The 576,716-nt window shown below is 42.7% G+C and overlaps 2 protein-coding genes and 2 non-coding genes across 27 annotated transcripts; 3 read left to right on the top strand and 1 right to left on the bottom strand.

The window, feature by feature from the left end:
* The first annotated feature begins 51,367 nt into the window (after positions 1 to 51,367).
* Trnak-cuu (transfer RNA lysine (anticodon CUU)) lies at positions 51,368 to 51,440 on the top strand. Its single transcript has one exon. It is a non-coding gene; the product is annotated as a tRNA-Lys (tRNA).
* Positions 51,441 to 83,040: 31,600 nt separating this feature from the next.
* Positions 83,041 to 83,144, top strand: LOC121827692 (U6 spliceosomal RNA). Its single transcript, XR_006070010.1, has one exon. It is a non-coding gene; the product is annotated as a U6 spliceosomal RNA (small nuclear RNA).
* Positions 83,145 to 94,231: 11,087 nt separating this feature from the next.
* Clvs1 (clavesin 1) lies at positions 94,232 to 332,786 on the top strand. Of its 2 annotated transcripts, XM_042270869.2 has the most exons (7): positions 94,232 to 94,353; positions 110,165 to 110,271; positions 150,060 to 150,684; positions 224,217 to 224,391; positions 301,170 to 301,280; positions 304,593 to 304,828; positions 330,443 to 332,786. In XM_042270869.2, the coding sequence occupies exons 3-7, from the start codon at positions 150,230 to 150,232 to the stop codon at positions 330,528 to 330,530; spliced, it is 1,065 nt and encodes a 354-aa protein (XP_042126803.1). In that variant the 5' UTR covers positions 94,232 to 94,353; positions 110,165 to 110,271; positions 150,060 to 150,229; the 3' UTR covers positions 330,531 to 332,786. The 2 variants fall into 2 exon arrangements, with proteins under 2 accessions (XP_042126803.1, XP_006993269.1); XM_006993207.4 differs by lacking the exons at positions 94,232 to 94,353; positions 110,165 to 110,271 and adding an exon at positions 137,266 to 137,463.
* Asph (aspartate beta-hydroxylase) lies at positions 332,389 to 562,396 on the bottom strand. 23 transcript variants are annotated; one of them, XM_042270857.2, is made up of 27 exons: positions 561,861 to 562,223; positions 517,810 to 517,959; positions 516,165 to 516,209; positions 514,781 to 514,849; positions 509,364 to 509,543; positions 502,412 to 502,453; positions 489,490 to 489,582; positions 486,668 to 486,742; positions 480,516 to 480,635; positions 478,042 to 478,074; positions 476,874 to 476,930; positions 475,278 to 475,325; positions 474,821 to 474,853; positions 469,618 to 469,656; positions 468,691 to 468,726; positions 461,130 to 461,174; positions 407,539 to 407,624; positions 403,146 to 403,232; positions 394,834 to 394,984; positions 392,909 to 393,045; positions 386,671 to 386,769; positions 383,973 to 384,062; positions 378,273 to 378,410; positions 356,984 to 357,119; positions 350,498 to 350,589; positions 349,999 to 350,132; positions 332,389 to 334,727 (listed from the first exon to the last, which is right to left on the bottom strand). In XM_042270857.2, exons 1-27 carry the CDS (start codon positions 561,988 to 561,990, stop codon positions 334,577 to 334,579), a joined length of 2,496 nt encoding a protein of 831 aa, XP_042126791.2. In that variant the 5' UTR covers positions 561,991 to 562,223; the 3' UTR covers positions 332,389 to 334,576. The 23 variants fall into 23 exon arrangements, with proteins under 23 accessions (XP_042126791.2, XP_042126795.1, XP_076420032.1 ...); XM_042270861.2 differs by lacking the exon at positions 561,861 to 562,223 and adding an exon at positions 522,218 to 522,362; XM_076563917.1 differs by lacking the exon at positions 516,165 to 516,209 and having other exon boundaries at positions 561,861 to 562,214.
* Between the last annotated feature and the right edge of the window lie 14,320 nt (positions 562,397 to 576,716).

Raw genomic sequence — 576,716 nt, 5'->3', positions numbered from 1 at the left:
TATAATTTAGTTAAAAGCAGTTGTATATGTACCTGTCTGATTTGATGAGAGACACAAGTGTAGGGAGCGTTCCCTCAAGAGCGTTTGGAGGCTGCCTGGCAAGTGTCCGTGGTGTGCAGGAGCAGCCCACTCACTCAAGGGGGGAAGGCGGAAATACTGCTAATGTTGTAGGCTTCATGGGGTTCACCATGGGCTTCATCCTTCCCTGACAAAGTGATGCCAGAAGTAGAGGACTAAGAAGTTATTCAGTTTAATTTTTATTTATTTATTTTACATCCTGACCACATTTTCTCCTTCCTCCTCTCCTCCCATTTCATCCCCTACCCCATCTGTCCCCACGCCTGCCCCAATCCACTGCTCTTTTGTTTCTGTTCAGAAAAGGGCAGGCCTCCCCTGGGTATCAACAAAGCCTAGCATATCCGGTTGTAGTAAGACTAAGCACCTCCCCTTGTATCAAGGCTGAGCAAGGGGATCCAGTGTGAAGAGTAGGTTATTAAATTTCTAGACATATAATATTATACTATTCTCATTGACCCAAGGTTCAAAGGAGTTTTAGAGGATCATTTGAGTCTGGCCTGCATTTACACATCAATGTCCTGGGTTCTAGTCTACACTGAGGTTACTCTTGGGATTGCCAAGTGGCACACCAGGGAATGCTCTATGTATGCAAGAGTCCTTCCTGGAATCCCAAATGGCTAGTCCTTACCATTATGTCCCTGTCTGATGGCACCCAACATTGTTCTCTAGGGACATCTTTCCAGCTGTGGCCCTATGTATGCAAAGATGTTCCATCGAAGATGTTTGACCTGAACATGTGTGTGCGTGCATTTCCGGGAAATGTCTCCAGAAGCAGCGGGGAAAGCTTGGAGATGGGGTTGGGGGCATGGTACGTTGTAACTCCAGGTGGAGTCACGGTAATCTCATCCAGGTGGCGTTGGTCATGCAGGTGGCCAGAAGTGCACATACATAAGCTTCTAGGACAAATGTGAAATTATGTAAATTCCTTGAGGTCAAGAGACCGTGTTAGGTGGGGAGACACCTTGTATTTGAGAGTATTTCTCTCTGGGCGGGTCAGAGTGTGGCCCATTGAAAGCAATATCAGATGAAGAATGACAGAGAAAGGGTTACATTCAACTTTTATTACTGACAGAGAAGAAACTGAGGGTCACAAGGTTGTTTGTTCACTGCAAAGAACTTTCTTTTCAGCAGATCTGAGAAGATTTTTGTGTCTAACCACTGTTCCTTGGGTAGCAAGAATTGAGGGAGTGATACTTGTTTAGATGTGTAGATTTTTTTTTTTTTTTTAAAGACAGGGTCTCACTATGTAGCCATTGCTGGCCTGGAACTCATTATGTAGACTAGGCTGGCTTTGAGCACACAAAGATCCTATTGCCTCTGCCTCATAAGTGCTGGGATTAAAGGTGTGCTCCATCTTACCTGATCCTGGCTCTTCAAAAGTTACTTCTTTTATTTTTTTGAGCTTCTAATATAGTTATATAATTTCCTTCTTCCCTCCAAACCCTCCCGTATACCCCTCATTGCTCTTTCAAATTCATGGCTGCTTTTTTGCTGCTTTTTTTAGTTAGTTGTTGTTGTGTGTGGGGGGAGCCCACAGAGATTTCCTAGTGAAATCTGAGCTTGCTTTACCCAAAAGGACTGCATAAGAGGATGATTGGACCATGGGCCTGAGTACCAGGTGTTTGGAAGGGTCTATACTTGGTTGTATCTAGCAAGGGGGAGGTCTTTTGCTTCACCCCTTGGCATTGTTATAAAAATCCCTTTTGAATTAAGTTCTGAGCTGGTGTATAAGGATCCAGGCCCTCCCGAGGCTATCCTGTGTTTCTGTCTTTTTCTCTCCCCTCTATATTTGTATTGAAATTTCTTATTCCTTACTCCTCAAGAGTATCCTGGGGGAAAAGTGTAGGGTTGAGGCCTTGTGGTTGTTCACCTATCTGAGTTAGCATGATTATTGCTGTTGTCCTTGTTGAGCTTATATTTGGGCAGTCACACTGGGAAGACTTTATGGGGGTAGCTTCTAGAATTACTAGGAGACACAATCTCAGAAAATTCCCTCATCCTCTGGCTCTTACAAACTTTGCATCTCCACTTCCAGAATATTCCCTGGTATGGGAGTGTTTTGTAGATGTATTCATTGGGACTAGGGTCCACAACTCTGCATTTAGATTGGTTATGGTGTTCTATAATGGTCTTCGTAAGTTGCAAAGAGAAGTATGAGGTCAAAAATTTGGAATGTAGTTAGGGATTATGCTGGTTTAGTGAGGTGGTGGTTGTAGATTCTCCTTCAAGATCCAATCTTCACTAGACCTGGGTATTTGATTAAGTTTCCAGTACCAGTCATGATTTCTCCTCGTTGAACAGGTCTTAAGTTCAACATCACCAAGGTACACATGCCTCTACTGCACCTTCAGGGTTATTGTGCCATGCTGGTTGTTGTTACGGTTCATAGGCATCATAACTGGGAAGGACTTGGTTGCTTCCCTCATTTGGAAGCTTGCATGGTGCCTTCTGGTACCATGAAAGCTAGTTCTCAGAGAGGAGGACTTTAGGTCAGATCCCCTGCTTCTGAAGCGCATGGTGTCTTCAGCGATAAAACTTACCTTGCACCTCTGGGACAACCAAAGGCAACAGCAATAGTTCATAATGATTTGGGGCTCTCTTAGACAACCCACCAACAACTCAAAAGAGGGCTTCTCAGCCCTGGTGTTGGGGTATTAGTGAGATAGTCTTTCCTGGTCCCAATATTTTCCCTTTAGAAAATGAGTGATTTAACCATAATGCACACTTTTATTTGGGGGAAAATCCTGCCAGTTCAGTCTCTGATGGAAGAATCAGAGCATGCCGTATGCTCACAGGCCAGGGTACCTCTAGTGCAGAATGTGAGTGGTAGTAGAAGGGAATTGAAAAGGGCGCAGTTGGCTGTTGTTAGAGATAACCAGGGAGAGGTGAGTTAAAGCATGTTGGCTGGTGGGTAAGCATCATCTCTGGCTGTCATTGCTGGCTGTTGAAACAGAGAAAGGACAATAATCTAGAGAAAAAAGTTACTTTAGTTGTAAAAACCAAATTACTTTAGCTTTGGGAATTGTCACAGTTCATTCAAAGTGGAGGGACTTTACAAAAATGATGTGGCCCTGGCTATCAGAACCAGATCAAGGGTTTAGCTGGTGAGAACAAAGGAAGGCAGGACATGAAGAGTTTCCTTTGCATGGTAGATGAAATTTTGTTCAGCTAGAAGAAATGCATGTGAGTAAGACCTGGAGGTTTCAAAACCACATGGGCTTCACTACTAGGGAAGGGGACCTCCCCCTAGTACCCCATGGGGCCCCTGGGGAAGTGAAGGGTCATGGGATTGTCACAGTGACTGGGTGAAGGTATTGCTAGCATGTCCTAGATACCGAGCAATCTGGACCCTTGTGAAGAAGCATTGCATTTCCCCCCAATATGCTAACAGCTGCTGTACAGAGAAAGGCCAGCCAGACTTGTCCCAGGAAATTCACCCTTAGGATATCGTTGTGATCCTTTAACTAATAGGTAGATTTATTGCAACCTTTTTTTTTTTTTTTATCAACAAGACCAAGACATAAAAGCCCTAATCTGGTCCAATCTTACCTGATATTCCTTTTTGGGGAGGGGTGGGCTTGGAAATTGGCCAGGAAGGAGATGCTGGGGGTGAGGGACACTGCCACCAGGAACTAGAGTAGGTCACCTGGAAACCAGAGAAGATATAGGAGTTGTTGACAACAAACAGGGCTCGGAGGGATTTTCAGGACATCCTGGCCAGGAGAAATATGATACTGAGGGTCACATAGGCTGAGGCTGAGGGAGGCCACCTGAAGGCCAAGCCTGGGGGACAGAATGGTCCTTCTGGGCTGTTAGTCACATGCCCCTAAGACACAACCCCAAAATTTCACAAAATTGGAAGAACTCTGTTTTATGCCCTTGCTTCAGCCATAGGTTTCAACTCTGGTAGCATTAACTCCTCTGTATTTTAGAGTTGAGGCTTTCTGTCTTTTTTCTTAGGGGAACATTCTGTCTCCTGGGATTAGTGAGTAACGAGCCTTGTGTGGCTGACTCAGAGCTGCCCTGAAGCTCCAAGCTGTTCAGCCAGCAAGAACCCCAGATGCCCTGAGAACAGGGTGTGGGCTAATTTAGCTGATGAGTGACAGGGGCTCTGGTGTCCCTGCTGGGACCCTATGCCCAAGTCCACAAGTAAATGATAGCGAGGAGCTGGCTTGGAATGCACACAGCATGTCATCGTGTAAGGTGACACAGGGTGTTGGGTTTCGTCTGTGACAGGACCCAGGCATCAGCCTGCTGCTCCAGTGTAACCAGGCACGGACGACATGAAGCCTTTTATGAGGAAGACCCCAGAGGGCGGGTCTTCCCTTCTCTGCAAACCTCCCCACCAGTGGTCTCTTCATGATGCAAAGCAGCAGGGTTCTGGAAGGGAGGGACACTCTCCTGGTGTCTGAGGCATGCAAGAACCCAAGTCCTTCCCTGATCCTGCTGGGGACACTTCTGTGAGTCCAAAACGTAAAGCATCAACAGATATCAGAGAAGCAATTACCAAGGGCAGGTTTTTGATGACCTTGGGACAGCCACCACACGTTGTCCTCAAGAGTCTCCTAGCCTACTGAGAAGACGATAGTAGAGAAAACCATTTCAATGGAGCTAAACACAAAGCTATAATACATAAATCATATAGCTGCAACACAGAAAGACACACACACACACACACACACACACACACACACACATGATGGAAATATCAATTCTGTCTGGAAAGGAGCTAGGACCTGGGACATATCCCATAATGTTTTGTTTCTGTGGAGGCAGCCAGTGAACCTAGGGCCTCATGAATGCCAGATAAGAGCTCTGCCACTGAGCTGTATCCACAGCCTCCCCCACAGGGTCTTGAAGAATGGGCATAGACTAGCCACATAGGCAATTGTTTGCCAAAGCCCAGGAAGAAGCCATGGTGTAGATAATGAAGGACATGGTGCAGTAAAGGCTTGTCCTGAAGTCGTGAGTGCCATGGCCCCTTCACATCCACAGCTCCACATGCCTGGACTCAACTATCAGGTCAAAAAATACTTTAAAACTTGCATGTATACTGAGTAATACTGTCTTTCTCCTCCTTAAACAGCACAGTACAATAACAATTTACAGTGCATTTATGCTGTATTAAACACTGAACATAGTTTAGAGGTGATTGAAAGTCTGCGGGAAGATGTGTGTAGGTCATTTGCAAACACTGCAGTTTTACATAGGAGGTTGGAGCACCTGCAGATTTGGTATTTGTGGATGTCCTGGTGCTAACCACCTGTGCATATAGAGAACAACCCTAGCCCCACATAACCAGTCATAGACTGCGAGGTGGGAGGGAGCTGTAGGCGTTGGACAGCCAGGCAGTGACCTGGTCCTGAGGGACTTTGGTGCCCTGCTAAGCAGCTGGACACACTACCTCAAGGCAGCAGGGTAAAGGACAGTCTCTACCAGACCCGCAGCACTGCTACAGAATGGGTTGGAAGGATCGGAAATACAGAGATTGCACTTCACAAGGCTGGTTTTAGGAATCACCTCAGAGGCCAGTCCTGTTGAAAAGCAGGATTGAAGTTCTGGCCATGGGTCTGTGATACCGTGAAGACATACAACCACAGGATCTCATGGCTAGTTGTGAAATATGTGAAGAAGAGAGAAATGGTTTGAAAAATTGGAACCCTGAACCAGCAGCCTTTGCATCACTTGGGAACTGGTCTGAAATGAGAAGTCTTGTCATGAGACACAGAAGTCTGTGGTTTTAGCCAGGTGTCTGTGCTGTGGCATGCTTGACAGCTTGAGAACCATGGCTCTGGGCTGCTGTTTCTGACTATTGCCAGATACAGTACTATTCAAAAGATTTTACTGGATGCACGTGGAATCCAGTAGATCTTGAGGGCAAGGTGGAGTTGAGATGTGACTTCTAACTGAAAACTGCAAACACTTGAACTGGGAGTTCCCAGTGCTCCCTTCGTTCTGCAATTGCAGCATGATTCTGTAATATGGTTAGGATACACACTCCCTCCCCCTTCTTCTAGAAACTATAATTGTCTATCAGGTCTCCCTCATCACTGTGGTGGCACTGTGGGACAGAACATGATGATGAAGCCTGTCCCACTTGTGTAGGTAGACGGCAGGCAAGGGTCTTCTGTGTAGGAGAGAAACGAAGCCATACCTCTCCCCATTCTGACGATGACCCCCAGAGGCTGGGAGCTCTTAGGGATCTGGATTACAGGTGAATCTCAGTATTAATGCAACATATTTGAGAGAGGGAAGAGTCCACCAGAACCCCTGAGTAAGGTGCAGATGCCCGTGAACTTCTCTGAGGAAGTGCAAGCTTCTTCATCCAGAGGTAGCCACACCCCTTCTGCCATCTTTGGTTTTCTTCCCACAGCAGAGGGAGCTTTCTAGAGAAAAAACATGAGTGTAGACATCAGAGGCTGCATTTGAATCATGGGAGTGTTCACAGCTGTGAGACCTCAGATACAGAGTGAGAATCATCTGAGCCTCTCTGGTCACACTTTGCTTGTATGGGCCTTACCTGTCTTTCTTGTTCATCATGAGGTCTTCGAAAGAATACATTCTAGGTTGACTTTGTCTTCTAATAGTTCATGTGTGGGAAACGTACTTCCTAAATTCATATTCTGACATTCTTTGGATGCTGGGGAAGAACCAGAGGAAGGAATGCTGTAATGGGTCTGTGGAGAGAAGACCCTTTGCATGCGATTTCACTCTTGCCTTGTGATGTTCTCTACCACACGATGAGGAAGCAAGACAACCCTTAGCAAATGCTGGCCCTTTGCCTGGACTTCCTAGCTTCCAGAACTTCAGAAGTAGTTTCTTGCTGTTTATCAATTACTCACTCTGTTCTATTCTATCATAGCAACAAAACTAGTCTGGAACAGACTGCAAGAAATTACTGCATAAAATACACTCAGTTAATTTCCCCTTTCCTAAGCTATCCACTAACTTCTGCAATCTCCTTTTCTCGTGTGCCCAGTGCATTGCTGTGGCTCTCCTGGGTCTTAACTATTGCCCTCCTGTCGGGCTGGATCTCTACTATGTCTCCAGCCTCTGCAACTGCTCTTCCCTCTCCACCAATCATAGTCTTCTTTGCCAAGGCTAAGCTCCATGCTACCTTGTCATCTAATTAGAATCTGATGCTCCAGGTGAACCTGAGAGGCCAGAGCCTTCCAAGTGTAATTGCTTTGCTCCTTTAAGCTCCCGAAGGAGCAGAGTGAGCTCCAAGACGATTCAACTGGCAAGTGGAAGGAGATGGCTGGGGAAAGCGGGTGTATCTGAGACTTCCTCTTATGAAGCATTTCCCCCATTTACTCCACTGATGAAGATACAGGGAGTCTCAAGTGTATGACTTATGATCTGTGCTAGTTACAGGAGATATGGTGGTGAATCAGATGGCCCTGAGACTCCAGAATTCAGTAAAGGAGGACAGATGGATACAGAAAGTCTATTAAGCAACTCTGCAAAGTTATATGAAGCGTAGGGTATTGTAGACATAAAGAATAGGGCATCTAAAGCCGGGCGGTGGTGGCGCACGCCTTTAATCCCAGCACTCGGGAGGCAGAGCCAGGCGGATCTCTGTGAGTTCGAGGACAGCCTGGACTACCAAGTGAGTCCCAAGAAAGGCGCAAAGCTACACAGAGAAACCCTGTCTCGAAAAACCAAAAAAAAAAAAAAAAAAAGAATAGGGCATCTAAATCAATAGGACAAATAGAGAAGATCTATTGGGAAAGTTTGAGTCCTCAAAGATGAATTAATATGTGAGATAAGAGAGGGCCAGTTAGATGCAAGGGCAGCATTACTATCTACAGAGAGTAAGACCCAGGCATATCTGGTAACTCAGAAAATTGTAATTCTGGCCTGCTGCTTTGAATGAGAATTGGTCTCCAGTTGATAACGCTGTTTAGGGAGGTTTAGGAGGTGTGGCCTTGCTGGAGGAAGTATGACACTGGGGGTGAATGTTCAGTATTTATAGTCTTGCCCCACTTGCAGTTCACGTCCTCTGGTTCATGTTTGTGGTTGTGGATGTGATCTATCCAGGATGCTGGCTCTTTGCTACCCTGTCTTTCCACCATGATGGACTCACATCCCCTGGCATTGTAAACCAAAACCAATCTTTTCTCTCATCAGATGTTTTGGTCATGGTGTTTTATCACAGCAACAGAGCTGAGTGTGGCTCATATCTTTCATCCCGGCACATGGAAGGCAGAGGCAGGCGGCTCTCCGTGAGATCGAGGCCAGCCTGGTCTATAAAGCAAGTGCTAGGCAAGCTAGGGCTACACAGTGAGACCTTGCCAAACAAAACAAAACATAAAACACGACGAGGGAAGTAAGTGAGAGCTGACTGGTTGCTTTTACAAGAGTGTTTTAAAGATTGAGGCTGACTCCTGATTTTCATTTTTAATTGTTTTCTTCTTGTTGAGACAGGTTCACAAGTAGCCCAGGCTGGCCTCCAAATTGCTATGAAACTGAGATGACCTTGAGTTTCTGGTCCTCTGGCCTCTACCACCCAAGTTCTGGGGTTGAGGCATGTGCCACCATGCCCTGTGGACATCTGCTTTTATTTTATTTAATTTTATTCAGTGGGTTAGGAATCTTTAAAAGTATCTGCTGGGTAACCAGATTCAGTCAAATGTATAAGGCTAACCTTTCTTTAGGGTCATGTTACGAACATAACATTAATTCCCTTGTTTAGTGCAGATCTCTGATGTAATGTGGAGGATGAGCCTGAGAAGGGCCAGACTGGAGGTGGGGACACCATTTAAGGTGGCTGTGACTGGATAGGGAATGCAAGGGGGGAGGAGCTGAGATTTTCCCAGCACCTAGCTCTAGTGCAGGCAGGTCCAAGACTTCCAGAGGATGCCTGGAACCATACACTTTCATATGCATACTTACATATACTTACTATAGTTCTACATATACATACCCACAACAAAGTCTGACTTATAAATTAGGCTTAGTAAAAGGTTAATTAAAAACAGCAATAATAAATAGAAATTATAATAGAAAGTTATAGAAAATTATAACCAACTTTAATAAAGTCACTTGCTTTTTTCAAAATGTTTTACTGTAAGTGTAGATCTTAACAATGTTACTAGATATTTTTCTTTTCTTATTAAGTCAAGAATGTGTGCCTTTTCACTTATAAAAAGCGCTCCACAGCTTGCATTTGGCGTGCCCAAATTTCTAGCATCATCACTCTTGCTCAGAGCGGATCTCCCTGAGCACAAACTCTATGATACTGCAACAGTAAATCTGGTAGTCTAGTGACTAGTGTGAAGGTAGCACATACAGTGTGGATACGCAGAACAAATGCATGATTCGTATTCCAGGTGGGATGGGACTCCATGCTGTGAAATTCCACTGCACCACGTAGAACAGCACGCAGTTCAAGACTTGCCACTTTCTTACGACTCGAATTTCCACTTAGTGTTTCCAGAATGTGGTTAAGGGCAGATAACTGAAACCCAGGTAAGTAAAGACTGCCAGAGAGCTGTGGGCTGCACCAGCTGCAGTGGAGGGATTGAGTCCTGGTTCAAGGATTTTATAGGGCTGGTGGCTTCTCCGTGGCTAGCCTCTCTACCCTGTGCGGCTTCGCCCTTCCTACTTGGTTTCATGTGTGCCTGTCAGGCATCTTTTTTTCTTTTGACATACATTGGTCCTTTAGGGAGGAAAGCCTTTGGCCACACGGCTTCTCCCCAGTGTTGGCTCTCAAACAACTTGAAGATTGATAGAAAAATCCATGCTGGTGAAAGAGCAGAGGTCAGGATGCCCCCAGAGGAGGTAGTGAACTTCATTTGTGAAACCTTTCACACAGCTACTCTGGATTCAGCTCCTGCCTGCTTCCAGGACGGTGTCTCATTTCCAGGCTATGCCGGTGCGCCATTCGCCAGCAGAGGGCAGCCTTGAGACATCAACCAAGGCGAATTTAGGCGCACGTCAGCCAGGAAGCAGAGCCTCAGGAAGGCTGCCTGTCGGAAGCTTTAACCTTTTAAGCAATTCTCGGGGGAGCCCTTCCTGTCATGTGTGGGCTGCCCTAAAATGAGCAGGTGATAGAAATGAAATATTAAACAATTCTGTTCTGCAAAATGAAAATGAGTTGTCATTTAGCATTTTTATCAGCCGATGACACATTCTTCCAGCTTCAGAAGGATTTTGTGAAAGCGCCAATAAATCCTAAGAACCACACGCGCGGGGGCGGGAGAGGAGGGGAGGCAGCAGCGGCAGGGGTCCAAGGGAAAGGCTGAGCCTCCAGGCCAAGGGCCTGGAATCTAGGACCTGTGAAGCGGGCCAGGGATGCAGTTGTCTTGGATAAGGATGGCGAGGAAGCAGGTTCATCTCCAGCAAGGCTGTGGCCAGGCAGAAAGCTAGTCAGCTCACAGCATATTGAAAAGAGTGGGGGTGAGGACGGCGGGAGAGCTTGCTGGTAGCAGAAGGCTCCTCCGCACTGCTTCTGTTTGTCAGAAGCATCAGGAGTGATGCTGAGCGGTGGGTCTTGTCCTTTGTCAAATCGATGGACCAGCATCATTTCCCCCGTGGCCCCTGCGCGGAAGCAGATTCTCCTGAAACAGCTGAAAGCTGAGACTGGCCCTGCTCCTTTCCTGCGTGGCCGGAGGGAGGGAACGAGCTTTTTGGTTTTCATTTTCTGTGTTTCCACAGAGTGGCTTTCGAGACAGCAGTGTTCACTCTGGGCCCAGGCTGTCAAAAGGGTGCTTTGGAGGAACCTGAAGAGGGCAGCCATCTGAGCTACAAGAGCTGGGTGTAGGCCTTCCCTGCGAAGCTCTGGCTGCCACAGAAACTTTTTTTTTTTTTTTTTTTAAATTCCAGTGCGATTTATTTCTCTACAGACAGTATTGATTTTTCTCTCTAGAAGATCGCTCCTGGGTCAGTGTAAATGAAAGCCCTCTTGGGCAATAATCATGAATACAACAAAATGCCTATAGCTGGGTGATTTGGATAGGAAGTCATGTGTTTCATCTGCCCTACGAGAAGTGATACATTTTGCTGGATTGGCACCTGTGAAGGAAATGCTTGTAACTTGTCTAGGTGCCCAACCGGTATTTAGGAAGAATTCACCTTAATTTTTTTTCTTTGAATCAGAATAGCTAAAAATATTTCTGTTTTAAAATGTGTCTGAAGTGGCTCACTGCAGCCTGGGGTTATCTGGTGAGCCAGGTGCCACCCTCGTCGTCACCGAGGAAACAGCCTGGGTTTGTAAAGTACAGCAGTGCTTCTTAACCATGGCTCACAGCTTTGAGCTCATTTGAATTCTTCCAGACGGGAATGATAATGTTTCAAATGGATACAAATGGATATGAAATAAAAGGCATATAAAACACCTGCAGCCTAATGGTCCCCCACAGTGCTAGCCTTACTCCATTCACCCCTCTTCCCTCCCCTCTTTCTTCCTCGGTCTCTCCTTTTCATGCAGTCAAGTAATTTCCCTGAGACACTGAGGTAGGAAATATTGACACCAGTGGAGCCTTGTATATTGATTTACTTAAGAAAGGTCAGGGCAATCAAGAAAGGCATCAAACATATTTCCGTTTTTTATATTTTATTTCTGTATTTATTTGTGGGGTGGATATTGACATGTACACACACATGCACTGTGCATGCATGCATGTGTATGCACACAGACACACACACACACTCAGGCACACACACACAGAGCAACTCACACCCTCTTTTTCTTCCTCCACACCCTCAGAAATAAACATGCAGTAATGGGTGTCATGTAAGCTGGGTACTACCCACTCTTGCAAAGCTCTTTGGGAAGCCCAGGTTGTAATGAACACTGACAATACTCACCTTTGTTTTTCTCTGTGTACATGGTATCAGGTTATAGGAGACTTGGCTCACTTCTCTCCACATCTGATTTGATAATTAAAAGCAAATCTGTTTGGTTCTTGCCTTCCCTCCACAGTGGATGGAAGTCTGCTGCTGCTGTAGCTGCATAGTTCAGCCATTGTCTGATTATTATTATTATTATTATTATTATTATTATTATTATTATTATTTATTTTTAGTTTTTTGGAGCTCACTTTCTGGAGTACTCCAGGATCTGAAGGCAACCATCTTATTTTAGTCTTTTCATTTCATTAGCCATAACTTTTTATATTTTGGGGCTTCTCATAGGACACATGTGTCCAGCTTCTCATGGGTACAGGTCTCCTCTGGATCATAGACTTGTGTGCTCTTTCATTTCAGTTTTCACAGTGGCCAGGACATAAGCTTGCCATGAGTAAACGGTGCTGTGAAGAATCATTTATGGACTGAAGGTCATCACAGGAAAGAAAGGATGGAAAAAGTGCCTGTCTCCTGCCTGGAAAATGAGAGGTAGTTAGGCCACTAAGTTACTGCGCCATCTCTCTTTCCTCCTGCCTACAGGCTATGTCTCGTCCTGGCCTTGCTGGAGGTATGGAACTAGACAGAAGCAGACATCTCTCTGGTCCCTCCTGCCTTCTCACTTTCAAATTATGAAAATAGAACTTGCATGAGAGGTGAAGTAGGGGCAGATATCTATTTTTAAGCCAGGAAGGCTTGATTCTCTCTGCATGTTTGGATCTATCAATACTTTCACAAATCAAGTGGATTTATTGTTTAGTGTAAACAGAGGCAGAGTTTTTCTGTCCTGACTGCCTGGTCCCAAATAATCACACGAAAGTTTATATTAATTTACAAAATGCTTGGCCAATAGCTCAGGCTTGTTACTAACTAGCTCTTACATTTTAAGTTAACCCATAATTCTATTTATGCTTTGCTATGTGGCGATACCTTTATTAGCATGGCATGTTCATCTCCTGCTCCCTCTACATCTGGCTGGCAGCTCCTGACTCTGCCCTTCTCCTTCCCCATCATCCTTGGTTTGGTCACCCTTCCTATACTTCCTGCTTGGCTGCTGGCCAGTTAGCATTTTATTAAACCAATTTGAGTGACAAATCTTTATAGTGTACAAGAGGATTATTCCACAGCATTTCCCCCTTTTTGTCTAATTAAAAAGGAATGCTTTAACTTTAACATAGTAAGATTATATACAACAATAACAGTTATCAAGTAAGTATTACAGTTATAATATCCAGTCTATTTGGTTTTGACAAATTTAGAGAAAATACTCTATCAGCTATCTTATCTTTGTAAGTCCAAGTTTTGTCTAATTTATCTTTTATCATAACCAAAGAAAACTATAACTATCTAGTCTTCAACTACATCAAAGACCCCAGAAGACTGAAATGTTACCTAATGACAGGAACCTCAAGCTGCCTGGACAGTTGCCCAAAGTTCCTCTGCAATGTTGGGGCATTCAATTCTGGCCTACAGGTCTAGAATAACTGATAGACTTTCCTGTGAAGCAGGGAATTTTGAAGGTCCTACCTTGGCAAAGTTTGGCAGTCACCTGTTTTGCATCCTGTTGCTCCAGTTTGGATAGTATCTGTCAGTAATTGAGGCAAGGGCAGTGTCTTTGCCCACATGGCTAGCTTTTGCCATAAAGAAAACAAACTCCATATGTTGTTTCCTTGATGCCCATCATCTTCTCTGAAGTAGATTCATGCTGCCAGGAGCAGATGTGTCTTACTGTTGAGAAAAGTCTGAGTTCTTAAAACATTTTAAATGCCATATTCTATAGGCCTTTGAAGTATTTGAAGATTGCCTATCTATCTGAAATATATCTCTGTATGACTTTGAAAACCTAATTAACATGACTATGAGTTTGACATTATAGATGACTATTAATCTGTATTTCTTAATTATATATTACATTTTTAAATGAGCTGCATAAACATAATACCCTAAACAAGAGTAGAAATATCCATATAGTGTAACAAAATTCACTTTAAATTTGTATCAATATAAAAAATATCAATGTAAAGTATTTAAGACTAGTAGTTGCTTTTTTGTTGTTTAAAAGTAGATTCAAAAATCTACTCTTTTATTCTATCATTGCTATATCACCTCTTTTTCTTTACAGAACAAGATCACTGAATCTAATCTCCTTTGTTCAGCTTTTTTTCCTGGCCATTACCAGTAACAACTTGTAACCAACCCCCCTTAAATGATAATAAATATCCATAACCCATTTTTTTGAGAATGTGGGCATAGTTTTCTAGACCACTTCCTGCCCATTGGAGTGAGGCTGGACCATCTCAGGCAGCACACTTTGAAGCTGTTCTGAATGCAGAACTCAGGAAACTTGGACAGAGGTGCTCTGAGACATTGGGTCATCTGGCCTATCTGTTCTTATTGGAGGTATTTTAGGGGGTCTTCCTTAATCAAACCTGATTTTTCTTAACCTGAAATGAATTCACAGCCTCTCATTTCCTGTGGAAAGAAAAGCAGAACCACTCCCCCAGAGTAACATATCTTTTGACTTAAATTTTGAAGTCTATAAGTTGGTTTAGTATAGCAGTTTTCATGATCCAAGGTCTTTTAGCAGCCAAAACTTTTAAAGACAATACAATAATATATGCAATCGAGACTCTCTGTGTATTTTCCAGCTTTATGTGGCTTATTATACTTTTTTTTTTTAATTACTCTATTTCTTTTCTAAGGACTTTCTTTACCCTTTTTCTTTTCTCTCCCAAGCCTACATATATATTTTAAACACACTGTGACCTGTTTAGAGGATTCTTTTTGTCTGAATCAGTCCTTATTGCACACCTGTAACCATTTCTGTCCACGTGAGCAAAAAACCTGCTGGGTAACTTAGATCATGGTGTGCTGGTGCTGGCTCCTCCCCCTCAGTTCCTTGAGAGTCTAGTCTCACAGTGAAAGCATGTTTACCACCAGCTCTGGGAGCCATGTTTACTGCCCCATCTCTAGGTCCATGCCGCCACTGAGTAGCATGCTTCTGACTGCTCACAAATATGTAAGTGTTTGGCAGCAAGACCTCTTAAAAGAGCCACCCATTTTTGCCACTAGCACAGAGCTAGGAAGCCATCTCTTAAAGGAGCTGTGAATCTGTTTACCACCAGCGAACAGTTCACTGGAGAAAAGGCAACTACCAAGAAATCATACTTGACTTCCCTCTTACGTGTCCAGAATCCTTTTTTAAGCTTTGTCAGGTTTTATGTGGAAATTTCGGCCACACATTGAAACACCATATGTAAATGGAGGTGGAGTTTTTCTGTTTTGACCACCTGGTCCCTAATAAACACTCAAAAGCTTGTATTAATTACAAAATGCTCAGTCAATAGCTCAAGCTTATTATTAACTAGTGCTTACATTTTAAGTTAATCCTTATTTCTATTTATGCTTTGCCACATGGTGGTAACTTTATTAGCATGGCACGTCCACCTCCTGCTCCCTCTGCATCTGGCTGGTGACTCCTGACTCTGGCCTTCTCCTCCCCATCATCCTAGTCTGGTCACCCCGCCTACACCTCCTGCCTGGCTACTGGCCAATCAGCATTTTATTAAACCAATTCGAGTGACAAATCTCTACAGTGTGCAAGAGGATTATTCCATAGCAGTTTAGGTCACAAACAGTTTTGAGTGGACACACTTGTTATTAAAATGAGAACATGAGAGAGTCTGTTCAAGTGTGCATAGTAACAGGACACTAAAACATTTTGCTGAAAGACTCAAATCAGTTACCTTCTTGTTGTGAATACCTAACTAGTCAAGATAACTTTTTCTTTCAGCTACTCAGTCACCCTCAGCCTGACTGGAAGGGGATCATGAGCTCCAGGTTCCAGCTTCTCAGTCACCCTCAGCCTGACTGCATGGGGATCATGAGCTCCAGGTTCCAGCTTCTCAGTCACCCTCAGCCTGACTGCATGGGGATCATGAGCTCCAGGTTCCAGCTGCCTGAAATCCTAAAGCAGAGATAAGGAAAAAACCTGACTGTACTCATCAGGACAAACTTGAAGCCACCATTTCAATATTTAATAGTATACATATAATACATATTTAAATTAAATAAAAAACATCCATTAGCATGCAGTTGGTTTTCTAAAATAATGGAAAACTGTGCTTCAAATTTGGTGAGTACCAAGTCTCATCAACTCTTCATATTTCAAAGTTCACAGCTTTCAACACCTTTGGAGAATACAGAGAAGGGTCCTTGACTTGCTAGTGTGTCAGTGGCCAGGCCAGGTCCCTAGGGCAATGTCCTGCTTGTCCCTTTACCCGTTACCACTCCCACCATATCTGAACAGCCCACTAAGTCCCCCTAACTCCTAGAAAAATGGTTAGTAGATGTGGTTAGTGTCCTGACACTTTCCGAGATGGGGCACCTCATTGAGTCTAGTGCAGCCCACTGAGGAGCCCCTTCTTTATTCCTTTTGATCCCCTGCTATCCCTTTCTAGTAGTTATCCACACTGCTGTGCTTTGGAGGAAATTGAGGCAGAAAACCCAATAATTCCTGAACTTCCTGCCAGGGTTGGTAGGAAAGGGCTTTTAATGTAAGTCCATCTGACCTCACTCAGGTTCCTGAGATCCACTGATATTATTGTGAATTTAAAATTCCTGTTGCCTTCTTTGTAATGTAAAGTTTCAGCATTGCTCTGGAGAAGGAAGGGCCATTTGGTTACATCTTCTGCAAAACTGTGTCCCGGGTCTTCGTGTCTCAAACAAAACAGTATGCTGAAGTGTGGAAGGGGAGTGGAAGCAGGGGACACACCCCACAGGGCAGGGCAGAGCAAGCCAAAGGAAATGAGGGGTTCTCTGAAGGTGGGGGCTGTGGTGGTATTGTGTCCCCAATATATTGTGCACCTTAATAAACTAATCTGGGGTCAGAGAATAGAACAGCTGCTAGATAGACATAGAGGCCAGAAAATGGTGGCAGACACGCCTTTCTTTAATCCTAGCATTCCGGAGGTAGAGATCCATTCGGATCTCTGTGAGTTCAAGGCCACACTGGAAACAGCCAGGCATGGTGACAAACACCTTTAATCTCAGGAAGTGATGGCAGGAAGCAGAAAGATATTTAAAGTGTGAGAACCAGGATAGAGTCTGTTAAGCTTTTAGGCTCTTGAGTAGCAGTTCAGCTGAGATCCACTTGGATAAGGACTCAGAGGCTTCCAGGCTAAGAAACAGGATCAGCTAAGGAATTGGTGAGGTGAGGAAGCTGTGGCCTGTTTTGTCTCTCTGATCTTTCAGCATTCACCCCAATGCCTGGCTCCAGGTTTGTTTTTATTAATAAGGCCTTCTAACAATTTGTGCTACAGGGGGCCTTTCTTGGGCTTGGAGGATTTTTTTCTGTTTCTTGGGAAGGAATTCACAAATCCTGTGGCAGCCTAGGATAGTCCAAAGGAAAGTCTTTCTCAGTTGCTGGCTCCCAAAGTTAACTTTCCTATGAATCACGATCACAGACTCTATCTTTCCATTTCAAAATGATAGTGTGAGGTAGGTATTGGGGAAAACTATAAAGGCCACTCCACGCAGTTAAAAGGAAGATTTATTTAGTGGATGACTTACAAATGAAGGAATAGATAGGTTGCGGGGGTCTGGGGAAGGTGTATAACAATCCAGCGGTGTTCTCTGGAGCTCTGCTCAGTCATCCTCCACCGTCCAGGGTCCAGGAACAGAGAGCGCTTGTCCATCCAGGTCTCGGGTCTCCAGACGCCTCCCTTGGCCCCGCCTCGTAGGCGTGACAGTTGCCAGAGTCTCAATGGGGGTTGGAACTTCCAGAACCAAGCTGGAATAGCTACCCACTACATGTAGGCTTCAAACCTCCAAGAAAGAGTTTCGAGTAACCCTAGTCATGGGAGAGAAAGTTGGTGGAAACGTGAGTTACCTATGCCCCCACCCCTTCTCCTCATACACATAGAAAAACACCTTGGGCACTCTTCCTGTTAGAGAAGACACACATTCCCAACCAGAACACCAGAGATTTGTGTGCAGCATTTAAGAGAACCCCACAGCAGGCTGGTGGCATAGACCTTTAATATCGGTTACTCAGCAGACAGAGGTAGGAGAGTTATAAGGCCAAGGAAGGCTTGCGTCTTACGTTTCTGTTGCTGTGATAAAGCACCATTACCAAAATCAGCTTTTGGAGGCAAGGGTTGATTTCCTCTCACAGTTTGCAGTCCATCATCCAGGGAAGTCATTCCGGGAACTCAAGGCAGGAATCTGGGAGCTGGAACCGGTGCAGAGGTCGTGGGGATGCTGCTTACTTCCTTGTTCTCAGCACCCTCTTGCAAGCTCCCAAAGAAGAGCCCATTAATTCTGAGCACTCAATTCCACCTCCCATCCCCCACAAGTTTGATAGTCATGGACTTTATCATAGCAACAGGAACCTAGTTAATACAGCCCACCCTGTGTCCTGCAAAGTCAAGGCCATTTGGGCAAATTAGTGTATCCTGTCTCAAAATAAAATTAAAAACAGAACTAGGAATGTAACTCAATGATAGAGTTCATGTGTAATATGTGGGAGATATACAAAATATTCAATATAATATACAAAATATTCAAAATGGGGCTGGAGAGATAGCTCAGCCGTTAAAGGCTAGGCTCACAACCAAAAAAAATACAAAATATTCAAAATGGCAAAAGAAAAAAGCAAAAAAAGAAGAAACTCTACACAGCATGGTGAAACATGTGCTATATTTATACTTGAGTGAGAAAAATTGTCCTTGAAGGGCCACAGCTTCAGTAGGTAGAAGGTGAGTTGTGGTCTGTGACTGTCTACAAAAGCACACATGCAATAAATGCTTTCACTGTGAGATATAGACTTCCCATATGTCCTGACACCCCATGGAACTCATTTCTAACCATCAGTATGACTGTGGGGTCATTATGGAGTCCAGGGATGGCATATCTTAGTTTTGGAACTAGATAGACTCAACTCACATGTAAGGTTACTCTTGGGGTGACGGGATTGATGGGGCCATGTTCACAGGAGTCCTTACCTAACACATATCGGAACTAGAACCTCCTTTTATTGGAGTGGACCCTCTATAAGATGGACCTTATCAGACATCATGAAAAGAGGAAACAGAAGGGGCATTATAAGTGCAAGCTGGAGTTCTCAGCCTAAGACTAGAAGGGAACTGTGTTTTCAGTGAAATTCTCTGAACTAGTGTGGGGAAAGCTTTAATTATGAGCAAGGACTGTAGACCACCATAGCACATCTGAAAATTTCACTCCGGTAGGACTTGGTTGCCGACAGGCTTTTTACGTGTTTGAAAAGTGGTTCTACGTCTCAGAAGTCAGAGAAGCACCATTGTTAGTTACTGTTATCACGAGTCTAGTGCAGGTCAAAAGGGGCAATGCCTGGCGGTCAGAAAGCTCCGAGAAGGAAACTGTCACCTGAGCCATGGTGAAGGGGCTGGTCATGGTATACAGAGGAGTATATCCAGTGTTAAAAAAAAAAAAGAAAAGAAATTCTGTTTTCAAAATGTTTTACAAAGAAGGAAGGCAGGAGGAGAGGGGAGAGGCAGATATACCTGGATCCTGATGGTGTTAGAGTCAGTACTTTCCGGAAACTCTCATTTCTGCTGGGTTTTGCTTATCTTTTGAGGCAGGATCTCATCATGTAGAGTTCGGGGTCCTTCATCAATGTTCCTAGTGCTGGTACTCCAGGCACCCTACTGGCTTGGTGGCAGCACTTTCCAGCTGGCCAAGTAAAAGAGAATGCTGTAGTTTGAGACTAGACTGAGAGGTGAACCAAAGCTCCTCTACAGTTTATTATAACCTTGGGGTTAAGCCGTATTCCAGGTTTTAATTTTCTCTTTCTCTGTAGGATTCAACATGCCTCAGTGCATGGGAGCCTTATCAACAGAAGCTTCATGGACGTGGCGCTCGCAGGTGGGGGAGAGGCAGGACAGGTTCCGGACCTGTGGTTGTCACACTGCCAATAACTCTTTCTGAGGAGCTTTGGGAAAGTCTTTTTACCCTTTTGTTTAGTTCACATTTTATGGATGAAAACACAAGCGTCTTCCGTGCAGACACATTTTGAGAGCTAATTAAATATTTTGCAAGTACCCCTGTGATCCACGATAAAAGGCACCCTTTATTAGAGCTCAAATACTCTGGAGCTGGGTGTGGAGGTGCACGCCTGGAATCATGGTGCTGAGAAGGCTAAGGCAGGAGGACTGCCATGAGCTTAAAGCCAACCCAGCCTGGGCCTCCAATGAGAAACAGACCCTTAGGGCTACGGTGTGAGACATCTCAAAACAAAATGCCATGTAACCCTGGCAGTCTCTTTCACACCTGGGATAATGGTCCCCATCTCAGCACTTGGCAACGGGTGTGTCTGTGTGTGGTGTGGGTGCCTATGGGCAAAGAGAAAGAGGCACTGGAGGAGGAGTGAGGGTGCAAGCCAGGGCACCCCGCTGGTGAGGGGGAGATACTTGGGAAAGGTGGCCGAGGGCCCGGCTTTCCACTTCTACTAGTCATGGAACCCCTGAGCTGCATTTGGACTGGAGAAACACCTCCGTTGCTCAGAAAATGGCAGAAAGGACTCGAGTCGTGGTGATAATCCTTCATGTGGCTGACCCGGCCTTCCAATGGCTTTTGGTGACTTAGCTGCCGCTCCACGTTTCTCTCTGTTGCATCCCCTCCCCGGGCCAGATGCTGCCTTGTGGCCCACGCTGTGTGAGCACGTGATAAGCGGGCAGTGGTTGTTTCTCACCGCAGATCCACGGCAGCAGGCCTCCTTGGTGCTGCCATTGTGAGGCTGTGTGTAGCGGTGGCCAGGGGTCTATGCTGGCACCGGCACGTGTTCTCCTGCCTAGGTGACACCTGCCCTCTGGGATGTCACTATTGCCCCTTCTTCTCCTGTGGTACCACCGGAAGTCCCTTCACCACAGAGGCCCGCACAGAAGTGGCTCGGCCTGTGCCAATCAGAGACACTCTGAGGGCGGTGTCCAGATTATACTGTTCCAAGTGACTCTACATTGTGTAAAACAGTGACCTTTCAGAATGTGCCTTGCCCCAAGAGACCACCTTTACAAGCAGCATTTGACTCCATTTTGAGGATGGAGAGCTTCATCTGGGTGGACATGTGAAGGGCACCATCCATTTGTCAACACACAGCACAGACTGACAAATGACTTACTCCTGGGAGTAGAAAGGGTCCCATGAATTTTGTGGGAGAACTGAGACTGTAGGGCACGTACGTATATTAAAATCGTGTCAGGAAAAGCAGCCTGAGAACTTGGCGGCCATATAGGCAGAGGAAGGGGACAGTTCCTTCATCTGGGCCCTAACAGTGTGATGGCAATAGCCTCGATGACCTGTTACCTGACCTCCCGGTGTGTGCATCAAGGGACAGCCAGCTAGGGAACTTCAGACTGTCCCCGAGGCTCACATCAGTTGGGCTCCTGCTATTGGAGTGACCCTCTTGAATTATCTGTCTGTCCTCGTGTTTGCTTGTCTGGACCTGCTGTCCACCTGCTTGTCTGCCTGTCAGTCAGCTGTCCATCCACACTCCCACTCATTAGCTTGCACCCAGTCCTGTACGTTGCTTTACTCCACTCCTGTAGGTCAGCTTAACTCTGTAGTCTGACTAGAAGGCTTCTCCAGCGGGTTGGCTTTGTCATCTTACCCCCTCAGACCTCCTTGAAGCTCCGTTAACTCCACCTCTTTAACCCTTTATAACCCACCCTGCCCTGCCATATATGTGTGTGTGTGTATGAATATATATGTATATGTATATATACATGTATATAATGTGGTGTATAATGTGTGATCTGAGAATTAACATTAGTAATTAAGACTGAAATAAATAAACCCGTGTTTGCCTCAGCCAGGATGGTCAAGGAAAGTGTCTAGCAAACCGCTGCCAGTGAAGGTGCCTTACCTCGGGAAGTTTTTATTGTTAATAAATTCTGACATTGTAGAAAGACAGATGCGTTTGTCTAAGTTTATGTCAAGCTGACATGTAGACTGTGAGGGTGACAGCTTCTCTTTGTATGGAGGTCACTCTGCTGGGAGGATACGAATCTGGAGCTTCTAGAAGCTTTCTTTTCTGACCATCAGCAGTAAGCTGCCTGCAGCAGGAGAAGGAGGCCAGTCCACAAAGGAAGTCAGAAACAAGAAATAGAGGCAGAGCCCATGGCTGATGTGAGGAGTGCCCTGCGTTAGTCTAGACATAACCTCAGCTGTGAGACTCTCTGCCTTCCCAGATGGTGTTGGAGCCATTAGAGAACTGTCCCTGGAGAGAGGAACCCTGATGGTGAATGCATTGGTTGCTGGTGGCGGCAGGGACGAGCTCCTGGGAGCTTACATAGATGACAGGAGGCTGGCGACGAAGCAAAGGGAAGCGAGAAGCAGCTTCTCAAGGAACACTTGGTAGCTCAGGCAGATTAGAAAACAGCTGCTTTGACGGGGTGGTGGAAGGCTGACCAGAAGATGTTGAGTAACTAGAGTAACTGGTCTTCAGGTCTGAAATGTCCCCCAAATGCCCATGTGCTAAGGGCATGGCCACCAGCTGTTGATGCTTTTGGGATGTAAGGAACATTTAAGAGGTGGTGTCCCCTCAGAGGAAGTTAGGTCTTTGGTGTGTGCCCTTGCAGGGGCTAATGGGACTCCAGTGCCTTCCTCTTGATTTTGGCTGTCACAGGACAGCATCCATCACCACCACATCCTTCACCTGGATGTGCTGTGTAGCCCACGCCCAGAACAACAGAGCCAAGCAGCCACGCACTGACACCTCCAAAACCGTGAGCCTAAAAACTTTGCTCTTTTTAAACTGCTTATTTGCTTAGTTGACTAGCACAAAGGAAAAGTGAGAATGATGAAACCAGCATATATAGACTAGTCCCCATCTGAGCCTGAGCTAATTGCTACATTATCTTTGTAAAACTGCTTGCAAACTTCAGAAGTTGATATTCATCCCTATTTTAGTGATTAAAAACACTGAGACTTAATGGATGTATGTTGCACATCCACGATCCCATGGCTAGAAAGAAACAGAGGCATGTTTCTTCAGACATTTGTTTGTTTGAGATGGGTTCTCAGGTACCCAGGCTGGCCTTGGATTTACTGTATAGCTGAGGAGGATTATGAACTCCTGGTCTGTTCTTCTCCACCTCTTCAGTGCCAGGATTAGATGCATGTAGCACCACACCTAGAAGAGATGTGAGATGGGAGAAAAGGGGTGACCCTAAGGCCTGGGTGACTCCCACAGAGGAAAAGGGAGGGGATGGATACCCTGGGTTTGAGGCCCTCTGGTGGCTGGCCTAGGGCCTCCTGAAAGTCTATTTGTTTATTGAAATCACTAGCTTCCGGCTCCTGTGTTTTTTCCCTCACTACGGTGAGCCAGGTGAGCACAAGGTCCTTTGCTGGCTAGTTTTCAGAGCTGAGATCATTAGCTTCCTAGTTCAAAGGATGAGGGAACTGGTTGGAGTGTTGGAATTAGAAGGATCCCTACACTCCAGAGGACTAGGGACAGGGGGATCGTGGCTGCAGGTAGGGGCTGTTTCATTACATTCCCCTGTGTATGCTTTTCTGTTTCTTCTTTTTCTACAGACCAGTGTGGGACAGGATTGTTAACATCCCTTAGTTGCTTCAGCTGAGACAACAAAGTGTCATGGACCACATGACTTGAACTGAAAACATTTATTTCTCAAAGTTTTGGAGGCAAGTCCTTTAAGCTATGAACAGGTTGTGTAAGCTGTGAGAGCCTGTGTCCTGGCTGTGGACTGCAGCCTTCTGAGAGAGGAGGGGAGGAGGGAGGGAAGAGAGTGTGAAGGAGGGAGGGAGAGAGGAAGGGAGGGAGGGAGGAGGGAAGAGGGTGTGAAGGAGGGAGGGAGGGAGGGAGGGAGGGAGGGAGGGAGGGAAGAGGATGTGAAGGAGGGAGGGAAGGAAGGGAGGGAGGAGGGAGGGAAGGAGGGAGGGAAGGATCTCTTTTTCCTTCTAAGGGTGCTAATTCCATTCTGAAGGCTTCAAACTTAAAGCCTCATCTAAATTTAATCCCTCCTGTGCTTCCATAACAAAACACCACAGAACAGGTAATAATAAACAATAGAAATTCGTCTCACAATTCTGGAGGACCCAGAGATCTCAGGGTGTATGCGGAGGGTAGTTCTGTTTTTACCTCAGTCCTCAAGTGGTGGGAATGTGATGACTCCACCCTTTCATGAGGAGCTATTCCAAGTTACACAAGCCAATTGTCCCCAAAAGGGGGACACTGGGATTACATTTCCAAGGGAATTTTGAGGCACAAACAATCTGCAGCTGCTGTGGGATGGTCTGTATGTCAAATTGCTCTGATTGGTCAATAAATAAAACACTGATTGGCCAGTGGCTAGGCAGGAAGTATAGGCGGGACTAACAGAGAGGAGAAAAGAACAAACAGGAAGGCAGAAGGAATCACTGCCAGCCGCCACCATGACAAACAGCATGTGAAGATGCTGGTAAGCCACAAGCCACGTGGCAAGGTATAGATTTATAGAAATGGATTAATTTAAGCTATAAGAACAGTTAGTAAGAAGCTTGCCACAGCCATACAGTTTGTAAGCAATATAAGTCTCTGTGTTTACTTGGTTGGGTCTGAGCGGCTGTGGGACTGGCGGGTGACAGAGATTTGTCCTGATTGTGGGCAAGGCAGGAAAACTCTAGCTACATGCAGCAGCCCCCATGGGCTCCACCTTCACACATATCACACTGCGGGCAGGCCTTCTCTGATTAACTTTAGGGGGATCGAGTTAGTCTATACAGGTGACTGGAAACACAGGAAATCAACACAAACCATCCATGTTGCAGCCCTCTTCACAGTGTGAGCAATTTCAAATGAGCACTGAAAAATTCAACATTTGGACTATTCCAGATAAGCCCCTGAAATAGACAGGTTTGCATTTCAGAATTGCCAGGTTGGATGTTCAAATGTGAATTTCTGATCCCAAATCAAGGAGCCACAATTAAAACGTAAAATCTCAATGTTTGCAGAAAAGCGGTCCCAGTGCTGTGTCAATGGCTGTCTTCAGAGGCCTCCCGACAATGTTTGAAAGCCAGATGAAGAAAATGGCTCTCCCAGATGGTGGCTGCATGTGAGGTATTTCTCCAGGGTCAGAGGTGTGAGGAAAATCAGGAGTGCTGTTTGGTTGAGTTTGGGCAGCTGGTGAGGTAGACGGAAAAATAAAATCTGTACTTAACAGGAAGAAAAGCAAACAGAAGAACAGGTTTGCCACAATGGAGAAACTGGGAGCCTGGGCCAAGATGCTGCAGCTGCTCAGAGCTCCCAGCAGCCCTTGTGAAGGTGCCCCGTGGCCTTGGGGCTTTGGAAAAAGCCTGGGGTTGCCTGGAAACTGAGCACTGCCTGCCGCATTCATCATCCATCTGTCCCTGTAATTCGATGGTTTCATAGCTCGTCTGTGATTCGGGTTACTCTGAAGGAGAGTGGGAGGAGGGATGCTGCACTTCAAGGGACAGTGCGTTCCGGCCACCCGGCAGGGTCGTGAGACTGGTCCTGCCTAACTGCACCAAAACCCGGGAGAAGGGGGCCCACAGAGGAGGCAGAGCTAGAGCTTTCTAGGCATTTCAGAAGTCTGTCTTTCTTCCTTTCTTTTCTCCTGGGAGCAGAAAACAAATCTATAAATCAGATGCAACTTTCTTCTTCCCAAAAAGAAAAGAAAGCCAAAAAGGCAAAGGGAGCCAGGGAGCGCAGGGGCCCAGCTTTGCTTCTGCATTTTCTGCTCTTCCCCACAGAAGACTGGGATTTCCTTCCTTTGGTGGTCGACTCTGCTGGTGATATTAACATGAAACCACAGATGAGTTTTGTTTTTTTTATATTTTTGTTTCCCAAAGGAACTTGCTTTTTTTTTTTTTTTTCAGAGAGACGGAAATTGATTTTGTCTGCTCCGCGTGAAGATAAAATGGAAGAGGCACCACAAAATCAAATTCAATGGAGGTAACACATTTTCAAAAACATCCCAATTTAAACACCAGGAATGATGACCCGACATCAGTCCTGCCTTTAACGTGTGGCTCTGCGGCTTTTGGAGATGCTCTCTCACTTTTGCAGGAGGGGTAAAGAGGAGGGGACACCTTTAACTTGTGGTTTGATCTGGGTAAAGGATGCGGAGGAAGGAAGACCTAAGGTCAGTCCAGAGTTTGCACTGGAGTCCAGACTGCAGGATCCCAGCAAACCTGCTAGTCTGGCAGTCCCTCGATTCGCTCCACGGCTGTGAACAAGCTCTCCCTGTGTTTGCTGGGGGCTGTCCTTCATCTCCCTCCAGGGTCCTCTTTTCTGGATGGCTGTGAGAACTCAGGAACTCTTTCTTTAAGAACCGTGACAACCATAGCACTGTGAAGTCCTGGCACAGTGTCAGTGCCCAACAAATCTTAGATGTCTTTGTTCACCATCTCCTTGGAAAGCCAGTTGTGGAAGAAGAAAGAATGCAGGAACCAGAGAAAGGGTGGGCCATCCAGTCCAGCTCATGAGAATTATTCTTCAAGCCATTAAACGTGCCTCCTCCCCGCCCTTCCTTCTCGGTGGGTGTATGAGTGTGTTTGTATGTATGTGCATTTGCTTTCACACAACATTGCTCAAGTACCTTGAAGGCTTGAGAACCTCAGGCTAGGCAGGATCACTCAGAAGCTGTCAGAAATGTAAATAGGTTTTGTACAAACCCTACTTGAAGTAGTACTTCAGACTAGGTAGGTATTATGGAGTTCCACTTCCGAAAATCCTCCAGATCTTCTGGGAAGATGGACATTGCACCAACGCCTCGTCTTGGTCCTTTGCAAGTGGCTGCAGGAACTAGCTAGCCTTCCATCGCAGGACTCTCTGTACTGTGGTGAATGCCCCACAATAAAACTGACCAACTCACAGACAGTCCTCCTGTCTCCCAGTCCCCCAAACTATCACTCAGTCCTGCCACATCTGAAGGTGACACTGGGAGGATCCTCCTCCCTCAGTGACACCTCTGAGGCTCTAGGACAGGCCTCTCAGTGCCCACCATGGCTCATGTGACTGTCCTGAAACATGAACTTAATGGGGATCGGGTTCCCATCTTAGAATGAGGCTTTCAATCCATGTGCTGGGGGCATCCTAACCCCCAGCCCCCACTGGACTCCAGAGAAACACCTCATGCCGCAAGCCATGTGGCCTGGGTTGGTGTGACCCACTCAGCCACTGGATGGGGGCATCCTAATCCCCAGCCCCTGATCAGATTCCAGAGAAATCCCCCACTCAGGGCCATGCAGCCTAACACACCAACCAGGAGTCTTTTGTTCCCAGAGACCGGGCAGTATGGTGATCTCTTTGTGATGAGGAAACATGGTCCAGCACCTCATCAGGGCTACCCGAGTGTGACAAGGAGACCTATTTGCATGTCTGGGGCTGTCCACTCCAGGCTAGAGAGTGGGTTAGAGGGGGAGAACATGGGCCTACCTGGTACCTTGCAGTACTGGCCAGATGGATACTATTGGCATGAGCAGAGGTTATGGTATAGTGGTATGGGGGGGGGGGAGGGGGAGAGAGAGAGAGAAGGAGAGAATGGTTCAGGTCCTTTGGACAGAGGCATATCTGAAGAAATGAGAGAGGAAGGGAACGGGCTGAGATGGTGAGGGGGTTGAACACTTGACTAGCAACACACGGAAAAGCTTGTCCTGCTCTTTGTCCGGGGAGCACAGCAGAGACCACCCTGTTGATGAGAGCACAGGTGAGCCACCCCTGAGAATGTGACTGTGGGAGACCTAGCCCCACCCCTCACCTCCCACATGCTGGCATGGGCTGGGGAGGGATGCCCTCGCTCCGCCCCTGCCCATCAATGTCTAAAGGCAGGTGGGAGAGTTGCCCCTGCCCCCCACAATCTGTAACACTAGAGAGAGCAGGCCCTGCACTTGCCAAGGCAGCACAATAGAGCCTTTGAGTGGAGGTGTGGGGGAGCAGCCCCGAAGTTGAGAGCATGGAAGAGATGGTCCCATTGCTCACCTGTCTCGTGGCAGCATGACCTGTGGCAGCTGGGAGAGCTGGCCCTCTGGTCATAAGAGTAGGAGAACTATCCCTGACCCCTGCCGGCTGCAACACCCGGCAGAGAAGGCTCTGTACCTCGCCAGGGAAAGCACAATAGAGCCAACCCTGTTAGCGCAAGTGTAGGTGAGCCAGCCCTGAAATTGTGAGCATGAGAGAGCTGTCCCCATTGCCATCTGTCTTGTGGTGGCATGGGCAGGGGAGAGTTGCCTCCCCCTCCATCAACATCTGGGGCAAACGGGAGAGTTGGCCCTGTGATCATAAGAGTTGGAGGTGCAGGTGTGGATGAGCCAGTCCCGAAGTTGTAAGCATGGGAGAGCTGTCCTCATTTCACATCTGGTGGACCAACCCAAAGCTGCCCAGGCCCAGACCAAGGATATGACCTGGCTCGCCCCATCATCCACTCCATCTATGATCTGCGGGAGCACATGAAGGAACCTGACCTGCAGACCCAAAGAGGCAGGATCTCCACAACCCAGGCAACAACATGATATCCTGGTGGTTTTCCCTATTTTCCTGATCTCTCTAAGGCTTTCACCCCTCTATTTGGCTCCATGTTTTTTATTTAATAAGACCGTTTAGAAATTCATCTACACTCTCTGATGACACTGAAGTATGCACTATGGTGGTATTTTATTTGTACTGAAATGTGATTTTCATTGTATGTTAATAAATAAAGTTGCCCAGGGGTCAGAGCTATTAGAGCCATAGCAAGAGCGTGGTGGTGGCGGTGGTGACGGCAGCACCGCCACCTTTAATCCCAGCACTTGGTAGAAAAGCTAGGTAGATCTCTGTGTGTTTAGGGATACAGCCAGCATTGGAGACATACGCCTTTAAGACCTGGAGGGCGGTACTTACAGGCAGTGATGAGGCAGTCATGTGTTTGGGTTTACAACCAATGAGAAGGCAGAACAGAAAGACTATTTAAAGACAGACACACAGGAAGTAGCTCTCTTTCGGGGAAGCTAGAAGCACTGCAGGAGGTAAGATTTTAGCTCTGAGCTCTGACCTCTTGGCTTTTTCTTTTATATTGGTTCTTTTAATAAGACGGTTGGTTACATCTACAATGCACCAATCTATGAGCATAGTGGAACATCATTAGGCATCATTACATTGACTTTTTTTTTTTTTTGTCACCACAGAGGTTTCATCCAGTAATGGATGGAAAGAGATGTAGACCCACAGCCAAACATTAGGCCAGCCTTGGGGAATCCTGCTGAGGAGAGGGGAGAAGGACTGTAGGAGCCAGAGGGGTCAAGGACATCACAAGAAAACCCACAGAATCAGGTAACCGGGGCTCATAGGGGCTCACAGAGACTGAACTGACAATCAGGGAGCCTGCATGGGACTGACCTAGGCCCTCTGCATATAGGTGACAATAAGCTACAATATATGTGTAGCTTGATCTTCTTGCATGACTCAGTGGGAGCGGAGACTGTCTCTAACTCTTTTGCTGGCTTTTGAGAAGCAGTCCTCACACTGGGTTGCCTGGCCCAGCCTTAATACAAGGGGAAGTGTTAGTCCTACTGCAACCTGTTGTGCCATGCTTTGTTGACATTCCCGGAGGCCTGGCCCTTTCTCAACAGAAGCAGAGGAGGAGTGAATTAGCGGGGGCAGGCTGAGAGGAGGTGGGGGGAGGGAACAGAAGGAGAGGTGGGAAGGGGAAGCTGCAGTTGGGATGAAAAATAAAGTAGTAAGATGGTAAAGCCACTGGTCTCAGCATAGGGTCATCTTGTTATAAGACACATCTTTCCTGTACAGGACATAGGTCCCACAAATCACTAGAGAACAAATATGGATAAATTAAGCTGTCAAAATAAAAAAGTGAATTAAAAACAGTATAAAATTGATACAGGAAACGTAAAGATTGGAAAAATAACCCACAACTCGCATTGTGACAAATGTTTGGCACTTGGTGTACAAACAATTACAGTGTAACAATAAAGCAGAACAACAACAACAACAACGGGCAGATGACCCAAAGGCTTCTGGGAAGGGAGTGCGCAGCAGGCACATGGCAGGCCACACAGTGTCCTCCAGGAAAGCCACGAGGATAGAACCCATGTGTGCTCTAGCTCTAGGAGGCTACACCAGAGAACGCTGGGCACCGGGCATTCTTGCTACGGGGCCAGCGAGCTTAGCACTTTCCTTTTCCCCAATCCTTTTCCTCCTCCCCATCCTCCTCCTTCTCAACTTCTTGTTTGCTGGCTTGTATGCTTTTATGAGAAAGGATTCCTTTATGTAGCTCAGGCTAGCCTCAAACTCACAAATCCATTCTCCTTCTGAATGCTAGGATTGCAAGCACCAGCAGACCCACTTGGCATGTTTAGCACATTGGTAAAAGTTTAACATAACATGTGTCTAACCTGTGATCTAAATGTTTATCTGAAAGGAAGGGAAATAGAGTGTCTGTAGCAGCTTTTTACAGAGTCCCCAACCCAAAACGTGTGTGCCCACCAGCGGAATGAATAAAGAACTGTACAGAATGAAATGTTACTCACCAACGAAAAGGGACAAACTATTCATCTCAAAGGCAGCTGAAGCCTGGCCTGGTGGTCCTGATCTGTAATCCGATACTTGGGATGCTGAAGCAGAAGGATCACAAGTTCAAAGTCAGCCTGGATGACGTAAGGATTTCTGGTCCCAAAATGAAAAGTGAAGAGGGGTGAGGCTGTAGGTCAGAGCTGAAGTTCTTGTCTGGAGTGTGGCAACCCTGGAGACCTGGGTTTAGTCCTCAGTACAACCAAGCAGTCGACCAACCACCTAAAGAAACACAACAAAAACAAACACACAAACAAAAACAAAAAAGAAAGAAGCAAAAATTGTGCCATGTGAAGGAAACCAAATTTCTCATTCTTCTTTATACTGGTTATTCCACCAATGTAACATTCTACCTGAGAAGAGATTGCTCTGTGATGGAAAGCAGGTCAGGGGTGGGGTCAGGAGGAGCAAGCAGAAGGGGCAGGGACTCCAGGATGATGGGAGTGCTGCACGCTCTCATACACGCTTGTTAAGACCCAGAAGACTTGAGATGCAAGCCTTCTACTGTGAGTAAGTTCAGCCTCAGTGAAAGGACAATAAAAAGCCTGGCAGAAGGAAGCCAAATGGCCACTGTTAGTAAAGAGTGCGTTTGAAGTGCTTCTGCAGAAGGCTATGTACACAGAAGGAGTGTAGACAGATGGCCTGGCTAAAGGGCAGCGAGGAGTCGGATGGGTTTTTGTCAGGGATAAGCAAAGATACAGCATGGCCCTGTGAAATAGATTTGGAAGAAAGAGTGATGATGCTGTCTTGATCTGTGTCAGGTTGCTATAATAAAACACAGGAGGCTGTGTGACTATAAAAAGGCTTGTGTGACATGATTCGGGTGCCCGGAGGTTCTAAACGGCAAGCACCGGCGTGCTGGCTCATCCGTGTCCTCTGGATACACCACACCAAGTTAGGAAAGTGGATGGGCACGGAGTGAAGCAGAGGCAGTCGGGGGCGGGGGGGGGGGTGGCACTTGAAACAGCCCCTCATGGGGACCAACCCATTCCTGTAACAGCTACGTGAGTCCATTCGCAGGAGACTGTGTCTTCTGATGGGCTCCCTTCTAAAGGTTCCACCAAGCCAACACTGCCACACTGAGGACCAAGCTTCCAACACGGGAGCCCTTTGAAAAGGTAAGCCGATGTAGGGGACAGATAGGTACACTCTGTATCCCACAGTGTAAGAGCATGTTTGTACATGCTGTAAAGCAGGCACCCCCACAGTACACACTGGTAGTGGTTTGTTTGTGATGAATTAGCCTTTGTGTGGGAGTGTGTGGGGCTGGTGTGTGTGGTGTGTGGCTGCGTGTGCCAGTGTGTGCACAAGTGGAGGCCGCAGGTTCATGTTGGCTGTCCTCCTCTATTGAGCTCCACTTTAGTATTATTTCTGACACAGGGTCTCTCATTGACTCAGAACTCTTCGATGGCCAGACTAGCTAGTCACTGAGCCCCTGGCATCCTCCTGTCTCTGCTTCCTAGAACTGGAATTGCAGACTTGTTCTGCCACACTTGCTTAGCCTTTTCACATGGGTTCCGGGGATCCGAACTCAGGTCCTCTTCTTGTACAGCAAGCACTTTCCCCACAGGGCCATCTCCTCAGCCCCCGAGTTAGCCTCTGATCTACAATAATCCAAACGGGGACCCAGGAGGAATGCAGAGTGCAATGGCCTTGGTCTATGGGAAAGTCCTCTACACAGAGAGGAGGGAGAAGGCGGGGAAGGACACCATGGCTGACATGTGACCAGGGGGCTGAGCCTGAACCTTGCATTGGTTGACATCCTTTGCTTCCTCTTCTCATGCAGTCTGCTGGCTGAAGATGACAGGGCTCAACACAGAAAACACAGTCTGCCTCCAAAGGGAAGGAGTTCACTAGAGAGCCAAGTGAGAAGGATCATGGCCTGGGGACACAGATTCAGATGGTCCCAGTCCTGTGTTCTGGACGGTGACAGACTCATGAGATCTTTACAGTTACAGAACAGGAAAAAAATGTAAATCAAGGCTGTTTTCAAACACACTGGTGGAAGCATCAGGTAGGGGCTGCAGTGAGGCCGGGAAACCTCTGTTAAGGGCTCTAGATATTACCTGATGACGCTTAGCCTTCGGGTTGGTGGAAGCTAAGGGTCTCTGTTCGTTCCAAAAGGATTTGCTGACAGGCTCAGTGTTAGTTCACACAAGAGGGTGAGCAAACACGGCATTAAGGGGACACAGAGAGCCATGGTAACTCTGCCTCCCAACTGGTACCTTTCCCACTCCATCTCTATCCAGTGGCCCTTGTGGAAGCATTTTTGTGTGAAACTTCAGTTCACAGTGGTAAGACATAGCTTAAGGATATTTACCCATTGCCTTCTCAGACTGAGGGCTGTCTGAAGAAATCACAGCTTGAACATTCAGCTCCTTTGTCTGCTCATTGGCTTCTGTGACAGGTGGCACGGACAGAACTCTGCTTCCAAAGCTGCATCAAAACCATGTCAGATGATGAGAACAATGCAGAGGCATTCAATAGTGTGTGTCTATGTGCTGATAATAAAAACCATTGCTTTGTGTTCCTAGGTTATGCTTACAATTGAAAGGTTGAACAGAACTATTTACCTGGGAGAGTGATTGCTACCTTAATCTACCTTACCTGCCTTTAACTTCTCTTACTTTAGCTAGTTCTGGGCCTGGTATGGTTAATTCCAAGCTGCAAGGACGTAACAAGGGAGGTATTGCTGGCAAACATGGCTGACATAGACTGCTACAGAGAAGCCGCCGCAAGGATGGGGGGGGGGGTGACTCCTCCCTGATGAGCAGATTTGGACAATGGCTTGTTGTCTCCATTAGCCAAATTGCATTTGAACCAGAGAAAAGCACTTTTATTTCCTCAGCCTCCAGAACCATTGAGTCCTTCCCACCGGGTCACTTCCTGTCCAGGCACCATGGCCATTTGTCATGAATGAAATAGCTTGCTGAGAATATGAAATGGCGGCAGTCCAGGCACAGGCCTAAATCAATTAGAGAAAAATCAGGCCCTCATGCTTTTGATTTATTGCCAGGAGGACAGACAATGGCTGATGTGATGTGCCTCTGGGACTTTGTCTATGCCCAACAGAAAGTGAGCTATGTCCACAGCAAAACCCAGAGGACACCAGAACGCAGACACATGAAACCTTTGTCCTCATTCAGCGTGAGTTCTGGGTCATCGGGGAACCCTTGTTCTTCTGTGCCTTCTCAGAGATTTTGTGGGAACATTGCTTGTCCTTGCTCTCCGCAGACCCCAGGACTGCCTGGCCTTCCTGAAGATGAACTTTTGATGTGTGAGTGGGACAAGGGCAGCACATTTCCATTTCTTCTCCAGTCATCTGGGCTGCTTCATAGAAAGAGCCGAGGACAGACAGCCTCAGACTGAGCCTGAAGGATCCTGTTTGAGTGACTTCTCGGCTCAGCTGGATTTCAGCCTTCACTTTTATGTTGATGACAGGTATTGATGAGAGTATCTCCAGAATTGCTATCAATAGTAATCAGCCATTTAACTGGCATGACAGCATCCAGTTTGTGGGAAGAGAACGCATTTGTTCTCTTTTAGCTTTATTTTCCCATTGTGATTCCTTACTCTGCAAAGGAATCCACATTTAGTCAACCAACAAAATAACCAGCACCATGAAACAAAAACAACTCGATTAGGACCTCCTGGCTGCCTGCCAAGGAGAATAGCCCCGGGGAGCTTTGCAGGCCTGATCCCAGGAGCATTAGCAACGGGGCAAAGAGGGAGAAGGCTGTATTCCTGCTCCCAGCCTCTCTGAGAATCACTCTGCTTTCCCGAGGACTGTGCTTCTGAATCATCTCCCGACGCTCCGCCACCCTCTCTTCCCCTCAGGTGAATCAGACATGCACAAGAGACAGAAGCAAATGTCCTTCTTAGTGGGCATTTGATTAGGAGACAGAGTATAGTATAATGTCCATACTAACCGAGGTGGCAACTGCTGTCAAAATGTCAACGCTGCCTTACAGACACAGAAAAAAAAGGCCCCACATTTCATATCAAAATCCAAAAGACCCAGAATTTCCAACTCAAAATATGAAAACAACAACAACAAAAAACAAACAAACAAAACAAAACAAACAAACAAACAAAAAAACCCAAGCCAGACAGCAACTCAAAGGCTGCAGCTATCTCAGTCTCTGCCTTCAATCTACATCAAGATACTACAGTAACCCAAACAGTGAGGTGCCGGACAAAAACGTACGTGTAGATCAATGGACAAAATACAAGGCACAGAAATAAACCTGTATGTTGCTGGTCATGGTGCAAAGCACACACAACGGTACAGGAAGAGGAAGACTGAAAAGTCAGCGATGGCTGGAAGGTGATATCCTTGTGAAGAAGGAAACTGGACCTATGTCTTCCACCCGTTAGCACCAACTCCAGTGGTGGAAGAGCTAAGCGAAGAGCAGCCATTAAAAAGAGCTGAGAGGAAAGTATGGGGAAACTATTCTTGATACTGGTCTGAGCAGTGTTTTGACTAAGAAAACCACTCCTTTCACAGGTAAGCAAGAGAGAAACAAATGAGAGAGTTTCATACTGAAATGTTTCTGTACATCAAAGGAGAGAGTGTACATAATGAAGAGATGCCCTGCTGGGGGATACTTGTAAGCCATCTATCTGACAGGAGGTCATTTACACAATGTGTGAAGAACTCAACTCAATAGTAAGAAAAAAACTTGATTAAAAGAGCACCAAGGACCTCAATCGACATTCTTCCAAAGGGACATTTTAAAAACACTGCCAGTGGGTCCAGTATTACTAATTATCAGGGAGTACACATCTCCAGACAAAGAGACACCTCACCTAGATGGCTGTCATCAAAATCGAAACAAGTCTTGGTGAGGATGTGGAGAGGAGCCCTGTGCATCATTGGAAAACAGGAAGCAGTTTCCTCAAGAACTTAGAAGTGGAACTACCATATAATCAAACAATCAGAGACTAGGAAATCAGCATCTTGAAGAAACAGCTAGTCCTTCATTTTCTTGGCAGCATTATTTACAAAGAGCAAGATGTGGAATCAATGTAAGTGTTCACCAAGAAATGAATCAGTCAAGATGTGCAACATTACAAAATGGAAACTCATTCTGCCTTAAAAGAAGGCTTTTCTGTCATTTTTGTTTGCTAAACTTTTAAGATATACGTTTTTATCATTTTAATGTTGTGTGTGTGTGTGTGTGTGTGTGTGTGTGTGTGTATGTGTGTGTGTAGGGGTATATGCATGTGCAGGTGCCAGTGAAGGCCAGAAGTGTTGGTTCCTCTGGAGCTGGAGTTATAGGTGGTTGTAAGCCATTCAGTGTAGGTGATAAGAATCAAACTTGGATTTTTTTTTTTTTGCAGGAGAAGTGTGTGCTCTTAACTGCTGAGGCCTCTCTCCAGCTCCCAATTCTGTCAGCTAATAACATAGATGAACTTCAAGAAATTTGTGTCAAGTGAAGTAAGACAGGTACCAAAAGACAAACACTGCATGATCTTTCTTAGTCACGTGTAGAAGCTAAGAGAACCATAAGCCATAGAATGAGAGAGTAGGGTGGTACTGCCAGGTGCTGGGGATAGAGGAGTGGTGGGTGCTGGGTGCTGGGTGCTGGGTGCTGGGTGCTGGGGATATGCCAGCTAAAGAGTGTGGACTTTCAATTATTGAAGATGAAGTCTGGAACGCAATGTCCAGTATGGTGATGATAAGTAATTGTACTGAATTGTGTGACTGAAGTTCACTAAGAGGCCAGCCTAGATGCACTGACTGCACATTTACGTGCTTAGGTGATAGGATGGATATGTGATTCACTTGATGGTGGCCAGCACTTCACATTGTATACACACACCAGAACATCAGTTTGTGCAACTGAAAAAGAGCAAGTTTAATTTGTCCGTTCCTCATCAACAAACCTAACAAGGCCTGAAAGAGAACAGAATTTTTATAGTCAAAATATTTTTTGATTGAAATAGAAGAGAAAGGAAATGAAGGAAACAAGGAAGGAGAGGAGGGAGGAAGGAGAGGAGGGGAGGAGGGAGGGGAGGAAGGAGAGGAGGAGAGGAAGGAGAGGAGAGAGGGAGGGAGGAAAGAAAGAGGGAAAGAAAAAGGGAAGGGAATGGATGGAGAAAAACATTGATGAAATCTTCCAATAACAGCAAGTACTTACTGAGATTCCTTCATGAGGACTTCTAAGTGTTTATTAACGCTGTCCCTCATGTTTCTTAATAATGCCTGGGCTACTGCAATCGTCATTGTTTTGATAGCTTTATTGAAGTATAATTAACATACAACAAACTGCACCCATAAAGAGTGCATTTGTAAATTTTGACATGTGTATACACCTGTGAAATATCCCTGCAATCAAGATAATGAGCGCGCCATTGTTCCCGCAGTAGCTATTATTATTCACATCAACTTTACAGGTGAAACAGTTGCTTTCGTTTGTTTGCTGTTAGACAGATGCTTCAGAAGGGAGGATGGGCAGGGCCTGAAGCGGCTCTTCACATTAGCCAGTGCCTGTGGGTTGATCTGTTCTTCTGTCTGCCTGTCTGTCTGGTTGTCTCCTCTACCCTCCCTCCTTCAGGCTTCACATTCATGTAACTGGCCACCCCCTGTATGTTAAAGGGCATATATTTATCTTACTCAGAACTGCTCTCCTAAGCCCACATGGAGAGCCAACATCGACAGCTACAAAGAGTATGTTGGACAATGTAGTCTCACAAGCTCTTTATATGGTGCCGGACAGAAACAATGCGACCTACAAACTTGGCCTTGTATGCATGGTGAGCCAGGTTAGAACCTTAGTCCTCAGATCTATTGTGTGACCCCAGGCAAACCAAGCCTCCTCTCTAAGCCATGGCATCTTTGCTGACCAAAGGATGTGAACCTCATGGTACAATCTGCTTAGCATGACATTTGACAACAGCCAGTGCTCGGAAAGTAGCTATGACAATTAAATGCATCCTAGCAACTTTGCAAAATGGTGTATCTCCACAAATGATTTTTTCTCCTTCAAGAGAAGAACTGTTTCTTTTCTGTATGGTGGTGCACATTTGTGCACATGGGTATGTGTGGTGGTATTGTGTTCCCCAAAATATTGTGCACCCTAATAAATTTCTCTGGGGTCAGAGAACAGAACAGCCACTAGATACAGAGGCTAGAAAATGGTGGCACTCACACCTTTAATCCTAGCATTCCAGGGGCAGAGATCTTCCTGGATCTCTGTGTGTTCAAGAATACAGCCAAACATGGTGACTCATGCCTTTAATCCCAGAAAGTGAGCCTTTAATCCCAGGGAGTGATGGCAGAAAGCAGAAAGATATATAAGGCGTGAGGACCAGAAACTAGAAGCTTTTAGCTGGTTAAGCTTTTAGGCTTTGAACAGCACAGTTCAGCTGAGATCCATTCTGGATGAGAACTCAGAGGTTTTCAGTCTGAGGAAACAGAATCAGCTGAGGAACTGGTGAGGTGAGATAGCTGTGGCTTGTTCTGCTTCTCTGATCTTCCAGCATTCACCACAATAATTGGCCTTAGGTTTGATTTTATTAATAAGACTTTTTAAGATTCATGCTACAGGTATACATCTGTGTAGGTACACATTTTGAAGCTGGATATCAATATCAAGGGTTTGCCTCGATTACCATCTCCTATTTTGAGATGGCCTCTCAAAGTGGAGCTGGAGCTCACTGACTCTGGCCAGATGCAGGGACCTCTCTGTCTCCACTTCCTCGGGGCTGAGATTGCATGCATGCTCAACATTTATGTGGGTACCAGCGATCCAAACTGACGTCCCTGTGCCTACACCTTACTTCCCGAGCCATTCAAGCTGTTAATTACAGAGCTGGGTACATACAAGAGCACATTCCAGTTTTCTACTCAGTGTAATGTTGTTGATCAATGAAACTGCAATGCTGCTGGAAAGGAGTAGAGAAAGTTGGAAATAACTTGCTTAAGTTATATCTTTGTTAGTTTTAATTTTTGAACAAAAATGTTACTCTTCAGACAGTTGTTTGGACAAAGAAAGGAGAGAAAATGGGCAGCACACCACTCAGAGTGACGTTTATGGCCTCCTATTAAACCCATTTCACTCATTTCCAGGGTCATGGCTACATTTCAGCAGAACACAGTCATCATTGAACAGATCCACAGGAAATTAAAAAAAATCATTTTCTGGGTTCTGTGTTCAATACAAAAATCACATTATGAGTTATTATTGAGATAAATAGTGAATCTGAATGTTGAAGAGACCAGCAGGTCAATACTGGAGAGCAATTAATCAGCATAAAGCATGCATTGGAGGAGAGCTAACTTAAATGGATTCCCTCCTTTTCCCCCTCCCCCCACCTCTTCCTTCCTTTATTTTTTCTTCCATGAAAGTGAGAAATAATCACAGCCAGGGTTACTCATCCCTTTGGGATATAATGGAAATGCCATCTTGGAAATCTTGGTTCTGGAGGCATGTTCCAGGCAGTGAGTGGAATGCAAATAGCCAGACTTTGGAGACCTGGTCAGGTTCCATCTGTTCAATAAAAGGGCAGGTTTTGTAACATGCCTCAAATGCCAGCTGCTCTGGAAGTGTCCCAGGTACTCCCCAGAGACAGGTAGGTGCGATTTTTTTCTGTTTTCAAAGAAGCGTGCTGGGGAGTAGGCGCTGTACTAGACCCTGAGTGCACAACAGGGTAAAAGCCCCATTCTGTGTTCTTCCAGAGCTATAGCACACTAACTAGCACAACTTCACATACCCACGTTACAGATAAATAATAGAGTGTAGCTGATGGTAAGCACCACCACGTGAGTGCCGTGAGGAAGGAGCACTGTTGTAAAGGAGCACTTATTTGAGTTGCAGTCAGGTTGCTGTGGCATGGAGGTTGATCAAAACCTCTCACAAGAAGTTGGTTTTGAGCTGGGCCTAGGGTGGGGTTGCAGCTGCCAATCATGTGGGGGAGGCTGATAGGGAACACATGGAGAATGAAAAACCTTTATACACAAGTTCTTGCTGACCACATCTGCTCTGTCATCTGGTCCTCTCAATCCACACCCATTCCAGGAAGGAATGCTAGCTTGCACACTTGTTCTGACACATCAGTGGATTTGTAGACTTTATGTATGTTTTAATTTATAAAAATATAAAAAGATTTAGAAAAGTACCCTTTATGTTCTAAAAGACTAGAACTTTTGCTGGACCTCATAGCTGGAGTTAATAATACACCCTGGGGTCTCTTAAGACTCAAAACTGTTCTCCTCCGGTGTACTCAGCCCATTTGATTAACTTGCCTTTAAGAGGACAATGTAACAACCAACCTCACTTGCCTTGGATTTTCCATGTAATCAACTTTTACAATTTAAGCTAATGCACACCTGCTATCTTAAGTTATGTGCTCTTGCACCCCCGGCCTAGATAATGCATTCATGTTCTCATCATTTGCTGAAAGCAGCAAAAACAGAGGTTAAAGCAATCTTATAAAAAGAACCTCCCATAATTGCTGAACACACCGTTTGGATATTGGCTAGTAAACAATGTTTGTTATTTGGGTCAGTTTGGGTCAGTGAGTTAATCTCTTGTACAACTCTGTTGAAGAGTTCTGTAAGGTATCCCATTCCTTCCCCATGTGATGCTTTCTGTGCAGTCCAATAAAGACAGAGAAAATCCCTTTGCTAGACACAGATACACAGCTAGCCAGTCACACAGACATACAGGGACAGACACAGATACACAGCCAGCCAGCCAGCCAGCCACACAGACATACAGGGACAGACACAGGTACACAGCCAGCCAGCCACACAGACATACAGGGGCAGACACAGATACACAGCCAGCCAGCCACACAGACATACAGGGACAGACACAGGTACACAGCCAGCCAGCCAGACAGACATACAGGGACACACACAGATACACAGCCAGCCAGCCACACAGACATACAGGGACAGACACAGGTACACAGCTAGCCAGCCACACAGACATACAGGGACAGACACAGGCACACAGCCAGCCAGCCACACAGACATACAGGGACAGACACAGGTACACAGCTAGCCAGCCACACAGACATACAGGGACAGACACAGATACACAGCTAGCCAGCCAGCCACACAGACATTCAGGGACAGACACAGGTACACAGCCAGCCAGCCACACAGCCATACAGGGACAGACACAGGTACACAGCTAGCCAGCCACACAGACATACAGGGACAGACACAGGCACACAGCTAGCCAGCCACACAGACATACAGGGGCAGACACAGGTACACAGCCAGCCAGCCACACAGACATACAGGGACAGACACAGGCACACAGCTAGCCAGCCACACAGACATACAGGGACAGACACAGGTACACAGCCAGCCAGCCAGCCACACAGACATACAGGGCAGACACAGGCACAGGGACAAATTCGCAAGACAGCCTCCACGTAGACACAGACTCACACATACAACAGACAGAAGATGGAAGACAGGGAGAGTGAAGGAAAGAATTCAAATCTGGACTCGTGCTTGGTTAAAGGACTTCAAGAAGTACTTTAATTTCTTTCCTTACTGTGACACTGATGCATTATTTGTGACTCAGAGTTAACCACTAACACATTAATCCATACATAGGTGTGTATAATTCAAGTTGTATAACTGTACTTACAACTTTTCACAAGTGTTCTTTTAAAAAGCTATGTGTGTGTGTGTGTGTGTGTGTGCTCTTGCACACACACACACACACACACACACACACACACACACACACACACACACCCTGAAGCACATGTGGAAGTCAGAGGACAACTTTATGGTGTCGGTTCACTGCTTCCACCTTTATGTAAGTTCTTGACACCAAAATCAGGTTGCCAGTCTTGCACAGTAAGCACCTCTGGCTGAGTCATCTTATGGGCACCCCAAGGGTTCTTTGTGTTTGCAGGCCTTGCTAATTTTTTGGTTCTAGACAGAAGTAATGATTCACAGGTACAAATGGCACTATTTTACAAATATATACACCTGCACACAGTGTTGAGATAAATAGATGTAAATTTGCTTCGAGGATTGCTGATTGTCCGGTAGCTTTTTTTTTTTTTTTTTTTTTTTTTTTTTCCGAGACAGGGTTTCTCTGTGTAGCTTTGCGCCTTTCCTGGAACTCACTTGGTAGCCCAGGCTGGCCTCGAACTCACAGAGATCCACCTGGCTCTGCCTCCCAAGTGCTGGGATTAAAGGCGTGCGCCACCACCGCCCAGCTGTCTGGTAGCTTTTTAACAATGAGTATTTGTTAATGAATTGATAAGGAGGTATAGCTACTAGTATAGTATAAAATTGTCTATTTTGAAAAGACATTATGATTTCTACTTAAAAACAGTATGGGATTACAAGCAAAGGATTTACATCCATATCCGAGACTGGACAAGCACACAAACAATGCTTTGTAAGATACAGACTGTAGATTTAGTTATGGCATTCCCTCACACACTGAAGCTCTTAACCCCACGGCACTGTATTTGGAGATAGGTTTTAATGGGTGACTGAGGAGAAATGAGGTTGTTAAGAGGATGGAGTCCTGGTCTAATAGAACTGGCAGTATTATAATAATAAGAAAATCTCCTTCTATATGATCATTCACTGAGGAAAGGTCATGTGAAGAGAGTGAGAAGGCATTCATATTTAATCTGGTGGCAGGAGATGGGGGCTCATCAGAATCTAACCACACTGAAACTATGGACTTCCAGCATTTAGAACTGTCAGAAAAGAAATCAGGGTTAAGCCATTTGGTCTACAGTATTTTGTTATGACTCAAATAGATGAAGACATTGGGCATGAAACTACATGTGATGATTCCTGAAAAATGGGAAGCAAGCAGAGGGAGCCCCATGATTGCCACATGTGATGGCTGGTCACATCCAAACTAGAGTTATCTTAAAGGAGGGAAACTTGGTTGAAACTACCTTTATAAGACCTGGCTGTAAGACATTTTCCCAATTAGTTATCCATGAGGGAAGGCCAATCCCATTGTGGTTGGTTCTATCCCTGGGCAGGTGGTCCTGGATTCTATTCTTCTAAGAAAGGAGGCTGAGCAAGCCATGGGAAGCAAACCAGTAAGCAGCACTCTTTTATGGCCTGTGCATCAGCTCCTGCCTCCTGGATCCTGCCCTGTTTGAGTTCCTGTCCTGACTTCCTTCAATGATGGACAGTGCTGTGGAAGCATAAGCCAAATAAACTCTTTCCTCTGCAACTTGCTTTTGGTGATGATGTTTGTCACAGCAACAGAAACCCTGACTAAAGCACCACACCACAGGTTACGGCCTGAGTGTTTCCTAGCCATTAAGGGATCAGAAGCTATGTCAAGTGAAACTAAGGGGTTGGAGTTCAGAGGCCAGACAACCAGACAGTGGAGGATGATAGAGGGAGGAGACTCTGGATATATGCAGTGTCCACCACACTATCCAGCCTAGCACTAGCGTGTGTGCGAGCAAACCACCTGAGTCTACGGCTAGACCTGAGAAGTCTGAAGGCAACAAACAGTATTTGATACACACAACTAAAGACACCGTCTATTCTGCCATTCAAACTAGAAAACCTCAAGATCACAGGGCATTGAAAAGGTTCTCACTTCTGCATGAGAGTAATTAGCTTGGAAAAATTAAGCTTCAGTTCCATGTGACAAAACAAAATGCAAAATCTCAGACAACCAAACAGCCTCCATGTGACTCAATTTTATCCTAGAACAAATCTCAAAGACATTTGGAAGAAACCAAGAGTATCTAACACTCAGAATAGTAATAGCTGTATTATCTAGAATCCAGTAAAACTTTCCCAGGCATTCAAAAAGCAAGAAGATAAAACCTAATGAGATTAAATCTACTGAAAATGGCACAGATGTTGGATTAATAGACAAAGATGTTAAACTATTATAATTACTCCACATGTCCAAAAGCTAAGTAAAGGCATGAACAGATATTTTTAAAGACCTAAATTTGACATCTAGGGACAAAGTTGTAATATGGGATATGAAAGATCCATAGTATAATCAATGGAGAGGGCTCTCCAGCCCAGTGATTGTTCTTGTGGGATTCAAAATGACTTCCTGGCCACTGCAAGATACCCTATCATAGACTTTGGAATTGTTTGAGAATAACTGAAGCCAGGAATGTTAATTTCTCAATGTGTAAGGCTCCATTTGTGTTTACAAGTATAAAATTAGACCTGGCTTTATGAACCTACAATTTGAAAGACTGAACACTATGGGGACCAGAAGGGGACAGTTCATATGATGACATGAACTGAGATGTCATCTTCTCATCAGCTTCGCTCCCCATCACCTGGTTGCTCCAGGGGAGAGTTTGAGGATTAAAAAGTCATTCTATTTTCCTAAAGAAAAATAATTTCTAACAATAAGGATTCTGGAGTAAAACTCATGAACTTGAGAGAAATAGGTGAGAGGATAGAGAAAAGGTAGGAATGATATAAATATGACACACATGTAAGGAATTCTTTAAAAAATAAAGCCTTCAAATTATAAATGAGAACAACCTAACTTTTTCTATCAGTATGAGATGTTCCTTCCATCTCTATGGCAGAGAAGTAGAATCAGCACACTCACTTCCTACTCTTAAATATTCTAGATTGATATTGGCTTGTAAATCCTGTTGCATCATTGATGATTTATAGTGTTTTTGTTTAGTAAATCACAGGTAGATATTGTGGATTATATTACATTTTCCCCAAAAGGCATGTTGAAGTCTTATTCTCCAGTGCCTATGTTATATGTGCTAAGTATTTCTGCCTCCCCCAAGTTTATATTTTGAAATCTAATCACCAATATGATGGTTATGAGCAAGTAGGGCTATTGTAGGACGTACAGATTCCATCTGAAGGTCGAAGGCCTCATGCAAGGAATTAGTGCTGTAACAAAAGAAGCTCTCTGAAGGTTTGAGGGAATAACGTATGTGGGGGAATAAAGACCAGACCCCACAAACCACTGCTTCTGTGGGACTCCGAAGCCGAGGAGTCACTCTCAAAAGGCCCAGAAAAACGTTCTGTTTATTCTGTGTGATATGTAACAGGGTAAAGGAGGGCTGAATGTGGAGTGGCCATAGATGCTTTGGCCTCTAGGCAGAACCTCTACAGGAGACCCAGCTGCCAGGAGAGAGAGCCGCAGAGGGAGAGCCGGCGAAAGACCACCCCCTATTAATGTGTTTGTGCATATCTTTTTATTTGTGTGTGCACAAGTGTGATGATATTTTCTGTCTTTCTTTGAGATGTATTTGGCACAGATTAGAAATCATGTCTAGATTTCTGATTTGTTTTCATTTTTATTTAATACACAACAGTCATTTTTAAATGGCATTTGAGACTATAGTGTTAACAGCTTTGAGGTATCTTTTATTATGAATATAGCCTAATATTTTACATTATCCTTTATGTTTAAATAACAGTTAGCTTGTCACTGTATCACATTCTCACATTATACTCAAAATTCCTCTAGACAAATTTTTATATAATTTATGATTTTTTAAAATAAACCACTGGAAGGTCTACAAATTTGCACAAAGCACATGCAAATATTTCAGGCTTTTGTATTTGTTGTCCAATTAATCTCCAACTAGGTTGTATTGGATCAAAATGAAGGTATAGGTAGGCAAAGGTAGTGTGTTGAGTTTGAAAAAAAAAAAAAAAAAGGAGGTTTTCATCAGAAGAAGCCCTGGGTTTCAAGCTTACTTGTTTATTCGAAGTGTAATCTATAGCATCATTTCAGAGTTCAATTTCTCTATTTTCAAACTGGAACAAATAATATAAACTCGCTTCTAAAATGACTGTAATGATTCAGTGAGTGAAGACGGAAGTCCTTGTAAGGTTTAAAGGCTATCCAAATGTTAGCTGTTTATATTACTGCCATGTTTCCAAATTGTGTTTCCTCCCTAGGTGCCACTTGAAATATGACAGCCATAACGTGGTCCTGTGCCCGGCCATAGAGATAAGGACAGAGCAAAGAAAGTCATTCCTCAGGCCTAACAGGAATTGGGGGAGGAGGCGCCAAGCCATCGCCTGGAAATCTCACTAATGAAAGTTTATGTCTCTCTGACATCTCACACTGGCACTGTGGGCCTGTGGGGAAAAGGGTCATGAGAAGCCCAGAGCCAGGCTAACTTATTACCATAAGTGTGCTCAGAATTAGAGGAGCGAGACTAGGAAGAGCAAATGGGATAAAGTCACTGTGCAGCTGGCATTTACCTTCTGCGAGATTAAAGTGCTCAGCTGAATGGACCGATGTCATCTCTCTGTAGATGTGCACCGACACATAATGAGATGAAAATATAATCAAATGAAAACTCTTCGGCAGAGGGCAGGGTTTCCCTTTCTTCCCTTTCTTCATTTCCCAGGAACTGTGAATAGGGAGGAGGGAAGACCAGTGAAGACACGCTTCTAAAGCCAGCCTGATGGGTGGGCGAGCAAGAGAGGGGAAAGCAGAGAAATCGCCACCGAGGACCCAGACTCAGTTGAGCACCAGCCCTGATGTGTGTGTGGGCGGGGAAGGGGGGAGGGGGGGAGGGGAGTAAGAAGTATGAAGAGATGTGTATGAGGTGGGGAGTAGGAAGTGTAAAGAGGGAAACCAGACACTAGGAACTAACCAACAGAATAAAGAGGGACCGGAAGTAAGAAATGGCGGGGAAGGGGGAGGGTTAAATTTGAGGAGTGTTAAACAGATGCCTTAAAACAGTCTTGAGAGTCTGACAGCTGAGGTTTTTTTTTTTTTTTTTAATGTAAAACTTAAAATGTGTATTATCTAGTTTGATGATTTCAGGGAGGCTGAAGGCAAGAGGAAGGACTTTGGCTAGAAAGGGATCTGAGGAGAACTCAAAGACGTTCAGGTTGTCCCCGTGATCTAACATGTTGAATGTCAGTGTCTGAGGCTGTGGGAGATCCTGGTGGAACACATTACACAGTCAGACTTGCTCCTTACATAATCAGTGATGTACAATGGGAGCCTGATGTGGGGTCTTGGGGCTCAGCACAAGCCACCAGGGCGCTGAGCGATTGTGAGCAGTGAGGTACCTCACCCCGGGATTCAGGTGACAGAGCCCCAATGCTCCAGTCATTTAATGAGAATTTTGACTGAAGTGACATTTCAACTAGGCCATAAAGGACAGACATAAACTATACAAACAGACAAAAAGAAGCAAGGTGCCTATTCATAAGCAGGAGAGGCAGTTCTAGATGTGTTATAGCTCTGTGACCAGAGTTTTAAGGCAAAATCCAGGGCTCCAGTGCCCTCAACTACCAGATCTGACCATCTGTCCTCAACACACCAATTAACAAAAGGTCTGCCCTCAGCGAGGTTCATTCCTTTATTGTCAGCACCTTGTATGTATGCCTCAACCCAAATCATTTTCTAATTCAATGTTTGCTGTCCCCCAATGTATGCTTACCCCCAAAGTGGCTTAAAGTGAATAATTTTCTTTAATAGTATCCATATTTTCTGTGCCAAATACTGTGAGACAGATGTAATATAATTTTATTTTCCATAATGTTTACAACACATGAAGCCCAGGTAAATTTAATAGTCTGTAAAAGGCCAGGATTTTGAACCCCACTGCTGATATCACCTTAAGGCTTTGCTCAGTCCAATTCATTTCTAGTATTGCGGTCTAGGTTGTCTACACTAACTGTTTCACTGAAAACCCTTAAAACCTATATATAGTTGGTACAGATTATCCTTATATGTGATATATTCATATAATCTATGTTTAAAATGCATCTTCACATATATATGTATATATATAAGCTGGCGAAGCCCCAAACCAATAATGTAACACAGCTTGTAGAAAAACAGTTTGTGCATCATGGAGCCACTTTTTTCTTAAGATAATTTGTTGAGACTTGTAGATGTAACCAACCGTCTTATTAAATAAGAAACACAGAAACAATGTAAAAGAGAAAGCCGAGAAGTCAGAGCTCAGAGCTAAAATCTCACCCTTCCTCCTGCTGTCCCAGCTTCGCGAAGAGAGACCTACTTCCTGTCGGTTCGTTTTTTTATAGTATGTTGTTCTGCCTTCTCATTGGTTGTAAACCCAAACACATGACTGCCTCGTCACTGTCTGAATGTACAGCCCCCTAGGTCTTAAAGGCATATGTCTCCAATGCTGACTGTATCCCTGAACACACAGAGATCTTATGGGATTAAAGGCGTGTGCCACCACTGCCACATTCTTGCTATGGCTCTAATAGCTCTGACCCTGAACACACAGATATCTATGGGATTAAAGGCGTGTGCCACCACCGCCACACTCTTGCTATGGCTCTAATAGCTCTGACCCCCAGACAACTTTATTTATTAACATACAATCAAAATAATATTTCAGTACAATTAGATTACCACCACATTTCCCCTTTTCTATTTTAATAAAAAGAAAAAGAAAGCAAAAGGTTATAACTAACAAAAGAAAAACTATATACAAAAGTACAATAACTATATACAATATATACAAGTAATAAATACCTAAACAGGTATTTGACAAATCAGAGAAAATAATTCCATTATCTATCCTATTTTGGTAATTCCAAGATGTATCTAATGTACTTTCTATCCTAATTAATTTTCAACTATAACTAACTAATCTTCAACCATAACTAACTAATCTTCAACTCCCTCAGAGACCCAAGAAGGGAATAATTAGCTAACAAAAATAAAAACAGGAAGTGCATGCAAGCAACTTCCAAAAAATTTTGTGAGTTGACAGAAACAGCCAGCTGCCTGGGCAGCCACCTGAGGTTTCTCCGCAGTGTTGGGGCATCATCTTCAGCCTATAGGCTTAGTGTATCTGACAGACTCATTTGTGAAGTAGGATGTACACAAGGTCAACAGTTCAACCTCACATTGGGTGAGAGCAGTCCACGTACCGAAACACCTGAATTCCACTAGGGTCCTGTCATGATTCAGGATTTTAAATTCTGGAAATTGTTGACAGTTTTTAAATTCAGCTGTCCATTCTTCTTGGCTGTGTATATATGGCTTCATCTCAGCATCCCCTTCTTCTCCACATCCCTCTATTAAATGCCAGTCTACTTTTGAGAGGCATGAGCTTTCAGCTGCTGTTCCATTGTACAACAGAATCCATCGGCCCTCTGCCTGTTAAGCTGCCTTCGAAGAAAAGGGCACTGTACCTTTTCCGGATGCGAAGGCCACTTCAGGGATGGTGCCATATTGTCCTGGCCTCAGAAGATGCCTTTTGATAAAGCCATAACCACACTTGTTTTGGCAAGAATCAGTAGTCCCTTGTTTCGTGATCTGTCTGTCCATTTTGTCCTGTTGATTCGAGGATACTTTGTTGTCCAGTGGCTAACTTTTGCCAGAATGAAAGTTGACTCCATATGCAGTTTCTTCAATGCCCATATTTTCTCTAAAGTAGATTGGTACTGCCAGGAGCCGACATGTCTCAAAAAAGAAAAATTTTCTAAGTTATTAAAACATTTTAAATGCCATATTCTGTAGATCTCTGAAGGGTTTGAAGATGACCTGTCTAAAACATCTCTGCTCAATTTTTAAAACATATCTAATATGACTAAAAGTTCTATGATAATGTCTAACTACTAGCTTTCATTTCTTTATATCCTAATAGTTGATAATAATAACATTCAAGGATCAGAAATTTGCATTACATTGTTAAATGGATGGAATAAATACAATTAGAAATATACATATAGCATTTTCTAACAATATCAGTTTCAAATTTGTATACAATATAAAACAATTCAATCCAATGTAAAGTATTTAAAACTAGTAATTGTCTTTTTCTTTTCTTTCTTTCTTTTTCTTTTTTTTTTTTAAACAAGAACCTTAAATCTAATCTCCTTTGCTTAGCCTTTTTCCTAACCCTTGACAATAACTTGTAACCAACCCCCCTAAACACTGAAAATTATCCCAGACCCAAAACCCATTAAAAAGACCAAAAAACCACCCGCCCCACACCACCTCTTTGGGAATGTGGGCGTCGTATTCTTAAAATTGCTTCCTGCTAGGTATGGGCGAAGTTTTCTTTATCCTGAAAGAAAAATTTTAGGTTAATTGTCAAATTCTAAGAGAGGTAACTATATCCTTCATTATTATCCAGTCTATGTATAAAGCCAAAGTTCAGGGTTTATCTCAAGTCCTTATTCAAGTAGTCTTTGAGACTGGATCATCTCAGCTAGTCATCTCAAAATTGCTCTGAGCACCTTGTAGTTCAAAGCTGATCTATGGATGATGTTTGTCAGCTTAATGATATTATTATTGTCCACGTGGAATTGTTGTTGTTGTGGGGCCCCATCTTCTTTCTGGAGACTTCAGTTGATGTTAGGCCTGGCCATGATTTCCTGCAGAAAACTGATAAGAGACTCGAACACAAAAACATATATATGCAGCTAGCCTTTTTTCTAGAATTAGTTAGTACTCTATGTGACCATTCATATCTTAACAAAGTTTAAAATGTATATATATATTAATCTTGTAAATTTTGATATAAAATTTATACTTTGAGAAAAGTTTAAAGAATCAGAATAGAATCAAAGAGTTGAGATTAGTAATAGAATAGTCCCTTAATTAATTTTGCTTTTGTCCTGTACCATAGCAGAAGATGGCTCTTATTCTGGCATGATACAGGGAGTTTGCATTTTCCTTTTAACAACATGCTTGAGTTTAAAGAAGGAGAGAGCCATTCTCCAACTCCAAAGTCAGCTTTAAATTTTAATTGAACTGGGACTATTAGAAAACCAATAGTGTTAAATCTTTAGAGAAAAGCAGAAACAAACATTTAGGAAGACATAAAAAATTTTTTAGATAATATATACCCATACACCGTTTCACTCTGTTTCTTGGGATAGATGATTTGTCCCTTTTCTTCAGTTGTCTCATTTGTCCAGTGTTCTTCAGATTCCTTAACCTTCATTCTCCTAAAAGACAAAAACAAAAACCTTTCCCCAAGACTAATTTTGGGGATGTTTCCTTTTGACAAGTTATTATCTGATTAAATGAAAAGGCATGTGTTATTGATACAAGTTAGTTTAAATTGGATGTTCATGCTGGTTGATGAACTATCACCTCCTCAATTAAGAGGTCTCTCTTGTTCAAATCGAACCTTTATCAATTTTGATGGTACCCACAGCTTATCTTCTCCTGTAGAAACAAAAGCAAAACCTCGTCCCCAATGTAATACATACCCTGGTTTCCATTCTGAGGTCAGCACATCCTTAAAGTATATAGGCTGATTTAATTCTGTGGTTTTTTCTATTATCCAATGTCTCTCTGCAGCTGTTGTTCCTTTCTCATTGGCATTCAGAAAATTCAAAGTTAGAAGAGCATTATGCAGTCTATTTCTGGGGGTTTTTGTTACCCATTTCTGTTTGTTTAGCATATCCTTTAGAGTTCTGTTTGATCTTTCTATAACTGCTTGACCTGTAGGATTATGTGGTATGCCTGTAATATGCTTTATATTGTAATAAGCAAAAAACTGTTTCATTTTAACAGAGACATATGATGGAGCATTGTCAGTTTTGATTTGTGCAGGTATACCCATGATGGCCATAACTTCTAGCAAATGAGTGATTACAGAATCAGCTTTTTCAGAACTCAAAGCAGTTGCCTATTGAAATCCTGAATAAGTATCGATAGTGTGGTGTACATATTTCAATTTTCCAAATTCTGCAAAGTGAAACACGTCCATCTGCCAGATTTCATTTCTCTGAGTACCCTTTGGGTTACATCCTGCTGATAATGGCGTTTGATTGTAGAAGGAACAAGTAGGACATTTCTTTACTATTTCTTTGGCTTGTTGCCAGGTTATGGAAAAATCCTTTTTTAAACCTTTACTATTAACGTGATGTTTTTTATGAAATTCTGAGGCCTCCAGCACATTTCCTATCAATAATTTATCAATCTCATCATTGCCTTGTGCTAGAGGGCCCGGCTAGCTCAGTCGGTAGAGCATGAGACTCTTAATCTCAGGGTCGTGGGTTCGAGCCCCACGTTGGGCGCCAGAAGTAGATGTAACCAACCGTCTTATTAAATAAGAAACACAGAAACAATGTAAAAGAGAAAGCCGAGAAGTCAGAGCTCAGAGCTAAAATCTCACCCTTCCTCCTGCTGTCCCAGCTTCGCGAAGAGAGACCTACTTCCTGTCGGTTCGTTTTTTTATAGTATGTTGTTCTGCCTTCTCATTGGTTGTAAACCCAAACACATGACTGCCTCATCACTGTCTGAATGTACAGCCCCCTAGGTCTTAAAGGCATATGTCTCCAATGCTGACTGTATCCCTGAACACACAGAGATCTTATGGGATTAAAGGCGTGTGCCACCACCGCCACACTCTTGCTATGGCTCTAATAGCTCTGACCCCCAGACAACTTTATTTATTAACATACAATCAAAATAATATTTCAGTACAATTAGATTACCACCACAGAGACTGATGAATTTAACTTTTTGTTTTGATGGTTTTATAAGATATGGAAATGAAAAATGTAAAACCAAGCTTTACCACGTGGTAGAAATAACAGAATATTCTTCCAACATAAGCTGAGGCTAGAAATGTCTAGACTCTCACTATAACAGTCAGAAGTTGACCAACCCTGCCAAGGCATTGAAGCCCCAGTTTGCCTCACCAGACTCTTGTGTAGAACTGCATATCTTTTTGATTAACGCAATCCTGATAGCGTTACTTCCCAGGTCCTGGGATGAGCAATGCCACATGTTCTTTGGAAACGTCTTCATTGGAGACTACAATTCCTACATTATCTTGGACTGTTCAAGGCACAATGAGTAGAAACAACAAAGAACATAATTGAAAAGCAGCTACTTAAATGACCAGAAACAGATCATAAAACAGTTGTTATTATTGTACTTTGTATTAGGGCAAGATATAGGATATATATGTAATTAAGCAATCCTGGTCAAGAAGGGTCTTACCCATCACTGTCTAGTTCTGGTTCTGCATGGTGGTCCAAAGAGTTCCTTATTACTGTCATCATTTCTGGGGATTAACCTGGTTCTGACATGCTTATTAAACAAACATTAAGTAAACTATAGAAGGTCAAGGGATCTACAGAATTTAAATAACTTAATAAAAGAAACCAACACATCAGATAAATAGAATTGCTAGAAATAAAAATGAAAATTTTCAACATTAAAGCTTAGTGGGATATTAAATAGTAGTTAGGTAATGAAAAAAAATCAATGGATTGAAGGATAAATCACACAAAGTTTCCATGCATGCAATGCAGAGAAATAAAAGGAGGGAATACATACATGAAGAAGATACATGAAATAGGAGAAAAGAATTCTCACTGGGAATGCATTAAATCTTCTTTGTGTGCACATAGAGCTCCCTTTTAAATAGTGAACACAGGTACAATAATATTTGAAAACAATACTTAAGAATTTTAAAATGAGTGAAAGATCACAAACACATTTGCAGGATACTAGGTGATCTCAAGTAAGATGAACAAAAAGAAAAACATATTTAGCTATATGACAGCAAGCTGTAGAACTAGTAACAAGGGAAAAAACTCTCTAACCCAGTGGTTCTCAACCTTCCTAATGCTGCAACCCTTTAGTAAGGTTCTCCATGTTGTGCTGACCCCCAACCATAAAATTATTTTCATTGCTACTTTATAACTGTAATTTTGCTACTGTTAAGAATTGTTGTTGGGGAATATTATTTTAAGGTGTGTTACTTTTGTTTAACTCTTGTGAAGCTGTGTTACTGTGCCTGTCTAAAACACTTGATGGTCTAATAAAGAGCTGATCCATCAATAGCAAGGAAAGAGAGAAAAACAAATGGGGCTGGCAGGCAGAGAGGATAAGTAGAAGGAGAAATCAGGGGGAATAGAAAAAGAGAGCCAGAGGAGGAAGAGAACTCTATGGGCCAGCCACCTAGCCACACAGAAAGCCACAGAGTAAGAGTAAGATTTATAGAAGTAAGAGAATGGGAAAAGCCCAGAGGTAAAAAGTAGATGGGATAATTTAAGTTAAGGAAAGCTGCCAAGAAACAAGCCAAGCTAAGGCTGGGTGTTTATAAGTAATAATAAGCCTTCGTGTATGATTTATTTGGGAGTTGGGTGGTGGGTTCCCCAAAAGACTAAAGACTAAAGGAAAAAAACAGCAAAAACAAACAACAAAAAATTGTAGTGTAAATGTGTTTTCTGATGGTCTTGGGTGACCCCTATGAAAGTGTTATTTAACTCCCAAAGGGGGTGCAATCCACAGATTGAGAACCACTGGGCAGTCTCAAAACAGTAATAGTGGACTCGCCATCAAGAAAAGCCAGAGAAATAGAAATACAACAAAAAACTTCCAAATGGGATTTTTCCACAAAGGAGGGACTCAGGCATCTCTTGTGCTCACTGCCAAGCTATTTGCTACTTACAGATTCAGGGAGAGGGAAATCATGTACTCACTGATGACCCCATTAGGCTCCAGCAGATAGTTCCAATTGTCACATAGATGGACCTGGATAAACCAAATCTGTCACAAACAACAAACGTAGGTGAATCTTGGAAAGGGAGCGCTAAAGTGGGATTGTCAAGGAATTGTTGACAGGTACAGGAGTGGGACAAATGAGGGCGGAGGGGAGAGTAATCAGATACTCTACATACACATGTGCATGAAATGTCAATAACAAAATTAATCAATAGAGAGATGAAGTGACACTATATATTGACATTTGGGAACCCTGCAAAATAAATGCCACTGGATACTGAGGCTCATTAGAGTATAAATATGTATGAATATTTGCATAAGCCTGTGTATAAGATTAGATATTATAAAAATCAATAAAAAAGAATGAATATAAATAATTTTCAAAGAGGTTCTTGGCAGAGAGTCTCACCAAAAAGCATCAGAATTCTTTACTTTAAATAGAATAAAGTGGGCTTGGTTAGAAGCAAAGGAAAACATTACATGTTAAACCTTTGGGTAAATTTATGAACAGTGTAGTCAACAACAGAACTGATATCTTGAGAACTTAAAAAGAAGACACAAGATAACACATAAAAAAGTGGAAGTGAGCAGAAAGCAGTGCATGAAACAAATACATATTGAGTTAAGTATTATATTGGAGGGGAGTAAAGGTATTGATTAATATAAAAATTTGGAAAAGTATGTATGCATATTTGTGATACAAAGATGAATAGTGAAAAAAAAATAGAGAAGATGTTCATTTCAAAGTGAGGAAGAGGGAACTCGATAAGAATAGGTACTCGGCCAGGTAGTGGTGGCGCATGTCTTTAATCCCAACACTCAGAAGCAGGTGGATCTCTGTGAGTTCAAGGCCAGCCTGGTCTACAGAGTAAGTTCTAGGCAGGCTCCAAAGCTACACAGAGAAACCCTGTCTCAAAAAAAAAAACAAAAACAAACAAAAATAACAGGTTGTATGATGAATTGCTAAACAGTCTTATTAATAAAAAACCTGGAGCCAGACATTAGGGTAAAAAATGAGAGATCAGAGGAATAAGACAAGCCACAGCCAACCTCACTTCATCAACTCCTCAACTTCCAAAGAGACCTACTTCCTGTATCCCCACACCTATATGCCTTTCTGTTCTGCCATCTCACTTCCTCTCTCCACCCAGCTACATCGCTTCCTTTCTGTCTGTACAGACATCCAGACCTCTATGGTTGGTGCTGGAATTAAAGGTCTGTGCCACCACACCTGGTTCTGTTCCCCAGATTGGCCTTGACTCACAGGGATCCAGATGGATCTCTACCTCCCGAATGCTAGGAATAAAGGTATGTGCTACCTTTGTCTGACTTTTATGTTTAATATAGTGACTGGCTTTTTCCTCTGATCCTCAGATAAGCTTTATTAGGGTGCACTATATATTGGGGGACACAATATATCACTGCAACAGGTTCTCATTCCAGAGAAAGAATGGGGGAAGAAAAAAAAACAGATGCAGCCAATGGAGAGCAAAGAATGTAATGGTGGGGTCACCCCAATGGGCCAAGAATTCTGCTGATACAATGACTTGTACATCTGTAACCCAACACTCTACAAGCAGAGGCAAAAGGATTGCTTCAAGTTTCAAGCCAGCCTGGACTGAAGAATGAGATGTTAGGTGGGGAAAAGTTAAATTCACCAGTTAAAATACAAAGTTTCTTGTTGAATAAAAACCGGAATCTCATTTTTGTAGTTTTTTTAAAGATTTTTTTTTTTGAAAATTAAGAATAAAGGGAGGTTGAACACCAAAGAGGAGAGAATATTTGCCAAGCAAACATTAGACAAAAGAAGCCAGTGGTTGTTTTTATTTTCTTTTGGGTAATATCTGAACCACTAATGTCCAACAGATTAGACACTAATAAAGGGGACAATATTAAAGGCAAGTTGGGATGTTTCATAATGTAAAATCTGAATCAACTAAAAATATAACAACTTAAATCTTTGTGTAAACCTACATGTATGCCCCCCCTTCATGAGAGTAGATTGTGCAATTTTAATGAACTCCCTGTCCCATAGGCTAAGGTATTTGAATATTGGTCCCCAGCTGGTGGTGACATTTGGGGGGTGAGTTTGGACCCATTGGGATGCTTAGACTTGCAGGAGGAAGTATGTCATTGGATTGGAGGTGGGCTTTGAGATGTTACAGCCTCATGGAGCTTCCAATTCTCTCTGTTTTTTGCATGTGGATGAAGATGTGATCTTCCAGATCCTTGCTCCCGGGGCCTGTTGCCATCCTTCCTCCACCACTCTCTCTAGAACTGTAAGCCACAATAAACTCTTTGCTATGTTTACTCAAAAGGAAAACCATTTTTTCCTCAGTTAGATTTTACTTAAAATTGAGAATAATCTTAATTCATAAATGACAGCTGTGTAATAAAAGAGTAATTGGTTTTATAAATGTAGTCAAGAGTTCTTGAAGTTTTAGACATGTTAGACAAGATACATGGAATATATTTAGTTCAAAATTGGCTAATAGAACTGAGGGCACAAGGATTTGAAAACAGAAGAGTGGAGCTGTTCACTGGGAAGAAGGAAGGGGTGAAGTGCAGACGGTGGGAGTCAGGCCCTAGGAACGACTGCCGCGCAGACAGAAGCAAGCCAATCATTTACAAGTTGATAATTAAAACATTTATAAACAGTGTCTTCTGAGACTGTCTCTTTAGGTTGTGTGTGACTTCAGAACAATTAAACAACAATTTCTGGGTTTTAGTTTCTTTTCCACTAGGTGATCAGACTGGACAAGATTCCTCATATTCAAAATACAGTTTTAATATTAGAAAGGGAATATTCCAGAATAATAAGAGAATAGACTTAAGAGTCATAAATTTGGGGGCTGGAGAGATGGCTCAGAGGTTAAGAGCACTGACTGCTCTTCCAGAGGTCCTGAGTTCAATTCCCAGCAACCACATGGTGGCTCACAACCATCTATAACAAGATCCGGTGCCCTCTTCTGGCCTGCAGTCATATATGCTGTATAAATAAATAAATCTTTTTAAAAAAAGAGTCATAAATTCATTCATCTATTCAACAAATATTTATTGAATAACTACTATGGGGCAGGAGTGTATCCCACCATAGGAATACAGACAAGGTTCTCACCATACACTTTCTCTTCCATCAAAGAGATAGGCACTGAACAGATACAAGCTATGTAAGAAGTAGGGTGTTGTCGTACAGATTAAAAAAAACATTTGGAAGTTTCTTGCTTTTGAGACAGGTACTCACTGTTCATCCTTGGTTATCCTGGAACTCAGAATATAGGTCAGGCTGACCTCAAACTCACAGAGATCTTCCTGTTTTCTGCCACCAGTGGGGTTATTGGTGTGAGACACCACACCCAGACTTCAAAGTTAATAGTATAGTTCTTGGTTCATAACAAACTTGTATTAAATGCTGACTTAGACTCTTGTTATTAATGACAAAATCCAATATAAATTTATTCAAGTCTATATACCTATGAATTGCTTTGGAGTGGCATTCTTGGCAGGAAATTAACACAGGGAACAAGGCTGTCTCAGTTGAGTTTTTATTGCTGTGAAGAGACACCATGATGATGGCAACTCTTATAAATGAAAACTTTTAATTGAGGCACTCACTTACAATTTCAGAAGTTCAGTCCATTATCATCATGGTAGGGAGCATGGCAGCATGCAGGCAGATGTGATTCTGGAGCCGAGAGTCCTACATCTTGACTTAGAGGCAACAGGAAGTCAACTGACTGTCACATTGAGAGAAACTTGAACAAAAGAGACCTCAAAGCCCACCCCCACAATGACGTACTTCCTCTAACAAGGCCACACAAGGTCATTCCCTTTAGGGGCCATTTTTTTTTTCAAACCACCACAAGAGCCTTATCTGAAAAAGCTGGGTAAGTTAGCTCTCCCCGAGAACAGTCTGCAATGGATAGAGGACTCCTCATTTCCCTCAAGTATGATCTTTATGAGTTAGGCGTATGGTAGGCTCCTTGTTTACTCAATTATGAATTCCTCTTTAAACATGTTTCTGTCCAACCTGTGAAGATGAGCATGTGATTGTCATCTTAGCTGAACTCAGGGAACTATCTAGGGCTTCCTCCTTATTTACTGTCCCCTGAGGAGGTTGTGTGAAGGTATAAACATGAAATGACACATAAATTCGATACCTAGTATATCACATTTCTCAATTTCCTTTTCCCACAGCTTGCCTGGAGGAGTCCAGTGTGGTTTTCTTGTGCCATTCACTTCTCTCTATCCCCATCTGCAATGGTCTTCCAACTCCTCACGTGGTGGATGATGCGTTGGCTTCAGCAGCCTTCTTGCTACACCTCATTTATCTCCAGCTCATATTTTCACTCCCCTCTGGTGAGTCATGCTGGTGGCGCCAGAGCCCAGGGCTGTGGCAGCCTGTCTGCAAGAACTCCACCCCCCCAGAGCTGAGCGGTGACAGCAATGCCTGCCTTTCATTCTAAATGCATGGTGGACTATGGTGGCTCACATGGAGATGCCGGCACAGTCTGGCACATTTGTGCAGAAGGAGGCTGGAAGGGAAGCAGAAATTTTCTTCAAGGGCTATTTTAAGGGTGTGTGTGTACGATTCTGAGCAGAGACATCACTGAGCATTCATGCTGAGGTTCTAAATGAATTGTGTTTTATTTCCTCCTTTCATTTTGTTGCATAAATAATATACTCCTTGTAGAAAAACCAGGAAATTCAGTAAAAAGAAAAAACTAGCATAACATTGAAAAATTCTACTATCCAGAAATTACCACTGCATACAATATTGACTGTAGATCCTATTAGAATTTTGCTTATTCAAGTATGTCTAAACATATCAATGTTGTACTGTTTTATAACATTTTAAAAATGCCTTCCAAAACCTTTCCCAAAATTGTAACCCAAATGTATTTAATAAACCTGAAAGGCCCATAGTGTTGTGTATGTGTTGCCTAAAGGTATACAGTCCATTAAGCCAAAGTACAGTTGCACTGTGCTCTTGTGTTTCTTGGGAAGTATTAAGGGCTTCTCACTCATACCCCAGCTGCACTCCAGGCATTTGCTTCCTCTGTTTTGTTCTGCTGTTTACATTGTCTATGCACAGCTGCTGATGACTACCCAGGATCCTTCATTTCCACCCCCCTCCACCTTCATGTGGAGCTACTTTCTGGGAGACTAATCCCTCCCCTCACGTTCCACTCTTGTAATCTCTCTCTTCCCTATCATTAATTTACCTTCTGCAGAGTCCACATTATCCAAGATGAGGGGCCTTGGTGGGAAAGTTCAGAAGCCAAAAACAACTGAGCAGACAAGGGGGGACAGGACCATTAGCAGGTGGGAGCATGGGTTGTGGAGGAGGCATGGGTTATGGTTGATACTCTACTGGGCTGAAAAGAGCATATTTTTGAGTTTGTGCTTTACACACTATACTTAGATAATTTAACCTGATAATTCAAACCTAATTGGCCTTTATGTCTTGTGCCACCTACGCCTCTTTCTCTTCCAAGAATCCTTTCAGAAGACCCAGTTCAAATCCTTGAACTTGGCCGTTGATGACTGTCCCACTCAGAAGAACATGGACTATTTTTCCTACTTTCTTAGCTTCTGAACACCACCGCATGTTGTTTTTATTTTACGATTGTATGCTATCATATACGTTGCTCATATTCTATTCTAAGTAAAATTGCCAGCACAAGCTAGGCAACAGAGCAGGGTTTATTGTCAATGGTAATTGATTCCTTTAAAACAGCTCTATAGAAAGCCACATACATCGAACAACTGTTACATGCTGGGTGCTTCCACATAAGGTACCTTATTTGAACTTTAAAGTCTTCCTGCCAGTCAGGGAATAGTGACCCATTTTTCAAATAAGACACACGAGGCCAAGAAGAGTTAGACTTGTTTCTCAGGAGCCCATGACTAGTGGGACTAGAATCAGAACTCCAGCTGCCCGGTCTAAGTTGGTGCTTTGGGCTTCCCCACTTCCCATCTGGCGTTAAGCGTACTCAGGTCACAGGGAGAAGAGCATTGCAGGGGAAATTATCTTGGATAATGAGTTTGTGGAAGGTCCCAGAGAAGAGAAAATTATGACCATCTTGGTGGTTATCACTCGCCAGACTGATGGCACCTCTGTTCTTGAGGAAGGGCCTCTCTTATAAAGCAAATTTATACACAGGTTTACACAGGTTTTTTTTTCCACTGAGCACACATTTGGTATTTTTTCATGTAGGAAACTGCAGGTCCTATGATTACATTATGCTAGGGAAATATCTCGCTAGGATTTCAAGTCTACATGTGCAGATTGTTTACACCATTAAGAACATCATACACAGAGAGCTTTTCACTACGCCCATACAATTTGACTCTTTTTGGAACAAACTGTTAAATGTAGGAAGCATAGAAGGAGACCCCCTAACACTGATGGCACCGAGCATATCGTCACCTTATTAAAATGAAAAGATTCAGTTCCATCTAAGAAAATGAGTACGAGGTGCTGCATAGTACCTCCACAGCTGCTCTCCTAGACACCACTCCCTCTGCGGAGGGAAATCCAGTCTCATTAAGCTTTCATGAGGTCAAGCAGTCCTGTTAACTGATTTCCCATGGTGCTCAGTATTCTCTTTACTTTTTTTTTTTTCCAAGAGCTTCTTGTTGCTAAAAATGCCAGACACCCAAGGCAGCAGAAACTAAATAGGAACCACCTACAGGTGTCAGATTCAGAAACTACAGCGAGAACATGCCCCGTGTTTCTGACTCTGTTTTCCAAGACAAATCAGTAAATTTTCAAAGAAACTCATTGCTCATAGAAGGAAGTTTTGGGTGGGTAGAATTGTACAGCTGCTGGAAACAAATGGACAATCTGCTAGTTTCCAGAATTTATACACCACAAGCAAATTGAACAAGGTGCGCCTTCCTAAACTGGGTCATTAACTCTGTGTGGGATTTTGCAAACTATGCAACAGTAAAGGTTTCCAATGGCACGATGTTTAAATATTACTTCAATAGCAAACACATGATGAATCCTGGGCATCTCCAGCAGTGCTCAGCTGTGTTGCATTAAGACCTTCACTGCCACCTTGTTTTTGAACATGCAGTGTGTGCACATTGCTTGTTCATTCTGCCACACCATTGCCGGGGACCCCTCTCCTTGGACCTGAGGCTATTGTGAGCCATGAATTGTGGCATTTTGACTGCATGTGCAAAGTGTTTGCTCTCATAAAAATGCCATAGTTTAACTTTGGAAAACAATGACATTGAATGTTTTCCTATCATTCCTCAGTGTGGTAGACAGCAAAGCAATATGTATTTGACAGTATTGCATTTGAACATCGTCCAAAATTGCTGTTTGAATTGCTAATAAGTTTAATAAAAATTAAAGGTAATTTGAGTTGGGATTAGGACAGAATGTATAACAATTTCTAAACATAGTTCTGCCATCTTGTGCTGAAAGTAGTTGTTCTCATCATTGATAGTTATAAAATCAAAATAGTTTAATAAGTCAAAATGCCAGCATTTTATAATTTCCATTTTATAATGGAAATTTTATATTTCCATTCTATAAAGAAAATTTTATTGTCATCTACTATTTGCCAGATACTGGACTGCGGCTGTAGAGCACTATTTACCATAGCTGTAGAACACTATTTACCACAGCTGTGGAGCACTGTTGACACAGCTGTAGAGCACTGTTGAACTTATTCACCAGATTCTGGATCTGACTGCAGCTTTAGAGCACTGATAACTACCCTTGCTCAGCAATTTTCTCAGATGCCTTGTTAACGCCTGTCTTATATAGGGTTTCTCTTGCTGTGAAAAGACACTATAACCACAGCAACTCTTATAAAGGAAACCATGCAGTTGGGGCTGGATTACAGTTCAGAGGTTTAGTTCATAATCATCACAGTGGGAAGCAAGGTGATACATCTTGATTCACAGGCAACAGGGAAGTGGTCTGAGATACTAGGTATGACTTGAGCATATATGGGACCTAAAGCCTACCTCCACAGTGACACGCTTCATCTAACAAGGCCATAACTACTCCAACAGAGCCATACCTCCTAGTAGTCCCATTACCTATGATTATGAGGGCCAATTACATTCAAACTACCACATTCCATTCACTGGCCCCCATTAGCTTGTAATAATACCATAAAGCAAAATGTGTTTAGTCCAACCTCAAAAATCCCCATAGTCTATCCCAGTCTTAATAATATTTAAAAATCCAAAGTTCAAAGTCTCTTCTGAAATTCATGCAATCTCTTAATTGTAATACCCTATAAAATAAAAAAATCACATACTTCGAACATATAATGGCACAGGATATAAATTACCATTCCAAAACATAGGAAAGGAAGCATAGTGGGGAAATACTGGCCCAAAGCAAGACCAAAGCAAACTCCAAACTCTGCATCTCCATGTCTGATGTCAAAGTACCCTTCAGATTTCAACGCCTTTCAGCTTTGTTGACTGCAACATGCTTTTCCCTCTTGAGAAAAGCTGGTTCCACTCCCTTTAGCAGCTTTCCTCAGAAGGTATCCCACACTCTGGCATCTCTAACATCTTAGAGTCTCCAAGGCAACCCAGTCTTCAACTTCACAGCTTCATGCAATGGCCTTTTTAGGCCTCCATTCAGGGACACCCCGACATATGCCTGGCCTCAGCAGCTTTCCTTAGTCATTAAGGCAAATCCCATAGCCCCCTTCTTTTATCCTTAACTCCAGAAACATGTGGCCAAAACTGCCAACTTCTGCTGCATACTAGGGCTGGAACATGGCCTCCTTATTCAACTACATCTTCACTAGCTTTCTGTCCTTCACTGCCTAAGCTTGTCTGTCTTGAAACTGGAGCTGTATACCAGGCTGGCCTTGAACTCAGAAATCCACCAGCCTCTGCCTTCCAAGTGCTGGGATTAAAGGCGTGCACCCCAACAGAGAGCTCTAAGCTTTTCTTTAATTCCTTTTCAGAAGTTGTAAACTTGGCTGGGTAGGATCTTGCCCTGAGGTCACCACTCCCTTTCCTCCATTTCTTAATCTGTTTATCTCCTTGAACACAAGATTTATTCCCATCCCACTTCCTGGTGCTCCTTTTCTCCTCAAGTATTTTTTCTTGCTCAGCTTGCTCCTTTTCATTACATATCTTCATTAGAGTTAACACTAATAACCACACAACAGAGCCTATACTGGACTATTTTGAGATTTCCTCTGCCAAGGGATTTAATCCCAAACTCTTCATTATAGCCTCAGGCAAACTTTTCATAGAAGGGAAAGGAGCAGCCATGTTTTTCACCAAAATATCACAAGAACAATTTCTAGGCAACATAATAAAATTCTTCCCCTCTGAGACCTCTTAGCTGCCCTCTAGTAGTTCAAATCATTATCAGCACCACTGTCTTCCATACTCCCACTAGTATGGTCCATTAAGCAGTGCTTAAAACATTCTATTGCTTTTCTAACCCAAAGTATCAAATTCCAAATTTCTCCAAGCAAAAAAATAGTCCAGCCCATCATAGCAATACCCAAGTCCCTGGTATCAACTTCTATCTTAGTTAGGGTTTCCTTTGCTGTGAAGAGACACCATGACCATGGCAACTCTTATAGAGAAAACATTCAATTGCACTGTCTTGGCTTCCAGTTCAGAGGTTTAGTCCATTATGGTCATGGTGGGAAGCAAGGCAGCATGCAGTCAGACATGGTACTGGGGAGTAGCTGAGAGTTTTCACATCTTCATTCATAGGAACAGGAAGTGGTTTGAGATACCGGGCATGGCTTGAGCATATATGAGACCTCAGAGCCCACCTCCACAGTGACACACTTCCTCCAACAAGACCACAGAAACTCCAACACAGCCACACCTCCCAGTAGTGCCACTCCCTATGAGATTATGGGGCTCAAATACACTCAAACTGCTACAACGCCTTAAATGCCACCATAGGAAACAAAAGCAGCTTAGGAAGTGATGTCCTTGCTCAGCTCACTGAGGCAGTAAGTGTCTACTCAGCCCTGGGAATGAACAATGGAATTTGCAGTAGGTTCTGAGCAAGAGACTGTATGTCTGTGTTTGTCAGTGTGTGTGTGTGTGTGTGTTAGAAGAGAGAGAGAGAGAGAGAGAGAGAGAGAGAGAGAGAGAGAGAGAGAGAGAGAGAGAGAGAGGCAGGGAGCCTTTTCTGCTTGGAGTGCTTGCAAATCTCCATTTCTTATTCATTAACATATCACTCAGCTTTCGGGATATAAATAACTGTCACATTCACAGTGAACCTTACCCTAGCTTCCCAAGCTAGATTTGGCTTTTTACAATAGTCTTCCTTGGGGCCTTGGAATGCTGCCCGAGCCTGTTGCTAAGTGTCTTGGCTATTGAATACGTTGTTCCCTATGATAGAGCCAGGATGCACTGTGCTTCATTTGTGGGGTTCTCTGTTGCCGCACCATGCCTGGTCTATATCTGTCAGTGGAGAGTGCTTTGATGAATGAATAAGAGATTGTGAGGCATCTTTGTCCTGAGGGAGCCTGCTGTCTAATAGCAGATACAAATGACTTGACATCACGAATACTGCCATTAACAAATTGCAGTGTGAGCAAAGAAAAGGAAAATAGATTTTTTTTTACTGCAGAAGGAGAGAATCTGAAGACTTCATAGTGGGAGGTGTCTCTGAATTGGGCTGTGTGTGTGAGTTAACATGAAGAATGGAAGTGGGGTGTATGGTGGGATGTGCTGGATAGGGAAGGGACACTTCAAACAGTAGTGAGGCATCCACAGTGTGTGCATGGAATTATCAACTGGATCAATCCAGTCACAGTATAAGGACAGAAATTTGTAGGCTTAGTGTGGTTCCTTGACTTGGGCATCCTATATTTATTGTGCTGACTGTGTACTTGTATTGGGGTATCTTTAGTGGTGAGGCACATCTTAGTGTTGGAAAAATATTGATTACGATAAATGATAATTACCTTCTGAAATCAATGGTCTTGACCTTCTTGGCCGGGAACCCACGCAGAAGGAGCTATCGTCTCTGAGTATGCGGGCTCTTCCCAGCTTAATTTTGCATAGATCTAAGTTCTGTTCGAGCAGAGCAATGGCTGCCAGCATGGACATGGCAGCTTTCTCATTTAATTTTCAAACATGAAAATTTTGCCAGGAAAGAATTCCTTTTTAAGGAGAGTGACATGTGCCCATAGTTCTAGCATCCTAATTCATGGCTCTTTCCATCTCGCCTTTCCTTGGCTCTACCTTCTTTGTGGACGAAGTCTTGTGGTTTTCTGTGGCTGAATTATATGCTGTTAATTGACCTGCTCAGTCAGCTTGGCCAGTGAACACCTTTGTTGACGACATCAGCTACAGGAGGCAAGGACATCTCCTTCTCTGGGTGGCTGTGACACCTCAGGCCTAGCTGAGCAACAGAGAGTTCAAGGCCCTCTCCTATCTTTGTCCCATCCCAAGGGCAGCTGACACCCCAGTAGGTGGAGCCTGCTCTGCTTTCCCTAAGCTGACAGAGCGTTGAGAACTGGCATACTTGGGTGGGACACTGTGGTGATTTGAATGAAAATGGTCCCCAATGGGCACTATTAGGAGGTGTGGCCTGTTGGAGGAAGTGTGTCACTTGGAGTGAGCTTTGAAGTTTCAATTGCTCAATCTAGGCCCAGTGTCTCTTTCTCTTTCTGCTGCCTGTGGATCTGGATGTAGATCTTTCAGCAACCCTCCAACGCTATATCTGTCTGCATGCGGCCATGCTCCCTGCCATAATGATAATGGACTAAACTTCTAAACTGTAAGCCAGCTCCAATAAAATGCTTTCCTTTATAATAGTTGCTGTGTCTCTTCACAGAAACAGGACATTAACTAATACAGAAGTACATCACAATTTTCAGGAGATGTGGTTAAAAAATACAGACTGCAAGGTTTCTAGTGTGCAGGGACCAAGTCAGCCAGCTGGGATCCTAAAATCCTTTCAGTGATACTGGTGCATACTTAGATCTGAAAGTCATCAACAAACCTGTCCTAGAGCCTGGTTTGACCATTGGCCAGGTATGTGACCCCAAGTCATTCTCATATCAATCTCATTCTAGTTTCCCATGTAGATATTGGGTTTAACCAAGGAATTAACCATGGTAATGAAGTAGCTGATTTGTAAGTTGACATACTTTTCAGTCACATGGAGCATGTGCAGCAAATGTTTCCTGTAAGGTTTTCTACCAAGGGTCTTGGCTTTCCTTCTGTGCATTCCCAGGAAAAACGGGTGCAGAAGGAGAAAGTGTTCAGCCTAGTGGCTTCCCAGAAAGCCTGTCTGCCTTTGAAGTAGAAGTTTTCAGCCACTGGGGGTCCTTGGGACGATTCTGGAATGATGGTTTAAGCAACTTGCAGGCAGTGGAGGCGAAGGCTCCTCGGATGCTGCAGGTAGGTGAGGGCAGAGAAGGCTGTGCTGGACAGCCACAGTGAGGGCAGAGAAGGCTGTGCTGGACAGCCACAGTGAGGGCAGAGAAGGCTGTGCTGGACAGCCACAGTGAGGGCAGAGAAGGCTGTGCTGGAGGCCACAGTGAGGGCAGAGAAGGCTGTGCTGGACGGCCACAGTGAGGGCAGAGAAGGCTGTGCTGGACGGCCACAGTGAGGGCCTCTGCCTGAACCTCCGATTCACCCTTCATCTTCTTCAGGGAAGGGAGTCTCAGTCTTAACAATGAAACTAAAAATGCAAAGTCAGAGAGTAGAAATACCTGAAATATTTTATTGCCCATTGATAGATGAGGTAATTTCTCTTTGTGCTCCATCTCCCGTACATTTGCTGAGAAGGAATATTTATTGGTTTCATGAAATGATAGATTTCTTCCAGGCATACACACTGACTTAGTTTTAAACATATGGCAGAATTCCTTAAAGACTCTATTTTTCACATACTTGGGAAACAAGCTATCTAGATCATTAATTTTGAAGAAACAGCTCTGACAAAATAGGAGATAAATCAGAATGGTGCTACATTCTTACTCTTCTGGCAGGGGGCTGTGATAGCTAGAGATCAGCTTCAGGGAATTGCAAAGTTGAGGAGGATCTCACATTTTAGTTACTAGGACATTTTGTGGTGCTTTAATATGAACATTAACTAGCTGTGAATGCTGTCGGAATGAACATGTCATTCGGGGAGGAGGGACACTTAGAAATCACTGTGAGTGTCCGAGGAAATCTGAAACCAGGCGTGGTGGCTTCGAAGCTCAGGAGGAGGCCTGCTCTCTTGGCCTTTCTTCTGTCTTCATATTACAGAGTTTCAGGGACCGTTTCTATTCCCCTCCAGGCTGACTTGAATTAGTCATCCTCCTGCCTCAGCCCTGAGTGCCACCACAGGATGATAGAGTTGGATTTTAAGCTTCCCCTCCCCATGTCTTGCTCTGTGTGTCTGTGTGATCACGTTGTATTGATGTGTTTTTGTCTGGCTGTGTCACTTTGCATGATGCCCCATGTTGTCACAAATAGCAGGAGTGCCTTCATTTTATCATAAGACTTAAATGCATATACATTTAATATTAAAAGACATCTCTTACTCCACAGTCATAAAACCATCATTCAATATCTAACATGCTCTTCTGAGACTTAGCAGTTATTTTCCTTCTTAGGGGTTTAAATACAACACCAGCACCTTTTTGCATATGGTATGTGATAGGAGTGTAATACCTTCCACTCATTTTTTTCTCTGAGTGGAAAGTCAACGTTCTTGGTACTGTGTATCAAGTCACCCTTTCCCTGCACAGCTACCGTCCCCTTATGACATCACAACATTCATGTGCATAGTCTCACATTGACTTGAGGGGTTTTTAATGCTGTTCCTTTGGTCTATCCCTAAGTCCCTAATACCAGGTTATCATCTGATAGGGAAGTCCCCTTTCCTTGGTCATTTTAGTGTGCACTCATCTATATGAACTGTGGGTTCAGTTTTTGTGGCTGGTGATGTTTAATTTTATTGTATTGGAGTCAAAGAAAGGGTTTGACTCCAGCACCAATCTAAAGATCATATAGACCCTGATGGTAATTTTACTGAGAAGTGAAATGCCTTGGGCCATGGCTTTCCAGAACCTTCTTAGGCCAGTCTAACACTCGGTAAAGCAGGCCTAAGAGTGGCAAATGCTCATGTTTGGAAATCTTTCTTGTTTTACAGGACATCTTGCTGGTTGGCTTTTGTTAACTGAGAAAATGTCTCCATAACATTGGCCTGTAGGCATTCTTATGAGGTATTGTATTGATTAATGATTGATGTGGAGAGCTTAGTTCACTGTGTGTGGTGCCACCCCTGGGCTGCTGGTACTGGGGGCTATAATAGGTTGAGCAAGTCATGGGGAACATGTCTGTAATCAGCGTTCCTCACTGCTTCTGCTTGAGTTCCTTCCCTAATTTCCTTCAGTGATGGATTGTGACCTGAGACTTTTAAGAAGAAAAAAACCCTTTTCTCCCAGGTTGCTTTTGGTCCTGGTGTTTTATTATAGCAGTAGAAACCAAACTAAGACACCATCTGACTTTGGCTTCATTCACTCCTTAGTCCTGGTATCCTCTATGTTACCATGTGGCTTCTGCTTGTGGATAGTCTGTGTTTCACTTGTTTACTGGGGACACATGTGCTTCTGAGTCATTTGTTTTCAGACACAGGGACCTCCAGCAATGTACTCCTTTAACTCACCGGCTCTGCCCTGCCAGAGAATGTGGTTCTTTTTAGAATCAAGATGTCAGTCTTGATTTCCTCTCTTCTACATGTTTCTAAAATTCACACCTACACTTTGTAGTGCAGAGTTACCCTATGTATCCCTGGCTAGCCAAGAGCTCACATCTTGATCCACAAGTAGGAGGCAGACAGTGAGAAGCACACTGGGACTGACACACCTCCTTCAACAAGGCCATACCTCCTGATCCTCCCCAAACAGTTCCACCAGAGGAGATGAAGTATTCAAATGAGCCTAGTGGGGACATTCTCATTCAAACCACCACAGTTTATAGACAAAAGGAACAAAAATAAGATTAAGCAGCTAAATTTGCATTTTTAGATCAACAGTGGTCTCATATTCTAGTTTAAGTATAAAATACAGAATACTGAAATGTGCTAAAAGAATTTTCATCTTCTTGAATTGGATCTGGCAATTGTGTGCCTGCTGGGCACAGCTGGGAACCTGTGAGAATCAATGTGAACATCTCCCTGGTTAAATGTGATGCACACAAAACTCCTGAGGCCCAGTTCTTCATGTGTTGCCTCCTGAGCTGAGAGTGATATCACTTGTGGCTTGGTAGCTAGCGTTCTCAGTGCTCATTATCTCACGCCATTTGAAATTCTAGTCTAGACTCTCGTATTTTTATTTATTTATTTTCTGAGACAAGTCTTCTGTACCTTGCCCAGGTTGCTCTTGAGCTCATGACCATCCTGTCTCAGACACCGGAGTGCTGCAGGGATTATAGGCATGTACCACCCTTGCTGTATGGAGCTGATCTTTAAGCATGTCATTTTCAGAGCAATCCCTGTCTTTGCTTTTAGCCTACTAATCTGGTGGCCCTTCAGTTATTTTCATCTGCTCTTCCATGGCTCCACTTAGAAGTTTCTCTTGGCAGCCCGAGTTGCAGGCCAGCAGGCAAGACTCCAGCAGGCAGGCCTGACCACCAGCTCCCCCACCAGACTCTGTAACCTACAATCCCCAATCCACCCCCAAACCTCCATCCTCCAAGATCTCAGCTGCTCCCCAAGGCACAGACTCTGCCAGCTCTGACTGGACTAAGAGAGCCTTCATCCAGTAACTGATGGAAGCAGATGCAGAGATTCACAACCAAGCACCAGGCCAAGCTCCTGGAGTCCAGTCAAAGAGAGGGATTATATGAGCAAGGGGGATCAAGATCACGATGGGGAAATCTACAGAGACAACTAAACCAATCTCAAAGAAACTCACGAACTTTAGACTGACAGCTGGAGAACCTGCATGGGACTGGACTAGACCCTCTGCATATGGGCGACAGTTGTGTAGCTGGGTCAGTTTGAAGGGACCCTTGCTGTGGGATGGTCTGTATGTCAAATTGCTCTGATTGGTCAATAAATAAAACACTGATTGGCCAGTGGCCAGGCAGGAAGTAGGTGGGACAAGGAGAGAGGAGAATTCTGGGAAGCGGAAGGCTGACGCGGAGAGACACTGCAGCCACCGCCATAACCAGCAGCATGTGAAGATACCGGTAAGCCACCAGCCACGTGGCAAGGTATAGATTTATGGAAATGGATTAATTTAAGCTATAAGAACAGTTAGCAAGAAGCCTGCCACGGCCATACAGTTTGTATGCAATATAAGTCTCTGTGTTTACTTGGTTGGGTCTGAGCGGCTGTGGGATTGGCGGGTGACAAAGATTTGTCCTGACTGTGGGCAAGGCAGGAAAACTCTAGCTACAGACCCTGGCAGTGTGAACAGGATCTATCCCTGGTGCATGAGCCAGCTTTCTGGATCCTATTACTTATGGTCGGACACCTTGCTCACCCCCGATAAAGTGGGGAGGGACTTGGTGCTGCCTCAACTGAATGTACCAGACTTAGCTGCCCCCCCCTCCCAGGAGAACTTATCCTGTTGGAGGAGGGAATGAGGGGTAGGGGGAGGCAAGTGGGGGGAGCGGGAAGAGGGATAAGAGAGGGATCTGTGGTTGGTATGTAAAATGAATTAAAAAAAAGAAATAAAAAAGAAGTTTCTCTTTCTATTAATAGCTTGATATCCTTGGCAAGTTGGAGAGACTGCAGATCTAGTCACTGAACAGTGGGCACTTTGGCTCAGGACCAAGGTGGTAATTCTTCTCTACTTTTGTACATATTCGTTTCATATAGAACTGTGCCCATGTGCCCATTATGGTCCATATATTGTTTCTTTTGTTTTTAAGTGCAGCTAGGCTATTTAAAGTCTCTCTCTCTCTCTCTCTCTCTCTCTCTCTCTCTCTCTCTCTCTCCTCTCCTCTCCTCTCCATCACTCTCTCCTCTCTCCATCTCTCTCTCTCCATCATCCTCTGTCTCTCTGTCTCTCCTCTCTCTCCATCTCTCTCTACTCTCTCTCCATCTCTCTCTGTGTGATCATTGATGTATTTAAAACAAAAAAGAAATTTGCAGTGTCAATGCCATCTTTATGAAATATCTTTTTGGATATTTTGACACAATAAGAACTACATCATTGATCTTCGATTCCGGATTTCTGGCAGAGAACTCTTAGAATTCTTGTAACTTCCAAAGTAATAGGCATGACAGAGGCATCTTTTGTTATGTTTGGTCCTAGTCCCATGTTTCTTGGGATGAATAAATGTTTTGTATGCTAATGAGGTTACTGATGGCTGAGAGCCCAGAAATAGCTTCAGGATAGGGTCTTGTCCCAGGAAGACCTAGGCATTACTAGAGAACTGGGCCTTCCTGATTCATTTATGGAGAAAGGCTGGAGGCTGGAGGTTGGAGGTTGAATTAGCCACTGGAAGTCAATTATGAAATCAATCTGGCAATACAAATAGGAATTCAGAGAGTTTCCAGATTGGTGAATGCATACCTGAGCTATGAGGTCAGTGCATTCATATTGTAATGGGAAGCTCCCATGCTTAGCACCCCTAAGAATTTACAGTACACTACTTAATTTTTAGCCATCATAATAAACTCACATGCTAAGTGCTGAGTTCTGTGAGCTGCTGCAGTGAACTATTGCCCTGGGAGCTTAGTGGACAGAGGTGTAACTGACCAGGGGTCCAGGGTTTATGACCAGAAGCTGCAGTGGAGGCTGTTCCATGGTTCTGAGCCTCTAACTTGCAGTATTGGCATTAACTCCAGGTAGAAAGGGATAGAATTGAATTAACTTACATGACACCTGCAGTTGATGTCTGCAGACAACTGGGGAATTACATGGTTTGGGAACCCTGGGTATTTGGTGCCCGAAGTGTTAGGAGCAGAGAAACAATTCATTTTAGCTACATTCTTTTTAACAAAAATAAAAAATTACAAAATACAGTTCCCCTCTGTGTGTCTAACAAATGATCCTACTGTGTGTCTGGGATTTTGTAGTCTCTAGAAGAAGCCTAAGGGAGGAACACATAAAGTCAAACAGATATCTGAGGAAGGCAGGATTGACGGAGAATTATAACTGATGAAATTCAGATCTAATTTATTCAACATTACCCTCCCCGCCAAAGAAAACGTGCAACACTGATGGAATTGCCACTGCTGAATGCAGAATGTGAGTTTCTTCCAGTGATGTAGAGGAGTGTGTCCCCAAGACACAGCTACTTGTTTTCAAGTCAAGCTTTCCTGGCACACAGGCTGCACATGGAGCTCATATACTTGGTGAAGTATTCCCCAAAGGTGTACATTGTTATGGGCTAAATTGTGTCTCTCCAAAATTCCTGTGTTGAAGTCCTACCCCAGATATCTCATACTGCAATTGCATTGTAGAAAAATTCTTTCAACGAATATTTAAAATGAAATGCTGTCATCAGGCTAGGTCCTTCTCCAATATGACGTGTGCCCTTATAGGAAGAAATTAGGACAGAGTCACAGAGCCAGGGTAGACCATGTGAACACACGAGGAGAGGGTTGCTACGCATAAGTCAGGAGGAGAAAACTCAGAAAAGACAAACTGCCAACACCTTCATCTTTAGTCCTGTGAGAAAATGAATTCTTTGGTTTACTGCCTCCGCCACCTGACTTGTTATTATGACAGTCTGTGTTGGTTGATGTTCACTGCCAAGTTGCCTGGATTTAGAACCACCTAGGAGACACTCCTATGGGTGTGTGTGTGTGTGTGTATGTGTGTGTGTGTGTGTGTGTGTGCTTCTCCGGAGACCATCCCATGGGCTGGGGTCCAGAACTGAATGAAAAAGGGAAAAAGGGAAAAGCCAGCAGAATGCCTCCCTCAACTTGCTGACCCACCAAGATGTGAGCATGCAGCCATATATATCCGCCAAGATGTGAGCACTCAGCCTTATATATGCACCAAGATGTGAGCACTCAGCCTTATATATGCACCAAGATGTGAGCACTCAGCCTTATATATGCACCAAGATGTGAGCACTCAGCCTTATATATGCACTAGCTGTTCTCACCACCAGGCCTTCTCCTGCCAAGAAGGCCTGAACCTTCAAACTGTGAACTCAAATAAACGTCTCTCTCAGGTGCTTCTGGCCAAGTACTTAGCCATAGTGATCAGAATGTCCACCTCACTCCCCTCACATGGGCTTCTAAACTCCAGGGCTTACTTTCTTATTCGAGTTTGACTTTCCCATAGCACTGTCCTTATGTGGAAAGAATACAATGACCAGGTTTCCTAAGAACCATGGTACACTTGCCTGACCCACTTCCTGTTGTGAATTAGTTAGCTGGCATTCTGGTGAATGCACCTATCTTTATTATATTTAGGATAGTCTCACCTTGAAATCCTTCTCATATTCGAGAGTGGTGGTAAAATTGAGTTTCTGGACCTAAAGGGACTTTTTTTTTGTTTTCACTTGAAATATTTTTACAGTTACCCTAACTGTATAACATGAAGTGTTCAGTTAAGAAGTGTCTCTTCCTAAGAAATATGTACAACAGCTACTTCTATTCCATTTCCAGCCCCTTGCAGTTATGTGGACAAAGACAGGCTAGAGGGATGGGAGAGGCTGAGGGTGTTACCTATTCCAAGAACATTAAGAGTATCTTAAAGTTCAGTAGACGGTTTTTTTTTTTTTTTTGTGATATATATTTTTTATTTTACAATACCATTCAGTTCTACATATCAGCCATGGGTTCCCCTATTCTCCCCCCTGCCACGCCCTCCCCTTACCCCCAGCCCACCCTCCATTCCCATCTCCTCCAGGACAAGTCCTCCCCCGAGGACTGTGATCGACTTGGTAGACTCAGTCCAGGGAGGTCCAGTCCCTTCCTCCCAGACTGAGCCAAGTGTCCCTGCATAAGTTCCTGGTTTCAAACAGCCAACTCATGGAATGAGCACAGGACTTGGTCCCACTGCCTAAATGCCTCCCAAACTGATCAAGCCAATCAACTGTCTCACCTATTCACAACCCATAGAACCATAGAGGCTATATATATATAGCATGGAGGTCCGTAGGACGACTGTGGCATATAATAAATTTCAGTTTTACTCAATTATTGAAAAAAAAATAGCCAAATGAATGGAAACACATGAACTATGAACCAAAGACTGAGGGGCTCCCAGCTGGATCAGGCCCTCTGAATAGGTCAGTAGACGTTTTTAAAGGATGTGTTAAAATTCCAGCATGCACTTTACATTGACAATATAAAAACAGTAGCATCAGATTGGTTTGGCAAGCCCATGTGTCAGATGGTCAGTGGGAATGAACACTGCCAGCAGAAACGGTGAGTAAATGTGCTAGGGTTACACTGTGCACCTGAACTGGACAGCTCGAGAACCAACTATCTTTACTGTGATGGCGTCATGACAAAGTTGTTTTTCAATGATCAAAGGTGATGTTTAGTCATGGCCATTTTAGTTTCTTTATTCGAGACTATGGAGAAAAATCATTTACACTTAAATTTTCATTTTTCTACAACTAGGATCCTCCTGGCTAGAAAAAGTTTGAAACATCGTATTTCCTCCTTTATGTTCTGTGGTGCTTAACTCATTATTATAGCACTGAAATTGAAATTGCATGCATCTTCTGTCCTCCTCATGCATTTAAAAATTTACTGGTTTGAAGTCTCTGCAGAGCAAGGTGGCGATCCAAAGGGCTGTTGTCCTTCAGCTGTTTGTACTTGTAAATGCCTTCGCAGTGACAGCTTTGGCTAGGCTGACCCTGGAAGGAAGCTCAGTCCCATGGCAGTCTCACAGGTCGAGGAATGCAAATGCTGTTTGTACCCAGGAAGCTGACCTTGGGGAAAATCTCAATGTCCTGCTGTCCTTGTGATATCAGGTAGCAGGATCTTAATGGATGGAATAAGACCAAGCCATATATTGTGAATAAGACATGCAAGCGTCCTTTCTACAACCTCAGTTTGAGCTGTCTCAAACCAAAGCGAGCTAGCACTGTTCAGAGGTGAATAGAGTATACATATTAACAAAAGAAGCACCAGGCTTTTATTGATTTTTTTCTTCTAGGGTAGACTATGGTTTGGTAATTTTCTATTGTTCGTAGATATGGTTTCTAGAGATGTTTTCCCTCTGCTTAAACATTCTGAGCTCCTGGTGTGCGGGCTAAGGTAAGTTTCTATTGCTGTGATAAACACCATTGCCAAAAGGAACTTGAGGAGGAAAAGGTTTATTTGGCTTACATGTCCTGGGCCACAGTCCACTGAGGGAAGTTGAGGCAGGAACTCAAAGCAGCAATCTGGAAGTAGGGACTGAAGCAGAAGCCTAGGGGACTCCAGGTATTCTTAGCCTGCTTTCCTACATAACACAGGACTACCTGCTCAAAGATGGCATCACCCACACTAGGCTAGACACTCCCAAATCAATCATCATCAAGAAAATGCCCCACAGATTTGGCAGGACAACCTTTTCAATGCATTTTATTAATTGAAGTTTTCTCTTACCAAAATGATTCTGGCTTGTGCCAAGTTCCCAAAAACCAGCCATCAGTGACTTAACCCAGGAACTGAGTGTTCTCCTGGTGCTGGTATCATCATCTTCCATAAATGCTCTGGCTTCCTGGTTTGATTTTGGCTTTATGGACAGGCTGCTCTAGGTGCTTGAGCTGCTGAAGAAGCACAGGCAGTGTAGAAACAAATGTGTATCTTAAGGTACTGAGCTGTAAAGGCAGGCGCCTTGGGTCTCTACATGCCCAGGCACAAACGAGCACAGCTTCATATTACCCTGTCCCCAGCCCCGCAGCCACTTACTCAAAGAAAGGTGTATGTGGTTTGGAAGGAAATAGGTCAAGTGAATCCTGTTTTATAGTTGGTACAGACCATTTCCCAAATGATCAACTGAGGTAGAACAGAGTAGTATCGGCCTCACAGGTCCAGGCAACAAAGGGTTAAACAGATGTACTTTAGTACATCTATGGGCTGTGGTAAAGAGTTAGTGTTTTTCACAAAATGACTTCACATTTTTGTAAGGTACCTTAGCCAATTGCTCTGGTAACATTTATATCCAGGGTTCTGAGGCTTGGAAAGCCAATAATGGGTTTCTCAGCCTTGTGACTTCAAATATGAGCTGTATATATGATATAAGTAGGCAAAGCTCAAAGGAGTAATTACTTTTTTCTGCTCAGTAATAATCCCTCTTGTTCTCCCTTGTCGCTTGTTCGGCCATCTTGGCCCACACTTGCCTTGGCTCATGTAAACCCTATGTGAGGGACCCCCTGTCTTTCTGCAGCAGCGCTTTAAGACAATGGTGAGAAACGCCCTGACCTCCAAGATCACTGTGTTTTATTGTAGATCCCACAATTACTTACGAGGGAAAGCATCCTCTCAGCAGGCTTGACAAGCAAGCATTTCACCTGCAAGGAGATGGCTTCAGTCATCTTCAGAACAAAGAAAACTTCTGACAGAATTCTAAGGTGGCATCTGGTGCTGCCATTTGGTGACTAGAGCAAATCTTCCATATCTGTGTCTTCTTTATAATATAGTTTATTTCATTTTTAACTAAAGTATAGGTCCATCATTTCTTCCTCTTCTCCTCCATCCCTATACAAACCCCACCTCACACTCTCTCTCAAATTCATTGTAACAGGCTTTCTTTTGGGCCACCAACCAGCTCCCAAATCATGACGTGGAGACATTGGTTTTGAATGCTCAGTTTTAGCTTAGTTCTTGTTTTATTCTGTTTTTCTTTATCTACATTTTGCCTCACGGCTTTTTTTAAACCTTTCTTTCTGTATATCTTACTTTGCTGCTATCTCCAAGTCTGGCTGGTGGCTGCCTGGCTTCTGGCCACAGCATATCCCTTTCTTTCTCCCTCATTTCTCTCTCTCCTTATTTGTTCTCTCTACCCACCAGCCCTGCCTATCCACCTCCTGCCTAGCTATTGGCTGTTCAGCTTTTTATTAGACCAATCAGGTGCATTAGACAGGCAAGGTGAAACAAATGCAACACATCTTTACATAATTAAACAAATACAGTATAAACAAATGTAACACATGTTTACATCATTAACAAAGGCAGCAGAAATAAATGTAACAAATTTTATACAGTTAAAGTAATATTCTGCAGCATAAACAAATGTAACATGTCTTTACATAGTTAAAATAATATTCTACAACAAATCGTGGCATCATTTTCTTTTTATTGTTGTCAAACACACACACACACACACACACACACACACACACACACTCACACACACACACAAACACAGCATGCTAGAGTCCCAAAGTAGATGGTCCTTACTATCTCACCTAAGTCATTTCCTCCATTGTTCACTGCACTCCCTGGGTCCTTCCTAAGCCTGAGAATGTAGAAGCTCAGTAATGGACAGCCAGTCCTTACTGCTGAGAATGCAGGAGCTCAGTGATGGACAGCCAATCCTTATTTGTGGGAAACAGTTATAAAGAGCAGATCAGGCCAATGTGATAGGGTGTGAGGGGAACACACACCATAGCCGAGTAATCTAGTTTGTCCTCTCTTACGGGACACAAGAATATATCATAGAGACTCAGCTGTGTATTAAAGCTATACCTTGACCTGCCAAGGGTCTGTCAAGAGGCAAACCATTTATTATGAAGATTTGTTCATATTATCCAGCCTTTAGTATTTCAGCTGTCTTCTGCTATGAAACTCTTGCATGTCCAAATGTTTCCAGACCATTTGGCTACAGGTCAGCTCCCCGACCTGCTGAACTTCTAGGTAACTAACTCCCCCCCCCCCCCCCCCCCCCGCGCGTGCGCGCATACACACACACACACACACACACACACACACACACACACACTGAGTTAGGAGAGCTGGCTGGAGACACACAGCTTTGTTTCTTGTGCAAATGAAGCTCAGACCGTCTCCCTGACCCAAGGCCCAGCAGCTCTCCAGAGCAACTGACTGAGAACAAAGGAGGTTTTTACACATCAAGGTGAGATGTAGAATAAGATTTCTGAGGAGGCAAAGAACCACGTGCCCAGGGGAAGAAAGGACAGGCATTTTCTGTAGAAAAGGACAGACCAGTATGGCGAGAGAAGAGAGGATGACAGAGGTTCCATAGAGGGTAAGCAGATCTCAGGTAGAATTTTCTGAGAGCCAGAAGTAGAGAACAGCAGAGATGGAGAAAGAGGATACAGAGGATGAAGATGAGGCTGGAAGCATAGGAGTTTAGTTGTTAGCAGGACTATGAGCTAGGGAACTGGACAGAACTGCAGTTATGGAGACAGGATTTCATCCCAGATAAATAAAATAGACGGATAAAGAGCTTGGTATGTCTAGAGTTGTTCCTGCCCTGAATGCCTGGTGGAGCTATAGCTGAATTGTTAGAATTTTGTCTTAGAGGAATAAAGTTAACAGACATAAGAACATAGTGCACGTAGATTTTTTTCCCTCAGATCCCACACTGGACGTAGCTAAACCCCCAGAGCCCCAGCCCTCTCCCAGCTTACACTGAGGTTAACAATTTATTTAGAGTCATTCTGGATTTAAAAATCATCTTACTGAGGAGCATCTGTAACTGGCTTGTTGTACACAGGCTTCTGTCACAGATTAATTTAGCACAGGTTCCCTAATATTTATTGAGACTTCACTGTCATATGGCGAAAACCGGGTGCCAAGGGAACAAGACTGAGAGGAAAGATGGAAGAGGCCCAAAGCCTTACTGACCAAAGCCATCTTCTGGAAGCCACAGCTTGCTCTGGGAGGTCTGTTTGATGCCCCTCTGTTCTGCCTGGACCCCAATCTCCAGTATGCCTGCAGGGAGTTGGGTAGCAGACTGAATCTTATAGTTTCCTTCGAGAGAGGAAGATGAGTCCTAAGAAGCAAGGCTCTGGTTCACAGGCATTCCAACTCCAGTGTGTGCTGATGGGGATAATGGGGTCCTTTTTCAGGATGAAATAGAAAACTCACATTGATTTTGTACCTTCAAAGTTGAGTTACAGGTCTTGGTTTAGGAATGATACTTTACCTAGGGTAGTGAAAAACAAGTAGACAAACCATGGTGTGAACCCACAGCTTCTGTCTTTGCTATGATCTGCCTTTTGATCCCTGCTCAGTAGTAGGCAGTTCAGCTCCAGTCTCAGTTCTGGCTTGGATCTCTGGTTACTGACTGTGCAATGTTTGGACAAGTATCTCATTGGAATTCTATTTCTTCATTGCATGGTGAATGCACACACACACACACACACACACACACAGAGAGAGAGAGAGAGAGAGAGAGAGAGAGAGAGAGAGAGAGAGAGAGAGAGAGAGAGAGAGCGCCCCAATTAAGGTCAAAATACACAGATTTAGGATCTTTTAGTTTTTCTCAATTATCTATATGTAAAATGTCTGCTCCTCCCAAATGCTCTCTTCTAAAACACAACATTTGAAAATTAGTAACATTTACCTAGCATGTGCATGCGTGCCTGCGTGCGTGCGTGCGTGCGTGCGTGCGTGCGTGCCTGCTTGCATGCGTGAGTGTGTGTGTGTGTGTGTGTGTGTGTGTGTGTGTGTGTGTGTGTACGTACCACTGTGCGTATTTGGGGAATCAGTTTTCTCCTCCTACCACGTGGGTCCTGACAAACTGTAAGCACCCTACCTTGTCAGCCATGGCTGAGTCTTGGGTTGGTAGGTTTGTGCCAATTTGACACAAGCTGAAGTCATCGGAGAGGAGGGAACCTCACTTGAGAAAATGTCTGCATGGGATCAGGTTGATGGCAGGCATGTAGGGCATTTTCTTAATTAGTGATCACTGGGGGAGGGCCCAGCCCATTGTGGGTGGTGCCATCCCTGGGCTGATGGTCCTGAGTTCTATAAGAAAGCAGACTGAGCAAGCCTTGAAGAGCAAGTCAGTAAGCAGCACCCCTCCATGGCCTCTGCATCAGCTTCTGCCTCTGGGTTTGAGTTCCTGTCCTGACTTCCTTTGATGATGAACAGCAATGTAGAAGTTTAAGTCAAATAAACCCTCTCCTCCCTAACTTGTGTTTGGTCATGATGCTTCATCACAGCAACAGAAACCCTGACTAAGATAGTCATCAGCTATAAAAAACCGTGGTGGGATGACTGAGTCCAAGTTGCTCACAATTGTTGCATGTGAGAGATGAATACATAAATAGAAAACGTCACTGGAATGTGCCCTTACATAGGAACAACTCAGCTGTCGCTGCAGGGAGTTTTCTGTTTGTCCTTCTGTAAAGTCATGCAGTCTTACACATACTCTCTCTCTCTTCTTTTTTTTTAATTTTTATTTATTATTTATACAGTATTCTGCCTTGCATGTGTCCCTGCAAGCCAGAAGAGGGCACCAGATCTCATTACAGGTGGTTGTGAGCCACCATGTGGTTGCTGGGAATTGAACTCGGGTCCTCTGGAAGAGCAGCCAGTGCTCTTAACCGCTGAGCCATCTCTCCAGCCCTTCTTCTTCTTCTTCTTTTTTTTAATCAGGGGATAAAATTGTTGTCAAAGAACTGACTGCTGTATGTAGAAAGTGATGTGAAAGGGGAGCAGATCCAGAGCTGCACAGAGGGCAATTTGTTGGAGTTTTGTTGACAGAAGTGTGATCAAAAGTGGCCTCAAGATGAGCTGACCCCCTGAGATTTGGGTCAGAAGACAGGGGCTCATATAGGGGTCAGGACAAAAGCTGAGTGTTCTTTATTCATCATTTATCTCAAGCTAATAAGGATGTCAGGCATGTTCTCAAGGCTGATGGCCCTGGGTCTGGTGCAGAGCTCCATTTAGCACTCTGATGCTTTGCTCATCTGTAGCACACTGGGGGACAAGGAGGAGAAAACAGGCTGGGGACAGTGGGGGTGGGTGGGATTATGACTGGGATAGCTTCAGGTCTTGGGAGACACAGAAATGCACAGCATATTTGTATTTTATCAAAGAAATTTTGTAGTTTTGAATATGGAAATAAAAACAATGAGCATAAATACTCATTGCCTTTTATGCATGGTTATAGTTTTAAAGACTTATTTTGTTTTTAGTTGTGTATATATGTATGTGTGTGTGCCCAAGGAAGCCAGAAGCACTGGGGTTCCCTGGGGCTATAGTAACAGGTGGTTATCAGCTGCCTAATGTGAGCATTCAGAGCTAAATTTGGGTTCTATAGAAGAGGAGTGACCACTATTCACCAATGAGCCATAACTCTAGGCCCTCCTAACAGCTATTACTAACTGTGATTTACCTCTATTTATACTTATCAAATCCTAGGAAATGGGCTCTTTAAAACTACCCTTTTTATTCTCTGTCTCTGTCTCTGAGACAGAGTCTCTCTGTGTAGGCCAAGCTGGCTACAAACTTCTGCCTCAGTCTCCCAAGTTCTGGGGTTACAAGTGTGACTTACCATGCCCACCAATAATCTTACATTCTTGCCAAGTGAGGTCAGTCTTCCAGTGCTCTGAATGGATTCAGATTGGAAAAAAAGATTCTCCTCAGAATTCTAAAGTCTTGGTGAGCCAGTTTTTATTCCAAGGATTGTTCTAAATTCCTGTCAGTCATCTTTCCAGTCTTAGAGGAACTGAACAAGACCACAAGACTTGAACTAGAAACAAAATATCTTTGATTTTTGCTCTGCAGAATGCAGAGCTTGAACAGTAGGAGGGAAAATGCATCCTGACAAGCATCATGTATTCCAGGCTTTGCACAGCCTCCATGAGCTGAGCCATTTAGCTGGACATCGTCCATATTGTAGCACAAAAATAATTAGTTAGACCTAAAGGGAACTGGGCCTTCAGTGGAGCCCACAGGCACCTCCCATGCTGCTGTTAATTCTCAGTTTCCATTCGCTTCTGTGACAGAGGGTCCTCCTGGGTAGAAATTGCTCAGTGTAGCATGGAGAAAAAGCAATGGCCACTACTTCTAATTATACTGTGGGATATGCTGGTTTCTCTTCAGATTATATAAATCTTCAGTCTTTTACAGTTCGACCACGGAGCTCAGTGGAGCCATCAAGTCTTATAGTATCCTCACAAAGTCTTCTTTGCCTATTTCTGAAGGCATTTCAAGCAGGCTTACAAAAAGAAAATAAAAACCCAAAGTCTGAGTTTCAATTAGAGATACAAAGGCGATAGCCACTAACTTCAACTGTGGGGAATATAATTACCAGGTTCATTTCAGCTTCAAAGCATTCAAATGGAGCAGAGATGTTCATTCGGGTAACATTAATATGCGTCAGAAATGAAAAACCAGATGTTGGTCATAGTCATATAATTGCTTTTTAAAAAACTCATTGAGTCTTTTCAAGATAGGGGAATCAATTAGTGAATAGTAAGTTACTTTCAAAAAGAAAATCTGCCCACCATTTATTGTGCAAAGGTATTATTAGAAAATGTATTTTTGAGCAGTGAATACATTCTTAGCTTAAAAATAAGACATTTGACTAGAAAAAAATTAAAACCACTCATCAGGTACAGTGATGTGTGACCACAGCCAGCTACTAGAGGGGCTAAAGCAATATGGCTGCTTGATGCCGGGAGTTCGAGACCAGCTTGAATAACATAGTGAGACTTTTCAGACATTTGAGTCACATACAGCGTTCCAACTTGAAACTTGCCATTAAAACTAGAAGATATTTTTTACATAAAAATGTTTTAATTTTGCATACAGCTAAGTTTGAACCTTTGATGTTTTAAGTAAGTAGCATTGAAAGACCCCCGAAGGCAGTCTTCCCTCTGGAGAGACCCTCGCCCAGAGATCACACCGAGACCACAAGTCAGATGCAAACAGCAAGAGGCTTTATTCAGGAACACGGGTACCCGGGGCAACACAGTCCCTCAAGAGGCTCAAGAGACTGGCGCGCCCACGGGCTGGAGTGGAGGGTTTTTATAGGGTCGGGCAGCAGGAGCACCAGGAGCATGGTTTACAGGGTTCTGATTGGACGATTCAAATGAGGCCGGGTTCAAACTCAGGGCAGCTCGTGGTTTTTCCCCCGAGCTTGACACGCCTGCTGTCTGGCTCCAAGTTGTTTTTCTGACCTTTAGTACCCTTTTCTGGGGCCAGGTGGCCGGCCGTAGACACCCCGCGCTTTTCAGACCTTACTCGAAATGGCGTTAGGCTAAGCTAGTATGCTGGGGTCTTTCAGCATAAAATGAAAAAGTAAGCTCAGAGTCTCCTTCATAATGCCTTAAAAAAGAAAATCAAAATCAGCTGCTCTCTCCAGTGGCACATATACTAAAATAGAAACAATACAGGGAAGATCAGCATGACCCCTGCACAAGGATGACAGGAAATCTATGAAGCATTACATATTTAAAAAATAAACAAGCAAATGAAAATAAAAATCTAAATCTAAAGATGCCACAGGTGAAGCAATGAGAATTTCCTTTCGAAGTGAGCTGAATGAATGAGAGCTGCTTCCCGGGGAACTGAACCCAGGGTTTCAGACACGGGACACCTGTCCCATTCCATTCCTGTGCTCTGCCTTCTGCAGCCTCAGTGTTAACCTGGGATTTTAAGAGGCACCCTGGTATTTGCCTCTCAAGGGCTGTTTCTAAATGGCGATGGTTCTGATGACAGTTGGGGGGAACACTGTGTAGTCTGCAGGCAGGCGACATCTGTGTGTCTTTACTGTGTAAACATGTCCTGACATCCATGAGCATCAAAGTACATGCATCATGAGACCCAGAGTCTGTCAGGCAAGCAGTGCCACACTGAGTTAATTCTGAAGAATGAAGTTCACTTGGACAGGATAGGTGGCCTTGTAAGGATTCAGTGAGAAAGGCTGGTCCTTTCTCCTGTGAAGGGCTGTACAGTCCTGATCCACACAAGGTGTAAGATCTGATTATGGGAAGGTGCAAAGTCACATTTCCCGAAAGCCTTTGAATCACTGCACCGAAACCACACTGTCTCAGTTTCACGGGAGCTCGATGCCGCTTGCCTCCTTATAAGGGCCTTGTCCCATTTTCTTCTGTTTAAACAACCCTTCTGTAGCTTTAGTTTTTCTGCCTTGCCCACAGTCAGGACAAATCTTTGTCACCCGCCAGTCCCACAGCCGCTCAGACCCAACCAAGTAAACACAGAGACTTATATTGCTTACAAACTGTATGGCTGTGGCAAGCTTCTTGCTAACTGTTCTTATAGCTTAAATTAACCCATTTCTATAAATCTATACCTTGCCACGTGGCTGGTGGCTTACTAGCATCTTCCCATGCTGCTGGTCATGGCGGCGGCTGCAGTGTCTCTCCGCGTCAGCCTTCCACTTCGCAGAATTCTCCTCTCTCCTTGTCCCACCTACTTCCTGCCTGGCCACTGGCCAACCAGTGTTTTATTTATTGACCAATCAGAGCAATTTGACATACAGACTGTCCCACAGCACCCTACTTCAGAAATGAAGACTTGAAGGGACAAGAATCATTTCCTGTTATGATTTATGCAAAAAGTATTATTTGTTTTTCCATAAATGTGACATTTGCTCTCATGTTTATCGTTTTACTCTTCTAATCATATCCAAATAGAGTCAGTGAGGGAAGGCAGAACTTGCTGATGGCAGATGGCAGTTTTGGAGCCTTGACCCTTGGAGGCATTCTGGATTACAGCCAGTGGTACTCACATGGCACACCTTCCTAGCCCAAAGACAGACATGTAGGTGCCAGTGAGGTGAAGACGGGGCTTTCGTGAGCACAGAGTTTCAGCACTAAAACTGAGATTCTGCGGGGAGCAAAGGCTGCCGGCCAGCATTGAATAAAGCAATGGGAAGGGCCAGAAGGAAGATGGTCGTAGTGAAAGATGGCATCTTCAGGATGCAACACAAACCAGAGGGCACAAGGAAGCTAATACCCTTACTCGAGCACAGGAGGCTGGCGACATCCGTGTTAAGTTTCCAAAAAGTACCTTTCAAAAGTCCTGAAGGGTTTTTCGTACATCTTTATTTTTATTTAATTTGTCTAGTACCTATTTTAATGACTTAAACTTTTATTTTATTTAATTTTAAACTTATCACTGACAAACAAAATTGTAATGTATTTATAGCATGTGGCATCATATTTTCATGAATATACCCTGGAATGTACATACTGAGCTTTGCAATGTATCTGTTACCTCACATATGGTTTTGTTGTTGAGACCTTCTCAAATTGCTCCTTAATCAATGTGCAAGACTACGATGTAAATTGTAGTCACCATGCTGTGCAATGTATTATACAGTTTATTTCTGGTGTCTGATGGAACTTTGGTGTCTTTTGATTGACATCTCTTCAGTCGCCCTACTCTCCATTTCATTCTGTTTCTGTGAGCCCAGTTTATGGTGATATTTTATTTGTACTGAAATGTGTTTTTGTAGCGGTAACACCCGCATTACCGATACCCGTTCACCATGTCCGAGCGAAGGGCTGCGGATTAAAAATAGAGACAAGAGACAGCGAGTCATTCGCCACGACTGGATGTCGAATGCCGTTTATTGAAAGAGGGAAGAATCCTTAAATACAGGCTTACAGTACAAATGGAGGAACCCCCGGAGGGCAGAAGTTCGCTACCAATGGTCTACATTCCAGACCCAATGTTCTACATTCTTGCATCTAAGTTGTTAACGCCCAAAATGCAAGATACACAAACAAGGAACTTCCCTTAAGCATTCAGAAGGGTGGATACCGGCAGGGAATCTGAATAGGGAGGACATCTGATCAAGGTCAGCAAGCAAGGCCGCAGCCACTCACAGTCGGGGGCCAGGGCCCATAGCGCCCACATGTTTTTATTTGTATGTTAATAAATAAAGTTGCCTGGGGGTCAGAGCTAATAGCAAGCTGTAGCAGAAGCTGGTGGGTGGTGCTGCACGCCTTTAATCCCAGAACTTGGGAGGCAGAGCTAAGCGGATCTCTGTGTGTTCAAGAATACAGCCAGCATGGAGACACACGCCTTTATCTCAATACCAACCATAGAAGACCTGGAGGTCTGTACAGACAGACAGTGATGATGAGGTCATGTGGTTGGGTTTACAACCAAGGAGAAGGCAGAATAGAAAGTCAATAAAAAGCACAAACACACAGGAAGCAGGTCTCTTGCAGAGAGGTAGGACAGCAGCGGCAGTGAAGGGTAAGGTTTTTAATCTCAGCTCTTAGATGTGGCTCTGACCTCTTGGCTTTTAACTCTGTATTTGGCTCTGTGTTTCTTATTTAACAAGACGGTTACATCTACACGAGTTATTTTTAAACACTGTGAATATAGGTGAGACCATGTGGTATTTCCTTTCCATGCCTGGACTGCTTCGTTTGGTGACTTCTGTATCTATCTATTGACATTTGACTGACAATTTCCTGTCTGCGAGGACGAATGATAATCCATTGTAGAGACAGACCACACTGCCTGTCTCTTCCCATCCGGGAATGGAAACCTGATTTGATTCCATGTCTTGGCTGTTGTGAATAATCATGAGTCGGATGCTCAGCATATCGCAGAGCAGGACTGCTGCGCCGTTTGATAGTTTTAGATATCTGACCCTGGAAGAACTGTCTATTCCCATTTTAGAGAACTATCCTAGTGCTTTCCACAATGGCCACACATTTCCCCATTGTCCTCGACAGTTTCATTTGTTTGTTTGGCAGTGGAGATTGAAGCCAGGGTCTCACACGTGTTAGGCAAGTGATCTACTTCAGAGTGAAATTTCCAGCCCTTCCCCTTTGTGTTTATCCATTGTCTTTTTTGATAATGGTTATCCTAATAGGTGCGAAGTGATGGCTCATTGTAATTTTAATTTGTACTTCCCTGGTGATTATCAGTGTGGTTCATTTTTTCATATACCTTCTGGCCATGTGTATGTCTTCTTTTGAGAAATGTCTGTTCAGGTCTAAATTCCCTGAATTTCAATGAACGAGGTAAAGTTAGCAGCTAAGTGATTTGTCTCATCCACTCACTCATTAATTCATTAAAAATATTGAGTTCCTGCTCTATGCCAAACACTGTCAGGAGAAATCTATCCAGGGATAAGGCAGTGTCTCTCTTTTTATGAGCTTTATATTTAAAATGACAACACTGGCTCTTATTGAGCGCTTGCCTCATGCAAAGACATTTCCCTTGTCTTCTCATTTGCTCCCCACAACTCTGTCTAGTCCCCCATTTGTCCTACTTTCTACATAGAGAATTAGAATTCTAGAAACAGAAGTTCCTTGTCCAAAGCACAACAACAGATACAAAACCCCTGAGTGAGAATCCCCAGTGAATCCCTCCGCCATGATGGGAGAGGGACAGTTCCAGTCCCTGAAGCGAAGCCCTGGACCCAGGTTAAGAAACACCTGCCTGTGCTGCACATGTCTCACTGCCTTCATGTAGGTCCTCCTGTCAGATGGGAAGACACTGCATCGTCCAAAGGGCGTTCGTATGTCCTGGTTAGTTTCTATTGTCCACTTGACATGCTACAGAACCATCTGGGAAGAGCGAGCCTCACCTGATGAATTGTCCAGATCAGAATGGCCTGGGGTTGTCTTGGTTGACGACTGAGATGGAAGGGCCGATCCCACTGGGCGTGGTGCCCTTCCAAGGCAGCCTGAGCCAGAGCGTCTGCTATGGTTCTGGCTGTACTCCAGCCACGCAGTACAGCAAGCAGGCCTGCCTTCAGCCTCTTGCTGGGCTCCGACCTTGACTTCTCTCAGTCACGACCTATGGCCTGAAAGTGAAAACACATAAAACCTTTCCTCTTCCAAGTTGCTTTTGCTCGCAGTGTTTTATCACAGTGTCAAAAAAGTAAACCATAGATCACTTTCTCGAGGACCTGAGAATCTCTCTGTTGATAAGGATCTTTGAGGACTCAGGCTTGAAAGGCCAAGAGAAGATGAGTGAAGAGAGGAAAAGCAACAACAACAAAACCCCAAATAAACCAACAAAACAAAGCAGAGAGGAGCAATGGTGGACAAGAACTTCGAGATAAGATTTGCTACCCCCCCATCCTGTTGCCCATTTCCGCTATTTTGTTTATTGGATGGTCAGCAAGAATTTAAATCCCAGCTCTACAACACTTGGCTGTGTGGTCTCGGGTCTGTGACCAACCTCTCTGAACGTCAATAATCTAATTTATAAAATACTAACAATAGAACATCTTATAATGCCATTAAGAGGATCATTTAAAAAACAGAGATAAGCACTATGAAAGGTCTCTGGCACACAGAAATATTTAAGACTAACGCATATTGATTTTACTTCTAAGGCAATACTACATTATTTAAATGAGCACAGTATACTCTATCATCTCCCGAGTTAATCCTGTACTTTCTCCTTTGCCTGTCTCGCTGATAAAGCTTTGTACCTGAGTTGGGCAGGATCAGGTCTTTGACTTGGTCTGTGTCCTAGTTGGTTGCAGTTGCTTAAGCTGAAGTACTGGAGGAGAACAGAAATGGATTTCTGACAGTTCTGGAGGCCAGGAGTCCTCAATGAAGACGCCAGCAGACGTGGTTGATGGGGAAGGACTGTTTTCTGGTTTACAGATGACTGTTGTGTCCTCGTGTGGTGCAAAGGACAAGGGTGTGAAATCTCTTTATAAAGTTAGCGATCCAGTTGGTGAGGACCCCACCCTCAGAATATACTCACCCCCAAAGCCCTACCTCCTCCTGTATCACATCAAGGGGTTAAAACACAATTTGTGAACAGCTGGAGAAGTCCAAGGGATTTCTTAGTGAGAGAGAGCCTGCTTCCCCAATGTCAGTCTGTGTGTGCTCTGCCCTGGACAGTTGGAGAAAACACTCAAGGGCAGATGACGGCAACAACCATGCCGTTGTCTCCTCTGGACAAGCGGTGCCACTTGGGTAAAGTCGGGATTTGATTAGATTTTATCTTGACATTTTTCAGGGAAACCAGTCATCTCTTTAATGATTCATTTAGTGTCTGGAATTTTCTTCACATTTAGTCTTGGTTTCCTAGCATCATTGGAGTTCAAAATATATAGAGATCATATAGCATACAAATAATTCAGTAGAGGGTAAACTGCTGTGGTTTTTTCTCTATTGTGTGTGAAGATCAGCCCTGCTAATGTCTTTCAAAAACTGTTACTAACCAAATGAAAAGTGTCTTGCTATCTGGAGCTCTGCATACAAGCAGGTTTGAACTTCTATGATGAAATCACACAGGAGGGACATGTATACACTTTTCTCTCTCCAATAATTGAAAAATAATAGGAAATATTACTTTGTCTGCTAGACAAGCTAAGCGAGAGCCTGGCAATTCATATTCCAGCCGGCTAAATGAGAATGTGAAGAGAATGATTGTGGTAGCTTTAACGCGACTGTCCTCTAGTATCATGTATGTGAATACTCGGTCTCTAGTTGGTGGTACTGTTAGTGGAGGCCTAGGAGACATGGCCTTGCTGGAGGAAGTTCATTGTTGGGGGTGAGCTTGGAGAGCTTAAGGCCTCACCTGCTCTCAGTTTTTCCTCTCAGCTTGCTGCTTGTGCCTGAGATGTGAGCTCTCGGCTCCCTGTTCTTGCCACCATGCCTGTGGCCATGCCATGATTTCTACCCTGATGGATCTTATCTCTCTGGAACCATAGCCCACATAAACTCTTTCTTCTATAAGTTGCCTTGGTCATGGTGTTTTTATCACAGCAACAGATCATTCAGTAATACAGTGACAGCATCTGAACTTATTTGATTGTAAGGGATGCAGGCTACCTATAAAGACTTACATGTATGTATTTCGTGGGATAGGAACAAGGAATTTTTCTCTCCATCATTGCTGTTAGTCATTTCCCATCAACTGTCTCTTTTCCAATCCTTAGTGAAGTCTCAGGCAGTACCCTTAGATTTTTATAATGCTCTGTTACTGGAAAGTCTGGGTCAGTCTCCTCTAATTTACATACTTCATGGCAGCCTCTTTACTTTCTTCCAGTCGTCTTCGAGTCCTGCTTCTTCTCTGCCCCCCTCTGCTGTGCACTCTTCAGCCTCCTGTTGCTAAGGTCCCCTCTCCTGGAACATGACCTATTGGCGGGACACAGGGGGTGCTCAGTCCAAGGAAGCATGTGTCCCCTCCCCATGTCCTCCTTTCTCTGCCTGCTGCCTGCCTGCCATCTTGCTGTCTAAGGCCAATGTCCACTCACAGAAAATGAACTCTGCCCCTTCTCACAGCTTTGGGTTAGTTTTATCGTGGACTCTCTTTTGTACATGGTCCGCTCTCTCTGTGCCGCCCTCCCCAAAGAGCGGGAGGTGATGATTAGACCTTGCCTGGGGAGGAAGTGGTTTGCTGGCTTTCTCTCCCCACATTACTTCAGAATGGGTAAGGGGGCGGGGAAGTGACTTTGGAATGGGTAGCTGAATTGGACAATCACTTCCTAGTAAGTCACGGACAGGGTAATTACCTTGGAAACTGAGGGGAGGGTAACAAAACCTTTTGTCTTCACTTTTGGACCCAGCCTCCCATCTGAGGCAAAGGGGCAGCCTTCTCGGTATTCCATGTTGCTGCTGCCATGGAGCATCCTCAGTCCAGAATCTCCCTGCAGACCACGCCTTAGGGCACACTGGGCCAGGAGCAGGAGACTGCTTGGGTTAGGGTGTGGAGAACACGGGCCTGTGGCCTCTGTCCTTGGCTGTTGAAGACTGTGTGCCAGTTGGTTTGAGGACAGCGCCTGACTGGCTCAGCACTCACTGCGCTTCATCCCACTGTTCCTGCTGGAGTGGGTCACCTTGGCAGAGGAGTCTGGTGTCGTCTGTGCATAAGGCACTTTGCATAATCACGCCAAAGGAAAAGGTGAACTGTGCCTGCCAGGCCCATCTGTACAGGCAGTGCTTGTACACGGCTGTTCTCGGAGTCTAGGCAGGCTCGGGCCCAAAACGCATTCGAGCCGGGCTCTCCTTTGGCTGTGGCGGCAGCTTTTCTGCCAGCCCACGTGCAAGGGGAAGAGGCCGGACAGGTTAGAAATAAGCCTTTCCCATCAGTGGCAAGTCACACAACTACCCACTGCCCCGTCCCTGTGGGGGACACACTGGTTCCTATCCAGAACACTGCAGCGTTCAACATTTGAGGGTTGCATCTATTTATTTATTTATCTATCTATTATTTATTTATTTATCTATCTGTCTATTTATGTATGTATGTATTTATTTATTTAAATGTGGAGTGCTTTTTTGGTTGTGAGCCTAGTCTTTAATGGCTGTGGAGTGCTTTTTATGTGCAAAATTTTGTGCTAGGTGTGGAGACACATGTCCCTATTTTCAAGTGATGATGACTAGAAGCATACAGTCAGTTACCATAATAATTCAGGGAAATCCAATCAAAATGGGCATATAATAAGTCACCCTGTGACTTTTTATGCTCTAGCCCATGTGATTATAACAACTCTTGTATGAGATCATAGAATTAGAATGTCCCCATCTTTCAGATGGCAGCTGAGGCTTAGGGATGTCCTTAATTGCCCATGACCTACCTCACAGGAAAGCTAGGGGTCAGCCGGGGGCCTCTGATGTTAACAGTGCTCTTAACCCTCATGAGATTAGCTCTTACCAGACCAGAGGACATGGGTCCAGCAGGTAAATGGGGCATGTTCAGAGCTCACCAACCATAAAATGGCTAATTTTGGTTCTTTTTATAGTGGGCTCTTTACAAATGAGTGAGCTAAAGGGTGTCTTGGTTATCTTCTACCCTAGGAGCAGGTGGGTGTCTTCACTGGGCATCCAGTTCCAGGCCACTGCAGAACGACTGCTGTCGCCCTAACCAAACTAAGACCAGTATGCTTCACAGGAGGCTTACTACACCACAGAGGTGCATTCAGAGGTCATTTAAAACCTCAGCCAAGCAGTGCTGAGACAATGTGTGTATGGATGTCTCAGTGACTTGGCTGTCCTGTAAGTGATTACCATAGAGGCTGTGGAATAAACGTTTCAGAAGTCACAACCCAGGATGTGAGCTATACACAAAGCTGTTCAGGTGCTGGGGATCCATTGGTGCCCCCAAAGCTGAGATGATGCCATGGTGGTGCTTAGGTCTGAAGCTCAGAGACCTTCCTTGGTCAGTCCACCAGCTGTATGGTTCTGAAATGCCTTAGTGAAAAAACGGTCTCAGAAGGCAGGAATTTCACATTACAGGAGGCGCTCATAATCTAGATACCGTTATCTAGCATGGTGTGGTTATTAGCAACTACAAATACCTGAGGAAATGGAACTTAGTGGAACACATATTGTTTTTTTTTTTAATTATACAAATTCAGTCTAAGACACCATTTTAATTCTTGAGGATTTGAATGTGTTTCTATAGAACAATGATACATTTTGAGGATTGTGCTTTCTAGAAAGTACAGATTAAGGAAGGAGGGGAGAGTTCCCTGGTTGTACACAACACTTTCCCATACCTTCCTCAGCTTATATTAAAAGAAAATGAGTCTTCACTTGTAAGGACATCAAAACTCACAGATTTCCTGTGATTACAAATAAAGGTCAGTATATGAATGTCTTCTTCTCTGGCACATCCCAGGTCTGACAGTTAAAACTGCATGTACAAACACCTCCTGTTGGTGGGAACATAGACTGTAAGGGCCAGGGCTTCCTGAGACTTCACCTCTGTGGTAACTGTCCCCATCTCTAAGCTGAAAGCCTGCTGACAAAGGCCATGGTGTGTCATTTGGCTCCTGGTCAGATGGATGGTCCTGGCCCCATCGAGCAAGCAGGTTTCAGACCCACGAAATCAGAGGCTGGGGTCCAACTGAGACTTGCTATTACCCTCAGGATTCTTTGTGATGCTCCTGGCCTGCTTTCCATAGTTGGTGAGGAAGCAAAGCCCGCTGGTAATGAGTTGGCTGTGCCATGGCGCCCTTCCATCCATCTTGGCTATGTTCATCTGCTGTTGAAATGAGGCAGAGTGCTGCCAGGGTGAGGAGGAGACAGAGCTGGCCAAGGGCAGGGGAGAAGTCTGGAGCACTTCTCAAGCTCAACAGCGGTGAAGGAGAGTCCCAAAGAGCATGCTACCAACATTGACACAGTGGCTCGGAAGGTGACAGCTGGCGATCAGTAATGGATGTGTGCCACTCACACCCCACAGGGGCCACAGCCAAACCCACCTGCTCCAAGTTTGTCATCAGTGCCAGCAGCCCCGAGAAGGCTTTCTTCCAAAATGTGGCCTGCAGAGAGCATGCCTTCCTACTCCACAGGTCTGTTCCCCCAGGCGTCCCTCGGGGACTGAGAAACCTGACCCTCAAACCGCCTGGCACTAGGAGAGAAGCTGTCTGAATGCAGCAGTGACACTTCTGAGCCACCACCTCGGCCCTTTGTGAAATCCCATCTCTCCTTCCAGCCTCCACACCTGCTCTGTTCTTAACAGTTCCCTTGGGCCAGCCTCAAGCTGGGCTGCATTTAGGGAAACAAGAAGGGGGACAGGTGTCTCAATAGAAATGACAGTAGGGTTCTTTGTTCGTTGACATCATTTTAAAAAGGAAGAATGGAGGCCAAGAGTAGTGAGGTTACATCCCGAAGTCATCCACCTACTGCAGGGAATTAATGCAAACTGGGCCTGTTCTTAGTGTGAGGTCAGCGGGGCAAGCACCAGCATCCCACCAGCCACACCTCCACAATACTCATGGGTGAGGGAACAGAAAGCAATTTTTCAGTGAACACAGTGTGCTATGTTAATATAGCTTATGAACAATTTGGCCAGATAACCCAGGGACACTTTAATTTCACCCCCAATCCATCATTCTTCATGTGCCCACTTGGAAGAGAAGACCCACAGGAAAGTAATCAGGAAGACAGGCAACGATATTTTCAGGTAGCTGGGACTTTGTCTCAAACCTATGAGAAATCTATTAAGCTGAATTCAAGGCACAGTATGACTAGTATTTGAACAGATATTGCTCCAACTACCTAGTTCTAAACACCCAGCTAGCCACTGGCCACAGCAATAAAGTAAGCTTCAAGAAGGTCATTGATAGTTTTGCAAGGGTTGAAATAGAAAAGGAGGTGATGGTCTGTGGAGAAGACAGTTCGGCATTCTGAAAATCTCGAAGCTGCCCTTTCTCCTCCACCAAAACTGGTAGAGGCTTCACGTAATTTCTTGAGTCTTAAATTATTAACTCAAGTCTGCGGGTACTGAAGTCTAGACAAATCAGGCAAATGCTCCTCTACTCTGACAAAGGTTTAGAACCCTGTGCATTCAGAACTCTAGTGGCTGCTGGTTTGGTGGGATCCTGCATGGGCCAGAGGTCAACAAAAATCTGTTGTTCTATTTAAGAAACTACAGTATTGAAAGGCTGAGGCAAATGAGGGCATTCATCCCTTTCCAGAGTCACCTCAACTCAGACACTCAGACTTCCTGCCATTTCTGGTCACCACAGTCTCTGTCCATCCAAGAGCTGTGCTGAAGAGGAGGAGAGTCACAATAGAGTTCTGTGACACTGGGAGTCTACCAGTCATGTAACAGGCTGAGCTAGCCAAACACTGTTTTAGCCAGAGAGCCTGACCTGGTCTGAGAGATGCAGTTCTGTGTGTTCCTCCATGTCTACTCCTCACAGGTATGGGTTACCTGGACATGTATAAAGAAATGAAACAGTGAAGAGACCATTTGAGGTATGCTGTAAATATTTTCAGAAAGAAAGCACATGTATAATTTGAACAGTCCAAAAGAGAGTCCTCAAGCATTTCCTCTCCTCCCTTTGTTCCCTCCCTCCATCCTTTCTCCTCTCCATTGCCTTCCCTTCTCTGTTCTCTCTCCTTCCTTTCTTTAGTTCCTTCCTTCTCTTCTGTCATAAAAGGGTGTTGTGGGGAGCAGAGAGAGTCCTGGGTCATCACATCCTGAGTGAATGTGTTGTTCACTTGGGCACAGCCATATTGAGGACCAAAAGCCTCAGACTCATGGGAAAATGGCAAAGCCCTCTTTCCCCAGCAGTGAGGTACATAAGGATGGCAAACCCTTTCTCTGGTCCATGTGTGGATGCTGAGAATCTATACAGAAAATGTTCACCATAGCTATCTCCCCTGACTCCCTGCCAGGTATTTACAGCCTGAAGACTCGTCCCCTGCAGAGACTGCTCCTAGGGAGATTAGATATACCTGCCTCCTTGTTCAGCCATATGCAATATGCCTGCCTTTCTGTTCAACTGTATATAACAAATGTGCTGAGCTCCAAGGTACCAGGTTTCTCCATCAGAGACATCAGATCCCAGCTTTTATGGGTGTTTCTTTGGGGTGTCTTTTCATTCTCTCATCATCCTAGTTAGTTCTGTCCCTGTGGCTATGCTGGCTGTGGTTCTATCAGAAAGGAGCTTTCTGGAGTTTAGGAGAAGGCTGCTGTTGGTGTTCAGGACCAGATCTGAGCAGAGAGGAGCCCTTGGACTTGGTATCCTGTTTCACTTGGCAAGCGTACCTCCCTTTTTTCCTTGAGTAGGAGGGCTTTCACTGCTTGTCAATGCAAGTGACAGGTAGAGAGGTCGATACACATAAGCTCTCAATTCTGCTTCTAGCCAATTCAGTCTATCAATTGGTATAATACTGCCCACAATTATATCATATTGTGTGCAGTTTTTCTCGCTATGACATGTTCTTCAAGAGCATGCTTTAAGAATATCCCATCAAGCAAAGATAACATGATTTGTTTAATCAGTCTGCTATTGAGCCATTTGGATAGTTTCTAATTTTTCATGCCAATGCCCATTTTTGTGTGCACAGTCCATAACTAGCACTGTTTCTGTGTGGTGAACTCCCACGTGCTGAGGGGGAACCTGGTTCAGAGCTACATGTGTTCTAGTGGTGTTCATACATTCCACAGATTTCTCTTTAGAAGAAGAAAATCAATCCACAGCCCTCCACCACCAGCAGACTGCATGTCCATCTACAGAATCCTCAGACATTTATCTTTCTCATTTTGATAGCGGGGGAAAAGTATCTAATTTTTGTTTCAATTTGCTGTCTTTTCCATTTATTTTTGAGATTATAATATTTTTAGATCATTTCTACCTTCCTTTCCTCCCTAAAATCACTTCCATACACCTCTCCTTGATCTATGCCAAATTCATGGCTTCTTTTTTTCATGAATTTTTATTGCATTCATGTATGTGTGTGTGTGTGTTCGTGTGTGTGGTGTATGAACATACATGTTCCTAAATGTAATCAGGTTGACCATTTGATGTTGGATAACTAGTTGGTATGCTCTTCCCTGGGGAAGATCATTTCTTCTGTACTCAACATTCCGTATTGGCCTATAATTAATTCTTTGTGTGTAGGGTTGAGGCCCCGTGTGCTTTCCCTGTCCATGAGTCATTTTAACTTTTTAAGAACTCTTTATATATTGTAAATTAAATTTTATATTTGCTTCATTTTAGAGTCTAATTTATCTGCTCTTTAACTTTTTATGTGATCATTTTACAAAAATTCATGGTTTGCTAACCTATGGAGAAACACAATTGAAAATTTACACAACTTTACGTATCATCTCTGTAAAAATATTGATATCTTTGCCGGCATCTCATATATACACAACCAGTCTTTTAAAATGATGCTGTTTTTTTTCCCAACACAAAAGCTAATTTTTGAAAGTCCTTCCACTGTGCCAACTTTTATGCTAAGCTTTGACACAATATTTCATGTGACATCAATAGTGTAGGATAGCTGTACTTATTTTTCTTTGAGAAATTCCTGATACTGAGAGCGGTAGAGAATGTGTTGAGGACACAATTCATTCATGTTGAGTATTAATGCTGCTCATCCCCAGTGAGCCTGAGTCTAGTTCATTTCAGAGCTGTTGTTCTTGTCTCTTGTAAAGTGATACTTTGAATGAGAATGGCCCTAGTAGGCTCATATATTTGAACACTTGGTTCCCAGTTGGTAGAACTGTTTGGAAAGGATTAAGAGGTATGGCCTTGTTGGAGGAGGTGTGTCACTGGGAGTGGTCTTTGAACTCTCTCTCCCCCTGACCCTCTGCCTCATGTTTGTGGATGAGATGAGAGCTCTTAGCTATGTCTCCAACATCATGCCTGCCTGCCTCTTGTCATGTTTCCCATCATGATGGTCATGGACTCCAACCTTTTAGAATCAGGAGCACCTTATAAGCTCTTGTATAAGCTACCTTGGTCATGATATCTCTTCACAGCAATAGAAAAGTAACTAAGATAATGGGTCATATTCTTTTGGAGAAGAAAAATAAATTTGTCTGGATTTTGTGAATGTTATATGGGGTCTTGTCTTGCTGCTCAGAGGTTCTATCATGCTGCTCATAAGTGTTGATTTATTTTAAAAAGAAATTAATATAACTTGATTTGGAAAATTCTCTCATGCTGGCTGTGGGTGGTTCAGGTCTGTTAAGCTAACTCACATCATTGAGGGCTGGTGAGGGGCACAGGCAGAACTGATAAGCCCAGTGGCTTCTGCTTCTATGGATCCTGTCTTTACGGGGTTCTCTCCTTCCTTTCTTACAGTCCTGGTTGCTCCAGGATCCTTTGTGTCTGGTTTCTCCCTGCAGAGACAGGCAGACTTTCCTACTACTGCATTAGTTAGCTGTGTGCTCTGGCCACCTTGACAGTAGCTGTCCTTAGAATAAAGCAATTGAAGAAAATACGAAACTTCCCCATGCTAATAATATCCTGTGAGTCTTTGTTCCCTCTCAGGTCTGCTGGATCTTCGTCATCTCCAAATTTGGTTAGTTGTTTTCTAGGTATTCGGAATTGGGAGTTATCTGAGAGAGATACAACTGGTTAAGTTCTTCTGGTCTGTATCAGGAGGTTTTAGTTCCAAGTCCAGTGTCTTGAACTGTGATGTTCTCAAGATTTAGTTTCACTTGGTCATGGTTTTGAGTTGGATCTTTTGAAAAAAAAATCTAAATTTGGGCATTTTATCTAAGTGTATCAATTTGTTTGCATAAATTTGATATAATATATTGTGATGAGATCTGTAGTGATGCTTCATTTCATATTTTGATATTATTTGAACTTTCTCTCCTTTAGTCAGTCTTACTAAGTGATTATCAACCATTTTAATCTTCCAGTGAACCAGTTGTAGGATGTTGCTCTTCAGTGTGTGGTTGTTTTTCTTGTTTCTGTCTTACATTTATCCTTTTTTTCCTTCTTTCTCTTTACTTTCTTTCCTCTTTCTCTTTTCTTTCTTTCCTTCTTTCTTTCTTTCTTTCTTTCTTTCTTTCTTTCTTTCTTTCTTCCTTCCTTCCTTCCTTCCTTCCTTCCTTCCTTCCTTCCTTCCTTCCTTCTTTCTTTCTTTCTTTCTTTCTTTCTTTCTTTCTTTCTTTCTTTCTTTCTTTCTTTCTTTCTTTCTTTTTTTCCTCTCTCTCTCTCTCTCTCTCTCTCTCTCTCTCTCTCTCTCTCTCTCTTTCTATTAAAAATAGACTCTTCTCTCATATGATATATCCAGACCACAGTTTCCCTTTTACAACTCCTCCAAGATCTACACACACCCCCACTTCCCCTCTTTCCGAGATCCACTTCCCCTCTGTTTCCCCTTCCAAGAGACGTTAGCCAAACAGGACAAAACAAGATAGAATAAAACAAGACAAAAGCCCTCATATCAAGACTGGACAAGGCAACCCAGTGAGGAGAAAGAGTCCCAAGATCATGGAAAAGAGTCAGAGACACACCTGCTCCCACTGTTACGAGTCCCACAAAACCACTAAGCCAACAGCCATAACATATTCACAGAGGAACTAGTGTAGATCCATGCTGTAACATGAAATCTAATAGGTCTTTTAATAAGAACCTGGAGCCGGGTATTGGGGTGAATACTGAAGGATCAGAGAGACAAAGGAACAAGCCACTGCCATGTCTCACTTCACCAAATCCACAAATCCTCTGTCTGAAAGCCTTTGAGTCCTCAGCCAAAAAAAAAAAAAAGAAAGCTCTCTAGCCCAAAGGCCTCTAGCTGAAAGGGCTCCAGCCGAAAGGGCTTCGGCCAACAAGGGCTTCGTTCCTGTCTCCTCTTGCCTTATAGAGCTTTCTCCGCCCAGCCATACCACTTTCTTCTTAGTGCTGGGATTAATGGCGTGTGTGCTTCCCAAATGCTAGTAGCAGAGGCATGAGATCTCAAGTGCTAGGATTAAAGGCATGTGATTCCCAAGTACTGGGGTTAAAGGTGTGTGCCACCACTGCCTGGCTCTGTTTCTCTTCTAGATTGATCAATCTCCTGTAATCCAGGGTGGCTTTGAACTCACAGAGATCCAGACAGATCTCTGCCTCCCCAAGTGCACCGCTGCCTGGCATCTATGTTTAATCTAATTGCTCATTCTGTTCTCTGATCTTCAGGAAAATTTTATGAGGGTACACAGTCTATCACCACACCATGCAGGCACCACGCTTGCTGCTTCAGTCTCTGTGAGACTTGTGAGTCCTGCTTAGTTGATTTAATAGGCCATGTTCTGGTGTCCTCCACCCGCTCTGACTCCTGCAGTCTTTCCTTCCCCTCTTCCACTGGGTTCCCTGAACTCAGAGGGGAAGGACTGGATGGAAACCTCCAATTTAGATTCTCTGCATAATGTCTGGCTGTGGTCTCTGCACCTGCTTCCATCTACTGCCAGAGGAAGCCTCTCTGATGATGACTGGACAAGGTACTGATCTGTGAGTACAGCAGATATAGAAGAATATCAGTAGATCTCTCTCTCTCTCTCTCTCTCTCTCTCTCTCTCTCTCTCTCTCTCCCCCCCCCCGTTCTTTCTTGCCAGTCATATTTGGTTCTACCTTAGGTCTCTGGGCTATCTGTTCTCTGGTTTTGTGACATCCAGACAGTGTAGGGCATGGACTCTCTCTTGTGGCATGGTCCTCAAGTTAAACCAAACATTGGCCACCATTGCTCCAGAACATCTTGCAGGTAGGACAGATTGCAGTTTGAGGGTTTTGTGACTGTGTTTCTCTCCAGGTTTCTGTTTCTGCCAAAGAGATTAGAACATGGGGGTGAAGGGTCCATGCAGGCACTAGCTCAACCTCTCTGTGTTCATTGAGCTGTGTGGATGTTGTCCTCTGCAATGGGGCCTGGCTATCATTTTTTAGAGAGTAAGTCGTCTGTCCTAGCATCAGCCTGGCATGTTTGGGGCTCTCTACAGGACCCCCTTGGCCAACAACTCAGTTGAATACAACCCAGTCCCACCACTGGAAGCTTTGCATCTGTGGTCTCTTAGAGTCTGCAATACATCTATCCAGGGTCTTCTGGCTTTTAGCATCTACATTGAGAAGTCAGGTATAATTCTAATAGGTCTGCCTTTATATGTTACTTGGTCTTTTTCCTTTGCAGCTTCTAATATTCTTTTTTTATTCTGTATGTTTAGTGTTTTGATTATTATGTGGCACAGGGTCTTTCTTTTCTGCTTCTGTCTATTTGGTGTTCTGTATGCTTCGTGTACCTTTATAAGAATCTCCTTTAAGTTAGGGAAATTATCTTCTATAATTTTAAAAAAATATTTTCCAGGTCTTTGGACTGGGATTCTTCTCCTTCTTCTATTCCTATTATTCTTCGGTTTGATCTTTTCATAGTGGTCCAGATTTCTGGATATTTTGTGTCAGGTATACTTTAGATTTAACATTTTCTTTGACTGATATAGCCATTTCTTCTATTGTATCTTCAATGTCTGAGATTCTCTCTTCCTTTTCTTATATTCTGTTGGTGATGCTTGCCTCTGTAGTTCCTGTTTGCAATCCTAAATTTTTCATTTTCCAAACTCTCTCATTTTGTCTTTTTGTTTTTATTTTTATTTTCAGGTCTTGAGTAGTTCTAATTTTTACCTTCAACTATGTTTGTTTTTTGTTGGCTTCCAATTGTTTGTTTGTGTTTTCCTGGACTTCTACAAGGCATTTAGTTATTTCCTCTTTTAGAACCTCTATAATCTTCATTCAGACTGTTTAAGGTCTTTTTCTTGTGCTTTAGCTATGTTGGAATATTCATGGCCTGATGTGGTAGTATAGCTGGGCCCTAGTGGAGACATACTGCCCTGGCTGTTGTTGATTGTATTCTTATGCTGGTTTCTTGAGTGGATGTTTTGTTTGTGGTGATATTGTGTTCCCCAAAATATTGTGCACCCTAATAAACTTATCTAGGGTCAGAGACAGAACAGCCACTAGATACAAAGGCTAGAAAATGGTGGCACTCCCACCTTTAATTCTAGCATTCCAGAGGTAGAAATCCCTCTGGATCTCTGTGAGTTCAAGGCCACATTGGAAACGGCCAGGCATGGTGACACACGCCTTTAATCCCAGAAAGTGAGCCTTTAATCCCAGGGAGTGGTGGTAGAAAGCAGAAAGGTATATATGGTATGAGGACCAGAAACTAGAAGCATTTGGCCTGATTAAGCATTTGGCTGGTTAAGCTTTTAGGTTTTGAGCAGCACAGTTCAGCTGAGAGCCATTGGGATGAGGACACAGAAGTTTTCAGTCTGAGGAAACAAGACCAGCTCAGAATTTGGCCAGGTGAGGTTAGCTGTGGCTTGTTCTGTCTCTCCGATCTTCCAGTGTTCATCCCAATAACTGGCCTCAGGTTTGATTTTTTTTTTTTTTTTTTTTTGGTTTTTTGAGACAGGGTTTCTCTGTGTAGCTTTGCGCCTTTCCTGGAACTAGCTTTGGAGACCAGGCTGGCCTCGAACTCACAGAGATCCGCCTGCCTCTGCCTCCCGAGTGCTGGGATTAAAGGCATGCAGGTTTGATTTTATTAATAAGACTCTCTAAGATTCATGATACATTTATTCTTTGGTTTTTGTTTCCTTTCTGGATTTTCAGAGTGTGTGTTGGCTGTGTACTGCCTGTTTACTGGCCTACTCTGCCGTTTGCAGAGAATGCTTGCTGTTGTTGGAGGCTGGGAAAATGGGAGGCCAGGAGATGGTCTGTTGCAGCACTATGGGCGATCCTGAGAATTGGGTCTGGGGGAACAGAGAGAGTGGAGAAGGTCCCTAGGCAGCCTACCTGATCATCTGGCAGGAATGGTCTGTGTTTGAGCAGAGAGGGTGTCTGCCAGAGTTGGAGGCTGGGACACAGTGATGAGGCAGGGAGCAAAGGCTGGGTAGGTAAAGGTCTGAGGGATCCACAAGAGGCATAGAGGCTGGGAAATGGGGCCCGACAGCTAGTGTTCTGTTGCGGCACCAGGAGCACTAGGGGTGGGTGACCCTGACCCTGAGAATTGGATCTGGGGGGTTAATAGAGAGGGTGCTTGTGTCTTTTTTCTTTGTTAACCCCTTCTGTTACTTTCCCTGGGTTTAGTTTGTAGTTATGCCTCTAGCTTCTAGAAATGAATACTTGACTCATCCATTTTAAAAACCTTCCTAATGTGGTTTGTACTTGCTATTTGTAATCCTCATATATATAAGCTGATCAAAAGGTGTTTGTGCCTTTGAAATCAATACTTGTCATTTTTGCCTTCATTTGTGGATATGTACAACATAGTAAAAGATTACATTCCTTAGTTGGAACATTCCTGTAGTGGGTAGTTGTTCTAGCAATGACCTTGAAGCACCACCCCTAGTGAGGCAACAGGTAACTGCTACAACTGCCTATGACCTTGAAGAACAAGTAAGGATAAAATGATCAAGATATATTGTATGAAAAAAAATTAAAATAAAAAAGAGAAAGAAAAAAGTCCCAGTTCTAAAAATATAACCCCAAACATCAGAAGAATGGAGAGCAATCCCACTGAATCCCGCCCTCACCTCAGCGCCTGTGGCCTGACTGTCACTGTCCTAAGAATGGCCGGAAGAAGTAACAAAGACAGAAAGCAAGACACCAAAGCGAAGATGAAGAGTGAGCCACAAGGAAGACTCGGGAGGTTGGCTGCCTAGTGTGCCATTCTAAAGCAAAGCCCAATTCAAAAGGCCTCCTGCAAAGGAGGAGAGAGGGTACCCGAAGGGGAGAGGAGAACCCGGGTGCAGGGGAGGATGGGCAGACCAGGCACAGACCGCAGAAGGGGCTGTGGGTGCCCGCGCAATGAATTTTGATATCTAAACTTCTGGTGACAACACAGTTTGAAATATAATTTTCATGAAGTTGTATAAAAGACGTAATTTTGCCTTACTTTCCCCCTCCTTTTTAGTTACTTTTTGACAATTTCACACATGCATGCATTGAATTTTGGGCACTTCACAAGATGCCCCCTTCTGCTCTGAGCTTTAATGTCCCCCATTTTTTGACACACCAAGTTTAATTGTTGCTTGTGTGAGTATAAGTTGGAAGCTATTTATCAGAATATGGTCTACTTATCAGTGACTACGTCACTGGAGAAAATGACTTGCCCTCCCCAGCAACCATTAGCAGCATCTCCTGGATGACACACAAAGATTTCACTTATAAATACACTGCACAAACTCTGCACAAGAGTAGACCTGTCATCACTTCATCATACATGGAGGAGGTGCTCATGAGTCTCCACCTTTCACTGCGGAACCATGAGGGGGAGGGAATCCTATGTTATCAGCACACAGAATACTTCACAGTTTGTAGGGAGGGACACATGTCAATAGCAGACTATCTCCATGGCCAGACTGATGTGGAAAACAAATTTCCCTGCCAGTTATGAGAGACTTCTTGTCTCCCAGGAGGAGGGATTCCTGGACATTGGTGCATATAGCTACCTTTCTACAAATGCTTTATGGTGTGGGAAAAATTAAAATTTATTTTTATAATTTTTTCTTACTCCACCATCAGTATGGATTTAATTTACCCTTAAAACCAAAGACCTGTTGATTACTGAGCCCTTAAAGTTGGTCTTTCAGGATGCCAGATGATTGGGATTGGGCCCTGACATCATCGATTTCTTTTCTAAGATCAAAATACATTATGTATATGTAGGAAAATATTTTGATGAAATCCAATGCTATATGAACACCATCCATGCTAACAAAACCCACAAAAAGATCATGGGTCTTCATAGTCATAATCCTGCTATTTTGATTTCAGATCCCAAAAGTAAAAAAAGCTTGTAAAAGCTATTAAGCAACATGGTCCATATAAAATGCCAATCTCTATTCTAAACTGTCCCTGCTTAGAGAATCAAAAGAAGATTTCATTAGATTTTACAGTGGCTTTCAGATTTTTATGGTCCATACAAGAGAGAGTTTGAATGTTGTATACTATTAATGATTGCCTTTCTAGGGCCTACTGAAGTGTCTTGATGTGAGAATATCTTTAATAAGGCTGGATGCAGTTTGGCTTAGGAAAAATAACCCCAAATCGGCCTTACTCTAAAAAGTGGTATACTTTTCAAATCTATATGCCATCATTGGTTTAACAATATCTTACCCAGCTTTCTTTCACATACATTATATATTATTGCTTTGGGAAAAGATTAGCTAATGTATTTTCATTTTTTAAACATATAGCAAAATTGATCACTAAATCCATTTTTGAGTATGAAGCTTGGTGACAGTTGTTACATTCCCACTGTTGTGCATCTGCTGCTGTCATCACTGGAGAACCTTCCACCATCCCAGACGGACCCTGGGACACATGGACTCTCTCTAGCTCCTAACAAGGTCCATTCTACTTTCCTCTTTGAGGGTCTCACCATGTAGCTCTGGCTGACCGGAACTCATTTCGTAGACCAGGCTGGCCTTGAACTCACAGAGATCCCCCTGCCTCTGCCTCCTGAGTGCTGGGATCCATTCTGTTTTCTGTCTCTATGAATTTGCCTACTAGGCATTTTACATACATGAAGGCATGCCATGTATTTAAACACTATTTAAAAGCTAGCTTACATGGTGGAAGACCCAAACCATATGAACCATCACAGGTAGCTCGATTCTGACCAGTGCTATGAAGTGTGGTTCTTATGTGTTCTGCTGATTAGATTTGAGAGGTGGTTTTAGCGAAGGAGGCAATTTTAAAAAATTTCAAATCAAATAAATCACCACAGCTTCTCATGCCACACAGAGCTTCTAAGTGGATTAAAGAAAGCAAGCTTCACCACCAGGCCTACTTACACACTGCTGTTATTGATTTCCTAATTAGAAATGTAAGTTTCTAAGTCCTCAGGGTTTGACATTGTATGGCTATGGGGTGGTGGTCCTGATGCAGAGGAGGTAACTTCCTTGCTGTTCAGCATATTTTTTCTTCCCTGAACCATCACCAAAATGCTTTTGATTGATCATAACACAGGCATTCCAAACCGACTAAAACTGATTACAGCTGCACTATTTGATTTAAACTAAACCCATGTCACGGGGAAAACTCCAACAAATGCATTAGCAGCGTCACTTTCATTTACTGTCACTGTGCTAATTGAGTGGATAGATGTTTCCTTTGCAGCAAACAAATATTGATAAAACATCTCTTGCAGTTCTGCCACCCATTAAATTGATGGTAGGCAGACTTCAAGGCCTATAAATGTGATATTTATTCCACAAATCCCTCAGTTAAGATCTTGACTTCTAAGATTTTATGAGCTTTAAATATGTCTTAACTTCAGGCCATAAATACTTAAATTACATGTGGCTTGTATATTCTTGAAAGGGTGGTAAAATCATTTAGAAGCTTTTGAGTAATCCAGCTTCCGAAATGGAAAGTTTCCTGCCTGATGGCAAAGGTAGGGGTGGTTTGCCTACACTACTTTAGTGCACAGGCTGCAAAACCATCAAGATTTCTACCCATGTCCCAAGATCATTGGGAACTGAGTGTTTTCCATCAAGTTAAAGGGATGAGAACTGATTGACTTAAAGAGAGAAAGAGGAGGAGGAAGAAAAGGAAGAGAAAAAAAATCCTGAGACCAGTAAGGCAAATGGATCATCTAGGCTCCAATGTTAAGGTCGAAAAATCAACATGTCTGCTTAGACCTGCAGCTGAGAAGGCAAACACAGCAATCCACCACACACTGCTCACTTCCCAGTTACTGGATGCATTTCATTACGTGGTCCATTTCTTCATCAGCAGAGCCTGGCTGTGCATTGCTCTTTATTACATAGCTGTTTGTGGTTGTCAGCATTAACGGTGACAATGATCGTGGCAACAAGTCGCCATGAAAGTCAGGAAAAGAAGACCTGTCAATACAGAAGGGAGAGCAGAGGAAGGGCATGGGCGGAGTGGGAACAAACTTCAGCAAGAAGAGGGCTCACCCCTTCCCAACCCTTTCTTCTCCAGCCGTATTTCAGCTCAGGCCTTTTATTTTTTTTAAGTTGGGAATGCAGCTCACCTTAATTTCAAAAGCCTTAATTCACAGTGAACTTAATATGGAATATGAAGTTAGATTTTCAAATTTTTTTTGATAAGCCAAGTGCATAAAAATGCTTAGGGAGTCAAAATAATAGCTTTCAACAGGCTACTTCCTATTTCCAAAGCACTGAGTGCATTCCATTTTAAGATTACAGGGGATCCCATTTGTAGACATGATAAAGCTCACTCTGAACCTTGCAAAGAGAAGAAACTGTGTCAGTTCATACAACTGAGCAAGAGTGTGTGAACCAGACCACTTTGAGTCAAGTTTGAGCTGGAATGCAATAAAGGCAGTACAGGAAGGAAGGGACCAGGAGACCAGGCATTCCAGTGCCAGGGGAGTCAGCCCTCACCTTGTGACCCAGACGTACACCTCAGCCCCTGTGCAGGCAGTTGTTATTTATTTCTTTCATTGTCCAGGATGGTTGGACATCTGAACTGCTTATTGTCTTTGGTAAGCAAATTCAAAAGCACCTATGAGTTTCTGTGTAGAAAAGGAGATGTGGGTGAATTTCTGTAATATTAAGACAATTTGATGAGTGAATTGACTACATGACTAGTGTTCTTGGTCCTGAAAGAACTTACTCAACAAAAGAGGATGTGTTGTGTGTGGGGAAGGTAAGGTCTAAGTGTAATTTCATTTTATATATTCCAAGTTATATATAGAACGTTATGAAAAGGGGAGGGAGAAGCCTTTTCTCAAACTCAGTGGTCCCTTAGGCATAAAATGTTTAAAATATCCCATGTCTGCAAAATGGCATGTAAAGATTTATAAGGAAGGCCTAGCAAGAATGTCACAGCTGAACAGTCACAGTCTTCTAGTCACAGTATATGGTATAAACCACTCATAAAGCGGTTCAATACACTGTGTCTGCTGAAAAACCACAGTATATCATTAGCAAATGGCTTTAGACTGTGCATTTTAGAAATGAAACACAATTCAAACATGTTGGCACATGCCTATAACCCCAATACTTGGGAGGCTGAGACAGGAGGATGTCTGTGAGTTCAGGGATAGACTGAACTATATCATAAGACTGAGACCAGTATGAACTGTATAGTGAGACCCTGTTCCAAAAAGAAAGGGGGAGGGAGTGAGGGAAGGAGGGAGGGAGGAAGAGAAGGGGGGCTAGAAAGTAGAGAGTTATCTTTGGATAGCTAGGGAACGAGGCTGCCCATCTGGAAAGACAGGTGGCGAGTGTGGCGCCCCTTTCTATCATTCTTGACAGGGCACTGCTGTACAGCAACAGCAGCCTCATGGTGCACTCCCTGTAAGTTACCTCAGCATACCAATAGACGTTCAGAAAACACAGCCTTCCAGGCAACTCCTAAGCGTCATGAGAGTTCTGTACAGGTGGGAATATCATCTGGCAGTGATGTAATTAAGTTCAAGGCAGCTACCATATGTAGCCTTGTGGCATTTGGTTTAAAGGGTACAATTAAAAAAAAAACAAGGTCTAGATTTTTGTCATTTATTTTCAGTACTGGGATAGGACCCAGAGACGCATGCCTGTGCCATGTGCTCTCCCCCTGAGCCAGTCATTTTCTCTGTAATGGTTCCACCCGAGACCTGTTGCAGAGTGGTGCTCATGTGCCCTGCACAGACAGAGGTCCCAAGACTCAGCACCATGACATCATCATGGCATTCAGTCAAGCCTGGCCTCACCTTGAGAATGGATGCATTTGGCTCTGGATTACCAAATGCTGGGATTAAGTCTGTGTGTGTTCAGGGTAAACAGCTGGTGCTGAGCGGGATCGTGCCTGTGCATCAGGCTGCCTGGCTACAGCTGTTGGCATAGTACTGTGTGCAAGGTGTGCCCCGCCCCAGCTCATCTGGCTGGGGGATAGTGTTTGCTGTGCCAGCCTGGATCTCCTCCTTGTCCATTTCCGTGACCCAGCTGTTGCAGAAACAGCCCTCCTCTTTCACACAGATGGTCCCTTTGCCTGGAATGTGTGAGCCTTCATTCAGACTTCTCCCATTTGCTTTCCATTTCAATGTCACCTCTTTCTCTGTCCTTCCCATTGAAAGTACAGTCCCTTCTTGGTGTCCTTCATTGCATTTACATGCTATGTTTTATTGATGTAAATATCATTCTTCTTATTCCAATCCTTTTATAAACAAAAGTATTGATGGCCAAAGACTTAATGGAGGTGCTGGAGTCTGCTCAACTTCATTAATAATGATAACTTCATACGCACCTACCTGTTAAATGGTGGAATAAATACAGTCCATAGAAAGAACCAGGGCCTTTTGCCCTCTCTCCTTTTCTGCATCTTTAGCAGAGCTGGCCATGGTGTCCCCTTCTTCTCATACATGCACAGAGCAAGGGCAAGCATTTTCACTCCCTCCTTGTTAAATGGTGGAATAAATACAGTCCATAGAAAGAACCAGGGCCTTTTGCCCTCTCTCCTTTTCTGCATCTTTAGCAGAGCTGGCCATGGTGTCCCCTTCTTCCCATACATGCACAGAGCAAGGGCAAGCATTTTCACTCCCTCCTCTCTGTCCTTCCAAGGATTCGTCATTTCATTCTCTTACTGCTAGTAAAGCTCTTGCCTAAAGATGCTGCACTGCGACTGCAGATTTCAGGGCTCCGTCCTTTCACAGGAGGATGCAAGAGGATGTGCCCTTCCTGCCCCAGGCAAACATACTGACCCAGGGCCCAAGTCCTGTGCTTGATTACTGAATTACTTATCTGTTGTGGAGTATTACTTTAACTAAGCAAAGATGCGTTACGTTTGTTTATGCTGTATTTGTTCAACTATGTAAAGATGTGTTGCTTTGTCTGCTTAAGGCACATGATTGGTCTAATAAAAAGCTGAATGGCCAATAGCTAGGCAATAGAGGGATAGGCAGGGCTGGTGGGCAGAGAGAATAAGTAAGAGGAGGGGTCTATGCTGGTGAGAAGAGAGGAGAGAATGAGGGAGAAAGAGAGGGGGACACCTGGGCCAGCCAGTCAGGAGCTGCCAGGCAGCCAGACATGGAGTAGGAGATACAGAATGAAAGAAAGGTAAAAAGCCATGAGGCAAAATGTAGATGAAGAGAAACAGGCTAAATTAAAGTATAAGAGCTGGTGGACACGCATAAGATAAGGCCGAGCATTCATAATACTAGGTCTCTGTCATGATTTGGGAGCTGGTCGGTGGACCAAAACAAAGCCTGCTACATTTCTTCTTCTTCTAGTCTCCGTTATTCCAACTTGATAAGAGTCAACTCCATAGAGGAAGCTCCTCTTCCATGAAGTGCCGGGGGAGGGTTGACAGGAGTGTGGGGAAATTACTGCGCAGTGAGATGAAACACAAAAATTTGCAAACATCAACAAAAGCAATTCCTCCTCCTCCCCCTCTTCTTCCTTTTCTTCCCACTTCTCTTCCTTTTCTCTACCTCTTCTGACTCCTTCAAAGAGGGTCTTAGGACATTACCTAGGTTAGCATTACCTTAGGACATTACCTAATAGCAATCACCTGCTTCAGCTGGCTGAGCTTATCATCTGCACTACCATACTCAGTGAGGAACTTTTTAATACATACTCCCAGGCTTTCCTAATTTCTAGGGTCTGGGATCCAAGCAGAGTAAGTGTTTAGCCTGCACTGAATGTCCCTCTCAACCTTCAGCATCAAAACAACAGAAGGTCCCACCCCTTCTTAAAGTTGAATTCACTGGACCTATATAGTTAAAAATCCACCTGGATATTACAAAATCCAGTCTATTATCTTTACTTGTCATGAGGCACCAGGGACCTGTGACTACAGCTTTGAGATCTGAGTCAGTTTCCATATCACGTGTGTTTGACACAGTTTCATGGTGATGGCTGAATGATCCTGTCTAAAGGCTAGACCTTATCCAGCCTCACTTACATACCTCACTTACATACCTTGCTATGTCTTACAAATCCTGACTAAGACTGTCCCGTTGTGAAAGAGTCCCAGTGTGAAAGAGTGTTGGCTAAGTGTCAGTCCCTCAGAACCCAAATAGGCCAGCTGTCCTTAAGTGAGGAATTGCAGAAAGATGACGTAGTCTTCCCACAATGTCCACAGAGACTGGTTCCACAACCCCCACGGATATTCCTCAAATCTTTAAGTTGCTGATGTAATGTGGTATTGTGTTTAATACAGTTAGCATATCTTTCCCAATACTTTAAGTCATCTCTAGAGCACATCTATAGAATAAATGTGTGTGCTGTATACATTACTGTTAGGCATAATTTCTTAGGGAATGGTGACATGAAAAATAAATGGCAGATGCAATCTTTTTCAATGTTTTTGATTTGTAGTTGGTTGACTCCTCAGATGTTGAGATGGAGGGCTGCTGTGATCAAGTGGCTGCCTCTGTTCCACATCTCCAAACTCCATGCATCCAGAGAGAAGCAAAGGCCGGCAGGTATAAACTGTAGTTTGGGTGTTTGTGCCGCTATTAAATGTACATTCTGAAGCCCTGACCCCAAATGTGGCGATAGCATTAGCTGCGGTGCAGACTTTGGGAGGTGACAGATAGAAGCCTGGAGCCCTTTCATATGGGATCAGCTCTCTAGCAGAACAAACCTCTACAAACTTCACTGGCCTCTTCCCCTACATGGAGCTGGGCCACCTGTGAACCTTCACCAAACATCAAATCTGTTTCACTTGACCTTGAATGTCTCAGCCTCTAGGACTGGTGAGGAACATATTTCTCTTGTTGGTGAGCCACTGGGTTGATGGTATTCCCTTATCTTATCCTGAGCTGAGTAAGGTAATGGAGGACTACACAGTTTACATTCTTCAGGCAAACAACTCTCCATTCTTCTATAGTTTAGCATCAATGATCATTGCCCTGTGTTTTGAAAGTGAACTGTAGGATGCTTCTTTGTAGTCTGAAGGAGCAGTGTCTATGCCTCAAACATGTAGCTTCCTGGTTGTACCTGGTAAGAACCTCTCTTCCAATTGGGAATTGGCACCATTTTAATGAAAGCACATGCAATAAATGTTGATGGCAGTGCCAGGAGAGATGGAGATTGTGTTCCCACCCTGCTGACCAAAGCCCAATGTTGTACACAATCTCATGTCACAGAACTTCCTGCCTCCTAAATGGCAGGCTAAGCATGCACTGGAAGAGTGGCAGGTCTTTACTCCAGCCTGTTCCCTGTCATTGGCATGCCACTTCCTGATTGTGACCTCAAGAAGCTTTGGTTGTACAGCCACAAAAGGCTCGTGTTGCTTTAGAAGCCAGCAAGCCTCATCTGTTCCTGCTCTAAGGCCCAGAGGACAGAGGGGGTAAGACCTGGTGGGGCACGCTGTGATTTAAGGTGGATTTGCTGACAAGTTACTTACATCAACAGCATGGCATTGTCTCAAGGCAGGAAGATGAATGCATTCTTTAGTGATTGAATCCACTGGAGTTTGAAAGGGGATACATGCGTGTACACACACACACACACACACACACACACACACACACACACACACACACACGGGGGGGGGGGGGGGGGAGGATCTCCTTGGGGCTTGGGGCACTTGATGGGTGAAAATGACCCAGAGAAGGTTCCTAGTTAAATAGTCAACTACACAAGATGAGCAGCTGATAGTTACCTAGTTTGCCTGAGATTTCTCCTACAGCTCTCCTGAGCATACAGCGTGAGACTAGGGTTCTGCCTGCTACTTGCTTTTAAACACATGCTCAATTACTTATCACAACTCAGATATACAGTTGTGGTTTTAAAAACTGTTGATTAGTTTTGCCTGACTCCTGAGCTTGGTTTTACATTTGCATAGGAAAGTGAGTGTGTTTCACGCATTGAGAACTTGTGTTTTTGCAGAGTGGTTCCCAGAACAAGTGCGAGAAAGTTGCCCAGTTCCTGTCTGACTCCTCCTATGGGCTCTTAAATATAATCCATGTTGTCTTGGCATTAAATATCATCAGCCCAGAGGCCAATGGGCAAGCAAAAGAGATGAAGTGAAGCGCTTGCATTTCCACCCTTGTCCTTCAGTAAAGTGAGTGGGAGTGTCAAGCATGGCTCGGGAGCACACTGGGCTGCTGAGTGGGTACAGTGCCGCAGACAGGGCAAGGAACATCGTCTCCCAAGATGCAGCTGGCGTCTCAGCCCTTCTCATCACACCCAGTCTTAAGCTGGGCATTTAGTGATGCTGAGCATAACCTCTCATCAGTAAAAGGTTTCTGTCAGTGTCTTGCTTACTTCATGTGTGGCTATAAAGGTCAAACAAATGAAAGCACCCAGTAAGGTGTAGTGTGGCCCCTTATCTTTCAAAGAGTCTAGGGCTCCAAAATAGGCAGATACCTCAAGTGGAGACGGTGGTAATTATCGGAAGAGTTGAGAGTAAGGTTTTCTATATATTCTGCAATGAGAAAATGTGCTGGAACAGCTGCTACCGCACTCCTGTGTTTTAGGGATTTCTCTCCAACAGTATGAAAACGATCTGTTGTGGTTAGAGTTTAACTGTGCCAAAGGGCCACATGTTGGAGGTTTGGTCACCGATTTGTCACACTATTGGAAGATGGTAGAACTCTTAGGAAGTGGGGCCTAGAAGAAGGAATGTAGTTCACTTGGGGAGTTGACCTTGAAAGCGGTGTTTGGATGCCAGCCCCTTCCTCTCTCCTTTTCCTTCTTGTCTACCACTAGACAAACAGACTTCATTTAATATGCTTCCATGATGCTCTGCCTTACCACAGACCCAGAGCCACATGCAAATGACCTAAAACTCAAAAAAAGTTAGTTTGTTTTAGACATCTTGATGTGGTTTGAAAGAAAATGCCCCCAATGGGAACAATACTATTAGGAGCTGTGGCTTTGTTGAGTAGGTATAGCCTTGTAGGAGAATGTGTGTCAGTATGAGGGTGGGCTTTGGGCTCTCCTATGCTCAAGTCATGCCAGTGTCACAGTTCACTTCCTGTTGCTTGCAGATCAAGATGTATTAACTCTCAGTTCCCTCTCCAGAACCATCTTACATGCTGCCATGTCCCACCATGATGATAATGGACTGAACCTCTGAAACTGTAAGCCATAACTAAATGTATTGCTTTATAAAAGTTGCCATAGTCATGGTGTCTCTTCACAGCAATGGAAACCCCAACTAAGACAGAAGCTGGTACCAGGGAATGGGGTATTGCTGTGATAGACCTGACCATACATTTGTTTGAGGAATATGGACCTAGGACTGTGGATTAGAAAAGCAGTTGAACTCTTTAAGTGCTGCTGAATGAGCCATCTTAGTGGAAGCATGGAAGACAGTGGTACTGGGTGTGACTGGATGACTTGTGGAGGCCTTGCTCAGGCCTTTTCAGAGAAGAATATTAATATGTGACCTAGAGATCTTTCATGTGATATTTTGATGAAGAATGTGGTTGCTTTTTTCCCTTTTCCAAAGAATCTGCCTGAGGTTAAAGTGAAGAGTTTTGGATGAATTCCATTGTCAGAGGAAATCTCAAAATATCCTAGTATAGACTCTGTTGTGTAATTACTACTGTTCATGTTTATAAAGATTTATAATGAAAAGGGGCAAGCTGAGCAAGGAGAAATACAAAATGTATAATCTGAGGAGCAAAAGACCACCAGGAAGTGGAATGGAACTAAGGTCCTGTGTTCAAGGAGACAGAAGGATTAAGAAATGGAGTAAAGGGAGTGGTGACCTTAAGACTATATCCTACCCAGTTAAGTTTCCAACTTGTGAAAAAAAAAAATTAAAGAAAACTTAGAGTCAGGTGTGGTGGTGCATGCCTTTAATTCCAGAACTTGGAAGGCAGAGGCTGGTTGATTTCTGAGTTTGAGGCCAGCCTGGTTTACGGAGCAAGTTCCAGGACAGCCAAACTTAGGCAGTGAAGGAAACCATGGAAAGAAAGCTGGTGAAGAGGTAATTAAATGAGAGGCCTTGTTCCAGCCCCATCAAGCAGCAGAACTTGGCAGATTTGGCCATGAAATTGGAGTTAAGGCTATAATAAAAGGGCTATGGAATTTGCCTCTGCTACTAAGAAAAGCTACTGAGGCCAGGCATGTGTCAGGGGTGCCCCTGAATGAAGGTCTAGAGAGGTCATTGTATGAAGCTATGAAGATGAAGCCTGGATTGCCTTGGAGACCCCAAGACATTGGAGATACCAGAGCTGTGGGATACCTGCTGAAGAAAGCTGCTCACAGGGAGTGGAACCAGAGAAAGAAGTATGTTGCAGTCAACAAAGTTGAAATCTGAAGAGCATTTTGACATCAGACATGAAGATACAGAGTTTAGAGTTTGCCTAGCTGTTTTTCAGTCTTGCTTGGGTCCAGTATTTCCTCACTATGCTCCCTTCCCTACATTTTGGAATGGTAATATAGATTCTCTGACATTAGATATTGGAAATATGTAATCTTCTTTTTGATTTTGACTTTACAGGGGATTACAGTTAGGAGATTGCATGAATCTCAGAAGAGACTTTGAACTTTAGACTTTTAAATAAGTTTGAGACTGCTATAGACTATGGAGATTTTTGAAGTTAGACTGTTGGTTTTTTTTGTTTGTTTGTTTTGTGTTTTTTTTTTTTTTGCATTGTTATATGGCTACTAACCTTTGAGGACCAGAGACTGGAATGTGGTGGTTTGAAAGAAAATGCCCCCGAAAGGGAGTGGCACTACTAGGAGGTATGGCTCTGTTGGAGTGTGTATGGCCTTATAGAAGGAAGTGTGTCTCTGTGGGGGGTGGATTTTGAGGTCTCCTTTGCTCAAGCAACACCCAGTAAGACAGTTTTCTTCCTGCTGCCTTCAGATCAAGATGTAGAACTCTCAGCTCCTTCTCCAACACCATGTCTGTCTGCATGCTTCCATGTCCTACCATGATGGTAATGGACTAAATCTCTGAAACCGTAAGCCATCTAATTTAAATGTTTTCCTTTATAAGATTTTTCCTGGTCATGGTATCTCTCCACAGCAATAGAAACCCTAACTAAGACACATCTTATCACAGAAATGGAAAACCAACTCACACAGGAGTGCTCAGAACATACAACCTCATACTGCTGTCAGGAAATGTAGGACTGGAGGTTGAAGGCAGGCAGTATTTCTGCTGAGCTGTAGAGTGCCCAAGGTATATTCCTCATCTCTTCCTTCCTAGGTGATCTCATTTGGTCTCATTTAATGTTATCTACATACCAAAGATGCTCTAAATTAGTTTCAAGTTAAGACTTTCCCTGAGCTCCAGAATATGTCAAATTGAACTGTCAGCACCATCATTTGGATGTTTTCTGGGCATTAGAAAATTAATACAGCCATCCTGAGCTGTCACACTCAAATGTACCTTCTCCCACCCTGTCTTCAGAAATAGTGTTACCATTCACCCCATGTTTTAGGTCCACATTTTAAGAACCATCTATGGTGGATTTGGCACTTGGGTAGTTATTTATTCTTTCTGTTTCAGAGAGAGAGAGAGAGAGAGAGAGAGAGAGAGAGAGAGAGAGAGAGAGAGAGAGAGAGAGAGAGAGAGAGAGAGAGAGAAGAGGGAGAGAGAACAATATATATGTGTCCATCAGCATGGGATTTTGTGAAGATTACATGTGATCTCTGCAAAACAGTGCCTGGCACATTGAAGATCCTCAAAAGGGTTCCGTGATGGCACATGTATTTCCTTGTGTCTCAGCTGTATTTTGATGACATTATTGTTAGTTTTTATTGGTACTTTTCTTGTAGTTGTGATTAAAGACACAGCAATAAGCAACTCAAAACAGAACTGGAGCAGAGGTGTATGCTGCTGGGATTCCTTGCATCTCAGAAGAGCAGGATGCAGAAGACAGGAAGTGGGTTCGGAATATAAAACATTAAAACCCTCCTCTACTTATCCACTTCTTCCAGACAGATTCTACTTCCTACAGGTCCCACAATTGCCCCAAACAGCTTACCAGCAGGGGACCAAGTACTCAGACAGGAGCCTGTGCAGGGTGGGTATCATATCCAAAGGTCACACTGAATTTGATTAATTCTTATTGTTGCTAATACCATGGCCCCAGTTCAGATGTTTTTAGTCTCTAGTCAGTCATGGGCACTTTCTAATTCATTTCTTGTCGTATCTTTCCCGGACTATAGAACAGCCGGAATCCAGTTCCTCACAATGCTTATGCCTTCCTTTCCACCCTCCTTCCTGCTCTCTGTGTTATTCAGCATGGTCTCCCCTGCCATGCTGCTACTCAGTTATTTCTCAGCTCAGATGTGGTCTCCTCCAAGAGATTTCTGGTGTCTTATGTCTACTAGTCATGTCCCATCTCTGTATTCATATCAACTTGTTTTATTCTTAGCACATAATAGAGTTTGAAGCAGCTATATTATGAACAGGTCCTGGGATTCCAGTTCCTCTCTCTCCATGGAATTTCAGAGTCTGTTTTGTGGCTGTGGCCCGACAATCTTGGACTTCACCTGTAGTGTAATCCTTTAAAATGGAGAAAGTTACGATTTCCCATCTTCTGTGCTCTGGGAAACAGGCTAGCAAAGAACATCCCTTCCTAAGGGACTTAGAGAAGACCCACATCCCACTCTTCGTTTGCCTCACAGGTAATTAGATGAACTGCCCACTGATCATCCATCCCTTGTCAGGCAGAGCACACAGTCAGTTAACTAAGCTTGTGGCATCCTTTCTTTGGCTCAGGCCACTAAACTTGGTTCAGCTGAAGACAGCCCATGTGTGAATTTGCTCTCACTCGGGTAAAATATCTGAACTGCTATGGGATTAGCCATGTTCTCATTTTGTTTCTTCACACTGGGCTCTTTCAAGCCTTTTTGCTGCTCCCTATCTAGGAAAAGCACCCCCCCCACATATTTCTTTTGGTGTATATGAATTTTATGGTCACAGTGTTCTCTATTACAACAGCACATCTACTCCAGTGCAATCATCCCTTTACCTTCTTTCAATAATCCAATAAAGAAGCAAATAATTCAATAAAGAAGCAAAACATTTCTTTAATAAATATGAATTTGATTTAATTAGATAGTTTTGGTGCATTGTGTACCGTTTTGTTCCTGTGATAAAACAGGATGACAACTTACAGAAGAGTTTATTTGAGCTTATGGTTCCAGCGTCCATCTTGTGGGAGTGCGGCAGCAAGCAGGATGGCAGGCATGGTGTCAGCAGAAAGCTGAGAGCTCACACCTTGAACGGCAATCACCAATCAGAGGGAACAAACCGGAAGTAGGAGAGGTTTTCAATCTCAAAGACAGTCCCCAGTGACATGCTTCCTCCAGCAAGGCTGTGGAACCTAAACTTTCCTAAGCGCCAACTGGAGAACAGTGTTCAAATGGCCCAGACTCTGGGGACTATTTCTCATTCAAACCACTACACGTGGAGTCTAAACAACATATGCCACATGATGGTTTCCTAATGGATATTCGCTAGGTAGGAAAAGTAGATTGATAGGTGAGATTCTAGCCAAATACTGTAGCTTGTGCCTTGTATCTGGTGAATCCAAGTACTGATTGCTTGACTTTCCACCACTGTGGCTTTCACAAAAAGACAGTTTCACTTTGAGCTGATTCGAGGGAGCAAAGGCAGAAAACAGTGGGAAATAGTCATTCTGCTCAGAATAGGTTGCTTAGGAGAGAATAGAGTAAATCCATTAGTGCATTTCATTTACATTCACCGACAGGGCAAAGAAACATGTTCTGACCATCTGAGCTTTATTTCCTATGTTACCTTCATAGCATAGCAATCCTTCATAGCATACTCAGTGAAAGGGGTGAAAAGGGCATGAGAGGGACACCTTCATATCTAGAAGATGCCGAGCACCCATGCAATCAAAGGGTTTTAGTAAAAGAAATGGAAAATCCATTATGTAAGCAGGATTTATCATTAAAAATGTTTATATAAATTTGTATTATATTCCTGTCTGTATTTAAGTTAAAACCAAGAGAAACAAGAAAACATAACAACCATAACACCCCTTAATCTCTGAACACATCTCTATAATCTACTATATTTAGGTTTTTTTTTTTTTTTTGTTTTGTTTTGTTTTGTTTTGGTTTAGATAACATAAGGATCCCTGTGGATCACGGAGCATAAAAGTGACTATGATTTTAAAAGATATATTGATATGTCTCTCATGTAGCTCAACTTGTTATGTATCAGAAGATGACTTTGACCTTCAGTTCCTCCTGCCTCCAGCCTGAGTGCTGGGATTATAGATGTGCACCGCCACACCCTGACGATGTGATGCTCTGTGTGTGCTGGGCAAGCCACTCTACCAACTGGGCCACATCCCCAGCCCTAGATAAGGATGATTTTATAGGAAAAAGTATCGTTAACCTTGAAAGACAAACAACTCATTTTTCATATACTGTTTAAACAACAGATTAACAATAAAACCAAACAACTTTCCATCCAAGTTTAGTTTTTTTCTCTTCTTATGACTAAGCATCCCTGCCAACTGTAAATAAATTAAATGATAATCATGAATGAGGTACATAGCTAATTTAGGTTTATTACCTTCTTATATGTATAACAAATATGAGCTTTCACAGTTAGTTTCATTATGTTTCAAGACCCATAAAATGTGCTCCAATTTATTGTAACTATATTGTCATTTTAAGTTAATTTACATAGGAAAATTCTGCTCACTGCTATTAAGGAATCCGTCTCAGGGCTGAGCATGAAAAGGCCATTAATTAGCTCTTTATTGATGGATTGGTCAGGGGAAGAGACTGCCATTCACAGGCCTGGGTGATTACTTAAGGTGATGTGAAAGTCTTGATGGCAGCTGCCTGAGGTCTGGATGGCCATTTTAAATATGCAAATATTAGATATGGTTAATTATTCTGGCTATAGTTCTTAGAAATAGCATTCAGAAATGCTTTAAATGTTTTGACGGATGGCAGGGCCTCCCCACTCATTTTCTGACCAATGACATTGTGCCCAGCCCTACGTAAGCACCTAAGGGGTGAATAAAGATGGTGGAAGTTGCCTCTTCTCAACTCTCCTTTAGGAAACCTGCTCTATTTTGTCATTGTCTGCTTAGATTAGATTAAATGTCCTTTGGCTCTATTTTTCCTACATTGTTACTACATGTGCTCACTTATTCCAGCTGAAATTAGCTCTATTTCCCCAAGCCTAAATCTCCTTGATAGTTATTGATAATGCCATTTCTCTACGAGATGAATCACTTAACCAATGACATACTTAATTCTTGAGACTCTCTTGTCTTTTTTTTTTCTCTACTCTCCTATTGCAACCGAACTCTGATTAGTGAACTCATTCCTTTACATACTTGGATGTCTTTATACGTTTAACAAATTCGAGATGTTTCATCAAAGCAGAGAAATTGCTACTTTTCTTTTTCATTATGTTGCAATTGATTTTCAAGCCCCAAGAATTTATCTCCATTTTGGGGATGCATCATAACAAAGAATGTACTTAATCACTCATTAATTTTAAGTTTGGGTGAATAAAAACACATATCTTTTGCCCAGATGAAGTTTCTTGAAATATAGTGCCATTTTTTAAAATTGATTAACTTCAACAGTCTCTTACACCTTCATAATTAATATCACTCTTTCCATTTCTCCAAGTATAAATAGGCCTGTCAGACAACGTCAGCCTGCAATCATTGAGCAATGCATAAAGAGTGCCACGGAAGAAGTGATATATGGTTTGGTTCTGGGTGATGCAGTGAATTAATGAAGTTTTCAAAGGTGCCTAGTATGCAATCAGAGGATAGCTCAGATCCCAAGAGAGTTAAGTCAAAGAAATAAGAACTCTAAAATGATTAGAACTGGAGTTCTAATCTCATCTAACCCAGAGATCACAAGTAGAAGGCAAGCCTCCAGGCTTGGTCTGGTTTACAGGCAGCTTGCTCTCCAGTTTTGAATTTGGACTTCTTTAGGAAAAGCAATTGATCTCCACTTTACTATGCTCCACCATGACCACATGCACATAATTACCTCGTTTGCCTAGAGCCTACAGGCATTTTGAATCTAAGACTTTGTTAACAGTTTGGGGAACAAGGAGATGCTAACTTCAGGGTAACTGATTGGCAATAGGAGTCTCAGCTTGCATGCTGACGGCTCTTTGACCTCAGAGCTGACGTCTGCATATGCTAGAAGGCATTTCACATAGCTTGGTTTTGCATCCTGAGGCCTTTCCACCTTGTGTGCGGTTAAACTCATCGGGTAGTTTAAAATCAGAATGAACTAGAAACCTGGGCCATTAATATATCATTGATACCACAAAAGCACTTTTGAAGAACAGCCAAGAAAAAATGTATCCAGTCTCCTCATTCCGAGGTAGACTCAGATGACCAAACTGAGGAGGAAGCTGTTTCTTGAGTCTTGTGTCCAATCTCTATGGGCTGGTGTATTGCTCATTTGGGCAATGATGGTCAAGTCAACAGTTACCAATTAAATTTGGCCTTTCTCCCTATAATAGTAAAATCACAGCTCCCAAATAGATCTCTGTAAGGCATTTGCTTTCAAAGTGGCACCAGTTGCTCAAAAGAACATTGCACCAAATTTAAAGAAGTAAGACCCTTGTAGCATTAGGGAAATTATTTTTCTCAGCCACTGTGTTCCCCATTTGATTCCCTCATGTCAGTGTAACCTGCATTTTAACAGATTGCTTGGGGGATGGGGAGAGTGTTCACTGGGTCGGGCTGCCTCACAAGCCTGCGCCTGAGCACCGTCCCCAACAGCCATGCACAATGTCTCACAGTTGTAGTGTGCTCTGATAATCCCAGCGCTGGGGACGTAGAGACAAGAAGATCGCTGGGTCTCACTGGCCAGACAAGCCAGCTTAATTGTGAATCCCAGGCTAATGAGAGAACCAGCCTCAGCAGAGCAGGTGATATTCCTGAGGACGACACTCGAGGATACTCTTGAGCCTCTGTGCACGCAGGCATGCAGGCAGGCACACACACTCATCTCCCCTAGACATGTTCAGCATCCCCGCCCCAGCACATGCACAGGAACACACACACACACACACACACACACACACACACACACACACACACACACACACTCATGCAAAAACTAAAACGATCATTTTCTTTGGCATAAGAAGCAGCAGCATTTCTTAACCTATGCTGCCGTTAATGTGGTCGATCAAAAGCCATTCCTCTATCTTGCAAGACTAAAAGGGAACAAAGAAAAGTTTGCATTGGGAACTACCAGATTCCTTGAACTTTCTGATTCAGAGGTAAGCACCATTAAGGAAACGATGCTTCTGTGGTTTCAGATTTAGAACACACCATTAACAATCAGCAGGGAAGGTGACCATGGGATGAAGGACAAAGTGCAGACTGCTAATTAGAAACGCTCTCCCATTATTCTTGACCTTAACAGGTGGCATCAATATGCTTCACATTAGCTTACACTCCATTTTCAGTCTCTCCTCTTCCCTTATTTCTTAGCCACTGTACAATCGATGAACTTAGGATTTGTCTCTTTTCATTATCCTGTTTTCTCTTTTACAAGGTGGTCCTAAAGAGTCCCAGTAGGAGATGCCTATGAGTCAGAAAGATTGCCCAAGGAAAGCTTGTATTTATGCACTGTAAGGTTGTATTTCTGGCAGTATTCTCTTGTTTGTTTTGACATTTTCATTAAGCTAGACTCCTAGCTTTTAAACCTCCTCTGTACACTATGGCTTTTTTTCACACCTGTAGTAAGCACTTTCAGATTGCCTTATAATTATTTTCTCACTTATTCAGTTCCTTCATTTGACTCTCTGTGCCTCAAGGACAAAGGATTACATCTTAATCAGTTTTATGTTTTTAGTACCTAACACAGTATGTGTTAGATTATTGAAAGAAAGAAATGAATTAATAAAACCTCACAAAGTAAGTACCTGCGAAGAGCCCTATATTTAATATATCCAAGTGTTAGTTAACATATTAAAACAGAGGAGAGACATAATGACAGATTTGTGAGATTTATGCAGAGGCTGATACCACCAAAGGAAGGGACGCTGACTCCAGTCCAATGTAGCTAGCAGATGGGAGAGTATAGAGAACAGAATTGTGCTCTCTGTCAAGCCCTTTCCTCATTCTCCTGCCTTGCTCCTTATTCTCTCACCACCCCATTGGTTCTGGGGTGAACAATTTGGTTTACCTTTCAGTTCTGTCCTTTTCTGTCTCATTATAATACCACCATTAGAAATGAACATCCCCTTTATTATTATAATAATATGCTTTATTATTTGTTGTATGATAGGAAACATACGTTGCTGGCTCAAAATTCTCTCTTTCTCCTCTATCTCTCCACTTGCCCCATGAGTTAATTCCAAGCACAGCTTTAAAGTTGGATACTTGGGCAAGGGAAGACTTTTCCTGACTGCATTGTTCCTCCAAGATATTAGTGTCCCAAGGGATGTGTCCAAATAGAATCAGAGTCACCTTCCCATGATTTGAGGCCCCAGCATGTAAGAATTTCCTATGTAAATGGCTTCCAAATCTGTGCTTAGAGCTCACGTGGAGTTCTTTCAAAGATTTGATCCCAGAGAATCTTTGTGCTGTTGGTTGGAGATGCAGGTGGATGTGCTTTCCAGTGTGTATTGCCCACATGCTAGTCTATGTGGCCATTCAAAGTTACCATGGGCAGCAACCTTGGTGGGAGCGGCAAATAACTGTGTTGATTTTGAAGGTTGATTTTTAGTTTTAGTTTTGTGTATTGTGTGTGACTGTATGTACACATTCATGCCTGTGGAGGCCAGAAGTAGTGGACTCCCTTAAACTGGAGTTAGAGGCTGTTGGAAGCTGCTCATCATGGGTGCTGAAAGCTGAACAGTATGTGCTCTTAACTGCTGAGCTGTCTCTCCAGCCCAAACATGCATATTTAGAAGGAAGCAGTAGACATGGTTCTCCCCAAGGACAAGTGACATCCTTAGTCATTGGTTTTGATTAGTTTTACAGTACCTGGCATGAATTTTCTGTGTGGAGCAAGCTTCAAATCCATTAAACATGGTTATTTGCCTCATCAGCAGCAATCCAATGGTTACACCACTTGTCACATATTAGAACACCTCTTTTCATACCTAACTTTTTATATCTACAAAATAAAACAGGAGAGATAGTGTGTTAAATACAGGAAATTCTTCATCATTGAACACTTCCTTAGACAGTAATAATGTAGATTGTAATATTCACTTCTGTCTTGGTTAGTTATTTTTGTCAACTTGACACACACTAAAGTCATCCATGAAGAAGAAACCTTAATGGAGGAATTGCCCCCCATCAGATTGCCCTGTGGGGATGTCTGAAGGTATCTTCTTGATTGATTGATTGATGGATGGATTGATTGATTGATGTGGGAAGGTCCAGCCCACTGTGGGTGGTATGAATCCTGGGCAGTTGGTTCTGGGTTGTACAAGGAAGCAGGCTGAACAAGCCAGTAATCAGTATTTCTTCATCACCTCTGTTGTAGTTCCTGTCTCCTGGTTCCTGCTTGAGTTCCTGCCCTAACTTTCCTGAATAGTGGGCTGTGATCTATAGGATGTAATAAATCTTTCCTTCTCAAATTTCCTTTCTGTCTGTGCTTTAACACAGCAATGGGAAGCAAACTAAGATACACACACACACACACACACACACACACACACACACACACAAACAGAAACTTCTACAGGAGTAGATCACCCTGTAACAGAGCAAGAATACCTCTAGTAGATAATCCCAGTACCAGGGGTGGTTTATTTATTTTGGAATTGTTGGTCAATGAGACCCTATTAACCCCCAAACAGTACAAGGTATTGCAAGTGCTCCTGGTCCCCCTCCAGAATTTGATGGTAAGACCCTGTTGCTGAAGATATTACACACTTCACTCATAGACTGTGGAGAATTCAGGCTGGTACAGACTCCAAGGTATCATCCTTACTGGCTACTTTTCATAGCACTTGAAGGTGCTATTTTGCATTAATGGAAAAATAATCCATTTTACTCATCTGTAAACACTGTGAGCTACAATAATGACTGACTTGCCAAGTCAATAGAGGCATGAACATCATAACAGTGACCAACATACTTTCATGGATTTAAGGCCCACTCCACAGGATGAGACCCATACTTAGTATCATATTTGGTACCAAGAACTATAGTTAGACAAGTGATAGACCCTAAGGAAGAACTACTACTATTATTTTTCTAAAAGGACATAGTATTAAAACAATTCCCAATAATTTATCCTTATTCCCATGGATCCATGCATCTTTCAACCTTCATCAGAGAAGCATTTGTTACATGATGATTAGCCCAGAGACCCACAACATGTAGAGAAAAAGAGACTAAGGAATTCTCAACCCTGAATGGAACATTTATATTACACAATACAAATACAATACACACACACATATACATACATATACATATGTCTTCTTCAAAGACAAAAGAACCTTGAAATTGCCTTCCTCCAGCTTACCACAGAGTCCCAGTGGAAAGGAGTCTTTCTTGGAAGAATCTCTCATCTTGGAATTACTAAGGATGTTTTGCTCTAGAACATAAACCCATCTCTTACCCTGTTTCATACTCCAGGGTCCTTCCAGGTCTTCCAAGCCAGGTTGGGGCTGAGCACTAGGACGCTAACAAACGTAGTTTGGAACAGAGACCAATATTCTCACTGACCAGAGCTGCAGCCTCTGTGGAGGACTAGGTCCCATAGACCACGTATGGTGACAGAAGCATTGGCTGTAGTGAGCTGTAGCTGGAGCGCTTCTCTCCAGGTCCCACCAAGCCCCCACAGTCCCACAACCCACGTATAAAATAATCACTCAGATGCTTATATTACTTATAAACTGTATGGCCATGGCAGGCTTCTTGTTATCTATTTCTTTTATCTTAAATTAACCCATTTCTATTAATCTATAAGTTGCCACGTGGCTCGTGGCTTACTGGTACCTTACATCTCACTTGTCATGGTGGCGTCTCTCTACCTCAGCCTTCCTATTCCCAGAATTCTCTTCTCTGCTTGTCCCGCCTATACTTCCTGCCTGGCTACTAGCCAATCAGCATTTTATTTATACAGAGCGATATCCACAGCAGTGAGCCAAGCAAACTGCAGCTCTAGATTCAGGTATTGGGGCCACGCCCCTGTCTAGCTTCTGGGGTGTGGCTGCAAAACTTGTTATTCTTGAAGAAACCTGACCATGTTTCCCAGTCCTTTGCCCCCTTACAGCCCAATGCCGCTTCTCCTCTTCACTCCTGCAGGGAACTCCTGCTTCAGAGTGGTCTACACTCCTGCTTCACCAACACAACCCCACTCTGACACAGGGAACTCCTGCTTCACCAACACAACCCCACTCTGACACAGGGAACTCCTGCTTCACCAACACAACCCCACTCTGACACGGGGAACTCCTGCTTCACTAACACAATCCCACTCTGACACAGGGAACTCCTGCTTCACCAACACAACCCCACTCTGACACAGGGAACTCCTGCTTCACCAACACAACCCCACTCTGACATGGGGAACTCCTGCTTCACCAACACAACCCCACTCTGACACAGGGAACTCCTGCTTCACCAACACAACCCCACTCTAACATGAGGAACTCCTGGTTCACCAACACAACCCCACTCTGACACGGGGAACTCCTGCTTCACCAACACAACCCCACTCTGACACAGGGAACTCCTGCTTCACCAACACAACCCCACTCTGACACAGGGAACTCCTGCTTCACCAACACAACCCCACTCTGACATGGGGAACTCCTGCTTCACCAACACAATCCTACTCTGACATGGGGAACTCCTGCTTCACCAACACAACCCCACTTTGACACGGGGAGCTCCTACTTCAGAGTTGGCTGCTACATGACACCCCAGCTTCACCCTCCATGTGGCAGTAGTTCAAGACCATTCTGTCTAGAAGGCCCTTTGTTTCCCCTTTGTAAGTCTTCATGCAGAGACCCATCTCTCTACTTTCTGCTTATCCTTTTTCTGTTTCCTATGATAGTGTCCCTCTGTTTCTAATGACCTTCTAAAGTAATGACTTGCAAATCACCAATTTAGAAACAAAACTCTTCTAGATGCTGAAAAGATCTGCAGAAAAAATTCTACAAGATCTGAATAATAATATTCAAATTTTGCAGAAGGCTGAAATTTCAGTGGCTAGAATCAGTTAAAGCTAATTTGTTCCTTAATTTCCCAAGCTGTAACTCTAAATTCCTGCTATGTTATTCACTGAGCACTCTGGGAGGCTGGAAATTGTAAACTTTACCTAGATTATAAAAACATGAATCTGAAAAATTGGCCCAATAAGATGTGCATGTAAGTTTGATGTCCTGTGAGTTAGTTATTTATGAATATATGCGTAGAATATACATACCTACATATATCATACCAACTTTTAAACCTGTGAGATATTTTGCCCCGGTCAGGGATTTCAACAAAAGGTATGGTAAGATTAATGTGAAATTCAGAAATGATCCTAGTAATTTAAACTTAATTTTTTAGTGTTAAATTTCAACTTAATTCCTGGGGCTGAGAACATAGCTCAATGAATAAGAGCTCCTGCTATACAAGCATGAGGATCTGAGTTCAAATCCGCAGCATCCATGTAAAAACATGGAGCCAGAAATGGTGGTGTGCATGCTCATAACCTCAGTGCTGTGTGGGGTAGAGGCAGGAGGATCTTTGGGATTTGCTGGATACTGGTCTAGCTCCAAGTTCAGGGAGACAACCTGTCTCAAGGGGTTGGGAGTGGTAGAGCAGAACCTCGGACATCCTCCTCTGGCCTCTGGGTATGGGCAATCCCCCAGTCTGTGTGCGCGCGCGCACACACACACACACACACACACACACACACACACACACACACACGAAAAAGAAAAACTGAGGCTTCATGTGGCATGACAATGCTTTTTATGGAGATATAAGTTTATTTTTTAAAAGCCACGAAATATGTTGGGAGATGGGAGAGTGGAAGGAGGGAGGAGAGAATAGATAAGATCAAGACATACTGTATTCGTGTGTAGAATTTTCTCAAGAAAACTACTTGAACAAAAGACAAGGGTGTAAATTGTAAATATTTTACTTCATATAAGATAAAAATCAGCACAAACATTTTCTGTTTGTATTATCAGTCACATTATTCAAGGCATAAGATGAAGAGTTTAGGCTTGTTGCTTACAAGCCTAAAACACACAATTTCTTAGTTTGTCTTCTATATCAGACAGACCTTTCCTTTGGGATTGATTTTATCATTCATTTTGCATGAGAATATTGGCTTATATTGAAATTGAAAGTGAACACGTTAAGAACATTAAATATCTACATTAACATATGTCAACAAAGTAGTTTTTAAGAAACCCCTTAATTTCAAATGTAACAGTTCAAAAAGAGGATAAAGAATTCTTAGAGTAGTCTCTGTTGTGTACCTTAACACAGTCAGTTACTTCTTATTCTGCACACATGCACGTTCATGGCCTTTCCCTCTAAAGGACATTACAATTCACTTGAGAAATGCGCGCACTCTTCGGAGCTGGAGTCGGTAAGAAAGGTCCCCAAATGGCTGCTGGTTGTATTTTTTTTTTTTTAAATGTAGATTCCTCCTCTTGAGCAGAATCAACAGCAAACAATTAAAAAAAATGTTCAGAAACTCCTAGGGAAATCTGGGCCTGATAGTACAAGTTGGAAATCCCAGCTACTTGAAAGGTCAAGTCAGGAAGATGCTAAGTTCAAAGTCTGTGAAAATCCAGTCTCAAAATTTCAAAGTTAATGAAAGCAGGGGGTGGGATCCAAGAATATAGCTTAGTGATGGAATGCCTAGCTAGCATCACTAGGTCCCAGATTCAAGCCTCAGTGTAAGAAGAGTAGGAGGATAGGAGCAGGGCTCAGGATGATGCATTCTTTCATTAGTACTGAAATGATGAGATGGGTGAACTGAGTAAGAGGGAGGAGCGTGAATTGAGGACTTGCTGTTTATAACCTAGAAGGGAAGGGGCTTTGTGGACTTAGCTATATCTCCTCCCAATTTGAATGTTAATAACTGTTCCCCAACGTGAGAGTGAGAAGAAAGGTCCTGATGAGGCCTTTAGACAATGAGCTTACAGGAGCAAGGGTCGGGGTGTACAGAGGACAGTGGTAGAGCTCTTGCCTGCCTAGAACAACTGCAGAGGGCCTTGCTTCAGTCACTGACAAATAAAAATGATCATAGAAACTGACGCTAGGACTTGGGATCTTTTACTTCTCAAGGAGTTCTGATTGCTTAGTTTTTCTAGGAGTCATATAGCCCTGATAGTGATGGATAGCAGGATTTAGTGGGTAGCCACCATGATTTCAAGTTCTTGTGTCCCAGGACATAGAATTGGACAGAGGCATGAGGACAGTAGCAGGAGTGATAATAGTTTATCAGAAAATGACACACTTTCAAAGAAATAAGCAGACTGGAGTGAAGAGAAATGTTTTCAAAGCTCAACTACAATGCTGTATGAAGGATGGGTGCTTTTATGTCACATGGCATTGGATTTTTTAGTCATCTGCTTAGACAGGCTTTCCTGAGCACACTGTATCTGTTACACAGTTCTAATAAAGCTCCATGCATCTTGTATCTTACTTTCATCTTAAAGCTCTACCATCTTGGGGCCAGGTGGTAGTAGCTTTTGGGAGATAGTGGCTAGTGAATCTCTGTGTTGAGGCTCGTCTTGTCTATAGAGTGAGTTCCAGGACAGCCAGGGCTATATAGAGAAATCCTGTCTTGAAAAATCAGAGAGAGAGAGAGAGAGAGAGAGAGAGAGAGAGAGAGAGAGAGAGAGAGAGAGAGAGGAAAGCGCTCTGTCATCTTTATGGAAGGTTTAGCATTTCAGCGTTTTAGTATTATAGTGCACCACAGGATAGCTTCAGACACTGGAGTTCTTCTGTGGAGTAGGGGGGGGGTCTACCCTTACCATGTAAAAAGGACTTTTCTCACATGCTCCTTTGCAGCCTCTGTGTAAGGCTTTCCAGATCTCACTTTCTGCCCCACTCTACTGTCTCATTAAAGGGGAATCATGGTTCAAGAATACTGGTCTTGGGAACAGACAGATATGGATTATGACCCCAGCTACCCAAATTACTGAGGTATGTTACTTAAACATGGTATTTAAACTCCATGACTCAGTTTCCCTAGCAAAATGGAAACAATAAAAGTACCTGCCTCATGGAACTATAATGAGTGTCCAGTGAGACACTGTTGTAAACTGCTTTATTGTCTGTATGTAGGAATTACTGAGAAATTTGAATTATGTTACCACTGTGTACTAGGTATCTTTTAAAAAAGTTTCCACTAAATGAGCTGAATGAAAGTCGGGTCTGTTTCCTGTTATCTGAAAGGCACTGAAACATATCCGGATGTAATAAGTCTTCTCTAAAATGTACTTTTATCAGGAGTAGTTTGGTGGGAATATAGATTGGAATAGTTGCTTCTTTTACTCCAACAATGTGAGATCTGTATGAAAAAAAAAATATAGAATTCCCCAAAGCAATCTCATTAGGTGGTAAGAAAGCACCTAGTCAAATCCTAGCAAAGGGGATGGTGCCCATTGTGGCTCATGGTTCATTTTCTCCTCCCAAAGGTAGGTATTCATTAAGAGGGTTTATTTCCTCTCAGGAAGACCTGCCTTACAGAAGCAGGTCCTATAGAGAAATTAGAGCCTGTAGAACAAGGTAGTTCCAGAAAAATCAGCCAAATGGAGCTGAAGTATTTCCACATCAGTGATAGAAATACATTTTAAATTAGCATGATGGGCTGCTTCACCAGGCTAGGATAATTGAAGGGAAAACTATAGAAAATAAACCCCTGGGAAAGCAAACAAATCCCACAATAATTTTCCTAGGTCTCAGAATTTCAGCAGCTCTGCTCCTTCCTGTTCTCCTCATCCACTGCGATGCTCTGAAAAATGGCTGACAGCAGGTCTATCTGCTCCATCTTGTTCTCCTCATCCACTGCGATGCTCTGCAAAATGGCTGACAACAGGCCTAGAGCCTCTGAGGACTTGGTCGGGAATAGGAATTTTAGAGGACAGGGGAAGAAGACAGTCTTCAAGTATTGGCTTGCCATCATAATTCATCTGCGATCTCACAGCTCAAAAGGATTTGAGTGAATGCTATCTCCAGTCTTCATGCTCTCTCCTCAGTCATACTGTCAACGATTATGGAGCCAGTCTGGTTTTAAGTCACAGAAGTGATAATTTTGGTGACAGTGCTTGGGCTTTCTACTTGGATGCATTTTGAACATTCAGTACAGACTGAATTGCTTTATTCTTTCTTTCTGTTAAGAATTTCCAACCCTCTGCTGTTTTATGCCACCCCACGATCCTCTGGGCAAATAGCAGTATATGATGATTCACTATTAATCTGTGCTTTTAGCTTCTGCTAAATGGGTCTGTACTTCCTTTTGAACCTCCCTTGTATATCGAATAGCCCCACCTTGCCCATCTCTGTATGGTCATGAGGAATGTAAATCATTACATAGTTTGGGTCAAGGTGGTACAAGAAGTGAGTGTGAGTTTTTGAGTATCCATCTCCCCTGCCATGATGGCTTTCACAATGATGGAACTTTTCTGAGTTTGACTCTATGGAGTATAGACTTTCTTCCCTATGTTCTATCTACGTGCCAATAAGCACTAAACTTCTAACCTGAAATAAAACTCTGTTGGGTTAAACTCCAGTTATCTTTGGTGTTATTTATTGTTGTAATACAGATATAATTTTTTGAAAATTATTTCTGAAGAATTGTCACGTAGTGTTGATAGTTGCTAGCAATCTGTGGTTAGGAAGTGGCAATGGGAATCAGAAAGAGGAACAGTCATTATGCAATGGTAAAACACTTGGTAAAAGCTGTCACTCTGGCACTGAAGTGATGGCTTAGCAGTTGAGACTACCTCCTGTGCACAGACATTGTCTGTAACTCCAGTTCCAAGGGATCTGACTCCCCCTTCTGGCCTCTGGAGGCACCAGGCACATACATGGTACACATACATATATCCAGGCAAACACTCATACACATTTAAAAAGAAGAAAGCAAGGTGGTGGTGGTGCATACCTTTAATCCTAATACTCAGGAGGCAGAGGTAGGCAGATCTCTGTGAGTTTAAGAACAGCCTAGTCTACAGAGCTAGTTCTAGGACAGCCAGGACTACACAGAGAAACCCTGTCTCAAAACAAAAACAAAAAACAAACAAACAAATAAATAAAATTTAAAAAGATCTTTGAAAAATCTTCCACCTACACAGTATCTCAGGAGTAAGATTGTGTGTCTACAGGATTTGCACAACATTCTAGCATGTATGTCATATTATTTGCTGCAGTTTTCAAGGTAATAAACAAATGGGCTTGTTTTGTAAAAAGAAATAAAAAAGACTACTGACTTCTAGAATCCAAGGTCTTGACATGTTGGAAAAACTGATTAATTCTTGCTTTTGAAAGAAAAGAGGTAAATTAAGAAAGCATTTGAAAGCTAGCCAACTACTCAGGCTAATGAAGTCATGGATCTTAGAGGAGAACTTACAAGCACCACTTTTTAAACCAGCCTAATCCCTAATTATAGTCTAGCATTTGTCCTTACACCCCAGACAAGGGTGGCCTTCACATCAAGGACTGTTCACCAGATAGAGACCATTATTGGAAAATCACAGCCAATAAAAAAGCAGAGTTGTGAAGTCTAGCCATAGAGGATAGGTCTACAAAATAACTTGCACACCTAAGGTGTGGGGGACATTGTGGAATTGAGGATGGAAAGATTGTAAGAGCCAGAGGATCAGGGAGTTTCCTATGAGATTGTGTCTCCTAGTTGTAACAGAAGCTACACCTGTGAAATCTCACCAACACAACTGACTGCCTAAACATGAGCTGAATGAAGACAACGACAATAGACGTGCTAGAGTGAATGGGAAAAACCACTGGGGCCTCAGTTCCACACAAAGAGCTACAGGCAACTAAGGAAGGCTGAGAGTGGGGGAAACAGTCTTCCCCAGGGAAGAGCACAGCACTGGCTATCCAGCATCAAAGGTCAGCCCTGAAACATACACACAGTTAACATTCTACAGACTGAGCAGGTTATATTTAGAATATGTGTTTATACATCTACACATATCCATGGAACAGCAATTATTGAAAAAAGAAGCCATGAATTTGGAAGAGAGACAGGAGAGGTGTATGAGAGGGTTTGGAGGAAGGAAATGGGAGGTAGAAATGACGTAATTGTATTATAATATCAAATATAAAATAAAAATTCTTTAAAAAGATGAAAATATTTGAGAAAACACCCTTGCAACCACGACCACCCCCCTTTTTTCCAAGAATTATATTTAAGGTATATCTTTCCTGACAACTTAAAACCTTGTGGTAAGCTAGAATGTCTCAAAAACACCAGGTAAAGGATTTAGACTTATGAACCCTGAGAGAGCTTTGGGGTGAAAAGTCTAATAAATATAGCAGGTCCAAGATCTGTATCCCAAAGACCTTGGCATGGTTATTAGAACATAGATTTACTAAATCAAACCCAAGATGAGCCTCAAGGTCTTCAGAAAGCCTTACTTTAAAGGAAACTATGAGCTTGGAGTAGAAAAGACTGTGGCACATATCTACTGTGGGAAGAGTGACCTGGCATCCAGTGTCCCCCTACTTCCAAGGACATCGAGTTGTATTTGTTTCAAAGTATGGTAAATTACACTTCATCATATTTGTAACCACTAGCTTGTAACTATCTTATGTAGGAAGTTGGCAAGATGTGAATTTAATTTCATCTTCAACTTTTTAATATCATTCCAAAGGAAGCTAGCTTACTTTGATAAGCACATAGTCCTCTTGCCTGGAATAGATTAGAATGTGTCAATCCAGGAACATTCAAGCTATCTTCAGAAGTCTGAGTGAAACTTTGAATCAAAGGAATGTGAGGTACATCACTGTCATCCACATCCAAGCTGGTAGAAACATGTGGACCAGTCTGTGAAGTCAGTTCTCCAAATGTCCTCAAGAAACATTGAACTATTGTGGTCATGGTTCAGGAACCCTCTGCTAGTGGTTAAGACAGAAAGACTACTCAATTTAAGGACCTAGTTTCAGTCTTCTTATTTTTTAATTTTTTAAAACATTTAATGCTGTGGTTTTTAAAGTGTTAATTATTTACTTGTGTGTGTGCATGCTTGTATGAATATATGTGCATTATATGCTTGCTGGTGCCTACAGAAGCCAGAAGGGAGTGTTGAACCTCTTGGAACGTGAGTTACAAGGAGGTGATGAGCTGCCTGATGTGGATGATGAGAACCAAACCCATGTCCTGTGCAAGAACAGCCAGTGCTCTTAACCTCTGACCCATCTCTCCAGCCATAACCACATGACTGTTGACTTACAGTTCTGCCCAAAGAGCTTAGTCTTTGCTCTGATCTCAGGTTTATCGAGGTTGAAATTAAACTTGGAAACTGGGATTCAGCTGAGTGCATTTTCCATAATTACCATTCTATGTGTCTGAGTAGTAATAGAGGCAAAAAGACTTTCCCAGACTGTAGTGCCATGCATCGCAGAGAACAAGTCAATAGCATGGGAAACTTCTCCAAGGAAGCAAATCTCATAGCCCTCAGGACAGAAAGTCTTCCCTCAACCTGCCCAGTGAGATTTCAGAACTGAGAACCCACTGACCAGGTTTCTCCCATCTTTCCCTTCTTAGGTTGAAGTTTTTGTGATTACCTGCTCTGTCATTGTCTGCTACTGCATAGTGGTGTGTTAGGAGAGGGGTTTGAAGATAATTTTTGTTTTTAGATTCGATATCTTTAGAACAGGAAGCTCCCCATTTGGGCATGACAGGCATAAGATAGTCACATAAAATCTGGGGATCTGGGATTGGGAATGGGTGTAGTGGTAGAAGGAGTCTTTAGAAATGGGGTCAGTATGCTCTGTGTGGTAAGAAAAGCTAAGATGTTTTTAAGACATTAATCCCATTTAAGAATGGACTGGTGTGTTAAGTGACTGATCATGAAATACCTTGATGATTGCCGACACTTCCCAACCTCCTTATATACAGCCAGGACCAATAGACTTATTTTGGCAACAAGCCATGCTCAGAAATGATTTGTGCTAAAGCGTAAGAGTCAGCACATGTTCTGCAGGCATTGTTGTTCCCTGATGAAATAATCCCTTGAATGGTGCCTATGTGATTATGCAACACAGGCCAACTTCTCCCCTCATCCCTAACCTGTAGTGAGACTAAGAAAGAAGCCATTGTTATGGGAAGCCACAGCAACTGCAGAGACAGTTTTTACTTTCCGGATCCCCTAGTTATCCTGACTAATACAAACTCTGGAACTTCAAAACTGGCCTATACATTACATAATAGAAATATCACTAGCAATTTTTTATGAGAATATATTGAGATACATGTTACAGAACTATGAATGGAATGAGATATGATCTAGCTAACTAGAGTATTCTCATTGTCACAATTTGACCTTAGTCCTCATAAGTTCTTTCAGCCCTTAGACATTCTAGCTAGGCAGGCATCCAGAAACATGTTGTTTTGCCATTGTAATATTATCTTAATATCTCTTTCATAAATACCAGAAATCCTCTGGGCATTTATTCATTCTTGCACTCCCAACTTCAATGCATCCCCCAGGTAGATAAATTCTCACATGTTGATGACCAACCCATGCTTAGATCATAGTACACTCAGCATTAACAAGGCTCTTGAAGGCAGGAGGAATATAAGCAAGTCACAGGGAGGGGCATGCCAGGCACAAGAAAGGCAGCATGAACAACGCACATGAACAGGCTATACTTTCATTCTTGTCACTAGCCACTGATGTACATGACACAGGTAGTGGCAGTGTGAGGAGTAAGATGGGGGCTGAGCAGAATGTAAAATATCAGCACAGTGTCAATCAGAGCTGTCTTAGTCAGTGTTCTATTTCTGTGAAGAGACACCACGACCGTGGAAACCTTATAAAAAGAAAGCATTTAATTAGGGCTTGCTTACAGTTTCCGAGGTTTAGTCCATTATCTTCACGGTGAGGAGCACAGTAGCATGCAGGCAGACATGGCAGCTGATTGTTCTGCACCTAGATCTGCAAGCAGCACGAAGAAGAACCTCTGGGCCTGGCTTAAGCTTCTGAAACTTCAAAGCCCACCCTCAGTGACATATTTCCTCCAACAAGGCCACACCTCCTCCAACAAGGCCACACCTCCTCCAACAAGGCCACACCTCCTAACACCTCCCAAGTGGTTCCACTCCCTGATGACAAAGCAGTCAAACATATGGGCCCACGAGGGGCATTCTTATTCAAATCATCACAGAGGCAAAACAAGAAAAATCTGTCAGAGAAAATAGACCCTGGTTTTGCCGTTATTTTGTGAACAAAATTAAAAATTGTGAACAAAGCCAGCCTGGGTCCCAGGAAAGATAAGACAAGCCCAACACAGGAAATCCACATATAAGAATTTGAAATTGAATTATGTGAGAATTTAAAATGAAATAGACTTTATTACATTTAATAACATAATCTATTCAATTCCAGTGGTTCTCATCTTGCAGGTTGGAACTGCTTTGGAGGCTGCATATCAGATATGTACATTATGATTCAGTATGAAATTTGCCCCCAAACTGATGCAACTGGAAATCACCATGTTAACTAAAATAAGTAAGATGCAGACAATACAAATATTACATTTTTCTCATATGTAGAATCTATAAAAGGAAAAAAAAGGATGGCATGAGAAACGGGGGCTACTACAGTACAGGAAGTGGACCAAGACTGGAGAAATGATTGAGGTATGTGTGTGCCTGAATGAAAAGAGCACAAGCGGAAAGTGAGGGAACCGCTTTCCTTAGACAAGTTCACATTTAGTGTCTTCATGTGTGTCTATGATGAGCCGAGCTGTGCCTTTGAAAACATTGCTTAAGCCATGGAAGCTCAGCATCTCCTGCAGACAATTTTCATATGATGAGCCTGTTCAGATCAATTTCTATATAAAATTCATAGCTTCATAAAATGCCTTAAATACATCTATATATGTTGTGGGTTATGTCATCCATCCATTTGCTCTTCCACTCAGGACACATTCATTGAGCAACTGTGAAGTTCCAGGCAGCCTTCCATGGCTTACAAGCAACAGTGAACAAAGGAGAGATGTTCTCTGCCATGTGAGTTATACATAACACATATGGAGAGAGAGAGAGAGAGAGAGAGAGAGAGAGAGAGAGAGAGAGAGAGAGAGAGAGAGAGAGCAAATACCATGTGAGAGCTGAAAAATTATTATAGTCTTGGTGAACAATATAATATGAATATTGGAAAAAGACTCACAAGTGTTTCAGTCTTTAAACAAATGTGGTAAATTTAGGCAAATGCATGGAAGAAAACAGTCACCTTAGCAAAAAGCACATTTGCTTATTAGGTCTTCATACCACCCCATGATCTTGCCAACCTGAGAGGCAGAGGCTGGATGCTACATTTATGTCTTGTCTCCATTTCTATTTTGCAAGCATTTCTCGTTGTCTTTACTCTTCAGAAATGTAGCTTTCATGTGGAAAATCTTGCATTCTGTATAAAATTATGTTTATTGTTTAATAGTTTCTGTGATCATAAATAAAATTTATATGCATAAATATTTACACAAAATGGTGAGTAGAATTACAAGATTGGATGTTATATGCATGTTATATGCATTTTAGGGCTCTTGAAATACATCCCAAAGTGGGACTGTAGGAAGGTTACACTTTCTCAGTAGTATCTTAGCAGTATATGGAATTCTATGTGATTTAAATTTTTCATCCCAAACCACACATCATTGCTCTTTTACTTTCCTTTCTTCTTTTGGTATTCCTCTGAAACTATATTAAATTACACATTCCTTTTTGGTGGTGAAGTTGATTTTTAAAATTATTGTTGGTTCTTCAGCATTTTTCTTTTTATTATGAAATATTTATGCATGATCACATATTTGCTGTGATTTTTTTCCAAGTGATAATCTATATGAACAATTTTTGACATTCTGGCACTAAGAAATATTTTATGCATTCACACTTGTTGACATCTTTCTTGTGATTTCTCTTATTATTCTGCTTAGAAAATGTTCCATATCTTGACATCATTAAAATATATATCTTTTAGTTATTTGGTACAAGGTTTTAATTTTCTTTGGTGGATTTAACTTATGTGTATTTATTTTGGTAAGATTGGGTCTCAATTTGAACATTTTCCAACAGTCTATTTTCTGAACGTCGTTTGCTAATAAAATAATTTTTTCCCCATAGGTATATGATGCTCTATTATCTGTTAGGTTTACATACACAAGACCTGGTCTCTTTTGGAACTTGAAATAAGCTATCTAAAAGATTCTGCTTTAAATGTGGGTAGTTATAGTTTCCTATACTTTTTGTCCCAGGTGTAAACAAATTAAAACAATTCTTAGTACTTGTATTGCCTGAATGGGTGAGAACAACCTGCGGAGGCATTTAGGACCCAGGGGAAAGCCAGGCTTGGTATAGAAGGACAGAGTCTCTGGCGCACACGCCTCCTACCCAAATCACAGCCCCGTGCAGCCCGGTCTCTCATTCACAGCTTTCTAGAGAAATCTGAGCTCCAACTGCCAGGATAGGGGATCTCACCCACCCAGTTCAGCCGCGCGCGCGGACACCTGCAGAAACACATTCTCAAAGCAAGCCTGGGCGGCGGTGTGAAGGTATTTGTTCTTTTTCTTCCTTCTGTGTTCTCAGCGCCTCCCCGCCTGTCCCCGCTCTAGTGATGCCATGGCTGCGGCGTTTCAGCACTTCGGCGCGTGGACAGCTCCCATCTGCAATCCCACTGCACTCCATCCTTCCGCACCCCACTCTCCACCGCCTCCGCGGTCCATTCTCCTGCCACGCTGCCCAGCCTGCGCTCCCCAACCATCAGCACCCTATCCCCACCATCGCCGTCATCATCTCCACCATCACCGGCGCGGTAACTACAGTCCACACAACTGTGTCTTGTCACTTAGACAAAGCCTGAGGTCTGCAAGGTAGAAAGGAAAGAGCTCAAGTTCACAGGCATAGAAGGGAAAGTTCAGGTGGAGAGACCCCGGAAAACAAAGAGAGACGCCTGCTTGAGAGAAAGGGAAAGTGGAGGCAGCAGGAAGAGACCCCAGAAAGGGGACAGATGGGGACTTGCCAGACACCAGCAGTTAGGCAGCTGCCTTTCAGCAGATTAGAGACTGTTTAGTTCAGGAAATTAACATGGCCTGAGGCATAGTGTGATTCCAGGAAGAAATGTTAGCTCAGCCCCGATATTCTGGTTTTCCAATGGAGAGTCACCAGGAAGCAGGGTGGGGGTGATGGGTGACTCACAGCACCCACATGGCTGCTTTTCTCCCTAAGCATTTACTGTAGAAACTCTGGAATTAAGTTTTTTGTTTTTTTTTAATGTTAACCCCAAAGGTTAACTCTATGGCCAAATGAAAATTAAAATGATGATAGTGAGAATGTATCAAATAAGCTTTTCACCAGGAAATTCTATTTGCTAAAATGTCTCTTCTTCTATACTTATTTCAATTTCCCAATCTTAAACCTCTTCTGGAAAGAGAACAGATATATCCCTTGCCCAAATGGCCAAAGTGGTAATGATATTCTGAGCAGATGGCCTGGCTTTGTTCATTACTAGTCAAGGACTGGCTCAGATTTGGGAGGCGAGATTTCCGTGTGCTTTCTCAGTAATCAGGCAATAACACCATTTTCCTAGAATAGTAAAGGGTAATAGAGTGCAGAAATTGAAAAGGCATTTTATGTAACTGTGATTTGCCTGGATCTGCTTTACAGTGCTTTCGTCTTCTATCAAAGCCGATGGGGAGTGGGGACATCTTTCAAACAGCTCATGAATTTGGACCTGATGGTCCAGTCCTAGGTCATGGCACCTATTTGATTTAACCAGGATCATTTGCTTTATCAGAGCTAACCAGCAACAGCAACCAAGTGCTTGCCCCCGTCATTAATAAGTGTGTTGAAAGGGACTCTGACTTGACCATACTGAACTGCAAAGTATTGTCGTTTCTTTCGTTGCTGTTGTTGTTTTTGCGAGTTGTTTTTCATCACATCGGCATCTTAGTTGAAATGTGTTGTATTGAAGTAGAAATGTTGTCAGGTCACCCACCGGTCACAAGAATGGTTAAACCAGGGGACACAAAGCCCCACTTGGCACTATCCTTGTGCATAATCCACCTCTTGGAAAAGGGACAGTGAAGCAAGTTCTGTTCTTGCTTATCTTTAGAGGCACCACCCAAAGTGGAGAGATTCATAAACAGTCTTCTGGAAGAAGCTTTGTGCAAAAATCCATGCTCAATAATCTTCATGAATGAGGAATAGTAGCGTCATGCCGAGTTTGCTTACTGTTTCTAATTTTATGAACTTAAAAGCACAGTTCTATTTACCTCTAAATTTCAATCATTTTAAAGCTCAAACCAAGAAAATCAGTGAAAACATTTGGCAAAATGTATTGCATTTAGTCACCTACCACTGTCCTTAGACTGATGTTATGCACAACAAACAAGAGCTCTCAAGTCTTTGTGAAAGACTTCTTAAGACTCCCTTATCTATGTGCAAAGAATGGTCCAGACCAGGAGGCTGAAAAAAAATGTGTACATGTTGTCAATTTGAGCAGCTTCACCAGAAACACAGGCCCGGAATACAAAGCTTCCAGGGCTGCCGGCTTCCTGTGCTCGCTCTAGTTCCCCAAGGCTGGTGGGATGGCAAAGTGGTGCCGCTTCAGGAGATTTACAGGCACCTGTCTCCGAAGCCATGCTTCTTCTCCCTATCGGAAACACTATGCCCAGCTTATTAATTTTTATAGAGTGTTACTGTTGTGGCTTCCACACTTTTTTTTTTTAGTTAGGGTTGTTTATCTTTCATATTGCTAATAACAAAACTTTCTGATTTAAAAATGGATTTAAAGGTAAACAGAAACATTTGTTTTTCAGCACGGTGTCCTTTTTGTAGACAGGCTTGTAGAAGGGGGAGGGTACGACATTTAAGAAAATGAGCTAGAAGGCTCATTTCCTAAAAGATGAAGTCTTAAACTGTTAGGGCTGGTGTGTCTGCTTTGTGCTTGACAAGAGAGACATCCTATTATCTCTGGGAAATCTGCCCCCAACTTCACAAACTCCCTTATTGCAGAGCCATTCTTCATAAGTGGACTCTGGCTGGCTTTGATCTTCTCTGCTGTTGTGACTTGGACAGAAGAGGTGACAAGCAGCGTGGAGGATAAAAAGCATGGAGCTGATATATATGTATTAACCCAGAAAAGCCCACAGGGTCATCAAGAGAGCTGGCCCTCCCTTCCTGATGCATCCTCTCCCAAACAGGCATTGTTTTCATCATTATCAGTCATATCCAAATTTCACTAGAATGAGGCTTCACAAGAAGGCCCACAGTGTGAAGGACCACAAGTCTGCAACCCTCCACAGACCCAAGTTCTGTATCACTGTAGAGAATCCATTTTTTTGCAGCTTAAAGGAAGTTTGCACTTTGTCTGCCTAAACCAACTGGCCAGACACTGTCTTCACCCATGAAGAACCCTTATGTGTTCAGATGTGAGTTCATTATCTCCCACTTCCTCTCAGTTTTCTCCATCAGGTTACCCTGGGCTGTTTTCTTTCTATGGACTTGCTCTATGCCAAGAAATATTATGGAAAGTGCTTTTAGAGGTAGGCTAATTTCCTGGGAGTTTTTGTTCAACTTGATTTCTGAGCAAGGAAGAATTTCCCTACATGTGTTGGGATGCTAGACACAGCTGAATCTTCAATTCTTAGATGTCTGGCTATTCTTTACCTATTTCTGTTCCTTAAAATAGAATCACCTGGATTCAGATTCTATTATAGCTCAGATGTATTACGTAAACTTCCAGACCTTTATGTGTGTCACATGTATAGGTCACTTGGTGCTCTGTATTTTATAGTTTTAGAAGAGGCAGGGACAAAGTTGTGGGTCAAGGGATGATTGAAGGGCTCACATCACAGGCTACATAAGCAAACTTCTCAAAAGGGAGTCACCTGACATTTTCCCTACATGTTCTTTTCCTTTCATTCTCTTTCTTTCCTCCTCTTCTTCTTCCATCTCTCCCTCTCTCCTTCTCTCTTTCTTCCCTCTTTCCCTTCCCATCCCTCTTCCTTCTCTCCCTTTTGCCTTCCTTCTCTCTCTTCATTCTTTTCTTCCCCTTTCCTTCTTTTTAGATGTTATATAGTATGCAAGCACATGTGGGTGTAATTCATAGGGTGATACAGTAAGCTGCCATGGGTGCAATTGCCCATGGGAATGGACACTCCAGTGATGTGCTCATCCCCCTATTAACAATGTGGTGCTGCTGAAAACACACAGATATTTCAAGATTTGCTTCGGCGCAGGTCATTCACCTCAGCACTTTGGGGTCATTGCTTCTCAAGTCTGATTTTATTGCTCAGTCAGTGGGTTAGAAGTGCATCTCAGTAGTCTGTTCCCAATAACCTGTGAAGTTACAAGGCTGCTATTGATTAATGGGTGAAATTCTTGATTGATATATAATAGTTATGCATATTATGGGACCTGGTGTAGTCTTTCAATGAATGTATATCATCACAATGGTCGGGTTAATTATCAGTTCTTTGTGTTGAGAACCTTCCTACTCTTCTTCTGGCTTTAAGATATGTAGTCATTTGTAAGCTATAGTTGGTCTACTGTGCTCTGGAACACTGAAGCTTGTTGCCCCGATCTAAGAATATTTTGATACTTGTCCCACTTCTCCGTGTCATCCATTCCTCCTCCCCTTTCCAGCCTCAGTTACTATTGTCTTCTATCTAATCAATGTTTTTGTTCTTTATATGTGAGGGAGAGCATGGTATTTGTTTTTCTGTCTGGCTCATTTCAGTTAACATGATGAATGGACCTCCACTGAAGAAGGAGGACAGAGGTTACCCTCTGACTTAAATTTCATACCTTCAGGTATAGTTAGTAATAAAGTTTAACTGAAACAAAACCCAACCCATTCCAACTTCAGAGACAGTGAGAGCTCAAAGAACACAAGTTCAGGTGAAGGTTGCAGGGCAGGGGGGTCTTCTCTCTTCCCACCTTACCCCAAAGCAACCTTATCCATTCCACTTTTGCCTGGGAGTTTTCTTCATTCTGATCCTTGCTGTAGCCAATTTTTATCCCAACCCATATCCACAAGAAGAATCCCAGTTACATTGATGTACTGGGAAAACAAAGTGAGAAGGGGAATTTAAGGACTATTTGGGGAGGCCCATCTTTCTTATACCTCCCGATTATTTTCTCAAATAATAGAGTCTATTTTGGAGAAAATATCTTCTTCATTTGAAGATAAAATAGTCAAGCATTTCCCTTTCCTGTCTTCTCTCAATGATATGCCTACCAAATGCAACTGATCTGCTTTGGACCTAGGAGTGCTAACTGCTTGTGAGTTCTTAGGGCAATAGAGGGACATCCTATGAAGACATTTCAGTCTCTATAACCTTCTCCCCATGCACTTTCTCTCCACAAGATACACTGATTAGAAAGAGTTATTCTAATGAAAAACTTCCATCCTAATATAGCAGAGAGGCAGAAGGTACTCTACTGTTTTTCAGCTTGTCTAGCCCCTTTTTACATCGCCACACAGCAAGATAAAAACATAAAAGATGACAGAATGTTGTTCTAGAACTCAGGACTCAATCTTTGCCAAATATCCTCAATGTACCTGAGGCCTGGTCCATCTTCATTTCAGTCTGGCATCTATTTTGGGTAAGAAGTTCTCATTGTCTCCACATTGATGGAACTCATTTCAATTTACTTTTAACCTTTTTCCAGAGTGGGAGCAAATGGAAGCACATGACAGGGTGTTTGGTTGCTATTTTAAAAGGATCCAAGGGAGTCTGCACAATGAATATTTATGGGCAGGAGTAAGCCCTGGGTTAGGGCTGAGCTAAAGGTGATGGAATGCTGAAGGTGAGCCAGGCCTCAATTCTGACCATGCTACACTTCCTGATGATTAAAGGTCTGCCCTTTGTCCTTCCAGACATGTCTGTCCACCCCGGTACAGACAGTTCCCATCTGTAAATTGGCTATTGTTCGATGAAAGTCAGTGCATGCAGCAGCCGTTGTTACTCACAGGGCTTCGGTCCTCTTGTCTTTATGGAGGAAGAAGTCCTGCAAGGCACAGCAACCCTCTGAAACCCAACAAGTGCAAAGACTCTCCCACAGAATGACACATTCTGAATGTGTCATTAACAACCTCGAGACTGAAGTGTGGGCTCCCCGAGCAGTAAGGGAACATGTTAGCATTCAGGAAACAGCTCAGACAGAGTGGCCCAGAGGAAGAAACACTAGTCAGTGTGATTGTAAACGTTGGTCTAGACCTTCCAGTAACATCTAATTTCATGTCATTTGGTACAAAAATTCCTTTTGAACTGAGTGTGGTAAAATATGCCTACAATAACAACACTCAAGAGGCTGAGGCAGGAGAATTATGAACCAGAGGCCAGTCTGAAATATGTAGAAAGACATCCTTTAAAAAAAACCAACAAAACAATAATAAATAATTAAAAGATAAAACAAACAAATTAAAATTCTCTTTATCATTCCTAGGTGAATATATATATAGTTTATATGTGTAGAATAAAGTTTGAGAGAACATATATTTAAAATTTGTAAAAATTTTTATTTGTGCTAGTGGATGATGTACTTAATTAGACTTTTATAAGTAGGTTTTATCATGAAGATTCATATTTCATCCTTTTGTAAAAGAAAAGTGCTCACAAAATAAACATGAGTTTTCATCTTATATTAATGTTGATAAGAAATTCACACAAAAGTCACACTAACCTGAAGTTTTATTTATGAGTGATTTATGTTCATATATTTCAAGTAATATTAAGTCCTTGTAGGGTTTAGTTCTTGTAATTGTTGAGACAGGATCTAATTTTATATCCCACACTGGCCTCAAATTCACAATCCTCCTGCCTTATCCTCCTGAATCTTGTGATTACAAGGTTAGCCACTATGCCTAGTGAGGTTTTGTAGACATTATTTTTTCTGATCATGACAACAATATTCCCTCTCTTCTCCAAATTTGGTGCCTGATATGAATGCATGAGTTAGGATGCTGCTAATAAGAGTGTGTTGTTAAAGATGGCACCTCTTCAGAGACAAGGAATAGCCATGGACAAAGCGTGGAGAGGAAATCTGGGGTGTGAAGGCTTGTCCTTTTTTTTTTTTTACCATTTTTAGTCTAAGCTTTCAATCTCCCTTTTCACCTAATAACTAATAACTTAACTTTAAAGGTCGGCTAGAAATTAGGTGATATAATTAAAGCCCTTGGTACATAACAGGCACTCACAGATATTTGTTTCTTTCCCAATGCCACTACTAGCTCAGTATTGGACTTTAAGCCAGCTCTGCAGTAGTCTGCATCTCAATATCTTTTATTTATCTGGAGACAACATAATTAGGATATTAGCAAGAATATTACAGCTAATGGAAGAGCTCTTTTCATTCCATAAGCACCTTCACTTGTCTTATTCCACATGATTATATCTTAGCATTTCCCAGGAAATTATCTTTCTTCTACACATTGAAGGACCATTGTAACAAAGCACAAGATAATTGGATGTAAAACACTTTGAAATGTCATATATTTTTAGAGAGGACATTGCTACAATTGGTCTGAATCCTCCCTGCTCCCTCCCCCCAGGTAGAAATGTGGTTTTTTGAAGATGATAATGAAATAGATGAGAGTAATAGGTGATAAAAGAGGTGACATAGGTTACACTTGAAAAACTCTGCTTCCTTAAAGGACTTTTTGTTACTCTTCACAAAGATAAAAAAAGATACACATTTATAAGTACACTTCCTTAAGATTGAATGTGTGGAGGTAAATATATACTGTAGATTTACTTTTTGTCTTAACTTGAGTTAAATGAGTATTTGGAATCTGTAGATGTCAAGAATTTAAACAACAAGCAGGAGAGACTCAAATTTCTAGTTTATTTAAAAAATTTATTTAAATTATTTAAAAAATGGATTTTAAGTGCAGGCCTTCTCCAACTTGGCCTCCCAAGAGATGCTCCTGTTTTAGAATACAAAGCCATGAGTGATTCTCCAGCACTGAGAAGAGCTGCTTTCTGCACCTGCCTAAAGCTCCCTCTCTGGTTGGTGAGCAGACTTTACTGCTGATGCCATGACTGGCACTCTGTGAGGCATGGCAAAGGAAAATATTAAAAAGAAGAGCAAAATATGTGACAGCTGGCAAAGCCACTGCATCTTAAGCAGCCCAGCCATCCCCCAGTGACAAAAAGAGGAGGGAGCTAGTGGGCACCTATTTGTAAGGTGCAGCACTAAGCTGTCTAAGAAAGCCTGGCAACCCAGAGGCAGATTCTGTCTCATAGAAGGGTTAGTATGGAAGAGCAGGAAGGGGAGGAGAGTGAGAGTCTGGAGCTGTGAAAGGAATGTCATATGGATGTTAAGTAGCAAATACTTGGACTACTGCTACACAGCAGAGGCAAACCAGCAAGTGAATGACGACCATCATCCAGAGAGATTATTTGGACTATCATTCAATGTCTGCCTCTTGGCAAGGCATTTAATTTCTTTGCATCTCAGTTTTTACTTATTTGATATAGTTGTTCTAAAAAGTATTGTAGTATGTGAAAAGATTATTCAAGTGTCTGGGACATAATAAACACAGTGATAATAATTAATGAATCATAGCTATTATCATTATTATAAATACCATCAGGAAAAGAAACCACTTTTATGAGTACAACATCAAGTCCAATGTAACCTATTTATAATTCAGAAAAGTCAAGTGAGAACTAAAGAGCTGTGGTTGATTGAAAATGCTGCATTGTGATAAACATTCTCCATACAGCTTTTCTTTTACCTTAACTAGCATTGATCAGTGTTATTTAAATAGCAGGCTGTTCAGGCTTCTGGTATGAGGGATTTACCTTTAATTATATATATATATATATATATATATATATATATATATATATATATATATATATATATATGTGTGTGTGTGTGTGTGTGTGTGTGTGTGTGTGTGTGTGTGTGTATACATATATATAATATATATAATCATCTTAAGCATGCAATCCAGTGACCCTGGCTGGACTATTCTCAGCAGAAGCTTCTATTGCATGCTGAGCACAGAATAAAGATGTAGATTAGAGCAAATTTATTTCAGATATTATAGTTTGGAGGCATAGCTATGTATGGAGGCAGGGCATGAAAAATGCAACTTCAATTCTTCCCTTGAACCCATAGTAATTTATCTGGGAAACATTGTTGAGTTCCCTGAACTGTGAGGTAAGTAACTTGCTCCAAAGCAGCTTTAAATCTTCTTCAGGGAGCAAGCTGTTGCTATGCTTTGTGCTCTTAGCATTGTGCTCCTTGGCTTGGAACTGTGAGCATTACCCATAATGCTTCAGTGAGACCAGGATCTGAAATATAATGTGCCTAGGGGAAATTCTCTGGGGGTGGGGGAATTCTTTGTAGATAAGGGAGAGAATTAAAAGTTAGTTGCAAGGCTTTATTTAAGGAAAGTTGCCCTCTCCAGACAGGGGGAAGCAATGACGTGTAAAAAGTGTTTTGACTGCTGTTTTTATTGATGCTTTGTATAACTGGTAGCATCTGCTGCATTATGTGCCCCATCCTAGGCACTGAGAAAACGTCAGTCGTCACAATGAACATCTTTGCCCACAGAGCTGGCCCTCTTTATGCTGCATATACTGAGGAATCCCGAATAAATAATAGACACCCCCTTTTATAGGAGATTCTGAATAAAAGGGGGAAGTGAGGATGATAATAAAGCATGGTGTAGTTAAGTGTGTATGGATCATTTGATTTCTGATTTCTGAGCTTGGGGAGGGTTTCCTGGGGAAAGGGACTTTCAGATTGAGTTCTGGAGAATGATGAAGAGTTGGAAGCTAACAATGAATGTTAATCACAGTGTGATGTGAGAATATTTCGGTTGTAACACTTAGAATAATGGAAATACAGAGAATTCATAGGTTGGCAGCAAAGACTGTGGTAGAAAGCCTGCTTCCCATCTAATCACTGGAGTGGTGATGGTCTTAATTATGCAATCATGGAGCTGGAAAGATGGGCAGAACAAGAGTTGACCCTTAGGCTTCCAGTATGCATGGGAAGTGATGTCACTCACTGAGGGACGGAGCTGGAGGATCCAGTTCAGGATGGGGAGCTATTAGTTCAGTTTTGAACATGTGTTTACAGTATTGAAGGACATCTGCAGAGAGCTGCTCAGTGGACAACTGAATGAGGAGACTGGAGAGCAGAAGGAAGCTAGGGACTGAAGCTATCTGCATGCAGGTGGACAGATCATGGGGCAGGATCCTGAAAATTCTGGCATTGGCTTTCACAGAGGGAGAAGAATGAGCAAAGAAGGGGCAGGGATGGCCAGGGCATATGGACAGAGAATGGAAGGAGGGAAGGAGAAGTGCTCTAAGGATGGAACAGTCAATGTCAAATACGGGTAGATGTCACCTACACTAGAAACTGAAAACTATCTTTTGGATGCAGTAGCATTGAATGCCATTCAATATTAGACGACCATCTGCATGGATTGCTCTGTACTCTTCCAGTTTATGTTTGTTCCATCATCATCATCATCATCATCATCATCATCATCATCATCATCATCATTGTCTGTCTTTGCTAGGGTTGCTATTGCTATGATGAAACACCATGGCCAAAAGCAACTTGGGGAAGAAAGGGTTTATTTGACTCACCTATCCTGACTCAAGGTTCACTGAGGGAAACCAAGGCAGAAACTCAAAGAAAGCAGGAACCTGGAGGCAGGAGCTGATGCAGAGGCCATTAAAGAGTGCTGTTCGCTGACTTGCTCCTCATAGTTTGCTCAGCCTGCTTTCTTATAACACTCAGGACCACCAGCCCAGGGGTGGCACTCCCACAATGGGCTTGGCCCTTCTGTATCAATTACTAGTTAAGAAAATTCTGTACAGGCTTGCTTATAGCTTGATCTTATGGAAGGAATTTCTCAATTGAGGTTCCCCTCTCAGATGACTCTAGATAGTGTCAAGTTGACATAAAGTAGCCAACACAGTGTCATTCGTGTCTACATTTTGATAACAATTGTACCTCCATCTTTGGATGGTTGGTGAGAACGTGTTCCACAGTGTCTAAGGATGTGGTGAGTGTAGGGGTAAATTAGAGAAAGGAAGCACACAGTGAGGCAGCTTTGTGAAGGCTTGTGGTCAGCTATAGGAGAAGGAATTTTAATACTGGGTGAATATTAAACTAGCTAGAGTTTCAAGTTTCCATCAATCCTAGAATAGTTCATAGCATTATTTTTAGTGGATCTTTAAAATTAGTGAAAAATAAAACTCTGTTTCTTATCCACACATTATAGATCTAGATGTTATTTTACAGATCAAATGTATTTAAACATGTTATTTTTATATTATTACATTAAAAATGAATATCAGTTAACTGGAAGTGTTCTTCATCTCCCCCACCATGAAGCAGACAGGTGTAGATGTATAATCAATCAGGCCACTTATTTTGTCTTTTGAATGATCTTGTGTGATGAGACATTATCAATAATGATTAGATGGGAAGTGAATATTCTCTCTTACTATAAATACTGTTTACCTAAGAAACAATGCATGCATGTGTATATATATATATATATACATATTGTACTATATATAGTATATGTACACACACACACACACACACACACACACACACATATATATATATATATATATATATCCATGATTCCTTATTGATTCTTTTGGAATTTCATATCATGCAACCCAATTCCTCTCACCTCTCAGTCCCTCCATATCCACCTCTCACTCCTGCAATGTCCCTCCCAAAAGAAACCCCCTCCCTACCAAATTAATTAAAAACAAACCAAACAAAAATCCGCCTCAATCCTCCATCTTTATCTCCTCTCCAACACCTCTTCATCTCTTCTAGTGGCACTGGGAGCTGCAGTGTGTCACACAGTCCACCCTTTTGTCCCATCAGCCCCAGTGCAAATGTTCATTGCAATGAGTCACTGGTCTGGTACAAGGCTTCTGGCCTCTGGCACACCATCATCACTGGATCCTCACCAAAACTCCTCTTGGATATTCTGTGCCCCGAGTCACGGGGATCCTGTAGCTACTGTTCTGCAGGACCAGTCCCTTCACGTGCTCCAGCAGGTCACAGATGTGGCAGATGTTAGGGTGGGCCAACCCGAGGCTCAGAATGTAGGTCTGGGTGGTAGCTGAGCTGGTCAGGCCAGCTCATTGGGGCCGCCCCCTCAGGTAAGCAGAGCCAGCTGTCCTAGGTCCATACAAAGCATGATTTTAAGTACATACATACCTGTCTTTCTGTTTTGAGAATTTGAAGGATAACTCAGACAGATACCTGTGGGAGGTTAAGCATGAATACACAAAACAAAAAGTAGATGCAAATAATACAGCAGATTTTCTTTCCTCTTTTTGTTGCCATTTATATGGAGAAATAAGACAATAATCCTATGTAAAACAGTATCTCAGGACAAATGATAAGTTACAGAAAATGGACAGATTTCAGAGCCCAGATGGATGAGGTACAGAGCATTGCATGCCTGTGGTTTCTTTGCAGGAGTGGAAGAAGTCAGAATAACAAATCCCAATGAGCCTGTAAACCCTTCTCATTGCTCAGGATGTCCTTGTTGAAGGTCAGTCTTCCAGCCCTGAACCTGTCTGCCACAACCCACCCCATTGTGACAATACTTTTACCATTAATTAGGCACCTTGAGGTCAGGTTAGGCTGACCTTTAGTAGTCTCTTAGTATTGTTAAGCTGTGGATGGCTGCCTTTAAAAGATGTGAGGGGCAGATATCTGTCTGAGATACTTCTGTTTAAGAAGTGAGGCTAACAGGAAACAATGAATTGTACAGCAGCCATAATGTCTGTCAACAGTCCCATAAAGCATACTTTAGCAACAACTACCACAACAAAATCTTTCATTAATAAAACGGTACTCTATTGCTAATTTGACCACAGGGCATTATCTTAAGGAGTCACTCACTGTAACTAAAACTTTTGTGAATGTATTTCAAATATTTGCATATTAAATATTTAAGTTGTTGATAATAAGCCAAATGTCCTACCTAAAGGATTATATGCAGCTTAGTTACAGGATATGGACTTGTCAGACTCATATTTTAATGTACTATTTTCTATCTAGGCTCCAATTCATTTGTCCATATTTTCTCTGCATCATCTCTCTCTTGTTTCTCTTGTGTGCATTTGTTTTTCAGTAAGCAATGGCCTCGATTTTCCTTCTCTTTTGGATGGCCACCACCACATAGGGCCTGAATGTCCGGTTGTTTTCCGAGGACAGAAAGAAGACTCTGTATTTGTCTGTTTTGGGGGCAGCCTTGTAGGAGAACCATCGAATGGGCCAAGGATTCAGCGCGCTTTCATGTGAATGGGACCAGTTTCTGTTCTTCCCAAACCTCAGAGCTTAAGCACTTGGGAAGAAGATTTGGCCAAGATGACACACTTGCAGGCTGGGCTCAGTCCAGACACGATAGAGAAAGCCCGCCTAGAACTGAATGAAAACCCGGACGTTTTACATCAGGACATTCAACAGGTCAGAGACATGATCATCACCAGGCCAGACATTGGGTTTTTACGTACAGATGATGCCTTCATCCTGCGTTTTCTCCGAGCCAGGAAGTTTCACCAAGCCGATGCCTTCAGACTCCTGGCCCAGTACTTTCAGTACCGCCAGCTAAACCTGGACATGTTCAAAAACTTCAAGGCAGATGATCCCGGCATTAAGAGGGCTTTGATTGATGGGTTCCCTGGAGTGCTGGAAAACCGTGACCACTACGGCAGGAAGATTCTCCTGCTGTTTGCTGCCAACTGGGATCAGAGTAGGTAAATGTAGATAGTGTCTTTACTTGGCTTTGTTTTGACATAGCATCATCACTGCATGCTGGGGTGTATGGCTCTGCAGGTCAAAGGAGGCTTTAAGACCCAGGTGTAATGCCACCCAAAGGCAAGTCCACAAGGGAATCACAGCCTCTGAGTTGTACTGGACCCTAGAAGTGAGTGTTCCATTCACCAAACTAAGGCATTTATTTTAATAAACACAAAGCTGATATATTCTAGAAGATCCATATATTCTTTTTAGTGTATCAACAGTACAAAAAAATGGATTCACTGGATTGGTTGCCACACATAAAATAATTTTGTGGGTGCTCTCTGTGACTTTAATATCCTTCTCTTCTGGGTGCCAGATTTTCCACTAAATGGACTTCCTTTCTAACTGTCCTTTTTAGAGCCACAACTCTACATGCCACAGGCTGAGTATACCATCCTCCCCTGTATACATACTCATCCCTCTACCCAGTTCCTCATGCCAAAATGTGGACTCATCTTTGGCTTTTATCCTAACATTGTATTTCTCCCTAAATTCCACCTACACCCCAATTTTTTCTTTCAAAATCATTCCCAGTATCTTCATTTCGCTGTGTTTATTGCTATTGCCTAAGTCCAGGTTCACATTATTCTATGAAAACAATTATAGAAATGTAAGGTCTCTGCTCAGTAGTTGCTCCTTCTTGGTGCCTACCACATGTTCTACCAGGTATTTGTATGATCTCATTTAACCCATCCAAGACCTGGGAATGATAAATGCTATTGCCATTTCCCATACTTCACATTTGATGGCATACAAATGGGAAAAGTTAAGGACCTGGATTTCATGTCACACAGCTAGTGAAACCAAAGTGGAAGTTAAGTCCTGGCCATGTGACTTGAGTTTATGAGACCAGGGAGGATGATGACTTTCACATGTTTATGTCTTAGCCAGGTAGCACAATAAACAATGTCGAATGGGGAAAAAGTGAAGGAACTGATCTCTCAAGAGTCAGCTGTGGGTGGACCTTTCACAACAACATCATGGATGAATATTTTATGTTCATGGGAAGACACAGGCTTAACTGAAAAATACATCAAAAACCTTTCCAGTGCTATTTAGAGGATTTTCTAGTCCACCTTTCCCAGGCCTTATGCCACTACTTTTTCTAAGAATAACAGTAGTGCAGGAGGTCTTCACAATCATTGACAATTTCCTGGTTGATAAATCGAGGCAATACCACCTGACTCTGGTACACAAATGTTTCCACAAAATCAGTCTAGACTTTAGTCAGTTTTGCAGCTGCAACAGCAATAGTGATGTGGAATGGATATCATGTTTGTCAAGTTCATGTTGCATTTAATAGTGAGCCTTGATTTGCATTGTCCACTGGTGAGAAAGAGCTGGATTTTTACATTCATTCATTGGCATCATTCAGTCAACAAACACATAGAGGTGTGACTTTGAGGCACTTAAAACAATGGTGAGAACATGTGGTCTTCATCAGTGAAGACCCAGGTACAGTTCATGGTCCATAAATGGTGCAGCATATAAACAGCTAGCCCCTGTTCACTACTGGATAATTCCTCCTGAGGCACATGAGCCATAGACACAGCATCTAAACTGAAAGGAGCAGTCCTACTCCCAGGAATGGCACATTCACATTCTGGATTTGGAAACCGGAAGGTTTTGATGATTTTGGAGAATAATCATGCTGACATCGTTGTGCTAAACTGTCAGTTTTCTGGGGCTTCTATCTACTAGGACAGACTGTGCACTGAGCACCACTGAGCTGTGATGTTCACATAAAGAAATGAACCACAGTAAAATACTTTATTCCACTTAAGATTTGGCCTGTATATATCCCCAAATACATTGTGAAGAAATAAGAGGTAACAAATCTCTGAGGAAATAATGAAAATGTTTATGATTATTATAACCTTGGACAAGTTACTTCCTTCTCTGTTCCTTGGTTTCCTCATGTGTAAAATAAGCTTCTAGCTCTAATGACTCAGGAATGAGATACCCATTCAGCCTCATACGATGGATGAGAAGGGATTCTCAAAATCACTTTATAGGCTCCACATTCGCTTAACTTTTAAAAAATAACCTCTCTTCTCCCCTTTCCCATAGTCCCATGCCCTAATTATCTTTTAACTATACAATTTTATCCAAACCATTTTGCTTTTTACAAAATGATATTGGTGAGTCTATTCACTTGGCATTAAATTAGATACAAACAAACCAATTTGAATGTGGATATGACCATATCATTTAGTAGTTATGTGACCCTAGACAAGCAGCCCCTTGGAGACTGGTTGCTCTTCTGGAAGGCAGGGAAAGAGAAATGTCTTTATGTGGAGTGGGACAGAGCAATGCCATGCTGAAGTTCATTGTTTGGCACACAATAGACACTGGCTTCTGGTATTATCACTAATATTTTTAAAATCTGACTTCAAAAGTAATGGAAGACAGATGGCAAATAGGTTAGAACTGGATTCAGGAGGGCAACATTTCAAAACCAGAGTGGGATTATGCATGCTACTCACCCACTCACTTGTCTAAAGCACCTGCTTGCTTTCCCCAGATACTTGTCACACAGATGAGGTCCAAAAGGCCAGGGAAATTTCACAGCTTTGCAAAGTGATTGCTTCTCTCTGGGGGCTTAGATGATCAGGTAGTGATTTGAATGTCTCATGTGAAAGGTTTACTGAGATTAAGGTGATTATTAATATTTATTTAAATGATGTAAATATCATCCACCTTGACCTGATACATGTATAAAAGTGACTGGCTCAGAGCAGGTCATGACAGCCATTGAACTACCAGAATTCAAACTGGTCTTGCTCAGAGGCAGAGGCTCCACCAGCAGAAGTCTGTCGGACTTCTATGCTTTCCGGCTGCCAGGCTGGGCTGAATGAGTTCCATACATGAGTACCATGCACTCATTCATAAGGTGAACGTAGCCGGCCCTTCTAGAGCTAGCAGCACTGTTATTTCAGTGTACTAGCTGGATGTGCAGTGGGGACACAAGGAGTTACTTAAGTACTTAATGGATCTTACTCAATGGTTCAATGATCTTTCTCACCTAATCTCATACCAGCATTGGCAAGAATTCACACTTTGAACTTGTAACATCTCTAAAGAAAATTTATTTCTCGCTTTTTTTTTTCTGAGCTGCAAATTTGGATCTATGCCTTTGCTATCAGGACCCTGGTGCTGCAGAAAGAAAGACAAGCAGGGAGGCACACGTGTATTTATCCCTGGGTTTTACTTGGTCAGAAACAAAAGTTAAACTTGGGTCCCATTGATTTACTTTTTAGAGTATCAATTTCTCAAGTGGAAACTAGGTAAGACATCAGGCCTCCTAGACTGCTAAGAGCTGTTAGGGAGACAGAACATCACTAACTTGATGATGGCAAAGAAAGAAGTCTGGAAGGAGATGGTGCTATCTTCTTCAGAGAGCAACTTGACTCACCCATGGGAAAGCTGAGGCTCATGGCTTTCATTCCAAGTTAATTCCAAAGACATCTGGAGTCAATTGCTCGGTCTTGGCATTGTGAGAAGTTTCAAATACCATTGGAGCTTCTGCAAGGCCGTGTGTGTGTGTGTGTGTGTGTGTGTGTGTGTGTGTGAGAGAGAGAGAGAGAGAGAGAGAGAGAGAGAGAGAGAGAGAGAGAGAGAGAGAGAGAGAGAGAGGAGGAGAGGAGAGGAGAGGAGAGGAGAGGAGAGGAGAGGAGAGGAGAGGAGAGGAGAGGAGAGGAGAGTTGTTAATGTGCAGGATCATGTGGATTGCTGAAATGATTAGTATTCCCTTTCTCAGGCATTGTATAAGTAAAAAGAACTGTGTATTTCCAAAGCCATCAAAAGAGCTTGATAAAGACTTTGTAGAAACATCTCCTGCCCAGGTTGTAGCAGTCAGCTTTCGTGTAACAAGACGTCTGAGGTAATCCATTTATAAAGAAAGGTTTGGGTTCAGAATTTCTGAGGATTCAGTCTATACCTGGCCTGATGGCAAAGAGGAAAGCTGCTTACTTCATGGCAATTGGGAAGCAGAAAGAGAGCAAACAGGGATTTGGGGACAAAATATGCCTTTCAATGTCGTACACCCACTGGCTCTCTTCCTCCACTAGGCCCTGCTTCTCTGTGCTGCCACTACCCACTAGCCTATTAAGTGTGTATCTATAAATGAGTCCATCAGTTCACAAACTTTCCTCATCTGTTTCCCAGGAGCCTCATATCTTAATACTGATGCATTATGGACCAAGCCTTCAGTGCATGAACTTTAGGGGGATATTTGAAATCTAAACCATAACAAATATCAATAATTATGCCCTTTCAGGTATTTCTTATATCAAGTCTTTCCTTTCCATATCATTACTTGATACTTGTGTGGGACCAGTTTGAGAATTTTCCATGGATGTTGAAATCCACAGATGCTCAAGTCTCTTTCATAAAATGGCATACTCTTTTCATGCAGCATACATACACATCCTCCTAAACACTTTAAGTCATCTCCACATTGCTTACAATAATACACTATAGGTTATCTTATTAATTAATGCACTACACTATAAAATAATTGCTAGAAGTTGGTATGTGTTCAGTACTGATACAATTTCCCCCTGCAAATATTTTCTATCTCTGGTTAATTGGGTCTGCAGATGCAGAACCCACAGGCACAGAAGGACAATGCCACAGTATTTCTGAAAATTTATATAGCCTCATAAAGATCTGTGATACATGCACAGGCATTCCAATACAGAAGGGAGTCTTCCCCAGACTGAAAGTGAAGACTATGTCCTCCTAGAAAGTTCTATACTTAATTTCATTCCTTTCCAAACTTAGGGTTTCAACTCATTGACAACAAAAATCTCAATCACTGCTGTTTTGCTGAGTGACAAAGTAGCCTGGGACCCAAATTCAAAGTTTTCATCACACTGCTTAACTCTCTGTCAGATGAGGGACACAAGGTGACTCACGGAGGACAATGAAGACATTCTCGGAGCATCGCCATGGAGTACAGTCAGGGACGACTGTGCAGTATAGGATGGTGCACAGGGACTTGAAATGACTCAGATGGCAAGAGTGAATGACCTGTTCAGTCCCCATTTGTGAGTGGGAAGAAAGAAAAAATTGGGAAGCTCACAAGTTCAGTCTGAGTAAATAGGATATTTGATAAAGTAAATATTGATATTTGATTGTGTGTGTGTGTGTGTGTGTGTGTGTGTGTGTGTGTGTGTGTGCGTGTTTTCAGCATTGGGGTCTTACTGAATTACTCTCCAGGCTCTCTCACAAAGCCTGGAGCTTATTCATTCAATTAGGTTGGTTTTCCAATGAGCTCCAAGGATCTGCCTGTCTCCTACTCTCCAGTGCTGGGATTATGAATTTGTGTTACTATGCCTGGCTTTTATCTGAGTTTTAGGTATCTGAACCCAGGTTCTTATGCTCACACAGCATGCACTTAACTGACTGAACATCTACCTACCCCTTTAGTCTTGGTATTCTTCAGTGTTATAAATAAGAACACACTCCTCTTGCATTCTATAACAAGCAGTATAACTGAGTCTGGCCTTCTGTGCCTCCAGAAGGTTCCAATGTATTGTCCCTGCCCTAGCTCACATTCCAGAATGATATCTCCAGCAGTACCCCAGTCATCCCCTCCAGGCATGGCATGATAGGAAGATGAATGTTACAAGAATATGACCTTTCGTTCAGGCGTCTCAAGGTGAGGACAGCTTATTTCCACGTACTTTAGGAAGCCACTTGGATCTGTCTGTGTTTAGAGATGGTTGCCTTCCATCTCTTTAGTATAGTTTCTTTAAAGGTGTTCAATTGTCCCTTGTCCCCTGACACACTGCAGGAATTTATCTGGTGGATTTTCTAGTAGATTTTCTATTTTACAGTAGCTCCCTCAAACCTCACTGGTCATTGCTGACCTTCAATGACTCTCCAGAGCTGATGCACCCAAAGCACCAAGTTCAGAGGGTGCAAGGTGGCTGAAGTGGTCATAGGGGATGAGTTTTAAGTCAGTTCTTTCTTCTGATTGAAATCCTGAGAGCATGTGTTGAATGTACCTCTTAAAACTGTAAATAAGCTAGCTGATTTAAGCTCTCCTTTAGCTATTGCAGGAACATCCAAGAGCCTTTACATGTGTCATGGGTTCTGTGCCTCATTCAGTTTGATTTTCCAGGGTGATAAAAAGTTGTGGCATGAAAAGGGTCCAAATCTTCACTTATCCATGCTGAATACCTGTGAAGAAAGAAAAAAAAGGAGGTGGGGCCAAGAAAGCTGTTAGACATCTCACTGGGGCCAGGTGAACCCTGTTCTCCAAATCCCAAAGGCTGTTCAAAGGGACATCTGTAGCAGGAATCTTAAAAGTTCTTATTAAAAAAATCAAACCTGAGGCGAGTTATTGGGGTCCATGCTGGTAGATCAGAGAGACAGACCAAGCCACAGCTATCTCACCTCACCGGATCCTCAGCTGGTCTTGTCTCCTCAGACTGGAGGCTTCTGAGTCCTCATCCCAATGGCTCTCAGCTGAACTGCTGCTTCAAAGCCTGAATGCTTAACCAGCTAAATGCTTAACCAGCCAAAATCTTAACCAGCCAAATGCCCCTAGTTTCTGGTCCTCACGCCTTATATATCTTTCTACTTTCTACCACCACACCCTGGGATTAAAGGCTGGCTTTCTGGGATTAAAGGCGTGTCACCATGCTTGGCTATTTCCAATGTGGCCTTGAACTCACAGAAATCCAAAGGGATTTCTATCTCTGGAATGCCAGGATTAAAGGTGTGTGCTATCACCGCCTACCTAGTGGCTTTTCTGTTCTCTGACCCCAGATAAGTTTATTAAGGTACACAATATTTTGGGGAAAACAATACCACCACAGACATTCAGCAAAATGTTTAGCCCCCTGTTCTTTATACAATAATACCACTGGAATCCCTATGGCAGTGATCAGTTTTCCAACTGTTGGGAGTTTGAAGATAAGCTGGAGAGTGAGTGCAATCAAAACACAAAACTAAGCAACTCTGCATGATATTAAGTACTTATATGCTAAGAAGAAATGCTCTTAGGTAGGTACTAGTAAACACCATATTTAGCAGATAGTGAATTAAGGCTCAAAGAAGTTAGATCATCTATCTGAGGTCACACAGCTGCAAAGTGCTAAATAGGCAAGAATCTCAGTTGTAACTTCTATGGTACAATATCACACCACACAGCGCATCACTGGAACCTATATGCCCTCTTGGGGCTAAGTCAGACATTCAGGAATTCATGAGGAAGCACTGACAGTCATTTTTGGTCTCAAATGACATAGAAGACCCCATAGTCCACATGGCAAATCCTTCATATTCTATTCTAATCCCATAGGACCCTGTAAGACCACAGGTTTAAAATCCTTATGCAATATGCTAGTTTGATATTCTGTTGCTGTGATATACACCATGACCAAAAGCAACCTGGGAGGAACTGATTTCTTTACCCTCATGGTTATAGTTCATCACTGAAGAAAGCAAAGGCAGGGACTCCGGGCAGGAGCCTGAAGGCAGTAACCAAAGCGGAAAGTGCAGTGGAACATTGCTCACTGCCTTGCTCTCCCTGGCTTGCACAGCTATGTTTCTTATACAGCCCAGCCACACAGCCCTAGGGATGACTTCACCCATGGTGAACTGGGCCTTCTACACCAATTAGCAATTAGCAAAAATGCTTCCCAATCTGATCTGGACAATTCTTCAGTTGATAGTCCCTCTACTCAGGTATGTCAAGTTGACCACCAAATCTAGTCATCATATCCAATCTCTGCCAATATTACTTAACAAAGCCAACCATGACGACAACAACAACAAGAAAACTTTTACTTTCAAACTCCATTGTCCAGCAAAGGAAATTTGATATTGCTTGAAATTTGTTACAAAGAATGACCCCAATCTGAGCCAACACTAGGGGCCACGTTTACTTACCCATTCCTTTTTTAAGCATTAAGTAAGTACTTCTGTGTAGATTCTCAGCTGGCATCTCTGTGGCTTGCCAGTCTGTAGTCTCAGAAAGCCATGCACTTTGTGTTCAGTGTCCTTATTTTGGAACAACAGCATGTGCTCAGTAGAGCCATCAGGATGAGGCTACAGGATAAGGTATCAGGATAGGCCATCAGGTACAGGATGCGCCATCAGGATAAGGTACAGTAGGAAGGTTTCCCATATAGTGAGGCCTCTGGATTTTCTTTCACAGTTAAGAAAGTTTTCTTACTTTGACATAATTCAGAGCCTCAAGTGCCCAAAACAAAATTTTCCATTCAAATGAAAATTTTATAAAGGACAATAAAATCTGTTATGCAGTTCTAAAACGCTACTGATTAATGAAGGGATAGAACTAGAAGGGCTCATAACATGCCTTTACTACAGCTTCTTTAATGTAACTTGTAATGTGAGAGGACCAAACCATTCCTCATCTCTTTCAAATGCCTTCCTACACAAGTACTTGTTATCACACACAACCCATCACTTTCACTGTAACTAGAGGTCAAATGCTTTGCTGAATTTTGCTGACTGTCAACATCTCCTTGCCTTGTAGAAGCCGTATCTCAGGTAAGATAATGGATGGCAGAGCCATATGTCTGAATTTGGAGATAACACAGTAGTGCATGTCTGCCTAAGCACATGGCTAATTCCCAGAAACACATATGTGTCACATGGCAATCACTATTTCAGAGGTCAGTGGATTTGAACTTAAGGACTTGTAAGGATTCAGTGAACAAAGTTTGATTGACAGAGTGTCTGTCCCTGTCACTGCTCTTCCCAAATTGTCATCTTGTAAATAAAACACTCTTGGGTGTGGGCAGGAATTCAGGGCCATAATAATAATGTCTTCCTTCTCAAGGCAGGTTCTGGTTAAGGCAACCTGGGGTGAAGTTGGTGTCCATTCCTCCATTTGGAATGGTGCTGCAATCTGAACAATACTATCAACCCTGTCTTAGTTTGCTTTCAAGTGATGTGCTAAAACACCAAGACTAAAAGCAACTTGGGTAGGGGAGGGTTTATTTGTCTTGCACTTCCTAATCATAGTCCCTCATTAAAAGAGGCATGGGAAAGAACCTGGAAGAAGGAATGGAACCGAATCCCCAGAGAAACAGCTTGCTGGTTGCTCTCTATCGCTTGCTCAGCCTGTTTTATCATACACCCCAGGACTACCTGCCCAGGGATGACACTGTTCATAATGGGCTGGGAACCCCCACATGTATCATTAATCAAGAGAATGTTCCACAGGTTTGCCTACAGACCAACTGATTCGGGGCATTTTTCTCAATTTCTCAGGTGATCCTAACTTGTATCAAACTGAGAAAAATCTAAGCAGCTCAAGAATATTTTTTGTTTGTATGTACATAACTGTGTATACTATGGTGTGTGTGTGTGTGTGTGTGTGTGTGTGTGTGTGTGTGTGTGTGTGTGTGTGTGTGTGTGTAGATCAGAGAACAACTTGTGGGATCAGTTTTCTCCTTCCATTGTGTGGGGTCCAGGGATCAGGCTTGCAGCAAAAGCCTTTGCCACTGAATAATCTTGCTGATTCCAGTGTTAGCACTTTAAAAGGCCAGTGTCACTAAAAGAGACATGCAGCAAGTGCATTGTTCACCACAGTGTTCTGCACTCTTGCAGATTTTCCAGTAGGTGCAGCAGGCACTTGAATGCATGCATTGTGCACTATTCCTGGGTTGAAGCTCTTCAAATGTTCAAGAAACCTGGACGGCATTTTCTGACCACTTTATGAGAAGGACAGTGCAGAGCGGAAGAAACCCCGTGGCACATGCCCAGACTTGCCAGAGCACTGAGCCTCATCATTACCTAGCCAGCAGCCCTCTTGCCCTTTAAATATGGTTCCCAGATAACCACTCCTAACTGTGATATATAGAGCCTTAAGCAGCTGCTGGAGATGATTAAGTGGCCATGCTTAGCTGAGGCTGTAAATCAAGCCCAGAAGCATTTATTGTGAGTGTACTATAAAGCAGCAGAAGTTATTGCTGCTATACTGCAAAATGTAACTTTAGACAAGAAAATAAAGAGAGGCTAAATTGTGCTGTGAAGGCTTTAACGTTATGTGTTCTTCTCCCTTGGTCCATTCTCTTGCAGCTTCTTATCACTTTCTTTGCCTCTATTTCTTCCTGATCACTAGTGTTCCATGCTGACTGCATTAAGCCATAATTGAAAATGTGGTTCTCCCTCAGATAACAAGCAGTGTCATTCTGGGTCAAAGGCATTGACATCAGTAATGGTCCTGGGCATGGCAGCCCCTGTGCCTTGTTGTAGTCAATCCTCATGACACCATCTGCAGGAGCTTCTGTCATCTCCATCATAGGTGTTATTTTTTCTTTTATTGGAAATCGATTTTTTTCTACATAATATATCCTGATTATAGTTTCCCTCCCTCCACTCCTCTCAGTCTCTCCCCACCCCCTCCATCATGTCTCCCAAACCGTGTCAAGTATGAGTTCTGTCTCATGGAGTGGGCCTTAAGTTAAATTAGAAATTGGTTAGCTAACCAATCCAGCTAACTATCTAGTGGAATTGCCTTGAGTTTCTCTCCATTTAAATCGACATTGGTTGTGGGCTTGCTGTAAACTGCATTTATTACCTCTCTTGTGTCCCTCATCATCCCAGGACTTTTATCATGTAAAGGATGTTAGATTTTATCAGCGTCCTTTTCTACATCTAGTGAGATGATTATGTGGGTTTTTTTTCTTTCAGTTTGTTTATATGGTGAATTATAGTTATCACTTTACATATGTTGAACCATCCCTGAATCTCTGAGATGATGCTTACTTGATTATGGTGGATGATTCTTTTGATATGTTCTTGGATTCAGTTTTCAAGTATTTTATTGATAATTTTTGCATCTATATCATAAAGGAAATCCCTTTGTTTGTTGGTTCTTTATATAGTTTAGGTATCAGGGTAACTGTGGTGTGATAAAACAACTGGGCAATATTCCTTTTGTTTCTATTTTATGGAATATCTTGAGGAGTATTAGCATTAACTCTTCTTTGAAAGTCTGATAGAATTCTCCATTAAAACCATCTCGCCCAGGGATTTTATTGATTAGGAGATTTTTAGTGACTGCTTCTATTTCACTAGAGGTTATAGGTCTGTTTAAGTGCTTATTTGAGGTGGTATATCTCAAAAAATTATCCATTTCTTTTAGATTTTCCAGTTTGGCACAGTACAGGTTTTTAAAGGATGTCTTATGAATCTCTCAGTGTCTGCTGTTATGCCCCTTTCATTTCTAATTTTGTTTATTTGGATAGTCTCTCAACCACTTAGTAGATTTAGATAAGGGTTTGTCAATGTTATTGATTGTCTCCAAGAATCAACTTGTTGCATTGATTCTTTGTATTATTTTTGTTTGTTTTTATTGATTTCAACCCAGCATTTGATAATTTCTTGCCATCTACTTCATTTGGGTGTGATTTCTCCTTTTTGTTCTAGAGCATTCAGGTGTGCTGTGAAGTTGACAGTATACGATTTCTCCATTTTTTTTTTCAATATAGGCACTTAGTGCTATGAACTTGCCTCTTAGAGCCACGTTCATTGTGTCCCATGAGTTTGGGTATGTTGTGTATTTGTTTTAATTTAGTTCTTGAAGGCCTTTTCTTTCTTTCTTTCTTTCTTTCTTTCTTTCTTTCTTTCTTTCTTTCTTTCTTTCTTTCTTTCTTTCTTTCTTTCTTTTTTTGTAGTTTTTGTTGTTGTTGAAATCTAACTTTAAACCATGGTGGTCTGATAGAACACAGGAGGTTATTCCAATTGTTTTGTATCTGTTGAGATTTGCTTTGTGGCCAAGTATGTGGTCAATTTTAGAGAAGGTTCCATGGGGTGCTGAGAAGAAGGTATATTCTTTTTTTGTTAGGATGGAATGTTCTGTGGATATCTATTAGGTCCATTTGGGTCATGACATCAGTTAAGTCCTTTGTTTTTCTGTTAAGTTTAAATTTGGGAGATCTGTCCGGTGGTGAAAGTGGGTTGTTGAAGTCTCCCACTATTTTTTTATTCTTTTTTTAAAATTTATTTTATTTTACAATACTATTCAGTTCTACATAACAGCCACAGATTCCCTTGTTCTCTCCCTTCCTGCCCCCCTCCCCTTCCCCCCAGCCCACCCCCCATTCCCACCTCCTCCAGATCAAGGTCTCCCCTGAGGACTGGTTTAAGTCCAAGTGGATCAAGGACCTCAACAGAAGTCTCCCACTATTAATGTGTGGGGTTTTATATGTGGTTTAAGCTTTAGTAATGTTTCTTTTACATATGTGGGTACCCTTGTATTTGGGGCATAAACGTTCAGAATTGAAACTTTATCTTGGTGGATCTTAATTTCTGTCTTAACCCTCTTTTCATTCAGTAGAGAGTTGTTCAGTTTCCATGAGTTTAGAATCTTTCTGGTGTTGTTGATATCCAGCTTTAATCCATGGTGGCCAGATAGGATGTAGGGGGTTATTTCAATTTTCTTATATCTGATGAGACTTGTTTCTTTGTGTCCTCCTACTATGTGGTCACTTTGGGGAAAGTTCCATGAGATGCTGAGATGAAGATATATTCTTTTGTGTTTGGGGTGAAATGTTCTGTAGTTATCTGTTAGGTCCACTTGGTTTATAATGTCAGTTAGCTCTGGCATTTCTCTGTGTAGTTTTTGTCTACTGGCCAGAGTTGGGTGAAATCTCCCACTATCAGTGTGTGAGGGTCAATATGTTACTTAAGCTGTAGTAGTGTTTCTTTTACAAACTTGCAGCATAGATGTTGATTGAGAATTGTGGTGCCCTCCTGGTGGATCTTTTCTTTGATGAATATGTAGTGTCTTTCCCTATTTCTTCTGATTAGTTTTGGTTTGAAATCTATTTTGCCAGATATTAATATGGCTACACCAACTTGCTTCTTTGGTCCATTTGCTTGGAATCTTTTTCCTTCTTTTTCCCTGAGGTGATGTCTATCCTTGATGTTAAAGTGTGTTTTTTGCATGCAACAGAAGGATGGATCCTGTTTTTGCATCTAATCTGTTAGTCTGTGTCTTTTTATTGGGGAACTGAGACTACTGGTTGTGAGAGATATCAATGAGCAGTGTTTGTTGATTCCTGTTATTTTGCTGTGGTGTGTGTTCTCTCTTTTGATTTGCTGGTCTGGGATTATTTATTCTTTATGTTTCCTTGGGTGTGGTTAACCTCTTTAGACTGGCGTTTTCCTTCTAGCATCTTCTGTAGGGCTACTTTTATAGATAGATGTTGCTCAAATTTGATTTTTATCATGGAATATCTTATTTTCTTCATCTACTGTAACTGAAGGTTTTCCTGGGTATAGTATTCTGGGCTGGCATCTGTGGTCTTGGAGTTTTTAGAACATCTGTTCAGGCCCTTCTGGCTTTTAAGTTTCCACTAAGAAGTCAGGTGTTATCCTAATAGGTCTGCTTTTACGTGTTACTTGTTTTTTTTCCCTCGAAGCTTTTAATATCCTTTTTTCTGTATATTCAGAGTTTTGATTATAATTTGCAGAGAGGGCTTTCTTTTCCAGTCTGTTTGATGTTCTGCATGCTTCTTGTACCTAAATAGGAATCTCCTTCCTTAGGTTAGGAAATTTTTCTTCTATGATTTTGTTGAAAATATTTTCTGTGCCTTTGACCTGTGTTTCTTCTCTTTCTTTTATTTCTATTATTCTTAGATTTGGTCTTCTAATACTGTCCCAGATTTCCTGGATATTTTGTGCTAGGTGGTTTTTTTTTGTTTGTTTGTTTAACATTTTCTTTGACTCATGTATCCATTTCTTCTATCATATGATCAGTGCCTGAAATTCTCTCTTCCATGCTGGTGAGGCTCACCTCTGAGGTTTCTGTTTCAGTTGCTAAATTTTTTTGTTTCCAGAGTTCCCTGAATTTGGATTTTCTTTATTGATTCTATTTCCACTTTCAGATCTTAAACAGTTTTATCATTTCCTCCCACTGTTTGTGTTTTCATAGATTTCTTTAAGGAGTTTATTAATTTTCCTTAAGGACCTCTATGATACTCACAAGGACTGTCCTGAGGTCTTTGTCTTGTGTCTCGGCTGTCATGCAGTCCTCAGGGCCTGCTGTGCAGGGTTGCTGGACTCTCGTGGAGATACATTGTCCTCGCTGTTATTGACTGAATTTTTACCCTGGCATATAGACATCTGGGTTTGGGAAGATTGTAACTCTAGGTGCTGATATCTGGTCTTGTCTTTGTTTGGTGGGTGTTTTGTCCCTTGGTATCTGTTTCCTCTCTTGCTTTCAGGAGAGTGTGGTAGCTGTGTGTTGCCTGGTAGGAAATTCTTCTGGAATTCTGCTGGGTGGGACCACTGGGTGTTGGGGCAGGGGAATGTGTTTCTAGGTATTGGGAGCTGAGACAGGATTGGGGTTGGGGTTGAGGGGCTGAGGGGTCCACAGGAGGGAGGAAAGCAGGAGTTTCCACCAGATTCTGCTTAGTCCCATGAGAATGGGGACAGTGAGGAGAGGCCATAGTGGGTGGTCTGCTACACAGCTGAGAATGAGACTCGGGATTGGATTTGGAGGAGAGGAAGAGGTGAAAATCTGCAATAAACCTACCTGCTTCCTGGCCAGAGTGGCCTGTGGGTTCTCAGGGAATGCATGTTGGGGTTAGGGGCTGAGGGCTGGGATAAGGAAGGAAGGTTAGAGGGGAAGATCTGTGTGATCCACTGGAGATGAGAGGGGAGCAGGAGGTCTGCTATACTGCTGAGGGTGGGTTTTGGGGACTGGATTTGGAGGAGAGGAGAGAGATGTGAAGGTCCAGAACAAACCACAATTCTGGTTAGAGCTTTGGTCTTGGGGATCTCCCTTTCCTGCTCCCCTTCTTTTGATCTCCTAAATTTGAGACCTGCTATCAGAGAATGGGCCACCTAATCTCTGACTGCTCAAAAACGTGTTGTAAGCTCTGCCCAGGAATCGATTCCACTCCCTAATACAATTGGCTCAGCCTCTCTGCCATTCATTTTGCCTTACTGGCCTCACTTTGCTGATCTAAAGGGGATGTTTCAGCTGAGATCAGAGTCTCGCTCCCTCCCCCTCCCCTCCCCTCCCCTCCCCTCAGCTCTTCCCACCTCTGGGGGTGCAGTTTCTTCTCTTTAGCCTTCATTCCCATGAGAAGGGTGTGGGCATTATAGGAGCAGAGAAGAAACATCTCACCCTGCTGGGTACCTGGAGGCCAAACAGATCCTTCCCTAGGGGTTATCCAGCTTGAAGGAAAGGCAAAAGAAAGCAGGTGAAGGAGGAGAATCTATAGGAGGCCCTCTGGAGACCAAACTGCCCCTACACAATGGTCCTCGGGAACAGAGCTTGCCAATATGGGAATACCTATATTGGTTCCGTGGACATAGAGGACCAAGGCTCACCTGGAGAGCAGTGAGGCTCAGGAGCTAGGCTGAGGCCAGGACCGGGAAATCTGGTTTTACATCAAGGACACATCAACTCCCTTTCGAGTGCCACATCTGCAGTCAAAAGCTTTATTCTTAGCATGTGCCACAACCATCTTCCTGTGCACCCTCTCAAGGAAGCTCGTGGAGGCAGGCCTCTGTGTGGCTCCTCCCTGGTATCCATGGCTACAGAGCAGGCCAGAAGCATCCTATTGGCTGCCTGACCTTATGGGAGAGTAATCTGAAGTAATGGAAAGTCTGGATGAGCCAGCACGTTCTAGGCTCTTCCCAGTAACATCATTACTAACATAAATGAGTTAGGTGCAATTGGATTTGAGAATAAAGGAGAACGAGTGTAGGATGATCATGCAGATCCCTAGGCTACTGACCCTCTGCAAAACCCAGTGAACATGGCGAGTATTGTAGGAACCACAACAGGACAAGGGCAGGCCCAAGGAGTGGGTGGAGCTTAGGCTGGAGAGGCTTGTGGGCTGTGTGACTGGAGCTTAGTTGTCTCACCGAATATTAAGGCTGTAGCAGAGCATGACTCCATTGTTTGCTCTCGGCTCCTAATCTGCATCCATACTCGCTGTCACTGAGTACCATACACCCTTAAGCAAAGGCTTCATGAAGTAGATGCTGCCTTTGTTAGCGATGCTAACTTCTGTCCAGGACCCGGGGCAAAGGGACGCCAGTCCCTCGCCTTGTTCTCAGTGAATAGCTTCCTATTTCTACTCAGCATCCCCTCACTCTGACGGGTATGTGTAAATTCTGGCAATAACACACTCCCTCGCGTGTTTTGGAGGGGTTAATCCATCATGTAACTTCATCGAATGCATGCAGATGGGCTAACCGCATCTCCCACGGTGGAGTGCTGCAGCTGGTATTTGATCTGTGAAGCCTTCCCAGGCAATGCCTTGGCTGCCATATATCTTTGGAAAGGAGAAGTGTATTCTGGATAAATTGATTTTCCACGTAACCGAGGGATGCCTTTTGAGGCCCAATTTAAAATTTTATTTTATTCAACTCTGTTTAAAGTAAACAGACCTTGTTACGCACACTTCAGTGCTTCACGGAAAGCGCCGACTGTGAGGAATGTGAGTCACTGTGGCACAGGCTGTACATAACCCCACGCAATGATGGCTCCTGGGGTCTGCGGGCCTTTCCCATGCTATATTGCCCAAACTACCATGACTTATAGTACCTTTAATAGTTTCTCCCTTTCCTTTTAGCAGTAGCCTGTTCAATAGTTCAATTTCAAATTCTTGCGTCTTCACAGTCCTTGCAGTCTGTGTTCTAGATCTGCTGTGTCCTCTGATCCACGGCTAGCCTACTATTTCTATTATTGCTATTATTTGCAATTTGCACTTATTCAAATTTCCCAAGGTTTTCTACCTTTCTTTGTTCACTGTTAAATCTTATACCCATAATGCTCTCTCTGGGCTCACCTTCTCTCTTGCTGAAGACAGGGTTGAGGCAAACACAACATGTTAGAAAATACAGTTTCTCTTAAATAACATTAGCTGGGTATATAGTTCCATATCAAGATGATTTTTCCTTAACATTTGAAGATACTGCTTGGTTGCATGTCGATATGTCTTTTAAAAGAGTATGCACAGCCTGATTGCTGCTGTGTCAAGGTGCGCTGCTCACTTTTTACTGCTGCTTTGTGCTTCCTATATTTTATCTCATTTTTTATCCAGCCTTTAAAAGCATCTACTGAGCATCTTTTGCTGCATGCTGGGTGTTCTCTAGACACCAGGGCACAGGACTTGCTGGGGGCCTGCTCAATGAGGGCTCATTGCTGATTTTAAGGACCCTAAGAATGAGTACACTCACATCCAGATTTCAATCTAAGCACCCATAAATCCCTTTAATTCTCAACTATTCTGTTATTTCTTCAACTGTTGGGTTGTGCTTATTATTTTTATCATCTTCATATGAAATTCCCATTTATGTATTATAAGAAGTGCTCATTATCTTTCTGTGACATTTAGCTTTTATTTTACATTTGCTACATTTCTATCCTTTTTTTTTTTTTAGTAGATTTCTGGAATGGCTTTTCAGTTCTGTGTTCTAGTTTCTTAATACTTTTAAAGCCACATCTGGTCAGTTTTAATTCAAGTTATATAGTTTTTTATTCTTATAATTTTTATTTAATGTTTTCAAATCTGCCTTCCCTCCTCCCCTTTCTCTTCTTCTTTTTGGCATAGTAGCATTCTGTAGCCTTGGCTGGCTTGGCACCTAGTATGTCCTCTAGGCTAACCTTGAATTCATAGCAATCCCCCTGACTCAGCCTCCCACGTGTTAGATTCAGTGTATCCCATTCTTATTTCTGTAAATGCTTAAACATTTTCTTTGCGGATCCCATGAGCTGGAGTTTCCAACAGTTTATTCAGGAGTGACACTGAGTGAATGGCTTTTACTGTCTCCTCATGCGGGCAAGACCTGGCTGGGTTGGCCTCATTTGCTAGCTGCCTCCCAGCACTCTTACTGCTACGGTCCCAGAACAGCCTGATTTTGTCATGGACTGCTTTCTGGGTGACCTGGTTGTTTGCTTCTAGAAGCTAACACGTTCTTTCCTTTCCTCCTCCTCTTCTCGCCAGGCACTGGAAATTGCTCCCTGTTTCTGTGATCATGGCTTTTTATTTTCTTGAGACATAATCCACACTAAATTTTCTAAGTTGAGCATTTCTCTGTGTCAGGGACTAGCTCCCATATTGAAACCACTGATTGCTTTCTTGTTTCTTGTTATAATATTGTAGACTTTTCTAAATGAATGCAATTCTTCTTTCCAGAGTGACCTCCTTCACCAGCTTCTTAAAGTTCTGCAGATGAGACATTCTGAGTTTTTAAGAGAGAAACTTTCAAATATTGTTTCCACCCCCCCACACACACACACACAATAGACTTGCATTAGAGGTTCATTCAGGTTGTCTCTGATATCTTATTCTCAGGGAGGTCCCAGACCATCTAGTTTAGTACTACAGTGTCTCCTCTGCCTTTAGACTTCCTGATTCTGTTCTGTCCTTTTCTAAAACACTACATTTTTCATTATCTTGCTTAATCTACTTTTTATAGTTGTCCTTCTTTTACCTCAATTTCAATGCCACCAAAATAAAAACTTCTAGAAGGAGAATAAGGATCTTCAGATTCAGTTCTCTGATGGATCCCAAGTACCCAAACAGCCATTGGCAATACTATCAGGTGCTCATTAAGTGATTCACTAGATGAATGTTTGAGTTCTCCAGCATGTGGCGTATTCTACTCATATTTTCACAAGCAAAGATGCTCTTCATTATCTTCAGGTATGGAGGAGGAGGAGTGAGGTACAGCCTGGTGTGGCTTTCTGCTAGCATCAAGTCCTGATCACCTAAGAAAGAGAAGCTGTACATTGACTGTGAATTGGAGCCATCATCCCAAGGATGCTCATCCTGGGGTAAAGCATGGAAGAGCGACTGCTGCCTGGAGTCATCTCTCTTTTGGAAGTCTGTTCTTCTAGGGCAAAGCTTGCATAAGCCTTAGAGACTCCCGGAGCCTTCCATTGGTGCCAATAATCTTCCATCCCACCCTAAGATGGTTTTTCTTATTTAAAAAAACGAAAATGAAGGCAACTGGAAACAATGGAACTACAAGGGGTAGTGTAGCTGTTGTTTTCTTCTGGGAACAGAAGAATAGACTATTGATTACAAGGAAATATCCTTCTCATCTTCCTGAGCCAACTCCTCGTATTCTGAATAATCAATAAGTGAATTTATGACTGGCAAAGCTTTCAATATAGTTTGTCCCTACAGGTTCCCATGTGGTAGTAGTGTACCACCTTTTAAAAGGTGGAGCCTTAGTCAAAGAAAACTAAGATCATGGGTTCTACGGAATGCAGGTCTTGCAGAGTGACTTCATCTTTTCTTAAGAGCAAATTGTGATAGAGAGGCCACCCCATGGGCTTGGTTTCCTCTGCATCAGCTGTTTCCCTTTCTGCCTCACTAACGAAGGAAGGTCATTGAGGGAGGCAGCGCCATTCTGCTCAGACCGTCCTGTCTACAGAACTGAGTCAAAAAAACCTCTTCAAAGCATGCAGACTCAGGTCTTTTGTAAATGCAACAACATCAAAGGAATAAAGCAGTAACTCATACTCTTAAGAACACTTAAGATTTCCATTCATGATTCCTCCAACTTAATCACTCTTCAAGACTTAATCTAAAAACTATCTTTACTTCAGGCATTCTTCGGTTTTTCCAAACAAAATTGAGTATCACTTCGGTCCACCCCATTTTAGTTCTCAATCTGTTATAAGACATAGCAAAAGCATCCTTGAATGCATTCTTAAGTGTATGTTTCATTTTTTTTTATAAGAAAAAACATCTTATGGTGGGATGGAAAATTACTGACACCAATGGAAGGCTCCGGGAGTCCTTAAGGCTTATGCAAGCTTTGCCCTAGAAGAACAGACTTTCAAAAGAGAGATGACTCCAGGCAGCAGTCGCTCTTCCATGCTTTACCCCAGGATGAGCATCCTTGGGATGATGGCTCCAATTCACAGTCAATGTGTAAGCTGTAGCTTCTCTTTCTTAGGTGATCAGAACTTGAAGCTACCAGAAAGCCACACCAATACAGACCAAGTACTCAAAGAACAAGCCATCTCATCTATTCACTGCTGAAAAAAAAAACCCAACAAAAACTGTGTCAAAAATGTATCGTTTCCTGTAATTCTGTAATCCTACTGGGAGGCTCTTCCCTGGCTTTATGTAAGCCTGTTCCGACAGATGTACTTAGTTGGAAGCAAGGGGTGTATCATTTGGTCAGTGGGTTCAGCTGGAACAGGTGAATAGTTGGACATTTTTTTCACCCCAGGTTTCTTCAGTGGCTGGGTTTCCTGGGGAATTTTCTAAGAGGCCAAAACAACGTAACTATTTATCTCAAGATCTGTGTGCTGAAATGCCATGCTCCCTATTCATAGTTTTCCATTATTGTCTAGTGTGAGTAATGCAGTGGGCACTTGTGATCAAGACAGGGATGAGCAGGTAGCACATGGCAATCTCTAGTCCCCAGCAGTCCGAAACCCAACTATGATTACATCATGATCTCCACTTTAAAGGCAGAGGGTGCTGTTTAATATGAACTTGTTTCCAATCATTTAAGGTGGTTTTTTAGGTTATTCTCTTTGGCCATTGCTCTATCCATGGCTCTTGGTTCTCCCTTTCTCTGAAAGATGGGGGTGGGAGAGATGGCTCAGCAGTTAAGAGGTCTCGATATTCTTGCAGAGGACTCAGCACCCACATGGTGGCTCTCAACCATTTGTAACTACAGTTCCTCAGTATCCAGTGCTGCCTTCTAATCTCTGTGGGCACCAGGGTTGCACATGGTGCACATACATAAATGGAGACAAATGCTAATACAAACAAAATAAAAATAAAATCCAACGTGAGTATATTGGTCCATTATATCTCAATGAAACAAAAAATAAGTAATGTGTAGGCAATTGAATAGTGTTCTCAGTCTCCTTCCCTCAAATGCTGGAGACACAGGGGGCTCCCTTCACTTTGAACTGTTGTCTATTTTCTTCCAGTGGTATTTTATGCAGCTTTCTTACAAACAAAGAAAACAGTGACTTTCCTGTGCATCTTCTCAGGGTTTGTACTGTGCTTCATCAATTCACAAACTGTGTTTGGGAAACAGGCATTATTACCCTTAGATAAGGAACTGCTGTGTAGCATACCTTGACTTTGTCTAGCAGGTACCATGTAAGTATTCCTGAGGTTTTAATGAAAGCCCCAGGGCCACCGCCTTGGTTTTATCTTCATGTTGAGGTCATATTGTACATTGATCATTTATTTGCTTGCAGGACAGATTAAGAATATGAAACAGTTTAGTTTTCCAACTCAACAAATTCTGGGCCCATTTATCTTTCTTTAAGTTATGCTCACAAGCTGAAATCTTCCTTCTTTAGTTCATCTCTCCTTGACATGATTTATCATACACAGCCAAGTGCCAATTGACACTGTCAACTTTCTGCCAGATCCATGAACTCATTAGGTAATGTTTTTGATGCTCTACAGCAGCTCAGAAAATAGTCTTGTAAATGTTCCATCATTCCATAAATGGATTGCCTTTCCCAAGCCTTCAATAGCAGCCTCCCTCCTGCACTTCCAGCCTAAACAGAAGCCTTTTCACTGTCTTTTCGCTGTTGCCTGTCCCCCAGAACCAAACATAAGGCCATATGCTTCAAGGCATGGTTATCCTATGACAGGTCCCCACTTCCTGGTCCCAGTGTGGTTTTGGCATCATAAACTGAATCAGAACTGAGTGGCTTATAGTAGCAGTGAGGGAAGATTTCCTGTGATTCTGTGGCTCAGTTGGGTGATTCTTGGCTGGATTTGTGTGGCTTTCCTCACACGGCTGTTTTCAGGATAGTGCTAGTGGTGAGTTGAGTGCAGTTGGAGCTGTGTCTCAATGATTTTATTGTCTGTTTGGTAAAGTCACACCTTGTTGAAAGGATGATAATCGGCGCTGGTGGCAGCATTGGTGGTGGCACTGGTGGTGGCACTGATTACCATGTGGAAAGGTCAGGGTCACAACAGAACCCAGTATCAGTATTCAGAGCTCTATTAGGAGGAAAAAGTGGTGGAGAGGGGACCAGGCCTGGTGAGAGAGAAAGATGGTGGGGTGGGAGAAGAGGGAAGCAGATCAGAGCAGGAAGCAGAGAGCAGAGAGAGAGGGAGCATGGGGGTCTGCATCTGGCTTTTAAGGCACAGATTGTGTGACCATGCCTCGAGTACGTAGTCACTAGCACCCCTGATGACGTAAGATGCAAGACCCCAAGCCGTGCATGTGCAGGAGTGAGGGCAGGATCCTAACACTTGTGGCCCAAGGCTGGCTTCAAAGTTGCAATTTTCCTACCTCAGGCTTCTAAATGCTGGGATTATGGATACATGTCACCACATCAGGCTTTTCTGTGTAGTATAGGTTTGGTTTCTTTGCAGACTGTTGGCCACACTGTTCTAAGAAATAAGGGACAAAAGCTACTAGATCTTGAGGTCTGAACTGTCCCTTCTAGTATACCCTATTTATCAATAGAAGCCACAAAGCCAGGTTGGCTGAAGGGAGCGGAAGGAGACCATGACTCTGTGCAGCACAATCACATTAGAGGTGAATGTGGCCTGAGATAGGAAAGCTTTGCAGGCATTAGACAATGTATCACAGAAGCCAACTGAAACTAATTTTATTCCTTATGTCACGAAGATCATCTGGCATAAATATGCGCTATAATAGGTACTTGTGGAAGGGAAGGAGGAAGAATTAAGGTCAAATCTGATGCTCTATTTACAGCAGGCCCAGCTCCCAATGCTCTAAAGGCGTTTTCTTCTGGTGATTTAGGGGATTTCTTTCCACATAATAAATGCAACCAGAGAACTGCTGATTTTATCTTTTAATACTCAAAAACTCTAGAAACACGGCTCAGTTCAGCTACTAGATTTTCCATTTAACAGTGCTCATGAATACGATATTTGCATGATTGCCAAGATGGGATAAAGTAGATCTCTAAGGCCAGAGGGAAGGAAGATTCACACACGTGTGAATACGTCTGCTTTTATGTGAGTGTGAATAAAACCCTTGAGAAATATAGGGAGAATTCAACATGAACTCTGTGCTAGACAGTTTTATATCAACCTGACACATGCTCAAGTCATCTGAGCAGAGGGAACCTCAGTTGAGAAAATGCCTCCATATGATCAGCTTGTAGATAAGCCTGTAGGGCATTTTCTTAATTAATGATCAATGGGAGAGGGCCCAGGCCATTGTGGGTGGTGCCATCCCTGGACTGGTGGTCCTGGCTTTTATAAGAAAGTAGATTGAGCAAGCCATAGCAACTCAATAAGCAGCACCCCTCCATGGCTTCTGCATCAGCTCCTGCCTCCAGGCTCCTGCCCTGTTTGAGTTCCTATTCTGGCTTCCTTCAACGATAAACAGTGATATGGAAGTATAAGTCAAATAAACCCTTTATCTCAACTTGCTTTTTGGTCATGATGTTTTATTATAGCAAAAACAAACAAACAGACAAACAAACATACAACCCTAACTAAGACAAACCCTTCAAAGAATAAGGCCATTTATTCTCTTTGGCAAAAAAAACCAGCATATATTATGTACATTATAATAATATATATTATATATGTATATTATGTACAGCATAATAAGTTTTATCCTGAGGTATGCTACATGACTTGGTATCCAGGGGTGAACACAAATGTGTAGATATTGGTGCAGTTTTTTTTCTGTCATAGCTATGTCTTTATGTTTCATATCCATAAGCTCCTTTAACATTTCTATTCATCAACAAGCAGATTAGCAAATGGACAATTTCTTTAGAGTCAATGGTTCCCTCACCCATCAACATTTAGAGCCAACTAAGTTAGGAGTGTGTATTTCTTCTCTCACCGACAGACTCTAGTGTCCTTTCCTTGTTAGAGTCCTTTACATGGAGTCAATATTATCCAGCACATGCCTGGCACGGTGACACCGAGGAGGGAACATGACAGAGTCCCACTTGAGAATGCATGTAGTCGAGTTGAAAAAAGCCTGTTTCCATTAATGATGTAATTCTAGTAGTAACAGTATCACTGTGCCTTACTTGACTGTTCTTTGTCACGAGTTTCCTGTCACATTCCTTTCCTCCCAAAACACTGGTAGTCAGACAATTACTTTGTCCAATTATCCAGTAGAGAAATAGGCTTTAGAAATCTTGTAACTTGCCAGAGACTAGAATCCAGTGACAGTGGTTAGACTGTTCTAATCTTGCAGCCAAGCCAACCTGACATCCCTGTCTGCCTTGTTCTTGCCAGTCAGAATCTTTTCACCGTCATCACCACCATCGCAAACAGTTTTTAATTCCTTCATCATTCTCCTTCACTTCCACAGAGCCTGCTGCAGACTGCTACCTAACTTCCTGATAGTCTGGAAGCCCCGACACACACACACACACACACACACACACACACACACACACACGGTGTCCTCATCTAACCTGCCCTGGATGGACTTCTGTGTTTCTTGTCTGTGTTTTCATGTTTTCCCCCACTTCTGGTGGTGGCGTGACAGTGGGAGACAGATCTCCTGAAAGCAAGGGTTGTCTTTTGCTACTTCCTCCTGCTTTCTGTTTACACTGGACATTTGTGATCATTGCCATGTCGTGACTCGGGCATATCGTGAGGAATAAACTACGACAATGAAGTCAATGGATGACAACCCAAAAAGCTTTCCCAGTTTGAACCTCCGCATTACTCTAGCGCCTTTTTATATTCCCTTTTTTTCCTAGAGAACGTTTCTTTCTGCTTTTGCCATTTCTATAGTCTCTGATTTCCTCTCCTCTCCTCTCTCTCTCTCTCCCTCTCTGGATCGTCATTATGCACCTGCCCTGCTGTGCTGCTGTGACCCATCACCCCATCTCCATCCTTCATGAAATCCCTGTTGCCTTTCCTAGGTGTCTTTCCCAGTGTTTTCTTTCTTGGTTTGTTGAGAGTACACAAGCTGAGAAACGTATTGTGTTCTCCCACTAAGCTCCGTAGAAATCAGCAGATTGGCAGTTGATGCCTCAGCATTTTGAAGGCATTACTTCATTGTTAGGCTTCTAATATAGCTGTTAAGTCCGGTGATCCTTTAATCCTTGGCCTTTCATGTGGCTTCTGCTCCTTTTCTTCTTCAGTTCTCCTGGGAGCAGTGCCTGCTGAGCTGTAATTTCATCCGGTTGTGCTTGCTGTGGGTCTTCTTTCACATTCTCAGCTGAGACCTCTGTGGGCCCATTCATTTTGAAAAACCATAATCTTCAGACAGGGTTTTTTCTTACTTCACACTATTAAATTCCCTCCAACATTTTCTCTGGGGTTTACTTTTAAACTATTGTTATTTGAGTGTTTAATTTCTTAGAATTATTTCAAAACTTAAGATTTTTTTTCTTTTTTAAATCTCTTTATACTCATTTCTGGAGTCTTCTCCAACATGATGATGGGTCTTCCCCCTTTTGGGTGGGGCACAAAATACTATTTTTTTCTATTCTTCGTGGTGGTGGTTGCACATTTGTCTTGTTTCCTCTTTTCTCCACAGATGCAGTATATTTTATTGTCTTTCTGGGGATGCCAATTCTAATTCTCAGTCCTGAGTTTTCTATAGACTATTTTGTTCTCCTCTTGTTTGAAAGAAGAGAACAAATTGTTCCTGAGTATTAGTTGATGATTACTCCTTAAGTGTGGGAAGGCCATGCTTAGATGATCTGCAGATTTAAGAGTTATGCTACTGGTAGGATTCGTTATCTCACGGCTTCAGAGGTATCAGGTTGCTTCATTGCTGTTGGCTGTAGAGGCAGACCATCATGGTAGCTAGATCTTTTATCTTGAGCAGATGGATCTCCCTGGAGAGACTCTTCTATCTCCTGACTAGGGAAAAGGATGACTGCCAGGTCTCTGTGAGCTGAATGGAAAAAGAACAGTAAACCTGTATGACTGAATGGTTCTTCAGCTTAGGATGTCGATTTTCACCTTGTCTATTTGGGGCCTTGGCCTTGACCTCGGCTAGGATTGTCTGAAGTCCCTCCCTGTCCCTGCACCTCAGGCACTAAAGTGCCCTCCTGCTTGGGTGGCTGTCTGGATGTGCCTGCTCCTTTAGACGCTTCCCTGGAGTCCTTATCAGCCACCTGCCCTGTTTTCAGGGGCTCTATCTGCTGAGCATCTCCAGGAGTTTGTGGTGGTGGTTGACCTCTTTCCTCCCAGTTTGCTCTCCCTGGTCTCTTAGGACAGCCACCTCTTGCCCATCTAGCCCACTTCCAAAATCTGCCACCAGCTCTTCACAGGCACTCTCTGCCCCATAGTTTTGATCATTAAAGATTCCTTTGCCCTATGTTAATGGCGACTTAGCTGAAGATGAGATAAACTCACAAGCTCAATCTGCCATCTGATCATATCTCATATCACAGCCCAGGCAAACCTCCTGCCTCATCTTCCCAAGAGCCAAGATGACAGGCCATGAGCTACCAAGTCCACTATGTCAGCACAATCAGCCATCTTTAACAGACAGCTTTATTATATGGTTTTGTTTATATATTTTCTTAATATGACTCAATGATCTATTATTAACTGTGTGAGTTAACCTTGAAAATATCTGTATGAATTGTCTTTTTCAGATTTTAGATATATTTATTTATTTTATGTGTATGAGTGTTTGGCCTAAATATATGTATGTGTACCACACCCATGTCTGTGCCCACACAGGTCAAAAGAGGGCACTGGATCCCTTGCAACTGGAGTTACAGATGGTCTTGAACCACAATGTGGATGCTGTGAATCAAACCCAGGCCTCCTATGAGATCAACACGTGCTCTTAACCTCTGAGCTATCTCTTCAACCCCTGTATGATTTGCCCTTTAAGGCATCAAAGGTTTTAATTCATTTATTTTTTTTTTGTATCATCTTACTCATTATATTTTGACTACACTGCCAAGGAAGTGAAACTGTTTAAAAATAGTCTTTGGATTGGAATAATTAGCATAAATAAGTGTATGAAGGAACTTGGGGGTTTAATGAATTTTTACAAAACTCATGACAAATAAGTACTCTCTACAACATGAAGTAATTGTAATCAGAGAACCCTGAAATAATCAAATCTCAATCATCTAAGGCTCTCTAGGATGTGGTGACCCCAAGAATAACAGTAACTCTGAGAAAGAGAAAGAAAGCTTAGAACGACTTTCCAAAAGAACAAAAATGAGCAGAATGGGTAGCAAAGAAGAGGGGCTAATGCCAGAGCGGAATACCGAGACCCCAAGATCTGCAAGGTGTCCGGGGACAGCCAAGTGGGGTGACAGAGAAGCGAGTGTGCGGAGGAGGAGGGGGCAGAGCACAGTGACAGTCCATCAGCGAGTCTGCTCTTGTGCCCTGCGTAGAGGCAGGAGCTGTGTGCTGACTTTGTCTGAAACAGAGGCCACGTTCAAGGGCCTGAGGGAAAGACAGAATCTAAACCAAATTTCTTTAACAGGCATTTGTTCTGATTGATCTCGGGGGGGGGGGGGGGGGGGTTGGGGGAGGAGCAGTTCATCTAACTATTAATGAGGCACAGGACAAGCCTTGGCAGGGGCTGTGCCCAGCCCTGTCCTTGCTAAGTAAGGGGTTGTCTGTGGGAGCTTTATCATGAGTCCTCTAGGGAGGTCAGCTGGTCCTCAGTACACAAACAGGTGGGTTTCTGAACTGCTTCTGTTCTCTAGGATCGTGAGAAACATGTCCTTTGAGCACCATTAGCGTGAGTAAGCAAGATGGCTGTGCCGGAACAGATGAGAGCTGGGGTGGGAGAAAGATGAAGCAAGTATCTCAATATAAGGTCGCTAGTGAAGAGACAAATGAGTATGCAGGTTACCATGGTGATAGAGAGGAGAGACAAGCAGCCTAGGCTGAGCTAGGTCTTAATGGATGACCAGGATCTGCTCAGGTGGAGAATAGACCATAAGCCCCAAACCAAAGAATACCAGTGGAGATCGTGAAGGCAAATATACTTTGTAAAGCTGTGCAGCCAAGCTTCCCACAGAGTGGGTGAGGGAGAAAATAGGCTTCTCTGACTGACAGAAGACTCCCTTCTAGGGCTGTTTCATCCATTTCCTTCACACTACAAGTCTCTTTATAAACATCTACTAAAAACAAACAAACAGACAAACAAACAAAACAAACAAAAAAACCAGGTAGTACATGGGAGTTTATTTTGAGCTCATTTTCCAACACAAGATCATTGCTGTCTCCCTGCATCAAACTTATTGTCTCAAAAGTATCAACTCTGGCTTTACCAAAGCAAGTATCGAAACAACACATCATCTTGCTTTATTTTTTTGAGCAACAGATTGTTGTAAAAACAGATTTCTTCTTTGCTCCTTGGAAATAGTAAACAATATCCAAGTATCCAGCATCCAGGTCTTCCCCTTTGCTTGCTGTTGAGAGGCTGGCTGTAAGGAAACCTATTTATGCAAACGAGGGGCATCTTATATAGCAGATTGGGGCCCTTTGGCATCTCCACAGAATGGGGAACAAGGGAAGGGTCTAGATGGAAAGTTATCCACGAGAATGAAAAATACCTATGGTGATAAGATTCGGTGAAGAAATCAAGGTGAGTCGTATCCACTGCCACACTCTACCTGCCCCCGGATCAGGAGCCTGCCCCCTGGATCAGGAGCCTGCCCCCCGGATCAGGAGCCTGCCCCCGGATCAGGAGCCTGCCTCCCAGATCAGGAGCCTGCCTCCCAGATCAGGAGCCTGCCCCCGGATCAGGAGCCTGTCCCCCAGATCAGGAGCCTGCTCCCAGATCAGGAGCCTACCCCAGCTGGTGCTGTGGTACCACTCAGGTCTTCCTCAGGGACAGTCTCACATTTGCCACCCCGGCAAGAGCCACGTTTCCCCCATTTAAGGCCTATTCACCAACCCCTGCTTGCTATTTGACCCCTTTGGGTTTATTGTCATTTTTATTTATTCAATGTATCTTTTATATCATGCATCTTGATCCCATTCATTTTCCCATCCCTTGCTCTGCCCCTGCAACACCTCCCCCCAATAAAACAAAATTCAAGAGAAAAAAGGAGAAAAAGTTAAAAATCTCGTCATGGAAGCTGTAGCGTGACACAGTGACTATGCAGTAGACCCTTTTGTCTATACATCTTTACTTACAAGTGTTCATTACAAAGAGTCATTGGTCTGGTTCGAGGTCTCTGGTTTCTACTACACCATCAACTGGGCCTTCCAAAGACTCTTCCTGGATACCCTGCTGTTGTCCTGTGTCATGGAGGTCCTACAGCTTTGGGTCTATGGGCCGGGCCCCTTCGCGTGCTCCAGTAGATCATAGATGGGGTGGATGTTAGAATGGTCCAACTCATAGCCCTGGCTCTGGGTGTGCACAGCTGTAGGGTTGGTCAGCCCCCCAGTTCTTCTCGTCCAGGGTGAGCTCCAGCATTGCCTCCAGCTAATTCACCCTGGCACCAATGAGCGAGGGGCGGGGCCAGTTCTCCTGTTTTCACTCCCTCAGGGTTGGCTCTCCCCCATCTACCCATCAGAACCAGCTCTACTGTGTTGCCCAGGCGAGGTGCAGGACCACTCTCCCGAGTGCTGCAGCTGGTGAAGGACAGGGACAGCCCTCCTGCTCTTATTACCCCAGGGCCAGCCCCTCCACCTGTCTTAGGCATTGATGGGCAGGGTGGGGGGCACCTCTCCTCTACCCATGCCACCACATGCCAGATGAGTAATGGGGACAGCTCACCCTTGCTTCCTACCCAGGGCTGGCTCACCCACACCTCCAACGACAGGGCCAGCTTTGCTGTGCTGCCTAGACTAGGAGCAGGACCCACTTTTCTGAGTGCTGCAGCTGGTAAGTGGGAGAGTCATCGCGCTCATCTGTTGAGGGCCACAAGGGGAGGGAGCAAGAGGGGCTTCTCCCATCCACACGGCTGCATGTTAAATGTGCTGTAAGGATTGTAACAAGAGGGGAAAATGTCCTTCCTGAAGCTAGCCTCCAGAAGTAAAGCTATATTCCTTCTTGGCAGCATTTCAGCGACCTCCCGTTTGGTACCATGCCTCTTTCTGTACCACGGACACTTCTGTCTGGTAGAAGGCTTGCTCAGTGAAGTGAACAGAGGCTTCCCTGGTTCTATCTGTATGTCAAGGGAGGGCGCGCGTGTGTGCGTGCGTGTGTGTGTGTGTGTGTGTGTGTGTGTGTGTGTGTGTGTGTACGGTGAGAAAAGCCAGAACAGGAGACTTAGGGGAGCTAACAATTAACCATCCTAGTAATAACACCTCAACAGTGAGGAGAGGAAAGAAACCAAACTCTCTAAACCTCAACAGGAGAGCCCAGGAGAAGCCCATTAATGTGAAATTCCCGAGCACTGATTGAAGTAGGTATGACAAAATGCAGACAACTGAGGAAAGATAGAAGGAGGAATGTTATCTACCAGTAATATATAGAACAGAGAAGAGAGGACAAACCGACAGTTCCATCTGGATCTGAAAACAATGAAGGTAGGATGCAGCAACAAGAGCAGACTGGAAACACTGATGCTCAGTGTCAGCCGGATCAGAAAGTCTGGTCCAGGGCAGAGGTTGTGGGGCCTGTACCACTTCTTTCTCAGATGGTGACATCAGTAACTCAGCGTCAGTCTGTCCACGCTTGACATCCGAGAAAGGTGACTGATAGACCATACCCCACAGCTCTGTGTGGAACACAGGGCCACAGAGGCCAGGATATTTAGCTTAGCTCCTCCAACCCTCTTCCAGCCGAAAGCAGCGAATAAGACTGGCCGCTTAAGCCAAATGTGAGTGAGTTATGGAATGTCTTCCCTTTAGGTGGGGAACCTGTCTTTGCCCTTCCGGCCACAAGGTTTTCTGAGTTCCTCCTGCTCTTAGCCCTACAGTGATCTGACAAATGAGTCCTCATTCCTGATTCCTGATGCAGTCTCTCTTAGAGCCCTGGGCAGTCCTTCTGTCTTGCTTCAGATGAACTGTCCTGATCCAGACTTCCCATCGTTCCAACTACCAAGGCTTCTTCCATCTCTTAGAGATTCCCAGTGCTGTGTTTCACTGTTCAGATCTACCCCAATCTGATCCAACCAACTGCAACTTTGTAATCTGTGGTCTGTTTATATACAATGCTTTATTCCAGAAAAAAAAATTGAGGTAGGATACTATTGTCTTTTTTTTTTTTAATGAGAGGACTGAAGGCTAGACTCGTTAAATAACTAACTCACCAATGGATAAGAGAAAGAAGCGGGATGTAGGACCACACCTAGAACTTACCTGTAGTATCATCCTCTTTTTTTTTTTTTTGGTTTTTTTCGAGACAGGGTTTCTCTGTGTAGCTTTGCGCCTTTCCTGGAGCTCACTTGGTAGACCAGGCTGGCCTCGAACTCACAAAAATCCGCCTGCCTCCGCCTCCCGAGTGCTGGGATTAAAGGCGTGTACCACCAACGCCCGGCAGTATCATCCTCTTGATGAACCTGCCTGGAGGTTGTTCCTTGTCCTCTTCCCTTTACAGAAGATGCCACCGAGGCTTGAAGTGTTAGAAATTCTTAAGATCAGCCAGCTAGATAATGTGGTAGGTTCCTAGCTCCAAACATTCTGATTTCCAAGTGATGTCTTCGTTCTTTCCCTCACAACAGCAGAGTTGTACAGAAGGAGCTCAGTGTCTCCGCCCCTGCCTCGGGTGTAGAATGTGCTCACGTGTCTCTCTGACTGAGTCGGGGCATGGGGAACACTCCTGGGGACCTCAGCCAGGAGTTCCTGCTGCCTGCACCCTGAGGAGATGTTGGTTGCTGAGCTTTCCAGCGCATCCATGCCCAGCTCCAGACAGAGCCAGGCAGGGTCTAATTTAATCGGCACATGCCTCCTGGTGTTGCAGGGTGGTGGGCCCAGTGGTGAGAGGAACTGGTTGTGTGTGAGCGTGGCTGCATCTATTCTGAGGGGTTGAGATGCCCTGGGGAAAGAAGAGCAGTGTGCCTGCTGTCCTTCACTGGGTCAGGCACAGTCAGCACAAGGTGTTGTCGTGGGTCTTCCCTGTCTGTCCCTTAACCTATGTAAGTAGGAGTGAGGGGACTGTGGTGACCCAGGGAAAATCCATGTCCTATCTCAGGCCCAGCTGTGCTCCAGCCCTTGGCATGGTTGTCAAAGCCGCACAGAGAGAGCTTAAAAGTGCTTGAAACTTTGCTTAAGATGCAAGAGATTTTTTTAAAAATAATCACACAACTAAGCACCAGGCAGAATCTTAGCACCCCTTTATGAGTTATTCAAAGGTAAAGCCCTGAGCCCAGCCAGTGACCTATGTCCTATACCCTTGAAGGTCACCACATGTCCCTCAGGGGGTGACAAATGAGCCAATTACTAACCTATCCTCTGAGGTGACCTATTGAGAGTAACTCTCTGATTTGAAGTGATTGGACAGGTCTTAGCAGTAAGGAGGTTTTCAGAATATCCAACCCTAAGACAAGATTGAAAATATTAAAATGTTAGAGGGGAGATTACCAATCTGCACTAGAGTTCCTGAAAGGAACCTACTAGCATAAATACATGTATCAAAAGAGACTTACTAGACTAGTTTAGAGGATGTATCTGGGTAGTCCAAGGATGGTGTCTCACCCTGGAGAGGCCCAGAGTCCAACAGCTACTTAGTCAAGGAGGTGGATGGCTCAGCAGTTCCAGTCCGATGCTGATGGCGTGGCAGGTCCCTCAGGAGCGTCTGGTCTTCAGTCTACAATGGGAGCCCAAAGAAGTGGGTTCCATTGTCAGCTAAGGAGTGCACAGCAACAGACTCTGTGGACTCGCCAGTGAGTGTGAGGACATGGAGGCAGAAAGCTGCTTCCCTCCCCCATGTCCTCCATCTGGGCTGCCAGCAGAAGGTGCGCCTATGTTTAGGGTGTCTTCCTGCTTCAGCTGATGTGATTAAGGAAATCTCCCACCGGGGAACCCAGAAGCTTGGGTTTTGGTTGATTACAGATTCACTCAAGCTGACAACCAAGATTAGCCATCACATTCTCTAGAATTTTGGCCTGCCTACCTTCTTTCCTTCCTTCCTCTCTGCTTATTTTAATCGGTGAACTAAAATTGCATGTATTTATGGCAAACAACATGATTTTTAAAAATATGCATACATTATGGAATAGTTAAATCATCTAATTAGCATATCCATTTTCTCACATACATAGTTTTCAGAGGTGTAAACACTTTAATCTCAGTTGTTTTTAAAATTACAATTTTTAACTACAGTTAAGTTATAGTTACTAACTGTAGTTATCACCGTATACAACAGACCTCTTACCTAACTGAATTTTATAACTTTAACCGACATCTGCCCAACTGGCCTCAGCTCCTGGTAACCCGTTCCACTCTGCTTCCATGTCACACAGACGAGTAAGATAGCCACACAGTGTTTGTTCTATGTCTAGCACATTTCAGCTCATATCGTATCCTACCAGTTCAAAAATCTATGTCATCAAAATTGACAGGATTTCTTTGTTTTAAAAGTCAGAATTATAGTCCATTCTGCACATATACTGTGCTTTATCCAGTCACCCATTGGTGGAAACTTGGTTTGATTCCATATTTTAGCTGTTCGCACAGAACTACGGTAAACATGGGGTGCAGTGTGGCTTCAGCACGCTGGCTCCTTTGTTTTCATTCTGTACTCAGGAGTGGGCTGACTAGTCATATGACATTTCCATTTTTAATGCATTTGAGGATTTCCACACCATGGTGGCTGCCTTATCATTGGCCACATTTTTAATTTGGATGAGTTTCAATATTGTGCTCTTTGGAAACAAACAGGAATTTTGTTTCTGAATAATTTCTGTTTTTAATTTACTAAATAACTTTAATCTCTGCTGTGGGATGTTTTTGAGTTGGCACTTTGGGAAATGCAAAGACAATTTGATATCGTAGGCCGGATCTGCTTTGTTTTGAGTCTTAGGTATCCATGCTGCCTGCTCAGTGAAAGTGTTGCTGGCAAGATGCAGACATGAGGACAATAGCCGTAAAAGTATTGTTGATAAAAACATAATTTCAAAATGTATCAAAAAATAAATAATGCCTAGTAGGGAAACAATAGAAAACATCTTCTTTTCAGCTTCAAATCACCTTGTCTTTCGCCATTTCCAGGCATCCCAGCAAATACATTTTGTTCCACATGTTGCTAAGCCCGTCTTTCTGTTCAGAGAGAACCAGGCCTGCAAATTGCTGTGGGCCTGAAATTGGATGGCAGCATGAAGCCATTAAAGATAATAGACCTGTGTTAAAATGCACAAATGAATGAAGTGGCCCTCTGGCTTGCCCGAGCGAGCTCTTTGTCATCCTATTTCCACACATACAACGTGTCCACAGCTGGCTGTCCACTCTCTTTGGGGACCTTTGTGAACATGCATGTTCAAACCGTTGCACTGGCTGCCAGACCAGGAACTCACGTCTATGTGCATTTCCTCACACATCTATCAGGAGGCCCCTAATCAATTTGGGACCTGCCATCTGGTATGGCTCTTCTGGTGGCCCTCCCTGCCTAGGCTGCACACCCTGCAGACGGCAATTCAGTCTGATTTGTTCTGAACAGTCGCTCGGGTGGACAGTTCCCTTGGGGATGAGAACTTTGTTTCAGACAAAAGAAAGTATACCCAAGAGACAAGCTGCCAGTGTTTTCTCCCCTTTAAATTAAGACTGGAGGGGAAAGCCAGTGCTGTACCAGCAGATGCGACAGACCGTGCTACCTGAATTGGATTGATGGCTTTTAAAAGGATTCTGCAAGACCCAGAGAGTGTGAATGTCTCTGAGTGAACACAGCTGCTCTCTCTTTTCTTTGAATGGATGATGAATTCACTGCCACTGGAGACGGGGGTCATTCAGTGCTCAGCGGGTTAAAAAGTCACCAAGATTTGTTAATTGGTTCTCTCATAGAAAGCACCAGATTTTCGAAGCTTCAATGAGCCACCTGTGAGCATCTAGATTTTTAAAGAATATTTTCAAGGCCGATGCTTGGTGGCATGGTGGTGTACCCAAGATCTCTTTCCTAGAGCTAAAGGAGGTAGTCAAGGTGCTCTTGCCTCACCTCTTCAGGAGTTTCCTATGTGCCCCTACTTTTCAAAACCCTCTTTTATCTTCCCTAGATCCTACCTAGCTTCATTCTGTCTCTTGCTGAAGGGAACAAATGTCTCTCCAGCCAGAGCAGCTTAGGATTCTTCTATTTGCACCATTGGCTTGATAGGGAAAGAGATTTTTGTTTGTTTGTTTGTTTTTTCATTTTTCTTTATTAAGAAAATTTCTACTCACTCTACACCCATAGATCCCACCTCCTCCCTCCTCCCACCCTCAGCCCTCTCTCCCAAGCCACCCCACATCCTTGCATCCCCCAAATCGAGGTCTCCCATGGGGAGTCAGCAGAGCCCAGCACACTGAGCCTAGGCAGGTCCAAGCCCCTCCACACTGCACCAAGGCTGCGCAAGGCTTCACACCACAGGCACTGGATTCCTGTCATAACAAAAAGAAAGTTTTTCTAAGTTATTAAAAGATTTTAAATGCCATATTCTGTAGATCTCTGAAGGGTTTGAAGATGACCTGTCTATCTAAAATATATCTGCTCAATCTTGAAAACATACCTAATATGACTACAAGTTCTATTGTAATGTCTAACTACTGAGTTTCATTTCTTTTTATCCTAATAGTTGGTAATAATAACATTCAAGGATCAGAAAATTGCATCATTTGTTAAATGAACAGTATAAGTACAATTAGAAATATACATATAGCATTTTCTAACAATATCAATTTCAATATATATAATTTGTATATAATATAAAACAATTCAATCCAATGTAAAGTATTTAAAACTAGTAATTGTCTTTAAAAAAAAAAAACAAGAATCTTAAATCTAATCTCCTTTGCTTAGCCCTTTTCCTTACCCTTGACAACAACTTGTAACCGACCCCCCTAAACAATGAAAATTATCCCAGACCCAAAACCCATTAAAAGACCAAAAAACCACCAGCCCCACACCTCTTTGGGAATGTGGGCATTATATTCTTAAAATTGCTTCATGCTGGGTATGGGTGAAGGTATCTTTATCCTGAAAAGAAAAATTTTAGGTTAATTGTCAAATTCTAGGAAAGGCAACTATATCCTTTGTTATCCAGTCTGTGTATAATGCCAAAGTTCAGGGTTTATCTCAAGTTCTTATTCAAGTAGGTAGTCTTTGAGACTGGATCATCTCAGCTAGCCCTCTCAAAGCCTGCCCATGCACCAGGGATGGATTCCAATCCCGCTGCTTGGGTGCCCCCACAAACAGTTCGAGCCAAATAACCATCTTCCATATCCAGAGGGCGTAGTCCAGTCCTATGGGGGCTCCACAGCCACTAGTCTACAGTTCATGGGCTTCCACTAGTGTGGCCAATCATCTCTGCACGTCTTCCCATCATGATCTCGATGTCCCTGCAGAATCCCTCCTCTCTCTCATCAATTGGATTCCCAGAGCTCAGACTGGTGCCTGGATGTGGATCTCTGCATCTGCCTCCATCAGTCACTGGACAAAGGCTCTATGATGACAGTTAGGTTATTCGCTAGACCTGTCACCAGAGTAGACTACTCCAGACACCCTCTGGACCACTGCCAGCAGTCCAAGGTGGAGTCATCCTTGTAGATCCCTGAGAGCTTTCTATTCCCATGATGTCCTCATCTATCATGGAATCTCCCTCCCTCCCCTCCCACTCTGTCCCTATTCCAGCTCGACCCTCCCATTTCCCTATGTTCTCATCCCCCACTTCTCGCCCTCTGCCACCACCCCTCCACACCCAGTTCACTCATGTAGATCTCATCCACTTCTCCTTTGCTGGGTCATCCATGTGTCCCTCCTAGGGTCTTTCCTTGTTAGCTAGCCTCTCTAGAGCTGTGGGTTGCAGTCTGGCCATCCCTTCTCTCACATCTAGTATCCACTTATGGTGAGTACATACTATGTTTGTCCTTCTGAGTCTGGGTTACCTCACTCAGGATGATGTTTTCTAGTTCCATCCATTTGCTTGCAAATTTCATGATATTATTGTTTTTTTACTGCTGAGTACTACTCCATTGTGTATATGTGCCACATTTTCTTTATCCACTCTTCAGTTGATGGGCATCTAGGTTGTTTCCAGGTTCTTGCTATTATGAATAATGCTGATATGAACATAGTTGAGCATGTGTCCTTGTGGTAAAATTGAGCATTCCTTAGGTATATGCCTAAGAGTGGTATAGCTGGGTCTTGAGGAAGAATTATTCCCAATTTTCTGAGACTCCACCATACTGATTTCCAGAGTGGCTGTACAAGTTTGCATTTCCACCAACAGTGGAGGAGTGTTCCCCTTGCTCCACATCCTCTCCAACATAAGCTGTCTTCAGTGTTTTTGATCTTAGCCATTCTGACAAGTGTAAGATGGTATCTCAGAGTTGTTTTCATTTGCATTTCCCTGATGACTATGGATATTGAGCAATTCCTACAGAGGAAAGAGTTTTTAAAAAGAGGAGTGAGCACTATTTTCTTACTGAAGGAGAAAGATAACTGAAGGAAGAGAGGGCTCAAGTGAAGGGGAGGGCTCAATTCCTCCAGTGTTCAGCCAATGACCTTGAATCTAGGCACCTGCACCTGGGTTTCCTCTACATTTAATTCCCTAAGGGGAAGGACCTATCTGACCTAGCCCATCTCAATAACAACTAGATGTTCCCACCACAGTGTGAGTGTTTTCTTCTATTCTTTCTGGTTGGTGAACTTTTCTCTGTTCCATGGCCTCAGCATCTGACACAGTGCTGAGCATACAGAACCCAGGCACCTCCTGATGGAAAGCTGAGTGGTAGCTATCACTCCTTTCAAAGGTCACTATTAATAAGCCACCATGAGGCAATGGTTTGTGATGGTTGCTTTATGTATCCATGGAACCGTCTAGATAGTTCTGGCACCCCTCCAGCAGCAAATAGTGAAGTGACACTTTCTGCAGAACTTAGCAGTGTGATGAGCATATTTTTTTCTAGCCAGGCTTTGTGGTGATAGTGTGTCCCCCAATATATTGTGCACCCTAATAAACTTATCTGAGGTTAGAAAACAGAACAGCCACTAGATAGACATAAAGGCCAGAAAATGATGGCACACACACCTTTAATCCTAGCATTCAGGAGGCAGAGATCCATCTGGATCTCTGTGAGTTCAAAGCCACTCTGGAAACAGCCAGGCATGGTGACACATGCCTTTAATCCCAGGAAGTGATGGCAGGAAGCTGAAAGGTATATAATGAGCGAGGACCAGGAACTAGACTTTTAAGGTTTTAGCTTTTGGCAGCAGTTCAGCTGAGATCCATTTGGATGAGGACTCAAAGGCTTTCAGTTTGAGGCAACAGGATCAGCTGAGAAATTGGCGAGTTAAGATTGGATGTGGCTTGTTCTGTTTCTCTGATTTTTCAGCGTTCACCCCAATACCTGACTCCTGGTTTGTTTTTATTAATAAGACTTTTTAGAAATTCATCTACAAGGCTTCATTATTACATGTTTTAATTGAACTTTGAAAAGATGGAACAATATCCAAAAGAGCCATACTGGGTGCCCAAATGATCAAAGGACACAATAAATGACAGAAGAGTAAAGAGGGAGGGAAAATGGAGATGCAATTTTGTAAAAGTCTTATTTTTTTCAAATGTCCATTTGGGTTCAGATATTGCCATCAGAGTGGTCTTGGGCTCTCTACACAGGGGTAGGTGTTCTGCTCAATTAAACAAGACTTTAGGTGAATTTCACTAGTGTATCATGGATCCCTTAAAACGCATAAAGGTGGAGCTGGGAGATGGCTTAGTTGGTCAAGTGACAGCCAGGAGGACCTAAGTTTATATCCCCAACACCCACATAAAAATGTCAGATGTAGTGGCACACATTTATAAGCCCAGTATTGGGGAGGCAGAAACGGGGATTCATGAACCTGCTGGCTCCTGAACATTCCACAAGTGTAATGCAATGTCCTGTCCCTAAAAGAGATCGAGAGCAGCTGAAGAAGACACCTACGATAGAGCTCTGGCTTCCGTTTACACCCACAACACCTGTCCATGTGTACCTTTATTCCCCATGCACACATGTGTGCACACTTTTGCCTGGTTGCCATTCTGATTTATAACCGTTTATTATACATATATGAGGATGTTTATTGATTTGTGGTTCAGCTTGGTATTAAGGAACAAAGTTTGCTATATTTCTAGGTGCCTAGCTATAAGAAGGACCTTCTGTTAGAGCAGATCCAGAGTGTAGAGATTACTGAATGTTGGCAGGTCAGTTCTATAACAACAAAAGGAGATGTCACCATAGTAGGTACAGCCGTTTCACCTCTTGCTGACTTCCCTGGGTATTTTCAGGGCAATGTATCCAAAAGCCATGTACTGGATACTGAGAGAATCTGAATGAGGAGAGACGTCCACAAACAAGGAAGTGAAAACTCAAAATGTGTGTGCCTCCACAAAGATCTGGGCAAACTGCAGACAGTTGGGGTGGGCCTGGGGCCTGGGGCTAATTACAGAATTAAGACTGAATAAAGCCTTTCATCCCCTTTCTAATTGCTCTGTATCTTCCAAACAAAATTCTCAGAAAGCATTTCACTTCTTAGAGATGAAAGAGTTCATTTTGTGAGGAAATGTCAACATTCTACTAGAAAGAAAATGCTATATAAAATAAGATTAAGCATGTCTGTTATTATCATCCTCAGTTTACTTCAAATCTTAACAGTGGGGCTGAGGAGTTAAAAATTATGCAGTGCCTGTTTTGAAGAACTGTAATAACCATGATACATTGCACATGTTGTTAATACAATGTGGCCATCCTCAAAGGACCATCACACACCATAATAGATTGCTAATACTGCTTGCACTCTATGCTAGGCCCTGCTCTCCGTTCCTTAAATATATTACCGTCTCCACAGATTCCTAGAGACTTGGCACTGTCATCTTAATGTACAAATGGAAAACCTGAGGCACAGAGAAATTTAAGACAATGAAACAACCTGACTATGTAAGAGCTGGTCAACTCAGATACAACCTGAAGACACCATGGGCTGCCTCCCAGGCTGTCACACACCTTGAAGACTGTCCAAAAAGACACCAGAGTAGCAATCCTTCCTCAACCCAGCAGAATCAGGCAGGCAGTTGTGCTCAGCACAGTATCAGAGACAGCACCAGACAAAGAGCAATCCGGTTCCCTTGGATACCTTTTCCCATTTCCGTGACATACTAGCACTTGAAGTGTAGACTGGAATTCACACAGCTGGTTTATCCCAGATGTGCCGGAGAGAAAGAGAGCCTGGATGTAGTGCTTACTGTGTAAATGAATCAATGAGTGTCCACATAGAAGCCGAGATACTTTTCCCTGCTAAGGGACCAGGTTTGCTCTGGCTTAGTTCCAAAACTTGCTTTCTCTCTTTTGGGCACGAGACTTGCTTCTTTGGCCATTCTTTCCTCACTTTAAACTCCTTTTTAGAAAAAAACACACTACTCAGTGACTAAAGTGGAGGAAACAGAGTTCTGTTTCAAAAAGCAGGAAAGTATGTGGGCTAAAGTGGAAAACTGTGTGTGTGTCCTGCTGCAGGGCTAAAAGGAAATGTGCATTGCATTGGCTGGAGTTGGCCTGTCTGGGCTGGGCCTCCCTCCTAGGGCCTCCTTCATGGTAATAGGAGTGATTTTCTAAACTGTCCTCATGATGAAAGTGATTCCTGTGTTCTTCTGAGGAGCGATGATATCGGAGTGCACACCCACAGCAGCCGGAGGGAAGCGAGTTGAGCATCACTGCTCACGACCCTCACTCTGTGCACAGCTCACGACCCTCACCCTGAGCGCTGCTCACTGACTCCCTTTTGCTGTAGTCCCATGATAATTACATTTTCCCATTACTGATAATAGGTCTTGGGGTACAGTCAGCCACGTACAAAACCACATTTGCATTTTTGTTCACAAAACAAGTTAGTCTGGTCTTCTGATATTTGCAATATTGAGAGCTTTTCATGAAGGAAGCTTCCAGAGGCAGGGGCACTGAGAAAGACACAGACACAGATGGTACACTCTTCTCCAAAGCAAGCGTATGCCCAGGCACAGAAAGGATGCTTAAAGGAGTCCTAGAGAGTCTGCTATCCATCCACGAGTTGATGCTCACTAGGATGCTCATGATGAAGTCTTCTTAGGATGTGCATGTATGTGCCCTGTGTGTGTGGGGGGGCACCTGGGAGTTTGTGTGACGTCATGTGTGGCTACCACTCAGATGTTAGAGGAAAAGAAGGTATTTTTAAATGCTCGTCCTTGATTAAGACAGAAAAGGGCAAGAGAACAAAAGGCATGATGGAGAAGACAGAGAGAGAGAGAGAGAGAGAGAGAGAGAGAGAGAGAGAGAGAGAGAGAGAGAGAGAAGAGAGAGAGAGGAGGAAAGGCCAGCTTCTTAGGAGGGGAGGAAGTAGGTGTGAGGGGAGATGGTGGAGGAATTGGATCTTGTGGCTGGCTCTCTCCTGGGGCTAGACAGGACAGGGTTTAGCTTGAGTTACATGGCATGTATTTAAACAAATCAGACCAAATCAGCAGGGAAGTGACTGTAGGCTTCACCCAGATCTATACTCAATTGCTGTTTTAGAGACAATGAAGAGACAGTGCGTTTAACTTTCTTCAGACTTACTTTAAAATGAGGCTTATTGGTTGGTCTAATGGCCTAAAAGGTATCTTGTTGTTCATCAGATCTTAACAAAAAATATTGAGAAATGAGTAACCATCCAATTTCCTTGCATAAAACACTCCCTGAAGACATCTTCACATCTGGTATAAAATGTCAGTCAGCATTTCTTAGCTCAGGCTGCCCGAGACCCCTAAAATGATTATACCAGCATTTCTGTGGGAGAGGCAAGGGAATTGGTATTTAGAAAATCTTTCCATATCTGAAAGCAGGGCTAAGAACTACTTCCCTAAGTGGATTCCCCAAAGAAAAGGAAATGAGGAAATGAAACAATCAAGGAGTATATAACAACAATGGGAATCCCTTGAGTATGTTTAAACTGTGTATGGATAGACGTATTATAGTCAGGGCAATATGATAAAAATCCCTACCAAACCCTAATGATAATCTTTTGTATATCTCTAATTAGTTAAAAAGCAGCGCATAATTAATTTCCATTTGGCATCGCCTCTCCCTAGGAAAACTACCAATATGGTGCTGTCTGGAAGTTTCTATGTGAATTGATTTTCCCTTTCCCCAGATAATGTCTTCATTCATTTGGCAGGCACTGAGTACCTCCCATGTGTAAGGCACAGTGCCAGAACCCAGACAGATGATTGTCCTGTACTCATGGGGTTTCCCTGCTAACAGCAAAGGCAGTCACACAAACAACACTCCATCTGTCCATGCTCTGGCCATCATGAGGTGAAAATGCAATAGACTTGGCCACTTGCTGTATATGAGTTAGAGGAAGAGGTAGTCAAGAATGTTCCTTAGATTTCTACATGGGAGCCTGTGTTTGAGGTGGTCCCATCACCTCCAGTGGAGGAGGACCAAATCTAGGTGTCTAGGCAGTAACATGTTTCCAGGCACACACCAAGAAGCTTCTTCTAGATTACTTTTTAATCTCTCTCTCTCTCCCTCTCTCTCTCTCCTCTCTCCCCCCCCTCTCTCTCTTTCTCCCCTCTCTCCCTCGTGTGTGTGTGTGTGTGTGTGTGTGTGTGTGTGTGTGTGTGTGTGTGTCCCACCCTCCCCCATCATGTGTTCTGGCTTTGTTTTCTTTGTTTTCTATTAGATTCCCCAGTCTGAGTGCCGAGAACATTTTCAATTTCCCAATTGGAATCAGTAAGAAACAATTTGATTTGATTTGCAATTTTAGTGTAATTGATCCCAAGCTCTCCTGGTTTGAAAATGCCAGAGAGAAAAATTATGTAAATAAGCCTACATGTCTTAAAATTACCCACAGGAATGATCACTGTTGGGGAGGGATCATCTCCGGATTTTAGGGTACTCCCCAAGCACAACACAAGGTGCTATCTGCTGGTCACCTTTAAGTCCCAATCAACTCCTAGACCCCATCATTGATTGCTTTCCCATGCAATGAATTTTTCAGGAAGGTTTGATTTCGTCTCCTTCATAGACTAACAGGTGCGTGGAACAGAAAACGAAGCAGAAGCCTTAAGAGGTTGCTCCTAGCTGCTGGCTGTCCTCCTGAGGGGTTGTCCCACGCGACTACTGCTCACCTCCCCGGCCAGAGTGCTCCTTAGCATCTATCATCTGGCAATTTTGCTTCAGTTCCTCTATTTCCCTAGTGAGCTCTTCCTCTTGAAAGTCTGTACTCGGCATTATCTGATGCTGCACTGGAATGTAGTGTTCTCTACTATAAAGTACTGTGATAGTGCATCACAAAGGGAACCACTTCAATAAACCATTAGAAGGCCATTGCCTCCTGAATGGTCATTTTTATTACTCCAAAGATAAGCTTGTACTGTTATCTACCATCTTGTTAAGTGCACATACACATTGAAATAATTTTCAGACTCCAGGCAGCTTAAAAAAATATTCCCTTTTCCTGACTTCTAACAAACTGGTTTTGCTTGTGTGAGCTGAAATCAAGGACATAGCGCAAGTGCACAGTTCTCCTGCGGAGGACACAGAACCAAATGGAGACTTTAATTCACTGGTGACTCCCAGTCAACCTCACTGTGATGCTCCATTGAGTCAAGCACTGGTTATTTCCTGTGAAGTTTTCACACCTCTCTCAGGCTGTGGATTTGAAGAGGAACTCATCTAATAGGCAGTGTGGGCTGAGGGAAGTTTCTAAAAAATGTTAGAGAGATCAGAGGTGTTAGAAGAATATGGTTTTTTTGTCCATCCCAGGAATATGTGACTAATATGGATATGAGGGCATTATCCATATAGAACACACTCCTGTACTCATAAATGGTTTGTAATTGAGCTCTGCTGGCCTCACAGGAAGGTTCCAGGCTGCTGTTTGCTCTCAGGCCCCTTAAGCATGAGAGAGAAAACATCAGAATAAGCAGACTTACCCAGTAAAGGAGCAGCCAGATCCAGCAGTCTTGACCAGGAAGCCTTTTTGAACTTGTGGGATTTAGTTTTCTTTTTAATTCTGCACAAAATACTGTTATAGCCTGAAAGCATTAATGAGGAGGTCCCAATTTGCCTCCATACATGGCCAGTACAGTACAGCAGCCTGTGAAAAATTCCTCCCACACAAGAGAAGACAAGCCAGGACCAGTGGGAACCATAGCCACACCAGGTAACATAGCAAAGGTTTTGGAAGAATACTTCTGTTGGGGCCAGGAGTCAAAATGTCAGCATGCTTAAGGTGAATATGGAGCAACAGCTCGGTGTGGTGGCTCACTCCTGTGATTCCATCATTCAGGAGGTTGAGGCAGGAGGATTCTCATGATTTCCACACCAGTCTTGGCTACAGAGAGACATCTTGTCTCACAAAATCCCCAAACAAAACAACACTGAAGCTTAGACAGGAAATGGAGGTTGCCTGATAGAAGAAATGACATAATTGAGATGTAGCGTCTGACAACGTATCAGCCGGGATGTTGAAGCATAAGAAACAGTACTATGCACAGTCATGGTTTTCGAGAGCAAGAGGGAAAGAACCGCCAGCTGTGGCCTTCCCAGCTGCTGCAAGTGCTCTACAAACATGAGAGGAATCGCAGATATTCTCAGCCAACACACTGAAACTTTGCTACTGGTGGATCTATTCTTAAAACCTGGCTGAAGAAATTTCATCCAGCAGAAAGCAAGTAATGAAAGAGAGCATGGTGAGGTCTCAGTATGATGGGACAAAGATGAGCAGAAACAGGACACAGACAAAGACTGGGTTTTATTTCGTGAATTTTAGAAATCGTACTTCATGACTGATTCAAATTTTGGTACTATCTGATGGTCCAAATAACAATAGTAATATAAATGCAAGAGGATGGCTTCTTGGGGGACGGGGGGATCACATTCACTCCCTCTTTTTTTTTTTTTTTTTTTTTTGGTTTTTCCAGACAGGGTTTCTCTGCATAGCTTTGCGCCTTTCCTGGAGCTCACTTGGTAGCCCAGGCTGGCCTCGAACTCACAGAGATCCACCTGGCTCTGCCTCCCAAATGCTGGGATTAAAGGCGTGCGCCACCACCGCTGGGCAAAATTTCCTTGGTTCTATTTTTTTGTTTTTTATTTTATGTTTGTTGGTGTTTGCCTGGATATATGTCTGTGTGAAGGTGCCAGATCCCCTGGAACTAGAGTCACAGATAGCTGGGAGCTGCCATGTGGTTGCTGGAAGTTGGACCCAGGTCCTCTGGAGAAGCAGCCAGTGCTCTTTTTTTTTTTTCCGGTTTTTTTTTTTATCGAGACAGGGTTTCTCTGTGTAGCTTTGTGCCTTTCCTGGAACTCACTTGGTAGCCCAGGCTGGCCTCGAACTCACAGAGATCCGCCTGGCTCTGCCTTCCGAGTGCTGGGGTTAAAGGAGTGAGGCACCACCACCCGGCTCCTTGCAGCTTTTAATATCCTTTCTTTATTCTGTATGTTTAGTGTTTTGATTATTATGTGCCAAGGGGACTTTATTTGCTAGTCCAGTCTATTTGGTGTTCTGTATACCTTCACAGGCATCTCCTTCTTTAGGTTAGGACAATTTTCTTCCATAATTTTGTTGAAAATGTTTTATGGGTCTTTGAGCTGGGTTTCTTCTCCATCCTCTATACCTAATATTCTTAAGATTTTTTTTTAAAATAGTGTCCCAGATTTCCTGGGTGTTTTGTATTGGGAGATTTTTATATTTAACATTTTCTTTGACCAATGTGTCCATCCATGTTTTCTATCATATCTTCAGTGCCTGATATTATTCCTTCCATCTCTTACATTTTGTTGGTGAAGCTTGCCTCTGTAGCTCATGTTTGAATTCCCAAGTTTTTCATTTCTGGCATTCCCTCAGCTTGAGTTTTCTTCATTGATTTCATTTATGTCCTGAGGTCTTAAACAGTTTTATTTGTTTCCTTGCACTGTTTGTTTGTGTTTCCCTGGATTCTTTAGGGGATTTTTTTTTCATTTCCTCTTTAACGGCCTCTATCGTCTTCATACAAACTGTTTTAAGGTCTTTAAGGTTTTGTTTCTGTTGGGTGAGTATTTTGTTCCTTGATTTCTGCTTCCTCCCTGGACTTCAGGAGAGTGTGGTGGCTGTGTGATGCCTGGTAAGAAATCTTCTATGGACCTGTTTTCCTGGCCTACTCAGCTGTTCCCAATGGATGCATGCCGATGTTGGAGGCTGGGATAATGCAATGAGTTGGGGGAAGGAAAATTGGAAGAGAAGATATCTGCAATCCTTTAGGGATGGCGTCAGAGAGGAAAGGGAGACCACATCAGGTTTCCTGCTACAGTGTTGTAGATGAGACTGGGAATGGAGGAATAAAAGAAATAGGGGGCAGTTAGAAGGGGAAGATCTGTGGGATCCACAGGGATGGGGGCAGGGAAGGCTGCCACTGGTATTCTACTGCACAGCTGGTGGTGAGACTAGGAGGTTAGATCTAGGGGAAAGGAGAGAAGGAAAGATCTACAGTTAGCCTACCTGGTTTCCTATCAGGAGTGCCTGTGGGTCAGCAGGGGGTGTTTACTAGAGTTGGGAGCTGGGACAGAGGGACAAGTGAGTTGAGGGAAATTAGGAGGAGATAGTCTGAAGGACCCACAAGAGATGTGGGCCAACACGGGGTCTTAAACTGAACTTTCCTTCCTTCACTGGAAATGGTAGGAATAGTATTATCATCATTATGTTGTAATGGTATAATATATACAGCCATAAATACGCAAGTCATGAAGAAGGACAGTGAGTTCATGGCAGACGAATCCAGACACAGTTCTAACCAGTGTCTCAGGAGCACAAGGTAAAACAGAAAAGGGGAAACTAGAAGCAATAGCCAGAGAAATTAAACAGGAAACTACCAATGAAACAGCAAGCAAGCACAAATAGCCACCGATTCGGTCAACGTCAGTAGTCCAATGCACCCATTAAAGACAGATTATCAGCGAATTTTTTAAATGCCCTAATATTTTGGTTATGAGAAATTCTCTTGAAGTTCAGTTATAACAGGTAAATTTAAAGTAAAAAGATGAAAACATACATCATATGAAGATGAATAAAGATTTTTTTAAAAAGGGCTAGATTAGATAAATTAGACCAGAGAAAAGAAAATTACTGCAGACAAAAGAGAAGTTTCATAATTACAGAAGGATTAATCTATTAGGAAGACATCAATAGCCTAAGTGTGCGCAAACTGAATAAGAGTTTCAGGGTATACAAAGCAAAAAATTATAAGTTTAGAGAAGTGGATAAATCTACAGTTATACTCGGGACTTCGATGTCTCTTCCTAGGAAATGCTGCAGGGGCATATGGGAAATCTGAATCACACCATTAACCAAGATCTCTCTGACAAATATAACAGAACATTCTTCAAAACAAAAGCATGATGCACACTTTAAAAATGTATTTTAGCTGGGCAGTGGTGGCGCACACCTTTAATCCCAGCACTCGGGAGGCAGAGGCAGGTGGATCTCTGTAAGTTCGAGGCCAGCCTGGTATCCAAAGAGAGTTCCAGGAAAGGTGCGAAGCTACACAGAGAAACCCTGTCTCGAAAAATCAAAAAATAAAAATAAAAATGTATTTTATATTTAATTAAAATATAATTTACATCATTTCTCTCCCAATCCCTCGAACCACTTCCATGTTCCCTGTTTCCCCCTAAAATTAATTTCTCCTTTTCTTTAGTTATTTTTGTTACATACACATATACACACAGAGACACACACACAGAGATAGAGGGAAAGAGACAGACAGAGAGAGAGAGCTTGTTGCCAAGCATGAGGACCTGAGTTAGAGTCCCCAGCACTCAAGCAAACCAAAGAGCCAGATGTAGCCCCACCTCAGCACCTGTAACCCCAGGACTGAGGGGTCAAAGACAGGAGGATTGCTGGGGCTTATGTTCATTAGATTAGCTCTAGGTTCTGTAGCCGGAGGTTTCTCTGGATGAATCTCTCCTACCTGTGATCCTACAGCTGCTTATAAAGTAGTCACTCAGAGGCTTAATATTAATTATAAACTGTATGGCCGATGGCTCAGGCTTATTGCTAGCTAGCTCTTACAACTTAACTCAGCTCATTTCTATTAATCTATGCATTGCCACCTGGCTTCGTGACATTACCTGTTCTCTCATATCTTGCTTCTCCTGGTGGCAGCCCTCGGTGTCTGCCTCATTCCACCCTCCTTCATCTCTGTCTTCAGTTTGAATGTACTGTCCAACCTCATTCGGCCCCACCATTGGCCAAACAGTTTTGTTTATCAGCTAGGGAGAGCAAACCATATTCGCAGCGTACAGTAAGACATCCCATAGCAAGGTTCAGTGAAAGAGTGTGTCTCAGGGGAATAAAGCAGAGGGTGATGCTTGACTTCCTCTTCTGACCTCCTTGTATGTATGAGAGCACACACACACATGTGTTAACACACACACACACACACACACACACACACACTTCTGAGAGACAAACAATAGAAATAATGTGAAAAATGAGGAAGAATATGAAGATAAAATTTTAAGTTCCCTCAAGAAACTAAAGGAGAGAATGGAACAAAATAAACCCAAGAAAACAGAAGAAATACAGTGATAAAAAAAAAACCTTTTGAAATTAAAAGAAATAGAGAAAAACCAATTCAAAAAAACAACTTTAAAAGTTAATAAAATTGGGGCTGAAGAGATGGCTCAGCAGTTAAGAGCACTAGCTATTCCTCCAGAGGACTGGGATTTGGGTTCCAATTTCCACATGGTGGTTCACCATTAATAATTCTAGTTCCAGAGGATCCGGCGTCCTCTCCTGACCTCTGAGGGCAGCAGCTATACAACTGATGCACAGACATACATGCAGGCAAAACACTCAAACACATAAAATAAAAATAAATTAATTGAAAAATAATAAAATTGGTAAACAACCTCTAGCAAGACTGGCATAAAGTAAAAAGAAAATATAGGTCACCAAAATCAAGAATAAGATCTTATAGCTATGGGAAAATGTAAAGGAATACTACCAAGAAACAAGAAACTTAATCGTTGTAAGATCATTATTCTAGAAAGAATAAACCAATCTCTCAAACAACAAAATGCCAAATCCACCACAAGTGAAAGATATGATCTATAAAGCCCTGGATTGTCCTGAAACTGATGTATGTACATTGTGAGTGTGTGAGTGTGTGAGTGTGTGAGTGTGTGTGAGTGTGTGTGTGTGTGTGTGTGTGTGTGTGTGTGTGTGTGTGTATGTGTAGAGGTTCGCATCTTCATTCACTCAACACATTATTATTATTTAAGATAGCCTCTTTCACTGAAACTGGAAATTTCCAAGTCATCTATACTGGCTGGCCAGAAAGCCACAGAGATCTTCCTATCTCTGTTTGCAGTGATCCACCATGTAAAAATAAATTTCCACATCTACATGGTTTCATGGAGACATTAAAAGGATTACAGGACATTAATCTCATCAAGAAAAACTCATTTGATGAGATGAGACCTGGTCAGTACCATGAGCCACTGTAGAATGTGAATCAAGATGGCATTGAGATAATACTGAACATATATCAGGGGGTCTAGAATAAAAGATAGTGGGCTGAGGATGCAGCGCAGAGTGCTCTAAGCTCAACTCTGAAGACCCAGCTCCAACCAGAAGGAAGGACAGAACCAGTGACGAACTGGTGAAGGTGTACCAGAACCAGGTTACAGGGGGCTGTAAATGCTATCTCATTTCTAGTAAACAACTCTCAGTTTCTTAGTAAATAAACTTGCAATTACTGTAAGACACAAAATTTTTACTTTTGGACATTTACTTCAGATAAATTAAAACTTATAGCCGGGCGATGGTGGCGCACACCTTTAATCCCAGCACTCGGGAGGCAGAGCCAGGCAGATCTCTGTGAGTTCGAGGCCAGCCTGGGCTACCAAGTGAGCTCCAGGAAAGGCACAAAGCTACACAGAGAAACCCTGTCTCGAAAAACCAAAAAAAAAAAAAAAAACAAAAAAAAAAAAACAAAACAAAACAAAACAAAAAAACCAACCAAAAAAAAAAAAAACTTATATTCACTGTATACAGTCAGTTTTGTTTTAAGAGTCTCAAACTAAATCAGTTTAGACCAATCCATGAGTTTAATGATCAATCTCCTTATGCATCAGCACCACTGAGCACAAGTCACCACTAAAAGGAACAAGCTATTACATATGCACCAACATGGACGCAGGTTAGTTAACTGTGCTGAGTGTGAGGAAAAGCCAAGCATGCATGGTTTAATGACATTTATTTATAAAATATTGCAAGAATGATAGCATTTTAGAAAGGACAGATTAGTGATTGACAGACTTTGTGGGATGGAGGGAAGAGATTAGAAAAGGACAAAGTATAGAATCTGTGAAGGTTTGTGAATCCATCCAGTATGATCACCAGGGTGGTGAATGAGGTCCAGTTATGTCAGATAAGGGTATACTAAACAAAATATATACACATTCAATTGTCAACAAGTGCATGTAAACCTGTAATTATGTCAATTAAAAATATTTTCCCTGAGAGATGACCTCCCCACCCTGTCATTACCTGAGGCAGGTGGGAGAGCTGGCCCTGAGGTCATAAGAGCTGGAGAGCTAGCCCTGTCCCACACCAGCAGCAACACTCAGGAGAGCAGGCCCTGCACCTTGCCTTGGCAGCACAATAGAGCCAACCCTATTGACAGAGGTGTGGTTGAGCTAGCCCTGAAGTTTTGAGCATGGAAGAGCTGTCCACACTAATCATCTGTCATGTGCCAGAATGAGTGGGAGAGAGATGCTCCCCCATCCCTTGCCCCTTACCACCCACAACAGACTAGTGAGCTGACTCTCCCCCTTACCAGCAGCAAGACTCAGGAAATCAGGCTCTGCTCCTTGCCTGGGCAACACAGTAGAGCTGACCCTGATGGTAGAGGTGAGGGTGAGCTGGCCCTGAGGGTGTGAGAGTGGGATAGCTGGCCACACCCCCTCATCTACCATGTGATGGTGAGGGCAAAAGAACAATACCCCTGACCATTGACCCTGCCACTTACAGAGTATATGTGTGGCTTTTGTTCAACTTTCCTTCAGCTGTACCCACACAACTATGTATAAGCACATTCAAGATACATTAAGAAACTACAAAACACTGACAATTTTTGAATCAAATGCTAACTGTATTGTTGTGCTATCCTTTCAACTTTTCTATTTGCCTGGACATTTTATTAATAAAAAAGTTGGCAGGAACAAACCCTGCTGCCTCACTGGGGATTATATGATCTTTTCCGTCCCTTCCCATCATGGTATTCAGACACTGAAGTTCAAATCTTGGCTCTGATATTTATCAGCTGTGTCCTCTGGGTCTTAGCTTTTTCTCATGTATAAAGATGAAAGCTTTGGAGGAGCTCTAAAATTCTGTGTATCTTAAGGTCACCAGAGAAATTGATTTGAAATCTCTGGGTAACCCATTCACATTATGAACGGCCCTTGTGACAGTACATTTTTGCTTCCAATCTGTAGCTCTCAAACAGTAATTTAAGAGCTCCCGTCTTCTCAGCCCAAAAGGGGAAGAAGGGAGAAGGGCAAGCAAGTGTTCTTCAAATGCTTGGAAATCATTCTTCCCTCCCTGTTGCCTGCTTCTTTCCCAAGTCTGTTGTCCTCAGCCGATCACACCAACGTGCGGCATCACAACGCCATGTGCCAGCCTCACATATTTCCACGGGCCACAGTCAGCCATATTTTACTTTCCTCTGTATCTTTTCCAAAATGTGTGTCCGTTCTAAGCCTAGTCAATCCTAGTTAATTTACTTTGATTGCTCTGAACTGCCCATTGTAAGTTCTCCAGTCAGAAGTCCATATTTGTTTATGATTCCAGGAATGCTAATTTATTCTTTTCCAAAGCATGATTATGCAGACTTACATAAAAACAACTGTCTTTACCCAGATAACAATAATACCAAATTCATGAATACTAAAGCTGCTGTGTGTGAAACGGTGGCACGGAATTTGTCCACGGCCCATGTGCATCCTCTCTGGTCTTTAAATCATCTCTTAATTGATTGCATTACCTAGTGCAGTGTAAATGCCATGCAAGTAGGTGTTGTCTTGCATGGTTTAGGAAACCATGACAAGGAAAGGATGGTGCACACTCGGTGCGTGTGTTTCTTACTCTTTTGTGAACATTTTCACTCTGTAATTGGCTGAGTGAAACACAGGAAATCTGTAGATAACCCTGGATTCCGTTTGCTAAGTTTATTTCATGCAACCTTGAAATTTTGTATTATTGCAATTAAAAATGCAAGCCCTTTTAACTTATGTTCTTCCTTAGAGGCATACCATATTTATAGGTTGATATTTCCCCAAATTATGTTTTTGGTACAAAAAACCAATTCCTAAGTTTTTTATTTTCTGACCATTGCTTACTGTGAAAGATGAAATCATCATCATTTGAAGGCCTAAGTTACACACGACAGTGTCTTCTTATAAAGTGAGTTTACCACCTATGATAAAGTTCAGACACTGTAAATGTGGCACCTGTTAAAGAACTAAAAGGAAAAAAGAATTTGTTTCCATGACACCAACAAAAAGGGGTCTGTCTGCTTAATGATACTACTAAAAGACTGCAAAGATGGATGGATGAAAAAACTGTGGATGAAGGCAAGCATCCCTCCCTTGAGCCAGGAGGAAGGTCTGTAGATTACTAGCTACAATTATCCTGTGGTAAATCAGTTCTTTCATCCCAGCTCAGTGTTCTGCCTAGACCAGCAATAACAAACTGATGACCTGTGGCCCTGTGTGCCATGTTTAGTCATATGTGCCAACTGGCCCTTTAAGACATTAGACTTGTCAGTGGCCGAGTCCTGTTCCTGGAACTAAATGTCCTCTGGTCTTCTAGTTTGCTGAATACTACCTTTGGGCCTGCACCAAACTTCGGGGAGGGCATGCATCTCAGCCTCTGAGACACCTGGACATGCTGCAGAGCCATCATGGACAGGCCTCGTGGAGCGGCAAGGGGACAGTCACTGTTCATTGAGATCTAGAGGGGATAATGGGAACCCAGGTCCTTCTCTAGAACAGGAATCTTTCTCACTTGCTACTGCTGTCAGAGTGGGGCATGCTGTGGGCAGAAGAAGAGAAGATGCTTATTATTTGGAACCAAAGGGTAAATCGCAGTTATCTTGTGACTTAGGTGATTTTGGAAGTCCTCATTCTTAGCTCCCACTGGAAAAAGCACCTCAGAGTCAGAGACAGACACGTGTAAGAAACCTGGTTAAACAAACATTTGCTTGCATGCATTTAAAACAGAAATTCAAATCTGTCTATCACACGATGCACAATTCTCATTCCTGTACATTTTTCTTCTAGTGAGATGGAAGAACAGTGCATCTGAGAGATAGAGGTTAGCAGGCAACCAAGAGAGACAAACTTATAATGTCAATGTGGTCTAGCTGGACCCTGCTTACTCCTGGACTTCAGAGATAAATATTGCTGGGAGCATGTGGTTGCAAACTGCTTAGGGATGTAGGACACATTTGGATAGTGATGACGGGAGGCGGATACTCACATTCTGCCCATGAGATTGCTGGTGCACAGAGGTACAGTGTAATTCCTCATGGGCATCCTCTCTGCACTTGTGTGCTCGTATGTTAACTCTGATGGGTGCTTGTGAGTGTGAATGAAATGGGGAATGTGGAACATGGAGTACATGGTACCTGGTACATACCAGCTAATCACCATACAGCATCCTTGATTCTTTCTTCTAAAGCCAGCTAAATGGAATTTACTCAGGATAAAGGTATATCTTGTGTCTGCATAATCACCACCATTTCTGGTCTAATCTGGTGCCTTACACACTGAAAGAAAATGCCCTATGTATGATGTTTCAAAATTAGCCCAGAGGACAGCAAAGAAATCTCTTCTTTTTGGTAGTTTTGAATTAGGTGGAAGTAAGAATCATATGTATAGTCTCTCCAAGGTATCTAGTGTAGAACACGAAAGCTCTTCCAATGATTCTTAGAAAATCTATGACTTTTTTCTTAAATACTAAATAGCAAATGCTATTGTTGGATTTTTTTTAAGAACCTTATTCTGGATTCTAATGATGTTAGACAAATGAGTTAGCAAAGAATCCAGAGATTAGTAGATGTAAGTATGTCTGTTCAAAGAGTGAGGAATAGCAAAGGAAAGGTTTGGCTTGTGTGATAGTGCCCTAGCCCTTTATTTCACCCATATAATCCCAAGCTACCATAGTCAATCAAATTACTCAAAGTAGGTTGTCAGAGCCTCACAGAGACTTAACCCTTTCCTTTCCCGGAGATTGATTTATCTGGTGACCTTGAATCTAGACAAGGCTCATTGGCCCAAACAGATGCAGCAAGTCTTCCCTGGTGTCAGTCCCTGGAGAAATCTCTTCAGAGATAAGCATGGCAGACAGAATAAATAGTCCAGTCTACTGTTCACAGCCTATGTGGGATGCCTTGATGTTATCCACTAGAAAGAGAACTTCTCTGCCTCCAGGCCAAGTTTCCCATTTAGAGATATTTATTTGTATGGTTCTTGCCAGGAACTTGTTTGTTTGATATTCATATATTGTACTCTAAAAGAAAAATTACTCACCAGACGCTTGGTAAGTGTGGGGAAAAATACTGTGGAAGACTACTGCAGTAGGGCTGATTATAATTGGAGAGAAAGATTGAATTTGACCTTGACAGCAGCAAGGACAAGTGGGGGTTTGTACTCAGCAGTATGCTGAGGGAGTAGATGAAAAAGTACTACAGGGAACTTGGTTAGGGGTCCAAAGATGGAGCCAAGGAGAAGAGGAATCTGATTAGCTGTCAGCAGTGGAAGATTCTCAGTAAATGGCTTTTCAGAATTCTTCATAAAAATGGGAAAGCTTCCTCAAGAAAGTGAAAATTGCTCAGGACTTATAACGTGATGAGTCTGTTCCACAAAAAGAAGAATATTCTAAATGGGTTGGAAGAATGAGAAGAAACGGTCTGGATTCCACACAATGTTCAGCCTCCCCTTTCAGTTGCTAGTTCTTCCCTGAATTTTTCTCTAAGTTTCAGGCATACTGGACAAGAGAGCCACAATCCTTTTTCCAATTGTGCAATGAATTCTTCTCACAATTTCATTGAGCTTATCTGGAAATGGACTTCATCGTGTTGTCTAAGATAACAGTTTGCTAACATATGGGATTTTTTTCTGGATTTATTGCACTTTGAAGGTTATTATTCATTACTGGCCTAAACCAAAGAATCACTGGTAGTATTCTCCAGTGTTGTGAAAATCATCGATGCCCCTTCTCTCCGTGCTCACAGTAGCTGATGTACTCTAAATGGGGAAGGGTGAGTCTAGAGTTAGTTATCACAAATTTCCAACTGTCTCATCCTATTTTAATTGTAAATCTGTTCTGTAAGAACCAGTCTTACTCATGATCCTCAGTCCCTCAGTACTTTCCCTGGCACTTGAAATTCCTATGGTCAGCAGTTCCTTACAGTATTTACATGTTGTCTCAGGATGCAGAGAATTATAGAGGGGTCAGTGAAATCAATGACTCCTGGATGCAGAGGAGGAAACAGAAAGGTCTAGCCTTCTCTCCTGGGAACGTTCTGTGAACAGAATTAGGAAAATCATCCCTGTGGTTTGATTAACAGAAATGAAACAGTTTCATCAATTTTAGCATTCAAGGAATAAAGCAGGAAAGAAAATTTGAGATCGAATTTTCCAGAGGCAGAGGAACAAATTTTTTCCTCTCTGGATACTAAACTAATTATTTTCTAAGGTAGGTCCTATTTTTGAGTGTTTTCCAGTTATCTTTCTCTGTGATTTTGTTAAATATAGGCACCCAATTCCTTCTATGTTGAAAGGTGCATTTTCTCTTTTTGTGAGAATTTAAGATGTATTTATATGAATAGGCAATGCACTTCCCAAATTCTGTTTTGCTATTTAGAGTGTGGAATATTTGGGAACTACTTTGATGATAAGATAAATGTTGCTGATGTTTTACAATGTCTCCTGCAGTGTAATGGCAGCAATAAATAATAACTGCTGGCTCTAATTGCTTAGAGAATTGCCAAGTGATCATCTGTGGTGTAATTAAATGAAAGAAACCAATGTTGTCTTTAACCACTCCTATAAAATAATTCCCCAGAGAGGCATCAACACTTCCATGGGGAAAGTTACCTGGTGAGACAAAATAAACCAATCCCAAACCTAAAATAAAAATCACTGACCGCCATCTCCTTTATTTTTATTGTTTGTTTCCTGTTGTTGATTGTAGCCAGAAGTTTCTCAGTCCCGCCGTGCCCTGTGATCTCATAACTGCTTATAAAGTAATCACTCAGAGGATTATATTAATTATAAATTGTATGGCCTTATGGCTTCAGCTTCTTCTAGCTAGCTCTTTCATCTTAAATTAAACCCATTCCTATTAATCTATATGTTGTCATGTGGCTGTGGCGTTACCAGTCTGCTGGCATCTTGTTGCTCCTTTGGCAACTGCTCCAGTCTCTCTGGACCCCGCCCTTCTTCTCTCTGTATCTCTGCTTGGATCTCCTGCCTGACTGTAAGCTTCCTTGCCATAGGTCAAAACAGCCTTATTTATTATCTAATGGGAGCCACATATATTTGCAGCATACAGAAAGACATTCCACAGCACTTCTCCTCTTCTGTCTAATCAAAAAGGAAAGTTTTAACTTTAACATAGTAAAATTATATATAACAAAACAGTTATCAAGCAAGAATTACAGTTACAATATCTAGTCTATTTGTATTTGGCAAAATTAAAGAAAATATTCTATCATCTATTCTATTTCTGTGAGCCTAAAGTTTTATATCTAATTTATCTTTTATTGTGACTAAGGAAAATTATATCTAGTCTTCAACTGCATCAAAGACCCCCAGAAGGATATAAAATTATCTGAGTAAACAGGAAGCAACTTCCATAATTCTAGAAAAGACAGAGACATCTGGCTGTCTGGACAGTCATCCAAAGTTCCTCTGTAACACTGGATCATCTATCTTTAGCCCATAGGTCTAGAATCTCTGGCATAGCTTTCAGTGATGCAGGAAATTTTAAGGACTGTTCCACCCATTCTGGAAAAGTTCATCAGTAGCTTCTCCCTATGTCCTGTAGAATGTCTGACAGCTTCTCCTGTGAAGCGGGAACCTGAAGGACCATCTCACCTTGCAAAGTTCAGTGGTCACCTTCCTATGGGTCCTGCATGTCCAGTTTATATAGCATCCTGTCAAGCAGTCAAGGCAAAGACACTTTTTTCCCCAGTGGCTAACTTCTGCCACAAAGAAAGCAAACTCCATAATGAGTTTCTTCAATGCCCATCATCCTCTTTGAAGTAATTGGTACTGCCAGGAGCAGACATGTCTTACTGTCCAGAAAAGTCTAAGTTCTTAAAACATTTTAAATGCCATATTTCATAGGTCTTTGAAGTATTTGAAGACTACCTATCTATCTGAAATATATCTCTGTATATCTAGAAAACCTTATTAACATGACCATAAGTTTGACTATTATAGATGACTATTAATTTGCATTTTAATTATATATTACATTTTTAAATGAGCTTCATAGCACAATACCCTAAACAAGAGTAGAAATATATTAAATAGTATAACAAAATTAACTTTAAATTTGTATCAATAAACTAAAATCCATAACAATGTAAAACATTTCAAACAAGTTGTTGCTCTTTGAAAGTAGATTTAGTAATCTACCTTTTCATCCTATCATATCTATATCCCCTTTTCTTCTTTAGAAAGAGATTGCATTTATAATCAACCAGCTTTAAATAAAAATAAACACTCATAAACAATATTTGGAAATTTGGACATAGCATCCCATACTACTTCCTGCTGATTGGGGGTGCTGGCGATCTTATGGGGATCCTGATAAAATTAAGAATTATGGTCAAGTCCTGACTGGAGTATTCTGTGAGGCTACATTGTCTCAGCCAGTTGCTTTGAAGCTGTTTTGGATGTTGGATCATCTGAGCCATGGTATTATCACAGACCTTTCAGGGATCTTAGTTGATCAGGCCATATTAGCTTGGAAACAATCCACAGGTTCTCATCTTCTGTGGAAACAAAAGAAGAACCTCTTTTCCAAAGCAATGTATTCTTAGACACAAATTTTGAAGTCAAGATATTGGTTTAACCTAGTAGCCCCTACAATCAAATGTCTTTCTACAGTTAAAAATCCCAAAGACAACATAATCTCTGTGTAATTTCCACTTTACGTGTCTTATTATATTTTTATATATTATTTTACTTTTTTAAGAGTTTATTTTATTTTTATGACTATATCCTTTTTCTTCTCTCTCTCAAGCCTATATACCTTTTTACACACATTGTAAACCATTTAGAGGTTTATTCCATCTGAATCTGTCTTCTTGTGTATCTATAATCCTTTCCTGGCCAGGAGAGACTTTAAACTGCTAAGCTGCACAGCATCTTTGGCTGTTGACTCCGTCCCATTCCAACATGGCACAGATTCCATAAGTCACATTTACCTCCCAAATTCTGGGAAGCAATATTAAGTAGTATGCCTGTGTGTATGTGTGTGTGTGTGTGTGTGTGTGTGTGTGTGTGTGTGTGTGTGTGTGTTGTTTTGTTTTGTTGTTGTTTTGTTTTTTTGAGACAGGGTTTCTTTGTGTAGCTTTGATGCCTTTCCTGGAACTCACTCTGTAGCCCAGGCTGGCTTCAAACTCACAGAGATCTGTCTGCCTCTGCCTCCCGAGTGCTGGAATTAAAGACAGGTGCCATCACTGCCTGGTGTACGCCTGTGTTTTTAAGCCCCTGCCTATGCTCCTAAGCCTGCAGGCAGCAGCTGGGAGAAGCCTCATTTTATTGAAGCCCAGCTCATCAGAAACCATGGGAGTCTGGCACGTTGTGCTGAAGCCTGCCACAGCCAGGGGACAAGTCTCTGTACCACAGGCCACCATGAACTAGGAAAGTGCGCTTAGCTACATTTATAATCTCTTTCAGGTTTTAGGTGGAAACTGGGCACCAATTGAATGAATTGTTTTGCCCTATGTCCATTATTTTATGTTAGAATTTTAATCTCTCTCTCTCTCTCTCTCTCTCTCTCTCTCTCTCTCTCTCTCTCTCTCTCTCTCACTTCCACAGTTAGGTAAAAGGAAATGATGAAATTATGTTCTAACTGGGGAACAGAAAGTAGGGTCACAAGAACTCTCAACTCACTGGCTTACAAGACAATTACAGAGATCCCATATGGTAGAAGAGGAGTAGAAGAAGAAACCTGCATTTTTCAAGATGCCTACTGACATCCTCCACATATGAAGCCCTCTCACACACAACAAAATAAACTGACAAACAAATAAGTGTAAATTTAAATATTAAATTGCCATTCTTATTCTTCATAACATGCTTGGCTCAGCTGGGTGTAGTGGGTACCTACAGTTCCTTTTAGTGATAAAGCTAAGATTTTCATATCTCAACCTTAATGTAAAAGGGCAGATCATTTATGTCTGTGTCTGCTAACTAACTCTAAGAGTCACAGCACTCTGGGTTCTACCCATTTACCATTTCTCCAATTAAAAATAGCTTTAATTTTTTAAGTGATGGAGTTTACAGTAGACTTTTTTTTCCCTCCAGGCTATGAAAGCACTTACACTCTGGTTTCAGGGGATAATCAAGCTATGGGTGACAGGTGTTATTTGTGAAATATTAAGCAGTAGAGATGATCTAGACAAAGGATTCTTCCCATTAGACTTTCTTTCTGGTGCCTTACCCATGAAAACAGTGTATTCAGAGATCAGCATCTCCCTGGGTGTGAGAACTGTAAGGGTCACACCAGCCTTGAATCCTTCAACTTTTAAGATCCAATTGAGGTGTCCTGAAGAAGATGCAGTCATTGAAGAGTGACAACAGGTAGAAATCAGCAGCTTACAAACAAATTGTACTCCCATAAATGAAGATTGTGACGCTAGCCTCATGATATAAATAATGCACTGTGGCTTCTCCTTGCTGTCTCTCATGAATTTAATTGATTGCTGCTGATTCCATGGCTTGTGATTAAGAAGATCAGATTTCATCTATCTCTGTATCTATTCATTTATTTATTTTGGGGTTTTTTGAGACAGGGTTTCTTTGTGTAGCTCCAGCTATTCTGGAACTACTTCTGTAGACCAGGCTGGCCTCAAACTCACAGAAATCCATCTGTCTCTGTCTCCTGAGTGCTGAGATTAAAGAAGGGTGCCACCACTGCCCATCAGTAAAATTAATTTTATTTATGTATATGTGTGTACACCACATGTGTACAAGTGCCTGCCAACGCCACCCAGAGGTCTTTGGATCTCTTGGAACTGAAGTTACAGGAAGTTGTAAGCCATCTGCTAAGGGTGCTGGGAAATGAACTGGGTCCTCAGGAAGAGCTATAAGTGCTTCTAACTCCTGAGCCATTTCTCCAGCCCCAAGGCTAAATTGATGGGTGATGTCATTCTGTATGCTGTGAATGTGTTGCTCTGATTGGTTGATAAATAAAACGCTGATTGGCCAGTAGTCAGGCAGGAAGTATAGGCAGGGTAAGGATATGAGGAGAATTCTGGGAAGAGGAAGGGCTGAGTGAGGAATCGCCAGCCAGACACAGAGGAAGCAAGATGTGAAGGCAGAATTGAGAGGAGGTACCAAGCCACATGGCTAAACATAGATAAGAATTATGAGTTAGTTTAAAAATAAGAGCTAGTCAGAAATGAGCTTGAGCTAATGGCCATACAGTTCATAAATAATGTAAGCCTCTATATGTTTACTTGGGCCTGAGCGGCTGCAGGACAAGTGAGTAAGAGAGATTTTTCCTAACCGTGGGCCATGCAGGACACAGGAAAACTATCAGCTACACTAGATTTTTTGTTTTGTTTTGTTTTGTTGGTGTTTGTTGTTGTTGTTGTTGTTGTTGTTGTTTGAGACAGGGTTTCTCTGTGTAGCTTTGCGCCTTTCCTGGAACTCACTTTGTAGACCAGGCTGGCCTCTAACTCGCAGAGATCCACCTGCCTCTGCCTCCTGAGTGCTGGGATTAAAGGCGTGTGCTACCACTGCCCAGCTTAGATTTTTTTTAAAAAAGAGAAACGATAAGCTAATTTTGTAAACTTTAATCAGATGATGGAGTTTCTAAGTTCAGTCTCTCTTATCCTTATGGTGGGGATTACTCACAGTTTGGAGGGCTCAGATTTTTAGTTATAGACAGCTAATTTTAGAACCTGTGTTCCCCTTGGGTTTTTAGATCTTGTGATTCTTCCAGAATATATTGATCACTTTATTAAGCACAACATTTTGGAGTTTTGTTGTCAGTAGGCATTGTTCTGAACTAATTAAAATTATGAGCTATGGTGTGTCTTCCATGACAGTCTGCACACTATTTTCAGAGTTGGTTACTTTGAAAAGCTGTTTTCTGGCTGCAAGTGACTGTAGAGTATCACCGAGAGGGAAGAGGTTCCAAGTGGAGGGTCATTCAAAGCACTGTGGCACCATCATAGAAAGTTCTTAACATGAAAATGATTTTATGGTTCTGAGTCAGATAAACTCAGGAAAAGGAATATCCATTTCAAGGATGACTGGTACATTGTCATAAACACAGTTCAAAACCTGTAAAGGCACACTGAATTCTACCAGTGCCCACATGAGAGAAATGGTAATGTTTGTGACCCTGACCTGGTGGATATGATATTAGCTGTATATCTAATGCTATTCAAAGTTTTGTGGGATATCAGTACATAAGTATATCAACCTAAATGTGGTGTGGGGGGAGGGTGAAGGGTGAGCAAGCTCTCCACTGTGAAATTACTCAGTCATTGTACAGAAAGGCTGGGGAACTTGGAGAATGGCCATGTGCTTTTGGATAATGAATGTAGGAAAGCCTTAGTTTGAGAAGCTCTAGTTGGAGACAGAGATGCCAGAACAGAAGAACTAAAAACAGTGCTTACTTAACTATATTAAGTGCTCATTTGCATTCTTGACATTCTTCCTAATCCTTACTTTTCTGATACTCCTCAGTCAAGGGAGTTACCAAAATAGATAAGCATGAAATTAATTTTCCATCCTTGTTCAGTAATGGATAGAATGCTCACTTCCATTGAAGTTTATTCTTATTTTTTTTATTCTCCTTGCTCAATAAAGATTGCTGAGTGAGGTAACCCCCATCCTCAGTTTCATTTTAAGTATCATTAGGGGATCTTTGGGGACTAGTTCTTTCTCATCAAACAAAATGCTTTTCATACCAGCCTTTCTGTCTGTAAATGTATACCAAGCATTCATTATTAACTGTTCTATAGTATTGTTTCCTCACTGACTTCATTCACCCACACACAAACCTTATGCACATGCAAGTATGGCCTTTACACTAATCAAAATCAAATCCGAGCCAAGGGAGTTGGCACATGCATGTAGTCTTGGCTGCTTGAGAGACCGAGATGAGAGGTTCACCTGACTGCAAGGGTTTGGGAACAGCCAACTAAGAACAACAACAACAGACAAAACAAAACCTCATAAAAAAATAGAAAGCAGCAAATGCAAATGCAAGCCTGAAAGACTTGGTGTCTTCTGCTTGCACCCATGGCGCTCATGGTGTCTCATAGCATTCATCCATTCATCTGACGCTGGGTGGGAAAAGCACTAGAAGACACACAGTGGGCATCGGTCATAAGCATGGAAGGCACGGAATTATGAGAACGCACCTGCCAGTAAGTTCAGAGTGGGCTTGGTCTGCTTTCAGTATCTGGAAATATGTGGGGATGTTGCTTGTCTTGCCTTTCCTCCTTCCATCACTAGCAATCATTTCTTGAGCTTCTACTATGTGGGAGAGATGATGATTGCCTAAGATTAAGAGGGAAATATACAAGGCTCCCAACTCAACTAGAGCTCACAGAATAGCCTAGAGAGGCAGATATACTTATAGTGCAAGAAGGACAATAAATAGTCTCGCCTGAAGACACATGCCTGCTTATAACGGCTTTCATTCATCTAACATTAATGCTTCAGTGTGGGCCATGTTAACACTAACAGTAACATAGTGTGCTGCAGCCATTCTGACTCACTTCCTACCTCCTGGAGATCCACCATGTTTCTCTCTGTATAGGGAGTCCTGGGGACTGTCCCTCCGGTTTCTTACATCTTCCATTTCCTTTTATTCTTATCCCTTGTATGGCAGCCACCTACCTCTAACTAGGCTTGCTTCTAGACCCTGCTCCTACTCAAGTCCCAACTGAACATCTGGATCTCTCCAGGTCCAGCTGCTGTCATCGCCTTTCTCATCATGTACTCATGAGCTGTCCCTACAGGCAGAATGAAGGTGGATCACAGCAATTTTCTGACTCATTTTTATAATTGTTTCACTGGCCCCATACTACAGGACCATGCCCTTCTTCCAAACATGGAGTGATGTTTTCAAATTATACTTGTTTACATGTCCCTTTCTGTTCTTTGCCTTTCAATTTTGGCATCTAAATGTTGTTTTAACTTCGGCACAGTGGCTGTGCCTTTTCTTAGCCAGCAACTGTAGCTCCTCAGTTACTGGCCTGCTAGCAGCTGCCTGGAGAGAATTGTGTTCTTGCAGGCACTGGCCCTACTGTGGCCACTAAAGGTACTTATAGCTAAATCTCTGTTCTACTAGCTATAATTAAGATTCAAGATGGAAAGGCTGGGGTGAAAACTTGTGAGCTCAGAGGCTGAGTAGCAGCTAGCTAATCCACTCTCCTTGCTGGCATCCAGGCATGACCCATGCTTCTGCTTTGCCAAACCAAAGAAGAATTTGCACCACTCCAAACCCCATCCTACTACTCTCTGTCTCTCTGTCTCTCTCTGTCTCTCTGTCTCTGTCTGTCTCTCCTCCCTCTTCTCTCTCATGCCCTCTGAGGCTCTATGATTACTTTCTGCCAACTAGTTGCTAATGCGGCCTCCTGTCCCAAGGTTAATTTTATTTAATTAACACAAATGAAAACTTGGGGTTCACAGTGTGATCTAATATCTTGCAATATCTAAACCTTCCTGTTCTTCATGGAACAATTAAAGATTTTCTGAACACTCCCAGACTGAAGTGAGCTCTTCTTTTTATAGACCCAAGCAGATTGCAAACCCCTAGTACTTTCTGTCTGATTCTGTACTTCTTCATGCAAAAGTAAAAGCCATCATGAGCATCAGCATCTTCTATGTATGATTCTGAGCCAGTCACTTCATGATGGCTTCATGTGTTTTGTCTCACTTTATCAGTATTAGGTAGTTGGGTGCCATGATCTTTCCTCAGAGACGAAGCTAAGTCAGAGAGAGACTTACCAAGACTAAGAGGAGTACCCAGGACTTGCATCTAATCTTCCGAACTCCAAAGATACTTTTATGACCTTGTCACCCTCCATGCCCATTTATTGAACATCTCCTATTGGTTTCCATGTATTAGACAAAACAGAAAAACACTCCTTTAATCCCTTACATCATCCACAAAATAGATCTTCACTACATCTTTGAACAGAGACTTTTCTGATCCCTTATACAGTTTCAGGTTTTCCAAACTTATCTTATGGAGGTCTTTTGCTTGTATATTATGATTTCCTATTTTGTGTTTGTATGGGTTTTTTTGTTTGTTTGTTGTGCGTGTGTATGCATGTTTCTTCTTTTTAAAAAAACATTCTGGTTTGTTTGTAGTTTTTGTTTGCCTGTTTGTTTCCTAAAGAGAGAGAGAGAAAGAAAGGGCATGGAGTTGGGTGAGTGGGAAGGTGGGGAGGATTTGGGAGCAGCTCAGGGAAAGAAAATGATGATCAGAATGTATTATATGAAAAAGGGTTTTTATATAAAAAAAGAAAGGAAGGAAGGAAGGAAGGAAGGAAGGAAGGAAGGAAGGAAGGGAGAAGGAAGGAAGGAAGGAAGGAAGGAAGGAAGGAAGGGAGAGAAGACACTGACTAACCATGAATTGGACTATTGAATCAGAGGACCCATGTACTCCCTAATCATGCACTGGACTGATGGCTGAAGTAAGTGGGCAAACACACTTAGTGACTTAATATGCACTTCCTTCTCTGAAATTCTAGGAAGGTTTGGAAGACTGGGACCAAATGTGATGAAATATTGTTTTTGTTTTGTTTTGTTTTATTCAACTTATTCTTTGTTTAAATCAAAAGAGAATTAACCATAAGTGAAATTATTGTGCACTTAAGTGTATACACACACACACACACACACACACACACACACACACACACACACACACACACTATTTGTATTCTTGTTCTGTAAACAAAATCAAAGAGACCAACAGTGACTTTTCTTGTCATGCCTAGAAAACATTATCTAGATAGAGGCAGTCTAGTCCTCTGGATCTTGCCTTCCTCTAACATTCTTTGAGTTTTAGGTGTAGATGTATTCGTTGAAGGTAGACACCCCATGGTCACTCACTATTTGCACTGACATATTTTTATTATTTTGAAAGTTCACACACTATATATATTTTAATCATATTCATTCTCAGAACCTCCCTTTAACTTTTCCCAGATTCACCACTATCTCTCCACCTTCCAATTTCATGTCTTTTTAAAATTCAATGACCTGTCAACTCCAATTAGTGTTGTTCATATTTTTCTTGGTGTGGGGCAAGCCGCACACTTCAAGAAAACTGACTCTCCCCAAGAAACCATCAAATACCCATAGCTCCTTAGAGCTGGAAGTTCATGAACCCTTCTTCCCGCTCTATCCTAGAATGTTGACTGGCTTGGTCTTGTATGGGTTTTGTACAGGCAACCTCAGGTGCTATGAGCTGATGAGTGAAGTGGTCCTGTCATATCCAGAAGACACTGCTTTGCTTTGGTCCTCCATGATCTCTGGATTTTATAATCTTTCCACCTCCTTTTCCTCTGTGGTCCTTGAGCCTTGGGGAGGGGTGTGATGTAAATGTTACATTTCTGACTAAGTACCCCATGGTCACATATTCCTTGCACTTTGACCAGTTATGCGTTTCCGTGTTAACCTCCATCCACTGCACAAAGAAGCTTTCTTGATGAGATCTGAGAGCTGCACTGGCTTAGGACTGGTCCACCCTTCAGTTCACAGCAACCCTCATTATCTGCATTTCCCCACCACCACCCGTCATGGCTCTCTGTAGTAGCCTGTGTCTGCTACAAAAAGAAGCTTCTTTAATGAGAACTGAGAGCTACAGAGTCACCACAGTCATGAATTCACAGTGGCTTTGGTTGCCTGCATAAGACCTGCCCAAAATCAGGCCAGCCAGCATTTTTTAATGGAATGGGATGGGTTACATCTGTGAGTATAAGTGTAAGTGTTTAGAATACATTTAGAAATGTTATTGGTGTAGGAAAATGGTAGCAGTAGCTTCTCCTCTAAGGTCTATGATCCCTCCAGCCATAGATAATTGTCTGGGTTTTACAATACCTGCCATAAATTCTCTCACATCTAATGGGCCTTAAGTCCAGTTAGACACCTGTTGTGTAATGATAGTACCACTACTGTATGATTAGGGATATCTTGCCAAGCTGGTCATTGCTGTAGTTCACAGGCTTTAAAGATGGGTGGGATTATCAGTTGCTTTCCTGTCTTGGCAGCTTGCACAGAACCTTCCAGGACCACAGGAGCTAGTCTTCATGGAGGGGCTTCTAGGTCAGTTACAGTTTGAGTCCTCCGAATTCTGTGTCCAGAGTATTCAGTATCTTCAGCAATACCCTCTGGGAGGCAAGCGAGGACAACAATAACGCCTATATGTTGTTGTGGGAGTCTCTTGGACACTTCCCCAACTTCGACCAACCACTTAAAAAGAGGTTCCTCATGCCAGGCGCTAGGAGTTTTGTTAGATACGTATTTTCACATAAGCTTATAAAATGTGTCCCTATGGACTTTTCAAATATCCTTTATGTTATTTATCATAGCTTCCTTTCATCTGGACTGCACTCCCTCCTCCCCAGTGACAGTCCCCTCCCATTTCCTGTCCCTCTTCATAATTTCGGTATTGCCTCTTGTATCTGCACTATTTCAAAACCAGGGCCTTGTTACCAGATTAGATTGTGTTCTGTCTTCAGAAAACAGTGGTTGGGTTGTGGCAAAGGACTGCACTCATGCTTCACACAGACAACTTCAGCATTGACTCTAATTGTTTTCCTAAACCACACACACGCTAAGTCAGACTTCTGTAATCTGAACTGAACCCCAGATTAAGAAAGTAGATAGAACACTAGCCTGCCTCTTTTCTCCAATTCCACATTCTGGAGCTTGGCATTGTGTTCTATAAGATGCTGCATAGTATTCAAGACATGATTCCACCCGAGACTGTGGCTGCGAAGGCCAGGTTTCTCATACTGCAATTACTCATGTCAACAATCCGGTGAATTATTCTGGTGTTACAAGGAATCTTATCCTTATGCTAACACAAATTCAAAAGTTTTCTATACTTACCAAAATAATATGAAACTAAAAGAGATGAAACTTATTTGTGAAGTTTTCTTTGTTTCCATGGTGTGCCCCTCCTCACTGCCTCCTTACTTCTTCCCTTCCTTTCTGTATCCGTTTGAGAGATCATCCTATCAGATTGTGGGGCAGAAGCTAGGATTCTGCCTTCTGTTCTCGTCTCTTGTTCAGGAAAGTTTGAGTTTCTAACTAAAATTTAAGAGAGTAAATTTAAGATTAAACTTTTGTTCATATTAACCCTGCTACAGGGAAGCCAAATTGTTTTGTGAGCAACCTTCTCGACACTGATGTTTTTAGAACTCAAACATTTTTACTTTTCACTGTCACACTGAAGAATAAGGATGAATAGGTCTGGGAAGACAATAACACATGGATCAATGATGTTGTCAAATCACATAGGAATTGTTAGGACCTCCTTAAGAGAGTGTGTCACCCAAGATCCAGACCATATCCCAAAGACTCTTGGACCTAAGAGAGGAAGAAACAGGTTCACTTGAGTTTTGCATACTTCCCATTGTTCCCACGCTGAAACATGGTGACCAGGAAGGGTATCCCCACACCTCATCAGTACAGATGCTTTCCCATTCAAAAATATCTACTGCACATTTCTCTTTGCCAAATGCTTTCACAAAAAAAGAAGCTTCCCCGTGGAGAAGCAAGAAGCTGCCTTTTGCTGAGCATCATTCTTGAGGGTATTTGCATGTGTGAGAAGTGATAGAGGCAATCCCTAGAGTCCAGTCCATTTGCCATCATATCAAACAGGGCTCTTGTTAGCCTGGAGGCCAAATCAGAGGAGCTCCATTGAGTATGTCCTCTCTTTGTTTTCGGAGTCATCACTGTCAGTTAAGACACTGGTTATTCTGAAGGGAGTCTTAGATGGAATGACAAAATATGGAAGAGTGCATAAATAAATGTTTCTAGAACTGTGACTAAGACAGAGGTACCTGGATAAAAACCATGTTTGACATTACTCAGAGGTTTATTGTGACCTTTAAAATTTGTAAGAAAAACATTCATAGACATTTAGTCACATTATTCAGTAAATATTAAAATTTACAAGAGAGCTTTAATTCCAAATATTAATGACTTCTTGCTACAACAGAAAAATTACTGCAGGAATATGCACTGTTGTTGTGGAACTGGCTGAGAAGTTCTCTTCCATTCTTCCTGAGAACAAGGATTATTACAATCCCATTATGCCTCTATATGGTCATCTGCTCAGATATGACCTCTTTTTCTTATTTGGGTCAAGCCTTGGGAGTGAAGTCTTAGAATCTCCTACAATGTCAAGACAAATGAGTCAGTTCTTAAAAGCTCAACTTCGTCTAACTGGTAACCGCTATTTTACACTATTTCGTTTCTCAATTGTAGTAGATTTTAAAGTCTTAAATGGTGATGTTAAGCAACAATAAAACCATAAACACAACAGGAGAACCTTAAAATGAGCTGTATTCATTGTCTCTAGGTGGTCTCAGTATGATGATGAAGTACCATTAAAAACCCACTGCCAGCCGGGCGGTGGTGGCGCACGCCTTTAATCCCAGCACTCGGGAGGCAGAGGCAGGCGGATCTCTGTGAGTTCGAGGCCAGCCTGGGCTACCAAGTGAGCTCCAGGAAAGGCGCAAAACTACGCAGAGAAACCCTGTCTCAAAAAACCAAAAAAAAAAAAAAAAAAAAAAACCCACTGCTGAGTCCTAGTTAATTGAAATTCTTATGGGGAAATTTCAAAGGTTTCCCCTTTTAGGATAATTCCTCACATTTCACTGGCAATTTACAGTTCACATGGTGCTTTCATATGAGGTTAAAAATTTCACACTAAACTCTGACAATTCAAAGGCTATGCAAATTATGAAAAGAATGAATGAAATGTAAATACCAATTTTCATCTGTTATTTCATTCTGAAACACATGCTAAAATAGTCTGATCTAATTGTGATTGCAGGCAAAAAAGAATCTTTTTCCTCTGGGTTATTAGAGTTAAACAATCCATGTCTACATTAGTTCATCTGGTGAAGATATTCTGAAAATGGCTTTTTGCCTTTGGTTGAATTGTTAATGGCCATTTTGGTTTGCCTAGGAACCTTATTAGAGCATGAAGACTCATGGTGACATGCCACAAGCTCTGGCGGGCCTGTTTCATTCAAAAGAACTGTATTTGTAACAATTTTAGCCTTAAAAGTCATGCTGAGGGTGCCGCAGAGTCACTTTTTGTGCTGCATGCAGCTGGTGTGTCTGGATTAATGTCTTAGTCTGCAGTGTTTGTCACAATCACGGAACCAGATTCAGTTATTCACTGTGTTCTGCACATCATTGAGATCGCCTCAGTTTTGACCACTGGATCTTCTGTCTCACGATCCCGCTCAGGAGATCATGTTACATTTAGATGTCATGTTTCCTTTGAGTCCTTTTGACTGTGACAATTGCTCAGAATTTCTTTGTGTTTTGACATACTTGACAACTGTGAGAAATACTGGTCATCCGCTTCGGGAAATGCCCATCAGGTGAAAGGTGTTTAGTGTTTTCCTCATTATTGCTCTGACAGTATGATGTGGGGGAGGACAGTTCTAGAAATAAAGTGCCACTTTTAACATCCTAGCAAGAAAAAGCACTTTGTAATTTCTTTCTGGTGATACCGCCCTTGGTCCCCTGGCTCCAGCTGTGTCCCCAGATTTCTCTGCCATGCAGTGACTCTTCTCTGCTCTTCTGGCAGGAATCGCCATGTCCAGCCAGTACTGATGGAGTGGGCAGTTATGCTCCAAATCCTCCAGAGTGGATTATCGACATACATTATTTAGTTTGATGGCTACTTTAAATTCCAAACAGCTAGGAGTGTTTCACAAGTGAAGCATATTACAAAAAGGAAAGAGGAAGGGGAAATTTAAATGAGGAAGCCAAGTACTCAGGAAATCGAGGGTGTATTTCCAGCTAAGGTAAGTGGCAAGGCCACACTCCAGTGACAATGAAGCCTCATCATACTGTTCCATCTGCCATCTCCCCGCCCATCAGGTCATCTATAAAAGTGAAGCATGAGCCGGGCAGTGGTGGTGCACAGCTTTAATCCCAGCACTCAGGAGGCAGAGGCAGGTAGATCTCTGTGAGTTTGAGGCCAGCCTGGTCTACAAAGCGAGTTCCAGGAAAGGCGCAAAACCTGTCTCGAAAAAAAAAAAAAAAAAAAAAAAGTGAAGCATGCGAATGTTAGGAAGGGAAACTAGTCCACAATCGTTTTACTTGACTCCTGGAATCATCTCACGTGTGGACCATTGTCCTTCCTGCCGATGCCTGCTCTAAATTCTGGTCTTTGTTAGAAGTGGACACAAGTGAATATGCTATGGGAAAAGATTCATCTCTTACTTAAGAAGTAAAATAATATAGAGAATAGTTAATTTAATAAATATATTCATTATTTTTTCATTACCAATTTCTATCTTCAACCATCAACTAAAGTGCTCTCTGACAACTCCCTCGGGAAGTACTCTGTTGCTGGAAATGTGGTTCACACCCATATTCCCAGCACTTGGGAGACAGAGATAGTCAGATTGGGAATTTGAGGCCATTCTGGGATTCATAGTGGGACCCAGTCACAGAAAATCAATCAAGTAAACAACTAAACAACAAGATCTACTTGGGAACATGTTGGTTATTTCTCCTTCCCCATTCTCCTTAACTTTGCTGTTGCCTTGGCTTTTAAATCTGTCCTCTTGTGTTGGACAGTTATTGACACATAGCAAACCATACCAACACCCAGTAGTTTAAAAAGCAATTGTTTATTTCTGCTTTTCTATCTGTGGGGAGTTTATCTAGGCAAGGTTGAGACCGGCCTCTCTGCTTCCTATGGGAGACCTGCCAGCCAGCCAGCTGGGTTTTCTTGTCTTGTGTGTGTCGCATTCTCAGTCCATCACTCTAGCTGTGGTATGATTTGACCAGGACATTAGTAAAAGGGAAAGAGAACATGATGGCATGTCAGCTCCTTGAAGAACAAGGCTAAAAATGGCAACATTTTTTGTCTGTCTACATGCAATGAATCAAGGCAAATCACACAGACAAGGAACTATGTCCTTAAGGAGTAGGTTGGACATGAGAATTTGGGGTCAGTGACATAGAAATAGTTTTTCCTTCATGAGAACATTCTCTTCTTTTTATTAAACCATCCTGTCTTGATATTTTCATCTTTTATTGTTTTTTTTATTCTCCTCCCTTTATTTCCAATATTGTATACAGGGTTCATGTAAGACTCAGATTCTCAGCCCTGGTTCTATTTCTAGATTTGCTCTTGTTAAGAAAGTTTATCCAAGTTCAGATTCCCTGGTACTCCAATGGTCATTTCCTGCCATTGGATATTTTTATATTACCATTTGAAATCACCTAAACACATAGTTTTGGTTCCATGTTCCTCTTAAATCAATATTTCTTCACAAGACAAAGGTGTGTTTTTGACTTGAGTAAGTTGTCTGGTGACAAAGTAAACTGAAATCCAAGCCACAGCAAAACCAACTCCATGAAAACTGACCCTAAGTCTCTAAAACCACAGCATCTCTAAAATAGGCTGTTTTTTTTTTTTAAGAAAACACTAATGATAAGAAGAGCATCCAGAGCAACTCTTTCCATCTAGAGGTCACACAGGTCCATGAGCATCATGTTTGCACAGTTGAAAGTGTATGATGTGGGCAGCTCTGAACGCTTACCCACCCCCATATATCAGGTCTAATCTAAGTGGGTATATTGAGGAAGGAATATTTTAGCTCAGTGTCAGAGAAACAGAACTTTCATGAAGGGCAGAAACAGAGTGGGCTGTTTATTTTTATTCAGGTCTCTCTTTAGTCCTGAAATACCTCATTCTTTATTATTTGAATTATCTACCCAAAGCCTGTTCACATAAGGTTTATCCCAAGCCATGATCTCTTCATACCCTCTTACCAGACTGAGCAAATAGTATCAACCTCTCTCAACTCATGTAGCTCATTTCCACACACACACACACACACACACACACACACACACACACACACAACTATTATCTTTGAAAGTAGAGACAGGGCACTCTAACATATCTTCAAACGTGAAACAAAACCCTGAGCTTGTAATAGGGGTGGATTCAATTATAGGTGCTCAAACTCCATTCTGCAGGCATTCTGGTTAGGGTTCAGAACCAGATTGATCATCTTAGGAATCCAATTCTTTGACACAGACTTCACATAACCAAGCTTCTGGTTTTTATCAAGGTCTAAAGGAAGTCGTAGAATTTACAAACACTTGACATCCAGGCTTAGATCTTCTTGCTCATCAGACACTGATTATAAAAATCTTGTAACACATTAAATTTTCAGTTCACCTCATTTGCAAGTACCTATGCCATCATTTTATCATGTCTGAAAACTATTTAAATGAAAGTCAGCTGTTATTTGGACCTGTGATGTGAAGGCTTATGTACAGCCCTGGAGAACTATCACCCTAGTTTGTATTCATCTGCCTGTTGTCATAGTTATGGATGTACTCAAAGTGATGTCCCTTCTGAATCACAACCTGTAGACCTTAAATGAAAATAAACTCTTCTTCCAGCTTTATTTATTACTATTTTTGCTACCCATGAATCAAAACTAAAAACATAGCAAGAATAGCATGGGTGTTTATTTTATACACTCTACAAGGTTATAGCATAGAAAAGAAACAAAAGATGTTTAATTCAAATAAGCACCTGTGATTGAGATTTCACTCCATTTGTTCATCAATGATTCATTGAATGCCTAGGTACTGAAGATAGTGCCAGGTTTGTATCCCAGCCCCTGTCCCATGGGTATCAAAGCGTAGGGGCGGGGCTGTTTCTGCAAGGTGTGAGTGGTGATGCAGTGGAAGCAGAGTACAGAGAGCCATGGGATTCAGAAGAATGACATTTCATTAAGTCCAAGATGCCATTGTGACCAAATCAAAGGGAAGCACCCATCCTGGCCACTTTGAAGCATTATTCCAGGATATTCAGCAAATTATTTTTATTCATTCTGCATATAGAACCTCTGTGAGTCTGCATGCAGGATTCATGGGGACGTGGGGTGAGGACAGCAGTCACCACACACACTGTGCAGTCTGTGAACTCTCTAGACTTACACACACTCTCCTTTCTGTTCTGACCACAGGAACTCCTTCACAGACATCCTTCGTGCCATTCTGCTGTCCCTGGAAGTCCTTATCGAAGATCCTGAGCTGCAGATAAATGGTTTCATTTTAATTATAGACTGGAGTAATTTTTCCTTCAAACAAGCCTCCAAATTGACACCTTCGATCCTTAAACTGGCCATTGAAGGGTTGCAGGTATGTTCAACAAGATACAATGCTAGATGTGTCTGACTGTACTTTTGCCTGGTTATTGCAACCAAAGTGTTACCTATCCTTTCTAGTAGATAAAAGAAACAGAAATACAATTCATCTGTGAGTGCTCCGTATTTTCAAATGTTCGTTTTTTCCTAATTAGCCTTTATTTTCATTAATAACATTAAATTACTGTTACTCCCGGCACAAATTACCTGCCGGAACGACAATAACTAGAGCCTAGAGATGTTTGGCTAAATCCGCGGAGTTCACAAAACAACACCTAAGAAGCCACTACTTTATGAACATGTCCTACAGAGATGGTGTGGGGGCGGCCCTGGCTCTCCAGAAGCCTTCTTGAGTCCTAGAGATGCACCCTGTGGATCTTGACTTCCCAGAGTGCTCTGTGCTGCAGTGTTGGTGGTAAAGTAGATTGCTTCCCTGTGAACAAAGGAAGTCTATGGAGCTCAGCAGGCGGTTTACATGACCTGTTGTCAGGATGGGTCCTTTGAGGGAGAGATTTTTGTGTTTAGAGCACTTTCCAGGGTCCTTCAGCAGTCCCCACATCTCCAGAAGCAGTGAGCCTTTTAAGGGTTAGTAGTTCTGTGGGAAATAGCTAACTCAGAAATATTGCTTAGCATCCTTAGGTGACACATGATCATATACAGAGTTAAAGGCATAATTTCAAGACATTCAAAAATCGGCATGGATAAAACTCACATCTCTTCTTAGTTTGATGGGAAGATTTACTCAAAGGAACGACTAGTTCTTTATTGTATAGTTACAAAGCAAAATGCAGACTGTGTATACTTTTCAGTCCAATTCCTCCTGCTCCTCAGGACTCAAGGGTTCCACCACTCTCAATCTCTGAGCACCACAAGGAAGTGGTGGTTCCTTCTTAAGCTGTGACTGGTTCTTATTTGGCCTCCAGTAAATGTGTCCTCACAGGCCTCTGAGGAACATATGCCTATTGAATGGATTTTCTGTCATTAAAATGCTTTCCTGTTTCCCAGAGGGTTAGAACTGACATTTCAGAAGAGGAGCAGCCCATGCACATGGTCCCAAGAATGCTAAATTGTCCTTGGGCATTGTGGGCACAGCTTAGTTACCTTTGCATGGACAGCCTGCACACAGCTTTCCTCCTCGGCTTAAAGAACAGACTTCGCATTCCGGACCATCAGTTGCCTTGCCTGTAACAGCTTCCCTACCTCCCCTTCTCAGCCCCTGAATAGAGCTTCTCTCTCTAACCTTTTGCTAAAGGAGATTTTAAGCTTCAAGATTCAGCTCATGCTCATAATTAGGCTGGCCATTATTTCTAGGAATTTCTGCACAAGCTTCTATCTTTTCTTTTAAGCAGATGATTTTATTAAATATGTGACTCACTGTGATTTAACTTATATTCCTTTATATAATGTTTTTTTTTTTTACCAGAAAAAAATTAATGCCCTTTAGTTAGCCCCAAGTTCTAATTTTTCAATCTGAAAAATGTGTGGATTGCACAGCAGGCCCCTTGCTAACCTTGCTAGACTGGTGCAGATCTTCCTGAGTCAATGCATATGAGTGAAGCCATATGTAAAGCTGAGCTATTGTCCCAGGAAACACCCAATGACCCTTGGTAGCTCAGGATGGGTCCCGTTTAGGCCTTTGCTTTCCATGTGCCAGGGTCCAAGATGGATCCCACAGTGTTCTGCAGCTTCAATTAAGGGGTAGCCTCTCTTGGGATGAGGAGAGATTTGTGAAATTGGGGTCAGAAGGCATAAGGTATGTGCTCCCTTGGTCTCCAGAGCAGTGGGCTTACTTTTCCAGGGCAAAACAAGCCATTCTGATTATGAGAAGGCATCAGACCATTCTGGATTAAAACTGTCTAAATTGAGGTGCAGCTCTGGCTACTCAGGCCTCAGGATCCTGAGAACGCAATAGAGCCTGCATGGGGCAGGAAGATCATGGCTCCAAGGAAGCTAAGTTAAGGTAACACTCCTCCCTCTAGGACAGTAGTTCTCAACCTTCTGTGACCCATTAATACAGTTATCATGTTGTGGTAACCCCAACGATGAAGTTGTTTTTGTTGCTACTTCATAACTGTAATTTTGCTGCTGTTATGAATCACAATGTAAAATATCTGTGTTTTCCAATGGTCTTAGGTGACCTCTGTAAAAGGGTCATTTGACCCCCAAAGGGGTTGTGACCCACAGGTTGAGACCCATTGATTTAGGATATGGGTTGTCCAATACCATGCTTTTAAAGGTCATGCTGTCTTGGACATGAAGAAGTTACTGAGGTGCCTCCAGGCAATTCTGCTTTTGTCCTAAAGTAGGTAGCCATTCTGTCTAGGAACTTGTCACTTTTCATACCAGGATATCTTCTCTCTGACACTGGAATTATTTAGAGTCTGTTACCACTATCTCTCCTAGGGACCTTTCCTAATTATGGGGGTTATCCTCATCTTCAGCTGGCCATGAACCTTTCTGATACCTAAAAAGGCTGTAACTAGAACCAAACAGAATTTGCTCATTTTTGGTCAGCATTGCTACACTGCAATAGTTCTACATAGGTCTGCAATTGTTATCTATAACAATGGCACAAGAGAAGTTACACAATAGTACTAGCTGACAATAGAGGATACAAGAAAAGCTATACAAGGGCATCATCAGTAACAGAAGAGAAGACACATCCTGCCTTTTTTCCATGTACCTGGAGAGAGACTTAAAGAGGCCCAGGTATCTGCTGGACCCTCACTCAGGAGCTTGCAGGGGAAAGACAGCCTGTGTTCCAACATACAAAACTTGCACTGTCTGTCTTCTTGACTAGTCAGTTTGAGAAATGGCCTTCTCAGGGGAATAGTCAGACAACTGTGGTGTTTTACCATCTGGTTTGAGATTTCAGCTGTTTACAGGATGAATCTAGGATGTCCTGATGCTCAGTCCCTGGACAATTTAGGGTCCAGGGGTGTAATGTCGCTCTGGAGTGACTAGCTCTTCCAGCTTTGACCTTGAAACACTACCCCTAGTATGGCAGCAAATAACTGCCACACCTGCCTATGACCTGCCCCTGGGGTGTGGCCAAGAGGAGACCCCTTAAGACCTGAGATGCATATGTGTTCACCATCTTAGTTCCTCATGGTCCTGCAGGCTGGATTTGCAGACCAGGTCAGAGTTCCCCAGAGAACTATGCTGAACTGTACCTCATCTCTCCAGGATCCTGTAATCAACCCCTTATTGGTTATAAGTTACCCCTAAAATAAACCTTCTTTAATTAACCGATAAACTACGTGGAACTGCCTCATTAATTATAGCAATACCACTTCTACATATCTAGGTAATGAATGAAGTAATTCCAATAGGAAGAAGAGAGTGGGCTAGCTCAGACAGTTCATTCTTGAGGCAATAATAACTTAAGGTTATGGTCAGTCCTGAATCTCATATTCCAACCTGGTTAAAGAGGCCTGAGTTTTTGATCTGTTTAATTCTCTATAAAGAGTCGTTTAGAAAGATTGCTGATTTTTCCAAGTTCAGCTCTCCTGGGGTGAAGGGCTATGAAGTGGGGTCTATCATGAAGGGAAGTCAGGAGACAATGCTTTCAGGTGAGCACATAAAAGGGAAGCTGCAGAAGGTCTTACAGAAGGATTCAGTTATTTCCAACTGAAGGTCTCAGATGTTCTGAACCTGGTATGACCCTTCGGAGCCCTCCCCAAAGTCAAGGCTATGGCGTTGATGTTCCCCTATCGTCCACTCAGTGTGAGCTGGCTGCCCTAAAAAGGGCTGTGAACCTGGTACCTCCATTCTGAGGCCAAGAGGCAGCTGCCATCTGAAGCCATTCTCCAGGTATCCCTTGCAGTGTCTGGTCATGTGCAGAACATCTGAAGCAATAAGCAAAAGACATTTGGAATATCACACAGTGGAACACATGGAGCTTTGCTTATTTACGATCTTTTTCTTGGTTACCCCAAATCCCAATTAATTCAAAGTGGAAGTGGTACTCCACAGTTTTGAGATAATGGGGCTGGGATAGGAGTAATGCCAGTCTTTTATTGGGAGAGGTCTTTTAGTTGTATCTATATTTCAGAAGGTAACTATTTTGTCTCTGAATATAATTCAAAACCCAGCATGTGTGAAAGACTTTTAGTCATATATTTTATAGATGAATTAATTATGGAAATAATGTAGAACATTGTGGTTTAAATCTTTTCATTATTTATCTATTTATTTATTTATTTGTGTGTGGGGAGTGCATTTACCATAAAAAGAGGACAACTTGTGGGAATTGCTTCCCTTCTACTGTGTCAGTTCTAGGGCTCAAACTGAGGTCATCAGGCTTGGCAGTAAGCATTTTAACCCCAAGACATCTTGACACCACCCAAAACTGTTTAAAGGATCATCATATTCTCCCATCCGAAGTTACCCTTTATCACCCAGTCACAGGGTGCAAGTAGACCTCTGCAGCACGCTCTTCTTTTCAGAGAAACTTTCAGGGGAACACATTGTTGAGACTACCAAGTTGTTCCAGTTTACTTAACAATCTGTGACTAAAATTTCTCAAAAAATTTTAGTTAAAATACAATTTTTGAGAACTCATTTCTTTTTTCCCTCGTCTTTTTTTTTTCAAAAAATTATATATATTTTTGATCACAGTTTCTCCTCCCTCAAATCCTCACAGATCCTTTCCACCCCGTACCCACTCAACTCCATGTCCTTTCTTTCTCTCTCTGTTTGCCCTGATCTTTAAATGTGGACAATATTGGCTAGGACTCTTTAATAATCATTGCATCTATTCATTAAAAATTCTTCACATTTTAATCAAATTCAACGCAATTTGCACATGGCCATTTTCACACAACACAGTATCACTCTTAGTGACCTTGGGAATTCTGGCAAGAGAAGCCACACTTCAAAGTCCTGCTCCTGAGATCTGTAATGTTTTCAAAGTTAAGTTTTAGAGTTCTTTCTTGTCAACACAGATCTTACAGTCAATGCTTGGTCTTTCTCTGTGTCCAGCCAGCTCATGTGCTCAGAAAGCTCACTGTGGTTCACTGATGGAGAGCTATAGCCACTTGTCGTGGAGGGAGTATTTACAAAATGTCTTGTCTTGGATTCAAATGTTTGTGTGGGTTTAGAGAATCCCATTCTTCACTCAGTTGAGGAAATCTAAGAAATGTCTGGCTTTTTGCTCTATTCTAGTTTTTCTTTTATTTTTTCATTCCTTTACACATTCATATCATTATTTCCTAGGCAACCTAGAATGTTTATCAAGTCATTAACTCTTTGTTCAAAATGTATTAAAATGTGTCATGTGACTCATATTTTGTATTAAAGATGTTTCCATAGCCTTCAGTCAACTATGAATCAACCTCCTTCAGACAGGTTTGAACCAGACTAATTGAAAAGATAGTCTATTTCTTCTACAGTTGTTTCCCCTTCAACGTGTGTGTGTATGTGTGTGTGCACATGTGTGCATATGTGTGGAGGTTAGAGGACAATTTCAGGTATGGATTCTGATGATATCCATCCTTTTCTTTGAGACATAGTCTATCACTGGCCTAGGACCCACTCATCTAGAACTCTCTGGAGAGTAAATCTAAGGAATCTGCCTGTCTCTGACTATCCAATGATGGGGTTTTAAGTAGGAACTACCATGCTTGCCTTCTTTATACATGGATTCTAGGATTCTATTGAACTCAGGTTCTTGTGCTTGAAGGCAATTACTTTATCAACATGAGGTATTGTCCCAGCTCTTTCCCTTTTCATCTTAATAACTTGTCAAGTCTTAACCCAGGTGGTTGAAGATTTGAAACAACATCCAGAACCTTGGCCAACTCAAATCATCCATCTCCTTACAGCCTATTTTGTTAAACCCATTCAATCCTGCCTTATTATCTATGTACCCCTTTCCATTTTTCATCCTCCTTTCCAAAATATATGTGTTTACTTACTCTGGGGAATCTAGAGTGCCATATTCAAGTGAAAGAGTAAGTTGCCTGAAAATCTGTCCCGTCATGGGCAACATGACAGTTCCTTAGTATAAATGAGCAGACCATGCTATGCTTGGAAATTTAGAAAGGCATTCTGTACATTACAATCAGCAGTAGGCTGTCTCCAGTCCATATCCTAGGTATGCAGACATTCTGACTCATTTATTCTTCAAACGTGGGTCAGATACTCTAATCACAGGATTTAAAGGAGATGACAAAGCTAATCTGGCTTCAGGGAATATTTTTTCCCAGGGCTTTCCTTTTCAAGGTCTAGTCCACATGAAGATGCATGGGCCCTACTCTCAGTCTTCTGATCCAGAACCATGTCAACAGTCCTCCGTGTGGTTTGTAAGACACCCAGGCTTGAGAACTGCTGCTTTGACACATGGTATATAACATAATACTTACCTGCTGGCCAAGTTATCCCACATCACTGTACCCTCTACCAGACTTCCTCATTTCTTAGTTCTGGTACACAGATGGAGAGTTGACCCTTCATAAACATTTCTAGGTGCTGATGTTGCTGGTATGACCACACTTTGGTGTGAGTAAGAGCATAGTCCACTATCTGGGCTTTCATATTGTCTCTGCACTTGACCTCAGACAAGTCCTTCTCTCTCTGAGTTCCAGTTCTCCATCTGCACAGGGTAGTATCATAACAATATCTATCTCACAGCTGTGTAGCAGAAATTAAATGAAAAGTATCTGTGTATAGCCAGTGCTTCATGAATATCCAAGTGATATTGAAATGATGAAGAGACTCGCCCTTGTCTGTAGATGCATTGGCTTCCATGCACTTGTATAAATGAAATCTGCATTGCTTGACTCTGTAAGCCTGGATTTTTGAGCACAGGACCTAGTCAGCCTTACCATTATTCATAAACAAGGAAGTTCCTTATCTCTCTGTGTTACCATGACTCAGGCCCAAATGGTGTCACCTGGCTGCTCAGAGGTGCCTTTGTTTCTATTCTTGTAGTGTGTTCTTGTCAGTTATCACCCAGTAGTGGAAGAGGGAGTCCAGTCACAAAGGCTTGGCATTGGATGATGGGTGGGATTGAAATTCACCTTCTCCCTGTAAGACTCTTGCAGTAGCAGTAACTACAACATCTTTGACTACATATACTAAAGCATCTTAAGAACAAATTGAAGAAAAAATATTTGCATTTTGGACAAAGAAGCTTATGAATTTGTGTCTTCTAAAGTTTTCATGTATACTCAAAGAACATGTTTACTCTGAGCAAACAGTGTTTTGCCTTCTCATACCACAAAGCTGAAATTCTGAATTTGTAGTAGTACAATCTGTTATTATGGAAATACTAGAGGAATAAAACATCTCTTTGAAAGCTGTACCTTGTTAAGTGTCAATTAAACTCAGGAAGATAATCAGAGCTAATGATACCCTGGTGATCCTGATGCAGACAGTATGGCCCATTTAAAATAATTCCAGTTAAATAGGTCTATCTCTGGTATATTTTTGACAAATGGTCTTTTGGACTCTTGTCTTTTCTAAACGAAGGCAGTCTTTCAATTCAATTCAACCCATGGAGAAACAATCTCTGAGCCTTTACTTCTAGCTAGTCACAATGGTAGACAGAGACACAGCCTCTGACACTGGGGAGGCCGTGCTTCAGAGCAAAGACAGACCTAGAAACAAATTGTAAAAGACAACATTCAGAAAGGAAGAACACTGAGCAATTAGAATCCCAGATGAAGAAAACAATACAGCCCCTAGGAGTCAGGAATGGTTTCCTGGGCAACAACACCATCTCATCTTATTCTTAGCAGATGTGTGTAGAATAGAAAAGGAAAGACAGAAGGGAAGGAATTTTAGGCAATGGGAAGACTATCATCAAAGACACAGAGGCCAAGTGCAGCTCAGTAGAAGAGAAAATTAGAATTCATTTCAAACCCTACAGCTCACAAGTATCAGAAAGGACTTCAGTGCATTTATGGTAATCTGAAAAACTCAATAACCTTAAACTATATTACTGAAGCAAGATGGCAGCTTTGTATTTCCTGTGGTGATCATTTAGACCTTGTGAGTAAGAAAGGTGTTTTAGTTACTTTCTTCAGTATCATCAAACTATCTGACAGAAGCAAATGAATGGCAGAAAGATTTCTGTCAGCCCATTGTTTCCAAATGAGTCCTCTGTGACAGGGATGGTGTGGCTAGGGAGTTGGCCCATCTGTAGATTTGGAAGCAGGCAATGGCTGCTTCTACCATCTTGGCAGATCAGAAAGCACTAGGTGGGAATGGAAGCCGTTCTGTGCTGTGCTGAAACCTTCAAAGGCCTGTGCCAAGCAGTGTGTGTTTTCTAGACTGACCCCATGCTCCAAAGGGGTCACAACCCCCCAAAACAATGACAGCAGCTGGGGACCAAGTACTCATAAGCAGGTTGGGGGTAGGGTGTTTGTATTTCACATTAAAACCATAGTAGAAGTTACAATACTGAATAAACCTATTAAAACTCAACGTCAATAATACAAATAAGGAATACAAATTAGGAAAAATGTAAGTGATTCGGTAAGCAAAATAAGGTGATTTGATTATGAAAGCATGGAAGGGCAAGATTTAGATGGGAAGTTAAGGTGAAGGGTAAAACTATCTACTGAGATGATACTGAGAGAAATGGGCAGGTGCTTCGAGAATAGTTTGATTGCATTCTCCAAAGGTTCATGTGTTGAGAGTTTGGTCCTGTGTGTGTGATATAAAAGTTACGATATATCCTTGAAGAAGTAGACTCTAGTGGGATCAAATAGGTCATTGGGATACTGTCCTGTGTAGCTCCTGTGGGACCTCACGGGGTTACCACAGAGGGCTTTGTCATAAAGACACAAGACTAGCATTCCTTACCCCTCTGACTTCACACTTTACTATAGAATATCATCCTTGTCCCCATCCCTGTCATGATGCTTCTGAATGACACAGCCAATGGTCCCTTAACTTGATGGGACCATCTGATCATGGGCTTTCTGCCTCCAAAATTAAACCCAATAAGCCTCTCTTCTTCATAAAGTATCATTTTATTATAGTAACAGGAAATTAACTAAAGCCATTAGACCTGCAAACTTAAGGTCCTAGGAGACAGTCTAATTCTTTACATTAAATTGGAGATGAAAGAGGGGTTTGGGCTAAATATATAGATTTGGGTATTTTTTTTAATTTTAAAGGCATTTTAAATGATATATATATATATATATCATTTGTATTATATGTCATATATATATATATATATATATATATATATATATGACTTTTGTCTGCATCTATATCTGTTCACCATGTGCATGCCTGCTGCCTACTGAGGCCAAAAGAAGGCATCAGATCCCCTGGAACTGGAGTTACATCAGATGGTTAGGAGCAGCCATTTGGGTGCTAGGAATCAAAACTGAATCCTCTGGAAGAGCCATCAATGCTCTTAACCTCTGAGCCACCTCTTCAGTCCATATTTTTAATTAAGAATCACTTTATTGTAGTGAACACACAAATAAAAACGTCACACAGCTAAATTAATGAATTCCTCAAACAAACACTTGTCCTGTTCAAACTCAGTACATCTCAGTGAGTCCCCGTCCAATTAGCATGGCCATTCTGAAGCCATGGAGCTGTACATAGGGCTCTACACTCCTGCTATCCATTACATCTTTATGTACTCATCCACCACAAGAAAAGAAAAACCATGGCAGAGTTAAGACTAGGAAAACAGCTTTATATCCTTATGTGTCCACTGCCTATACCAGTCATTCCTCATTCCTTAATATTACCCGGTGGTCTCCTTTCTAAACGTTATTCTACCTACACATACATTTGTTGACATATATAAACGTATATACATTGTAGGCTAGGGGACATATATTTCTTTCTAAGAGTGTGTGACATCACCTACTCTACTATACATTCTAAGTTCATCCATTTTCCTGCAAATTTTGTGATTTTAGAGATTTCACAGTATCTGAAATTCTAGGAAAGATAAAATTCAGGCAAAACTAAGGAATAGGAAGCAGTAAATGAGAGAATAATTCTATTCTGTGGTATGGTGGGGTGTCGGCTAGAGGCCCTGGGTGGAGAGGGGAGTTGAGAAAGGAAGATGAATTTGTCAGTAAACATATCTCCCCAAGCCACATGCTCAGGGATATGGAAGAAACCCAGCAGAGGAAGCAGAAAGATGGTAGCAGATAAAACATTCGATACCACTTTTATGTCAGGCAAGATGGTCACTAGAGGAAAACATTAGGGTCCTTCACACAGCTGCAAACGTCCAGTCGGGATAGTGTTGGCCTCTGTGAATTGTTTGGTTACAGAATAATATTTTTCAAAGAGTCAAAAAAGAGATTTATGCCTTTTGTGATTATGAAATGAAGTGTGGAGTGGCTGTCCAGGGATTTTGCTCTGAATGTATCGTTTTAATACACCTACAGGAAGATGCCTAGTTCTGTTTGCGTCCCGGGGGACCCAGCCTCAAGTCCGAGCAGCACTTGGCATTCCTAAAGTGCTTTTCCCTGCATAACCTGCATTCCCCTGAGATTAAAGCACGGGTAGGGTAGAAAAATACGATCCCTTGCAAGCATTAGGCAGAGTTCCCTGTTTCCAAGAGCTGAAAAACCAACTGGAGCCAAAGCCAAGCAGAGTGAAAGTGAAAGAGAAGTCACATGGCGGAACAATTCTGCGCTATGCTGTCTTCCCGGCTCAGCCAGACCTGGACCTAGAAGGGGTCTTTCCTTGCCAGTCTGTCAGTCCCACTGTCTCTGGACCAGCTTCTTTTCGGAAGCATTTCTCCATGAGACGTCCTGGCTGTCTGACAGTGCCCTTGGCATCTACACCGTTTGCAAGAGTGAGGGGTGAAGGGGGTGCTGCCCAAGATGCTACATCTGAAGCATTTCAATATAAAAACATGGAAAGATGGTTGGCATGATAAATCCAGCATCCATTCTGAGTGAGAGTTTGGTTTTCTTGGAGGCCGACTAAAAATTTCATACTTTTCCATGTGTCTTAAAATGGGAGAAAGTGTCCTTTGTGGGAATAAACATGTGAATTCATGAAAATGAAGGCACCTGTTTCTAAGAAACCACTAAACATTGCTAACTCCCTTTTAGTTAGTACAAAGGAAAAACATCAAAATGCAAATTCTTTTTTATATTAGAATATGGTATATTGTGTTCCCCAATAAAATTTATCTGGGGATCAGAGGACAGAGACAGCCACTAGATTAGACATAGAGGCCAGACAGTGATGGCACATCCCCTTAATCTTGTCACTTGGGAGACAGAGATCTATTTGGATCTCTATGAGCTCAATGCCACACGGGGAACAGAGCCAGGCATGGTGACACACACCTTTAATCCCAACACTTGAGATCTCATGCCTTTCGTTGGGAAGCACACACACTTTTAATCCCAGGAAGTAAGATGGCAGGGCAGAAAAAGGCATTTAAGATGTGAAGAAACAGGAAATCACTGTCTTAAGACTGAGGATTTCCCAGAGATAAGAGCTTGTAGCTGATTTGTTCTGCTTCTGTGATCTTTCAGCTTTCACCCCAATATTTGGCTCCAGGTTCTTTATTATAAGACCTTTTAAGATTTGTGTTACATTATAAGGATCTGGCTTTATACAAGGAAATACTAAAGTATAAGTTACAGTCACAAAATATACAATTTAGGTGAATTTTTAGAAACTGAAAACATCTAAGTAATTAATGGAAAAGCAAGAAAAATCAGATCTTGTGACCCAGAGGTACTGTGTGTTAAAAACTGACACCAAAGGTAGCCACTTTCCTGTCTTCAAAACCAGATTGGTTTTGTTCCCACCCCCACTCCCCCACCTCCCCACCCCCCACCCCCTCACCCCCCCACCCCCCCATCCCCGCCGCCGCCGCCGCCGCCCCAAAATGCCAATGAGACTCATTCCTACTTGCTCCTATCTCAGCCAATCAAGCTCAACAATCCTGGGGGCCTGTCTTGAGATTATCATTTGCATAAATGATCTAATACTCTTTGTATCTCCATGCAGAATTTGATAACTATTCTTGGAATTCTGGAGAATTCTCTGTCTGGAGACAGAGAAATGTGGTGACACCTTCCTTAAGGAATTTCAGAGTAATTGCATCCCATAGAATACCGAATCTGCAGCATCACATTACTGCTACAGAATCACTGCAATCAGCTATACACTGGAACTAAGAGATGCTCTGTTTGAACTGATTTACTCTTATTTTACAAATAATTCTCACTGATGAATGTATCTGAAATTTTCCTGTGCCCATGGTCAGGACAAATCTCTCTCACCTGCCAATTTCATAGCCGCTCAAACCCAAATAAACACACACAGGCTAATACTAGTTTTAAACTATGGCCATGGCAGGCTTCTTGTTATCTAGTTCTTATATCTTAAATTAGCTATTTCTATAAAGCTATACTTTGCCATGTGGATTGTGACTTCCTGGTACTTTTACATCTTGCTTTTCCTGGCTGCGGCTGGCAGCATCTCCCTGCTCTCTTTTCTTCTTTCCTCTCTCTCCAGTTAGAATGCCCCACCTAACCTTCTGCCTCACCACTGGCCAAACAGTTTTATTTATCAACCAATCAGAGCAAAAAATATTCACAGCATACAGAACCATATCCCCATCAGATGAATTCATGGCTTCACTTAGTATATCTACAATGTAGGCAATATTAAGAAATAACAGCTACCTGGGTGTTGCTCAGTGGAAGAACATGTGCTAAGAATGAGCAAGGCCATGGGTTCCATCCCTGCTTTCCTAACCCAGCTAGCAGCCAAATAAGAAGCACAAATCATGTAAATGATTACTTCTGAATCTGAAAACTGCAGAATTCAGGCTGTTTTATCTAGATGCTACTATTCAACCAGGCCCTGAGACAATCAGTGTATGGTAGCATCAGATCCAATGTACACAGCTATGATCCTAAACAATCTGGAAGAGTCTCTCACTCTTGGTAGTCCAGCACTACCAAAGACATGGACACATGCAGACTATCAGAGGGATTTTTATCTCCAATAGTTACTATGTAATATAAAATGTTTATACCTCACCTTAGTTCCTTGTATATCTTAAGAGTTATAGAAACTGTTAACTATCCTGTGTTTTAAGAGACTCAGAATAGCTAATAGTGAAAACAGTTCCCACACTACCAGGAAAGCTCTTTGAAGGCTCTTAGAAATGAGAGAACAAGTGGATGCTCTAAAATATGTGGTGTGCAATAATAATAATCCAAAATTGGAATAATAATATGCAATGCCATGTAAATTCAAATTCCCCTCAAAACCATTCATTACATATTCTGTTACCATGCACAAGGCTCTGGGGTTATTTTCAACAGAGGAAAGGAAGAGAAGGAAGAAGGAATGGGAGAGGGAGGAGAGGAGAGGAGGGGAATCACCAGTAAGGTCTACACTCTACATCCTTGATATTTAATGATGCATCCTACACACAACATCTTGTTTTCAATACTGTGGTTACTAGTGAGATGGTACAAATTTCCATATGTTTATTAGATGTTTTTGTTCTTCTCTGCATATTGCTTGATAATAGGCATCAGCCATTCAGGGTGGGGGTTAAAATCTTGTTTTACTACTAGCATGTAAGAAATCTTTTTACTTAATGAAATGAACCATTTGCCTCATGTCACAAAGGTGTTTGTACAATTTACACTCAAATTGAATTGTGTTGCTCTTCTTTCAAATGGTTACAAAAGGTTTTTATGAAAAGTCTGTTAATTACTTTGCTTAAACTTACAGATTTTTTCATGTATTTCAAATGTTAAATAAAATCCACTAGCATTTTCTAGACTGGGATTTCTTTCTGATTCATCATTTTATTGTATCTGGGATTTGTATTTAGAAGATGTTAGGAAGGGATTTACCTTAATTGTGTTTTCACATGCCCCGATGCGGGTTATTAGATAATGCATCCTGAAGTGCACTTTAAAAGGCAGATAAATCAATGCCAAGGGACTATTAAGGCAGCGAGGCCAGAGCTAGAGCCCTGTCTGCTTTCTCTGAGAAATCTGACCTTATATTTGATAAGAACAAGTCATGTGAATTAACAAAAAGTTCCCTTCAAATCAGAAACTATTTTACCCCTGAAACGAGTAGAAGAGGTGGTTTCTCAGCAGGTCAAACTACCAGGGCAGGATGAAAATTAGCTTAGTGTTTCTTTGGGACCACCTGTAAGAAAAGAAAAAAAGAAGACATTGGCTAGTTAGATGCAAGGCGGTTATTGTAAGGTCCATAAACTAAAAAGTTGGCAAAATAGTCAGCACTGCTACAGAATTCTAGAATGTATAGTTACAAAGGTAATTTGTTCTGCCTCAATAATAGACTGGGTTTTAGAAACGTAAAGACATTTTCTGGAAAGTATTAAGAATGTGAAAAAAGCAAGAAGCTAAGCTAATGCCAGCTCAGCTAAAATGTCATTAGTTAAGAGGAATAATTCCTAATGCCCTAATCCATAGACTCATTAGGCTTTGGAAGAAATTATAAATTTCCTTTTCTACCAACTGAATGAGTCTTTGATGAAGATATCGCTGGAAAAGCAATAGTATAGGACAGCATTAAAGTGGATTTTAAGTCATTGCAAGGGAGAGGTCAATTCTGAAAAAGTCTACACAAGATGCAACTTAAGCTGTGAGATATCTTTACATGAACACATGAGCCCATCCTCAGATGCTGTCCCAGGTGAGCACATGAGCCCCTTCTCAGATGCTGTCCCAGGTGAACAAGTCTTCACTGAAAGCCTTGCCACAAAGCTCTGTTCTTGACTCCTCATTTAGTTTCTAACGTGTGTTTCTTAATTTGTAAGTAACTCCCTCAGAAAGTTAGCTGTTCATAGCGATTATTTTAACCCCAAGAATAATAAATATGTAGCGTGCACAGCAACTCCAGGCATAAAGTTAATGTTCTATCTCTGAGACTGTCCTTCTCTACTCATGCAACCCTGTTCATCAGGGTTGCCCAACACCACTCCCTTTTCTATCCCTGTTACTAATTTCTTCTCAGATGATGTACATTTCCCACGTTTGCATTCCTTCTGGTACCTTGATCTGTAGTGTTGCAAACTCCTCTACTCTTTCATCTTCCAGCATTTCACCCATTCCTAGGATGAGCATTGTTGCACACCAGTAGGTCAAGTATCAGCACCTTTGATTTCCTCTAGATGTCTGAACCTTTTGTGAACTTGTCTGCTCTTACTGTGTTTTAGATCTAAGGGGATATTGAGGGTGTTATACATCAATGTGACCCAAAGAGCCATACTTTAGTATCTACAAAAGAGTTTTAAAGATGAAAATGATTGTTAATTTTCGTCAAAATAGGGTACAGAGGAGATGGCTTGGTGCCAAAGAATGACTGGTCCTCAAGCATGAGGGCCTGTGTCTGGATTTCAGCACCCAAGTAAAAAGCTATGCAATGTCATGCAAGTATCTGTAACCCTAATGCTGTTAGGGGCATTTGCACACAGAACAGGATAGTCAATGTCCTCCTCTGTCCTCTGTGAGCACACACTCATACATGCACACACTTGGACAAGGACACACACACACACCGTTCATCTCACAGAGTTTGTGCTTCCGTGGAGTTGGGTGGGGTCTAAGAATCTGCATTTCTGTACAAAAGCACATGTAATGCTGATGCTTCTGGTACCAGCAGCATCAGCAATCTCTTGGAGAATCATTTCTTTATAGGATCTTCTTATAAAAATAAGGAATCAGGAACCAGGCAGATTTGCTCAGTGCTCCAAAGCCAGCAATGATTCATGCAGATAGCTCACTATAAGCTTTAGGACAGGTGTTCAGGGTCCAAAGTCATGACTGTACAACTGGATATGAAGACCATTGTCTCCTTAAACAACAACAACAACAACAAAAAAAAAACTAGTTTTGAATTAGAATATCTATTTCTTGCAGTTTTCAAATGTTTTGCTGTTCACATATTTATACCAAATAGGAAAGCTTATTAAATTCATAAATCTTTTCTTTTCCTGTGTACATAATTGGTCTCCAATCTTAAGTGACTTTATTTAATGTTTCACAAACTTTCATCCTTTTCGGTCCCTGGAGCTGCTGCTTTTTTTGGGACCTCATTAGTTGTTCCCAGGGGACAGAAGAGTTTCCTTGCTGTTCTTGTGCTTTGGTCTAGGTAGGCTTTGACACTCATACACTTCATGCTTGTCATCCTCAAAGAAATTACTTCTTTAATATGTACCACTTACTTTTATTTTAATTTAAATAAGTATTTATTTAGGACTGAAGATGTAACTTAATCAAAACATGCTTGTTTTGGATGTACAATGTCCTGAGTTTGAATGCCAGTACATGAATAGGGCATGGTAATACATACCTGTCATTCTAGTACTTGGGAGATGGAGGTAGAAGGACAGAAGTTCATGGCTGTCCTTGGACACATAGCCAGTTCAAGGGCAGCTTGAGCTACCCAAATTCCCATTAGCACCTATTCCTCAGTCATTATTTTCTCACCCTCCTAAGCTGGAAGCCACCAGAAATCTGCTTCCTCTATGCATAGACTTACTGATTCTGGACATGATCTATGAAAGAAATCATATAATGAATAGTCCTTTGTGCTTGACTGCTCTCGATTAACATGTCTGCAGGGATCATTCACATGGGAGCATGTGTCATTATTTTATTCTTTCATATTACTGAACAACATTCCATTGTATGTCCACACTACCTTTTAATCTGTTTCTCAGTTGCCATGCATTTGGGTCATTTCCACTTTGAGCAATTATGAGGAATACTGTTATGACCCTATAATGCTTTTTTTTTTTCATTTTTATTTAGTTTGTGTTTCTGTGTGCAAGCTCATGCATACCACAGCTCACAACTCATGCAAAGAGGTCAAACAACAATGTATGAGAGCCTATCCGCTCCTTCCATGATATGGGTCCCAGAATTTGAACTCAATGTCAGATTTGGCAGCAGTGGCCTTTATTGGCTGTGCCATCTTGCGGGCATCTAATAATTTTGGAAGGGCAGATGTTTGGGATATATGTCTAGGAATGAATTAATGTATCACATGGTAACTCTGCATTTAATGTTTTGAAAAGCTACCGAATTGTTTTCCAAAGTTGCTGAATTCTCCTTGCAAGGTATTAGGATCCAAGTTTCTCCATGTCTTCATAAACCTCAACCATTCACCTACTTGAGGTTTTTGTTATTGGATTTTATATTAAAGCCATGGTTGTCATGAAGCAGTATTTGTGGTGACTTTGCATTTCTCTGATAGATGATGGGAAAACCATTTCATGTGCTTGTCTTTCATGTGTCTTCTGAAATATCTATTAGATGCTTTGCCAACTTTTAACTGAATTGTCGTCTTTTAACTACTGGATTATATGAGATATGGGTGTGTTCCAGATAGGATTTCCTTGTCATATGAAACATTTTCCCCATTCTGAAGTTGTTTTCACTTTACCAACAGGAATCTATAAATCACAAAGGTCTCCATTCTCATGGAGCGACCTATCAACTGTGTTGTCTTACTGTTTGTACTTTTGGCTTCATATTCAAGAAACTGTTACTAACTAAAGCCAAGTGGCCTGCTCCTGTGTTTTTTCGAAGAGATTTACATTGAGACATGGGTTACATCTTGAGGCTTTTTGGTGTGCATGGCATGAAGCAGGATCAACATCTTTTCCCATTAAGATTGCCCTAGCATTACTGTTAAACACTGTTTCTTCTTCTTGAATGGTTTTGATCCCCTTATAGAAATTAATCAAGCATAGAGCATTAGTTTCTGTGCCTGATTTTATTCTGTTGGTTGACATGTTTCTATGCTGTGATACTATCTTGACTAGAGAGAACAGTTTTGTGATGATTTGTAACGACAGAGGAAACATGAGTTGCCCGGCTTCATTCTCTTTGTCAAGACTGCTTGGCCTATTCAAAATATTCTACACTTTCATATGATTCTTAGAACACATTTGTCAAATCTGTCAAAACAAATCAACCAAGCAAACAGTGCAAACAACCATGAGCTTGGTTTGAAAGATGATTTGAAATTTGAAAGATGGATTTGAATCTTTAGACCAAGATCAGTCTGGGGTACACTGTCACCATGATAACAAGTATTCCAAGAATGGGATGCTTTTCTATTTCCTTGGATCTTGAATTTATTTAAATAATTTTTTTCTACAAATTTTGTACTTTTCTAGCTAAATTTTTATTTCTGTGTATTTTGCCCTTCTTGACATTTTAAATGAACTTAATTTCCTATTTTTAGATCTTTCATACTAATGTGTTAAAATACAACTGATATTGGCATAATAACATTATATTCTATAATCTTACCTTTACAAAAAGGATTCCTTGGAGTTTTCTGTATATTGAAAACAAAAATAGTTTTTCATTTTATTTTCTTTTTCAATGCTGAATAGAGGTGATGAGAACAGATATCTTTGCTTTGCTTCTGATTTTAGGTGAATAGCATTCAGTCTTTCACCATTACATGTGAGATAAGTTGTGGATGCCTTATTAATTATTATTAAATATGCACACTATCAAATTAATGAAGCTTCCATTTCTCTGAGTATGTTTAGACAATCACTACCATGTTATCTAAAACAATCATTCAGTGTGTCCTTATTTTCATCTCAGATGAAATTTATGCTTCATAGCCTGTTGGGAGATCCTCTTGTACCTGTCCCCAGTCCACCTTTCAGCCTTGTCTGTTGTCCCTATCCCTACCACCACCTCTTCCAGTCTTGCCTTAAACAGGCCACAGAGGACACTGCACACAGCATCTCATAGTCCATGCTGTCTGTCTCTTTGTGGCTCCTCCTTGCTTTAACCTGAATAAACACCTGTTCCCCCAACAAACAGATCTATTGCTACTAACTTCAAAACTGTGTGGATGGACTCGAGCTGCCTTAGCCACTCTTTTCTATACTCATAGCAAGCTGTGTATATTTCTACATTAGAATTAAATGTGATTTTCTGTTTTGTCCATTTAAATTTCTGCCTATCCATACAGTTCTTGAAGTCAGAGGTTATATTATACATCTTTCATATACAGGACCTAGATTACACCGCATTGTGTTGATGGTCAGATGTATGCATGAATAATGAGATTTTTTTCCACTTCTTACTTATATTGAGCCTTCATAACTTAGTAAAAAGATTCACATACATCTATAAAAAGCAAGAGACCCTAAAGGCAAATGCAAATGCAATTATTGTTCAAAGGCCTTTGGAATATAAAAAGAAAAATAACTAGCAAATAAAAAGACATGCCAATCAAAAACAAAAAAAAGTATTAAAATCTAGAGTTGCCAAGAATTTTTCTCTACTGCTAGAAATAGTGCTCCCTATGACATTCCACCTAGGGATCCCATTCCCCATCTCTCCCACTCCTTATCCAATATCTCCAACAAATTATTCTATATTCTATTCAACTGAAGAATTATGGCAGTACTTACATTAATCAGCCACATTTACATACAAAGGAATCAGTGGCTGGGATTGCCATTAAGCCAAGTTTCACCAAGTACCTGGCACTCAGACAAGAGTCAGCGAAACACAAAATCCACTAATAACTATTAGAATGAGGAGTACATATATGAGCTATAATCTTTTTACTGTCTTGAGAAATTCCTTAGACAGTGAGGGAGGCCCATTTGTCAACAATTATTGATTGTGTACTAGTAATATTCATGTACGTGGCTCTGTGGTGAGTGTAGAATGCTGGACAGTTCAGATCTGTGCATTCTAGGGATCTGTGTTTGAGAGAAGATCACTACTCCTTAACACACTGCTTATTATTCACTCTGCAAGTATTTATTGAAAACAAGCACAGATATAGCCAAGGAATGCTTGGGATACAGCAGTGAATCAAAATAAACAGACCTCTGCCCAGACAGAGCATATAATCATAGTGAGAAGGGCAGACTGTAAACAATAACCATTATGTCTGTGTATGAACACACACTTATAAACAAGATGTTAAACATGATGAGTACCATGGAAAATAAAAGAGCCAGTTAGGAAGATTGAGACTAGAAAATATATCACTATGGTGAGAAAAAGGACTCTGAGTGTTGTCCCTCACCATGATAAATATTTAATTTGGCCTATATGTTTTAAATGATTTTAAAATATTACACAATGTACACATGTCTACTTAAGTCAAATGGACTCCATTAACACATATAATTTTATTTTTTATGTAATAGTAACTTTTTAAAAGGAGTTTTGAAAGTTTTTAAATGTAATTAAATTTAAAGATGAAACAGGCCATGATTTATGGATGGATTTGGGGGCACAGACTTGAAGGAGGTGAAGTCATTGGCTGCACAGCTACTAGGTAAGATGTTCCCCGCATAGCAAGGGTGAAGACAATGCCCGGAGTTGCCGGGGCCCTGCAGAGTCCACAGCACAGAAGAGATGCCCCAGTGCTGGTCAGGTGCTTGCATGCAGTGGTAGAAGATTAGTCAAACCAGGCAGAGTGCCTTGTCAGATTGGAAGGATTTTAGACTTCATAAAACAGACAGCAATTGGAAGGTTTTGTGTAAAGGAGTGATTTGATCTAATTCATGTTTTAAGCACATTGGGGACAATTCCTAATTACTGGTGTATTATTATTATTATTATTATTATTATTATTATTATTATTATTATTATTTACTTCATAATAGTACAAAAGCAAAATGCAGCATTTTCTGTCTAGAGAATGGTCTAAAATAGGCATGCAGGTGGTTTTAAATGAGTGAATCTGTTATGCACATGGCAAGGAAAAGGGAAAGAACAAATAGCCAGTAACTGATAGATAACATAATGGAGCTTCCCAAAGCCAACAGAAATGATTGGGAAAGGCCTGCTCCATCGTGCTAGGATCCCCAGTTGAGAGATTCCCCAGCCAAACAGTGCTGTCTCGGCCTGAGTGGACTTCCAGCTTTTTGTTCCCACTTTAAGCATCTTTATACAATGGGGCAAACAATGCCCACCTCAGTCAGACATGGTTTGCCTTAGCTGTTTTCTAGGGTACAATGTTCTTCTCCTTTCCTCTTGTACAGAGCCCCCTGGGGGCCAGCCTGACCCAGACCAGGAGTCCTGCAGGATATTTGAAATAAACACTGAATATGATACAATGAACCCAGTCAGCTTTCAGTAGGCACAAAGAGCACATGACAATTTACTAATATAATTTATATTACAACTGAACAGAAAGTGTGATTCAGAATACTGGGTTCTTTGTTCGGGCTAATGAGAGGCGGCCTCAGCCTCTGTTTTAATGCTGGCCAGCAGAGTAAGTGAGCCACAGCCACAGTCAACCCCAAGATCGGGGGACACTGACCCCTCACAGCAAGCTGCGCTGCTGAGCTGTGATGTTCGGCGTCTCAGGGATGTAAAATGGGTTTTGGACATAAGACACTTTCATCCTATAATGAATTTCTCAGGATACAACCTGTCATAATCTTGGGAGTGTTTGTACTCTTTGTTTTTCTGAACAATAGACGTAAAGTTCAAGGACAAATGTTGAAGAAACCAGTTGAGAAACTAGTATATAATTTAAATTGGAGATTTTTTTTTTTTGTGGCTAAAATTGGGATATAAGCAATGGAAATGCTAGAAGGTTTCAGATTCTATTAATATATTTAAATTATTTAATTTAAGGTAGCAAATACACTTAAATTTAAAGTTAGCAGAATTGGGTGTGTCGTGTAGGACAGAGAATGAGGTTAATGCCTTCAGCATTTTGGAAAGTGGGGTTAATGCCTTCAGCATTTTGGAAAGGCCCTCTCTGTAAGAACATGGGGAAAGATGGGGAGGAATTCAGGTGAAAACGCCTGAAATAAGGTTAGAGAGAGAGCTCAGCTTTGCGTATTGTTCAGGAACTCTCCCTAGAAAAGCAACTGGATCCATAAGTACTACGGCCGAAGTTAGCATAGAGGGCCCTAGAAAGGACACTATGTACTGACGTGGGCTTCCTGGGGAAATGAGAAAGTCTGTCCTCAGAAATGAACAGAGTGCTAGAGTGCTCAGGAAGGGCTGGAGAAGTGAAGTGGGCACCCGGCAATAAAGAGATAACAGGAAGAACATTCCAGACCCTTTGATAGGAGCAACAGGAGCGGTGGTGGGGGTGGGGTGGGGTGGGGTGGGGGTGGAGTTGGTGGGAATTAGCAGAGAGCCTGCTGAGAGGGGAAATTTTATGGAAATGCTGAGGACATATGGGCAGGTAAATTAGGGACAAAGTTACTTGTGGGGCTTTAAAGGCCAAACTTCCTCAAGAGCATCACCCAGGGTCCACTGTCAGCCCAGAGCTTGCTCCCAAGCCCTCTACAGCCACTGCCTACATTTTTGTCTTGGAACTATCCCATAATATTCTAAGAGTTTATTTGCTTTTTTCCTCAGGCTCCAAGATTCAAAGTTGTTTGAGAACAAAGACTTCATATTTTTCTTTATTTTAAAACCATAACCATGATTTATTCAAGGAAGCTGAATAAGAGCTTGCTCAAACAATAACTTGTATTTACATTTTATCATGCTCTCTCTGATTCTATCTTACTTCAATGCCTACATAAATACTTTTAGTTAAAAATAAAAATCTGTCTGTGAGTAGTAATAAACTCTTAACAAGAGGCCGCCTTGAAAGAGTTAACACAAGAGAAAAGTTGCAAAAAAGCAGTTTTCCTAAGAGTAATTGCCAACAACAGAGAACACCACGGTCCCCAGGGATGTGCCAACATGGAAACTTGACAGTGGCAAAACAGGGGGTTGTCATGAATCCACAAAGGACAGGTAAGTGGCTGGTGAGGGTTTCTGTAGACCAGTTATGACAGGCTTCTGTCACAGATGAAGCACTGGAGATAATCTAGGAAGAAAAATGTATTTGGCTCATGGCTTCAGAGGCCTATAGTCGCTCCTGTTTGGGCATGTGCCAACTTAGTGCACCACACAGAAGAAACGTCACACCTCACTGGGGGTGGGGAACAAGGGATAAATTCAGGAAGAGGCAACATCCCGTCCAAGGGCATTGGTTACCATAGTAACCAACTTCTGTCTATCAGGTCCTACCTCCTGAAGGTTCTACCACCTTCAAATACTGCCACAGGGTGGGGACTAGCCTTCAGCACATAGAGCTATGAGGGTCACTCTAGCACTAATTGTACTTTTATAAGGATGAACGCTTTGAATCACTTCTGCAGTTGCATGACAAGACTGTGGTCATTAGCACTCATCCCTTCAGAGACCTGAAGCAGAGTGCTCAGCACAGCATGCCCCAAGAGCCTCTTCAATAGCCTTCATGCTGATAGAGCAGGAAAGTCAACATCAGTCTCAGCCTCTAGCCCTGGCAGAAAGAGAGACAGACTTGACATGCTTAAAGAGCCTTAAGCTTCTACCCACTGAGGGTTAGCTACAAGAAGCAAATCAAGGGCTCTGCTGAACACAGGCAAAGGGGGAGCAGCAGATGCTTGAGTCCCTAGTGCCACACTCCTGGGTATGTCTGAATGTTCCAAAGTGTTCTCTGTGGGCAGTTAATACACATATTCATTTATCTAAAATAAGACCAGATTAGTCATTGTAGCTTGCTCTGCTTCCTACTCTGATTTCCCTGACTCACAGGCTCATGTATGTGTTAGCCAATTTACAAACACTATTACTTGTTTTCCTCAAAAGAATGGGTCATTTCCTTCATTTTGAATAAAATTCTTGCCAAAAGGCCATGTCTGAATTATCATAGTTGGCCTTTTGGTGATTCTTTTACATAAAGGATGCCCCACATAAAGAGTAGCTAGTTCATGGAGCCCGTACTCAGAGAGTAATCACGACAACACACACTGGTCTGCTAGAGGAGCACTGATAGAGGAGCACTGATAGAGGAGCACTGATAGAGGAGCACTGATAGAGGAGCACTGATAGAGGAGCACTGATAGAGGAGCACTGATAGAGGAGCACTACATCCTCACACAGAACATTAACGGCATGTATTCTAGGGTCAGGATTAAATAATTCCACCAACTTTTCCTTGTTTCATCAAGGATTCTTCCGGTGAAACAAACACATTTAACTCCTGGGGTATGGAAGTGTGGGTGCAATAATTTCTAGTGTACTTTGTACCATTCTCTATTCATGTTGTCGTTGATGCAAACTGTAATGCAGAAAAGAAGGTACTAATATTATTACTAAGATAATTTTGGCCATTTTGTTCCTCTGAAAACATCTCAAGGACCTCTGAGGGATGCTGGGCCACAGTTGAACACCTGCTGCTGTAAACACATCCTTCTGTGTGCCTTGAAATGTGTGGACCTAATCTATAACAACTTTAGGTGCCTGATAATATTAACCAATTGCCATGTAGACATGGTCCGATAAGATCTGCAGAGCTGGTGCTCCTGCCTGATCTGCTTCAGGGAAGAGAAAGAATCCAGATTGGAATTCACTCACAGTTCTGTCTTGTTGGAGGTAGAGATAGTAATTTCTTTTCAATTTTCAATTTTCTTTGCTTCTCCCAACTCAGATACCTCTACTCGTTGATAGATTTTTGAGGTAAACTACAAACCAACTTCTAATACCTGTCCCAACAGATTTGTGAATTTAGAGAAGAAGGGTAGGCAAGAATATGTGCTCCAAGAAAACCTTTCTGATCCTCTGATTTACTCTACAGACACCACATTCAGCTGGGCTGCAATTCCATTTATTTAAAATGTGATTTTATTCATACTTTCATCATGATAAAATTCTACCACAAATATATTTAGTGTGTAATCATAGGAATGGAAGGAAATGGAAGACAGTGCCTAGTTAATTCACGTGATTAAAGGAAGATTGACATAAAAATCCTTCAAGCAGAAGTTATCATAACAAAATACTCTCAGAAAGATGAGATTCTGTAGTCTTAGGGATTTCATATTATAGTGAGTGGCATGATTAGTGATAAATTTAATAAAAATAAGATTTATGTTGGTCCCAAATCGAAGGTGCCTAGTCCCCAAGGGATGGCTATGGGGTGTAGAGAGCATACAACAGAAAAGTGACAAGACAGACATTCTCACAAGCTCAAGGCGCTCAGCGAACGTCTCAGAGGCCATGTGCTTAGTCCTCACCACATGAAAGACACTCAGCATCCTTTCTAGAACATGTAGGCATTCAAGAGGGGTGTCCATTCCCCTCCAAAACCTGGTGATCTAAACATACAAGAGGTGTCATTCCCTTCAAAGCCTGGTGACACCTGTAACTTCCCCTTCTCAGGAGAGAACGCCTTCAAAGAGCAAATTGTACTTTCTAGAAAGGACTGTCATTCTCCTGAAAACACATATGCTGGTACTTTTAACTATAGTTAATAATACTCAATATTTAGAATTAGTGTTTTAAGTGTGCTGTGCTATAGTTAAGATTTGTTAAGCCAACACAAACCTAGATGTTTGTATAATTAAAACATTTATTTTCAGGCTTATAAAAATGACATTTGAAATTGGAATAAAATCTCTTGGGGCTCATTTCCTTATATCAGCTTATCTTGTCCAACTTCAATATGACAGTTTTTGTTTTATCTTATGATATTTTATTTTGTTATGTTGTGCTGTTATCTCTTAGAAGCCTGTTCTTTTCTAATGAGAGACAGAAAGGGAGTGGATCCAGATGTGAGGGAATGTGGGGAGGAACTGGGAGGAACAGAAAGAGAAATAGAGCAAACTGTATTTGAATTATACTATACCATAAAAGAATCTATGTTTAATAAAAAGAGGAAAATTACTACTCTTGGGGGAAATAGTCTACCCCAGGGAAGATCACACAATTGGTTACTCAATACGAAATGATCAGCCTGGCACCATACATAAATTATACAGACTGAGCAGGGTGTGTGTGTGCATGTGTGTGTGTGTGTGTGTGTGTGTGTGTGTGTGTGTGTGTGTGTGTAAAACAATAATTAATGAAAAATATGCCATAAATTTGAAAGAGAGCAAGGAATTGCATATGGAGTAGGCTTAGAGGGAGGAAGGGAAAGCATAAAATTATGTAATTATGTTATATTCCTAGAAACAAAAGAAATAAAAAATGTAATAAAAATAAAATGTAAGAAAGAAAATAAATTAAAGTACCTAAAGAGAAATTTAATTGTCAATGACAAAAGTGTTGCATGATTATCTTAGTTAGGGTTTCTCTTGCTGTGAAGAGACACTACAATCACAGCAACTCTTATAAAGAAAAACATTTAATTGGTGGCTGGCTTAGAGGTTCAGAGGTTTAGTCCTTTGTCATCATGGCGCAGAGCATGGTGACACCCAGGTGGACATGGTGATGGAGAAGGAGCCAAGAGTTCTACATCTGGATCTGCAGACAGCAAGAAGAGGATGACACTGGGCTTGGCTTGAGCATCTGAAACCTCAAAGTCCCCCCCAGTGACACACTTCCTCCAGCAAGGCCACCCCTCCTCACAGTGCCACTATGACCAAGCATTTAAATGCATGCGCCTATGGGGGCCGTTCCTACTCAAACCACAACAACAATCTACTTTTAAATCAGTTATTGAAGAAAAATAAATTCTGTTTGTGCAGCTTCTGCAGATGATCAAGGAAGGAATTGTAGGTTGAATAAATAAGTCTTCTCTTCTTAATTTAAAATGAGGGAGTTTTTAATTTAAAAAAGTCTTTCAATATACATTGAAGCTTTGGATAAATAATAAAATCACAGGAGAAAACTGTATTTTTATTCAGATTTTAAAGAGCTTCAAAGTGCTGTAAATGGGGGGCTGGAAAGATGGATCTGTGGTTAAGAGCATTTGTCTTGCATGGGATCCAGTTCAGTTTCTGGCACCCACATTTCACAACTACCCGTGACTACAGTTTCGGAAGAATTGGCACCCTCTTCTGGCCTCCACAGGTACTGCATGCACATGGTACACATACTTACATGCAGGCAAAACCACGGATGCACAGAAAATGAAATAAATAAGTCTAAAAATAATTTTTAAATTGCTGTATGGTAAAAAAGAGTGATCATCAAACACAGAAGAGTGAAGCTGCCTTTTCCTTGCCCATGTGAGAGTGTAAAAAACAACAACAGGTATGTCTAATATAAGCACTGTTTAAATGAATTTATTTACAGAAAATATATTTGTTAAATATTTTTCATTTGCTAGATGTTTTGTTTAAAATAAAACCACACCATTTGACTCAGAACCTGATCTTCCACTGATTCATGCTAAAAGTATTACTGAGGTCTTCCTGTGGATCGGACACTATTTCACAGCAAGCACATTCAGGATAGCAAAGCATACAAGGTCCCTGCTGAGAGCAGGGTGGTGAGGAGAAGAGGAATAACACTGATGAAGAAATGAGTGAATGAAGACAACCAGTCAGACAGTGGCTGGTTCTATCAAGAAGACAACCAAGAGCAACTTTCAAAGGACCAGGGCATAGGCAGCTACAGGTGCCAAGATCTTTCAAGAGAATTGTTGAAGAAGATCCAACTTCAAAGGCAAGAGGAAGGCTGGAGAGGTGGCTGTGGGGTTAAGAGCACTGACTGCTCTTCCAGAGGACCGTAGCTCAATTCCCAGCATCCATGTGGTGGCCAACAACCATCTGTAAATCCAGTTCTAGGGTACCTGATGCCTTTTAGGGCACTGTACATATTTGGCACACAGACATCCAGACACACAAAACACTCATATGCATGAAAATTAAATATAAATAAATCTCAAAACAGAAAAAAAGAGGTAAACTGGACAGTTGAGGCATACGCCTTTAATCCAAGCATTTGGGAGGCAGAGATAGGCAGGGCTACACAGAGAAACCCTGTCTCAAAAAACCAAAAGAAGAGGCAAGTGGAGCTCCTCCTTTCTCCAATCCCATACCTCACCCGCTCCACCTCTTCAGGTTAGCTTCCCCTGAAGTTAGCACTCGACCTACTTTCTCCCAACTAGAAACTGACAGCCAGGTGGAGGCTGGCTTCAGGTGGCCTACAGCCACTTACTTACAGACTTACTGTTATTTCATCTACGTTACAATTTCAGAATGTTTACATTTTCTGAAAGCATTGACAGGTTATCAATCATTGTTTTTGATTGAGGGAGCTTGTAAAAGCAGTGACAGCAAGGGAACCCTGAGATCCCTCATCCAGGGAGACACATTGCTTTAGTCCCTCTCATTGTAACTGGCAGCTGCTGCTGTATTTGGGTCTTGTTAGGAGGTTGATGACAGTGACCTACAGAGTAGAACACTGGGTGCATTAAGAACAGCTGGTGTCTTGGAGACAGGTGTCCAGCATCAATAGAGAAGAACAGACTCCGTGTTGTTGACAGAATGTCCCAAACCTTCAGGGTACTCATCAGCATGGTCATCTCTTCCCTGCTCTAAGTGAAAAGAAGAAAGGCATCAGGTTTAAAAGACCTAGCGGGAACAGACCCAAACCAGGAAGATGAGGTAGTTTGTCCTGAACACTTCTGCATGTTTTGATTTCCTTAAAGAGGACTGCTACCCAGTAAATGACTAAATCAGGCATACTTCAATGATACACATGAAAATGTAAATAGATAATGCATTCACGCTGCATGTAAATGAAAACAACATAAACAGATGTTCATCAAAGAATTTCTTCTCCAACCCCCATTCCTACTAGGATAGATTTCTGTTAGGTTTGGATTTTGGAGGGGTGTCTTTTTGTTTTTGTTTTAGTACATTGCACAACAGAAATACATATTCTTTTCATATTTACTTATTTTATGTATTTAAGTGTTCTGCCTTCATGTGCGTAGGTGCACCATGTATGTGCCTGGTGTCCATGGAGGTCAGTGGAGGAAGCAGATCCCTGGGAGCTAGAACTGAAGTCATAAATGGCTGTGAGTCACCACCTGAATACAAAACCTAGGTTAGGAGCAAAATGTGCTCTTAACCACCGAGCCATTGTTCCAATCCCAGAAGTACATATTCTTATACAAGTATATATGCTTGTATATTGAAGGCATAGTGCTATGTAGTTCTACCAGTGACAATCTTAGCACATCTTTTCGGTTGTCAGAATATAGAACACCCTTGTATTCTTTGACACATGCGTGGTACCCAGTATGTGGACGCAGCATTGCCTGTTAAATATAATCCTCTACAGATAGATATGCTCTAATTCTAAGATTTTGGTATGCAAACCAGTGCAGTTGTGAGTAAGGTTATGTATAGCTTCCCTTGGGACATTTTATATTTGCATTGGGACAATTATATCTGCAAGAGAAGGCTTCCAAAATGATATTTTTGTATAAACTAAAATTATTTATTTGTAGTCGGTGTAACTACATGGGGGTGTGCTACAATGTCCCCCACTGACAATCATGCCTTGGAACACCTACACTCCAATGAACACTTCCTCCCACTTTCAGGGTTTTAACAATCTCCTAGACCAGAAAGTCTCAATGAGATTTTATTTTGCAGTTTTCTAATCATGACTGATATGAAGCATCTTTTTATATATTTGAGTGGAATTTGTGTTTTTTCTATTCCAATCCTAGTCCTTCTTTATTTTTTATTTTGGTTTCTTCTTATAGTTATTTGTATTAGGGAGATTAGCTTTCTATGATATAAATCACATATATCTCTCATGCCTTGCATTAAGCATCTTTTGACATTTTACCCATAGGACATTTCCTTCTTTCTCTTGATTTTGTTTTGTAGGGTGACTCATTATTGTGGTGCTTATCAATTTTATATGGCCTCTGGATTTTCTTTTAAAATTTGATAGCCTTAATTTAATTTATTTTCCTTGAGACCAGATACTATTATATATTCCAGACTGGTCTCAAACTTGTGATCACTTGTCTCAGACTCCTGAGTGTTGTAGTTACATACATGTCCCAGCATAGCTGACCTAAATAGAAACCTTCCACCCATGTGCAGTTTATCCTGCTGTACCAAGGGGGGTGTCTTTGTATGTGTGCTTGTGTCCTGGAAGGCAGACTGCCACTCCAACCCAATTCTTGGAGGGCTGTATTTTGTCTCTTCTGATTGCACTTCCATCTACATTCCATAGCACATATGCTTGAGTCTATTTCTGCAGAGATACCACGCTGTTTTAATAATTGAGACTTGAAAATGAGTTTTGCATCCAATCACTTGAGTTACTTTGAATAATACTGAATAACAGTATAAGTTTATGTGCTGTGAACAGAAATAGATCAGATTTCTCAAAGCCAAATTCATAGATTCTGAGGTCAGAGTCACACAGCATCCATGAAAGCAACCTCCCCCTTCCATTTATATTCCCTGCAAACAGCCCTCTCCACCTCACAAGCCTCATTAAAACTGCTGCTTATGGGGATGCTAAGCTGCTTCCTCCCCACCCCACTGTGCTTTCCAGGGTGTCACAGACATTCCAGACATGGGGACCAGTTTATCTGCATCCCAGGCTACTGAAAGCAAATCTTAAACATTTTTCTGGGGAACAGATAATCATTAATTTTTATAGCATCATTATAGAAATATACATGCCCAATAATGTATGCAGGCCAATTAAAAAATGAATAAGGAGAAAAGGAGCATTTTTGAGGCTTGTTGCTTGGCTTTCATAAAAGCACTGAATGCGTTCTGTTTCCTAAGTAGGTTTAGCTCATGCTCATCCCACCTTCAGGCTGGAAGGACAAGCAGACACCCCCCCCCCCCCGCCAGAATAGAGAGAATAGAGGGGATCAACTTGCTCACCAGAAGGCTCAGAAAACATCTCAGAAGAGAAGATAGGGAGAATCTAAGAGCTGGAGGATGAGTAGAACCTGTGACTTGCTGCTTTCTGGATGTGACATGGTCACCACACTCATGAATGCACAGCAGCTGCACATGATCAAGGCAGTTAAAACTTCAGCAGAGATGAGAGAGGCGCTCTCCAGGCTACATCCCTTACTGAGGAGCTACTGGCTATGGACAGCCTCTGGGCGATGGGAAATAATCCTTTCTGAGGATATGGTAGGTTTCTCGTCCTCAAGTGCATGGCCCCACCCCCATGTGTATATGGATAGCACTAAGACGTGAAGTGGGGAGAAGACATGTTGGGCGGGATATGGGGGAGTTGGTGGAAGCAAGTGAATTTTGATATAATTGTATTTCATTGCAAATCAAATTGTTAAAATTAAAGAAAAATGGTTTTAAAAATAAAGAAATGAGAAGAGGAGAGAGGGAAGGGGGAGGGGGAAGGGAAGAGAGGGCCAAAGAACTTGAAGGGGGAACTGTTGACCCAGAACTAACAGAGTTATTCTTTTTTTTTTTTTTTTTTTTTTTTTTGGTTTTTTTTTTCGAGACAGGGTTTCTCTGTGTAGCTTTGCGCCTTTCCTGGGACTCACTTGGTAGTCCAGGCTGGCCTCGAACTCACAGAGATCCACCTGGCTCTGCCTCCCGAGTGCTGGGATTAAAGGCGTGCGCCACCACCGCCCGGCCAGAGTTATTCTTAAGGACATCTAACATTGACGTTTTTGTTGGTGGTTCTAAAGAAAGATAAGCCTACTACATAGGTGGTCACAGGTCACAGAAGTGGGGACTCCAACCAATTTCCATTATTAGAAGCCTAGCTTCTCCATTCTCAGCCCTTCCATAATGGAGCCTCCCTCTCCTCACTGTGCCCAGAGTTTGAAACTGACCAGTGTTTGGGACAGAAGATACAAACACAAGGCCCACTGTCATCCTCTTGGACCAAGGTGTCAGAACATATCCTTATTGCTGGCACCAAGAATCACATTTATCTCCAATTGTGACACCCCAAATATGTGGAGATGTGTCAGGTGTGCTGGAAAAACAGGCTCAAGCATCAGGGAAGATGAACCCCAAGACAGGCGACAAGGATGGGCTGCAGAGGGGTCCAATGTGGAACAGAGGGTTCTTGCCCTTTCGCGAGGTTCAGGGATCTCTTGTCTCCCCTGTCAAGGCCCGGGCTCCAAGTTCTCTCTCTGCTCTGCTGTCTGGCAGGACCAGCAGGCTCTGCTGTCCTCACCTTCAGCCCTGAGGAAACCATTCCAACACCAGAGCTCTCCCCTCACCTGTGTGTACACATGCATTCTGACACGCGTCCACCTCATACTGATGTCTCACACTGTCATGTATTCTCTCTCTCTCTCTCTCTCTCTCTCTCTCTCTCTCTCTCTCTCACACACACACACACACACACACACACACACACACACACACACACACACAGTTGGAGTCCCACTCCCACACCCATACCCCTTTGGTTCATGTACCTCACACATTCACACTCTCCTCCTCATGTGTGAGGTATCAGCCCCACTCTGCCCTGGCACTCCCTACACACTCACTTCCATGGTCATGCTCACCTGAGCTCTTGCTCACAGTCTCATCCTGCACACCATCTCGCTTACACCCCATTCCTGTTCACATCCTCATTGTCTTTCATTCTCATCCACTCACCCATCCATCCCTCATGTTCATTTTCTTCCAAGTTTTTCCTTTTTCCTCCAGAACAAAGGAAGCCTGCACTAATCTTACTTCATTGACCAAGAAGCACACAGCTTTGGAGTCTATGTGCTCAGAGTTAAAGGACTGTAACTGAAGTCCAATCTGCAGGGAATTCTTAACAGTACACAGACAGAAAAAGATGAAGAGCAATGGAGTGCTCTAGACTCATTTGGAATCTACTAGAAACTTTTATCTATTTTCTCTTAACATTTTTTTTGTATTTTTTTAAATCAGGGCTAAGACTTTTAATATTCTTATTAATGTGTATATGTGCATGTGCATGTATGTATGCACATTATACATGTTTATGGAGTATACTTGCCTTGGCAAGTGTGTGGAGGTCAGAGGTCAACTTTGAAGAGTCACTTTTTCCACTTTCACATGGGTTCTGGGGGATGAGCTCAGGTCCACCAGGCTTACAAGGCAGACACTCTACCCACTGAGTCATCCCAGGGGCTGGGATTTTTTTAATGACACAAAGTGAGGACAGAATGAAGCATTTTAAATAAAGATGCTCCTGTAACCCACCAGGACTCTGTTTCCCAAGAGCTTGAGGAATGTCTCTTTACTGTCTGGCATTGCAATTGGAATCTGCCTGCAGAGAGACCAAGAACACCAGTTACTCCTTTGTCTTTGTTATTGCTGGCCTGAAATTAACTGAGAAGCTCCGAGGAAAGGAATGGAGAGGAAGAGGAGAGAAACCCCATGAAGACACTGAGAATTCATCGGGTCAATGGCCATCAGCTGTCCTCTACAGCTACAAGTTCCTGCAGGCCCAGATAGAGATGGATGGGATATCAACATGCCTCTCATCCTCATTCTTCATGTCTCTGCTCCAAGTCTGCCATCTAACAACAAGCCCCATATCCCTATTAGACCATCTATTAGCATATTTTATAAGTTCATGAGGTATAACTCTTAATCTTTACCCACTGTAAGCTCAGAGAGAGACAGGAGGTTGGTCTCATCTCGTGGTTGAGATGTGGGGTGGTGGACAGCGGCATTCCCAGGCCAAGGGAAGAGAGAGTTGAAATGTGCTCTGTGTGAAGGCTCAAGGCTTCCAGTGTGATTCCCCTGTGCTAGCTCCAGCCTCTTTTGCATGCTGACACCTTCCTCCTAAATGCTTCCATCTGCATGTCCCTGCTCCAATACTCTTTATCATTTCTCAAATTTTGCTGGTTAGCAATTCCTTGGTGACAAAGCAAAGGTGGGAGCCTCTGTGTGGCACCCAGGTGTCACCAGCCTGGCTCTGTGCACACAGACACTTCTTATGGAGCTCCTAGCACTGAGGGATGTGAACAGCCTCCTTATCTCTTTATTTTACAGTAATAAATTGTAGCTGGAACCTTACCTAGTAACACATAGTAAATCTATAAGAAGAAAAATGGCCCCTGTGTGGTTTTTCATTTGTCTTTTTTAATGGCATGGGGCTCAGCTGTCTGAAGACATAGAACTTTGTTCAAAATACCAAAATAACCCAGCGCTCCATAGTCTCTCATGTTCATCAAAATGTCGATGGGCTCACAGAGTCACAGGAATGGCAGCAAATCAGCAGAATCCCAGGGACCCCAGAGACCATCAGTAGCTCCATGTGTGCTGTGTCTGCTCCATGCTGTTCATTCCAGACTGTAAAATATGTCTGAAGAGTGCCCCCGTCCTCAGGAAGATGAATCAGGTGCACTGTAATGACAAAGATACCACACAGCGAGGGGTCCCAAGTGCTGTGCAAGATGAGCCATTGTGTATAGAAGGAAATCTATGTTCTATCTTCATTGTTTTCACCCTGCTTTCAATTTATATATGAATATACACTATCAAAAAGGTTTGAAGGCTTCTAAGCTAAACTCTGATGACTACTCAACAAAGCCTGATGAATCACCGGCAGGAGTCTCCCAAGTTCAGGGGCAGGCAGCATGTTCTGTGTGGAGACTGAGTGAGACATCCAGGCAACACTTGCTTAGGATGGAGAGGACCCCCACCACCATGTAAATGTGGGAACATGCACTTGAATAACTTGTAAAGGAGAAAATAAGAAACGACCACCTTCTCATTTTTGCTAAGATGCACAGTTATTTTCTGAATCTACATATAGAATTTGAGGGTAACACATTTATTTATGGTAATGACATTGTATATTATCAGCTTTTCTTCTGTGTGACATTACCAGCTTCCTAAAAAGTTCTACTTGAACAAGATAGATGGATGGGTGGATAGAACAATAGAAGAGTGGATGGATGGATGGATGGATGGATGGATGGATGGATGGATGGATGGATAGATGGATGAATTTTTCAGCCTCAGAACAAACACCAAAAACAAAAATGAAGGAAATAATAAATTTATCCCCAAATCACCAGTCACTTGTATTTAAGACCTTTATTCCTCTCCATTTTTGCTGTTTTGCAAAATAATTATTTATGTGGGATAGTTTACTTGCATGCTATATCTCCATTACAAAAGTGGACCTACCACATGAGGAGAGTGGACACAATTTCTGTCTAAGAATGCAAGAACAGAAAGGAAGCGATTCAAATAATCCTTGAATCCAGCCTTCCATTGCTTCCATCTGTAATTGTTTTGTGTTTCTTCCATAGTCTACTGGGATCTACCAGATTATAATTATGTACATCAGGCTTTCAGATGAAATCCAGTCTTAGGAGGTAGAAAGTTCCATTTGCCAAAATTCAGTGGCTTTGGGGGAGTGGAATGGCTGTTTGGCAAGCAGAATGGGGTTGTTGTAAGACTACCCGGCACAGTGAACGCTATACCTCACAGTGTGGCAGAGAAGGGGCTCCTGAGCAATGATGACGCAGATGGGTAGGGGAATGGTGGGAGAGTGTGAGTGAGGGAATGATGGGAGAGTGTGAGCGAGGGAATGATGGGGGAGTGTGAGCGAGGGAATGATGGGAGAGCACACCAGACATGCAGGGTGTGAGCGAGGGAATGGTGGGGGAGTGTGAGCGAGGGGATGATGGGAGAGCACACCAAACATGCAGGGTGTGAGCGAGGGAATGGTGGGGGAGTGTGAGCGAGGGGATGATGGGAGAGCACACCAGACATGCAGGGTGTGAGCGAGGGAATGATGGGAGAGTGTGAGCGAGAGAATGATGGGAGAGTGTGAGCGAGGGAATGATGGGAGAGTGTGAGCGAGGGAATGATGGGAGAGCACACCTGGCGTACAGAGAGTGTGAGTGATGAGAGGAAAATGGAAAGTCAGGCAGCGCAAGTGTGAAGAAGCCATTAGCCTGTGGAGAGAAAAGACTCGTGGGGCAGTTGCTGAGGGCGTGGATTGAGACGGAGAAGGATGACACACCTAAGAAAGCCTGAGACAACGTGGCTGGCACTGGAGACAGTACTCCATGTCCGGAACCCCACTGTGCACCTGTGTGCACTGTTCTGAGGAACGCCCTAAACATCTGAACTATTTGGACTACATTGTTCTGCAGACTTTCTTGTCTTCATGTGTAATTCCAAGCAGAAATTGAAGCACGAAGTGCTAGGCTTGATTTTAACATTCATCGTTGAACTTCATGGTTTTCTGGTGGGCTTATCCTGAGTGCCTGTGGGATGTAACCACTGAAGGCTCCCCTCTCTTCTAAGACTCCTTTACGGGAGAGGTGAAGAAACTTCAGCCCATAAATTAATTTTTACTGGGATAAACCACAAAAGTCTACATTCCAAAGAAAATTTAGGTAGAAAAACATCCTAAGTCATTATCCAATTAAGTACTCAGGATTGCCAGTTCATGGCTAGAATTAGTCATCCTTAATCCAGTTCCTTATGCCAGAACCAAATACCTATGAGCCATTCTGTGAGAAAGAGTCAGGAACTGAATTCAGAAGGAGGAGGCTCAGAAACATTTAGGATCATAGTATATAGTCCCTCTTCTTCACAGCTGATGTCACACCCAAAGCCTAACAATAAAGGCCTCAGTCAAAAATGTCCAAGTCCTCAGTGCTGGAGAGTTGTATTTTACTTTGGCAAATTGTCTGAAATCCTAACAAGTTGTCCCGTGCCTTTTCTATGGAAAACAAGTATGTATTGTAGGCAAGAATTCCACCATTTTCCCAATATTCAAAAGGCAGATGCAGAGACCCACAACCAAACATCGGGCTGTGCTTGGGGAGCCCTGCTGAGGAGAGGGGGCAGGGATTGCAGGAGTCAGGGGTGGGTGTCAGGGCCATCACACGAAAACCCTAGCCTGGTTCATGGGAACTCCCAGAGTCTGAACCAACAACCATGGAGCCTGCATGGGCCCGACCTAGGCCCTCTGCATGTATGTGACAGTTGTGTAGCTTGGTATATTTGTGGCAATGGGAGCAGGGGTGCTTTGGCTGCTCTTGGGAACCCATTCCTTATGCTGGATTGCCTTGCCCAGCCAGAATACATGGGGAGGTGCTTGGTCCCAAACTGGATCAAGAACAGAGAGGGAGAACAAGGAATAGGAGACCATGGAAAATGAAGACCTCATGAGAAAAGGAAGAAACAAAGTGCTAGAGAGGCCCACAGAAATCCACAAAGATACCCCCACAAAAGACTGCTGGCAATGGTCGAGAGACAGCCGGAACTGACCTACTCTGGTGATGGGATGGCCAAACACCCTAATAGTCATGCCAGAAACCCCATCCAAGGACTGGAGAATCTGGATGCAGAGATCCACGGCTAGGCCCCGGGTAGAGCTCTGGGAGTCCAATTGGCGAGAAAGAGGAGGGTTTATATGAGCGAGAATTGTTGAAACCAAGGTTGGATAAAGCACAGGGACAAAGAGCCAAATGAATGGAAACACATGAACTATGAACCAAAGGCTGAGGGGCCCCCAGCTGGATCAGGCCCTCTGATTAGGTGAGACAGTCGATTGGCTTGATCTGTTTGGGTGGCATCCAGGCAGTGGGACTGGGTCCTGTGCTCATTGCATGAGTTGGCTGTTTGAAACCTGGGACTTATGCAGGGTCGTTTGGCTCAGCCTGGGAGGAGGGGACTGGACCTGCCTGGACTGAGTCTACCAGGTTGATCTCAGTCCTTGGGGGAGGCTTTGCCCTGGAGGAGGTGGGAATGGGGGGTGGGCTGGGGGAAGGGGAGGGGGGCAGGAAGGGGGAGAACAAGGGAATCCGTGGCTGATATGTAGAACTGAATTGCATTGTAAAATAAAATTATATTAAATTTTAAAAAATTTAATAAATTTTAAATTTTAACACATACTATCCAAAACGGAGGCTGGCTCTGCCTGCTCCTGGGCCCAGCACAAGAACAGACTCATGTTTACCCCAGACTTGATGTCTTTGGCTGTAAGAATGAAGAATAGCTGTTCTCAACCACATAACATTGTATTTGTTTTTAATGTGAAAGTTTATGCACTAACCCTCCTGTGTCCCGCCTCGTGTGCTGTAGGCACACTCTGTACCAATTTCCTTCCCTTTTAAGAGTCAAATGAAATGAGACCCAGGAAAGACCCTCAAAGTAATCACCACTCTTCCAGGCGGATAAAGCCGTGGGGGAGTTTGGAACTTGGTTCATCTCCTTAGCATCAGGAAGTGGAGAAAGGAAGGAGTAGAGGAGTGAGTTGATGGGAGACAGATAAATTTAATGACTGTGCTGCATGGAGTACAGAACTGTCCCAAATGCCTGGGTGAGACTGAGTATAAATGGTGGAAAGAGTATTCGTGGTACCCGGGGGCTGAGGAAGAAAGACTGCGGTGTGCACAGTTGTGCACAGAATCATGTGGGCTGTCTTACTGTAAACATGGGATGAGAAAAGAGAGATGTCAGGTAAACCAAAGCGCAACTCAGTACACTTCAAAATGAAGCCAAGAGGGGCCGGAGATGGCTCAGCAGGGAAAGGTGCTGCGGGGGCCCAGAACCTGGATTTGGTCCAGGGACCCCCTCCCCCAACACACACAGTAAATAAATAAATGTAGTACCAGGAACAAACGAAGGACAAAGAGACCACAAGCCGTCTGTTTATTGCTGTTTATTGTGTTATGGTGGAAATAAGAAGAAAGTGCGGCAAAATAGAGAATTGTTTTTCTCTAAGGGATTTGAACACGCACTGACAGCAGGGGACCTGCATTCACCAGCCAAGGGAACCCCAGAGCAGAGCTGGAAGTCAGGCTTCACTTTACCCTCGTACATTAGCCGAATTCAGCTTCATCCTCTGCACCCTTCTATGGAGAATGCTTCCTCTGGAAACATCTGACCCCTAGAGCTAAACACCTTGCTCCTTGATTTTCTTTAGGTCTCCATGCTGTCTCGATATTTTCTGGCATATCATCTTGATTCTAGATCTTCTGCACTACATAGTTTGAATTTGACTGCACATCTGCCAGTCTGTTGATGACACAGTTAATGTCCAAAGGGCCCAAGGTGAACTTCTAAATTAGAGTTTCCAAGACCCATTTTCTGATCCCTTGATATTTGCCTAGTACATACACTGACTTGATGAGGCAGGCAGCGAGGAACTTACCTGTAATTTCTAAAGTCAGGAACCTTAAAAAATAGGTTATTATTTTCTAATATTTCTCATTTTTACATTTTTATTGTTCATGCACGCATGCTCACAGGCACATGTGTGTGTGTGTGTGTGTGTGTGTGTGTGTGTGTGTGTGTAGGTAGGTACACATGAGTTGAAGGAAAGAACTGATACAAGTTGTCTTCTGACCTCTGCATGTGCACACACAAAACAGAAAGAGAAAAAGGAAGAAAGATTATCTTTGAAGTATATCGTGTACTTCGTCCATATTCACCCCACATCCTTTCCCCTCCCCCTCTATTACCTTCCTTTTCACAGATAATCTTGTTTCTACCTCCATGTCTTGATCTAAATGATTTATGTATTTATATAAGATCTAAGCTCTACAAATAAGTGACAATATGTGACATTTTTCCTTCTGAGTTTGGACTATGTTGTTTAATATGATGATCTCCCTTCTCTACTAACAATATAATTTCATAAAATTCTAGTCTGCACCACATTTTCTTTTTTTTTTCTTTCTTTTTTTTGGTTTTTTTCGAGACAGGGTTTCTCTGCGTAGCTTTGCGCCTTTCCTGGAGCTCACTTGGTAGTCCAGGCTGGCCTCGAACTCACAGAGATCCGCCTGCCTCTGCCTCCCAAGTGCTGGGATTAAAGGCGTGCGCCACCACGCCCAGCCACATTTTCTTTATTCATGTTTCTGTTGATGGAAACCTATGCTGACTCCACAATTAGTTATTATGAATTATAAGGCAATAAGCATAGATGTGCAGGTATCTTTGTGGTATGTTGGCTTAGAATCTTCCTGATGCTTATCCAGAAGTGGCACAGCTGGATCATATGATACTTCTAGTTTTAATTTGTTGAAGACCTTCTACACTGATTTCCATACTCACCAACAGTAGAATTCTGTTTTCTGTGAATCCTTGACAACATTTGTCCTTATTTGTTTTTTGTGACAATATTAGTTCTGACTAGGTGGGATAAATCTCAATGTAATTTTAATTTATACCTATATCCACACCCTAAAGTATTTCCCCTAACAGTCTCAGGTCTTATGATAAAGATTATTGATCTAGTTTTAACTGATTTTCATGCTGGGTGAGAGCTAAGGCTTGGGTTTCATTCTTCTACATGTGGATATAGTCTTCCCAACACCACTTGTTGAAAAGGTTGTATTTTCCTCAATATGTGTTTTATTTCCTTTGTCAAAAACCAGGTGGCTGTAGTTGAGGGCTTTTATTTCTGGGCCTCAATTCCCAACTTCTTAAACTATGGGTTGTGACCCCCTACAGAATGGAGTGTAGAAATTGTAAACATTTGGCAATAATAAAATATTTCTGAATGATCAGTGACCAGAAGTTAACTCAAAATCAAACATACAGTGAATGGAGGTCTTTGCAGAGCACACCTGTGACAATGTGAGACTCCACCGCAGCCTCGGCTCTGAGCTCACATGAGCACTTTGCACAGTGGCAGCTGAGACCCTGCACAGCATCAGGAACACTGCCAAAAACAGCTTGGCTGGAGATTACTGTTTGTGGAGAATTACAGCGCTTTACTGTGCACATGAAGTGTTCTGCACTTACAGAATCATAGCCCCTTAATTACAGAAAATGCTTCAAATATTTTACTACTAGCATTTTTCAGCATGTAAATAACCCAATTTTATATCTTTGGATTGTATTGTATTACAGTGTTTGATTTTTTAAATTAATTTTGGTTTGGAATTAGGATAAAATTTCCAACCATTTCTTAAATGGCCCTGAATATGCTTCTGCCATTTTGTTCCATGTATTTAGGTGAAGTAGTACTCTTGGCATCGATGCTAAAATAAAATTATCAGTCAATAGGGTGAAGAGCTCCTATTTCCTGCAATGTAAGTATTCAGCCAAGTTTTAATTGTTGTGTAAATATAGACCGGCATCTCCCTCTCACTACTATGAGATCTTCTTTCGGCTCTTAACAAACATTTGTATCAATTGTTTTAAAATAATGTTTGATTTACTGTCAGTAAATGTTTCATTTGTGTGCCTGTTCTATATGCCTGTGTACCCAAGGCCACAGAGTAACTCGGATGAAAACGGGACATGAATGGAAAAGTTTAAGAAGCCCTGCTGTGTTTCTTCTATGGTCTGTGTTTCTATTTTTGTTCAGTATCATGCTGGTTTTCTTACAACAGATCAGCACTATAACTTCAAATCTTGTATTGTGATACCTCTGGCAATGCTCTTTTTGTTCAGGAATGTTAGACTATTTGAGTCTTTTGTGCTTCTATGTGACTTTGAGAGTGCTTTTCCTACTTTGGGAAAAATTTTCATTGGAGTTTTAATGAGGATTTCCCTGAATCTGTAGATCACTTTTATTAACAGCCATCTTTATTATATTATTTATTGTGCCAATCCATGGGTGCAGGAGGCCCGTCCATCTTCAGCTGTCTTCTTCAGTTTCTTTATTTTAGTGTTTCAACATTTCCACTACATAGGTCTTTTATTTCCCTAGTCAGGTTTGTTTGTTTGTTTGTTTGTGTGTTTGAAGCAAATATGCATAGGATTCCCTTTCCTGATCTCTTTCTCAGCATGTTCTTTATTGACATATCATAAAGTATCTGATTTTTTTCTCTTGTGTTTGTGTTTATGGTGTGCACACATGTGTATGTGTGTTCAATTGTATATGGGTACTTGTGCATGTACAGATGTGCATGAATATGTGTTTTTTGTTTCTCTTTTGGGAACCCACCATCTAGCTCCCAAATAAATCACACATGGAGGCTTATTCTTAATTATGAATGTCTGGTCTTTGCTTGGCTTGTTTCTTGCCAGCTTTCCTTAACTTAAATTATCCCCTCTACCTTTTGCCTCTGGGCTTTTTCCATTCTCTTACTTTTGCAAATCTTATTCTTCCTCTATGGCTTGCTGTGTGCCTGGGCAGCTGGTCCCTGGAATCTTTCTCTGTCTCTGGCTACTTCTTCCCTGATTTCTCCTTCTATTTGTCCTCTCTGCCTGCCAGCCCCACCTCTCTCTCCTACCTCACTATTGGCCATTCAGCTCTTTATTAGACCATCAAGTGTTTTTGACAGGCACAATAACACAGCTTCACAGAGTTAAGCAAATGCAACATAAATAAAAGTAGCATACCTTAAAATAATATTCCCCAACACTTATGTGTGCACATGTCTGTGGAGATCAGAAGTTGACAGTAGTTTTCCCCATTCACCCTCTCCCTTATTCTTTGAGGCAGGGTCTCTCTGTTGAAACCAAAGCTCACTGGTACAGTTATTCTGCTAGCCATCTTGCTCCAGGGATATCTCTGTACTTTCTGCGTGATGGAGCTACAGACAAGTCACTACCCTTCTTCCATGTGGATTCTAGAGGTCAGAACTCTAGTCACCATGCTTGCACGGCAGAGGTTTTGACCCTTAAACTCTCTTACCAGCCTTCTTGATCTGTTTCATGAAGGATTTTGATCCCATTTTTCTTGGCTGAAAGTATTGTTTGGCTCTAAAGTTTTGTAGTAGAATGTTTAGAATCTGTTATGAATATAATCATATCATCTGCAAACAAGGATATTTTTATTTCTTCCTTGCCTGTTTGTATCTCTCTTATTCTTCCTCTTCTCTTGTTGCTCTAGATAAGAGTCTGAGCATTACACTGAATAAGAATGGAGACAATATCTTTATCTCATTCTTGATATTAAGGAAATGCCTTCAGTTTCCCCATTTCCGTTGGCTATATGTTTACTGTATATAATCTTCATTATATTGAAATGTATTCCTTTTCTTACTAGCTTTTCAGGGTTTTTATTTATAGTAACATTGGACTTCAAAGGTCTTTTCTGTGTCTGTTGAGATGATCATGTGATTTCTGTTTTTGAGTCTACTAATGTGTTATATTACATTCATTGATTTGCATATGTTGAATATCATTGCATCCATGGAATAAAGCCAACTTGACCATGATAAATGTTTTTTAATGTGATCTTGAACTCAATTTGCAAGTATTTTTAAAAGATTTATTTATATTTATTTTACATACATTGTTGTTTTGCCTACATGACTGTATGTGAACCACACATGCACAAGGCTGGTTTCCAAAGAGACCAGCTGAGAGCATAGGATCCCCTGGAACTGGGGTTACAGGTGGTTGTGAGCCACCATGTCCATGCTGGAAACAAAACCCATATCCACTGGAAGAATAGCAATTGCTCTTAATAGCTGAGCCATCTCTCCAGTCCCAAGTTTGCAGGTATTCTATTGTGAATTTTAACATTTATTTTTATTTGGGAGATTAGCCTATTATTTTCTTTGTTGTTATGACCTTGTCTGGTTCTGGTATTAGGGTAGGACTGACTGTGAAAAAAATGATTTGGTAACATTCCTTTCTACTTTATGGGATAGTTTGGGGAGCATTCTTGAACACCTGCTAATTCAGCAGAGGATCTGTCAAAGCCTGGGCTGGTTTTAGACAGAAGACTTTTATTATTGCCTCAGTCTCATGCTTGTTATAGGTATGTCTAACTTATTCATATCCTCCTGGTTTACTTTTAGTATATGTCTAGAAAATTTTCCATTTTTGTTAGAATTTCAAATATTTTGGAAAATAGGTTTTCAGAGTTCACTAAAATGATCCTCTTGAGCTTCAGAGATATTTGTTGCTGCTCTAATTTTATTAATATAGGTGTTCTGTTTTATTTGGCTGGTTTGGCTACAGCTTGTCAAAATCATCCATCTTTTCAAATAATCAAATCTGTTTATACTGATTCTTTACATTTTTAAAGATATATTATGTTAATTTCTGTCTTGATCTTTTTATTTCTTTCCATATACTTATTTTATATTTTGCCTTTTCTTGATTTTTCTAAGATTTTAAGGTTCATCATTAAGTTATTTACTTGACATAACTCTGTTTTTTTCTTAAATATAAGCATTTCTAGTTTTAATTTTCTCTTTTAGCACTCCTTTCCAAGTATCCCACAGGTTTTGGTATGCTGGTTTTAATTTTCATTTGATTTTATGAGATTTTTAAATTTTCCTTCTGGCTTCTTTCATGACCTCTTGATCATTTAGTAGTGCATTGCTCAGTCTCCATGAATTTGTACAATTTCTATAGTTCCTTTTGCTATTGATTTCCAATCTGATTTCATTGTGATCAGACAGAGTACAAGAAGTTGTTTCAATTTTTAAGAATTACATTGTGTCCTATAACATGATCCACTTTACTGAAAGGGCCACAGGATTCTGCTGAAAAGAGTGTGCATTCTTCTTTAATATTTAAGTAGAATGTTATGACTATGTCTGCTAAATCTACAGCTTAGGGATGTCTTTGTTGACTTTTTGTCAGACGACCTGTCCATAGGCTTGAGTGGGTAACTAAATAATGCAGTACTGTTGTGTTGAGGTCAGTGTCTGTACCTTGCATTCTACAATGTTTGTTTTATGAATCTAGGACATCCGTGATGGGTGAGTATATGCAAGAATGGTTATCTTCTCTTAATAGATTGTTTCCTTAACTAAAATGAAGTTACCTTACTTACCTATTCTAATCTTGGTTTGAACTCTACTTTGTCTGATATTTGTACAGCTACCACACCTGCTAAGTTTCCAGTTGTATTTACTTGCAATGCCCTTTTCTATCATTTCTTCATAGGGCTATTTGTCTCTGTCAGTGATCTATCTTTCTTATAGATAATATTAGATGAGTTCTTGTGTAATCTAGTCTCATAGTCTGTGACTTTTGATTGGAGAATTGAAATTATTAAGATTCTGATTTATTATTGAAAACTATATATTCATTACTTTTACTTCATTGTTTTTTAAGGTCTGGTATTTCCTTAATCCTTGTTCACTCATCTATTATAATGAAGTTTATTTTTTTCTGTGACCTCACAGATATGTTCATCTTTCTCTTTTGGGTTTAGGAGTCCTTCAAATATTTTTTGTAGAACTTGCTTAGAGATCATGAATTATTTTTGTTTTAGTTTGTTTAGCATAGGAAGTTTATCTTTCTCTTTTAATTATAAAGGATAGCTTTTCTGGATACAATAATCTGCATTGGCATTTATTGTATTTCAGAACTTAAACACATAATTCCATGTACTCCCAGCTTTTAAAATTTCTGTTAAGAAATTTATTGTTCTGAAATGTATGCTTTTAAGTGTAAGTTGGGACTCTTTCAGCTTTCAGTAGTCTTTTGATGTTGTTATTCTATAGAATATACTCAGTGTTTTTATTATAATGTGACATGGGGATGTTCTTTCCTCTACTTTATCTTTAGTGTCAAACTACTTATTGTATCTGGGTAACCATCTTTTCCTCTAGATTTGAGAAGCTTTCTGCTGTGAATTTATTGAATTTTTCTATGCCTTTAAATTGTAGCTCTCATTCTATACTCGTAATTAATAAATTTAATCTTTTAATCTTTTTACTAGACCTCACATGTTTCATTTGTACTTTATTGTTGTGTTTTTATTATGGTCTTAATTTTCTGATTCATCTATCTTGTCTTCAAGCTCTGGTGTCCTATCTTCCACTTACTCCAGTCTATTAGTAGAAATTTCCATCAAATTTTTTGTGATTTATTGGGCTTTCACTTACAAAATTTTCCCAGTATTTGTATTATTTCATTGAATTTCTCCTTAATATCCTATATTTAATTTGTTATTTATCCAGATATTTATTTATATACTTTTTAAATTCATTCAGGAGTTTTCGATCTTCTAATTTTATTGAACATGTTTATATTATGTTCTTGTCTGGAATTTTATCTAATTCATTTCTATTAGACTCTATTTTGGTGGAACTGGTATGTTTTGAAGGAAGCATATGGCCTTGATTTTTTCATACTTGCAGTGTTTCTATATGAGAGTTGTATATGAGATTGAGTTGTTGCTGGCTATTTCTACCTGTATCCTTCCACTGAAGTATTTACAATGCTCAGGCGAGATTAAGTTGCAGTAGGTTTGAGCTGTTGTTCCTTTCCACTGGTCTAATGGCAACTACATCTAATGGGTAGGTCTGCTATAAAATGCAGTGACAACTAGTTGAAACAAAGCTCCCCTTTGGTTGTAATAACTTTGGGGAAATAAAAATACAAAGATAGTATGGTATGTTCTAAAGTATTAGTTGCTGATCGTAGGAATGGGAAGAAAATAAGCTGAGACTAGGAATTTGTATTCAAACAAATACAGAGGAAAAATACAGGAAGAAAAAGGAAATAGATAGAAGGGGAGGAATAATACAGACAAGGGGAAGGTAATAGAGCAGCTTCAGCTAAAGGCAGAGTGAGATGACAAAGAGGTAGAGAAATGCAATCACATGATCTGCAAACAGTCCCAGCACTTGGGAAGCAGAAGCAGGAAGACACCAAGTGCTGCCCTCTTCCTTTTGGAAGAGTCTGTCCCAAAAAGAGTTAGCAAGAAGAGTGCAGGACAAAACAGTCTATAAATCTAGTGTTCGATATTAAATTGGGTCTCTTTCTATACAGTCCCTACCTGAGCTCAGGTGGGGAGTGTTCGATGTGGTCACTTGCCTAGTAGGTGCAGAGCCTTTCTCTACACCATCTTAATTTTCCTCCTCTGAGCATTTGGATTGGTGTGTTCCAGTAAGTGTAAAATCTTCTTGGGATTATGTTTCCTGTACTGGCATGCTGTTCACCTTACAATCAGAAGGTATGGTCTGTGGTCAGACAATGGGCATTATAATAGAAAAGGCTGATGCCAAGCTTTTCACTGGAGTGCCTGAGAACTCAGCACCCTTATTCAGTTGACAGTGCTCGTCTTCTAGAGAACTAGGGAGACTCACCCTATGGCTTCAATCAGATCCCACAGCATGGAGCACTGCACTGGTCCAACCCAAAGCTTTTTCTATCTAGCTAAAGGGATTCTTTAGGCCAGGATTTAGAAAATAATTGCCTGACCCTTCCCTGGGCTTCTGGAGAGGGTCACATAGGGAGCGATCTTTGCTCCTGGAGTTATCTAGTCACCAACTCAGCATAGGTCTACTAAAAAAATGGCTTCTTGCTGCTTCTCCAATGCTAAAGAGATAATTCCAGCATTTATAAGGTATGTGAACACCAGGATCTCTGTGTAATTGGATGACAAATCTGTTCAATGATGTACTTCGTGACAGCTGTGATTTTTATTGTCTAGGGTTTTTGTTTTATTTCATTTTTCTTTATTCTCCACCTCTTTCTACTCTCGTGTCATGTATGGCCTCTGCTCCTGCTGCTTCTCCTGCCCCACCTGTCCTCCTCCTCTCCACTCCATCTATCTCTCCCTATTTCATCTCTATCTCCTCTAAAAATTATCTGGTACTGAAGCAAGGTTCATTTTTTTCTGAGGCTCTCTTTGTGGTTCCAAACCTCTACAGCTGCACTCACTCTACAATGGAAGCAGAATGCTCTCCAAGTGGGATGAGCTCCCCCAGAATGGGCTCATTCTGTCCTGTTTTCTAGAGTTTCTTTACCTTCTTTCTTTGTTACTGAAACTAGTTTTTTTTTTCAATTCCTGGTTTATTACCTCAAAGATTCTAGTTGTCTATTAGTGATTGTTGTCCATCATCTCTGTCTCTAAATCAAGTGTGATTTTGTAAACAAATTGTTGTGTTTTGCTAAATTGCTCTATTACCAATAAAACTTCGAGAGTCATATATTATAGAACTTTATAGCTCAAAGAAGCAGAGGAGGAGCAACCAGATGACCTTCCCTTCTTACCAGAGACCCAGCCAGCACCTCTTCTCTTCACATGTCCCAGATGGAAAAGAGCACATGAATTCCAGGTCCCTCCCTTCTCCTTCCTGTCTGTCTTCTCTGTCCATATTCCTGGCTTCTCTATGCTAATTCAGTCAGCTGTCACGGGCTCTGCCCCCTGATTCAAAGGAGAGGCACAGTGTGATTAAATACCCCACAGCAACAAATAATTGCTATTATTTTAAATATGTTTTTATTATTCATTAATTTTTCTATTCAATACTCAAAAATGTATGCAACTTAGTACCCAGGTCAATGCATCTGCAGCCCACAAGAAGATTTTCTTATCTGAGAAATAGAAATTAAAACCAACATCTCACATAGTGCTGGTTTTGTTCATTTGTTTAAACTATTGCTGTTTTGAGACACGTTCTTTGAAGTACTGAAAATAACTAGATTCTAGACTGATGCCTAGGTTTCCCTCCCTTAGTATATCCCAGCCAGATGTCACTGTGCGCCAAGAGCTGTAAATACTCAGCACCCCTCTGTTTAACTGACAGCAAATGTGATGTGGAAGAGTGGCCTGGCTGGAGCGGTGGGGAGCGGTACAAAGCACAACCATGAAATAAAGGCATAAATAAAGTGGTACCACACAAGTGCTCAGCCGCTCCTCAGAGTCTGTGATAACACTGGTAGATGTTCCAAAAGCAGTTTGATTTAAGCCTGAAATGAATACAGGGTGTTTCCTAACCTAGCCATGATACCCTGGCACTTTAAAAGATCCTGGCCTTTCTCAGCTCATGTCAAGGGAGCAGAAACCATTTCCATATACACAGCAGGGGGCCCAACTCCAGTGGCTCAGATTCCAACAGAACAGGAGGCCTAATGAGTCCCAGTTCCAACCAGTCAGCATGTTTTCTTTCTCCCTCTGGAGGCAAGCAACAGGACAGGCTGTTCCTCTCTTCTTCTTGTAGTCAGATGAGGAGACAGCCTTCTGCCACTGTCTGGGGTGATGATAGCCCTCTGACAGGGGAGTGGGGGGACTTGGATAAACTTGGTAGAGGGCCATACCATGCTCCACTGTGTTGGCAGCATGCATATTAAAACTCTAGATCAATCTCAGAAAAGCCCCAGCTTTGCCAAAGATATCCAAATATTGAAAGATGTCTTTCCTTACTTTGAAGTTTTTATTTTGAGAAAGACAGAATTGCTGAAGATCTAAATCAGAGCCTCAAGAATACAAAGTGCATGCTCACCCACTAAACTCCACCTGTAGCCCACACTGAAGTATCCAAGGCACATTCTCCACCACTAAAATCTACTTGTAGTCCACAGGAATATTTTCTTAGCTGAGGAATACCATGCGCATATGAGTCTGCCTCCCTTCTGGCTAGATGATTCTTTTTCCCAATGTGGTTTTTTTGTTTTCTCTTGATGAGCCTTGTCAGTCAGCTTTAAAGACCTTCCAAAATTTAGCAGTTTATGGTCAGTATTCTAATTAAAAGTAAAGCAGAGATCAAAGGGAAAGAAGCAAAAACCTTCAAACTCTTAAGGGTCATCCAACAGTGTGAACTGGTTTCAGGGAGGACGCACGTATGTGGAAGTGGGAAAACATACTTGCCAGCATGACACGAATCAGTGGGCATGTACCAAGTCACTACTGTGTGCCAACATTGAATAGGATGCTGATCTTTCAGAGTTCAAAATTCACATGATCTACCATCAGAGGGACTGGGGTCCAGAGAAGAAGCATGGACTTAATAAACATGCAAGTGAAAATTATATTAACCATGATGAAGAAAAGAATGTGAATCAGTACAGTTTGATACATTTTTTGAAAAATCAGCTTAACTGTTTTTATCCAGTTAGTCTGAGTTGTTTGGTCTAGTTGCTTCAACTATTTTTTTTCCTAAGGCCCAATGCTTAGCTTTCTACCTAACACATAATCTACAGAGGTTCTAATGAGGAAGATTTGCCTTAAATGGAGACAGGGTCACATAAAATATAGAAGAAAACAAGAAATGGATAAAAATAAAACCCTGAAACAATCATATAAGAAATCCAACAATTGTGTAAAAAAGGGAGAGACTGAATATTACCCTGTGGCCCTGACTGGACTCAAGTTTTCAGAACTGAACAATGTCTTTAAAAAGCCCATATTCAGTTGTCCACAGCAGAAAGACAGTACAGTGATGCGGTGGCCTCCTCTCATATGTTCACTAAAGCAAAAAGAAGGCATTTGAGCAAAGGAGAGTGAGGCAGGTTAAAATGGTTGCCAGCCCCTCATCCCCAGTTTACTCATGAAGATCTCATCTATTTCCCCTTCCCAGGGTGTCCATGCATCCCTCTTTGGGTCTTCCTTGTTAGCTAGCTTCTCTGGAACTGTGGGTTGTAGTCTGCTTATCCTTTGCTTTATATCTAGTATCCACTTATGAATAAGTACATACCATGCTTGTCCTTCTCAGTCTGGGTTACCTCACTCAGGATGATATTTTCTAGTTAGGGGATAGGAAATGAGAGCATAAGGGAACAGGATGGTCGGGCTGGAACAGGGATGAAGTGGGAAAGTAATGAAAGAGATACCACGATAAGGGAGACATCATGGGGATAGAGAGAAACCCAGTGCTAGGGAAGTTGTCAGGAATCCCCAAGGATGACCCCAGCTTGGACTACTAGCAATAGTGGAGAGGGAACCTGAACTGGCTTACCCCAGTGACCAGATCAGTGAATAGCCTAACTGTCATCACAGAGCTTTTCTCCAGTGACTGATAGAAGCAGATGCAGAGATTCACAGCCAAACACCAGAGAGAGCTCCAGAAGTCCAGTCGAAGAGAGAGAAGAGGTATTCTATGAGCAAGTGCATCAAGATCATGATGGAGAAACCTGCAGAGATGACCAAACCAAATAGTGGGAACTCATGAAAGCTGGATCAATGGCTGTGGAGCCTACATGGGACTGGACTAGGCCCTCTGCATGAAAAGACAGTTGTGTAGGTTGATCTGCTTGGGGCCCCCCTGGCAGTAGGATCAGAATCTATTCCTGGGTCATGAGCAGGCTTTTTGGAGCCCACTACCTATGATGGGACACCTCGCGCAGCCTTGAGGCAGGGGCAGGGCTTGGACTTGCCTCTACTGGATGTCTCTCCATGGGAGGCCTTGCCTTCTTGTGGGGGGAAGTGGAAGTGAGTAGGGAGGGGGGGCTAGAGTGGCAGGAGGAGGGAAGAGAGGGATTTTTGATTAGTGTGTAAAATGAATGGAAAAACTTTCTTTAAAAAAAAAAATGGTTGCCAGACTCTTTCTCTTCTTAGACCTTTCCATGGCACATCGCCCCCTGGTGGTAAGTGCTCATTTTGGAGCACTGAGTGACTAGAAGCAAGCCCACAACACAGGCTTTGGCCGCTCCTGCTGGCCTTCAGCAACACAGACTGTTGTTCTGGGAAAACTACGCCGCCATGAGGTTTATAAGGTTTTGCCTTGGCTGGTCTCCGTCTTCCCTGCCCCCATCCTACAGTGGAACCCGCCTGCTTCCCTACTGGCCCACCCTCTGGTTACCCTGGCTGTGGCATCAGAAAACAGGCACAAGTGGTGACTCAGAAACTCACAGGAGGGTCTCTGTGACTTAACTTCAGCAGTAATGGACTAAGTACCTTCTTAAAGCCAGGCCATAGAGAACATTAGCTAATCACAGAGCATTTTAAAGTAATGACACTCATTAGCTTACTCCAAACAAGCTGTGACTTTTATCTTTTCTAGGGCAGGACAAGCATAGAAATGCTCTAAAGGGACTTCTCCATTCAGAGGGCATCCACTTTCTTTTTTGAACCTAATTATAAAATGTTGTCCAGGCAGTGTTATGTAATCGTGCTTAAAATTGTTTATTCATTGAGGGAATGACTGCTAATGGAGAATGTGTCCTGAATCAGATTACTGACATGTTGAAAAATAAGTGAATAATTTGGGGCTGGGCATATACTTGGTGACAAAGCACTTGCCTGGCACCTGCAAGCCTTTGGAATTCATCCCCAGCAACACACACACACACACACACACACACACACACACACACACATACACATACACACACACACACTACACACACTACACCACAAACACACTATACACCACACATCAGCACATACCACATATACCATGTATGTACCTCACACACACGCACACACACACCATACACTACACACACCACACCACACACACACCACATATACCTTACACACACACACACACACACACACACACACACACGAACACATACATACATTACACACTACATACACCACAACACAGACACACTACACACCACATACACCACACACCTCATACACCACATACACACACACACCACATATACCACACACACACACACACTTGTTCAAGTGCACATGCATGCACATGCACACACAAAACAAAAATCTAATGTCTCTCAGATAAGTACAAACTGAACTGAGATAAACATGTAAAAATATCAAGGCATTAATTTCCAAATACTAGGATAATGATTTTGCATGTGTGTAGCAAAAGCATCTTATTTATCCAGAGGTATGAAATAAAATCATTGATCAGTGCTTTATAATATTATGTGAGTTTCTAGAACAGATCATTTGGTCTTATTTCTGCACTTTCTCCCTTCTCTTCCCCCCATCTCTCCCTCCCTCCCCCTCCCACACACACTGTAGAGAGCTGCCCACAACACTGTATCACACATAGACAATCTTGTTGAGCTATCAATTATAACTGGGAGGCATGCTGGGGGTTCTTTCCAGCTCCCACTCTCCCCACCAAAGTTGTCAGTGATGACCTTTCATCTGCTTTCCCAGACTGTTGGACATCCCCGTTGTCACCTGTGGCTCTCAGTGAATGCACTGATTTCACAAACGTCTTCCACTCATCCATGGGGCTAAGTCACAGCATGCTGAGCCCATGAGGAAGCCCAGACCTTCCCTTGACGAATGACTACTCTTTGGCATAGAGCATTAGAACAAAAGCTGACTCCTGTGTTTTCTGTTCTGTATCCCTATCAACAAAGAAAGACAGACTAACACATGTCAACACAGATTGGACTAATTTCTGTGAATAAGTTATAACTGCCATAGAAGTTATTTGCTGCCACATGACAGGAGTCACTTTATTAACTAAATAATAGTGTGGACAGAGTTGCTTTTAACTATTTACAAAACTATGCATGATCTCTTAAATCCACTAGTACATAAATGTCACAATCACAACATGTTTTACTTTTTTCTTGTGACTTTACCCAACAAATGATCATCTCTCAAGGGAAGCTATAGTCACACAATCTGTACTATAGCCCTGAAGACAGCAGGTCTTATGGGAAAAAAAGAGGCTAAGAGCTTCATGCACATTATCAGTTATTCTGACAAAATTTGGGTGTTCTTTAATTGGGACTAGTCACACAAAGGAAATGAACATAGACCATTAAGATAATATCTTTTATGAAATGCAAATGTAATTATCTATTTCTCCTTGCTGTGACTTTTCTATCCACATGTATATTAAAAAGAGAGTTTGAAAAGTGACTGCTTTTATGTAGGCAAAGACTCGAGCAGGTTTTAATCCACCTACCTTATCTGGCTCAATACCACAAACCATCCAATTGTGCTGGGATAACAGGACATCAATTCCATTAGTTTTGTGCAAGGGCCAGACCTCAGTTCCCCACTGTACACTACACCTGTCTTCAACTGGGATTTCCTCTCAAGAAAGAAGTATTGGTTATAAGTGATGTTAAAGTTGTAAAATGACTGGAGAGAGGAGCATGTCAGATCAACATCTCAAGCCTGATTCTCACAGTTCCTCCTCATTTAGGAAGTGTTCTAAACTCTGGGTTGGGGCATGCCATGCCTCCTTCTTCACCCACCTTCATGTTCATTGCCCCCTTCCCATGGTAGAGTCATAGACACTGTTGATCATCCTTTATCGCCCATCCTAGAGGGAAGGGTGGGTTAGGGTTTCTTTGTTTTTCATTGTTTTGTTTTTTGTTTGTTCTTAGAGGAAGAGAAAGTGTACTTCAACCCAATGTATGTTAGATACTGTCATTTTGATATGTAATAAATAGTCACAAATGTTAAAAACAGTTTGTATTTTTACATTTTTTATTTCTAAGATTATAATAATGTAATTCCAACATTTGTCTCTTCCTTTCCACCCTCCAAACCCTCCAGACCCTCACATATGCTCCTCCCTCTCCTTCAAATTCATGGCCTCTCTTTCACTAATTGTTACTGCATGCATGTATGTTTATGTATAGACATATATATTTCTAAATTTAACCTCTTCAGTCTATACAGTGTTACTTGTATGTATGTTTTCAGGGCTGAACATTTGGTACTAGATAATCAATTGGTGTGTTCTTCCCTGGGGAAGATCACCTATCCTGCTTCCCAGTTTCCTATAGTTCTTTGTGTAGGGCTCAGGTCTTATAGGCTTTTTCCCATCTACGTTGGCATGTCCAGTTGGTGGTGTCTTTGTTCAGGCCACAGATGGGTACTCACATGGGTGAGACTTTAAGGGTGTAGCTTCTGACCATTCCTAGGAGACACAATCTCACAGCAAAGTTCCCAGTCCTCCGCCTCTTGCATTCCTTCTGCCTGCTCTTCCACGGCATTTCCTGTGCCTTGGGTGTAGGGGTGTTGTGTAGATGTGTTCATTGTACTGGATTCCACAAGTCTGCATTTAGATTGGCTGTGCTCTTCCCTAGTGTCTCCATCTCTTGTAAAGGGAAGTTTCTTTGGTAAGGGGTGAAGGCTACACTCACATAAGGAAAAATGTTTATATTGTTAACCCAAGTTTTCAAGATTCCATGGCTATTGGATCCTTACAACACATGTCCATTTAGACATTGCACATTTACTTCAAAAGCTCTGTAACCACTTGTGTCAGCTTACTCCTTTCCTGGACCGTGCAGGCTTGTGGGCATCAGCTGCCTGCCAGCCACGGCTGCAAAAGTGTGCACTGAAGGCTGTGCAGGGAACTGACAGAGCTCTGCGCCAATAGTGTAAGAATTCACTCTGCCAGGAAAGGACTCCATCTTTTTGTGCTACAAACATCAAGATTCATGATTGAGATGAACCCATTTCTGTGATCCCTGTATAAACTCTGCCTTGATTTTCCACCTGAGAGATGAAAGGTCTTAGTGTGATAAAAAAAAAATGGATCTGAGTAACCTGCTAATATTTTCAAGTGGCCTTAGAGAAGTTCAGCCTTTCCTGTGCTCCATTCTTCAACTAGTGATGGCATTGGTTCTCAAGAAATACAGAAAAAGTACAAGGCTGGAAAGATAGCCCAGCAGTTAAGAGAGGGTACTGCTCTAGTAAAGGACCTGAGTTCAGTTCCCAGCACCCATGTTGGACAGCTCACAACTCCAGGAGGACCTAATGCCTCTAACCTCTAAGGGTACCTGCATTCTCTTGCACAAATCCACATATAGACACACCCATACACATAATTTAAAATAAAAGGAATATTTTAAAAAGAAGAAATGTAGAAAATATAAAAATACTAATCAATTTTCTCAATAATTGCATGTTGGGTGAAACACCAAATGAAGCAATAGCCTGCCTCCAGTTCTCTAATAGGAAAAACTCTCCAGCCTCAGGTCACAGGGCCCATGCTCATTTGCATGCTAGTCTTCTGTTTAAATGGCTTTCACAATTCAAAAGAATAAAATTTATCTCAAGCCCAAGGTCATTATTTGCATTGGATTATAATATAAATCCCCTGGCTTTCAACAATAGAGCTAATTTATTGCACTATGCACAATGAACTCCACTTTGGATTCATGGGTTATAAGATATCTTGTTAAGACTGTCAACAGTGATTTTTTTTTTTAGGTAACTTCACTGATATGTGATCCATATGTAATGAAATACATTTTTTCAAGTGCACAGTTCTGTGGACTTTAGTATATTCACAGAATTGTGCAACCATTGACACCATCTAGTTTCCCAATATTTTTATGACCCCAGTGAAAACTCTTTTCCCATTAACATTCACTCCACAGCACCCCTCTCTAGCCCAAAATAGCTACATTGCAACTGGGGAAAAGAAACTTAAATGCAAAGCTTGAAAATTTTGTAATTAGAGTAGACAGTGGACAATTAGAGTTTGGTTCTTTATTGTCCCCAAACCATGTGCTCCTTCATCTGCTCTATAAATATCTACTGGGTAACGTTTGAAGGGCTAAGCAAAGGAGAACAGACATCTGCCTGTGAGGTGTGCTCGGAGTGCATAGGGTGCATCTCATTCCTGTGCTTGGTTGCTGTAAAATCAGACACAACACCATTTTGCATGAAGGTCATTATAAGTTACCAAAATGTCATCATCTACTATGTCTGACCCTGAAGAACTGTGAACAAACTTTCATAGGATGTGCAATTAGGCCTGTGGCTTTCCAGGTTTACTCAGATAGAATTTGGCTCCCACAGCAGGGACCACAGAGTATATAGATGAGTGTTTGCCCCACTCTGTCTCACATTCTATCTCTGTTCTGTTATTGAAACCAACCTGGGTATGCCATTGGCTATCTTTCCTCGTTCTTACACCCGTATGCCTCTGTCGAGTGGTCCACAGCATCACCATAACATACTCCTAACATTTCTTCTACTGTTTGCTTCTGTCATATGAATTCTTTGATGTAGGAAAGGTTGACCTAGTAGATAATTCTGACAGTCCATGATTACTTCCACATGATGATTTTTTTTTACTTCACTGTATATGGACTTATATTGTTTGATTGTAATGTCAATGACTACAACACATTTATATTGTCTTCCCAAAATATAGTGAAGGTTCCTTCAGAATAGAGACCTCATGGATCTGGGGATGTCGCTCAGTATCTCTGTTGAAAAGTTCTTGCCTAGCATACCTAAGGCCCTACACTTGATCCCCAGGACTGAAGAAAGAAAGTAAGAGGCTACAAAGCCACTGTCAGATGGTTTTTCTCTGTCCAGGCCAGCATATCTCAGCCTGTCTCATTATAGTATGTTCCTAGGCCATAAAAGCATAATGGTTGATGGAACTAGTACAGCTGACAGGTAGAAAGTTAGGCTATGGACCATCTTTTCCACTGACCCTACATGTTCCATTCATTTTTTAATTAAATTATAATTACATCAGTTTTCCTCTTCCACTTTCCTTCCTCCAAATCTTCCCATATCTCCCTTTCTCTCGCTCAAATTCCTAGTTCTTTTTCAACTGTTGTGCATGTGGATGTGCGTGCGTGCGTGCGTGCGTGCGTGCGTGCGTGCGTGTGTGTGTGTGTGACATAGATATATAAATACAACCTGTAGAGTTTGTTTAGTCTTATATGTATATGACTTCTGGGCTGATTGCTTGGTATGAAACAACCATTTGCGGGCTCCTCTTTGGGGAAGACTATTTCTCCTTCTTTCAGCACACCCTAGTTGCCTATAGTTGTTTGTATAAGGCTGGGGCCCCATAACCCTTCCCCCTTCCATGTTAGCATGCCCATGGTGTTTTCATTGCTAAGATCTTGTTTAGGTAGTTACAATATTGAAAGTATCAAGGGTGAACCCTCCCTTTCATTTCTAGGAGACACAATGTCACATCATATTTTGCAGTCCTCTGGCTCTTACAATCTTTCCACCCAGTCTTTCAATATGTTCCCTAAGCTTTAGGTGCAGGACTTGTGTTTTAGATGTACCCACTGAGACTGGGTACCCCAGAAATCAGTAATTCTCTGTGCTCTGACTAGCTGTGGTTTTCTGTGATGGACTCTGTCTATTTCAAAGGGAAGCTTCTTTGGTGAAGGTTGGGAGTTACGCTTTTTATGGATATGAGGATAAGTATTTAGAATGCAGTTAGGAATTATGCTGGTTTATTGAAGTGGAGAAAGCAGATTCTCCTCCAAGAACCATGACCTCACTAACCCCGAGGCACCTGGCTAGTTCCAGTATCAGTCATAATTCCCCCATGTTGAGTGGGTCTGAAGTCCAATTAGGTCATTGTTGGTTACTGCCAATATATGAGTGCCACTATTACATTTTTACCTGTTTTGTAATAATGGAGAATTGAGTTCCTGCAGCAGAGGTTGCCATGTCTCCGCATTTGTTCTGTAGCCCTAGCACTCTCGATTGCTGGGTTCCCCTCTTATTTGAACTTACTTTGTGCCTGGCTCTGTGTTTAAACATCTCACTCCTCTCGTGTTCTTATCTCATGTCTTCATTTCTACCACAACACTGAGTATACACAATAACAGACATTTTCCATCTCCCTATGTAGTCTGTGAGCTTCCATAGGCTACGTGCCATTTTCATGGGCAGGATAGAGCCTTGTACACAACCTGGCCCTTCATCAACAATCATACCATGAATCAACAAATAAAAACACACTTCTAGCAACTTTCTGACTAACTGTAAAGACAACATTTTTGAAGCAATGAAACAAGAAGCTAGTATCATTTAGGTGCTAATTATGTGAATCAGACAATCTGTAAACCTTAGGAAACCATACAGCATGGAATTGTCAAAAGATAATTTTAAGTACAAGTCAACCACCACCATTCAATTACATGTAGATAGTTTGGATTTATTTTGCATCTCTTTTGGAAGTTAAAAGAGATGCCACTCACATTGCCCAGAGATACTTTATGTTGTGCCCTTTTGGTCCCCAATCCTCGCATCTCCCCTAACACTCTGCAGCATGTCACTCTTCCCCCCACATCTCTTTTCCACATCTGGCTGTACCTACTTTCTGGTGTCTCCCAGGCTGCTCTTTCTGTCAGTGCAGACACACACCCACTTGCTTGTGTCTTCTCTTGCCATTTCACTTATTTCCCCAAGTCTGCACTGTAACAAAAAAAGCCTGATGTCAGCCCAGGAGCCAGGGACTCCTTCCCACCGGGAAGTAGGTAGGAAAAGGGAAGGGCTGCATGGAGGATCTGTGGACAGCACTGTGATCTTAAAACAAGAGCAATAGGAACAGGAAATGAGAAAACCCTGCTTGGAGTGGGTTAGGATTCTCCCTGCCTGTCAGGCCATGCTCCAAAGCTGTACACACATGGCAAGGAGCAGACAGAAGCGCTGGATGACCACTGAAGTCTGGGATAAAGTAGGGACGGATGGGGTGTCACTCCTTAGCACAAAACAAAGCACAGGGCTCATGCAAGAGGTGCTCAACTCTCAGCCCTGCTGGGACATGGAGCTTTATCCCCTTTCTGTAGGAATTTCATTTCCTGATCAAGTATCATCTATGTCCAGCATTCACAGAAGTCCTACCTAAGAGGACTCACCTTTGTCCTCCATATGTTCATATGGACAGCTGTGTTCATCTGGCTCCTGACACCAATTCGGTCCTAATAAGGCTTTATGCCCATTTCCCAGAAAGTCTAAGGATTCACCGTTTTTCATTACATAGCTTGAGCTTCCTACCTGAACGCCAAAGTGCAGTAATTATGGCAATACAGCATCTCTGTCTCAGTCAGGGTCCCACTAGGAGAAGAGAAACCACTAATACTTTAACAGAAGTTATTTTGTTAATACAAGGAACCTTCTAGACTGACCCAGTGATTGGAAACCCGAGAAGCCAATAAGGCAAGCTAGAAGTTAGCAAGAAGGGGAAGCAGCGAACTGGAGTCAGAGGTAACAGGTTACTGGGGTCCTGGGACTAAACTTCATAGGCCTGTCTGAGGGAGCTGGTACCCCAGAGGATGACATGCCACTAACAGACCCCCCCCCATGTGGAACCGTGGGAGGAAGTCTGCTTTTTCTCCTGCCTCTATCACCTCAGACTTTCCAGTACTAGCATCTGTGGGCCATGGACTACTCTGAGTTGTGTGGGTAAGAGGAGAAGGATGAGACACTGCCCTCCAACCCAGAGGAGGAAAGGGACAGTAAAAGAACAGGGCTGACCCACATAGGCTGTGGTACACATGGTCTGTGAGTATTGCTAATGGTACAGCCAAGAAGGCATCATGGTACAGAGCTGGCCATGTGGTCGTGTTGAGATACATTTCCAACAGACGTTAAGGCTTAGGAGAGGCAAATGCCTGACGAAGTCCAGTCCGCAGATGCCAAGTTACACTACTGAACGGTCACTGTAGCCTGCGGATCTGCAGGGAAGAAGGTGGGTGCAGACTGCTGGAGTGACTTGCTGAAAGCCCCCTTGTAAAGGACCAGCAGAGATTTCATGCCATATTCTTAAAGGTCTCCATAAACACACCCCAGCACTAGAGCAACAAGGTTAATTGAAATGGTGAGGCAAGGGGAGCTGGCAGCTGCCCTCCATCTACCTTCACGGCAGGCCTCCTTCTCAGAGGAGCACCACGGGCAGACGCACCATAGTCCTCCCCCACCACCTGAGCAGACGCACCTGATGTAGGTTGTCACTGCTCCAAACCCACTCCCAGGAAGCAGCAGCAGAAAAGCAACAGTGATGTGTTGTTTTAAGGAGAAAAGGAATGAATCTTTCTAAGATGTAGGAATGAGCCACTCTCTATTAGTGAGAGGATTTGCCTTTCTCAGAAATGAATATTTGTCACGATGCCTCAGGTGATGCCCCATAATTCACAGCTGAGTCTCCTTGCCGGGACAGCCAAATTCAAAACAACTTAATTTTATGAATTTGAACCCTAGATTGGGGATGTCCATTAAAAACTAAGAGAAAGAGAATTTTTTTAAAGTATTGACAATATCAGCTGCGTCCTGAGACATGCGTTTTGCATGTTTACATAACAGGACAAAAAACTATTCAGTCACAACAATGGGTAAAATGTTACCATCAAATGAAGTGTTTTTGTTTTTTAAAGATGATAATGGTACAGCATACAGCGTAAGGCCTCAGGACTGCAGGAAACCCTTGTGAGTCTTTTCCTGTAAGTTTCTCACTTCCTAAGCAAGTTCTTCATGGAGGGCATGTGGCTAGTTCAGCAGACATGAGTTATGTGAGAAAGAAAAGACCCACCTCTTCCCTTCCAGATACTCCCTAATGACGTCACTCAGCAGAAGTGTGTGTGTGTGAGTGTGTGTGTGTATAATAATTTCATAAAACGTTTTTCAAAAGATAATAGCAAGTTCTGAAAGAACTAATTAGCAATAGAATCCCTTAGTAATATAACTTTCAACAAATCCAATGTTTACTGCTAGTATAAAATATAAAACACTTATGAGGATTTGTGTAACTAATAAAGACCAAGAAAGCCACAATGCCCAGGGTATAAGAGTGGTAGTACGATTTCTTTAATGGACAAATACCTAATTTTATTAGTGATAATCTTCTCTCCCTCAGTCCTTGGGTTTCCTAAGATTCGCATAGCTGAGTTGAAATCACACACAGTGGAATTCAGGATGTAATGATCTTACAAGCGAGCTGTTATTTTCTCTCTAGTCATTTTTAACATATTTTATTCTATTTGCTGTGTCAATAAATGTTGTTCTTTCTATGAAAAAAATTACTCAAGTGTTACAGTGTTGACATGTACCACGAAGCTAATTGTGCTTTTTAAGTTGTGCCCCTGAAAGAACACTCAGACCTGTGCAGTACACAAATTAATGTGTCAAGTTGTCATAAATTCTACATTCCCATCAAAATTCTTCTATAGACCTCTTTAGACATATGAGTATATCCATTCTTTAGTCATGTTTAAATCAAGTTTTATATTTCCCGAAACCATTAAAGTAGTTGTATAACAGTAAGGGTTTCCTCTGGACAATGAGGTTGTCACAAATTAGTTTAGGCCCCTATTCAAAACTGCAGACAGGGGAGTTGGAGGAAGTAAGTGATGTAAGGGATTTTTAAATGTAGGTTGAAACATAGCTGTTTATTTATGAGATGCTGTGTGATTCAATACATTTACTTGACATATTGAATGATTAAATGAGGATGATTAACATTTGTTCCAGCTATGACAACTTTCTTGAGAAGAAGGAATAAAACTCCTCCCAAGTCATTTTCTAGCATCTGCGTTCAAATCTATATACATATAATAAATATATACACATATATAATAAATATAAACATATATATGTGTGGTTTAACACCCAGAAAAACAGCAAAGTCATTTGGAGGCTGCAAAAAGGAAATATACTCTCTACATGGGAACTGAATAGCTATAGTATGCTGAGCCATTTGGTAATGCATTCCTCACTATACAAGAGTCATAGTAGACTCTTGTCTCCATGGGGGACTTGTCACAGGATCAAATGAATCCTCCTTTTCCCTTCCGTGGGGACCCAGTTCCCAGTTCCCAGCACATGTAGGTTCTGCTGCTGCTGGCATCCTGCTCTTAGAATGATACCAAACCCGTGTGTGTGTGTGTGTGTGTGTGTGTGTGTGTGTGTGTGTGTGTGTGTGTGTGACATTACAGAGCTCTATTTTAACATCAGGCAAATGTGGATGACATTGAAATTCTAAAGGACAATGCAGGTTGAAGAGTTGGAGAAGAGAATAGACTGTCAGAAAGTTTAGTTCCTCCGGTGTAAGCCCCTTCTAACAAGCAAACAGTGAGCTTCTCTTTTGAATTCTGCACACTTCAAGCAAGCTGGATGGGATGTGAATAATGGAGATTCTCAAATGAATACAATTTGAGCCCACTTTTAAAATGACAGAAAATAACTTCCCGTAATCAGGTGCCCTGAGTTGCCCATATAGTGCTTTGCCCTCAAAACACTGGTGAGACAAGGAATTTAGTCCTGGGATTATCTCCTCCACCTCTACTAACTTCCTGGGTGGCCTCACCTAGATGTAGCTTTAAATGTCATCTATAGACTAATGATATCTACGTTGTATGGCTATCCCAAATGCCACCCTGAGTCTAGGTGGTTAGTTTTCAAGCTCATCAAGGCAGGATACCTAAGGCTGCCTTGGGTTGTACCAACAGTTTGACTTGTTACACTCAGGAACTCTTTTGCCTCTGTCTTCTACCATGAGGATCCTCTCCTTCAATGAGACAGATGTTATTTCCTTTCTGTACCTCTAGCCTCTTTCCTGGTTTCAGTGCCTTTCACCTCCAACCACAGGGACCAGGAAGAAGGTGTTCTCAAATGTTCTGGAAGTTGAAGACCTTGATTCCACCCACATTCTGCTCCCCAAACTTCAGTCAAATGGATTTACCTAGAGGCCACTGGGCAGGGACAGATTAACTAGGCTTCCGAGGAGAGTATACTTGTAAAAGCCCCCACCCCAGACCCCTCATAGAGGGATGGCTTTCCTTAAATCCGTCTTGGTAGAATCTTCTCTGTACCTTACAAATGAGTTTATTAATATTTTTGGCCATGGAGAGTTAAGGTATATTCAATGATTAGACTGTGAAATGTACTCAAATATAAGAAAATTCTGGGTGTTTCATATCTCTTGCAGAATAAGGCAATATTGCAATGACTGCTTCTACACCATGCAAAGTACAACACTCCCCAAGAAGACAGGACCCAAACAGAGCACAGAGGCTCATCTTTTATGTTCCCTGTGAAACATAAAGAATATTTAACCTATTAAAGTTTTTTTCAGACTGGGGAGAGGCTTGGTGGTCAAGGGAACTTATTGCTCTTCCAGAGGATCCAGATTTGACTCCCAGACCCTACATGGTAGCTCACAACCACCTGTAATTCCATTTCCAGGGGATCTGATTAGCTCTTCTCACCTACTGGGACAGTAGGCATGCACATGATGACATGCAGGCATGCAGACAAAACACTCATACACAAAGAAAGGCAAATACGTCTTTAAAAGAATACATTTTCTTTCTTTTCTCCTAACTTTCTCTTTAAGTGATGATGTCTAAGCCATGGTACTCTTGTCAAAAGCAGGGGAAGCCCCGCAGCAAAGGAATAGGGTGCTGTGTTGTGCACTTGGAATACACCTAAAGCTGTAGGCATAAGCATCTTCAAAACCCCATGTGACCATCAGAAAAGGTCTACATTTTACAGATACATGGAATTTTAGCAAGTCATGGTAGAGTCTGTGGTGTAGTAGGGTTCATCTGACTACAAGGTCTGACAAGGCTGAGTTCAGTCCCACCCAGCCTTTTGGGTGCTGTATGGGTTTGGACAACTGTTTTGTTGTTGTTTGAGGTAAAGGCTTGCTACGTAGCCCAGGCTGTCTGTGAAATCTTTAATCTCCTGCATCAGCCCAGAGCACTAAGATTACAGGCATAGGCAATAATGGCCAGGACAGGGGCACATTTTAAATACTCACTGTAGGGTAGTGTCTCCTTACCTGGAAAGGCCAGACAACATAGCAATGGAATCTTCATAATGTTGCCCTGACTGTTAGATGAAATAGTATGTAAAAATTTGTTAGTATGGTTCTTATTGCACAAGATCCAAATAATTTGTGTGTGTGTGTTTGTGTGTTTGTGTGTGTGTGTATTATGTGTATATGTGTGCAGGTATGTATTTGTGTGATTGGGTGTGTGTGTGTATGTGTGTGAGTGTGTATGTGTATGCATGCTGGTATGTATATGTGTGTGTATGTATATATGTGAGTGTGTATGTGTGTGAGTGTGAGTTGTGCAGGTATGTATGTGAGTGGGTGTGTGTGTATATGTGCGCAGGCACACCTAGCCTTCTGTGCACAGGTAGAGACCAGAGGCTGCTGTCAGGTGTGTTCCTCTATCACTCTTCACCTTATTTTTCAGATAGGATCCCTTCCTGACCATGGACTTCACTGTTTTGTCTAGACTGTTCAGAGGGCCTCAGAAATCCACCTCTCTCTACCTTTCTTCTTGCAGCTGGGAATACAGATGTGAACACTGACCAGCTTTCACATGGGTACTGGGGATCCTAACAGAGGTATTCATTCTTGTGCAGCCAGTGAACCATCTTCCACTCCATGAATAATTCACTGTTAACTATTACCAATAATACTGTTTTCTCTTAAATTATATCTATTGTGACTTTGAAGGGTTGTTATACTTTTTATTGCAAAATTAGTTACAGACAAAAAGGATGAGTGACTAATTATAAGTTCACCATTTGCCAAAGTCTCACCCTGAATGTCCTCTGTGGTCCTTCTGCTCTGCTTCCTTCTCACAGACACCAGGACTGTGGAAGCTTACACACTCACTGGCAGGGAGAATCATAAAAAGCAAGCCATCTCTGCTGCATCGATTTCCTCTGTGAATCAGCCATTCGAGGGATCTGAATCTCTCCATGAATTGGCTTTTAAATAAGAAGCAGCAATCATCTATTTACCACTTACGGGTCCTTGGGGAAGCTTGAATGAAGATGAAGTATTGTATAATAACTGTAATATATTTGCTATGTAATAGTCAGATATAACCCCTCCTTAAGGTCAGTGTGGTTAGAAAAGTTGGATGTGCTTTTTTATAGCAAATTAAGTTTCCAGTGCTTAGGTTCAGTTCTGCTGACACTGAATGACCAGGTGGTGGATTTATATTCTACCCCTTCTATCTCCAAGTCCTAGTTGAGGTCACCTCCCTGGTCATCTTGCCTGGCCAGCAATGAGATTGGCAGAGCTAGCAAAGTGGATAGCTCTCCTATTTGGAGCTTTAGTAAGAAGTAAAAGAAGCAATTGATGTAGACATCCTGTTTGGGCTGAGCACGCTTTCTCTTATCCTCAGACTTTTGATCAGTAGGCATCTCTACATTGACTGATGCCCACTGCAAAAGAAGCATCTCTGACCAAGGTTGAGGGCAGCCAAAGTCTATGGTCACAAACATAAATATTTAGAGAGCAACTTGACAGCATAGGCATCTACAAGCTAACAGTAGCAGCTTCTACCCTAAAGTCTCCTCAGCCATGGGCTTTTGACCAACCAGGGTTACAGTACCAGGCATACAGTTTGTTCCTGTGGCTGAGGCCTCAACTCCTATCAGAAAGTGTTTCATTTTCCCATAACAGTTGTACCATTATTGCACCAGCAGGCACATCTGGCCCAGCAGGCCAGTAAGATAACATTGATCTTCCTGCACTAAAGGATGTCCCTCGGGCACAAGGCAGGTATCACTGACTTCAAGACAGTCTCAGAAGTTATGGTCAGTTTTCTACTGCCTTGTTGAAGATTCAACAGATATGCATCAACACTTGATTTTTCAACTATTTTTTCTTCCCTCTTTTCTCCCTCATTTTATTCCTTTTTTCCCCTTTCCCTTAGTTTTTTCCTTTAATATAATCTATCAGTTTGCTTTTGGGGGAAAAGACAGACTAAGTAAAATGTAGGAATTCTTATTGGCTTATTAAGTCCTAAAGACTGCCAAATATAGTCACATGTATTTATTCTTCACAAAAACTTTGGTTGGCCCTTTTGTTGTTGTTGTTTTGATGTTTTATTTGTGTTTTGATGATTATAGTGCTTAAATGTATTTTATGAGCATAGAGGAAAATGTAACTGACTACTCAGAATCTTACTTTAAATTCTTTTTCTTTTCCCCCTCACTCAATTTATTTTTGGATTTTGCAATTTAAATATGAAATAATCAATCCATCTCTCCAATACCTCCCACATCCATTCTCCATCTCATGACTTTTCTCCTTAATTATGTGTGTTTGTGTGTGCTCTCGTACACACGCATATGCATGTATGCATGCATGCACACATATAAATACAACCTGTTGGGTCTGTTCAATGTTGTTTGTATGTATATGATTTCAAGGCTGACCACTTGTTATTCGGTAACCAATTAGGGGGACCTCCCCAAGAAAGATTAATTCTCCTTTTCTCAACATAGTTACTTGCCTGTATGTCTTTGGATAGGTGTAGAGTCCCATGTGACTTCTTCCTTCTCTGTTAGCATGTCCATTGATGTTGTCATTGTTCAGGTATAATTTTGGCAGTCCTGTGGTTGAGGTATCATGGAAACAGCTTCCCTGTCATTCCAGAAGACAGATGGGACAGCTAATTCCTGGTCCTTTGACTCTCCCAATCTTTCTGCCCCTCTTTGGTAAAGTTGTCTGAACCTCACCCCATCAGAATGGCTAAGACCAACAAACAATGGCAAATGCTGGAGAGGATGTGGATCTCTCCTTCGTGGGATTGCAAACTTGTGCAGCCACTCTGAAAATCAGTGTGGGAAGTCCTCAAAAGTTTACAAACAAGTCTACTATCTGGCACAGCTCTACCACTCCTCAGCATGTGCCCAAAGGACCCGACATCCTACTCCAAAGACACTTGCTCGGCCAGGTTCATTGTTGTTCTAGTCACAAGAGCTAGAAAATGGAAACAACCTAAAGGTCCTTCAGCTGATGAACAGATAATGAAAATGTGGTGAGAAAAATGAAACCATGAATATTTAAGATAACTCGACAAAACTAGAAAAGATATTGGATGAAGTAACTCGGACCCAGAAAGACAACACCACATGTTCCCTCTCATCTGCTGTTTCTAGTACCAAATCTTTGGGTTGCAGTCCATAACCTGGAGTAATAACAGAAACCAAGAAAGTAAAAAGTGATGATAATGGAGAGTGGGAGGGGAGGAACAGGAATGCTAGAGAGAGAAATATCAAGATACCCGTGATAGAAAGGAGAAAATTAGAAAATAGTGGGAATTTAATTAGGAGGAGGAAGGAGGTTAATACAAAGGAGAGATAAATAACACTAAAGATATTTGAAAAAGCTATGTGAAATCATTTACATAAAATTATATATAATACAAAGAAGTGCGTGTACACATATTTTGTTCAATGAAGTTGTACCAGTTGAGGAGATATTGTCCCCTCAGGAACTGTAGACTCTCTGGAAGAAACCGCTGAGTCAGGCAGGAGAAACCTCCATTTAAGATGTTGGTCAGAGGAATCCAAGAGACTTCAAACAATAGAAATCATTGCTGTTGTCCTTGGCTGTCGCCCAGAAGTCAAAGGTAAGTCTTTATGATTGAGGATACCAAGCGTTTTAGACCCAGGACTTTGAAGTTTGAGCTGGGTCAGGTCTGAAATACTCCTCCCCAAGGACTAACTTTCGTAGTACCCTGAAGGTGTTATCAAAACTGCCAAGGGAGAGAAGCAATCAGTAGCCAACTCATCCATGACACCCATGAACCACAACAAGGATCAGCATGGCAAAATATTCCTAAATGCACCACAGTGACACTTAACATCTTAGCAATAGCTAAGAGCTGTCTAATTGGACTTAAGTCCTACTCAACAGAAAGGAAGTCCTAGTACTGGAAACCTAGTCACCTCTCTGGGGATAGCGAGACCATGGATTTTATGGGAGAACCTGCTGCTGCCACTTAACTAAACTAGTGTAATTCCTTTCCTAACTGCGTTCTAAGTAGTTATCCTAACATCCACGGATGAGTGACGTTCTCACCTTTCTACCAAAGGTAATTTACAGAATCAATACAATCCCAATAAAAATTACCACATTTTTCACGGAAATAGAAAAAGAATAAACATCTTTAAATCCACGTGGAACCAGAAAAGTTGCCAGATTTCCTGAGTTAAGAGCAAACGACAACAAAAAAAAGCTGGAGGGATTGCTCGGCTGGAACTCCAGATCACTCCAGCACTATCTGAGAAGCCCCGTCTCTCTCTCCAAACCTTTCTGTCTCAGAGAAGCTCCAACAAAGAAAAGGCGCTAAAAAGTCCAGTTCCACATTCTTGGCGACTGTGGCAGCCCCTCCCCTGAAGTTGCCAGCAGCCTAAGACCCTGCCTAAAGCAGTCAGCGTTTGACCATTCTTGGGTACAAACCCAGCTTGTAGAGGACACATTATTACCCCTCACCTACAGGGTACATAATCTCGCTGCTTTAGTTTGGCATGTGATTTCTCCAGCCCAACCTCTGGGGCTGGAGGGCTCATCTGGAAGTTGTTTTGCTCAAATTAACCTGTTCTTTTGCTTTTTCATTTTGGCTTGATCTGGCTTACTGCATCGGCATAGAAACCTATTATACCATTACAATTACCACTTCAGATTTTAAAATACATTAATAAAGCCAGAGTAATAAAGCCAGTGTGGTCCTGACACAAAAACGCATTGAACAAAAATGTTGACCCAAACATGAGCACATGTAACTACAGACATCTGATATTTGAGAGAGATGTCAAAAACATACATTGGAGAAAAGATAGCATCTCCAATAAATTTTCTTGGGAAAACTGGATTTCCATTTGTTGAAGAATGAAATTAAACTCATTAATACCAACACACACACACACACACACACACACACACACACACACACACACAAAACACACAACTCCAAACAGCTCAAAGATCTCAATTCCAAACCTGAAACACTGAAACTGCCTGAAGAAAACATAGGCAGTAGCCTACAAGATACAGGTGTAAGAAAGGACTTTCTCAACAAAACTCTATTTGCCCAGGAATAAAGACCAGCAGTTGACTACTGGGACCTCACAAAACTACAAAGCTTCCATTCAGCTAAGGCAATGATCAAGCCAGAAGGAAGCCCATTGTGTGGAAGAGGATCTTTAATAGGTGCACGTCTAACAGAATTCCTACCAAGAATATACAAAGAACTCAACAAAGAGTTGAGAAAACAAATGAGCCATTCAAATAAATGGACTGTGGGTCTCATAGATGATGCCTAGTGATGGAAACCCAGCTAACAGAAAAATCAGAATTGGCCAAGAAATATCTCAAAAATGTTCATGATTTTCTAACAATTAGAGAGATGCAAATCAAAACAACTTTGAGGTTTCATCTTACCCCAATCAGAAAGTTTTGATTTGGGGATTCCAATTTTCCCACTATAGCTCAGGCTGACTTTGAACCTGTAATAATCCTCCTGCCTCAACCTCCCAAATGCTAGGATTCTAGGTGACTGCCACCACACCCTGACTTGCTGTCTCATTTATAGAAGGTTTTTTAATATTTGGCTCCAGCAGGACATGAACGTTCTCTTGATCGCCATGCATAGTTACTGACCATTTAGTCTCTTCACTGAGGCAGCACAGCATCTGAGCCCAGGTCTTTCCTTCACAGAAAGCACTGCCATTTCTGTCTCTCCCCGGACAGTGAACTGAAGGTGTGTATTTGGTACACCCTGCACCTTCTACTTTTTCCTTTGTAAGGAAACTTAGCATCTCCTCCTGAACTGTAGCTCAGAATGCAATTTGAAAAGGAAGGTGCAGGAACGTTAAGTTGCAGCCTAAGCAAGATTGGCTGGCCTAGCCTGTTTGGCAGAGGCCAATTTTGCTCGTTGGGAGAACAATTACCTAAGATATTTTTTCTTAGGATCTAGAGCAGTGCTTCTCAACCTCCCTAACACTGGGACCCTTGCATATAGTTCCTCATGTTGTGGTGACCCCCAACCATACAATTGTTTCATTTCTACTTCATAACTGTAATTTTCTACTGTTGTGAATTGTAATGTACATATCTGATATACAGGATATCTGATATGCAACCCCTGTGAAAGGGTCATTCAACCCCCAAAAAGGCTGTGACCCACAGGTTAAGAACCACTAATCTAGAAGAAACTACCCCAACACACACTGATCTCGACATTCAGAAATGGCCTTGTCCCTTTGGACCTAAGACAACATTGAGTTGGTATAGCCTCTTGGAGGTGGGCACTGCCCTCCAGGAGAACCTGAGACAAGCCACACTCTGTGGTCAGATGCACTATTGCCAGACTTCCTCCTAGTGAGCAGCTTCTGTCTTCTCTCTCACACTCATTCCTGATATCTACATTGTACAAATGAAAATCTGCTCACACACTCGGCTTTTCCACGAGTTCTTCATTTCTTTGCAAATGCACACATATGTATTTCAGCACTAATGATTGCTATGTGGCATGATAGAAATCCATCATCATGCAGTAGAGCATTTCTATAGGCTCCCTGCACCAGTGAAGCCAATTTATTTAGCTAAAGATGATTTTCTCCTCCTGCGTTGCAGTGAGGAATGGATGTCATTGGTAGGGCATGCATGAGCAGAATAGATGAAGCCTAAATGCAAGCAGTGTCCTTACCATGTCTGTAGAACTGAAGTTCATGCAACTACATGAATGCAGATGCCTTTGCCAGGCGCTGGAAGACACCCAGGCCTCCCATGAACTAAGAGGAAAGAGATGGAGGTGAGGACAGCTTCTGTGGCGTGCCCCCTCTCTTCTTTGCAGTTATATTTTAGCAGCATCTTAAATGATGTGGTGAGTTGTCAGTTTTGTGAACTTTAGTAGTTCTGTTTTAGTTTTCCTATGAAAGCATGAGGAAGAGGTGAAGGCATTTGAGAGCTAGAGAGGGCAGCTCCCCAGGCTTCTCAAGGCTATGTGATTTTCAGGTTCAGATGAGTTTTGAATCCAGTTGTAAAGTACATGAGCTTGCAGGCATTACAAGTCTTACAAACAGTTCCAGTAAGTGCTACATTATCCAGCAGGAAAGGGAGCCCACGTCACTGAGAAAAAGGCAGATGAGTGGCACTTGCACGGTGGCCGTGTGGGAGCAAAGTGTGGACAGCGTGACCATTACAGATGATGTGCACACTGAGAGATGGCCAGGGTCACTGAACTCTGTGTATGACACCAGAGAAAACAGAAGATCCTGAAGTCAATGCTTTACTTGGGATCACTTGTTTATTGTTAATATTCCATGTAGGCAGAAACAACCATCTTTCTTTTGTGGTTAAAAGTACAGGACATCCTACCAACACAAGAACTGCTCAAGTTACCCTTTCCAGGCCACTTCTAGCCCCTTAACCCTCTACCCACTACTTAATTTTTGTATTTCAAGAATACCACACAAATGGAACCTCACAGTGTGTAACTTCTGAGAATTTTTTTTTTTTTTTGAGACAAAGTTTCACTTTGTAACTCTGGCTGACCTGGAACTCACTACATAGACTAAGCTGCTCTTAAACTGACAGAGACACAGATCTACTTTTGTGGTGATATCGTGTTCAATATAACTGGCAATTACATATAACACCATATAACTGTCAGGGAGTTTGTTTTATTAATAAGGCCCTCTAACAATTTGTTACATCTGGCGCCCAACGTTCATGGTACAAATTAAAAGCTACTTGCCCGTGGCCTTGCAGGCCACAGCTCAGGCCTGAGCTACACTCAGCTGGATGTGGTGGCGCACGCCAGTAGGATTTGCTGAAGGAGGCAGAGGCAGGAAGCTCCCGAATTTGAGGCCGGCCTAGGAGGCTTGCTAAGGAGAAGCTTCAGTGGGGTCTGAGCCACGACAGTGGTGTGATCATGGAGGCAGAGGCTGCTGCTTGGAGTTGCTGGCTGCTTCTCTGGAGCACTAATGCAAAGGAACAACAGCGCAGCCCTCCTGAGCCTGAGAAAGACGTTCCTAGACGTGTGAGATGGAGTGACTCATCTGACTGCGAGACAAGCGCTTCCATTCTCCTCATTTGCTGTCCCACTCATGAGTGAGACAACCCCTCCCTAGTCAGGAAAATGCCATATGTCAAAGTATCAGATAAAAGAACTGGAAGATGTTAATCCAATTACATCGACTGCTTTTGAAATTGTACCAGATTTGTAGGCCTGGAGTCAACCTTACTTAGTCATAATGTATATAATTCCTCTCATAAATTACTAGATTTCATTTAGCAATATACTGTGAGGAATTTTTCATCTGCACTCATTTTTTTTAAAGATTTATTTACTTATTTTGTATAGTGTTCTGCCTGCATGTGTGCCTGCATGCCAGAAGAGGGCACCAGATCTCATTACAGATGGTTGTGAGCCACCATGTGGTTGCTGGGAATTGAACTCAGGACCCCTGGAAGAGCAGCCAGTGCTCTTAACTGCTGAGCCATCTCTCCAGACCCTCATCTGCACTCATAAAGAATAGTGGTCTGTAATTTGATTTGTATTATTCTAGTCTTGTTTTGACATATGTTTCATAAGAGAATTGAGACATATTCTTTTATTCTCTGGAAGAGATTTATGGAATTGGATTTTTCTAATGAAACCATGAATGCCTGAAGAGTGATTTTTATGACAATTTTAATTTTCATAGTAATTAGAGACTATTGGAATTGCCTGTCTCCTGATGAGTTGTGGTAGTTTGAAATAAAGTGATTCTTGTCCTCTAGGTTGTCAAGTCCTCTTGTAGCTGTAGCTTTGTCCTCTGACTGTACTTTTGAAGTTGACAAAGGGACAGGCAGTTGTGTTGCTGACATTGGTATTTATGATATCTCTTTTTGTCAGTCCTGATAAAAGGCTGGGAAATTTCACGTCCCTTCTCAAAGAAGCAACCCTCGGCTCCATTGATGTTCTTGACCATTTCTTCCTGTCGACGCCATTGATTTCTGCTCTTATTTCCATCATCTCCTCTCTCCTTCTGGCTGGGGCTTCATCTTCTTCTCCAGATCCAAATGGGCTTCGCTGTACTGACTTGAAGCTTTTCTTCCTTTGTTGAACACACGTTCAGCGTTGCACATTTCCTTTTGGCATGAGGTTAGCTGTGCCTCGTACATTTGGATATGCTCTACTTTCATTTTTGTTCAGCTACATGTATTTTAATTTTTTTTCTTGAGACACTCTTTGATCCATCCATGAGTTATTTAGAATTGTGTGGTTTTGTTTCCAATTTTTTTGATATTTTTCTGTTTCCTAGTTTGAGTTCTTTTCTAGTTTTGAAGGTAGATTTGTGACTGCATTGATTTAGCTTTAGTTGAGTATTTTGTGGCCTGCATTGCTCTGTCTTGATGTGTGCCCCATGGACATAAAGAAAGTGCATTCTCCTGTTGGGTGGATAGGTTATAAATATATAAATATAAATTCCCAGTGGGGAAGGTAAAGAATCTATCATCACTGATGCAAGTTTGAGGGAAGACCTTTCTCTCCAGATGGTCTCCACTGACATCATAGGTATGGATGAAGGGGTAGCTGCTCACCACTGGGATAGAGGTTCTGGATCTCCCCTGGGTCTTTCCCAGCATGCCCCATGCAGGGACGCTGCTTATTTAGTTTGACCTTCACTAGAGTAACAGTTTAGGCTGCCTTTGCTAGTATAGTAAGGGACACAGGCAACCCTTAGGTTACAGAAGGCAGACAAAAACTCTGGCAACTAGCCCAGCATTTAAGACAAGTACAGTTTAGACAATGTAGCCCTGTGTTTGATCCAGTGTTTGGCATAATGGGCACTCATAAGTGAGTGCTAAAATGAAGAGGAGGCAAGGCATGAACTAACCGGATCAAGGCCAACCAATTTGAGATCTGTTCTAGCCCATAGGCATGAACCTCCATGAAGTCCCTTAGGATTGTGAGAGGCCCCCTGAATGATGAAAGCTTCCCCTTAACCTGCAGTCAGCTACATGGTCAGTCAGCCAAAGGTGCTGCACCGGCAGATGTTAACTCTGAGGGGAAGCTTGATTTGTCTGTCTCTTCTCTCATCGTCACTGTGCTGTGACAGCATTCCCACCAGGGTATCATGGGAGGAAAAACTCTGGTCACTAATAGTTTCAGAGAAAACAGTTGATTGCAATGAGCAAGGCTTAGTGGCTTGAGCAGTGTGCTCTGTGATGGCCAAAGATTGGCAGATCAGGAAGCATAGACCACAGCGGAACTAGGGCTGGCACATGGCCTTCAAAGGCCCACCCCTAGCATTCGACTTACAGCTCCACAACCTCCCGATACATCCCTACAACCTGGGAGACCAAGGACTTAGTTCATGAGACCATGGAGGACATTCCAGGTACAAACTAAAACAATGGGTTTCCTAATTTCAGTATTTCCCTCTATACACACACACACACACACACACACACACACACACACACACACACACACTCACTCACAAATTAATACACAGCCAGGCTTTATCCAAAACATTTTCACATAGCTGTTATCAAGGAGGAAGGCCTCTCATTTGAAGTTCATGGGAGGGATCTGAAGAAAAATAACCCTATTTCTACTTGAACCCAAGCCCAAAACTCCAAAGCTCAGGCTCATGTGTTTTGTTTGCACTTTTCACTGGCTGACTTGAACGAGGGCAGTGAAAGCCTGGCAGACTGATGGACCTGAGCCAAACCAGAAGTTACAGCTGTGGGAGGAACGCCTCACTCAACCTCCTCGGTATAACCAGAGGACAGTTTTTGATGGTGTTGATGGCTAAGGTTTCACAGACTAAAACTAAATGTCTCTAGGTATTTTTAAAGGTTAATAATGTCATTGTGATTTTTTCCTACTGTCTCTTGTTTCTCAGCATTTTCTTCCACTTTATTAACCTAAAAATAGAAGATACAAAAGACTATACCAGTAGAAATATACTTGTTCTTATTAGTTCCAGTAAAAAAAAAAATTAAAATAAAGACAGTAAAACCTGGGTTTTATGAACAAATGTTTCAATCCTGTTCTTTTTCTATAGCCTCTCAGAACTCACACTCATCATGTAAGTTATGTTTCTGAATAAGAGATCAAATGGACCAAAAAAAGTGAAACTGGGATGTAGCCCTTATTACAGGGGAAGAGTTTTGCAGGACAGCCTCTTGCTTTATGGACTGAGAAAACATTGTTCAGTCTTGAACTGAACATAAAAAGACAACGTTGGATTCGGCGTGTAGCTTGCTGGTACAGTGCTTGCCAACATGAGCAAGGCCCTGTGTTCAGTGCTTGGCACAAACAAAAACTCCAACTCCCCCCTTACACATGCAAAACCCCACCTCATTTGAAACTCTGACTTTTCTGCAAGCAGATGTGGTAGCAAGATCACACTGTTCATAAACTTCCTTGGGAGGCGAACATCCAGTCTCCCCAGACAGACCAAAGAAACAGTTCTACCCAGTCTAGCTTGATGAGTGAGGGTGAGGAACTACTTACAGAGCAAGGGCGACTGTGGGCTGCTCCTCCTCCAAAGGGAACTACCCTCACTGAGAGTTACTGGGCTCTGGAAGGTAGTCAGGCCTCCTTGTAATGCGCTGTCTCCCAAGCCCCCCTAACTCTCCTTGACAGAAGGATAATGGGCCAGAATTTGTGTGAACTCTGCTTTGGTAATCACAGTTGGTAGAGAGGGCAACAGCCATGTCCTGTTTGGAGAGCATTACATACTTAAGTCAGTATAAATGATCACTCAATCCCCATACTTGGTGGTGGTTCCATTGCTTTTTAAAAATCAAAACAAATAAAATAAAATGAATAAATAAACAAACTGAAATTCTCCAGTTTAGCCTTCAAGCTATTTAATTATTTGCTATTTTGTAAAACATCTAGCTAGAAGTAAAAGTTATTTTTAAGATTTTCAAATGTCAGCCCTTAAGCTCAGTTCCATATACTTTCACTAAAACTAGGTCTCCCTATGGCAGGTGCCTAGGGATCTTATAGATGCAGAGAGTTCTGGAAAAAGTTAATAGCCCTCTTTGCTTGTAATTATACTAAAAAAGAGCCAGGCACAGCATTTCATACACCCACGGAGAGTGCTCCCTGCCTGAGCCGCTAGCAGCCCTGCCTCTTCTTGTCTTGCTAACACGTTCATTCGTTCCAGGCTGTTTGTCGCGATGAACCTGATTGACAGCACGTGTAGTGACACAAATACCATTTAGGTGTTGCCTCTCTTTCAATTTCATTAGCAGGGGCAGACCCAGTCTGCGGAAACCACGCATGAGGACTTCCGGCCAAGGTCCCTCCTCCTGTGGATCTCAAACCCTCAGAGTAGTTTGCCAGCGTGCAAAGCACAGGCTGTTATTCTGGCCTGGATTCCAAACTAAGAGCCATTTTGAAAATCCTCTTAAAGCCTGATATTTACAAACTGTGCTGATCTGCGGAAGAGGGGGTTCTTATTCAGTTAGCGTGGTCAACCAGCCCTCAACCACAATTATCTTTTCTCTAGGATCTGCTGTGTGCTTGCAGGGTGGAGTGGACAGAGAGTACAGAAAGCCACCCACAGCACACGTTGTCAGAGAACCTCAGTTCGTAAGATCCTTTAGGGTCCTTCTGCAGTCTTGTCCTGTGCAACCGCTCGACTAACCCAACGAGTCCATGTTCGGGGCTGTTGTCAAGGTGACAATATCACGGAGAGAAGAGGGATGGAGGGCAGACTGAGATTTGTACTCAGGCCTTCAGGAGCTGAAGTGTGCTTACCCAATGCCTTGAAAAGTTCTGACTCCCTGTGATCTGGGTCTCACATAGCTCTCTACCACCTCGATGAATCAGTCATTGCCTTTTGGGAAGACTAGCACGGAACCTACGTACAATTTGTAGGCTGTGGATTGAGAGGAGGAGGAGGAAGAATGCAGGAGGCCAGGCGAGGAGCTGAGTGTCTGCCTCCTTTCTTTACCAGGAAGTGGGGGCTTCTGCTGGAGGAGCAGGCTGTCCCCTGCATTGCTGTCACCCCGCCTGGAGTGTCAGTAACTGATGTTCTCGCGGTCTTTGTATTTCCTTCCCAGGATAGCTTTCCTGCCCGCTTTGGAGGAGTCCATTTCGTCAACCAGCCCTGGTACATCCATGCCCTGTACACACTCATCAAGCCATTCCTTAAAGACAAGACAAGAAAGCGGGTAAGGAGAAAAAGGTGTCTTTTAACTTGTGAATGGCGGAGAGGGGGTGCCCGTGTGTCGGGGACAATTATAGTGCTGTTCTGTGTGTGCTTCCCCCCAACAGGACAATTATAGTGCTGTTCTGTGTGTGCTTCCCCCCAACAGGACAATTATAGTGCTGTTCTGTGTGTGCATCCCCCCAACAGCTTTTGCCATGGTTTTGCAATTTTTGAATATTTGCACCTTAGCAGGAGTTTGCAAATGATGTGTATTTAATCAATAATTCAGTAAGATGGGTTATTTTCAGAGTGCCAGACAAACCGAAAGAAACTTTGAAGGCATGTAAGTATGAGATGCCAATTTTACTGCAAATGATTGTGGGAGCAGGACATGCAGCCACTTCCTACTTCCATTTGATTCTTTTGTTTTTGTGGGGATATGTTTGTTTGTTTGTGGGGGATCTAATTGTGTAGCCCAGGCTAGCCTCAGATTATTTTTTTAAAGATTTATTTTCATTTTACATAAACGAGTGCTTTGTCTGCTGTATGTATACATACACATGCGTGCAGTGAACATGGAGGCCGAGAGAAGGCATCAGATACCATGGGACTGGAGTTAGACAACTGTGAGCTGCCCTGTGGACCCTCTGCAGCAGCAACAGATGCTCTTCACTGCTGAGCCATCTCTCCAGACCTTAGCCTCCAGTTCTTAACCCTCTTGCCTCCATGTCTGGAGTTCTGGGGTGGCAGGCATTCACCTGGTTGCTACTTCTTGCTTATGGGCTACACCAGTAGCTAACATTTTGTCCTGTATCATCACTATGAAAAGTGGTTCTTTATATTTTTTCTCTCTTAGCCCTTGAATGGTAACATCCAGACCCATCATATGTAAGGTTGAAAGCGTTGTTCATTGGATGTAATAATCTTTAAAAGAAGGCCTGAAATAATAATGACATCAGTCAACATTTGAGAAGCCAGGCTCTTTCATCAGAGCAGGGCCTGTATGGCATTCTATTCAGCTGAGTAGCAAGCATCCATTAGCTACCCTGAATCTCACTGTCCTCATTTTTTACTTGGGAAACTAACTCCTACACCATAGACTTTTGGAGCAATTTAGTGAGACAGCATATGAAAACAGAGAATAATGCCATTCACATACCAGACACTTGGTGATTTTATTCCTTTTTACCCTTTATCTTTTCCCCCATAGTTTTACTAAAACATACTTGACAAGTAAACATTGTGTGTGTTTAAGGAACACAATGCAGCAATTTAATATATGAATACACTGTAGCATGATCACTACAATTATGATAAGATATCCATTACCTTGCATAGTTATGTGACTGATGAAGTAGTATGAGCATACACATGCACACACACACGCCCCCCCACACACACACACATCATACACACACATTGGGGTTCCAAATTCCTAAGCCTTGGATGCTTCTTGATCTTTAGAGAACATTGTAGGGGACTATGAGAGAAGGACAAGTTCTGTTTCCAAACAAGGACAGAATTTAGAACCAGTATCACCAGTATCAAGAAGCAAGGACCTTCTGAGACATTCTTCAGTCTGCTCAGGCCAGTATCAAGTATTGCTTGCATCATGACATCGGGCCTCCCAAAGCCTGCATCTTCTACCTAACATGGGGACTGTGGGAGTTCCTCCCACCGTGGACACTGTCTGCTGAACCAGAGCAGGGGGTTCTGCAGATCTTGACCCTGGACAAGGAGGTCCAACCTCCTACCTCTGTGTTCCTCTTTGCTGCACTGCACGATCAGTAGGGATGCCAGAATAGCCATCTTCAGCTATTCAGCACGCCCCATCCTTTAAGAACTAAGTGGGTGGGGTGTGTGGATACAAATGCTGAATGTAAACACCAGGCTCAGGACTTTGTGTGATTCTGATACTCCAGCATCTACTATGAAGTTTCATAAATGCCAGAATATTTTAGTTTATTCATAACAAATCTTTTTTAATAACTTTCAGTCATATCCAACAGCAATGTCAGAAATGCACATTGCCTTCCCAGGCGCTATAGCACCCAGAAGAGCTCCACACTTACCTCCTTTTCCCTTTCGTCTTTACATGATGCTGTTAAACAGGACAGGATAGAGTGAAGAGAATGAGTTTGTTGCTGAGGTCCAAATGTGGGTATTTTAAAACTCACATTTGGATGCCACCATTGTTAGCTGTGCCAGGTATGGCCAAGCATGTAATTGATGGTGTTCTGCTTGAGTATTGCTTACTTACTCCAGGTGGTTAATTGTGTGTAACTTATGCACTGGATGTAATTATTTCATGCTGCAATGTGTGTAGGAACCAATGTCATTACAGATGTATTTTAAATGAACTTTCAAGGTCAATTTCTAAATTGTAGTCAGTGAGAGTTATCTACTTATTGCATGCCATTTGTGGATTTATCTAAAAATAACTGAAATGTGAAGCTTTACCCCCTCGTCTCATTTTGGCCAATTTCGATCATTAAACACTGTGTGCTCAGAAGACACAAACTTGTTGGGGTATCAGTACTCAATACAGGCAAGAAGGGAAAACTGCCCCAAAGAACTTCTTACAACACATTCTCAGGTCATGGTTCTACACTGAACAGGAACTGATTCAGCTTCTATCTAGTGTGTAGCATCTATCTACATACACACCATCTTTGGAACTACAGGCTATGTTAGCAGAGTAAAATATCATCATCTCTTTCCCTAAGACCTAATGGAACACAATTGAACAGAGCCAGACACCATCAGATACAGAATAGATCATCGGGAGAAGGGCATGGAGAATCAGCATGAATAGGGCCTGGGACTGATTTGGGAAGAAAGGCAGAACGGACCCCTACAGGGAGAGGCTGTACATAGTGGGGCCTGGAAGATGGTGGAACTGAGGGGGGGGTCCTGGGGGCCAGAGTTCTCAGGTAGGAGCATAGCATTCAAAGCATGGGAGCAATGGTAGCTTTGGAGCAATGGACATCACTTCCCTGTTCTCAGCAGGAATGACTAGGATGTGACTGTGTGTGCAAATTTGAGTGGTGGCCAAATAATGTCCACTCTATTCTTAAACTTCATTTTTTATTGTACAAGATTATTTTAGCTATCCTGGGTTTAAGCTTCATTTTTTAAAACAACTACCAATTCAGCCTATTTTTTAGGCAATAAAATAGCCTTTTATTATGACTAAGCCATGGGTACAAAATAATTGCCTCTTTGAATGCCATGGTCACCAGAGACATGTACAATTTGTCTTTGCTAAATTGTGCATTAAACTAAACACTTACCGTATTTTTAAATTTCTATGTTGATATTTTTTCCTTTCTAGATTTTCCTACATGGAAACAACTTAAACAGCCTTCACCAGCTGATACACCCTGAGTTTCTGCCCTCTGAATTTGGAGGAACCCTCCCTCCTTATGACATGGGGACTTGGGCCCGGACATTACTTGGTCCTGACTACAGTGATGAAAATGACTATACCCACACCTCCTATAATGCCATGCACGTGAAACACACCTGCTCCAACCTGGAGAGAGAGTGCTCACCCAAGCCCATGAAACGGTAAGGCTGGCTAGAGGGCATGAGAAGGTCCATGTAGACCTACTGTGGCTTAAGAAATTGAAAACTTTGTGGACACAGAATTGAATAAAATTCTTTTCATCAGAGTTTACAGCAAATGGGTCTCGGCTGGCCCAGAAGTGGTTGTCCCCTTTACCCAATTTGAGGGAAGAACTTTACGTCCTGATTGCAATCTGCCTCTTAAACTGTGAGAGTCTGTTAAGATACAGATAGAACGGTAGAGCTCTGGGATACACTGAGGGCAATACCGCCCAGCAGAGAACATGCCTATCACTCATTTCTTTGAAGCCAAAGGAGCAGTGTTGGGCTGTAGCACCATTATTATGCATTAGGGTCATCAACACAAATAAGATGATGGTGTATCTAGAAAACATACCAGGAAAAGCTTTTGTGCATGCTCATAAAATGGCTGGCACTTGAGCTACCCACAGAGGGTAGGTCAGAATCTCTGGAGTAAAAGGGAACTGGTGTGCCAAGCCTGAGAGATGGACAGTGGAACAAAGCCTTACAAAGATGGACAGTACCATGATACTCAGGCTTGCGAGTGTAAAGAGGGTCGTGGGCATGGAGTAAACCCCCAGAGAGAGCTGGACTCAGCTGGTAGAGTGTACCGTGTGGATGCTCATGATGGAGAAGGTTGCTTTCCGGCTTTCTCTTTTTTCTGTCTTTCTTTTTTTTTTCTCTCTCTCTCTCCTTCTCTCATTCTTTCCTTGACCCCTTGTACGTGTGTGTGTGTGTGTGTGTGTGTGTGTGTGTGTGTGTGTGTATTTCTGAGATGTAATCTGGGCTTTGTTCATGCTAGTTCACACAGTCTAACACCAACCTACATCCCCAGCCTGAAGGTGGCTTTTTAAATTTGTTATGCAAATGATCCTACACACTCTCAACTCTTAGCTTTTCAGGCTGAAATCCTCTTTAGGCACCATCTCGATCCCTGACTCCAATCTCTCTCCATGTGTGACCACTGTCACCAGACAGGGTCGGTCCTTCCACTTGTTTCTTCATTGACTGTACACACTTGCGCTCACATCTCGGTGTTTTCTGACATCTAATAGTAAGGATTCATTGGCTGCAGTTGCACTAATAAGTAAGTCAGTCTAGATTCCCTGAACATCCATAAAGTCTTTCCTCACAGTCTGAAACAGAAAGCGCAAAGATCGAGGTGTCAGGAGAGTTGGTATCGTCGAAGCTTCTCTTCCTGGCATGCAGATGGTTGTCTTTGCCCCTTGTCTCCGAAGATCTTTCTTCTGTGTGTGTTTGTGTCCTGATTTCTTCTTATGGGAACAGCAGAAATAGTGGTTTAGAGCTGACTCTATTGACCACATTTTACCTTAATGACCCCTTTTTAAACTCCATCTCCAAATACAACCATAAGCAGAGGGCTGGAGTGAGCACTCAGCCTGTAAGTTTAGAAGGGTAGGAGAACATCCAGTGTTTACAAGGTTATGCTGCACCTGTCTGTGTCCACAGAACAGCTTCTATATATCTGATGTTGCCTAGGATCCTAGGACACTGATAGCCACTGTAGCCTTTGCTTTATTGGTGAGCATTTATTCCAGTTGTTGTTTAGGTTTTTCTCTATTTCAATTATTTTCTCAATATTTGTTCCTAGCTTGTTGGTCCATTTTCCCTAGGAAGGTTTGTCTGGGCAGCCTCAGATCCCTTCCATTCTGGACCAGAGGGCCTGTCCTTTTACGTTTCAGCCCATACTGCAGAGGAGTGTACTGAGGGACAGTTTTACCAGTAGTGATTAAGAATCAACTTTCCCCAAATGCAGACACCTCACTGATGGAGGTACAAAACTGTGTATTTCATGGCATCTCTTCACCTCTTAGAATCTGGAGGATGCAGAAAAAAATAAAGACAGGACTTGGGGAAGCTTTGAGAGAAACTTTTCTGTCTTCCCATCTGTTAGAGGGATCTTTCTCTCAAGCCCAGATTCCCAGGAAGCCCCATTTTTCGCTGTCCAGATTCAGACAGGCAGTGATGGAGCAGTGTGCTCACGCTGCATGCTAGGTTAGAGCTGCAGTCGGATGACTTTGGAGTAGTATGGTGAGCTCCACTAGGTATGCACAGGTCCGATTCTCTGCCATGGTTCTCTGTACGCTTATAGTCCATTTGGAGGGAAGTGGTCTTTGGTGGCCCATCTTTGGGAATCCATCACTTTTTATAATGAGGCTTCTGAGCAATGTGGCCACTGGGTTTCAAGTGGCTCACTGGAACAGTGTTTCTCAGTAGAAGAGTGTAAAGGACAATTGCAGACGACTGACACTCTCTTCAAAGGGTGGTCACAACAGGTACTGTTTCCTTTTCCCTTCAATAATTGTGATTCTGCCTTTAATCAGAAAAGGTAAAAATTATTATTTTGATGGGACTTTCTTTAAACAGATTATTTCAAGATTGTTCTCTTTAATCCAGTGAATACCAGATAAGAGTTTGAGGCATTCTTTGCTCCAATATTAAGTTCTCTGGAAGTTCTTGTATTTAACTTCTCATATATGGTGTGTATGGTGATTTGAACATGTATGGCCCCTATAGACTCTTATGTATAAATCCTTGGCCTATGGGCCATAACGAGTAGCACTATCAGGAGGTATGGCCTTGGTGGAATAGGTGTGACCTTGTTGGAGGAAGTGTGTCACTGTGGGGGTGGGCTTTGAGGTCTTAGGTATGCTCAAGCCACACACAGTGACACAGTTGCTTCTGCTACCTGCAGATCAAGATACAGAACTCTCAGCTCCTTTTCCATTGCCATGTCTGTCTACATGCTGCCATGACGATAATGGACTAAACCTCTGAAACTGTAAGCCAGCCCCAATTGAATGCTTTCCTTTATAAGAGTTGTTGTTGCTCTTCACAGCAATAAAAACTCTAAGACAGAAGTTGGTACCAGGGACTGGGGTATATGCTTGACCATGCTTTTGTTTGGAGGAATGTGAACCTTGGGAGTTTGGGGTTAGAAAATCAGTTGAATACTTTAAGTGGGGCTTAGTAGTAGGAGCCTGGAAGACAGTGGTGCTAAGGGTGATTTGAACTGCAGGGGCCTGGCTCAAGAGGTTTCAAAGGAAAATCACTTTTGGTATGTGGTCTAGAGATCATTTTTGCAATATTTTGGTGAAGTATGGGGCTGCTTTTGCCCTTGTCCAAAAAGTCTGCCTGATGCTAAAGTGAAGAGTTTTAGATTAATTGCATTGGCAAAGGAAATCTCAACACAGCCTGATATGGACTCTTCTGTGTAGTTACTGGTGTTGACTCTTCGAAGATTTATAATGAAGAAGCAAGCTGAGCAAGGAAAAATATAAAATGTATGGATTGAAGAGAAAATGAGGGCCAGAAAGTGGAATAGAGTTGATTCCCGTGTTCAAGGAAATAGATTAAGAAATGGAAAAAAAAAAAAAAGGAATGATGATCTCAGCACAAGATCCTACCCAGCTAGGCTTCCAACTTGTGAAAAGTAGTTAAAGAACAGCTTAGGTCTAGGCATGGTAGGACACACCTCTAATCCTAGTACTCGGAAAACAGCTGATGGAGTTTGAAGCCAGCCTGGTCTACAGATCAAACTCCAGGAGAGCCAAGCTTAGGCAGTTAAGGAAACCACTGAAAAGAGAAGGCTTGTGAATATGTAATTGAACAAAGGGGCCATGTTCCAGTCTCAGGAGGCAGCAGAACTTGGCAGCTTCAGCCGTGTAGCTCTGGCTTTGGAGTCAAGCATAGAAGTAAGGGGTTATGGGATCTCCCTCTGAGACTAGAGAAAGCCACCGAGGGCAGGTCAGTGGCGGGGGTGTCTCAGCACGGAAGCCTAGAAAGGCCATTGTATTAAGCTGTGAAGATGAAGCCTGGATTGCCTTAGAGACCCTGAGGTGTTGGAGATGCCAGAACTGTGGGATGGATACCTGTGGAGGAGAGCTGCCTAACGGGAGTGGAACCAGCCCAAAAGAAGGAAGTATGTTGCAGTCAACAAAGCTAAAAGGAGTTGGAGATCCAAAGAACGCTTTGACATCAGACATGGCGATGCAGAGTTTGGAGTTTGGCTGCCTTTCAGTCTTGCTTTGGTCCAGTATTTCTTTACTATGCTCCCTTTTCTCCTTTTTGGAATGGTAATGTATATCCTATACTGTTATATGTTGGAAATATGTGATCTGCCTTTTGATTTTCATTTTATAGGGTATTACACTTAAGAGATTGCATGAATCTCAGAAGAGACTTTGAACTTTGGACTTTTAAACATTGTTGAGACTGTGATAGACTGTGGGGACTTTTGAAGTTAGACAAAATGGATTTTGCACTATGTTATGGCGACAAGCCTATGGGGCCCAAGGAGTAGAATGTGGTGGTTTGAATAGGCATGGCCCCTATAGACTCATGTGTGTGAATGCTTGGCCCACAGGCAGTGGCACTATGAGGAGGTGTGGCCTTGAAGTAGGTGTGGCCTTGTTGGAGGAAGTGTGACACTATAGAGGCAGGCTTTGAGGTCTTCTATGCTTAAGCCACACCCAGTGACACAGTTGCTCCTGGTGCCTGTGGTTCCCGATGTAGCACTCTCAGCTCCTTCTCCAGCACTATGTCTGCCTGCACACTGCCATGTCCATGATGAAAGTGGACTGAACTTCTGAAACTGTAAGCTAGTTGCAATTAAATGTTATTCTTTATAAGAGTTGCTGTCGTCATGGTGTCTCTTCACAGCAATAGAAACCCTAACTATGACTCTCTCTCTCTCTCTCTCTCTCTCTCTCTCTCTCTCTCTCTCTCTGTGTGTGTGTGTGTGTGTGTGTGTGTGTGTGTGTGTGTGTGTGTTGCACATTTGCTGCAGAGCATGTGTGGAAGTCAGAGGACTATCTAAAATGCTGGTTCTTGCCTTCTACATTATTTAAGAAGGAAGTTTCTCTTTCCCTTGAGTTTTCACTACTGAGTGTGCCAGACTGTCTGATCCATAGGCTTTGTCCATCTCTGCCTCCCAGCACATGTATGAGCTTTGAGATTACAGACATGTGCTACCACGCTAGGCTTTACATGGGTCCTAGGCATTAAAACTTGGGTCATTATGTTTACTCAACAAGCACTTTACCTCTCAAGCCCATCATTCCTGGGGTATTTTAATTATTATTATTATTATTATTATTATTATCACCATCATCATCATCATTATTATTTTCTGAGGAGCCCTCTTCCTCTTTTTCAGTCTGTTAGCTGTTTTTAAAAGTTTAAGTGTGAAACAGCCCATTTCCTCCTCCCTAACTCATTGCTTCAATGTGTCTGAAGAGTATGGCCCAATTTGGGCAGCTTTTTATCAGCAATGATTGTTTTTGCTGCAAATGAGACAAAGCCTCAAGTGAACTGCCTTATACAAGAAGGGAAGGTCATTACTGCACGTAATGAGATGTGTCAGATGAAGGAGGCTGCGGGAATGCAACAGCAGTAGTGCAGCGGGGACCACAGACCCCAGGTTCTTTCCCCAAGTCTGACACAACTGTGGGATTCTCAGGCTTCCTGGCCATGACTTCTGTGGGAAAATAATGCCCAGACAAAGGGGGCTTTGTTAGCTGGAAAGGGGGGAGGGAGGGCCTGGGCCTGGAAACCAACCGTCCTGGTGGAAGCTTCATTAGAAATGCAAGTCTGAAATTTCTTTCCCATGAAGTAAATGCATGACTTTTAAATCCATATGCAGATTTTATGACATCTCTTCTAATCATTAGGTAATATTTATTAATTAATTTCTGATTCTAGCCTTTCTTGCTGGCAAAGTGATTATACTGTCTATAGACATGATAAAAATCTAACATACAGAGACACTGTTTTGAAGTGACTATTGGTGAGTGATTAGCCATTTCCTGTGAGTTTTATATACATACATACTGCATACATGCACGCATATATACATACCTATATAATACACACACACATATATATCCATGTACACACACACATATATATATACATATATATGCATTGATTAGAAAATTATTCATAAATTTCATTAAGGTTTTATCGTAGACTCATTTGGGCTTGGGAATTTGAGCTGTTCCCTGAAGCTGGAGCCATCTGACTACAGGCTGTTGATGCAGAGGAGGGGGTTTAGAGGTGAGCTTGGCTTGCAGGCAATACTGAGAAGGGGAACTCAGGGCTGGCAGCTTACAGCATGATGGAGATCACAAATGGCTCTTGGATTTCATTGCTTTGTTTATTTCTTCTAATTTCCCTCAACCCCGAGGCAGCTGTTGACACCGCAGCTGATGATCTCAAGGAAATAAAAAGCATCTTTCTTTCTTGGTTTTCCTAGGCACAAATGAAAGGCCAGGCTTTGTGTTTCCCTCTGGACCTGTCACCATGCCCAGAGAAATGACGGTTCTGATTTGCAGCGTTATGCCATGAGGTTTCCCAGCAAAGGGCAGGGGCAGCCCTGAACTACACAGGATTGTTATGGAAGGGGTTGGGGGCTAAATGAGCATAGACCAGATGAAAACTGTATCCCCACCTCAGCAATGGCAGGTAGTTCCAGCCAGGGCTGGCAGAAGAGAAAGCATATATTTTAACCCATCCCCTTGCTGAGCTTGAGCAAGCTACTTTTTCACTGTATAGGACTGCAGTCTCAAAAAAAAAGAGATGTATATGTCTCAGAGAGAGAGAGAGAGAGAAAACTACTTACTCTTCTCTGAAATTTATGACATTTCAGATGCAGAGGATGTCCTTAGAGGTCACCTGGAAGATGGATTTGCACCACTAAAGATCTTTCCTGTTACCCTCCACATGCTTAAGGGTGCACATGGCCTAAATGATATTGACTACTGAGGGTGTCACATTGATTGAGTAATCAAAAGTCTGTATTTCTGTAAAAATAGTCATTGCTATTGCATAAAACTTTTCTAAGTTCTTAAATTTCAACAAAACAGATTCACTTGACACTTTTTAGTTCTTACATATATGAAATGCCCATAATTTTATGTAAGATGAAGAAAAATGCAGAAGTATTTTATCCACCTTTTTGCCCTCTTCTGCTCACAAGCTTTGAGCCTCCTGACTTCAGGGCTGAGGACTTCTCCTGACATCCGTAATTTCCTTTACAAGTATGTTAGTTTCTTTTGCCTGGCACATGGCCTACACAAATTTAATATGTTCAGTGTAAAAAGTACAATTGCATACAAATTCCATTTTATATTGATATTAAAGTTACACCATTTTTCCTTTTTCACAGACAAGATCATGAGAAGTCATGCAAGGGGTCCAGGAGGATCGCATGTCAATAGACCTGCTTTGTTCCAAGCTTCTTTCCATGTAGAATGGCTTCATGTCTTACCATATACTTGCCTCCTCATGGTTCTGTAAGAGTTGCTGAAGTGATTGGCGTGGAGTGGAGCCTATGGAAACCCAACCTGGATCAACCTTGATTGGCTATTAAGCTCCACATTCCCTCCTGGGCTGCTCAGAAGCATCCACGTTCCACTTTGGGCTCAGTCTGGGAGCCCTGCTGTACAAGGAAAGGGATTGGTTTTGGCTTTGTTTTTTTTTTTTTAAAAAAAAAAAAAAAAAAGATGAATCAGGAGCATTTGCCTGTAATTGCAGCACTTGGGCATCTGAAGCAGGAGGACTGTAAGTTCTAGTCCAGTCTGGGATGCGTAGAAAGACCTTGTGTCAAAATAAAAGGACTAACTGTTACTCCAGCCTTGTTCAGCTCAAGTTCTCCATTTGTATCTTGGCAATGAAAAGAGAGACTTGAAGCTTAATGATTGTGTAGCCACTGACCCTTCTCAGGAGCTCAGAAGTAACGACAGCGGGGAAGTGTTCTTTGCTCAGCAGATGACTGAATAAGGCAGATCCCTCTACCTAAGATACAGTTGCTATGGCTACTTACATTAAATAGAGTCCATCTGAGAGGAGCTAATGCAGACAGAAGAGGAGCATTGAGATGAGGTGCTTCCTATAGGAGCCAAATACCAGGCAAAGAGTCATGCCTGCCCACCCTATCCATAGCGTCAGCATGCATTCCAATAGCATGTCGTGGGTCTGAGGTCACAGGTGTGTATCATGGAGTGGAAAGACTAGTGTCAGCCTGACACCATAATACACACACACACACACACACACACACACACACACACACACACACACACACACGACACTGCTGCCTCACTCATGAGGTAGGTAATGAACACTGTGCTGATGTTCTAAGTTGATCTGACATGTAGTGACTTCCTTTGGTATATGTTTAGGTTGAAATATTTTTATGTCTTCGTTTTACATTTGTTTTTATTTAGAAAGTGGTATGATTTTTTTTTTTACATAAAGTCAAAACTCAATTTTAGTCGTTTCTAGGCATCCTAGAGTAAGTTTTTGGTGCAGCATGTTTATAGATAAAGTTTAATGTTGAGCACTTACTAGGGATCTTGTAATGGTCTGACCCATTAAACACAAAGGCTCTCCAGCATGGTGCTCTAATGAGACATTAGGGCTTTAAGAGGTGACGTGAGAGGGAATAGCAGGTCAAGAGCAGGAGGTCTTGGGTCATTGGAGAAATGTGTATGTACCTGTTTCTGTTTCTCTTTCAAGCCACAAAATGAAGTTTTCTTTTGCCCTGTACTCCCTCCATGATGTGATGTGCTGGGTAACCATAGGCCTCAAGCAATGGAGCTAATCAATTATGAAATGGAATCTCTGAAATCATAAGTCAAAATGTGTATTTTCTCTTTACTTTTTGATTATCTCTAATATTCATATAGGTATAGAAAGCCTACTAACACAGGTGCAGAAAGCAATTCACAGATGAGGAAGACTAAACTACTCTGGCTGTGACTTCAGTCACAAGGAAAGAATAGCCATTACTTTAGAGAAATGTTTTGTTCCAGCTTCATATGGAGGGGCGTGTTTTGTGGTCTTGATCAGCCATGCTGTAAAAAGTCTACTTTTATTTCTTTTATCCAAACATCTTTGTCCTTATGTTCCTAGAACATCTTGCTAGATTGTACACCAAAGTGAGGAGATGGCCTAAAGATACTTGTCAGCCACTTGATTTGGGGAGTGACTGAGCAAAAGATTGCTTTGACTGAGTTCAATTTTCTGAGCAAGAAGGAAACTTCCAGTCATGTATTCCACTTTGGTTCTTGCCTGGGTAGTTAAAACCAATTTGACTGGTTTTCATCTATCAATAGGGCTGGCCATTACTTTCGTGAGATTTGAGAATGTAGCCCATGTGCTGTGTGTGTGTGTGTGTGTGTGTGTGTGTGTGTGTGTATGTGTGTGTGTGTGTGTGTATATCTCTCTGTGTCTGTCTCTCTCTGTGTCTGTCTCTCTCTCTGTTTCTCTCTGTCTCTGTCTCTCTGTCTCTGTCTCTCTCTTTGTCTCTCTCTCTTTCTCTCTCTCTCTCTCTCTCTCTCTCTCTCTCTCTCTCGTGTGTGTGTGTGTGTGTGTGTGTGTGTGTGTGTGTCTGTATATCTCTCTGTGTCTGTCTCTCTCTCTGTTTCTCTCTGTCTCTGTCTCTGTCTCTGTCTCTCTCTCTCTCTCTCTCTCTCTCGTGTGTGTGTGTGTGTGTGTGTGTGTGTGTGTGTGTGTGTGTGTGTTGTATGACACTATTCCTGGAGATACACTATTCCTGGAGAGTCATTGCTGCTCAGGTAGATAGTGCTTAGGAAGTCATAAAGTCCTGTATGTGTGTAGGCTAATAAATACTGTACTGGACTACACACGCTAACAGGAATTTGTTAGTGTTTTTTAATGAATGAAGAAGATCAGCTGTCTAGCCTCCTCCTTAGTTGGGCATTTGACAGAGAAAGACACACAGCTTTTAGTTTTCTTTTCTGAGGCATGAATGAAGGGAGCCATCTCTTCCAATCATATCATATATGGCCATGGATCAGTGGAGTGAAAGAAAATCTCTATGATGAATCTGTTGGCAAGAAAATGAATGGGCCTGGTTAAAACCTGTGTACAGAGGCATGCTTTCTCTACTTTTAAAGAATGGCACGAGGAATTATGAGATAAAGATTTCTAAGCTTCTGGCAAAGCAAAGAAGTAGAGTTGAACTGGAGGAAAATGAGCAGATGTGGAGAGTGGTCTGGACAGAAGCACAGAAATCTGTGATGACTCACAGTGTGTGCTCTGCGATTTCTGTTTGCTAAAGCACCATGCTTGGATGCAACCTCTTAGAAAAGGTGCCACAGCCCAGACAAGAAAGGCAAGGCATATTCATTTCATGTGACATATTGATAAACAAATGCTTGGCTGATTCCAATTAACCTGACACTGTTGTCCTTAACAGCCAGCCAGCAACCAACTGCTTATAGTCTCTGATAATTGTAGGAACAAAGCAAAATATTTGACATAGTGTATGAGAGAAATCTGTAAGTCATGTCATGTTTAAGAGCAGCATGCAGCTAGCAGTACGTTTAGCTTCAAACTGATGTTGGAGTAGGTGTCTTATTAGCTTTGTATATGCATATAGTGTGTGTGTGTTTCTCTCTGTGTGTGCATGCCTGCATGTATGTGTGCGCATGTGGAGGCCAAAGGTCAACCTCAACCCCAGATGTTTTCAGGTTTCATCTACCTTGCTTCTGTGAGACAGGTTCTCTCCCTGGGACCTGGAGCTCCTTGGTTCAGGTAGACTAGCTGGCAGGAAGATTCAGAGATCTGCCTCTCTTCCTCCCTAGTGCTGGGATTACAATCACACCACTTTTTAAATGAGCCTTGGGTATTGCTATGTCAAATGACAGCAGGATGACAATGTCAGCTGTGGAACACTGTAGAAAACTCTGTGAGGAATACTGATATTCTCCCTTCTCAGCACCATGCACAAGGATTTTCACAGAAGCAGGGAAGGATCAGGCCTCCAGGAAATGGTCTGAGTTCCTGGTCAGAAATCAAGTTTCTGCTGGCCATTTCTCTCTTCTTTGAATATATTTTACACATAAAGCCAATCTTTATTTCTTTATACCTATTGTTTCTTGCACTCAGAGTGTGGCCAGGCACCGTGAGTATAGAAGAACAGGCAACATAAGCCAAAAAAAGGAGGGGGGGAGAAAAAACAATTAGTGACAGCATCCTGCCTCCCTCCTTCCCTGTCGGCAAAGGAGCCTTATCCTCATAGGACCCTTAGATTTTGCTCACCACACCATCCCAGCCTGAGCATGCCCTCTGGCCTGGGTGGCGAGTCTGTCTCTATCTGTCTTTATCAGTAGTGTTGCCTTCTCTTTCCCCTCTCATTGAAACCATTACCTATGCACTCCAGTCCCGTTTTCCAGTCTCCTCTATAACAGCCCCTGCCTTTATGGAAGACACCCCCCCCCCCCCCCCCCCCGCGCTTAAGTGCCATCATATATTATAGGAGAAAAGGTCATTAAAAGACTAGGATATGGAACCTGATTCCATGAACTCAAGTTAGTAGTTGTATGCCTGAGTGGCTAGCAATCTATGAGTTAGTTTTCCTCTGTCTGAAGTGAACAGCAATCCATCTACTTTATTACTGTGCTGTGTAGATTAAATGAAGGGCAAATATTAATACTAGATGCTGAGGACTGAGCTGTAAGCAGGTTTGAGATGCTCCTGCATGTCTGCAAGTCTGTGGTCCATGTAGAAGACAGATGTTGCTGTATAAGGAGCCATCCACTAGGGTCCCCACAATGCTGTGGATGTACCTAGAAGTTGCATACTGGGGCTCCCAACTCAGTCTCAGCAGAGAAAGGTGTCTGAAGAGGTTCCCTGTGAAGTATCCCATAAAAGTAGGTTCTCCTCTGGCCTCCACATTCCTGTATGTAAGCTTTCATGCACACACATGCACACACATGCACACAGAACAAAGAGAGGGAAACAAACCCATTTCATTTCTCTTTCTTCCACTTACCACCTTTGTTCAGGGCTCCACTGCCCTAGGAAAAAGTCTGGCATGCTAATCAGTATGCCCTATTGGTCTTGTGTGCAGGTCCCTGAATACATACACAGACATTCTTCTCCTTGTCTACGGATCTGCAACCTCTACACTTAAAGAAGGAAAATTAGCAGTTTACAGAATCTAAGAAGTTTCAATTGCATAGTAAATTCTGTTTGTGAGGATGTTTAATACGATGAAATGTGCATCATCACTGATAAGAAGCAGCTATGGAACTGGCTTGGGCTTTCTTTTCTTTTCTCTTTTTTTGTTTGTTTTTTAAATTTTTTATTTTATAATTTAATTTTTTTTTGGGGGGGGGCGTTTCGAGACAGGGTTTCTCTGTGTAGCTTTGCGCCTTTCCTGGAACTCACTCGGTAGTCCAGGCTGGCCTCGAACTCACAGAGATCCGCCTGGCTCTGCCTCCCGAGTGCTGGGATTAAAGGCGTGCGCCACCACCGCCGGGCTATAATTTAATTTTATATATCAGCCACAGATACCCTTGTCCTCCCCCCTCCCCCCTCCCCGGCCTTCCCCCCAGCCCACCCGCCATTCCCATGTCCTCCAGGGCAAAGACTCCCCTGGGGATTCAGTTCAACCTGGTAGATTCAGTCCAGGCAAGTCCAGTCTCCTTCTCCCAGGCTGAGCGAAGTGTCCCTGTGTAAGCCCCGGGTTCCAAACAGCCAGCTCATTCACTAAGGACAGTTCCTGGTCCCACTGCCTGGGTGCTTCCCAAACAGTTCAAGCTAATCAACTGTCTCACTTATCCAGAGGGCCTGATCCAGTTGGGGGCTCCTCAGCTATTGGTTCATAGTTCATGTGTTTCCATTCATTTGGCTCTTTGTCCCTGTGCTTTATCCAACCTTGGTCTCAACAATTCTTGCTCATACAAACCCTCCTCTTTCTCGCCAATTGGACTCCTGGATCTCCACCTTGGGCCTGGCAGTGGATCTTTGCATCCACTTCCCTCAGTCATTGGATAAGGTTTCTAGCATGATAGTTAGGGTGTTTGGCCATCCTATCACCAGAGTAGATCAGTTCAGGCTTTCTCTTGACCGTTACCAGTAGTCTATTGTGGGGGTATCTTTGTGGATTTCTGGGGACCTCTCTAGCACTTTGCTTCTTCCTATTCCCATGGGGTCTTCATTTATCATGGTCTCTTATTCCTTGTTCTCCCTCTCTGTTCTTGATCCAGCTGGGATCTCTCGCTCCCCTAAGCTCTCTTTCCCTCAAACCTTGCCCTTCATTACCCCCACTCATGTCCAGGTTGTTCATGTAGATCTCATCCATTTCTCTGTCATTGGGCGATCCTTGTGTCTTTCTTAGGGTCCTGTTTTCTAGGTAGCCTCCCTAAAGTTTTAAGTAGCAGTCTAGTCATCCTTTGTTTTACATCTAGTATCCTCCTATGAGTGAGTACATACCATGTTTGTCTTTCTGAGTCTGTGTTACCTCACTCAGAATAATTTTTTTCTAGATCCATCCATTCGCCTGCAAACCTCATGATGTCATTGTTTTTCTCTGCTGAGTAGTACTCCATTGTGTATATGTACCACATTTTATTTATCCATTCTTGAGTTGAAGGGCATCTAGGTTGTTTCCAGGTTCTGGCTATTATACAAAATGCTGATATGAACATAGCTTAGCAAGTGCCCTTGTGGTATGATTGAGCATTCCTTGAATATATGCCCAAGAGTGGTATAGCTGGCTCTTGGGGGAGATTGATTCCCAATTTTCTAAGAAAGCACCATATTGATTTCCAAAGTGGCTGTACAAGCTTCCATTCCCACCAGCAGTGGAGAAGAGTTCCCCTTGCTCCACATCCTCTCCAGCATAAGCTGTTCTCAGTGTTTTTGATCTTAGGCATTCTGACAGGTGTAAGGTGGTATCTCAGAGTTGTTTTGATTTGCATTTCTCTGATGATTAGGGATGTTGAATAATTCCTTACATGTCTTTCAGTCATTTGAGCTTCCTCTGTCGAGAATTCTCTGTTTAGTTCTATAGCCCATTTCTTAATTGGACTGTTGGGCATTTTGATGTCTAATTTCTTGAGTTCCTTATATATTCTGGATATCAGTACTGTGTCAGATGTGGGGTTGGTAAAGACCTTTTCCCATTCTGTAGGCTGTCACTTTGTCTTGTTGACTGTGTCCTTTGCTTTACAAAAGCTTCTCAGTTTCAAGAGGTCCCATTGGTTGATTGTTTCTCTCAGAGTCTGTGCTACTGGTGTTATATTTAGGAAGTGATCTCCAATGCCAATGCGTTCAAGACTACTCCCTACTTTCTCTTCTATCAGGTTCAGAGTAACTAGATTTATGTTGAGGTCTTTGATCCACTTGGACTTAAGTTTTGTGCACGGTGACAGATATGGATTTATTTGCAGCCTTCTACACCTTGACATCCAGTTATGCCAGCACCATTTGTTGAAGATGCTTTCTTTTTTCCATTGTACAGTTTTGGCTTCTTTGTCAAAAATTATATGTTCATAGGTATGCAGATTAATGTCAGGGTCTTCAGTTCAATTCCATTAGTCCACATGTTGGTTTTTATGCCAGTACCAAGCTGTTTTTATTACTGTAGCTCTGTAGTAGAGCTTGAAGTCAGGGATTGTGATGCCTCTAGAGGTTGTTTTATTGTACAGGATTCTTCTGGCTATCCTGTGTTTTTTTGTTTTTCCATATGAAGTTGAGTATTATTCTTTCCAGGTCTGTGAAGAATTGTGTTGGTATTTTGATGGGGATTGCACTGAATCTGTAGATTGCGTGTGGTAAGATTGCCATTTTTATATATGTTAATCCTGCCTATCCATGAGCATGGGAGATCTTTTCATTTTCTGACATCTTCAATTTCTTTTTTCAGGGACTTAAAGTTCTTGTCATATAGGTCCTTCACTTGCTTTGTTAGAGTTACCCAAAGGTATTTTATATCATTTGTGGCTATTGTAAAGGGTGGTGTATCTCTGATTTCCTTCTCAGCCTGTTTGTCAATTGTATATACGAAGGCTGCTGATTTTTTTAAGTTGATCTTGTATTCTGTTATGTTGCTGAAGGTGTTTATAAGCTGTATCAGTTCCTTGGTTGAATTTTTGGGGTCACTCAAGTATACTATCATGTCATCTGCAAATAGGGAAAGCTTGACTTTTTCCTTTCCAATTTGTATCCCCTTAATCTCCTTATGTTGTCATATTGCTCTGGCTAGAACTTCAAGTAGTATATTGAATAAGTATGGGGAGAGTGGACAGCCTTGCCTTGTTCCTGATTTTAGTAGAATCGCTTTGAGTTTCTCTCCATTTAATTTGATGTTGGCTGTTGGCTTGCTGTAAATTGCCTTTATTATGTTTAGGTATGTTTCCTGTATTCCTGATTTATCATGAAGGGTGTTGGATTTTGTCAAATGCCTTTTATGCCTCTAGGGAGATGATCATGTGGTTTTTTTTCTTTGAATTTGTTTATATGGTGTATTACATTGATGGACTTTCATATTTTGAACCACTCTTGCATCCCTGGGATGAAGCCTACTTGATCATGGTGGACAATTGTTTTGATGTGTTCTTGGAGTCTGTTTGCCAGTATTATATTGAGTATTTTTGCATCAATGTTCATGAGGAAGATTGGTCTGTAGTTCTCTTTCTTTGTTGCATCCTTGTTTGGTTTAGGAATCAGGGTAATAGTAGCCTCATAGAAGGAGTTTGGTAATGTTCCTGTGTGGAACAATTTAAAGAGTATTGGTATTAACTCTTCTTTGAAGATCTGGCAGAATTCTGTGCTGAAACCATCTGGTCCTTGGCTTTTTTTGGTTGGGAGACTTTAAATGACTGATTCTATTTCCTTAGGGGTTATTAGACTACTTAAATAGTTTATCTGGTCTTGATTTAACTTAGGTATGTGGTAACTATCCAGAAAATTATTCATTTCTTTTAGATTTTCCAGTTTTGTGGAGTAGAGGCTTTTGAAGTATGACCTGATGATTTTCTGGATTTCCTCAATGTCTGTTGTTATGTCCCCCTTTTCATTTCTGATTTTGTTAATTTGGATGCTCTCTCTCTGTCTTTTGGTTAGTCTGGATAAGGGCTTGTCTATCTTGTTGATTTTCTCAAAGAACCAACTCTTCGTTTCATTATTTTTTGTATTGTTCTCTTTGTTTCTATTTTATTGATTTCAGCTCTCACTTTGATAATTTCCTGGCATCTATTCTTCCTGGGAGACTTTGCTTCTTCTTGTGCTAGAGCTTTCAGATATGCTGTTAAGTCACTAGTGTGAGATTTCTCCAACTTCTTTATGTGGGCATTTAGTGCTATGAATTTCCCTCTTAGCACTGCTTTCATAGTATCCCATAAGTTTGGGTATGTGGTGTCTTCATTTTCATTGATATCTAGGAAGTTTTTAATTTCTTTATTTCTTCCTTAACCCATTGATGAGGCAGTTGAGCATTATTCAGTTTCCATGAGATTGTAGGTTTTTCTGTAGTTTTTGTTGTTGTTGAAATCTAACTTTAAACCATGCTGGTTTGATAGAACACAGGAGGTTATTCCAATTGTTTTGTATCTGTTGAGATTTGCTTTGTGGTCTTGTATGTGGTCGATTTTAGAGAAGTTTCCATGGGGTGCTGAGAAGAAGGTATATTCTTTTTTGTTAGGATGGAATGTTCTGTAGATATAGATTAAGTCCATTTGAGTCAAAACATCACTTAAGTCCTTTATTTCTCTGTTAAGTTTCGATTTGGGAGATCTGTCCAGTGGTGAAAGTGGGGTGTTGAAGTCTCCCACGATTAATGTGTGGGGTTTTATGTGTGGTTTAAGCTTTAGTAATGTTTCTTTTACATATGTGGGTGCCCTTGTGTTTGGGGTATAAATGTTCAGAATTGAAACTTCATCTTGGTGGATCTTTCCTGTGATGAGTATGTAATGCCCTTCTTGTTCTCTTTTGGTTGATTTTAGTTTGAAGTCTATTTTGCTGGATATTAGGATGGCTGCACCCACTTGCTTCTTAAGACCATTTGATTGGAAAGTGTTTTCCCAGCCTTTTATTCTTAGGTATTGTCTGTCTTTGAATTTGAGATGTATTTCTTGTATACAACAGAAGGATGGGTCCTACCTTTGTATCCATTCTGTTAGCCTGTGTCTTTTTATAGGTGAATTAAGTCCATTGATATTAAGGGATATTAATGACCAGTGATTGTTTACTCCTGTTATTTTTTTGGTGGTGGTGGTGTGTGTACTTCTCTTCTTTGGGGTTTACTGCTGTGGTGTTATCTATTGCCTGTTTTCAAGGGTATATCTGACTTCCTTAGGTTGGAATTTTCCTTCTAGTGCTTTCTGTAGGGCTGGGTTTGTGGATAAGTATTGTTTAAATCTGGCTTTGTCTTGAAATGTCTTGTTCACTTCGTCTATGATGATTGAAAGTTTTACTGGGTATATTAGTCTAGGCTGGCATCCATGGTCTCTTAATGTCTGCATTACATCTGTCCAGGTCCTTCTGGCTTTCAAAGTCTCCATTGAGAAATTAGGTGTTATTCTGATGGGTTTGCCTTTATAAGTCACTTAGCCTTTTTCCTTTGCTGCTCTTAATATTCTTTCTTTATTCTGTATGTTTAGTTGTTTAATTATTATGTAGCAAGGGGACTTTTTGGGGGGTCTATTCTGTTTGGTGTTCTATAGGCTTCTTGTATCTTGATCGGCATTTCCTTCTTTAAGTTGGGAAAGTTTTCTTCTATGATCTTGTTGAATATATTTTCTGTGCCTTTGAGTTGGTGTTCTTCTCCTTCCTCTATCCCTATTATTCATAGGTTTGGTCTTTTCATGGTGTCCCAAATTTCTTGGATATTTTGGGTCATGACTTTGTTGGAGTTAGTGTTTTCTTTGACTTATGAATCTATTTCTTCTACCGTATCTTCAATGCCACAGATTCTCTCTTCCATCTCTTGCATTCTGTTGGTTATACTCACATCTGAAGTTCCTGTTTGTTTACTCAGATTTTTTATTTCCAGCATTCCCTCTGTTTGTGTCTTCTTCATTTTTTCTATTTCCCTTTTCATGTCTTGGAATGTTTCCCTCATCTGTTTCATTGCTTTTTCATGATTTTCTTTCAGGAATTTATTGTTTTCTTCTGTTTTATTTGTTCTTTCCTCTAGTTTTTTATAGTGTTCTTCCCATTTTTTGTTTGTCTGTTCCTCAATTTCATTTTTGATTTCTTCTTTATAAGCCTCTACCCTCTTCATGATGTTATTCATAAGGTTGCTTTCTTCTGCTTCTTCCATTTTGTGACATTCAGGTCTAGCTGTTGGAGGAGGGCTAGGTTCTGGTGATGCTGTATTGCTCTTCATTTTGTTGTATGTACTACTGCCTTGATGTCTGCCCATCTCCTTGCGGATTCGTTCTTGGTCTTATCAGTGCTCTTGGTCCAGACAGAGCTGAAAGATTCAGGAAGCCTCTCTCTGGTCCAGATGGAAGCTCTGGTCTGGATGGGAGCTGGGGGCTGGTCTCTGAGTTTCAGGCAGTGGCTGGGGTCTCCGGTGGATGGATGTGGGGGCAGGGTGTGGAGATTGCAGGGTCTGTTGTGGGGGGAACCTGGGGTCAAGTTGGGCAGGTCTTCCCCGGAATGGCTGGTGCCCAGGGATGGGACCTAGGGGCAGGCCTTTCTGGGTATGACCCCAGGCACTCACCTCTGGTCCAGATGGAGACTCCAGGCAGGATGGGAGCTGGGGGCTGGTCTCTAAGTCTCAGGAAGTGGCTGGGGTCTGGGGCAGATGGGTGTGGGAGCAGGGCATAGAGATTGCAGGGTCTGCCAGGGGTCTTGGAGAAGGGGAACTTTCCTGGTGGGGGTGGGAGTGGGGTCCTGCCCTATGGCCAGAACCTGGGGCCAAGTTGGGCAGGTCTTTCCCGGAATGACTGGTGCCCAAGGATGGGACCTAGGGGCAGGCCTCTCTGGGTATGACCCCAGGCACTCACCTCTTGTCCAGATGGGAGCTCGGGGCGGGATCAGCTTGTGTTTTCTAAGCATTGGGCATTTGCTACCACTTCCCCTTCTGCTTTTCTTGTGAACTGTTTTTTTTTTTCCCAGCAGAACAATATCCCCTGTTCCATCTTCTCTTTCTTGTTATTTATTCACTTGTTCATATATTTATAAGCAGAGTCTCTGTCAGTGTGTAGCTGAGGCTGGGCTAGAATTTGCTATATTGTCCAGACTTGCTCCAAACTCAGTCTCCAGTGTCAGCCTGATACATGTGGGAATTCTAAGTATGCACCACTGCACCAGTCTATAAGTTTATAGAAATCTCAGGGAGCAAAATATCCCATCTTGTTTTCTCCATTCCAGACAAAATGCCATCTCTTTACCATTGGATGGACATTATCTGTCCATCCATCCATTCATCCTTCACCCCTTTGTCCATTAATTCTTCAAGTTTATTCACTGGGTCTTTGCTTACCATCTGCTGCTGTCTTGGCTGTCAGTTCCCACTGTGCCAGCCCCAAGTTGACTCCATCATGCAGACAGTTGCCCACTCTGCAAGCTCCATTCTGAGTAGGATAGATACGGACATTCAGAAGAAGCCTGATATCCAGACCGACCTAATAATGACAAAGAAGTTACATTAGTGGACTCTCATTTGGTTAAAGGAACAGACCTGTGAAAGGTCGCTGTTACCAAGAGCACTAGCCATTCTTTCCCATGAGTCACCAACACTGACTGCGTCAGCTCTTGGCAGGCTCTATCTACCTCTTCAGAACATCACATCCCAGGCCCACTGTGGTGACTTCTCAGGGTTCACACCACTGATTTTGGAGGGAAGGGAAGGACTGTGGATGTCAGGCTGACTCACTGCTCTCCGTGCTGCTCTAATTCTGAGGAAACATGACTTTGCTCAAAGTAGGCAGTGTGAATACATGCAGTCACTTTCTGGGATGTTACTTCAAGTTCTGATTTAATAGTTGGTAAGCACTTCCAGAAACAGCTATGCATTTGAAATGCACTAATCTCGTGTTCCTTATGACCACCTCCAACACCTGAGCTCACTTCAGTGCATGTTTGCAAAGCACCACAAACCTCAATACTGACAAACCTACTACACCAAACGCTGAGTGACTGCAGAGACGCCACTGTTTCAGCCACAGGCTAGGTCCTTAAAACTCCTGTAGCTCTCACATCAGTGTCTGTTGGCCTCATAAAGAGAATGGGCACAACAAACACTAGACTTGTCCTCAAGCACTCTCACATATGAGGTATAGCAGAGTGATTCTCTTAAAAGGAATTGTTTTGTCAATGTTTAGTCAATCAAACATTTTTATAGTGTGAGCAATCTGCTCTGTGTGTGTTTTTTTAGGTTTGGTCTTGTCTTTCATCCTCTTCAAGTGAGTCAACACAGGCTCTCTCTGTTATCGGGTAAGCTGAGCCCCAGGCACTCATTCTCAGAAAGTGCATACTCAGGGATGGACATGTCACGATATGATAACAGCTTATGATTTAGTTCACATTTCAAAGAGCCCTGAGAAAATCTATTTTCATCTGTATTGAAATTAGACGTATTAAAATCACTTAACTTCATTTGCAGAAAGAACACTGAGGCAGGAGAATTCCTATGACTGGGATGGTTTCATAATGGACAATCAAACCCTTTGTAGACAAATTGGATAGAAAGTCCACATCAGGCTGTTAGTTTCAGTGTAGCCTCCCTGGTCCCTTTCTCCTGTCCACTCCTCCCTATTCCCTGTCTCTGTTACTGATTTTTCTGACAGCTGAGCTCAGTTCTTAGTTAAATCTACTCTGCTCTTTCCCTGTTCTCACTGGTTTCCACTCTTGACTAGCTGCATTCATTCCCAGCAGGTGCCTGAGGTATTTGGATGAATGCTGCAGAAGTAGAAGAGTCTTGTGGTGTAATTAAATACCTTTTATTAATTAAAATGAAGATGTGACTCCACAGCCTGTGGGTTTTATGATACTTTTGTTCTCAAAGAAGATCTTCTACTCTTCTGATTTCATTAACTGTGACCAAAATAAAGTTTTTACAAATAATGGGTAATTATATTAATTGTTGGAATCTCTAACAGGCATGGGAGACATGTTTCTATAGAATTTGAGTGTTGGCACTCAATGCCTTTAATCCCATGTCTTGGAATGCACAGGCAGGAGGACTGTGAGTTCAAGTCCAGCTTGAGTTAATAGTGAGACCTTGTCTCAAAATACAAATAAGAATAATAAAAATTTAAATTACTAATGTCCAATATGATACCAGAATAGAGCTAACATTAACTATATGTATACCCTTAATTCATATGTGTACCTCAATGCCCCAAATCCCCAATATCCTACCACCTCTGTAATATAGGCATGATCATTATCTCCAATTTACAAAGGAGAAGGCAGAGTTTACCCAAGGACATAAATATGGTGGTAGCACCATTATTCTAATCCAACAGTGAGCCCCTTGGGGGAACTTCTGTGACACTTGTAGTTATTGGAGAAACTATTCTCTCTCTCTCTCTCTCTCTCTCTCTCTCTCTCTCTCTCTCTCTCTCTCTCTCTCTGTGATGTGCACATTTTATATGGGTGTGTGTGTACATAGGGTGCATACACATGTGTGCACATTTTTGTGTAGGTCAGAGGACAGCCTCAGATCTGGTCCCTCATGTGTTTTTCCTTTTGATTTTTTTACGAAGGTTTCTCCCACTGGCCTGGAGTAGACTGAGCAGGCTGGACCGGAAACTCCCGAGGATCTACCTGTCTCCCCTTCCCCAGCACTGGGATCACAATCTTTGTTTGGCTTTTTTAATGTGGGTTCTGGGGGGTTATGTCAGGTTTGTGCCACAAGTATTACTGACTGAGCCATCTCCTCAGACCTAAGCGATTTTAAACTTGTTCTTTGAGAATGACAAACATGGATATAATGTGCTTGGAGCAAACCCACCCACTGCCAGTAGAAATGTCTCTTCCTAGAGAGAAGTCCTAGATGCTAGTCCCAGATGGTTCTGAGTTTTTCCACAACACCAAACCTGCTGTTGACTTGTAAGGCTAAGATGACCTTGGTGAGACTCTTCCTGGTGAAATGCAGAGGCTGGTCTGCAGAAAACCAATGGTTAGCTCCTGATTCCAGAGAGGGTCTAACAGAACCTTCTCTATGCTCCTTTTGGCCCTTGCATTGTGATTCATGGTGTACACTTCGTGTAAAGGATATGGCAGTCAGGCCCTTGTAGGGATCCTCTATAGCTCAGAAGGGCAATGGAGGTCCATTAATAAGAACACAATGTTATTGTCAGCTGTTAACATAGCTAAATAAGGTTTTGGATATAAACCTCCTCCTGAGTCCTAAATTATAGTTCCAGTTGTTGATCTATGAAAAAATGAACTGGCTCATGGCCAGTGTTTTCTATTCCATCTTCTTCCTGGAAGCCCATCATTGGAATCTGCCAAATATTAATCCTTATCCATAGTCCTTCATCCCACAAAATAGGAAAAGTTCCAAACATGGAGGAAGAAATAGAGAAAAGAAAGACAAACAGATGTAAAGGAGGGAGAAAGAAAAACAGACAGAACAAGAAAGCATCTCATGGCCGTGAAGACCAGGAGAAGCCTTTTAGGATTTAACTGCTCCACCACTGAAATTACCCATTATCCCCTGTCTGACTTTATGGTTAGGTTGTATTCCACGCTGGAAAGACCAATACAAATGTTTATTTTAGCACTAGAACTCAGCTTCTCTTACGTAGATGGAGCCCCTGAATGGACTTGTATACTGTGCTGCACTGAACACAGTATCTGAGCACTATGCCCAGATGGAGACATTGTCTTCAGAGAGCAGCTGATTGGGCTTTTGGAGAGAATTTTAATTTAGCTGAGGGCAAGATTCAAAAATGACCCTCCAAAAATGGGGGTTTTCCCAGGAATCTCATGCTAACAGAAGGAAAGGGCACTAGCCAGAGGGGGGACTTGTCTCCTGGAAAGACATTCCAAACAGTTCTAACAACTTGTCAGACAGGATGAGAATGAATCCAGATAACCATGGGTCCATTGTATTTGAGACCACACCTTGACCCGGACTCTTCATATCCTCTGCCCTCTATTTAACCTTTGATCTCACTTCAGGACCCAAAAGATGGACTTGAAGGGTTTGCTGGATACTTATGTCTTCCCTATGAGCTCCATTGACTAAATCTCATTTTAACCCTTTCCTTTAAAAAAATAGTTTGCTATTTTTTGCCAGTGAATTTCAAATTTTCATGAGATAGTGAGTCACTTACATAAATTCTTAATATTAAATGTCTACCGTGTGACTAGCTAAAAAGAATTCCATCATGTTGAAAGTTAAGAAGCCATGGCACTCTACTCAATAAGGGAACATACAAACCTGGGGCAAAATGTTCTTTGCTTCCTCATTCTTAATGTCTTAGAATAGGCTTACTGTCACTTACCAGTCAGCTAAGGCACAGTCTATTAGTAAGACATTCCAGGTCATTGCTACCAATGTACCTACTGAAAGAAATAATACAAGTCCCAATTATATCCCATGTAGAGGGGAGAGTGAATTCAGACTGACCATCAAAATAAGGACAAATGATACTAGTGTGTGAGAAACAGACTTATCCTTCTACCTCTCCTTCTTTCCATGTTCTCTTCTCAAGAACATCTCTCTGGCTGGGCAATGAGGCGTCTGCACCGGTCTGCATTCTTGTTTGGATCTGTGGCTGGGTGACTTAACAGTGAAGGTTTCTTCACATTTGCTCAGAGTGATTGGTATATAGCAAACTTCACAAATATCACTTAACATCAGTCAATGGGAATGATGGTTTGAAAACTCATTCAGATCTACTCCATTTTCTCTTATCATAGTGTGAGAAGAGAAAGTTTGAAAACAAATCGAATAGTCATTAAAATCATAGATAATAACTTGGCTTGACAAAACATTTTAAGATCTAAAAGGATGGAGACAGGTTGGAAACATGAAGCAAATTTTAAAAGATGAAAATTATTACTCCATCTCAAGGTTCTTGAATAGAACCTTCAAGCTGGGAAGGGGATGGATGAACAGCATCATTTATGCTGTACACAGATGCCAGAATGGAGAATGTGGTCCTTGACCACCCCAGCAGAACAAAGACAAATGTAATCATTTCACTCTATTCTACAGCCACACCGTGAATATGGCGGGTAATTACCTGGCTGATGAAGACAAGCATGGGTGGAAAATTCTAGAAATCTTGGCACAAGTAGATCCAGTTAACCTCAGTGAGGAGTGTACTTAGGGAGGGAAAGCTTGAACTAAAACAAGGCTTCGAAGCAGACTCCTGGTGGGATTATGCATGCCCAGCCTTCCACAGCCAAAGGCTGTACCCACACAGTGGGCTCAAGCACTGAGTGGGTACAGACTTTGTTTCCGGCCATAATTCCCTAAACAGTGTTGTGAAATGAAATGAAAGTTTCAATGGTAATTGCCATCAGACTCCTTTAGTTTTGCAAAATCCTTAGTGCAAAGCAATTAGGCAGTGGGCTAAATTGCTGGAGGAAGGTGATGTGTGTGGGTAGTCCCACTGCTATGATGCTCTGGGTCTCATTCATATTTACTGTATTTAATTTTTAGATAAGACCTCAAAATTATAGCTCAAGCTAGCCTTGAACCTACAATCCTCTAGCCTTGGCCTCTCAAATTCTGGTTGTACCAGTTTGAACCCCCAAGCCTGTTTGTCTTGATGTCTTCTGGAGTTTCTGATTGTTTTGTACTTACGTAAATCAGCATTCCTTTCTCTCGCCCCAACATTCACACTGGGCTCTTAAATAGGCATAAAAATGCATAGGAAACGTCAAAACCCCAAAGTTCTACTACTGCCTGCGGATCATCGGGCCATCCCAGCAGCAGGTGGATCCATTTCACTTCCAAATGCTGCACACATCTAGTTACCGCGTTTGAGTTGATTGCTGTTTACAATAGAAACTAGCTGTTTGCGTATTGCATGGCAATTGTAGTGATTTACTTTTTACTTTTATTTTGAAATAGGATCTCATTTAGGCTGGTCTGGAAATTATGAAAACTCTTTATACTGCCCAGGCTGGCCTTGAAATTATGATTCTCCTGCCTCTATCTCCCCCAAAGCTGGTATTACATGAATATAACACCCATATTCAGCCTTGATTTACTTCTTAGGCTTGTGCTTTCTGTGCCACAAACATACTATAGAAGGGGCTAAGAGCCCTGGGCAGCCAGTGCTTTTCCCAGGGGAGTGGAAGGAAGGTCATCTGACTTTGCACGAGGCAGCTCTGCAGCCCCAGCACTTCAGGGGCAGAGCTGTTAACGAGCAGCCCCTGCTCTCCACTCCGTTGTGTGGCTTTGCTTAAGTTTCTTGTCTACTGGCCCCTTTGTTTGCTTTCTGCACTTGAAAATGGAGACAGTAGCACCATTTCTCAGGGGTGTGAGAGTGGTAAGCTCACACACACAAAGAACCCCTAGACACCCACCAAGTGCACACAAAACACTTAATAGTGATTTTTATGTCTTTGGGATCACCTTTATTTTTATTTGATAGATGGACACAAGCACAAAATGTTACACTCATAGCTATGGTATATTACAGCAAAAAGATATGGGTAGAATCTCAGAAGGGCCAGGAAATCTTCAGGAAAATCAAAAATAAAGTGGTGTGTGGAAAACAGAAACCAAAAAAGAAATAAAAAGGAGCAGTTCTCTGTGTTTTGATCTTCAAGGTGAATAACAACCATTACCAGCATGAACTGTCTGTGATTGTCTGTGTTTCCTGCCTCTCTTGTTAGATCTCAGTCTGTGGTAGAAGCTGGCACCCTGAAACATGAAGAGAAGGGAGAAAATGAGAACACGCAGCCACTGCTGGCTCTGGATTGAGCCACATCATGTGATGCTCCCATGCACAAGCCTCCAGTGGAGCCGCCACCCAGGAAGCACCTGTGCGACCGACCTACAGAGACATGTGCTCTGCTTGACATGAGGTCCTCCACTCCATCCCCAGCCACAACTGTCAGCAACCATTGGTCTGAGCAGCTCACATTGGACAAAGATCTGAGAGATGCTTTTAAAACTTAATTTAACTAATTAATTTATGTTTTAGGGAGGGCTTGGAGGGGATGAAGCAAGGCATTGATGTAAAAAGGATTCTTCCTCCCCACATATATATGGTAGCAAATGTACTTAAAAAAAAGGAAAGACTAAATTTGCTGCATATACATTAGGACAAGAATTGCTCTAAGGATTTACACAGGAACCCTCTCCAGGTTTTGCAAATTAAGATGAAGTGCATTTCCAAATAAATACAGCAGAATTAAACCATGCAGACACAGCATCAAGTTTAAGGGAGTGCAGAACCCCAAGACAATAGTAGCTACAATAATTTTCAGTTTTATTGACTTATTTTCTGACCCATCACCAGCATCTAAGTGTTCAGCCTGAGAGCGTGACCTCACAGGTCTGGCTGTTTGCAAAGTTTTTAATTTAAATATCCTGCAAGAATGATTTGGACATCACATTGTTTATCAGGCCACCAGCTGACTTCATGAACTGGTTTTAAAGAAGTCACAGCCAGTTGACAGATGACTGCTTCATCTTAGCAAAGTGATTTCCTGCAGGCATCAGGGGGAGTGTCTATAGAGAGGAGACAACTCGTTGAAAACAAAACAAAACAAAACAAAACACTGATGAACCCATTCAAGTTAGTTCTTGGGTTTCTACAGTAAAGAAAAGTGCTAGCAAGTCACTTTGTCCCCCCCACCCCCATGAACTGTGGAGAAAGGCCCTGAGCAGGCACAGTCCTCACACAGAAAGACCCTTAAGGATGGCTCAGCATGTAAGTACCAAGCTGAGAGAAGACCAAGAATGCAAGATGAAATGCCAAAGACCAATCTACTTCTTTATTCATGCTCCTTAGAAACGGACCCCTAGTCCCCACTCACAGGAAGTCAGACAGAAAACAGACTCAAAGGTTAGGATATTTTATCTGTGTCATGTTTCCCAAGACCAGTTGAGTAGATGTAGATATCTTATTCCCCGCCTATCTGTACAACATAGGCACTTACTAATATGACCAGAGTGCTTAATGTCAAATGAAAATTTTAATTGATAATGCTTAGTAAGATATTTTACATTTTAAGCATTTGGTAGGTTGATTTGTTAGTTGAACAACCTAAAGGAAACAGGAAACCAATTCAACTTTCAACCAGCCATAGTACCTAAACAATATTGCTAATTGTGGGCACCTCTCTTCTGTCTCCCTTCTCTTCTTGCCTCTTCTCAGAATTTCTGTGTCTCTTGCTGTTTCTCCCTTTTCTCTTCTTATCCCTTCTCCTTTGTTTTTTTTTCTGTCTCCCTCCCTCCCTTCCTTTCTCCTCCCCCCTCCTTCCCATGCTGGAGATCAAACTGAGGGCCTTGTCATTCTAGGCAAGTGTTCTACTCCCGCACCTGAGACATTCTAGAGACACACACTCTTTCTCAGTTCATCTACTAGTTTATTATTTTTTTCTACTAGCAGATAATAGTAACAGAACCTATTTTTATGTTCCAACCTTGAAGAAGTAAAATTAGAACAGAATTGAAAGTACTTCTCAAACAACTGCACCATAGAATATAAAAACACCAATTCATTTTGTATAGACCTTTTGAATTATAAAATAACAACCCTGAAAAATGTCTACCAAGGCATTGGTGAAAACTCTTTCCTTATGATACAAGTAAGAGAAAGGAAAAATTAAAGTCAATTAGAAAATCTTTTATTGCTTGGGTTTATAAAACAAATGTAGGATCCAAGTACTCAAAATGCTGTTGGAGTCAACAACTGCCAACTCTTGTAACAATAATGGTTCTTCTGGCTTTTCACATGGCAATATTTAGAATCCTACTGTAATGACCATATTTTAAAAACCTTGTTGTATTTCCTATCAATTGCTAATTTCCTCTCATTTCCACCATTTTATTACATGAATGTAAGGTGATGGTTTAACAAGGAGAACATATGGTTTGCATTTTGTTATGTGTATGTAATATGTAAGAGAACTAAATCCAATAGGCGACCGAGTGTTACTCCATGAACACTGGATTGTATTGCCTTTTGCCAGTAAGTTCTGCCATTTAATAAATACTGAAGAACACAAATATCTTTTTGTTCTCTAAGAGTTTGTTTTCTTTTCTGGAATTTGGTAATGATTTGGTATTTTGCTCCCATGCCTTTGCCATCTGTTTTAGAGGAATTTTTGAACACTGGCAAAAGAAGGAAAAAGTACCTATTTTAAGAATGGACACATATTTTGTAAACTTTCTACTAAAAGCTAATATCCTTAAGCTAAAAGAAAAAGGATCAATTTCAAGGTCAAAGAATTTCTCTTTAAATGAGGTCCAGAAAGCTGCTCCTTTTGACATTAGATGAAAAAAGTGCATCTATGTCTTATCTGCCTGTACAGCTGGAATCTGTGTCATTTCTGCAGCATTGTTGATCAACTGGCTTGGAGATCAGTGCATGAATGTCATTACATTCCAGAGCCTGAATTAGCTTTATTCAAAACAGAAAATCAAATGCAGTGATGCTTTACTAATGAACTGACCGTCTTTGCAATGAGGAGCAAGATGACTTTCTATTGCTCTTCCTATGCCACGGGTAGTACACATGGAAACACTATTTACTGCTCTTCCTATGCCATGGGTAGTACTCAAGTCAAACACACATGGGAACACTATGTACTGCTCTTCCTATGCATTGGGGTAGTACTCAGATCAAACACACATGGGAACACTATTTACTGCTCTTCCTATGCCATGGGTAGTACTCAGATCAAACATACATGGGAAATGCTATTTTAAAATAACGATTCGCTGGCAGATGTTTTTTGAGTGCAGAAGATGGAAAAGGTCTGCAAATTCAGAATCAAACAAGCTGGAGCACCTACACCCAGGGAAGAATGCAAGCATTCCTCGGGACTTCCTATGCTATTCTTCCTCCATTGATAAAACTGTGAGGAGCCTCTCAGAAACCAAGCAGCCATCTTCTTGGCACTCAAGCGGATCGACAGCAGGCAGACACCGCAGGTTCCAGGCCCTGTGCACAGAAGGTAAAGAGCCTGCCCAGGCTACCTGGCCACCTGACCCTGAGTGGGAACTTTCACCTCCATGTTACTTCTTCTCTCTGAGCCCCCTATCTGTGGTATATTCTTATTACAACATGAAATGTTTCCATGGCTCTGCTCGGTGTAAAAAAAAGTATTGTTCCTAGAAATAAGAACATGATACCATTTCTATTATTAGCACAGAGAAAGGGGAAGACACTGAGTCTAAATGAAGTTCCCAGGTGGACCCAAGGGCAAGGGTTGGCACAGTTTATACATCCTGGAGGAACTTCCCATTTATGTTAGGAAAATAAAGTTGCCTTCTTCACAAGTGGTTTTTTTTTTCCCTAAAAGGAATATGTCTTAATTTAGCAGGAAAATTACTATTTAACAGTCAGAAGTAAAGCATTTATACTTATCAACAAAAACATGGTGACAGAATAGTGTAGCTACCTAGAAAAATATAACTGCATAGAAAAATGACAAACTAACGTGATTCATTCACAGTTTCTACATATAGTATATCCTCAGTGTACATTGATGTAGACATGGTTCTGTGTAGAAAAATATCTCTGGCTAGCAATGTAGATACAGCCAAGCATTCCCCTTCAGTCCAGGCAGAAGTTCTGTGCTGTCAGGAATAATGTGAAGCCAGGGGCCTCCTAAATGAATTTCAGTATGGCAAATACTCCTTCCAGGGATTTCCCATCCAGAAGGAACCCTAGAGGTCTTTAGCTGCAAGGCAAAGGGATGAAGAGTCTTGGCACTTGAAATTTCTACGTCCACACTCCAGAAGAAGTGGAAAGGCAGCCTCAAGCTGAGCACCCAAGGCCATGTCAATTTCTTCTAAATGGCAGGAAGGCTGCGTCTCTGCTGAGGGGTCAGCTCGGGGTGCCACACATCCACGATGAAGATCAGCCGGAACGATGAGGCATCCTGCCACACCTCATGCTCAAAAGAGTCATCAAAGATGAGCACCTTGCCTTCTTCCCATGCCCTGGAAAAGAAAATCATGCATTGGTCAGAATGGCCTTGGCAGTGTTACATGCCTGAGGACCAGTTTCTGTCCACAGGCAGGAGGACCCTTCTGACTATAACACCAAGCCTGTAAAGTCTTCCATTAATGATTAAGAATTTCAAGCTTCTTATTAGGGACACCAATCTTCCCACTCTGCACTAAAGATATGCAAAGGACATGGGCTAATGATGAGGACATACTGGCTTTATTTCATACCCTCCATTTAGTCTGGATGCTATCTTAAAGCATATTCGTTTAGCTGAGCAAGTATCTAGATCAGTGGTTCGCAACCTTCCTAACCCTGTGACCTTAAATACAGTTCCTGATGTTGTGGTGACCCAACCGTGACATAATTTTCTTTACTACTTCATAACTGTAATTTTGTTACTGTAATGAATTGTAATGCAAACATCTGATATGCAGGATATCTGATATGCACCTCCTGTGAAAAGGTCATTTGATCCAATGGGGCCTCAACCCATAGGTTGAGAACCACTGATTTAGATGCATGCCCTGGTAGCTCACACATGGAACAACTTCCAGGTCAACAACTTCACAGTTGTCCCATCCATCCTTTCAGAGGCTGGTTTAGACTTATGGATGGTGAAGGCTGAAGTTTCCATTCCGAGGACCCACATAAAAGCTGGACACAGCACAATCCTCTGTAATTCTAGTACTCCTATGGGGAGATGGGAGGCTGGGAGACAGGAGCATCTCCAGAAGTTTGATGATGGCTGACATGGTGTACGCAGTGGTGACAAAAAAAGAGAGTCCTGTCTCAAACGAGACAGAAGGTGAGGACCAACACTCAAGGTTGTTTGAGTTCCACACACATGTGGAACACACACACAGTGTATACACATGTGCCTGCATTTACCCTCACACAAATGTGTGTACACACACATGCAGGAACCCACTTCCCCATCCACACACCGTCAACACAAAAATTAAAAGGCGCATGTATGTTTTAGCATCACTAGAACTAACTTCTGCCCTCAGGCTGAATGGTAAGCGTTACATGCTTCGACTGGGCTTAGTTATGCTCAACCACCAAGTGACATTTGTGCTCACCTTTTGGCCCTTGTAACTTTGCTGCTGTGAGTACTGTCTCTCTGTCTCTTTTTGGACACTTTCCATCCTTTCCTTCTGTCTGTCCGGTATCTTTGTCCCTTACACCCACTGACACTGTTCAATTTCTCTGGTAACACTAGATCAAGAAAATGACTATCTCTCTGTTTAAGATATTTTAAGAGTGGGGAGTTGGTTGATTTTCTATCTCTTTTTTCTTTTTGTTTTTTTTTTCCCTTAGTTTTCTTTTCAGATTTAGTTTCACAAGGTTATGAATGCCTGTTCTGTCATTTGCTGCCCAGTCTAAGTTTCTGACCTTTGTAACCCTTTCAGTGAACACCGTATTCCCTATATTTGGAAGAACTATATAAAACAACTAAGCAACACATTTGAGAGGCACACAGTAGAAGGAATGTGCAGGTAGGTGGGTGGTAGACGGAGAAGGCAGTTTGAACTTTCTTTTTTTTTTCCCTGAGACAGGGTTTCTCTGTGTAGTTTTGCGCCTTTCCTGGGACTCACTTGGTAGCCCAGGCTGGCCTCGAACTCACAGAGATCCGCCTGGCTCTGCCTCCCGAGTGCTGGTATTAAAGGCGTGTGCCACCACCACCCAGCGGCAGTTTGAACTTTCTATTGCAAATATTAGTTGCTTTTTGTCAGTTAATTAACTTAGAAATTTTATTGTTAGATTCCTCCAATATATCATTTATTCTTCTCTGAGGTGACTCTGCCTGCCCTAAGTTCCACCTCACCTTTGGAAACTACTGGAAACATTTCTCATTGTCACAAAAGGTGTGGGGCATACTACTGCCCTCTAGTGGCTGGAGGCCGGGATGTTGCTGAAGAGCAATGCACAAGACCATCTTGGCCAGGTGTCCACAGTGCCAAGGCCCATAAAATGTCGCCACTCCTGTTCTCAAGGCATGTGTCCTGATGATAATATCATAAACAGACAGCACTGTTTCTGCTATGCTGTGACCCTTTGCTAAGGTTCAATAGAAAATTTTAAATGTTTAAGCAGAATTTTAATATCTGAGAAAATTTCATTTAAAAGGTGACAGCATTTAGCACATTAGTATCACTTAATATGTATATTCACATTAATATCTCTATATAAATCCAGGAGCATTGACTCAGCTCACAACTTTCCGTGGATTAGAGAGGTACTGCACAGCCATTGCCTGCATGGTTCTCTCTTGATGTCTTGTTTAGACTAACATTCTATTTAGATTTTGGTTCTCATTCAGCTCTCTTTTGGGGTACTGCTAGAGGCCCTGTAGAGTGCTTTGCGACACTGATTTAGAATATTCCATGCATAACCCACTTGCATAGTAGATGAAGCTAAGAATATAAACAAGATTAATTTCCAATCTGCCTGTTTTTCTAAGCTAGAATACTACTTAGGAAACACCTAATTTGGTTTTCTGGTCACTGCATGTAAGACTTATTTCTTTCAAAAATGGATCTTCGATAAATGGACTGAGCTGCAGAACTGTGTCAGGTTTCCTCCTAGAAGACAAAGATTTCTGAGCTATGACTGCCATCTCCCCAACTCAACACAGACGTATCTTTTTTTTTTTTTTTTTTTTTTTGGTTTTTTTTTTGGTTTTTCGAGACAGGGTTTCTCTGCGTAGCTTTGCGCCTTTCCTGGAGCTCACTTGGTAGCCCAGGCTGGCCTCGAACTCACAGAGATCCGCCTGGCTCTGCCTCCCGAGTGCTGGTATTAAAGGCTTGCGCCACCACCGCCCGGCTCAGACGTATCTTAAGGGCATTATGCTGAATGAATTAAGGTAGTCACTAAAGGCCAGATACTGTATGACTCCACTTACATAAGGTCCTAGAGTGATCAAGCTCATACAGACTAAAGTGGAACGGAAGTTGTCGGCTGAGATGGGGAAGAGGTAAGGCACGGACTCAGTGTTCAACAGTCCAATGTTTTGATATAAAATTCTGGAACAGGTGGTAGCAATGATTATACAATGTAAGTGAACGTAATGACAATAAACCATACATCTTAAAATGGTTAACATGTTTAACTTTATGATGTGCTTTTTACCATGATTAAATTAAAAAAAAAAAAATTGAAAGACAAAAGGGACACATGAGAGAAAAGAGTCAAAAAGCATCTGAACACAGTGGGACATCATGGTCTTTGAAGGGAACAGAATACACTTTTTGGTTCTGGCATTTGTCACTTGAGTGATCTGGGGCAAGTTACGGAAGCTTCTTTATTAAGGATGATTTATGCCCTGATAAATCCATCACAAATCAAAAGTCCCACACATGGCTAATGCATGCAATATACTATCCAGACTGAACATGCTAGTTTAACCTATGGTACACATGCTCTGGATGTTGAGAATTAGCCTACAGCTGGGCAAGGTCATCTAATGAAAAGATTACAGTATACCAATGTGTGGAATTACTAACATGTATTGGAAACCAATGTCGAACAAATTCCAGCAACAGAACTGTGGAGTCTCGGCTGGTCATCCAAGGGATGGAATGGCTGACTGAAGGTGTGCTGCTGTGTCCCAGCATTACTATAAGGTGCTAGTACACATTGCTGACCCAGGAAAAGGTCAAACTTACAAGTTCAGTTCCTCTTGAGTGGGTGTCATTTCTTCACAATCATAAGGTTGGAAGGCTACAAGGACAGCTGTTAGTACGTTAAGTTGGGGGTCTGCACTGAGCACTTTCACACTTGTGCTTTCACCTGCAGTCTTCATAAGAGGACATGGGAGACATTCAACTTCACAGTAGAAATTTTGAAACAGATATGGGAATAAAACAGCAAATACAGAAAAGACAATAGACTACCAAGAATAAATTTGACATCACTCCTTATAAAATCTGACTTAATTTGAGAAAACTGAAAATATATTTTGGATACCAATGACAAATGGCTTTTGAAGTTATTTGAGCACCAGAGAATTTGGAAGCTATTTAAAAGACTACATGTAATTCAAATAAAGTACAAAATTCCCCGTTGCATAAAATGATATTTTCCAGGATAGTCTGATAGGTACAATGAAACCAAAGATTTAGGAATGTTTAAAAAACCTTAATCATGCCATTCATCAACCTACATTTCCTGTGAATTAGGAAGAGTGATTCCCATGGAACATTCTGACCACTGACTACATAGAAGACAACTTCAGAACCACTGTTTATGACTTTTCAAGTATTTTAAGTCAAATGTGTAGCAGGTGTGGGTCACATGTGTCTCAGGAGAGCTATGAATGTAGTCTAACATAAAATCTTCAACTTACTTAATATTGTGGGATTTTTTTTTTTTTGGAAATTGATCACATGATTCTTGAGCATAAACTCTATAGGTAACAATGTGGTTTTGCAATATTGAAAGGTCGGACATACCTAGACCATCAATTAACCATTTTTAAAAAAATAAACCTAAAATCTGGAAGGCATTTCCATGGATTGTGCACTGAATTATTCTTTAAAAACATTCATTTTAAATATTTTATTGATTGTGTGTGTGTGTGTGTGTGTGTGTGTGTGTGTGTGTGTGTGTGTGTGTGTGTGTAAGCTGCACTCGGTCAGAGCACAGCCTGCAGGAGATGGCTGTCTTCTTCCACCATGTGTGTCCTAGGGCTGAGCAGAGGTGGTTGAACTTGGATCAATTACACTCACTGATCAATCTCACCAGCCCTTGATGGATTCTTCTAAGTCCTTAGAAGACTATGGGGAGTTTGAGGAACTATGATCATGAATTCAAATGGTCTGCATGGTAAGGCCATGAGGCAAGCATGGGCTGTTCAATAAGAGCTGTATCAAAAAAAAAGGAAAAAAAGAAAAACAAAATAAAAACCACCTGGGCAATGTGTCCTGCTGAGCTTCTATTTATCCTTGGATTTTCTGTTTGCATAGAAAGCAGCAATGGTAGTTCCTTAGTGCAGAGCCTTTCCTTAGAAACACTGCCCTTGGTTCTCTCTCTGGTTGCCGGAGCTGGGACAGTAGTACAGCTGCGGCCTCCACCATCCCAGAGAGGCAAAGGGAAGCACGGCAGACCCTCACCAAGCCATGCTCTCCCTGAGCAGACGCAGGTTAGCACAGACAGAGAGCATCAGCCTGGGCAAGAATGGGGGCTCCGCACAACCAAGAGAAGGGGCACGAAGCTGTCACAGGATGGCAGGCCTCTTCTCAATGAAAGCAAGGGCTCAGTGGAACACACACGCAGTTGCCAGGCCACTTGCTTGTCAAGAAAAGCTCCAATAAATATGACTAAGCCATGACAGAATTATGATACAGGCAGCTAAAAGACAGGGAAGTTCCCCAGGGCAGCCTCAGGAGGCGGCCTCCTGGGGCTGCTGTCACAGCCCTTCTGTGGAGACTCATGACACAGGTCTAGGTGCAGAGGCTGGATGAACATGCTGCTTATTGTTTGAAGATCTGACCATTGAGAGGAGGAGGCCTGCCTCATATGCCAAAGGATGCAAGAATATCCAGTAACAAGAGAAAGCAATATTGCATAATCCTTCAACTTCTCCAATTATTATAATTATAACCAGAGATAATGACATAATGGTGGCAAGGCACACTTAATAGCTATAATTTTGTCACACAATTACCACCAATATTAACAAGGCTAGTGACGACTCTATATACTTAGTCTTCCACCTAAAAATCCTACAGATAAAAATGTCAATGAGCTTCGCTAGAATGTTCTGAACTGGGCAAAAGTTAGAACATGATTCTGATTTTCATCCAAGGGAACTTCATGAAGACAAGTCCAGCTCACTCAGGACGGACTGATTCTGTGGAAGCTGTGGAAATCCTTTGGATTTGCTGCTACAGCCCAACGCTTAAGCTCAAGATCATTGCCCTAGGGAGACTCTTAGTGTCTAAGGATGCCATGCTGAGGTGACCGATGAGGCATTTCATCAGGCTACGTGGAACACAGGAAGGGGTTCAGAGCTCCGAAACAATAAAACCCAACCTTTGTAAATTCTGATCTACTGAGGTTCCCTAGTGTGGAAATTCTGGCACATGGATAACTACCTTATCACCTGCCTCTGCTCCTTCTCCCCTCATAATACACTGACAGAAGGATACCCCACCACCACCCACCACCCCCGGCATCTCATTGTTCTAGAAGCCGGGGCACTTGTGTTCTTGCTACGACTACTGCTAACTAGCTTTGACCATGCCAAAACATTTCACTTATGGCCTCAGTTTATCCATTTGCATAATGTTTGGAAATGGATAAGATGGACTCAAGGACTCTTTTCAGCACTAACATTCTCTTAATTCTTTGAGTGAAACTCTTGGTTATCATGAGTTCATTCTTTATATGACAAGATACAGTAAGCAAACGTTCATCTAAGACATGGGCAGTGTTTGCTATTGTATTTTGCTTAATGTCAAATGTGAGTACAATAAAAACTGCCTCACTCCACAGAGAAGCCTCTTTCCAATTAGGATTAAAACGGGCACTCCACGGCACAGCCAGGCCTGTAGCGTTTTCTCTGTCCTTTCAGCTGGGCCACCAGAGGAATGCCTCACCTGGTCACATCACATCAGTCCTTTGTCCTCTCTGTGCCTCTCCCTGTCACTTCTACCTTCCTGCTCTTGATTCTAGGTCACCAATGGCAGAAGTGACTGTGACACAGACAAGAACATGCAAGAGAAAGGGAAAGCAGGGGATGGGAGAGAAAAGCTCACAGGCCTGTGTTGGTTAGTGTATGTCTACTCCACACAAACTAGACTTACCCGGGAAGAGGGGATCTCAATCGAGCTATTGCTTTCATCAGCTTGGCCTGGGGGCAGGACTGTGGGGTATTTTCTTGGTTAATGGTTGATGAGGAAGCACCATCCCACTGCTGATGTTTTAGCTCTGAGCGGGTGGTAGTTGGTTGTACGTGAAAGCAAGCTGAGCAAGCCACGGAGAGCAAGCGAGCAAGTAAGCAGCACTCCTCCAGGGCCTCTTCTTCAGGTTCTGCCCTGAATTCCTGCCTCGACTTCTCTTACGATAGACTGCCAAGTGTAGGATGAAATAAACCCTTTCCTCCCCAAGTTGATTATGGGCAGTGTTTTACCACAGCTAGAACTAGAGCGGAGCCGTAGGATGAGATGTCAGCCCCGAACCCACTTTCTGCTATCAGGACTGGTACAGGAGAAGGGTGAGAAACACACGTTGGGGAGAGAGTGGTGCTACACCAACGGGGTCACACATGCTATCCTGGTGTCCTTAACTTGCCAAACTGCTCAGATGTAAAATGTTACTCCTCTGCACCAAGCAAACCTCGGGGAAACATTCTTGCCTGTTTCATCAAATCAGTCCCCATGTGCTCCATGCCTTCACCAGCCTCGGTTCAAATACCCTCCAGGTGCTATTTCATCATTTCCTGACTCTGTAAAGCCCTGGAGTTTATACTTTAGGTGACAAGAACCACTGCTGATGTTACAGAAGAGCTGGCCTCACTCCTTGGAATCTACAGGACAGATGAACCCCTTCTGCAGCAGCCAGACACAAATGCATGGAGTGCCTGTACCACACAGAGCTCTGTAACTGTGGTTCTGAGTACATCCCTATGGGTGGTTGTAATACTTAGATTCACATTAACAGGCATTTGTTATTCCCAGTTCACATATGAGGAAACTCACGATTAACAAATGTGGTGGTTTGAATCAGAATATCCCTCAGAGGCTCATATGTTTGAATGCTTAGTCAGCAGGGACTGGCACTACTTAGAAGGATTAGGAAGTGTGGTCTTGCTGGAAGAAGTGCATCATTGGGGGTGGGCTTTGAGGTTTCATACTCGTGTCAGGTCTAGTTTCTGTCTCTTGGCCTGAATGGCACCACAGTCCCCACCCTAACGATAACAAACTAAACCTCTGAAACTGTAAGCAAGTCCCCAGTTAAACACTGCCTTAATATGAGTCGCCTTGGTCATGGTGTCCTTTCCCAGCAACAGAACAATGACTAACACAATGTGGGTGTCAAGCTGTCTAAAGTCACACCAACTAAGAAAGCAAGGATTTGAACTCAGGTCACGTAGTTCAGGGTTTGTAATCTGCTTTTATGAAAATACATAATGTTAAAATCTGAAGTAAGACCTCAGGATGCATCTCCCCATGTATAGTCACTGCTCCTCGAATCCTACAAAGAAAGACTGGTTTATAAAGCCTCTGGAGGCTGACCTCAGCAGCTTCCACATCATTTACTGCTTCACGGGAAAAGGATTTCCAATTTCCAAGCAATTCTTTCAACAATCAGATGCTTAGGACACAATCCCTGTTCACCACAAGTGGAAATTGCCTGTGGAGGGTAGCTACATACATGTGTGCATTCTACCCACCCCTGGGCAGGAAGAGCTGTAGATATACCCTGTGCAACAGGGTCACACATACTACACTGATGCCTTTAACTTGCCAAGTTGCTCTGCTATAAAATGCTAGTACTCAACCACAAGCAAACCATAGGAAAAACATCCTACCTGGTTGACAGTGGTCTTTTTGTATGATCCCAGAGGGGAAGGCTCTGGTAACTAATCTGTGAATAAAGTCTCACTGTAATGGAAATGTAACAGGGGCTAATATTGTGGGACAGATCTGTGATTCTGGTGGGGAGGGAAAAAGTGGGTGAGAATATTTAGTTGTAAATGATTTAGCATTTACAGCTTTCCTATGTGAAAATTCTAAAACAATGCACCTTCTAAAAACAAAGCAACAGAAAGTACTATGAATCTGTGACAGATTAAAAATTATTTTTTTTCTTAATGTAATTATTTGAGCATGACTTTCACATAACTTCCTACTTGGAACCTTGGGAGATTCAGAAACACACATCTTATAAGTTGTAGAGGTCTGCAGAGAGGGGCTGTTTGTACAGCAGTATGTTGAGAAAATGAATGGCTATGTGCCCATTCAACTCACATTGGTCACTAATGCCAGTGTGCGCTTTCCTGGCTATCTGCCAGTGCTGTGTCAGGGCTCAGGCAGTGATGCTGGTCTGCAAGAGTCATGGGGTCACAGGCTCTTAGCATAGCTCCACTGTAGTTTGGAATGGCCCCTTAGAGATATGGGATAATTCCCAAAGCCCACACAACTTAGCTGGTCCTTAGAGTCGTAACTGATTTCCACTTGCTGGTAGTACACTTATCCACCAGTTCACATTTATTCAGCTCTGGATCCAAGTTGATCATGAGCTCACTTACAGTCCTAAAGTGGGGCCTGCCACAGGTGACCTCAGACTCCCTAGCTGCTTCTAGCACTTGAATTATCACCTTGCAAGTACAGCCTGACCCTATCTTGTAAACAATAATATACATCAAAGGCTATACATCATAGTATTGCCAGTCAACTAGCTGAAGGTCTGGTTGTCTACCCAGGTACAAAATGTGAGCAAGCAAGGAGTTCTGTCACAGAATGTTTGATCACACTGTGAACCCTGAGACTATGTTATTCACTGGAAAAACCTGTTTCTAGTTGTGGTGTGGCTCAGTCCCAGCACACACCTTTAATTCAAGAGCTTTCTACTTGGATATTACAAAGAGGACTAAATAAAGTCAACCACAGGTCAAGAGGCAAAGCAAGCAACCAGTTGACAGGAAGTGAACACAAGATTATTAAGAAAAAAACAGCGAGTAGGAGGGAATCAGGGGAATGGAGACAGAGAGGCACAGGAAGTAGAGGGGAGGGACATCAGTTTGAGCAGTCTGGTTTGGGATGGCGTAGGAGAAGGCAGCAGGTTGCTGGGAGTCAGCAGTGTTCGACTGTTACCTCCAGCTCACCCCTGCAGTCTGAGAAGCCTCATTCTGCTCTCTCTACTCTCTCCAAACCCTGCCCACTCAGAGACTCTCCAAAGTGAAGGCACCAAAAGCCCAGTTGCGCATGCTTGGCGGCCAACGCTTCACTCTCTGGTGACAGCAGCCTGCAGGTTCTCTGCGTTGGCCCCTGGAAGCATTTCTTCCTTCTTCAGTATCAGCTCCCCACCCTCTCTCGCCGTCTCTCTACCTCAGCGGCCCTTCTTTCTCCTGCCCTGACCAGCTTGGAACCGTCCAGCAGCTTCTTCAGGGGTCAGAGACTTGGCTAGCTTGACCTTTCTCAGCAATCACTGCCACTGCCTCGTTTCTGCTGTCTTCCGTTTTTCTCGTTGTGTTACCAGGTCAGCATACATTACTAAGCACAGGCAAGGGGAGATTTTTTTTTTTTTTTTTTTACTGGACTTGACATTACAGTACCAGGCGAAGCTCAGAGGAGTGCATTCCAGTTGGTGGAATGAACCAAGAGCCTTGCTTAGGTTTGGGCCAATCACAGCCCTGCCTCTTGGCACCAGTCACTGCTGTCCTTCTGCGAGACAGCCAGGAAAAGTCCTCCCCTCAGTGGTCTGGGAAGAAATGGTCGCAGGGACTATCAGAGTTCATTTAAGCTTGAGCTAGCAAAGTCTGGTACAAATTGATGGCTTTCAGGGGCTGAGGTAATCAGCTGTGGGCATCACTTAGCTTTTTTTAAGGCATCTAAATAGTGTTCCAGACAGATGGTGCTGGTAAAAGTACTGTGGCTGGCTATATGACTAAGTCCTTTTGTTCAAGGCAACTATGGCAGGCAAAGGGTCCAATAAAAGCCATGCAGGGAGTCTCATTCTCCACCCCCACCATTTTCACTTATTTACAGGTAAATGGACAAGACAGGAGTACTTACAGCAAGAATGTAAAGAATTTGTCATTAATATTAATAGTGACTTTAACAGATCTTAACAGTGCTTTTCCAGTGACCCAGGAAGAGGTGGGCCCCTCTTATCTGCCTCAGCAAGGCTATGGGCTTGGGCCTAGGAATACAGTTTTAAGTCACTATGCCTAGGTCAGAGCCTATTGCTGACTATCTGTTAATACAAAAGACATATCTGCTAGAAAGTTCTTCTGAAATGGAAATCTTTGCAGATGTCAAGTTTATGATTTAAAAGGGCATCAGTCTGGGTAGGTCCCGAAATCTGGCAGTGCCTACATCACATAAGAAACAGGAAGAGACAGGGAGGAGGAGGGGAGACTGAGACAGAGCTTGGAGTTAGGCATCTGCCAGGCAAGGAACACCCCAGAATTAAGAGACAGGGACAAACAGTCTCTTTAGACCCTCGAAGAAGGCAGCCCTGCAAACACCCTGATTTCACACTCTGGCAGAATGAATGACCTTCCGTTGCCTTACATCATTTAGCATGTGGCCATTTACAAATCCCCAAAGAAATAGTACAAACGTCACTATGGGCAGTGTGGTTTTTCGTTTGTTTGTTTGTTTTTGTTTTTCAAGACTGTGTTTCTCTGTGTAGCTTTGCACCTTTCCTGGAACTCACTTTGTAGCTCAGGCTGGCCTTGAACTCACAGAGATCTGCCTGGCTCTGCCTCCCGAGTGCTGGGATTAAAGATGTGCGCCACCAGGGCCCAGCGGGCAGTGTTTTGATAGCATAGTCTTCTCAATTGTTATACAGGGATTTTAATAAACCTGACTACCCTAGCAGGGATAATGGTTAGGAATGATGTTGTACCTACAGTGCCTAGACTTGGCTGCAGCTGTATCACTGGTATTAAGAACATACTAATGTCAGTACCAAGAAGCAACTGGATGCTACCTCTGAGTGACAAACAATCCTTTGCATTGGGTTTCTCTGCGTCTTCTCAATTATTTCCAAGGAACACACAATCTGACCTTGCAATCAGAAGGCATTTGTAAATCTGAAACGGTGTCTTATGGTGTAGAGGCTGCACATCTTTCAAGCTCACCATCAGAGAAAGAACTCTGTTTTGTGTTGCAGTGATGGATTATTTAAAGACCTCGTACCCTGGCAGGAATCCCATGGTTCTAGAGAAGCAGAAATCTGATTATCTAGACCTGAGAAGGACAGCAAGCAAACTGAGTGGGTCATCTACTCTTTGAGCAGGCCAGATGCGAAGCTCTGAAAAACCACTGCCTGACAGCCAGCACCAGGAAGCGGGACTTCTCCCCGTGTGTGCTTGTTTTGACATGCAGTCCTTGTACAACTGATCACAGGACAAAGCTTCCGGTTTTCATTTGAAAGCCTTTGTATTCTAAGTTCTTACAGACTGTCTACTACTCAGTTCTGGTATTTGTACTTCAGGCATCACACAGCATTTTAGCTAATTTCTCTTATGAAAAGCATTATTTTGCCGATGAGATCCTAAACCCATTCTAAGCACCACTGAGTTAAGGGTTAAGATGACAATGCGCCCCAGGCTAGGCCACTTATGACAGCAGGGATGGAGGAATGCTGACAGGCCGCCACAGTGAGGAGCAAGGGTCTCCATGCTCCCAGCTCTCTGCAGAATCGGTGCCTGGTAATCAGTAGATGGGTGGTGGACACTTTTTAATAATGACTGAATTTGCAAAGTGGACCACTTGCAAATTAGTGCTGTTAGCAGCTCCTTAAAGTCACATGAACTGGAGTGTATCTTAGCTCAGGAGAAATTGATGGGCTACAAGTTAATATCTTATCCAGAGTCCTCTAGGTTAACTGTGTGACCTCTGTTTGGTGAGGACCTTTCTTTAATTTAGGGGTGGTTTAAGATTCAGGGAGGGGGCTGAGGGGTGGTGGCACATGTCTTTAATCTCAGCACTCTGGAGGTAGAGGGTGACGGATCTCTCTGAGTTGAAGGCCAGCCTGATCTACAGATCCAGGATAGCCAGGACTACCCTGCCTCAAAAGCCAAAAAAAGATTCTGGGATGGGGTGACATGGCTTTCATCCTCAAGCGTGGCCATGACAGACTGGTGTGTCTGAAACAAAGAATCATGTAGATGGGCAATGCCAGGGAAGTCACCAAACATTCTGAGCTCACGGAGACTTCTTGGCTATACCTTTGGCTCTACCCACCTGCTCCCCTGCCTGCACGCCATGGCCATTCTTCAAAGTGAGCTTTCTTCAAGACAAGGATCAGTTCCATACTTTCCTGCCTCAGCCTAATGGGATTTTGAATTGAGTAATTTTACTACAAGTAGCTACAAGCAGAACAGACATGAGGAAGGGAGGATAGGAGGAAGGAAGGGAGGGAGGGAGGGAGGAAGGAAGGAAGGAAGGAAGGAAGGAAGGAAGGAAGGAAGGAAGGAAGGAAGGAAAGAGGGAGAGAGTAAGAGACAAAACACACATGGAAATGCTTGAAAGCCAGCAGACAAGTTCTAAAACACTAGCTGGTATTTAGGAGCGAGACCAGACATTTCTATTCACTTCCTCATGCTGGTGTCCATCTCTGCTTCCCACAGCATCCTACCCAATGCAATGAGAGACATCGAAGTCCATGCTGAACTTCCAAAGGCTTTACAAGACACCTTCGTGGCTTCTTCTCATTCCTGTCACCACGCAGCTGTCTGTCAAGCTGCCTCTCAAAGGTCCGCCTCCATATCTGACTTTGCTCCTGAATGGTAGGCCTCGGTTCTAGTTCCAGCCAGCTCCTTGATATTTCTATGTCCAAGACCAAGATAAATAAACCATGCCCAAACACTAAATTCATTTTCCTTCTCTAAACTTGCCTCACACATTTCCAGCAGTCAATATTTGTCCAGGCACCACTGCCTTCCTGCTGAAGATGGAAAGCGCCATCGTGGGCTTCTGTTGCCACACCTCTGAGGATTCCGGAGGCAATCCTCATTGTGTCTCCTGCTTTTTACTCCCCGTTATTTCCCAGCTCCCAGTTTCCACTCTTCTTCTTCACTCTGGGACATTTCCATGTCAGCTACAGCTGCTGCTCCCATCTCCTCCCTTCAGAAGATAACTCCCCAGCTGTGGACTGAGCCGTGAGTCCGGTCAGAAGCCTTCTTCCTATGACTCGGCCTTGGCCACACTCACTCTCCCACCTCCCTCTGCATGTGGTCTCCACTCTTGGCTGCGGAACCACACAGCGTTCCTCAGAGTTGGCACCGTTGATTTTGTAGATGTTTTTGCGTGTGTTCTCCTCTCAGCTTTCAGTAAGTATAACCTTCTTGTCTAAAAACAAACATGCCAAAACACTACCCAAGATTCCCAAGCCTTAGGGGCAAGTGCGGTCCTGGCCAATGACCCACTTGTAACCTTTGACCTGTGTTCCCCTTGGGCTATGTAGCGTTGGTTTTCCTACAATCTTCTTGATCATGTATGTCTGGGAGAGGAAAGCCCCAGGTGATCCACCATTGTGAGTTTTTTAACATTTGTCTCACCCTCCATTCTGTCCCCTGTGAGAGACAACAAGGAATGGAGAGGAAGATAGCATCTTGGTTTCCCATCTCTAGGAGTTTCCATTTCAGCATGATCATCAGGCTAATGGACATTAACAGCAATGATAGTTGGCCAGGAACCACTGAGGCCCACACTGTCACACGGCCTAAGATGTCGGACTGCAGGTCTTATTTTTATGAGCTGAAATTGGATCTTAGTAATTAGTATACTTTGGATAGATAAAAAGACTTCTAAGGCAAAGAAGTATCTAGAAAATTCCTCACAAAAGGGAGAGCTTGTGAGGCTCTGTCAATGTGGCTTGTTCACAAGAGGGCGAATCAGCTGCTGTGATTAGAAAGGGAGGAGCACCTCATGGAATCCTAACGTTTGCTGTGGCCTTGCAGATGCCAGGAGGAGGATTAAGTGCTTCTCAGGATCATTCCCTTTAATCCATGGCACAACGCTGCAAAGTTGGTGTTATTGCCAGTGTTATAAGCCAGGAAGCTGAGATTTAAGGAGATTAAGTGACTAGTCAAGATCACACAGTGACAGAAATGGTTCTGCAAGTGGTAGTCACTCACCAAACCGAGCTGTCACATGAACCGTCACAGAGCAGAACAAACACCACAGGGTGAGTTCTTCATGGGGAGCAGGGGGGGGGGGCAGACTTCCTGTACATAGGCACAACTCAAGCTCGGGAAACTTAAGGGCAGTGCAGAGTGTGGGGAGCTCAAGGCAAGTGAGTTGACTCTGAGTGCAAGGCTGTCCACCCAAAAGAAACAAGGAGGCTGGGCAGGCAGATGAGAGGTCTGGGGTAAATGACAGACACCTGCCCTGACTTCAAATGGCATCTCTACCCTTCCAGAAAACACAGAGGTCACAGACTAGAATCTGGATGCAAATCACATCATTCCTGTCTACTTCAGCTACAAAGAAAGGGACACATCCCACTGAACAGACTTTCTGTAAGGAACACCTGCTGTTAAGTGATGGGTGAAAAAGACAAATGACAAAGGAAATATACCTGGTCTCATTGGCACACCGGATCTTGCAGCCTTCCTTGGGAATCACCAACCCTAGATGCATGCGGAGCCTGCAGTTTGTGGGTCCTGTGTGTGGCCACACATGAGTTCCAGGGTGCATGATGGAATATTTGATCTGCACAGAAAGATGACACCCAATCATCCACTTATCAGGGTATGGAGAAGCAGCAGAGTCAGCATCAATGTATAGGAGAGTCTTTGTAACCCTTGGGAATTATAGTCATATCCTATTTCTTTGTAAAGGAACTAAAAAAACAAACACTCTCATTTTCCACAAAGTGACACAGCACTCAACATTTTCACCTTCAAATTTTGACACCAACCATATGAAATTATGTTTCATTAAAAAGTTTATAGAAAAAGAGACATCCATTGCACCGAGGGAAATAATTGTGATTTTGAAAAGGTCAGTTCCACCTCCTTTCCGACAACACCTCCTTTCAGAGGTGTTCTTCCCACCTCTGAAAACATCCTTTGTACCTGTCCTCTCCTGCATCCTGTTGTCTCGGAGAACTTTTCTAGTAAAGCACAGGTCTTAGGGGCTCCTTTACAGGCATTCTCATTTTTCCTTCCTAGAATAAAACATGATAAAATGATTGTGAGAAGCAAATCAGAGTTGCCACGGTGCATCTGTTGTCTCAGATACTCTGGAAGTTAACTAGGAGGATCACTTGAGATTATAGTTCAAGACTAACTTGATAAACATAGTGAGACCCTACTAAACTGTTGGGGACCAGATTTGACCTGTCAAAAGGATTCTTGGGGGGAGGAATGAGGAATGAGGAAGCATTAGATAGAAATGTAGATGGAGACACAGGAAAACTTCAGGAGGGCCCTGGGTCAATAGCCAGTCACCTGGACTTCATCCATGATGGGCATTTTATACAACAGCACGGGGAGGGGCAAAAGACCCCCCCTCCAAGGTTGAGCAAGTGTAGACCCTTCAAAACACCTGATAACCACATCCTTGGCCAAATCATCCCATTATGCAGCCCTGCTGGATAAAGCAAGCTCAGACCTTCTGACCTTGAGTAAGGCCTTAGTAGGAGCCTCTGTGGGCCCCCACACTGAACACCCGCCCCCCCAAAAAACAAATTGCAGTATAACTTTATATCATTTGGACCACATGTGATTGTATAATCACCTTCATTGTAGAAATGTGAAGGCCAAGATAAAGACAGAGGCTGATATCACAGGGTCCTTAAATGTACAAAGGAGAGAGAGAAGAATCAGTAATTCAGATATAAGACTGAGCAGCTATAGCCGGCTTTAGACTGAATGGCAGATTCAAGATTCTGAAGCCTGTTGCAGGATAACAACTTGGTTTTAGCCAGTGAAGCCCCCTGCAGGCTTCTGAACCACACTTTCAAGTCACTGGTTTGTGCCAATTTGTTACATAGTACACATTGGAAAGAAAAATGCCTTATAGTCTATACCTAACCTAAAATGCATTTCTAAGAGATATCAAAACATTTGAAGTTGGAATTAAGTCTAGTTTTCAATGTATAAAGAATCTTTAAATGTTGATAAAGTGCCATTTAAATAGAGAGTGAGAATCTTTGAGTGAATTTTTTTTTTTTTTTTTTTTTTTTTTTAATGAGTAATTGTAGCAAGAACACAGATTTCTGGGGCATCCTCTTTAGCATCCTGGACCATTAAAATTTCTCCACACTCTTCTTGGGAAGATGTGCTTTGAATGTATGCAGAACCACTTGCTCTCACAGAGGAGGGAAATAATGAATTTATTTTTTATGACGGAAATTTTTGTTTTCCTATTCAAAACTCTTATAAAAGAAGTTACATCTAAAGAAGAGTTTGGCTTTAATGTTAATATGTATCAAGATAATCTTATGCTGAGAACAAAATGAATTCTAAGAAATACAACACCATGACTTCTGCCTCACTCAAGTGGTCTACTAGACTTAGGAAAAAGCTTATGCAGTTTTATTAGCTCTTTGTAGATGAACTCTTGGCTTCTTAATTAAGTACACCACTATTGTTCTTTTTAGTTAGTAATAATGTATCCCAACTAGCCAAACAATTCACATCAGTTTGGAGGACTAACACCATAATGCAATTTTTAGCCCTGGCTTTGCAGGGCATCTGTGAGCACAGTTAGGGAAGGGCTGGCAGGAGACCCTCAGCTATGGCCTATGCTGCTCAGGCTGGGGCTGGGTGAAGCCTGGTAGCTGGAAAAGCCACCTGAGCAGCGAGGTGTCCTGCAGCACACTGGTGAGCTTGTTCAGCACCTGACTGGTCATTGTGTCAGGGCTACCAGATAGATCCTGTCGCCAGGACTTTGCCTGGTCAGGTCTGGATTAGAGATCTGCATGCACACAAAAAGTGAGGACGCCTAACCTAAATATCCACAATCTGATACTAATTGAGCATTCTGTGTATAATGGTCAAATGATCTCAGGTCTAGACCATGCTTTGATCATAAACATTCAATTGGCAAAGTCCACGCCAATATTCCCCAGATCTGAAAAACTCTGAAACCTGAAATATTTCTGGTCTCAAGTATTAGGGATATGCCTTGTGTGTCTTTTACAGTTGGAAAATACAGATTCTCTCTCAGGAGAAGATTGTGTGGTAGTGGTTCAACATCTGTGGCTTGCAACCTGTAGTTCTGAGTACCCACGTGTGATCAGTCTACCAAACACAACATTCCCACAATGCTCACCACGGTCAGATGCTAACAGTGATGTATGATGTGCCCAGGAAGGCAGGCACTCAGGCTGTATTATATGGAGGACAAACTGACACACAGAGGGGTCACACAGTAAATGAAAGAACAGAGAATTGGGAATTCCAATCTAGCTCGCATGGACCCAACATCTAGGTGTTTAGATAGGCCTGTGATGGCTATTTTGGTTATCTACATCTGGAATTAACTATAACCCCCAAATGGCTAGGGACACCTGTGAGGGATTTTTGCTTAATTAGATCACTTGAAGTGGGAAGATCCACTTCTGATCTGGATCTTTGAGATGGGAAGACACACCTTTAATATAGATCTTTTGAGATGGGAGTATCCAACTCTACTCTGGACACACCTTCTGCTGGCAGCCTGTGTAGAGGGCGTGGAAGAAGGAGGCTTCTCTCTTTGCATGCCTTCTCTCACCTGTTGCACAAATCCTAAATGGTCTTATAATAAAACCCCAGAGCCAGATATCAGGGTGAAAGCCGAATGATCAGAGAAGAAGAGCAAATCACAGCCACCAACTCTTATCTCACCAACTCCTCAGCCTGACAGAGCCTCTTCAAGACAGCGAATTCCTGTCTCCCCCCGCCTTATATTCCTTTCTCTGCCCAGCCATATCACTTCCTGTCTCAACCTTCCTAGTGCTGGGATTAAAGGTGTGTGCCACCACTGCCTGGTCTCTGTGGCTAACTCTGTGGCTGGCTCTGTCCCCTGATCTTCAGGCAAGCCTTAGTTCTTTGATTACAGATGTATCATCACACTCACCTCACTAGCAAGCCCATTCCTCCACTGGCATTAGAACCTACTTCTGTGGGATTCCGGTGTATACTGAAGACTAGTTGAAACATCCAGCCTTATGGACCAGACAACATCCAGCTTTGGACCTTCTATTCATTGGCAGCCACTATTGGGTTAGCTGGTCCACATCCTATAAGTCATCCTAATAAATCTTCTATCTGTCTGTCTGTCTATCTACCTACCTACCTATTTATCTATGTACACACACACACACACACACACAGAGAGAGAGAGAGAGAGAGAGAGAGAGAGAGAGAGAGAGAGAGAAAGAGAGAGAGAGATTCTGTAAGTTCTTTCATTTCCAAACACCCTGACTAATATAGGCATCAAGCCACCTCTTTACTACCTGTTACTAATGAGTTCCTATTACACAGCAACACTGCAGAATCACTTCATATATATAACTGTGTCCGCTTCTCTGTAGTATTCACTGAGTGATAATGACTCCACACTCAACACCACTATTTCCATTATTCTTTTCAAGGAGATTCAGGATAGAGCAAGAGATAATACATTCAGGACTGTAACCAAGAACTGTGAGTTCCAAGTCCTATGCTTCAAAGCACACTTTCTCATTTCATCACATCACAGGTTACAAGGTGGGAGGCATTCAGTTGGCTCTGTAATTGAACAAGGAATGTCCGTCCATTGGTAAGGCAATGGATTTGCTAATGGTTTCGTTATTTGTCACCTAAGTTAATTCTTAAAAAGTAGCAAACTTGTTTTCTTTGGGAAAATGATTCAAGGAAGAGATCTAACAGGCAATGCAAATATAAAAGAAAAATGCATCCCTTGCATGTGACTTTATTAGATATTTTCATGGAGCTGGAGACCTGGGCATATTCTTAGGATTCATGTTTCCACAGAGAAGACAAATTTCATTCTTCATGAGAACTCTGATCAATGGGCTGTGGCTGCTCAGCACAACAGTGTAAACTATGATAGTTGTTTCCAAGCTCTGTGCATTAAAATGCAGTTTAATTTAATAATTTAATAATCCCATCTCATTAGATTCTGGGTCATAAGCAGATTGCAGAGGACTCAGAGCTTCAGTCATCTAGAAATGATGGAGGGTCCGTTAGCACCATTTCCCCTGGGCTCTAGAATAAATACGTGTGGCAGATTTCCTCTGTATTTTAGTCATTATTGGCAATAATTGTTTAATTTATAAGCAAGACAGATGTTTAACAGTAGCTCCATAGTAATGTATTAGAGTTCTGGGGAGCAAGCACAGAGCCTTGAACATCCCAGGCAAGTGTCTAATACTGACCCAGACCCCTAGTCCTGCAGGGAGCCATTTACAAACTTATTTGTGAAGAAAATACATCATATTTCTACCATTCTTCATAATTCTATCATTCTTCAATCTAAAAAGTTGATTATTCTTACATTTATTCTTCTGGTTTTGTGCCTAGCCTTTAATGTCTGGGTTGTCATTTGGACAAAGTGGCAGGCAAAAGAATGAGAAGTGATTTTTATAAACTGCACATCAGATAGAGGACTAACGTCCAAAATATATAAAGAAGTCAAGAAACTAGGTATTAAGAAAACAAATAATACAATTAAAAAATTGGGGACAGATCAAAACATAATTCTCAATATAAGAATCTCAAGTGTTTGAGAAACACTTAAAGACATGCTTAACTCCTTAGCCATCAGGTAAATGGAAATCAAAGCTACTATGAGATTCCATCTTACACCTGTCAGAAAGGCTAAGATCAAAACCACAAGTAACAGCTCAAGCTGCAGAGGATGTGGAGTAAGGGAAATACTCCTCCATTGCTGGTGGGAGTGCAAACTCATATGGCCACTATGGAAATCAGTGTGGCATTTCCTCAGGAAGAAGGGAATTGGTCTACCTCAAGATCCAGCTTTACATGAGGCCCACTTCACAAGACAGAACCCATACCCAACACTGCTTGGGTGACCAAGAACCTGAGACTAGATAGCTCAGGGACCTAGGATAAAATCAAATAAAAAATAAAAACGAAGAAAAAATGACTCCTAATAACACTTGGCTATACTCATAGATCAGTGCCCTGCTAAGTCATTATCAGAGAAGCTTCCTCCTGCAGCAGATGGGAACAAATACAAACTCACAACCAGGTGTGTGTGTGTGTGTGTGTGTGAATGAGAGAGAGAGAGAAAGACAGACAGAGACAGAGACAGAGTCCTTGGAACACTTAGCCCTAAACAGGAGGTCTCCATCAAATCCCTCTCCTCAGAGCTTAGGGAGCCCTACAGAAGAGGAGGCAGAAAGAGTCCAACAGCCATAGGGGATGGAGGACACCAGGAGAGCAAGGCCCTCTAAATCAACGTGCATAAAGCGAGAGGGAAAATCAGTTTTCTCGAATACAGTGACACACAGGGCAGGCCTCATGTTCAGGAGAAGTTGAGCAACATATAATGGACTCTACAGTTGTTTTGTGTGCTTTTATTTGGTCACTGTTTAGTGGGTTTGGGAGGGGGGTTGTTTTGGGTGGTTTTGTCTTTGTATTTTTTTGTTTGGTTTTTGAGAAAGAACTTAAAGTTGGGTAGGTGAGGAGGAGGGGAGAATCTGGAAGGACTTGAGGAGGAGAAAAATATGATCAAATACATTTAAATTTAAAGATTGTTTTAAATAATCAAAAATATAATAGAAAAGTTGATAATTTAAAAATGAATACAAGAGTTGAGGATAGAACTTGCTGGTATATCGCTTGCCTAACATGTGAAGTTCTGAGGTTAAATCTCTGCAACACCCTTTCTCCTTCTCTCTCTCTCTCTCTCTCTCTCTCTCTCTCTCTCTCTCTCTCTCTCTCTCTCTCTCTCACACACACACACACACACACACACACACACAATTATTTTATTCAAAATGGAAATTAAGACATAAATTCAGTCTATATTAAAACTAATAACTGAAGTGAAAAATTGCACACAGTGTAGATGAAGCATCTTAAATCACATATTCACTAACCTTAAATGTTTATATTAGTAAAGAATGTAATGAATTTACTAAGGCCTTCCAATCAAAATGTTTACCAGAACAATTAAAAATCAACAGAAAGAACAAGAAGAAGAAAATCATAAATACGGACTTAGAAAACAGCCATAAAACACTAAAAACAACAACACCCATGCTGGCATCATTATGTACATAGCACCACCTACATTTTACAGTAGCAAATGCAGACCAGAGACACTCCTTTCTAGGACAGTGAGAGACATGGTGGGCTTTCCAGGCACACATACACAGTAGAGGACCAGTCAGCAGTGCACTCTAACAGAGAAGACAAGGACAATTGAAAACACTTATATTTATCCAAACACACATACGTGTACACACAAATACAGCATATGTTTAAAAACAATGAGTGCATATCAAAACCCATGGTTTCACGGGCAGTCTTGTCAGCAGAAGATTCCTACCCCTTGTCACCTGGTCAGTACAGGCAGAAGAAAATCTAGAAGCCACGGCTCACCTTGCTGCCACAGTGTGAACTGGCTCCAGTCCCCCTTCTCCCGAAGGTTTTCATCCTCAGGCAGGAAGAGACCCTTGGCTTTATCCATCACCATGAGGCCTTCATCACGGATTAACTTCCAGTTTCTCTCTAAAGACTTCAAGGAAGATTTGAGTTTCACTGAGATGAAATATATGCCTCGAAGAACATCTCATAATGACTTTCAGTTTTCTTATTTGTTTAAGAAAGAAATACAATTCTTACTTACATTTAGATTGCTTATTTTAATTTCTTTGGAACCTCTTCTTGGGTATATTAAGAGAGAAAGAGGGAGGGAGGGAAATGAGATGGGAAGGCACCTTATTATTTGATAAGAGCACTTGCTAGCTCCTCTTGCAGAAGACCAGGGTTTTGTTCCCTGAACTCACAAGGTTCACTGTTCTACCTTAAATTAACCCATAAGCCCCACCTGCCCAAGGACCAGGTAATTTCCTGGAATGCTGGGAGTTGTAGTTCTTAAAAATAACAGCAAAGCCTCATGGGAAAGTACAGTGAACTATGGATTTTGTCCATAAAAGCCAGGACAACACCTCTAGGGGCCACTAAGCTGATAGTTCCAGGGAGTGGTTCTGGCCAAATTCCATCTTAGCTGGTATATACAATTCTAACAAAAACTTGCTTTAATTTGCCAAGATGGTGGAACTGGTTTTTTTCTGCGAATCTCAGGATTAACATCACAACTGTCTTTAACTCAAGTTCTAGGATTTCCCATGCCCTCTATGGGCATGAGGCAGACATGTAGTACATACACATACTTGCAGGGAAAACACACACACACCCGTACATTAAATAAAAATGAAAGAATAAACCTAGTCTCATAAACTATGAAAATCACTTTCACTCTAATTATTTGTGTTGACTTGCCTCAAGTCTCCTCCCTCATCCTCACCTCCCTTCCTTTCTCTCTCTTTGTCCTCTCTCTCTCCAATCTAAGGAAAACATTGATCTTGTCGATAGTGCAATGACTATGTTCCACAGGACTCCAGCATCCACACTGGAATACAGACCACAGACTTAATTTCAGTGGAGTTCCTTATAGTGATGCCATTTGATGAGGCAAACAGTAGTCACACATTTAAGGGTATCGGGAAACTGGCCACTGGAGCGGGATGCAAAGTGCAAAGTTAGCAACAAAACACAAGTATGTTTAGAATTCAGCCAAACAAACATATCCTCAACTTACTATTCACAAGGCTGCTTTAGCCTCAGCTGGGGCTTGATATGGACAGATTCAGCCCCCGCTGGCTGTTGTCACATCACACTGTGCTGTTCCCGGGGACAGGAGTGATGGTGGGAACAGTGGGTAGAAGCAGGCAGGGGTGAGTCTGCAGAGCATCATGGAGGTAAAGAGTGAAACCAGGGCTTAGGGATGGAAATTTATTGTTCTGTGTTCCACAAAGAACAGATGGAATAAGAGGATACGGTAGCATGGACAAGCAGGAACGCACTATCTGGGTTTCATCAAGAATCCAGGGTCAGGCATACCACATCGTGGGTGGCTTATTAGCAAGCAGAACACTGGAAGTAACAGCACAAACAGCAACATTTCCACACACAGTGTGCAAACAGTGAGTGCTTTCTGGAAGTGGATTGTTCTGTCTCGTGAACAGTAGTCTATCTTACAGTTAATCAAGAAAAATGACCTACTGTTGGGTAAAAAGAGTCAAAAGATAGAATAAAAATTTTTTTTTTTACCAACCTATGTTCTATGGATTCATGATTTAATGTAGTGAAAAAAAATGTGATTAAATCAGGATGACTGAACAAGTAAAAAACTAAAAAAAAAAAAAACTAAAAAAAAATTCCCAAAAAACCCACCACCTAACAAAACATTTCCAGAATGAAGCTGCTACCTCATACATAATTTCAAACTGCCTCAAGCATGTCCTCATATAGTGTGCACTGAAATTTGATATGTAAACAGGTTGTAACCTACTCTGGGAGCACCTTGGCGGCTCTCAGCCAATCACCAGATGCCAACTGTTAAACCACATTTAAATAGGACAGACTCAAGCTGCAACCAATACGGCTACTTGCCTTGCTTCCACTTTTTGAAATTCACTTCCTTTTCTCTGGCTATAAATACAATCAGCTCCTAGGGCAGAGAATTCTCAGAAGTTGAATGCAGACTGCTGCCCAATTCTGGAATCACCAATAAGGCCAACTGAGATCTGGAAGGCTAGATTCGCCATCCTCTCTTTTAACACCAGTGAGCATTTTTATATCATGCAAACACATGAGGGCTCTTAAAATACTGCAGGGCAAGAGATTTTGATTAGAGAACGCTTTCATCATTCTGTTTCTGAGAGACCCGTCACCACCTCCCTTCAACCTGCGTACTTCCTCCTCCAGACGCCTGGGTGGACGGGTGTCAATCACCTGTCCTTGTTCAACACAGTCCAACAACCATTTCTCCTATTTATTCATCCCAAGCCAGCAGTTCAGAGCTAGGAAGTCAAAGGGCACTTCCAATAAAGGGAGACTCAAAAGTCTTTGCTGTGGTAGGTTCCCAGAGTGAGAGAATAGGATGATTTTGTTAAGAATTCTGGGAAAGAAGAAAAAGTTCACTCCAGGACTTTGCAGTCCGCGCACGTCCTGAACGTACCTAAATTGCCACACTCCTTGGTGTTATTGTAGCTTGTTCAAGTTGCTAGATAAATCTGTTAGATTCTTGTGAATCTGTCACATAGACAAGGAGAGAATTACCTCTCTAACACATGAAATTACTCTCCAAATGATGTTATTGGAGCCTTATAAGGGCAAGCCTTTTCTTTCCCCCACCCCCAGGATTTTAGAAATTCCTTCTATTTCTTTTGAAAGCTGATTTTAAGGGCATCGTTGGGAACAGCTGATCTTTTGTTACTAAAATAGGGCACAAAGTCCTAGGAGAAAATGTTAAAGTGATTGCATCACTCAATATAATTTAAATTTTCTACTGAAGAACAGGCTGTCTTTTTATATAAAATGTCAGCCCTGCACCTTCACCCTCAGCCTCCGTGGGAAATGTTGCCAAGGTACTTTTCCATGGTAGTAATGATTTTTTTTCCTCTTGTGTTTTTAATTAATTATTTTTACCTGTGTGTGAAGGACGCATACAAGTCACTTCCTTCCTCCCTCCTCCTCCCCCCCCTCCCTCCCTCCCCCTTCTCCCCCCTCCCCCTCCTCTCCCCTCCCTTCCCTTTCCTCTCTCCCTCCCTCTCTCTATACTTCTCAGTGTGTGAGGCTTGCTCCCGCTGCTGCCAATGACACTGGACACCAGACTCCGGCCTTTGAATTCATTTTCACCAGCAACTTGAGCTGGGGGCTTAGACCGCAGCCTCCCACACAGCTGCATCCTGTTTGTTCTTCCGGCTTCTAGCACCGAGCAGCAGGTATTGCTTTCCTCAGCTCCCCAGGCTGCAGCCAATGTGACACTAACCAGCCTCTGGTCATCTAATAAATCACACTCTAATCATATGTATATTCTATTGGTTGTGTTCCTTTGCAGACTGCCAAGACCAATCAAGAGCGACAGAGATTTCTATTTATTTCCATTGGAGAACATCAACTTGTTATTTTCTCTTTTGAGTTCAATACTCTGTCACAGAAATTAATGGCTGGCAAGATCTCTACTGTTGCTTTAGGGGAAGGTTTTCTCCTCAGGGAACACAAAATAACTCTAGGAGTGGTTATTGAGCCGGCAGCCTGCAGGCCTGTGCCCAGCAGAACCAGTACCCGAAAGCCTCACTCTGTCTCCTCCTCAAAAACATGCCTAAGGTACCCATGGAGAGAAAGAGGGTCTCACGCCAGCACAGAAACTATACTGTGGTAAGCATTAGCTTGTCCCCCAGAGCCCTCAGGAATCGGGGCTGACATGGGCTCCCATGTACAGTGGTTCACACAGGCATGCTCAGTCACCATGGAAAAACTTTTTAACTATATTATCCCAAGGAAAAAAGGACACAAAACTCAAACCTATTTACACTGAGTGCACGTGTGCTAGTCAGTTTTGTGGGTACAGCACATACCACTGACTGAGTGGCTTGTGAATAACAGAAATCTAGTTTTTTATTTCTGGGCACTCAAGTCCCAGATCAAGGACTCGGAGGATTTGGTGTCTGCAGAAGAGCTATGTCATCGCGGTGCTTTTCACCTGAAAACTCACAAAGACTGCACAGGGTAAGCAGGAGAATTGTAAGTGCCCAGCTTCATGATCGAATCTCTTTTCAAAATTCCTACTTCGGAATGCCTTCAACATGGGAATCAGTTTCAACATACGGACACAGCAAAGACACGGCATCCAGACCACGGCAGGGTGTGTCTGTGTGTGTCTGTGTATGTGTGTGGGGGGGGTACATAGAGAGTAAAAGAGACAATGTGCATCTTCTCCACAGTTGTCTGAGATAAACAGAATTTTTTTTTTTAATTACAGCAGAAACTTGGACATAGAGGGAGCAATGCCTACACATTTTTCAAGTCTCCTTTGAACTTCTTCTGTAGACCAGGCTGGCCTCGAACTCTCAAACTCACAGAGGTCCACATGCCTCTGCATGGGATTAAAGGTGCAAGGCTTCTTCTGAAATATGATCTCTTTGGTCCTGAATTCATCCATTTGATAAAACCAGAAAGAGAAATTAAGTGATCTGTATATCTGAGCTGGTTTCTAGGAAGCCAGCCCATTTGGATGCATGTTGCTTCTTTAGCTATATGGATTTTTGAGCATAGAGGTCTGTCATTACAGGGCTACCTGGCTTCATAAACCTTAGATCTACACTACCATTTGAGAAAACTCAGCTACCTTCATCTCTCTCCTCATGTACAAATAGACTTCGAATCTCCGGCACTTCTAATTGCAGTGTGCCAGGTCCACTTCCGCCTAATGCTCCAGCCTGTCCCAGCAGCTTCCTCGAGGCTGCTCTACCCACCCAATAGCCCTTTCCAAAATCCAACTGTTTTCAAGTCCTCTTCTTTATGCTCTTGAAAACTGACTTCTACAAAGTCTTTCTTTTGAAGCTGGGGTCACAGTTGAGTGGCATAAACCATGGGTTATATTCTTTGGATCCTCCCTCCAAAAAAAAAAAAAAAATCTTTCTTTTGAGGACAAACTGAAGTCAAACTCATTTTCACTATTCATTTTCCTTCGGCGGCTTAGTTTTCTAAAGTATGTGTCCAATCACTTTATTGTTTCTGAAAAAAGTAACTATAACATCTCTTAATGCCACAGGTGAGTGTGCCTACTCCAATCACCTGAAACCCCAAAGGTGTCAAATTCTGGAGCTTTATGAGCAATGACAAGTAGAAAATAACATACCACACAACTTTGTTTCATGTGCAAAATTCTGCAAAGTATTGTATAAGGTTACCTTCAGCCTATGGGTGCAAAGTGCATCTGAAGTACAAATGAACCCTGTGCTCCTGTCCCCAAGACATCTCATTATAACAACCCCAAAGCTGACTCTGAAACACTTCTATCTCCAGGCATTTGGGGTGCAGGATTCCACATTTTGTCAAAAGCCTCATAGAATTCCTCCTTTTCCACGGTAATCATCCCACAGGCCACTTTCATGGTGTGATCCATACCAGCTGCTGCCGGGGTTCTGTGTCCTTGCTGACCTGGGGTCAGTGCTAGGCTGTTCATTATTCCTAGACTACTGTTCTTGAGAGAACACACCACAGGTAAAACTGCATGCCTGAGAATATCTGAGGGTGTGCTGACCCTGATTCAAGGCTAGACTATGTACAATGTACATTTTTTGGTAACTAGTCATTTTTTTGTCATAGAATATTATTTTAACTGGGCAAAGATGTGTTACATTTGTTTATGGTGTGGAATATTACTTAAACTGTGTAAAGTTATGTTACATTTGTTTCTGCTGTATTTGTTTAATTATGTAAAGATGTGCTGCTGTTTCACCTTGCCTGCCTAAGGCAACTGATTGGTCTAATAAAGAGCTAAATAGCCAACAGCTAGGCAGGAAAAAGCTAGGCGGGGCTGGCAGGGAAAGAGAATAAACAGGAGGAGAAATCTAGACTTAGGAGAGAAGGAGGAGGACTGGAGAATGAAGGAGATGCCCAGGGCCAGAAGCCAGGCGGCCACCAGCCAGCAGACAAGAGAAGCCGTGAAAGTAAGATGTGCAGAAGGAAAGAAAGTAAAAACGCCCCGAGGCAAAAGGTAGACAAACGGATTAATTTCAGTCAAAAGCACTAGCCAGAAAGGAACCTAAGCTAGGCCAAGCGTTCAAAACTAGTAAGTCTCCGTGTCATGATTTGGAAGATGGTTGGTGGCCTAAAAAGAGAAAGCCTGGAGACGGGCCATGCGGCAGAGACAGGCAGACGCAGGTCGGCGACTTGCGGAGGTGGAAGGGCCCCGTGGCAGCGGCCGACAGGGACATACAGGCCCGCGGTGGCAACCAGAAGAAACATACAGGCCCGGTGGCAGTTCGCAGAGGTGGATGGGCCCGGCAGCAGTGACAGACGGAGGTAGGTAGGCCCGCAATGGCAGCCGGCAGAGACATACAGGCCCGTTGGCCGCCCGCAGAGGCAGACAGACTCAGCGGCAGCTGACAGGGCCATACAGGCCTGGCAGAGGAGACAAGCGGACACAAGTGGGCCTGTGGCAGCGGGCCACAGGGGTGGACAGGCCCGGCGACGGAGAGGGGCGGACACAGCTTGGAACGGGGAAGACCCTAGCCCCAACACCTGGGGAAGAGGCTATCTCCGTGGGTCAGAACCAGGGCGAGTCTGGGCACTCCATCTGGGGACAACCCAGGGCCCAACTGCTGATCCTGTGAAACTCAACAACTTGAAGGTGTTGGTGAGACTACCCTGCTCAGCTGAAACCCATCTGGGAGAGGATTCAGATGCCTACAGTTTGAAGTCTGAAGAAACAAGATCAGCTGAGGAGTTGACAAATGAACAAAACGTGACCTGGGAACACAGAAGAAGGCGCTACCCAGCCACTAAACCAGATCACCAGAATCATAAGTATATAATTCACCGACTGAAATCAGTTGTCCCTGAAGAAACAGCCCAATAGCACCAATTTAACCAAGAACCCCTACTAAACCAAGACTAAAAATTAGAACAAGAGAGGCACTCTCAGACACAGACACCACCTGCACCGCACAGAGGAAAAGATGAGTAGACGCCAGTGCAAAAATACAGGCAACAACATAAAGATCTATATGGCAACATCAGAACCTAGTGATTCTACACCTGCAAGACCTAAACATACCATGACAGAAGAAACAGAAGAGATCAACCCTAAAAATGACTTTAAGAAGATGATAGAGGCCCTTAAAGAAGAAATAAAACATTCCCTCAATGAGGAAATAAAAACTTTCCTTAAAGAGGAAATGAAAAACTCTCTTAAAGAGGAAATAAAAACTTTCCTTAAAGAGGAAATGAAAAACTCCCTTAAAGAAATGGAAGAAAAAATGAACAAAAAATGGGAAGAAATCAAATCAAGCCAAGAAAAAGCAATTAAACAGATGAAAGAAACATTCCAAGATCTGAAAAATGAATTTGAGACAATAAAGAAAACACATGCTGAGGGAATGCTGGAAATAGAAATCCTGACAAAACGAACAGGAACTACAGAAACAAGCATAACCAACCGATTGCAAGAGATGGAACAGAGAATTTCTGACACTGAAGACATGATAGAGAAAATAGATTCATCAGTCAAAGGAAACACTAAAGACAAAAAAGTCCTAACACAAAACATCCAGGAAATTTGGGACACCATGAAAAGACCAAACCTAAGAATAATAGGGATAGAAGAAGGAGAAGAATACCAACTCAAAGGCACAGAAAATATATTCAACAAAATCATAGAAGAAAACTTTCCTAACCTAAAGAAAGAAATACCTATGAAGATACAAGAAGCTTACAGAACACCGAATAGGCTGGATCCAAAAAAAAAGTCCCCTCGCCACATAATAATCAAAACACTAAACACACAGAACAAAGAAAAAATATTAAGAGCTGCAAAGGAAAAAGACCAAGTAACATATAAAGGTAAACCCATCAGAATAACACCAGACTACTCAATAGAGACTATGAAAGCTAGAAGATCATGGACAAATCTCATGCAGACACTAAGAGACCACGGATGCCAACCCAGACTATTATACCCAGCAAAACTCTTAATCACCATAGGCGGAGTAAACAAAATATTCCAGGATAAAACCAGATTTAATCAATATCTGTCTACAAACCCAGCCCTACAGAAAGCACTAGAAGGGAAAATTCAACCCAAAGAAGCTAAACACATCCATGAAAAATCAAGCAATAGATAATCCCACACCAACACACACCACAGAAGAAACAAGCTGGTGTAGCTATCCTAATATCTAGAGAAAAAGGATGTTTCAAAAGAGAAGAAGTCTTGTGGCAATGCTCAGTGGTCCAGGTAACTACCAGAACTTGGAAAAGTTGGTTGAACTTGGGATTGACTGGGAGGCCAAAGATTTAAAAAGCAGAAGATTCTCTCAAGATACAAGTTGTGTGATAATAGTGTGTTTTGTGTGTGTGAATGAGAATTTGTAAATGTTGAATTCTAGGCTTCGACAATCATTGTCAGTGCAGATTAAGCTGCAAGTATTTATGTTCTAAAACTTAAAGCTAGTTACGTCTTTCTAACAACTAGTTTTAATGTTTATGAGCATATTTTACCTACATTACCTTATCAGGATGTTGAGAAAGATGCATCACAAGCACAGGCTGGAGGCTGGGGGCTAGATGGTTTTGAGGAAGAGGTCTTGGTGGACTCTTTCATAGAGCAAAGGGAAGCAATGCCTTCTGGGAAATGAGCTAAGTTTTAATCTAGTCTTTAAGATTAGAAGTCAAAAACAAAAATATTAAGGAAAGGAAAACCTAACTGATCTTTGAAGTATTGTTATGTGGAATTGAGTGGGACTTTTGAGGCCTTTCTTCCAGAAAACAAGGACTTGGTTGTCAGGCCTATATTAGGCCTAAACCTTGGTGCCATGTAGTTGTACTTAAATCATTTCAATGGAAAGTGTCTTAGTGATTGGAACTTCTAGTGCAGTTTGGAGTTCTTCCATTTGAAAAATGTGATATTTGCATGGGATTGTTTGAATCTTGTTTTCTAGTTCCTCCCCATCACCACCCTCATAGTCTGAAGGTAGATTTTTCTCTTGATAAAGAAACAAAAAAGGTGAACATCTTGTTTGTAAATAGGTATCTAGTAACTAGTGGTAAACTTGAAATGGTAGAATTCTTTAAAGCCTAATTCTAGGTAGCCTTAAGAAAATGTATCTTAATTATTTTTGAACCTGTATTCACCTTGTTTTTTTCAAATATCTTAAGTTATATTTTCTTTTTCAGAGCTGCTTCTTATTTGGGGCTACTTTTTTTTTTTTTTAAATTAGGCGTAATTCATAAAAGGGTATATTGTTTTGATGAGACTTTTTACAACTGTGGCTGGATGTCTTTCTTTAGTCTTCCAAGAAGGGCCATTTTACTTTTTTAGAATTACTTTTTAAAGTCATGAGGTCAACAACTTGGACTACTATGCATGTAAGTGCTAATGCAAATTAAAGCCCAAGTTGACCTCCAGCAGCAGTTCATTCTATGTTGACAGTGAGAGAACACTTTGCCTGTTAGGATACTGTTACTCGTGGACTGAAATGCTGAAGAAACCCCTCCCCCTATTTTGTTTTTTGCAAAAATCAAGGTATATTCTAGGGTTTCCTGGTTGACCTCAACAGATAAACTGAGATGATAGTCTTAGTTCAGAAATGATCTAAATATAGATTTACAGTCTACGTGTATAGCTGGCTAAGTGAGATAGCTTTCACAGTTCTGCATGTATCCCATTGGCTCCCCATTAGTCACTGAACTCTTAAAACTGGTATTGTAACATTATCACAATGTTTTGCGCCAATTTTATAAACTTTACAGTGCAATATGTGTTCCTTTTCTAAGGCAAACCAAAGGTATATTTCTCAAGGTTCTGCTGCTAACAGCAGCGTTGATGGAGGATTTTTTATACATTTGTAATAGATAGAAATAAACCAGAAAAAAAGAAGAAAAAAAAAGTGGTGGAGGAAAAGGTGAACACTGCAAGAATACTCAAAAGGGCTGAGAGTTGCAAACGCCAAGAATGGCTTTGCATAGTAAATGGAATAGAACAGCTCTGAACTATAGCTAACTTTTCCTGGTTTGGTCTGACAGAATGATTGAATGCTTTTGTACAAAAATCAGAGCCTTAAAAACAAGGATTTGGTGAGATTGTAAAATGGTGTGCCACTTTGGCAAAACAGTTTGGTGGTTTGTCAAAATGCAAAACATTGTTACTCTGTTACTCAACAATTCTACCCTTAGGAATATATCCTCAAACTACTGAAAATGTGCACCTATGAAACATGTACATGAAGGTTTACAGCAGTGTGTTAAAACAACTCAAATAGCTATCAAATACTGGAGAGAAATAAAATGTGGCTTATTCATACAATAGAATATTATTAAGACATAAAAATGAATGAGAAACTGACAGATTAAATGACTTTGGTGAACCTTCATAATTTCATTTGTAGATCTTTCCATTTCTAATTTATAAATACATTTGGGGTTATAAATTATAAATATACTGCCTCCTGTCAACATTGTATACTTCTATTTGATGATTTCTGTGTCAAACATTATATGGAAATGTTTCCAAGTATTTTCTTATTTTCTGTATTAACTGTGAATGAATAGAACAAAATAAATTGCCTGTGATGGAAAAAAAAAAAAAAAAAGAGAAAGCCTGGTGCATTTCTTTTTGTAGTTTTTCTTGTTATCCAATGTGATTAGAATCTCACTTTTATCTTAGGATGTTCACTTGGCAAAGGCTAAGTAGGTTCAGTGTGTATGATATGATAGTTTTTATTTGTATATTTTGTGAAGATTGTCTTGTCCACAATCCTTCCATGACCACATCCTTCCCCATCCATTCTGCATGCTACAACACATCAAGTTGCTCCCCTTGTGACTCAAGAGTTTGTGCCACTGGACCAACATCTCCCTACTCTCTCTTCTCCCAGCTCCTGACAACCACTGACTGTCCAATTCTTTGCTATTCTTGTTTTGACTTCCAGAGTTCACATATACGATCACACAGAATTTATTTTTCTACGCCTGCCTTTTAAACCCTTCAGGACCACTGATGTTGTTGCAAATGGAAATGGCTCCTTTTCAAAGGCCAAGCAGTGTTCTCCTGGGTATATTTACCAAGTCATTATGTTGGTAGATAGGCAGAGTATTGTTGTATGTTGGAATATTGTGAATACTACTACAATGGCTTGGGGTAGAAGTAGTGGGAGGCTCAGATGCAGATATCTTTCTCTGGATTATATCCCCAAAAGCATGATGGCTGCCTCATATTATAGTGCTCTAAGTTGTTTTGTGAAAAAGTCTCCCACTGTTTTCCATGACAGCGATATCAACTTATTTCCCACCATCGATGCCTGAGAAAGTCCTTGCCTCCTTGCCTGCACTTGTTCTCATTTATCAGGCGTGACTCGACGTGTCACTGAGCTTTTGCTTTTTCTTCCCTTTGACTAATGATGTCGCCCACTTTTCACACACCTGTTGGTCATTTGTACACATTCTTCGGAAGAATGTCCTAACCACTTTAAATCAGAATATTTGCCTTGGAGGTGCACCGAGTCCTCATATATTTTAGATGTGAAATTTTCATTATACGTTGACTTTGCAAGTACGTTTTCACATTCTGTGAAAAGGTTGCCTTTTCCTTTTATTGATTGCTTCCACTGTGCGGAAGTTTAATGCGACCCCATTGCTCCAGTTTGGGCTTTTTGGGACTCGTGCTTTTGAAGTCATACCAGGATATCAGTGCAAAGACCAAGGTCTTTTTTATAATTTAAAAGCATCCCTGCCTTATGCTGTTTTAGTGCTACTCTTGGACACCTGATGCCTTTTAGGCATACACCACCATCTCCATCTCCATCTCCATCTCCATCTCCTCCTCTTCCTCCCCATCCCTCCCCCGTCTCTTCCTTGTTTCTCAGATAGACTGCTTACTTTGCAAATTTCATTCTGCCACCTATCAATCAGCTGTGATTCTGGGGCACTTACTTACTGCCCCAGGGTCTTCATTTTAAAAGCTTCTTTCAAAAGTCTCTGAGAAGACTATGGGGAGGGACAACTGGCACTAAGGGCCCTTTGAAAAGCCACATGGAAACCTCCTATCCTGTCCTCTCACTGGGTCCCCACATGGTCTGTCTTCTGAAGGCATACACCTCTGGGTTACATCTATGAATTTAAATTCCATCCTCTGAGAAAGGCTCCATTTAGACTGGGTTAGGGCCCTCCTCAATGGCCTGTTCTTAATTGACTCGCCTCTCTAAGGGTCCTACCTTCAAATATCATTACATTGGGAGGTACTTTTGGTTAGCACTTCAACACATGAATTGGGGAGAGAGATGTAATTCAGCCACCACAGTGAAACACGTTCAAGTTAGAACCTGCTCTAGCCGGGAAAGCAAAGAGCAGATGTGGGACCCTAGATAACTCCGCATCAACAAGAGGATGAATGCATTGTTACAAATAAAAGTCATGGAGGAAGGGGGGAGAAGTTATATTTTGCAGTGTGTGTTGATGCACACCCTTAATCCTACTACTGCAAAGGTAGGAGCAGGCATATTTCTGAGTTCCAGGCCAGCCTGGTCTATACAGTGAGATCCTTCTCTAGAAAAAAGAAAAGTTATGTGTTTAATCCACAGAAAAACATAATACAAGAACTCACAGAGCTCAGAATAACTGTTTGGAAAAACTGAAAAAGCAGAGAGCTGAGAAAGTTCTTGTGGTCTCAGGTACTTTGACAGGTTCTAGTAGTAAATTAAAAGAAGTGGTCAAGGGGTGGGTAGGCACCTGTGCATTTAGCTGAAGTTAGAAAAAACTGATAACCATGGTACACTCATATATTATAGACCAAAACTTACTTAACTTTCTAGGAATATGCTTATTAGGAATATTAGGAATTATATAACTTATTCTGCAGTGGCGATTACCTTATTTTAGGAGTTATACGCCTTTTCTGAGATAAAAGCAATTGTCTTAAATCTTAGCATGCTAAGCCCTCAGCAATAATGTGCCAGGCTTTAGAAACAGCATCAACATGGAGGCATTGCACTCCGCCCCCAATCCCGGGCTGGGGAGGACAGAGCTGAGGTAATAGAACGGACCACAGGCCACAGAGTGAGGATAGAGTCTCACAGTGAATTCTCTGTGCAATGATTTTAATAAAACCTCTGCAGATCAAAGAAACAATTTCCCGCTGGCCCTAATGCATTCTGACCAGCTCTCTGTTTTTCTAAGCTTGAATATAAAGATAAAAGAGAACTATCATTTCTTATTGTGAAAATAAATCAAGACCAGTCAAACGAAAACGGCAGAAGTTGCTTTTTCTGAGTTAGCAGAGAGTCAGACCGTGGAAGATACGACCAGCAAGGTGCCTTCTTGGCCTCTTCTGGTTAAGTTGGAGCCATGGACAGGAAAGTGTTATTTGTGAATCAGACTCCCACCATTTGGGCTAACATTACAGAAGTCACTGTCCAGCTTTCTGAATTGTCACTAGAGACAGGAGTGCGGCCTTCTGCAAGCCTAATTTATACTCAGCTGCTGTCCTTGGTTGGTTATTTTAGTGAAGTCCGTCTGCCAGGCAGGCTTCCGAAGGCCCTAGGGTCACAGTTTTATTGTTGTCTGGTCTTTGGACCTTTGCATTTGCCAGAAGAAATATCCCTAGCTGAGGGCTCCAGGGACTGAGAAGTGACCCACAAACAAATGCATGGGCACATGCACACTTCAGACACTGATCTGCACATGTGCACGTGAAGCCACAGACCAGGAACTACTGGGTGAAAGCATTTTTAAGCCTAAATGGACTATGAACTATAGACAATCATTCAGAAATATCAAACACTGCACTGCGAGTTCCTCAAAAGCTTTGGCAATAAAGCCAGTTTGTTTTCTATGTTGACAAATATTGAAAACTCACTTATTTTACTTTGAGAAAGAAAAATGGCTTTTCAGCTTGACTCAACAGAGTATGTGGTATTTTGTTCTTTGTCATACTTGGTTTATAGATGATGATCTTAAAAAGGCCATTAGAAGCAGCTTTTACTAAAGAGAACAGATTTCTCACTTGGGCCTACAAGCTGAATGAAGCAGGATGAAAGCCAGGCTGTCTCCTTAACACCGGGCCACAGCTTACCCCTCAACATAGGCATGTAGATCACCCAAGAAGTGTCTATCCGAAGCTCACGTAAGGACTCTGAGGATAAACTTGGAAACCTGGACCCCTTTTCTGTTCTTCTTCCCAGTGAGTATAGATTAAATCTCTGCATTTCACTCCTACTTGACTCTTTAGTTGTGGTATTAGGAGCTATGGTTAAGCCTAGTCCTAGACTTTAGGAGGCAGGCCTCTTCCCTACAGCTCTCTGTCTCAGCATCTAAACGGCACACAGGAACATCTGAGGGGGTGGGTTTCCTTGTTTTGAGTCTGAACAAAACCTTGCAAGAGAGGAGAAACCGATGCAATTATTTTAAATTTAGAGAGAAGCAGTCTCGACTGGATGCCGTTACTTGCCCAGTGTGCGAACAGACTGCAAACATGTGCCCGCCTGCAACAGTGGGGTCCTCCTGCAAGGTCCCCTTTAAGCACACAGGCCTCAGTCACTCATTCACCCCAGCTCGGTTTTATTGCATTTGCAGTGAAGATATCACCGAAGTCCAAAAAGTTTGAAGTGTGCCTTAAAACAGTAAGACTCAACTATTATGTAAATCTTAAGGAATTGCTTTGGATGCTTCTTTACAGTTCAGCACTGATTTTTATGTAAAATTACTAATCCTCTTAATTTGTAGCTTAATTCCACAGTACATCTGACATCTTTTGCTTCCTCAGTCCATTTCATTTCAAAGTTCAAGTTCATTGAAAACATTCAAATACTTAATCACAGAGAAAGAACTGTTGAAGCCCTACTATAATAATTACTGGTTAATTCCTCTTTTTGTCCAGGTGAAGTCATTCATACACAATGGAATTCTTAAAAAGAGCAGCATCTAAGGGAACGGGACAAGAGTGACGCTCTAATCAATCACTCTTTTGCACTCCGTCACACCCCTGGCCTCGTGCTGCTGGGACCTTCTCCAGCTGAAATAAAACCACAGTGTGAGAAAAGGCGGCTTCTCCCACATGCTGTTTGCTTGCTGACATCAGAGCAGCCAGCCTGAGAGGCTCAGGGACAATGCAGGAATTTGTCTTTTCTCCTAGTGCCCAGTGCAAGGAGGTAAGCATCAGAGGAAAGAAATTCCGGCGGACACTTCAACCTCTGGGTTTTGAATGTGCTACAGTGACTTCTATGCATAGGTGTTTGCATCTAAACTGGCCACGGACTAGCGCTGCTGATCAAAATGCTAACCTCGGAGAGCGGAGTTCTCAAGGTGTGATGGCTCTTCTTATACAAGTAATAATTTCTGTTTTCAACCTTCCATTTCTTCGATCAACTTCTAAGTTAACTATCTCCCAGGAACTTGGCACTCTGGTATTTGTGAATTGATACAACCACCTACCTACTGTTTGTGAAAATAGACCCCAAAGAGAAAGCACCACTGCACCTCTTTTCTGTTTCTTCCGTCTTGGTTTATAACCTCGGTGCCAGAGCTGCTCAATTATAAGCTGCACAAGGAAGGGGAATGGCGAGAACTTGACAAAGCTTCACTCAGCCTCATCTCACAGCATCAATATAGATTATTCAGCTATCCTCCACATCCCAAAACATCACTCTCTGCCTCTGAGCACATTGAGCATCCTGAATGAAGACATACTGGGAGATAATGCAAGTCACTCAAGGGATGTACACACACTCTAAGAAATTATTTTGACACTCGGGAGGTAGAGGCAGGCAGATCTCTGTGAGTTCGAGGCCAGCCTGGTCTATAGAGGAAGATCCAGGAAAGGCTCCAAAGCTACACAGAGAAACCCTATCTCAAAAAAACAAAACAAAAAAAGAAAGGGAGGAAGGGAGGGAGGGAGGGAGGGAGGGAGGGAGGGAGGGAGGGAGGGAGGGAGGGAGGGAGGAAGGAAGGAAGGAAGGAAGGAAGGAAGGAAGGAAGGAAGGAAGGAAGGAAGGAAGAAAAATTATTTTGAAAGCATTTTGGTCAAATGTCACAGCCACCATACATGGAAGGTTTCCATTTCAAGATATCAGTGACTGGACAATGACCCAGATTTTGCTGGAATTTGGAAATGGAAGACTATCTTGGTGTGTGTTTGGCGACTAAATAGTGATGAACCCTGTGGTTCCTCAGCATTCAGTCATTACTGGTGGCAGTTGCCCTGAAATGGCTTTCTTTATAAAAGGTCATTTGATGTGTGATACTAATATTGTTGCAAGTTAAGGTAGCAAAGTAAAATAGCATCCCATAGAACTGAGCTGCCAGATGTCACCCACGCTGAGATTCCATGTTGCTGGACTCCCAGATGGATACCCATGATATGGGATGTCCTGTATGCTGCAAATATGTGTTGCTCTTATTGGTTGATGAATAAGGCTGCTTTGGCCTATGGCAGGACAGAATATAGCTAGGCAGGAAAGCCAAACTGAATACAAAGAGAAAGAAAGGCAGAGTCCGAGAGGCCATCCAGCTGCCCAAGGAACAAGATGCCAGCAGATTAGTAACACCACAGCCACGTAGCAAAATACAGATTAACAGAAATGGGTTAATTTAAGTTGTAAGAGCTAGTTAGTAATAAGCCTGAACAATAGGATAAGCATTTATAAATAATACTAAGCTTCTGAGTGATTATTTAAAGTGTCCGCCGGATGGGGTGGGACAGAGAAAAGCCTCTGACTACACACCCAGGCTCTGCTTCACTTCTTAAATAAAGCTGAGTTTGAATCAGGCAAGCGCTGAAACCCAGAAGCTCAGTTAAATGCAATTATGAAATAAATACTTGGAGAAGAAAAGGAGAACATATGACCTAAGAGCAAACTCCAATAACTCTGAAGGCCATTGTAGGGCACAAGGGAGGACACTGACTTCAGAGTAAAGATGCCTGGACTAAAGTCCCAGGCCTGATACCATTAAAGACGGGAAGAACTTAAGCAAGTGTCTTAACTTTTCTCATCTTTATTTCACTCATATCTAAGTGGGTAATAACTTTTTAGAGCTGCTGTAAAGATTAGACTAGAGCTTTTACATAAAAGTGCTCAGCACATTGATGGCTGGTAGGAAGCATTCAGTGGCTGTTAATTATTACATTATTATTCAAATAATAAAGGATACTTCAAAATTAATTTTACAGTTATAGAAATTCACAAAGTCATGTAATTAAAATTACATCCATCACAATAACAATAACTAATGCTTATTGAGCATGCCTGCTTATTAAGTCTTCAGAACACAGGTAGAATCAACACCATGCATTTTGCAGATAACCAAACGGAAATACAGAGGCCAGAGTCAGTGTCACACAGCTAGTGGAGTGACTGGAACATCCAAGCAGGCAGTGTGGTTGTGGAGTGCACGCTCTAAACTACGGCACCATTTTGCTTTGATGATGAAGTTAGGTCTTTCATCATTCTGCAGATACCTGCTTTCTTTGTGTTTGAACTACTACACACTATTACAATGTTATGTATTTTGAACAGATTATTCAGCTCTACTTCACATCCCACACAATTTACTCAATTAGCTTTTGTAATTCAGTGGGGTTTAGTATTTCCTATTCTCATCTGAAGTGTTCAAGCTTTCAGTTTCTCCTTACATACACCAACACTTGTTAAAGTCTTTTTTTTTTTTAGCCTAGTGGATGTTAACACATTATTTAAAATCTTAATACAAGCACGGTTTTAGTAACGTACTGATAGAATGGTGCCTTTTCTGCTATATGAAGACCCAGTGAGGAGGCGCCATCTGTGAACCAGGAAGCCAGCTCTTACCAGACACCATCTACTGCTGTCTTCAGCTTAGACTTCCCAGACATAAGAGTCTTGAAAACTAAATCCATGCTGTTGCTGTTAAGACATTCTGTTTGTGGGATTTTGTTACAGCATGGACCAAGACACTGGCTAAAACCATCCATAGAAAGGCACAGAAAGCAGTTCACATGGTATACAAATTCTTACAATGAATATTAACATAGTTGGGTATAGACCACAAAGTGAGAAGTCTATTTGGGTAGTATAACTTTAGTCAACATTTTCATAGCAGATAAACCAAAAAAGTGAAGGTAGCTTTAAAAATTAATGACAAAAATGAAAGAAAAAAATAGAGAAAAAAATCTAGGCATTCACGCACATGCCAGAGACATCAAGGACACCAAGCACTGTGGGCTGCCTTTCCCAACAGTCCCTGCATCTACACCCACCTCCACCCCCTTTCCCAACAGTCCCTGCATCTACACCCACCTCCACCCCCTTTCCCAACAGTCCCTGCATCTACACCCTCCTCCACCCCCCTTTCCCAACAGTCCCTGCATCTACTCACCTCCACCCCCTTTCCCAACAGTCCCTGCATCTACACCCACCTACACCCCCTTTCCCAACAGTACCCTGCATCTACACCCACCTCCACCCCCTTTCCCAACAGTCCCTGCATCTACTCACCTCCACCCCCTTTCCCAACAGTACCCTGCATCTACTCACCTCCACCCCCTTTCCCAACAGTACTCTGCATCTACTCACCTCCACCACCACCCCTTTCCCAACAGTACCCTGTATCTACTCACCTCCACTCCCCCTCTTTCCCAACAGTACCCTGCATCTACTCACCTCCACCCCCTTTCCCAACAGTCCCTGTATCTACTCACCTCCACCCCCTTTCCCAACAGTCCCTGTATCTACTCACCTCCACCCCCTTTCCCAACAGTACCCTGTATCTACTCACCTCCACCCCCTTTCCCAACAGTACCCTGTATCTACTCACCTCCACCCCCCCTCTTTACCAACAGTACCCTGTATCTACTCACCTCCACCCCCTTTCCCAACAGTATCCTGCATCTACTCACATCCACCCCCCCTCTTTACCAACAGTACCCTGTATCTACTCACCTCCACCCCCCTCTCCCAACAGTACCCTGTATCTACTCACCTCCACCCCCCTCTCCCAACAGTACCCTGCATCTACCCTCCCACCCCGACCCCACCCCCGCCTCCAGGTAAGCCACTTCCTTCAGAGGAAAACCCCTGAGGTGTCTCTGTTGGCTTGAGGACAATGTCACAGTCACAGGCCACCATCCTGGGTTGGTGGTGAGGCCCAGTCTCTCTCCTCCAGGAAGTCTGCTGCCAGCAACCTAGTGTCTCAGGCTCCTAGTAACTGTGAGTACCCCTGTAACAGTGCTCATCAAAAAAGGAGGGGTCTTCCGGAAGTCTCCAGTGCTTGTGTGGTGGCCCAAGCCATTTTAACTCTTCCCAGCTCCAGTCCCAGTGCTGCTGGTGGCTATTTCACAGCCAGCACGGAGCTGACCAGAGAGGAAGTGTAAGGAGAGAAACCTTATTCCACCCATGACATCTGTTCTCAGACCGAGCTTTCAGTATGAGAATCAATCAGGCTCCCCCTTGCTGAAGCAATCATTGGGTTTCATTTCTGTTCCTTGAATTTGAAAACACCCTGAAAGCTACAGCAGGTAACCCGGCTTCCAAGAGTCCAGGAAATGTGAATGATGCAGGAGAATCAGCAGAGCCCGGCATGTGCTCTGAGAGAGGGACTCTTATGAGGAAAATTAACATGACAGCTCACACTAAGAGCTGCAGATTCATCAAGGTCTTCTTGTATTCTTTCTGCTTGGATGTGGACATCCTAAAAGAATCTGCATACATCATTGCCTGACTGTTTTCCAATCTACAAAGTGCGAAGAGCCTGAGGGGGAAAGCTGACCAGGGTGCGTGTTATAAACATGCAGTTATAAGAGCAAGAACAGTCAAACAAGGCCTGTTTCATAAGTACATTGAGCATGCTGAAGCTCTTCCTCCCAAGCAGATGAAATTCATCATTAAAGTTTAGTAAAGCTTAAAGGCATTGCATTCTAGGTGCTTTTTACACAAAAATGTGACTAATTGAAAACACATCTTCTACAAACTGCTGAGGCCAAAACAGGGAAGCCCATCTGACCAATAACGTAAGTTTTTTTTTTTTCCATTTGAAATATAAAACATAGAAACTGTTAGTAAATCAATTTAATTTGTCATGGGTGAGACAGTTAGGAATAAGGTTTCTTGGCCTTACACTTCCTCCCTATTCTCATTTTATTAATGTGCCTATGAATACACTTAACCTAAAATAAACATAAGCTCACCAATCTCTACCAAAATCACACATAATCTTTAAATTTAGATTTAATCTACTGATGTAAAACATTCCCATGTTTTATAGCTATTAAGTTGTTAAAGTCACCTGGAAAGAGGGATCCCTACTTGAAGAGTTGCCTTTATCAGATTGGCCCTTGGGCATATGGGTGGGAGCATTTTTTTTTAATTAATGATTTATGGAGGAGGATCCAGACCACTGTGGGCAGTCCCACCCTTGGACAGGTGGTCCTGGGATGTATAATAAAGTGGGTTGAGCAGCCATGAAGAGCAACCCAAAAAGCAGCACATCTCCATGGTCTCTGCTTCATTTTCTACCTCCATGTCCCTGCCTTGAGTGCTGCCCTGGCTTCCTTTGATGATGGACTGTAACTATAAGCCAAAATAGCCCTTCCCTCCCAAGTGGGTTTTGGTCACAGTTATAGAAAGCAGAGTAGGACAGGAATTGATACCAAGGACATGGGGTACTGTTGTGATGAATGTGACCATGTTGTTTTGGGAAAGACTGTGAAAAGATTTTAGAGCTTTGGGTTAGAAAAGGTCTGTACATGTTCAGAGTTTAACCAGCTGGCATCGGGTGCTTGAAAGACAGAAATGTTGAAAGAGGTACAGATGATGGAGGCCTGGCTCAAGAAACTTCAACTAGAAGAAGATTATTTACTAGAAATAAAATACCATAAATAAAATAAAATAAAGGTGTGGTTGTGCACACCTTTAATCCCAGCACTCAGGAGGTAGGGGCAGGTGGATCTCTGTAAGTTCAAGGCTACAAAGCAAGTTCCAGGACAGCCAGGGTTGTTACACAGAAAAAACCCTGTCTAGAAAAACAGACAAACAAAAAAGAAAGAAAGAAAACAGTTTTTCTCTAACATCCCTTCCACGTGTGGCTTCAGCAAGAAGCAAGTTGAGTGGGCTGCTGCGGAGCTAACACTCACCTTCACCAGCTCCGTGTAGCCAGTCTCCCTGGGCGTCCACCACGGCTGAGCCTTTAGGCCATTCACATTGTAGAGGGAGCGCTGCCAGACAGAGGCGAAGTGTCCTCTCTGGTGCCCAAGCTCATACCACTTATACGCCTGAAAGACAGAAAGGCTGCTTCACACTGCTCTTTTGGAGGAAACATTTTTATTTCGAAATTGAAGGAAGTACCATAAGCTAATTCAGATGTTCCTTGAGTTGTGGTGGGGCCATCTTGCAGACCCATTGTAGATACTCTACAGTGAAAACCTCCTTCCCTACTGCACAGCATATCCCTCTTCTGCACCAGAGCTGCTGCAGAGGGCCCTTTGGTTCTCCTGGACGGATGACTGACAGGGCCATAGCTCACCGCCACGGCTCAGCATCATGGACAGAATGGTGCTATATATTGCTGCCCTGGGAAGAGCTCAAAAGCCAAAATTTGAAGTGTGTTTTTTACTGAATACAGACTGCTTTCACACTCTACAGAACTGAAAAGCCTGAAAAACTTATGGCCGATCTTAACTCGGGGACTATCTGTACTTTGAGATAATTAAATACGGATCTTACCTGATAAGACCTGGTGAAATTTCTGTGGTTTAACTGAGCTTCTATATGCTGTTGGGACAAGTGAACACTAGCGGTTCATTTCCACTCTCAGGCTGTCAGCTCTGGATTCTGGATTCATGCCCCGCCTATTTTGGTTTCCACACACCTAAGCCAGTTTAGAACTAATTTGTTGAGTAGACACATAACTTAGGATGCCAAAGGAGGCCATGCTTGTATTTAGCTTTCATTTTGTATGTTTTATTTTTATATTTTCTTTATAAGGGATGGATTATGACTTGAATGATTTCAAATACACTTGCTATTTACTGAATTGGGCTGCTACGATCTAAAGTAATTTCTTTTCATAGTAACTTTCTTTGATGTCCTATGGTGACAGAATAGATAAAAACGAAATATTATTCTGAGTTGGCAATAAATAGTATGATAGCCCATATCAGATGCTTTAATAGGAAACTTTCATTCATAGTGTGCTACGTTTTCTGCAATAAGAGACAGCACTCTTGGCTTCAGGTTGGCTCTGGTGATACAACTGGCACCTAAGACCAGCTTCTTCATGGACATCTGGCAGCAGACTCTTGCTCCATATGGCTGGTCCAAATGAGGCCCTGCCACATGTCCCCAAGTGGCCCTCCCCCAGGCTGCCCCCACGTGCCCACTGTCTTTGGAGAGGAGTTTCTAGTGGCCCACTGGATTACATCTCCACCATTAATACATCTGGTCAAAGGCTTGCTCTTCTGAGAACTGACTTTTTAAAAATGTGTGTCCGTGCCCACCTCATATACAGTGTCCCTTCACCTAGACCAGGGTAGCCTCAACCTTGGAATCCTCCTGCCTTATCTTCCCGACTGCTGAGATTATAGGCCTGTGCGACCATCATACCTGGTTAAATATGCATGCTTTGATCAATAAAAAGAAGCATTTAATGGTAGCTCCAATACCTTCTTTGTAAAACTCCAGATACAGAAATTTAAACTTAGAAACTATTAACTTCTGTTTTTAATGTTATTATATGAAAAAAAAACTTGGAAATAAATAAAATCATATTTTAGTTAGTGTATGAAACTGTTAACTTGAACATGTTTAACAATTATGTTTCAAACTTTTCTTGCTTAGCACTGTAGATCAATGGCCCTCCTGTTTTCTACAACACTCCATTATTTGCCTTTTACATAAGTGACCTCATCAGATCTTTCTAACAGCCCCAAACATTTCCATTCTATAAATGGTGAAACTGAGGGTTTTAATGGCTCAATTCAATACGAGTCTCCTCAAAACAAGTTAAAAACACTCTCTTTGTATCACTTTTTGAAACCATCAAAAAGAATCTTTTTTAATTACCTTTCTCATTAAAATCTCAAGGAGCACACATGTTAATACTTCTTATATATTGTCCTTGAAACATATGTAATTTGGGCCCAGAGTTCTTTAAAACCAGAAAGTTAAAATGGCTAATTGATGTCAGGCAAAAAAAAAAAAATTATGAAAGAAAAAGAAGAAGAAAATCATATTCATCTTTGAAATTAATTTGATCATTATTGCTTCAGCCAACTTGAATTTAGGACTTTATTTCCAAAGCCTTCTGCTGTTGAACTGAATACTATTAATTACAACATATGATATTTTTTTAAAGTCTGGTAGTTCATTAATTTTTCAATCATCAGTAATTCATTTGAAGGACTAGGCATATTGATGGGATAGTGGAGAAAAAAGTAATTATAGGATAAACCAGCCAGCAGGCAGTGTGGCTCACACTGCAGCGTTCAGGGGTGTTGGGTTTGAGGCTGCCCTGTGCTGGATGCCTGGGCGAGCGAGCGGGGCCCTCACAATTCCTGTCCACACTATCGTGCAGCCTGCTCTGATGTTCACAGTATCCACTACACATTGAACAAGAGCCTTGAATTTGCACTCCTATATCATTTCCCCTTTGTTGTAAATAAAATCCTCACAACGACAGATCAGAAATTCAAAAACTGCTTCTACTGCTACATTATAGAATGGGCTCAATGAATTAGGCTAGATTAAAAAAGCATATAAAATGACAAAAGTTTGTAGAAAATTCAGTCAAGTAAGAAACCTGTGTAGCTGGCCTCCACTTCTGTTCTTATTTATCAAGAGGTTTATAACATAATAAAGAACAGTGAGGTCGACAGCAGGAGTTCCCAGCTCTCTCCAGCTCTCTTGTTTTTTGTTTTGTTTTCTTGTTCTTTAGGAAATAGGGTCATGCAACCCAGGTGGCTCACAGACTTGCTGTGTAGCAGAAGATGGGCTTTGAATTTCTGATCTTCCTGCCTTTACTTCCTGAGTGCTGGTATTATGGGATGTACTACTCGAGGTGGTGCTGGGGACAGAAACAACAGGCAAGCAGTCTAGGAACTGAGATACATCCCCAGCCTTAGGCTACCTTCTTAAAGGCACTCTATATCAACGTCATTTCTAGTTTTGTCAAGTTATTACTATGTGTTCTTCACACATACACAGACACAGACACAGACACACACACACACAGACACAGACACACACACACACACACACACACACACACACACACACACACACACACACACACACGGGGGGAGGGGGGAGGGGGAGAGAGGGAGAGAGGGAGGGAGGGAGGGAGGGAGGGAGGGAGAGAGGGAGAGAGGGAGAGAGGGAGAGAGGGAGAGAGGGAGAGAGGGAGAGAGGGAGAGAGAGAGAGAGAGAGAGAGAGAGAGAGAGAGAGAGAGAGAGAGAGAGAGAGAGATTCTGATTCAGAAATCTGTGTGATGATGGATGGACCCCGAGTGATGGACCCCAAGCGGTCTGTCTGGAGTGTCTGTACACTATGAATGGGAGACACGCTTCTGGTAAGAACACTGGATTGAAACTTGCCTGTGTGGAACTGTAAATGACATTGCATGGAAATAAGGCTTTCTTTTATTTTGAACCACAGATGTTTTGAGATTAAGGTGGCCATGCAGAAAATGAAACCAATGTAAGAAGCAACAACCAGGTTCTTACAACCATTACCAAGGAGGCTGACAAGAGATGGGAACTAACATGGCCTGAACAGAGACTACCAATGAGCCCAGGAAGCCTGTTCCTTAGAACTGGCCCTCGGGAAGGGATGACAAGAGGGAGGAGCCAAGGCTGACCCCAATTTTGAAACAGAAGTTGGCAATAAAGGAACCAGAGACAGAATTTGGGAGGAAAATAGCTCAGAGGAGAAAGGGGGGCTTGCTGTGTGACCTCCACGCAGTGCCCTCAAACTGCACGTGAACCTGTATGGCACTTGGAGAATGAGACTAGATGTGAAACCAGCACTCGGACTGAAGTTAGAGAGCCCTGGACCTTGACCGCTGCAGGGCTGCCATGGCTTGTCTTCCTTTCTGTCTCCTCCATACTAGCAAAAACGTTCATTAATGTCCATTTTCCCACCAGCCCTGCGGCAGAGGCTGTAGGCTTGCCTCTCACACGTCCATCCTCTTTCAGGATGGGAGTGAGCTCCATGGATGAAGGCACAGAAGGCAGCCGCTTCCCAGTAGGTAAGCTCTAACTCAACACCTAATACTGGCCTACACTAACACGGGGCTTCTCTGGGCTTGCTTCTGTTCCCTGTAAGGATGAATCCTCTTGAACTTTCCAAATTCAGGAACTGTGCTGTTCTTTGCATATTAATGATAATTATGCTGGTAGAACAGTCCCCCAGGCTTAAATACCAGACTCATAACAAGTGTTCAGTAGTGAATTCATTGTCCTTGAAGTAAGAGCTGTTTTCATCTAAGATAGGAGATAAAGTAATTTCTTTTATCTGTCTTTGCCCTGTACTGTGAAATGTTCAAAGATAAATTAATTAGTGACAATTATATTTACAGTAGTTGAACATGAATTTTTACCCAATGTTGGATACTGTGGCAGACATTTTCTTATCCTTCTCATTCAAAGGAGGGTTCTTTTTACATCAAAAATCACGAAGGAACAAAATAATGACTACCCATCAGCAATGTCTTCTGCCATCTTTCCTTCACTTCTAGTGGCTTGTTCTATTTTAGTCAAATGATTGGTAGGTTAAAGGGGGGAGTGCTCGAGAATAGAAATGTAGAAAGGAAATAATGTCAATCATCTAAACCTCTTCTGCTCTGAATTCTTCATGTTTCTTGCAGGAGACTACATCGTCACAACCGAACCCCCTTGCTTCTGAGTTTTCAGGTGCCCAGGGGGTCTTCTATTCTTACTAAATTTAGAAATTGGAAGCTGTGTTGTCCTTAGATGTCACATATGGAAGGCAATGGTTACAAAGAGTCACTGTCTCATTTGTGCTTTTATCTTCAGATTCTGGAGACAGCTGAGTTAGAATTCCTACGATGGTACAGGATGGAAGAGGTGGGACTCGTTGTTTATTGGCATGTAAGTCACAGTGGACTGGAATAAGGCTAGAAATTCATGGTACATGATTTCATGACTAACGTCATGTTTATACAAGCTGACAACTGTACTCAGGAAAAAGGTAGTCATAAAGATAATATGCCACTTGTTTTAGTTACAACAGTGTGTGTGTGTGTGTGTGTGTGTGTGTGTGTGTGTGTGTGTGTGTGTGTATGTGTGTTGGTACCTGTCATTCCCCAGCTACAAATGATCAGCTTAAATCTAATATGAAAATTACATAGTTAACCATGAAGACCATGGCACTTAGGGATTAGTCAAATAGTTCTAAAAACAACTACTGCAGAAATTCCCAAAACAAAACAAAAATTAAACTCTGAAAATGTTTTTAAAAATTAAAACAACTTTATAGACCTCTTTATTCTTTGATTTCAAAGATACTTTTCCAAGGCAGCATTTACCTTTCATAGATACACACTGACACACAGGCATGCGCATGTACACAGACACACACACAGAGGCACGCACATGTACACATACACACACACCAAAAGAGGCATTTTTCAGATTACATATTTGATACCTTGGTAAACAAAAAATAGTAAAATTCATATCCCAAATATCTTATAAGAATACTGCTTTAATAATTTATGCTAAAAATGTTTGTGAAGTTCTAATTGGTTCCTAGAAGGAATAATCCCTCCCCACTGCATTAGCTACTGGAATAAAGTCACAAACCCAGTCAAAGGTACCTCTTTGTTCCCGACCCTCTGCATGGCATCTCCCAAGTGGAAATAAAACCGGCCATCGTCTGTGCCAGGATCCCCGGATTCGATTCCTTCCTGGAAGAGGACAGTGTTACCATGTGAAGGGTGACATTTGAGCTCTCATTCCTTGTTTTAGGTAGATGCTCCTTATGTATGAACTACAATATCTCATAGGAAAACCTAAGATCCTGAAAATTATATGTCATTATTAAAATCTGACAGTGAGGGTGGTCCACATTTTACAGTGTAAAAATGGGATTATCGATCGAAATTTAACAATACAGCTATCATTACCTAAGAGCCCATAAATTAGGATGCACTGTGTACTTCTACAGTGGGAGCAATCATTTTTCAATCCTGCAGATGATTTCTCTGGCAGGGTATTTTCCCATTTATTTTGCTCTCCAAGTCTGACCATATGCCACCTAGAGTCTTTTTATCCCTGAACCCAAACACTGCACTGTTCTTGTTTCAAGTGATGACAGTCAGAGTGTAAGTGATATTTCTTTCTACCCCAAACAAATGTGTCACAAGTAGTTAATGAAACTTCTTACTAAATTTACAGGATTCAAGCCAACTGGAATTTTGACATACGTAATTTTTACTGAACAATTTCTATTGTGAAACACTTTGCTATTTCTTCCCACTTTTCATCCAAGCACTAGAATTGAGATTTTTTGTTGTTGTTGTTTAAAAAAAAGGAAAATAGTAAGAGAATAAGCATGGAAAAGCAAAAAGTTGAACAAAAATTTGAACTAGTTTAATGGCAAGGACTTCTTTTCTGAAAATTTGCATCTTTGAGGTCTCCCCACAAAAGGCTGGCAAGGTGGCTCAGTGGGTGGGGCCCTGGCTGCCAAGCCTGAGGATCTGAGTTTGAGTTTCAGGTCCACGTGTTGCAAGGAGAGAGCCCGTTCCTGCAAGTTGTACATGTACATGATGTGTTTGCACATGCTCCACATACCCATGGTTAAAAATATACACACACACACACACACACACACACACTCTCTCTCTTAAAGGTTATTATCTTCTCCCAGAAGAAATGTTATTGCAGTGTTGGGAAAACAGCATCTAACACAACAGACTGACACAGGCATGGAACATCCTTGTGTGTTAAACATCTGCTCTAGATCTTCTTTTCCTAACAACGAAGATGGGAGAGCACTATCAGCCTCCAGAGTGAAAGGAGAAGGGGGAGCCTTTAAATCAGAGCAGTGCACATGTCCACATGGCCCTGGAAAGAATGGAAAGTCTGCAGTGTCTGATGATACCCGGGACAGATGAGAATCCATGCCATCTAGAGGGGCACCACTGCTCAGCTCTACGCCCCAGCGTTGTGGGCCAAATAGGAAACTACAAGTCTGTGTGACTGCACACAACGTGGGAATTCTTCAGAAAGGCGACAATTGCAGCAACGAGAATTGTCTGAAGCGTCACAGAAGCCAGCCCTGTAATAGGGCTGGAAGCTCTCATCAGCTACCTGTGCACACTGTAGCTCTTGCCTGTAGCAGAGCTTACTCTTAACCACCATACTGTTACTATTCGAACAAAAACAAATGGAACTTAAATAGACTTGAATTCTCTTCCTCAGTCATAGTAGCCACATTTTAGATGTTGAGTGGTCTCACGTGGCTGGTATGAGTAATACACATAAGTGATATTTCTATTACAGCAAGAATTTTCTGTGATAGCCCTGACCAAGACCAAGTGTGATTCTGGTAAACTGTCCAGGCTTCAGTTTAATATGGTAGAAAAAGCAACCTTGTATTTTAGGACTTTGAGTCATTAGCCAAGCCTTGGCTTTCAAGCCTATCTAGTCTACACGCCCATGGAGGCAGCTGGAGCCCTTTAGAGTAGACTCCATACTAATTAATTTGTGAAAAAAGCACTTAGCACACTGTCTATAGTTTAAGAGACTATCAATGAACTTTGTCTACTTTTTGCCAATATATAAAAACTATACTAGGGAGGAATGAATGGCCAATGTATGCTCTGTACCATATGTAAATATCACAATGAAATCTGTCATTTTAGATAATTGTGAATGCTAATTAAAAGTAAAAGCACTTTATAACGACCTTAGTTTTAGGAGTGTCTTCCTAAAGTCTTTTCCAAACCGTGTCTGCTCATGTCGTTAATGAAGTCTGAGGCATCTCCAGCGGGCCCCTGTGCTGTCTCTAGCATGAGGCACTGTTTTGGGAGCTTGTGGAACCTTGCTTGAGGAGTAGGTCACCAGGGCCAGGCCTTGGAGGTATTCGGCCTCTACTTCCCACTCCTGGGCTTTGATTAGTGGTCAGGGATAACAACGTGAACAAGCCGCTGTCACACGTTTCTGCCACCCGAGGAGCTCTGCCGTGCCATCCCCACGAGGGCAGAGCAACTCCCAGAGACTAAGAGCCCAAACAAAACGTTTCTTAAATGGATTCTGTTGGCAATTTTGGCAACAGTGATGGCAAACAAAGCTCCTCACGTGGTTGGTGACTCTGGACATTCAGTCAGGGTCTAGGCACATGCTGCCTATGAAGCATGCACTCAGATACTAGGACTATGAAGCATGCACTCAGATACTAGGACGCCTCAGTAATGCATGTCAACCAAGTAGAAGCCACACGGAGAAGCCATAACCAAAGGGGGTCTCAAGTATTCCAGGAAGTGAGCAGATGAAGAGGACCATGGCAGATACCTTTAGGTAGGGAATACTCTCAGCTATCTTGTTCTGTGCCTTCAGGATGAAGCCGTAGTGCACTTTAGCAAAGCCATCATTGGGTGTCACATTCAGAACCTAATTCAAAGAAAACAAAGCACTATTGTGACAGAGAAGAAACTGTACAAGTGAGTGTCAAAACAAATTCTAATTAGTTTTTCTGTACTTCGGATGGATTATGATGTTACAGCTTCAAACACGGCGGTTGCGCTTTGTCTCACCGCTATCATTAAACAAAACACATTCACTGCCTCTCAACTCAAGATGCTTTGCACACTTACTCACTGAATAAAGTTGTGAATGAGAAGGCAGGAACTGCTAGAGCATGGCTTTAACACCGCAATCAGAAAAATGCCTGCCAACTGATATGACTTCAGAGGTTTTCAGTGATGAGAGGAAATCACTCTGGATTTTTGTGCCTAAAGAGAACTCTGGAGGGTTATTACACATTGCTTTATATACATGCCTCCACATATAGGACCCATTCATTCACAAAAACCTCCATCAGTGGTCACCGGAGCTAGTGGCAGAGTGTGACATGAAAAGAATCTTGAGTGAGCTGCTGCAGACGCATGGTGATCATAAAGGCACCTAGAGTGGCATGACCAGGACACTGCCTTGACCGTGGAAATCACGTATCACCACAGAGGCACAGCACTGCTCCTGAGGCTGTCCCGCACCGAAAGCATAACCATACTGAATGACAAGGAGGCTTTGACAGCTGCAACCACACAGCTGCCTGGATTTCTCATAGGTGTGGGAGTGAAAAACACCCGAGGAACTGGCTTGACATACCAGCAGATGTGAACACACCGAGCCTGTGGGTCTGAACAGCAACACTGGAGAGTCTTCAATGCTGGGAGCCTGTGTGTTTGCCTAGTGAGCGCCAGAGTCTAATTCTTTAATTCTGGGCTGAGGCTGTGCCCAGAATGGCTGAGGACCTGTGTCCTACTTATGCAACCTTTTGGAAGTGGGAGATTATTTTGAAATAACAAGCTTAAAAATTATGAATGAAGATAAATTCTTGGGAGTGCAATGATTTTAAGTATTTTAAGGACTGAATATAAAATTGGTGGAAAAAAATCCAATATTCTGAACTAGGCCCTCTACATGGCAAGACAGTGTGGAGGTTGATCTGCTTGGGAGCGGGGCTGGCAGTAGGATCAGAATCAATCTCTGGTGCATGAGCGGGCTTTTTGGTGCCCACTACCTATGACAGGACACCTCATGCAGCCTTGAGGCAGGGGGAAGGGCTTGGACTTGCCTCTACTGGATGTGCCTCCCCATGGGAGGTCTTGCCTTCTTGTGGGTGGGAGTAGGGGGTGGGTTGGGAGGAGGAGGCTGGGGGAGTGGGAGGAAGGAAGAGGGGGATCTTTGATTGTTGTGTAAAATGAATGAAAACATTTTCTTAATAAAAATGGAAAAAAAATAATAAAATAAAATAAATCCAAAATTCTGTGATAAAATATAGGTGGATGATATCTCATATAAGTCACACCATTGTTCATCCACTACATGCATTTATTATGACTTAAAGATAAAAAATTTGCAAAATGCCTCTAAATTAAATATTAACAGTGAGAAATCAACACAAAAGCATTCAACTTGTGAAGCTGCTTAGGAAATGAATTTCTTGAACAAAGAGGACTATGAGGAAGCTCTGAGCGGTACTTGTGGTGTACATGATGTCTGAGTACCTCTCCTCTCCATTTCTGAGACAGTTAGGACAAGCACTGAAGTCGTCACCACCACCACCACCACCACCACCACCACCACCACCACCACCACCACCACCACAGGAACTTCACAGAGGAAGAGCAAGGTATCTAGCAAGGGGCCCCCACACCCATCCTGGACCCACTGCAGATAGTCGACACTCCAGGGATTTTGGCTCACACTGGCTGCTATACCTCACTCACTCCCACTTCAAGCCACCATGACCTTTAAGGCATATTAAAATTGTGATATGCAACACTTTCTTTACTTGCTACCAAACTAGATAGAATCTCCTCTCTTTTGTACCTACCTAGAAGACCCTCTCAGCTGCTGACACGTTGCACCCCTGCTGTTAATTCTCTACATGGGGCCACATGGGAGACCATTTAAACTCAAGGTTAGACCTGACCCTTTCATAGGTTCATCTTACTCAGCATGGACGGCCTCATTTGAGGAACTACTTCTACAGCCTCTCTCTGCTCTTGCCTCTTCCATCTGCTCTTCTGAGACACACTGGACTCCTTGCTGCTCACACACAGCAAGCCAAAGGCATCTTTTACCACAAAATGTTTATACTCACAATACCCCCTAGCTCAAAAACTCAAAAAACTCTATCTACATTTTTACCCCCAGTAAAAACTCACTGCAAGGAATATTTCAAAACTTTTTTTTTTTAGTTTTTCGAGACAGGATTTCTCTGTGTAGCTTTTGGAGCCTGTCCTGGAACTCGCTCTGTAGACCAGGCAGGCCTCAAACTCATAGAGATCCACCTGGCTCTGCCTCCCAAGTGCTGGGATTAAAGGTGTGCACCACCACTGTCCAGCTCAGAACTTTTAAAACACCACCTATTTTCCTTTATCCAATAGTTCATTTCCCACAGTCAATTATGACCAAAGAATATTAAATGGAAAACTCCAGATACAAAGAATGCCTGTTTTAAATTGTGTATCACTGTGAGTCACAGGAGAAAATGTTAAATTATGCTCTATCTTGCCTGGGATGTGAATCAGCATATCCACACTGTATATGCTATCTGACTGTTACTCAGTATTTACTCTATCACCACACTGACTGCTACAAGTACCACAGTACTTCTGCTCCAATAACCCTCATCTCCCTTAATGATGGCGCAAAGCAGCACTGTAGTGTAGCATACACGCCGTGTTAAGTGCTACCTTCATGTTTAGGCATCCACTCTGGATGAACACTTAGAATGCATTCACCATGGATGCGTCTCTCCATGGCTATTACCAAACCATGAGCAGCACTTCACAGTGATGAGACTGGAACAGAAACATTTTAGTGAGAGTGAAGGGATTTTGGTCAGATCAGAAAAATTTGGAAAGCACTCTAAATATTTCATTTGAGCTTAACGTCTTATTTGGAGGGCCTGCACTTTTTTATAAAGTATGTATTATAGATAATATCTAACTCTATAAACAACTCCAAACATTTGATTGACTTCTTTGGCCTGGCAGGGTACACAGTAGCTGAGAGCTACGGTCAGGTGGGGTAGATAAAGGTCGAAAGACAGCAACCCTGCAGAAGAATCGGGTCCAGTTCAAGCAAAGGTGACCAGAGTCTGGGTGAAGGCACTGGGAAGGGGAAGACCACAGGGACAAGAGGTGAGCTGGCCCCAGACTGGAAACTCCGTGAAGACTCACTCGGTGTTGCTTCACTAAGCTCAGGCCCTGAGCTGGTGTGTGTGTGCACTTAGGCAATGTGGGCTGGCCGCGAGGTGGATCTGCACGGGGTGGGGGGGGTGGGGGGTGGGGGCAGCAAAGAGATGGAATGATGATGCTGGGGTGGGATCCTAAGCTGGCGGCAGTGTCACTGCCCTGGCAAGGAGATGTGGGAGGAGCCTCCAAAAGCTACAGATGGGAGCAGTTTCTACGGAACCTCTGGAAAGCTGGTCTCTGTGCTGAAAACAAAAACAGAAAAACTAAAAATAGGATCGCACAACGATTTTCATAAGTGTACTCCAAAATCAATGTGAAGAAAAATATGCAACCTGGTATCAGTTTCTGAACTGAGCTTGGGAAAAGAGATAAATACACCAGGCCTTTGGTTAGGGAAAGAGTATCCATTAGCCACAGCTCATTAACTCAGAAGTAAGAGGAAGAAAGAAAAGCAGAACCCCACATATCTTCAATGTATTAATGCTCTTTTAAAAGAAAACAATCATTTTGTGATATAGCAATATTTGGAGCTTTGTGCATCCCCAGTATGTTCAGCCAGGAGAGACTGTGGTCTCGGGTGTGTAAGCAACATAATTTTATTTTTCAAGGTGAAGACAAATGCTTCACATTTGCGAGGCCCAGTGTCAGGTAGGAGGACTGAGTTCACTCAGGGAAGGGTTTTAGAGGGTGACTAAGGAGAAATGCAGTCAGATTGCCTGTCAGCATGCACTGAAGCTCGATGTGACCTCGTGTGTGCGTGGCACCCAGGCAGGACTTCCCTGGGATTTTACAAGGACAGGAAAGAAGAAGAGAGTGTGGGAAGGAGGGACATACAAGTAGGAAGGATCACTGTATTTCTCTTTTTGTGTCTCTGATGATTTGTTCATTTTGAGAATCACATGGTCCTGAATCACTGAGACACGATGTTTCCATTAACCAAACTCTGCAGGGTGGAGGACACGGGGTACGTCAGCAGACACCATGTCCACATGGGACTATCTTACAGCCTGGTGCGGGGCTTTCCTAGACAGCGCAATCTGCAATGCTCTCAATCCACCCGTGCAGGTATTAATGATGCCATAAAAAGCCAAGGGTAAATTTCTGCTCTCTCAAAAACGATAAAGATGATTCCAAGGGCAGAAAGACAATAGCTTCACAATTTAACACGTTTTCAGTGAAGTGCCAACAGGAAGAGAGGCAAAAACCACTCTGTGAGTGGACCCCGTCTCTGGACTGAGGTGGGTCCGCTGCTGTTGACTCTCTGAGTGGACCCCGTCTCTGGACTGAGGTGGGTCCGCTGCTGTTGACTCTGTGAGTGGACCCCGTCTCTGGACTGAGGTGGGACCACTGCTGTTGACTCTGTGAGTGGACCCCGTCTCTGGACTGAGGTGGGTCCGCTGCTGTTGACTCTGTGAGTGGACCCCGTCTCCGGACTGAGGTCAGACCGCGGCTGTTGACTCTGTGAGTGGACCCCGTCTCTGGACTAGGGTCAGACCGCGGCTGTTGACTCTGTGAGTGGACCCTGTCTCTGGACTGAGGTGGGACCACTGCTGTTGACTCCGTGAGTGGACCCCGTCTCTGGACTAGGGTCAGTCCGCTGCTGTTGACTCTGTGAGTGGACCCCGTCTCTGGACTAGGGTCAGACCGCGGCTGTTGACTCTGTGAGTGGACCCCGTCTCTGGACTGAGGTGGGACCGCTACTGTTCACTCTGTGAGTGGACCCCATCTCTGGACTAGGGTCAGTCCGCTGCTGTTCACTCTGTGAGTGGACCCCGTCTCTGGACTAGGGTCAGTCCGCTGCTGTTGACTCTGTGAGTGGACCCCATCTCTGGACTGAGGTGGGACCGCTGCTGTTGACTCTGTGAGTGGACCCTGTCTCTGGACTAGGGTCAGACTGCAGCTGTTGACAGCGTCCCACAGAAAAGAGCCCCTCCTCCCGCACAGCTGGCTCACTGTAGTAGCACTTCCTTGTAAGGGAAGCAGCTTGGAGGCCACTGATCCAGAGACCTAAGTTAAGGAATAACAATCACCCATTTCACCCTTGTTTTACAGGGGTTAGCTTTCTCCTGCCTCAAAGTTCATCCTGTTTGCTTTGTGCCAAATAAATTCCCTCACTGCCTAAAGGAGCCAGTTTTCTAGGTTTTATAGTTGCTTGTGACTTAGAGGTCATCTAATAAAATGTCCACTGTAATGCAGAAATCCTTTGAAAGCCACCCTGGCCAGAGGATGGGAACATCAATGCCCTTTGAAAACAGTATAATCCACTACTTTTGCCTGAGAGGCTCATACTGCAAAACTTGAAAAGATTTTAATTTTTTTCATTTATTAACCTCATTATTAACTTCATTCATGTTCCTATCCTTTCTAAGAAAACCCTTAGAAAGTTGTCTATAGACTGATAAAAAAATGAAGCTTTAAAAATGTTACAATAACTTTTAAATTGTTCCAATCAAGATACAGGGGTGAATGGGGTCAATGTGTATGTTTACTTGAATAGTCTTTCTGGGACTTGCCACTCTGTACAATGGAGACATTCCAATAAAGAAAAACAGAAAAATTGGGCATGTCAGCAGTTGGAAGGCTGAGGCAGGAGGACTGCCATCAAGTCAGCCTGTGCTAGATGTGACATTCTGGGTCTAGGACGGGGTGGGGTAATGAAAGAGAAATGAGGAAACTAAGTCCAGAATAGCTAAGACATAATAACTTACATGCTGTTTCACTGAAAATAAGAACATGACGCAGTGCACAGTGCATGTCATTTCCCATCAGCACCTGAACTTACTGTACAAGATAACCAGTGGCCGCGGAAGACCGGTGCTTACCTCTTCATAAACCTTCTTGGCGCTGTCATTGTCTCCCATCAAGAGGTATCCCACGCCAAGGTCGTTTTTTAATGTAGTATCACCAGGAAACAGCTGAACTAGTCTCTGCAGGGTAAGCAGGGAACCTCTCATGTGACCTGATGTTGGAAAAACGATGAACAGAAATAAAAATATTATGTGCTCCTTTGAACTGAGAATACAAACCATGAGAGCAGACTCAACAGAGCCTGAGAAACAGCTCACACCTGACTTCATCTATGAATGGATTCTTAAGCCCCGAGCAGCATAGTTATAATGCTATACATAATTGCTATATGTAGATACTAAATACAACATCAATCATAAAATGTAAAGACAGGCTTATTTCCTGAGTCAATGCACATTTATATTTTTATCTTAAATTCCTTCTTCAAAAAAAAAATGTCAGTTTTCTAATTCCTTAGAAAAATTGTTCTGCTGAAATAATTTTGGTTTATTAGCTTTAAAATTTTTAGGTAAAGGGTAGATAATGAAAAGTCCAACTTAGGGTTGAACAGTCAGTAGAAAACTTAAACGGGCACTGAAGGACATGAACAGGGCTTCACTGCGGATGCCGTCTGTAACTAACAGATGTCACTGTCTCTCAGTACTGATCTAAAGAGCAGAGGACACATCTTCCGGTACTATGGGAGCCTCTGGTGGACAACAGGCTAAGGTGCACCACACAGCTCGGGGAAATCCCAGCTGCTGCTGACTTCGCAGCTTTTCAGGGAAACAGTCTGGGCCCACCATCAATGCTCTCTGTCACAACTGGAAGCATAAAGTTCAAATGAAGAGAAAGTGCTAAGACAAGCACTTGGGAAAAACTACCTCACCGGGAATCCGTTTCTTTTCTGTCCACTTCGGTCTCCCCGCCAGTCCACCTAGGCTCAAGCTTTCCTTCTGCCTTGGAATTTCTCCTGTCAATGATGCCAACAGTGCAGACACCTGCTGCCTGTCCCTTCCACTCTCTGTCCTGGTCCCCTGTTCTACTGCGAGGCAATTTCATCTCCCTGCAGTTCCAGGATCTCTGACTAGTCGCCTCAGAGGCTCCTCATGTGACCCTGCCTCATTCTCACTTCAGCAGAAAAGATCACACTAAACATGGAAGAACTCCTCTGAGAGGTCTGACATCTTTACAAGTGACCTTGATCTAGGGCTAGGAGGCAAGAGAATCTCCTGGTATAAAAACTAAGAGAGAATCAAAGAAATCCATAATTCTAAGTTGAATAATATTTTAACAAATTCTCAAAGAAATCAAAGTGAATGCAAAAATCCACAATGATTTTGTATATGTTTATATGTGCATGTGTGTATGCAAACAGAGGCCAGAGGACAACCTTGGGTGTCTTTGCTCAGGGACTGTCAGTCTTGTACACTTGTTTGAGAAAAGCTCAATCACTGGTATGCTGGCCAGCTTTGCAAGAACAAAGACCTGAGTGTGAGACCCAGAATCCAAGTGAAAAGGCCACACGGGGTGGTGCAGGCTTGTAATCCCTGTGCTTGGCAGGCGGAGACAGGCAGATCCTTGGGACTATCAAGCCAGCAAGGCTAGGCTTATGAAGAGCCCCAGGCCAGTGAAGACCCTCCTTAGAAAATAAGGGGAGATGGCACCTAGGTTTTCCTTTGGCCTGGATGTTCACAGATACTTGTTTCTGTACATGCACACATACACATGTGAGTGTATAGACAGGCACACATACCCCCCACATACACACATGTACAAAATTACTGAGGTCAGGATTGGTTAAATGCAGAAAAAGTCTGTTTAAGACACACAAGTTAGCAGAAGCTAATTGTAAAGCGAGGCTTCTTCCTAAACACCCTGACTTTGAGGAGGTACCATGTTCTTGCCACCACAGGTGGACATGTGCCATCTCTTACCAAGCTGGCACTCTGCTTCTCACCTAGAAACTGCTGTCTTTCTGAGCGTCGCTTCAAGCTCAGCTTCACCAGGTCTGTGGGGGCGTCGGGCAGGCTGGCGGCCTCCTGGTAGGTCTCGATGGCCCTGCGCAGAACTTCATTGCTCCTCCTCTTCTCTGCCAAGTCATCTTCACACTAGAGGACACCCCCAGACAGATCAATGTCCCGTGACCTTTGTGCTTGTCCTTTCCCCAGAGATCCATGACAGTTAACGTTAGGCATCTTTTTAAAGAGAAAATTGGCCTTTTCTTTAGTGAACAATACAAACAAGAGAAAGCAGGGTAACAGACGGCCGTTTCCATAACAGGAAGAAAGGTGCTAAGGTGAGGAGAACTCTAAGGTCAAGGCGATAATTCCCAGGGCTGGTGGGGGTGGACATCATGATGTATGAGAACATTATATAGACAGCACTCTAGTCTGCAGTCAGTTCTTCCATTTGTGTGCTCAGTGACTCACTCATTTCATCCATTCATTCATTCAACAGCTCTTCTCTGAGGCCAGGCAACTGTTCTATGTATGTGTCGCACTAACTGAACACATCAGGGTGAGCTCTTTTCTCATTTTGCTCCCATTTAGGAAAGGACAAAATGGCAAATACAAACCAAGGTGCATAGAAACAGTGGGCTAATGTATAATGGATGTGGGGTGGGAAAATTACTGGTTTTCTCAGGCCGATCAGGGGAGTCTTAAAGTGAGGCCAGACTGAGGCTATGGGGAAATATTTCGAGAGCAGAGAGAAGAGCAAGGGCTGTGGCTTTCTAACACAGCAGGAACAAAGGGAAGGCTGGAAGAGTGGAGGGGAGGGGGAGGAGACAGAGCCATCAGGTGATTCGGGGCCTGGAAAGCTGCTGAGGATTCTGAACCATTCTGTGAGGAGAGAGACATGGGTTTCACATGACCTAGTGCCTTGAAAGGATCCAAGGGGTTGTGCTAGGCACAGCATTGAGAACAGGCTGCAGCTGGCCTCCTGCAGCAGTGATGAGTGGCAGGAAGAGGTGGGACTGTGGACTCATCTTGAAGGGCGGGGCCAAGAGCCACAGCTGCAGTAGAGAGAGAACGAATCAGGGTTTGGTGTCGGGGATGGCTTGACTGAACGTCATCCCCCAAGAATGGGAAGGCAGGACCCAGGTGGATCCTGGGGAAGCATGGAGTCAGGAATTCAGTTTTTGATACTGTAAACCAAATGCCAAGGGGGAGATAAACACTCAGAAGGTCCATTTCTGGGTGTGGACTTTGGGGAGAGGTTGGCATTAAGGACACATACATGGGAGGTGCCAAGGACAGATGTGGTGTTTAAAGTTGGCAAGCTAGAAGAGTCATGAGTGTAGACTCAGAAGAATTCCAAAAACTAAATCTTAAAATTATCTAATGTTTCAAGATCATTAGAGGCTGGGAGACACAGGGAGATGAGCAAAGGGGATAAAGAATAGTTATGTAGGAAAAACACAACAACACAGCTGTTGTTGGTTTTATTTTTTTTTATTCTTAGCACTTTAGGGGCCCACCACCCAGCTCCCATAAAAATTACACATGGAGGCTTATTCTTAACTATAAATGCCCGGCCTTAGCTTGGCTTGTTTCTAGCCAGCTTTTCTTAAATTATCACATCTACTTTTTGCCTCTGGGTTTTTTCCTTTTCTTACTTCTGTATATCTTACTTTCACTCTTATTCCATGGCTGGCTGTGTGGCTGGCATCCTCCTCTCCTTGTTCTTTTGCTCTTTCTTCTTTGTCTCCCAGATTTATCCTTCTTTTGTTATATCTGACTTCCAGTCCCACCTATCCTTTCTCCTGCCTCACTATTGGACATTCAGGTCTTTATTAGACTATCAGGTATTTTAGACAGGCAAAATGACACAGCTTTGCAGAGTTAAACAAATGCAACATAAAATAATACAACACATCTTTGCATTATTAAGCAAATGTTCCACAGCACAAACAAATGTAACACATCTTAAAATAATATTCTACAATACACAGCAATGCTCCAGAGGCCAAGTGGAATACGAAGGTTTTAAGAGGAAGAGAAGAAGTATGCTCCAAGTGGGCACCAAGATGGACAGGAGGAGGACAGTGAAGAGAATGTAATGGACTTCTCTTATGCTCAGTGGCCCTGACATCATTGTTTCCGTGGGTTTGTTGAAGACATGCATCAGAATGGAGCTGCGTCAAGAGAACATGGGAGGCTAGAGGGAGGAGGAAGTAACTCCTTCAAAAAGGCTAGCTGTAACAGGAGCCAGAACATGTGTCTACAGATGTGGGGGAGGTGAGAGCCCAGGGAAAAGTCTTCATGATGAGATAGTACACCATGTTTCTCAGGAGATGCAAAGACCCAGAAGAAAGGGAAAATCTGATGACAAGAGAGGACACAAACCACATGAAGTCTTCTAACAGGTGAGAAGGGAGGGGGCAGGATAGTTCATACCTGTCAATGGATGGGTACAAGGTATCAGGACAATTGTGTGAGAGGGTAGAGTCTCTGGACACTTTTATTTTCTTATACCCAAAATTCATAACTTGAGATTGAGAACTGGGAATGAAATACCAGAGGCAGGAAAAATAGTGGGGGCGGTGTGCATAAGATGGACCTCAATAGCTTATCAGATCTTACAGATTTTCATTTAAAGATCAGCATTCAAGAAAATTTATAGCAGTTTGATGCTGAAAGTAGTATATAAGCTTTTTAAATCAGAATATGTGAATATAATTACTATTTAACATAAAATGTATGCTGGGTTAATATGTGAAGTCTGAGAACTTGGTAAGAAAATCCTTATATCTCCTCCCTCAGATGGCAAGTCATTTATTTTTAAGAACCAACCTCAATCGATAAAGACATCTGTGAGAATGTTCTTTTCAGAAAATAGCACATCAATAAAATAATGTGCTAGCATGCATTGATTAGGATAAGATTCCCAGGCTAATGAGGGCTCACATGGAAGCTGTGATAGATCATCCTTGCTTGATGGACATACACGTCAGATAATTCCACTAACTTGTCAAGTCTGCAGTAAGTTCACCCAGCACACCGAGCCACAGGAAAGGAAGTCCCATGTCAGTAATCCGTCCTAGCCACACATCCTTCCTTCCTCTGGCTATTCACAACCAGCTTCTCTGCTTAACCCTCAGCTTACTGCAAGTTTGGTTATAGTGAGTTAACTTCCAAGACCATGAATACTGATAGTTGGCTGAACAGAAGCAATGTCCCTGAGCTGAGGGAATTCCACAGAGACCACCTAGTGAACCCACTCTATCTGGAGTCTGCAGAGCCACCCAACAGAACTGAGGTCTCTGCAAATGCCAACCACAGTAATCCATCAACTCCTTCAGAGTCAGACTGGAAAGAGAAACACATACTACAATGCATGTGCCTGTCTGTCCCTTCTCCAGCCCCTGGCTCCTTCACTTTAGACGAGTATAAATACCAAAGTAACATAAAATTCTTAAGAACTCTGATAAATGAAACTAGCAGCATTTGTTTAGAATTGGAAATGTGTAGAATGCTTAGGTTTTTTGTTTTTTTCTTTTTTTTGGACAGTTTTATATCTATATATCACACAAGCCGGGCTGAGAATGAGCTTTTGTCACAGGACATTTCTGTCACATTCTGTGGATGGACTAATTCGCTCAAACTTCCTAAGGGACATGTCACATTGTACCTCAGAGCTACTAATGATTTGTGAAAGATAATGAAGTGAATTCAGTTAATAATTTAAGATTTTTGTGTTCACTGTTTAGAGAACTTGGTCAAAATTGAGTTTCAGAGATCAAAGAGTAAGATATAATGAGTGATACTTAAAAATATAGACACTGTAGTTTGTATTTGACTTGGTGTTGACTCTTTAAGATCTGTTGCGATATTGCAAAGAAATTGCTTAATTTGCTAACTGAGAATTGGAAAAGCCACAATGTAGTCCTTCTTACAAAATTTGTCTATTTTTATTTTTAAAACTCCTATAAATTTAAAGTTTCCTTTAAATTACTCTATTAAAATTTAATTTGCCATGCTCAACTTTTATTTTATGCCACATTAGTGTTAATATCAATAACATCTGTAGCATAATATCTTAGAGATTAAAAAGTACTGCCTGAGGCCCACATCTCAAATTCCTCCTGTGAAAGAAAACCGCACATACAGAGATCACTACATTCCAGAGACTCCAGTAACCATGATTAAAATCACATACAGAGAAAACTTGGAAAGTACAAATTAATTTGCCATAATTAACATTTGCACAACCATTTTCACTCCAGTTAATGGGCTTTCCATAATCAAAGGACTTGATATTAATCACAAAACACATCACTTATCTGGACATTCTAAATCTTTTGGTGATAAACTTTCTCTCTCAATAGCAACTTAGTTTCTCAACAATACCCAAGTAGTTTACCAAAACCACACAGTTGCTATGCATTATACCTGGTATGTACCAAGGACAAGGGAAAGTTATTTGTATCAATTGTTTTACAAATTTGATTTAGGTAAATTTAACTAATGAAATTGAATGAATTACTTTCTAATGGGATAGAAAGACTCTGAGCAGCTGGATCTCGTGGCCTCCACCTTCATTTAAGAGTGAGACATGCTGTCCTCCTATAGACACGACACTAGCTGTGAGGGTCACACCCAAGGGGATACTGTCTGCTTCTCCTGGGTCCACTAACTTCTGTAGCTCTCTACCCATGGCTCCCAGGCTGCCTGGTCATCTCCTTCGGTGCAGGCCAAGGTACCAGGGATGGCTCGAGTCCTGAGGCGGAGGACACTGCTTGATGAAGTTCCAGCTAAACTTCATCAAGAGATTTGATCAAAGGCGGGAGGCTTCTGTTTTTGCTTTTAGGAGTTCTTTGCATAATGGTGAGTTTTCTGCTTATCCAGCCCCCCAGGAAATATATTCATGTTCCTGAGGGAAAATTTTAAGACAAGAGGTCTTGGCCAGAAAGGAGAGTCACAAGAGTCTTCCTTGTGCCCCAAGGACTGTGGTACCAGTAGGGTGGATTCTGAGAAACGTCATGCTCAGCTCTGGATACAAGATGTCACAAGTATATCCATTGCCCTCTAATGAAGCCCTATACAAGGGTCTTCCTTTCTGGGAGCATATAAAAGAACAGGTCCCTACTATAAAACTAAGGAACAGAAAAATGCCAGTTGAGTGCTTACTATGACATATTTTATAAAGCTTGCATTTTAGAAAACATCAAATGATTCTACACGGAACTTAGTTAAGGTAAAAATAATTTCAGATTGTCTAACATATTGAAACCACATAAGGAGGTAGCCTAGACATAGGCTGTAAAAAAAAATAGAAGGTCCTATACCCTGCAGACCCTGAGAAATTTGTAACTTCCTGATTTGACAGCCACTGTCCACAGGTGTTGTTTTAGATAAGACTGCCCTGTACTTTACTTTTTCACCCTGGACATTTTTTTTCTTTTCAAGACAGGGTTTCTCCATGTAGTTTTGGTGCCTGTTTTGGATTTCACTCTGTAGCCCAGGCTGGCCTTGAACTCAGAGACCGGCCTGCCTCTGCCTCCCGAGTGCTGGGGTTAAAGGCGTGTGCCACCACTGCCCGACTTTACCCTGGAAATTTAATGAGGAAGTAAAAAAGGACCCCAGGCTCTGATGCTTGCCAAATGACTTGTGTAATCAATATGCTATATAAATAAATGGTCTCTGGCTGAGGGAGAGAGCTGCTGAACCCTCAGATGTGCGGCCATCCCTCCCCCCCTCCCCCACCACCACCAACTTCACACCTCCTCTCTGGGGCCTGAACCCTGGTGAAGCTGGACTTCAGTCCTCCTTCTCCTCCACGAAGTTTACTACTTGACATCATTTTTTTTTCTACCAGCTCTGACTTTACTCTTGAGATCCATAAATGTAGTGGTCTCCTTGACACACCATATGAATACCTGATAACCACTGCAATTGCAAATTTCAGCTCAACTGCTGTTCTGCTTGGTCAGTAACTGGCATTATCTTCTCCTCAGCTATTCAGGACAAACCAGGAGTCTGGTCAATTCTTTTTCTCTGACCCTTCCATCTGAAGTCCTTTCTAATCTATCCCTTAGCCCCATCCATGGCCAGGTCACAGTCCACGGCACCAGCATCTCAGGCAGCCACACTGTGACAGCTGCCTACATTCTGTGCATCTGATTCTGCTCTCATAATCCATTTTCCAACTGGCAACCAGAGCAATCTTTACAAAAGGCCACCAGATGGTCACCTTCATGAGTAATAGCCTCCAAAGGCTCCCCCGGCACGGAAAACGAGAGCTGCGAGGAGCTGTTGGCCTCCCTGTCTGTCCCCTGGCCCAGCAGGCCTCTCTTTCTGTTCGGGTTTCTGATGCCAACAGAGCTGCCCCGAATCCTGGCCTGTGTCTGTCTGTCCCCTCTACCAGGACAGCTCCTGCATGACCCTGACACGTCTCAGCTCCCAGCTCCTCGAGGAAAGCGCAGTCTGTTCCGCCAGCTTCACTCACATCCTGCAGCCGAGACTCTTCAGAAGTGTGTTTGTAGATCCCATAGTCTCCTCTGCTCCTGCTTACGGCATGCATTGTGAGGTAATGTGTTCTGATTGCTTATTTGTAATACCTTGTAAGATTCAAAAATATGTTCATTTATAAAAAACTACCCAAGGCTTTACTCAAGCATTGTCTCCCTGGTGAGCCTTTTCTCTGCCACCCTGTCCATCGCAGTGACCCCTCCCATGTCCAGTGGCTGTTCCCTACTTCCTTTTTATTCTCCTCACAGCCGCCACTGGCAAGTCCATGCATGGTACTCCTTGTCTTATGCAGCCTCTCTCCTTCACAATGGGCTTTGGGAGTCCATGTTTGGAGGGACCTCTCTCCAATCCCAGCAGAGGCTGACACACAGTGGCTCTCACTACCTGTCTTTAGAGTCAGTAGCTCTCAGTTGTTCCTTATGTTATACGGGAAACAGTTTCAAGTTGTCTGCCTATTATAACAACTGACACCTCAGAAATGTCTAGGGCTTGCTGTCGGAGACAGGGCAAAGGAGCAAATACACCTAGATATGCAAGCCATGCAGTGCAGAGCCTGGCCTTTCTCTGACCTTACCCCACAGGAGGGGACATCTTTTGCCTTGGTCACCCAAGGGCTAGATGCTCAGCAATTAGAAGCCATTCCTACAGCCCTGTCCACACTAGGCAATCCTGGACTTAGAACTCTACCTCACCTTGCTTTTCTCATGGAAAGCCTCCAAAGATCATGCTAAACCTCCCTTCATTTGCCATCTTCTCATGTGGCAGAGCATGGGGCCTCAGCTTCCTATCGTAAGGTCAGGAATACAGCAAACTCCTATGTCCAGCCATGTTTGTGTCCATAGCTGACTGACTATCAAACAAATGCAAAACAGGAGCTGGATGAAGAGGTGAGCCTGGCCACACCTGTGTCAGGAGCTGGATGAAGAGGTGAGCCTGGCTAAGCCTGTGACAGGAGCTGGATGAAGAGGTGAGCCTGGCTAAGCCTGTGACAGGAGCTGGATGAAGAGGTGAGCCTGGCTAAGCCTGTGACAGGAGCTGGATGAAGAGGTGTACATGGCCAAGCCTGTGACAGGAGTTGGATGAAGAGGTGAGCCTGGCCACACCTGTGACAGGAGCTGGATGAAGAGGTAAACATGGCCACACCTGTGACAGGAGCTGGATGAAGAGGAGAGCCTGGCCACGCCTGTGACAGGAGCTGGATGAAGAGGAGAGCCTGGCCAAGCCTGTGACAGGAGCTGGATGCAGAGGTGAACATGGCCACGCCTGTGACAGGAGCTGGATGAAGAGGTGAGCATGGCCACGCCTGTGACAGGAGCTGAGAGATGATAAAACTCAGAAGAGGAGATGGTGGAGAAAGAATGACGAGGGAGATTGTGGCTGGTAAGAAATGAGTGAAGTCAAAGAAGCTGCCAAGAAGCAAAGTGCCATCCATGTCACATATTTAAAAGGTCTCTAAAAGGCAGACTTATTATCACCAGTCACACAACGGAGCCTAAAAGCTTCAAAGAGCCCGAAATGAAAACCATGAGAAAATTCGAATGGAAGGGACGTAGGGTGACAGAGGACCCATGGCAAAGGTGTCCATTTGCAACACCAGAGACAAGTCATCTGGATGCCACTAGACTGGACAGATACAGTATTGAAAGCTACCTCAATTAAAATGGCGTGTTTTCCCTGGGTGGATATATATACTTGGGAAATGACCAAGAAATTAGAAAGCAAATGTGAAAGAGTGAAAAATCTGATAACACAGAATATGTGAACGCCAGGCAAGTGTTCTGAGATGGGCCCAAGGTACCTGTGCTTTGCCGTATCTCGCTCGTGGACTCTGAGGGTACTTGCGAACCAGTTCTTCAAACGCATTCATTGCTTCCTCAATTTTACCCTGTTAGAGAGGAACAACTCCGTAAATATAACCCCAGTGAATAATTAGCTTTGTTAAAACAAAGCTGTGTCAAGCACAAACATAAAACTGTATGAGTATATCTTAATTTTTAAAATGAGGTGAGCTGAAAATGATGAAACATGAATTTTGCTGACGATAACCACATTGTCCTCAATCTCTAGTGTCCCCACATGTTTTCCTAATGAAGACATTTAAGTTACACATGGGGACAAACAACACTGGCAGAAGGATGCCTCAGGCCCGTTGGAGGCAATGATGTCACCACAGCTTGGAAGTGCCTGAAAGGATGAAGAATAAACAAGAAGGCCGTCAGGGCCACTTGGCCAGGGCATTGGTCTCCGGTAGAAGTCAAGGTTGATTTGGCTCACCCGGCTGTGTGGAACACATGGCTGCCTCTGTGGCATGCATGAGCTCATGCCGCCTTCTCTACGGTTCTTTAAAAATAAATACCATCAGTGTCCTATGGGGGAGGTAAGAAATTACTGCAAATTTCATAGCTGGAGAACTGAAGGCTGAAACTGGTTTTGTGATATTGGAATCAAGTGCTAAGTGTACCACTAACAGACCTAAAGGCTCCAGGGAAGAATCTGTTCATGCCACTCTGGCTCCTGACGCTGCCGGCATTCCCTGGCCTGTGGCTGCCTCGCTCCGCTCTCCTGTCTTCACAGAGCCCTCTTTTACATCTGTCTGTCTTGTCCTCCATCTGGACCAAATCTCCGTTTACCTTTCTAGGAAGGACACATTCATGTACTTTCCAGACAGCCCATGAAAATCACACCTAGAAAGAGGTTTCCAAGGCGACACTTAGGGGTCCCAGGAAACAGGGTTATCTTTTGAGGGGGGTCAATGTTCAGTCCACCAGTGTGGGCCTTAGTTTCCTATGGATGTGGGACCACACCCCCATAAATCTGGTGGCTTAAAACAAGAGAAATTTGTTCTCTCAAGGTTCTGGGCAAGTAGATATCAAAATTACTTTTTCTTGGCTGAAATAAAGATTCTGCCAAGACGATGCTTTCTCCAGCGGGAAGTCCACCCCTTTCTTCACTTGTCCCTTGACGTGTGGCAACACCAGTCCTATCCCCACAGCTTCTCTTCTCTGTGTGTGCCACCTCCTGAATCAAATTCCCCTTTTAAGGAAACATGGCTACACTTAGGGACCACATAGAGAATCCAGCATAACTTGTCTCAGTCCTTAATGTAATCACATTTGAAGGACCTTTTCTCCAACTAATGAAACTTGTACGGGTTCTGGGGATTAGCATTTGGTCATCTCTTGGTGGACCATTTCAGCTTCTATCATATCCAAAATGGTATTGCCAAAGCCCCTTTCATGGCATTGTACTAGTGTACCACTAACAGACCAAAACCACAGGTGCACAAGATTCATAACAAATTTTACAGCACATCATTCCTCCTCGGGAACTTATCCTTTGGATCGCCTCAAGCAACAGGCTGTGTGGCTTTCATAGGGAATCGTCATACGTGCTCACACATGAGCTGACTATAACATAAGTGTGTCTGGTTTTAGTCAGCTTCTCTCCCTCAAGATCTTTCCTAGCTACTAATACTGCTATTCAATACTTATTCTGATTTGAAAAGCATATGGTATTTATAAGTAACTACCTAAAAATGAGCTGTCCCTCAATGCAGCTTACTTTTATATATAGACAGCTCTGGAGAGATGTATACATGGGCCACAGTTTTGGTGTGAAGCCAGTGGGCAATGCTAAAGGACATTCTGACTGCAGAATCCACCTGAGTGATGTGGGATCATCAGGACCCTTCACGATCCACCTGCATCGACAGTAGAGCATGTGCCTATGGGCTCAGTGCAGACAGCTATTATGCTAAACAACATATTCCAGTCTGCTTCTGTTTCTCTGATTCTGCCTGCATGGAACTGGAGGTGACATCATCTGTAGCATGATTTAGAGGCTGAGGTGTGACCTTCCATGTGCTCATCTACTGTGGCTCTGTTTAATGTATTACCACCACCATCTCCTACCAAAAAACCCAAAACAAACAAACCACCACCAACAACAACCAAGAGTGCAAACCTCCCTTAAAACCTTTCATTTATAATACCACTATAGTAACAATCCCATTAAAATATAATACCTTTACAATAAATAATTCCAAAAAGCGAAGGAATATATTTTATTAGGTTATTATCAAATCTAGGTTAAATCTACCCCTGTGGGGGTAGATAAAGAGAAGTTTTAAATAACACATGTTATTTTAAAAAATCCAGTGATTCAGAGACAACAAGATGATTCAGTAGGCTAAGGCACTTGTCACCAAGCCTGAGAATCCAAATTTGATGCTGGGAACCCACACAGCAGGAGAGAACAGATGCCCGCACATTGTTCTCAGATCCCCACGTGTACAGCACAGCATGTGTGTACTCACATATGTGAATATACACACATTATATGCACATCAGTGAATCAAGAAGTGTACTTGTCAAGCTTTGGAACTTAGACTATTCAAATGTCATCTGATTTCATACAAGTTTGGATATAACAAAACACAAGCACATGCTTCCGCACAGTGCAGCATTTGGATGTGAGAAATGGATGAAGCCGCTCTAGCTTCCGGGCACCTTGGCTCCATCCTCAACTATTCCTGTATACTGAACTGTATCCTTTGGAAATACTAGCTATAAAGACAGTCATAAACAAGACTTAATTATGTTGATGCTTTTGCCACAACGTATCTTGAGAGCAGATGTGGCTGCTTGTCCTTCCTCCTTAATTTGCCCTCTTACAGACTCACAGTGCTCCTGAAGGAAAACACCATAATTTCTCCAAATGAGCAAGGCTGGAGAACACACTGTGGATGGTGCCAGCACTTTAAATCCCACTGACTTATGAGCTCCTTGGTAACTCAGTCTGTTTATCATTCATTAGAACCACAGGAAACTCCTTTTTAAAGTCCTTTTATGTTTCAGCCCAAACGTCACCTTTAACTACAGCCTCCCCATGTTTACATGCATGATCCAGAGCAGAGAATGTGGAGGAAACACAATGAGATGAAAGAAAACGTCCCTGCTACATTTGGATTAAGAAATACAACGCCGCCCCCCAACCCTAACACACACACACATACAAAAAAAAACAAAACAAAAAAACAAACAAACAAACAAAAACCCCTAAGCAAACGACATCAACTACAAAACATAGATGGCTTTGCTTAATGAAGGGAAACAAGACAGATGCAGAAATCATTTTATCTGTCCAAACCCTAGGTGCAGTGAACAACCACCATCTCCAGCATCCTCTAGAGTTACCGTGTTCATCTGTTGGTGACCAGGGTTGACCAAACCTCAGCTGTGGAGTCTTGTCTAATGCTGATCACAGAGGCCTCCTTCTTTTGCTGCTTCCAATTGACAGGTGAGAAGCGCAGACTTAGCCCACTTCCACCCTTAACTTGCACATTTTTTTCCTAGCTGGCTCCCTGAATGCATCCCTTTAGCTCACTTCTCTGCAGCGAATGGCTGCTCCATAGAAAAGCACAAGAAAGAAAAACTAATGACCACTACAGACTATGAATTTAAATATAGTCTAATGAAATTTCTAAGAAAAGCAAGCAGATAATTAATTAATATCCCAACTACAATATAATAAACATATTGTGGACTATATTATTCTTATATTACATGACTGTGGCCAGGCTAAAAGAGATAAGATTTCAATATGATGTCAATTCATTGTTTTCAAAAGCTGAAGCATGTAGTGATAATGTAGAACATTCCAATTACTTAATGACAGAGCAAGTGAGAAGAACACGAAGCCTGTGTCATTTGATGGCCACAGGTGCTGGACTTGAGACATCTTGTGTCTGTTCTGAGGTCTACGGAATTGACTGGTGGTCAACTGGCAGTTGGCAGTGGTAATATTTCTTTTAATTTGAGTTTTACAAAAAGCAGGAGGGATTTGGGACTAACACATATGGTATTTATTTTATAAACAAGGAAACTGAAGCCTACAATGGCCGAGTAGCTGCAGAATCAATGTAATCAGAACTGGACAGAAGTGGGCTGACGCTAGGCGAGGTCCTGCTGGCCATTCTCTTCCAATGTGGCCTTTGGGTACAGTTCTACCCCACGGGACTCGGTTCACACAGAAATGTGCTGAGGTGTGTGGGAAGACCATGGGTTATTTCTTTTATGTTTATTATTGTTGCTGTTGCCATTGTTACTGCACTTTTCACAAACCTGAAATCCCCAAGATTTTAATGACGAAACCATTGCACATTTTTGTGCAAGACAAAAACCTCAACCTACCCTTTTCCGGAGCCTTTCTGCAGCATCAAGTTCAGCCTTAATTGTTTTATCGAATTTGTTCAGAAGTTTAGGCTTCTTTTTCTTAACTGAAAGAGAGAGAGAGAAAGAGGTTTTCCATTTGATTTGCTTTTTGTCAAGGCAATTATTAAAAATAAGGCTGAGAAGCCAGGTTTTGCTAGTTCGCTTTCAACCACTGAGCCGGTAAGACCCAGGAAAACACTGCCGTCCTGCAGGTCATCCTGCACTTCATGGTTCAGATAATTCTCTTTGTATAAATGTAAGGCAGACATCATTTTGAAGAAGTCAGTGAACTTTTCCAACGGTGTATACTCACTTCCTAATTCTCCTGGGACTCAATATCTCCCCAATGTTGCCAGCCCATCTGGTGACCTGGGTCCACCAGCTTCGTCCTTACTGCTGTCACTGCTTCGGGATGCCAGGATGCAGACTCACGCTTGACAGCAAAACCTACGACAGGAAGTCACCACTACCCCATAGTCTACACTTCTGCTAAATGTGAATACTGCAGCCTCCCTCCTTATCCTTAGCACCCTTTCTTATGCCAATTTCTCCATGAAAATGGCTTCTCTTACATTTCTCAGTTGAAAACTCCCCTATGCTTTCACTCAGAGCCATGTGGCTGGTACAACCTCCCGCTACTGTTTAGTTTGCGAGCTCTCTCCCCGCCCACTCCTTCTCCCTGAGGCTTCCATCTTCTGCCCAGCCTCTTCTCTCCTCCACCATGAACATGTCTCCTAGATGGTTCTCCCCCATATGACTCCTATTAGCATATTTATCCCTGAAGTTACGTAGCCCAAATTGCAGGCTCCTGTAGGGTGGCACCATGTCTTAAACCAAAGCTGAGTGTTATCATTTATTTAGCAAGTGGTCTGGGGTCCTATGCAAACCAAAGCCCTTCTCCTCAAAGGGCATCCCACTCTGCAGGAGTCAGGGCAGGGCCTGCTGGTGCACACTGGGTAGTGCCCTGCAATACTCAGGGGCATCCAATTCCCTGGGAACCCACTTGGTCAAAGGCAGAGGCTTGAAGGGTAAAGCAGAAGCTTCCAGATAGAGAAGAGGACTCGATCCCAGAAATGTGATGCAACAGGATAAGCGAGAACAATCCAAAGATGGATTCATTTTTTATATTAATATTATAGACTTATTAACCTTCACCTTGCTCTGAGACAAAGCAAGAGAGACTGCTCCCTAGGGTCCACACATGCACCCACATGCCCTCGTCCTCTGCCTGAGAAATCAATCTTTTCTCTGCCTCACTTTTTGATGTTCTTGGGGTCCATCAGCATGTAATAATGCTAAAGTCATTTTACAGCAGATCAACCAATCCATCCAAACCCCAGCCTCCCCACGTCTGCTCAGCCTTCCCTCTCCATGACCTCACAGTGGCATTTCACCTCCTCCCCTCTCAGCACTCTGGCTTTCTCACCTAACACATGGGGAAACACAGGCCTTCCAGAGGGGAGAGTTCAGCGGTTAATGGTTGGTGGCAAGTCTGAGGCCCAACTCTATCACGGCTAACGACATACAAATACAAATATATATATATATATGTGTGTGTGTGTATTTATGTATGTATGCGTATGTGTGTATATATATATGTGTGTGTGTGTGTATTTATGTATGTATGCGTATGTGTGTGTATATATATGTGTGTGTGTATTTATGTATGTATGCGTATGTGTGTGTATATATATGTGTGTGTGTATTTATGTATGTATGTGTATGTGTGTATATATATGTGTGTGTGTGTGTATTTATGTATGTATGCGTATGTGTGTATATATATATATATGTGTGTGTGTGTGTATTTATGTATGTATGCATATGTGTGTGTATATATATATGTGTGTGTGTGTATTTATGTATGTATGTGTATGTGTGTATATATATGTGTGTGTGTGTATTTATGTATGTATGCGTATGTGTGTATATATATATGTGTGTGTGTGTATTTATGTATGTATGCGTATGTGTGTATATATGTGTGTGTGTGTGTATTTATGTATGTATGCGTATGTGTGTATATATATATATATGTGTGTGTGTATTTATGTATGTATGCGTATGTGTGTATGTATATATATGTGTGTGTGTATTTATGTATGTATTCGTATGTGTGTATATATATATGTGTGTGTGTGTATTTATGTATGCGTATGTGTGTATATATATATATATGTGTGTATTTATGTATGTATGCGTATGTGTGTGTATATATATATATATATATATATATATATATATATATAAATGCCATTTCGGGTTCTAAACCCGAGTCTCACTTTCTTGCTTTAAAATGGGGGCAGGGGGTGAGAATTAAGTCAATGCTACGCATGAACCACTTAGCACAAGCCCCAAGGAGCCCTTCCTGAGTCTTCTGCTGTTAAAGCCGACATCCCCACAGCCCACCTGCTCTTTTCCAGCTTGCTTTTTTTTTTTTCAACATAATGATTTTTTATTGATTATTTGGGGATTTCACACCCTGCATCCCAATCACACTCACTTCCCAGTCCTCCCAGGTCTCCCCTCTCCTGTGACTTTCCCCAAATGAGGATGAAGATGAAGAGGAGGAGGAAGAGGAGGAGGAGGAGGAGGAGGAGGAGGAGGAGGAGGAGGAGGACACAGGCCCAATTTCTGTTGCCTATATCACACTGGAGCATGGTCAAGCTCTCAGTTGCCACCCCTTTAAAGAAAACTGAGTCCTTCCCCACCCACAGCCCTGCCAGGAGCCCTCAATTCTGGAGAGCTATACACTTCAGCATCCTTATCACAGTTTTTAAGGTTATCTTCAACGGCTTCCTGTCTAGGCTGTTAATCTTGGGGTGGGGTGGTGGTGGCAGGGGTTGTCACCAAAGCCTTCTATGTCTCTCATTTTCAACTGTAAGTCTGCAGTCATCAATGCTACCAAGGACATCCACATGGTCTCCAGGGTCAGCATATGCCACAGATCTCAACAGGGTCTCTGGTGGCAGTACAGACCGCAGACATCATCAGGGCCTTCTGCCGAAGCACAGGCCATGGACACCATCATAGTGCTCAGCAGCAGCACAGGTCAAGAACATCAACACAGCTTCAGGGCAGCACTGACCAAGGACATCAATACGGTTCCCAGGAAAGACAGGCCCATGAACACCAACACGGCCTCAGGTGGCAGTACACGCCACCCACATCAGCATGGCCCCCAACAGCATGGCCCAGGGATATCAACATGGCCTCAGGTGGCAGTATAGACCGTGGATATTCGTATGGCCTTTGGTGGTAACACAGGCCACAGACATCAAAACAGCCCCAGGCTGCAGTAGACCGTGGACCCAGACATGGCCCTGTGTGGTTCCTTCTTGTTTCACTAGACCTAGTTCTTCCTGCTTCATCTGCTCCTGCTCCCAGCAATGGTTTTTTCCAGTGCACTGCTGGGTCCCCTACTTTTCATCCCTGTTCTTTGGCCTCTCCGTGAGCTCCATAGCTTCTCCCCTCTGCTGGACCCTTTGGTGACATGTCTCTGGGGGTCAGTCTTCGGCAGCCCATGGGGCCTTTATAGCTTAATTTTCACACCGACTAATAATTATTTATTTAGCTATTTATTTATTTTGCATTGCATGTCTACAAACACAGACAGCTCAATCTCAGTAGACAAGAAACAGAGTCCCTTACTCCTCACACCCCGTAATGGCCTGACTTTAGAGAATTCCACCCTGCCTACCAGAGACCCTCATCAGCAACTTGGTCAGAGTGGGTAAGTAAAACAAGAGCAAATGAGGGACAGGTAAATACAGCCAAGGAAAACCGCTGGCTCTTAGCATCTCTCTCTGAGCACCTCACCAGGCTTTGCACACGTGGTTGCTACCCTCAGTCGTCTTCCCACACACAAGGAACTAACTTCACTGATGAGACTGCTAAGGTGGCAAAGGGGTTAGTCACCTTACCTCTCTCCTCCTCTCACCCAAACGGAAGGAATGGGATGCTTATTTGTTGATTTCCAAGAGAAAAGTTGCCTGAAAACCCTTAGCCTCCTGCCTCTCCACAGGACAGAGGATATGAGTTACTGGTAAAGGATATGCCTGTGTGTCTGAGTCTTAACCCTTCATCGCCTCCCAGAACATGTGTATGGAGCTAGGTTGGCGGCCTGAAAGGAGGACAAACATAAATTAGACAGGATGGTTCAGAAGAGTGCAAGCCTAGGGAGCTGCCTGACCTCAAGCACGGGGTGGTCTCAGAAGAGGGCAGCCTTGGTGGAGTTCAACAACTCATGGAGGAGGCTCCCACCCTGAGGAACTAGAGCTACTCCCTACCCAGGGTGGGCGAGTATGCCCACTTCTGGGGCCCAGCGTTAGGGCATCTGTTATTCTTTATGATGCAAGCCTCATCTTTCAATCATCACTCCTCAGAAATAAAGCTGAAACTTTAAATATTTTAAAGCTCATTCTTTAGACAGTGAAAATAACTTCTATGATCTTTATTTGGCTTGTTTTCTTCCCCTTCTCACCTCTATTTACTCCTAGTTTTCTTGTTGCTGAAAACCTTAAAAACGAGATTGAAAAGACTGCCAACTAGTGGGACTTCTCAGCATCCCACTGTGTGTCAGTACATACACTGCCACAGAAATGAAACCAGTTCTGGGTGTGGAGCGGTGGTGGCTGGAGGTCCTGTTGTATTGTCTCAGTGAAGATGTACATCTCATGTGTCTGCAGAGTGACAGCGGGGCCTCCAGGAAAGCCTGTGTGAACCTGACTGCAGGCTTTACTGCAGGTCTTGGAGGTTTTTCCAATGTGTCCTTTGTGTCACCAGGCATGAAGTTCGAGTTAATATGAGATTTACTTAGGAGAAAAAAAATTATTGGCAGTTTAGGACACCCAGAACAGTCTACATTAAAATTAAATGCCCACTGAAGAGTCACATGGAAGTACCCTCGTGCCACATTTCCATAACAGCACAAAAATAGACAAAATATCAAAACCTCACAGCATCTACTGCCAAGAAAGTAGCCTGCCCATTTTTCATTCTGAAGTCCAAGTTTCATCCTATCACAGCTATTTTTATTTTTAAATGTTTATAAACACACAGAAGCTTCAACAGTTGTAAAAGTTCACCCCTTCCTTATTTTGAGGCAAATGAACAAGCTGTAGGAATGATGAGTCCCAGTTCCTGTCATAACAGGACTTGGCAAACTTGCTTATACTTCTGTACCTCAGTTTCCTTATTTACAAGTGAGAGCTTTGGGCTGGTTCTCCTGAGATCTCTTTGCCTCTGATTTTCCTTGATTTAAATAATGAGAACAGAGTTCATTCCTCACCCCCCATGCTCTAGGGATTAGATTAAACTCAAAGACTAACACATGCTAGAAACATGCTCTCCCACTGAGCTATATTCCTACTTCCCTTTTTACTATTTTGAGGCAAGGTTTCATTAACTTTCCAAAAGCTAGATCTGAACTCATTCTAGACCCTAGGCATGTCTGGATTTTGTAATCCTCCTGCCTTAGCTGCCTAAGTAGCTACGATTATAGACCTATACCACCAAGCCCAGCCTCCGAGCCTTCCAAAGTCGACACCTAGGGACTGGGAAGGATGGTTAATTTTTGTTGAATTTGGATAACTTAAGATGACTCACGAGGACTCTGTCTACATTATAGTGAAGACTTCTGTTTTTTTAATCTTTGTCAATACAAATCTTTTCCCAAAAGTACAAAGAAAGAAGAGGAGACAGTCCCAGTTCAAAGCCTTGCTTCGCTTGCTATGCTGCAGTTGAAGTATAAAGACAGATAAAATGGAAAAGTACAGGCATGGGCAGGGCACTAACATTAGATACTTAGCCTTCAGAGAAATTCATCATGACTCCTTTAATTCCCCTTTAGGCCACGGAAGATGTTCCAGAGTGTGGTACATGGGAGAAGCTGGCCACTGACAAAATACCCAGAATCCTCACATTTAATTTGATCTGCTCCACTCAAGCAAAACAATTTTCCCAACAAAACACACAAAAAACTAAGTTTCTATGCCTATAGAGCCATATTATTCGGAGGATCTTCCAAATGCAGCTTGTTCAAGCTACTGCATTATTCAGAATAATCTTGTAGATCCCAGAACATCCAAAACAAAGCCCAAATTCCTTGAAATGTCAACCAAATGCCAAATCCTCCCCATGGGAAATGACACCATGTGTTGGGAGAACATATACAAGGCTCCCATGTGGACACTGACTACTTTATTTTGCATTAGTCACCAAGGAGAGAAAATTCAAAATCTTTACCTTCTAAAATATTATGGTTGTGTTTGGAATTCAACAGACAATTTCACAAAGAAGCTAGAGTCTCATGTAAAGTTAGCTTTCCATCCCTGTGACAATAAACTAGACGATCAACTTATAAAACGGTAAGGTTGATTTTGGCGTATGTTTTCCTAAGCCTTAGCCCATGCTCAGCTGACTCCGGGCCTGGGCTGAAGCAGAACATCAAGACACTAAGCACAATGAGGGAGGGCTGCCCACCTTGGGCAACCAGAAGGCAAAAGAGGATGAGGAGGGGATGGCACCTTAATATCCTTTCACCTCAGTAGTACATGAGCTGGAGACAAAGACTTCAACACATATCCTTGGGGAACACTTATCCAAACCACAGCTAGGAAGAAAGACATTAAGGTGAAAATTGAATTTAGGAAAAGTGAGTACAGGTTAAGTGTACAAATAAGTCTTTTAGATTTCAAAAATATAGCACTTTTGAATCTCTGCATATGTAAAATAAATTACATTAGTAAATCTTGGTTATTGGAGTCAAAGCCACACATAAAATTCATCTATTCCATATATACATATATGAATACATGTATATGCATGTATACATCATATACATGCACACACATATACACAAGTACAAATACAACATGCACACCTGAAGGAAATTTTCTCTTGTGTTTTGAATGATACTCATCACCTACAGTCAGAGATGGGATTTCTGTTTATGGAATTGTTTCTATGCACAAAATATTTTAGCTCTTGCAGCATTTCTGACTCTCTTGTGTTTTGAATGATATCCATCACATACAGTCAGAGATGGGATTTCTGCTTGTGGAATTGTTTCTATGCACAAAATATTTTAGCTCTTGCAGCATTTCTGACTTTCATGTGTTTTGAATGACATCCATCACCTACAGTCAGAGATGGGATTTCTGCTTGTAGAATTGTTTCTTTGCACAAAAATATTTTAGGTCTTGAAGCATTTCTGACTTTCAGATTAGGAGTACTATTAGTGAAATGAAAGGAAACAGTGGAACCTTCTTGGAAAAAAATGGAAACTAAGTACACCCAGGCAAGGGTGGCAGTCTAGGCAGAGGAAAAGTATTTATTCTGTAACTCAGTCACAATCTGTTGAGAAGGGGAGCTGCCTGCATGCCTGCTTTTATTTACTACAGATGCAATCAATGTACCCTGCTCCTGATGCTATGATTTTCCCCACAATGATGGACTTCAACCTTGAACTGTGAGTTGAGACAAACCCCTTCCCCTGTAAGTTGCTTCTGTCAAAATATTTCATTACTGCTACAGGACAGGAGACCAAGGCAATCAGTAACGCAGACATCTGTTATTAGCTATTTTTATTTTAAGTGACAGGAGAGACAAATGAGCGCCCTGATTGAACTCTAAGGCTTGTTGCCACAAAATACAAATTCTTGTATGAGCAAACCTGAATTTTCTAGACTACCAGCAGGCTGAAGGTGTGACACTGCTCGGAGAGCACAGGTACTGATGTGCTGTCTGCCCATGTGGAGGTGGGACCTACTGATGCCAAACCTGCTGCAAGAGCCAAGAGAGTCCAGGGCACATGCTCGGTAGCGATCATAAGGTTTGCAAAGGAACAACACAAAGCCCACCACAAAAGACCAGTGCAATGAGAAACCAGACGAAGGACTCCAGATGTCCACGGAAGCCACAAGAGGGACAGAGAATATTTCTGTCGGGCTGCCTTAGAGACAGGGTTTCTTTCTGTAGTCCTGGCTGTCCTGGAACTCACTCTGTAGATCAGGCTGGCCTTGAACTCACAGAGATGCACCTGACTCTGCCTCCTGAGTGCTGGAATTAAAGGCGTGCACCACCAGTACCAGCAAATACATTTTAAATTACTAATTAAAGAGACATTAATTTAACTGTGTGACTGTCTCCCACAAACCCACTTGAAATGCTGTACTTATTCAAGGGAAACAGTGTTTACCTTGAGTCTCTTCCTTTCTCAAATTGGCCCTTTGTCTCTGTTTCCATCTCTGCCACTTACTACTTACCCGAGATGCCTACATTTCCTTTCTGTAGCCTCTAAAATACGGCATGAAATTGCATAGTTGACTTTTCAATGGTGTTTTCTCTACCTGGAAAACCCTTTCCAATACTTCTGTTAAACAATCCCCGATTTCACATTCTGTGGTCCTATTTCAAAGCAATCCCGTGAAATTATCTATGATAGTTCATCAACAAAGAACACCCTTTTCTGTGCTTCTATAACATTTTGTTCCTAAAGGGAAAACAACAACAACAACAAAAACCAACCTACTCTTCAGACTGATAGCGTGGTTGTATGAACAGCACTCAATTTTCCAAATTACTTCCCGACCTTGCCCCTTGCAGGCTTATTGTTTCCACAAGGAAAGAACTGACCTCACCATCACAGATGCCCAGCATCTGGCACTTCACCCACCACAGAGAAATTCCCCAAGAGCTGTTTCTGGATGCATGAATGCAGGAACAAAGCAAGACATTCTAGAAGGGATAACAGCAGTACTGGTTTGTAATGTAGGCACGTTTACTTCCTTAAAATAAAAGCCACAGTGTAGCAGGCTTTCTTTTGGGCCACCTACCAACTCCCAAGTCATGGTATGGAGACTTATTAGTTATGAATGCTTGGCCTGATCTGATGTCCATTTCTTGCTAGCTCTTATAACTTAATTTAACCTGTTTCTCTTCATTTGCATTTTGCCTCAGGCTTTTTACCTTTCTTTCATTCTGTATGCCCTACTGCATGTCTGTCTGTCTGTCTGGCTGGCTGGCTCTCTTTCCATTCTCCCTCTAGCCGAGATTTCTCCTCCTGCTGACTCTCTCCGCCTGCCAGCCCCGCCCTAGCCTCTTCTTGTCTAACTACTGGCTGTTTAGATTTCTATTAGACCATCAGGTGGTTGGGGCAGGCAAGGTCAAACAGCAACACATCATTAGATAATTAAACAAGTGCAGCAAAAAAATGTAACACACCTTTACATAGTTCAAGTGATATTCTACAACACAACAGTGCTAAGCAACTGAGGTACACAACAAACCAAGTATGTTGCTTTAAAGAATGACTAATCCAAACTGTTCAGGGCGCCATGGTTGGAAGGACCGAGAAGGAAGACAAGAAAAAGAAGCAAAAGCTCAAGCTATTTCTCACATTTTATTCCATTTAAAGTTTTAGTGCATTAAGTAGGTCTGTACAGGTATGACAAGATACAGGCACAGCTAACCAGGAGGTTCTTGGTTTGCAAAGCTCAGCTGCTTGTAGTGAGACAGCAAAACTCCATAACACAGCTTTCCTTTGCTTAATATGTTACCAACCACCACCCCAACAGTTTCATTCATGTAGCCCAGGCTGGCCTTGATTTTACCATGTATCTGAAAATGATCTCGAACATCTGAATCTCCTGCCTCCATTACATGATACTAGATATGAGGCACCACACCAGGTTTTACAAAGTACAGGGATCAAGACTGAACCCAGGGCTTTGTGCATGCTAGGCAAGCACTCTACCAAATGAGTTATGCTCTGGGCCTCTATTACTCTTTTTGTTTTGCTTATGAAACAAAGGTCTTAGTCTGTTGCTGAGACTGGCCTTGAACTCTCTGTGTCAGATGATCTTCCTACCTCAACCTCCCAAGTTTCTGGGTTTATATGTGCTTGTTACCATACCAGGGAAATTCTTGGTTGATGTATAGTTGGCATCTATTGAGCACTTAATTGGTTAAACACTTAGGCCCCTTATCCAGGATACATAGTCCTTAAACAGCAGAGCCCAGACTTGGTCTCGGGTTGTCCCCAGTAGACCGCAATGCCAACACTCTTTACAATTGCTTCCTATCTCTGGCATCTGGCCCAGACTCTGAGGAAGTGGGGTGTTCATAGCTTTGATGATGATGGCAGAGTGGAATTAAGTATTAGTGTAAGTAGTACATTGTACAAAGGAACTAACTGAACTTTGTATTACTGTCTCTAAATATAGGTGGTTTGAAAAAACCATAGTAATTTCCCTTCATTTTGTGTCTTAAGCACCAAGTGACATCACACAGACACATGAGAGAATGAGCTCCAGCGGTGCCACTTCTTATATGAAATACCTGGCTAGGCCTCTGTGTCTCCGTCAGTGCAGTGGGGGGATCTGACTTCACCTACCTGCCATGGACGACAGACATAGGCATGAAGCACCACACCAACATTAGGTACAGCTTCTACATATGGCATCTTAATTTACTTTAAAATTCTGCTTCTGAATTCCACAGAAAATCTGTATGAGTCACTGTCTTAGGTTTATATTGCTGTGACAAAAAGACCATGACCAAAAAGCAAGTTGGGGAGGGAAAGACTGCTGTTCCTCACTGAAGGAAGTCAGGACAGGAACTCAAACAGGACAGGATCCCAGGAGTCATTTCCTCAACTGAGGTTCCTTCCTTTAATGACTCTAGCTTGTGTCAAGTGAACACACAAAACCACCCAGTACTGTATTAGAAAATGTGTAAAGGGTTTTTTGTTGTTGCTGTTGTTTTCTGTTTGTTTGTTTGTTTATAGTTCCAGATTTGCTCTATGGTCAAACACTTCCCTGGTAGAGCAGGTAGAGGTTCAGGCAACTCTTTTGACCCACACTATACCTATGGAGCCACAGTGTACTTCTCATGCTCCCCAAACCCCATTACACTTTGAGAATCCCTAATCCAAAATCCCAGTCTGGGCAAGCGAGATGACCCACTGAGTGAGGGCACCATGTGCTGCTAAGCCTGGTGATCTGAGTTTGAGCTACAGAATTCACATGATAGAAGAGAAATGACTCCTGGAAACTGTCCTCTGACTTCTACACGTGTGCTATGGCATGACACCTTCCCACAATAAAAATTTGTAAATTTTTATTTATAATAAAAAATAAGAAACACAATAAAGGCCAAATCTGAAATGCTCTGTTGTATAGGTCTATCCTCCAGCCAAACTGCTGCCATCTTCTGGAGTCCAGGTGGGCTTGGGTCAAAGATCACCATAGCTGACTTTGTTGACTGTTGACCTTCACTCTTGGAAGGAGAGGATGGGGCGGGTTGGGTCATGGACCCCTCACCTGAGTATCCAGCCACCCTCCACAACAAACTGTATGCAATTTTACACTCATTACATGTGGCCTTCGGATCTCTGGGAGGGGCTAGAGGATATAGGTGTGGAAGGATGACTACAGCAGACTCCATCTACACAGCCACAGGAAGGCCATCATGCCTATTGTGTACAGACCTTGGAAATGGAGGGTCTCTGGGATCATCCATGCTCTTGAATGTAACCCCTCACCCACTGTTCTGAGTTAGTCTAACAATCTCAGGAGTCCCCAGGTGAACTCTGGTCAAATCACAACTTGGCTAGTCATTAGGACCTTACAAGAAGAGATGTTTTCATCTCCCTCTGGGGTAACATGCTCAGAAGTTCAATGCTTTCTGAGTAACACATGATGTTACAAATATGATATTTTAACACTTACAAATTTTGTTTCATAAAACATTATTAAATATGTATGTCTTAGTTACATTTCCTGTTAGTATGATAAAATATGCTGACAAAATAAACTCAGAGATGGAGAGGCTTATTTTGATTCACAATTCTAGGGTTCACCATGACAGGGCAGCACCATGATTGGGAAGGCAGGGCGTCAGGAGCCAAGGCTACACCCTCAGGAAGGAAGCAGAGAAGGACAAATGCCTATGCTCAGCTCACTTTTTCCTTTTGGTACAGGAAACTGGCCTAGGGAATGGTGCCACCCATTGGTGAGTCTTTCCATCTCAATTAAAGTAATCAAGATAAAATCTCTGAGGCTTGTATCTCAGGTGATTTTATATATTGTAGTGTTGACAACTGAGATTAACCACCACAATATACAAAATTAATTATATTAATGAAATATAAATAAATTGCATGAGAAGACTTGAGTCTCATCCTCAAGGTATCACACTGTGTATATGCAAGTATTCCTAACTTTAGAAATCCAAAACATTTCTAATTCCAAATATTTCAGGTAAAGATACTCAACTTGTACAAGCATTCATCAAGATTATTCATGCAAAATATTAGTGACTGACTTTTATTACAGTAGTTATTAAAGGCAGAATTTGATGAAATTAAATTAACTAATTTGAAAAGCAAAATAATTTATGGGAAAGAAATATGAGACTGCAGTACAGTAGCCAAGAGAAATGTGCTGTTCACCTACGATGCAGGATGATGCTAACAGCCACGTAAAGCAATTTTACTACATTAATCATGGTAAATAACAATTAAGACAAATCCTACTAAATATTTTAATTCTCCTAAATGAAAACCAGAAGTTACATTTGCTATTTTGAAAAAAAAAAGTCACCAGTAAATTTCAACATAGGAAAAACTTGAGATGTGAGAAGGAGGAGGCGATAACGGAGCAAACGCCTGCAGAGTCCCACGTCAGGATTTTTGATGAAAATCTACCTGCTGAGCACGGGACAAGCCCGCCTGGATCAGCGAGTGTTCCTAAGAGACCGGCAGGGAATGTGGGCTGGAGCCTCAGCTATTTTCTCTTTCATTTAAAGGTGGGAATTGTGCAAGGTGCTCCCTACTGCTAAGCATCCCACTGGCTCCGAAATCAGTTTGCCAGGACACTGAGGGACAGGCACGTCGTTTGCTGTTGAGAAACCCAGCCAGCAGACAGTCGTGGAAGGGCTTTGGACAGGGCCTTTGTTTGTATTATTGCTATGTGATCAAGGAAAATTAATGTATTTGATGGAAAAGTAACCCCTTCTGAGGCTTCAGTCTCTAGGCATGAGTGGGAGAAGAGGTGTGTTTGGACCACTTCCGGAGACGCTCCTACCTGCCAGCCGTCTGCATCAGTGCGATGGGCTGGGTGGACAGTGCCCTCTTCCTTGCCTCCTACAGTGGAGGAATAATGGACCTTTGTTTGCCTCAGAATTAAATATCAAGTACAAACCAGCAGGAGTCCAATATTCAAAGCTTACACTGAACAGTGAACATAAATATTTTTTCAGCTGAGAGACACTAACTAATACAACACAGTAAACATTGTATAAAGGGCAATTGTTTTCATCTGCCCCCTTGATGGAAATACCGTGAGATTCAGTTGGGAGCATTCCATGGAGGCAGCAAGTATTTCAGTTCATTAAATGGAGTTGGCTGTCTCCCCATAGGGTTATTTTAATAAATTATACATCATTCCCCTTCTAGAGTAATAATCCTTTAACAGATGTGACCCCATATGTTGAATTAGAAATCTTAGACACTAGGTGATATGTTTTTTTAGATGTAATAGAAACTCCATCAGTGCCCAGGCAGTCCATACTCCTATGTACAGTCATTATGAATGCCATCTCCATGGGCACTGTTCAGGAGGGAGGAATTCAACTCGGGCTTAATTCCAGATTCAGCTCAAACCATCTTGGTCTTCTGGTCCTCTAACCATTAACGAAGTATCTAAGCAACAAAAGGCAGGAGGCAGGAGTGCCCCCCGGGGGTGGGGATCACATGTTCACACTGGGAGGGTGTGGGCCCCATCCTCAGTGAGGAGATACATAAGGCTGGGGGTGGCTTCATCAGGGACATGCTCAGCAGCAAACACAAACTGACACATCAAATGTGGGGAAGAAGGCAGAAAGGCCAGCAGAACAAGTACCAGTTCAAAAAGCATTACAATGTGGGTAAAATATATAGGGCTACCCATGTTAACAACCCCCAAAGCATTACTGCGCAGTACAATAACTGGTGCTCATTAAAATCAGATTTGTAGTCCCTAATCGCCAGCCTTAAAATTCTGCACAACATCCACTTTCAAAGAGCAGAAATGTATGTAAGATGTATGTCAGAAAATTATCTACCAAATTGTATTAATTTCGTTTAAACAGTGCTTAAAGGTACTTTAATTCTTCCTTTAAAAGCTTTGTTTCTGTGAAACAGTGATTTCCCATGAATGTCAAAACAATGCCCTTTAAATAGCCTCCTAGCCTGGCCCCGCACCAGTGTCTGTCAGAGAACCCAAAATGAATAGGGACTCCCAAAAACCAACGCTGAGCAAGCAGCAAGTCACTCTGAGGTGCAACATCTCTGATACATCCATAGGCAGGGCAGAACATGCTACATCAGTAACGATTTAGGAACTTACATGATAGTTTTCAGTGCTTCATTTCATCAAATTGCCTCACTATCAACAGGTTCTGTAGATCTGATGAGTGCTAAAGAGTACAGTAGCGACTTTTTTTTACACTTGATCTTAGCCAAAAGGCCGAGAAGCGATGCAACTTTTTTTAATTATTACATATTTTAAGATAGAAGTTGCATGGGGTTCCTACTTTTATACGTATCAGAGGAGATTTCATCAATCTGATGATAACAATAAGAGAAATCTCAAGAGAGCCTTTCAAACTTGTCCCTGACACTAAACATGAAAACCTGGTATTACAGAGGTTACTAATCTTGGATTCTAGGAGAAACAGCTGACAGGAGAGGATGACCAAAGATCTTTGGCAAGCAACCCAACAGTAACTATCCTGCTTTCCAGAGAACGAGAAATGCTTATGCTTCTTTGGGCAACAGAAAGAGGATAACACTATTTCTGACAGTTTAACAAATAGGAAAAAAAACATATGTTTAACTGGGACATTTCTCACTATAAACAAATATGATTTTAGTTTAGCCTAGAACCAGAGACTTAAACCTAACATTTGATGTAATGATGAAGCAAGCCATTACTATTCTGGACAGAGGGGCTCAGAGGTGCTGAAAATAACAGAAGAGGGGTATTTTCTTCCAATACTAAAGCAATGACTATATATGATGAGAATTTCTAAATATTTCATATAATACACGCGACAACGGTTTCCTAGAAACCGTACATAAGGCGATGAAAGACAGTTACTGTGAGGGCCACAAACCAAGTTTCTCAAGTCAGCTTTAAAAAAGAGAGTCCTAAAAGCAGACAGAGCAAACAGGTCATAGTCAAGAAAACAGAAGTACTGACGGAGAACAAATCTCCACCAGAAGAAAATTGAAGGAGATGTGAACAGAGCCATGCTCCAAGCACAGTAACCAAACAAAGTGGCCTAATAATTTTATACCCAGCAAAATGTTTTTCAAAACCCAAAGAGGAAATGAAAGCACTTTCACATACAACAGAGCAGAAAGAACTTAGGAGAAGTAGGACTACTCTCTAGGAAATTTTGAGGAACAGGGTCATGCAGAAGATAAATTGTATAAGGTGGAAATACAAACACACACAAAGAGTGAAGGGACCAGAAACTATTTACATGGGTAAATATGTTTTATTTTTCTATTATTTAAATATCTTCAGAAACATTATCTTTAAAAAAGAATCATTTTAAACAATATTTTGTGAAGAAAAATAGTATAGTGTTGGATGGACTTTGGTGTACATAAAAAAGTAAAGTGTGTGAGTTTGCAGCTCAACAGTTCACAGGAAAACTGGAAGCATCTTAGTGCTGGGTTCTGTGTGGCACACAGGAAGTGATGTCACACCACTTGAGGTACAGACTGAGAGGCTAAAGGCATACCCTATAAACTCTAAGGAAACCACTGTAGTTACCCAGCAAAGACATGATATAATTATAAGTATTATTCAAATAATTTGCAAAAGAATGGAAAGAAAAAATAAGCAAAGAACAGATGTGACAAGTAGAAAACAGAACAAAATTATAGATTTAAATCTAAGCATACCAGAAGCCACATTAAATATAAATGCCCAATTTATTGTGCCAACTAAAAGATAAAGGCTTTAGGTTGGAGAAAAAAAAAACAAATCCAAGACTTAATGGTATACTGACTACAAGTGTTAGCGCCCCCTGGAGTGAGCACAGGACACACCCTACACCAAATTTTCAGCACAAAGGGGATTTATTACCCCAGAGGGGCAAAGGCAGACGGTATGCAGCAGCAGCAGCAGTGTCAAGCACAAGAAAGCAGGTGTTTTGGCAGGAATGAGTTTTTAAGGAGAAAATGGGGTGGGGGTGGAGCCTGTGCTAGGGTGAGTTGGTAAATCATAATTGGACATGCTAGCCAAATAATGAATTTTGATAGTTGGACCTTGGTGGCTAGCTTTAGGGATGTAATCTAATAGTTTTTAGCAAAGGAGAAAGAAGGGAAAAAGGCAAAACCTGTTGGCGCCAGGCTTGCCATGTCCAGGTCTGTGTTTGCCAGGCTCAGGCCTGCTAGATCCCTTCAGCAAGAAATACGGCTCAAATATAAAGACACAAACCAGTGAAAACCGCTGGATGAGAAATGGTGTGTTATTCCAATATAGTCAAATGAAGTCTGGAGTACTTATGCGAATGTTCAAAGTAAATTTCAGGCCAATGAATATTATCAGCAATGAAGAAGACTATTTCGTGCTGATACAAGAACTGATCATAAGAAAATATAATAATCTAAGTGTTTATTCATCTAGTATAGAGCTAAGAAATACATAGATTAATACTGACAGAACTATAAGAAGATTATAAACACCTGCAAGCCCATTAATTTGATAATTTAACTCAGTACATGATGGAACAAGAAAAAAATAACGTTCATAAGAATACAGAGGACAACAACATGAAGCAACTTGACTTAAGGGCATTTCTAGAACAATTCCCAACACGTCACTAAAAATGCAGAGTATTACAAGCTTCTGCTTCACAAAAAGAAAAAATGACCAACGTGCAAGAGGAAGAAAGGAAAGGATAAAGACGAGAACAGATGCAAGTAACCTACAAAGCAATAAAACAATGAACTGAAGTTCATTCAAGGGTTAACTAAATAAACCCTACTAGACCAGTAAAGAGCAAAACAACAACTAACCACTATCCGGAAAGAGGGCCACCCATACTCCAGCATTACTAAGAGGATAAAAAGAGGACAAACAATGTTTTGTGAATTAATTCAACAAACTAGATAAGATAAACCAAATCCTTGAAAGTCACAAACTTAAAAAGGTAAGTTAAGAAGAACTAAGCTGAATATCTATGCCAATTAAAGAAATGGAACTCGTGGGTCAAAATCTTCCCACAGAGAAAATTCCAGGCCCAATAATCTTTTCTGAAGAATTTTATTAAATATTTCAGGAAGTAATGACACATAAATTCTTCAAGACAACAGACTGTTTCTCAACTTATACCATGAGTCCGCATTATTCCTGAGACCAATAGCAGACAGAGACACTACATGAAAACAACACTCAAACCAGCGTGCTTGACAAACACAGGGGTAAAGAATTCCAGGCAAACATTTGGCAAGCCCAACCCAACAGGACAGATAAATAAAATGCAGAGTACGGCTTAACTCTGAAATATATACTACTAGTCTAACATTTGAAAAATCCATTAATGCAAATATAATACTAATAAAAATAAAAAATGGAAGATATATTTGCAAGATATGTATAAGATCTTTTTTAAATACCTTAACAAAAAACTTTAAACTCAAGATTAAAAAGCAAGTATACTAATTTTAAAAAAGGCAATGTTTGAAGAAACACTTCTTCCAAAAAGAGATAGTATGAGGAAGTTCAACAAAAATGCTCAAAATCATTTGTCACTAGAAAAGTGAAGTAAAATTGGAATGGGAAGTGAACACAGACCTATCGGCGTGGCTGCAATGGCTAGCAGTTGCTAAGTGACAGATGCTGGCAAGGATGGGGAAGAAGAAGTGACACTCCAAGAGAGGATAAAGTTAATGTGTACTTCCATTTGGAATAGCTTAGGAATTGCTTAAGACATTAAAGATACACCATCTAACCCAACCTTCCCACTCCTATACATCCCAAGGGAAATGAAAGTATGTGTCTTCACAATTACTTGTACACAGATTTCTTAATGTATTTGTCATGGCTCAAAGCTGGAACTAATGGATGATAAAAGTGGATGGATAAACAAACTCTATTGTGGCAATAAAATTTGTAGTACTTGTCAATAAAAAAAAAAGCTATTATTACATACTGTTACATGAATCTCAAAATAATTACTCAACGAAGCTTTACCCCCAAGTATTGCACACTCTAATTCCACTAACTTAGACTGCTGGGAAATGAAGGTGAATGCACAGGGACTTGGGTGGACCAGTGGCTGCCTGGGGTGTAGAGGATGGACCAGTGGCTGCCTGGGGTGTGGAGGATGGACCAGTGGCTGCCTGGGGTGTGGAGGAGCAGAGGAGCACAGTGAAACTTCTGTGTCCATGGATATAGTTATTGTTTTGATGGTGGTAACTTCCCTGCTTTGACACATGTCAAAACTTCAGATTGCATATTGTCAGTTTCTCTGTCAACTAGATATCAATAAAATTATTATAATAAACACGTAAAACATAATTATAAATAAGATTATATATTAAAAATTTTAGAATAATTCTGAAGGGCTAGAGAGATGGCTTAACAGTTAAGAGCACATACTGCTCTTGTGACTCCAGCCCCAGGGGATCCAACACTCTCTTCTGTCCTCCATGGGTACCTGGACTCATGTACACACACACACACACACACACACACACACACACACACACACACTATTAAAAATAAATCTTCAAAGAAAAGAAAGCTTAATATCACATTTGAGCACTTTTCCTGAATAGTGTTTAGGTTTCCATAGTCAATCTTAAGAACTTATATTTTGTTTGTTGTTTTGAAGTGGAATCTAAAAACAGCCCGATGACTGATATTGGTCCTATCTAAAATTTCGGAACTCCTCCCACAATCCTGTCAGCTATGACTGAGTCCTCAAATCAGTTTAAACACGTATAGCCACTGCTGTGTGGTGGGAAATTCCAATACAGGATATGGCATATTCCTGAGCCACGCCAACGGCAGCTCCGAGGCACTTTGGCACATATTTACTGATTCAAAACCAGATCAAGCATAAACACAAACTCAAATGCTTCAGATGATGGGAGGTATGTAACAAGGAAAAGAGCGAGCTGAAAACTGAGAGACAAAACGAGAACTAGAGGATGCGGAGCAAAGGGAACACTCCTCCACTGTTGGTGGGAATGTAAACTTGTACAACCACTGTGGAAATCAGTATGGCGGTTTCTCAGAAAATTAGGAATCGAACTACCTCAAGACCCAGCCATCCCACTCTTGGGCATATACCCAAGGAATGTTGATTTATACCATAAAGATACATGCTCAGCTATGTTCATAGCAGCACTATTTGTAATAGCCAGAACCTGGAAACAACCTAGATGCCCATCAACGGAAGAATGGATGAAAAAAATGTGGTACATATGCACAATGGAGTACTACTCAGCAGAGAAAAACAATGAAAGCATGAAATTTGCAGGCAAATGGATGGAACTAGAAAAAAATCATCCTGAGTGAGGTAAGCCAAACCCAGAAAGACAGTCATGGTATGTACTCACTCATAAGTGGATTCTAGATATAAAATAAAGAACAATCAGACCACAACCCATAGAACCATGGAGACTATATATATAGCATGGAGGTCCCTAGGACGACTGTGGCTTATAATAAATTTTGGGTTTACACTATTATTGAAAAAAAAATAGCCAAATGAATGGAAACACATGAACTATGAACCAAAGGCTGAGGGGCCCCCAGCTGGACCAGGCCCTCTGAATAGGTGGGGGGGGGGCAACTAGGCAGTGGGACCGAGTCCTGTGCTCATTGCATGAGTTGGCCATTTGAAACCTGGAGCTCATGCAGGGTCACTTGGCTCAGCCTGGGAGGAGGGGACTGGACCTGCCTGGACTGAGTCTACCAGGTTGATTGCAGTCTTTGGGGGAGGATTTGCCCTGGAGGAGGTGGGAATGGGGGGTGGGCTGGGGGTAAGGGGAGGGGGTGGGAGGGGGGAGAACAGGGGAACCCGTGGCTGATATGTAGAACTGAATGGTATTGTAAAATAAAATAAAAGGGGAAAAAAAAAACCGAGAACTATAGTGTGCCTAAGAACACACAGAGTTACTTCTACTTGGGTCAGCACAAAAGGAATTTAGGAGGAATCTGATGTTTGGAGTCTTAAAATGCAGCTCTAATTTGGGATGTGTGAGGGAGGAAAGTTGATTCCAAAGCAAAAGGAAGGTGTGGAGGTAGAAATAGAAAGGAGGTAAGTTGAAGGACTCAGAGAGACCAGAGAGTGGTTTCTGGGGTGCTGGGACAGGTGAGTGAGGGTCAGGGCTACTGAAGCCAGATGATATATTTCTCTGACAATGTCTTAGAGATGGAGAACTTTGTTCTGCAGACAGTATGTTGCTACTATTGCTTTAATGTGACCACAAAGGGCCAGTCTGAAGCTTTTCTGGTACATACACAAGTACAAATAATGTAGTTGTAGACAGATCCTTGAGATACGATGACCACAGGTGAAATCACAGGGCCAAGAGGATGGCCATGAAGGGAGAGGAATGATTAAATTCCTGGTATAAATGAAATGACCAAATGTTAGGAGAAAGAAAAAAGTATGAAAATAAAATTCAATTTTTCCTATGTTTATACTCAGTTGTGTTGTTTATTATAATGCATTAGTGAACATACTGTCACTTAGAGAGAAGGTGGTGACATTCCAAAATATCACATATTATTGTCATCCCCAAAGATATATTAAGCTGTGATCCTTTATATGAATAATGTGAGGTTTATTTTTATGCAACAGCACACCACATGTTTTGGTTTTTAACAGATGGCAAACTCTTTATACCACGGTTTTAAGCTTGCACACTGGGAATGAAAACTATTTATACAGTAAACACTTTAGCTGATCCTATCTTTGGACAAGTTTAATTAAAGAATGAGATACCAATTGCACAATCAAGGAGACTCATGGGAGGAAGCAAGAACTTGCTTCTTTGCTGAATACATTATTTCATCCCAGCAATTTAAAGCGTACATGGAAATTAATGGCACTATTGAGTCTTACAATAAATCCCTCAAGCATTTAGCTTTTTCTGTTGGCTGTTTTCAAACTCCACTTTAACATCCAAGGTGGAAAGAAAACTTAACTTGCTATTTATTTAATGAGATGCCACCACAAGCATTCCTCTGATGGCTCCCCAACATGCCCACACCTCCTTCTGCCTGTTGATGTTCACTTTCCATAAACACACACTTCACAGAGAACCAGCCCTGGAGAATTAGCATCCTTCTCTTGCAATTAAGACATTAAGAACACTAGGATGTCATGTCAATAGTTTAACACATTCATCAAGAGCCTTGTGGAAAAGGAACAAATACAGATTATTAGATTTCTTTTCAATAGCATATGAATTTGGAGATCAGGTGATTTTTATTTTAAATTATATTTTTGTTTGTTTGTTTTCTCTTGAAGCTGGATCTCTCATAGCTTCGGCTGGTCTCAAACTCGAAATAAGGCCAAGGAGTGAACTTGAACTCCTGATATCCCTATCCTGTTCTATCTTTCAAAAGACATGCACCACTATGCCAGATCTCTAAGCATCTTACGTTTTTGTTGTTAGTTAGTTTGTTTGTTTGTTTTAAATCTATCCCAGGAAAAAGGGTGGTAAGAGAGAGTTGCTCTGCAGAGTAAGGCACCAGGAACAAAGCAATACAATCATGCACCCTATAAAGAAACTGCAGGAATCCAAAATACGCATTATTTACATGTGAAAAACGAAAAGCTCCCAGTGGGGAAGTGATGTGTTCAGAGTCAAAGGACAAAGAAGGAGGAGCAGACCAGACCCCAGCTAGGCTCAAGGAGCCTCTGTGTTTTACAGCAACAATTTCTTGTTTTGAATAATGGATTTCACACAAAGAGTAGGAACTAAAGTGCTTATGAGCAGGAAGGAGATTGGCTATGTTAAAGACAGAACAGGTTAATACTCTCAAATCTCCTTCACTGACAGTGAGGCTTTCGACACCCAATGCCATGTTCAGACTCACGCTTGAACCTAAAAACTCAACAGAATTCTCAGTCCTGGGGCCTGAGAAAGCAAAACTAAGTGCCCACCCCATCCCACCCCACCCCACCCCATCCCACCCCATCCCACCCCATCCACTGCCAGGGCACCAACTATGCTTGATGCTCCTAATGTCGAAGGCAATTTAAAGATCCTTCTCATTTTTTTTCCAACAAGTCTCTTCACTTGTATTTTATAATCACTGGGAAATACTCAAGGAAGTGCACTGTCAAGCTATTATCATACTTCTCAGGGGGTAAAAGACAATCTGCCTCTGGCCTCCTTCCTCACAAGGCACACAGGCATGCAATTAATGGCACAACAACACATACCCTGCTGGGCCCTATACGGCTTGACTCTCACGACTGTCTGCAAATGCCATGGAAAAAAATAGACTGCAGAGCAATGCACACGGGGTTCATGGCAGCAGTTAAAAAGCAAGATGCAGTATGAATCAAAGTGACAAGGCACAGAAATTAAAAGCTCACCCAAGTTCATTGGTTTTATGTTGAGGCTATAATTTGCAATTAATGCTTTGTCCAGCCTCTGGCTAGCTGAATAACACCAGTAATAACATCACCAACATGTGCACATGCTAAAGAGTCGGTGGTCTTTAGGGGAAGAGGAACCAAATTTCCATGAAGTGTAAAAATCAAGGTTATTTCCTGAAGCACAGTTTACCCTGGCTTTTACGTAAAAGGCGACAATTGAAGGTATCATACTGTGTACACTGTATGAGCAGATTTTTATCCAAGGTGAGATATTGTTTGTTTGTTTGCTTGCTTGTTTTTTGTTTTGGTTTGGGTTTGTTGCTGTTGTTGTTGTTTTGGGGTTTTTTTGTTTTTTGTTTTTTGGGTTTTTTGTGAGACAGGGTTTCTCTGCGTAACAGCCCTGACTGTCCCAGAACTTGCTTTGTACACCAGGCTGGCCTTGAACTCACAGAGATCGCCTGTCCCTGCTTCTGGAGTGCTGGGATTAAAGGCATGTGTCACCACCACCCACTTGAGTTTCAAGTGTGCTTCTCACAATTTGAACCGAATTAGGATGATAGTCACATAGTTGACTAGGCGCTAGACAAAGACTACTTAATCCTAAAAGGGAATGCTAACAAAATCCAGCACATGAATCAGGACCAGGACAGGCAACGGGCTGTCCCATCAACACACGGAGGACTCAAAGTAGGGAAAGAATGTAACTCACTGGACAGTGAGAGAAAAAAGAGTAAGTTTTGCTTTCCGAAGAGTAATGCCACCAAGCGTTGAGGGTCAGTGTCCTGCAGAAAGTGTTTCGGGGAGAGCACTGCCCTTCACAACCCAGCAGTGCTGCTCTTTGCAATATGGATGGATTTACTGTGTGTAGAAATTCTTACAGTTCTTTTCTGTATCAGCCTACTATCCCACCATGAAAACAATTGGGTATCAGAATTCACAGGGTTATTACATGAATATAACTCTGACTGGATACTTGAGGAATACCCCGCATGCCAATGCCATGCAAGAATGGCTGTGGTCCCAAGACACAGTGAAAGGAAAATATTAGAATATATATAATTTCTTAATTCCTTCACCGGTACATGAAGATGTCTTCTCAAAAAAAAAAAAGTTAAAAAGAAAAAGGTAGTAAACCCTATATTCTCTGCTTCAGTCATAACCAACTGGACAAATACGCAGTCTGGGTGTAGAATTCGCAGCATACTGGAGTACACATTTGCCATAAGTGGTCAATGCATGTAGTAGTGCATGATCTGGAGAGTGACCACGAAAGATGTTTTAACCACCTTTGTTACTTTTATTTATTAGCTGTTGTTATTTTTATACCAGGCTGTCCTGGAACTTGCTATATAAACCAGGCTGGCCTCAATCTCGTGAGAATCCTGCCTCTGTCTCTTAGAGCTGAGATTTCATGTGTGTGCCACCGTGCCCAGCTCCTTGGTTATGTTTTCTCATTATTTCAGTATGTTAAAAACAAACAAAAAACAAACAAACAAAAAGCCCAGTTCTCTCCAGAAACCCAAGAAGTGTCCACCCTAGCTAGTGTCCAGTGGAAGCTGGATACTCTGAGTAGAAGGCACAGCAAGACCCTGTCAAGAGAAAACAACAAAAAGTGCAACCACAAAGTGGAAGAAATCCTCTTCGGGTGGGTTTTCACCCTGGAGCATCTTCATCCTGGGGAGGAACAGAACTTCAGCAACTGCTGTATCTGAGGCCCTCAGATATCCTGCAATCAGTACACAATCAGCACTGAATCAGCTCCTCTAACTGGTGAGCAACACAAGGCCCATAGAAGGGATTCTGCCACTGACTGGACTGGAGAGTGAGAAGACCACGGTGAAGTCCGGAGCCTCAGACAGCCTGCAGACTGCAAGTGGAAGTGTATGTCTCCCATTCAGGTGCCAGGGAGGCCTGGGGTCCTCCCCAGGGGGCACATGGTCGCTCTAAAAGGGCTCAGGGTTCCTCCCTCATTGCCAGCATCAGTGCGGCCATCACTGCTCATCAGAAAAGCTAGACCTACAAAACGCTCATGTACATCTTCCATAATACCTGGCGAACGGAGAGACGGCAGCAGAGAATCACCTACAGTCATTCTCCCGTAGTTCTGACTCACATTTGTGAGGCTCAGGAAAGGACACTAGAAAGGGTGAAGTCTGTACGTGAGTCAGAACATGGGTGACAGAGGGCAAAGGCGGTGAAGGAAGGGGAAGTGGCATTCTAGGAAAAAGGAAAAGTGTGCTGACGCTCCACACTGCCATGTAGGATAGTACACAGCCTTCTCCCCAGGAAGAATGTGATAGATTTCCCAGAGTGCAACAGCCGGGACCTTGTTTATTCTCTCTACTATTGGGGTGACAGCCAAGCCTCACCAACAGGGGATATGTCCCAAGCAGATGACTGAAGCTGCAGACACTACTAACCCCGTAGACAATGCTTGTTCTATATGTAAGTGTCAGGGACAAGGACAGAATCTCTAATTAGTGGAAAAATACAGACCCCCATAAGACAGGGAACTAGATCAGCTTACAGTCAGGTTGCCTAGCAACAGGACATTGAGTCAGAGCCCTTGACCCTCTCACCCTGTAAACATCCTATACAAACATCCTGTTAGCTTGCCCCACCTTATGCAGATGACAGCTTCTTGCTCCCCCCACCCTGCAGGAACTATATAAAGCTTTCTGGAAAAAATAAAGGTACGCCTTGGTCAGAATCTAGACTTGGTGTGTTTTCCTTTGTATCTCCTGTCCCTACATTCCCTCCTTAGGGTGATCGAGAACCCATTGAAGCCCTGCAAGCAGGGTGTGTAAGTACCCACTATTAAGTTTAACTCACAAATAGGCACACTAGTGAGTTAACAAAAATGACTAATAAAACAGAACAAGTATAGCCATGCTTTATAATAGAAATTACGGCAATATTTTTTCCTTTCTTTCGTCCTTCCTTCCTTCATTCATTCCTCCTTCCCTCCTCCCTTCGTCCCTCCCTCCCTCCCTCCCTCCCTCCTTCCCTCCCTCCCTCCCTCCCTTCCTTCCTTCCTTTATCAAAACATCTTAGTGTACTGTACTGTTCTGGGGACAATGTAAGCTGATCCAGTACCCATGCAATGAGATGAAGTGAGCTGACTCTCTTGGAACTTGGGCCACAGTAACCTTCAGACGGCTGGGATTTCTCTATTTGAGCATCATTGAGCATGAGTAAGCAAATCCACAGATAAGGGCTATGTACTTTCTATTCGACATAAAATTTTTATATTTAAGGGAAAAATATAAAATTATATGGTAAGAATTACTACTTTCTAAATGCCAGCAGAAGCTACCAGTAAAACTGTAAAACAGACAATGCTACAGGAAAAGTCCTATGGAATTCCAAATAAGGTACTTCTCACTGCACCTTTTGAACTAACATGCTACCCAATTTTATGTTTATTTATTTAAATAAATAAACTAGTCATAGCTTTAGCTATTTATAGCACATTTCCTTGAAAGTTTAATTGTAAGTTAGTCTGGCATACATAACTAGGATGTTAATCTTTAGTTATTACGTATACTGATCGAAAAGGTGCTGATGAAGTCATGTGAATTATTCGATTTATAGATAGTGCCACAATTCTCATCAATTAAAAAAATCAGGATCTTAACAGAACATTTCAAATCTTCTAACTTTGTGTTTTTCTCCCCTTAAGAAGCCCGTTTCCCTCTCCTGCTCACATTGTCACAATCATTACACAAATTAGCGTTGGCAAATGTGGAGCGCTCGATGGGAGGCATTAGGATGGGATTTTAATGATAAGGAAGAAGTTGCTATTATGTTCCTGCAGCGTGTTTGACTGGAGCTGCACTCTGGTGGAAACAGGTGTCCTGGATTATCACGTGGCCTACAGTACAGTTAAAACCCTGCAATGGAAAATAAAAACAAAGCAAATGTGTATTTCAACACAGCTGAAAACCTCTACTATACTTGCTGAGACTGGTAATATATGCTGAGCTTATTTAAATCACTGAAATTGCTGTAATTAAACTTCTCTCTAAATCAGAGTTATATAAGAGTCAGAAATCTCCTATAATTAACTTATCTGTAGAAGTAATCAGACAATAACTGCTGATGTATTTTAGGAACCCCTAGCACTACTGTAGCTGTTGAGTGTAATGATGATAATAAATCTTTAATGGCAGTTATCTCATAACCTCTTCTCACAGCTGCAGGGTGGGAGCAAAACTGTTTTTCAAAGCTTTTTGACTGAGTTGGTTGAAATATGCTATTTCTACATCGCTCCACTATAATATGGGGGGATCGCTAAGGCAGAGTGGTCTGGCCTGAATGCAAGCACCGGCCGGCAAAGCAGCGCCTAGGTGGGATGTTGACAGCAACACTGAGGAATATCTTGTGGTTTTGGACTGCTAAAGACAGTGAGTTAAAGCATCTCGTGGGCACCTCAACTACACAGAACTAACTATACTGACCATACAGTATACATCCCTGGCAGTTTGCACCTGACTGAGCTCACGCATATCAGATGAAGGTTCTACAAGGTGGAGTGGTTGTCCCTTCATGACTAGTGTCTTCACAGCCAAGTACACAGTTCTTGTCTCCACAGGTATTCAGGAAAGTACCACACTTCTCACTTCATATCTCCCGAACTTTCTAGTTCGTCAAGCTTGTAAGTGTCTTTACATATACTTTGTTAGTATGGAATAGAAAAGTATGTGAAGGCCAGGAGATATTGTTAAGCCTGGTCCAAGTTCTGTAGCATAACAGAGAATGTAATTCTTTTTGAATCACCCATCTATGTACTGAACTTCTCCAAACACCGCATCTGTAAGACAATTATACATGAAGCTAACACATAAAGAAAGAGGGAAAGAAACTGCACAATATCAAAAGCCAATGAGGGGCTGTTATCAAAAATCACTAAAATCAACAAGAAAAAGAAAATGTAGTTCAATAGTTCAAGGAAAATGAGTAAAAAAACACAGATAAGTAATTCAGTCAGGGAAGTTCAAACTTGAGATGCTCAGCCTGCTTATTACTCAGTGTATCAGTACAAGCACTTCATGCAATTGATGAAGCATCGTCAAAACATTTAAAAAGCTTTTTGAAGGCAATGGGGAATAACCGAGGGCAGGTGGAAGACTGTTTCTGCTCCTTGTGGAGTGCTCTCCAGACATGCGCTTCAGCAGTGGAAATCCTGTCTTCTGTAGAAGACAGAGGAAGCAGAGCAGTGGTTTGGGCTCTGCTGGAGCACTTGGCTGTGATTAATTCCTGACACCTTCATGGGCAGCCTCGGGAAGCGTGGAGACAAGGCAGACGCTCAAGGGGGTGATACATGACCATACAAACGAACCACATACAGGAACTTAGGACACCTATAATCGCTGAACCAATCACTATCAACCAATAATCAATCAACCAAACTGCTTGCATATAAAATGGCAACTAGCTTAAGTGAACCAAAGAAAAGAAAGTTAAACACTGTGGCATTTCGCCTATCACCCCCACCTTGGAAGCCATGCTCTGTCATTTCTGTCCTGTTGGTTATGTGGTGTCTTAGTTTCTTTCCCTTTTGCTGTGATAAAATACCCTGACAAAAGCTACTGAGGGAGAAAGGGTTTGTTCTGGTTCACAGTTCTGGGCGCATCACAAAGGGGAAATCAAGGCAGCAGGGCTGGAAGCAGCTGGTCACGTCATCTCCACAGAGAGGCAGCGCGATGAACGTACACCGTTTCTGCTCAGCTCCCTTTCTCCACTAGTCCCGGATTCCAGCCCACAATGATGTCTCCCACAGTCAGAGCACCCAGGGGCCCATGTCTTAGGAGATTCTAGATCAATACTAACTACCACAGAAGGGCCAGCCCTCTTCTATGGAAAGGGCTGCTTACAGGATGAATACGAAAGGTCACGCTTCCTGGAGGCCAATTACTACGGGGATGTACCCTGGACAGAAGTGCTTTTGCCTAAATAACCCAGTTATACTTGCCAGTCACACCCAGTGGGGGCAGACACGGGACGTATAACTGGCCTCGGGTGTGGAACTCAGAGCTGCCAAAACAGCTCGGATGCCAGACAGTGAAGAACGGGACCGTGGGAAGCAGGTCCAGAGTGTGAATTCTGCCCCAATCCCTAGCAGATCAGTAAGTTCTATAGACAACCCCAATCTGCAGAGGCCTTAGACTTTGGAAACAACAATTAGAAGGCAAAACATCTGGGCCAAGATACTAGCGGCTTTACACTGTGGAGAAGACAAGAGGCTGTTGATTTTTCCCTTTAAAATGAGGTCGTTAGTTTTTTTTTATGATTTATTTATTTATTATGTATACAGAAGAGGGTGCCAGATCTCATTACAGATGGTTGTGAGCCACCATGTGGGTGCAGGGAATTGAACTCGGGACCTCTGGAAGAGCAGTCAGTGCTTTTAACCTCTGAGCCATCTCTCCCGCCCCAGGTTAGCTCTTTACTGCAAACCAATTCTCAGAAAGAACAAACCAATTTCAGAATTGCCAAACATACTGGAAACACAATCTAGTTTTTAACCAAAAGTTACTCCACATGCAAAGAAGACAGGAGTCTCCCGACTCATAGTATGAAAGAAAAATCTACCCAATAGCAATTGCTTCCTTCTGTGCTGAGATGGTGATCTGTTAGAAAAATGTATCAAATCAATGATTATGAGTGACTATAAATAATCAAGGAAGGGGGGGGGCTGGGAGGAAAGGAAGGAGAGGAACAGTGGTCGGGTTGTAATAAATAAACAAAACAAAAGAATCAACGAAAAACAAGGCATTAATTAATGAACAGATATGAAATCTCAATAGTGAAATAAAAACTTTTTTAAAAAGCAACTGGAAATCCAAGATGAAAAGAAAATAAGCTAAAATAAAATTTTTATTAGTGGGCCCAACAGCATATTGAAAAAAATAAATCAGTTAACTTGAACATACTTTGCAGAAACTGCAGTCTAAGGCAAAAACAGAAAACAAAACAGCAGCAAAAATCTCAATCTCAGAGCCTAGTGAGATATTATCCCCAAGTCCAGCATACTTGCAACCCAAGGACATGCACCTGAAACTCCTCACACAAGCATGCATCCCAAACTCTCTCTCTCTCTCTCTCTCTCTCTCTCTCTCTCTCTCTCTCTCTCTCTCTCTCTCTCTCTCTCTCTCTCTCTCTCTCACACACACACACACACACACACACACACACACACACACACACACACACACACACACAATCCCGGAAGCAGAAGCTCAGAACGAGGCTTGGTCATTACTCATGTTTGCTCTACTTTTACTCTGATTATGAGCATGAAAAAATAAGAAGCCTCTATAGAAGGTGCCAGTTGCACCAAGCCGACTTCCTGGCTACAACTTAGATGTCTCAGCCTTTTCGTTAAGCTGCGTTACAATTTAATTTTTGGTAGTATAAATATAACTTGCTTTCTACTGCCATCTGGTGTTTGCTGGGGCACTATTTTTAAAATACTATAAAGACAGGAAATTTCTAAATGCCTTTTTTAGAAACCTTCACAATATATACTGTGAAAACATATCACTAATGGTACTTAACAATATAATGAGTATTGGTCTATGTAAATTGACTATTAGTCTAAATCTAAGGAAATTACAGAAAAGTCCATGATGGAAACACCGTTTTATTTAATACCACCTGTTCTCTCTCTCCCAGTCTCTCTAACTTCCATGATAACCCTGGTTACCACAGGTCACCTGGATGTCTACAGTAGTGTCCTAATTGCTCTTCTCGCTTCTGTCTTTACCTGTTTGGCCAGAATGAGCCCCCAAACAAAGCAGATCCCATGGTTCCCCTCTCACTGGAGACTAGACGGAAGTCCTGGCTGTGACCTTCAAAGCTCTCTGTGAATTCTCTAAACCTCTGATCTCACCCACTCCAACACTGGGCCCTCTTCTCATTCCTCACCATCACTAACCAATCCTCGACCACATTGAGCATTTGTGCCTTAGGGCCTCAGAATATTCTCTGTGAGCCGCAGGCAACCCTTCCACTTGGAGGACAAAATTCCCTCTCTACAGTCTTCAAATCTCTACTGACTTGTCAGTAAGGGGTTCCATGTACAGCATCTCCTCCCGCCCACTATTGTTTCTCCTGTTGTATAATCCCTTGTGCCCTCAGCCCACCATGTGTGTGTGTCTGTGTGTGTGTGTGTGTGTGTGTGTGTGTGTGTGTGTGTAAAGTACAGCATCCTTCCTAACTCAGGTTGCATGGCTGACATATTTCTGACTGAGCCATCTCCCAGGCCTCCCTTTCACTCCTCCCACTACCTGTCATACTCTACTCAACTCCTTGTTTACCTCCCAAACTCACTCAGTGTAAATCCAGATTGAGTAAGTATCCGTAATGTGAACATCTAAAATCAATAGGCTGCCACAGAGGAAGACAAAGCAATATTTACATTACCTCAAACAATGCATGTAATTCACATTCGGCTCTTGGGTGTATACACACACATACACACACACACAAATACATACACACATATAAACATATAGATTATATATAGATGCATGAATAATTACATATGCAAATATTCTAAGATCTGAAAAAGTCCAAAATTCAAAACATTTCTGGCCCCACGTATTTTGGACAGGGGAAACTCAGCCTGTGTTTTGGGAGCTGCAACTTCATTTTATTACTGTTGTAACTATCCTGGTGCCCAAAACACAGCCTGGCAGCAAGACCTGAATAGGTGTTGAATGAGTGGTGAATAAAAAGTTGTCTGAATGTGATATATAGTAATCTGTCTGCACTGCTTTGGTTTGTAGCTCACACCTGCATTTAGGCTCTGGAATATGAATATGTGGGAAAAGATGACATCCAGTGGAGAGAGACTGATATAGCAATTTTATGTAAAACAGATAAACAATCTGATTCAATTTTAAAATCAGCTATCTCAGGGAGACCCTGAAAGATAAAGTGCTTGGTCGGAACACTAAGGATCTGAGTTTAGAGTCCCAGTAGATATGTAAAAGCAGCGCATGCCTGCAACCCCAGTGCTGTGGGCAGACAAGCAGACCCCAGGGACTTGGGGCCAGCCAGACTAGCCCACTGAGTGAGCTCCAGATTTAGGGAGAGACCCTGTCTTAAAAATGAGGTAGAAATCAGTAGACAACATCTGATATCAACCTCTGGCCTCTATACATAAAACAGGTGAGTGTGAGCACACACAAGCATAGGAGGGCACATTTGAGTGCACACACACACACACACACACACACACACACACAAGAAAAAAAACTAAAAATAAATTTGATTCTCTAAAAGTGTTTCAAAATTGTTAATTCTAACTAAAATAGTACAGCCCTTCTCCTAGTGTTCTTATTAGTGATGCTATTTTAATTGTTAACTTTTGTTTTTGCGTTGGAGACAAGGTCTTGCTAGGCTACCTAGGCTGGCCTGAACCTCATGATTCCTCTGCCTCAGTCACCTGAGTGCTGGGGTTACAGGTATGACCCACGAGTGATACTCATCAATACTCCTAGTGTGAGATAATATAAGTGGAAAATTAGCAAATCTGATAAATCATTCTAAGACAAATTTATTACTGCCACTCTTAAAAGTTGCACTTTCTATTCCTGTGAAGCTAACGTATGGCCACTGGGCACATTCACAGGTTTTTACTACCTAGTACAAAATGGAAAGCCTCAATTTTCCTTGCAGCTGAATCTATCTGTGTCAATATAGAAGATTCTCAAGTAGGAGGATTTTCTCAATGAACGGGTGGTGACACTGCTTACTATTTCTTTAAACTGCGGTATTCCTTAATAAAGAACTTTAGTTTTAGGCACCATTTGGTTGGTGCTGATCTAGCTCCTATTTTATTCCATTTTGATTTTTTGAGGCAGGGTTTCCATAGCCCAGGCTGGTCTTGAACCTCCTGCTGTTGCTTCTCCCACTCTCCCCAAGTAGCTGAACATTACTACTGGTGTGAGCCTTCTTCATGCTGGGCCTCAGCTCCCAATGAAATGGAAGATGCTAAAACAGGCCCGTGAAGCTGCTGCTCCAGGGACCCTGGTTCCCACATTTGCCTGAGAAGTCCCCTTAGGACTTACAGCCCCTGGAGGACTGACTTGTGTACATGGGACCATGGGAATGGAAGACAAGCCTAAATCTACAGGTAGGGTATGAGGGAAAGCAAGGCTCACCACAGCACTGAGCTATGTGTTTCCAAACATTCTTCTGTATCTCCAAGAAGCCACACGCAGTCTCCCCTCTCATGCTCTTCTTTCTTTGGTGGACTTTCTAGAAGCGCATGCAGGCGCACGTGGAGAGGAGAGACCTGTGACGGGCAGAGCATCTCGCCCATGGGGAAAGCGTTCTCGCTACCATGTTCTGGCCTTGGGCTTTCTCTAGCTGCCCATCTCTCACTCTCAGTTTGCTCAAGGTTCTGTTTCAGGAGCCTTCCATTCTTTCTCAGAACCAGTGGGGGCTGCTCATCTGCTCAAAAATGCTCCTCCATGGCGTCACCAGCCTCAGGGACCTGCCTCTCTCATGCTTGACAGCCCATTCCTGCTGAGTCTTCAGAGACTCAGTTCCAGCTCTCCTGTGCACTGCTCCAGGGACACAGACATGTGTGAAGATAAAGGCAATGACTATGTTTCCTTGAACGCCGAGTGGGTATCTTCATACAAATAGACATTTCAATGGCCTCGTGTGATGTTAGCGATGAGTGTGCACTTGACAAAATCTGAAATCACCCAGGGAACGTGTCTCCAGCACACTCATGAGGGGTTACATAGGTCAAGACAACATGTTGGCATGCCTACGGGGATTATCTTGATTAGATGAACGGAAGTGGGAAGGTCCGCCTTAACGGAGTGGAGCGCCCCTCCCTGGGCAGCCGTCCTAGACTGTATAAGGAAGGGGAAACGAGCTGAGCATGGACACTTGACTGCTCTCTCCCTCCGGGCTGAGAAGCCAACATGCCTGGCTGCATCACGCTCTCATTACCTTGACTTTTCTGCTATAACGGGCTGCACCCTTGAACTTTGAGCCTTTTCTCTCTTAAGTTGCTTCTGTCAGATTGCTCATCACAGCAACAGGAAGAATAACTAATATACCTAGTGAACTGCTTCTCATCAAGTCTTAGCCATGATCCTAACAGGGGTTGAGTATAAGGTAGAGACAAAAATGAGTAAAATACTGCTCACAACTACTGACTCTCAATATTTACATTCTCCCCTCCTCCTTCTGGAACAGCACCCCTTTAACAAATTCTGTCAGTTAAATGTAGCTCTTCTAAGAAAGATGCTTTTTCCCAGGTCTCTTTTTGGTTATGTGGTGTGGCCTCAATGGCTGGCTAATGATGGGGAATAGCAAGAGAGGAGCAAGGTCCCTAGGAGATACCAAAATGGCCCCAGGTGTATGTGCATACTATATAAACTTTTAGGTCATTGGAATTTGAACTTTTGAAATGTCACATAACTGCATGTAACTGCTACAGGAATGCTGTGATACCCAGGATGGGTTTGACTATGATATATAACCCAGTTCATAAAGATGTGGGAAGACACAGCTTAGGAATCTGGTAAGGAAACCAGGATTCCTAAAAGGATCTTTATCCTAAGGACGGAGAACCCCAAACTGGGAATAAAAGACAAAGACAGCTGTGTTCCCATCCTCTAGGCCTCACGAGTGTGAGGCAGGGCTGACTCAGTACTGACAATGACTTTGGTCCACCTCTGCCCTGGAGCCTCTTAAGGACATGATCAATACCAAGGACTATAGATCACATCGGACTTTGTCTCAGAAAGCTAAACTTAGTCAATTTTTTAAACAATTCCTTTATTCTGAAATTAAAGTGTTTTATATTGAGGGCTAAAATATCTTTGCTTCACTGTGACAGACTTGGGTCTTTAAGAGCCTGTCTTAGCTACATTAGGCTGCTGGGACAGCTAAGCTAAACCTCCAAGCCAAGTAAATGACTGCTGGACGTAACCCACAGTCCAGGTCTCTGAATAATAGCAGTTGACTGAATTCAGACAGTGGCAGCAGCAGCAACTATACTTTTTACAGGCACTTCTGCTATGACACACATGACATCATATTCTTATCTGGATAAAGAAATCAAAGGCAGTGTTGAGGTCTGAGAACATGTCTCAGTGGTAGAATATCTGCCTAGCATGCACCAGGCCCTCCAATTCTATGCCCAGCACCGCACATACGTACACACAATGAATAAGTCAGACTTTATAAAGTTCTCCTTTCCTTGTTAGTTCTATGCTCCAGAACGGCACAGTACAGTGACGTCATGTGTTTAAGCCCTATGCATCCACACGTGCTCGGTCACAGGAGACCATGCTAGTGATCTCTCCATCTTCCCCCTCATCTTCTCTTCCACTTTTTTTTTTTACAGACAGCCTCTATCTATGTAGCTCAGGCTGGCCTCAAAGTCATGGTCCTCTTGCATCAGCCTTCAAAGTATGAGGGTTACAAGTATGCTCCACCACATTTGACAACAGCAGTCTTCTTGCCCCAGTAAGATCACCTATTAACGCTCCCTAAAGAGTCATAGCCTGAGTGTGACAGGGACTCTGGCTCGTGCCCCTACATTTTGCTCCAATTCACATGTTCCAAAGCCTTTGATGTCTTCTGATGTGAATGCTTGGTAATAAAAAAAAAAAAAAAAACAACACAATAGTTTTTTAAGAGCCTAAAGGTGTATCTAGCATAGTGCTAGGTGAGCAGATGCAACAGTGAGCTAAGCACACACACATGGAAGGAAGGTCTGGACAGCAAGCATTCAGTTATTAAATGATCAAGTGTGTCAACAGTGGCGGCAATGCAGTAGAAAAACGCGCCAAAGATACGGGAGAACACAGAAGGGTGAGAACTTGAAAACCTGAGTAAGATCAGAGTCTGGGGCTGCTCCATGAGAGGGAAGCAGCTGATGAAAGACATAAGAACAAGCCACATGGATACAGAAGTCAGCCTGGAGGGGGCAGCCTGGAGGGGGGGGGCATGGAAGTCAGTATGGCCATAGCCCCGAAAGCCATGGAGGGTGAACAAGCCATGACAGGCGGATACCCAACAGAAGCAGAGAGGGAAAGCAGCTGGTGTGGAGGCCCTTATAAACCACCAGGGAGGACTTTGCATCTACAGGGATTACAGTAAGAGTCTAGAGAAGTTTCCACAGGTTCCTGCGGCAAATTACAAAGGCATCCTGTAAAAATTGACAAATTATACATAATTTCAATGAAATTGTATATTATCTGTAAATTGTATATAAAATTAAAATATGTTTAAAATTACAATAAATGTATGTGCATACATTTAAAAAAATATTCCCAAGGGCTCAAGTGGCACATGGTAGGCTCCAAAGGGCTCACCGTGGCTACTGTGTTAAGAGCAATCACAGACTGTGGCTACTGCATTAAGAACAATCATAGCACCGTGAAAGAACCAGGATTACCAGCTGGGTTTCTGAGGGAAATCCAAGCAAGTGACAGTCATGGCTGGGACCTGGGAGGTGTCAGGAAGTGGATGGATTCTAAAGGGGTTCCGAAGAGAAGGCAGGAGGGGTTTGCTAATGAAGAGAAGGTTCACAGGAGAGAATGTGAGAGGGAGCTCAGGAAGCCAACTGCACACCAGCATTGTTAGATGTCCTGTTGAGGTCAATATGGGGACACCAGGTGAACAGCTGGGCGCTGCAGCTGAGAGGTGAGGGGGATGAGCAGCATCTATCCAAAGAGCCTGCACAGAAGCCAATGGGAGAGAGAAGAAAGAGCAAGAGAGCAGACTTGCAGCTGGGGAAGGGCAGGCATGCGGGCCAGAGAGGAAACACCCAAATCCATAGCTTCCACGTCACTCTTCCTCCTTGGGTACCACTGACATTTTCCTGCCTGGTCACGGGACTGCCTTGGGAGGAGAGTAAGCAGAATGCATGTGTGAATATGAAGATGGAGCTCACCTAAGCCGTCCATAAAGTGAAGCTAAGCAGCAGCCTTCTCTGTTGGGAAGGAAGCTGCACAATAAGCAAGTATTAGAAACATATATCAAAGTACCAGATGGTTAAAAGCATCTCAGTGCAACTCAGGAACAGACAGTATTAGAGCAAGGGCCATAATTCTACATTGTAAGCCTTAACCTTAAACATGTCTTCATGCTGCTTTAAGAAAAATTAAAAACCCATGAGAAAACAAAACAAAACGCACACGAAGGTGAGCCATATAATTCACTCTCAACCTTGGAGCTACAAAATAGGAGGCAGAGGCCAACAACTTAGAAGAGTCACCAAGTCTCTACTCGCACACCAAGCAGAGTCTTGTACATTCTCCATATGTGACCTACTCACATGCAGACTCTGCACGGACCACACAGGGGCATCTCTGAAATGCTGATTGTCTCTAATCATTACAGATGTTGTGCACCTGATGGTCCAGGTGTGAGCAGTCTTCTATGCCTGTCTATGTGATGTTCTAATGCTAAATACTGTTCTTGCTCTGAAGTAAGTTTAGGAACCTCTGTGACAACTGAACTAAAGTACTATTGGGCTTTTGAATTACTATGCCTATGTGACAGAGACAAATCCTTCCGTGTCTATAATGCTTCCTTCCCGGCAATTCAGTTCATTGAAAAAGCTCATGACCTTGGCTCCCCGACACACAGCGGAGGGGCATGTTAACAGTATTCAGTGTTGCCTACACATTTTGTCTCTGCCAGATTTTGTTTAAGAGCTTTACACATACTCTCATTTAACCCTGATTCTAAAAAAATCAGACTTTTCAAGCTGGCTCTCAAGCCGCATTTCTATAAAAGAGAAAACTAAGGTAAAATAATTCTCCCAGTAACCCACATGCAACCGATAGCCAAACTAAGCAAACTCTCTTTGAACAGCAGTTGCTTTTGGGGTTTTGTTGTTGTCGATTATTTTTTTTTTTTTGGATATTTTTTAAATAGGCAAACTGAAGATGTGTTTTATGTCATGGGAAGGAGGTGGGTAATGGCAGCGAGCTCATGTGCTGGAGAAAACACACACACACACACCAAAAAAAAAAAAAAATCAAAAAACATATTTTTCTTTATACTATAAGCAAGGTGCCTTGGTACTTAAAAAAATTATATATGATTAAGTTTCCTGAATTCAAACTTTCCATTTTTCTATAGAGTATGTGGATTTTAGTTTGTACTGCTATAACAATTTGGTTATAGACCAAGAGAAAAGAAGAAGAAAGAGGAGGGGGACAAGGAGAGAGAAGCAGCAGCCGCTGTTTTTCTAGTTTTTAGCAGGATTTTCCATCTGGTAGACTTACTGTCACATCTCTTCAAAACAGACAAAATGTTACTCATACTTTAGAGATTACAGGTGATCCTGAAATAAAAACCCCAGTCACTGTACATCAATGCCGACAACTATCCTGTCCTGTATGAACGGTAGACATGGTGTGAACAGAGCACAAGTATCCCTGTCTCTGCCTCGTGTTTCCCAAACCTGGGTTTCACGTTCCCCATCAATGCTGTTGTTGGACCACAAGTGCAACAGCAGCCCACACCTCTGTAGCAAGACGCAAGGTTTAAAAAGAGCAGTGTGTCCAGCGAGGACGCATTTACAGAGACAAGTGCACACCATGGCCATGGCCACCATGGCCACTTGATCCTCTTGCTGCTCTGTTTCCAGTTTGGAACCTGAAGGGACAGTGGCTGGTGCATTATTAGTCACATTAAAACTTCTCAGCAAGCACTCCTTCCAGGAAAGTATCATTCTTTCTACAAAGCCTTTGTAGATGAAGAGGAAATTAAAGATGTGGCCATCTTGTATAAATGCTGCTGAAAAACAGAGGAGGCAATCCTAGTATCAGGCTTACCAAGTATATACAGCTCCCTTAAAGGCAATGGCAGCATCAAAGACCACAGCCAGTTGTCTCTGCTGGCCTTGTGGATTGCCTATGATGGTTTGCTCTTTAGTTAACTGCTGTGTTTCTTTTTCCCCTCATCTGATAGGGCTTGAACTGACTTCTGGGTAGCACAAGGCATCTTCAGGTCTTTGCACTGGGAAGTTAACTAATGCCAGACTCTTCATCATGTTTCTCCACTTTCACTACTGAAATGAACTTTCTCTTAACTTGCAGATGAAAGGCTGGCAAGTTCTGGACTTCTGCCCCCTTAGTAACTAGCTCCCCTGTAGCTCTTCGCCAGACCTCCTCTTCTGACTAATCTGCTCTCTGCTGGTCCTGAACACAGAGTCCATGCTCTGTCGGCTCCAGTTCCTTCTCCATGGGAGGAAGCGCTATTTCCTCCACCTGTAACTCCTGGTTCACCACAGGGCTGGGGTCCAGCAATTTTGCAGCCCTCTTAAGATGTCTCCTTTGCTCTTCAGCAAGCAAGAATGCTCTCAGAGAGGTCTAAGAAAGTCAAAGGGAACCCTTTAAATGAACATCCTTGTAAGGATGTTACTCATCAGAATAAGAACATGGAGTCTGCCTTCTTGGTTTTCCCAGAAGCATTATTTTAAGTAAATGGGGGGGGGGCACTCAACAGGTGAAGCACCTGCTGTGCAAGAATGAGGACCCGAGTTCCCATGCTCAGAACTAAAGAAAAAGCCAGGCTTCATAGCACAAGCATCAGTAATCCCAGAATCCCTGTGGGGAAATGGGAGGTGGAGACAAGAGAAATAAATACCATGGAAGAGGCTCTGAGGGGTGAGAGCTGGCACCCAAGATTGTCCGCTAATTGCCACACACAAGCCATGGCATGTATGTACTTGTATTCACACATACAAATTCACATGAGGGAGGGGGGGAGAGGGAGGGAGAAAAGGGGTGGGGCAAGATAGGCATTAATAGGCACAACTCATATCAAGCAACCTAGTGACCATATGCCTGATTTCTCATGCTGTTCACTTTTTTTGGCTGTGCCAACAAATGTTTCTGCAAACTTGTATCATGATTTGATAGTCTAGGTACTTGAGAGTCTTCAGGTTTGGCATTCTGATCGCCATCCAGGAGGACACTGGCTCACTTCATCCTGAAGCAGCACACTATGACCACTATCATTTGGTCTGTGGCATTCTTTCAGAGCCATGCTCAACTAAGCTATCACTGGTGTGGGAGAGCCGCTCCCACATTTGTTTACCCCAGGGACTCTTGAGGAGTGAGGGATAAGAGATTTAGATAGAAATATAGAATGGAGACAGACAGAAACACAGGATACCCTTGGGAGGACCTAGGTCAAAACCCACCAGCCCTTCTGTCTCTGCTCAACAGCTTTTAAAGGAATGCCAAGACCAGGAGCAAAAGACCTCCCTCCAGCACAGCCCAGTGCGGACCCTTCCAAACACCTGGTAACATGGTCAAGCCATGCACATGGTCAAGCCATTCCCTAATGCAGCCCTGCTCGGTAAAGCAAGCTCAGAACTCACTAGGAAATATCTGTAGACCCTAACACACTGGAAGAACAAACTCTTCACCTAAGTATTGTCCAAATTGGTCCCCTTTGTCATGACACTAGCAGGTCCTTTCCTTCACAATATTTCATTACAATGTACGGTGTTGTATTGTCTAGGTCAATAGCTTGATCATAGCAATGGACAGTGGTTTGCATATTTCAGTTCATGAAGCAGTCACTTCCAAAACAAACATGTTTCTCACCTTCCCATGGAACGCAGTCAAGTTGGTAACAACCTATTATTTTTGACACTGCCCAAAGGAGCTGAGCCCCATGTCCTATTAGCATGCTACAATGTCCTCTACCTAGGTAACACTCCTAGCTGAAGCCCAACCATCTATACTGCACTGAGATTGCAAAATCAACAGCCACTGCTCAACCAGCACTCAACCATCAATGTCAGACACACGACACCTAACAGCCACTGCCTAAGTGCCAACTATCAATGCCCAAGAGCCAACATCCACCAGTGAGCAGACAGACCCTTGCTCCCGGCCCTAGTCAATCACTCAGTCATACAGTCAGTCCCAATCATTGACTCAACCTAACACTGGAGCCTAAGATCTTAAATGTTTATGTAGAATGTAAATAAATATTTGTTGATAGAATGACTCAAACAAAAACCAGTGGTTATTTCTTTTAACTTATGATACAAAATAAAATATCCTGTTATTCTTGAATGGTATGAATTTTTTCTGCATATATTTTTAAAGGCTGTTTATTAGGCACCTTTTCCTTTTTGCTCTGTATTATCTGCTTTTCTATTTGTTTCTAAAAATTAAAGACAAAACAAATTAAGCACTGTGCAAGTCACTATTTTGTATCCCTGACTATTCTGTATATTGACTATATATTTCAAAAAAAAAGTCCAGTGAGTATAATTTAAGAAAATTATTTCTAGTCATATGATTAGCTTTTCCTAAGTCTTGAATTCTTCACATTCAAACTTCATTACAGAATACCAAGACTTGGGTTCATATGAATCACTTTGAAGTCACTGAATCATGACTAGGTATTGGATGTCAGGCTAAGCATCTCTTTTATATGAAAGCAGTAGGCGACATCTACCAACACTAAGTATCCCTGTGAGTGGCAGACATCCACTGCAAGGAGAAAGTAAGAAAATGAGACACCATGACCAAAGCTCATTCAATATTTTCACTGTCTCATAAAACCCTGACTACTTTGGTAAGAGCCACAGTATGTTTTAACAGAATGTTGCATAGACATACTTGAATATTAGTCTCTTTACTCAAAGGACTTGATACATATGCAGATGACTCCATGGGATTGCCTATGTTGAATCCCAGGTGTACACTATCTGTTCAACTGCTAAGAGGTTTAAGATGAACCTGAAGTCTACCTGTGTCAGCCTCACACAAACCAAATCCTAGAAATGGGGAATGAAGACTGCAAGATGCCTGGGATAGTAGATGAAATCCAACCCACCTCTCCCATGAACAATCGGAAATAGAAACAAGCAACCACATATTATGATGTCTTTTGTGCACATACAACCTAAGAGTGGGCATATTTATCTAATGAAAAAATGATTCAGCTAACTCACAAGGTAGATTAGTTGATTGTAGTTTCTGTGGACAAAAGTCTTAGGTTGTTTCTGGAATCGTATGTGTATGCATGTGTCCACCTAGGAATGAGGCAGAGTAGGCAACAGATACAATGTCTCAGAGTCTGTCCTCTCCCCATAGCAGACATGAGAGAGGGTGTGGGTCTAGTTAATGATGAGATCCAGAGCACAGTGACACAGATCATTTGATTTGTAAGCTCTGCTTATCTATGACTCATCCACAGAATACAATTCAATATGGAAAGATGAAACATAACTGAGGCGGGCTTTGACGAAGGAAAGAGCTTTTTGTGGGTCACTCATGCTTTTGCACCTCTGAGACCTGAAATAGAGGATGAGAACTAACTTTGAAATGTAGGGTGTTAAGTTGGGCACCATGTGCATGGCTCACATACTCTTGTCTCCTGACATGATGTGGAAAAGGTGTGTGCATGCAAGAAAGAAGTGGAGACTGAGCAATGACAGTTCCCAAGCTGTAGAGACCAGCAGTTTACAGGATCCCAAACCATTGTTTTGCTCACTGTGCCCTTTTGCACCTTTCTCTGAAGGAGAAACCAAGGGACAGGAAGGCACAAGTCTTCACTGCATATAACTCTCACTATATGCTACAAGAAGTATTCAAGATAAATGAGGAGAAAGGGAACATGTCTCTTAGATTCCTGTTGAATGTTCTAGAACTTTGGAGCTTATTGACTAATAACCTTAAAATTAGGTAGCTGCATAGACAATTCACTCAGTAGCCAGTACATGTATTTTTTGTAGTATATGGGTGGTAGACGTGTCTATGTAATTATGTATGTGCACACATGCAAATATACATGTATGTACATATGCATGTGACAGCCTGAGATCAGCACTGGGTGTCTTCCTCAGTCTCTTTCTACCTTATTTTTTGAGGTAGAGTCTCTCAATGAACCTACAGCACATTGACTGGGCTATACTAGCTGGCCAGTAAGAGGCAAGGATCCATCTACTTCAACCTGCCCTAGTACCAGAGTCATAAACATATATTATTGTGTCTGGTTTTTATAAGGGTGCTGGGGATCTGAACTCAGGTCCTTTACTGACTCTGTCATCTCCCTAGAATGGGCAGTACATATTAACTGGTCATAATATTGCCTGGTATTCTTGTAGATAACAGATACAACAAAGAAGAAAGACATAAAAAAATGTCTGTCCCCAAGAAGCTCTTTTTGTGAGATCTACAGTATTGCAAGAAGTGCACAACACTACACCCTAGAGTCATCACATGGGTTAAAGCGACTTGGAAAAGAACACAGCTAGATAAATCGGGCAGGTGCTGCTGTTGTTCCCCATCCCTGGAGGAAAACCAGGAAAGAGTTCACATTCCAAATACAAGTAGGAGGAGTGTATTCCCTGTGGGTGTGTCTGGGTCACAATATCAGGTCTCCTTAAGTTGCTTGGACCGAGACTCCCCAGGTACTTGGAAGGCAAGTGTGATTGGACATATTCCCAGAAACCAGGACACCACCTTTCCCCCTTCACTCATGCAGTGCCGAGGGTGGGATAAGAGACCTAATTTTCCAGGCGCAAAAGCCTGTTCTGATTTGTGTTTTCCCTGTCCCACACATCACATCAACAAGCAAGTTCCAAGACTCCAGCTTGGATATGGAGAAAACACAGGAATAAGCAGTTCAGCTACATTTGTTTTAGTGCTTAAGGAGTTTCCTGGGAGATCCAACTCACCTTATGGCCTTCTGTTACAATCCTATGCTTCTCTAGGGACCTCAAATGGACCTCTCTAGGCCAAAGAAGGAAATGCCCCACTGAGAATGTTTGCTAGACAGTAGTCTAAACACATTAACTTCCTTACCAGTGATGAGAAGTAGTTATAATTTATACTTAAGGATGCTGAGGCAAAAGCAGCCAAGGAATCTTGTTCAGGGTAAAAAGAATGATTTCAGAATCCATATTCTAATACTATGACTTTAATCATATAATACCGAACATTCCGATAAAAAGGTGGCTAACTGTCCCTAAAATCTGAAAACTCTGACATGGAGTGTTTAAATTCTCGTGTCCACAAAAGGTGTTACACATTCCTCTTCTGTCCTGACATTGCTCTTGTTTCCCCTGTCACATTATTTTATCAGCATGAAGAAACTTTAAAGGGAATAAAATTCTGATCTTTAAAAAGTTCCATGCAACCATGACTGAGTCACTCATTGACTGGCTATTCTGTATTCTGCCACCTATCCACTGTGTGAGTACTGTGCCTACCGAGGGGTTCTATTGAGTCCAGCTGTCAAAAGCTAACTTCCCCCAGGCTTACCTGCTCTTCAAGCCTCATCCCAGGAACCTGTTCATTCTAAGACTCAGAGCCAAGTCTGTTTCAGCATGAGTTCCCAGGCCGCCTATTCTTCAAGTCATAGCCTTCATCATGTCTCTCCTCTCTTTACGACCATTGCCTCAGTTCCAGCTGAAGCATAGCATCATCGCCTATTCCATGACAGTTCCCTACCTACTGGCCATTCAATGGCTCTCTCCCATGGTGTCCAACTTCTACCTGCTACCTGCATGCTCACTCTGGAACACTAAGTACAACCTTGGGCTAGCAGGCATTTCCAGTTCTCTGACTCTCAGTTTGTTATCTACAAGTGGGATAATACCCAGCCACCTACAACGCTCAAATCTCTAAGATAGGTGAAGTAGGAGCAGAGCGGGTTAGGCGCATTCAAATGTGATCTGTTGCTTATGAGGCAGATCTATTTTTATGGTTTCTTCTGAACTCATTGCAGGTAAAAACAACCTTTTTCAAGCCCAAGGAGTATGTTCCTTACTTATCTGACATGTAAAAAATTACCTGTTGGGAAATGAAGACTGAAAATGAGAAAGAAGAAAGAAGTATCCATACTTCCTGACACGTGTTCCCTCGTGAAGTTTACAACTTCACAGTTTGGGGGTCATAGGAGTTAAAAATAAGACTCTCACGGGAAGTGAGCAAAATTCCCCAATGCTGGGCAAATATTTACCCAGGACAAAGGCAAGGGCATGCATGATATTTTAATTCTGTCCTCTGGCATTGTAGCACAGAAAGACATGTTAAAACCAACCACATGACTTCATGGAACCTGGATTAGAAACAGACTTTGACACTGTTCCCTTATAGTACCAGATACTTGAAAGGCTATCACAAGAAGTTTACAAGTTCAAAACCAGCCTGAGCTATGCAGAAAGCTCAAGGCTAGCCTAGACAACTTAGAGAGACTTGTCTCAAATTAAATAACAAAAAGACTTGGTGTGTGTGTGTGTGTGTGTGTGTGTGTGTGTGTGTGTGTGTGTGTGTATGTTAGAGCACTTGCCTGGCACACACCAGGTCCTGGATTAAATTCTCAGTACTGAAGGAAAAATACGTATGTCAAGAAAATGGATTGAAGGTGTTTGTGACTTTAGTCAACAAGTTTGTTGTAAGTCTAAAATACTTGTAAGTACATCATACTCCAATTCTGTCATACTAAAACTTAAAATACTTCAAAATAATGACAATATAGAGAAGAATTCATCGACTTTTATTGCTCCTAAGCAACAATGCACAAGAGACACATTATTTGTAGACAACCCACCCCTGCTGCCCAGCATGGACATGTTTGTAAAGACAAGGGTCATTAATTTACACATTTGTTTTCTCAAATAAAAGTATTTGAAGTTGGCTACAATGAACCCTCACTTCCCAGAGCTCTGGAAATGGTTATATACAAAAGTCCAGTGGAACTTATTTCAGCCAATAATAGTCACTCTTAATTGCCCTTAAAAAATACGGTTTTATAAAAAGTAGTGTTCTATAAGTTGCATTATTAAGAGATTTATTATAATTCAAGTTTTAATTTTATAGCATCCATATCACAGCTTTAAAAATTATTGCTTATTGATTTATCTGAGGTGTCGTGACACACTGAGCCAGCATGCAGAAGTCAGTACACTGTGGCCACAATGAACAATGACAAAATTTATTCTGCTTTTCTCCTCAACGAAGGGGGGGATCGCTCTCTTAAAACAGTGTTAACATAATCAAGAGCTACCCTTGGCCTACAAATGAAACAACTTTATGGCATTTTTTAAAAATGGCTGGTGGCTTTCCCCAAACCATATTTCTTCTGGCTGCCTTCTTTTCTAACCAACCAATTTTTTATCATTGCACTATTTCTGAGCTGCGAACAAAGCTCACTAAAAATCCTCCCTGTGTGAAGGAGGAGGCTCATCCCATGTACCAGCAGCAGACATTGGGCTCAGTGACTGCTTCTCACACGCCCTGGTTCCCCTCAACCTGAGGGACCATGGACTTCACCTAGTGAGAGCCCTGAGCAGACACAGGGCAGAGAGGATACTAATTGGGAACAACACAGGGTAGCCATTAAGCTATGCATCAATAATTTATGTAGGTTTTCTGAAATGTAAATAAATACTGACTGGACTAAAGTTGCTATATGATTGATCTAACATGCTCAAGTGTGAGGACATGTATATTTTGCAGGCTACTGTTTACCATGTGTCCCCACAAGGAGTTTAATTCTCCCCTCAATTGAAACGTATATTAGTGATCATTTACATCTTGAACAAAAGTATTAAATTCAAATAAACTACAAAAATTTTTTTTCAAAACCAGTGCTGTAACCTGACCACTTGAAGCTAATGTCAACACAACCCTAAAAAGAACAGCAGTGCCTAGACCGGACTCACTCCTCCTCGGCACGCCAGGGCTCCATTACAGTTTTCAGAGTGCTAATACAAGATGCTCACAGTGGCTTTCAAATCCCCATTAACAGTGTTCAGACAAGTCAGGTCAATGCAGTTAATGCTAATTATTAATAATATGTTAAAATCCTGTCATGACAGTTTTTGCTACATCATCAATGTAATCATCAAGTCTTCTCTGAAAAATACACAGAAATGGAGAAAAACTAAAGCTCTACTACAAAAGAACAAGAACCCCAACAGAGCCACGGGTGCCCTCATCAGGACATGCAGGAATGTAAAGTAATATGCTGTTAAAATAAAAAAGAAGAGTACACTAAAATGCCAGTGGACTGTACTTCACTCTAAACATCGTTAGTGTTCATTCCCAAAGATCTCGGTCTGCCCGTAACTACATCACGAGATCTAGCACAGCCATCTTTTGGAGCGTATGGTTAGTCTGGTCCTCCTGTGGTAGTAGGGGCAGTCTTTGAAGCTTTAAGTATCTGAAAAAATAAGGGGAAATCTAAATTAAAGGACCAGTCAGGCAGACTGTGAAACTGCAAACTACTTCATCTTTGTACTACTTAAACACACACACACACACACACACACACACACACACACACACACACACACATCAGCTGAAGTAAATGTTTTTGTTTGTTTTGAAGGGTACTTGGTAACAGACTAAATGAACAACCCAGAAGTCTCTGGCCATCGCTTGACAAAGTTGCTGATGGAAGCCTGGGGCTCCTGAGAGCATCTGACAGCATCGAATGGAGGAATCTCAGGTTTGGGAGAAACACAGGCATTAAATTCTTTCTCCTACCAGTGATTTTAAAGAAATAAAAAAATGGAGTTTGAATTTGAAAAATAAGTACATAAAGAAATTCCAAAGGTATTTAAATGGCATCTCAGATACAGGGCTAGGGAGCTGGCTCAGGGTTTAAGAGCCCTTGCTTTTCTTCCAGAGACCGTCTGGGAACCCACGAAGGGCAGCTCACAACCACCTGTAATTCCAACTCGAGGGCATCTGAGGCCCTCTTCTGGCCTCCCCAGGCACCCACACACATACACATACACATAAATATATATATATGTGTGTGTATACACACACACACACACACACACACACATAAATCATTAAAAGAATAAAATAGTAATTGTATGTTAATCTTTACTGCTGACAAGTAAGTATAAAGTCTCTTAAGACAAGCAAAATCCATTCCTATCCAACTTTAGATGTGTATTTTTGCTCCAGACTTTAGTGTGTGGTCTGTTTCACTGCATAGTGTTGGGTTTATACACAGAACTGGGTAAGAAGGAGGGTGGCTGCTCCCTGTGGCCAGTTAGATGCTGATACAATTTCTAAGACAAGATTACTGCTGAAGCTTGAGTGTGTTTCCCATAAATTCATGTGTCAGAAACTTAACATAAAGTCATACATAGGGTGGTCTTCCAGGACAGGCCACTTGGGAAGAGTCAGAAGGCTGAGGACTGCGGACAGCATTAGCGTTCTGAAAACAAGGATAAAGGGCCAAAGGACCAGGCTGTCCTTGACTCAGGACGTGATGTCCCCCACCCTGACATGATGTAGTAAAAGGGCCATCATCAGTAGCTACCACATGCTGATGCCATGTGCATGGACAGCCTATAGAACAATGAGCTAAATGCATATTCTTTACAAATTAGTTCAGATATTATGACTACAACACTCCCTTCTGTCCTGTGTGTGAGTGTGTGTGTGTGTGTGTACATGTGTGTTGGATGGTTTTGTCAAATGACAGAAATCTAAACATAGATTGGAAGAGGGAGTTTTAATTGAGAAATCCCTCCAAAAGACTGACCTATGGACAAGCCTGTGGGGTACTGTCTTGATTAATGGCTGATGTGGGAGGGCCCAGCCTACTTTGGGCAGTGCCATTCCTGGGCAGGTGGGTCTGGAGTGTATAAGAAAGCAGACTGAGCAAGCCATAGGGAGCAAGCCAGTAAGTGGCATTCCTCCTCTGTTTCAGTTGTCTCTAGTTTCTGTCCTGCATCCCCCCAATTTGTAAAGTGAAATAAACCCTTTCCTCCCCCAAGTTGCTTTTGTTTTTAATGGTTTAACACAGCAATAGAAATGCTAAGACACTATTTATCGTCCATCCATTAATCCATCTACCCACCCATCCATCTATCCATCCATCCATCATCTATCTTTGTATGTAGCCAAAACAAAACCCAAGCCATTATATAGCAAGAACTGTAGTTACTCATGCGGAGCTACTGCAAAGTACATATATATCTTTATATACCCAACAGAGGTGACTTTAATAATCCCTGAAAGGCATGTACAAGAATACAGCAGCTTCCTTCATAGTGGCCAAAACACTAGGAATGATTACTACATCCATCAGCATCAGAACAATAATCATCATCATGTGTTCATAGAAAACAGTAATGGCTAAGATTAAATTACTGGACTTTACAAACAAGGTAACTTGAAGTTCACAGATGTCATGCTGAACAACAGAAATCAACCACAAAAATGTGTGTGTGTGTGTGTGTACCTAGTTACATTAAATTCAAAAGCACACAAAAACAATCTAGATGTTGTAGATCAGAACAGCAGTTGTGGAGACTGCTGACAAGAAATGGAAAGACTTTGGTGGTGCAAGATGTTTTCTAGAATATGGTCTGAGTATTTATAAACCCGTATACACATGTGAAAACTCAACAGTTGAGTACTTCTCACTATGCAAATTATACCTCAGTAGGAAAAGTTTAACAACATCGAGTTGATGTTATGCTATAATCTGTAATTTAATAACTAGCTAGACTCTGAGAAAATAAGTAGTTTTGAATTCTATTGAGACAATGTGAAGTTGTTCAAAGTATAACAGTAAATGCTCGTTAACAGTAGTAAGGGAGTTGGGATCAGCAGTTAAGAGCCCTTGCTAATCCTGCAGAGGACGCAAGTTTGGTTCTCAGCAGTAGTGTAAGTAGGCCCACAACTGCCTGTAACTCCAACTCCAGGAGAGCTGCTGTTCTCTTGTGACCTCCATGGGCACCTGCACACATTTGCATACAGCTCCATTGGTGCACACATACATGCACATAATTATAAAGATAAAATAAATCTTTTAAAACACCTTAGACCTCCCAATGCAATCTTCTCGACTTAAGTGTGTAGTGATATGTAGTCCTAGCCGCCACTCGGAAGCTCCAGGAAGATGCAAACATCCTCAAGGTAGATCTGCTGCCGCTGCCCTTCATCTATCTCTCCACCCTATGCATCGCCACTGAGTCCCACCCTTCACCCACAGGACCAGCCCTGGGCCTTTCAATGGTTGACTTCCCCTTCTAATTTCTGTACATACTTTCCTTCTGGTCCTCCACACTGTCCAGTGCTGATGGCACTACTGACTGAGCTGAACTCACTTTCTCTTCTTCATGTCCACTTTCTTCATGGACAGCCCTTTTTAAATCTGAACGTGATCCTGTAACTTCTCCACTTGAAATTTTTTAGTGGTTTTTGGCTACTCTGGCGTCCAGATCTACATTTCCAAACACCATATGGAAGACACTGTGAGATGCCTGTGTGCGTCCCACCATGTCTTCCGATGTCCTAGGTGACACACTGTCTTAGCCTTTGTCAGTCAGCACCTGTCCCCACCTCCACACCACCTGCCAGTGCAACACTGACCAGTGGGAGGCGAGTCTTCTCCTTCCATAGCCCTTTGGAGGTCAAGTGAATTACCCTCCTAAGAGCCATCTTTCACTCCACTCTGAGAAGTTAATGAATCGTGCTTGTTTTATCACACCGTAGTTGGATTCTAAACCAGGCAAGGCCAAGGACTATATTATTGATTGCACTGGACAATGCAAAACCTGTGTCATAGTAATTATTCAATATATGATTTTTGAATGAAGGATCAATAACAACAATAATAAAAAGGTATGAAGTGATTATTAAACATGGCCAATATGATCACGAAGCCAATCTTCTCTTTTGCCTCAGACTTCTAAGGCTGCCAGTGTTTATTAAAGTGCTAGGTAAGGGGAACACTTGGGTGGGAGTTCTGGCTGGATGTGATGGAGGGAAACCACGTCCACTGCTGGAATATTCGACGGTGGACTGAGCCAAGAGCGTGATCACCAGCTTCAGAGAGCCAGGAGCAGAATCCCTCAGAAACCACAATGCCCTCACACTTCTCTTCTGAGTCAAATGATTCTCAAAATGTAAACTAATGTTCATCTACTCTCTGGCTCGCACACTGAGACAGTAACTTTATGGAGCTCTTTAGCTCACAAGGTGTTAAGTATTGTTTGGCAAAAGTATTACTCTATGGAACTTCATAAATGACTCCTTCCTAAGTCATTCCATTGGTGCTATGTGGATCTAGGAACATGCGGGGTGACTTCAAATAAAAATGTGAATTTAAGGAGAAAGGTAAAAACTTGTTTTAAAAAAATGGGGGGTATAAATATTTTAGTGAATTTAAAATATCTGGTATTCAAAATATTTAATTTCTAGTATCAGAATTATCATTTCTTAAGACTTAACATTTAATACACTATAAAGCACCAACATGTTTACAAAGGAAGCAAAAGTTACATTATTAGAAAACTTTGCTTGATGCCACAAATCTTCCACATGCCAATCCTCCACAAGCCCCAGTCCTGAACGATAAAACAAGGAAGACTGCAAAAGGCATGCCAAGGCGAGGCTAATTCATCACACTCAAAAAGCCCCAGAAACTTCCATCACGTGGGATCTGGAATCACCATTTGTTTTTCAATTGCACTCCTTCCCGTCACCTCTGTCGTCTGAGGAAGGTCACGGCCTTGCCACACACCTCAGCATCCTCACATGCAAAATTAACAAAACTGCAAATCTAGCCTCTCTGGTGTTGTTAGGATACCCAGGAAATGTCTAAAAAAAAAAAAAAAAAAACACCGATCTAACGCTTGATGAGTCTTAGCTCTCACTGTTTCTTACCCTGTGACCGTTAACATGGCCATAATAGCTTATGGGAGCAACACTGTAAATACATCATCACGAACTTTAGTAAGCAACAGTGAGACTGCGTGGCCTAGGCCTGGTGTAATCGAGGAAGGCAGAGATTTAGCCTTCTGCAGAAGTCCTCCAGCTAGCTTTCCAGAGAAGGGCTCTAGTGAGGGACAGACCTGATGGCTGTGTGCCCACAGTTCCTGCCATCAGACAAGCAATCAACACTTTGGCAAAAGCAGTCAATTGACTGGACCAAAATGTCATTAATATAAGTTGACTATTTTTCCATATGATTATATAATGCAAACTATAATATGAAGTTCAGGATACAGGAAATGAGTAAGCCATGTGCAAAGGTTCAAAATGACTACTGTCGAATCTGAGCCTCACACTTTCTTGCAGCAAAGTCAAATTATAGCCATGTAGAGTCACAGCCATGCAGAGTGTCTGGGAAGCTTTTACAAAAGCCAGTTACAGGGCCCAGTCTTGATTAGTTCCTTCAGGGTTCCTGCTCCCTTTGCTCTACCTCGCAGATCATGCCAATTAATCCCTGAACAGAGAAACAGCCACATCCACCATTCCCTGAGACCTCATCACACACTGGAATCTCTGCCATGGATCACTTCTTCCACAGAAGAAATGTAAGGAAGTCAAGCAAAACATCCTTTTGCCTGTCCACACCAATCCCTGATGACCTGATCAGGGTCATCTTTGAAAAGCACTGGAGAGCAACAGCCTTGGCTCCAGGGTCACTGCCTGTGTGCTTTTAGTGAGGTTGGAAAGTGTCTGTCTTTACAAAGCACCTTACTACGCTACCCCAGTAACCACTTGCTATTTTATGTGTATGCTTCAAAACAAATAGGGTATCAGTTTGTAAGACACCGAAATAAAAGCACAGAGATGTATAGGCTCAATTCCTTTCAGTGTAGTTAGGTCAATAACAAATTGAAAAATACTCTTTGGAAATTCATTATTTCGCAAATGCTTTCCTTTAGAGATTTATAATCATCAAAATGCTAACCCTATAACCTGCTCTGCCCATCAATGTCAAACAGTGTGCAACAAGAAACAGAAAAGCAATAAAAGTTTCAGCTTCGCTTGCCCTGCCTGCCTATTTGAAGTAACAAAATATACATTGTTCCACAGTCATCATATAAATGTCTCCATGGATATCTTTTCCCGTTCATACTGTAATACCAATGAATCGAGTCTCCAAATTAAAAGTTTCTGCACATTAACATACACGTACATGGTATGAAAACTACCAAAACCTGAAACATCCCATCCACCAAATAAACCAACACACTGACGCACAACCAAAAATATTCATTATTTTTAATTTCTAAATTAAAAATTTTAACTTATTTACTGGATATTTTTTATTCTGAAATTCAGTATTCAATTCATTTTGGCAGGTACAATTACTCCTACCAAAATCTATAGTGGTTATCCACATCACTGCTAAAGATTTGTACTGCACACAATCTGAGAAGGAGTAAGAAATAAACCAAGACATCACAAAAAGAAAAGCAATACAATACAGAAATGGTAAGAAATATGACTAGAGAAGAAATGTAAGGAAGTCGAGCAAAACACCCTTTCCCCTGTCCACACCAATCCCTGATGACCTGATAGTTTAATGCCACCTTTGAAAAGCACTGGAGAGCAACAGCCTTGGCTCCAGGGTCACTGCCTTTTCTGAATTTACTAGTGTTGACAGGGAGTGTGGGTGCCATGCTGGGGGCTATGACTAGCCCTGCACAGGCTAGGCTGCCCTAGGCACTGATGATGCCCTGCAGAAGGCTGGGAAGCCAGGAGCAAGAGGGACACACTGCTTCATTTCACCCCGAGACAACCATTTCTATAGCCACAACCAAACACCTTGACAATCAAAATGGAAAAATAAAAACCACAAATCACTAACTTGGGCTCTGCATCTTAACCAGCATCTATAACGGCAAGCTCATGCAGAACTTTGCTAACATGTCTTAAATTCTACACAACACACATGTATTAGTCTGAACCTAGAATGTGTTTTCCCTGACTCTGTCACGTCATGAAAACACAAATGTCTTTTTTTAAGTCCTCTTCAAGATTTTTATCCACTATAGATCTGTTTCATAAGGTATTTTATGAATTTGAACCACCAACAGCATTTTAAATTTTAAATTAAAATACCAATTTGAAAATTTAAAATACCAACAGTATTTTAAATTTAAACACGCAAAACACACTAGATCTAAGGAAATGTCATACCTGGTGGTGTGTCTTGCTGTTCTTCCACGGAGGGGACATTTATTTCTAAAATTAAACAAAGTAACAATCCATTATATGCTGCAGATCATGGCTAAGGAAATCACTTTTAGAGAATTCACCTATGATTGTCATAAATACATCAGGTTTTTACACCATGACGACAAAAGAATTAGCTACCGTTGAGCAAGGCTGCATACTCCTCCATCACCTGCAAAACCGGCTTCAGGATACAACCCAGCTGACAGCCAGCAGATGGGCACTAAGACCCAGGTTTACCACAGTTTTGCATCAGACTCAAAGTGCAAGGGGGAGAAAGACCAGCCTAGCACGTTGTTTTTTCCATAGAAAAGTTGTCACTGTTTTCCCTTGGGGGCAGTGGACAGGATCAGGACCTCAGATGTGTGCACTCTCCCTACCACTCCCTATGACTCTCCACCTGCTTCTGCCTGAAGTCTTGCCTCATAGTTGTAACACTAAATAACATTTAAAAAATTAAATTGTAAGTGATTATTAAAATCAAATGCCATGCTCAATAAAGTTGTTTTGGAAAAAAATTATCTTCAAGATGAATGTGTATTTTATTTTTATGCTTTGTGTGCTGTGTAGGGTAAAAGGTCCGAGCCCACTTCTGAGTTTGAAAATTCACCAAACCCACTAATCCCTGAGCTCAAAATCCCACCAATCCCTGGGTTTATCTTGAAATCCCACCAATCCTAACTCTGGAAAACTCCACCCCAAGAAACCCCTTGTAAAGCCTGGCTCCTGCTCAGTTTCCTGCTGCTTCTTGTCCCAGCAAAGGCAGACACTATCATGTCTTTCCCAATAAATCTCCTGTTTTGGTGTGATGTGACTTTGTAGTATTCCTTGGCTGCTGACGACCAGGATACCTTTCCCCTCAGCACTGCAACACTCCACTGGGAAAGGCTTTTCTCTAAGAACTGTAACACTTCCACACTAAACCCAGAGCCTTGCACACCAACATGAGCTACCACTGAACTCTCCAAGCCCTAGGAGCAGATATTCCAAGATGACTCAAAGATGTGGGTGTGAACTCTAACTTCTTTCTTTTGCTGCTTCAATTCAAGACATCTAGGAAGACAGCAGGCATCACCAGTTGATTATAAGTAGACAGCAGGCATCACCAGTCAATTAGATTCCCTCTAAAAATTATGTCACATACTAATTTTCTTCTTCAAACCTAGCAACCCATTTAACACTGCCTTAAACATAAGACTGTTAGCTTTTATTTCTTAAGACTTGTAAAAGGCAGGCGTTGTTATGATATTCTGTTTGTATTCTGACAAAACTTGCCTGGAGATCAGAAGGCAGAGCTAGCCACTAGTTAACCAGACACCAGGTAGTGGTGGTGGTGTACACCTTTGATCCCAGCACTAGGGAGGTGGAGACAGGGATATAAGGTGGGTAGAGACAGGATCTCAGGCCCATTCAGTCTGAGGATTCGTAGAGACAGAATCTCGCACACAGAGATAAGAAGTCTCTAGTGGCTGCTGCTCTGCTTCTCTGATCTTTCAGCTTTCATCCTAATATCTGACTTTGGGTTTTATTTAATAAGACTAATTAGGATTGAGTTTCACCTGGCATCCAACTTTGGGGGCACAAATTCATGAAAAAGCTACTTGCCTGTGGCTTTGCAACCACCAGCACATGCCGGAGCTGCACACAGGAGCTCCTGTGGGAGTCACCGCCTTGCCTGCTAGGTTTTCCTTTCTTTTATTCCCCCAAGCCCTGTGAGCAAGTCTGGGATTTGTTGTTGTTGTTGTTGTTGTTGTTGTTGTTGTTGTTGTTGTTGTTGTTGCAGCCTCTCTGCAGCAAACTCTATAGGCGCTTGCTCCAAAGGATGCTGGAGTTAGTCCCTTTAGCACATTCCCCTGTGCAGACAGCTGACTCTTCGGCTTTTTCTCTACCTATGGGTTGTGGGCTTTCCTTGGACCCCTCCTCAGGCTGCTGCCACACTAGGTAGTCGCCTTTGACACCCGCTCAGGCTTCTACTGTTGTACACAACAGCAGTCAGCCTCACACTTGACAGTCATCTTCATTACCATCATCAACAGATTTGGTGAGAGTTTTACCCCACATTAAAAAATTGGAAAACACTATTACGATGGAAGGAGTTAGGTCTCTGTATGATTAAGCAATGCATGGCTTAAAAATGGAACAATTATATGAAGGGATAATCAACTTAACCAGGATTGACATAATGTTAATTATCATTTCGATAATCCTTACTGTCAGTTTGATAATTCTTGTTTTATCTCTAAAAAAGTTGGTTGATATGAGTGCTAAGATACAGACCTTAGAAAAACTTATTAAAACAGGTCATGGAGATATTCAGACCCAGACAGAGGAATTTAAAGGAGAACCAACCTCATCATTATATTATAAAATTAGAAAGGAAGAGCCCAAGGTTTTCAAACACTCAACATTAATTTATCCAGTCACCTTACAGGAAGTGCCAAATGACAGATATCCCCAAGGATGTGTAAGAGCTGACTGGATTCCTGTGGAAATGTTAGATTTAAGGAAGCAATAGTCTCATATGGTCTTCACCTTTTGTGAAGCAGATGTTAAATTCATGGTGAATTAGTAACAAAATTGTCCTACAAGACTGGAGAGACTTGGTCACAGCCGTATTGGAACATGGTCCCCAATTACAGTGGAGGATCTGGTGGGCAGATGAGGCTAGGACCATTGAAGTAGGGCTAGAGGTGCTGTGGATATCGCTCTATGTAAATAAAACACTGATGGCCAGTGACCAGACAGGAAGTATAGGCGGGACAAGGAGAGAGGAGAATTGGGGAAACAAGAAGAAGTGGGGAGAGACACTGCAGCCACCGCCAGGACAAGCAACATGTAAAGACGCCGGTAAGCCACCAGCCACGTGGCAAGGTATAGATTTATAGAAATGGGTTAATTTAAGATAAAAGAACAGTTGGCAAGAAGCCTGCCACGGCCATAGAGTTTATAAGTAATATAAGCGTCAGAGTGATTATTTTATACGTGGATTGTGGGACTGCGGGGCTTGGTGGAACCTGGAGAGAAGCCCTCCAGCTACAAATGGCGCCCAACAGCTCGAGTTTCCACCTTAAACCTGAGAATATTTAATAACCAATTCTAAACAGAGCCAAAACCAGGTTCCTGCTTCATGTCTCATACGGGCAGCTAGACGCTGCAAAACGCAGGTTTGAACACTGGCGGGTTCCTGGCGTTTGCGTTTGACGGCAGTGTGGCGGGAATGAGGCGTCTGCCAGCGGCACATTAAGCTGTGTGGTAGATTTAGTCTTTACTAGTATTAAAAAAAAAAAAAAGGTTTCTGGGCTACACGCTGCTTTGATAAAAGCTTAGACCCACTATTTCTGAGACTTGATGACTCACAGAACTGGCGGAAAACGCCATGTTGGGAAGCTGAAATGGGCGGAGCCAGCAGCCACAGTGCCGTTTCAGTCTTAGAATGCTGCAGTTTAAACCAATAGATTCACAATAAGATTGATTCAGATAAAATCGTTTACAATGTGTGTAAAATATACGTAGGCTTGAAAGAGACAAAAAAAAGATAAATTAATATAAAAAAGCCACGTAAAGATGAATATTACACAGAGAATCTGGATTGTGTTGTCTTTGGGATTTTTAACTGCAAAAAAACATTTGATCGAAAAAGATGTTGAATTAAACCAATATGTATGTTTTAAAGGTACCTTGACTTCAAAATTTGGATTTAAGGATATGTTGCTTTGGAAAAGAGGTTCTGCTTTTGTTTCCACAGAAAACCAGAGGCTATGGATTTGTTCCAGATTAAGATACATCAGGTTTCACCAGCCAAGACCCGCTGAAAGGTCTCCGATGACACCATGGCCCAGATAATATAACATCCAGAGCGGTTTCAAGGCAACTGGTTCACACAATACAGCCTCATTAACTATCCCATAGGCCTAAAATTTTCTTTGCGTCCCCATAAGATACAGCACCCCCCTCCAACAGGAAGTAGTAATATAAGCGTCTGAGTGATTATTTTATACGTGGATTGTGGGACTGCGGGGTTTGGTGGAACCTGGAGAGAAGCTCTCCAGCAACATAGAGGTACTGAAATTTCCCAAGATTAACTTCCTGGAGAGGGCACTTATGCTAATTTACAAAGACAGTCTACATATGATGACCACACCCTGGCTCTATGCCATGCAGAAGCTTTGAATGCTTGAGGCAGAATTGAAGAAGTCAGAAAGAGAGCTGAGTTATTACTAAAGTTATACAGGGCCCAAAGAAACCTTCACTGATTTTTTTACAAAGGTTGATTGACTTCAGCTGTAAATAGAATGATACCAAATTCAGAAGCTAGACAAATAATAATTCAATCTTGAATCTTTGGCTTTTGAAAATGCTAATTCACAATACTAATAAAGTCAAGGTCAGCACCTATAGGGGAATAGATCCGAGATACAGTCAATATTGAATCTCATAACCATGATGATGTTTGGATAGGAGAGGTGGTTTCCAGAAGAATGAAGAAAAATCAAAATGTCTGGTGTTTTAATTGTGGCAAACAAGATAACCTAAAAAGGGATTGTAGACAAGGTATTCCTAGAAACATTGTTTTTTTTCTAGGAATAATCCAAACAAAAAGCCCTCCCTTCTGGAGTATGCAGAAGGTGTAGCAAAGGCCAACACTGGACCAATGAATGCAGATCAACAAGGGACACACAGGGTAACCCTTTGCCATTGGGAAGCACCTTAGGGGGGCTCTCACAGGCCCCCATGCCAAATTTGGTTGAGTCATTCCTTGTAATTGCCTTCCCAGAGCAATTAAAGGACTTAATGCCTATTGTTAAAAGCCATACTGCTCTGCATGATAGAAGAGCTTTAGTAAATAAAACAAAAATTTCAGCTGGGTAGCAGTGGCACATGCCTTTAATCCCAGCACTCGGGAGGGAGGCAGAGCCAGGCAGATCTCTGTGAGTTCAAGGCCAGGCTGGTCTACAGAGTGAGATCCAGGACAGGCACTAATACTACACAGAGAAACCCTGTGTCGAAGAAACAAATTTTTTTTTTCAGGAGAAACCATAAAACAAAATTGATAAGACTAGATTTGAACAAGAGAGGCTTCTTGATTAGAAGATGGGATAGTTTATCAAACAGCATGACCATCCAATCTAAACTAACTTATAAAACTAACAAATGCTTTTCATTTAATCAGATATAACTTGCCAAAAAGGAAACTCCCCAAAGTTAAGTTGGGAGTGTTTTGTTTTTGTCTTTCCAGGAAAATAAAATCAACCATCTTGAGGAATTTAAAGACCTTTGGACAAATAAGCATGCAAAGAAGAAGGGAGAACTACTCAGAAAAAAATTTCCAAGAAAAGGAGTAATCTAAACTAATGCGATCTCTGAAGTCTCCAAAGAGATGATAGGATCCCACAATGATGATTCCACCTGAACTATGGTAACTCCACTAATCTGAAAAACACCACCTAAAGATCCACTTTGGACTATAAACTGCTCAGGACAATTCAATTCAAGGTGGCTGGCTGAGATTATCCAGCCTCACAGACTACTCTAGCCAAGACTTGACACAGGCCAGCACTTTCCCATTATACAGAGACTGGATAACAAATGATATAGGACTAGCTCTCTCAGGACTTGACAATTAACCTATTTTCTTTTTCAGGGTCCTCTGAAGATGCCATTGCCCCCAGACAGCAAGAAGTAATTTTAAAAATATTAAGCCCACATTCCCAAGAGGTGGGATGGATGGTTATGGAAATTTGTCACTGTTTAGGGTGGTTGGTTACAAGTTTTAATGGTCAGGAGAAAAGCTAAACAAAGGAGATTAGAATCAGGGATCTTGTTCTAAAAAGAAAAACATCTGACTCTGGGTTTTTATTTAATAAGACCAATTAGGATCACGATTCAGCCAGGTGTGGTGCACATCTTTGATCCCAGCACTGGGAAGGCAAAGGCAGGAGAATCGCTTTGTGTGGTTAAATCACATATGGTGACTGTGGTGGTCAGTCTTGACTGTCAACTGGACCGAACGTGGAGTCAGCGAAGAGACACGGCTCTGGGCAGACCCCAGCAGGATTAACTGAGAGGTGAGAGGTGCTCACAGAGAGACAGAATCCTCAGCAGCAACCCAGACATACAGAGAGGATGCACAGGAGCAGTGTTGTCTCCTGCTAGAGAGCACAGCCGTCCCACAGCCTCGTCATCCACTGCCATCAGAACTCAGCTCCATCGGCCTTCCAACTGCACAGAAGACCAGCAGCTCTCTGGGAGTCCCCAGGTCATCACCACCCTGGACTGCTGAGGCATCCAGCTGTGTACTGACACCATTACTAGGGTCTCGGTCCCCCCAGTGTGCAGCCAGTCATTGTTGGGCCACCCAGCTCACACCAGATAAGCCAATCTAACAGACAGTCTTTTGGAATATATGCTCATCATGTAGGTTCAGTTCCTCTAACAGAACCCTGGTGTTTATTATTTTCAAGCCAAGAAGGTTCTATTAAACTCTCCTCAAGGGTTTTGGTTTTCTGTCACTGGTACCTGACTCCTATCTGAATGCAGAGGTTATACCTGTGCAGGCATCTCCCCATTGCATGTGCACAGGAAGGTAAATCTAGTCACTTCACACACATTTCCTCAGATTACACTTCAATGCAGTCTGCCAAACCAAGCTCAAAGACACTAACCCTTAGCTGCACCGTATCTCAGTGGGGTGTTTACCCATGGCAGGGGCTCTAATTCCAGCCTGACAAAAAAACTCTAAGAGGAATTTTCAAGGAAACCTCTCCTTACTTCATATGGTAGCCTTCTGCTAAGAAAGCATGCATGCTCACAGTCAACTTCAGGACTCCAGGGAAGGGACACTCAGCCACTGTGCCTGAGGAACTAGGATGAACCAAGATCACCCAGGTCTCACTAGGCCTTGTTCCAATTTCAGCACATTTGTATAAAAAAACAAACAAAACAAAAAACACAAAAATTTTTGCCCCATCTCCTCCTCGGTGTCTACCATAAGGACCAGTCAAGACAATCCATGTGGAACTTGCTGTGAACTAAGAATCATTGAATCTGCTGTACTGAAATACTGCTACTTAACTGAGAATAAGCAACTACTTTTACTTTTCAGGAAACATCCTTTCATTTCCAAGAAACCCTATCAACCAAACAAGCAATAACTATGTTTTCCCTCCTTTGCATCTAAATGACATCATGAATCATGAAGCTTCCAGCCCATCTCCAAGCAGAATAACCCTTTATCACCAGCGCGCCTTTTCTGAAGTGGTCACTTACTGGTAAACAAGGGCACCCCTTCCCACACGTCTATTTTTCTCACAGCAGCCTGTCACTGTCTTCGGTCACTGTCTCTGCACTCTTCTATTATGGATGGCCAGTAGAATGGCAGCCTCATGGAAAAGAACTCTACTGGCTTCATCCACCCTGGCACTTCGAGCCCCTGAGCCCTGGGTAAACACACAGCTCAGCATGTGTTTTCAATAAAATGATCTACTTTGATACAGAGTATAGGATCATCTTTATAAAAATAACCTACCTTCTGAAATTATGCTGGAATCTTCTATGGTATTATCTAAAAAAAAAAAAAATAATAATAAACCAAACATATTAACTCACCTTTACTTAGATTAGTGGTTCTCAACCTTCCTGATGCTGCGACCCTTTAATACAGTTCCTCATGTTGTGGTAAACCCCCCCCCGCCCCCCCCGCTCCCTCCAACCATAAAATTATTTTGTTGCCACTTCATAACTGCAATTTTGCTACTGTTATGAATCATAAGGTAAATACCTGTGTTTTCCACAGGTATTTTGACAGGTAGCCCCTGTCAAAGGGTCTTTGACCCCCAAATGGGTTGTGACCCACAGGTTGAGAACCACTGACTTAGATCCCTAAAGTGGCTAAAATCCACTCAGAAAGTTTTGTCTAGGTTATATTTCCTTATGGAAGACTCCTGAGTATTTCACCACAAAATCAACTTAATTGTATTCAATTCTTAATTGTATTCAAAAGTTTAATCAAAGAGACTAATCTTAGACTTCTGATGTAAAATAAAAATTCTTCTGTGCCCATGGGTTCTACATCCTCACATTCACCAGCCAAGGATCAGAAACACCCAGGGAAAAAGGAAAAGTGAACCTGTACAGACACCGCTCTCTTGGGAACTGACCTACAGACATAGCATCCCAATGGCATTCCAGGGGGGTGATGCAGGGGTGGTTCAACGTGCTTGGGAAACACACACAGGTTACAGGCTGCAGAGGCCGTGCTGTTTCAGACAGGGCCTGGAGTACCTTCGGGTTTGGAATCTGTGGGCCATGCTAACACCAATCTCACTGTAGACACCATGTTTGGCAATTCCTAGTGACTCCTTAGTGGCTTGAGAAATCTATTGTGTTTCTTCTCTCTCTTTTTGCTCCACAGCTATGCAGGTAAAAATGCACAGTTAACATTGGAAAAACTCACCTGAAATCTCTATCCCTTCGTTTTCTGAATGTTCATATACTATGAAGTAAGCAGAAAAAAAAAATCAGGTAGCACCAAGTAACAGTGACAACCAACAATGTCCTTCTTTCATTCATAGATGTTTTAACTCCCAGGCTCCCTCTCTAACAATGTGTATTACAGAGGCAGGATGGGAGGAATGCGGCTGAATGATGTAAAGCAAACAGTCTGGGCTCAAAGTTTAGCCACTGGGCAGCCACGGGAGATGGTAACTTCATATGCTCCTTCCTGCACAGAGGCAAGTAGAAGCTCCTCCCCCAGGCAGCAAGATTAGCTGGTTGATGCAGATTCTTCTTTCTGTTTGCTTCCTGTCTGTGTGAGCTCTAGCCTGCTAATTATCTTGGATCTCAGTTCTTACCAGGCAGTCTCTAGTTTGCATAGGGATTGGTTCTCAGATGGTAACCTGGGGACATGCATCCCTGCTGCTACCCTCTTAGCAGGAACTGGCTGACAGGGCCTTTGATTTACCATGGTAACCAGGGCCCGGTGCCTGTCCCTGCTGCCATCTGTTGCCACAGGGCCTGGAGTTTCTGTGCTTTGTTGCAAACAGTGTGTCCCCACGGCCCTCCCCCATACCCAGCAGCAAGCAATTTCCTGTCAACTGACCTTCTAAAATGCTTCCAATGTCTGGTACACCAAAAACAAACCTCCTAGTCTGCCTCAGTGGTAATAAATCTATCCATTTATACATAAAGGAAGAACTGCTTTTGAGTATTGACTATGTTTTAGACATTACTGGAGGACAACCACGCCACCCGGCAGTTAGCATTTAAACAGGCACAAACAAACCTCTACAGACTCCAGGAGTGAAGCCAGATCTTTCCTGGGCCAGGTGACTTTTGCCCTGCCCTTCTACCTCAGTCAGATTTCTTCAGTGACTGACAGGGATCTCTCTACTCAACCCACTCCTATGAGTGCCTGAAATGACCCCCATGAGCACAGCGACAGCATTAAACTCAGGATACTTGTAAGCCCCACCCTAAAGGATCTCTTAGCAATAGGCCTTGCTCCAACATCCACCCTGGGCTTGCAGGGCTCTCTCCTTTCTCATTCTTGATCTTCTCCATCACCCAGTCCTTTTAAGAAAAGGTAGTACTACCAGGTAGTAGAGGTGTGCTCCTAGACACAGGATCTACCCTTGACCCCACTGTCCTCTTAATCACACAGTCCTTTTTATTCCAGGCAGTAGAACCCTGCTCCCCAACACAGGACCTACCCTTGATCCCATTGTCCTCTTATTAGAGGATTCACAGCCTGGCTCCAATCACAGGAATCCCCGGGCACTGGACTCCACTGCAAGCAGAACACCATCAAATGGTTTCTCTTGTCTCACCTCTTGGGGAGCTCAAACCACCCTCACTACCAGTTTGCATGAAACTGGGCTCAAGAATTCTTTGTCTCCCAGTTTCTCTTTTCTTAGAAAAAAGCCCACCATCCATCAAGCCGGCAGAGGAGTCACCGTTCCTGGCTCCTTGTTTCCCGACTTCCCATCTACCTACATGCTGCAAGCCCTAACAGTTTTACCCTCTAGACACTGCTCAGCTATGTCCACCGCCCTCCACCTTTACTGCCACCACCCCGCTTCCTGGCATTAACCGCCATCACTGCCATCCAATCTGTCCACTGAACGGTAGCAGAGCAGCACACGGCTCGAACGTGGCTCCTAGAAGCACCAGGCCCCACCAAACATCCCTTTCTGGAACTTTTATCTCCTGTGGGTCCTCAACTGACCTAAATATGACTTAGAGGCCAGGTCAGACTTCAATCACGACCATCACCTAACCACCTCTCCACTACGGCCCCTTGTCTATCTCCAGCTCATTATCTGCAGACGCATCAGCGTATTCAGGATGCAGATCTGACTTTGCAGTGCCCCTGCGTGCCACCCCAAGAGGATGAAGTTGTTCTTGACCTTGTCTACACATCTCCTCTGGACATGGATCACAGAGCCATTTTAGCTCCATCCCTCTCTCACCCCACAGAATCCATAAACAGACATCACCAACCACACCCATCTCCATGGACCTAATCCACAAGCCAGCCTGTCTTTTATTATAGACCTGCCCCGCAATGAACTGGCTCCCACAAGTACCTGTCAGCTAACAGAAGGCTGCACTGGAATCACAGGCTAATTCCTTCCTCCTGCCACACTATAAAGTCTGTAAGAACACCAAACACATGTGTCCTTTCCAACAGCTGCTCCAGCACCTGTGCTACTGATAGATAACATGTAAATAAGTAACTCAGTGGGCTAGCAAGGCTGTGACATCACTTCCTAGGCTGTGCACTGTAGGCTTGATGCTTGCAGGGACATCTGTGAGGTGGAAAGGCATGTGTTTACATGCAGAGTTTGCAGAGGTTCTGCAGAGTTTGAGGGAGAATGGACATGAAGTTCTTCCACTATTTCTACCTGATGAAGTTTCACTTTATATATAGCAAGGCAATGCAAAGCATCCTACCAAATCCTGGTGTCCATTTAGGTCAGGTCATAGTCATTAACTCCTGTTAACATTTTAAAATAACACTTACTATGCTGGGCGGTGGTGGTGCGTGCCTTTAACCCCAGCACTTGGGAGGCAGAGGCAGGTGGATCTCTGTGAGTTCGAGGCCAGCCTGGTCTAGAGAGCAAGTTCCAGGACAGGCACCAAAACAACATAGAGAAACCCTGTCTCAAAAACAAAACAAAGAAACAAAAAAAATTGCCACTGAGTGTGATATCCAACCTAAGTCTTGTTCCATTTGATTTTAGATTCCTCTAAATCTGAGCTAGTCTGAACACTAGACCAATCACGTTTTTTTAAAACCATGACAATGATTGGAAGAATGCAGAAAAATATCCCATATCTTAGCTCTAGAAATAATCTTTAATGTCTAAATTCCCATTTCTCCTTCAAATTCAAGACTGAAAATTTAATGCTATCTCAATGGCCAAGTTTTTTAATTTTTTAAAAAACTGTATGCAAAGACAACCTAAGCTTATCATTTATATCCCAATGGAAACAGCCATTATAGATAGTGATCTTGATACTTTCTCAAATCTTAAACATATACATAACAAATAGCATGTCACACCTACACACAGACTGTTATTTTTCTTTTCTCTGTGCACTTTGCCAGCTCTTAAAAAGTTGTAATTCCTTCAAGTAGGGCTCCCATAACCTCAGAGCTCACAGATCTGAATATATATCTTAAACAGGAATATAAAAATAGTTAACATTTGTATCAACAGATAAGAATCCATAACAGTGCAAATTACAGTGCAAATTATCTAAGGCTGCTATTTTACTAAATTTGTTTACTAGTATATACAGTAATCTACCATAATATCTTATACCTATCCATTCCATTTCTTCTTTTCCTTTTTTTTAAGAGAATACTGAGTCTAATATTTTCTTCCACCCCCAACCCTATAACCATCATCCATAACCCTGAGTAATATGAAACTTAGGGAGAAGGGGCGTCGTTTTCTTAGATTTGCTTCCTGCTGTTTTGGGGGTGATGGTATCTCTGTTGGGTACTGTGAGAAAGCTCAGATAGTTAAATCTCACTTAGACTAACTGTAGGTTCTGCAGCAAATCTTAGTAATGGGTAAGATTGTCTGAAATTCTGGCAAGAAGTGTAGTATTGGGCTTCTAAGACATTTCCATTTGGAAGTTTGTCTTCTTGGCACAAAATGGCCTACTGGGCAAAGAACTGCCCTTGCCTCGACTGCTGACAGTACAAATGCAATGCTGTCCTTTCTGGACAAGTGGGACACAAGGAAAGCGACCACTGTACTCTGCCAAGACAGGGTAAGATGGTCTTTCAGAATTCCTGCTTCTGAAAATGGTCTGTCAGATATTCTAGGCCTGTAGCCAATTTGAATGCACCAACAATGCTAAGAAACATTAGGTGACTGTCCAGGCTGCCAGCTATGGTGGTATTTTATTTGTACTGAAATGTGATTTTAATTGTATGTTAATAAATAAAGTTGCCCGGCGATCAGAGCTATTAGAGCCATAGCAAGAGCGTGGCGGTGGTGGCGCACACTTTTAATCCCAGCACTTGGTAGACAGAGCTAGGTAGATCTCTGTATGTTCAAGGATATAGCCAGCATTTGAGACACATGCCTTTAATCTCAATACCATAAAAGACCTGGAGGGCTGTACATACAGACGGTGACGAGAGAGTCAGGTGTTTGGGTTTACAATCAATGAGAAGGCAGAACAGAAAGACTATATAAAGACAAACACACAGGAAGATCTTTTTCGGAGAGGTAGGACCACCGCAGGAGGAAGGGTAAGATTTTAGCTCTGAGCTCTGACCTCTTAGCTTTCTTCTTTGCACTGGTTCTGTGTTTCTTATTTAATAAGACGGTTAGTTACATCTACAGCCAGCTGTCTCGGTCTACTCTTGCAAGATTCCCAAAAGTTACTTGCATCCATCTACAATTTCTTAGGTACCATTATGTTCCTTCTCAGGTCTTTGATGGGATTGAAGACTAGCAGTTATAGTTACAACTTTGTGTGTGTGTGTGTGTGTGTGTGTGTGTAATATCTTAGATAGAACATATTAAGTATTAGATTCAGGTTCTTTAGGATAGGACACCTTTTGGAATGATCTTTATAACATGCCATTTACCTATGCTCTATACTTCTCTGGACTTTAGTATGTGTTTCTTGCTTGATATTGTTCGCATTGGTTGTAGTTCCATCTTATCTAGGTCATTATCCCTCATTATTTCTGGACAATATTTGATAACCATTCCTTTGTATATAGTCTTGTATTAGGTTAGAACCTTCTTATTTACACAAAAAGGGGGAGATGTAGTGGGTAGCCATTCCAGCTTTGATCTGGAAGTTTGAACCCCCATTGAGGCTTTGGCAACTGTCACGCCTACAAGGCATGGCCAAGGGAGGCACCTAGAGACCCGAGATCTGGATGGGCCAGCGCTCTCTCTGTTCCTGGACCCTTGACAGTGGAGGTTGACAGAGCAGAGCTCCAGAGAACATCGTTGGACTGCGATACACGTTCCCAGACCCCACGACCTACCTATCCCTTTTTTGTAAGTTACCCACTAAATAAATCTTCCTTTTAACTACGTGGAGTGGCCTTAATAATTTCACCAATAATGAATAAATTTTTAAACAAATAAATGGCTTAGGGTTAAGAAATATTTACAAACCTGGTTCAGCATAGTCTTGGTGTGTTGCTTCCTCTGCAAAAAAAAAAAGGAGATTTAAGACAAAATAAGCTGTGTAACTAAAGAAAAATGAAAAAAAAAACAAATACTAAAAAACCTTATCTTAAACACAGATATCTAATTGATGTCGCAGTTACAAACATGTGCCTCTCTCCAAAGGGAATGATGTAAAAGAAGGAAAATTATTCTCATAAAAATTCCTGCTAATAACCTATAAAAACTTAGCACTAGGAGTTTGTGGCTCACTTTGTCACAGTGGGGCTGTCAGTAGGAGGAGACAAGCACACGATATTCCTTTAATAAACTACCTTTGATACAGGACAAAAAAGTCCTACTGAAACTGCATCTTTAGTCTTTGACAGAAAAAAACACCAAATAAACACAGTAGCACTGAAGACCCTTTCATGGTTGAAATGCAAATAGCAATGCCCATCAATACCTGCACCCTGCTGCGGCTCATCAATGTCTCTTGCTGTTTCGCTAGGATCTAAAAAAAGAAAAGAAAGATTTTGCCTATAGCAAACAGCACACATATCACAGACACCATTCTAGAAGAGTATACATTAATTCTAACCTGAAAAACCTTATAAGGTAGATACTGTTGTGCCTTGGATATAAAATGTCCCCAAAGGCTCCTGTGTTGGAGGCTACGGTCCCAGTCGGTGGCACTATGGAGAGGTGATTGATCATAAGGTGTTAACCTCATCAATGGATTAATCCATCAATAATTTATAGCTGAATGGGCTGTTAGGAGATGGGGCCTTAATAGAGGAAATAGGTCATTGTGTCACTCGGGGTTGAATATAGCTTGCCCTCCCTTCACAAGCTTTTTGCTGCCAGGTATCATGATGTGAGTAGGCTCACTCTGCCATCTGCTCCTGCTGCATAACATTCTGCTTTGCCTCAGGCCCAAAGCAATGGAGCTCATAAACCCAAACCTAAAACACAGGATTCTGGGCTAGGAAGTAGTGCAGTGGTAGAGCGCTTGCCTAGTACTTAGGTGGCCCTGGGTTCAAACCCCAGCATCACCACTAAAAATAACAAGAATAATAATGAAAATCTGATTCTATGAGCAGAGAGAAGTCTTCCCTCTATGGTTTGATCCTGCTATCCCACACCAGGATATATACTTAGGGAGTCTACGTCTATATACAACAGACACCTGCACGTCTACATTTGCTGTGACCCTATCTACAATAGCTAACTCATGGAGTCAGCCTAAGTATCCAATGATTAGATATAGACAATGAGGTATAAATCAAGAGTGATGTTTCGTTTCACCATAAAGAACACAACTTTGTCATTTGAAGTCAGTGGATTGAACTGAAGATGTCAAGTTAAGTAAAGGAAGTCAGAATCTGAGAGACCAATGCGTTTGCTCTCCTGTGAAAACTTTAAGGGGAGGAAGAGGAAGGGGAGAGAGAGGGAAAGAAAGGAAGAGACAAAATTTGAGAGCAGGAGGAAGACTATTTGGAAAAATGGAGGAAAGGAGAATGATGGGAAAGCCAGAGAACGGTGGACGGTAGGAGTGTGTATAAATATATTAATGTACACAGTACAAATGGATGAAAATATCATAATGAAAGCCAGTATGTTAATGAAACTGAAAAATGGTTTCATCCTCAAAAAATTACCTCTTGGCTATTGTGTCTCAGCAGTAAGAACTGACACATGTACTACTACTCTCTTTAATAAAGTTTAACACACACAGAGTCCCACAAGCTGCTGTCTAGGTGCCAAGATGGCTAAAGAGCAGATAAGGTGTGCAGCCTCCTGCCTCTGACATCGCGCTCTCTTCCATTCCAGGGCCCCTTTAAAGGAGCCCCAGTGGTGTGAAGAAAGGCATCCTTTTCTCCCCATTTACCTTGTACTGTTATATGATATGCAGAAAACCCTGTCATCTAGGGAATATGAGCAACTGCAAGAATTGTGAATCACCTCTGTGGGAAATCAGAGTAAACCATTCACTGCCTTGAGCCGTCCTAAGTCACAACCTCCAACAGAAAATACATTGGTAATTTTAATATTTACAGACCTGAGCGTTCTTGCTCATGCATCATCTCTTCTACATCGTTTGGATGGTCCTGGGATGCTATAAATTAGGAAAGAGGAAGTTAAAATGTTTCAAATAAGGTTTATATGTGATACCTAAAACCAGAAAGCCACAAATCCTGTGATCTACCATGTTTACTCAGAGAACAAACTTACATGAACTATACTTAATGCCAAATAAAAAGATAAGGCAGTTTCCAACAGCAATGAATTTATAATCCATGCATAAAGCAGCAGAGCTATAGTCTCATGTGGCATGTCCAAATTCAGCTAGTCAGCCGTTCACAACATATGAGGACAGCGCAGGTCAGTCCTCTTGCCACAAAGGAGCACTGTACATAGAGTCTTACCAGACTGGCTCCAACTGTAACAGTCCAGTGTTTACAGATCTATAGCACTGAAGGGATTCGGGTCCTAAAGACCACTCAATAACACCAAGAGTCATTTGCTCTGATACTAGAAGGAAAACTAGTCAGAATAGGCTCCCTGAAATACAATAAATCCAGCTTGAGCATGGACATGCTTTCTAGGGTCTCATGACAGGCAGGAAAACATGATATAGATCTTTCACCAACTTCACAATTTAAAGCTATAAAGTATGCATGCATTGTTTTGTGATTGTTTATTTTTCTTCCTCTTTCTTTTGTTTTGTTTGAGACAGGTCTTACTTTATAGCCCAGGCTGGCCTCATGGCAATTGTCTTGTCTCAGCCTGCCAGATTCTAGCATTATAGATGTGAGGCACCATGGTTTGTTGTTGTTGTTGTTTACTGTTCCTGGTGGTGGTGGTGGTGGTGGTGGTGGTGGTGGTGGGTGTGTGTCTGTGTGTGTTTGTTTTGACAAGGTTGCACTATATAACCCAGGGGAGTTTTGAACTAACAACCTTCCCACTTCCACTTTCTGAGTCTGAAATTACAGGTAAATACCATCAAAATGAAATGCAATTCCTTTGCATATTTTGGCAGAGCAATTCCACTATTTGGGATTTATATTCAGAAAATGAATATGAACAAAACACAAATAACATTATTAGCTATATGTCATATGATACACTGAATAATTTAAAAATATTAATAAATAGTATTTTATGTAACTCATGATTCTGTTAGAAGAAGATTCACTCTAATTAATAAAGACTAATAAAAATCTTACCCATCTCTTCCATATGGTAACTATCCTCAGTTTCTGAAAGAAAAGAAGCATTAGGTTGATATTACTACTCTCTCATATATGGTATATGTATCTGCTATATGTCTATATGTCTGTCTTGAATGCTTATCAATGATTTCATTATAAAACTATCAAAATAAAGCAAGGAAATATCAATTAAGTCTCTATCATTTAATCACTACTTTATACCACACATCTCATGCATTCTTACTTTACCCACCACAGAGTTGACACACACCACAACCTGGAGAAAGGAGAGAAGGCAATTCACGCAGTGACCACAGGGGCTGCATGCCGGAAAGGTGCGAACTGTCAGTCCACACTCCACTGTGGCATTCTGGTTACTAGCTTTGCCCCACTCTTCTCTAAAGTGGAAATGCATGTTGAAAACAAGAATAGAGGAGACTTGGTATGTATGCAAAGCTAAAGAGAATGTCTTCCGGGTTTGGTTTGGTTTTGAATTGGTTGGTGGTTAGTTGGTTTTGTTTTCAGACAAGGTCTCACTTGGTGCCTATGGCTGGTGTAGAACTCTCCAGAGACCAGGCTGGGCTAGAACTCACAGAGATCCACCTGCCTCTGCCTCCTGAATGCTGGAATTAAATGCGTGTACCACCACAACTGGGTTTCTGTTTATTTTTGAAACAAGGTCTCGCCATCCAGCCTGGCTTCCGACTAATGAATGGACTGTAGACATGTACCACCACGCCTGCATAGGAAATGCCCGGGTCACTGAGCTCCCTTCCTCTGAGAGTAAAAATGCCACCCTTCGATCCTCACCACTAGAACCTTTGCGTACTTTAGACATCCCTTGACAATCGTGTCCACGTACAGAATGTGTTCTGATCACGTTCATCCTCCATCACCTTCTCTTCATCCTCTGCACTCTCTACAGGGCCCTTCTTTCCAACAAGGCCACGCCACGCTCTGCTTTTTTATGATTCAATTTTTGTATATTTTATTTGACAGATCAGAAGGAGCAAATATTTTTAATCTCTAAAGACTCTCAATGATAAAACTTTTTGGTTCAAATGTAATCTGTTTTTTATCAAAGATTATGATAGAAAATAAGGTTTCTTTAACTTACAGGCTTCTTAGAAGTAGCTCTTCCAGTCCAGAGCTGACCTCCTAACCTTGCTAATATTAAACCCTTCCTGCTTCAAATATCAAATCCATGTGAACTGCAATTAGCAGCACCTCAATAAAAATTCTGAGCCCCTGTAAAGCACTCTGAGCCATCTTAGTCAAAGACAAGAGAGCCAAGCATGACACCATGAAAATGGGGACCTCGTTGCTGGAGCATCTTCACTCAGAAATTAGAAACCTGTTCCTATGGAATCAGGACATGAATGATGAGTGTGAACGCTGTAACCTTGTCCATCAACACCTGTCTTCTGTGTAATGCAGCTGAAAACAGATGTATGTTCAAAAGCACTTTAGGCTGCCTTTTGACACACACATAAAATACATACTATATACACTTCTGATCATTGGCGTGGATGCTGCCCACCAACGCTATCACTTTTTCTACAAAGAATGTCTCTCTTGCTCTAAGCAGGCTTAGATGAAAATTCCTAGAAAATCTTCATAAATTAGAAGCCGCCTACCACTAGAGAAATTTCATAGCATATTATGCCAGAAGTGTGTATGTTTTGCTGTTTTGTGACTTGCAGTTTTTGCAACCATTTGTTAGCTGGTTAGCACAGACATTTTTTACCTAATTAATTATAGTTGACTATTGCCTTTGTGCTACAAGAGCAGCTAAGAGTCCTAGCATCGACTGAATTTTCCACTGGCTGAAAACACTTGCTACTTACAAAAAATGTCTGGAGACATGTACTATGGAAGCTACAGACTCCACTCTGGCCAGGACGGGGAGACACTGCTGTCAGAACAAGACCCAGGGGCAGACAGCAAGTGCAGTGGTTCTGTGACTTGAATTTCATATGTCACATGGCACCTAGGTGGTGCCACACAGGAGAGGTTTGCTAAAGCACTGGCACCTAGGTGGTGCCACACAGGAGAGGTTTGCTAAAGCACCGTACTCACCATGATCAGAAATCCTCTTATTTATGGGTTCCCTTCAGACTTTGAAAGAAATCGGGTATTATCTTATTTTAGAGAAAAGTTCATTCACTTTGCAGCATTAAGCTAAATCCTCAAAATATGTAGATAAAATTAAATATTGCTCTTAAAGGAATTTTAGGAACGTTTTAATAATTACACTATAAACTATCAATTATTTTATTTATTGATTTTTATGTGCATTGGTGTTTTGCCCGCATGCATGTCTGTGTGAGGATGTCAGATCCTCTGGATCTAGAGTTACAGACAGTCGTGAGCTGCCATGTGGGTGCTGGGAATTAAACCTGGATCCTCTGAAAAGCAGCCAGTGCTCTGAAGCACTGAGCCATCTCTCCAGCCCTCCTATCAACTATTTTAAAACAAACGTGCTCTACCTTCATGAACTGCCCCAGATTCCATGGCCTCAAATCTGTCATCTCCGTCAGTCACTGTGAGGAAGTCCTCAACCTCTGGCTGTCGTTCTCCTGCTGGCCCCTCTGCTTCCAGCTGTGGGTCTTCAACAAGGAGAAACAGTGAGCAAGGGAAACATTAGGCGTCCACAGCAGCAGCCAACCTAGACAGGCCCATCTGCAGCCACCCCAGGAGCCTCAGCCACTGACCCCTCTAAAGCCATTTTTCTCCATCTGGCCAGTGCCAGTCTGAGAGTCAATTCTTATTACCATGTGAACTCACGGAGGACAGTCACCTCATCATGTTGCTCACACTGCATACTAATCAGGTAGGACCATAAGTAGTCAATGGAGGTCCTCCCAAATACTTGATGAATTAATAAATGACTTTATAATTAATAATACATACATCTCTTTTATGATCCGTGAGTCAGAAAAAAAGGTCACACCAAGACATTTCATTGAGAACTGTCAAATTCCATGCAGCAACTAGAATCAACCACTTAAGTGTTTTAGTGTGGAGAGCAGCTCATGGCCTGCTAAGCCATATTGCTGAACCCAGATACACCTCCCACTGTGCATCTAAACTGACCTAGCCTTAGCTATTTTAGTTAGTAGAGGTATAAAGTTCTCCACTGAATTGTTTAGGGTATACTGAGTGAACATGCTACATTATTCCATTTCAATATAGTTTAGACTGTGACCTTGCCCTCGGGTTACCCCACAGTGGCTTGTATGGTTCCTAGCAGGTGACTTTTTGTAAACAACACTCCATGTGGAGAACCTGAGTGAGCTGGACTAAGCTGTGGTTGAGAGTGTAGAGTCTCAGGAGGCAAGCTCTGCATACAGGCTCTTTACATCAGCTGTCTGAGTGTAGACAAACTACATACTCCATGCCTGAGATCCCCTTCCATAAAAATGGAATACTAATTATCTATTCAGAGTATTAGCAGGAGGATGAAAATCCTTAGGAATATTCCTGGCCCATCATAAGTCTCTAGTGTGGTCATTACCATTACAATTACTATAGAAACAACAAGATTCTCTCTGCTGCTATTAAACTGCCCCACGACCACAGGAGCCCTTTTTAGAGACTGCGCACTGTGGCACGGTGAGGCTCAGCTCCACTGAGTCACACAGACCCACGTGTGCAGATACGTTACAGAAGGTGCCATGATCTGCAGTTTTGCTTTCTGAAGTTTTATTTCTCTGGGGCCAACCACAATGTGAAACCTTAAACGTCCAGGAATAAACAGTTCATATATCTTTAAATATTTTCACTTCCTAGTAATGAAATCCCTCTTCATCTCTCTCCATCCCCTCTGCAATATGAATCACCCTTTGGTCTAGGCTCATCAACACTGTATACTCAATCCTGCCCATTAGTCCCCTACCAGCCAAGCATCATAAGATTTAGTGGCACAGTTATTTATGATACAGGAACCCTTATTTAATGTAAAAATGGCTCCAAAGCACAAGAATAGTGATGTCGGCCATGCCAAGGAATAATACTCATACTTTTTTTTATAATTGATTTTTTTTTTAAAGAAAGAAAATGACATTTGAGGTAGCTACAAAACCTTCACACTGAGAAAAAAATGTGCTAATTCTGCCACTGCACCTCAAAGAGCAAACATTACAGCCATGGTGTGTGATAAAGTGAGGGGTGGAGGTCAGTACTGTTTTTGCTTTCACAGATCCCAAGGACTGATTCTCAGAGAGCTATAGGGGGCACAGGATCTGCTTCCCATCTTTACATCATTATCTGCGCTAGACTTTCTCCTCCTTCCAGACCTGCCATGCACAAAACCACCACCAAATTCAGCTGCTACCAGAACTATGACTGTCCGCTGAGTGAGGGACAGCCCTCTTCCCCTCATCCGCTCTAGAGAAGTCCTGTGATCTGCACCACTAGCAGTCAGTACTGCTTGCTGTTCAGTGGATGCGCCATTGTTTCCGGCAGCAAGCCCTGTCCAAGTTGCTCTCAACACACGTTCTGACTCTTGTGCCTTAGCTTCCTCAGCCGCCTCCCGTTACGGCCCTGCAGCAGCATTCACTAGGTCTGTTTCTGTTCTCTCTACTCTACTCCGTGTTGGGTGTGGCCTTATCAGTTCTGCCTTTTCAGTCTCAGTCTCTGCCTCTCGCTCGGCTTGCTGTCGCCATCTCCTGAAACAAATCCAGCTCATGTGTCACAGGGCCTTTGCATTTGCTGTATCATCTGCTTGTGTGTGTTTCTCATTCCTACCCCATCTGCACATCTCATCAGACTGACTGTGCATGACCTCCCGGGGCCTACAACTCCATTGCTACCCTGCATCTGCCATGAATCAGCTGTGTGGTTTGAGCAATGTCCCTCGTGTTTCAGAGTTGGATGGTAGCATGAGCCACACAGGGAAAGTGCGACAGCACAGAGTTGGCAGTGCCCAGTGTAGGGAGCCCCCAGGATGTGCTCTCTTTTCCTCACCACAGACAAAATTATTAACGAAAGTACAAAAAGCTCAAGGAAGAGCAACTGGCATGGGGAAGGGCGGATGGGAGCTGCGAGCCTCTGCAATGGCGAAGAAAGCCTGCAGTGCCTGGCACAGCGGCAGCCGGAGTCACCCACGGCATACCCAAACGGAGCCGTGCTGTGTGCAACTGGGTACAGTAAGACTCAGGTAAGTCACTGGCGGCATGCGCAGGAGCAGAATGGCAACAACAAATGATGTCTGAAGCCATGGACCAGCCACGTAACTGTCTATGGCGAAGGCCTCTTTAAGGAGATAAAACAGCGGCAGGAAGGCGCGGCAGGGAGCTCGGCTCCAGGACTCTTTCCTCTTCCGGTTAGCTGTTCACCATAGCCACAGGGCCGCTGACCAATAAGCTGCTGCACCTCCCCTCCGCTGCAAGCCCGCCATCTTGACTTCAAATTTGGTCTCTCTGCTGCACACAGGCATGCTCCTGCCTATTCTTCAGACTGTAGGCAGGACCAACTGGACTCGATGCACCTCCCAGCAGCTTCAACTCCTCTTCAAATCAAGTGTCCTTTTCTATCCTCATTCTCTACCCATGCATCTTAGGTGCCAGCCATTCTATCTTCACATTCTTGTTGTCCCTGGGCCTCTAATTACAACCGTGGCCAGGCGAAGCACCGTCTGCTCTAAGAGGCAATGCATTCTTTCCAGCGAGCTTCTGCGTCCTCGGCCTGGCAAGCCTCACTGAGTATCCTGGAGTCACCAGGGCAGTCCTCAGCTCATCACATCAAATTCAGTACTTAGATTTCATCTTCCCTGTGCTTGTGCTGGGTTACAGGGGTGAGGAGGGAGACCTGCAGCCTGTGTGGGTTACAGGGGTGATGAGGGAGACCTGCAGCCTGTGTGGGTTACAGGGGTGAGGCAGGGAGACCTGCAGCCTGTGTGGGTTACAGGGGTGGGGCAGGGAGACCTGCAGCCTGTGTGGGTTACAGGGGTGATGAGGGAGACCTGCAGCCTGTGTGGATTACAGGGGTGAGGAGGGAGACCTGCAGCCTGTGTGGGTTACAGGGGTGAGGAGGGATACCTGCAGCCTGTGTGGGTTACAGGGGTGGGGCAGGGAGACCTGCAGCCTGTGTGGGTTACAGAGGTGAGGAGGGAGACCTGCAGCCTGTGTGGGTTACAGAGGTGAGGAGGGAGACCTGCAGCCTGTGTGGGTTACAGGGGTGAGGAGGGAGACCTGCAGCCTGTGTGGGTTACAGGGGTGGGGCAGGGAGACCTGCAGCCTGTGTGGGTTACAGGGGTGGGGGGAGACCTGCAGCCTGTGTGGGTTACAGGGGTGAGGAGGGAGACCTGCAGCCTGTGTGGGTTACAGGGGTGGGGGGAGACCTGCAGCCTGTGTGGGTTACAGGGGTGAGGAGGGAGACCTGCAGCCTGTGTGGGTTACAGGGGTGAGGAGGGAGACCTGCAGCCTGTGTGGGTTACAGGGGTGAGGAGGGAGACCTGCAGCCTGTGTGGGTTACAGGGGTGGGGGGAGACCTGCAGCCTGTGTGGGTTACAGGGGTGATGAGGGAGACCTGCAGCCTGTGTGGGTTACAGGGGTGAGGAGGGAGACCTGCAGCCTGTGTGGGTTACAGAGGTGAGGAGGGAGACCTGCAGCCTGTGTGGGTTACAGGGGTGAGGGAGGCCTGCAGCCTGTGTGGGTTACAGGGGTGGGGCAGGGAGACCTGCAGCCTGTGTGGGTTACAGGGGTGGGGCAGGGAGACCTGCAGCCTGTGTGGGTTACAGGGGTGAGGGAGACCTGCAGCCTGTGTGGGTTACAGAGGTGAGGAGGGAGACCTGCAGCCTGTGTGGGTTACAGGGGTGGGGCAGGGAGACCTGCAGCCTGTGTGGGTTACAGGGGTGAGGAGGGAGACCTGCAGCCTGTGTGGGTTACAGGGGTGGGGCAGGGAGACCTGCAGCCTGTGTGGGTTACAGGGGTGAGGAGGGAGACCTGCAGCCTGTGTGGGTTACAGGGGTGAGGAGGGAGACCTGCAGCCTGTGTGGGTTACAGGGGTGAGGAGGGAGACCTGCAGCCTGTGTGGGTTACAGGGGTGGGGGGAGACCTGCAGCCTGTGTGGGTTACAGGGGTGATGAGGGAGACCTGCAGCCTGTGTGGGTTACAGGGGTGAGGAGGGAGACCTGCAGCCTGTGTGGGTTACAGAGGTGAGGAGGGAGACCTGCAGCCTGTGTGGGTTACAGGGGTGAGGGAGGCCTGCAGCCTGTGTGGGTTACAGGGGTGGGGCAGGGAGACCTGCAGCCTGTGTGGGTTACAGGGGTGGGGCAGGGAGACCTGCAGCCTGTGTGGGTTACAGGGGTGAGGGAGACCTGCAGCCTGTGTGGGTTACAGGGGTGGGGCAGGGAGACCTGCAGCCTGTGTGGGTTACAGGGGTGAGGAGGGAGACCTGCAGCCTGTGTGGGTTACAGGGGTGGGGCAGGGAGACCTGCAGCCTGTGTGGGTTACAGGGGTGGGGCAGGGAGACCTGCAGCCTGTGTGTGCTATGGGGAGAAACGCATTCAAGTGACGTAGCCTGCAAAGAATTATAGGGGCAACCCTTCCTACATTCCCAGCAGCCACCAGCAGCGTCCAGTCAAACTGTGTTATTTTCATGAGGTAATGCTTCTTCCCTTTAGGCTTTCCTCAGATCTCACTAAGACAACAGGATGCCAGGGTACCAATGACCTGGCCCTTTCCACCCCCGACACAAGTTACATCCTGGGGTCATGCTGCATGCTTTTATCAGGAGGTCTTTCTAGGAGTATCCCTATGAAATTCTGGCACACCAAAGGCTCGATTATCATTCAATATTCTCTACACAGAACGCACCACAGGAAACCAGAGCCAAGCGCTGAGAGGCTACTTCCTGGTCTCTTTGACAGCATGACCTGTAAAACTGTTCCTCATGTTCTGCTTGGGTAACCATCAAACATGAAGAAAACTGTGAGAAAGAAAGACCGTTCCGGTGGGTCAGGATCACTCCTGAGGGCTGAAGAGCTAAAGGTAGAAGGTTACTATTGAAGGTTAAGACACTTCCTGAGGGTGAAGCACCCCTCCTCAGGATGGAGGACGGCTCATGAAGGCAGAGGACCATGACAAGACAAGCTGCCAGGCTCACTGGCCTGTGTGGGTCCCTGTTCTGACTGCCCAGGCTCACTGACCTGTGTGGGTCCCTGTTCTGACCCCCCAGGCTCACTGGCCTGTGTTGGTCGCTGTTCTGACCCCCCAGGCTCACTGGCCTGTGTGGGTCCCTGTTCTGACCCCCCAGGCTCACTGGCCTGTGTGGGTCCCTGTTCTGACCCCCCAGGCTCACTGGCCTGTGTGGATCCCTGTTCTGACCCCCCAGGCTCACTGGCCTGTGTGGATCCCTGTTCTGACCTCCCAGGCTCACTGGCCTGTGTGGGTCTCTCCATTCTACTCTCCTGTTTATTCCTGATGGAACAGCAGCCTTGAATTATTTATGTTCACTTATTCCTATGATTTTAAAATTAAATATGTTCATAAAACTCCTCCACAGTGAGGTGGGATTTTAAAAAGCATGTCCAGTGTGTCCCCCGCCCCCAATAGTAGTTGATCTATAATTACTCTGAATGGAGTTATAGAAACTCAACTATTTTAGTAACTTGTGCAAAACAGAATTAAAATCATACCATATTCTGTGTGTACTGATTCCTGGAGAAGAGACTGAATTTGTTCTTTTACTTCATCTTCAGCATTCTGGACTTCTAAAATAATTACAAAACATAACAAAGTAACACTCAAGTATTAATGGGAAATTCCAAGTTAGATATGGCATTTGCACACATAGCAAGATGAACGCACTTGGCTAAGAGCTGTGTACTTTTTCCATTTCCATATGCCATTTGCTCCCCTACTTCGGCAAACAGGAGATACTTAAAATTGGCCTTAATTGCTCAGCAGATGTAAATACTTTCAAAGGGACCTTTTTTTTTTTTTTTTTTTGGTTTTTCGAGACAGGGTTTCTCTCTGTAGCTTTGCGCCTTTCCTGGAACTCACTTGGTAGCCCAGGCTGGCCTCGAACTCACAGAGATCCACCTGGCTCTGCCTCCCGAGTGCTGGGATTAAAGGCATGCGCCACCACCGCCCGGCTCAAAGGGACTTTTAAAGAAGAAACTAATTCAGCCATAGACTGTTTTTCCTTTAAAAAAAAAAAATGGTCTAAGAGCAAATGCTTTCAGTTTCCATAAAATGCCATTCACGTTAGAAGAAGGCAAGGACTAAGGTTTCATGAAAAGGGGTACTGGAAAAGACAGAATTCCACACAGACTAAACAAGGTGATAAGCACCTGCACTCCTGACAAGTCAGGAGAAGACCCCATTGGTGGAGTAAGCACCAGAGTGAGGAGAGATGGCCGACCCACAATCTGAAGCATGGGTGATAAGGAACACCCACCCTGTCAGCTTCAGAAACGTGTATCTGAAAGTCAGACCCCCAGGCTCAGATAAGTAGGACTTACAAAAGTGGACGTTAATGATGACATCCCACAACCCCGTTGTCCTTATCAGACTGTAACACAGATGTACCCCAACGTCACACAACAAAGAAGTTGTTGCTTCAAGGGCACTGTGAGGGTTTGACATAACCTAGACCTCATCTTGGGATCATCAGTGCTGCGTGTGAGAAATGCCGAGGACGGGAGTTACATCAAAGTACAGATCCTCGGTGACAGAATAAATTCACGCAGGGGAAGAAGTTTAACTTGTGTTACGCTAATTGCTTAATGAAACATTTCTAAAGCATAAAGATGTTTTCATTTCTGTGTCTCTGGGGATCCACATAGCTATCCTGGTATATTATACAAGGCCCTAGTCTCTCCCCTTCTTCCACTGCCTCCCAGGTTTGTGACAGTCTCCTCACTGGGGCCCATTCCACGCATGCTGAGAACAGCATCCAATGGGATCACACGAAGAGCTCTAGTGTGAGGTAGGGTGTGTTCTTCACTGACTTCCTAGACAGGAAAGCCGGAGCGGCACAGACTGAGAACTACAAAGCAGGTCCCACACTTTCCCAACTCATGTGTTACCAGCCCAAGCTCCGAATTCAGTCAGTACTCTCTGCCTCTTCGTCTCTGCTTCTATACATGTCTTTCTTCTTCCGTGGAGATGGTGCAGAGGCAGAAGCTAGACTACAACGGGTTAAAGCATGAACAAAAAGTAAAGCAAAGGGGTGATTCTACGAAGTGTGTTCTTTCAAAAGTGTGGTTACTACCGTGAACAGAGGGGCTGGGGCCGACGGGAGTCAAAGGCTTTATTTTACTGAGAGAGAAGTTCTACACTTGCCAAACAGATGGAAGGAGCCAGAGAAGGAAAAAAGAACTAAAGTCTCAACAAAAGGAGGACTGGGAGAGCATAATGCAATCTGAAAACACTCCCAAAAGGCTGAGGAGAATGACGGCTAGCAATAAACCAGTGGATCTGGTAACTCAAAAATTTGCAAAGAATCATATTAACAACAAAGAATGGGAAGCACATGGCATATCTCAGATCCAGTACTCACTTAAAAACCAGATTTTTTAAAATTACAAATAATATTTAGTACCAAAGTAAAATATTAAGTGTCAAATTCAAATATTTAATTTAAAAACCTTTACAAAAAAGCAGTATGGATTCTGGAGCCATATACCAATTCCACAGGTGTGAAAAGGAAACAATAAATTCTCCTAGGGTTCTGAAATGAACAAATAATAAAACTTAGACTAATATACTGTTCCTTGAAGGAATGAAGCAAAGGAAATCAAATAGATCAGCACAATTTGGGCTGTAAATGATTTCCAATAAACGTCATATCTAGCACTTCCAATAGAGGGCGCAATGAAACCATGAATTTTCTTAAGCACTGCAAAGAAAGACAAGTACTGAAGCTAACTGCAATCTACAATTATCATACCACAAGCAGAAAATGGTGGTAATAGATTAAAATTTTATGCACCAATTTATTAAAATACCGCAACATTTCCAAACTATGAGTCGAAGTCCCTTTATGAAAACACTACGACCTGATCTATGATGCCACAGGGAGGCAATCAGCACAACAAAGTCTAGGGAGGCTTTCGGTGTAGACAGGGCCCTGATATAAAAAGGATGGGAGCTCAGTATCCCTGCTGGATCCATTCTTGCGGCCAACGATGACGATGATTAGGTTGTGTACAGTCTGTGTCAGTTTTTACTTTGAATGTAGTGTGGGAAGAGTGGGGAACTAGAGTCAAGACACACGTGGCTTCTGCTGTACCTAACTGCATGGTCTTGGGCAATGCACAACCGTTGACCCCTTGGAATCTGGATTACAAAAATTAAAACAACCATGCATACGTTTTCATTACAAAATTACTATAATTTCAGAGGAAGAAATTGTAGCTCATTTTATAAACAATGTGAACACTGGGTTGGACACGGTGGCTTAGGTGTGGATACCTGCCGGCTAGGCGAGCTTGGAGTCTTCAGTGACACTTACCTGCCCCCTCGGGAGCCTGCTCCTCCAGCTCAGCCGGTGGCTTGGCCTCCTCCGGTGGGAATGTCTTCTCTGAAGTGGATCTTTCTTTAAGTCCTGCATTTTTTTATTCACAGTATTAACTGATGCTTCTTTAAAAATCATTTTTACATATTAAATCAGGAAAGTTAACTCTCAAACTTTTGACTAGTGGCACAAGGAATTCACACTTTCCCGTACTGTGTTTAAAACTCACAAGGGACTTCAGTTATCTGACTTTTTAAAAGGGCATTCATGAATAACGTATAACCACATCTGAACCTGCCAAAGAAGTTCCATTCCGTTTGAGTCCAAGCCCCTCTCCACATAAGAAGATAAGTACTTCCTAAGGAAGCGTTAAAACACTCCTGAATCTCAGCCTGAATCTGAATCTGAATCTGAGCACATTCTCTTCAGACTTGAATTTCCCTGTAATGTTTGATCCTTCTGGGAATACCAGAGTTTTAAATAAATCACATGGAACTCACTATTTACAATTTTCTTGAAGAACCACCTATAAGTAACCATATTGGTTTTTGTTTTTGTTTTCTGGAACTCACATGTATCCAAAAGTCCCTTGTTTAAAAAGCAAGAAAAAAAAAGACAGAGGAGCAAGTTAACATGAAAACTGATTTTAAAGCCGCATAATTACTAAGTTAGTGCTTTGATGTTTTACACGTGGAACATTAGATAAAACTTTAATTAGGTACAGCTGTTTAGGAAACAGGCGTGACCAGGAGTCCAATGCTGTTTGCTGAGCCCCGAGCTCCTCTGCCCTCACTGAGGACTGAGGAGCGTGGCTTCTGGGAAGGTGAGTGCACAGTGGTCCTCGGTGAAAGGTCAAGCCAGCGCTCCGCATTCTGGGAATCCTAAGCACCACTGCACAGCTAACGTCCATGTTTCCCTTATCTCAGCTCACGGAATTTTACATCTTTATTCTGCCTGGTTCTCCCATTCTTGTTTCTACTGCCTGACGACACTTGTGAAACCTTACAGACGCTGCAAAGGCAGCAGACAAGACCACGCACCACCGCCACACCCTACAAGTCGGATTTCACACCAGTTCACTTGCCAAGAGTGTGGATAGGGATGAAGACCTACAGCTCGCATCCACTTGAAATACAGGGTGGAAACTATCCTGCTTTCTGATTTAAATAACCTGCCCTTTCAATTCTCACCTGACAGCCTATCAGGAACCGTAAGTTGTGCTCAATCAGTGACGAAAAACTTCAGTCCGTAGACTCCAGGAATTTGTCTTTGCACTCAGCTGGCCCCAGCAGTTGCTACAGCAATGCCTGCTGAAGGGCTAGAGCACGCAGTGGGGTCCACCCGACTAGCGGGCTGATGCAGAGGCTCGGGGCAGGGCCGGAGGTGGGCACAGGGATGTGGGGGAGGAAGGAGGAGTGTGTCCATCCTGCTGTTCCCACTTCTGCAGTGCCCACCGTTTCTGTATTATAGGTAGTCTCCTGGGGTGGTACCGGTGTGTGCCGGGTGTCCTTGGACAGTTGCATTCTCAGAAGTGTCTCAGAGTGATGAAAGGTTACCGCCTCATTCTTCACTAACATACACTCCACTAGCTTTCAAACTGGCCTTCATTTGTGCACTGAGCAATGAAATCGTCCCCATCAAATGGCAGATACAACTGCCTGAAAGCCCATTCTTACCAAATTCGGAAAAGTCCATTTCATTTGAAAAAGAAAGAAACGCTGCAAAGGTTTGAAAGTTACCAGTAGACGTTCAAGAAAGAGCCAAGTTTCTGTAACATAACTAGGAGTCATTTGTCTTTATAATCCAAAGGATGAAAAACAGAAAATGTAACAAGAGACAGGAAAAGGATCCAGCAGGAAAATACTGCTCATTTCTACCCAAAGTACCAGTCAAATGCCATACCTACTGTAGCTGGTCAGCGCTATATCCGGAAGTGACATTAGCACAAATAAGCCTTATTATAAACTTCAAAGCAGTGAAAGACCATACACATCTCCTTCACTGGGCCCCTATAAACCTTCAACATTTAACAACGCAAGCCACACTAAAATGGCTTTAACAACCCAGGGAGAAGCACTGGCCCTGTACACTGTGGACTCCATCTTCCGCTTCACAAAACCAGAAACATAAACAACACGTGACCAACTCAGCGTCAAAGGATAGGGTTCTCGTTCGTCTGTTTCTGTTAAAGCTGGGTTCATTACTGAGAAGTACTAATGACGAAGGGCTAGGCTGGAATGGCAATGAACGTTTAAAGTTATATTCTGAAATGTCCTGAGTCTGTTGTTTAGTCTGCGTGGCTGCAGACAACAAAACCATAGTCCGCACTGCCTTGGGGAAGATCTGCCTCTCACTTAACAAGTCGGACAGAAGCAGGCTCGCTCTCGGCCCCCACCTTAGCCTCCACAGCAAGCGCACTCCCCGCTGCCAGCCTCTTCCAGACAAGCTATCTAGAAGCAAACGGACCGCCCGCCCTGCTGTGAGTCCTGAGGAACTCTCCCGCAGACAGTGGACCCCACTGCAGCTGCGCGCCATCACTATCCAGGTTTGAATGTTGCAGGCTGTAACAATGGTCGGACAGGATTGAAGAGTTTCCTCACAACACCTTGACTGCTGTTCTGTAGACTCACTAGACAAGTTAGGAAACTTTAAAATTTATGTTTATTAATAACTGTTTCTCTCATTTTAATTAAAAAAGCAAGAAGCCATCAAAAGTAAATGAAGCCATCATTTAAACCATTCATAGCATCCTTGACCACTGGACACAATTTTCCTGGGCCATTATTTACCTACTCTACTTTATTCTTTGCTGCCCAACCATGCCTGACCAGAATGAGGGCAAAATAATATATTTATCTCCATAAACATGTAATAGTTTCATACTTACCAAATGGCATATGTAGATTCATTAAACAAATATCAATCAGTTGTTAATGTGCAGAACTCTTCCATAGAAAGTGAATGTTCGAAATATAAGCCCTCCGGGAGAGAGAGAGAGAGAGAGAGAGAGAGAGAGAGAGAGAGAGAGAGAGAGAGAGTGTGTGTATGTGTGTGTGTGTGTGTGTGTGTGCAGTGTAAGCCCTCCAGGAGAGTGTGTGTGTAGTGCAAGCCCTCTGGGAGAGTGTGTGTGTGTGTAGTGCAAGCCCTCCAGGAGAGTGTGTGTGTGTGTGTGTGTGTGTGTGTGTGTGTGTGTGTGTGTGTGTGTGTGTGTGCAGTGTAAGCCCTCCGGGAGAAGGGACAAGTGGAAACACAGGAAACAGAAACTGTTGAGGTTAGGGGTGAGCAGATGTGGGTAAGAGGGCAATGTCAGGGAAAGGCTCAGCGACCAGATCTCAATGGACTTCCAAAGGTCAGAGGTCAGGGCCAGGAGCTACACTGCAATCCTCAGGCAACAGAAGAGCAGGCTTAGAAGCTTGAGTCATGGGACAGGGAAGGAAGGCAGGGTTTAAACACAGCGAATGCCCTAAGACACTATGTCTCTTGGGTCCAAGTCGAAGGAATCACCTTCCCTAAGAATCACACTGCCCCTCAGAATCGAGAAGAATTAGACCTAGGACCTCTACGATACCAAAAGCCACAGACGCTCAAGTCCCTTATGGAAATGGGACACTTCCTCCTGCACACTTCCCGTCACCTCTGGGTTATCGCTAACCACACCTTAACACAACAGAGATACTACATACATTTAAAAAGTATATTCAGTCTTCAGTTTACTAACACTATGGCATAGATGCTGATGGAAATTCTGATCTTACCCTCCAGGTCCCTCCAGCTAAGGTGACTTGTGAAGAGTCGGTGCACAGACAGTGGCTGCCCCACATGCCGATGTCCTAACAGTATAAATCAATACATCCCAAGAACAAGGCTGACCAGCACCATACCTGACAGATATTCTGAGAACTCAATACTCCAAAATGGCACACATGCTAATCAACCATGCTAGATTTTCTCCTTGTTCCTGCCTTGTATAATCAATAAACATGCATTTTAGTCAGTACACCAATGGTTTCAGAACTAAGGAAGATTCTCAGGCCACCAGAACCAAAAGCTATCCCTGATTAAAAAAAAGGGGGGGGGGGATCTCTTATTCAAGGGATCTTTACTAGACCCAGGATAGACAAAATTCAGAAAGAGGAAATGCATGTCACAAAAAAGTTCCTAACAGCATGAATTCAGGACCAGAAAGAGACTCCACAAGGCTTGGACAGAGGGGACTCTCTTAACATCATGGAAAGCATCATGGAACTAAAGGAGAGGCAACCACCCAGTGTGGAGGAGCTCTGATGGAGCTCTAAATTAAATGGGGGTGCACTTGGATCTCACCTCTAGCAACTGGTCCCAGACACATAAGAAAACGAAAAAACAGCATCCCTTAAGATTTGTAAAGATAGATCACTTAAATCCAGTAAAATTGTGGCTTTTTGCACCAATTTACTTTTTCACTTATTCAAAAAAGAAATCTACCCTACCCTTTGCACACAGTAATAGGAACAACTAAAAAAAATGCAGTTACTGGAGAATTTGCTTGGTTTTCCTTTTTTAAAAACTAACACTTTTCTCAAAGTCTCCAATGATGTTAAAATACCTAACAATTTTCAGCTTCCCTACTGTGTATATTCCCTTATTCAGCAAGCAAACCCTGGCTAGAGGCTGCTGGTTACTGGCCAGGTGCTGTGTGAATCAGTCTGAGAGCAAGGAGGAAGCAGGTGCTGGACATGGTGGCTGTGGCACGGTGCCCTGGGGTCCCACAGGGGGCCTTCTCAGCAGAGGGAACAGGAGCCACAGGAGCGGTAGCTGTCTATCCCAGCCCTTCCTGACTGCACAGCATTTCACTATGCAGACTCCACCCACCCAAGGCTCCAGGCTCCGCCATACTGCAGATTCCTGGGAGTGTGTGATGAGTGAGTCAGTGAGCGGGAAGTGCTGCCGCAGCCGTCCTTCAGTGGGTGGTTAGAAAATACCACTATCACAAAAACAAAAGCTTTATTTTAATAGAGCTCACAAATGTAAAGCTTTTGCAGAAAGTGGTATCTATGAAAAAAAATGAACCAAATCAAAATTAAAACTCAAGTGCATGTGGTTATGTCCTAGGACAAAATGAAAGGGTGAGGATATGTGACTGTAGTGTGCTGAGGATCTTCTTTCTCTCTGGTTTTCCATGACGGCTGGGGTAGCAGCACACGCCATCATCTCAGGTTAAGGTTAGATCAGAAGGCTGCAAAATCAAGGGCAGCCTGAGGCACAGTGAAGGTGACGGCCAACAAGGTAACTTAGTGAGATTCTGTCCCAAATAAGAACAGAAAGAACTAAGGACTAGCCTTTGTCAAGCACGTGGAAGGCCCTGCATTCAATCCCCCATACCTTGAAAAACAAAGAAAGAAATGTTTGTGAAAATATGTCTGCCATATAATACTCACCCTTCAGTTTCCTAAGAATAAAAATGTTCCCTTTGAATAGAGCAGGGGAAAATTGAAACACACTACTTGGTTGTACTTGTCATTGCACTGACATTCTCTTATAGTCTTTCACTGTCTAAAGTGCTGCAAGTCAAGGGTGAGACGGGATCTCTGTCCGATGGCTTCTTACAGTAAAATATCCACTCTGGCCAGTGCTGCTCAACTCTCTGTATTGGGGCAGAGGCAAAGAAGGAAGGAGGCAAGAACTGGAAACCAACCCAGAGCCTGCCTCTTGTAGCGCACTGGAAGGGCGGTGTGGAATCATGGCCTGCGGAGAGCCTCGCCTGCTTCCCTTAGAGGAATTTCCTTCCCAGGAACTAGTGTCCCTTCACCCACGCTATAACAGTGGGCACTGTACACAGGACAGGTCTCATCAACTGCGAAATCCTAGCCCCCATCCATAATAATTCACCTGACTGGAAGTACACATGATCCTGTCTGAGAAGGAAAACAATAATCAGGAAGGGGCCAGAGATGGGCACAGAGGCCCAAGGTTTTAGGAGCTAGATCTAGAACATCCACCCAAGCTCATACTCGTGACCTCACAGTGGTATGAGACATGAAAGCTTTCTGTCTATGTAAGCTACCTGGAATGGACTTACCACATCACCAAGAGAATCCAGGAGAACTTTCCTAAGTAACAGCAAACACCCAAATATGCTCCCAATTCCTGAAGAACAGTAACGAATAGCCTTTTCATGGTAACACAGTAACTGACCCATGCCTAACCAGGCGTTAGTGATTGAATCTGTTTTCATTGACAACCCCTAATGTGTATAAAGTTGCGTGGTGGAAAAATGTGTTCTGGGTACAAAACTTAGATTCTTTTCTACATGGCTGCCCGGAGGTCTCCATGGTACCATACAACTGGGATAATTTACTTCACTTTACTATTCTTCTTTCAAATCCTGTTTCCTTACTGCAGTTACACCATGTAGAGAGCTGAACATTCTCAGGCCTTACACATGTGGCATTCATTAGCATTTTCTCTTCCCCTCTTGAGCTCAGGAGAAAATATGGATCCAGCTGAACTCTTTATGGAGGCACTTGTCTCTCAGTCTGTTGACAGAAGACGGAATGGCAGCCATTGCTCCCATGCCTCTCACTTGAGCCCCTCACTGGATTCCGGGGGTCCACCAATCATCAGTGCTCTGCAGAGAAATACCTGGGGAGCCGAGAGCGTCGGCTGCTCACGCATGTGCAGCCTCCAGTGGGTCTCACAGCCACCCTGACACTGGGGTCACAACCAACCAACAAGTAAGAAAAACGACCACGGTCAACATGCATATTATGGTAAATTTAATCCACGGCACCAACTTTGAGAATATTAGGAGATGACGAAATAGATAAGAAGACCCACCCAGCATATGGAAAGTGACTACAGTTAACTTAATAATAAAATCATACTTGTGTATTGCCTTTCTCTTGTTGAGTGGAAACACCTAAAGGGGATTCTTATGCTCACAGCAATCAGTCAGCTGAGGGTAAAAATCTACGAGGAAAGGAGATCCTAACAAAGCAGGTTCTCTGTGAACTTCTAGAATTCACTCAGCTCTGCAGAGTAATACAAGCAGTTATGCTTACTGGTTTGTGTTTGATTAGACAACGGAAAATAACCACAAAGTAAAATGAAAAAAAAAAAAAAGATTACAGGTGACTTTAGACCTAATGAAATCCACCGAGGACACCACCGGCAGGCGAAGTATCAATGCTGCAATGCTTGGGGAAAATGTCATCTGGATGTTAGATAAGGGGGAAACGATTCTGAGAAACTGACATGCCTGAAATCATTTCTATAAAGCAATCTTTAAGGATATCTGTTCCTCAAATGTAACTGATCCCCAAGGTTATGATAAAGTTAATGAAATAATGTCCTCTCTTTTAATTTATAGCATTATCTCAGAAAATGTAAAATGTTAGGGATGTGACAAAAACCTAGACATTTAGTTTTGATTTTTCAAGTGTTTTCCCAAAACTCTTATGGCTGCCAGCTATGTAGAATCATAGGTTAGTTTTTGCTGACTTCTTTCGAGGGTAGCCTGAGGATTTTAATTATCTTCAGACAGCGACATGATGAAAAGCAATGACCAGGTGAACAGCAGCGGAGTGAGCCTGAGAGGGGAACAGAACGGAAGGCCGCTCTCACCACCAAGGCTTAGCGTGGGTTTTGGCTGACCTGTGCTTCTCAGCTGAACTCTGGGTGCTAATACACTGGACCAGACGGCATGGCAAGGAAATTCAGTGTAACCGTGTGCATCCTGGAGGGAAAGGAAAGACCGGCAGAGGAGAGCAGAGAAAGGGAGGATGAACAAAGTCCCAACTCCCAAACATCCCCCAAAAGGAAAGCGTTGCGTAACGCTTCAGTCTTTCTACGGGGTGCTATAATCCGCTTGTCCTGTGACCTCCACTGCTGTGAGCTCCTTCAATTCTTGAGTGCTGCTGTCCAGAGGAAGAAGTATTTCTAAATCTAGATCGGAAACAGCTCACAGCACCTCCCCAAGTACAAGTGATGCTCACCTGCTTATGCTGGTCATGTTTCCAAAACTCCCTCATTGCCTAGAACTTATTATTTCCATACTTTATACCCCCTTACCACTGAACTTCGAAACCAAGGTAAAATTAATAAAATGCCTCCATTAAATGCTTTGCCCTTCTCCAGCAAGGAGTGGGAGGAATCACTTGTAGGGAAAACATCATTTAATTGCTTGGAAGTAATTTCTTTAATTAAATTACCTATCTCAACAGAAAGATCTAGCATCAGGTTATGCTTTGAAGGCCCTGTAACTGTAACGCATGGGTAGGTTTCCTATTTCACTTATCCTGGCAAGTTCTCAGGTGTCCCAGAGGCCATTTCATGAGGGAATATGTTAAAAAGCTTTCTGTCACTCAATCATGCCCCACCCCAAATTCATATTTAAGTAGTTCACAAAAAATGTTTAGCAGATTCTCCTAAGGAGTATGTTCCTCCAGAACCCCACAGAAAACTAAAGACAATGTCTCTCAGGACTGTTGAAGTCTCCTTATCTGCCATGTGCTTGTATTTTATAAGAAATAAAATAGGCCAAATCTGCCGGGCCAAGATTTTGGAAACAGAAGTAGGAAGACTCTCTTACCACACATCTGAACTGTGGAATCCATCAACCTGAAGCTACAGTCAAAAGGGCCACAGACTCCCTGGTTTTGTGTATGTGCTTTGCTATTTGATGAAAACAAAACAAAAAACAAAAACACAAGATCCTGACTACCAACACGGAGAATCAAGTCATCACACTCTGAAATTCTTTGGGCCTAGTGTTTAGCCCAAGAATATAATAGAGATTTCGGTGTGTGTCTAGAAAGTCTCCTTTGTTGTGATTCACTTGTGTGAGCTGTGATTTCTCACAGCTTAATGTTTAGGTGTTCAAAAGTAGCAAAAGCTGCTGGCTTTTAAGAAAGAAAAGAAATGTTTGTTCAGAAAACATTTACGTTTACTCATATTCAGTTTTAGTACCTTTGAACTAGGCCAAAAAGTGTCTTATTTCTAAGCTCTTCATAGAAAAAAGTAAATTAATTTTAAAAATTAAAATCTTCTTGATAGCATTTTTTTATTCTGTCATCAGGTTAGTTTTATTTACTATTATTTTTGTTTGTTTGTTTGAGACAGGGTCTTAACATAGCCCAGGCTGGCCTATGTAGCCAAGGATGACCTCAAATTCCTGGTCCTTGTGCCTCCACTTCCAAAGTGTTGGGATTACAGCATGAGGCACCACGCCTGGCTCAGACTTTTTAATCAACACATAATCTAATGATAGATTTAAGCATCATGCACAGACCAGCACACACCATGTAGAAACATCTCTCTCATTAAGATTTACTTTATTAGCTGCTTATGTTGGGCTAAACTCTGACCTCAAACTTGTGGTTCTTTGGAAATGGTAAATAATCATGATACACCCATAAAAATATATGCCATCCAATCACAGCAACTGAAAAACAGTGTACCGTACAAATACCACAATGAAGTGAACTTCTGATGATTCAGAGTCGATGAAGCTGACATAAACAGATGCAGTTAGAAATGCTCTCCTTGATAAGACTTGAATTCTTGACAACATGCAGGACTCAGAATGGTGTGTCCGGTGGGGAGTGAACAAGGTTTTCTGGTTTTGTTTCATGTAATGGAAAGAAGGGGTGAAAACAGCGGGGAAGACAGGGAGGCTGGGGAGGGTGACTGAGGAGGTCTAGGGGGACAGGAAGTCACGAGACGGTTCTAAGGTGAGGACAGCTGAACCTGGACAGAAAGTGCAAGAGATGGAGGTAGAAGGGAGAGGGAACTTGAAAGGAGCCTGAGGGTGAACGAGGGAGGGAGGGAGGGGTTCCGGAGGCAGCCAGCCTGGGGCTGCTGGGAGAGCTGGGAGTGGAAAGAGCCTTCAGACAGGCAGGAAGGGGTAGGGCGGGAAGCCCTACCGAACTCAGGACCTCCCTGCACAGAAACCCTGCTCAAACCTTCCGAGTCTTACTCACTCCAATGGGAGTTCTTAATATATTAATAAAACCATTACAATTCACATTATACACATATTTAATCTGAATACATGGTCAATATAGCAATAAAAACAGAAGTTCTTACATTTTATAACATTTGCAAATTTTCATTTCTTTTTTAACTTAGAAGCATGACAAAGAATATTTGTTTCACAGAAGTTACTTATTGAGCACCAATAAACACATAAAACTAATATGTATCGTCCTCCCCAATCAGAGAAATCCCAATCTTCTCTGCCCTGTAGCAGCAAACCCGAGTCAAGACCATCACCGCTGTTGGGTGGTGATGGCAGTTCTTTCTTTCAGTTCTTTCTCTTCTGGTTACTTTCCTTTGCCACGTGAGCAAGCCCGGAAGGACTTCTTCCCTTCCGGTCGCCTTTGTCTCTGGAAGACACTTTACTAGGAACTGCCTTCGTCTCTGTCTCTGTTGCTTTTTTCCAGTTTTCCTTGGATTTAGCACTTCTGTCTGGGCTGGCTTTCTCCTTTTCTCTGTCTTTCTTACCTCTAGGAGATGCTTTCCGGGATGTATCTGGGTCACCCTTCTTCCCCTTCCGTTCATCCTCCTTCTTCCTCCCCCTGTTTCTCTCTTCACTCTTGCCAGGCACAGCCTTCTCTCTCTCCTTCTTAAGCTCTTCTTTGCTGGATTCTTTAGCTTTCAGGTTTCCCAATCAAAGGAAAAAATGTTTACTGATACTACCGAAATCCTCCAAGGGCACCTCAGAGGTAAAGCACTGTCTTGTCCCGACTCACTGGAAAGCTCTCATTCAGAAGTTAGTCTACTAGCTCAAACATTGTCTAAAAAGGTACATAAACCTCTATAAAATAGTAGCTATGAAAGGAATCCTGGGAATATCTCATCTTATCTTTCCAGGTTAAAATATAGTTTGACTTGTGTCAACACAGGCTGGCATGCAATATGAACAAAGTGAACCCATCCGTAAGGGCAGTGAAGAGCTAACTCCTAACTACACTGTCACAAGTAAAGGGATGAAGGTGCTGAGAAACTTGTTTTTATACAAAGATAATTACAATTTTCAGCTTGAACAAAGTGTTATGTCCTTAACAGTTAAGTTTATGGGCCTTGAAGGAAAAAAAAAGGTGCACAAATAAATTAAATATCATTTGATTCTTGGCAGCAAAAAAAAAAAAAATCAACATGTATACATTTTCAAATTTGTTATCTGTAACATTTATAATGGAAACTGAATATTTTTATGTTTACGGTCAACTTCACGTAATCAGTATTCCTTTAAGTACATCTTCCTGTTAATTTACGGAAGACCATACAAGCCAATGTACATGTCCTCCAGCACTTACGGAGAGAGTGAAGTAAAACAGGAAGTACAGGACTTCCAAAGCTCACATTAAATCCTGCTTTTCACAGCCAGGTGGTGGTGGTGGTGGTGGTGGTGGTGGTGGTGGTGGTGGTGGTGGTGGTGGTGGTGGTGGACCACGCCTTTAATCCCCGCACTCGGGAGGCAGAGCCAGGCAGATCTCTGTGAGTTCGAGGCCAGCCCGGGCTACCAAGTGAATCTCAGAAAAGGCTCAAAGCTACACAGAGAAACCCTGTCTCGAAAAATCAAAAAAAAAAAAAAAAAAACTGCTTTCACAATACTTTTTAAAGTTTAACTGAGCAGTTACGAAAGTTCACATTTCAATGCCTGCTTTCATCAGGAAATTATACGAGGTTCTTGCCATATACGCAGCATTTAAGCAGTCACAAATAAAATGAAAGGTCTAAATATTAAAATGTGAAAGATATCTGCCCTAACAAATTTATCTAAAATTCATATAATACGAAAGGCATTCAAGGTGAACTCTGGATGTGTGGTGCTCACAAAAGACAGTCTATCTGGAGTTTCCATTAACAAAAATTTCATTGACTCTGTAAAGATACAGCTTGAAATTCATACAGACCACCTGGCCGTCTGCATCTCACTTCACAGGCTTCAGAAAAGGCCCACACACTGCTATCAGGCCTTACTCTGTAGTGCACTTTTTAAAAATTAAACCTTTAATGCTTAAATTGTCTTGAGAGATCAGGAGAGGTAAAATTATAATTTACTGGCAATTTAGTTTAACATTGCTTACATGAGAATAAAATGATAAAAATTATTTTCTTCTTGGGAGTTATTTTGGTGAGATACGGGCTAAAAGCTAAAATTTCTCATCCTCATCCTCATTTGAAAACGTAAATTTAAAATCCTGCATATCCCATAGCAAAAGTCTTATATATCAATGACTTAAACATGCCAAAAGTTTACAAGTATGCCAAGCATTGCACGCAGAAACTGTCCAAATATTAAAAAAAAAAAAAAACCATGCATGTCTTCCATGCCCTTTCTTCTTAAAGAACATCATGGTTTACAAGTGAGGATACACAGGCAGTAATGATGCAGTGTTAGTCTACATACAATAGTACACAAAGATAGCAATTTTAATGCATTAGAATACCAAACACAGCAAATTCTACACCAGTAACTCAGTGCTCTATGTTATAAACCTAACTTTTAGTATTAGATCACACTATCTTTTATTGTGTTTTAGGACAGTATCCTTGTAGCCTACGAAGAAATTAAATCAATCGCTGATGGATTCATAATTGTACATTAATTTCAAAAATTCAGACCATGAAAGATTTAGGAAGCAAGGTAAAATCTGCATATATAAATTTAATAGGCGCATTCCAACAAATGTAGTCAGCTATTTTGATAAACTCTTAATCTACAAGCTATTAGAAAGATCTGATAACATGAAAAGGAAATTAATTACAATTGCTGGCTAGCTAGAGAAAGCAAAAGTCTTCAATTTAGTCTTCAAAAAGCTGTTCATAACACAGAACGCCCAAATCAAAAAGCGATATTATTAACTGTGGCTGCATTTCCATCAAGCATGAAGTTGATTCACTAGCGGCTGGTTGAAAAAACAGAAAATAATACCTTTAGCCTTAGTTTTCCTCTTGGCTAACCCACCAGGTTCTTCTGTTGGTATTTACAAGATAGAAAGGTTAGGAAGACAAAATGTTGAGGAAATTAAAAATCAGTACCTATAAATTAGTTTAAACTGATGTTTCTATGATACAAATTAAAGTACTTACATCTACCATTCAGAGGACAGTAAACAAACATCAGTCATAAAACAGTCTTAAGAGAAGGAATTATAACTAACCTATGGACCAGATAGCATCCTAACTGCACAGGTTGAGACTCTTTGGCTTTGCCACTGCCATGGCTGTCTCTGCACAGATGATCCATTCCCCTATGGCATCACCACTGCTATCCACAACAGCTATTCTGGTACAATTTTATTGAACAAGCACTGTTTTTCTCTATCATTTCAAATTTAATGTTTTAAAGTTACATAAGCAAACAATACATTATTATGTGAGTCCTATTAACTTGTTACTCTAAAATCTTTACAACCGTTTTCTACTTTCACTCTTGGGAAATCAGTTATGATAATGGGTTTCCTTTTCACCCTGTAACAAACATCAATACTATATGCTTTCAGCATACTCTCTTCCAACAGGAATGTACTTACATCTCAATTGATTTTCCTTTTCTATTTCCCACTCACATAAATGTTATTTTATATACACATGTTGGCAAGCTTTCTAAAGTGGTGTATCAAGTAGGAGACACAGTTCTTACCATGTGACGGGGAGGTTTTTAGAACTGATTACCCAACAGCTAAGTCAGGGAAGTATCAAGCAGAAGCCCCTAAACCATGCGGTTTACCCATACTAAACACTACAGTATCCGTCCTGTTTCCCCAAACTCCAACCACTCCGTGTATGGAATGGGGTGTTCTTATGTTGGTTTTGTTGTTCACTCCCTCCATTCTTAACTTCCTCCCCTTTCTCTGCTTGTAGTCAGCTGTGTCCATCAAATAAGATAGCCCAGCTGAGAATGGTCATTGTTCTGGAGAGGGGAGATCTGAGGATACCATGCCATTGGCTTCAATCAGGAGAAAAAGGATGAATGGAGGGAGGGAGGGAAGAGAGGAATGAAGGGAGGGAGGGAGGGAGGGAGGGAGGGAGGGAGGGAGGGAGGGAGGGAGGAGTGATTAGCTAACTGCTGTCTGTGGCTGTGGCTGTCACACACAGGAGACCTGACTGATAGCAGCAGCAGAGAACAGTTACTTTCCAAAGGCAGAACTTGATTCCTTTAAACATATAAATAACAGTGTACCACTACAACAAATACTGCCAAGGAGCACTTCTTAACAAGTTTAGTTAATTCAGAATAAATACTAAACCTACTTCTGTAACACTAACCTTTAAATACGTGAACACTTTCTAATGTATAAAAGGACGATAGCATCTGTAGTCTAGGACTGTAGATGCCCTCTTCCAATGCTGCATACTGTTTCCATGGCAGCACAGGCTCCCACTAAAATGTAAGGGGGCAGGGGGGGATGATCAGACAATCTACTCCCCAAACCTATTCATTAGAGCCCAAATGGGCTACACTGATGAAATGCCAGAGTTAAATCTTAATCACCAACAATCCAGAATGCTGGATTAATGTCAGCGTCGTAAAACCTTAAGAAAAAGCACTACACTTCAAACTTTAGATCTGGTGAAAGGCCTCAAAAAAAGAACATCCAAGTGCAACCACACACATTTCTAGGCATCCATTTAAATGACTTTTTCTGAGCTACACACACACACACACACACACACACACACACACACAAGCCTGTGACTTCAGAGGGATTTTTTTTAGATGAAAAGATTAGGACAACTATCACACTGTGTTTCTAGAGAAAATGTTGGTTCCTGTCACCTGAGCCTCTTGAGGTTGAGTTTTCTAGAAAAGGCAATGGCCCTAACAAAGAATGGCAACCTCAAGACCCAGCTTGTTCAGGAGGGTCTCCCCTAATGCATCAGGAAAAGTGATGCAACAGGCAATTCCAGAGACTAGAAGGAGACAAGGAACACAGTTTGAAGTGTTTGGCTGAGTCTGTGTGCTGTGAAGATGGGGAGGTAAGCAGGAAAGGCATAGAGGAATAGGCAGCTGAGCTATGGGGAGAATGACGGGGAGGAGACTGGGGCGGAGACTGGGGCGGAGACTGGGGCGGAGACTGGGGCGGAGACTGGGGAGGAGACTGGGGAGGAGACTGGGGCGGAGACTGGGGAGGAGACTGGGGAGGAGACTGGGGCGGAGACTGGGGAGGAGACTGGGGCGGAGACTGGGGCGGAGACTGGGGAGGAGACTGGGGCGGAGACTGGGGTGGACTAAGGAAAGGCTCGGGTTTGGAACCAACCAGCATACTACAGAACGGCTGAAGGAGAAGCAATGGCTAGAAAGAAATTCTATGAGGGGAAGAAATGTTATTGAGGGTTGGAGTACTATGAGCCTGGAAGGCAGGAGGGCGTGGATGATGCTTACACACCAGTATAGGAAGTAGAGGTAAGCAACAAGGCGCAGATCAGCAGTTCCAGGACTCTGGCATGTACTGCCTCAGGCTGCTGTGGACTCAGTGTGGAACATCAACAAACACAGCGGCTTTTCTCTTTTTACTATCAAGGTCAGTGCCCCCAGGGACAAAGAGAATTCTATGAAACAATAAAAGCTTTGACATCAATGCCATTTACTACAGTGTAAACACTTTCCAAGCACTGTTGAGAAAATCCTATCAGAGCAGGAAAGAAAACCTCTTGCTACTCTTAGTCCATCTTTATGTCATTTAAGGAAGTCGAATGGAAACATTAAGAGAATGTAAAACAAAACAAAACAAAAAAGTGGTCCACATTCCTCCCCGCACCTCCCACCCCAGTCATTAGTCTGTTGTTTAAGGTGACTGTCATTAACCCATCTAATAACTGGGAATTCTTGAACAGAAATTTGAAAGAAAAAAAAAATGTCTTACGTTCTTCACTTAGAACCTGCCCAATTTACCCTCTTTTGGCAACTGCCACAGAGGCATTACTACAAAGACATTCTCAAAATGTAATGTCTGCTATGACATTAAAATGTATCAACGATTAAGCCAACAGTTGGATCCATGGTTTTACCACTTGCAGAAAACAGGACTTTAGAAGGCTGGCTCTATTAAGACATCCAAGTAGCTCCTTCAGACTACAGGTACCTGTCCTTCCCACCGAGGTCACCTGATCATTCCCACTGTCTCTGAAGAGACGGATCAGTGTGCATCTCAGATTCTCACCTTCCCCCTTCCTACACAGAACACTTCCCAATTTGGAATACGCAAAACCAGAGTTCTGAGGTATGATCTAGTGGATCAGTAGATAGGACTGCTCAACTTCTGTCTTGGAGAAATGAGTGCAGAGACTCTGCCCCTGTTTCCTTCTTAAGACCTGGAATGACACTACTCAAGAAATCTGCCAGTGAAGACAGCAGTAACCTCACCAGCTCAGTAAGATGGGTGAAAGCGGAATGAAGACACACAGCTAAAGGACAGACAGAGGCAACGAAAGCGGACTCAAGCACACTGGTGAGCGAGTGAGGAGACCACCGAGGACCTGTGTTGTTAGCATTGCCAAGTCACTGAGAAAAGTTCAAAATGCCATTTATCTGGGGCGGGGGGGGGGGGGGGGGGGGGGGGGAGTGGTGGTGGTAAAAACTTTCATTATTATTTCTATTTTGAAAAGAAGAAACTTCGGCGTTTTTAGTACACAATGGAAACACCCGAGGCTCCTCCACATTAGTCATGGGACTAACATCAGTAAGTGATGTGATTTGAAATAATGGATGCCACATGTTGGACTCAGCAATGAAGTGTCAAATAGAGCCAAAGACCCACCTGCTAGGTCCAAGTAGTCCTCAATCTAGCTGGTAAATACCCGAGGGTATGACAAGTTTACTTCAGCAAATATAAGAAAAATATGGCATGCTGGTCCTACCACCCAATGCCATGAACATAGTCACTGAATTCCTTGTTCAGTGTTCCAATATACATCATGACAAAAGGAAATTCCACAGCTCTCTCCACAGCTTGTTTTACATTTTATAGAGGGCTGTGAATATCAATCCCCATGAGGCACTGCTCAGCAATGAGGTCAACAGCAGGGCTGTGCCTCTCTCTATCTGCTTCTGCGGTTCTTCAAAGTTGCTAATATGAAAAGGGCTGAGGAAACAGTGTGTAGTCAGAACAACTAAGGATAAATACAAGCCAATCAGGGTCCAAACACAGAAAAGTCTTATCTTACATGTCTGGATGGGGCTGTGCAAGGCAGGGGGCCATTTGTAGAGAGAAAGACTCAAGCTAGCACTCCATCCATGTGGCTTCTGCAGCAGGATCCACACAGCAGCACACTGACAGCCAGGCTTCTGAGTTAGTACAGTCAGCTCCTCGAAAACACTCCTGCAGGGGCTTCCTCCCAGCACTCCCACTCCAAGGGAGAGAAGAGCCCTGGTGAAAGTAGCCAAAGGACCACAAGGGAATCTCCAGCCCCCGCTCCCCCCACCCCCCAGGAACAAGCACTCTGGAGCCCATGCTACATGGACTGCACAGCACAAGCCAGTTTTTTTTAGATGATCAAAACTGAAAAAGCAGAGTGAATATAGTAATTTACAACTCTGTAACTAAATAAACACTCAAATATACAGAATACAAAGGTACCTTTCGAAGTAAGCCCATAAGTTTAAGATATGGACTAAGACAATATCTCATGAAACAAAATTATAAAGTAAAGCCTTAGCCAATCACAACTTAAGATACATGTCATCAATAACACTTGAGAAGTTGTTTTCTTTACACCACATTTTTGCCAATAATTTTATTCTTTATCATACACACACTCAAAGAGCCCTAGACACAAGTTGAAGGAAGTCACAGAAGTAAGGGGTTCATCAGCTACCTGGATTTTATCATCACTGAAAGCTTCTTAAACGGAATGATTAAAGGTGGTATTAAATTGTCAAGAAGTTACCATGTTACACACTTGTTTACAATTGAGAAATTGGGCATAATTAATTTCTGTACATAAAATGTGCATTAGTATCATGGCAATGCAAAACCTAATGAGAAATTAATTACAAACACTTTTAACACAGAAACTTAATTATTCACTTCTGACTAAAACACCATAACATAGTTAGTAGTCATTACACAAGAACAAAATTGCTTTGAAAAACAATTCTCAGCAATATGAATCAGTGACTTTTATTAAGTGTAGGACCTAAAATTGTGAATTTAAAACTAACAACCTTTGATTATTTCACAATGTTCAAATGAAAAGTGGATCAAGATATGGTCTTGAGAAAGATTATCAAAGAATACTCCTTTTACTGCTTCGCTGAAGGTTAACTGAAGTGCTTGTATATTTGCGTATCAAATGCCTTGGTGACCAAGGCCACACTAACATAGTAAAACGTACTGCTTGAACACAAGAATGAGAAAAACTAGTCTTAACAACCATTTAAGCTTTGAGAAATCACGGTCCATGAATGGCACATGTAACCACATATAAAAGTAGATATGGTTAGGAGAGAGTGAATCCCTGTGTTCTGATTCCAGGAACTAACTTTAGACAGCATTTCATAACCATGAAATAAAAGGAGCCACATTATCCCCAGAACAAATGGGTGAGCTACTTACTTGAAAGTAAATATATAAAAACAAAGAATATTTGAAAATGATACTTAAATCAAATTGTCTAAAACACCAGTGTATTCCAGTTTAAAATGCATGAGGACCCAATGCTGAGCCAAATTTTAGAGATTCCCAGAGGGAGCTAAACATCCTAATTGTCCCTCCAAAAGCAGCAAGAGTGAATACCTCAGGTGACACTCTATTCTAGTCATAAGGGAGGTCACTGGGAAACTAAGGAAGTCGTTTCCATCAGTGGATCCATATGCAGCTAAATAACTGCTTCTGTATTAATGAAGCAAACAGTTTTCAAAAGCTAAGTCAATGTTATCGCTACATTCTTAGTGGGAAAAAATATTTCTCTTGAAAATGAATGACTACTTCAATAAATTTAATTTATAAATCTAAGCATTATATTATACCTAACCCTGAAATCAACAGCTAATAAGTTAATGAAAGGAAAAAATGGAAAAAGACTAATTCAGGATAGATAGTTTTAATATGTACAACATAATATAAGACGCACATTCTCACTTCCCCTTCTTATAATAGGCCTACCTTAAAAAAAAATTACAAATACCTTCTCTGTATGTATATTTGAAAATGAAATTTAAAATAAATTCTGATTTCAGAAATAGACATATTCAGACCTGTTAGTATCTAAATTCAGAAACTTCACTACCCTAAGGCAAAAACATGGGATTATTCTCAAATTATATCAAAAGCACCATTAATACAGAACTTTAATAAGTTTGTAGGAACTTATATCACAAGTCAATGAACTTAAACAAATTACAGATTAAAATGTACCAGCTTCTTAAAGAGCCATCACCATACAGCAGGCAAGTTAGAGATCAACAGAGAAGCATTTAACGTTGTTAGTCATGCCAGGAATAGTTTGAGAATCACTCCCCTTAGAACTACCATTGGAGTGTTAGGAAGACAGGCGTCAAGGGTTAACTACAACACAATTCCCAGTTCAGTTTAGTGAATACAGAAGTGGAAATCAAACGATACAGAAACCAATTATGCTAAGAACATCACTTCCGGTGCACTCCGTGAACAGCTACAGGCATGAGGGGAGCCAGCTCCTTCCCGGGCACGGAAGGAGCCAAGCGAGGCTCTAGCTAAGTGGCTGGACTGGGCAGGATCACATGGTTGACATTTATCATGAAGTCACAACTGCCCCACATGGTGAGCCCTGCATAAGCAAAGAGAGAGGAGGAGGAGGCTGCTCCATTCGACAACCCAGTGCCTTCATTCCCTGAAGTTACTGATTATGCAAATCCAAAATGACACAGGTCTTTCCCTGAACCCCTTCATTCTGCGACGTACCATCAACACCATCTGTAGCGTCGCTTTCCTCTTCTTCTTCTTCTAGCATTTCAAAAGGAGTCATTATATCATAGAGAAATGAGAGGAAACCATAAAACCAATCTGAACTTTCCTCGGCTAAAATATTAAGGACTTCCTCAAGAGAATCAATATTTTCATTACTGCCATCTTTGGTCAGGCCTACATAAGAATAAAGGAAGAGAGAAAGAGAAAACGAGAAGACCAGTTAGGTGGAAAAGGTTAAGCTTAGGCAGCGCGATCTTAAAAGGGAGGTGCATCGTGGTCACAGGCTTACGGAAAGGTAATGTAGAAAGTAATCAGCTAAGAAGCACACTTCGAGTCTCCGTCCACCCCACCGACCTCACGCTCCTCCCAGCTCCGCAGTTTTACCTCTTTCCCACTGGAGCCTCGGGTGTCAAAACGGGTAAAATGTGTCACCAAACTCTGTACACAGTGATAGGAAGAGTGAACAGAAATACCAGAGAACAAACCTCCAAACTGCTCAGTGATGAACCAGAGCTGATCATCCACGCTGGAGTAAACCGTGGGCGCTCTGAGCAAGCAAGCCACCAGGATTCGAGTCTGCAGCATCTCAGGGGGGCATCCAGACACGCAAATATGTAATGCACATCAAACTCCTAAACCGGTTAGTGGAACAGCACTCGTACCACTGACTCACGGCCCTCCCAGTCTGCTCAATAGTTAAAACTAATCATCCTCTCTGCCTGCCTCTAAGACCTCTGTGGAAGGCTCTGGCAGCCAGCCGCAGGGGGACATCCCTAACTGCTCTTCCCCTCAGCCATGAGAGGAGGAGCTCTTACTGCAAAGACTCCTGGTGTCTGCTGTTTTCTAAGCACTGTGGCCAAACAGGGCCCCGAATAGAAGAAATCAATGTGTAAATCGTCATGTTTTTCTCCAGCAGGGAAATGGCCAGGGGAAGGGAAAGACTCTGGAGATATCAAATCAGTGCACTGCACACTGAACAGCCCAGCAATTTGAGGAAGAAAAGCAAATGGCAGTTCCAACAGGAAGAATATGAACCTCAGAACCTTGGAGCCTTTGTAACTAAAGCCTGGTCATTCCAGGCTCTACAACACACAATTTCTCCATGTAGCCCAACTACTAGCTAGACAGACTGACACACAAGAGATAACAGAACGCTCGCTAGCTGAAGTCAGAAAGATTACAGTGAACATCTCTGCATTTGTCAACAGAAGAACTAGACCCTATCAGTTTTTTTTTTTTTTTGGGGGGGGGGGGCGGGGACACAAATTGCAGCTGGTAGTTAATTATGTTTGACAAGCTCCGGGTGTTTTTCAGGGAACTTAAGCCTCCAAATGCTATAAACAAAGACCTTCGTTTCCACCCAAGAACTGTGAGAAAGAGTCTTCTCCCTAACTGTAATACTACCACTGTATATTTAGAGAAAACACTGTTTTATTTTGTTTTCCAATGTGCTCTAAGTGCTTCACATTACTACAATAAAATAGGAAACTTCTGGGCTTCAGTATGGCAGGTGGAACTGAGCAACAGATATTTGGACAGTGACCCAAGCAGCTTGTAGTTGTGTGGGTGGTGTATGTGTATGTATATGCTTGTGCGCACATGGGGTAGTCTGAAGAGTATGTCAAGCATCTTCTTCATGACTTGGTACTGAGCCTGGGACGCCTTCGGGTTCAGTGATTTTGCGCTGGATGTGAGAGTCCAGGCAGGTTCAGAGGGACCCAGCACAGGGTCTCTCATGAAACAAGGAGACCACCGACTAGGCTAGAAGAGCTGGACAGCAAACCCTGAGGGATTTTCCTGTTTCCACCTCCTGATGAGGAATGAGCTTCTGCAACTGTAGGATCCAAACTCAGGTCCTCATGTCTGTGCATGAGGTTCACCAACTAATCCATCTCAAAGCTCTGCATCTATAGTTCTCAGAAGAGGAATACACCAATCTGAAGAGAAAAACTATTCTGGGCATGTCGTTTTTCTGAACCTAAGAGTCACCCCAAACCAACAGTAGGGTGAGTGCATTAAATGCTGGGTGAGTTCCATGCTCCCCACTATGGCCTCACATCTCTTTCCAGTCTACACTTAGCGCATGCACAAGGGACTGCTTCCCGTGGCGCTGCACCACACCTGCCATGGGTCCGCTAGGTGCTGGCTGCAGGACGAGGGGCAGGCGTGCATCCTCGAGTGAGGGTGCTGTAGGAAGTTCCCCTCCGCACTGAGTGCTGGGACCATTTACTACTGACAGTATGTGGGAAATACTTTTTTTTTTTTTTGGAGATTAAGAAACAATTACATGATTTTCCCTTCCCTGCCTTCCCTCCAAGCCCTCCCACTGCTGCCCCACCCTCTTGCTGTCTTTCAAATTCACTGCCTCTTTTTTTTTAAAGATTTATTTATTTATTTATGTATACAGCATATGTGACTGCAGGCCAGAAGAGGGCACCAGATCTCATTACAGGTGGTTGTGAGCCACCATGTGGTTGCTGGGAATTGAACTCAGGACCTCTGGAAGAGTAGTCAGTGCTCTTAATCTCTGAGCCATCTCTCCAGTCCCCCTCACGGCCTCTTTTTAATTGTTGTTGCATATATGTGTGTATGTAAAAGTTTCATTAAGAAACTGAAACCAAAATCATTTGCATTTTAAACAATTTGGCCCCAACAGTAGGAAATTATAATCTCCTATTTCCAAAGGCAGGATTTGTACATTTTCAAAGTATATCAGGAGACCGAGAATTAGTAAAATCAGTAACAGCTATTGGTCTTGATTTACTCATACTTCTGTACTTGCAATTCAAGGTTTGGGGGAGGTGTTGCTTAAAATGTTAAAAGAAAGCAACATGTATATTTCCACAAATTGGTATGATTTAGATTTAGACTTCAAATGGCAGGGGCAGGGGGAAGGGAATGTAGGAAATAAATGCCAAGTCTGCGGAAATTTAACACATACATTTCTGTGCCTCTTTGCAACGTCAGCCCTCCTCCCTCCCTCCCTAACTTGGCTTCCTGCGTTAATCTTAACTATCCCAGTAGGAAGGAAAGCAGGCTTGGCCTCTTAGCAATGCGTGCTCTGTAACGGCTCCCCCATCACACAGGGCTTCTCAACACTGGACCAGGTTCTGTCTTTGTAGACACCTGCAAGGAACTTCAGCACGCTGAGCTTTAGCTCCCTCGAGTGAGAAAAGAACCGGAGTCGCCCAAGTCAAGCAGAGCTAAAGCTGTACTGGTGCAGAGAAGAAACACCTGGCAGTGCATGGTGACAGTGGCAATGGGCCTGGGAGTCATCTTTATTAAGTCATAAGCCAAGTAAGAGCTGAGACCCGTACAGAGCACAGCTTCAGTAGGAGGTCCCCCACACTGGGCTCCACCTCCTGGCACACTCGCCTAGGAAGAAACAGCTGCTCACACCGTTTCTGTCTACCTACAACTGGCAATCCCCAGCGTTCAAGTTAACTAACACCTTAAAGTGGTTTAAAAAACCCCAGCTTAGAATACCTCTTAGAATCCAAAACAAGTTGATTGTCTAGTTACAACTCTGTCATGGATTTTTCATTTTGGGTGGTGAGTTAGTACACAAATATATAGCCATTAGTGAAAGTGTAAAATCCCATGTGAAGCCACACAGTTTCCATTCCAAATGACTTTCCTAACTGTACAGAAGTCCACTGAGGCAGTATACACTTTGGGTCTATAATTTCAGTGTGCATGTGTGAGTGTGAGTGTGAGTGTGTGTGTGTTTATATGCAATTTTTATATTAATCCAAAACACACTCAAGTTATTAATATTTAAAAAATACAACAGGATTCCTATGACATTAGCTTTTAAAAGCTTCACTATTCAGAATCCATTTAAAGTAGTATCTTAGAACAATAAAACCACTTACAGCAAAAAATTCAATCACCCTCACATATTACATTGTACATGATTTTATTTCACATGCCTAAAACTATGGTCACCTGAGAATTTAATGTATGTACTGAAACTCGAATTTAAATATAAAATGATGCCATTGAGATGAAATCAAGAGCTATCCTGAAAATTGTACAGTGGACTTGCCACTGGACCCAGCAAACACTACCTCCCACTACACATGCAGAAGGAAACAGCAGGCAGAACTGAGGCACAAGCTGGCTTACAGCTGACCACAACTAACACTTTCACATTTAGAACTGTTGTAAAAGGAGGTGATATCTAACTCTGAAAGCTGCTGAACTGCTCCACGCCTTCCCAGGTCTTCAAGATCAGAAATACACTCAACAGTTTAGCTGGCAGGCTATTAAACTTAGTACACATATAATATCAGGCCATAGCTACTGTTTTGCTAAATAATTTGATATGAAGCTTTAGTACATATTGTTTCATACTAAGAAAAAGGAAATGAGCTGCTTAAAACCAGAAATAACAGGCTATATTACACAAAAATATGCATATTCAAATCAGCACTATCCTTTCTAGTAAGACAGTGTTTTAAAACAATGAGGAAATACCAATCTTTATTTTAAGAAACACCTAGCTGGTAATGTGATTACAAAGACAGAGAGAAGCCCAAGACTGCCAAAGAAAGGAAACCGTGATTGAAGACCACTAGTTCATATTTTAATGTAAAATTTTAAACATGAATAGGACATTAAAGATATTTATTGCCATGGTTTTATTTCAAAATTAGCTTATGCCAGATGAGAAATGTATATTTTCATCTATGGTCATATTCTGCTGAGCATGCTGCCCCATCTGGTCTCACTATGGAAGTTAAGCCAAGCTGGCCCTGATCAGTATCTCAATGGAGAAACTGACATCAGAAAGTCAGACTAAATTATGTCAAATGATGCTTTTTAAAAAAATCTGGCCGGGCGTGGTGGCGCACGCCTTTAATCCCAGCACTCGGGAGGCAGAGCCAGGCGGATCTTTGTGAGTTCGAGGCCAGCCTGGGCTACCAAGTGAGCTCCAGGAAAGGCGCAAAGCTACACAGAGAAACCCTGTCTCGAAAAAACCAAAAAAAAAAAAAAAAAAAATCTGTTCCTCATTTGAAAACACATGAGGACATTATCTATATCTCTGAACATTAAGTTCATACTATGAAATGTTTAAATGTGAAAACACAAATGAAGTTCTAATTGTTAAAAATTAATATGCAAGAACTACATGCTCACTTACAAAAGAGATTTGAAAAGTCAAAATGAAAAAGTGGCCATTTAGTATATCCACAAAAACAAAATATTACGTTGAAAAATAACTTCCATAAAAGATTTACAGTTTCTGTGGATAATTATTAAAGTAATAATCATTTTATTATTATACTTCATTATATGTACTTTATTATATATAATAATACATCTAACATTAAAGAATATTAAAAATATTCTTTTGACTTCAGTATCTTAACTCATTCTAACAAAAAGAAGGAAAGAAATGTACTTGCCTAATAAAACTTTTGCATCATCCACATCAAAGTCTCCATCACCGTCTGCATCATAGACTCCTAGTTTTCCTACAACAGGAGAGAAATGATACACACAGGAAAAGAGAAAACAAATTTAATAATGAACCATTTCTCACTGTAGTTTTTAGACATCATAAATGTTACTTATTTCCTCTCTTTTAACTCCTGCAAAGCAGAACTGTAAGAATAATTACCAAAACTCACAGGCGGGTCACCTACAGAGTCAAGAAGTTTGCAGCTAACAAATCTTAACATACAAGTGAGAGGGTATTTCCCCTAAAGATTTGGGAATATCCTGATCCTATCACTTCACAATAATCTTACTATTCGCTTCAAAATATTTTACATAAAAATGGTACATATAAAAAAAAATCAACCCATTTCTCACAGCTGAACAAATGCATAAAATTTGATGTTTCATTTAACTATCAACAATGAATGCAAGCTAAGCTTCAAATAAAGATAAAATATAAATAAGTCAACAGAGAGCATAAGAACCTTATGGAGTAAAGGATGAATTGTTTGATACTTAATAATAAATTACAAACAACAACAAAAAAGCATGCATCAGTTTAAGGGGGGGGCTGTTCTGGAAGTATGTAAAACTGGAGGCTTCTTGAAATGACAATGGAAAAATTTATGGTCACCCATTTAAATATGTCCCAGACACTGGACATCCATTACTTAAGGAAAAAAGGGGAAGGCTTAAAAGAGAAATGGTGAGAAGCCAAGTTCACTCAGCCTCCTCAACACTGGCTGTGCTCTGCCAACACTTTCAGGGTGCTGTCTACAGGTTTAGCATTTCAAATGAGTCTAATACAGACCATACCCTAAAAAATATTCCAAAATCAACATGGTTTATAATTCATCATTGGACAAAAACTATGGGAAAAAACATAGTACACAGCAATACTTTAAAGCAAAAACATAGCATTCTTATGAAAAACACTTGGCAGTAAATACTGTTTCCAGTTCTTTAATTCAAAGTACATTAAAGATTGCCTAAGGGCAGGAAGGAATTTTGGTACAGAACAAAATTCCCCAGCTCACTGGCTCCAGCTTTGCTATACGAAAGTCTGCTTAGTACACACACAAGAAAACCAGCATGAATGCATCCAGTAAGAATGCAGCGATGAAGACATTATCCTTCCTCTAAGAAAATGAAAGAAATAGCCTGTAAGTCAAGACTATCAATAGCGTAGTACTTAATACTGTTTGAAAGGCTGCACCCTTCCTGACAGCCTTCTAAGGGGAAGCTAGTCCTGCCACTTACGTTCTTGATGAAGATGCCTAAGTCAGTAGAGTAAGGATGAGGTCTTAGAGACAGATGCAGTACACTTAAAATGCACCTCCAGTTGCCTACCTTGAAGTACCTCTGATAAGTTATAACGGAAGTCCTTTGCTTTGGCTGCATGCATGCAAAAACATGAAGATTATTATTTATCATTAAAGGTACACATATTACCTAGCAACATAGTAGTGTAAGTTAATGAAATCATATTTTTGCTTATGCCAAGCTAAAGTTCGTTTAATTTATTCATCTGTTTGAAGACACTTTCCTTAAGGTAGTAAGGGAGACAAACATCAGTGAGTGACAGATCATACGTAGACAGACTGTGTTCTTTTTTGTTCTCCTCTCCCCTAAGAAAGATGGCAACAATCTATGACGGCCCAGGAGGGCTAGCGGAAGTGGGTGGGTCTTCAACACAACATTGACACGTGTGCACTTTCTCACCGACCGGTCTTTAATAATCCTTAAGTGGATTATTAAAGAGGGAAGCCATAGTTCATAACTGCCAAAAGTGAAACCAAATGATCGTCATCGATGGCTACTAGATAAACAGAGTGTGGTATATCCGTATGATGGAGTGTTACGCTGAACCTCACACATATAACCTCACACATACAATGATGCTGAGCATACCAGGCAACTCACAAGGCCACACGCATGTCTATGCTATGCTCAGAACCCACAAAATCATCCCAGAAAGTCAAAATGTTGAGGGAGGAGGGAATGTCTGGGGAAGAATGGGTAACAGACACGTTCTAAAATTGGATGATGATGATAGTGCAAAATGATGAATATATTAAAAACCAATGAATTGTAGATTTTCCGGTGTTTACAGTATTTAACTTATGTTATTTCTCTCCATTTGTAAAACAGATGGAAATGAAAAGTGGTCAATATAAAACAAATCATTTTTAAAAACTTCAGTGTGGCTGGAGAGATGGCTAGGTGTCTAAAAATGCTTTCTGCTCTTCCAGAAAACCCAAGTTCAGTTCCGAACATCCATATCAGGTGGTTCATGAACCTGTAACTCCAACTCCAAGGGATCCACTGCCCTATTCTGACCTCTGTGGGTATCCACACATGGCAGACACCCACATAGGGACCTAGATAAAAATTTTAACTTTTAGTGATTATATGAAGAGAAAGGAAAAAAGTGAGATGCTACTAGAAATACCCCCAGGAACTTCCTACAGAGCATGGAGACACACACCTGCCCGTGCGGTCAGCAGCAGTCACCTTAGCACTCACACGTCTGTGTGCACACACACTCCTGTCTCAACAGCCATGGCAGGTGCTCCTTGTGAACCCTGGAAGCCATGGCAGAAGGACCACTATAGGGTCCAGCCTGGGCTACAGACTGAGATCTCAAGTCCAAGCCCACTAAAGGAAGCAGTTCATGATCTAAAATTTTCAAAACTCATAACAAAATTAAATAGAAAATATAGAAAATAGTGAAAATGAATTTAACAACATTTGTTTAGATAGAAGCTTCCACATACCACAAGAAATAGAGAACCTGCAAAGAAACTGTCAAAATCAAGGCCGCTACTCCCAGGCAGCCCTAGTAATGCACCCTTTTCTTTCACTTTATCAAGAATCAATGGAAAGCTACAGTCAGTAATAATACCAGAGAGGTATTAACAAGCCGTGGCGATTACCGCAGACTACCACTTTCCCTCTCACAAATCCACTAGAGAGATCATAGCCTAACTCTCACCTAGAACTTCCTCATAATCCACCAGGTCAAACCACACGATGGCCACAGACGTCCAGACACCCAGCAACGCGATGACCATGAACCACGTGAAGAAGGAGCCTCCGGAAATCCCTCCTCTCCGCCCATTCTTGTGTCCTCCATGCTTTGCTTCTGTTTGGAGAAAGAAAAATGCAAAGTGTCACCACAGAAGGAGAAACCACCGGGCCGAATGCCACCTTTCCCACTCATTTCTTTTGACAGTGATTTGACTAAAGATCACTTTAGAAACAGGTTTTTCTTAAATTCTCAAAGTGCATTACACAAAACAATCACTTTGAACACAAAGAAGTTTCTAATTAAACTTAATTACCATATTTAAATAATCTTAATTCTGAGCAGAAACAAATCCCTAGTGGGCTATTTTTTTTTTTAAATATGATGGCAGAGCACATACATTCCTTCCAAGCCCTTCGTAAAAACCGTCTTCATAAGAACACTTTTGTGTCCACATGGCCACATGTGCCCTGCCTCCTGTGCTAAGTAGCAGACACGTACGTCATAAACACGACTAAAATGTCATGTTCTTTCCTTCCCGTATCAAGAAAAAGACTGGCCCCAGTTTGATATTTGTCACTGTTATCTTGCATGGTCCGAAACTTTAACTTTCCAACTAGTCAAAGCTATTCTTCTCTCATTATGATCCAATAACCCAAGTCTTTAGCAAGTGTCACAGACACTGGGACAGACATTCTGTTTTGCCTTCCACCTCTGTGGCTTTCTTTACTGCATGGCTAATCCCTTTAGTTATGCTCATCTTCATGGCGCCCCAACTCTGCCAGCTCCTTCACTGGATGCTGTCTTTTCCTGGTGCTGGTAGGTGGATATTTTTTATGGAGCAATGTCTCTTGCCAACCCACAGCAGCACACTCTCAAAAACCCAGCCAATAGCCTGTGAAGTCCAGTGCATGTCAACTTACTTAATGAACTCAGAGATGCAGATGGATCTTATTTCTTAGCCTATTTATACAGTATATCACCCTAAACCATGGTAACTGCCACAGAAGAAAGTAAATTCCTCTAAAATCATTCAATATTGAGGGAAGGTGAGTGAGGGGAGGAGTCAGAGAAACATAAATCACAGACAAAAGATGAAATGGAGCACAATTCCACCCCCTCGAGGTCCAGCAGGGCGTGGGGAGGCAGGAAACAGGCCTGCCAACAGGCGCTCATGCAGGAAACCGCTCTGTAAACTGCCGCTCACCGAGGGCAATTCATCATGCATTTCTATGCTTGGTGTGCCTTATATCCTCCTAGAAATAGTCTTCTATGGTCAAAACAATCAGAATCCACCAAAGTCGATGGTAGCTGTAAAAAGTCAATACTGTTCAAAAAGCTACCATCACGTGCAAATTCCTCTTAAAAAGGAGTGCTATATTCCACAAGTATAAGTAAATATCCTTAACTACCACATATCCCCAAATGCCATGTACAAAAAGGAAACCTTTCTCCATCCTACCAACACAGCAGGACAGTACCTGGCATGACAGAACCCGCCGGTTCTTCCCACAGCTGTCACAAGTACTGCTACATGTCACCCTCATGGCAACTTTCCCACACTTCTGCAGGTGTTTCTAGAAGCTTAAGCAGGACAATGTTCATTCCGTGTGGCTGTTCCTCATATGGTAAGTCATCTGTCATGCCCAGTTGCCCCAGCCCAAAGGCAGGTAGGTCCCAGGATTATTCCCCTAAATATCTCCAATATCCCTTACACGGGGCACTGCCTGCCTGCATTCCACTGAATTCTTGGGGACAGGAATCTTCGTCTGTTCCAGGGGAAAGATGAAGGCGTTCATCCACATCAGCACTGCACGTCAGGGGGAACCCTCACGACTTCCACCTCCATCAGATTACCCAGAACCTGCCTCTACACAGACTTCTAAGAAAAGAACACTAGCAGCTTCAGGCAACCAAAGACTTCCAATGCATCGCTCGGAGAGAAACGAAAATTGAAATTGTACATGCTAAAAGGATATTCTTTCTTTAGACTCATTTTATTTTTATTTTTATTTTTTTTTTTGGTTTTTCGAGACAAGGTTTCTCTGTGTAGCTTTGCGCCTTTTCCTGGAACTCGCTTTGGAGACCAGGCTGGCCTTGAACTCACAGAGATCCGCCTGCCTCTGCCTCCCAAGTGCTGGGATTAAAGGCGTGCGCCACCACCGCCTGGCAAGACTCATTTTATTTTATGTGTACAAGTATTTTTGTCTGCACATACATCCATGCATCATCTGAGTGCTTGGTCCTTTTGAAGGTTAGAAGAGGGTATCAGATCCTCTGGAACTAGAGCTGTGGCTGGCTGGGAGCCACCATGTGGGTGCCAAAACCAAACCCACATCCTCTGGAAGAGGACATTTTATTGTTGGGGAACATGGTTTCCAGTATTTTTATATGTCATAAGGAATCACATAAATCATCAAAACAATACAGAATAAGCTGTCGCTGCAATTTTTCAAAATAAGGGGAAAGATGGCTAAGTCCTGTGGGACAGGAGGGGACCACAGACTCAGTAGCAGTATTTGGGTTTAGTTGACTACACTTTTATAAGCATGAAGACATCTTCCCCTAAGCTATATATACGGGGGAGAAAATCTTTCCTACTTTTCTATAATGTGCAAATACATACATACTGGATAGACAGCTCAGTGTTCAAGAGTATATACTGTTCTTGAATTCAGTACCCCGCACACACATCAGAGCTTACAACTGTCTGTAACTCCAGCACCAGAGGAATCCAACGTCACTGGCCTCTACGTGAATGTGAACTAATGTGGCTATACCCATAATTAAAAAACAAAAGTAAATCTTATTAAAAAGTGAAATATGCCTCCAATTTAAACTGTCATTTAAAATGAAGATAAAACTAGAGTAAACTGGGTTCTTGTATCTGCTCTTGGACATTGCCACAGATACCATCTTTCCATTGCTCCTCATTAACTAAAATAGCAAATTGTTAAAAATACCTTATCCCTTACAATGTCAAACAGTGTGTTACTCTGGCATCTTAACCTTATTACTATTAATACTTGTTAGTTCCATAAAAGATAAAAACATCGAGCCATAGGAGACCCTGCTGGCCTTCACAGACCCTGCTGGCCTTCCCAGCCTTTCCTCTGAGCATGCTCCTGAAGGACACTGCGCAGGAGCTAAGGACCCAGCCCCTTTCTGGAGCACACCACACATACTTGGCCTGTCCCCCTTGTAAATGTGCTGTGCCCGGTCCCCAGGGACAGATCCGTATTCCTGACTCAAGTGAAGGAAGTGTGGTCAAGCAAACCCTTCCCAAGGGTTTCAGACTCCACAAACAAATTCAAAACCAGGACGTTATCACAAAAATATTCTGGAAGGACATCTGGCATTTGCTGCCATCTTTTTAGATCAAAATAAATCTAAGTCAATTTTCATCTGGTTTTCTGGCCCCATATCCAAAAATGCAGCCACCAAGGGGGTTTCCTAGAGTTAAGAATATGGCAAACTCATTTTCCAAAATGAAAATTAAACGGGGTTCGCTCTCTTCCATGCTGCCTCATCAAAATGATGTCCACATAAGAAAATGTTCTCACACCGTACCGAACAGAACATTGCCATTCGGGCATCGGTCCCAGCAGTCAGAAGAAAAGACTCTCCAACGTGGACTGGGGACAAAAGGCCACCGTACGCTGGGGACTCCCTTGCAAGTAAGTAAACTGCAAACCAGTCTCGTAGGTAAGTGCTAGGCATTCACACTGATACTAAACAAAGCATTTAAAGTTTCCAAACAACAGTTCTTTATACAGAGTTTCAACATATCTAGTGGATACCTATGTTTTAAACTAACAAAAAGACAATCTTTGCTTATAAAGAAAAAAAGATACAAATAAAAAAGTAAATTCAACACACTAAGGATATGAAAGCGTCAATTTAAGAAAAAAAAATTCTAGTGTCTTCTATTTTGTTTTTCATTTACCCTCTGCTTCACATGAAGTAGGTCAATTTCCATATAAGGTAAACCTGCTCGACCCAAGCATGCTCACTAATTAAAGACTAGATTTACATACCCCTTAGGTTCCCACATTTTTATAAGGAATCTGAACACACAATTCCTTAGGTTCATTGTAACAGACACATCAGACTATAGTTTATAAAATGTGATTTGTGGTAGCAGAATATATTGAGGCAGACTCAGTTAGGACAGCAAATCTATTCTTATTAGAAAAGGATTATTCCATGAAAAGCAGCCACTGTGAAAAGTCGACCTCTCCAGAAATTCAGGAAAGAAAATGTAAAGCACTTCGCCAACAACATCTGAACAGAGCAGAGCTAAAAAAAAGGCAAGAAAGTTGTCAGCCGGGTCTAAGCCCCTGTTAATCCAAACAACAGACACACATATATATACCTTTGTCCTCAGCCATTCTGATTTCTTCAATCCATGCATAAAATACACTGAGGGGAAAGACCTAAGGCGCTCCCAGGAGGTATAGGGCACCCAGCATGCCCTTTCCTGCTAGAACCGTGACTGCTAGTCCTCCTGGCCAGGGGCTCCAGAGTTAAAACTGGACCTGTCTGTGGACTGCTCACCAGCTATTTTTAGAGGCCACTTCCTCACAGCCACATGCTGCTAATCACTCAGGCAGACTGCACTCCTGACAAGCCGACAGCCCTTCCCACTGGGGATGGATCCCCTGCTGGGCTGGTTCCTATCTCCTGTAACTCCAAGCTCTGAAGGATGAAGCAGCTGGAAGAGCACGAAAACAAACTGTACCACCAGTGTGGTTTTCTTTGGAACAGGCTGCAAGGGCCTCAGCTTTAACACCAATCAGTCAGTAATTAAAGGAGCCCACGCGTGGCCCCAAGCCCAGAGCCAGCATCATCTGGCCCTTCAGAATTTTAATCATCTTTGTGGATTCCTGGGAACTTCCCCAGCACCAGGTTTCTCCCTATCCCCATGATGTCTCCCTCTATCAAGATGTCTCTTTCACTGCTCTCCCACTCTGTCCCTGTTCCAGCTCGACCATCACATTCCCTTATGTTCTCATCCCCATCCCCTACCCTCTATTGCTCCCCCTACCCCCAGTTTACTCAGGAGATCTCATCTATTTCCCCTTCCCAGGGCTATCCATGCATCCCTTAGGGTCCTCCTTGTTAGCTGGCTTCTCTGGAGCTGTGTGTTGTAGTCAGGTTACCCTTTGCTTTATATCTAGTATTCGCTTATGAGTGAGTACAAGCCATATTTGTCTTTTTGTGTCTGGGTTACCTCACTCAGGATGATATTTTCCAGTTCCATCCATTCGTCTGCAAATTCACAATGTCACTGTCTGGCCTACTCCGGTAATCAGATTGGTGAATACCCTAGCTGTCATTATAGAGCCCTCATCTAGTAACTGATGGAAGCAGATGCAGAGATCCACAGCCAAGCACCAGGCTGAGCTCCAGGAGTCCAGTCAAATAGAGGGAAGAGGGATTATATGAGCAAGGGGCATCAAGAGCAGGATGCGGAAATCTACTGAGACAACCAAACCAAACTAGTTCCCACTCATGAACTTTAGACCAACAGCTGCCGAGCCTGCATGAGACTGGACTAGGCCCTCTGCATAAGTGAAACAGTTGTGTAGCTTGGTCTTAGTAAGGGGCCCCTGGCAGTGGGATCAGGATCTATCCCTGGTGCATGAGCTGGCTTTTTGGAGCCCACTACCTATGGTGGGACATCTTGCTAAGCCTTGATGCAGGGGGAGGGGCTTGGACCTGCCTCAACTGAATGTACCAGGCTTTTCTGACTCCCCATGGGAGGCCTTGCCTTTTTGGAAGGGAGGAGAGGTGGGTTGAGAGGGGGATCTGTGGCTGGTATTTCTTAATAAAGAAAAGAAAGAATACATTTTTTTTAAAAAAAAAAAAGAATTTTAATCAGAAGCCTGTGAGACTATTTAGCCAGACTGCTTGAAGAAAGACTAATGTTAAATGACAAGAAATTAATGAACTCTAGAATCCTGAGTCACAACACTATCATCCAGGAATAGTCCTTCCAGCAGCAAAAATAAAGCCAAGTACAAAACCGTTTCGCAGGAAGACAAGAGAGGGCTGAGGGACGCTGAAGGAAAGCAACCGAGAAGGGGGCGGGAAGGGTGGAGGAGGGGAGCAGCGCCTCAGAGGGGAGACAGACCACGGATCCCACATTCGGTGCTCCCTTCTGGGAGATGAAAACGGCTCCAATCTGAATGCCATTTTTTTACTGTTCTAAGATTAGCAGTTTAGAGGCATCATTGGAGCTAATTAATAAATGAAATTAATTTAGAGCAAGTAGAATCTAGAGCAAGCAGCAACCTTTCAAAGTGGCTTCTCCATCTTTAATTTTTTTCACTCCATCTTAAGTCTTCATAAGCAAATAAAACATTTAAACCATTCTGAAGAGGGGTCAGTGACTCCAAGTCTGATGGTCTAGATACAAGACAACGTGAAGAAGACACCAGGTCAGCTTGTGTCCTGGTTTCCTAGGATGGAGTTAAAAAGGACCTTCAGGTAATTGTTACAATACTATCAATATAATACTACATTATCATACAATATTATATAATATTACAGGTAACTGTTCTGGAAGCTTCTTTGTTTGGCAGGTATGAGAAGGATAAGGAACACTCCATGGGACCACAAGACCATGCCACAACTGACACACAAGGCCACACTTATGGGACTCTGGCCTGGTACAGTTTTGAGATGGGGATGTGCTTCCCAATTTCTGTCATCCTAGAGAGTCAGCACATCTCTGGATATCAGTTTCCTGCTTATGAAATATGTCTTGACATACACAAGACACACACGTTTGCTTTAACATCCATGCCACACATTTTCTGGGATCATCAGAATCCGTGCAGAAACCTTCTCATTCACTCCCGGCTATCTCCAGCACACTCGGTGCCGAGGTGCTCCTGAGCAGGCTATGCGAGGCCAGCCACATTAGAAACCACAAGGCAGTAGCCAATTAATTGATGGAAGAATCTCAGCCATTAAATCAGGACCAGCCTAAACAATACAGGTCTGGTCATTCCTTGCAGAATAATCTTAACCATGACTATGTACCCTATGGTTAATGTACTGGATAGTTTTATGTCAACTCAACACAAACTAGAGGCATCTGAGAGAAGGGAACCTCAATTAAGAAAATGCCTCCACAGGCCCTACCCCTCTCCTGGGCAGCAAAATAGAGCTAAGCCCATTGGTGGAGGTGTGGGTGAGCCAGCCCCAAAGCTGTGAGCATGGGAGAGCTGTCCCCATTATGCATCTGTATTTGGCAGCCTGAACAGGGAAGAGGTGGCCCTGAGGTCATAATGGCAGGAGAGCTGCCCCCGTCCCCCACCTGCTGAAACACTAGGGAGAGCAGGCACCTGACTGGGCAGCACAATAGAGCCAGTTCCGCTGGTGGAGGTGGAGGTGAGCCAGCCCCATAGTCGTGAGCATGGGAGAGCTGTTCCCATTTATGTGGCAGCATGGGCAGGGGAGACATGCTCTCTCCACCCCATCCCCCAATCAATGCCTGAGGCAGGTGGGAGAGCTGACCCTGAGAGGTCATTAGAGTGGGAGAGCTGGCCCTGCTCATCACCATCTGCAGAAGTCAGGAGAGTGGACCCAATGCCACACCTGGGCAACACAGTAGAGCTGGCCTTGAAGGTGTAGGTGTGGGGAATCCAACCCTGAGGACATGAAAGCAGGAGAATGGGACCTGCCTCTTGCTCATTGCTGCAAGGTGTGAACTAGCCAGGGCAATGCTGGAGAGCTCACCCTAGTGATGAGGACAAGGGAGAGCTGGCAGGCTGACCAACCCTGCAACTACCCAGGCCCAGAACCAGGGTTATGTGTTGACCCACCCCAATATCCACCCCATCTGTGATCTGCTGCAGCACGTGGAAGGGACCAGTCCTGCAGACCCAAAGCTGCAGGATCTCCACAACACAGGGCAACAGCAGGATATCAAAGAGGAGTCCCAGTGAGGGCCCAGCATCAATAGTGCAGCAGAAACCAGAGGCCTCGAACCAGACCAATGACTCTCAAAATGAACAGTTGTAAGAAAGATATACGGACAAAAGGGGTTACTGTATGACTCACTATGCCACACTATAGCTTCCATGATGAGACTGATTTTTTCCTTCTCTTTTTTTTCTTTTCTCTAATTTAATTTTATTTTATTTAGAGGGGGAAAGAGTGAAATCAAAGGGAAGGGGAAATGACTGAGATGGAGATGCATGATGTGAAAGACACAGAGAATAAGAAGAAGGGGAAAAAAAAAAAAAACAAAGAAAATACCTCCATAAGACCAAGCTGTAAGCAAGCCTGTAGGGCATTCTCCTAAATTGTGATTGATGGGGGAGGGCCCAGCCCACTGCAGGTGGTGTCATCCCTGGGCTGGTGTCCAGTGTTCTATAAAAAAGCAGGCTGAGCAAGCCAGGGGAAGCAAGCCAGTAAGCAGCTCCCCTCCATGGCCTCTGCATCAGCTCCTGCCTCCAGAATCCTGCCCTATTTTGAGTTCCTGTCCTGGCTTCCTTCAGTGATGGACTACAGTGTGGAAGCCAAGTACACCCTTTCCTCTCCAATTGCTTTTGGGTGGTGGTGTTTCATCACAGCAACAGGAACCCTAACTAAGGCAGTTAACCTCCTCCTCCTCCTATATTCTTCAACAGTTAAATAAGCATTGTTAAAAATGTCTTTCCTCCCTAGTTTCACAAAGGTAACAACATCTGTGCAGTGAGGTAAGTGAGGAAAACTGCGCTGTTATCACTTTAAATCATTTACAAATTTACTGTAGGGAAAGAAAACTCGGAATTGCAAGAAAATGCCTGTAATGAGAATAACATTTTTGGTGAAGGAGAACACTTCTAAAAGTTATTAAAAATAAACGGGACTTGTCCACGGCAAATTCACAGCACAGCACACAAGTAAGCTGCAGTCGCTATCAAAGGAGCAGCTGCCGGGACTGAGAGCCACCCCGGCCACAAGCAGCGGACAAACCTGTAATGGAAACTCAGAGACTATTAATACCAGGCTGGTGGGACCTGAGACCACGAGAGCCACGGCCCATGTCCACGGAGCCACAGGCTGCACCTGTCACAAACACCTGCCAGGTGAAGTCCCGAGGCCTCTCAGCCAGCGCTGGCCTGGTCCTTGGCCCCCAGCCACTCCTTATCTGCAACAGCAGTCCTACCCTGTTAGAGAACCAGGTACTTCTTAATCTCTTCCTCCCACGCTTGAATTTCTGTAGGTCCCAGGAACATGCCTACGTCCCCAGTGACTGGAGCCACTGCAGAGAGCCTGAATGTAGAGAATGATTAATCAGCAGTCAGGAAGGGGCGATTTGAAAGTCAGATTGAATCAGTGCACACTGTGTTTAAGTAGTGAAATACCGCAGAGAAACCCATGACTACGCATGATGATGTATGTAAACGAACAAATAAGCAAAAAGGATGACATATAACCCCTTATATTCTCAGTCTCAAAAAGGGAAAGCAGCTCTGTTTTACCAACTGCAAGTTTAAGAATGCCTTGCCCCATTTAAAAAAACAACAAAAAAAAGCCAAGCAACAACAATCCCGCTCCTCCAGAGCTCTCTGCAGGTCATCACACACCCCAGCTCCAGCTCCATCACTGGTGGCCTCCCCAGGACCTCAATCTTAGCTGTAACCAAATGGCTCCAATGCCCAGCCCGGGGTCCCCCTCTCACTCCCAGCAGCCTTGCTCCTGCATGCTGTATCCAACACCCCCTCTCACAATGTGTCTTGCTGTGACCGCAACCTAATTCACCTCCCTAGGCACATCTGCCTTCTTGCTGAAATATTTCTGCAGCCCTGCAGGCAGGCAGACAAGGAATCTAAAATCCTGTTGAACGTGTTCTCCTTGTTTAACTCCACTACGGTGCCAGCAGTGTACCCCAGAATAAGTAAAGTGTGTTATTTTAACCAACACATCCCCCAAAAAAAGGAGCTAGCGTTACAGTGCCTCAACAAATATGAGCAAGCACTATCATTCTAAACCTAATATAAGTAGCCAAGATTACACCAAACTAGGGCAATGCTGCAGACACCAACTACAACATAACCACGCTGACTCCTCCCCCAGAGAACCACACTGACTCCTCCCCCGGAGGACCACGCTGACTCCTCCCCCGGAGAACCACGCTGACTCCTCCCCCGGAGGACCACGCTGACTCCTCCCCCGGAGGACCACGCTGACTCCTCCCCCGGAGGACCACGCTGACTCCTCCCCCAGAGAACCACGCTGACTCCTCCCCCGGAGAACCACGCTGACTCCTCCCCCGGAGAACCACGCTGACTCCTCCCCCAGAGAACCACGCTGACTCCTCCCCCGGAGAACCACGCTGACTCCTCCCCCGGAGGACCACGCTGACTCCTCCCCCGGAGGACCACGCTGACTCCTCCCCCGGAGGACCACACTGACTCCTCCCCCGGAGGACCACGCTGACTCCTCCCCCGGAGAACCACGCTGACTCCTCCCCCAGAGAACCACGCTGACTCCTCCCCCAGAGGACCACGCTGACTCCTCCCCCAGAGAACCACGCTGACTCCTCCCCCAGAGGACCACGCTGACTCCTCCCCCAGAGGACCACGCTGACTCCTCCCCCAGAGAACCATGATGACTCCTCCCCCAGAGGACCACGCTGACTCCTCCCCCAGCTTTAGAAGAGTCACCTCTGCAGCAGAGGATTCAGAGTGTACGACCTATTCCAGCTTGTCTAGTCACCGGTCTCTTCAGACTCTAACTCTCGTTTCTACTCCTGACGTGCTGTTTTTTAGTGTGGAGGATGGCTCCCAGCGGATCCATTCCTCCAGTGTAATGCTGAGAGGAGGTGGGGCCTTCAGAAAGTAGTCTCACAATCAGTCCTCAGGGGTGTATTCTCGAAGGTGGGAACCCACCTGCTCGCCCGCTGCTTGCTCCACCTGTGTCTCCACGGTTGGCTGCTCTTCCTGGGGGCTCCGAGTGACGGAAACACCCATCCTTGTGAGGACTTTCTAGAACCATTAAACAAACTTCACCTCTTTATAAGGTGAATTAGCTAATGTTTCATTACAGTCACATGGTGGATTAACACACTCACCACCTACCTCCCATCCCTCCAAACCCAGTTCCTCAGTTAAGCCTCTCCTGGCCACATCTGCTACTCAGTCTTTTCACAGCCCTGGTCCTGCATGATGGCCTCCTTGGCTGTCTGCCCTCCCTCACAGCAAGAGCAGCCACAGCCGTGCCATGGTTGGTTCATTACAGCTTCCCCGTGTCCACAAAAACTGCCTCAGACTTCTCTGCCCTTAAATCCATCCTACCAGATTCAAGGTCCTCTTAGCCTTACTACACTAGGAACCTAAACCACAGCAGGACCTGTCCTGAGAGCCACCACAGAAGAGCGGGACCTGTCCTGAGAACCACCACAGCACAGCACAGCGGGACCTGTCCTGAGAACCCACCACAGCACAGCACAGCAGGACCTGTCCTGAGAACCCACCACAGCACAGCACAGCGGGACCTGTCCTGAGAACCACCACAGCACAGCACAGCAGGACCTGTCCTGAGAACCACCACAGCACAGCGGGACCTGTCCTGAGAACCCACCACAGCACAGCACAGCGGGACCTGTCCTGAGAACCACCACAGCACAGCACAGCGGGACCTGTCCTGAGAACCCACCACAGCACAGCACAGCAGGACCTGTCCTGAGAACCACCACAGCACAGCACAGCGGGACCTGTCCTGAGAACCACCACAGCACAGCACAGCAGGACCTGTCCTGAGAACCACCACACCACAGCACAGCGGGACCTGTCCTGAGAACCCACCACAGCACAGCACAGCGGGACCTGTCCTGAGAACCCACCACAGCACAGCACAGCGGGACCTGTCCTGAGAACCCACCACAGCACAGCACAGCGGGACCTGTCCTGAGAACCACCACAGCACAGCGGGACCTGTCCTGAGAACCACCACAGCACAGCGGGACCTGTCCTGAGAACCACCACAGAAGAGCGGGACCTGTCCTGAGAACCACCACAGCACAGCACAGCACAGCGGGACCTGTCCTGAGAACCCACCACAGCACAGAACAGCGGGACCTGTCCTGAAGGCCACCACAGCACACCCACCTGCACTCTAGCTTTCTGCCTACTCCTGTCACACTTCCGTGTGTGTGTGTGTGTGTGTGTGTGTGTGTGTGTGTAAATATATACATATTAGTGTTTCACCTTCATGCATGTCTATGCACCACATATGTGCCTACTGCCTGAAGAGACAAGGAGGGCATTGGATCACCTGGGACTAGAGTTACAGACAGTTCTGAGCTGCCTTGTGGGTGGCAGGAATTGAACCTGGGTCCTCTGGAAGAGCAGTGAGTGCTCTTACTTGCTGACCCCCCACCTCCCTGGTCCCCTACCCGCCCCCCCCCACACACACACACAGGTACAATTCTTAGCAGAAGTCTTCACTTCTTCACTTTCCACTCACAACTTACAAACTATACATGCCCTGTGGCTTCAGCACACCCCAGCAGATTCTCCAATGTCTCACTAGCGATGCCCATGTCATTAAATCAGATGGAAAGTGTTCTGGCTCCATCTTACTGCCTCTTAGTAGAATTCTCTCCCTTTCACAATTTCTTCCCTCCCTGCCTTCGGACTCTCCTGTCATTCCCATCACCTCCCTGGACTTTCTTACTTCCACTCTCTCCTGCTGGGTCATTCTCCTCCACGTGACTTTGAAGTGTGAAAAATTCCTAAGCATAGTCCTCCGCTCCTGAGCCTGGTCCTCTGCCCACTCCAGCTCACTCCAGCTACTATGGGAAAGATTAACCTATTTCTCTCCTTTGGCCCCAAATCCAGGTGACCACCCCTAAATGTCCTATGTGGATGACTAAGGGGCAATTCAGCACGTCTCTGGCATCCTTCCCTTTCCTCTCCAAGGTCAGAGTCACTTGCAATAAGCTAGTTGCTTACCATCCATCCTTTTCCTGAAGGTTCCACTCAGGCTGTTTTCCCACCTGGCTACAGTTATACAAGCATGTGGGCTCCCTCAGCACCTGGGCATCCTCGTCAGTTTTTAAAACTGTAGTGCCCCAGTGTGCCCGTGAAGACCTGAGCTTAGAGAACCCGCTTTCCTTCCACCTCCGTATGGTTTCTGCTCATTTGCAAGCACTTCAGCCTCTGAGCTTTCTTAAGCTTTGTGTATGCTCTGGCAGGAAAGGGTGAGAAAACGTTTCCACCCTTTCTGCCTTTTGAGTACAACATATCATCCAAACCCAAACTCTCCCTCACTGCTCTGTCCACCTTACTGTGACTTCACTGCTTTGCACAGCAACAGAAGTGTTTTCATCTGATTACACAATGAGTGAGTTTTTAAAAAGAAATAATCATGTTCACCCTACTCTCAAGATAAAACAGAAGATCTTCAAGCTGGCCTGGGGCATCAGCTGCGCTGACTCCAGACGGCTGCTCTAACCTCAACTTTGTTTCGTTTCCTCTGAGCTGCTTAGAGTCTAGCCACAAACCAACCAAAAACAGCCAGCTTTCTACTCTGTATTCGGCCTCACGCTCTCGGTGCAGCCTGTTCCTGGAATGTCCCAATGGGGCCACCACACATCAGTCACTGCTCAGTCCCCTGACTCACTATGTCCTGTTCACTCTACCAACACACCCCCTCCTCAAGGAAGCCTTCCCATCTTTCAGGAAATGTTCTGACAGCAGTCAGCATGTCACTGGGAATTAAGAAAGACAGCCTAAGACAATCGTCTTCTGATGTTTCATGAAGCCAGGTACAGAAGAATAGGTCTCATAGGAGTTCCTTTGAACTCCTTTGCATGTAAAAGGAAATCAACACTTTGGAAGATACTAAATGACTTCCTTCTCACATGCTGGAGAGTACAGGGTTAATCAGACCCTTCTCTGGTCAAACTTAAAAGAAGGACCAGCCATGTCCTTGAAGACTTCTTGAACTTAATTCATTCAGGAGGCAAAAGACACATAGCCTGCCTCCTTACCACTGCCCACTTTCCAGTACGAAAAACTTTAAAAATGTAATTCCACACTCAAGTGTTTCACATATCTAAATTGGGAGGGAAGTATATTCGAACAACTGCACAGTTCAAATTCCCTCCTCACAGGAGAAAAGGTTCTGCAAACCATTAAGACAGAAGACTGAAGCCCAGTGGCTGCTGAGCACACGTTGGGACTCCATCCACCCACTCCCAAGTTTCCAAAGCTCCGGCTCAGGTAAACTGGGAGTTGCTACCCAGGCTGGACAGGAAGGAGCTGTGCGGCCCCCTCCATGATCACAGCAGCCAGAACCAAACTGTGCTCTCCTGACTAAGGCTCTGTAGAAAGGCACAATGATTGGAAGGGTGACAAGGGACTGCCCTGTGTTACAATCCCAGAAAAAAAAACAAACCAAGTAAACAGTTTGTACTTCCATCAGACTAAGTTAAAATGAGGTATCAGCAATGCCCAGGCTGCCTCCTTCTGCCCCCACTCCCTTCCATCTCCATCCATCCTTCCATTCTGAAAACTAATTATCCTTTGTAATCCTTAGGTAAAAACTTCTACCTAGCATTCATCTGTGTTTGTAGCAATGCTGATTCACCACGGAGGGAACTAAAGGGATCAGAGCACAGATACACACACACACACACACACACACACACACACACACACACACACATACACACACACACCACACACCACACCACCACCACCACACCACACTTTAGGAATCTTTTACTACCAAAACTACACTGGGAAACTTGGTTAATTCTTCAAGCCATGCTTAATAGATCAGTTTTTAAAAGTTAATTAGTTCTCCCCACAGAGTGTTCAATAGAGAAGAGCACATCTCTGAGGAATAACTGCTCCCCTAGGCCAATTACTCATGGAACAGGTATTGATAGGACATCTTAAATGAGGCAAGTTTCTTGCTGGCCCACGACAGGAAAAGTTTTGAGGAATGAGAGATGAACAGGTGGACGGGAGGGAGGGAGGGAGGGAGGGAGGGAGGGAGGGAGGGAGGGAGGAAGGAAGGAAGGAAGGAAGGAAGGAAGGAAGGAAGGAAGGAAGGAAGGAAGGAAGGAAGGAAGCATGGCTATTCACTGAATTCTTCATCCAGAGGTCATGAAGCCGATACAGATGGACACCACTGATCTTCAGAAGGTTTCTTGACTTTAATTCAGAAGGCAAAAAGCGATCCACAAAGCCCTCCTCCCTTATCATTTTCCAGGGAAAAAAATTAAATAAATGGGCAACACTTACATTTTACATGAATGGGAAAAAAGGAGTACATAAAAGCATAAAAACCATGTGAAGTTACAAAGCATATCATGTCTTAGAATCAAAACACTATAAAACGAAAGGTTAAAAAACCCCACTAGATGCAGTTCTGATCCAGACACTTGGACAGACAGAGCCACCAACACTACCATCTAAACCAGTAAGAACGCAGGTAACAGTGAACAGTAGGCAAGGGTGGCTGGACCCAAAACTTATCCAGCACGACGGCCAGGGAGACAGTTCTGTCAGCGAAGTCACCGCCCTGCCAGGCCAGCATGAGGACCGGAGCTAAGCCTGGCATCCACGTGAAAGGCTGGGCCTGGCTATAATCTCCACAGGGACGAGGCAGAGACAAGACGGAGGGCTCACTGGCCAACTCCAGGCCAATCTAAAACACAAGGTAGATGTCCCCTGAGACGTCACACCCAAGACTGACTTCTGGCCTCCATGGGCACAGGGACCAGCACACAGACTGCAGCCACATGAAAACACGCCCAAAACAAGTATAAAAATTACACAGTGAGAACTGCCTCTTTGTGGGGTGCCCTGCTTGATAGTCTAAGTCAACGGCTCTCAACCTGTGGGTTGCAAGCCGTTTGCAAGTCACAAATCAGATATTTACATTACAAATCATAACAGTAGCAAAATTACAGTTATGAAGTAGCAACGAAATAATGTTCTGGTTGGGGTCACCACAACGTGAGGAACTGTATTAAAGGGTCACAGCATTAGGAAGGTTGAGAACCACTGGTCTAAGGGCTCTGGGCATTGGGCAGCCCCCACTGTAAGTTATGAGGGGAGCTATGGGCCACACAGCATCAGTTCTGATCTCTGAAGGAACAAAACTAGATGCAGCATGTGAGTGACAAACCCTGAATGCCAAAGGCTGGACGAGATCCCACAGCTGGCATACGATACATACTGCAAAGAGGGATGCAGAAGGGCACATATCTGGAGGGTAATGTGCCCCACATTTGGGAACCCCCACACTGCTTCATGTGTGCCCGCTATTCACTGTTAAAAACAGTACTGGTAAGCAGAGCACTTTCCTGAGTTCTGTCATTCATTCTAGTGAATTACTGGACCCAAGGGTGGCTGCAGGGGCTGAGAAACTTGAGGTCAGCTAGTCTGAACTCACAGTGCCCTCAGGAGGCACTAGCAGTGGCTAGTGTCTGAAGTGAGTCTTGCAGAGATGTCCTCTCATGCTCCACGGTTTGCCAAACTCCCAGAGCCCTTCTCTCAACTCCATGAGTTGCAAGCTTTCTTCAGACCTATCTTTGAGAGAAATTTAACAGATGGGCCAAAGGAAAGCACACTTCTATAGAACAGTAAAATGGGTTTTCAAAAACTCTTACCACATTACAATAAATATGGCAAAGAACTTAACAACATATATGAACTCCCCAAGTCCCCCACTGAATGCCAAATGAGAGCGAGGGCCCGGGAGAATTCCAGGCCCAGGATGAAGGTGCCTGAAGAGACTACCGGTCACCAAGGGGACACACTCAAGCAACAGCCCATCTGCTCCTGAACAGCAGAGCAGGGAGAAATGGGGAGCAAAGGCTGCCGGGAAGGGACCACACACACCACGCAGCCTGGGGTCCTGGAAAGACCCAGCTTCCCATGGATGAGTGTGGGCAACAAGGAAGCAGCAAGTATGGACCCCCTTGCAGTTCTACCCAGAAGGGCTGACTGCCCACACAAGTGACTCCAGGCCATCCTGGCCAGAGCGGGTCTGAGGCAGCGAGAAGAAACTATGTGTCATGGTAGAGGTCCTCCCTGGCCTTCCAAAGAACTGAGGCAGCACTTGGCACACGTCTCTTGTGTACACCCTGCCAGCCAATCTTACCAACTGGCACAGGAGACATGGCGACGTGGCCAGGAGCCTGTGAGGACAGGGGCCTTGCAGTCTCCTCCCTACCTGGGAACTCCTGAGAAGCAGAAGCCTTGAAGAGGTCGTGAGGAGAGTGCTAGTGAGGGGAGACGCACTTGCCACTGCAAATGAGACCAGGGCTAAACCAGCCAGCCTCAAACACAGAAGGTGACTGGGATGCTGAGAAATATGTCCCAGGTGGGAAAGAGCCTGTGCTCCCCAGGAGAAATGAAGGATCAATCCTGCCCAACCACGATGACTAGAGGAAGAGCAAGGATTTTCCAGTAGTACTCCGGCAGACAGAGACACATAAAATAAATGTCGACACAACATACTTTTAGATATTTTAGGCTCAACATAAGAAATAGCCAGTAAAATGACTTGGACACAACTTAAATGTATGTCCCCAACACTTTATTAAATTTCCAAATATTGCAATTAAATCTGCAATAATTTTATAATGAATAACTGTACAATTATCACTTAGATTCTATTTGTGAAGAGGTTATTGCATGGCTTATGTTAGAACCACTCATCATTCTCTGTTCACCTTTTAATCAGTATTATTTGAATAAAATAGTTCAAAGTAAATTGTAAACACCAGTACACATCGACATACACCAGTTTGTATGTCATAGTTCAACATTTCTTTACAGGTTTTAGTGTAAAATTCACATAAAATTGAGGGCATTGATCTTAAGTGACTATTCCCTGAGTTTTAACAAATGTGTATGCTGGTGTGGCCAAATCCCTATGGAGACCTAGAACAAGGACCCCACTTAAGGTTCTTCCCTCATGATCATTCTTCTCATTCTGCTTTCACCCTACCCTGCTCTGTTATAGGCATTTCTGTTTTTATTTTCTTACTGTAGATTAGTTTTGCCTATTCTTAGAGTCTTATAAAAGTAGCACCACATAATGCATCTTTCACGTGTTTGCTCTATTTTCCCATCATACTAGTTAACTAAGGGATAGAGTTTCACTGTCTGCATACAAGAGTATATATGAGTGACAAGTATCCATTCTGTTACTAATAGAAAATGAGGAGTTTCCCATACTGCATTACTATGAGCATGACCCCTGGAAAAACTCTTACACAAGATTACTGCAAATACAGCCAGGTCTCCATACTCACAGTTTCTACATCAACAGATTCAATCAACAGCAACTGGAAAATGGATTTAAGCCTATGACGCTTACATTTGTACTTAACGTGGACAAACATTCTTCCCTTGTCATTATCCCCCTGAACAATGCTGTATAACTACTTGCATAGCATTTACACTGAATTAGATACTAGTGCTGGATAGTTTCATGTCAATCTGACACAAGCTAAAGTCATCTGAGAGTCTGAGAGGAGGGAACCTCAATTGAGAAAATGCCTCCGTAAGATGGAGCTGTAGGCAAGCCTGAAAGGCATTTTCTTCTGTAGATCAGTGGGAGAAGGCCTAGCCCATGGTGGATGGAGCCACCCCTGGGCTGGTGGTCCTGGGTTCCATAAGAAAGCAGACTGAGCAAGCCATGAGGAGCAAGCCAGTAAGCAGCAGCCCTCATGGCCTCTGCATCAGCTCCCGCCTCCAGCTTCCTGCCCTGTTTGAGTTCCTGTTCTGACTTCCCTCAGTGAAGAACAGTGATGTGGAGGTGTGAGCCCAATCAACCCTTTCCTCTCCATGTTGCTTTGGCCATGATGTTTCATCCCAGCCATCCTAACCCTAACTAGGACAGTGTTAGAGGTAATCTAGAGATGATCTGAAGCAAAGGGAGGGTATGGTTGGTTTACATGCAAATACAACACTGGTTTACACTCCGGGCTCGAGTTTCTGTGTGACAAGGAGGATCTTAGAACCAATCTTCTCCTCATATTACTGCTTTAGGTAAATATGCAGAACTGCTGGGGCCCAAGTATTATAAAAAACCGTTCCCAAACGAACTCCACCATTTAATGTACTCATTAAGAGCCACTGACCACTCTTGTCATGATTTGGTCTTTCTAGGTTTAGCCATTCTGGTGGGTATTATCACAAGTCTCACAGTGTGTTTCACATATGCTGTCCTGAGAATGAATTATGCTGAGCACACTTTTCAAATCATGTCAAACATTTATTTCACTCAGTTTGTGCATTATTTGCTCATGTCTTTTACACTTTTTAAAAATGAATTGTAAGAGTTCTTTGCATTTCCCTGACACTTGTCCATTACCATTCTCTACTTGTTAAAATTCTTTCTCCCTGGTCTCTGCTCATCTTCTCAATGACGTCTTCCGGCCGGGAGTGTTAACTCTGATAATGCAGACCACATCAGTTTCAGGTATATTCTAGAGACATCACCAACACATCAGGGGTATAGCTTAGCAGGATTCCTTGCTTCACAGTGAGACGTGGCATCTATTTCAGGACTTACCTTGCATCACCGGCTCTAAGAAACACAGACACTAGCGGAATCTTGGCTATGGGCCGAACTCTGTACCAGTGAAGAAGGTGGTCTCACAACAGGGGGCAGACTATTAACGAACATCTCTTTGTGGCTCTTACCAAGAGTGAAAGTTAAGAACTACTGATGATTTTGAGGGTTTTTCAGGGTTTTGTTTTGTTTTTACTAAGTTATAAAAACTTTGGTTGCTATTCTACCAGATTCAACTACTGAAGTCTGATTTCAGCCTCCAGCAGCCAGGCGACACTCTGGTCCTCCGACTTCTTACAAGAACTGCCTTACCTGTGCTCTATAGGAGAAGGCTATTTTAATAATAAAAACACTTTTTAAAAAATCTATATAGAAGAGATATCAAAATTTCAAGTGCAAGCAGGGCATGGCAGTGCACACACCCAGGATGATTTGGGAGGTAAAAAAAGGGCCTGTTGGAGGATATTATTAGGACAAAATGGGAAATACTGAGTATTGACTTTCCACGGTGAACAAGTGTTTGTGATAACCACTCTACAGCAGCACAGAAGTATACCCTTGGGCTGGAGAGATGGCTCAGAGGTTAAGAGCACCAGCCACTCTTCCAAAGGTCTTGAGTTCAATTCCCAGCAACCACATGGTGGCTCACAACCATCTATAATGAGATCTGGTGCCCTCCTCTGGCCTGCAGGGATACATGCAGGCAGAACACTGCATAATAAAACAAGAAGGAAGTAGTAGTATTAGTAGCAGCAGCAGCAACAGCAGCAGCAGCAGCACACCCTTGTTTCTAAAGAAAGCATGCTGAAGAAATTAAGGGCGCAGTAATTTGAATTAACTTTCAGGAAAACTAAAGGAACCAGGAGAGGCAGAACACACATATCCCTCTGTGGTAATAACTGATAAACTTATGCAAGGGGGATCTTCATTGCACTTAAAAGTGTCTTGCAGCTTTGAAAATTTTAAATTAATATGATAGAAAATACATACATTTCCAGGCTAGAAGGGTCAATACACTCCAAAAAAAAAATTGGAGAACTGAAAGAACAAGAGCTTCCCAGGTTTATTCACAACTGGGTTCTGGACAAATAAAAAGATAAAAACAGTACAGTTTTTAGGATGCTTCTAGAGATAGCGAGGGGATTCTGAGCATGAAGCCATGAGGTGGCACAGAGCATGAAGCCCGAGTGCCACTAGGGCCACACAGAATGTTTTGAGTCTTAGGAGACACGTGACAAGAACTTATGTGAGTTTATCTAACAGGATGACGTAATGAACACAACTCACTGTCACAGAGAAGAAAGCCGAGATGCAGCAGTGGTGGGCAGCGGAAGTGGGGGAAGCAAGGGGGCAAAGTGCTGGGCTGGCAAACCCCAGGGAAGGGAGAGTCTCTGCGCCCCAGGGAAGGGAGAGTCTCTGCACCCCGGGGAAGGGAGAGTCTCTGCGCCCCAGGGAAGGGAGAGTCTCTGCACCCCGGGGAAGGGAGAGTCTCTGCACCCCAGGGAAGGGAGGAGAGTCTCTGCACCCCAGGGAAGGGAGGAGAGTCTCTGCACCCCAGGGAAGGGAGGAGAGTCTCTGCACCCCAGGGAAGGGAGGAGAGTCTCTGCACCCCAGGGAAGGGAGAGTCTCTGCACCCCAGGGAAGGGAGAGTCTCTGCACCCCGGGGAAGGGAGAGTCTCTGCACCCCGGGGAAGGGAGAGGAGTCTCTGCGCCCCAGGGAAGGGAGAATCTCTGCACCCCGGGGAAGGGAGGAGAGTCTCTGCACCCCAGGGAAGGGAGAGTCTCTGCGCCCCAGGGAAGGGAGGAGAGTCTCTGCACCCCAGGGCATGATCGTCCTGTTGTTAGAGGGTTTACAGTTTTCAAAACCAAATGTGAAAAACATCTACAAAATAAAAACTGAACTTGGTTCTAAAAATAAAAAGATAAAAGAAGTTAAAGGTCAGCTTTTTGAGCCATCCCTGAAATGCTACCAATTCTGCCTATCTGCAAAGAGTAGAAACCAAAGAGACCTGTCTCCACTCACCTGCCACCATGCTCCTGTGTTTGGTGCCCCCACACACCTATGACACTCTCAACAAGGAACCCTGAACTGGGCCTCAGATTCAAACAGGAGAACAATCCTTAAGTCATCTGTCACACACAGGGAAACCGTACACCTAGAGGTGGTGATAACACGAGGAAGGGGAAGCCACAGGGTGAAGTTTTCACCCTGCCTTTCAGTAGGGCTGGCACACTGTTTCCAAGGTCCTCATAGTAATGAATGGTGCCCATCTGCCACCTCTGGGGCCATAACTAACACACAACTCCTGAACCCAAAATCCAATTCCAGATGCAGCCTCACAATGTGAAAGACCCCCGCTCCATTATGAGGACATGGGGCTTTGGGCCAATGAAATGCTCCCCCCCCCCTATAACTTAGCCTAAGAAACGCCATTCTGAAGGAATCAGAAAAACAGGAGTTCACAGCCATAGCCAGCCACCCGGCCTTGACAGAGATAACTATGGCCAGCCATCCAGCCTTGAGAGAGATAACTGTGGTCGGCGGCCTTGGGAGAAAGACAGTTGAGTCGAATCAGGATATTTTATGGCTGGCCCCCTGGCCTTGAGGAATAAGCAGCTGGCCTGGGCAAGGCCAAATCAGCCACACACATACGACCCCAAGTTCACCCTGGCCTTCTTTGAAACAACCAATAGGGACCCTGTAACTATGCTTCTCGCTTCTGTAACCGCGCCTCTGCCCCTGGGATCCCATAAAAAGTCCCCCTTGCCTTAGGAAAGCGCGCAAGTCCTCCAAGAGACTTCGCCCCAGGTACCTGGTCTAAATAAACCCTCTTGCTTTTGCATCTGATCTGTGGTTTCGGTGTGTTCCTTGGGTTTGGGGTCTCTCCCGGAGGAAGATCTCAGCTGGGGGTCTTTCAAATGTAGGGTGGGGTTTCCACTCTCTCCCCCTTCATTCTAGTGTCTAACACATTACTCCCTGCCAAGGGGGCTTTTTTAGTTAGCCATACCATCCTAGCCACTTCCGGAGACTAAAATTCATCAAAACCAAAACAAAACAGAAAAAAAGAGCAATCTACTTCAAATCCTTCTAGTTAATAGTTTATGCTTGACAATGATCTTGATTTGCAAACGGTCTTATACCTGTTCAAGCCCATATTCCACTCACAGCCCTGGCCACTGATTGCATAAGCTTCTGATCCTGGAATCAGATCTAGCATACAGTATTATGTCATAACCTGACTTTAATAAGCATTACCTGGACAGGCTACTCTTGAAGTTCATGCCCAGGTCCACAATCACCTGCTTTTCACACTGCACATGTGATTGATGTGACCACCTTTGACCCCAGGGCATTCCCAAAATTCTGCTAACCTCAGCAAGGCTGGGAAATGTCAAGATTGAGTCCTGAACAATGTGCAATGCGTACCAAATACATAACAGAATTATTCTTCAGCAGCCTGCACTTCATAAACACACAGTGTCTCTAGAAGTTTACAGGTGCCTTTCTAGGCACTGTAGAATACTTTTTACTGACAGAAGTTACCTAGGATTACTTCTGGCATAAAGCTGTACATACAGATAGAGCACTCATATACACAAAATAAATAAATCTTTAAAAAATGCACTGTAGAATACTTTTTACTGACAGAAGTTACTTAGGATTACGTCTGGCATAAAGTTGTACATGCAGATTGCACTCATACACACAAAATAAATAAATCTTTAAAAAATGAGTAATCTGTCCCTTTAGCTTCCTGCACCTTCTGACTTTGTGATTCTCGATGGTAAAATCACTCAGGAACTGCTGGTTGCAGTCACAGTTCTGAAACTGTAGAAAAGCCTTTGGTTCTCAACATTCCTAATGCTGTGACCCTTTAATATGGTTCCTAGTGTTGTGGTGACCCACAACCACCAAATTATTTCATTGCCATTTCATAACTTTAATTTTGTTACTGTTGTGAATCATAATGTAAATATCTGATGTGGGGGATATCTGATATTTGACCCCAAAGGGGTTGCAAGCCACAGGTTGAGCCCCGCTAAGGTTTAGTCCATGTTGGTCTGGTCCCTTAAACCTCACTGCACAGTTCACACCTTATTTAGAATACAAAGTACTTTTGTCCCAATCCAATGACAAAGCAATGTAGAGTATCTGAAAAACAAAGCACAGTTTTGACTGTTTATCCCACATGTACATCTGTGTGTGCTCCCTTCCCAATGCACCCCAATCGCACACCAAAGTGATGACCCACATCACCACCATGTAAAGATGTCCTGTAATCCTGATCTCACTGACTTGTTTTGCTCTAACCCTCACGGTGGAGAGAGTAACCCCAAAAGATGTGACCAGCTGCAGAGTGCAATTCTTTAGGCTTTATACAAGACCCACACATGCTAAAGCTCAGTCAGAATCCTGGTGCTTAAGTATCCATGACAACACTGGCTAAAAATAATGCTTTCCGTGGAGAGAGTTGGGTCACCATCAAATTCAGATGGCAAAACAGATCAGCTCTGTAAGTTGTCAAGGACTGTAGGATGTAAACCTAACTCTGGATGGCAACTTTTAAATGGTATCCATAGATTTTTTTTTCCACGTTATCAATTCATTCATTTATTCAGCAAATACTCTAAATCTCTGTCCTGTGCAACTTAACTTATAACCCAAGGAAGAGGAACTAGAACTCACACTCCCCACATAAAAGGTCGACAAGATAACAGGGTACAGTCATTTGGGGGAAGTATGCTGCTGAATTTCAAATGTACAGCATTCTCGGGTGCTGACTGCTGCAAACCGCTCTTTATAAATATTAAAAATGTCCACTTCTCAATCTGGTATCCTTTAATGAAAATTGGCAAATCTTATTTTCAAAGAGGAAATAGTCATAATTCTTACAAAGGAACTTAAAAATATGAAACTGAAAAAGGGGAAGAAAAATTCAGCAGATGACTCCATACTTCAGTATTTACACAAATAATTTTAGCCCATTCTTTTGAGTCATGTTTAAAAATAAAAAGGGAAATTGAAACCTTGCAAATAAGTGAAGCTTCTCTAAACACATACACACACACACACACACACACACACACACACACCAGAACAAATGAACTGTCGGCTTTGGCCCAACTTTCATCCCAAACAGAATCATCCAATTAAGTATGGATAAAAGAGTTCCAGGAATACCTCTTCTATTACTACTGAATAGCTTCCTGTGGGTATAACCCAAGAAGATGATGAGGAACCTGTAGCATGCTATCTAAACCATATCTAACACCGAATGGACTTGACCTATCTATCTAAACATTTCTCTATATCTATGAAGTACACATGTTCTTAGGATTCTGTTTATCTCTGACACTTATCAATAGGATTTCTATATTCTTGCCTATAGCATAAACCTAAAAAATACTAACAAGTCATTTTTGAGAACTTATGACATCAAAAGCAAAATAGAAAACAGCACAGCTACCTCTTCAGTGTCCTTTTGGACTGATGACAGAGAAATGCTCATCTGTATGTGTTCATTCCAATGTCGTCTACCTTTCTGTGAACTAAGCACCTGCTTTCATGCTCAATACTGACACACCATTGAGTACAGAGGACACAGCCTGCCCAGGCAGCTGCTTTAACACCAGATGCAAGACAAGAGAAACAGGTTATCCACAGTACAGCAACCCCTGGCCTCTGCAATATAAACATAACTAGACTATGACCAAGTTTCCAAGTTTTGGGTTTGGTATGAGCCAGGCAGCAAGCATGGTTTTACTTTTAGAACAGTTAAAAGGAAGTCAGAGAAAAATTTCATAATGTGAGGTTTATTGGAAACTCAACTGCAGTGCCCATAATCGGGTTTTATTGGTACACCTCCTGGCTCTACTGGCCACGGCTGCTTCCAGGCTACAGCAGCAGAGCTGAGAGGCTGTAACAGTGACTGCATGGTCAGACTGCCGATCTAATCTGTCCCAGTGGGTACTCTGCAGCCGAGATCACACAAGGACCTAGTCAAAGGGAGGAGCAGTCCGTCTAGCTCTGAGGAAAACGCAAGGGGAAGCCCTGTTCGCTTTCCTCCTCGCTGCCGCTGGCTGCTTCCTTCCCGGGTTCCCCACAAAGAGCCAAGAAGCAGAAGAAAAGGCCCCTAGGAGACTATCTGAGCCAATAATCACTACAATCCGGAACCAGCTCCGCCTCTGCTTTGCTTTTAGATGAAATCAATTCCATCTGGTCTCTGTTCCTAATGGTGGGTGCCTTCACAATCAAGTAGGACAGAGATTCCATACATCAACCCTCATCATCACCAAATACGGTGACTGTATTTGTGAAAGTACTATTGAGTCACTTTGAAATCACTCTTCAATGCTATGATGAAAGTACCATCGTCTTCATATGAAGAGGGAGAAAATTTGGGAAACATTTGGAAAGGGTTAGTGATTTACCCAAATTAGCAAATAGAAGAGCCTGAGTTTCTATGTGGGTTCGGTTCAGCTGGAGACAATTTTGTTGATTGAACTTGGCATCTGTTGAAGAAGTTCATATCATAAGTTCTAAAGAAAATGATGAGTCCAGGAATGGGGACTGCCGTGGACGGTGCCCTGGTTCACTGAGGGCTGCCGTGGACGGTGCCCTGGTTCACTGAGGGCTGCCATGGACGGTGCCCCGGTTCACTGAGGGCTGCTGTAGATGGTGCCCCAATTCACTGAGGGCTGCCGTGGACGGTGCCCCGGTTCACTGAGGGCTGCTGTGGGGGTGCCGTGGACGGTGCTCTGGTTCACTCACCTCACTCACCCTTTGCTTTCTTTGCTCTTAGGTGGGCTGGGACCAAAGGACCAACAGTTGTGAATTCCAAGATTTTAAGGATAACTGTGGTACTGGTGCTGACTGTCTACTCAGACACTTCACTCCCAGGCTTCCCCTGCAGCTGAAGGAAGGGGCTTTATTGAACTATGCATTAAAGACGATCCACATAAGCCCAAGGATTTTCATGTCCATATGAGAGCACACTCTTTCCAAGATTCTCAAATGAACTGCTTTTGCAACATCAAAGGACGTAAATAGAGGGATAGCAAGCCTCTTGCCAGTTGGCTCCCAATAATCAACTCCAGGATCAACCACCATTCACCAACAACACACGTGGAAGCTTTTACAGCATGACAGGAGCAGAGGAGTGAGCTAACAAAAATGAAGGGCAGTGACAAGGTAGTAGCTCAAAGAACCGAAGAATCGCTGAATACAGATTATATGTAGATCATTCTAAAGATGAAATGAATATGTACCAAAGTTCTTGTTCTTGAGCTACTTGCATTTATTGTATTGATTTTACCTAGTAGTGTAGCATTTGTGCTAATAAAGACACAGACTAATTTTTAGAATTCTTTTGTAAGTGGTGAGACATTTGAGGTAGCTGAGTGCGAACAGAGTAAGACCCAGAAAGAGCTCCCTGGAACTCCTCCTTCCCAGGCCGCCTCCCAGGAGCTCCTCCTTCCCAGGCCACCTCCCTGGAACCCCTCCTTCCCAGGCCACCTCCCTGGAACTCCTCCTTCCCAGGGCGCCTGGCAGTCCCTTTCTGTACGCTCTTAGTCTATGCTTACTGATGTTTGCTTCTCCATTAGCCTTTTCAAATCTCCAAATCTTGGAGACATGATTGCTAACACTGCACTACATCTGCCACAAACATCTACTGAGACCTCCACAGCGGCAACAGAAACTGTTAACAGTTATGTTTTAGTTCTGTGCCAGGGACTCGAGGCCTCTGTGTGTGCTGGCTACAAATAGACAAATCAGCCAAAGCCAAAACAAATCTCACAGCTTCAAGAAAATAAACACTACGTTTCATGCATGAAGAAATAAGCTCAATTTGAACCGTGTACCTACTTCAAGTCATCACTGTAAGAACAGTGAGGAACAGGCGAGCACAGGAAGACAACTAATGCGCATTTCCAGCAGTCAACAGCCTAGCTCCTCCCGGGTGGCTGCAGATGGTCAGAATCTTACAAAGAAAAAAGTTCGCATAATAAACTCAATAAAGTGTTCCTAGGATTTGAAAATAGCAATACATTTAAAGAATCTTAATACCCAGTAATTAACATAAAAAATTACTAAGTTGGATTTTCCCTAGAAATGTAAAGGTAGTTTTAAATCAGAACATAGTTATTATAATTTGCTGACTAAAATTAATCATTTATGTAATGAATAAATGCAGAGAAAATAATTAAATACTAATTATAACTATTAGTAAGGCAAAGAAGAAGGAAAGGAGAAATGGGGAAGGGGTGTCAACATGAAAGAAAAAAATACAGACCTGCATTCATCACGGGCAGATGCAAAAGCAACAGCAAAGTATTAAAAACAAAGCTGAATGCACAGATTGGCAAATAAAGACGCGTGGGCAATAGCAGCAATAAAGCCATGTGTGCAGCACTGGTAATAAAGCCGTGTGCACAAGATTAGCAATCAAACCATGTGGACCACATTGTGAAATAAAGCCATGTGTAAAGGATAGCTCAACACGATCAAACAGGGCTTGAAGAGAAAAGGAGGATCTGCCGAAACTCTTAAACTAGAAATACATAAATTCCCACAATCTGATACGAAAATCTACATAACACCTACAGTTAGTACTTGACTTGCTAGAAAAAGGCAGAATGTCTGCATTTCTCACTTCAAGCCAATAAGAGTTCCTCTAAAACTGAAAAGAACTGTCTATTGAGTAATGAGATGTTTACATAAAAAAATCCCATAGACTATATTTCGTGTGTGTATATACATATATATACATATACTACTGAAATTGAAAAGTGAATTTAGCAAGGCCATATGACCTAAGATAATGTGTGTCGATTCTATGTCTACACACTAAAATTCTATTCTCTTGCAGCGCTAGAGGATCAAACCAGGACCATAACACACACAGTAGGCAGACACTCTATCAACGAGCCATATACTCAGTCCTTGTTTGGGATGTTTTTGTTTGTTGTTTTGTTTTATTATTTTTTAAAAAAGTCTTACTATATTGCCCTTGCCCACTTCTACCTCCTCAGTGCTTGGAACATAAAGAATGTACCACGACAGTAACCACAAAATGATTTTTAATATGAATTATAAAGCTATCAAAATGCATAAAATATCCAGAAAAAGCACTTGACAAAAATATATGAGTGCCATACCCCAAACTACAGAATAAGGCAGAAAGAAATTAAAGACCTAGAAAAATAAAGATATACCACTGTTATGGGGTGGAAGACTTGGTACTGGTGAGACCTTGATTCTTCCACACTGATGTAAAGAGTCCATGCAAATCTGAGTGTAGACGGAGGGTACTTCTCTTCAGAACCTGAGACATTCACTGGAAATCACACTTGGGCACACAGAAGAACTAGCCATTCAGAACCATCTCTAAAAGGATGACAAATGTGGCCATTTACTGCCTACTTTCACTAGTTACTATGTATTAGGAGTAATCAGGACTGTAGCACAAATAGAAAAATTTTTAAAGTACAGAGTAAGGGGCACAAAAATAGACTTAATAATCATACTCCCACTTACTTTTTAACAAAAGCAACAAAAATAACCTCATGTAAAAGCAAAGTGCTTTCAATAAATTGTACCATTACAGCCATTAACAAACAAAATAAAGCTACTCTAAACTAATTTGAGCAAGATTATAAACTTAAACATAAAATCTAAAACTCTGAAATTTCTAAAAGAAAACAGAGATTAGCTTTGTGACTTGAGAACAGGATGTTTCTTAGGCTAGAGAAAGTAAAGTCAGAAATGTAAAAGTAAGTATTAACATGAAAAATATTTGTTCTTCACCCCCATTTCCTGAGAACCCTGCACCCTTTATGTCAACCTCAGGTAGGAACGAACCCCAATCCTGCAGAGACTCCTCCCCACCTGCCCGAGGACCATGCCACCTATAAACTACATGTAGATCCCAGTGAGCTTTCCACACACTCTTAAGAATCATCTAACTGTACAGGTTTGTGCCTGTGCTCAGAAGTTGCACCTAGGCCTGGCTGAACTGAGTCCACTGGTGATACCACATTCATACATCAACACTGTGTTGTACCACTATTGAACCCCAAGCACCAGTCAACCGGTCCATAGCTCAACTAATCAGGGTAACAGCACAGATCCATTCAACAAAGGTGGGACAGACAGCCATACTAAGAAGCACAACCAACAACCTAATTCCAGATGCCTAGGTACCATTGTAAAAATATAAGAAAACATGAACACCCAGGGCAATGTGTCTCTCCTCCAAAACTTAGTACTCCAACAGTAATGTTCCCTGAGAAAAGCAACTTAGAGGACATATAATACAATGAATTCAAATAGCAATTATAAATATGTTCAAACCAACTATGTTCATAGCAGCTTTATTTGTAATAGCCAGAACCTGGAAATAACCTAGATGTCCCTCAACTAAAGAATGGATAAAAAAAAAAAGTGGTACATTTACACAATGGAGTATTACTCAAGGACACAACGGAATATTATTCAAGGACACAATGGAATATTACTCAAGGACACAATGGAATATTACTCAAGGACACAATGGAATATTACTCAAAGACACAATGGAATATTAATCAAAGACACAATGAATTATTACTCAAGGACACAATGGAATATTACTCAAGGACACAATGGAGTATTACTCATGAACACAATGGAGTATTACTCAAGGACACGATGGAGTACTATTCAAGGACACAATGGAGTATTACTCAAGGACACAATGGAATATTACTCAAGGACATGATGGAGTACTATTCAAGGACACAATGGAGTATTACTCAAGGACACAATGGAGTATTACTCAAGGACACGACGGAGTACTATTCAAGGACACAATGGAGCATTACTCAAGGACACAATGGAATATTACTCAAGGACACAATGGAGTATTACTCAAGGACACCAGGAAATTTGAAGGCAAATGGATGGAACTAGAAAAAAAATTATCCCGAGTGAGGTAACCCAGACCGAGAAGACAAACATGGTATGCACTCACTCATAAGTGGATACCTAGAGAGACTAGGTATCAAGGAGGATTCCTGGAAGTGAAAATGGAAGAGACTTCGTGAGTGGACTGGCGAAGGGAACATGAGCGATCAGGTTGGGAGGGGAATGGCAGGGGGAGCGGGTATTTCAGGGTCATGTAAAAACTTGGCAGAAGGGAATCTCCCAGGAATCTAAGCTGCCCAGCTTAGACTCTTTAGCCACAGCAGATCCACAGCCTGAACTGGGCATCTCCTGTGAGTAGACTGGTGCCTAGTTCAATTGTCATCAGAGAGGCCTCATCCAGCAACTGACAGAAACAGATGCAGACCCACAGCCAAACATTAGATGGCGTTCAGGGGATCCTGCAGAAGAGGAGCAGAAAGGGTTGTAGGAGCCAGAGGGGTCGAGGACACCACAAGAAAACCCACAGGATCAACTAACCTGGGCTCACAGGTGCTCACAGAGACTGAACCGACAACCAGGGAGCCTGGATAGAACTCATCTACACTCTCTGCGTATATGTTACAGTTGTGTAGCCTGATCCTCTGGTGGGACTCCTAACAGTGGGAACAGGGACTATTTCTGACACTTTTCCTGGCTTCTGGGACCCTACTCTTCATACTGGGTTGCCTTGCCCAGCCTTAACACATGGAGAGGTGCTTAGTCTTGCTGCAACTTGATATGCCATGTTTTGTTGATACTCATGGGAGACCTGACTTTGCCTAAACAGAAACAGAGGGAAGTGGACTGGGGAGTGGGAACAGAGTGAGGATGGGAGGGGGGGTCTGAGAGGAGAGGAGGGAGGAGAAACTGCCCTGAGATGTAAAATAAATGAATAAATAAATTCATTTTTAAAAAAATAAAGAAATACGTTCAAGCAACTCAAAGAGGATACAAATAATTGATAAAATACAGACTGCAAAAAACACAGATGTTTGAATGAAATAAAGCAAATAATTCAAGATATGGAAATAGAATTTTGTAAAGACAGAATTTCTGAAAAAAAGTCAAACTAAAAATGTGAACAATTCAATAAGTCAACCAAGGTCAATGGAAAGCCTCAGACAGAATGCACCAAGTAGAAGTGAGAGCACCAGGCCTTGATAAGGTGGACAAATTGAATCACTTGGTCAAAGAAAACATTACATCTAAAAAGTCCAGGATAGAAAATGCAGAAACTCTGGAACACTATAGAAAGACCAAACCTACAAATCACATACAAAGAGAAGAAATGTGGGCCAAATTTCAGAAAATATTTTCAGCAAAATCCTAAGTTAATTTTACCAAATTTAAGGAAAGAAATACCTACCAAAGTACAAGAAGTATACAGAACACCAAATAGAATCAGAAAAGAAACTCACTATCACACAATAAATTAACACACTAACTGTACAAAACAAAGAACATATTTTGAGAAATACCATGTGAAATATAAAGGCAGACCGAAAATTAAAACTAATTTTCAATAGTGACTTTAACAGCCAGAAGGGATTGGACCTATATTCTACAATTTATGAGAGACCAAAGATGCCAGCCTGGACTAGTATACCTGTAGTGGGTAGCCATTCCAGCTTGGATCTGGAAGTTCCAACCCCCATTGAGACTCTGGCAACTATCACACCTAAGAGGCGGGGCCAGGGGAGGCGCTGGAGACCCGAGAGCTGGATGGGCCAGCGCTCTCTCTGGGCCAGGACCCTGAACGGTGGAGGGTGGACCGAACTCTAGAGAACACCGCTGGACAGCGATATACCTTCCCCAGACCCTGCGACCTACCTTTCCCTTTTTGTAAGTTACCCAGTAAATAAATCTTCCTTTTAACTAAGTGGAGTGGCCTTAATAATTTCACCAATATCTGGCACCCAACGTGGGGCAAATTCCAAAGGCCTGGGTGGCTCCCGCCCTCTCCTCCCTGGCTGGCGAGTACCTAAACCCGCCTGCAAAGTTTCATATAACCAGGGAACGCCTACACGGTTCCATTCCCGAAAAAGGGAGCAGCTAGTCCGGTCTCAGTTCCCTAGCTTAGTCACGAGACCAGCGAAAGAGGCACTCCCCTGCTCCCTGGCCTGCTCCCTGCATGCTGGCCCCACACCATATCTCATTACAGATGTTTGTGAGTCACCATGTGGTTGCTGGGAATTGAACTCAGGACCTCTGGAAGAACAGTCAGTGTTCTTAACCTCTGAGCCATCTCTCTAGCCCCCCATCAGATCTCGGGTCTCCAGGCACCTTCCCTAGCCCCGCCTACGCGTGACAGTTGCCAGAGTCTCAATGGGGGTTGGAACTTCCAGATCCAAGCTGGAATGGCTACCTACTACATATACCCAAACAACTATCAACTGCAATCAAAGAAAGAAAAACTTTCCATAATAACAACAGGTTAAAGGAATTTCTGCATACTAAGCCATCTCTACAGAGACATTAGAAGAGATGCTTAGGTATGAAGAGAGGAATAAACACGCCCAAGAAGGCACAAGGAATAAATACAAAATTCTCAAACAGTTAATAAAAAGAGGTCTATGAAAACACCACAAAACAACAAAACGAAATACATATTCTTCAACAACAACTAACAACATTAATGTCCTGATTTCCCAGGAAAGAGACACAGACCAGCAGCCTGGGTTAGAAAACAGGATCTATCTTAGATCTGCTGCCTCCAAGAAACACACCAAACCAAACAAAGAAAAAAGGAAGGAAGGAGAGAAGGAAGGAAGGAAATGAAAAGTTGTTATTGATTAGGACAAGTCCTTTTAAAAACTTTTGTTTGGAATATGTAATTCTATCTCAATAATACAAAGGCAGTATGATAGGAAAGCTAAATAGAAAACTGAGGGAAGAATGTGTATGGCCAACAAATCACAAGACAAGAAGTGTTCTGCATCAATAGTGAACAGAGAAGGGCAACTGTAAGCCAAAGGAGAAAAGACGACGACATCAAATGCTGGTGCACGCGGTGGTTTGAATAAGAACGGCCCCCACAGCCGCACATATTTGAATGCTTAGTCACCAGGGAGGGGCACTACTTCTAAGGATTAGAAAGTGTGGCCTGGTTGGAGGAAGTGTGGCCTTGTTGGAGGAAGTGTGTTGCTGAGGGTGGGCTTTGAAGTTTCAGAGGCCCAAGCCAGGTCCAGTGGCTGTCTCACTCTCTTCCTGCTGCCTGCAAATCCAGATGTAGAATTCTCAGCCTCTTCTCCAGCACCATGTGTGCCTGCACTCTGCCATGCTCCCTGCCATGATTACAGTGGACTAAACCTCTGAAACTGTAAGCAAGCCCCAGTTAAACACTTTTCTGTTGTGGAATATTATTTTAACTATGTAAAGATGTGTTATATTTGTTTATGCTACAGAATATTTAACTGTGTAAAGGTGTAAACTGTGTAAAGGGCAGAGAAAGGATAGGCAGGGCTGGGAGGCAGAGAGAATAAATAGGAGAAATCTAGGTGCAGGGAGAAGAGGAAGAAGGCGATGGGAAAAAGACAGAGGGAGACACACTCCTGGCAAGAAGCTGCCTTTAGCCAGCCAGCCACGAGAAGCAGTCAAAGTAAGACATACAGAAAGAAAAAGGGTGAGAAGCCCCAAGGCAACAGGTAGATAAAGAGAAACAGGTTAAGTTAAAAGAGCTTGCCAGAAACAAGCCTAACCTAGGCCAAGCATTCAAAACTAATATTAAGTCTCGGTGTCATGATTTGGGAGCAGGTTCGTGGCCCAAAAGAAAAAGCCTGGTCCACTTTCCTCTATAAGAGTTGCTGTGGTCATGGTGTCTCTTCACAGCAAAAGAACACTAAGACAATATGTAAATAAAACAACTGGAATCCCTCATCCTGGTGTTAGTAGGAATGAGAAATATATTTTACAACCGCTCTGCTAGACAGTTTAGCAGTGTTTATTAAAAATTAAAAGCTCATCTGTCCTATAGCACAGCAACTCCTCTCTTGTATTTGCCCAAAAACATGAAGATATTTCTTAAAGGTCTTATGTTATGTACTGTTCTCTGAAACAGTGTGCACAACCAGAAATAGCTCGGGCATCAGACCAACCAACTGTACTACTCACACAACAAGACACTCGCAGAAAAGGACTGAAAGAAGAAAAGGAACAAGGTGCTGCTCTGTGCAGCTAGGTGGGCGAATCCCAACACTAATCACGGTAAGTAAAAGAAGCCACTTCACACGCAGTGTTTACAAAATGAATTCTAAAACAGACAAGACTAATATGGTACTGTAGCTTCACCGGATGGTGGGGAGGTAGCAGTAAGACACAGACTGAAGAGAACTTTCTAGAGTGGTTGAATAGGTTGGCAAATTACATAGGCAGATAATATATTTATCAAAACTCCTTAAGTTGCACACTAAAATTTGTACAATTCACTGTATGAAAATTTTAATTTTACCACAAAGGAAAATAAAACCATAAATACAAGCTAAGTTCTTGCTAACGACAAGGAAGCACGGATGTCTAGAAGAGAGTGGTAGACTGCTGTCTATTTGATAAGAGCGTGACATGAAGTAAATATGTTAAATACCACTGCAGAATCGATGTAGTGGAGTCTCAAGTTAGATGCTGGGCAGTGGCGGTGCACGCCTTTAATCCCAGCACTTGGGAGGCAGAGGAAGGCAGATCTCTGTGAATTTGAGGCCAGCATGGTCTACAGAATAAGTTCCAGGACAGCTAGGGTTGTTACCCAGAGAAAACCCTGTCTCAAAAAAAAAAAGAGAAAGAAAGAAAGAAAGAAAGAAAGAAAGAAAGAAAGAAAGAAAGAAAGAAAGAAAGAAAGAAAGAAAGAAAGAAAGAAAGAAAGAAAGAAAGAAAGAGAGAGAGAAAAGAAAGAAAGAAAGAAAGAAAGAAAGAAAGAAAGAAAGAAAGAAAGAAAGAAAGAAAGAAAGACAGACAAGAGAAAAAAGAAAAAGAACACTGCCAATGGCACTAGACAGATGGCTCAACATTAAGAGCACTTGTTGCTCTTGAAAAAGGTCCAAGTTCAGCCTCAGCACCAATATGATGACTCACAACCATCCTTAATTCCAATTCCAGGGGATCCAATACCCTCTTCTTAACTCTGTGGACACCAGGCATACATCCAGTGGACATATATACATGAAGGCAAAACATTCATATACATAAAATAAATCTAAATACAATTTTTAAAATACTTTAAATTACAAAAGATCACCAGAAATGGTGGTCCATGCCTATAATTTGAGAATTCTGGAGACAAAGGCAGGATGACCACAAATTTAAAGGCAGCCTGGGCTACATGTCAAGCAAGTTTCAGGTCAGCTTGAGCCATGAGACCTGTCTCAAAAAAAAAAAAAAAGTCAAAATCAAACAAGACAAGAAGTAGTGGTGCACGCCTTTAATCCCAGCACTCAGGAGGTAGAGGCAGGTGGATTGGCCAGCCTAGTCTACAAAGAAAGTTCCAAGACAACCAGGGCTAAACAGACAAACCCTGTCTCAAGAAACCAAAGCAACAAATAAATCAAACCAACTGTGCACTCGTGTACACACACACACACACACACACACACACACACACACACAAAACTACCTCTAAAGAAAAGATGTGTGTGACTTTTGGATAAAATTAAAAACTATAATAATAATTAAAAATTATATTTATATTATCCTCAGGTAAGACTCAATATTATAAAGATATAATTTGTTCTAATTTATTCTATAAATCCAAACATATTCTACCCAAAATTCTAAAAAAAAAAAAAAAAAACTTTCCTGAAACCTTGAGAATCATGTTCTAAAGTGAATCATGTTTTAAAAGGCCCCCACATGGCAGTAACAACAGTGAAAGGAAGTGTGACCTGTCCTTTAGACAGAGAGCCTTCCTACACAGCTAAGGAGTACTCAGCGACATGGATCCTCCCTCCCGGAACAGTGTCAGGCTTAGAAACAGTACGAGCTGCCTCGACACAGTCTACATGAACACTAACTACAGAACGCTTCCTCAGCTACACTGTAAAAAATATTGAAAATAGATCCCCCACTTGAACAGAACATACACAATAAAAATCAACACTTAGTGCTGTAGAGATCCAAATGCAAGAGCAAACTTTCAGATATTTTATGATCTCACTTAAAAGGAATGTCATCATCTCTGTTACAGTGTCATTAAAACACAAAAGCCCAAATAGAAAATAGAAAAATTCTATTAGTGCTACATTAAAATAATAAAATTCTGTTGAATAAAATATAGCACAGGAAATGGCAATGTAAACAACCAACGATGGAATAGAGAAGTCCTTGACCTGCTACTCAAGCGAGCACAAGGCTTGGGGTTGTGAAAGACACTCTACAAATCAATACAAACACACAGACAAATTGAAAACACCAGGGAATAGGCAATATTTATGAAAAACAAAGTCACAAAAGGAACAAAAATGTCACGTCTGACTAGTAACCAGGAAAATGCAAATGTTAGCCATGTAAGAACACTTGAAGTACACCAAACTTAGAAACATTAAACTTTACCAAGGGCGGCAACAATAAAGGTAACTATTGTAATTCATTATAGGCAGGATATGAATACAAACAACCACTATGGGTTTAATAAAATGGCAATACCCAAAAAAGGTTAATTCATGTTTTAATATGCTCTGACCCAACAATTTCAAGCCACAGAAAAATATTCAGACACACGTAGAAAGGCGCAAACGAGTTGAGGGCAGCAGTCTGGAAGGTAGCGTGCAAAGGAGCAGCGGTCTGGACAGGACTGCTCAACAGAAAGAGGTACATACATACAGTGAGGAACTGTGGCCACGAGTTCCTCACTCGGCCACGGAGACCTGGAATTCACAGCTGCTACGTACACCGATGAGAGCCCAGTCACAACACCATTACTACACATTAAACAAGAACATGCATACTTCTATATGCAAGGATACAGACAAGCTTCTCCAGCAGTTTCTGTATGGAATGTTAGCAATAAAATGTTTCACATTTGGTGCCAAAGATTGCTCTGCAGTTTAAGAGTTCTTCCTGCTCTTCCACAGGACTCGAGTTTGGTTCTCAACACCAATGCCAGGCTACCCACAAACTCCTGTAAACCCAGCTCCAAGAGAGCGGATGCCCTCTGAGGGCACATGCACTCATGAAAGAGAGAGGGGGGGGGAGAGGGAGAGGGACAGGGAGAGGGAGAGGGGGAGGGAGGGAGGGAGAGAGAGAGAGAGAGAGAGAGAGAGAGAGAGAGAGAGAGAGAGAACACTTGTGCTGAACAGATGGATGGCTCAGTGGTTAAGAGCACTGGTTGCTCTTCTAAGGCCCAGGATCAACTCTCCACACCCACACAGCAGGTCACAACTGTCTGCAACTCGAGTTCCAAGAGATTTGATGTCCATTTTTGGCATCTACACGCACCAGGCATGAATATGGTGCACAGACATACATTCGAGCAAAACACCCATACACACAAAATAATTTTTTTGTAATTTTAAATCAATATAAAAGTATCTTTAATAGCAAGTATATTTTAATAAAATGCATGTACATAAATGTTATACATGGGCATTTAGCATGTAATGTTCAAAATAACATCTTATAGTTTGCATAATATAGATTATAAAAGCATGTACGTGAATGATTAACAATAAATGTGTAAGAATGGCTAAGAATGATAGCACAGAAGAAAATCCACATGTTGAGAATGGTTTATTCGTTACATGTATAGTAGATACTCTTAAAGTAACATTTCAATAGATACAGATCTAAAAGCAGCACAGACATGTTTTATTTGCGAAGGGAAAGGTGCTACTTTCAAAAAGCAAGTGCTGGACGCCATTTTTAAAATTAAGCCAGAAGACTCTTATTAAAATGCATTTGATTCAAAGAATGGGAAGGTACAGTTCAATGCTAGATATCATTTCAATAAACATTTCTAACAGTAACTTTTGTTCATGAAAAAGAAATTACTCCTAAATAACATGAACCTAAGACTGAAAAGACTTTCCAGTACTCCATTTTAGAGTAACTGGAATTAAAGCCGACACCGGGACTAACACCCGCACATGGGCGTAGGGGGCCCGGGAAATACAATAGGCACAGCACAACAACCAGGACGGCCTTGGCAGGGCAGAAATGCTGTCAAGCCCGTGGAACACGGAAGCAAAAGCAATTACAGCAAAGATGCTTGCAGAGTAAAATTACGTTATCAAACAATATTCTTCCACTTTACAATTAAGGCAACCCTGGCTGCCTTCCACAGTGAATGAGTCACTGGGTTAGAGTTGTGGGCGCGCGCACACAGAAGAGTCAACATTTCTCCAAATTCAGCAAGAGCTCAGTCTACTGCTGAGGCTGTCCTCTGTAAGTGGACAACCTCCTCTTCCTCCTTCACACTAATCTCTGCTCTGCAGCGCAGAAACTACCCACAGCGGGTGGTGGCACTCATAGGACAGGCCAAAGGACACCCTGCAGCCTGCAGCACCTCTCCTGGGACTCTTCCTTTTAAAAGCTCGGTGACCAGGGGAGCTTAAAAATCCTTTCAGTCTACTAGGTTATACTTGTCTTCAGCCATCATGGATCTGATCAGAATGAAGTTGCAGTCAATGGCTTGCCATGAAAAGATAAGAACAGCAGCCAAGAGGAACCAAATCACATCCCTGAAAAACAAACCTCAATTGCAGAACAAATGCCTGAACACCCGAACACCAGATGAATGCAAAAATAAAAGTAATTATAATGACTGACAAAATACCATGCTGGCTCCCATTAGTACCAGAACCAAAAAAAGGGGAGTTCATGCACTGAGTTCTGGAATGCACCACTAGACTGGGACACAGGGGGTGAACATCTCATCTCTAGCATTCTAATAGAAATGGTGATTCTGTAGAATGGAGCAGTCTAAGTTCACTCAGAATGGCATATTCCACCCATGAGTGCAGTGCTCAACAGTAGACACTGGGACAGCAGACAGGGAATTAGCTGGGCACCACCAGTCCGGGGACAGAGAGCTCAGGCTTTCCTCAAATTAGCCTAGAAAACTGTAAATGGCTCCTATTGACATACAGTTTTTGATTTAAGTAAATTTTAACTGATAGAGAAAAACTGTACATACTAATGGAGTACCTTACAATGTTTCAGTATGTATAATATGTAAATCAGGTAAAAACATCATGTCTTCAAATATTATCTTTTTTATGGTGAAAATTTTGAAACTACTTACTTCGAAATGCACTATATATATAACTATCATCTCTAAGCACCCTACTATCCAAAACCACACCAGAATGCCTTCATCTTCCTAGCTATGAATACAGTTTTATTAAGGGGATTTAACAGTCTTTTGTACTTTGTACTTGCTGGGGGTGTAGAAGTAGCATACTCAAGATGCAGAGCAAGTACTTCCCAAGACCATCCCTAGCTGGAAGAGCGTCAAAAGACCAAATTGTATCTGAGCTCCAGTAAGATACAGAAAGTTACAAAACTCTTAAGAGATTAGCTGGCAAATAGCAACTTGAAGGAAGGGCATGGAATAAATGAGATACTTACAAAAATGTATCCAGTACTTCAGAAAGTTACAGTACAATTACTAAAAAGCATCTTTAATTTGAAACAAATGTTACAGATTAACAGTAATATAGACTTTCAAGCAAGACGTGTATTTTATATTCTCTCAGGTTTTGCACTGTCTCTTCCCATGTGCATGGAACATGTGTACCATGCATCAAGGCATATCAAACTGTCTTAGGCCATCAGAACCAGGAAGCAAACAGAGAGTAAATAGATTTAAGATTAGAGAGGTCTGAGGGACTGCCACGTGTTGCTTAACTAAATAGGGGCCTGAGCTATCAGATTCTTTGTTCTAATCTGTACTGCCTTTCATGAGAAAAATGGCTTTTGTTGTTCCCTTTTGGGATCAGCCAGCACATGAATAAAATATCTAATACAAACAAGAAATAAAGAAGCTAGCTCACATTAGCTTTTATCCAAGTTACTGTTATTAATTAGCTGAAAATTAAGTCTTATCTACTTATTTTCTAATAATCTCTCTAAGACAGATGATCTTAGTACAAGACTGAAATATGGATCTTTACTTCCAAGCCCATGATATGGTTGTAAAGAATACCCTTTATAGAACCTGTTTTCATGTGATCTGGCCAAGGTAGGAAAATGCTGCTACCGGAACAATGAAAACATACAATTGTTTTTGTAGTGAGCAAACAGTGGACTTTCTATTTTTTCCATCCTTAAATGACTGGCAGAGGATTAAGCCACTGGCCCTAAGTGATGCCCCTGGCTAAGTAAAAATAACTGCTCCAGGGACCCCTTCTTTCGAGGATGCCAGGCTACACTCAGCAGCACACTGTATACATTAGTAACCTAAGAGACACAGAAGCATATGTAGGTGGGAGAGAATAAATTCAGAAGTACATTTCTAAATGACCAAAATGCCAAATATATATGGGTATATTTCATTCTCAATAAGTCTCAAGAAAGTTGTTCCACACAAACTCTTATTACTAAATTTCAAAATCTGTTAGATATCTTGAGAGAATTAAGCACCAATAGATAAGAATTTCTGGGAAGGTACACACTGATTAAAATAATTTTAAAACCTAATTGCCCTTATATAATTTGAAGGTTCAAATCAGGAGGGGGAACATGTTCTACAGCGCCACCTCCTGGTAAGTGGTAAGTCGGAAGCAAGTCCCAGGCAAAGCAGGCCAAGGGTGGCGGACACTTAACAAAAGGTCAAGACAATGGAGCAATGGAGACATAGGGCACCAGCCCTTCTGAACTACATCGTGAGCCCAAAGACAACCATAAGCCCTCTTCCTCAAAAGCTTTCCCAATTAGTAAATGTGAAAAAGGGTTTTTCTGGCCCTAACTGCCCACACAAATAACATTTTAAATGCAAGTTAAAGGTAAGATACCCAATTACTCCTTTCTCTTGTATTCTAGGGAATAAAACTGAATATAAAATGACTCTACTGTCTCATTTCTCAATTGAGCTGAAGAAAATTAAAAGCAGAAGCCTACTTTAAAATATTTGTTTCCAAAAGGTGTGCTTTACAGTACTGAATCCTATCTCCCATTCCCCACCATACTTTTACATTAAAATCTAAGAACTAGAGTCATGTGACCAATGTTACCGCTGACATCAGAGTCTCAATGTAAAAAACTTAGTGCGTACACGTTTCAAAGTAAAATTTACTAATGTGCTATTTGAAGCACATTTTAGCCAAAGGCCAATCAGTTAAGGACAGAAGCACAGGTTTCTGCAATGACCTGTACTATATGCACCATGGTCAACGCTGGAAGAAAACTTGATAAACCAGTTCAATTCCCAACCCCTATAGGATACCGCGTAATCTATTTAGGAGCCCAAGATTCAAGCAGTGCAGTGTAATGATGAGCAACAGAAAACCTAGATTCTAGACTGTGTTCTTCCTCCTACCTGCATTTCCAAAGGCTGAACAAGATAACCTGTAAGCATTAATCCTCTCACCTTATGTAACTAGAAGGTCACAGCAATGTCATTGTGATCTGCACCTAGGAACTAACTCCCCAGCAGTCACAGCTGGTTTGCATGTCACAATGTCCCTACCTCGGTGACCACATGAAGTTAACTTTTCTTTCAGTACCCTGTTTGTCTTTCAGCTGTACCCTGCCATGAGAAAGCAGCACACAGAACCACACTTCTCACTGTGAGGTAACTGTGTGGCACAATGGAACAATCTTAGTTTCTACCGCTGGTGCCTTCCCCCTCACCCAGTCAGAACTCAGGATTTACTTAAAATAATGGCCTGGGAAGAGTAATCCACTCTACCTAATGAAGGCTGGGATTTGGGGGCAGGGGTTAGAATGCAGGTATTTCATTCACAGATTGTGTTCCATTATAGTTATGGAATCAGTATATTAAAATATTGACAACTGAAGATGCTTGTGTTTACTCTAAAATGTGAGCAATATGACATAATAAGTTACTATACAGTCTAGCATTTTCTAAACCTATCAGCTGACTGTTACAACAGTTCATTTATTGTAAGGGTAGGAAAATGAAACACTCTCTGTACTGATTCATACCAATGACAGGCCTCACAAGTGACTTCCTTGGATACAATCAGTTTTCTACTCAAGGGTTTTGTAAAGGATAAAATTATAAGAAGGACTGGGGGTGTTACTCAGTGGGTAGAGCGCTTCCCAAGCAATCACAAAGCTCCCAGGACAGCAGCAAAGAAGACACATTTCTCTAGTAAACAGCTAAGGAAACTCAACACTAAAACCTTGCTCATTAGCTTTCGCTTTGGTACCTAAACATGCAGTGGGCTCTTCTCATTCCTATAGTTCATGTCTATAATCACAGCCATCAGAAGCAGTGGCGGCGGCGCCTGCGGGAGATTAGCTGACTTTGGGGCTAGGGAACCAGAGCATCATTTTTACCTGTACTAAAGGTGAATTAATCACTACAGTGGCCTTGAACTTCGAACTGCGTACACAGAGTTCTTTCCATTAAGAACACAAAATTAGTTCTCAGAACGTTAATGTGTACAAAGGATTTAACTGCACTGCCTTCCCCATTTACATTGTTCATTCACTTTTCTCATCAAATATTTATTGAGCACCTATTATGGAACAGAACTATTATGAACAGGAGCGCTGCATGCATTTAGATAATTAAGACGTAAGTGCTATAAAGAAAACCCAGTTACCTCATCTATTTTCCTGACATACAATATAACCATCCGATGTATTTTCCGACATATAATAATGGCCTGAACGTAGACCGTGGCGCAGAATCTAAATCATTTCTAGTGAAACTGAGAGCTCACATGTGTATTCCAGTTCCAATATTCTAAATATGAGTCAAAGGAAATATAAAAGAAACCGAGAACCGATGAAATATGACACGAAACAGATTTAAAACATCTGTTCTCCACTGCCAGCTAAGCACATGGAGAATAAAGGTGAATACCCAGTCTTTTTTTTTCTTTTTTTGAGAAAAGGAGAAGACACACACACTCACAAACCGTATAGTACTTTATGACACCCCTTCATATTTAAAAAGGCAAACACAAGACATGTTAAGAAAACTAAACAAAACTCCATAATTTTCAAGAACGATGTATCCACTCCCACCCCCGCCCCCGAATACACTCCTCCAAGCTGCTCCTCAACGCTACAGAGCGGGCAGGAACTTACTTTCCCTGACTTTGGCTCAGGGTCAAGCGCCCCGAAATCTGCAAGGAGAAGATAAACGGTCCTCCACGCCCAGCTTCCACTGGGAAAGACAAGGAGGACCGCGCAATGACCTCGGGCAGCTTGAGACCCGATGGCGGTGCTGGGGTCCCCTCTGGCCGAGCCCCACTTCTCCACCTCCCCGCCTGGTGAGCGCGGCCTCGCCCCGCGCACCGGAGCAACGCAGAGGATGGAGAGGCTCGGCGGACCCGCAACCAGACCAGACCTACAGCGCCCACCCTGCTCCCTCCCGCCGCCCGGGCCCTGCTGAGGGGACTCTGACCTCTCCGAGCCCCGGGGCTGCTGCTGCTCCCGCTGCTACCCGTGCTCGGGCTACCGCTGCCCGAGCCGCTGCCGCTGCTGCTGCTACTGCTGTGGCCGCCGCCGCCCTTGGCGTTCTTGCGCGGGGCCATCGCGAGCTTCTCGAGAGGACTGCAGAGGACCGGGGCCTTGCTGAGTGCACTAGGGACACCGGAGATCCGCGACTCCTGCAGCAACGCCTCCGCCTTCACCGCGCTCGCCGCGCCTCGGAAGACTTGCACCAGCGTGTGGCTGCAAGGCGAGAATCGCGTGCGCCCAGCTTGCGACTCCCTGGGTGGACAAGAGCGCACAACTACCCCGGCCTCGGCCCCGCCCCCGCCAGCCTCGGCCCACCCACCAGATCTGAAGGATAGCAATACGAGCCAATCGCGAGAACCACTGACCGGGGGCGGGGCCGCCTACGCTCCCCAGCCATCCGCAGGTCGAAGCAAGTCAGGCGCTGCGCAGCGGCTGCAAAGCCGGAGAGGCATGTGGCTTTTTAGTCTGCTTTGGTCCTCTGGAACGTGGCAAACGTGGAAGCCGGCAGGGCTCTCGCGAGCGTTGCCGCTCCAGCTCCAACGGGATGGGGCGGGCATGGGGGCGGTGCCCGAGAGCAGCGCACCACCTCTTGGCTTCTTCCTAGGAATTTGGTTCCGGTGCCTAAGCACGCACCAGGAGTTCAAGCGTTTTCTTCAAAAAGGAGACGCCACGGTTCCCTAAGTACACTATGGTCGTTGATCCTTTCGGTGTCAAAACAGGGGTCTATGCCATTTGTGCCAAGAGTGTTTTTGGAAAGCCTTAGTTAAGACATTAAAAAATGTTAATATGACTCAAAAACCCCATTTTCTTACCAGGCAGGACACTGATATCTGCCCCGAAATCTACCCCCGCCAGACTAATACCTGGAGTTACTGGAAGTGCCCAGCCATGGATCGCCTCCTGTGCTACCTGCAGATGGAGAACTGGGTATTTTAATTTTTTTTTTTTTTAATGGCAGCATTTAGGCAAACCAGCTAAGGACCATCATGATTTTTTTTGTTTCACCAATTGCTCACGTTGTGTCTGTGGAATATGTGGTGATCTGATATATCGCTGTCAACTTCCAGAGATACTCCCCGAGTTCTGGACCACCTTGTACCCCGCTTGCAGTAGAGCCAGAGAAGCCACAACTTTGGGACGCCCAGTTTTATTCCCCTTTTGCAGCTTGTAGTTTCCTCAGCCACCACCAACTGTTTTGGGTCCCTGACCTCTGCCTTGTCATCTGTGAATGGCTGGGGACTGCCCAAGTCAAGTGTGGAACCCAACCAGGCCAGCGTAGCAGAACAGCAGAAAGGAGGCCTCCTTTTCATATAGCTATGAGATGGGGCAGCAGTCCGTCTTCACTGCATCTCTATCTCTCAGCCTCCCTCTGCCTCCTTTCTTCTCTCTTGGGCGCCCCTCACTGCCCGCAGAGGACATTATTTCAGCAGGAAATAATGATGGGGAGAAGCTGAGAGACAAATCTGATTCATATCACTTAATGTAAGATACTGAAATCTAAACTACAGTTGAAAAATAAGACTTGTTTCCCAAGATAAAACTCTTAGATTCTCACAAAACAGTATTACAGAACTTATGTTTTGGGAGATCTAAAATATCACCCACAAATGTTTTAAACCCTTATTCCCCCCTGGTGATGCTGATTGCAGAAACTGGGGAGTCTTCAGGAGGTGGGACCTGGCTGCTCAAATAGGTCACTAGGAGCAGACCTTGGAAGGTCGTTTTATTAGTCCAGGCTCTGCTCTTCTGCTGTCATAGGCTCCCACTGCTTCTACTGTTATGACTTCCCTCACCATAATAAAGTTTCTCTGGAACTGTGAGCCAAAGTCACCTTTTTCTCCCTCAGTTTATTTCCTTTGGGTATTCACAGCAATGCAAAAGTTACGGATCCAATAAAGTTACAGAGCTGGTGATGGAGAGGTATTCCTGCATTCGGAATTAATTACCTTCAAATTACTCTTCCTACACAAGGCCCAGCATTCAGTAGAGAATACTTCACCTGACTCCCCACTTCCTGGAGCAAAGGCTTCTGGGATCATCTACACCCTCCCTGAAAAAACAGATTGGAACCTGAGTGTGGGCCCTCATCAAAGGTCACAGTTTGGGAAAATCAGATTTCTGTAGCAGCTGTCTCCAAGAGGCCGGAAAGGGAGGCTTTGTCCCCACATTCCCAGAAACTAAAGCTGGTGTTGTCTCTAGCAATAAGGACATAGTCACATCTCCACTCCATTTCCCTTGGGAGCCAGAAGGGCCCCCTTTCCTTTAGAGATCTCCATTCAAGCATACTAGGATTCCTGACTTCACTACAGCAAGTAATTTCAGGATGAGCCAATAAGAACAAAGTTAGAGATTTTATTAAAAGAAAGTTTTAATGTAGATCTTAAGCAGAAGGCTTATTAGAAAGAAAGATACTACAGAGAGAGAGAAATAAAGCACACCCAATAAGACAAGTCCACACTCTAAAAGACAGATGAAATTTGGTTTCTTTACAATGGTGTCTATGAATTAGGTTTCCAATGGGACAAACAGCTGAGGTGCCTATTAAACATCCCAAAGCAGACGCTTGGCAGCCAGGTTCTCCGGGCATCCCTCAGTCGCTACCTCTTACAGAGCCTTCCTAGCTGGCATACCCGCCCCCTACGCTAAACTTCTCCAGCCCAAGGACTGGACTGCCCTCCCCCCAGCTGCCCGTCCCTATATAATCCAACCATTTTGGTTACCTGCCCTTTTGTCTACTCTATTTGGGCCTCCTGGCTTCCGTACCTGGTTCCCCTCTTTCCCCTTTGCCCTTGCTCCATCTCCTCACATGGCTCAGAGACATGTCCACTCTGGGCTCTCCCAGATGTCCCTGCCTCTGGCTGTGCTTACCACATATCTATAATAAACCTTCTCCTCCACCATACCTAGGATCAATCATATCCTTTCCTTTCTATTTCTTTCTTCATTCAATATGAGATTTGTGTAGCTCTCAAGTTACATCTAGAGGTTGCTAAGAAACCACTCCCTTTCTTTTTAACATTGGTCAAAGACTGTAATTTGTAACAGGATTAAAAGCTAAAGAATTTCTCTTAATAACAAAGTTTTACAGTGCATTTATGAGGGGCATCATCTAGGTCTAGGAGAGGGCAGTGCTAGGATGTTGTAGAATATTATTTTAAATAGGCAAAGATGTGTTACATTTGTTTATGCTGCAGAATATTACTCTAACTGTAAAGGTGTGTTACTTGTATTTATGTTACGATTCCATTAGGCATACTGCACACAAACAAGGGCATTTCCTAAGCAGCAGGTTAAAGTAGAGCTAGTTAGTAAGGAGCCTTAACTACTGGCCAAGAATTTATAAGTAATATTAAGCCTCTGTGTGGTAATTTGGGGAGCATCTGCTGGATATTTGGGAGTTGCTGGTAGGACAGAAACTTCTACCTACAATTTATCTCGCTGCCTGGCAGCCCTGCCTATCCTTTCTCATGCCTAGCTATTGACCAATAAGCTCTTTATTAGACCACTCAGGTGCATTAGGCAGGCAAGGTAAAACAGTTTTTCATAATTAACAAATGCCCTTGTTTGTGTGCAGTATGCCTAATGGAAACATGATTATTACAAACCTAGATGAGTATTCTTTTGTAACTAGAGTTTTCCTGGTTCTGCCTGGTCCACAGTCAGGACAAATCTCTCTCACCTGCTAGTCCTGCAGCCACTCAGATCCATCTGAGTAAACACACAGAGACTTATATTGCTTATAAACTGTATGGCCATGACAGGTTTCTTGTTATCTAGTTCTTCTATCTTAAATTAACCCATTTCTATTAGTCTATAAGTTGCCACATGGCTTGTGGCTTACCAGTATCTTTACATGTTGCTTGTCATAGCGGCAGCTGGCAGTGTCCCTGACTCAACCTTCCACTTCCCAGAATTCTCTTTTCTGCTTGTCCCACCTATACTTCCTGCCTGGCTACTGGCCAATCAGCATTTTATTTATACAGAGCGATATCCACAGTATTCTTTCATCTTCTTTAATATAGCAAATTGATCTATAATGAGGGAATGAATTTCAACTGCTCATCATGCATTTGTATATTTTCATATCATGGTATGGAAGGTGTTAGTTACTCTGAGAGCCATAATCATAAAGACAAGTATTATTTTAAATTTCTGTAATGTTTTACTAATCCTTGAGGATTTATAATGTATAAAATGTGTTTTGATTATATTCAAACCTCTTTCTCCCCTGACTCCTTCCAGATCCACCCCCTACAAACCCACCTTCTCCCAACTCCATGAATTCTACTTTGTTTCATTCATAGCCCACTGAGTCCATTTGTGCTACCCATGTGCTCACGAGTGTGAGGTCATCTCCACATGGTTGAGGTGGTCATCTCCACATGGGAGCATGCTTGACCTTACTAGGAGCCATACCCTTAAAGAAAGCTGACTCTCTCTTTTCCCCCCAAAAGGCCTCAACTGAGGCTAGCCCCCAGTTAGTGTTGGGGACTCATAAGCCTCTCCCCTTTCTGTGCTGGAATGTTGACTATCCTGGTCCTGTGCAGGTCTTGTGTGGGCAACCATAGCTACCATGAGTTCATGAATGCAGAGGTCTTACGTCCAGAAGGTGTCATTTTGCTCCAGTCCTCAAGTCCTTTGATTGTCCCAACCCTTCTGCCTCTTCATCTTCTGTGTTTGATCTTTGGCCGTGAGGGGTGAGATAGATACTCATGTGTGGCTGAGCACCAGATGGCTACTCGTTTTTCTGCACTTTGACAGTTGGTTCTGTCCTAACCACACAGACTTCTGTGATGTGTGAGCTGCACTAAATACGGGTCTACACAGGAGCACTTTTAAAGCTTTCTCTACTCAGAGTCTTCCCAAAACAATTTCTCCCCTACTAGTTATAGTTCAACAAGTTAGTGAAGTGTCATTTGCAACAAAAACTTGACTCTTGTTACTGCAGACAAGATAAGCTTCTAAGTCACTTCCTCATGAAAAACATTTAAGTACTTATTATTGCTAGGAAATTGATAGAATTAACATACTACTCTTAAGTCTTAAACTTAAAGCTGCATAGAGTCTAACACATGGGGGAAAAATCCAAGTGTTGGGAAATAACAGTTAATTTCAATCATAGCAATATGAGATGTATAAAAAGAAGTATTCTCCTATTTAGATGGAGTTTTAAAAAAGTAACTGAGATGTAGAAAATAATGTGGAGAAATTGAAGAATTCAACTTGCCAGGTAACGTTACTAAAAAAAATACAGTTTTGTGTGTTGAGGATCTACTAAGCCCCACCCCCCATGAGTATGTGTGTGTCTTTCATGAAACCATCATTCTCTAAGAAACAGGTCTCAGATCCAGAGGGAAGTATCCTGAAATGAGCATTAAGGATCTTCCAGGTTCATAAAGTCTAACTATATAAAGTAATTGATTTTTCCTTACAATGAAGACAGTTGTTGCAGTCGACTTAATCCTTGGTAGTTCATGGGAAAGTATGTATAAGTTACATAACATTCGTATTAACTTAACCACCCCTTGTATTTTGCAATGGTGTCCTCCTGACTGGAATCTATTCTGCAATTTCATAAGCACATGACAAACGTTATTGAGCTTGTACCAAAACAAAATCCTAAGGAACTTTGCCAAAGGTCCTGGTAGCATGAAATTAACAGGGATATCGACCGCCTGCAGCATAAGGAGACTCCATTACTCTAAAGATATCTACTAATCCATATGAAACACTGCAATATTTCCTTACCTTAGGGAGGACAGCATTCAAAGTTTCATATTGTAAGTGTGCAGTAAAAATCCTGAATATTTTTCAGTACTTCATGGAATTACTCCAATACTCCCTATTCATTTCTCTCTTGGCAGATTTTTGTGAGTTAGAGACAGTCACCAATATCCTAGATTTATCTCTTGGCAGATTTTTTTTTTTAACTAGACACAGTCACCAATATTGTAGACGATCCCTGAAGATTCTTATCCTGGCACCAGAATGTATATTAATCTAGTGCCAATGTAGTAGAAATTGTCTCTGAACTGGTGTCTCACAAACTATGTAAGGTTTTTTCCCCTCTGATTCTTTAAGTATCCACACCGCACTTAATTTTTCTAGCTATAAACAAAAGAGGAACACAGTTACCAAAACGTATACATACAGAAGCAGTTGTGTAAAATCCCTATGTAGATGTGTCTAGGAGATTGTTTAAATGCCATTTTCCTCCCAAAATTTGAGAAAATTGAAATAAAAAAAAACAAATAGTTGCCGGGCGTGGTGGCGCACGCCTTTAATCCCAGCACTTGGGAGGCAGAGGCAGGCGGATCTCTGTGAGTTCGAGGCCAGCCTGGACTACCAAGTGAGCTCCAGGAAAGGCGCAAAGCTACGCAGAGAAACCCTGTCTCGATAAAAACCAAAAAAAAAAAAAAAAATAGCTTGATACAGTGCCCAGGGCTAACTAAAAACAATCTCAGTTATAAATAGTAATTAGGACACTCTATTGCAGCCCCAGCCTCGGGGGGAGGCTCGTTGCCATGTCTGCTGAGATGTGTAAGCTTGGTGGGTAAGACAGTGTCCAGCAGAGAGCAGGGATGATGGAAGGGCTCCCTCCTGAGCTCTCTGCACTTACCCTCTTTCTGCTGGGGAGGACTTTCCCCAGGCAGCGCCCACATCTGCGCACATCACTTCAGGTGTTCAGCTCAAGCTGCACAGGACCCCTCAAGCTGTAATATCCATGGTGAGCACTCTAGATAAAGGTTGAAACCGTTGTACATAAAACACTGGGCAGCTGCATGTGAGGAATAATAGTTGACAGTTTTCCAGGAGAATAAAGTTATCATGTGAAAAAAACTGTCTTTGCAAACAGCCCTCAACTTGAAAGGTATTATTTACATAAACACTGTTGGCATAGCCCACTGATCATTTATTCCATTCCCAAACTGTGGGCAGCCACGAATAAGCTGTGGTGAGAAATTAAAAAGCAAGCATAGGAGAATGAAACCATTGTGTGAGTCTGTGCAGCAACCACTTGGGGACTAGAGGAGCTGCATTCAATGAATTCATATTTAAAACAGGAGCTCTGACCCGCTTTACAATGCCAATTCTTCACAAGTAGAGTGAGTGCCTCATAGCGATGTGTTACTTCCCAATCAGACTAGCTGGGAGCAGAGAAGATAATCCATGAGTGGCATAAATTTCAAACAAGAGCAGGGAGTAAAAGACATATACCACGGGTTAGGTGTTTGCCTGGTTGGTGTTTTGTTATTGCTGTTTATTTGTTAACCACTCCAAGTTAGAAGATGAGTCTAATACCAGTATTGTGCTCAATATTATTGTTATTTTTCAATATCATTTATAGTTGGTTGGGCATATGTGTTTGCATTAAGATCTTAGCAAATGTCAATAAGTTATTGTGTACTAGCAGTTTATATGAATGGAAATGCCATTCCCAAGAAAGATGTCCAGGGAAAAGGGTTGCTTCAAGTATTAAAACATTGGACTTTATCTTCAGGACTAGGTCAGGTCTCAGAAAAAAATGCTACTCAGAAGGAGTATTTACTATCAGCTACAATAGCCAGTGAATTACGGTTCCTCGGGGCCTGTGTAAGAGGCCTCACAGCACAGGAGTCACGTGACTCACAGGCCCATCACCAAGTGCTGGCGCTCAGACTTCCATCATCTTTGCCACAAAGCCTCCAGGACAGATGCATGGGTAACCCTGCCACGCTCACCTGCTACTTTCTAATGATTTCTCCTCCCTAGCTCCTGAAGGTAACCTGAATTTTTCAGTCTAGTACAGGGAGCACAAAGAAAAGGGACTCAGAAGACAGCCACCTCCCGGCCACCTCATCCTTTAACCCTTTCTTCCTGCCCTGCTCTCAGTGCCTTATGAGCTAAAGTGCTTTTCTTGGTTGATCTGGGAGGCAGGTTAGAAGCACTGTGACTTTGGGGAACAACCTCTTCCGGCTAACAGGAAGCCCTCTTTCATCCTACCACCAATCAAAGAGCAAGTTACTGGGGTGGAAGGACCAGAGGCTCAGCATGAAAATTTTCCAGTTCCTACATACTAACGGCTCTGCAGTAAGTAAGGCCACGCCAGAGGTACAGGCCAAAAAAATTGACACCTGGGAGGCAGCGGTGGAAAGAGCTTGCTGATAAGCAGTAGAGCAAGACCTTCGAGGCAAGCAGGCTTGTTGTATTCCCATCACTCCAAAACCCATTGTCTCAGTTAGGGTTTTCTGTTGCTGTGGAGAGACACCATGACCACAGTAACTCTTATAAAGAAAACATTTAATTGGGGTGACTTGCTTACAATTTCAGAGGTTCAGTCAATTAGCATCATGGTGGGGAGGATGGCAGTGTGCAGACAGATGTCGTGCTGGAGTAGTAGCTGAGAGTCCTACATCTTACAGGCAACAGGAAGTGAACTAAGACACCCAGCGGTATCCTGGGTATAGGAAACCTCAAAGCCCGTGCCCACAGTGACACGCTTCCTCCAACAAAGCCACACCCACTCTAACAAAGCCACACCTCCTAATCATGCCACTGTCTATGAGATCATGAGGGCCAAGCACATCCAAACCACCCCATCCACGCGTTCCGCAGTGCAAACTCAACAACCACCTTGGAAATCCTCCCTCTGTCCTGAGCATCCCTCTTCTCTATTTTTCTAGCAGGAGCATAGACACTTTTCTGGCAGTTACCACCATTTCCTGGCAGTAAGCAGATTGAAGTGGTTAAGGAGTGAGTTCAGTTTTATCTTCCCCTCCCAGCCTCTCCACTTCATAGGTGGGTCTTCGGTTCAGTGTGGGCTAAAGAACAAGCCTTTGTGCTGTCTCTTCTCATGCTAGCTCAGGCTCAAGGCTATCATTCTGCGGCTGCTGTGAACACTGAACACCTACTCATTATATTCTGGGTGGCTGGACAATGATCAAAAAAGGGAAGTGCCATTTCCCACACTTCCTGCGGTATCTGTCTGGTGATTATGACCAAGGGTCAGTTGCCCAACACCGTTTCAGACACTTCCTAGCCTTCTTCTCACGCTTCTTACCTCCTAATGGCCAACTCATCCCACAGAGACCCTAAAGGTAGTTCAAAGAACTAATGAGAAGGTTTGCAGAAGTCCGTGCCTTACTCTATGGATCCTTTGGGTGACTGACACTGCAGACTCTTCCTTTTAAAGCAGGACCACGGGGTCATGGTACTTCACTCAGCTGTACCTCCCTCATATCCAGCAGACCCTCAAGTCTCTCTCTCCTCCATCTTTTCTCTGCACTGGGGAGACTTTGGAAGAATGGAGAGGTCTTCCTCCATCACTTAGGGGGCTTCACTGGTTGCCTAGAAACCACAGAGCATGTGTTCACTGCTTTTGTTTACATAGTCAAGTTGGAGCCTCTTTTACTCAGGTCTAAATTGTTTCCTGTTAATGTAAAAAAAAAAAAAGAGGCACTTGACAAAGGTGTGTGTGTGTGTGTGTGTGTGTGTGTGTGTTTGCATGTTCTTGTTATTTATGACATTTGGGCAATAGTTACCAACCAGGTAAATGTGATATTGGCAGGGTTTTAACTTTTGGTATAATGATCTTTTTCTTTTAAGAGCTAGTTGGTTATTTTATTTTGTATATATGTGAGATTATATATCATATTATATTATGTATATACATTATAATAGTTCTTTATATGAAATTGCTCTACTCATATTGCTTTTCTGTGTAAGCACATATTTCCTGTTTTTATCTTCTTAAATCAACTCACAAGGCATTAAAGTCATTATAGCATTTTCCAGCATAATTTGTTTCTACTAATGTTCCTTTCCCCTCTTCTCTCCCATCCCCAGTGTCCCTCACATTGGTACCCTTCCACCCCCAGTACAACGAAGGGTTTTTTTCCTTTTCATTGTATTTGTGTGTGATAAGAACTACATGTTGGAGGAAGAGGTTTGCTCATGGGTGTGTACATGTCCATTGAAGACCAGAGAACAACTTGTGTTGTCCTTAAGTATCATCCACCCACTTTTATTTTTGAGGGGGGACCAGGCCCCTCACTGACTTGGAACTCAACAAGCTGACTAAGCCAGAGATCTGCCTGTCTCCCCCTCCCCAGTGCTGGGATTATCAGTGCACACTACCATGTCTGATGTTTATGTGGAGAAATATGTGAGGATCTGTTTCTAAAGATGTGAGCAGAGAAGGAGCTAGAAAGAAGAGCGTAAATGGGTTTTTACGGGATTGTTGATCAGCTTTTTCATAATCTTACCACTGCTTCTGTAAAATATGGGTTAAGGCTGTTCTGAGTCACAAATGAAATTTTCCCTCAATTTCTTTACTCTTAAATAAGATCTTGTGTCTAACCATTTACCAGGAAATGGAATGTGCATATTAATCTATAATCATGTACCATTACCAGCTCTATTCAATTTTTCTCTGTGTGAAATGACTCATCTGCTGTGCTTTGGGTGAAATTGAATAATTAAAGCCATGCTAACTCACCCAGTTTAACACCCTCCTCAGGAGAAGTTTGGGAGGCATCTGAAAAGGCATATGAGGCATCCTTTCTCATATTTTAACTTACACATGGATGGAGCTATTCCCTGCTTAGTTTGAAAAAACAATCCTTCACTCAGATGGAGTTCCAGCACTGAGAGGAGAAGTAGACACAAGCCCCCGGCCCTGACCCAGAAGCTATCTCCCAATTGATAACCTCTGGCAAAGGAAAACTCTTACTGGGTACAAATCACTCTTACGTGTAGGCCCTGTGGCTGGCAGTAGATGGCCAATACAAAATGAACTCAATGGAATTTGAAGAGGTTCTTTGTCTCATAATGTTTTGTCCAGGCATTACTTCTCTTTTTTTCGTTCTTTTGTTCCTTCCTTCTTTCTTTTTTGCTCTCCTGTAACCAGAGTTTTCTCCAGTCCTGCCTGGGCCCGCAGTCACTCAGACCCAAATAAACACATAGAGACTTCTATTACTTATAAACTGTATGGTCATGGCAGGCATCTTGCTATCTAGTTCTTATATCTTAAATTAACCCATTTCTATTAATCTATAAGTTGCCACATGGCTTGTGGCTTACCGGTACTTTACATCTTGTTTCTCATGGTGGTGGATGGCATCGTCTCCTTTCTGAGCCTTCCACTTCCCAGAATTTTCCTCTCTGGTTATCCTGCCTATACTATACTTCCTGCCTGGCTACTGGCCATTCAGTGTTTTATTTATCAATCAATCAGAGCAACACATTCACAGCACACAGAAAGACATCTCCAGCCCTCTCCTTCCTTCCATATGCTGTAGCCTGGTAACAAGAAAGGATCTTACCAGCCACGATATTATCTATTCATGGATGATTGTAGAGACTCATGTATCCAGGGTTAAGAATATTTACACCAAAAACATGAAGTCCTTTCTACTCCTTGCATTTAAGATGTTCTGTTACTGGAGTCGGGGTAACTGTTACTGGAGACAGTGTCTTGAATTTCCTGAATCTGTTCCCAGGTTGGCTGAGGGTTGATATCTATAGTTTGGGTATGATTTGAGTATGTCTCCTGAGGCTTCATGAACTTGATCTTCACAATGGTCTTTTTCCATTGCTGTGATTAAAAAAAAAAAAAAGGTTTTATCTTGGATTATAGTTACAAAGAGATACTATGATAGTTTAAATGATAATGGAGGCAATAGGCTCATATATATGATTGGTATGATGGCTTGGAAGAAAATGACCCTCATAGACCATAAGAAGTGGCACCATTAGGAGGTGTGGCCTTGTTGGAGGAAGTGTGTCACTGTGGAGGCAGGCGTTGAGGACTCATATGCTCAATGTGGCTTAGAGTCTCCTGCTGCCTGTGGATAAAGATGTAGAACTCTCAGCTCCTTCTCCAGCACTGTGTCTGACTGCATGCTACTATGCTTCTGGCCATGACAATAATGAACTAAACCTCTGAAACTGTAAACTAGCCCCCATTAAATGTTTTCCTTTGTAAGAGCTGTTGTGGTCATGGTGTCTCTTCACAGTAACAAACCCCTAACTAAGACAACTGGTCTCTAGCTGGTGGAACTATTTGGGAATGATTTGGAGATATGGCCTTGTTGGAAGAGCTGTGTCACTGGAGGAGGGGGCTTTGCGGTTTCAAATCCCCACAGCGCTCTCTCTCTCTCTCTCTCTCTCTCTCTCTCTCTCTCTCTCTCTCCCTCCCTCCCTCCCTCCCTCCCTCCCTCCCTCCCTCCTTCCCTCCCACCCTACCCCTCTCTCCCTCCCCCTTTCTCACTTTTCTTCTCCCCCGTCTCCCTCCTCTCTCTCCCCCTCTCTCCCCCCCTCTCCCCTCTCTCTCCCCCTCTCCTTCTCTCTGCCTCTTGTCTATGGTTGAGATGTAAATTCTCACTACTGTTCCAATGTCATGCCTGCCCCCTGCTCTCATGTTCCTGTCCATGATGGTCACAGACTCTACTACTTCTGGAACCAGGAGCCCCAGATAAATGCTTTCTTCTACAAGTTTCCTCTGTAATGCTATGTCTTTACAGCAAAAGAAAAGTAGCTAAGACAGACACATCATGGAAGGAAAGACAAGGCAACAGGAAAGGAAAGCACGGAGGTAGGCACAGGAGGCTGGCAGGTCACATTTTGGTCACCATTTGGAAGCAGAGAGACTGAATAGGCCCCAGCTATAAAGCCTCAAAGCCTTCCTTCAGAGATGTGCCACCCCCTAAGTGTTCCATATTTTTCCCAAATATCACTACCAGTTGGGGGCCAAGTATCCAAATACATGAGTCTAAGGAAGGACATTTGACATTCAAACCACAATGGTGATATCGGGAGACATATCAGTGACGTAGTGAAACTTGTAAGATGTGAAGTTCAGTGTAATGTAAGTAGGTCATTGAGGACACTGCTGTTCAAGGGGGTTAAAGTCATTCTGTTGGACCCCAGCAGTCCCCTTGGGTTGTCAGGAAAGAATCAGACTAGCTGCTCTGATGGTTCTGGCTTCCTGTTCAGCATGTACCGCCTGCTCTTATATACACACCCACATGATGCCCTTTACCATGCTGTGATGCAGTGGGGTCAGGAAGTGGACCTTCACTAGAGTCTGCACCATGCTCTTTGCACTTCCAATCTGCAGATATTCAGCCCAAGGCATCTTGTTATTGCAAAGGAAAACAGACTATTATAAGTGGTGAATGAGTTTCCTTGTATTCAAGGCAACTTTGAGTGCTAACTAGTGTGTGAAGACAATCTTTAAAATCATTGCATAAAATACAAATATAGTATGACCCAGCACAGGATCAAACTACTCATTTGAACTGCTTTTTACACAATATGAAACAATGAGAAAATGAATGATGAAGTCTACCAAAAAACAAAGCACTTTCCAAATGCAAGGAAGTGTTTCTGTCTAAATTTTAAATGATAACATGCCCAAATATTCTAATTATACCTATGACAAACCTTGACTCCTGCATGTTTTAGACACTGCCCTGTGAGTTACTGCACATGGTAAGGAGTCATTTAATTCCACAATACACAAGTTATGTTATAAAACTGCTGTCCAAATGGTCTTACCTTGGCAATGTTGTGAACTTTAATGGATAAGTATAGTTTGTGGCCTGCTCAGTAAACAGTAATGATATGTCTACTTCCTCTAAGTACTGTTCTTTGTTCTTATGGAGTTCCTGTTGTTTTGGAGAGAGAAGGATGAGCATACAGCTCAGCATGCTGCCTCCTTGGCAAAAGCCAACAAATGTGGTGTGAACTAGGGCAGAGAGGTTCAGTCATCACAGTTCCACACTCACCATATGAGTCAAAGAAATCCACAGCGGTAAATGAATCTTGAGGAGCATGTCACTCAACCTTCTCATTTTACATATGAGAGAAAGAATGATTTATCAAAGAGTGTTTCAAAGTCACCTAAAGCAGGGGAGTGGTGGTACATGCCTTTAATCCCAGCACTCGGGAGGTAGGGGCAGGCGGATCTCTGTGAGTTTGAGGCCAGCATGGTCTACAGAGTGAGTTCCAGGACAGGCTCCAAAGGTACACAGAGAAACCCTGTCTCAAAAACAAAACAAAACACAAAATCAAAGTCACCTAAAACCCGACTAGTACTTAAGTCATTAGCTTTGTGTCTCACTGAGACAATAGCTGACAAATCACCTCAAGGAGGACGACTTGAGCCTTGGTTCACAGTTCTAGGGAATGTAATCCATCATGAAAAGCTATAACGTTGGCTGGCAAAGGAATGTCAAAGCGAGGCCTCTGTGGTCTGAGTTGATTGCATCTTTCGAAGGCTCTGCAGCTGCTGCCTCCCTGTCCTGGAGGAACTCCCTGGAGGAAGCCCTGTGAAGCCCCTGCCAGCTGTGGCCCCAAGGCCATGTTGAGCATTGTGAACAGTGCCCTGTGAGTTATCACAAGCATCGATTTTCACTGAACTGCTTCCTTCATTCGGCCTTCTAAGAACCTTAGCGATCCGATCTGCCTGTTTGTATGGGAGCTCCACCTCAACCTCTGGCACCCTGGCATCCCTACACCCAAAGAGTCAGGATATTTGAAAGGAGTCTGGTGGAAGATCTACCTCAACTCCTCTCGCCCCTATCTCGTTCCCTAAACCTGCCCCTTCAAAGCCCGCCAAACACAGCTCCTCCCCCAGAGAGGCTCACGACCATTCCCACAGGGGATATATAAGCGGCATCCCAGGAAACTCTTGGTTCTTCTGATCTGTCTCCTTTTACAGGGCCTGGGAGCACTTTCCAATTTGGTCTGATTCAGTTTGTTTCGACAGCGGAGAGGCCTTCAGGAGGCCTAAAACTTATCACTACCCAGCATCTAA

The sequence above is a fragment of the Peromyscus maniculatus genome, chromosome 2 (assembly GCF_049852395.1).
Source record: "Peromyscus maniculatus bairdii isolate BWxNUB_F1_BW_parent chromosome 2, HU_Pman_BW_mat_3.1, whole genome shotgun sequence".
NCBI lineage: Eukaryota > Metazoa > Chordata > Mammalia > Rodentia > Cricetidae > Peromyscus > Peromyscus maniculatus.
Note: the sequence above shows the minus strand (reverse complement) of the source record. Positions and strands in the feature narration are given on the sequence as shown.

Coding starts and splice junctions, on each gene's coding strand:
- Clvs1 (XM_042270869.2), top strand. CDS start 150,230: ATGGGACCAGTTTCTGTTCTTCCCAAACCTCAGAGCTTAAGCACTTGG. Junction 224,392..301,169: donor TGGCCATTGAAGGGTTGCAG/GTATGTTCAACA, acceptor TTTCCTTCCCAG/GATAGCTTTCCTGCCCGCTT. Junction 304,829..330,442: donor TCACCCAAGCCCATGAAACG/GTAAGGCTGGCT, acceptor CTCTCTTGTTAG/ATCTCAGTCTGTGGTAGAAG.
- Asph (XM_042270857.2), bottom strand. CDS start 561,990: ATGGCCCCGCGCAAGAACGCCAAGGGCGGCGGCGGCCACAGCAGTAGC. Junction 393,046..394,833: donor AGAAAGACAGCAGTTTCTAG/GTGAGAAGCAGA, acceptor TTCCAACATCAG/GTCACATGAGAGGTTCCCTG. Junction 384,063..386,670: donor AGAGTATTCCCTACCTAAAG/GTATCTGCCATG, acceptor GTCCTCTTCCAG/GAAGGAATCGAATCCGGGGA.